Genomic DNA, 509157 nt, shown 5'->3' with positions numbered 1-509157 from the left:
CTGAAGGCAAAGAAGAGTTGCTGCAGGGATTAAGCAGGGGAGTAGCAGGACCGGATTTGCACTTTGGAAAGATAACTCTGGCTCCTGTGCAGAGAATGGAAGTGGGTGGGGAGGAGACCCAGGCTGAGGGACCCGTTGGAGTGGGAGAGTGGGCCTGTCTGGAGATACTACCAGGTGGGATCAGGATCTATGACTTGGTGATTGGCTGGATGTGATTGGGGGAGTGGGGTGAGAAGAGAAATGGGATGATGCCTATGTTCTTCTGGTTTGTGCACCTAGGTGGGTGGGAAGGGTGGTTGAGTACCTGCTCTATGCTAGAAAGTAAAGATACAGACATAAGTAAGACCTCCCGGGCCCTGCCCTCATAGAACCCATGCTCTACACAAATGAATACATCCTAGGTTTTCATGCATTCTGGGAAGCTAATAAGCAGAACACTATGATAGAGAATCACAGAGGCTACTACTAGGGAAGGTGGCCTCTCAGAGGAGGAGATACTTGAGCTGAGACGTGGAGAACGAGAAAGGTGCCAGCCAGGGGAGGTGAGTCCCAGGAGAGGTCCCAGCTAATGCAAAGGTCCTGAAGGCCAAAAGGGCCAGTGTAGCTGGAATGTATTCGTAAGCTAGGGAGGAGTGCTTCCAGAAGAGCCTGGAGACACTAACCAGGAACCTGTCCTCTCCTCCTGGGGAGGGACAATGGAGCGGATCCCATTCCTCTGTCCCAGTTTAATCCCTCCACCAGAGCCTCAGACCCCAACCTCTCCTCATTCCTTGGGGACCTTGTCTCATGATTCTTCACTCCATCTGGGATCTTCTCTCTCTTCTATTGGCTCATCTCTTTCAGCAATGAACATGTTTAGTCACCGCCATCATACAAAGCCTCCCTGGATGGATTTACAATTTGAAATCCCATCCAGCAAGCACCGCTGTCACTGCTCCCACCTCTCTGGATACTCCTCAGTCTCCTTCACTGCCCCTTCAGTGTGAGTATTCCCCAGTGTTTCAATGTCCTATCTTCTCCCCTCCACTAACTTCTTCCATCATACTTATGCTGATGACTCACAAACCTATATGGTCATTTGTTCATTCACTCAAAATTAATGGAAACTGTACTCTAAGCCAGACGTTGTACTAGGCAGTGGGGATACAATGGTGAACAAGACAGACATTATCCCTTGACTGGATGCAGTTTATACTCTAGTAAGATGGACATAGTAGAATTGACAGACAATGATATGGGCTGTGAAGGAAGTTGGCAGAGTAAAGTGGTAACGATGCACCTTAGACAAGATGGCCATGAAAGACCTTTGCTAGAAGGTGGTATTTAAGGGGGCACCCAAAGAATGCAAATGAGCCGGGCAGAGAGGAACGGGGGAACAGCCTTCCAAGCAGAGGGGAGAGCAAGTGCAGAGGCCCTGAAATGGGAAGAATTCAAAGAACAAAGACAAGGGGAGTGTGGTTGGAGCAGCAAAAACCAGGTATAAAGTGGAACAAGGTGGGAGAGAAAGGCATCAATTAGCTCGTGCAGGGCCCTGAAAGCCATAGGAAAGAGTCTGGATGTTATTTTAAGAGCAGTGAGAAACTTGAAGGGTTTTATGCAGGGGAAATGATTTTTAAAAGTCTATTCCGGCTGCTATATGAAAAGCGAGTTGGAAAGCAACAAAAGCTGAAGCAGGCAGCCAACTGAGAAGCTACTGCATTGGTCCAGGTGAGAAATATTGGCCTGCATCCTCTCTCTCTTTTTTTCTTTTGCGTGAGGAAGATTAGCCCTAAGCCAACATCCATTGCCAATTCTCCTCTTTTGCTGAGGAAGATTGGCCCTGAGCTAACATCCGTGCCCATCTTCCTCCATTTTATGTGGGACGCCGCCACAGCATGGATTGATAAGTGGTACATATGTCCGTGCCCGGAATCCAAACCTGCAAACCCCGGGCCACCGATGTGGAGCACGCACACTTAACCACTACGCCACAGGGCTGGCCGCCTGCGTCCTCTCTTTTGAGGGCTGCCTGGGCTTGTATAACCCAGCTCTTCACTGGATGTCATCCTTCCTCCCTCTTGAGTCCCCGTCTTTCACGGAGGCATCACCATCTATCCAATACCCTAAGCTAGAAACCTAGGAATATCTTTTTCTCCCTCACCCTCATTTGCATTTGTAGAGAAGAAATAGTAATTTTCTTTCTACCCTTCTGAGTTCTTGGCTGAGACTCTTGTAATAAAAACAGATTAACAAGAGAAAAACAAACAGAAGTTTATTAATATGTATACCTCATGTACACATGGGAGATACCCAGGGAAGAGTGAGTAACTCCCTGAGGTGGCTTAGAACTCAATCTTAAATACCATCTTAATAGGGAAAGGAGAGAAGGGACTTGGGCCTCTCAGGGGAGAGTACGTGATTTTCAGGGAAGATGAACAGGACCTTAGAAGAATAGATGGGAGATGGTATCATAGCTTGTGACAAAGTTTGTCTGGGTGTGGTGTTGACTTCTAGTCTCCTCTCCAGTGATAAGAGTCAATCTTCCCTGGGTGACGAAGCTTCCAGAGAGAGGATTTATGACAATTGAGTTTCTTTTGGAGATCTGTCTTCAGGTAGATAAGTGAGGTTCAGAGAAAGCCTCTCCCTGCTTTTGTTGTTTTTCAAGTGCCTTCAGCTCAAAATAACCAATATGCCAAAGTGCCATATTCTGCTACCCTTCACATTCAGTCACCAACTCCTATTGACTCTACTTCCTAAATTTCTCTGAGATGCATCCTTTTTTGTCTGTCCCTGCTGCCACTGTCCTTGGTTGGGCTCCATTAAATAGCCTCTTCATGGGTACCCTCTTCCCCATTTTTATGGGTTGAATTGTGCCCCCCCCCCAAAGCTTTGTTGACATCTTAACCCTCAGTACTTCAGAATGTGACCTTGCTTGGAAATAGGGTCATTACAGATGGAATTAGTTAAGATGAGGTCATGCTGGAGTAAGGTGGGCCCCTAATCCCTATAATTGATGTCCTTATAAGAAAAGGGAAGATGATGTGAAAACAGAAACACAGGGAGAATGCCATGTGAAGACGGAGGATTGGAATGATACATCTCCAAGACAAGGAACACCACGATTGTCAGCAAACCACCAGAAGCTGGGAAGAGGCAAAGATAGATTCCCCTACAGGTTTCAGAGGGATCATGGCTTGCTGACAGCTTGGTCTCAGACTTCTAGCCTCCAGAACTCTGAGACAATACATTTCGGGCTTTTTAAGCCATGTGGTTTGTGGTACTTTGTTATGGCAGCCCCAGGAAATCAATATGCTCACCATTTGAAACTCCATACCAGCCACCTGAGAGACTCTTCATTGGCTCTACCACCTAAGGGTTGAAGTCTAAAGTCCCTACACCTATGGCATGGAAGACACTTCAAGATCTGGCCCTCTCTGCACACATCCAGTTTTATTTCCTGCCATTCCCATCATCCTGCAAACCAACACTTTTGGTTTAAGCCACTTATAATTAAACCCAACATTAAACCACTTAAAATTCCCTTCACAGATTTCCTACTCTGGGGTCTTTGCATGGACTCTTTGCAGAGAATGTCTTTTACTAAAGGTCCCATTTGCTTGGTAAATGCCTGTTCTTTCAAAACCAAGCTCAGTCAATTCACAGATAAAGAAATGGAAATGGCCAATAAACTTATGAAAAGGCAGTTACCCTAGTAGCATATCAATGCAACAAAGAGATACCATTTTTTGCCTACCAGATTGAGGAAAATGTTTAAAACTGATAACATTTGGAGTTGGCAAAGATGGACGGAAATGGGCCTTTTTTTTTTTTTTTTGCTGAGGAAGATTAGCTCTGAGCTAACATCTGTTGCCAATCTTCCTCGTTTTTTGCTTGAGGAAGATTAGCCCTAAGCTAACAACTGTGCCAATCTTCCTCTACTTATATGTGGGTCACCACCACAGCATGGCTGATGAGTGGTGTAGGTCCACACCCGGGATCCAAACCTTCGAACCCAGTCCGCCAAAGCGGAGTGCACCAAACTTAACCACTATGCCATGGGGCTGGCCCAGAAATGGGCCTTTTCTTACATTTCTCTTTGGAGACTGAATTACAACAAACTGGAAAACACCTGGAAGTGCCTCTTAAAATTAAAATACGTACTCATCGACCTATGTAATCTGTGATCCCACATTTGAGACTCTATTCAGTCAGATTAAAAACCCTGGTAATTAAGGTCAAGATGTTTGCGGCAATATTTTGTCATGGCCCCAACCTGGAAACAATGTGAGTGTCCATGAATAGAGATTTGTTATTGCCAAGAGTATTAGCAGGAACAAGTTAGATCTACCTGGGTTGACCTGAGTGCCTGCCAGGTCACACATGACACAGTGCTAAGCAGATATACATTTGTGTGATCACAGAGAAAAGTATAGAAGGATTCCACAAAACAGTGGTTTCATGGGGGAGGGGGAAATTTGCCCTTATCTTTATTCTCTTCGTTAGAGTTTGGCTTGTTTGAACAAGCAAGGATTGCTTTTTAGTTGGAAAGGAAAAGTAAGTTATATCAGGAAAAAGAGAAGGGCCCCTTTTGGAGAGAAATTTTCTGGATTTTTCGGTTGGTTAATTACTAGCTACTTGGACTTACACTGTGTCCTCTCCAAGGCATTTATCATGCCGTGTTGGAACTTATTTGTTTGCATGCCTACCTCCCATGCTATTCGTCTCTGCTCCCTGTATCCAGTGTACAATATGTGTCAGGTAATTATTGGATGGATGGATGAATGGATGGATGGATGGATGGATGGATGGATGGATGGATGGATAGATGGAGGAATGGAGGGATAGATGGATGAATGGAGGGATGGAGGGATGGATGGATGAGTGGAGGGATAGAGGGATGGACGAATAGGCAAGTTACTTCTCTCTCTTATGATCTACCCAACATGTTATCTGTACCTCATTCAGAGGTCGTTCTTCATTCATTTTTGGATTTTTCGTTTCTTATGCCTGTGTCATTTCTTTCACTAGACTGTGAGCTATTCGAGGGCAGAGTCTGTGTCCATGGTATCTACTCTTGCAGAGCCAAAGCTTTACACACAGGGTTTTATTGAGTCTTCCCAACAATTCTTTGAGGCAGACACTCTTTTCTATATATACAACAGCTTCACTGAGATGTAATTCACAAACCATGCAATTCACTCATTTAAAGTATGTAATTCAATTCTTTTTAGTATACACAGAGTTGTGCAATCATCATCATAATTTTAGAACATTTTCATCACCCCCAAAGTGAAACTCCCTATCCATTAGCAGTCACTCCCCATTTCCTATCAGCCTCCTCTCACACCCAGCCCTAAGAACCACCAATTTACTTTCTGTCTCTATGCATTTGCCTCTGCTGGACATTTCACTTAAATGGAATCCTACAATATGCTGTCTTTTGTGACCAGCTTCTTTCATTTAGCATGATATTTTCAAGGTTCATTCGTGTTGTAGCATGTACTGGTACTTTATTTATTTTTTTATTATTGAATAGTGTTGCATTGTATGGGTATCACAATTATCTGGGCCCAGGGCAGGGCAGAGTGGGTGGTGGGCAGGGCACAATAGAATGGAGCTTATCAAACTCTATTGGTGATCTTGATAAAATGCAGATTCTAATTCAGTAGGCAAGGGGTGGGGCCTGAGATGCTGAGTTGCTGAGAAACTCCCAGATGATGTTGAGGGATGCAGAGGATTTCCACCAGAAGGGTAGGGAATTTGGGGCTCTCTCTCATGCAAGGCGTCCACGTGGCTTTAACCCTGCCAGCTGCCCAGATCACCTCCTTGTGGGTGGGTGAGTTCTTTCCAGACATCAGATTTCAAATAAGTCAGCATGGTGAGTATGAATTGAGCAAGAGTAGCTGGCTACTTTTGAGGGATGATTCGGTCCAGCTGTGAGTGGAGCCTGCCGCAGTCTCCTTTTGGGCCTATTTCTGTGTCAGAGCTAGACTATGGGTCAGGAAGCCAAGCTGCCAGCCTACAGGGCTGGGCAGGACGCACATCCCCATCCCTCCTGGGTGCCCGTCTCCCTGCTTGCGGCCACCAGACTTTCATGACAGGCTCCTGTTGCCAGGTGCTCAGACACTGCGTTGCTGAACATGCATGCTTCTCGTCAACATGAAATGAATTAGTGGGTATGAACTGCTTTGTTCACCTCAACGGCCATCCGGAAGAGGCAGGATTGTTGAGTCTCTAGTACACGGTGTGTTAGTCCTCCGAGAAGCAGACACCAAGACAAGTTTAGGCATGCAAAAGATTTTTTGGGAAAATGCCTGTGAAGGATAAAGGAGACGGGGTAGAAGTAGGCAGGGAGAGCCTTCAGACCAGGATGTAGATCTGACACCCGCTGGGAAAACGGGAAGGAAAGATTGGGTAGGAAGAGCTTCAGACTGCAGAGCAGTTTTGACACAATCGTGGCTAGGTAGACGGGGCGTCCTCAAGCTGAGGATATCCATCAGAAGAGTCCCATGCCAGGCAGGAATAGGTGGCACTTGTACCTCCACCATGCCCGTCATTGATTGTGGCCCCTGTGCGAACACGATGGTGGAGCTGAGGGAGCAACAGCTGTCAGTCAAGCACACCCCTCACAGCAGGTTCTCTTGAAGGAGTGAGGATCCGCACACTTCCGTGGCTCCCAGTTTGCTACCAACTACCAGTGCTCAGGCCATTATAAGTCACTCAGCCTCCCGAGCCTCAGTTCCCTCATGTGCAAAGTGATGACAGCACTGACTTCCATGACGGTCGCGAAGATAAAATGAAATGATGTGTGTAAGCCCCGATAAACATTAGTTATCATTATTAGTACTATTTAGACGGCATGAGATTTAGAGCAAGAAAAAACTTAAGCCTCAACCCCCTCTTGCCAGCTTTGTGATCTTGGCCAGTTACTCTACAGGGCTTAGAATAGCGCCTGGCATGTAGGCAGCACTGTGCAGTGTTAGCTGTTAATGTCACTATTTCTGAATAATAGTATTGGATCAATTACTTCTGGGAAATGTCACCCTCTAGAACGGCATTCAAGGACCTCTGCAAGATCTCAGCTCTACTTTGCAGTTTCCTTCTCTGCTATACACAGACACACACACCCTAAGTTCTAGCCTCAACGGGCCACTCACAGCAACCTTGAAAATGTCGTGTTGTAATAATACAGTATTATATTATCCACTATCTGTCAAATGCTTATTGTATGGCTGGCACTGTATAAAGGTTTACACATAGTGTCTCGTATCATTTCAAATGCTTATTGTATGCCTGGCACTGTATAAAGGTTTACACATAGTGTCTCGTATCATTTCTATTTTATAGATGAGAAAACTGAGGCCCAAGAGTGTGAACTGACTTACCCAAGCTAATAAATAGGTTGTCCATTTCTGAACTTCTGTTTATAGAGTGTTCTCCTTGTTTCCGTTCCATTTCTACCATCTAAAACACTATCTTCTTTTAAAGGTCCAGCTCCAGTGCCATCTCCTCCAGGAAGCCTTCCTTGATCCTCACCCTTGGTACAGATAATCACTCCCTTAGTGCCTGGGGCTCCTGTCTGTGGCACCTAATTCCATAGGCATTTGGTCGTAGTAATTGATCTGGATGTCAGTTGTTCCCACTAGACTGTGATCAGTTCCAGGGAAAAGATAAGGTCTTGTCCATCTTTATAGCCAGCATCCAGCCTGGGGTCCTGAACAGGAAGACAGCACTTATGACTCCCCTCATTTATACCTTTGAACTCTGCAGATGATGGTTTTTTTAGGTCAGTTCCAGCTTTTAATACCCTAGTCTTTGGTCATGCCACACACGTTTAGTCCTGGGTTGAGGTCTGAAAATGATGTCTGACACATAGTAGGTGCTCAATAAATGGTGGTTTATTCTTAGCATTTTCTGACTATCTGGAAAGGTCAGTAAGGGGTCAGGCAGATTCGCAGCTATCAATGTGGGAGGACAGGAAGGGAAATGCCTTCTCTCTAGTGGGCAGGTACTGACCCCTCTTCCTTAAAGGGCTTACTGAGCCCATCGTACAGATGTGAGAGGCTCAGAGATGTGACAACAGCCACCCAAAGTTGCACAGCCTGTCTTGGTGCCTGGACAAAACCTCTAAGATCTCAAAGACCCTGTCTGTGGACAAGGAAGGATATTCCTTCCTGAGGGGCAGAGCCATTGTTGCTTATAGGAAAGAGAGCTTTTGTGGACTGCTGCTGGGAGGATGGGGCTGGGTTTTCCCTGCTCTCACCTTCAAAAAGTCTCTAGATTCAAAGCATTTTTCACAAGTTTTACACACACACACACATTTGCTTGCTTCTTATCTCTCTCCTCAGTAAGGGCGGGTTGTTGTGTGAATGTTTAGCTCAGAGTTCTGTCCCCAGCACCCAGAGCAGAGAGAGCCTGGCTCTAAGGAATGCCACATAAAGTTTGTTGAATGATGAATGAATCCAGAAGGCAAAGCTCTTACATTTCTGCTATTAAAATCCTCAGCTGCAGAGGCCCGCACCTACATCCATGTCTTCACCAGGAAGTTTTTTTCCCTTCCTCTTCCCAACCCTGGACACTCTTTCTCTTGACACATGATATCGTGTATCAAGTACAGACCCACTGAGAATAGGTTCTGCCCCAGTGGAAAAAAAGAAAAATTTCACCCCTTCCCACCCAAGCAAAGGCAGATTTGTACTGATGTGCTCAGGCCTCCTTCCAGACCACTGGCCTGGTCATTTGTCCAGCCTCTTCCCACCCTACCAGGCCCTGATCAAGTCCCATTCGGATTTTGCAGGCCTGGACTCCAGGCGGCTCCTTCGGTGGCTTTGCACATTTCTCCCCTCTAAGACTAAGTGACAATCTTGTGTTTAGATGTGGGGAAGCTAAATTTTTTTGATTTACTAGAAACTTGGGAACCATCTTTGACTGTTACTCTCTCACCTCCCACATCCAATGAATCACAAATTAGACTGTCTAAATTTTTTTTTAATCAAGCCGCTTCCTCCATTTCCATGGCCACCACCTTAGCGGCCATCACCTCGAAGCTCTCCTTGCACCCACCCTCTAATCCTTTTCCATTCTACATCCAGAGAAGTGTTTTTTTTTTTTAAAAAAAAATGTCATTTGAACCAAGGCACTTCCCTTTTAAAATCTTTCAGCTCTACCCTTTGATCTCAGGATAAAGTCCAAAGTGTTTCAAGTCTCCAAGAGCAGGCTGTCTTTTCCACCTCCCACAGCACCATGGGCTGTCTTGCAGTCTCGGCTCCAGCCCACTCCTGCCTCAGGGCCTTTACACATGCTGTTCTCCCTATCTTCACTTACGTAACTCCCTTCTCTTCTCAGTACAAATGTAGCTTGATAATAATAACAATGATCATCTACACAAGTGATTTATGTGTAATTTATGTGTATTAGCTTATTCTCACAAAAAACCTACTGAGTAACTTTATTAATTTACTTACAGATTGGAAATCTGAGAGTCAGAGATGTGAACTAGTTTGCTCAAGGTCATACAGGTAGGAAGCTTCCCACTAGACAGTCAGCTGCATGAGGTCAGGGACTGTGTGGGCTTTGCTCATGGGTGCCTGGTATTCACTTGCTTTTTTAGCAAATATTTATTTACACATTTAGTGTGTGCCATGTTAGGCACTGTTCTGGGTTCCTGCTCCCATGAAGCTTATATACAGTGGGGAAAAGACAGACACCAAACAGGTAAACTTAGTATATATGAACAACATATACGAACAACATAATGAATAACACATATATGAACATATATGAACAACATATATATGAACAACACCATTTCAGGTGGTAATAAGAGTCAAGAAGACAGTGGTAGTGATTAACAGTGCTGGCAGACTACATTAGACCACTGGGTGCTTTGGGAAGGCTTCCCTGAGGAGAGGCTCTATCCACAGAAGGAGCACTCCATAAATGTTTCTTGATTTAATACACTAACTAGAATATAAACTCCATAACGGAGCGGACTTCCTCTGCCTTGTCCACCATGGTATCCCCCAGCACCTATATCTGGCATTGGCATAGAGGGAGCCCTGATTAACCATTTCTTTGAATGAATGAATATATAAATACATGTATTTCTTCATTCCTTTACAGAAATCAGTGGTCTTCAATGGAAGTGTCTGTATGCCCTTCGGTAATTTCTGTTTTTGGTTGTCACGATGATGGGGAGGGTAGTTCATGGCATTTATGGAGGAAGGAATGCTATACATCTTGCAACACATAGAGACAGTCACACATAACGTAGACTCATCCCATATACCACATGACTTTCAAATGACCTGCCAGATCCTCATGTAGATGAAAAAATCTTTTTATAACTCTTGGAGCCTAGACACTAACTCCCTCTTCCATAGAAACAGAAAGTATTTTTGCGCCCTTAAATGTCAACTAAATTTCCAGGAATGCCACTACCATGCAAATAGAGGGATGATTGCATTTTGTTTCATTGAAGCTTTACCAAATTTATTTATCTTTCCAGAGAATCCAATCACCCATGGATACTACTACATTTGTAGCCGTCGCGTTCTGGATGATTCTACCTCTAGGTCCCAGTAGTCTGAAAACTTCAGAATGTCTTCTCCTGTATTTGGGCCCAAACATTTCTATACTGAACCACTTATTATATAATTATAATTATTTTATGTCATCTTTATTTCACAATACATTGATTATAAACATTAGGCGTGCGGGTGGGTTAAATTATCTGCGAGTTCTTTTCCCGGAGGGGAGGGCGGTTTCCACTCTAAGAGTCTGGAAAGCGGCCCTTGGGTCCAGCGGAGGCCCCCGCGGAGCGGTCCTCCGTGCGCCAGGGGTCGCTGTGGCGCCGCGCGGCCGCGCCGGGTCGCTCTCGCGTGGCCGCCCCGCCTCGGGCCCCCGGGCCGAGTGGGCGGGCACGACTGCGCCCAGGTCGCGAGGCGCCCTTCGACCAGCAGCGCCCGGGGCGGGCGGGTATAAATGGAGCGGTGGCTCCGTCGGCCGCCTCTCTCCGCCCCGGGTTGCCGCAGCCTGCGCCGCTTTCGGGCCCAGCAGCCTGAAGAAAAAAAGAGAAAAAGATAAAAAAAACCCGAAAACGCTTTAAAATCTAAAAAAAAAAAAAAAGAAAAAGGAAAGAGAGAAAAAAAATTGAATCCTCCTCGGAGAACCCGCGGGGAAGTCACTTTCGCACGCTTCCGGCCTGCCCGCGCCCGCCGCCGCCGCACCTGGGCGCCCGTCGGTCCGGTCCGTCGGTCCGGTGGTGAGCCGCCCGCGTCCACGCGACTCCGCTCCGGCCGCCCGTCCGCGCCGCGTGGCAGCCCCGCGCCCGCCGCCCTCGCCCCCCTCGCCCCCCGCGCGCCGGCCTCCCCGCGCACCACGTGTCCGCGCTGCCCTTCGCCGGCCCGGCGTGGGAGGCGGCTGCGCGCTCGGCCCGCCCGGGGCTTGCCGAATCGGCACCGACCAATATTTGGTTTCCCTCTTCTCCTGGCCGCTGTAATCTTAAACCGCCAGCAGCCCGGGGCCTATATTTATAGAGAAACGCGTGTCCTGGAGGCCGCCGTGGGCACCATTTGGTTGCCACTTGAAGAATTTTTATAATTTGGAGGGGAGTCCCCATTTTAATTTTTTTTTTTTTTTTGGAAATTTGGAGCTTCAGACCAGGACAGCTGAAAATTACAAACTCCCAGGGAGGGCCATATTGTTTTTGCGAGCCTTTTGTCTGTGGTTTTGCAGTCTCGTGCGAGCCGTCCCTGAACAACTCTGGGCGGTCTTCTGTCTCTCTGAGCCGACTCCAGCTTCCCTGAGCTTCCCTCTGCCACCTGTGAGCCGCGGCGCGGGCCACGGCTCCGAGAAGAGCCCCTTTTGTCCTGTGGGGTCCCTCTAAGAAGTCCTCCTGGCGGGGCTCGGGGTGGTGGGGGCTGGGGAGATGAACGCTGCAGCCAGCAGCTACCCCATGGCCTCCCTGTACGTGGGTGACCTGCACTCGGACGTCACCGAGGCCATGCTGTATGAAAAGTTCAGTCCTGCGGGGCCTGTGCTGTCCATCCGGGTCTGCCGCGATATGATCACCCGCCGCTCCCTGGGTTATGCCTACGTCAACTTCCAGCAGCCGGCTGACGGTGAGTAGAAGCGATGTCCACACATTCGTGGGATCCCAGGGGACCCAAGGAGTCAGCCTCCACGCGGGTCCCCACGCCCACGGAGGGGGCCTCAGGACAACACATTGCCACAGAAGCCATAGTGGGGAACAGGATGCGGGGGTTTAGAACAAGGATCCTGGCATCAGGTGACCCGAGTTTCAGTCCTGCGTCCACCACTTGCTAACTGGGTGACCTTGGGCTAATCAGTGGTGACTGTGGGGTTGGAACCCAAGGAGACCGTAAAGTGGGATCAGAGGGAAATGGTTCTCCCATTGTGTCTGTGGTCCTGCTCCAGTGGGGCTGGGCTGTTAGAGACCCTTGCCTGGTCAGTGGGCATGGGCTTGCGCCCCTCACAGGCCTGCCAAAAAGACAGAGTGGTTGAAACACAAATCCTGCAACAATTTTAGGTGGCAAAGCTGCTGCCTCTTCCCCTACCTTTACCCTTGACTAAGAGTCTTTGATTTTGTGCTGATAAGGGGTCTTTCAGGGCAGGTGGGAAGCAGGGGAGCAATTCCGTGTGTTCAGCGTGAGCGGGCGCATGTGTTAGCACCACCAGAGCTGCAGGTGCCAGGCCAGCTCCCTGGTCTGGGCGTTTGCTTGCCAGTGGGGTGGAGGAGTTCTTTGCTCTCTGGACAAAGCCCTGGTCTGTGGAGAAGGGTATCCAAGTAGTCTGGGGAAGCGTCGCTTGGAAATCCACTGGGCTGGTGGAGACTATCGCCTCACCTGTGAACAGTGCTTTCCAGTTGTCGGAACCTTTACTTCATCCCATCTGAAGAAAATAGAACTCCTGAGAAGGAAAAGGAACTGCAAAAGGTTGGAGGCTAAGCTGGGACCGTCAGTGCAGTGCTCTGCCCGTCCAGATTGGGGCCTTAGCTCAGAGCGGTGGAGAGGTATGCTGCAGGCGTGGCAGGAGTGAGGCCAGAGGAAACCTAATCGGGGGCTGCACGTGACTCCAGATTAAAAGGGAACAACTGTAGAGACCATCACTGGGAGAAACAAGCCATTCTGTGGCAAAGGATCTCCAGGTCCCTATTTTCGTCCCCACTTTGTTCACTGTCCGTGAAGCACAGAGAATGTCACTTGCACAGGACTGGACCTGTTGAGAGACACGAGGCACTGCTACCACCGAGTTCAGTGTGCTCTGAGCTGAGTGGTGTCTGGCCACAGGGCACAAAGGAGATAGCTGGGTGTGGCCTTATTAGCTGGGAGTAGTGGGTGCATTGGCTGTTGCCTCCTTCTTGACTCTTCTGAACAAAAGTCCTGTCACTTAGAGATAGTAGCAGAAGCCATTGGTCAATGTGTCTGCCAACACATACCTCTGCAGGACCTCTCTCTGCTATAAATAAGTGCAGTCAGATTTGTCAGACTAAGCCGACTTGCCTTCTGCGGCGCCGCCTGGAAATAGACGAGAAGCTGTGTTGAAATGGGCTCCTTCGCTGCTAATTAATGAAAACAGTTTGGGGGTCCCAGGCTGTGATCACAGCTGGCCATCACAAGCGAACTCTTCTGCACCTGGACTTTTCCTGACTTGGATCTGCTCTGTCCCCCCTTTCCCTGATCTCCTCTCCTCCCATACTGAGGAGCCCACCTGAGGAAGGGAGAAACGGTGGTGAGAAATAATAACTGAAAAGGAGATGCTCCCGTGGCTGCCTGAGCAGCTGAGCTTGTGGAGGCAGTTAGGGAATTTTGTGTGCTCTAAGTGAGATGGTGCCTTGAGGTGGGAGAAACACAGCTCCGCACCACTGGATGGAGGAGAGTCTGGCTGATATCTTCGCATAAGTCAGGGCAAGTGACCACCAGCTCTGTATCTTTTTACCACCAGTGAAGAGAAGTGTTCTTGCTGGCATATGATATATTTTAGCTTCTGGTCTTTTAAATGGTCTCCATGGTGCACACATGGATTTGGTTGGGAAGCCAAGGAAGCATCCCAAGGCCCTCGATGGAGAAGTTGGTTGGGCACCAAGGCATTTGAAGTCCTGGGATTCCATGGAAGTCAGATTAAGGCTTCAGAAGACCTGGAAACCACTAGGTGCAAGGCCTGCCTGCACTGTCTGCTTAGGCAGAAAGGAGTTGCCGTTTCATCTTTCTTGTTCTCATGATACAAAGAACATTTATGTGCGTGACCATTAGTATTTATCCTTTTGGTGATTGAGGCTTTTTTGTCTGAGTCAATTTCTGTTCTCAGAAATTGAAAATCGAAGAAACTGGGCTGAATTCAGGGATCCGTTTCTCACAGATTTTGTTTTGTCGTTTGTCTCCTAGACGAATTGTAGACTGAAGGGTAGCTCGGCGATAACTTTGATGCAATACCTTACCAAAAGATAATCAGAAAATCGGGTGTTGGTTTTTTAATTGCTAGTTTCCTGAACATAAGTTTGTTCATTTTATAAAATGGATAATTTCGCCTGTACCACCTTCTTCACGGTGGGTAGAATGCTGCAAAGTCTTTTATAAATGATAAAGCTTGGTGAAATGTGAGGTGCTATCATTTGATCTTGGTGCCATAAGGCCATTTAGAGCATCTTATCCAACAAAGATGCAGACCCAGAGGGGCTGAGACTTCCGTCATGAAGTAGAGTGATGGGCTAGAACTTATTCTACCCTCAGTAGCAACGCAGGCTAGAGGAGTCTAATGCCCTTTAATTTTAATAGAGTTGCCTTTTGTCAGAGTGATTACCTTGAAAAGCCCTGGAGTCCTTGTTCCTAGGATGGTAGCAGTCACCTGTGTGAGGTGACGTTTTATATTCTTGACTAAAATGTGTTTTTCTCTTGCAGCTGAGCGGGCCTTGGATACCATGAACTTTGATGTGATTAAGGGAAAGCCAATCCGTATCATGTGGTCTCAGAGGGATCCCTCTTTGAGAAAATCTGGTGTGGGAAACGTCTTCATCAAGAACCTGGACAAATCTATAGATAACAAGGCACTTTATGATACTTTTTCTGCTTTTGGAAACATTCTGTCCTGCAAGGTAAACATTGATTAAATGATTTTAGCAGAATAATTACTGAATCCTGAAAAGAAGATAAATACTAAATGAGGAACTACCTTAGAATTGGGTGGCAGGGTATGGTCATTTTCAAAATGCTGGAAATGGCCCTGAAGCCTAAAAGTTCCCTGTAGATAATCTCGTGCCACAACCCAGCATAACCAGCAGGTGCTTTCGTGTCTTTGTTTATTCTTCCCTCTGCCTGAAATATCCTTCCTGTTTTCTAGCTTGGGAAGCATCAAAAGGTTTCTCTTTTGGGTGGGGGTGGGGAGGTGGGGGAGGAGAGGGCCAGAGCATGCCTCTGGTTTCCAGGAAGCTGTACTCCGTCATTTTAGAAGCGTAAATTCACCCTCTTCCTTCTCCACGCACCTGTTTATGTGGAGAATTTTGTACAACTTGTGTGGTGGTGGTTTACGTGTCTTACTCCACACTAGACTGAAATTCTATTGCAGGCTTGGAAAATGGTTTGTTTTTCTGCAGCACCATGGTTTTGCACCCAGATCTCTAAATGTTTTTTAATGAAATAAGAAAACATTTGGATAGACACAGCCTAATAGTGGCTACCTTTTGTAGATGGAACATGACTAGGTCCCTGGTGCTGTGCTGCATGTTAGAAAAACCTTACATGCTGTGGTCTCCTGGGTTTTGACCATGGATGGGCTAGAGGCCTCTCAGAACAGGAGGCCCTGAGTGGGAGACCACGTGGTTCTCGACTCTGGAGCTGGTCAGTGGCGCTAAAGTGGCTGCCTTGTCTTTGACAGGTGGTGTGTGACGAGAACGGCTCTAAGGGTTATGCCTTTGTCCACTTCGAGACCCAAGAGGCTGCTGACAAGGCCATCGAGAAGATGAACGGCATGCTCCTCAATGACCGCAAAGTGTGAGTGTCCCAGTCTGGAGCAACAACCATCGCATGAGCCAGCCGTGGCCCCACCTCGGTATTAACTGGCACACACAAGGCAGCTACTGGTTCTCTCGGCCCAAGTGTGGCCTGCTCCTACCTCTCCACTCCAGGGCTGGTGAGTCTCCCTGCCCGAGCCGTGGCAGCCCTTTTGACTCGCCAGGGTGGGCTTCCTGCCCAAGCCATGGCCTGCCTGCCGCCTCTCCCTTAAAAGCATCTGTCCGTGGGTTTTGTGAGCATCAGCAGCTGGGGCTGGCTGGAAGGCAGCTCTAAGCCCACTCTGAGCAGGGGTCTTTGCCAGCGGCAGAGTGGAGAGGGCCCTGAACTGACCAGGAGCTGTATACTAGCTATGTGACCTTGGCCTTCCTGTGACTCAGGTCTGTCCATGGGGTCACTCACTAGGGGTTGGTGCCAAATTGTCCCCAGATCTCCACTTGGCTGACTTATGACTCAGTGGCTTTCTAATACAAGGCTGGCTCCACAGAAATACTTAATTTGGTTACAATGAAAAAAATCTCATCCCATTGCAAAAGACACTTCATAATAGACCTTGTTGCTTTGGTGTGGTTATTGCAGAGTGGAGAGAGGGGGATCTTAGCCGAGCCACACAGGGAGAGGAGAAGGGACAGTAAGTCTCAGCTGTCACGAGCAAAACTCATTTCTGTCCTTGGTGTTGTTGAAAAGACCAGGGCATGGGTTACATATGTATGTGCCCAGTGGTCAGGTCTTCCAAAGATATCACTAGAAAGAAATCTAAAGACTTTGAACGTATGGATACATTTTTCTATTAAGTGTAAACAACTCCAAAATGAGTAAACTGAAAAAGCAAAGGCTACCTCTTCGTTCACTCCGACAATCTCACTGCCAGGATTAACCACTGTTAACAGTTTGGTTTGTATCCTTCCAGACCTTTTCTATGCATTTACATAGATGTACAGAAATGAACGTTTTAAAAACATGGTCATCAGGTTTCTTCACGAAGGCAGTGTCATGTGGTAGGAGTAGCCCTGGTCTGAGCCAGGAGCCCCTGGGGCTGGTCCTTGCAGGACGGTCCTTCCTCTTTCTCTTTCTGCTGGGGAGTTGGGGCGTCTCTGAGCTTGGTCTCCTGGTGGTTGGATGGGGACTCGTGTGTTTTAACCTCTCCTGTCAGCCTTTAACCTGCGTTCCTTTGGGCCCCTGGAAATCATGTTTTGTTCCTCTGGATGATCACTGTTTTTCATGGTTTCTTTTTAGGTTTGTGGGCAGATTCAAGTCTCGAAAAGAGCGAGAAGCCGAGCTTGGAGCCAAAGCCAAGGAATTCACCAATGTTTATATAAAAAACTTTGGGGAAGAGGTGGATGATGAGAGTCTGAAAGAGCTATTCAGCCAGTTTGGTAAGTCAGGGTCCTTTGTCCCGTGTATCCCCTTTTATAGTCCACCAAACCTAGAATTCATCTGTTTTTACTTATTTAAGAGTTGAGAGCACCCAGACCCAGAAGTAAAATACTTTGCATGACAGAGGTTACAGGGTAGATAGGAATAGGCTCCAGGTCTCAGCTCCTGGCTTCATCCTGCCTCATCCCATCTCCAAGGCCATCTCAGCAGCTTGGTCAGAATGATGCCTCTTTCTTAGAGTCCATCTGGGTTCAGCAAGAGGTGTGCTTCACGTGGGCTCCTAGAGAAGCTGTGGTAGAGATGGTGTTACTAATAGTTCTGTCCTTTGGTAATAGGTAAGACCCTAAGTGTCAAGGTGATGAGAGATCCCAGTGGGAAATCCAAAGGCTTTGGCTTTGTGAGTTACGAGAAACACGAGGATGCTAATAAGGTGAGAGTACCACAAGGGTGGGGAAAACTTTGTAGGAAGTGGCCCCAGAGTGGGCAGGGCAGGGCCTTGCTAGCACCTAGAGTGGAGCTGGAATTATCTAAGTATCTGTAGTGAGGCCATTCCTGTACTTGAGAATTGTCTTCTTGAGGGATTTCATGTGTTAATGTATCATTTAACTGTTGCTAAAGCACTCGGCACATACCTGTCACCTCAGCTGTTTACCCTGTAGGTTAAAATAGGACAGATTTTTGTTCTCATTCATGAGTGAGGGAACTAAAGGCCACAGGGCTGCTGATTTGATAATAGCACAGCAGCTACTGGTGGGTGAAGCGTTGTAGTAGGCCCTCGACGTGTATCACTTAATACCCACAAAAGAACCTGAGAAATTTAGTGGCAACTAGATAATCAAGCTAGACTCATGTCTACCATGCTTATATTTATACAGCTGTACTAGTTTTTTCTGTATTATCTAGACCAATAACCCATTTAAATATTAACCCCATTTTGCTGATAAGGAAGTTTGGGTTTGCTGAGCTGACTGCAGAGACAGAATGAAGTTAGTTTGTAAAATATTTCTTTCTCTCAATATTTGGTGGGACTTAGAGACTTCTAGAGCAAGGCCCTTGCCTCTTGATTTAAAGACATGTATTTCCTCTAGGCTGTGGAAGAGATGAATGGAAAAGAAATCAGTGGGAAAGTCATTTTTGTAGGCCGTGCACAGAAGAAAGTGGAACGACAGGCTGAGTTAAAACGGAAATTTGAACAGCTGAAACAAGAGAGAATTAGTCGATACCAGGTGAGAGGTGGTCATGGCACAGCCTACCAGTAGGGCTTTACTATGAAATATTTGCGAAGTGCCCTTATATTTAGCAGGCTTTCTGTTGTTTTTTTTTTTTCCTGAGGAAGATTAGCCCTGAGTTAACATCCATTGCCAGTCTTCCTCTTTTTTTTTTTTTTGCTTGAGGAAGATTAGCCCTGAGCTAACATCTGTTCCAGTCTTCTACATTTTTTTTTTTTGTTTATGTGGGTCACTGCCACAGTGTGGCTGACGAGTGGTGTTAGGTCCACACCCAGGATCCGAACCTGTGAACCCGGGCCACTGAAGCAGAACATGCCAAACTCAACCACTACGCCACGGGGCCGGCCCCAGCAGACTTTCTCTTTGGAGACTTGAAGTCTGCTCTTCCTCTCATTTCTCCCAAGATCGTTAAGTTTAAAAGGCTATACCTACTAGATACAGCAGCGATACTAGAACAAGGACGAAAGAGGTTAATTTATTCATTTAGGGACTCTATTCTGGAGGCCTCAGTGTGTTCTTAGTCATGTGGGTTCCTTTTACTTAAATGGTACCCCTTTGTTTGGAATGGTGGCAAGAAGAGTCCTGCTGGGGTGAGTGGTCAGCCAGAGCGGCTGTGAGGAAAGGTGTTAATGGCATGTGACTACATTGATGGTCCTATCAGAATCTTAGGGGGCCAGCCCGGTGGCATAGCGGTTAAGTGTGCGTGCTCCACTTCGGTGGCCTGGAATTCACAGGTTCGGATCCCAGGTGTGGACCGATGCACCGCTTGTCAGGCCATGCTGTGGCGGCGTCCCACATAAAGTAGAGGAAGATGGGCACAGATGTTAGCCCAGGGCCAATGTTCCTCAGGAAAAAGAGGAGGTCAAGTACCTAAAGATGCTCATGCTGCTGGTCTGGGGACCACACTTTGAGAACCTGTGTTAGGGAATATATGGGGTATACAGAAGTGTAATTATTAATGATCCTTTTGCTTCAGGGGGTAAATCTCTACATTAAGAACTTGGATGACACCATTGATGATGAGAAGTTAAGGAAAGAGTTTTCTCCTTTTGGATCAATCACCAGTGCAAAGGTATTTTACACTGAGATTTTGGGATCGAAAGCAGAAGTAGTAGTCTTTTAGAGGTTTATTGGCATTGTTTCATTGAGGGAGTAGGATCTAAATTGTGTTCATTTCTGGGAGTGACTACCACATTAACCCAGCAAATTCCTCCTGGCGTTCAATTACCCATCTGAGTATATGCTCTGGAGAAGGACATTTCATTAGGTTAATATTGCCCTGTCTCCCAAGCATTGGGGTATGGCGAGGAATCTGACCCCGTCCCGCCCTGCTGACCCTCCCAGAGCACCTGAATCTTTCCCATTCTTTGCTGCTTTGTGCTGGTGTGGGGACAGATGGTGCTACAGTATGAGCAGAGGAAATCCAGACGGGTTGTTTTCCATTTGTCTTGGGGCCTGTCTCTACAACTCTGCCACACTTTCTCCTTGAATGAAGATATTTTGTGGATTTTGGAGCTGGGGTTGGGAACTTGCATCCTGGTTTTATAAAGAAGGAGGAAAGGGGATCGAGAAGTTGGTTTTTCCACGTTTTACAATTTGCATCATTTCCTTGATTTTCTTTGATAATCACATCGGCTGAGTTAGTAGGGTGAACTGAACCACGGCTTATGAACCCCATTTTAAAGATCAGGAATTTGAGTCCTTGAGCAAGAGAATGCTGGTTACATGAGGATGGTATACTGCATGTCCCTGGCACTTGGGGAGGGAACTGATGACATCTGGAAGTTTTGGGTCACAGCATGATACTCTAGTCCTCTCAGCAGAGGTGTAGCAGATGTCACAAAGTCCTTGTAGGTGGTGAGAAAGGAGGCCAAGTGGGCTAGTAAAGACTTGGTGACCCTGCCCTGGCCCTTAGCTTAAGTTACTCACAATCTTAGAGCATTATCAGTTGTAGCAGGGAGTTGGCCAGGGGCCACCCTGTGGAGTTGCCCACTTCCTGACCCCTTCTCTCTTAGCACCCCTTTGGCTGGCCTCCATCAGTGCAAGGAATGATAGCCTCTCCTTGCTTACTAGCACAGTAGTCAAGGTGATATTTGCAAGAAGAGAGCAAAAGAATCATATCTTGAAGTTTCACAGGCACCATTGTCAAGATCACGCTGTCACTTATTTTCACACACCTTATTGGCCCACCTCATTGGTAGAGAGTTGTTGGGTTGATAGACATCTTGGCTTCCATGTCCTCCACTTTAGGAGGCTCTCTACACAGTGAGCTAAGACACAAAATGGTGCCAAGCACCCAGGGTTATATTGCTACCAACGCTTCTGAGGAGGTAGGCCAGGGAAAGCAATAAATAACTTTTTCAAGTAAGGAAGAAGCCGTTTGTGAATGACTGGCTGTATGTGGAGAAAGACTGCCTGAACCAGTAGACGTGTGGCTTTGTAGCTGTTTGCCTTAGAGTATGTCATGGACATGAGGCTCAGAGAGGGCGAACAAGTGATTTGTCAAGGTTGTCCAGCCTAGAAATGGCAGAGCTTAAACTAGAATCCAGCTGCCTGTCTCCCAACTGGTTGTTCTTCTGCTGTGTTATTCCTATTGAATTGATGGCAGTCATAGGTTTTATAACTCCTTCCTCCCATGTATTTCAGAAGCATATCCTAAGCTTGCTAAGAGAGTATCAAAGTTTTGTTCACCAAGGTCTTGGGCGGATGAGTTCTACAGATAAATTGCTTGACACTACCGTCCAGATCTCTTGTGGGTTCCCAGAGGTAGTTGTGCTTCTGGGCATTAGAAAACATCTTTGGGATCCTAGTTGAACGATTAGCCATATCATAGTATTTGGGAACTTTCAAATCACCTGGGGATCTAACAAAGGAAATGCCTTGGTCTTCCCCTTAGAGGTTGTGACTTAGTTAATCTGGGGTACATCCTGGGACAGGGCTGAGAATCACTGACCCAGATTTGGTAACTCTTGCAGCAGAACTCAGGTTTTCTGGCTCTTTATAGCTGCCCCCCTCAACACACAGACACCTTTGTCTTAAGTAGCTGGTCTGCTTTTGTAGGTAATGCTGGAGGATGGGAGAAGCAAAGGGTTTGGCTTTGTCTGCTTCTCATCTCCTGAAGAGGCAACCAAAGCAGTCACTGAGATGAATGGACGCATCGTGGGCTCCAAGCCACTGTATGTTGCCCTGGCCCAGAGGAAGGAAGAGAGAAAGGCTCACCTGACCAACCAGTATATGCAGCGGGTGGCTGGAATGAGAGCACTCCCTGCCAATGCCATTTTAAATCAATTCCAGCCTGCAGCTGGTGGCTACTTTGTGCCAGCAGTTCCACAGGTGGGTCTGCTGTTTGTTCATGGCTCTTTGGAGCCTGCCCACTGGCAGCTGCTCCTGCAGTCTGCAGTGGTCAGGGAGAGGGATTTTCAGATATTGGAGTTCTAGAATGTCAGTGTAAGGACCCTTCCAGTAAAATGAGGAAGGACTTATTTGCAGTCACACGCACACAGTGGCAGGGGTAGAGTAAAGGAATCCCCATTAACTGACCCCTTCAGCTTTTGAATAGAGAGCGCCTCTATCCCGAATAGTTAGCATAGGGCTTGGTAGTGAGATGAGAAGAGGTACTTCTCTAGTGTGGGTTCAGGTCCTTAAAATAAAAGGGCTTGGGTGCTCTTTCTTACAGGCTCAGGGAAGACCTCCATATTATACACCTAACCAGTTAGCACAGATGAGGCCTAATCCACGCTGGCAGCAAGGTGGGAGACCTCAAGGTAGGTGGTGGGGAATAGTGATGTGGTCACCCAGGATATACCTATCCTGGTCTCCCCTGCCTCTCCTCCTTGCCCCCTCTGAGGAACAGCCTAGGTTCTGGTGCACATCATTGATGAATGATGTGCAATTTCTGTCTTTTCACCAGGCTTCCAAGGAATGCCAAGTGCTATACGCCAGTCTGGGCCTCGTCCAGCTCTTCGCCATCTGGCTCCAACTGGTAATGCTCCGGCCTCTCGTGGCCTCCCTACTACCGCTCAGAGAGTCGGTGAGCAAACTGGCCTTGAGAAGCGTGGCCCGGGGAGGAGGGAGTCAGGACGACTAGGCTCTGCCCAGGGTTGGTCAGTTTGTTGAGCTCATCGTGTTTTTCGAGTCTTGGTTCTATAATCAGCTGTGTGCTTAGGTAGGTATTTAAGGAGCAGAGAAACAATATGAGTTCTAGGAACGTTGGTTACTTTTAAGCATCTTCGCTCCTCGGTGACTCGTGAAAAAGGTTAGTTGTAGAAGTTTGTTAGCTGGATGACCACAGAGGCAGCCTGTTCTTTTGGGTGGGGTTGGGAGATAGAAGGAGACTTTTTTACAGACTATGTCCTGTATTCCGAGAGGTGGAAAGAGTTGTATGTTATCTGTTGGCTGTTCCTCGAAAGTAGTGGTAGTTGCCCCATGCGTGATGTGTTGTGTGAACATGCTTTGGAATTGCTCCTTCCGTGGGACGTGGCCAGTTGGACATCTGCTGCCAACACTGATGTGCATTTGCTGGTCTGTTGTAGGGTCTGAGTGCCCGGACCGCTTGGCTATGGACTTTGGTGGGGCTGGTGCCGCCCAGCAAGGGCTGACTGACAGCTGCCAGTCTGGAGGTGGTATTGGATGCACACAGAATGGGGAAAGATGGGATTTGACGGGCCTTTGCCCAGACTGATGGGCTTTAATTTTACTTGTTCTTTTCCTAAGGTGTTCCCACAGCTGTGCAGAACTTAGCACCTCGTGCTGCTGTTGCTGCCGCTGCTCCTCGGGCTGTTGCACCTTACAAATACGCGTCCAGTGTCCGCAGCCCTCACCCTGCCATGCAGCCTCTGCAGGTGAGAGGCTATATCCCCCAAACAGAATGCTAAAAGAATTTTTCCTGTTTCCACTTGATTGAAGAGATGCCTTCAATAGGTATTACGTACCTGCTCAGTGTCAGGCAGTGTTGTGACACTGCCCTTGAGGGGGCTCTCTCTAGTGGAAGAGCAGGGCTTGAAATTGTTCCTGATAACAGTTTACTCAGAAATGCCCCAGAGGAGACAGTGCTTCTCTCCTTTTTACAATATACGTGTGCTCAGCTCTTTGAGCTTTTCACATCCACTGGCCTAGTTGATCCTTAGCTACTCTGCAAAATGATCTGTACATTAAGGCAGGAAAGAACTTCATCTTGTAGATGAGAAGTTCAGCTTCAGAGTTAAGTTGGAGTGGGGGAGTTAGACCCAGATCTCAGATTTACCAAGACGGAACTTGTTATCTCTAGAGCTGTTCTCCTCAGGCAAGCCAAGATGCAACTGGTTTATTGCAAAGCTAAGTGGTAGTTTGCTTGGAGGAGCCACACAGCCTTGCAGTCCATAAGCTGCTTTCTAAGTGGAAGATTTCCTAGAACTTGATGCTCTGAAGTATGTTTTGCCTACAGGGCCCTACTTTTAGGGCTGTGACTGGCATTGACATTGCATATGAACAGTCATCAAGCCTTTGATACAATAAAAACGTTTGGTACAATAATGGTGGTGTACGATGTAATTATAAATGTTTTGATATGTATACCTTTTGACCCAGTCTCTATTGAGAATTCACCCTAAAGGAAAATTGTAATTCTCAGGAAAGGGCTACGTGTACAAATGTTCACTACACCTTATTTATTAACAAAGCTTCAAAATCTTGGGTAACCTTGGGTGATTTATGATGTTTATAACCTTGAGTAAATTAAAATGAGTTGATAGATGATTGTTAAGCATTTTAGGTTTGTTTTCTTATTCATTTTCCTTTCCTGCAAATAGCATGCCATTGTATTGTCGTTGGTTGTGTTTTTTATGTCCACACCACTCTGTTCCTCACCTCACCCCTCAATCCCCCGAGACTGAAATTAGTTCCTTGACAGCAAGGACTCGACCTCCATCTCCTCTTTCATATAGTAGACTTTCAAATGTTGAGTGGTCAGGCTCTTGACCACCGTCAAGTGTGCTTTCCTTGGTGCTGACCCGCTGCCTCTCCTGGTTCCCAGGCACCTCAGCCTGCGGTTCATGTGCAGGGGCAGGAGCCCCTGACCGCCTCCATGCTGGCTGCAGCACCCCCACAGGAACAGAAGCAGATGCTGGGTGAGTGACCCACATGCTTGCAGAAGAGGGGGCCGGAGCCTGGGACCGACCTGGACACCATGTCCATTCTTGACTGGGATTTGACCTGGTTTTTAATGAAATATCTCTCCGCAGGAGAACGTTTGTTCCCGCTCATCCAAACCATGCATTCGAACCTGGCTGGGAAGATTACGGGAATGCTGCTGGAGATCGACAACTCCGAGCTGCTGCACATGCTGGAGTCCCCTGAGTCTCTCCGCTCCAAGGTGAGCTGCTCCTCAGACCCTGCGGCTGGGGCTCACTCAGCTCGGGAGGACGACGGGCGGCCCTGGACACCCAGGTGCGGCAGAGAGAAGGGACTGCTGCCCTTTGACCTTCTCGTGTCTTGCTTGTGGTGTGGGTATCTGGGAAAGCGGTCAGCCCCCGCAGAGCCACCACTGGGCCGGGGCACCAGAGAGGGGTGGGGGCCTCTCCTCAGATGTCACTGACCACCTGGAGATTTCTCACAGGTGGATGAAGCTGTGGCCGTTCTACAGGCTCATCATGCCAAGAAAGAAGCTGCCCAGAAGGTGGGCGCTGTTGCTGCTGCTACCTCTTAGACAAGGAAAAACCGTATGTTTGGCTATTTTTGTTTTCTGCAATGGTTTTGACTTGTGAATATCTTTCTAAAAGATTGGGGCAGTGTATAGAACCATGTTTCTGCCATTTAACCTGGTAATTTGGGCAGGCTGTCACCTGATTTTTTTCTGGTATCTGGGTGAGTTAATATGGAGAAAAGAGTACAGGTTGTAAAATATAAGGAGTAAACAACAAGAGCATCTGGTTAGATCTTTCTCAAGAATCACCTTGTTGGTCTGGAATAATGATGGATATACAAGGCGTTGTCATACTCAGATCCCACAGCCTTATTTCTAGGAGCATCTCCCTGGTTTGGCTTGAGGTTGGTGAGGTGGGCTGTGTATGCAGCCACTGCTTAGCTCTGGGAACACGGGGCCAGAGGCTTTGGTGTCAAAGTGGGAGAGGCAGTCACACCTGACTACAGTTAGAGTGTGAGTGTTCCAGTCAACTTCTGGACTTGGGGTCCAGGGCCTCTGCAGGGGTATGGGTGAGTGAAGCTTAACTGTAACCTCTGACAAGGACTGGTAGTGGGTGCTTCCAGTCAGAGAAAGGAGAGAACCAAATGAGTAGAGGCAAGGAGAAAGCATATGGTAAGGGTCAGAGCTGGTGTGTTGGTAGGGGTTGACTTGGCATAGCCATGGTCCCTTGTCAAGGGCCTGAGCCCTGTCATTTGGAGTTTAAGCAAGAGAACCACAGAAGCCTTGAATACAGGATGCCCAGGAAGGGTGGGGGGTGGGGCTTTATAGACAGCAGTTAGCCTGCAAAGTCAGTCGTTCTCAACCAGGGTGCCCCCTCAGGGGACATTTGCTCATGTCTGTAGCCATTTTGGGTTGTCAGCTGGGATTGTGTTACTGGCATCTAGTGGGTAGAGGCCAGGGATGCTGCTAAACATCCTATATTGCGCAGGACAGCCCAACAATTATCTGGACCAAAATGTCAATAAGCACTGAGGTTCAGAAACTCTATAATTCCTTCTTCCATCAGCCAGAGATTTCAGTGAATCTCTGAGGTTCTTTTGGTTATGTATTTATTTGTGTTGGTACTTTTCTTTTCAGGATTCAAAAGCCAAATAACCCCTCATGGAATTCAGCTCAAGGTTTGAAGACTTCCTAGATTGTCCTATGGACCTCAACACCAAGAACCACAAATTGCCAATTTAATAGGTCATTTTGTATCAAAAGGTCAATTATGAAGCACCTAGAATTTTTCAATTTAAAGAATATATTCTCTGGGTTCTGCTATGGCCCAGACAGTGTTAACTTTTTTTTTTTTCTATTGTGGGTTTTGATTTCCCCCCCCCCCCCCCAGAAATTGGTTTTATTTGATGTACCCAAGTCTTAAGTTTCTCAATAAAGAAAAAACCTCCATAAAACTGCCTCTGTCTTAATCTAGTTTTACTCTGACCAGTTTTATTGTATAATCCCAGTTTTTACAGGAAGTAATTTTAGGATGTAAATAGAGTCAAATGAAGTTCTGTATAGTTTATCATCCTTTCCTAATGGTTATAAGCAGATTATTTTGGGTTAGCGAGGTGTGCAGAACTGTCCCATTGCATTCTATTATGGAGGGACCTTTATATTGGGAACAGAAGTGAGGTCTGATCAGAGAAGACCTTGGGTCTGGCACAGGAAATCCGGGGTATAGGTTGGGGTTGGCATGTGTCCCAAGGATATGTGTTGAGAGATGCAGAGCCTGGCCCCTCCCTTCTTGCACTGTGTTGGTTGGGCTTTGTCAGTCCCCTCTGTCTACTATTGTCAATTTATCCTGCAAGCAGGTCAGAAGATCCAGTTGCCCAGATTCTGCAGCTGAGGTTTCCTCTGGCAGTGGGAAAAGGCTCAGGAGATAGATCTGAGTGACAATAGCAAACAAGTGCTTAAGTCCTAAGGATTTTGTGTCCCTTTAGTCCTCAAAACGACCATAATCTGGCCAAGGTCAGCCAGTCGACTTGCCCTCCCTGTCCTCCAGCTGCACTTCCTTTTTCCCTTCCTCGAAAGCTGGCAGGCTGTCCGTCCTCGGGGCCTTAGCCAGGTGGTCCCTTTCCCTGGAGTGTTGCCCGGTTCTTGCCTCTTGGCAGGCTCCCCCTTTTCCTTAAGGTCTGGTCTCACCCTAAGTAACTGATCTAAAGGCTCAGTTTAGATATAAAACTATAAGTAGATTCCCCTGTTTCCTGACGTCCGCGGTTAACGCGACCGTGTACTGTATTTGTGTTTTCTATTAACGCCTGACTGCCCCTCCAAGTCACGCTCCGCGGGACCTGGGCGGTGCGGGCTGCATCTGCGCCGGCCGGCCAGGGGGCGGGCCCGGGCGCGGCTTCCGGCGGAAGAGCCGGGGCAAGATGGCTGCCGCCAAGAGGGTGCTGTACGGGGTGAGGCTGCGCGGGGGCGACGCGGGGGTCTTCGCAAACGAGGCGTCGATTGAGGGGATTTTTGGGGCGGCGTGAAGCGGCCCGGGCCGGGTCTCGTACGGGGCTTTACCCCCTCAGCCTGTGAACAGCGCCCGCGACCTGACGGCTTTGCTGGTCCTAGCGCTGTCCACAGCCATTTCCCCTCTGACCCTGGACTCAGAGAGGTGGTGAGACGTGGTGTTGTGACCTCAGACCGCATCCCAAACTCTCATGCCCATTCATTGCATAAATTGCGCAGCCCTGGCCCCTTAGATGAAGGAATTCCCACAATAGCCGGGGCACTTTGGAAACAGCCTCACTGCGCGAGTTAGTGAGCACTGTGATGGCGGTTGTATGACGACGTTGTTGAGGAGGATTGGGCTGTGGGTTTCGGGCAATGACTACTCCATCCGGAAAGGTGAGGGCAGACTGCCCCGAGGCGCTGAGGCCAGAGCTGGGTTTGAAAAATCAGGAGTTAGGCAGGCAGCCAAGGTGGGAGCAAGCCTGCTGCCTGAATGGAGAGCTGCAAGAGCAAAAGCCCAGAGGGGTGAAGTAGTCCAGCACCTGGGGGCACGTAGTTTGCGTGGGGGAAGCAAGGAGAAAGGAGGCTAGAGAGGTGGGCGGGACTCAGGTTATGACGGTCTCATGTGCCATGCTGAGGAATTTGGACTCCATGGGCATTGGTGAGCTTTTGGAGCATATTAGCAGGGCAGTGATGTAAGCAGGTGTAGAATGATGGAATCATTCTAGTGACTGTATAGAGGAGAGAGAGAAACTGGAGGCAGTGAAGCTGTTACAGTAACCAGGGGCTAGATGTAGATCTGAAGAGGGATGGAGAGAGGAGTGTCATTTTGTGTACCCAAAAGACTGTAAGGATCCTTCCTTCCCCTCCCTGTGGCTGTCTTGCTAACAGTGTTGCAGCAGCTGTACCAAGAGTGTGGAGGACACTGGTTCAGAAGGTGCTTGTCTTCGCAGGTGGGCTGGCAGAGGAAGTGCACGAGAAGTTCTTCATGCTGCTTTTATTCCTTTTGGAGACATCACAGATATTCAGATTCTACTGGATTATGAAACAGGTGAGTCCTTTCAGTGTCTCTCATGTTCAGATTCCTAATGCCAGGAAAAGAACTTGAGAAAAAATAAGTCATGTGCATTTCGTGTGTAGTTGAAATGTAATGAAGTTCAGGAGGATGTCTCTCTAGGTAAACATGACTGTGATGTTGGTGATGGAAAAGGAATGTTCTGAGGACAAGGCCAGGATGGTGATGTGGCTATGGGCTGAAATTTACAGAGATTGCCAGTTTGTTGGATTTAAGGAGAGGCTTTCTCCACATTGGAACCATTTGGGGGCTTTGATTTCTGATCATTTAATATTTAAACCGTATAGTAAGAATCAGTAGGAAGATAGTCTTAGAAAAATCTTGAAAGGTCTGGCTGTTGTTCCATGCCACCTGCTGGGTAGCTATACCCCACCACACCTGCCAACCAGACCTACCTTCTTGGCAGCTGTGCTTTAAATAGCAGAGAGCAGCAGGGAAGTTCAGCCTTGACTGAGGAGCCTTGGCCTCTGCTCTTCTGGGTGAGTTTGCCTTCAACTGGTTTCACAGTTACAGGGCACATTTCTATTTCTACTTGGTTGTTATTTTCTAAGATAGGAGTTTTAGACCTAGCTCTGCCACTAACTTTGTGGCTTAAACTCTCTAAGCCTTCAGTTTTTCAATTATTAAATAAAACAGTAAGAATGGCTTTTTGGGGCCCTTCTACCCCTGAGTTTTTTTTTTTTCCTTAGTTCTAAATTGCACGGTTTTATTTTTTTTCTTGAGATAACATTGGTTTATAACATTATGTAAATTTCAGGTGTGCATGTTTATATTTCGATTTCTGTGTAGATGACATCATGTTCACCACCCAAAGTCTAATTGCCATCTGTCACTGTACACATGTGCCCTGTTACCCCTTTTGCCTTCCTCCTTCCCCGCTTACCGTCTGGTAACCACCAGTCTACTCTCTGTGTCTATGTGTTTGTTGTTATTTTTATCTTCCACTCATGAGTGAAATCATATGGTATTTGACTCTCTCCATCTGACTTATTTCACTTAGTGTAATACTCTCAAGGGCCCTCCATGTTGTCACAAATGGCAAGATTTCATCTGTTTTATGGCTGAGTAGTATTCTATTGTGTGTATGTGTATATATATATATACACCACATCTTCTTTATCCTTTCATCCATCGATGGGCACTCAGGTTGTTTCCAAGTCTCGGCTATTGTGAATAATGCTGCAGTGAACATAGGGGTACATATATCTTTTCAAATTAGTGTTTTCATATTCTTTGGATAAATACCCAGCAGTGGAATAGCTGGATCATATGGTAGTTCTATTCTTAAGTTTTTGAGGACTCTCCATACTGTTTTCCATAGTGGCTGCAGCAGTTTGCATTCCCACCAGTAGTGTATGAGGGTTCCCTTTTCTTTACATACTCTCCAACACTTATTTCTTGTCATGTTAATCATAGCCATTTTGACGGGTATGAGGTGATATCTCATTGTAGTTTTCCTTTTTCTTGGTGAGGAAGATTGGCCCTGAGCTAACATCCTTGCCAGTCTTCCCCTATTTTGTATATAGGACACCTCCACAGCATGCCTTGATGAGCAGTGTGTAGGTCCACGCCCAGGATCCAGACCTGTAAACCCTGGGCCACCAAAGCAGAGCACCAGAACTTAACCACTAGCCACTGGGCTGGCCCCCTATCGCATTGTAGTTTTGATTTGCAGCTCCCTGATAATTGGCGATGTTGAACATTGTTTCATGTGCCTGTTAGCTATCTGTATATCTTCTTTGGAAAAAGGTTCAGATCCTTTGCCCATTTTTTTTTTTTTTTTTAAGATTTTATTTATTTATTTTTTCCCGCCAAAGCCCCAGTGGATAGTTGTATGTCATAGCTGCACATCCTTCTAGTTGCTGTACGTGGGATGCAGCCTCAGCATGGCGGGAGAAGCAGTGTGTAGGTGCGCGCCCGGGATCCGAACCCCGGCCGCCAGCAGCGGAGCGCGCGCACTTAACTGCTAAGCCATGGAGCTGGCCCTGCCCATTTTTTTAGTTTTATTTTTTGTGAGGAAGATCAGCCCTGAGCTAACATCCATGCTAATCCTCCTCTTTTTGCTGAGGAAGACTGGCTCTGAGCTAACATCTATTGTCAGTCCTCCTCCTTTTTTTCCCCAAAGCCCCAGTAGAGAGTTGTACATCATAGTTGCACATCCTTCTAGTTACTGTATGTGGGACACGGCCTCAGCATGGCCGGAGAAGCGGTGCGTTGGTGTGCGCCCGGGATCCGAACCCGGGCCGCCAATAGCGGAGCGCGCGCACTTAACCACTAAACCATGGGGCCAGTCACCTTTGCCTATTTTTTAATTGGGTTGTTTGTTTTTTGTTGTTGAGCCTGAGTTCTTTTTTTTTTTTTTTTGTGAGGAAGCTTGGCCATGAGCTAATGTCCATTGCCAATCTTTCTCTTTTAGCTGAGGAAGATTGGTCCTGAGCTAACATCTGTGCCCATCTTCCTCTAATTTGTATATGGGATGCCTCCACAGCATGGTTTGATGAGCGGTACGTCGGTCCACCCCCAGGATCTGAACCTGAGAACCCCGGGCTGCCGAAGCAGAGCACGTGAACTTAACCACTGAGCCGCCGGGCTGACCCTGAGCCTGAGTTCTTTAAATTAGTAATACCTATTGCTCTTCACCAGCTAAAAAAATTATTTCCTGAGGACAAGTGCTGTACTCCCTTCTTTAGTGGTCACCTAACTCAGTAATGAGGTTAGTGTTCTGTATACAGTTATGCTTAATTGGAATGAACAGTTGATAGATCAATAACTTTTTCTACTTTGTATAAGTCTCGTAAGCAAAGGTTATCAAAATGCTTGGAAAGTAACTTAAGGCTTCAATTCTGTAGTGGTCGAATTGGATGCTACAAAGTTTAAAAATTTAGTTCACTTTCTAGCTATGTTTATTTAAAATAAACAAAATGACTTGAATATTTCTGGAAGCATTGTTGACTAAACCAAGAAAAGCCTAAAAATTAGATTTTCACTTTTCAAATGGCATTTATGTGGCATGTTTCCTCCTAGTGCCCACAAATTAACTACCCATTTCTGCTATTGTAGAAAAGCACCAAGGATTTGCTTTTGTTGAATTTGAGTTGACAGAGGTAAGAAATTTTCCCTGTTTAGTATTTGACTGGTGTTGCAGTTGTCATTGCTCACAAAAGGTGCTGCTCTCCGTTTTGATGGATATAGTAGTTTCCTGGGGCTGCCATAACAAGTTACCACAAACTTGGTGGCTTAAAATAATGGAAATTTATTCTCACAGCTTTGGAGGCTGGAAGTCTGAAATCAGGGTATTAACAGAGCCGTGCTCCCTCCAGAGAAGAATCCTTCCTTTCCTAGCTTCTGGTGATTCCTGGCAATCCGTGGCATTCCTTGGCTTGTAACTCTATCACTCCAGTTTCTGCCCCCGTCTTCATATGGCCTTCTTCCCTGCATGTGTCTCTCTATTTTCTCTTCCTATAAGGACACTAGTCATTGTTTTTAATGACTAATCCAATATGACATCATGTTAACTAATTACATCTGCAAAGACTCTATTTCTAAGTAGAGTCACATTCTGAGGCTTGAGTGAACATGAAATTTTGGGGGATGCTATTAACCCCCTACAGTGGTTTGGTGGTGACAGTTGCCAAGAGATAGGAAGTTCTGGTTGAAGGAAGGCCCACTAGGCCTGGTTCAAAGTTCCTCTCATTTAGTCAGAATGTGGCAGACAGATCCTGCAGAGCCCTCAGCCCTCTGGCCTGGCATTGCTAATTCCTAGTTCCTGTGTGTATTCTCTGTCTCTGTAACATGAGCACACATTTCTTATAGGACCAGCTCTAACAAGCCATTAGTACATGCTGTTTGTTAAATACACACAATCTTGGCAGATAGGGAGGGAAAATGTGTCTTTTTTCCTGTGCTTGTGGTACTGAGTTTTTATTTGAGTGCTAACTACAAGAAGAGTTGAACTGCAGACATGAACTTTTTCCTTGTATCGACAGCATGGTATGGCGGAGAATCTTTGCTTTTTTTTTTTTTTTTTTTGTGAGGAAGATCAGCCCTGAGCTAACATCTGCCAATCCTCCTCTTTTTGCTGAGGAAGACTGGCGCTGGGCTAACATCCATGCCCATCTTCCTCCACTTTATATGGGATGCCGTCACAGCATGGCTTGACAAGCGGCACGTCGGTGCGCGCCCGGGATCTGAACCCGGGCTGCCGCAGCGGAGCACGCACACTTAACTGCTTGTGCCACTGGGCTGGCCCGAAAATCTTTGCTTTTTACTAAAGCTGTTATTTGGTGCTACTTTAAAGTAAACAGGACCTTCATGCAAGTGTTGTGTTTCCAGTTTCCACAGTTTCAAAGTTACATAGGAAGCAAAAATTGTCATTCTTTGCAGGTATTCACTATGAACTGTCTACTTATAAAATTCATTCTTATTCAGAAATCTTCCCCATTTAACATTGGCGTAAATACCACCATCTTTGTTGGCCAATCTCTCCCTGACTGTTTTCTATCTACAGCATGGGTTAGCAATCTACAGTCCATAGACCAGGGGGCTGGCCTGGTGGTGTAGTGGTTAAGTGCGCGCGCTCTGCTACGGCAGCCCGGGTTCGGATCCTGGGTGCGCAGCAATGCACCACTTGTCAAGCCATGCTGTGGCGGCGTCCCATATAAAGTGGAGGAAGATGGGCAAAGATGTTAGCCCAGGGCCAGTCTTCCTCAGCAAAAAGAGGAGGATTGGCGACAGATGTTAGCGCAGGGCTGATCTTCCTCACACACACAAAAAAATACAGTCCATAGGCCAAGTCCATCCTGCAGCTTGATTTTGTATGGCTATGAGCTAAATGGTTTTTGTACTTTTAAAGGTGGTGAAAAAAAAGAAGAATATGCAGCAGAGACATATGTGGCACGCAAAGCCTAAAATATTTACTATCTAGACCTTTACAGAAAGTTTGCCAACCTCTAGTCTGGGGCAGTATACTGCAAATAGAGTGTAAGTTAATTGCAAGGTACAATTGTGAATCTCGAATAAGAGGCAGGGTTTCATGAAGTGTGTGAGAGTTTTATGGAAAACTGCCATAGTTGGCTCTAGTCAAAAAGTGAGGCTCTTTTGAGCCATTGAAAAGTGAGGCTCTCAGAAAATAAAACCAGTTAACAACTGAGGAAGGGAAAACCTACAAGGATTATGACAGGTTGGGTGCTTCGAAAGAAAATGATTTGAATTCCTGTTGCTGCTATAACAAATTACCACAAATTTGTTAAAACAACACAAATGTATTATCCTACAGTTCTGTGGTCTCAGCTAAAATTAGGGCGTTGGCAGGGCCGCATTCCTTCTGGATGCTCTTGAGGAGAGAATCTATTTTCTTTGCCTTTTCCAGCTTCTAGAGATTGACCACATTCCTTAACTCTTGACTGGCTGGGCAAGTCTGTCTCGTGCTGGATCACTCTGAAACTTACTCTTCTGCCTCTCTCATCACATTTAGCGGATCTTTGTGATTACGTTGGGCCCATCTGAGTAATCCAGGATAATATCTTTCTTTTAAGGTCAGCCGACTTGCAACCTTAATTCCTCCTTGCCGTGTAATATAGCACATTCACAGGTTCTGGAGAGTACGATGTGGACATCTTTAAGGGACCCATTATTTTGCCTACCACAAAACCCTGAAATGTTTTTGCCCTTTTTTTAATCTTTATGATCAGTCTTCATGACTAAATATGAAATAAGGATGTCATTTCATGCTGTCATTCAATTTTTTTTTAATTGTTGGAAATAAGACTAGTACCTTATTCATTTTTGTTTCTAAGAACAAGGGCGTAGCTGTAATTATAACCTAAATCTTATTAAATTAAGAAATCTTTTCTCATACATTTTTTTAGTTTTCATGAAAAGGCCCAAAACAAACCTTTTATAAAGGTCTGTCTACTTACTTTTTCCTAGTATCAGTTATTCTTGGATAATGCAATATTCCTACACTTCATTCCAGGTTCTCTGTTACTCTTTCATCAAACGTGTCCCTCAATAGCCAGCAATACCATTTTTCTCCAATTCAGTGCTGATCTTGGCTTTTCAACGTAGACTCAGGTACTTGGTAACTGCATTTACCAGTGTAATTTCAGAGTCCTGAACTCAAATCCAAAGATCATGCCAGCCCAGACCTTCCTGTTTGTTAGTGTTGAGAGAAAGGAAGTGTATGGTGGCTCAGGGGCTTTTTATGGTTAGCTTTGTGCTTAGCTTGCCTTCAGGGGCTTCAGGCCTCCCAAATTAGAATTAATCATGAGCGAGTCTTAGACTTCTTAGAAGTAAATGGAAAGCTATCAGGTGTTCTTTTAACCTAAAAAGGTTTAAGCAGCTCATTGTATTGCTATCTTTTCAGAATGAATCTGAGCTCTTTGGGTGGACAATTCTTGTCAATTTGGCCAAACCAATGAGGATTAAGGAAGGCTCTTCCAGACCAGGTGAGTGGGGGCAACCGTGGATTCCCCATCATCTCCTCGGCTCTGGCCTCTGTTACATTTTCATTCCTGTCTGTGGTAGTAGTATATACATGAGTAGAGTGGTTTATAGTGGAGAAGAGAGTGCAGCACCTTCATGGAAATGAAGAGTTCGAGATTCTTTGCAGAGTTAGAGGCATTGTCCTCATGAAAGTCTTGCTTTTGGAGGTGGACGTAGACTGTGCTTTTCCAGCCTTGACAACGGCTGGGGCTTCCCTTTTGGCTCGGCCTTGTCCCTCCTCCTTATTCTCATCTGCTTCTGCTGAGAGCTGGACTTGAAGGCCTGACATTTCCCAGTGACAACTTTCCTTGGCCTGGGAGTTCCTAAGAGGTAATCTCTGCCTGCATGAGAGCCACGTAGTGTGTCCGCTTTGCTGACCCAAGCAGTGAAGAACTGGACATAGCTAATTAGCAGTTGGCTGATAGCTTGACTTTCTTAACGTTTGTTTGATTCTTTCCCTTCAGTTGGTCAGATGATGACTTGTTGAAGAAGTTTTCTGGGAAGACTCTTGAAGAGAATAAAGAAGAAAAAGGGTCAGAGCCTCCCAAAGTGGAAAGTCAGGAGGTGAGATTGAAGGCTGTGCTTCCAGAGCAGAGGCTGGCGCTTTCCACCCAGGGCACTTCTGATGTGGGTGGTGGTGTTGGGTGAGTTGAAGGAACAAGCTTTGGGTTTCTCGTCCTTGTAGGGCTCTAGGTGAGAAGTATCTTGTGTGTGCTCGGGTATTTGTGTTGCCAGTGAATGAGTGGGATGTCTGAGATGAGAAAGGCCGGTGGGTGTCCCTCATCACTGGCATCCGCCATCCTCCTGATCTTTCCTGCTCCCTCACTGAAGACTTTGGCACCAGGCTCACTGTCTTCCTATTCCTGCCCTGACTCCAGGGAGGCCCCTTCCCCTCAGTCTGTACCAGGTATAAGGCTCTCCCTGCCTCGGCACTTTCTCCTGCTTCTCGATACACCATCCTAACATTGCTTCTGGGGATCATTCAGAGGCTCCTCCTCCTCTCTCCACGCTTTGAACAGTGGTGTTTCTCTAAGCTCCTTCCTTAGCCCTCAGCTCCTCTCTCCACACTGTCCTTGTGCAGTTTCAGCCACTTTTGTCCCCTGTCTGAAGATCATAATCACTAAATGTTCTGGTGATTTCCTGATCCCGAGTTTCACATATTTCTCTCTCCCGAGTTTTACATATTTCTGCCTGAATGTCCCACAGTCACCATAAATAAACAAAGCATATCCCAAGTGTATTTCTTCTCTCCTTTCACTCTGGTCTTCCCGTGTGCTGGATCTTAGTTAATTTTGCCGTCTTCCACATCATCACCCAAACCAGAAACCTCAGTGTCATCTTAGACTCCTCATTATAATTCATACCTAATGCATTGCCATATCCTGCTAATTTTATCTTTTAAGTCTTCCTGAATCTCTCCTCTCCGGTTTGTTCCTGCCATGTTGCCTTGGCTTAGCCTCTGTCATCTCTCTTGTGAATAATGATAGTAGCTTCCTAACTGGTCTCGCTGCCCCAGGCCTGCTCCCTTCTGTCCTGAGCCGCCAGGGGTAGCTTTCTAAAGCATAGATGTGACAATATGGCTCTCCTCAAGCATTCTAGGGACCCCCTCATCTATAGGATTGAGTCCAGGGTCCATCAAGGGAGATGGGCTCTCCATGTTCTGACCCTGCTCATCTCTCTACATTGTATCCCCATTTTATGTAGTAAGAAACAAGAGTTTGTAGTTACCTATAAATCTCCGTGTTTTTGCATAAGTGGTTCCTTTGTCTAAAATGCCCTTTCCAACTTATTTTATCTGGCTAACTCCTACTCACCTTCCATAGCTGAGCTCAGTTGCTACCTTCTACAGGAAACTTTTCTGAACCCTCCAACTGAGGGGGGTAAGTGTCCCTTCTGGGCTTCCATGACCACTGGGCTTCTGTGGTACCCTTCTATCCTAGCATTTACTGCATTGTTTTGACATTATTTATTTAACAAATGTTTGGATATTGCTTACTCTAATCTGGGCACTGTTCTAAGTGCTTTATAAATATTTAATCCTATTGATAATCCTATGAGATAGGTCCTATTATTATCCCCAATTCTAGGTGATGAAATGGGGACATAATGAGGTCAAATAACTTGTCAAACATTACGCAGCTTATAAGTGATGGAGCTGAAATTTGAACCAAGGCTGTTTAGCTCTAGGATCTGTGTACCTCTCACATTTGTGTCCATCCCTCCCCCACAGAATAGCCAATTCCTCAAGGGCAGGAGCCATATCTGTTTAACAACCCCTTACTTGGCTTGATAGCTCAATACCTATACATTGACCTACTAAGCCACACTACAAAGAGGTCAAAGACAATAGAGTTTCCTCTGTCAAACAAACAAGAGGGTCTGTATTGAATGTTTTATTTATCATCTAGTCAGCCTTGTCCAGTTGGAGCACAAAGCAAGGCCTAACCTCCTCCATTGTCTTCTGACCACTTAGGCCCAAGCCAGAGGGCTGCCTCCCTTGCTTCCAGCCAGTCTATGAATATGGAGGGTTAGGCATAGAGAGAGAAGGTTATGGGTCCATTTAACTGGAGTAAGGTGGGTGGGCTTGAACTGGGGTTTGAAGATGCTGAGAGTTGGGTATTGTGGGCCAGAAGAGTGTTCTGTGAGTCCAGGGCAGAGTGAAACAAGCTGACGTGTGTGGGCAGGTGTGATGAGATAACATGATTGCGAGGTGGGGCTCAAGTAGATAGTGCTGAGGTCTCCTGTCGCTAGATGTCCTGCTGGGTGCTGTGGCCGTGGCCCCTGCCTTCTGCAGCGCCGTAAGGGCCCAAGGCCTTCCCTGTCAGCACCTCGCTCCAGCCTGCTCCCTACAGCTGGGTTTGGGGGTGTATTCAGAGGAAGACTTGCTCTCCTACTCAGGGTGTCAGGGCGTTCTCTCTAACCTAGCGATTTCTTCTGCGCCCAGGGAGAGCCCACTGCAAAAAAGGCCCAGTCGAATCCTCAGGAGTACATGGACATCAAGATTGGGAACAAGCCAGCCGGCCACATCCCGATGCTCCTGCGTTCAGACGTCGTTCCCATGACAGCAGTTGAGCAGGGCTCCGGACAGGACAGCCAGGAAGGTGGTGGCTGGCTGTGCTGTGAGCGGTGGCTGGCTGTGCTGTGAGCCTTCCCAAGGTCCTCAGTGCCTCAGTTCTTGTGCCCTTGACACTGTTTCTGACCTGAGTTGATTTGCAGCATCTCAGATCCTGGGATCTAGTAACAGATGAGTCAGAGCAGGGATTTTTGAAGCTTTGTAAGTGCTGGTTTACTATTTTTTAATAATAGCTTTTTGTTTTTAATACAAGTAAACAAGTATTCATGGTTAAAAAAAAAAGAATACCATACACATAAATTCCAACCATATTAAAGGCAATAACTTGAAAACTTAAGTCTTTTTCCTCTCTCCATATCCAGCCTTACTCTCTAGAAGTAACTGCTATTAACTAATGGTTTCTTGAGTATTCTTTCTAGGTGGTTAAATACTGACTTCTATTTAATCTTTTTTTAATCTAAAATTTATTATATAGAAATATAATTTCAGGCCGGCCCCGTGGCTTAGCGGTTAAGTGCGCGCTCCGCTGCTGGCGGCCCGGGTTCAGATCCCGGGCACGCACCGACGCACCGCTTCTCCGGCCATGCTAGGCCGCGTCCCACATACAGCAACTAGAAGGATGTGCAACTATGACATGCAACTGTCTACTGGGGCTTTGGGGAAAAAAGAGGAGGAGGATTGGCAATGGATGTTAGCTCAGAGCAGGTCTTCCTCAGCAAAAAGAGGAGGATTGGCACGGATGTTAGCTCAGGGCTGATCTTCCTCACAAAAAAAAATATATATATATAATTTAAAAAGTCAATTTCACAAAGTTTGTTTTGAAAAACAGCAGTCCCCTGGGGCTGTCCTCCCCCCCTGCCGCACCACCAACACCATCTGCTGCTCCTCAGAGGCAGCCGATTTCAACTCTTAGCTGAGTCTCTTGGTTTGTACCTCCATGTTGGTAGGTAATAGATTTATGTTGCCACTTCCTGGGTTTTTGATTTTAGACATTATCCATTGGCTTCTCACCTCAGACGATAAGGAATTATTAGTTTTTTGAATCACTTTTCTAGACCCTTCTTCTTATATAGTTTCAATAATTTTGGTTAGGTCACAGGTTATTTTAACTATGTAAGCATCATGCTATGATAACTTCCTTTCAGAATAGTGTTTTGTTTTCTCTGGAATTCGTAATTGTCTTGTTTTCACATTTGCTTAGTCTCCTATGCATTTATTCCTGATTCTCTCCCAAATTCTCCTGCCTGTGTAAATCTCTCATCATGTCCAAACACACCAGAAATTCTGTCAATTTCACTTTCTTGTAGAAGTTCCTCCTTGGAGCCTTCTGACCTCCTCCACCCTGGACTGGTTGCATTCCCGGCCCACTGCACAGCTATTGTTCTGGGGTCTCCTATTTTCACTTCTGATGTTGGAACCTCTGTTGTCTTCCCTTTTGGTTTATTCCCTCGTTTTAGTAGAGGACATACCTCTGTAGCTTCTGGAGAAAAGAGCTTGGGAGGTAAGTATTTTGAGACTAATGTCTGAAAATATCTACCTTCCCACTTGATTGATAAAAGTTTGGGTGTAGAATTCTAGAGAAGTCTGTCATTCTGATTTTTGGTCCTTTGTACAAAACCTCTCTTTTTTCTGTCTAGAGCTAAGCTGTCCAATAGGGTAGCCACTAGCCACATGTGACTATTTAAATGTAAATTAATGTAAATTAAATAAAATTCAAATTTAGTTCCTCAGTTACACTGTCCAAGTGCTTAATAGCTGTTAGATAACCTGGTCTAGAGGCTTGGAGGGTCTCTTTGTCCTGTGTTCTGAAACAGTGTGCCTTTGGGGTAGATCTCCTTCCATCTATCGTGCTGGATAGTCGGCGGGCCCTGTTAGTTTTCTCTTGCTGCTGTAACAAATTACCACAAACTTAGCAGCGTATGAGAGCACAAATTCATTATCTTCCTGTTCTGTAGGCCAGAAGTCTGACACGGGTCTCACCAGGCTAATGAAGATGGTGGCCAGTTGCTGTGTTCCTTACTGGAAGCTCTAGGGGAGGATCTGTTTCCGGGGATAGTCCGATTGTTGGCAGAATTCAGTTTCCTGCATCTGTAGACTGAGGTACCCATTTCCTTGCTGGCTGTCAGCTGAGGGCTGTGCCCAGCCCTCGAGGCTTGTGGCCTCCTTCCTCTGTCTTCCAAGTCAGCAATGGGAGATCAGTCCCTCTCACATTTTGAATCTCTCCGCCTCCTCTTCCATCGCTTCTCTCTAGCCCTCTCTTTCTGACTTCAGCTGGGAAAGGTTCTTGGTTATGGGCTTGTGATTATCGTAGGCCCACCTGGATGATCCAGGCTGCTCTCCTCGTCTCAACGTCCATAACCTTAATCACACCTGCAAAGGAGCTTTTGCCGTGTACAGCATGACATGTTCTCAGGCCCCAGGGATTGGGGCGTGGACATCTTTGGGGAGCCGTTATTCTGCGTACCACACCCATCAATCAGGACAGTCTTATCTTTTGGTTTGAGAAAATTTCCTTGCATATTTCTTTGCTTTTGTCTCTTCTGATTTCTCTCTTCTCTCTTTCTGAACCTTTCTAGATGTTCTTTTTTATAGCTCCCTGTGCTTATTTCATGGATGTAATATCATTTGATCTGGGGGTATTACTAAAGTTTCTTTTTCCTATACAGTTTATGTTTCAAGTTGCTTTTTCCTGGGATGTTTTGGTTTCGTTTGTTTGGGTCTGTTTGTTTGTTTTGGTCTTTGCTTTTCACATCAGTTGCCTTCCTCATATTTAAGATTGGGGCCCTAAAAATTTGCTTGGAAACTCCCTGGGCATTGGTAAGGCTTGCTGACTGAGGCTTCCACTGTAGGGTGATTTTCTCTCTGTTGGATCCTGGATGTCGATATCCCTGAGTTACATTCTCTTGGACAGAGCAGAGTCCCCAGAGGAGACTCAAGTCTCCGTCTGTTTGCCATCTTGGTGTGGGGAGATGGGCAGTATATAACCTTGTACTTAGTCTCCATTTGTCATTACGGTACCTCGGCCCTCAGCTCTGTGTAGTGCGTCCCAGCCCAGAGCCCCTCTGCTTTAACCTACCAGAGAGTGGACCTCCAGCCAGGCTGGGGAAGGGAGGGGGTCTGGGGGTTAGCTCCTTTCTTAAACAGGCTTTCAGCCAGACTTAGTGTGTTTAGACCTGCTTCCACCCTTGTGCCTGAGGTTCTGATGTTTCTGCAGCAGAAGTCGAGTTGCTTCTTGCCTTTGCAGGCATTAAGATTCAGCTTTCTGAGGTCTGCTCCATCGGTTATGTTTCATCTGTTTGTTTTCTAGCTTTCAGAAATTTTTTGTTGCTGTTGTTTCTTCTCTCTCTCTCTCCTATTTTTTTTCTTTTGTCATTTTATCCATTTTTAAGCGTACAGTTCTGTGGCATTAATTGTATTCACAATATTGTACAACCATCACCACCATCTGTTTTCAAAATTTTTTCATCACCCCAAACATAAACTCTACCCATTAAACAATAACTCCCCATTCTCCTCTCCCCCCAGCCCCTGGTAACTTCTAATCTACTTTCTGTCTCCCTGGATTTGCATATTCTAGATATTTCGTATAAATGGAATCATACAATAGTTGTCCTTTTGTGTCTGGCTTATTTTACTTAGCATCACGTTTTCAAGGGTCATATATGTTGTAGCACGTGTGTATCAATGCTTCATTCATTTTTATGGCTGAATAATATTCCATTGTATGGATAGTCCATATTTTGTTAATCCACTCATTTGTTGGTAGACACTTGTGTGTTATTTCCACCTACTGGCTATTGTGAATACTGCTGCTATGAACATTCATGTACAAATATGTGTTTAAATCCCTGTTTTCAGTTCTTTTAGCTGTATACCTAAGATTAGAAATGCTGGGTCATATGGTAATTCTATGTTTAACTTTTTGAGGAACTGCCAAACTCTTTTCTACCATTTTACATTCCCACCAGCAATGTATGAGGGCTCCAGTTTCTCCATATCCTCGCCAACACTTGTTTTTTTCTGTTTATTATAGCCATGCTAGTAGATGTGAAGTGGGATCTCACTGGTTTTGATTTGCATTTTCCTACTGACTAATGATGTTGAGCATCTTTTCATGTGCTTATGGGCCATTTGTATATTTTCTTTAGAGAAATGTCTATCAAGTCTTTTGCCCATTTATTATCTGGGTTGTTTTTGTTTTTGAGTTGTAGGAGTTCATTATATATTCTAGATATTAAATCCTTATCAAATATATGATTTGTAAATATTTTCCCCCATTCTGTGGGTTGCCTTTTCACTCTGAGTGTCCTTTGATGCACAAAAGTTTTTGATTTTGATGAAATTTAATTTATCTGTTTTTTCTTTTGTTACCCATGCTTTTGGTGTCATATTTAAGAAACTATTGCTAAATTCAAAGTCACAAAGATTTGCCCCGGTGTTTTCTTCTAAGATCCTGTTTGGTTTTTCTTTTAAAAAATCGCTTTACCACCAATCTAGTGTGGAGCAGAGCTAGAATGCATGTTTTCACTGCTCCTTCTTTAACCAGAATCCTCTGTAGTCCTTCAAGATGTCAATATCAGAGGTTTAAAATGAAAATATAAACATTAGACAAATATAACATGGTTTTCAGAGTCTAGTTAGAGGGAGGTTTGTTTTGTTTTGTTTTTCGACCTAAGCACGTTTTCCTGTCTTGTCCCCAGAGAACTTCCGTTGCCTGTGCACCCACGAGAAGGGCTTTGGCCTCAAGGGGAGCAGCTTCCACCACATCATCCCCCAGTTCATGTGCCAGGGCGGCGATTTCAGAAACCACAACGGCACCGGGGGCAAGTCCATCTACGGGAAGAAGTTTGATGACAAAAACTTTATCCTCAAACACACGGGACCAGGTGGGACCAACGAGTGAGTGTGACAAGTGGGGCCAGGCTGGGGCAGGATGGCTGTGCTGGGTGGAATGAGGGGCTGTGGTTCCAGCTGAGGGCTCGGGGGTCTGGAGGAGACTTGTGAACAGAGGAGAAGCGCTCAGCCTGGCTAGAGCTTTATGCTTCTAATATTTTTCTTTGTTTTTTATTTTGGCTTATGCAAGTTCATATTTGCCTCCTTTTAAGAGGAGGAGGCATGGTAGCCTGATTCTGCTGCTACAGTTGTTATTGGTGTTCTTATAACTTGTTATTTTATGTAATTTCAAGCTTACAGAAAAGTTGCAAGAATAGAACAAGGAACTCTCATAAACCTTTATGTGCCTTTTACCCAGATTCACCAGTTGTTTACATTGGTGACCATCGTTCCCCACTATTCTAGTCATTCTGTATATATTTATAGACAATGTATATTTGAGGGAACCATTTGAGTGTAAGTTGGAGATCTCATGTACCTTAGCCACTAAATACTTCAGCGTGTCATTTCCTAAGAACAAGGGCATTTTTAATATTCCCACAATGTAATTATGAAAATCAGAAAATGAACACTGATACAATACTATAATCTAATGTATAATGCATGCTCAGATTTCATCATTGTCACAATAACGTCCTCTCTGAGGTTTTGATAGTTGGAATGCATCGTATTCTTCTCACATGGTCACCGTCCATGCATCCCGACCCCACCTCCACCCTGTTTGCCTTGCTCCCATCCCACGGCCCGTCACTGGATGCCTCCCTCCCTTTTGCCTTCCAGCCTCACTGCCTCCTCTTGCCCTCTCCTCCTCACCTAGAACAAAACTCTCTGTCTCCTGGAGAAAGGCACACGCCTGTGCTACCTGGTCGCCTTCGAGTTGAGTGGCGGAGGTCTAAAGGGCGCCTTGAGCGTAGCCCAACAGTCTTCTCAGATTGCAGTTGATTCTCATCCAGAGTCTGAGAAGAAAACACTCCTTTTCTTCACTCTTCAGACTTCTAGCCATTGCCCCCATACTTTCTCCCTCTCGGCTGATGATCGTGTTTCTTATTTCACTGAGCAATAGAAGCAGAAGAGGACTTTGTCTTCCCCCATCTGCTACCCTGTCTGCGTCGTTCTCACTGCCTCGTCTGCTTCCTTCCTGTTGCGGTGGTGCACTCGCTCTCGGCTCCCGTCTGAGGCCAGCCCCCCACTCGGACACTAGTTCCGTCGCCTCCTCTCCTGCATCCTCCATTTCCCTCTGTGCTGACCCTCGCTCCCGTCGGCGTACAAGCATGCTGCAACACTGCCAGCCTTTAAAAAAATAAAGGCTGACCCCATGTTCCCCCTCCAGCTGCCACTCCAATTCATTGGTCCCTTTTTAGCAAAACTTCTTAAGAGTTATGTAGACTCATCGCCTCTGTTTCTTCCCTCAGCCCCTCCAGTGAGACTTTCTTCCCCACCTCACCTTGCTCTTGTCAAAGATGCCAACAGCTTCCATCTCGCCAGCGGTCAAACCTCAGCCTCTTTTCCAGCTCTCAGCAGCATTTGATACTGAGTCATGCTCTTCTTGAGTCCCTGCTTCGCATGGCTGGCGGACACCTCCCTCTGCTGTTTTCGTTGTTCCTCATTGGCTCTTCCTCCTCAGTCTCCTTTCCTGTCTTCTCCTGCTGCTGCCTCTAAGTTGTTGGAGGGACCCAAGCTCAACCGTTGATTTTCTTTCCTCTCTGACCTCGCTCTTTATTTAATGGCTCTGAACCTATTAGCCCAGGGCCCACCTCTTAGAACTAATACTTTACTAAGCTGAAATGAAAGCCATAGCTAATATATCCTTCCAACACAAAATTTTAAAAACCTAGTACTATGCTATAATTATAATGGAAAGTAATGTGTAATAAAATAATATGCATTTCATTATTTAGATGCTTGGACACAACTATGTTATATGAACTATTTAAACATGTGCCCTTCTGCCTGGAGCTGTTGTTAGGGGTGTGGACTGACACAGGTGTATCGTGTTGGCAGAGTCACAGTAAGGTGATTTTCTGAAACAATGAAAATCAAGATGATTTTCTGAAACAGTGAAAATCTCTTGGTAAAATTCTGAGCAAAAAGAAATTAAATGTTTCTTCAGTTTATGTGGTAGGTCTATTTCTGGATGAACTCAATGCAAGAACATAAGTCTTTGGATTTATATGTCAAGTGGAGTTAGGGTCTAGACTCACATCATTATGAACAGATTTTTTGTCATCTGCATGAATGTTTGTCAGGGCATAGAGTCTAGGAGGATTTAGAATAATTCTGCCTTAGGGGGGACATTGCAGGACATCTAGAGTTGCTGCTCCTTCCCACTAATGACAGTAGCACCCCAGTATTACTGACAACCAACACATACCTTGACGTTTCCAAATAGCCTCGAGGGGGCAGCATTACCCTCTTTAGAATCCATCCCATCCCAGGGCTTCGCATCTCATCTCCTGAATTAACCCTGCCCACGTTGAGGTCTGCATGCCGGTCTCTCCCTGTCCTCTTCCCTGGACATCCCACGGGTGTCTCACGCTCCACATGCCTGAGCATCTCTTCCTCTTCTCCCCTGAACTCTTCCTCCCCGTCTTCCGTGTTTCAGTCATGACACCACCATCCACCTAGCAACTTGGTCAGAAACTTAGGACTCATCCTCATCTCCTCCGTCACCCATACGACAGATCATGTCTTCAAATCACCTCTTGGTGGAGCCACTCTTCACCCTTCCTCCACCACCACCAAGCTGACCCCCTTGTTTCTGCTCTTGCCTCTTCTCTCTCGTAGTCTGATCTTTGAGAGGTAGTCAGAGCCATCGTTTTAAAACATAAATCCAATCACACCATTCTCCTGCTGATAGCCCTCCCATGGCCACATGGAGTGTAGAATCTAGTCCTGCAGAGCTGACTGGCCTGGGGCCTTGCACCTCCCCAAGCTCACTGAGTGTGCTGCTCCTTGCCCCTTGCATCCTTGTGGCAGTCTTACTGTTCCTCAGACACCCAGAGCTGACTTCCCCTCAGGGCCTCAGCAGATACCACTTCCTCTCCTGGAGCATTTTTCCTCCAATATCCACAGGGATCACCCCTCACTTCCTTCAGGTGTCACGCACGTGTCACCTCATCCGAGAGGCCTACCTTTAAAATGGGCATTCCTGTCATCTCACTCTTCTTCTAGTCAGCTTTATTTTTCTTCATATACTTATTATCTGAAACTATTATAAATTTATTCTTCTACTTATTTATTTTTTGTCTCCCTTCTGAGAATGTCAGCCTCGTGAGGGCAGGACTCAGTTTTTCTTGTTCACCGGTTTTTTCTGAAACAGCATCTGGCACATAGTAAACACACAATAAATAGTTGAATATTTAAATATTTAAAACATAGTCACAGGTCATGGGGCTGGCCCGGTGGTGCACGGTTAAGTGTGCGTGCTCCACTGCGGCAGCCTGGGGTTCGCCAGTTCGGATCCCGGGCACGCACCGCCGCACTGCTTTGTCAAGCCATGCTGTGGTGGCGACCCATATAAAGTAGAGGAAGATGGGCATGGATGTTAGCCCAGGGCCAGTCTTCTTCAGCAAAAAGAGGAAGATTGGCATTAGATGTTAGCTCAGGGCTGATCTTCCTCACAAAAAAAAAAAAAAACATATTCATAGGTCAGATCTGTTATGTGTCAGACACCCTGATGGACTCTGGCATTGAGACTGGAATGGGACACAGTCCCCATCCAAAGGGAGCACATGATCTAGAGGCCCAGCCGTGAAGAGTGGGCTTTCTCATTGCCGCAGATGGGCTGCAGCTCCTCCTGCTGCACCCCCTCTGCCCTGCCAAACCTGGGCCTTTTACACTAAACTCAGACATCACTTCCTCTAGAAAGCTTTCGTGTCTCCTGTCACCAGTGTGTCTCGGGTGACTGTCTCTTGTGCTCCCATTTGTTGAGCCAATGTCTGTGCCACTAGCCTTTGTTATTTTGTAGCGTAATTATTTTTTTAACAGCTTTATTGGAATATAATTCACATACCATTCAGTTCACCTATTTATACATTTCAGTGGTTTTTAATGTATACACAGAGTTATGCAATCATCACCACAGATAATTTTCATCACCCCAAAAAGAAACCCCACTCCCTATCCCCTCATCCCCCACTAGGCAAACGCAAATTTACTTTCTGTCTCTATGAATTTGCCTATTCTGAACATTTCATATAAATAGAATCATGTAACATGTAGACTTTTGTGACTGGCTTCTTTCACTTAGCATAATGTTTCAAGAAGTTTCATCTATGATATAGCATATATCAGTACTTAATTCTTTTTTATTGCTAATTAATATTCCACTGTATGGAAATACCACAATTTGTTTATCCATTCATAAGTTGATGGACATTTGGATTGTTTCTGTTTTTGGCTGTTATGAACAATGCTGCTGTGAAGATTCATGTACAAGCTTTTGTGTGAACATATGTTTTCATTTCTCTTGGATATATACCTAAAATTGGAATTGCTTGGGCACATGATAACTCTATTTTTAATTGTTTTCTTTTTTTTTTTTTTTGTGAGGAAGATCAGCCCCAAGCTAACATCCGATGCCAATCCTCCTCTTTTTGCTGAGGAAGATTGACCCTGGGCTAACATCTGTGCCCATCTTCCTCTACTTTATATGGGATGCTGCCACAGCATGGCTTGACAAGTGGTGCATCAGTGTGCGCCCAGGATCTGAACCTCCGAACCCTGGGCACCGAAGTGGAACACGAGCCCCTAACCGCTGCGCCACCAGGCCAGCCCCTCTATTTTTAATATTTTCAGAAACTGCCAGACTGTTTTCCAAAGTGGCTGCACTGTTTTGCATTCCCATCAGCAGTCTGTGAGAGTTCCAATTTTTCTACATCTTTGTCAACTCTTGTTGTTACCTGTCCTTTTTATTATAGCCGTCCTAGTGGTGTGAAGTAATATCTCATTGTGGTTTTGATTTGCATTTCCCTGATGGCTAATGATGTTGAGCATCTTTTCATGTGCTTATTGGCCATTTGTGTATCTTCTTTGGAAAAATGTCTATTCAGATTCTTTACCCATTTTTTAATTGGGTTATTTATCTTTTTATTATTGAATTGTAAGAGTTCTTTAAATATTCTAGATATAGGTCCCTTATCAGATATTTGCTATGCAAGTATTTTCTCTCATTCTGTGGGTTGTCTTTTCACTTTCTTTATGATGTCCTTTGAAGCATAAAAGTTTTTAATTTTGATGAAGTCCAATTTCCTTTTTTCTTTTGGCACGGTACTTTTGGTGTTGTATTTAGGAAGGTTTTGCCTAACTTAAGGTCATGAAGGTTTACTCCTGTATTTTCTTCTAAGAGTTTTATAATTTTATTTATTTATTTATTTTCTTCCCCCCAAAGCCCTAGTTGTATGTCATAGCTGCACATCCTTCTAGTTGCTGTATGTGGGACACGGCCTCAGCATGGCTAGAGAAGCAGTGCGTTGGTGCGCACCCAGGATCCGAACCCGGGCCGCCAGCAGCGGAGCGCGCACACTTAACCGCTAAGCCACGGGGCCGGCCCTCTTCTAAGAGTTTTATGGCTTTAGCTTTTACATGTAGGTCTTAGGTCCATTTTGAGTTAATTTTTGTGTATAGTGTGAAAGAAGGGGTCCAACTTCATTCTTTTGCATGTGGTATCCAGTTTTCCTAGTACTGTTTGTTGAAAAGGCTATTCTTTTCCTGTTTAATTGTCTTGGCATCCTTGTTGAAAATCAATTGACCATAAATGTAAGGGTTTGTTTCTGGACTTTCTATTCTATTTCATTGAGCTATATATCTGTTCTTTGTCATTTCCACACTGTCTTATATTCTGTAGCTCCATAGTAAATTTAGAATTCAAGAAGTGCGAGTGCTCCGATTTGTTCTCCTTTTTCAAGATTGTTTTGGCTATTCTGGGTCTCTAACATTTCCATAGGAATTTTAGGATAACCTTGTCAATTTATGCAAAAAACCTGGCTGAGATTTTGATAGAGATTGCACTGAATCTGTAGATCAGTTTGGGAAGTGTTCCCATCTTAGCAATATTAAATCTTTCAATCCATGAACATAGGATGTCTTTCCATTTGTTTAGGTCTTCTTTAATTTCTTTCAGTAATGTTTTATAGTTATAAGAGTGTAAGTTTTATACTTCTTTTGAATTTATTCCTAATTATGTATCTTATTCTTTTTGATGCTATTACAAATGAAACTGTTTGCTTGATTTCATTTTCAGATTGTTCATTATTAGCGTATAGAAATACAGTTGATTTTTGTATATTGATCTTGTATCCTGCAACCTTGCTGAACTTGTTTTTTAGTTCTAATAGTTTCTAGTGTATTCCTTAGGATTTTCTATATTCAAGATCATGTCATCTGCAAATAGAGATAGCTCTACATTTTCCTTTCCAATTTGATGCCTTTCATTTCATTTTTTTGCCTAATTGCTATGGCTAGAACCTCTAGTCCAATGTCGAATAGAAGTGGTGAGGGCAGACATCTTTGTCTTATTCCTGATCTTAGAGCGAAAACACCATGTGGTTTTTGTAGATGTCTTTTATCAGTTCCCTCCTATTCTAGTTTGTTGAGTGTTATTTTTCTTTTCTTTTTTTTTTTTTTTTTGGTGAAGACTCGCCTTGAGCTAACATCTGTTGGCAATCTTCCTCTTCTTTTGCTTGAGGAAGATTAGCCCTGAGCTAACATCTGTGCCAGTGTTCCTTCACTTTGTATGTGGGATGCCTCCACAGCATGGCTGATGAGTGGAATAGGTCCATGCCCAGGATCTGAACCCAAGAACCTGGGACGCTGTGGAACTTTTTACCACTCGGCCATGGGGCTGGCCTTTGTTGAGTGTTTTTATAATGAAAAGGTGTTAGATTTTGTAAATGCCTTTTCCATATCTATTGAGATGATTATGTGGTTTTTGTCCTTTATTCTATTGATATAGTGTATTACATTGATTAGTTTTGGGATGTTAAACCAACCTTGAATTTGAGTGACTCTTTCCCACTAGACTGTGAGCTCCACCGTGGCTGGGACCAGTGTCCCCAGGGCTCAGCAGGGGCCTAGGTGCAACGTAGACAATAAGTATTTGTTGAATGAATGAATGAAAGGACAAACCAGTATGAAATGATTGAAACAACCCTGTTCACTATTTCATTGACTATCGAAGGAGTAGAAGACAAGGCATTCGCATGGTCTGTGTGTCCCAGAGTCTGAGCCTGCCTAACTGAAGGAGCCAGGGCGGAGGGAACTGACGTGTTTGTTCTCTCCCCCAGGCCTGCTCTCCATGGCTGACTCCGGCCCAAACACAAGTGGCTCCCAGTTCTTCCTGACGTGTGACAAGACGGATTGGCTGGATGGCAGGCACGTGGTGTTTGGGGAGGTCACAGAAGGCCTAGATGTCTTGTGGCAGATTGAGGTGGTGGCCACCCCGGCCCTTGGTGCACAGCCCTGCAGGAGAGCTAGCGAGGCACTCTGTGGCCTGGAGCGGGGGAGGGACCCCGGCAGCTTCTGCTCAGGCTGGGAGTGGGGGCGGGGTGGGTATCCCTGAGACACTCCTTCCCCTCCACCCTGCCTCCCCTGATTGTTCCTCCTCTTCTGTTCCTCCCACAAAGGCCCAGGGCAGCAAGGATGGGAAGCCAAAGCAGAAGGTGATCATCTCCGACTGTGGGGAGTACGTGTGACGGGCGCTTTCTCTGCGCTGCCACTGTGTATCCAGGAGCTGTCAGCCCCGGGGGACCAGCGCCTGAGGGTGTCCCGTGTGCAACAAGCAGGGTTTGTGTCATGGCCCTTCCTCGGGGTCAGCGTGGGCAGCTCCTCTGCAGGCACGGCCTGGGCTTGCTCTGGGCTCTTTCCCAAGCGTGGCCATGGGCCTGGGAGCTGGCACAGGTGCCACTCTCCCCACCCTGGACGGCTGTGTGTGGCCTTTTCCAGGCCTTTGCTGCCAGGGCCTCTCCTGGGCCCACCAGTGTGGCTCCCGGAAGCTTCTTGTAAAATAAATCCTAGTTCTTGTACTGCTACCTGCCAGCCAGGTCCCAGGTGTTTTTGGAAGTTGCAGCTCTGACTGGGCCGTCCAGCTGTGAGACACCAGAGCACCTCCCCTGCTGCTGCTTCCGTCCTCCCCAGGCTGTCCCAGAAGCATGTCCTTGTGGGACCACTGCAGGGCAGCAGAGGTCAGAGTTGGTGCACAAGTACCTTTGTCTCCTGTCTCTCCTGCTGCCAGGTAGGTGAGTTGGGTTAGCCAGGCTCCATTCCTGCCCTCACGCCTGCTTGTCTTGAGCCTAGTGGGTACCCGTAATGAGTCTTAGTGACCCATTCCCGTGTTACTCATTTGCTGAACCAGTAGTCACAATGTACTACTGCAGAGTGCCCAGGCCCTTCTTTTGCCAGGCCTATGCTTGGTGCTGGGGAGACGTAAGAAACGAGCCAGAGGTGGTTCCAACTTCCCTCCCTGCCCCAGTCTCACCTGGAAGTCGAACTCTGGCGCCACAATTTGTAGCTTGTGCTGGGCTGGTCCCTTGCCCTACGCTGGTATTTGGCTCACCAGGCCACCTCACAGCATCTCTCATGTGCTGAGGCTGAGCCCCGGCAGTCACCAGAGACCTCCTTCAGGGCTACACCTGCTCCCCTGCCGCCTGTCAGTAGCTCTGCCTCGATCAAGTCTCAACACTCAGAAACTGCTGGGCTGGGCTGGTTCTCGTTTTGGGTTGAGATCAGGTTGAGCCTGGCAGGGAGGGGAGAAACCTGCTGGCCCGTGGCCCCAGTGACCCCAGTGACCCCAGGCCAGCTGCTATGGAGGGATGGATGCTAGCCCTACCCCTGGCAGCCTGGGTCTCTGCCTTCAGGTAGGGCTTCTACCTTTTTGGTTTGCTGGGGCCCACTCCTGTGGCTGGAATCCACTGCCTGCAGTATTCCTAGCAGGGCCCCTCGCTCCTAACCTAGGTGTCCCTCTCACTGGTGGTCAGTCATAGCTGTCAGGATAGGCAGCAGTGAGGCCAGGAGTAGGCCAGCTGCCCAGGGCTGGTGTGACATCCAGGAGGGAAGAGGATGTGTGTGAAGTACTCAGCATGGCTGGCTCTGGGGATGATGTGGGGAGAGGGAGCAGGCTGGCCCAAGGCCCCAGCAGGGATGACTGGTCACATAGCCCTGTGGAACAAGGGGCGAGGTTGTGGGACCTTGACACTTGCTGTGCTTCCCTGGTTGCACTGAGAAGGTGGGACCAGTGGACTGGCCAGGAGGCCAGTGGGCGAGAACCATCAGGTGGTGATAGCACACCCTGTGCTGTGCAAGGGCCTCCCCAGAAGTTACCCCACTGGGTCCACCCATGACCCTTGTATGGGTGGTGACCTGAGCCACAGAGGTGAGGTGCCTGGTCCAGGGATTCCAGACTAATGGCCAGCCCGGTGTCTATGCAAGTGTTGTCTCTGTGACCTGAGTACCTGGCTGCCTGGCTTCCTGATGCTGGGCAGGGCTCGGGGTGGTAGGGTCATGGGGGCCCCACACCTGCCCTCTGGGGAAAGAAAGGTGAGACCTGGTTTGTAAGTGATAGTACTAAGGCAGAAGTCAAGGGATGGAATGCTACTACACATTATGTTTTCAAAGAATGTTTAATAACAGAAAATTTTGAAATATATCATAGATTGAATAAATCAGATCACCCAGCAGTACAGAGTATGATCCTAACTTTGTAAAGTATTCATATTTATATATAAAGACATATATAATGTGCCAAGGAAAACAGACGGGAAGGAATTATTGACAATGGTTATCTCTGTGTGTTGGGATTATGCATGTTTGTTTTTTATTTTCAAAAATTTCCCCGGCACACATGTAATATTTGGCCAAATGCTTGCTCAAGTCTTCCTAGTAAGAAGAGAAGCCCCAGAAAATTCCCCCACCAGCTTCCTGTGAGATTGCAGGTGGGTGCAGCACTTGCTGGCAGCACTGTGGGAGGGGCAGGGGCACAACACTGCCACGTCCTCAGCAGAGGCCCTGGCCACTGCAGGTAACTGCTGGCCAGGACTCCTTCCACAGGTGGGGGAGGATGCAAGTCCACACCTCATCCCAAGAGATTACCAAGTTTAGATTTTTTAGGAAAAGTACAGCTTTGAAGTAAATACAGCAGCACCTCCTGGACACATTCTGGGAGGAGTGAGTTTTTAATAGGCACACAGAGGAGGCCCAAATTTATAAATTCATTTAAAATAAGACCACTAATGGATGCCATTCATTCAGCACACATGTGCAGACCCGGTGCTGAATGTTCTGTGGACAGATCTGATCCCCACGATGGCCTTGCGAAGGCAGAACCAATACCCATTCTACAGAGGAAGGAGCAGGCTCAGAGGTTACACAATTGGGTCAGATTAACAAGAGGCAGAGCCAGGATTTGATGCCAGCAGGTCTGCTTGCTCCAAAACCCACCCTCTCCTGTTCACAGCCTACTTTCCTGTGAAATTGTAGGGAATTTCTGGGAGCATGTTACCCACTTCCCTACATAGAGACACAAAAGCATAGGGGTTTCTCTGCCTGATGAGCTGGCATCAGGGCCCGGACTGAACTGTGACTGAGGCACAGAGCACTTCGCCCCACCCTGAATGGCCCCAGGCTTGGCTATTCCTTTGTGTTCTCCCTTCCTGTCAGCATTTTCTTTGCTGTCAGTGGGCCTGAGTTGATGGCCCTTATTTCTGCTTCTAATGTGTAGCCTTGAATGTAACCTGGGCTGCCAGAGGCATCCAGGTAAACAAGATGGCCTTGAAAACTGAACACTGCCACCTCATTGGCTTTGTGTCCATAATTACCTCCCTTCTCCGAGGCTCTTTCTATTTGATTTCATTTGGTGACCGCCTGGCTGGCTGAAGGTGCTGGAAGTCTCTCGGGAAGGCCATGACCGCAGTACTTGCAGCTTGACCACATGAAAAGGGAGTCGTATCACGAGCCTTACATTCCTGTTCTTCGCATCCGATGGGCAAGCAGTCCACATCTTCAATACCTTCATTTCACAAACTTTCCTGGCGCCCCCAAGCCATGCCAGGTTATGTGCTAGGCATTGAAGAGACCAAACGCTGACATTTGTCAGAAGTTTCCCAGCCTCCACTGCTCTTGATGTTGGGAGAAGAAAGCTGTTCAATAGGCCCTGAAATGGTGGGTTTCGTGTCCTACGGCAGCCGGGTGCTTAGGCCATGTCCTGACTGTGCGAGAGGAACGGGTCAGGGTGGCAGGCATTCTCTGGCTGGAAGGGCCTTTGGAGATGAAGAGGTCCCATGTTTTCATGTCACAGATGGGAAACAAGCCTCAATCAGAAAAGGGACTTCTCCAGGCACCAAGTCAGTCAGTGGCTGAGCTGCAGCCAGAATACGGGTCTCCTGATATTCTGGGTCCAGGTAGAGGGGCTGCTGTCCCGCAGTGTGGCCCCAGCCTCCACCCCTGCTGCCAGCCCTGCTTTTCCAGAGCCCCTCCTCGGTGCAGAGTGAATTCCAGAGATGCGCATCCTTGGACACATGGCCTCAGCCGGGCTGTGCCTGTGGGTTAGGGCGGGCCCAAGATCTGCTTTAAATGACACAGTATTTCAGGGTTTGGGCAGCTGGACTCTGTCTGCTCCAGCAGGTAAATTACAGGCTTAACAAGTCAGAAATCAAATAAACACCAACTGCCAGCGGCTGCTCCAAGGAGAACAGTGGTTTCCGGGAACCTCCCCACCCAGCTCAGCCTAATTACTGCCTGTCGCTCCCCTGGGACAGGGGCCTTTTCTTTGGCTCCCAGGCCCCAAGAAACAGGACAGGGCTCCTGGGCACACAGGGTGACACAAACTTTGGTCACCAGCCTGTCTTTGACAACTTTGGACACAAGCAGGTGCTGACAAGCCCCTGCCCTCACCCCACACCTGGCCACAGGCTGCCCAGGGTCACAGATGCATTGCTCTGGGTGGAATGGATTGCTCCTTAGCAGGAGATGGCAGACAGTTTTCACTTCATATGCCAAATCTAGTCTGTTGGCAGTGGCTGCCTGGAGTTCTGTGCTGATCATTTTGAAATTCTGTCCAGATTGGAAGAAAAAATATCAGGGTTGATTATTGATGTCTGCCATGCAGAAGGGCAAGGGAAATTATGTCATCTGTGCTGGCCACTGTCATCTGGGGCCACCCAATGCATCCACTGTCCTTGGCTCCGCAAAAAGATAACTTTTCAACAGAGCTGAGCTCCCGACGGTTCAACATGGTGACAGGTAGACAGGTCGATGAATTCTCCGAGATCTTTTTTCTCCAAAGGCAAAATGTCCGTGCACTGCACGTCTGCCCCAGGCAGCAGAGGCAGATCAAGGCGGGACGACAGGGGAAGATAAATGCCATTGGCCTAAATCTTGTAGTTCATTCAGCTCTTTCTTGAGTTGACCCACATGCCTCCCCTGTGGTCAGCAGTTTGGTAATTCAGATCCGCAAATACAGAACATTGAGGGTAATTCCACGCTCTCCAACAGAAGTACCAAGAAATGCCCAGTTTTGCACCTGGGAAGGGCAGGCAACCAGAGGTGGCCCAGGCCCTATCTACACATCCGCAAACCCTATAATGGGTAGTGAAGGGCCTGAGGGGGCCATCTTGGGCTCCAGGTGCTCTCAGTTCATCCCACATCTGCCCACAGCCTAGGCCAGCAATGGACATGGACAGGTCCTCAGACAGGACTTTCGTGCCAACCCCAAAGAGCTAGTCAGCACGTGCCTCTGGGGGGAGGGGCTGGGGTAGAAGTCCGCTTGATGACTCGGAACACCAGGACTGGAGGCCAGAGGTCTGTCACAAGCTCAGGCAGGGGAGGGAGGCAGAGGGGCCTGGAGAGGATCCAGCCTGGCCGGAAGGAGGGAAGGGCACAGACATGTTGATGTCTGAGGGCCCCCGTGCCAACCCTGCCTCCGCTGGCTGGGTTTGCAGGGCTCCTGCCTCTGGCCAGGGGCCCGATCCCGGGGGAAGCGCTGCAGCGGTGGGGGTCCCTCAGTGGCAGCCGCAGGCCCGGACCACCATGTTTCGGTGCTTGCGCAGGATGACGTTGTTGCTGCTGTCGTAGTAGAGCACGGAGATGGCGCTCAGCTTGGTGGGCGCGCAGCACGCCTTGGGGACTGCGTCTGGCTTCATCAGGTGCACCTGGCCAGGGAGGGGGCAGCAGGCAGGGGCATGAGAACCGTGGGCTTCTCCCCAGCCCCGGCCCCCAGCCCCTGCCTGCCCAGGTTCTCTGTCCGCTCGCCCCTGCCCTGCTCCATTCTCCACCTGCAGCCGGGGCAGGTGCTAACGTGCTGATCCGCCACGCCCCTGCCCTCCTTGACCCCTTCCCTGCCCTGCTGCCCTCAGGGCACAGCCTGGGCACCTGCCCACTCCCTGCAACACCCACTTAGACGTGACGACCCTGCTGGTCCCCAGCACATGATGTGCCTGGTGCCGGGTCCCTCTACCTGGCGCCCCTGCAGCACCGCCCCTCTGAGGTCCCCTCCGCTCCTCTCTCTTCTCTGCGCTTCTGCAACATCCCTGATCGTGTCTTGTCCGTGTTAACTGTTCATGGTCTGTCGGCCCCTCCAGACTGTGAGCCAGTGAATGTTCAGGGAACAGAGGGATAGAGCCCAGAAGTCTAAGTTCACCCTTGAGGCGGTCGACACTTATTTCTCAGCGCACTCTTCAGCCCTCGCAACAACTTCTAAGGCAAGTCTTATTCCGGGCAGATGAAGACTGGGGGCACACAGGCCACGTGACGTCCCAGGACTTGGACCCAGGCCGTTCCCTGTACCTCCTCCAACTGCTTTACCACCAAAAACCAGCCCGAGGGAGGGAGCTATTTCAGCCTCCATAAAAATATTTATCCGGAGACTTGGCAGGACGGGCTGCAGTTGGTACTGGACTCCTCGTCAGGCCCCACACAGGAGGGCCCTGAAGGCAGCAGGCGGCTATCGGGTGCGGGGAGAGAAAGGAAGCCTGCTCTGTCCACGGGTGTTGTGGCCGCTGGGCCGGCCCTGGGCCTCCCAGCCCCACGGAGGCTGCTGAGCGGGACCCGGATGGAGCTGTCTGATGGGGGAACCTGTCCTGCAGCCTGGTCCCCAATCCCCAATGCCCAGCCTTGTCCCGGGAGCCCCAGCTCCGAGCCAGCCTGCTGGGAGGACCGTTAGCCGGGCACTGGGCTGGCTTGAGGCCCAGAGCCTCTCAGGCCAGCGGGGGAAGCCAAGGCCTCTGTGGAGATGTCCAGCCAGACTGGGACGTGGGGGCCACTGCTCCCCAACTTCCCACCCTCCACATGTGGTGGCTGTGCTTGGCATTCGTAGACCCATGTGAAGGAAACCAGGCAACACCGCCCACCTGTACCAGCCCTGGGGATCTGAGTGGCTGGAAACTGGGGACCTTTCCTGAGTTGAGACCCTGGAGAGAGGTTGGCACCACAGGGGTGCTGCCATTCTGCGAGCTTTATCAGATGAGTGACAGAAAGACAAACGGCCTTTTATTCCACGTGGCACCAAACAAATTGAGTTGTGGCGTCTAATGTGCATTCCATTCAATTTGTGTTTGAGCCAGGTGGGAGACCAAACCAGAGGTTCTGGTATATTTTTTCTTTTTTTTTTGTGAGGAAGATCAGCCCTGAGCTAACATTCATGCCAATCTTCCTCTTTTTGCTGAGGAGGACTGGCCCTGAGCTAACATTTGTGTTGATCTTCCTCCACTTTATGTGGGACACCACCACAGCATGGCCTGACAAGCGGTGCGTCGGTGCACGTCCGGGATCCGAACGCCGGGCCGCCAGCAGCGGAGAGCGCGCACTTAACCACTACGCCTCGGGGCTGGCCCCGAGGTTCTGGAACTTATTGGCTCCGTGGGCCTCAGGTTTCTCCTCTGCCAAATGGGCACAATGGTACTTTTCTCGTTTCCAACAGAAACGTATCTCGGACACGTGCCTTGTGCCAGCCCTGGCAGGGTGGAGCACAGAAATGTCCAGACAGGGTCCCTGCTCTCATCCTCAGTGAGGATGGAAGGGGAAACGGGGGGAACATTCCAGCAGACAACCAGGACCCATAGGCGGGGCACAACAATCAAGCAGGCCCTTAGCGCTCCGAGAGCATGAGCTGTGCCCATCCCTGGCTGGGAAGGACACAGAGGTGAGGCGGGCAGGTGGGGAGGAGGCCCTCCAGGTGGAGGGAGCAGCAACAGCAAAGGGGGGAGGTAGGAACACACGGCTGTCCTGGCACCAAGCCAGCGTGTACAGGGAGATGAGGGCCCTGGGCCATGTGCAGGGACATTGGCGAGTTCGGCAGGGCAGCTAGTGAGGGGCCCTGGGTCCCAGCCAAGGGTTCACATTCCTCCTGGGAATAATGGGACGCGACAGGAAGTTTCTCGGCCAAGAATGAGGTGGTCAGGTTTGTGCTGTAGTGAGACTCCCGGGCTGCTGCGTGGAGAGTGACCCTGAGGGTGAGCCTGGAAGGACACGCGTCCTTCTCCCAGCCCCCAGCCTCCCCCAGACCTCCCTCCCACATCAGTCCCCTGCCTCCCACAGCTCCTCTTCCTTCTCAGGCCTCTCCACGGGAGGCCAGTCCTCGCCCACCTCTCCTGCGTCTGCCGTCTCCCCAGAGAATCCCCTCTGGTCTCAGGACTCAAAGGCTGGCCCCACGCGACATCCCTCAAATTCACAGCTTCAGCTTGGCCTTCCTCTGAACCCCAGACTTTTGGATCCAGCTTCCCACCCACATTCTCCATGTGGGGTCTAACAGGGCCTCACACGTATGGGGGCGGAAGCAGAACTGCTGGTTTTCACCAATCCCTCCTCCAACCCCAACAACACCTCTGCTGCCCGCCAAGCCTCCCCGTCCCCTCCTTGTCCTCAGAAGGGCCCTCACCCGCCAGGTGGCTCAGCCCTCACCTGGAGGCCCCTGCACTCCCCCTCCCTCCTCCACCCACTCCCCAGAGCGGCCCTGCCTCCACTGTTCACGCTGCCTCGGCCCCCTTCTCACCACCTACCAAGACGCCCTGGTCTTCTTGTCAGGTGACCTCAGCAGCCTCCTCACTTGGCTCTCAGCCTCCTCCACCCTCCACCCCACGGTCCACCTTCCCCCAGCAGCCAGAGAGAAACTTCTAGAGTAAGTCAGATGATGACACCGCTTCGCTCAAACTGCAATGGCCTCTGAGTTTACTTGGGATTAAATCTACCCACCTGCCACCTTACGAGGGACCCCAAGGCACTATGTGAACAGCCTCAGCCCCACCCCAAAGTCACCTCCCTCCACTCCTTCGCTTCACGCCAGCCCCCGCCTCCCTGCTGGCCCAGAACCCACCCAGCTTGCTTCTGTTGTGGGGCCTTTGCACTTGCTCCTTCTGCCTCGAACATTCTTCCTCTTCGTGCAGAGAGGCCCAGCCTCCCTAAATGAACCGCCCAGTCTTCCTTACTCGCGGACCCATCGTCTTGGCCGCTCCGAGGCTCCTGTGTTCACTGACCCTCCTCAAGAGGGCAGCCACTGTCCTGTCTGTGCCCAGCACAACGTCAGCGCTCACTCCTGGTGACTGACAATCGGGAGACTGAGGGCCTGGGCTGGGGCAGGGGTGGGGCTAGGGCGGAGGGGGGACAAGCCCTGGGAGGTGCAGGTGCAGACACCACCCCCACGTGCCCCCTCACAGGAGTCGAGCAAAGCACATGCATAAAGGACGGGAGGCCCGGGGTCCGCACACACAGCTTATCACCCCTGAGCTTCTCCAAGGAGGCGGCTCCCAGGTGTCCAGCAAAGTCCATTTGACCATTGAGAAAGGAGGGGTTCTCGTGAGGTCAAAGCCGCTTTAGTGAATTCATTTACTCTCACTCTAAGGCAACCATCACCTTGACACAACCTCTTACTAGAGAAACATCACCTAGGAGTCTAGGTGAACGTTCTAGAGAGAAGTCAACCCCAGAATCAGCAAACACCAATAAACACTTAGCAATAAGCAGCAGGACGATGTGCCTCATAGAAACGACTCTTCAGCATTTAAAGTCACCCAGACACTGGGGCATCAGAAGCCACACAATCTGGAAAACACACAGAGCTGAGAGGGACCCGTTTACGGGACTGAAGGGTGACCCCCTGACACGCCACGAAGAGGGTGGGTGAATGCACACGCTCGTCATCACCCCATGGGCACGTGTGTCACAGGAGGGCGGACACGCCAGAGAACAGGGGTGCGGGTGTGTTCAGCGCACACAGGCCCCCGTGTGGGGTGCACGTCAGTCACGTATGTGCTGTGCGTCCGACACAAGCAGGCGTGCCTTTGTCAGTGCAGGAACCCATCACGTGTACATGACTGTCCCGCACGTGCACGTGTAGTGCACGCACATGTGTTCGCCCCAGTCAGTGTAAACAGGGTGCATGCACGTCCAGGGGCAGGGACTCTGTGCGCAGAGTGGCCACACAGGGACCAGCCTCTGCACAGGGGCGGGGTCAACCACATGTGCCGCAGGAAGACCCCACGCAGAGAAAGCTCCCTGGCACCAGCCGGGGCGCCCATTCACCTCGGGGCTGGAGGGGCCCCTCTCCTCAGCAGACCCCGCCCCAGGCGTCCGGGCGGGCGGCCGGACGTGGTACTGACCAGGGACTGCAGGATGGCGTGGTTGGTGGCGTTCATGCAGGAGTCCAGCGGGAAGGAGCACTCCCCCTCACAGTAATAGGCTGAGTAGCCTTGGGGGGCGATGACCCAGTCCTGGGGGGTGAGAATGGCAGGAGGTGAGTCCATCCATGGACCCCTCCCGAGCCCCCGTCCAGCGCCTGTCACAGGACGACTCAGGGCTGCCCCTTCCCCTTCCTCCGCCTCAGGGCCCGACAACCCACCCTCGGGCGCCTCCGAGGGCAGTCTCCCCCAGAGGCCTGACGCCCACCCGAAGACCCACAGCAGACAGGGCTGGAACCAGCTCTGCCCCCTTCCCACCACCAGCGCTCGGCATCGTCCTCCGCAGCCTCTGCCCACCGCGCGCGCCTCCTGCAGCTGCGGCCGCAGCAAAGGCACCGAGGCAGTGCCCAGCCTGGACTCAGTTTCCCTGTCGCAGCTCTGACATTAATGGCTGAGCATTCAGATAGCCTCCATTTTCATGGTTTTACAAAAAAATCACTTTTCACTATAAAAGCAACACGCTCTCCTTTGGAAAACTCGGAAGACACAGAAGAAAGTAATACTTAAGAAAACTAAAAGCCCCCATAATTCTACCTCCTCCTGGAGATACACTCACGATCTCCAGGTGGGGACTGTCATTCAAGAAAGAAGAAAGAGTCAGAAATTACCAGCCAGCCAAGGTCCTGGAAGCTGACGTAGAGCTCGTGCCGCCGGCAAACCTGCCGGCCGTCGGAGCCGTGGACGTCATCTGCAGGGGACAGAGGGTGCGAGGTCTTTTCTGGGGTTCCTGCTCTGTGCAGGTACCTCGGGGAGCTCCCAGGGCGGGGCTTGAATAAATGAATGACAGGAAACTAAACCTTCTGGTGTCATAAAGCCCATCCCTGCAGCTCTGCTGGTGCCATGACCTAGCTCTAGAACCTTCAATGGCTCCAGATGGCTCCCGCGGGCTACAGAATAACCCTACGCTCAGCCCAGCCTCCCCTGACTTGCAGCCTGTGGGCCTCCTGATGCTCCAATAAACAGCCCAGGGGACCCTCGGCCAGCTGGTGGCTCGTCCTCCCTTCCTCTGGAGACACCTCCTGACATCGCCCCACTTCTCCCGCCACGCCCATTCCACAGGGTCAAGTGGCTCACACTGAGGCCAGCCAAAGGCCGACTCCCCGTGAAGGAAAAGAGGGCGTGTGGTCGGGTCAGGCCTATCCCTGATCCCGAGGGGCTGAGCCTGGTGGGGAGACCTTCGCATAAACAACTGTGCATCCTGCAGGGTGCCCGGGGAAAGACGGAAGGCACCAGGGGCTGCGCTGCCCGGAGGAAGGGGCACCCGATTCTGACGGAGACTTCTGGGAAAGGCCTGTGAACCAGGGGAGGGCAGAGAAGGGACTTCTGCGTGGCAGGAACGGTGAGGGCAGGTGCTCAGAGGCCTGAGAGAGAGGGCAGTGGCCAGTCCCCAGGGAGCAGGGGCAAAGGAGGATAGTCAGGAAAGGTGGCTGGAGGGCGACCATCAGCTTGAACCCCACTAAGAGCCTGGAGGGTTCTGTCACCATCCCCTGATTCTCGGCCAAAAGCCTGCGGGCCTCAGACCCAGGCCCACCCCGGACCTCACCGAAGATCCCTGGGAGTTTGTTGGGGTGCGGCAGCTCGTTGGTTTTTTTCTGAGGCCTCCTCTTCAGGGGCCTCACTGCCCGAGGGGCTCGGACGGGGCTGGGGCTCGCTCTGAAGAAAGTGACCACGAACGGCTGTTTGGAGCGCGGTGCCCGTCGCCCCAGCAGACCGGCCAGGCCAGGATCCACGCTGAGCCCTGGGACAGAGAGAGGAGAGAGGCGGTCACTTGAGGGTGGTGGCCCTGCACGTGGACACAGCAGGGACCTGTCTGCCGAGGCGGGGGCAGGCCCAGGAGCACGGAGGCTGAGGACCTGAGGGGACCCACTGTGCCTCAGTTTCCTCATCTGAAGACTGGAGTCCTAAGTCCAGTGCCAGCGCCCCGGCAGGCAGGTCTGAAGGAGATGGGGGAGGAGGGCCTCGGGGACCGCAGGGTCAGCATTAGCGATAATCGTGAACACTGCCATATGCGAAGCATTTTACGAGTTTCAAAGTTATTCCGCACTGATGATCTCATTCATCTTGACAGTAATCCTGCGCCTCACACTTCACTGGGAAACTTCAGAGTCACTCTGTGGTGGCCCAGAGCCACACTGCCAGGGATGCTCAGAACCAGGGTTCCCACCTCGGTCTGAGGGCTCCGAGGCCTGAGTTCTATCTCCCACCCTGTACTTTCTGGGATGTCCATGTAGGATTTGTGACACAGCTGACTGGAGCAGCTGCCAGGACTTGCCGGGCACCTGCTCACTGAGCACTGCCCAAGAGCAGGGCATGAACTGTGCCCCGATGCCCACAAACGAGACCCCAGGCTCAGGGGGCAGAGAAGTTTGCCCAAAGTCCCAGAGCCGGGTTCACCCCATGTGGGTCTAATTCCAGAGCCCAAGTTCTTACCCATTTAAGTCCTTACCCACCGGGTTTGTGGTTAAAAAGGGAAGAAAGAGAGAAGAGGCTGCGGGAAGGCAGAGATCGGGACCTCAGCCTGGGAACAGTGAGGCCTATAAAAGTGGGATTTTACCACATAGCCACTTAAAGACTGAGGATACCAAGGAAAACACACTAATTAGCCCTGGAAATGTCAACTCCACCAATAAACTATCTTCCTGTACCTCTCCATATTTCCAAATCACCTCTTGATGTTTTAATTGTCAAGCAATAAAATAACAACTGTAAAGAAACTTGAGAAAAAATATCACTCATAAACCCCCTTCCCCACTCCAACATATCATTTTCATTTTTCTGGGATATTTTCATGTGTCAATTTAAGTTTTACACAATTGTCAGCACAGCAATGAAGTCTGTGTTTTTTCCAATATTTTTTTTCACATAAACATTTTCCTGGTTAAAATGAGTCTCAACTATAAACATTTCAAATGTATAAAATTCCTTTGAGTAGATACGCCATAATATTTAGATATTAGCTTATCTTTAGACATTTAGGTTATTTCCTGCCTTTCATTATGAAGATGAGAATGTGATAGGACCTCTTCATTTTCTTTTCCTCTGGAATTTTCCTATACTAGACCACAGGAGCATGATGACTAACTCATTTTTATGTTTCTTAAAACATAGTGCCAATTGTTCTACTTCCGTGTACATTTCGCCTCGATGTAGCAACACTGATACACACGTACAGGCGCACATATGTATGTGTACACACACACACATGCATTTCTAGAGAGATCATACATATGTACACACACATAAATATACATATTTGTTCCATTAGCAGGTCTAATATGATCCTCCCTTATACACTACAGGTCAAGGACACCGCCTGCCCCACCTAGTCCTGCTCAAAGGTCAGCCCTGAAACAGCTGTGCTTTAGCCCGGTGTCCACGGGCCATAGTTGACTGAACAACTAATCAATCCAGAGACTACCCTTTGACCTATGACATCACCTGCCACAAACAAATGCGCTGGGCCCATTAGAGGCTCCACTCAGGAATGATCCCGCTGAGACAGGAGCTGCAGGAGCTGACCTGGAAGGAGCCCAGAGAGAAGCCCCTCGGGAGAGCGTGGGTCACGGCAAGTCACAGTCATGGGGAAGCAGCAGAACCAAGAGGACACAGAGACACATGAAAGCCCTGCTGAGCAGAGGGGAACGGCCAGTGAGGCCACGACGAGGCGGCGGTGGAGCGGATGGGAGCAGGCGGCCGAGTGTCGGCACCACGGCCCTGGAGTGGAGCTCCACGGCCACACTGACACACAGCGATGGCCTCGGGCCTGAGCAGCCTTCCAGGCCTGTGTGTGCCACTGCCCTGTCAGCTTATCCAGGTCCCCATTTTACAGACACAGAAACTAAGGCCCAGAGGGCAGCAACTGTTCAAGGTCCCAGAGCAAGCTGCAGCAGAGCCAGAATTGTCCTTCCTTCCCCCAGCAAATGGTGCAGAGGCCTGGCTGGGGGGTGTGGGGGGCAAGGGACTGACTCCTGGTCTTGCAGAAGTCCTATCTGGCAGGCCTGGAAAAGGACCCCCTGGCCCTCCTTCCAGAACCCAGAGCTCCCCCTTCCCCATCAGCTCTGCTTTTTGCCCCACCCATCCTGGGCAGGGCTCCCTGCCTCAGCTGCTGCAGGGAAGGCCTGCGCTGTCTAGGTGGTGGGCTCCCAGGCTGCCCAGCTCTGGCAGGCCCCTTTCCAGACAGGCAGAGGCGGGAGCTTCAGGAGCCTCTGGGGCCCAGGGCCCCTGCCTCTAGACCTGACCTTGTGAGGCTGCTGCCGGGCATGCTGTCCCCTTTGCAGTTGATGGGGTATGTGCGGCCATGCCTCGTGATCTGGGCCACACTGGCCTCCCCCTTAGACCCCAATGGAAGAGGCTGCTCCTCGGGGCCGGGTGGACCACAGGAGACCTCCAGCCTCACCCCACTTCTCAGTTGGCCCATCAGGGCCCAGATGTCTTGGCAGCCCACCTGCCTTATCCTGACCCTTGACAGGTGGTCAAGTCCTAATTCATACCCCTTCCCCAGCTGTGCCAGGCCAAGATTGCTCCCATCTCTCCTCAAGCCTTCTTTCTGCTCTGGGCGCCACCTGGCCCTTCCCTGCAGCCCCTGCCCCACCACAGCCTGCAGTCATGGATGTGACCCTGGTGTCATGTTGAAGGACAATCAGGACACTGGTTGAAACTCTTGGAGGGAATCCCAGCTGTGGACCAGGTCAGCTTTTGTCCCTGAGGTTACTTCCTCATCACAAGGGAATGGGGAATTCAATCCTTTTCCTTCTTTGTACTGTCTTAACAGCCCTCCAACTTGTCTGCTTCTGGAAAGCTCTGCCTGTTCCATACTGCTGCTGGGAAACTTCTCCTGACACCCAGGGCAGATCAGGCCCCCTCCCCAGAAGCCCCAAAAGGTGAAGGTGCCCCACTGTCCACTTGATGACATTCCATCCCACCCCCCACCTGGTCATGGTCCCTGGCCACTTCCCCCCACACCCCAGGCTGTCCCCTCAGTGAGCACTGTCTCTCCCTCTCCATCTCCCCATTCCAGGATCTGACCCTTCCTTCGGGGTGAGGCCCCAATGAGACCTCTCTGAAAGGCCTTCCCTGACCAGCTAGAACTTTCTGTTCTTACCAACATGCTCCCACCCGTCGGTTGTGTTTACCCCTAGAGCTACACTGAGAAAGTGCATGCTCCATGTCAGGCCTGGTTTTTAACACTTCACACACACACACACACACACACACACACACAGAAACTCATTATTTCCTTTTTAGTCTTTGAGACTATGGATTCGGGATGAAATACCCCACAGTCCCTCTGGGTTATATTAACAAGAGGCCAGTCTGGGCTCCAGGACAAAGGGGAAGAGGATCTAAGTGTCTGTTCTGGACGACACAAGAACACTACGATTTCAGATGAGGAAACCCACTTAGGTCCATCGGTTAGGTTTCTAGAACTCCTCCTGTCATAAGCCTCAGCCTTTGGCAACACACAGGTGGACGTTATTCACAGAGGAAACTTCCTGCTGGAAGTCAGCACCAACAGTCTCCCCTTCAGTCGCTCCTGTTACCAGTCACTGTCCCACTGGGACCGTCTTGCTTTCCTTCTAGAGACATCTATTTAGCTACGAGGAGGAGACATGTTGGGGGAGGAGAAGGTGAGGCTACAGGGAAACAGAACTTAGCAACAAAATGAAAGGCCCCAGAAGAGAAGGCAGAGGCCAAAGGAAAAAAGCTTTCATCCAATAGCATTTCTTCCAATCACAAATTCACATTCATGCCATGTACTTTTTTTTTTTGTGAGGGAGATCAGCCCTGAGCTAACATCTGTGCTAATCCTCCTATTTTTGCTGAGGAAGACCGGCTCTGAGCTAACATCTATTGCCAATCCTCCTCTTTTTTTTCCCCCAAAGCCCCGGTAGATAGTTGTATGTCATAGTTGCACATCCTTCTAGTTGCTGTATGTGGGACGCGGCCTCAGCATGGCCGGAGAAGCGGTGCGTCGGTATGCGTCCGGGATCCGAACCCGGGCCACCAGTAGCGGAGCGCGCTCACTTAACCGCTAAGCCACCAGGCCGGCCCCATGCCATGTACTTTTCACATTACTAGGAACATGGTGCCTTAGGTATACCCCAGGTGGAGTTATCCCCTCCCTCATCATTTTTTCCCTACATTTCATGATTTATTCATGAGGGAAGCATTTCAATGAAACCCTGCCTGTGGGATCATCTCAAGCTGCAGAGAATTGAACATGCACAGACAGTGAAGGGGGCATCCAACGTCCTCAGTCACGTAGCAGAGTTTTCTCAGCACTCACAGAACACACACGATAAACTTCTATGATGTTTCCCTTTTGTTTTTAATTAAAGTCATATCCCTCTGGAGAGAACAAAGTCAGCAAGTCTGAGATGCCAGGAGAAAGCTGGTCAGACTGCCTGTGAAACGTATACATGTGGTTCTCGACTTCCTTTGGATGAAATCCCGCGAGGTTAACGTGACAGACACGCTCTGTGACAAGGTCTTCTCCCGGTTAGGCTGCCACCTGCTGCATGGGTCTGAGATTGGGAGAGACGGCAAAGGTGCTCCCCGTGCTCTTCTTGATGTCCTCCACCGTCAGGCCTTCCCAGAGCTCGGTCAGCGTCAGCCCTCTCTTCTTGTGCACGTCAAACACGGCCTTCTCCGTGATGATTCGGTCCACACACCGCTTCCCGGTCAGGGGCATCGTGCACTTCTCCACGATTTTGGGTTCGTTGGCCTTGGTGCAGTGCTCCATGGTGACCACCACTCTGGTCTTGGTACTGGACACCAAATCCATCGCACCCCCCATGCCTTTCACCCTCTTTCCGGGGATCATCCAGTTGGCCAGGTCGCCGTATTTGGAAACCTGCATGGCTCCCAGCATGGTGAGGTTGATGTGGCCTCCTCGGATCATGGCAAACGAGTCATCACTGGAGAAAAAACAGCCCCCGGGGAAAATGGTGACCGTTTGCTTCCCAGCGTTGATGAGATCTGCATCCACCTCATCTTTTAGTGGAAATGGACCCAAGCCCAGGACACCATTCTCACTGTGAAGATGAACAGTTATATCCGGGCTGATGTAGTTGCTGGCCAGAAGAGGGATTCCTATGCCCAAATTGGCATACATGCCATCCTCAAATTCAAGAGCTGCCCGTTTGATGATTCGTGTCCGTATATCATCTGCAGACTTGGCTTTTCCATCTTCCTGCTTCCGGACTGTTAAACGCTCAATTCTTTTCTCATATCTTTCCCCCTGTATGACGCGATCTACATAAATGTTAGGAACATGGATGTCTTCTGGGGCAAACGACCCCACATCCACGATTTCTTCAACTTCTACCACTGAGGTTTCCGCAGCTTTGCACATGGGCACGTTGAAATTCCGGGCGCTTCGCCTGAAGATGACGTTTCCTGCGCGGTCGGCCTTCCACCCTTTCACCAGAGCGAAGTCCGCCGTGATGGCGTGCTCCAGCAGGTAGTGGTGCCCGTGAAACTCCCTCACCTCTCTCGGCTGGCTCAGGATGGCGATGTGGCCGTCCTGGAAGTACCTGATGGGGGCGCCGCCTTCCTGCACCAGGGTCCCGTAGGCCGTGGGCGTGTAGAAGGCGGGCACTCCGGCCCCACCGGCGCGGATTCGCTCGGCCAGGGTGCCCTGGGGCGTCAGCTCCAGTTCCAGCTCGCCCGCCAGGTACTGCTGCTCGCACAGCGCGTTCTCTCCCACGTAAGAGCAGATGATGCGGGTGATCTGCTTGGTCCCCAGGAGCAGGCCCAGCCCGAAGTCGTCCACCCCCACGTTGCTGCTGACGACGGTCAAGTCTTTCACGCGGGTCTTGAGCAGCGCCCCGATCAGGTTCTCCGGAATCCCACAGAGCCCGAAGCCCCCGACCATGATCTTCGCCCCGTCGGAGATGTCTTGCACCGCCTCCAGGGGATCCGTGTAGAATTGGGCGCGGGCACGAGCGCTGGTGGCGAGGCCGCGCACTCCGCCCTGGGCCACCGCGCGCCCCGCGCGGCCGGCGGGGACGCAGCGCCCGAGCGCCGCCGGGAGGAGCCGCAGCGCCGCCATCGTCCGCTCACGGCTCCGGGGCCCGGCGGGGACAGGACGGCGACCGTGTGCGCCCTGGGCCGCCGCCGCCGTCACAGAGCAGAGAGGGCGCGCGGGCGGTGACGTGCCGGCCCGGCTGGGCCCCCCAGGTCCCCGGGGACTCCGTCTCTGCGCTCCGAGGGCACCCGAGGCGCCCGGTCTCCCGGCCGCGAAGGCGGAAGACGGCGGGACCCGGCCCCGCACTGTCCGGCCCCACGGCGAGGGTGCCGCGCCCGCGCCGCCCGCCCTGGACCAGGACCGGGCCCGGGGCGCACGGAGGCCCCGAGGCGGCGACACTCGGGACTTGGCCGCGATTTCCTTCCTTCTCCATCGCTACCCTCCTTCCCCAGCTGACCTGCTCCAGTGCCAGGGCTAAATCCACCGACGTGTCAGGGGTCCCCACCCCTGCGTCTCCAGCACTCACCTGTCCTGGAGCGACATTTCCACATGGACGTCCACCAGGGCTCTCAATGTCACCGCCAACAGACAACCTTGTTTCCTACCTCAGACCTGCCCTCTATTTCTCCCCAACTCAGGCAAAAAAAAAAAAAAATCTAATACCCCCTCCCCTCCGCGCGCCTCAGTGCCCATGTTACCACGATTCCTCTCTCCACTTTCCTCCATTTCCCTGCTGCCCACAAGCCCCGCACAGCGCTCACCTGCGCCCAGTGTGGCTCCGGGGCCTCTCTGACCACTCCTGTCCCCACAGTCTACTCCCCACTGAAGTCAGGGGGCTTTAGTTTACATATAGGACAAAGTCTTTTTGTTTTATTATTTATTTATTTATTTTTACAATAGTTGAGATTTACAGAAAAATTGCAAAGATAGTACCGAGAGTTCCCATATACACGGATCCGGTTTTTCCTGGGAAATGTTAACATTTAAATCACTCTGGCATAGTTGTCACAATTCCTGAACCAATATTGGTATCTTATTACTAACTAAACACCACGATGCATTCGAATTTCATTAGTTTTCCCCAGTGCCCTTTTTCTCTTGCAGGAACCCACATGGACTTTAGTCATTACAACTCCTTAGGCCCCTCTAGGCTGTTACAATTTCTGACTTGCCTTGTTTTTGATGACCTTGACAGTTTTGAGAAGTATCTGTCAGGTATGCTGTAGAATGTCCTTCAATTTGGGTTTGTCTGATGTTCTTCTCAGGGTTATGGGTTTTTGGGGGACAGACCACCGAGGTGAAGTGCCATTCTCATCATCTCAGGGGTACACAGGATCTACCTATTCATGTGCACCTGGATCACCTGGCTGAGGTCGTGCTGGTCAGGTGTCTCCACCGTCAAGTGACTTCCCCACCCAGGCCATACTGGACTTTTGGGAAGCAAGTCACTAAGCGTAGCCCACACGGAAGGGGTGGGAGTGATGCTACACCTCCCTGAGGGGGAGTGTCTCAGAGGTTCTTTTATAAAAACCTGAATCAGGTCCTGTCATCCTCCACTCTATTAAAGACAATAAGCTACTCCAGACACTCCAACCCCTTGCCCTGTTTACCCTAATTCAGAATGTCCCTGCTCACCTCTCTCAATCTCATCACCTCCCCATCACTCCCTGGCCTGCTCTGCTCCAGCATGGCGGCCCCTTACTGTAGCTCAAACATGCCAATCTTGTGCCCACCTTCGGTTTTTCTATGCCCATTGCCTGGGATAAAGGAGGCTTCCCCTTCAGGTACCTGTTAATGAATGAATGAATGTGTGAATCCTCATTCTACAGATGAGAAAACTGAGGCTTGGAAAGGTAAGTGACCTGCCAAGGTCACCAAGTTAGAAAGCTGCAGAGCTGGGATTCCAACCTAGGCCTCTCTGACCGGAGCCTGAGGGTGTCCCCACTCTGGCCCCGCCCAGTACGGAACTGGGGGCTGCTCCAAAGAGTGGCAAGAATCGCCATTTCTTGGGGAGGGAAAAATAGGACTCGCTCTCTTAGCAACTCAAATGCTGGTTCTGCATAAGGAGAGGAGGAAACCATGCTGGAGGGGGCGTCCTGCTGTCCGGCACTGTGGGAGCCTCACCCTCTTTAACCCGTGGAGCCCCGCAGTGGGGAGGGATTATCACCCAGCGGCCCGGCTGAGAAAGGTGCGGCCTCCAGCAGATGAGGCTCCAGCTGCATCTGCTGCCAGCAGCCTCGAAGGAGCCCCCAGGAGAAGGCCCGCTGCCCAAGCCCCGAGTCTTACCATCCTCCGTTTCCACATAGAGCCGGAGTCCCAGGTCCTTGTTACGGTTCAACAACCAGTGGTCGCTGGCTGCTGTCACGTCCAACACCAGCCAGCCCTCGTCCCCAGCTTGGAGCGTCTGAAGATCCAAAAAGAACAAGTCAGACTCCCTGTGGACATGAAAGAACAATTAACCGAGGGCCGGCACAGCTGTCTTTGTGTTTCCAGTGCCCACCTGGGGACCACTAGTGGGGCATCTACCGCCTGGCTCTGGGCTGGGCGCCTGACGCGTCTTATCTCACTGTATCTGCCATTCAAAGGTGTTACTGTGCCCGTGTACAGAGGGGAAACGGAGGCTCAGGAGCTCAGTGATCCGTCCAAGGTCCCACAGCTAGGACGGCAGGGCGGAGGCTTGAAGCCAGGACTGATGCTGGGCCTCTCTCACGGTGCCGGGGGCCTCGGGCCAAGCATCTTCCATCTGTGAGGGTGTGCTCCCCAGGAAGCTCCCCTTCTGTGCTCTGGGAAATGTCCCCCCAGGGCTGGGCCGACACACCGCCAGAGGCTTGACCGGGAGGCAGGGCGCGGGGCAGGCACCTGTTGGCCCGCTCCCTGACCACCTCGAACATGCTGACGTGGAGGGTCCTGTTGAGCGGGTGGGTGCTGGGCAGCTTGTAAATCCGGAACTCAGCAGCTGTGACCGCCTCCCCCGCCGGGATCTGGGTCAGGTCAAAGCAGAACTCCTTCCAGTGGGGCTCCTGGTGGCCCAGGGCATGGTCGAGCTCCACTGCAAGACAAAGCAGGGCTGGCAGTCACACGTGGTTCTGGGCTCAGGGTCCGGGATGGGCAGAGCCAGGTTGGAGCCAGGGGCCTGGGCGGCCTGGGTGGGGCTGGCTCCCTCCTCTGCACATGGGCTCACTCCCAGGCTTGCCTCCTGGGTGCTGAGAGGGCTCCATGAGCCTATGGTGAGGTGCCCAGCACAGAGCCTGGCACACAGTGGGTGCCAACAAGGGCAGCTTCCATTTCTGGCCCCCAAGCCCCAAACCCAGCCTGCCCCGCTCAGCCCCTGCTGGCTCTGGCATCCACACGTGAGGCAGAGGATGGGTCCCTCCTCTGGGGAGATGGACATCAGACCCAAGGCAGAAAAGGACCACGGTGGTGGGCAGGGACATAACTGAGCACACTTCAGGGGGACGGGGGTCTCCCAGACTCTGCTGATGTGCGTGGACGGGAGATGGGGGGAGAGGGAGTGCTTGCGGCTGTCACTGGAGCTGGGCCTTGAGGGGTGAGAATGAATTTGCCACGACGTCAAGGGAGAAGGACACTGCGGAGGAGGGACCAGCATGAGCAAAGGCCCAGAGCTGAAGAATGGACCACACAGCAGGGACATCAACAGCCATGAAACACAGCAAAGGGCGAAAGGAGGCAGGTACCTTTTTGGAACAAGCTGAAGGAGGAAGGAGGGCCGGAGGGAGGCATGGAAAGGAACAAGAAGAAGCAAAACAGGAGTGACAGCTCCTGGAGAGGCCCTGTCAAGTGCTGGGAAGTCAGAGGGTCCCACAGTGTGGTGGGATCTGAGCAGCTTCCTGGAGGAGGTGACATCTGAACTGGCCTTGAAGGATGGAACAGAGTCTTGGCGGGTGGAGAAGGGGGTGGGGAGGGCGTTCCAGGCAGAGGGGATCTCGTATGCACAGGTGTGGGGGTGCTGGGGCCACCCACATATCAGTGGTGTGGGGTACATGGTGTGAGTCTGGCTGTGGCCTGACTGCAGAGGGCTGGAAATCCCGCCTAGGAGTGTGGGCTGTGCCTCTGGCCTGTGGGGCCGGGGTTCCGGGCAGCAGGGAAGCGGTGCGGTTTGAGGGTGGAGTGGAAGATATGCGTGGAGGCAAGGGTGAAGCACAGGCCGGAGGGGCACCCAGGGCAGCCTAGGGGGTGCTGGCATAAGAGCCCGCGGGTAGGATTGAATCCCACATTTCCCCAGCTGCCCGGAAATGCCCAGGACAGTATATTTAGGACCATCTCTCTTGAGCCTCCTGTCACTTTCAACCGCTAAAAATCTGTGTTTCCGCAAAGCAGAGGCAGGAGCCGCCCAGCGCCTCCCCCAAAAGCCAACACTGAGATTTTAATTACATGTCTGTGAGTCTTTTTAAAAATTCTCTCTCTGGCTACCAGGCTCAGTGACCACAAGACACCAGGCTGGTGGCGGAGGCGGATGTGGGGAGCACTTCCTGTCCTTGCGGTGGGGACCTGGTGCAGTGATGGACGGGCAAACAGCTGTGCTGGGCGGGGCCAGTGGACACACATGTTTGGGCAGGAGGAGATGGGCTTTTCATCTCCAGACTGGGGAGGAGAAGAAATAGAACATCCATTGTCCGACAGGGTGCCAGAAACGCAGCAAATGCCCACCTGAGAGCCAGGTTGCTCCAGGCAGGTGACACGGGGTAGGGTCTGGGTCCTCCCACAGATCGAGAGCACGGAGGGCAGGGTTCTGGACCTCTGCCGATATTCGCCATGAATATCTACGCACGAGTCTCCTCCTCCCTACAGACACACTCACACACACACACACACAGCTTTGGTGACAAATCCTGCGGATTCAGGGACCACACAGACCACCTGTGTTGCGTGGCTGTGTAAGAACCTCTGATCTGCAGGATGAAATGGGTCCAGGCTGTTGGCTGTCACAGGGTGGGGCACAGAGAGTGAAGGAGGGTCGCTCAGTCACACCCTTTGCCTCACCCCTCTCGAAGCATCCTTAAGGGTATCTGTCCCCAAGGCACAGCAGGGGCTGACGGGTAGGACCCAGGGGCTCACTGGGAATTCTGTCTGCAGGCCTGATGCTGATTTCATGTTGGATCCGGGGACTGAGGGAACAACCCACGAACCCGCCAGCTCCACGAGGACACCAAGCTCTGTGGCCTCCCTCCCTTGCAGCCTGGGGGGCCCTTGTGCACTGGGTGAAGAGAGCCTCATTCACCTGAACTCACCCCAGATCCAAACTTCCATCCTGTGGGTTTGTGAAATTGATAAATCACCCCATAGTTCCAGCACGGAAACTGTCCACCCTGGCTGTTCCAGGCAGGCACTAGAAGGAGGGACATTTAGGCACTAGAAGGTGGGAAAATAATGCTTTTCATCAGAAACTCATACAACTTCCTGGGATGTGGCATTAAACTAGACATTACTGTAACTGGCCAAGGGGGAGTGCCTCTCTTTCTTTGCTGGAATTGTGTGGATGTACAGCTTTCAGCAGTTGCTTCTTTAGATTAGGCAAGATATTTCTCAAAAGCTGGTGTTGAGGGAAAGCATTTGTTGGGACCTGGATTTTCCCCTATGGCAGTTCCTAGGCAGGCTGCCCCTGCTTTAGCCACTAAAATAGCACTGAGAAGTGCAGATGCTCTGGCCAGTAGCTGGGGCTCCTGGTCCCAGCCCTGACCCCAACAGCAACCAGGCACTTTCCTGTGTAGCCTCAGGCTCCTCACCTGGGAGGTGGGGTACTAGGATCCTTTCCACAGAGGGCTCTGAAAGGGCTCCGTAAAGGGCAGGGATTATGAGACAGGAGCGATGGCCATTCCTCAGGAATTGGGGAGGGGCACTGATCTCTAATTTCCTAACTTAATCGATGTATCACAGTGATCACATTCTTCTAGCACACCCAGAGTTTCATGTATGAAACTCAAGAGCCATGGAGGAGAGAAAGGAGACATTCAATTTTCTTTTTGTAAATAAAAGTATGGAATGAAAGATTATATAACATAAAAATATATCAATTCAGCTGAAAGGGATTTGGACAGCTTCAAGGTGCCTCCTTTTCAGCTGCCTGATCTTTTGTCAACGAACTTGATCCTCTGGGCCTCAGTATCCACATCTGCAAAATGACCATTTGCTACAGGGTCAGACAAAACTGTAAAAAGCTGTGTTTGCTATTATAGCTAGTAGTTGGTTACGGTCCAGCAAATGCCTCTAATCTATTATTCCAAAGAGTTTCCTTTCAGTACACCTTCATGCCCAGCCTCCACCTTCCCCTATAACCAAAGGTCTTGGAATTTCCCAACGATGCCCAGGCTCGGGGAGGCAGCCCCTCAGCAATGCCACCGGGGCTGTTGCCCGAGTTCTGGCTTGGGGACAAAGCAAAAAGTAACCCTTTCTTTATGAAGGTGCTGAAGATTCCAGAACATCAGAGCTCAAAGGACAGAGATCACCACATATAGTCTCCTCCCACTTTACACACACGTGGATATGGAACCCAGGGGTACTCACTCCCATCTGGGCTCCTTCTGCTACAGTGGACCTCTACCATCTGATGCTGAAAAAAATGCCTGAAAACCAAGTTGGAATTGGCCTGTCGCTGCTTCCCACCCCACTGCTATTGTTTGATGGTCCACAGAGGGAGTTTATGGGAAAGGCCCAAGTCTGTACAACGTGATTTCTTGGGTTTTCCCAGTAAAATTTCACTGACGGTTGTGGAGTTGTGAAGTTCATTCCCAGGTCCCCTGGCAGAATCAGACAGGCTGGGGGGTGGGGGCAGGAGACACTCCCTGCCTGGCCCATGTTCTGCATCCCGGCCATCTGAGATATGTCCTGCCAGGAATCCTCGCTCCATGGTGGCCCTGGGGGGAACACTGATGTTTGGAGCAAGGTTTCTGGGTAGTAAATTATTTCCCCCGTCTGCAAAATCTGGGGCAGGGATTCCCAATCTGGCGGGGGTGGGGGGACCCATAATTTCACCTTTGGGTGTGTGGTAGAAGACTCCTGACTATGCTGCCTTCTCATGCTCTGGAGGCTTTCTAAGAACGCTCACTTTTTCCATTCATTTTTCCTTGTTACATCCAGGGATATTAATTAATTCACTTATTCAACACATATGAAAGCAGTGCTTATTGTACGCAAGTCACTATGTAGGCTCTGGGGAAGCTGCAGTCAACAAGACAGACACCCTTGCCCCATGGAGGTTACAGTGCAGTGGGGAAGTCAGGTAGCGAACAAGATCCTTGTATGCGATGAGTTCTGCAAAGGGCATCAAGAGAGGGGTGGGATCAGGGATAATGCAGGCAGGGTGGGCGGGGCTCACTTTATGTTTTTAACTTTATTTTGAAATAATTTTAGATTATTTAGATTTAGAGAAGCGTTGTTGCAAGAATAGTAGAGAGACTTCCCATATACTCTTTACCCAGCTTTCCCTAATGATAACATCTTACATAATCAAACCATAGTATAACTATCAAAACCAGAAAATTGATATTGGTACAACACTATTCACTAACTACAGACTTTTCTTGAATTTTACCAGTTTTTCCACTAATGTCCTTTTTCTGTTCCAGGATTCAATCTAGGATCCCACATCTCATTTAGTTATTAGGTCTCCTTGGTCTCCTCTGATCTGTAATAATGGATGAGTCTTTCTTTGTCTTTCATGACCTCGACACTTTTGAAGAGCACTGGTCAGCGATTTTGTAGCATGTCCCTCAGTTTGGGTTTATCTGATGTTTTCTGATGATTAGATTGAAGTTATGGCTTTTGGAGAAGAATGTTTCCTTTTCAGGGTATCAAATTAGACAACATGATGTCAACATGGGTTATTACTTGTGATGTTAACTGATTCTTTGGTTAAGGTGGTATCTTCCAGGTCTCTTTACTGTAATGTCACTATTTTTCTTTTGGAAATAATAAATGTCTTATGGGAGAATATCTTATAGGAGATACTCAGAGATTTATGCATATATCCTGCTTTTCCTCAAACTTTTGTGCACTAATTTTAGCATCCATTAGTGGATCTTGCCTGTAGCAATTACTACTGTAATATTGCAATAGTGATTTTCTATTTCCTTCTTTCCCTACATTTATTAACTGGAATTTTTTTGAAAGGAAGACTTGTCTTTTCTCCCATAATCATTCAATTTTTTATTTATATCATTATGGATTCATGGATATTTATTTTATTCTATGGGTTATAATCCAATACTATGGTTATTCATTTTGTTTCTCAAATTGTTCCAGCTTTGGCCATCGGGAGTTTTTCAGGTTGGCTCCTGTCCCTCTGACATGCCCCCCTCGCCATCCTTTTCTGAGTACTTCCTAACTGTCTGGCACCACAAGCGCTCCAGGCCCATCTTATAATTTCCCATTCCCCACCCCTGAAATCAGTCACTTCTCCAAGGACCTCTGGTTCATTTTATTTATGGGATTTAACAATCAAGATCTGGGCACAGGGTGTGCTCATAACTAATGAAGTGTCGTTGCTTTTAGGCCCTCTCAGGGGCCAGAGCTAGGAAATGTATGTGTGTATACTAACCCATGCACAAACACACACCTGCATTTATTTTGTTATCTATTTTTTCTGGATATATCTATTTTAGAAATCTGAGTTATATGGATACTTCCAATTCCATTCCAGTGTGGAGTTACTTTAGATGTGGTAGTTGGAAAAACCTCTCGAGTAAGACACTCTAAATCAGACCTGAGCACTCTCACGCACTGCTGGCAGGAATGTAAAACAGCATACTCCCTATGGAGGGGATCTGGCAATATCTAGCAAAATTATATGTGCTTTGATGCAGAAATCTCTCTTCTGAGAAATTGTCCCAAACACACACTCACAAAAATATGAAAAGCTTCATGTACAAGGTTATGTGTTATAGTACAGTTTTGTAATTTGTTACAGAAAAAGACTGGAAACGACTCAAATGCCCATCAACAGGACATGGGATAACTGAACTACGGTACATCTTCACGGTGGCGTGCTAAGTAGCTGTAAATTAGAATGAAGAAATCATCTATATTCCACAATAAAGTGATCTCCAGGAGACATTGTTATTTTTAAAAAAAGCAAGATGAACAGTACGGATAATACACTTTTCATCTAAGAAAGAGTCAAAACACAAATATTATAAAAATGCATATACATCATGTATACATATATAAGTATATATGTAATTGTATTTTTTAAACGGAGAGATAAACTACAAACTAATAAACTAATTAAAAAAATAGTTACCTTTTGGGGGAGGAAAAGAACAGAGACAGAGTGCAGGAGATGGGCATGGAAGCTAGGCTTCTCTGAATGTTCCTTGTTTTGTAAATTTTGTAAAGATTTCACATAAGTATGCAAAAAAATTAATCCAAAATACAAAAATAAAGAGCAATATCTAGGACTAAAATGCAAAATAAAGTAAATGAACGATGTATTGAGTTGGTGGCTTAACCACATAGTGAGAAATCATTTCAAGTGACTTTAAAACAGAGTAATTTGACTGTACACCTTTAGTGGGATAGTTTAAGGACAAAATAAACTAAAAATAAATCTTAATTTTTTAGTAATTGTATTATGATGATGTTATTCTATAACTATTATATATATAAGACATTATGTATAATATATATTATATATGTAACTATAGGATAAAGCAATTATTACGTTAATGCTGTTAGGAGCAAGTTATTCAGTGTAAAAGAAAATATAAAATCTAAGAATTTAAGTAAAAGTCTATAATCCTAAATTTGAATTGGAAATACTAGTTTGAACTCATGATTTTTTTTTTCTCTTAGGAAATACATATTCCCTAGCTTTGTCCACTGAAAAGGCCTAGAAACGCTGGCCAAGCACGGGGCAATGAGGAGCTCTAGTGCCCAGAGTGCAGTCTCAGAATCATCCACTACAAAGTACCAGGGCTTGTGGAGAAATGCTGATTCTAACCCGGGCAGGAAAAGCATAAGCAGAGCCTGGAACATCTTTTTGCACCAGACAGCAAGGAAGCCCTCAGAAACTCCTAGGAGAGAGTTAAAAGTACTCAGTAGCCAACTTGAAGGGGTTTCATCATGGCCAAAGAAGGCCCAATTTTAGGATCAAAGAGAATAACAATTGCAACAGATTGAAACACATCACATATGTTAATATCCATTAGTCCATCATCATCCTCATCATGAAACACTGATCACCTTTGGACAGGATTTCTCAGCCTTGGCACTACCGACATTTTGGGCCAGATAAGTCTTTGTTATGGGGGGCTGTCCTGTGTATTGTAGAACATGTAGCAGCATCCCTGGCCTCTGCCCACTAGATGCCAGTGGCACCACCTTCCCTCCCAGTTGTGACAACCAAAAATGTCTCCGGATATCGTCAAATGTCTCCTGGGAGGTTGAGAGCCACTGCCTTTGGAGAACGCTAGGATTCAATTCATTATCCTAAATCCTGGTAAATGAGGGGGGGGAAAAGTCAAGTCTGGAAGAAGAGAAGGAACCAGTCATGTGATGAGGTGGAAGAGAATCCTTTCAGTCAGAGGAAACAGCAAATGCCAAACCCTCCATGTTCCAGAAACATCCAGGAGGCCGGAGGGGCTGGAATCGAGTGGTCCAGGGGTGAGGTGTACAAGATGAGGCTGGAGGGACAGGCAAGGCCAGTTCATGTGTAAGAAATGCTGTTTCTCAGCCTTCAAGAACTCAGCACAGTGATTCAAAGAAGCTCTATGACCTAGAAAGAATTTTATAAACTTCAACTGTTGCTGATGTGGTGATAGTCCATGAATGACCCTGTGAGGTGGGCTAGAGGCTACTTGTAGTTTCCTGTAGCCAAGAGAGACTCTTGACAGCCAGCTCCATCAAGACACCCGAACTGTGGGCCCAGCATCGGGGATGGACAATGCCACCACTGGTTCCACAGGTACCTTATTTTCTACAAAGTTCCACTTGGGGAAGCAAAGAGTTCACATTCTTAACCTCCTTACTGTGGCTCCAGGAAAATAAACAATCACAGGACTCTAGGCCTTCTCCTCCAGCCCCTGATAAAACCACCTCCGGATCCCATGTTTGTGGGAAGGGCCCACTGTGGGCAGGAGGTGCCTCCCCCGCCACGGCCACCGTCCACATTCCGCCTTTCCATATTGCAGGCCCTGCACCCGCCACTCACAGGCTAGGTCTCCAGATGCCACACTCTGTGTCCACCAGACCAACACCAGCAAAGGCTTCAGCTACTTTTGTTCCCTGGACAAAATTTAGAGTCACCTGGATGACTATCTTGTTTGTGACCAAAAAGGAAGACTTCAAAAGACACCCTCTTTCTCCAGCCCAGAGCGGCTGTTAAGAGAACAGAGGCTTCTGACCTGTCCATCAGTCTTTCCTGCCCTCAACCCCTTCCCCAGCCCTGCAGGGCCCCCAGGAGGAGCCTAAGCTCAGCTCTGCGTTCCAGGCCCCCTGAGCTGGCCCACCCCACTGCTCCTGGGCCTTCTGGTCGCCAACGCCCTCCCCCTGAGTCCCTCCTCGAAGCCGCTCTCTCCTGGGTTGACCCCATCTGCCATGTCTACAGGCTACTTTCCTCCCAGTCCAGCTGTAAGAGCCCCCTCATCCTCCTCTGACCCCACACAGGTCAGCCTGTCGGTCTTGCCCTTTCCCCCGTCCCAGGGGTCCCCATCCCTAGTTCATCTGCCCCTCTGGACGGTGAGCAGTTTGAGGGCACAGACTGAACAACGTGGGGTGGAAACGAGAGGCTCTCAGCATTCTGCTTATCGAGCCACTTGTGCTCCGGGGCCCAGAGGGGATGTCCCCCTCTGTTCTTCCCAAGGGCTCCTGGTCCCCAGGACAGTAGCTCAGCATCCAGCATCCTCAGCCTCTTGGGCTGGGGCATCTTGCTGGTCTGGGAGTGACTCCCACATCACAGTGTGTCTCCATCAGAAGCCACCCATGTTTTCACTCTGCTGTGGGACTTGCCGCCTTTCACAGCCGGGCCCCTGAGATGAGGGCAGGCTTCCCAGGGCCCAAGGAGGCAGATGGGCTGGGCCTGTCTGGCTAGTCCTGCTGGTAACAAGGCCGAGAGCCCCACTTCAGACCTAAAACAAGGAGCAGGTCTCTACGGCCTCTGGAGGCCCACGGGGGAGCCGCGGAATTGATCACCTATCGAGTGTGCACTCGCAGGGGCTTTCTCCCACCCAGAAATCTCAGCGCTGCTGAGAGGAGGCCAGGCTTCAGTTCTGACGTATTTTTAGTCAGTTTTCATTAGTGACTTTTTTCGAGAGCTGTTTCCATAAACGGCTCTGTCATAATTACTGGTCCAGGCCTCAGACGGCTTTGGACCCCAAATGAAAAGGGAACACCCGCACACTCCACCACATCAAGCCTGCCGAGACCAAAATTAGATCCAAGGAGACGTGAGCAAGGAGGATGCGATTCCTCCAGTTCAAACCAGGGAAAGAACTGACTGTGGGAGTTTTCCAGAAAGATGTGGTCACGGTGACACATCCCCTCTGTCCCATGGGGAATGGGTTCCTGTGAGGAAGTGGTCTGGTTGTTCCTCCCTACCCTGTGCCTCCCTCCTGGAGGAGCCCCCATCAGCAGGCAGGGGGTGGGCACATTCTTTGGTCAGAGCTGGAAAGGCCTCCAGGGCACCCCTCACAGATGGGGAAACTGAGGCCCAGAAGGAGCAGAGACTTGCCAGGGGTCACGTGTCAGGTTAGGGCCCTTCATGTGGACTTTCGGATTTGGAGCCCATATAAAATGAGTGGCCCTGGAGTTCCTCTGGGTGGTGATATTGGGGGGCGGAGTCACCAGTCAACAAGGTTCTTCTGTCAACAGGTGCCCTGAGAATGCCTGCTGAAGGCACCTTCCTCCAGGCAGGGCCCTGTGGAGACTCAGAGTCCCAGGAGAGGGCCCAGGAAGATGCTGCACCCATTGTTGGCCTCCACAAAGATAAGGAGGGCTGGCCCCGCTTCCGCCCCACCAGACCAGGCCCAGGCTCCTTCCCCTGGCTCTCAGGGCTCCTTCCCCCGGCTCTCGGCGCTCCCTGCCTCCAGCTGCATCCCTCTTTCCTTCAACTTTGCATGTCTGCTATCCAGGGCCTGGGGTGCACGGTGGCATGGCGGTGCCATGAGAATCAGATTTGGTCCCTGTTCTCAGGTTGTTCATGGTTTCCTGGGGAGCGAGAGAAAGGAGCCAGGCATACCCCTGAATCTACAGGCAGAAAGCAACCAGAATTCTAAGAGAAATATACACGATGAAGGTGAGGACTCTAATCATGGAGGGTGCCTGTCTCTTTGGGAGGAGTGGGCGTAGGAGGAATCAGATTTATAGAAACCCCTGCCCACCCCCTTTTAGAAGCAGAAATGGAGATGAGTGTATTCTATGCAAGGCATATAACATGAGCAACGGCACAGAAGCAGGATGCAATGTATCAGCTCACATTTATTAAGTTCCTACCGTATGGCAGGCACCCAGTTGGCCTCACTGCACATCTCGCTTAGTCCTACTCATCCCCGGGAGGGAAGCTTTCTTCACTTTGTCTTAAAGGTGAGGAAATGAGGTTCAGAGACTTTAACAGTTTTTTTTTTTAATTTATTTATTTTTGTGAGGAAGATCAGCCCTGAGCTAACATCCATGCTAATCTTCCTCTTTTTGCTGAGGAAGACCGGCTCTGAGCTAACATCTATTGCCAATCCTCCTCCTTTTTTTTTTCCCCCCAAAGCCCCAGTAGATAGTTGTATGTCATAGTTGCACATCCTTCTAGTTGCTGTATGTGGGACGCGGCCTCAGCATGGCCGGAGAAGCGGTGTGTTGGTGTGCGCCCGGGGTTCCGAACCCGGGCACCAGTAGCGGAGCACGCGCACTTAACCTCTAAGCCACGGGGCCAGCCCGAGGTTCAGAGACTTTAAAAGGAAGCTGTGTGATGTCTCACAGCTCCCAAGTGGCACAGTCAGGATTAAAATCCAAGTTTACTGCATCCACAGAAGGACGTGTATAAGGATATTCAGAGCAGTTTTATTCATAGCCCCAAACTGGAAACAACTCAAATGTCCACTCATCAGAACAGATCAATGTGGTACAGTCATGCAATGCAATATAAGTCATTTATAAAAAAAGAACTACAGGTACAACAACAACATGGATGACTCTCAAAAAAATTATGTTGAGTGAAAGACTAGACACAAGAGTATGAACTGTATGACTCCACTGCCATGAAGTTCAAAGAACAGGCCAAATGCATGTACAGTGGTTGTCTGAGGGGATGGGCTGGTAGGAGTAGGATACCCAGGGCACTTAGGTTGTATGTTTCTGTGTGGTCTGAATTTTATATAATGAGCATGCATTATTTCTGCGAACGCTAAAACATTAAAGACACTTAAAAACAGGATTCTCAGTTTACAACATATATTCCATACAGTTCAATTCAGCAGCACTTACTGCATCTAATGATAGGCCCTGGGCTGGGTCAAGAGGCAGCTTCTGTGGGGGAGAAGAGCAGAGGATGTGCAGGCAGGGAGACAACCTGCTGTGTGGCCTTGGGAAAATCACCTAACTTCTCTGAGCCTCACTCTCCTCTATTTAAAACAAAGATGTAACAGTAACTGTGAGGTGCAAATGAAGGAACATATGTGGAGTTCTGGGCATGTGGTCATCAGTGGGTACCATCTCACACAACCCCTGAACAGCCCCACAGGGTGGGTGCCATGAGTATCTCCATTTTACAGAGGAGGAAATTGAGGCTCTGAGAGGTGAACTGGAAAGTCCAGATCACACTGAGAGTAGGTGGTAGAGTCAAGGTGCAAACTCTGTCTGTCTGAGTCCCAGGTCAGAACCTCCACCCCAGTCCTGCCTGCCCTCCCACCGCTCAGCGCTTCCTCATGTCCAGACAAGAGTGTCACTGTCCAGGCCACCTGACGCTCATCTTCACGGCTTATGATTTGTCAGTTATCTCTCCCACTAGAAGATCAGCTCCAAGAGGGCAGGGACTTTGTTTCGTTCACTGTCGTATCCCAGTAACTAGAACTGTGCCTGGCACAGAAGATGGTTCCATTCTGTTCGGGATAGACTTCTGCCCGCAGTGCTATCTGTGCCTCAGTTTCTCAATCTGGAACATGGGCACCTGCTGCTCTGCTGACACGAGGTGGAGAGGATTCAGGAGGAACACGCAGAGGTGGTCCTTCCTGCCCCTCTTCCTGCCTCAGGAGGGGCTGGGCTGGCCTGAGGGGCCCGAAGTGCACCAGTCACACATACACTCGGCCCGAGGGCATGGGGTGTTGTGAGAAGGTGCCTCTGACACAGAGCCACAGGGTCAGGGCTGGGAGGCCCCTTGTTTTCTGACAGCATCACTGTAGACTGGATGAGAAAGCAGAGGCCCAGAGAAGGGAAGGGACGTGACTTGGGATGCACAGGCATCAATGGCGGGCCCGGGCGGTACAAGAAGCTGGGTGTTGTCTCCCAGCTCAGGGCTCGTCTCTCCCTGAGCACAGGGGACACCACGGACAGGCCCCATCTGCTCCTCGTGGGTATCAGCCCCCATTACAGTCTCCTGGCCAAGGGGAGCCAGAGTCTACAAGGCTGAGATTGACACCAGGCCAGGCAGGCTCTGACCGCAGCCCTGACCTCCCAACACAGGCGCTGTCAATCAGGACCCGGGCTCCTAACGCATCTGCTTGGACACAGAGGTCTGACCCATGGGGGGAGGCCTGCGAGAGGCCCACGGCCTCTGGGTCCTACCAGCTGCCACTGACGGTCAGGGGCCTGGCAGGCACCAGGTCTGGCTTCCCAGGAGCCAGATGAGGCTGATAGGAAAGGTGGAGCTGGAGGCAACAGGTGTGGGAGCCTGGGCATGGCTGCTGGTACCACAGCGACTCTGCTATTAGATTCCACGGTGGTTCAGGGGCCGCAGACCCTCAGGGCCCTGGGGCCCAGGCCTCCAAACCAGGTAAGAATCCTGGTAGGTGTCTAATGCCCACATCAGCCTAGGTAATCACCAGTTAAAACTGCTCTATCTGAAAGAGTTCTACTAGTGCAGTGAGTACATCAGAATAAAGAAGGCCCTTCTGACAGCTGGCTGGGCCCGCCCACAGACTGGGCTTCCCCTGAACAAAGATCTGCTTGTTAATCTCACAGCGTCAGAGGCCTTAGATCTTAATGAAACATGCAGAGGTGGCGTGGGAAGAAGCTGGGATCTGGAATCCACAGCCTAGATGATGCCACGGATGTGCTGTGTGGCCCTGGGCTGAATATTTAACCTCTCTGAGCCCATGAAATGAGGCTGGTAAAACAGCATCACATGTTGCATGGATGAGGAATCATAAAGCTGTGGAACTTCAAATGCTAATTTTTATTTTAAAAATAGGTAGACAGACCTTTGGTTGGCTTTTAAAATCTGTTTCTGGGTTTCACATGTGTATAAGATATGTGGGGACATTCCTGTCATAGCCACACCAAGGCTGGGGAGCAGCTGGGAGGAACTGGGGTCAGCAGCGACCAGGGCCAGGTTCACCTTACAAGAGAGGGGCTGACTCTCGGCTCCTCCCCCTCCGCCAACCAAACGCACAACAACCCTGAGGATGCATCAGTCACTAGGATCCCCATTTTACAAGGAGGGAGCTGAGGCTCAGAGACAGGGAGGGACTTGCCTAAGATCACATAGCAGAGGCAGGAGAGGAACCAAGTCCACCTGAGCAAAGGGCACTGCTCAATTCACAGCAGCAGCTCCCACCAAGGCTGTGCACGCCCTGACCCAGGGGATGCTGAGGGAAGCAGGACATGGGCTGGGCGGTGACTCACTCTAACGGATGGCTCCCCTGGGGGCATTCTCGGGGTGACTGCATCCACAGCTCTTCTTGGTCCTCAGCCCGGGTCAGCTTGTCCCGAGGACAGAGCTCCAGCTTCAGGTCCACATATGGTCTTCTCTGTCCCCACCTCACCCTCTAGACAGGAAGGTGGCATCCAGAACCCACTGGCCCAAGTCCTGTGCCGGGCACTGGGCTCTCAGCAGAGGTCAACAGTGGCCTCCTGCTGCTCCCCCACCTCAGCCCACCACCAGCTCTGGGTTGGGGGGGACAGAGGCCTCCTTGGCTGTCCCCTCTTCCTGCAATATGTAGGAAGCAAAAGGCTGAGGATCCCAAAAAACCTGGTGCTGCTCTGTCCCCTGGGTTCCTCCGCCTAAACCCCTCTGAAAGCTCTCTCCACTCTGAAAGCCTGCCCTCCTGACAACAGAAACATCGCCTCCTTGAGCACTGAATGTAGGACCAAACAGTCTGGGCCTGTCCTGGCCACGTAGAGGCTGTGCTATCCTGGGCATGTCACTGTCTCTCTGAGTCTCACTGTCCTCACCTGGGAAATGGGGGTGAATATCATGGCTGTTAACAGGGTTGCTGGGAGGATTAAGAGCGATGCTGTAGGTGAAGGGAGGCTGGTGGCCTTGGCAAGGGTCCTCTCCTGCTCTCAGGCCCACAGTTCTCCCCACCTCGGGCTGAGCTGTAGTCCTTGGGTCCCCAGGTCCAGCCCTGGTTTTGCCCCAGCCCAGACCCTGCCCCTCACTGGCCACAGGCAGGAGGCAAAGCAGATAGGGGACAAATATTCACGACTGTATATTAAAGAGAGTTTGGTAATGGAAAAGGCTTCTTTGAGAACTTTAAAGGTAAATGGCTCCACGATTTGGAGTAAAATTTCTGCAGAGGAAAAGCTGGGCTTTGCCTGGGAGAACATCTTTGCCCACTGGGTCATTCCACAGTCCTGGACACTCGTGCCAAGCCAAGCCATGTCCCAGGTGTGGGCCCAGGGTGACAAGACCACAGGGCCTGCCCCACTGAGCTGAGTCTCCTTGTCCACTCACTCCCTGACAGCCACACCCACCTAAGGCTCTGGGGCCCTGGCCCAGGGAAGAGGCTGCTGTGGACTCAGGACATCTGGTCTCTCATCTCAGCTCTGGTCACTTTGATGATGTGACCAGTCTTTTCCACACTGAACTTTGTCCCTTTCTTCAGTGCTGCCCTTATCACAGGGACAGCATCACAGCCTCTGTTTACTCATCTGTCTCCCCAGGACCAGCCTGTCCTGGCACTGCCCAGGTCCACCCGACATGACATGATTCCTACTCCTGGGTGTGTTGGGGGGGCGGGTGAAGGTTCACGCCCCTGGATTCACATTCCTGCGTCTGCCCCTGCCCTTTCCGCAGCCTCCACTCCCCTTAGATCGCCCCGCCCTGACCCCGTGTGTCCGCGTCCACGACACGGTCACTCCCCGTTCAAGGCCGGGGCTCGCACTGCCCAGGTCGTCCACGGGCCCCTGCAGCCCCTGTCCCTCCCCGAGGGGCCCCCGACGGGCGCGGACACAGCCCGCCGTCCCCGCACGCGCGCTCCGCGGAGGTCGCACGGTCACCGCGGGTCCCCGCCGCCACCCCGGGGGCCGGCACTCACCCATGTTGACGAAGCTCATGACCAGGTCGGCGTGGCCCAGGCGCCGCTCGGGGGGCCCGCCGTCCTCGTCGTCGTCGCCGGCCATGGCGTGGTAGAGGTCCAGCATGAAGAGCGGCGCGGACGCGGGCGGCCGGGCGGCGGCGGGCGGCGCGCGGGGCCGGGGCCGCCCGGGCAGCCCGAGCACCGCCAGGATCTCGCGCTGCAGGTCGCGGCGCTCGCGCGGGCCCAGGCGGCGGGGCGGGCAGCCGGGCGGGGGCCGCGGGCCGGGGCCGCCGCCGCTCAGCGCGCACAGCGCCAGGCCCAGGAGCCAGAGCGGGCCGGGGCGCGCGGCCATGGCGGCCGGGCCGGCGGGCGCTCACCAGGCGCGCATCCGCCCCGCGGCCGGGCCGGGGACCCCGACGGCGAGCGCCGGGCCGACCTAGGGCGCCCCCCGCGCCGCACCTGCCGCGGCTCCGGGCCGTGAGGACGCGCCCGCCGCCTCGGGGCAGGGGCTGCTCCGGGGACTGGCACTGTCGGCCAAGCTGTCTGTCGCCGAGGCCCGCTCAGAGGAGGAGCGGCGGGAGGCTGCCGTCGGCGCTCGGCGAGGCGCGGACGCTCGAGCGCCTCCTCAGCCGGACCCGCCGTCTGTGCCGCTGCGGCCCTTCGCTCCCGCGCCCCGCCGTCGGGTCCCGCCCCCTCCAGATCGACCAATGGGGGCCCGGGGCGGGGCCAGGGCCGCGGAAGCCACGCCCCCGGGAAGCGGCTCTGAGATGTGGTTGGTGTCGCAGGTGGTGGCTACTCCGAGATGCGACCCGCTGGTGGGTGATGCGCGGGTCGGGCGAGGGGGTCCGCAGCCCAGTCCTCAGGGTCTTCAGGGTCGTCCTGGGCTCCACTCCCAGCCGCTGGCCGCGCCGTCGGGCAGGCTCCGGGCCTCGGCCTAGGGACCCCAGGGCAGCGGCGCCGTCCGGGGAAATCAGGAACCTGCGCTCCCGCGGGGCGTGTCCGAGCGCCCTCGCCCCGGCGGGGATCCTGAGTCTCGGTCCGGCCAGCGGAGTGACCCGGCAGCCCCGCCTTGGTGCGCGGAGTGTCGCCCCACAACCCGAAATGCCTCAGTCGGGTCTAGAGGTAGAGGGGCCCCGCGAATGCCGACCATGCCCGGAGAGTGGGGCGCATTCCTCTGCCAGCAGCAGCCAGGCCCGGGGTCCCCGCCACCGCAGCTCCTCGCCGGCCTCTCGACGCCTTCCCAGCTGTCCCCTTGCGCCGCTGTTGGGGGCTTCTCCTTTCCGGACGCCGCTCAGTCGCTGCTCCCGGCGCGCCCACCCACCTGGCCCCCGCGTGCTCCCGGGCAGCGCCCAGGTGGGCCGCCCCAGCTGCTCCAGCGGCTGCGCGGTCACCGCAAGCTCTCGCTGTGCGCCCCGCGGACCCGGTGCCGGTTCAGCCGTGCGCGGGAAACGCGCACCTGCCTCCAGCCAGGCCAAGGAGCTCTGGGGCCTTTCCGGAGGGTCTGGGAACCGCCTTTGCTCATCTAAATGGTCACGGCCCTCAGCGGCTTGCAAGGGAAGGCTCCTCAGGGAGACTCCTCGACCGACTAGTTCCCTTTCGCACAGCCTGCTCTTCCCTAGGCGCTCTCTCACTGCATTTATTCATTTATGCTTAAGGCGCTGCGCTGGAAGCCTAGGAAGTGACACCTAGACCGAGCTGGGAAGACTAGAAGGAATTGGCCTGGGATGACTGGAAAGGTCAGTGGGAGGACAGTGTTCCAGGCAGAGGAAATAGCTTGTGTCAAGGCCCTGAGATCTGAGGGAGTGTAACAATGGCAGGTAACAAATAGCACTTACCATGTGCCAGGCATGTTCTCTATCAGGTTTTTCAGGCACACGCGTTGTTATAGGGTAGACACCATTTAAATCCCCTGTTAACAGATGCGGAGACTGAGGCACAGAGAGGTTAAGGGACTTCCCCCATCACACACAACAGTGGAGCTGGGCTGGGGCAGGTGCTCATGTGCAGGTGAGCTGTTCAGTGTGTGTGTGTGTGGCGGGGCAAATGGTGAGGCTGAGAGTGAGGATGAAGCTGGAGGGGCTGGCAAGGGACAGACCACAAAGGGCCTTGCAGGGAGGCTAGATGGGGACTCTGGACACCAGATGGTTATGGTGTCTTGTCAGGATTAAACCTCTCAGGTCTGTCCTGGTGGTGCAAGCAGTTAAGTGCCCGTACTCCACTGCGGTGGCCTGGGGTTCGCTGTTTTGGATCCCGGGCGCGCACCGACGCACTGCTTGGCAAGCCATGCTGTGGCGGTGTCCCATATAAAGTGGAGGAAGATGGGCATGGATGTTAGCCCAGGGCCAGTCTTCCTCAGCAAAAAAAGAGGAGGATTGGGGGATGTTAGCACAGGGCTGATCTCCTCACACACACACACACAAAAAGATTAAACCTCAAAATAAATGTATGATGTCCGCTAAAGTTCACATTTTCCCATGATCATTCAAACTTTTAAAAAATATCAAAACAAATCTAAACAATCATTTGCTGCTGTCTTAAGTCTGTACCTAGTCTGCCTTGTACCCAACAGGTCAATTTCCACACTGCTTGTAAACCTGGATAAGGATGCTGCAGCCTAGCCATTGAATGTGCCCAGGGCAAGACCAGATGCAGAGGGGACTATGGATTGGAGGGAGGGGGACTGGAGTCAGGAGCCACAGTTGGAGGCATGTACAGTAATGGGAGGGGTAGCAGGGAGGATGATGACAATGATCCTCTAATGATGATGAGGTAGAGGGCAGAGGAGAAAGCTATTTAAGAGGCTGAATCCACAGGGCTTGGTGACTGCATATAGAGGCAGGGAGCAGAGTCAAGGAGGTGTCCTTGAGTATCAAGCTCGGTCGGGGTCTCTGAGTCTCCTGGCCCTTTCCCTGTCCTCTATGCCCCTGGGCATTCCTCTGCACTCCCCTTTGAGTCCACTCATCATTTGAGGCCTCAGATCTAGCCTGTAATTCTCAGAGTGTGTATTGTGCAACGCTGGGCTCCCAGCTAGACTGCAAGTAGCCCTGTGCTGAGCTGATTCTTGTAATAGCAGAAATTATTTATCTCAATTTAGGATGAGCGGAGAGAGCTGTGTTCTTTAAACAATGGGCCTCACATTCCCATAAACCTAAACATCGGGTTTTAGCCATTCCAAAGGGCATCACTGCACAATTCAATTCAGCAATAGCCCTCATGGGCTGCTCTCTGCTGTGCCAAGTCAGAGATGAAGCCAACCAGCTCCCTGCCCCCAAGTGGCCCCCACTTTAACAGGGGTGACAGTCAGGTGAACCTATAGTCATTTCCAAAGGCAGACTTTATTCTGCCTTTGGAAAAGCCTGATAAAATAAACAGGCTTTTCTTTGGCTGAGGGGCCAGCAAAGTGCCTGAAAGGGAAGAGGAAGGGAGAGGCAGGCGATGTGTGGGTAGAATCCTAGAACTCCAGAACTGGAAGGGAACTGAGGTGGGGAAGGTTTCTTGGAGAAAGTGGTGTCAAACAAGGGCTTCCCCCAGCCACCTGGCAATGCTGTGACCTTGGGCAGGTTACTTAACCTCTCTCAGGCTCAGTTTCTCATCTATAAATGGGGCTCACAATTGTAGGATTGTGATGGGGATTAAATGAGCATGTATACAGAGCACTTAGCAGGGTGACTGGCATATAGTAAGCAGTCATTAATATTAGCTATTGTCATTCAAGGCCTCAGGAACTCACATTCATCCTCTACCCAAGCAGACACCAAATTTGCATTACTTGTTTAGCACTTGTTTCACAGAACTGCAATTTTATTTTAACCCTTTTTCTGGCATCCCTGTATTTCCCACATGGTCTTGCATACAGTTGTTTGTTGAATGCAAATATACTTTCTGCAGATTCCACTACTAGCTGAGATTTGTCTTCAAGACAGAGAAAACCTGAATTACTTGGTAAGAAAAACAAGTGACCATGGTCCAGACTCTGAAAAGATGGAGGTAAAGCTGTTTTCAGCATGCTTCTGTACCCAGGAGGCTTAGAGGGGGAAGCAAATTTGGGTAACAACACTATATTACATGAAGTTCTGGCATTTTGAAGTTACTAATTCCATGGAGAATAAACACTTCCTTTGGGATCAGGCTGCAGATTCCTTTTAATCTGGATATTTGGCCTCAGCTTTGGCAAACGTGCATCCATCTTACCAACTTCCCGTATCACAAGAGGAGTATGGCCTAATGATCAAGAACACAGGCAGCTGAGTTGCAACCCTCTTACCTCTCAAGTTCTCTAGTTATTTCCTAGTCTAATTCCTGTTGTTAGAATTAGTTAATATTTGGCTGTTCTAATTACCATAAAGCCAACTACGGGCTGGGGGAAACAGAACTGCCAGATTTGAATAGGGAGTCAAGGACTAGATTTAAGGTCCACTTTTCCATTTATTCATTCTGTGATCTCAGGCAAATCACTTTCTCATCCTCTTTCTCATTCTAATTTCTCCATCTGTAAAATAAAGGAGCTAGATTTGATGACCAATTCTGCTTCCACCTCTGAAATTTTATTCTATCATTTAACCAGAAATTTCAGCGCACTTTGGGAAATTGGCCCCATTCTCTCAAACCCTAGGATCTCTGTGATTTCTAATAATCTTCTTACATATTGGTATTTGTTTAATCACATAAGTGGGGCAGATACCCTACAGACTTATGTTAACAATAGCCTGATTATTTCTTTGTTCCCTTGTTAAATAAAATTAATGAGGATAAAATAAACAAGAAAAAAATCTATTAATGAGCTCCATAATTTATCCATCAAGATATTGATTTGAATAATGCAGTAAAGTACCTAAAACACTATCATACCCCAGCATAACATGTTATATATAAGGTAATGGTTGAGAAGAAAATCAGGAAATACAAAATATTTGTTACTGCAAGCAATTTTAATACAAAAGTGTGTCTTGTTTTTAAACAGTTCATTGGTAGAGCTTTAGTTTCTGCCTCAATTAAAACCAATTGAGATAATCACACAGCAACATGGTCGGAGCTGAAGAGGAACAGCAGCTAAAAAACAGGAGCCCCAGACAGCCCCTCTTCATGGTCACTTGGTCAGTTGACTTTATTACACAGAAAAAAAGACAGAAGCAAACGGGACTTGTTAACAAGTGTGCTGGTGAACTCCTTTAAAGGACAAGCAAGTGTTTATGTCCACATTTTCAGAATAGGCTCGTGGAATTCATTCCTCAGTTTGTGGGAACTTGATCGACCATTTAAATAAATAGCAAAAAATGCAGATAAACAAATCTATAATTCACAATACCACCAAGGAGTCTCCCCTTGCCAAGGGCCTGGGTCCTGGTGAGCACAGGAGTAATTGGTGGCTGGGCTGGATAGGAAGTTATAAACCAGGACTCTTAAAACCTCCAATGTTCTGACATTTTCTGAACAGTTACATTTACCCCTGAATTCTAGCAGCTATTTGTCCCTTAAACACCCAGTACTGAAACAGTATTCAAAGATAGTATTGCAATGAACTCCTTTTGCTGTATCATGTGCAAATGTTACCTAGGAGAGCTTCCCTCCCTTCAGCTAAAATCACACAACATTAAAAAAATGGACAAAGCAATTGGAAGTGCCCTCCCCTCAGTTCTTGCTAATTGAGGTGTCTGTGATTTACAAAAAAAGAGTTCCTTAAACACTGCAGGATTCTTATTTTTTTAATATAATTTATCTTGCTGAGACAGCAAGTCAAGTTTATAAAGAAGATGCATTTAGGAATAATCCTAAAAGATAAAGCAGGTTTACAACCCTGCACGGCGCAAAAACCCTATTTAGAGGCTTTTCTTTTCTTCTTTTTTTTTTAAATACACATTCGCATCTTGACCTTTTCACTTGTTTTTCTCAAATATTTAGTTTCTGGGCCCTATCCATTACAGGGTTACCAGGAGGCAAATTTTATCTACATAAATATTCACATGAAAATAGTAACTTACAAAAAGAAAAAAAATAAGGCAGCTTCATAACACAATTATTCTTTTACACTTTTAACAATATAACTTCTCCCGTTCAGAATAAATATACACCCGATGTATGGAGCAGGATTCAAAGTGGATAGAGGCTTGGGGGTGCTTGTACAGTGTTATCGCTTGGGACCCGGAGTCCTGGGGGAGGCAGTGGTGGTCTTCTTAGACATGGTTGGGATTTTGGAGGGCTTGTTTAGCCCTCTCCTGGAGTTGCCCTGGCCCCCTGCGGCGCTGCTTTCTGAAGTGTCTGAACAAGCAGACTGCGTCTCTAAAAGGTCAAAGTCAGAGGCATCGCTTCCTCGTCGGCTGCTGGCTCGACTCCCGGCCCGACTCCCGGCCCGACTCCCAGGGCGACTGGCTGACTTTTTAGGGTCTGGAATTCAAGAATAAAGCAGCAGACTTAACAGAGTGGCATGGGGGGACGGGGAGGGAGGGAGAACAAGTGACTAGAGGCCAGGGTTCTGATCCTAATACCACCTGATATGCTGTGTGACCTTGGGCAAACCAGAGCCTTTCTAGACCCTGGTCGTCTCATCTACACAGAAGTTGCTGAAACCTCTTCTGCTTTATGATTCTACTTGAGAAGCTTGCCTGTGAGGACTAGAAACCAGCTTTTATCAGTGGCATTGTTACCTCATATGCCCCCACAGTGGAACTGAGCAAGGCTGCTCGATCGCCTCAGCACAGATGAGAGCCTGCCAGCTGGGGTAACGCGTAAGCAGACTGAGAATGGGGGCAAAGTGATGGGAAACAGAAAGCCAGGAAATGAAGCCAAATTCCTAGGTTCCCACAAGGAACATCAACAGGTGAACAGATGCCATCTTTCCCTGACTTTCTTGGCTCACCAGCAGCAATAATAAATATGGGGTGTTAGAAAAATTAATAGCAAATGGCCAGGCCCAACGCTGGACTTCTGAGGAAGGCCCTGCTTCAGGAGGCCTTTCTTCCTTTTACATTCTCTCAAATATGATCATTTTTGAGAGAGAACAGGTAGTCCAGCTTTGGCTGTGGAAGCATCTGCTCTCAGAAGGCAAGGTTAGAGCTAGTTGTAGTGACAGGAGAAAAAGTCAAGCAGGTCTGTCTTTCAGGGCACCACTCCTAAGTGCTATTCTCATTATTTGCCCCTGGGGGAGCAGTGAAGCATTGCTGAGAGGCTGCTGTTTCCAATTCCTAGCCTGGTCATTCCCCTCAGCCCCTATGCCAGTGCACAGGTACTAGGGCAGGCACTCACCTGCTCGATTGGTTTTGGCACCTGTGGAGGCTGGGGAAGAACTATTGCTAGTATCACCAGCGAGGGATGTTCGACTAGAATGAAAAGTTGGTGTTGGTCGTTTCAACTTGCTGCCTGTTGATGGAATAACCTTAAAAGAATAAAAGGTCATATTTACTTCGTGAAATCTTTGATAGAAATTCAATTTTAAAATTTGATTTTAAAATTCAATTTTAAGCCTCGTTATGTCTAATTGATTGAAAAGCAAATTAAAAGTCCAGGAAAACAAAGATTTATTTTGAAAGTGTCCTAGGTCATGTATTTTGATGATTCCCAAAATAATGTTTTCATGTTCATTTAAAATTTCAAAATGTCTTCCAATACCTTCTATTTTACCAACAAATTTCAACTAGAATGGGAAAAAAACCCCTCGAATAGTAAGATTATAATAGTTATAACAAACAGAAATATGAGGAATGAGTAAAGGAAAAAAACCCAAATAATCCCAGGTATCAAAGTTTTGGGGCTAGACATCGAAATACGAGTTCTAGCCCCAAATATTTAATATGGAAATCCAAATATTACTCCAGTCTCTATCACGGGGTAGGTGCAGTAACTTCAGTCAGGTTAAGATCATCAGTCTATTTCCTCATTGGTAAATGCAGCTACAATTACCTGACTTGTGGATCAAATAAATGATTAGAAGTACACAAGAGTGGGACTGTGGTTATTAGGCACGAGGCTCTGAGGAGCCAGGAGACCTGGGCTTGGGTCTGGGCCCTGCGATTTATCTAAATTAACACCTGTGTCTTTACTTCTCCCTCAGGAAAGCAGGGATAGATCCTGCCTCTCTGACTTCATTTCTGCCACTCTCCCTCTCCTTCAATCCATCCAGCCACATTGGCCTCCTGTTCCTCAATCAGCCCTGGGAGGCTCCCTGTTTGTTGTCTGTCTCTCCTGCATCGAAGAGTAAACTCCATAAAAGCAGGACTTTGTTTTGTTCACTGTCATACCCTCACCACCTAAAATAGTGTCTGGCACAGAAAAGGGGCTCAGTAAAAAGTTGTTGAATGAATAAGTCACATGCAGAAGCACTTCCTAGACTGGAAAAGAGCTGGGTGGATGTTATTATCAGTGCTACCGGTAGGAGCTACATTTCCTATTTGAGTGGCTTTTTGAAGACAGTGGTAGACTTAATTTGGAGAAAGAATATTTTTGGTCTGTTTTAAACATCATTCATGCCATGGTAGGCTCTTCTAATTTTTCTTTGAAATCAACTGTGTAAATTGTTTTCCAGGACCTTTAAGATGTTTATACAAATAGAAGAATAAAGCAACCCATTTCATGGTGTTTCTTGTGCTTCTTTAATTTATAAAGAAAAAGCGAAAGCGACAGACAGTGATTCACATTCAAGCACAAACCCTCCTGGCCCACACAGGAGGAAGAGCACCAGTTTCAGAAGCTATCGTGAGCACTGCTGCTGGGGAGACCGCAGCCCCGGAGACCCTGGGCTGTAGTCCACGTCAGGACACGGCCTGTAGACCACCAATAGGTAAGGAAAGATGAAACCTCAAAACAAAACAAAACAAAAGGTAAAACCCTAAGACAAAACAAACAAGCTGATGTATCAGAATCCTATGAGAATTTGTTCTTCATAATTAAAACACTTAAAATTTTAGAACTTCTGAGACTTTCATGAAACTGTAGCCCTTAAAGGAAGAGGAAAATCAAGACAAGCAGGTTGAGCCTTGGGGTTTTAGTGGCAGTAGGTCCCCAGATCATGTTCTAAACCAGATATATTTCTGAACTGGAGTTTTAGCTTGGAGTGGGATGAATCCCAAAGCAACAGTCCATTCAAAGGCATTGGCTTCTTGTACCTCCTGCTTTCTCTGGCTGAAGCTTTACATGACTGAAGGCAATGCTACCTTTTGAGGCATAAGAATCCAATGTTCCCCAGCAGGAGCTAGAATGCAAATTGTACTGCTATTGACAAGCCACTGGCCCATGTTTTGTTTCTGAAACACTGCTCTTCCAAAAGTGCTTGGGCATTTTAATGACTGCACTTGAACATGCTTAACTGCTAGCATGTGTATTCCAATCAAGGCTACAGACACCCAAGTGCCTAGGCCAAGAGATTCAGAAGCTAAAATCTGAGCCTCAGAGCAGTGTTCACTGATACTGTGCTTGGCCGGAGTAGGCAGCACCCACACGTTGGACCAGTGTGGAGATACCAACCACCCCTCAGATGTGGCTCAGGGCAGGGAGTGTCAGCCACTCTTCTGTTCTAAGCAAAGATAGAAGACTGCTGACCATGCACCATAGTTGAATTTCAAGTGTTCATAACTCGTCTGTGTATCTGACATTTGGAGACTCCAAGAAGCCTGATTATAAACAATATCAATAAAAAAATCACCAAGAATGACCATTGTTTATCACTCTGAACAAATATCAATCTAAAGACTGTTAGAAAGTTATTAAACAATCCAGTTCTAGGCATCTCTTATTTCTCTCCAATTTTGGTGAATCCGAGTTAGAAACCCCTGAAAAACACTTGACTAGATGAATTAGCTGTGAGAGCAAGCACCACAAAGATGGATAAGAGCATGGATTTGTGTCAGGAAGAATAGCTGGTCAAGTTCTTGGCATTAGCGAGGGCCTCGCCTTGACTGTGTCCTTAGCAAAGCCATACTCTACCTCGGGGCTGAGCAGCTGGAGGTCAGGATAATGGCTGTCCCTGATAGGGATGCCAGCTTTACTGTTTACCAACCAGGGTTTGTCATAACAGCGAGAGAACTGAAGTGGAGTCTGTGAAATGGAAATCCAAAGGGAAGGATGGGAACAATTGAAAATGGAACAGAAAGGGAGCAAATTTGGAACATAAAAAATAAATAGAAGTCACTGACTTTTAAAGAAACACAAAACAAAATAAAAGAAGCCACAGTCCAACAGGAGGAAAGGGACCAGGCTAAAAGGCAATAGCATTCTTCATACATCACCCATCGTAACAGCAAACTTATCTGCTAGCTCCAGCTGCAGAGGTAGTGCCCGGATTTCCAAAATCAGTAACTCTGGATGGGCTCAAACTCAAACTGGGAATATGTGGAAAGAAGCATTTTTGACTTTACGACCTGAGTTCATATTTTAATAAATGTCCTCTGTAGTCATCTTAAAGGTCCTGTATCTGTGTACCACTAGGGCCTGGTCAGCCTTGTCTAGGCAGAGCTGGGTCTGTATGTCTTTATGTTCCTCTCCTCACTGGAGTCTTTCAGAGGCTACACTGAACAATGAATATCTACAAAGATGGGACGGGTAAGAAGGCCATAATGGAGCTCAATACGTACCTTGGTACCACTGGCTGGGGTGGCTGGAGAAGATGGCATGGACGTACAGCTGTGGTTACTCTGACTAGCACTTGAGCTGGAGCGAGTAGGGGAGGCTGCCCGGGAAGATGGTTTGGACCTTCGACCTCGTGATCGGAAAGGGGTCATCCCCTGGGATGCCCCTTCAGGTAGGATGAATTTCTCTCTAAGTTCAATGTTAGTTCTACCTCGTGCTAAAAAGGGAATAACCACACATATAGATAATGTCAGTTAATCTTAAAAAAATATCATCTTTGATGGTCATACAGCTGCTTGACCCCATGATAACAGTTATATAAGTTATAGGGTTAGTACCATCTGTGGATTCTTTTAAAATAGAGATAAACTCATGATCTATCAGCCTTGTCATGATTCTTACCCACTGCAGACACATTATCTAATAAGCCCTTTGGTTTGCTAGAATATAGAAGTTTTTGTATACAAAGTACCATCCCATTCTGTTGTTATAATCTTGCCTTGCCACTGTCCCCTGGGGTAAGCACACTGTAGCTGGTCAAACAAAAGCAGATGCAGCAGTTTAGAAACCTGAGGTTAAATCAAAACCCTTCTTTTCTCTCTCATAGTACATGTGTACTGTTGCTCAACTTTTGCAGGATATGTGGTAATGAAATAGTGGAGAAAAACAGATCACTGAAATCGACTTTGTCTAGACTCTTCTATTTGAATTTAATCCATAACAATCCTAAAGAAAGGGGTCCAGGAACTCAATATAGTAAAAAGATCAGGATAGAATCACTAAGAAGTAAACATGTGGGAGGAGAGAGAGAGAAAGATCAAGACCATGCACAAAACTTGCCAGTGAGAAACTGTAAAGTCAAAAACTGAAAGCGATGAGAAGCTGAAAGGCAGACTGCAAGTGGGAGAGGAACGTCAACATGGAAAGATTCTGGAAATAGGACTGAAGGCCAATAGGTGCTGTCCTGTGGCTTTCTGGAGCTGTAAGACCAGAACTTAAAATATGGATTCACTCAGAAGATACCAAGTACAGCCAACACAAATGTTAAATGTGAAAAATACTGCTAATTTAAGAGAAATAATTCCTCTGGAATATGTTGTTAGATTCTTTCTTTTTTTTTTTAATTTAATTAATTAATTTATTTATTTTCCCCCAAAGCCCCAGTAGATAGTTGCATGTCATAGCTGCACATCCTTCTAGTTGCTGCATGTGGGACGTGGCCTCAGCATGGCCAGAGAAGCAGTGCGTCGGTGCGCGCCCGGGATCCGAACCCAGGCCTCCAGCAGCGGAGCGTGCGCACTTAACCACTAAGCCATGAGGCCGGCCCTAAGGAAAGAAACTCCTTTTTTTTCTTTTTGTGAGGAAGATCAGCCCTATGCTAACCTCTGCCAAGCCTCCTCTTTTTTTGCTGAGGAAGACTGGCCCTGGGCTAACATCCATGCCCATCTTGCTCCACTTTATATGGGACGCTGCCACAGCATGGCTTGCCAAGCAGTGTGTTGGTGCCCGCCCGGGATCCGAACCTGCGAACCCTGGGCCGCCGCAGCAGAGCATGCCCACTTAACCGCTTGCGCCACCGGGCCGGCCCCTATAAAGGCTCTTTTTTTTTTTTTTGTGAGGAAGATCAGCCCTGAGCTAACATCCATGCTAATCCTCCTCTTTTTGCTGAGGAAGACCGGCTCTGAGCTAACAGCTATTGCCAATCCTCCTCCCTTTTTTTGTTTTTACCCCCAAAGCCCCAGTAGATAGTTGTATGTCATAGTTGCACATCCTCCTAGTTGCTGTATGTGGGGCGCGGCCTCAGCATGGCCGGAGAAGCAGTGCGCCGGTGCGCGCCCGGGATCCGAACCCGGGCAGCCAGTAGCGGAGCACGCGCACTTAACCACTAAGCCACAGGGCCGGCCCTAGATTATTTCTCACTGAAAGGTGTTATCCTGCAATAACCTTCTACCTCCTCATCCATCCTAAACTGTTCACTTTTTAGAATGTACTAGGTAAATCTAAAAAAATGGCACTGCTCGCGAAGCCCAGGAGAAGTGAACCATTATAAACAAAATATTTGTTGTTCTTTTCTATTTTAGATTTTTTATTTTAACCAGAAATTACAAGTGTAGAGGATTTCAGGTAATTGTGCCCACTCTCTCTTCTGCCCAACCCAACACGTCCTCAAGAAATTTGAGGAATCTTGGTAGAATCAGATTTTAAATCAGGTTGCATGAGTGTCCAAGCAGAATGGTTCCAAATTCCTAATCAAATCCAAGTTCTTCTCAACATATTATGTTGACATAACAAAGTATCAAGTTAAAGGGCTAACTTGGATATCAAAACCTGTGAGTTACAGGGGCCGGCCAGGTGGTGCAAGCAGTTAAGTGCGCGTGATCCGCTGTGGTGGCCCAGGGTTTGCCAGTTTGGATCCTGGGCACGCACCGACGCACCACTTCTCAAGCCATGCTGTGGTGGCATCCCATATAAAGTGGAGGAAGATGGGCATGGATGTTAGTCCAGGGCCAGGCTTCCTCAGCAAAAAAAGAGGAGGATTGGCAGATGTTAGCTCAGGGCCGATATTCCTCATTAAAAAAAAAAAACATAAAAAACCCTGTGAGTTACAGTCCAGGCTCTGCCACCAACTGGGTCTTCCTGCTCTGAGTCCCAGTTTCCTCGGGCTCACTAGAGGTGACCAGACTGACTGATCTCTCAGAGTCCTTCTTGTCCAGGTGGTCTATGATTCAATGGTCCCTGGAATGCTAAACTGTTTCCTTCCTCCTCAGGCGGGCCCCAACAGAACTTGCCCCTCAAGGTCATTCCTTGGCTTCTACTTATACATTTTCTGGACTTCAGCACTTCCACTGTGTCTACACAAATGATTCTTAGAGAATTTCCTTCAGTACTAATTTGGGCGTTTCAGTAAGACTTCACATCACAAAAAAACTATGGAATCAGGACTTATACTTATTTATCTTGTGTTTGCTAAAGTGCCCAGTACAACGATGGACATGCAGTAAGCACTAAGATAACACTGATGAATGAAAATCACTACTCAGCTGAGGATTCGGACACCCTAAAAGAATTGTTTATGGCCCTAAGCCATAAAGAACTTTAGACGTGTGGTTTAAACCTAGTCAACATTTAAGAGTTCACTTCTGAGCCAGCTCTCCCACAAAAAAACAACACAGTGCTACAAAAGGAAGACTTAGAAATGGATCTCACATGAGGGCAATGACTTTTTTAGTTTTGAGGAAGATTGGCCCTGAGCTAACATCTGTTGCCAATCTTCCTCTTTTTTGTCTTTTTTCTCCCCACAGCCCCCAGTACACAGTTGTACGTCCTAGTTGTAGGTCATTCTAGTTCTTCTATGTGGGACGCCGCCTCAGCATGGCTTGATGAGTGGTGAGTAGGTCCGTGCCCAGGATCCGAACTGGTGAACGCTGGGCCAACAAAGTGGAACGTGTGAACTCAACCGCTGCGCCACTGGGCCAGCCCCCAGCAATGACATTTTAAATGTAGTAATATAATAATATCATGTTGCCCATACACTGTACCATTTACAAAGTGTGGTTACAGGCAGTACTACACTTGACCGTCATCAGTGACCAGTCAGCATCCCTATGTCACAGACAAAGGAACTGAAGCCCTCACAGAGGCTGAGGTCAATGAAAGCCGTGGCAGAGCTGGGACTACGACCAATGTCTTCCACATGAGCCATTCTCTTCCCACCCCCCAGCTCCCTGCATCATCACCTACACTAGCTGTCTCCACTTTCTCTTCATCCCACTCGCACTTCTATCCCCATCACACCACTGAAACTACTTTGGCAAAGGTCACCAATAACTTCTGCCTCAGGGGAGAATACTTTTAACTTGTAGAAAGGTTGAAATATACAGAAAAGTACAAAGAGAATAAAAATTGCTTAATCTTACAACCTAGGGGACATCACTATTAAAATGTTGGTATGTCTTTATTCCTTTGTACAACCCTATATATACATATATTTTTTAATACAAAAGTATCAGGAACATTCCTCCATGCTCTACATGTCTTGCATAATTTCAACTAATTGCAAAGTATTATTTCATCATATGGATGTCTATTTAACCAACTCTATGTTGTATTTTTAATTTGCTTACAATTTTTTAAATATTGTATACAATGCTATGTGACAGATAACTTGGAAAAAGTCTTTGTGCCCATCCATGATGACTTAGGATCAATTTCTACGAGTGGATTTGCTGGGGAGAAAGGATGCAAACGTAAAGTTTTTGATACTTGTCAACTGATCTCCAAAATTTTATACCAATGTACACTCTCTAAAATTATGTATGAGTATATCTAATGTGCTTCACTCTGGCCCATGCTCTCTATATTACTGCCAAAGGGGGGGGCGAGGAGAAGGGGGTACACATGCAGACCTGACAATCTGACACGCATAAATACCTCTCTGCCGTCGTAATTTGTCTGTGGGGGGATTACTAACTGCTCTTCTTAAAATACTCCCCCTCCCGGAGCTCCTAGGACCCTCACTCTCCTGTTTCTCCTCCTTCTTCCCTGACTCCTTCCTGCCCACTTCTTAAACACTGAGGGTCGCCTGGGTTCTGTCCACAGTCCTGTTTTCTCTATTAGACTTTCGACCTGGTGATGAGCTTGTCCACCTGAGACTTCAGTGCCACCATACAGTCGTGCCTGACTCTCAAATATATCCCCAGAGCAGACTCTCCTCCTGGATGTCAGAACCTTATATCCAATGACTGATTAGACATGACCAAAGCCAGAAACCTGGTTGGCGATGTAAGTCCCTCCCTCCCCATGGCAGTTCAGTCTATTGATTCTACCTCCTAGTACTTCTTGAGTCCCCCGAGCCTTTCCACGCCCTCCTACACTTACGTGGTTCATGCAGCATCTCCTCCACCCTGGAGAGCTGTAACAGGCTTCCAACGGGTCTCCTTGTTTCTCATCTCATTCCCATCCCCCTTCACTCCTCATTCCCCAGACTAAATTCTAAATAAAAATCTGATATCTCCAAATGGTTCAAAATCCTTTGATGGTCTTGCATTGCTTACAGCAGAATCTCCCAAACTGAGGTTTTTCAGGAGTTGCCTATAAAAAGGAGTTTAGTAAACACTACACACCCCGGCCCCCAGGAAAGCCCTAATGCGAGCAGCGTTTTGTAAGCTCTGGAAAACCCTGCAGTGAAGAAAACTGCTTAGCTTTAACTTGGTGTCCTCCAATGCATTTGACCATGATTCTTTTTGGAGTTTTCTGAAGATCGCATCTTGTGAACCAGACTCTGAAAGGCAGCCATTTTCAAGTTCAATTTTTCAACCACTAACGAGGCCATCATTTTCTAAGAGACTTATGCTGGCCACTGATGTTGGCTGGAACAGGCCTGTTAGTTAAAATTCAGTTCTAAGCTATTGTTTAATGGATGCAGAGTTTCAGTTTTACAAGACGAAAAGAGTTCTGTGGAGGGATGAGCGTGGTATAATAGTGTGAATGTACTTAATGCCACTGAATTGAACACTTAAAAATGGTTAAGATGGTAAACTTTATGTTACATATATTTTACCACAATAAAAGAAAAAAAAATCAGTTCTAAGCTAAACTGTGTCTTTTAAATCTTCATAAATGAAGTTTTCTAGATCTTCACTTATTCGGGAGAGCTAACGTGACTAATGCTGAGAAACACAGTACTCTAGGGTAAAGGTATACCTATTCTTTAGGCAGGGGCATTGTTTTTTTTTTTTTTTTTTTGTGAGGAAGATCAGCCCTGAGCTAACATCTGCCAATCCTCCTCTTTTTGCTGAGGAAGACTGGCCCTGGGCTAACATCCATGCCCATCATCCTCTAGTTTATATGGGAGGCCGCCACAGCATGGCTTGACAAGCGGTCGGTGCGCGCTCGGGATACGAACCGGTGAACCCCCGGCCGCCACATCGAAGCGCGCGCACTTAACCGCTGCGCCACCGGGCCGGCCCCCAGGGGCATTGTTTTTAATCTCCATCTAAAACATCATGATGCCATGGATGAATTCAGAAACTGAAATCTCCAATTCTGGCAGCACCAGGAACCTACCTAGTTGAATATTTTCAGCTTTTACATTCGGCTAAAGCAACACACATAAACATCTGTGTAAAAGGAGATAAATGATACTGCACATCAGTATTATAACTTTGTTACAAATTTTGTACTATTCTCAGTATAACATTCTCCATTGTCCAGAAAGCCAAGGAAATGCAACACAAATGAATACAAAATCTACCCCAAGTGTTGCTTCTAGAAGCCACATTAATCCTCACAGAACCCTAGATAGCTTCAAGGAACTTTTCTCTTTGGAAGTCACTTATTACAACCCTTAAGTGTTCCCGTTCCCTCCTAGCACAATTTTTGACTAGAAGTAGCTCGTCCTGTTCATCACTGGTAGAGCTATGACGTCTAAGATGGCTGGGGAGTTGTCGACTCTGCAGTCAATGGAACTGAGGTGATTACTGAGCTCTAGGAGGGCACTCCTGGAGAGGCATGGAGGAAAGCCTTACCTTGTTTGCTCCGAGGGATGCTACTATATTCCATAGAAAATAGCTACTAGATGGCTCTCCCAAATTTCCTTGGGGTTCCAATTTTTAGCTATTAAGATGGGACAAAGCAAGCAATGTTCTCCTTGGCCAGCAGCATAATGTTATTGGAAATAAAGCAAGTACAGCAGGCACCAACAGACAACCAAAGATTCCAAAACATTACATGCAGTATCTCTGTGTTTATTTGTTTAGTCCTATTATACATGACAGGAAAAATAAAACCCTATTAATAGATTTGGGAAGGAATAATGTTGTTTTATTGAGTTATGGTTAAAATAATATATACTGCTCCTCATTTAAAACAATGAAAGAGGACTTTCATATCAAGGAAATTGGTTTGCAATATAATTAAATTCTAAGACTGATCAAACTTTTTCAAGTTTTTATCAGAATAGGTGTCTTCAAAGTTAACTGTTTTTTAAAAAAGGAACTCCTAATGAAATTACTCTGGTCTACTGGAGTAAATGCAGAATAAGTTAAAATAAGAGGAACTATTTATGGGCATATCTGAATTCTTGTGAGAACTGTACCCTTTAGCTCTAAATTCTTCAGATTATGACTATACATCACTTCCAAAGAAGTTACATAACTGTACTGTAAACGTTTCTGTTAGGTTTATAAGTAAGCCTTAACAATTTAATTATGCAGGCTGGACCAGTAATAGACACACAAAAAGGGGTGGTGGTGGGTATGTTAGCCTTGGAGACATACAGCCCTAGAGCCAGTTGGTCTTGGATTTGACTCTTTTCTCTGCCATTTATTAGTTGTCTGTCCTCAGGGAAGTTATTTAACATTCCTATGCTTTGATTTCCTATTCTGTAAAAAGGAGATAATAATAGTATCTACACCTCACAGAGGTGTAAATGTGTTATTATTTGTAAAGTGCTTATAATAGTGTGTGGTGTAAAGCTATATAAGTATTTGTTAAATAAATAGAAACTCAGAACAAATTCCACGGGTACTGTCTCAACAGGAGTATTTTATGCTCTGTCAACTTATAAGAGTTAGAAAAGCTATGGTTTGGCTATTTCAAAGCGTTCATAAAGGCAGCAGATACCACAGAGCCAAGAGGCGCTATAGTTGAAGAAGCAAAGCCATTCTCAATGGGCTGGGGTGTGGGTAGGAGGCACAAAGCTTAAAAGCCAACCTATGGGAGACTGACTGGAAATCGAAGAGCTGGAATCAGAGCGCTTTATTTTACTCCCAGGATGGTGAACTAGAATAAAAAATATATAAACACAAAGAAACAGAGACAGAGCAGGAAACGCAAAAACTGGTCAAGAAACACAAACTGGCAGACAGTGGGGGAGCCTCCTGTATACCCACATGCAGCTCGGCTGACAGGAAAAAAGAAGGATGCAGTTGAAGAGGCGTTAGCAACTGGAATTTGATCACTTCTCCCCTTGCTGCAGCTTTCGCACACCTCTAGCTGCAGGTGCCATCACTCATATTAAATTCACTGTTTTCTTTTGCCTTTCGACTGGCATGCCAGCCTTTTCATGTTTAGCAGACAGACAACCTGCGGTCTGCTCAGGTAAACATCTGTCTTAGAAGTGTCTAGGCTCACTGCCCCATGCTCTTTCTCCCCGCCTCCTGGTCAAGGGAGCTCCCCAGTCCTTCCCTGCATGGGAGGGGCCCAATACTTTCCCCAAGGTTCAGACCCAGGAAGTACAGGCAGAGGGATCTGGAGCACTAACAGGGAACCTAAAGGGCTTCATCAGGCTCCTTTCTAGGCTAGTGTTAATACCTGAAAACAGAACACTCGATGACAATGATAAAGTCCCAATTCTCATTACTGTGTTCCTCAAAACCCGTCTCCCCTGACAGCATCAACCTCTCCTGCGTTCTCTCCCTGGTCTTCTCTGGCTCGAGTTCTAATCTGTGCTTGTGGGATGACACCTCTCAGCTTAACAACAAAATAAACAGACAGACCCCACTACCACCACTTTGCAGAAGCATTCAAGATCAGTGGCAAGAGCATACCTAACATGTAACTCATGCTCAGGTTGGTTCCTTACCTCGGCAGGGGTCATTTTTCACTAAAAATTCATCCAGGGCCATCCATCCTCCACCAACACGGACCATCACTGTGCTGCGCAGGATGCGGACCAGCCGCAGCTGCTGGGAGTCCCCGAACTGCAGGAACAACGGTAAGTGATGAGTGAGCATGCCTTGGAGCAGGGCTAGACTTTCTTTCCAAAGCAGACTGTATTCAGACAGAATGACAATTTGATAGCTTGGGGAGAATTTTAACTATTTTGCATTTTTCACAAAAGAATTTAAAATGTGGAAAAGACAAAATATCAAGCTAAAGATCAGTGTCTTAATATACTTTCTACTGGGATAAAGTTAACTTCTGATGGTCATGCCTCTACACCAAAGGGGCAGGGCGGAAGACAGATAAAATGTTAGCTCATTTTGATTCTTTTAAAGATTCTGCCCAAATTAAAACCCAATAATAAAATTCTTTGTTATGCTAGTTTATTTTCATAAAAGAAAAGGTAGCTAATAAGGTGGATGTCAGCTTCTGAATACAGTGTGCTCAAAAGTTAAATGGTGAATAGCAAATAATATTTCAAGCCTTAAAGAAACCCTTGCAAAGCATCATTATTACAAGCTTAGAATGAAATTTGATTTTCCACAAGAGGTTTTCAGAAATAAACCCTAAGAATTCTCTAACTGTGATGTCGTCAGCAGAAAAGTTTCTTCAGCTGAACAAATGATTAGATAGTGTTTATTCTAAAATTTAGTTGAAGAAACTAAAATTTTAATCTACCATGCTGATTATAAATAGTATTCAACAATCATTTTGGGATGTTAAAACAAGCATGACTTTCTGATATTTATTTTTTCCTTTTTTTCTTGCCTAACATTCCTACTTCCCAGCCCTGTCAACATTTGGAGTTTCCCATCGCATAAATTACCCTCTTCCCCAAATAAAGAGGCAACAAAAGAGAATCATGCTGAGATCCCCCGAAAAAACCAAACAGTTGGTTGGAGAAATAGAATTCCTGAAATTATTTAATTCAAGTAGAGTGTTCCCGGGAGAGGGGATGGACTGTTTACTTTGAAACAAGGCACAAAAATTGAAAATGCCAGAAAGGACGTTTGAGAAGGACACATAACCAACCTCCTTCAAAATGAATGTACTTGTGGTAATTCTCTGTATTACTTTGCACTGATCAACTGCACTGTTTATACAGGCAGGGTGACAGAAAAAATATCATCCCTCTCCCCAGCCCTTTACTTTGAAAATAAAAATAGTCCTACATCTTTCACCTCATACAGTTTTTAAGTTTTCATACAAAGTGATTACAGCAACAACATGGTGAAGTGGGGACCCACAGAAATGTGAGAATAAATGTCCTGTCCTGGGAAGGAAGCTGTCCCTTTGGCATCTGTGGGAGCCTCCCTCAGAAGCTGGCCCTGTGAGTGAAAATGGAGAGGCCCTATGGGAGGAATCGAGGATTCCACTACATCCAAGAGCAGTGACCACCGGAGTCACTATTCGCAGTCTTCTCTGGATAGGCGAGGAGAGAAAGGAAATAGGGCCTATATATCCTCCAGAGTGAAATCAGGAAGGACCTCAAGATGTGCTTTATCCTTACATTACTGGGTCCTGTAATTTACTTGTCAGCCTTTAGAATTACTCCACTTATTTCACTCTCTTTTTCCCCTTAGTTTCTTACTAAAGCTCTCTCTGAAAGATTCTAATTTGTTTTTGCTGAGCTATGGGGGAAAAAGGTTTGACCCAAGCCAGAGGCCAAAGTGGCTGGGGAAGTTGAGGCCTGAGTGACAAGTGGTGGGAAGGGTTATAACAGCTCTAAAAATGGGGACCCACACAAGCCTGGCAGAGCTGAGTTGCCAGTGAGGCAAAGACCTCAGAAGGGAGTCTTAGGGGCAATGGTAACGCCTGTTTCCTTCTCTTAAATGGAAAATCCCTTACAGTAACAAGGGTTCTTGCAGTGACTATGAAATTAACTGTGTGACTCTTGACATACGGTCCTTTATGCCTCAGGTGCCTCGTATATAGAATGAACTTCATAATTCTGTTCCAACATTGGAATTAACTCATCTGACCCTCTGCTGTCAATGGAGCAGTAGAGGAGGACGTCAGTGTACTTCGAAGGGGCCCTGGTACCTGCATGCAGTCACTAGCAAACAGGCATATCCTTTAGGTACTACTTGGCATTCTTACACAACAATTTTAAATAAATTAAAGCAAGTTACTGTTCTTGTGTTTAGTTTCTTTCTATCCTCTGTTCTTCCCACTGGTGCAGAAGGTTATTGTAGTTAGTGATTAATTGCAGTGCCTGGAACTTAACATCGATTGGGGGCCTCAAATCAACTTTTAGTATTTCTGATTTCATATCACAAGACAGATTTTACCCATGCAACTTCCTTCCATCTGAAGACACAGGACCCCAGAGCCCTCAAAAAGATCTAAAAGGTTAGAGTTACCAAGTGCAGTCAAAATTATTCAAGCTTTTTTGCAAGTCTAATTTGATCCCATTAGATTTTGCTGGCTGGCCACAATCAGCAAACTTCAGGGTACGGCCAATGATGATTTCCACAGTACACTTCTAATTATAAAATACAAGATAAGTGCAAGTAACTATAAATATTCATAAGGTATTTAAACAGACTGAGTATTTAAATACCTCAAGACTTTTTGACTTAGTGTACATTATAAAATTTGTGTTCACTGTCAAAAGACTTTGGTATAAATCAGAACTGTGCTGTCTGGTATTCTGACTTCCAACACAGAAGTACAAGACCAGGCTCTTCGTAGAAGTGGGATGGACTGATAACACAGCTTCAATTTCCCTGAACCATATTACTTCTAACTCAGTCCAGTGTAATATCATTGTCTTCAGCCAATCTAATTTTGAACGGAAGATTTCATCTCCTTTAAAAAAACATGTACTTATATCCTTTTGCTGCTAAGACAGCTCTACAATACTAGCCCTGTTAGCAGTTTCTCCACTTGGTAAGACAACCAGGTGTGACCCAGGCATGCTTCAGATTATATCCTCTTCCCACAGCAAAGAACAGGCAGCGTTAGCTACACAGACCATTCGTGGAGAAGGAGAATGTTGCAAGGCACACTGTACCTGATTGCCGAGGAAGAACTACAGACAGTAAGAGTAAAGGATGGAGGAAATGGAAGAAAAAAAAAGAGAACATTTTGTCAAATTAACACTAAGGAATGAAAATCATGTAATAACATTACCAGTCTTCAAGCATAGTGACACACGCTGACTGTGTTTGTTTTTTTTTTTTTATAATTTTATTTATTTATTTTTTTTTTCCCTCAAAGCCCCAGTAGATAGTTGTACTAGACGCACACCCTTCTAGTTGCTGTACGTGGGACGCAGCCTCAGCATGGCCGGAGAAGCGGTGTGTTGTTGCGCGCCCGGGATCCGAACCTGGGCCGCCAGCAGCGGAGCGCGCACACTTAACCACTAAACCACGGGGCCAGCCCCCGCTGACTGTGTTCTTACCAAGCTCCTGCCACAGGGACGTAGTGTGACAAATTAAGAAGACCTAACTCTCCACTCTATGTTGCTCTTGTTAACTCATTTTTCTCACAGGTGATTAAAAAAACAAGAAAACAAAACCCCACAAGCAAGCATAAGATCGCTTGGAGCTTTATTAACTAAATGCCCTGGGTGGGATCCAAGGCAGAGTCATCCAACACTCCCCAGCTACGAGCAGCACAGTGTGGTTTTGGTGTACTCTGAAGATATTTTTGATGTATTTATTTATTTTTTTTGTGAGGAAGATCAGCCCTGAGCTAACATCCATGCTAATCCTCCTCTTTTTGCTGAGGAAGACCAGCTCTGAGCTAACATCTATTGCCAATCCTCCTCCTTTTTTTTTTTCCCCCAAAGCCCCAGTAGATAGTTGTATGTCATAGTTGCACATCCTTCTAGTTGCTGTATGTGGGACGCGGCCTCAGCATGGCTGGAGAAGCGGTGCATCGGTGCACGCCCGGGATCCGAACCCGGGCCGCCAGTAGCGGAGTGTGCGCACTTAACCGCTAAGCCACAGGGCTGCCCCTATTTTTGATGTGTTAATGGAACCCAGATTCTCCCGTTCCTAACTCGGTGCATATAACTGTGCAATGTAACATGGCCATCTAAATCCTCTTTGCCAATCCTAGATTTTCCTTAGGACTTGAGAGAATCCTGAAAAGCTGCTGAATATATTTTAGGAAGCCTGTTTCAGATTCCTTCTACGCCCCGACCTTGGTCCCAAAAGAAGCTAAACCACGGCATAGCTGTCAGTTAGGTCCACACTCAGCACAGCTTTCCAGCTTTCCAGGCGAGACTACTGAGCCTGGCGTCTCCCCAGTGCACCTAGGCCTTATTTGTAGCCCAACAAACGAAGTGCCCCTTTGGGGCCTTGACACAGTTCCTCCAGCCCTCTTTGAGCCTGGGAGCCACTCAGGTTCACAATGACCAGCTCTTCAGGGTGAATGAGCAGTCATTAGATAATGACGTCTTCATTTCCCTAAAGACTTTGGTCAGCAGTAAACAGAGGGTTCTGAAATGTCTCCTATACAGACACTCAAGTATAAGCTACTGTTAGCTAGATACGGCACTATTTCTCATATGGAACCATGTAGGGCACTAAGCTTAGCCCAACAAGACACCTGACGTTTGGAATCTACAGAGATGACAGCCAGTGAGTGACCACATCTCAAGACCCACTGGCTTTGGTCCTCCAAGCATCAGTAGTGGGAAGGTGGGATCATCGAGTCCGCTGTGTGTCAGGTTGTTTTCACTTGAAAGGGCCACACAGGAGGAACAACTACCACAAAGGACTGGTTTTCTCTTCCTTACCCGGTATTTATTTTCTCCAATCTGCTCCACCTGAAACCTTTTTGCACATTTGCACTGAGCCACTTGTCTTGTGACCTATTGGTTGTGAACAACAAAAAAAGTGTGAAGGTTAAAGCAAGACTACATCTTCAGAGAAACAAGAAATTTTTTTTTTCTTGTGAGGACATCAGCCCTGTGCTAACATCCACCAATCCTCCTCTTTTTTTGCCGAGGAAGACTGGCCCTGGGCTAACATCCGTGGCCATCTTCCTCCACTTTACATGGGACGCCGCCACAGCATGGCGTGCCAAGCAGTGTGTCGGTGCGTGCCCGGGATCTGAACCAGCGAACCCCGGACCGCTGCAGCAGAGTGTGCGCACTTAACCACTTGCGCCACCGGGCTGGCCCGAGACAAGGATTTTTAAATGTAAGCAGAGAAGCTATTCATTATGAATTTTTTAGGCATTTCAGGCTTTTGACACATATATCTATCTTCTATTCCGAATTAATACAGGTTGTTTTTACTAACTGGGATACTTGAGACATTGAGAGGGAAAGACTATGAAAGAGACATTGAGAGGGAAAGACTATGAAAGAAATTCCCAAGTAACTATAAAATACATTCTTCCATCTTGCTTCCAAATTCCTTGGAGAAATTTGCTAATATGCATGCATCAAAATCAACTGACTAATTAAGCAAATTATGAACTGATTTGAATTTCAACCTAGGAGCCCAGGATTCCCCAGAAGTCAGTCCTGGGGTGTTCCAGGCCACTCTCAAGATCTGCCCCACTGCCTCTTCCTTTCCAGAATCAACAGATCCTGGGATCTCTATGTGCTACTAATTAATTTGCTATTTTCAATGTGATACAGTTCTTAACTAGGCAGAAAGCTTGGTGAGTACACACCACCTTAAATATTACTTTACACTTTACCCCTTAAACTAAACATTTAAAGACCAGTCCCCTAGGTCCTGAGGCAGGATGTTCAGGACTGAGAGACAAGTCTGTTCTAAGCAACATGGTGTCTGTGAACCAGGATGAGTATGGTAAGATTCTCCATAAACTGGAAAGCACCACACAGATGTGACTCACTTGAGTAAGAAGTCATCTAAACCGAACTAGAGCTCAATAGCCAGAGATCCTATGGGGCAATGTCATCCAAACAGGGATCCCCAAACAGAACTCCACATAATCACCTTATAACAGACAAGTCACAGGGCTGATATGGCAACTGCACCCAACCAAATTCAGGACAGTAAAAATCGATGGTCAAAAATGTATTCAAAATACAATTACATCCCATACCTCATCTTCAATTTTATCTGCATCGGTTGTTGGTCGATAAGCATCCTTGTTGGGATGAAGAGCAGCCACGAATTCATAGTAATCAATGTAGCCATCTCCGTCTCGGTCAAAAATGTCAGCGACAGCAGTCATCTCTAACTTGGTAGTAGGGAACTCTGAGAAAATCAATCACATTTTGGAACATTAACCAAGAGGGCTTATTTGGTTTTTGGAGGTTATATAAAAACTTTTTGAAAGAAAAAAAATTTGTCTTGATATTTTCTGAAAAGCCAGACATGCCCACTTAGAAAATTTAGAAGATATACAATACTACAAAGAAAATTAAAAAAAAAAAATCACCCAAAAATACAGTACCCAGAGACCACTCACTGTTAAGTTTTTGGTGTTTTTTCTTATATACTCTCTTACCCACCATGAAATTAAAAAAAAAAAAAGGATTATTTCAGATATACCAAAAGGTATAAACATGATATTATAATGACCCATAGACCTACCACTCAACAATTTATTATCCACTCCACTATTGTTAGATATTTAGATTATTTCAGAATAGTCACAATTTGGAATTAATAGGATGAAATGTTTTCTGCGGTTACATAACTGTCTTAAGTTCTTGATAAACTGCTTTCCAAACGAATTGTGAATATTTATAGTAGCCAGAGTGATTTATTAAAGCATAAATCAGATTATATTGTCTCTCAGGTGAAAACCTCAGGTGGCTGCTCACTGTCCCACTGTCTCTAGAATAAGAGATTAGATTTGATCTCTTGACCATGGTCCAAGAGGCCCCGAATTAACTGGCTGCCACCTACCCCTCCAACTTCATCTCTTACCTCTCTCTGAGGTCATGACACTCCAACTATGTTAATCTCTCTATTCCTAGAACATGGAATGAGCGTGCCAAGTTCATTCCCATCTCAGCGCTTTATTTGCTGTTTCCTCTGCCTCTATCTCTTCTCTGAAACCTTGAGGTGGGATCCTTCTCATCATCTAGGTCTCAGCTCAAATATCACCTCCACAGACAGGCCTTCCCTGTAAAGCAGCCATGTAAAGGCCACCCATGCCAAGTAGCACAGCTGTGCGATGTGCTTTGTGATCCTGGCAAGTCCCTTAACTACTTTATGCCTCAATTATTTCTTCTGCTAAAAAGAAATGAGATTATACACTTTGTAAGCTGTTACATAGATGCCAAAAACTGATATTATGAGAAACTTATTTTTTTAAACATTTTACTTAGAACCTCATCATTCACAAAATTTAGCTCCTTATCTATATACCTCAAATGTGTTTTTTGCGTGCCACAAAGTGTCAAACAAAACCTGCTTTTTTTATTCCCAGCAAAACGAGGTTCTTCTCTCCATCAAAACAACAGAACAATTTTAGTAAGCAGTTACATTATTTCTTCCTTAAGACTACAGCTTTAACTTCAGAAAGACTGTTTAGCCAGAATATTGCCTGCTTCTAAAAAATAAGTGCAAGGAATCCCAGTGTGACTCATGTTTGGAATTATGACTGGACTCACTGGATGCTAGAATGCCGTCAATGAACTCCTGACGTGTTATCTTCCCATCCTGGTCCTTGTCAATTCGCCGGAAGAAATCCATCACCCGAGACTTTTTGTGGTTCATCCAACGCATATACTTTTTCCTCCAGACATCAAAGTCAAAGTTGGCAAATTCCTTCAACTAGACAGAAATCAGAGGTGTCAACAAGACCTATTGTTTCGGCCCACAAACCTGCCCAGAGCACACCGAAACTGTCAGACATTCAGTAAAGCCATGCAGGCCTTCCGGAGGGGCACTAACAATGACATCCATGTGTTGCCTCTTCTGTGAAGGCACAATCTGGCTCCTTCACTTAAAGCCATGATTATTTACATGAGCTGTGGTATAATGGAGCAGCAAGGAAACAGTAACTGAACAACCACCATGGAAAATACGGAGCACGTAGAACAAGGATGGAGGGAGTCGGCCTTGCTTTCCCTTTGCACTTTTACAAAGGATCATCAACCTCTTAGATGTAAGGGAATGGATTCTATCCCAGAAGAGAAGTCCTTAGCACTCCTCACTTACATGATTTTGAAAGGAACTATGATCACCCAGAGGCCAACATCAGGAGGCTCATGTTTCCCACCCTTTTCTGAGAAAATTTGAGTTCTGGCTGGAAGCACTAAGAATCCAACCCTGTACCCAAGCACGTGTCTTTGGAATGGCACCAGAGGGGCCAAATTGCCCGTCTGACTTCCATGTTAAGTACTGGCCCTTGATAGACAACAATAAGCTATGTAGGGGGCAAGGTGAATGTTTAGCTACTTGGCCCATGTCAGAGATACAGACTCAGAATGACCGTGCAGCAGTGTTCCCCCTGGTCTTTCAAACTCCAAAGTTGGAAGGAATGGGGGGAAAAAAAGCCAAAAACCAAATATGCTTGAAACTCAACTGACCTACAGAAATAACAACAAAAAACACAGAACACTCACTTCTGGGCATAGCTGCTTTGATATGCACAAATAAAAAAAAATATAAAAGATATTAGAGGTTTGTTTTAGAAAGTAGGAAGTGTAGTACTATATTGTTTAGACAGGTTAATGATACTTCAATAGATTTGCTTTTCATAATCTAGTGAAGAGTAATAGAATAACAAGATTATAAATACATTACTCTTATTTCATAATTGTGTTGCTTATATCTTTACATAAAGGACTCATTAATGGCCATTTTTCTGATAAGCTCCACATCTGGAGGTAACTTGCAAAGTTATGCTCCTAATTCTCAACCACAGCTGGGTGCTGAGGAGGGTCGGGTCACAGGCCACACCCTCACGGAATGGCTGATTGCTTGCTTTCCACAACCAGGTGCTACGGCCTACTCTGTTGTGAGTGGTTTCCTCACATGTGTGTCTTTTTTTCCTAGAGGCCTGACGGACAGAGTACTGGGTCACACTGGTCATATTAGGAAGGCCTCAGAAGGACTGTCTTTTGATAAATGTCCCTTGCTCCCAGGGACCCCTGCTTGGCGGGGCCTCACCTCCTCCAGTCTATCCAAGGCATCGTTCAGCTTCCGCTGCCGCTCCAGCGCTAACAGCCACACCTGCTGCCAGCGGGCAGAGAGCTGGTTGATCCGTGGGTTTTTTGCTTCAGATTGCAAAAGGACTGGCAAGGGAGGAGGTGTGGGCTGACTCAAGGACTTCCCTAAAAGCAAAAACAACCACAAGATTAGAAAAGTTGGTGTTGTCAGTTCACAAGCAGAAATTGCCATATGTATGAACTTAGAAGATCTTTATAATAATATCCAGTCAGTAACTAAGAAAAGAAACATAGGACCTAGCAATATTTAGATATGGAAGCCTACTAATTTCAAAACTATTGATCCTCCTCCCCAGCTAACAGGTACTTGTCATATCTTCAGTCAATTCTGTCCTACCTTAGTGAGCTGAGGAAATGTCAACTCAACCGAAAAAGCAATGGTCCTACAGGAGCTGATTTATTTTATGATTAAATTAGGGCAACTAAATGTAAACAGCTAGCACTGATGACCAAAACAATGGAAAGGCCACTGCAAAAGAATCTGCTTAACCACTTCAAAACTGCACACCAATCCAAGAAAATGGAGTATAGGTTACTCTGTCAGTGTAAGAAAAGTGAGTTTCAAAAATAGATTTTAGTTTAAATCCAATATGGTTTCTGAAAACGGAAAAGAAAATTTTTGACAGACACTTGGAAAGTGTTCATCTTCAATTAGTAGGAATGAAGCATCCTAACATAGAGGGGCTGGAAACATACTGCTACCACTGCGGGATTTCTCGATGAAAGGCCCATGGGTAGGCTCTATAGTCTTCCTTTTGTATGTCTTGGTGACCCGGTCCACGTCAGGCTGTTTGCGAGTCATCTCCTCCATAAACGTCTGTTAAAAACAAACAATAGGAAAAAGAGTTGCGAGTTTTCTTGGACTAAGAAAGAATCAGGCAACTTCTTACTAACAAAGGCCAAGCCCATGACAGACGGACCAATTGACAGATGCCTTTGTAGACTGTCTCACTCCTTTCAAGAAACATGATCGATCAAGGCACTTTACCAGGTGCTGGAGACCTGAAGGAGTAAGACGTGGCACTGACTTCAAGGAGGTGACAGCTGAGTGAGGAAAACTAAGGAGTCAGAGCAATGAGTGCTACCCAGGGTGCCAAAGGAAGCGCTAGGACGGACACGGCACAATCCGAGGTGGCGAGGAAGGCTGCCTGGAGGCCGGTGCCTAGAATGAGTACTGAGGAATGAAGGATTAGCCAAAGCCTGGGGGGAGGGCAGTCCCAGCAGAGGGCACAGCGTGGGCAGAGCCACGGAAGCCTGACAGTGTAGTGAGCCACGGCCCTTCTGATTACTGGCTGAGCAGAGGATGCAATCAGAGGAGTGGCAAGAGGGAGAGCTGAAGAGGTAGGCAGGAGAAAGATCCAGAAATGCCTTGTGTCAGGCTAAAGGATTGGGAGTTTATTCTGAGAGCAATGGGGGGGGGGGCAACTAAAGGATTTGGGTCCAGAGAAGAGACATGATCAGATCTCTGTCTTAGAGCTATCATTCTGGCTTCTGTGTAGAAGGCACAGGGTTGGTAGGGGACAAGTTAGGAAACCACTGCAGTAACTGAGGCAAAACATGGTGAGGGCCTGAACCAGGGCAGGAAAGAAGGAGCCAAGAGGAATTCTGAAAGTAGGGCAGATAAGACCTGATGATTGGCTAGATGTGGGGGGTTTATGAAAAGCAGGAGTCCCAGACACGCATCACAGGCTTCTATGATGGGTGACTGGGTGGATGAGAAGAGAGGAGGCAGGTGTGGAAGGGAGGGGTGGGGTCAGGCAGGGAAGAAAGGATAAAATGGAGTTTTAGAGCTGCCTCTGGTTTACCACATGTCTGGACTTCAGAGGACGATGCTGCTGGAGATGAGGAAAGAGACTGGAAGTCCTGGGTTTACAGGCGGTGGCTGAAGCTGCTGGACTAGACAAAACCTCAGCAGTGTGAGGAGAGAGGGTCAAGAATGGAGCTTCAGGGAACAACATTAACAAGTGGATAGAGGAACAGGAACCAACTAAGAAGACTAAGAAGGAATGATCAGATGGGAAGAAAACAAGAAGACAGGAGGATACAGAAGTCAAAAAAAGAGAGTTTTGAGAAGAAAGAAAGAGGCAACTATGTCACATGTCAAATAAGACAAAGAGTGAAAAGCATCAGTTGGATTTAGCCAGGGGGATGTGCCTGGGACAGTGTCAGTGTCTGATGGGGATGGGAGACCACATGGGCCTGGGGAACAAGTGGGAAACAAGGGGAGAAGGCAGGGAACAAGAAGCTTGTCTGAAAAAGGAGGAAGGGAACAGTGGGGGTAACCGGAGGGGGACAGAGGTTGAGAGGACATGTCGAGAAGCTTTAGAGGAAAGAACAAATAGAACAGGGGAACTTGAAGACATCAGAAGAAGGGATAACAGAGGGAGAGGGATTAGCCTTGAACAGGAAGAAGACAATCTCTCATTTAGCCAGGAGAGAAGGTGTCAATGCAGGTGAACTTGATCAGAAGTCTAGGGAGTTCTCACTGGTGAAGTGAATTATTCATATACACTAAAAAGACCAATTTTCCATAGTATAACTAAGCAAGATCCATGCTTACATTCAGTGTAAATTACTGTGGTTAAAAACCGTATTTGCCTCCCAAGGACATATTATAAAGATAGCTCAACTGAGCTTTCCTTCATTCAGTTTAGTTTGATGTGCTGTCTGAGCTCATCTCCGGGTTCATGCAAGAGATCTTTCTGAACCCAGGTGTAACGGGGTTAGACCAATGGGGTCTTGGCTCAGAGGGAAGTCAATAAAAATAGGATGTGGCAGGCAGATTTCTAACATGGCCCCCAAGAGTCCCACTCCTGGTGTACAAGTCCTGTGTAATCTCCTCCTGATTGTGGTCAATACCTGTAAAAAGGATAGGATAGTCACTCCCTGGATTACCTTGTATTATATAAGATCTGTCAGAGCAGAATGGAGTTTCTCCTGCTGGCTTTGAAGACCTAAGCTGCCATGCTGTAAGACTGCCATGCAGCTAAGACCTGAAGGTGGCCTCTAGGAGCTGACAGTGACCCTTGGCTGATAGCCAGCAAGAAATGGAGACCTCAGTGCTACAACCACAATGAAATGAATTCTGCCAGTAACTTGAATGAGGCTGGATGAGAACTACAGCGCTAGTGCTGGCTGACACTTTGATTTTACCCTGTTAAGACCCTAAGAAGAAGGCCCACCTAACTCATGCCCAGACTCCCACCCCATGGAAACTGTGAGAGAAGAGGTGTGTGTTGTTTTAAGCTACTAAGTCTGTCCGAATATGTTAAGCATCAATTAAAAAACAAAAGGAAATAGGCTCCACGAGCAACGCAGGAAACACCAATGACCCACACAATGTGGTGAAGGTACCTGATGCTCAGCAATGAGGGCTTTAACTCGGTCAATATTCTGAGGGATTGGCTCCTGATCCCGTTGAATGAGGGTGGTCTCAGCCCACTGGATCCATGCCAGAAGTTCTTCCAAGAGCTCAGCATTAGCCACCAGTTCTGACAGGGCTGTTTCAAGACGCTGCTGGTGCTGCTTAGCCCATGTCAAGACCTGGGGGAGGAGAGAGAAACCATTGGCTCTTTCAGTCAAGCGCATTCCCTTATTTTCAGCATCCTTTTTTCATCTGATCCTAACAATGGCTTTCTATGGGAAAGACCACCTAAGCAGTCAAGAGGCATCACTCTTACTCCAGTGACAGAGCTGGAATAAGAAATCAGCTCTACTGAAAGCAAATTCTAGTATGTTCTATTGAACACAGAACTTCTCAGGAAGGAGGGAAGAATACACAACATGTCCATTGGAAGTCATCAATTAACACATCACTACACCAGCACTATTCTTCCAGATTTCTGCACGTTATCAAGAAAAGAGTCATTACCAAAATGCTAACACAATTCTTTTTGAGATATTCACAGTGAAAGATTCCTTATCTGGAAAAAAATAAAAAAAGAAAGAAAGTGCCATAGTATTTTATTGCTATAAACCCATTTTTTTTTTTTTAAAGAATTTTTATTTTTTGTGAGGATGGCTAGCCCTAAGCTAACATCTGTCACCAATGTCCTCCTCTTTTTTTGCTGAGGAAGACTGGCCCTGGGCTAACATCCGTGCCCATCTTCCTCCACTTTATATGGGACACCGCCACAGCATGGCTTGACAAGCGGTGCATTGGTGCGCATCTGGGATCCGAACCCCGGGCCACTGCAGTGGAGCGCACGCACTTAACTGGCTATGCCACTGGGCTGGCCCTGTAAACCCATTTTACTGGGCACATGTAGTCTTCCTTGGAAACTAGGAGCTCACCTCCTCAAAGCGAGCTCGGATGATAGTGATCCAGTGTTTGATGGTAGTGATGCAATCAGGATGGCAGACAGCCAAGATGACTTCTCCCATTGCTACTGCTGTGTTAACATCCACTCGCTTTTCTTCCACTTTCTTCATGAATTCCTAAACAAAAAAGATTTCAAACCAAAAACTTAAGAATCTACTCTAGCAGCACTGTTAGTTTACACTGAGAGGGGAAAAAATTTCAGTGCATTTTTTGACTGCATTTGTTGACACAGATGTCTAAAAGCCTGTATTCGGGCATGTCTGGCATTTTCTTTCCAGTTCTAAAAGACGTGGGAAAGTGAAAGGTTTACACAAGAATGACTTTCTCTGCTATAGATGACCAGGACTAGGGACACAGAGGTATGCCCGCTTTTTCCAGGCTGGGCACGCCCCTTTTCCTGTTCTGAATTAGTTTCTTCCTCTTTTTATAAATTCCTGTTTTTATTTATTTCCGTAAGTGTAAATGGTATTGTCTTGGACAAATATAATGGCAGCTATAAAACATAAGAATATTTAAAAAATACCTACAACAGAATGACAAAACTAAGATTAAAATCTCCCAGTGGGTAACACAAAAATTAAAAAAGGAAACATTTCCCACCTCGTTAGGACAGACACTGAGGACCCAAATACTGCATTATATTCTGCAGCTTGGTAAGTGGTTCTGGGGGAGCAGATCAGGGCCAGAAGCTGGTAAATAAGGAAAGTCAAAGAAAGGCGTGTGCAGGTGAGGAATAAAGAAGGTGGAGTCGTCCATGTTTTTTTTATATAATACTATGCTGTTTGACTTGTTTACAACCAACATGTATTACTTTTATAAAAACAAATGAATGAATGAATGATCTTTAAGTGTCACAAACCACCAGTTATTTCCCTTTCATTCCGGCTAAACCAGTAAGTTGGGCCCATTCTGGTTTAGCTCCTTTTCACATAAGGTCTGATGTTTCCAAGCAAAAGCTGCTTTCCTTTTGTGGTGGGGCAGCCCTCACCGTGGTAGGCGGCGTGGGTCACTGCACCCTGGGGCTGGATTACCTTATGGGTGTCGATGAGAGACTGCAGGGCCTCTGTGTCATCGGGTAGTGCTCCCCGAAAGCGAAGTGTTTGTTCTGCTTCAGAAAGCCACTCCAACAGCATGTGGACTGTGTCCCGAAATTCTTCTGCCTGAAATTACCAAGCACAAAAGACTGAACCTTGGCTCTCTGCAGCCAAGGTCCTGGACACTGGGGTGTGCCAGGGAAACGGTCTGGCCCGAACTCGTTAGTGCATCACAGGCAATTGATGGTCCTATCAGAGCCCCACAAAGATCATCTTTCATCTGTAGATCTTTGAAAACCAACGGAATTCATTATTTCTCTAACACAGATGAGCATTAAAATCTTGCAGAACATTTACAATATCAACTTTTGACTTGATGGTCATTTTGAGACTGGCTAGAACTGACCCTGCTAAAGCAACCAGAATGAATCTGCTCAGATCCACCCCTAGGGTTGTCCCAGCAAACGTCTCTGACCTGTTTTAAGGCCTGCTCAAGTCGGCTCTGTTTGGAGACGGAGAGTTTACACACAGTGTCCCAGCGAGTGCTCAGTTCCTGGAGCTGCCCTTTCACCCAAGTGGTGTCATCCCGACTATTCTCAATCAGCTCTCGGCCTGACCGCTTTAGGACCTGAACGGTTCCCGTTCGCTTTCCCAGTTCCTTTTGGAAAACCTAGAAAAGAAAATAGGAGAATTTGTTTGTTTTAGAAATGTTTTGACTCCAAGAGACAAAACCACACAGAAAGTAATCATTTAGTTCAATTTTCCTTAGTAGGTTCTCGTCATGTGTCTTTTACGCACAGGAGGAGGCATGACGAACTGTAAGAAAGGACAAACACAAGATGTGGCTCTAAATACGAGTGGTGTGACTTGGGATAAGTTGCTTAAATGGAGTTCCAGTTTCGTAATCTGTAAAACGAGAATAATGTTATACTAATATCTCCAGAATTGTGGGAGTTAAATAGGAACACAACTGCCATGCACATAATAAGAATTTGATGTAATTTCAAGGTAAAGTTGATGCTTTGTGCTGAAGCAGGAGGACATTATGTAGCTCAAGGTGACAGGTGTAGGTTACGCATGGTGTTCGGCTTGTTAGGTTCAGAAGTAGTTAAAAAAGCACTCATTTTCATTTTAGGAATCAGTGGAAATGAATATTTTGAGGGTCTCCTGAATTTAAATTCATTTTGTGACTCAACTGAGAGATAACAAACAGGAAGTAGGGTGGAACCTCAAAGTGAAGCTTATACACTGCCAAATCTCAATCAAACCAATTGTGGTAAATTCTTTGTGACTGATGCAGAATCCGGGGAACAGTTTGTTTTTTTTTTTATTATTTTTTTTTGTGAGGAAGATCAGCCCTGAGCTAACATCCGTGCTAATCCTCCTCTTTTTGCTGAGGAAGACCAGCTCTGAGCTAACATCTATTGCCAATCCTCCTCCTTTTTTTTTTCCCCAAAGCCCCAGTAGATAGTTGTACATCATAGTTGCACGTGCTTCTAGTTGCTGTGTGTGGGATGCGGCCTCAGCACGGCCGGAGAAGCGGTGCGTCGGTGCACGCCCGGGATCCGAACCCGGGCCACCAGTAGCGGAGCGCGCGCACTTAACCGCTAAGCCACAGGGCCGGCCCGGAACAGTTTGTTTAAACACAGAGCAAGGAGCAGCCTCTCTGACAAGCAGAGAAAAAGGCTCTTTCTTTCAGATTTCCTTCCTCCGCTAGAAGGTCAGCATGAGCAGAAGGCACACATAGGTGGAGGATCCAAGGCTTTGCCCTCCATGCAGCCCAGATCTCGCCCCTCACCTTATGGGCATCCATGAGGTTCATGACGAGGTCGAGGTCCCCGTGCACCGGCTGGTCTTCGGCCAGCTGTGGCTCCACCTTGTACAGCCAGTCGACCAAGGCCTGCAAAGCGTCCATGAACTGGCCTGAAAACAGTAGGGCCTCCTCCAACTTGTGCTGCCTGAGAAAAGCACACAAACCATTTTAGGGATTCATTTATGAATGGCCCACAATTCTGACTACTGAAAGGGACCACCATATTAGAATGGTTAAAAACACAGTAAAAAGTGATTAAGAGAGATATCTAGGCATTTTTTTTTTTTTAAAGATTTTATTTATTTATTTTTCCCCCAAAGCCCCAGTAGATAGTTGTCTGTCATAGCTGCACATCCTTCTAGTTGCTGCATGTGGGACGCGGCCTCAGCATGGCCGGAGAAGCGGTGCATCGGTGCGATCCCGGGATCCGAACCCGGGCCGCCAGGAGCGGAGGGCGCGCACTTAACCGCCAAGCCACGGGGCCGGCCCTCTAGGCATTTTTAATGAAACCACTCTTAATCCATCTATAGAATGGATTAAGCATAGTGCAACAGACAGGTACAGATGCCATTCTGGCACCTGAGAGTCCAATGGCTATGCACATAGTCACACCCTAACGACCCAAGGTCTGTGTTCGTTACTTTATACCACTCCGTAGAGGATGATGGTTGTGGTAATGGTCTGGAGTCAGGAGTTCAACTCCTAGCTCTCCACAGCTGTGTAACCCTGGGCTGTCTCTTCACCATTTTGAACCTCAGTCACCTCCTCTAAAAAAGTGGAGCATAAATAATACAGAGATAGTGTAATATTTAGCATAGCATAGTCGGTACAAGTGGATAAAAGTACAGCTCTTAGAATCGAACTGTCTAGTTTCAAAACCCAGCTATGCTGCTCAGTGACCTATGTAGCTGAGTGACCTTGGGAGAGTTAACAAACCTCTCTGTGATTATTTCCTCATCTGTAAAGGGGAATAACAGTCTCACCTTCAGTGGCTGTTATGATTAATGATTAGTAAGCACTGTTTGGCACATATGTAGCAGTAGTTGCTCAGTACAGGTCGGGTATCAAGATGGCTAAATGAGGTAATATATGTAGAGGCTTTGCACAGCCTCTGACACACAGTGAGAGCACTTGGTGAGATAGCTGCTGGTATTATACATTGGTGATTTACAAATACTTGGAGTTACTGATTTTTACTGTCAGCTTGATTTTATGGGCCTCTCTAATACAGCAAGGTTTAAGTTTAAAATGACAGAATTTTAACTCATTTTATTAAAATTACTTCCTAACTCTCATTGAACTAACTGGAGATATTGAGATGCTACAAACCTCTTTACTGATGGCTTTATTAGCTTTATTACCATTTTGTGGAATCCAGTAACAGTCTCTTAGTTACTTTTGGGACAACACACAGACCCATAAAGGGGACATTCATGCTCACCTCTCCACAGACTTTCCACAAACAGTATCCCATTTGTCTCTCACTTCTCCCAGTAAGTTGTCAAGTTTCTGAGTGTCATCAGGAAGCAAAGTCTTTTCTTTCAGTGCTCTGCCAGTTCTAATTGTGGTATCATACACAGGCTGTTTGCCACCAAGCGTTTTCTGAAACTCCTGTTTCCAAAAAAGAAAAAAACAAGCTCAAAGTCAGATGACATCTTGATTTGGAACAAAAAAATTTTTGAGTTTTCAGGTTGGTAACCAGATACAGTACGAACATCATTACTTCTTGAACTAAAATTAACAATAGCTTATCCTTAAGAAATTTATAAGTTTTTGTTTATGCCACTTACAGCAATGTTTGACAATTTCTAAAAGTCTACAGTTTTAACTGGTTACTCCCTCCACGACTTTGTTAGAACTGTTATTTAAATGAACAACTGTCATGGTTAGACACTGTCTGGATATAAAATGGAATGCTAGCTTCATCATCTTGACTTTTTAACATTAACTGATTTATTTATTTTTGACTAGTTCTGACTTATATTTTTAGCAAGCTACGATCTTCAGTGAATACCAAGCTAAGACCTAAGAACAACGAGCTGCTTTACCTTATGCTTAGAGAGCTGAAGTTTAATTTTGTCTGGGTCATTGGATATCTCCAGTTCTGAGTCCAGGTGACTCTCTGCATCTTCTAACCAGTCAACCAGTTTTTTCCAAGCTTCATGGAACTAAAAATACACGAGAAACAAGTTATAACACGAATGAGTCTGCACACTATACAACACTGTTATGTGAACCAATCCAGAGACTCAACATGTGCAGCCCAAGGTTGTTCAATGAATTAGTATCTTTCTTTTACAACTTACTTGTTTTGCCCGCTTCCTGGCATCATCCAGTGATCGCCCTCTTTCAATAGATCGCTGGACAACCTTCTCCCATCGAGACTGGACACTAACCAACAAATTCTTGATCAGAACAACATCCTGTTTTTGGCTAAGGAACTTCAGCTGATTCCCAGTTTGATCCAGCTCAATGATCTGGTCTCGATGAGCATTTACTTCATTAGCAAACACCTGAGGGAAAAATATTGCTCTTTTTAGACTGGAGATAAGATAGAGGAATATTTCTTTCAACTAGTACTTTTGAAAGGAAGGCAATATCACAATGTCATAGTTACCTTGTGTTCCTCTATCTGGGAAAGGACAGTGTTTAGAATCAGGCTAGGAGGAGACACGATGTTTAAACTCTGCTCTGCCAGAGTGAGCCAGTTGATAAATTCTTGCAGGGAATTCTGGAATTCTGTTGCAAGGTTGAGGGCCTCTTCCAGCTTTGACTGAATTTTAATTAAAACACACACACAGAAAGAAAAATGACAAATTCAGGAATTATAGCTTCAAGGACAAAGGCGTTAATTGTAAACGAAATGAAACGACTTCCAAAAAGGAAGCCTCATTTAATCAACCTCCAAACATGCCTTGTTTGCAAAGAAGGGGACATTTTAATGTTAGTGTCTGAAACTGAAACAACTGCACATGGAAAGGGAAAGAGCACAATTTACAGCTAAGTTGCCTTTTCTGCCATTCTCCACTTCCTGGGACATTAAAGAACAGGAATAAAACTATTTAGCAAATGTAACAGACCCTTTAGTGGTGACAGCTGCAGGATCTGCAACCTGCTTTGGGAAGTCTCAGTTTCCTTTAATGTACTTTTTGGGGTATAAAAACAACCACATGAAAAGCACTTTACTGTAAAGATGATGTTCACTGCAGTGTTCTCTGTTTAAATATGTTTTCAGAAAATATGGCACCTAAAAATGTCTGAACCTGAAACTTTTTTGGGGGGGGAAGATTGGCCCTGAGCCAACATCTGTGCCAATCTTCCTCTATTTTGTATGTGGGATGCCGCCACAGCATGGCTTGATGAGCAGTGTGTAGGTCTGCACTCAGGATCCAAACCCATGAACCCCAGGCCGCCAAAGCAGAGTGCACAAACTTAACCACTATGCCACCAGGCTGGCCCCTGAAACTTATTTTTATGCTATAAGCAGAAAAGGGAATAAAAGCAGCCATGATATTCTAAGCAAAAATCTGACAACACTAGATATAAATTTTTAGACACTTTGATCTAAATTAGAATGGCAAAAACAGAGGCTCATTCTGGGCATGTGCTACTCTCCAAGAGTACACTCCAATTCTACATAGTCTACGAGCTCCATCTTCAGAGACCTCTACTCCCAACACCTGGGTGATGGCCTTTGTCCCTGGCCTACCAGGCAGGCAAAGTAGAATAATGACAGGTTGTTAAAAATAAATACATCCAAAATATTCACAGAAAGAAACCCAAGATGTACTAAAAATGTTAATTATTGTTCATTGGGCTATATGATCTTTATTTTCCTCTTTGTGTTTTCAGGTTACTTTTGTAACCTAAAAAACAACAACAACAATATAATGAATGTTACTAAAATGTAAAGATTCAATCTAAACAAATCAAGTGGAAAAATGAAATCTACTTCAAATCTATCCTAGAGGGCCGGCTCTGTGGCTTGGTGGTTAAGTGCGCGCGCTGCGATGCTGGTGGCCCGGGTTCGGATCCCGGGTGCGCATCGAGGCACCACTTCTCTGTTCATCCTGAGGCCGAGTCCCACATACAGCAACTGGAAGGATGTGCAGCTACGACATACAGCTACCCACTGGGGCTTTGGGGGGAAAAAATAAAATAAATAGAATCTTTAAAAAAAAAAAAAAAAAAAATCTATCCTAGAAATGCTTAGAAATAAATACATTCCAAGTTCCTAGATGGCAGGAACTCTTTCTACATAGTTTCATTTACGTATTCTTTAATATAGCATTTAATAAATGATTTTAGTGATCCTGAAATGTAATGTTCTCACAAAATCAGAAATAACTATCTTTGATATCTGGCCTTTGCTTGACCAGTGCCACCAATGATGGGTAACTATATCTTGAGTCTTCCCACTGTTTGGAAAACTGACTAGAAACTTCTTGATTATGAGCCAGAATCAGCCCTGGTTTCTTTAATTAGTCTTAGTTCTGCATTCTGCAGGAATTACAGACGACAGCCTGTCCAAGAATTAGAACATAGCCTTACATCAGGTCCACTGGCCATTCTTCATATAACAAAATTACCAGATCCTACACTAGAAGAATTCTAGGAAATTAATGCTTCTATCAAAATGTTCATTTATATGTGTGCATATTTGTTTTATGTCATTCTGCCCATTATATTTCATGATGATAGGATCCATGCCTTTATTGCTTCCACCATATACCTAGCACAGTGCCTGGTACATACATGTTAATAACTATTTGTTGAAACGGATGTGGTCAACAGATTTGAACATTATTTTACATTTGATCTGCCCAGCACAGAAACTCTGTGCACAGTGATAATCTGAAACTTGGTATTCATAAAAAACAATGTTTTGGAGCCTTGATCCCTGATCACTTTTTTTTCTTCTTTTGAAGAGAATTTGATTTTTGAGGAAGAGAGGCAACTTACTTACATATAATTTACTTCTCTCTTTATTTTTAGTGAAATTCTTGGAACACTGCACTTAGACTAGAATCCGAATTCCTTATGGGGAATTATTAATCATACCCCCTGAATGCTCTGTCCCCACTCTCCCAATCTCAAGTCACCAACTCCAACATAACCTTTTTTAAGTAGGAACACAAATCAATGATTAATATGGGATATACAGTCCATCACTGAGCAGCAACAGGCAGTAATGTCTTAACTGGCAGATGCAGAAAAGGAATGAATAATAAAAGCAAATATTGGCAGAAACTAGTACCATCAATGCAACTTGACATGGATGGAAAATAGAAATTTAACAGCAGAAAAGATAGCTTGATTAGCATGAGGGCAATTGTGAGGATATCAGCTCTGCAACTTCAGGTACAACATACTGGTCTTCGAAAAATTTTCATAGAAACTAGATGGTAATTACATGCAGTCACCAAGCACACTACTCAAACACAGTAATAACACACTGTATTTTGTGGTGATACCTTTCTTTCCTCCATCTTACTGCTGACCACATGCCACTTCTGTTCTAAGAGTGCTACACTCTGTTCTGTCTTCGAGCCAGACCCAGAATCATCACGGCTTAGAAGCATGAGCCTGCCCTTGTCAAGCAGCTGATTATAAGTCTCTTCCTTGGCTTTGAGCTGGGAATAGAGTTCCTACAAGAAAAGGTAGGGAAGATATCACTAACACCAATTCCCCGGAAGATCCCCTCACACACAGATTTACCAGCACAGTCCAGGAAAGTGTCACACCTTGATAAAAACCCTTTCTTTTGGATTCAGTTCAACTGCTGAACTATTAGGGAATGAAACCCATCATTCTTCCTTAATATTAAAATAATTTTGCCACCAAGTAAATAGAATTTGTTTTAGTGAGGATTAGAGACCATAAAAATAGATGCTAATAATTTATTTTCCTTTTCCTGAAAGATTTGCCTAGAAATAATGTTGCCTTTTGTTCTCGGCACACTTTCCTGAAATACTGTCAGTACCTATTGGATTTCTCCAAATCTCCTCTAAGTAGTCTTTTTCTTAAATACAACCACATCTGTGTTATGTATTTGTCTTCTTGATGCTCTCACCTTCTAATCAATATTCTAGTGCCAACCAGAACTGATAAACTCAAAATTTACCAGCTCACCAATGTATTTCCAGCCAACTCTTCCCTGTCACTACTCTTGCCTACGTAAGGGATTAAAAGCCCATATATAAGCAGCAATCCCCAATGCTGTACTATATTGTCAATAAAAATTCACTACTTTGTAGACTCCAAGATACATAACTCTCTGTGAATTCAGAAAGGAGCTACTGAATATGGGGTGCTTATGCTCGACTTCAAGAAATCTCTATTACCATATGTGTATCAAGCTGTTCCCTAGCAGTTTCAGGAAGTCCTCCTGTGGGCTTAGATGCAGAAAGTTGGGTCTCCATTCTAGTCAGTTCCAAGAGGAAATCTTCAATTTCACTGTGGAAACCCTGGGCCTTTTGAGAAAAGACATATCAGCAAGGTCAGTAGTCAATTGTAGCTTCAAAAGTAAACTTTCTAAATGACCATATGAGGAATCTATCTTGAGGGAGGAATTCTGGGCTGCTCTCAGGCAGTTGTTCTGTTGCTGGATTAGCATGGGGCCAATATAGTTATTTATTTTTAAAATCTAGCAGAATCCTTCCTAGCTCACTATAACATATTATAGATGTCTGATATAACCTGATGAATTAATTGACTAAGGTACTGCTGAATATGGATATGGAGGGATTTGACTTGATGGAAGAAATGACTAAAACTGTGAACAGGTTTATTATAGCAAAGATCTACTAACTTTAACAATGAACAGAGACTGGGCTACAAACTAATCCAAAAAGAACCACCCAATCTAAAGCTGTTCTTTCCAGACAAGTTCCAGCACAGAATCGACCTTCCTCTCAAGACATAGGGGGTTTTTACCCCAAATTGCTTTCCCTTCGCTGACTTAGGCTTTCTTCCGAATGTTATGTACACAGCTCCACCTACCTAACTTGGACTATGCACGTACCTGCTGCAGTGTCGACTGAAGCTGCTGCTCCCTCTCTTCTGTTTTTTGTAGCACTGACTCCCAGCACTGGTTCATAGTTTCCAAACGGCTCCTTAAGCTGCTGGCATCATCTCCAGCACTAGATTCAAGAAGCTCATTGCCAGCTTTGTTGACTGTTTCCACTGTGGCTTGATGGGCCAAAACATCATTTTTTAGAACCTAAAAAATGTTGAACAACATAATTTATCCCTAGAGATATCATCAAGCCTGGTTCTCTAAGGTACACACAACATCAAAAGGTTTCTGGTGGCAATATATGATCTCAAACCAACAGGTTTAGAGAAGAAAAATGAAAATACTTACATGGTGCTTTGCAAGCTCAACTTCAATGACTTTTGGGTCTCCACTTACTGGTTTCTGAGCATCTAACAACTCTTCAGTGTGAGTCAGCCAACTCATTAGTTCCTCTAAGGCATGCTGGAACTGGCCAAGGGCCAAGAGAGCACCTTCCAGCTTATGCTACTCAGAAAAACATAAAGGGAATGTTTGTTAGGAAATTAGAAAACAGTAGCTAGTAGTCAATTGATGTAACCTATCACTTGCCTTACCTGTCTGTGGGCAATTTTCTCTCCCAGGTTCTCCCAGAGGTGTTTGAGTTCTGTCAGTGGTTCTCGGATAATGTCTCTGTCCGTTTCATCAGTAGCTTTCTTTAACATCAGTTCACCCTGGTGATTGAGCTTCTCCATCTCAATTTGCTGTTGGTAAACTTCCACTTTGAACTCCTACCAAAGACATACTTAATGTTAACACCAAACCAAGACTTTAAAAACTAAAAAGAAGCAACTCTTCTCCAAAAGCCATTCCCAGGTACAAACCTTCATTTCATTTAACTGATCTTTAACAGTGTTGAGGTCAGTGCCAACAGGGGGCATGGTGCAGAGTTTAATCACAGTGTTATCTAGCCAGTCAAACATAGTCTAAAATAAAAACAGAAACAAACAATCACAGTGTTATCTAGCCAGTCAAACATAGTCTAAAATAAAAACAGAAACAAACAGTCAAAAGACAAAAACATAATGAGCTGGGAGAGAATGAGCATTATTTCTGCAAATATAAGCAGAGATAAATTAAAATACCTTGTGCTATTTGTGTTTTTAGCTGGGGGAGGGGCAGAGGTAAGAGACAATGTGCTTTATTCCAATAATATGGGGATTTAAGAACGAAGTCAACATTACTGGGATAATGTCCAAAATAAACTACAAACTGGAAAAAACTAAATATGAACATAAGTTAATATTTCTCATGGCCAGCTAGCAAGCTCATGATGCCCTAAAGTTACCGCATCAAGCTGTGCTTCAAGATAACCTGGGTTTGGAATATCTAGCAAGCAATGACTTTCACAGTAAAGCCAGCTTTACCGGGTAGCCACCGTGAGGATAAATACGATCAGCATACAATGATGACAAATATGGCAGGAAGAGGAGAAATTCAGTATGTCAGTACTTTTGTCATGAGAATTGGGCAACTCTGGCCAGAAACACAGAAACAGCATTGTCTTAGGTCTGAGAATATTGCAGTCCTGTAAGGGTGATCCACTCTTAACAGTGGATTCAGAAAATGACAAAGAGAACATGGAAGCCCTATTTCTGTGGTGGTCACCTCATGGCCTCTCACCTGAAGAGTGTCTTGATACTGCACAGCAGCTTGCATGGCATCCTCAAGCTTTTCTAGCCTTTCTTTCCACGTTTTGTTTAAGTTCTCCCAGGCATTGTTCATCTAGAGGAAAAACAGTCAGTCAGATTCTTCAATTAATATCACTCCTCAGTCTGAGCCCACTAATGTTTCGTCTGAACTCCTCATCCATTTCTCCACACCTCATCAATGCTCTTCTTCACTTCGGGCTTCTCAGTTTCTCCACAGGCAAAAATCAAATCTGCTCCAAGGATTCGAATAAACTCCAATTCCTCATGCAGACCATCTGTCTCTTCCTTAATAGTCTACATGTAAATGAACAGAACATAAGCCAAAACAGAAAGCAGAACAGAACTTCCCAAACTTTACAAATGTAATTTATACCCCCATCAATAGCAGATGTTAAACAGAACTGTCAATTTCACAAAAGCCTTTCAACGTTCTTAGTATCTCACTTATCTAAATAGGGAAGCTTCAGACTTTGGTTATTTTTCATTTATGTATATATAAAACAGTCTGGGAAAGGTACAATGAGCTTCAATAATTTACCAAAAGTTCATCCTTTCCTGCCTCCAAGTAGATTATAATCTATAGCCAGAAGTTTATTACAGAGAAATATATCATCAAAGGTAAAATAATATAGTACAAGTCACAAATTTAAGAGCTGAGAGACTAGCATATTACGAATGCTAGGCTATACAATCTTGAATAAAATCAGTTCTGTGCCAGATCCTAAGAAGTGGTTCATGGACTGGCAATGACAGGGGTGGGGAGGGGGAGAATGGCTGAAATAAAATTAAGACGTAAGAGAGGTAATATCAAGATGGGCTTGGCTTGTGCTACATGGACAAAATGAGGTGAGAAATGTATTTGGTAAAAACGAGGCTCCCCAAAAGACTAGAATAAGGTATATCAAAGTTATAATTATTATCTCTGGATGATGAGTCCAGAATTTATTTTCTTTTCTGCCTTCTATGTTTCTACATTCACGAAATTTACTCGAGAAATAAAATAATGTACACTGTAGTGAGGACTAAATTCAGAAATGAAAGGAAAAACTGGATTTTCTAAGCATATTCGGCTAACTTGAATTAAGTTTAAAATTGAAGGGAGAATTACTTTTGCATGATGGAAGTGTTCTATATCACAATTGGTGGACGTTATATAAATCTGTAAGTGGTAAAACTTGAATGGAAAAAAAAAAGAAATTTACTATAACAAGAGCAGGTATTTTTTTTCAAGTGGACAAAAGTCCTATTAAATTTAAAGAAAAAAAACTTCAAGGCACTCAGCCTGTCTAAGCAGTTAACACAACATACTTAGTTGTGCAAGTGCTTTTCTAGGACAAACATGTAAAAGAAGGAGTTTTGTTGTTTTCCTACCTCGGCTGCTTCAACCTGCTGTTTGATGATGGATGGGTCAATGCCAGGACTTTCCAAGTCATGGACAATGTCCTGGGTGTCTTTGATGGTGGTCAGGAGAGCTGCCATGTCATACCAGAACTTCTCTGCTAGTTCAAGGACATCAAGGAATTTAATTTCTCGCTCTTCAGCCCGAGCTTTGATGTCCTCCCAGAAGAATACCATTTGATCCAATTTGTCCTGGATTTCTGAGGAGGTAAAGAAGAGTGAATAGGACTTCTCTAAGTACTTGAAATCAGCCTCATCAGAAATTATATCTAATTCTCACATTTTCATTGAAATTATCCTTTAAAAAAGCTCTAAAAAGATAGTTTTCTACCTCATCTTTATTATTATTATTTCCACATTTGCATTTTCTGCTTATGTTGGTCTCCCACATAAAGAGATCACAGAGGTAGTCTGGAAATGAGTTATCATCTGATATAAAGGTACCGCTAAGATACAAAACCCCTAACTTACAAAGGAGCTGAGATGAGACTCGATTTCCAGTGTTCTGTGTTGAACTTGCTATGTTTCCCATGGAAAGTGTTATAAAAGGTAGTTATGTATACCCACTATTGATACTGCAGTTTACTCATATTAGGGGTTAAAGAAGCATTTGTTTCCTGGCCTGGGAATCTAACTACCAATTGTAACTTTGTTTCAATGGGGATATGTGTTCTGAATTCTAAATGACTTCCAAACGACTTTGTGGAATACTCATTACTTGCGGACTGCCTTTACATTCAATGAAATACATCTGGTGGGATCTGGAGGGTAACCAACCTCCAGCCTAGGGTAACCACAGCCTAGAATTTATTCTATTGATTTTCTTTAAAAAATAATTAGATTCATCAAGCACCTTTTGCAGCCAGATCTTTGTCAGCTCCTTGAGATCGCCCAATGAGCTCTTCTCCACGGCGCTTCAGGGCCTCAAAGGAAGGCTGCAGTTTTTCTAGCTCCATGGTGGCACTCTTATTGTCACTGATGCACTCTCTGATCTTGTCTACTTCAGCAGGGATCAGTGGTGGCATACGCAAGCGAGAGGAAAGATTCTCCAGAGTCTCCAACATGGGCTCAATTTTATCATGGAACTAAACAAATATTGGATCATTAGCCATCACAGCAATACTTCATCACACTTCTGCGTAAATGTTTGGGAATATGGCCAAGGTATAAATCTACTACTGTTTAGGATAACTTGTGCTCAGCCCAGCCTGATGGCTATCAAGTATTGGGTTTGGCTAAGAAACTGTTTTGGGCATAGTATACCAGAGCTGACCCATCAGAAAAAGCAAGCACATGTTTATTTCAAAAATCAAAAAGATATTAAGTAATATACCGGAAATCAACTCAAATCATTAGTGCTGCCACAATACTTCCCCTATTCCAACTAACATGACGAGAGAGGGACAAGACTATGAAACCGGTGAGAGTCAGTGTATTAACACCTCAGAGGACAGCTGCATGCAACAGATTAGACCAACAAGTTAGATGCCCTCCACCAACTGTGTAAATGGATGGGGAACTCAATATGCTACATGACTTGGAGTTTAAAAGTATCATGGCATGCAATTTAAAAACCCACCATATGTAATAGTGAGAAAGGAAAATGTTGGCATGATGAAAGGTAATCAAAGAAGGCCAAATCTAACCTTATTCTAAAAGAACAATTACCTTTCCACTTTTCTGATACTTTGAATAACATGACTAAAATTGTAAAATTTTCATTTATAACTTGAAGCAGAGAGGGGAGAAAAGGGAGCAAAACAGACAAGTTTGGCCCCTAAAAAAGCTATCTAAAACCAACTCTGGATTCATTAATTAAAATAAGGCCTATCAACTGTAAGTGTCCCACAGGAAACAGCATGGTGGGATTTTCTTCCCATCACTCCCTCACTTCTAGGTTCCGCCCCAAATGAAACTGGCATAATAAACTGCACTAATGAAATTTATTCCACTAAAGTTAAGTGAAATTTCCTTATAGGTAATCCTCTCAATTCTCAGCTTCATAAGAACCCTAAGCCCAATGGGGGTGGGTACCTTACCTCTGTAATCTGTAATGGTGGGCGCGGTCAACACAACAATGAAATGTGACGATGTGGGGAAGACAGGAGCAGGCAGCAACAACACAAAGTAACACATTCCACAATGTGAGTGAGAGATGGGACGGAAGGTGGGGGGAAAAACTTGAGTAAGTACAAATATTAACCAAGAATACTGACTAAACATAGGAATAAAATACCCAGACATGACAAAAGTACCACTAATAGTAATATATTAGTTGAAAAGTATGTAGTTACATGCTTTAAACTCCACTGCTGGTGGTTTATGTTATTCTTTGGCTCTTACTTCTCCCCACTCAAGCATCTTGCTCTGAACTAGGAGCTAGCTGGTGGCCTCTTGAGGAAGAAAACTAATGTGCTGTCTTCTAAATTTCGAAAGTAACAGGCCCAATAGGGATCTGACTTTTCCTGAGGCATTTGCTGCTTCAAGATGAATTTATCCAAAATCATCCCTGCTAAAGGACCACCACAATATAAAGTGTTCCAGGAAACCATCAACAGACAATATAAACCAGCCAAGACACATTTTATCTTCCTTACAGGGTCAGTAACTATCAATGCTCCTTGGAATGAAAACGCAAATAGGCAAAGGTTCCTAGTCTATCGATAACGTATCATCAGCACACTGGTCTAGACATTCCTCAGTAGAGCATACCTAATACAGAGACCTCTTGCTTAGACTAAAGGTCTAAGCTTGAAGTTTTATGAGTTTAAGACAACACACATACCTGAGCCGACTGGGAAACAGCCTCATCCAGAGCCAGCGCCCGCTGGCGCACCTCTTCTTTTATTTGGGCATACAGGTTTTCTGCTTTCTGGTACTTTTCTTCCACCATTTCCCCCTCTTCAGGGTTTAACTCCTTTAGTTGTGGGCCTATCTTTAGCAGCTTATCAATATGAGGTTTGTGTTCAGCAATGGATTCCCTTAGTTGCTATGTAAAAAAACATGGATCACAATAAAAGGAGCTTTTTAAAATACCAGGTTATTTGCTTAAATACTGTAATCGGAGCTCATACCAACTTTGAAAGGAACAAACTGAATTGCTAAAAATTAGCAAGTCCCAGCATCTCATCATTTATGGAGGGGGGAAAAACCCCATCTAAATCTTGGGCTCTTGACACTAGCTAATTCTTTTAATTTTCAAAAGCCAGTTCAGATGTCCCATCACCCAACAAGCTTTCCCGGATACATCCTCTCTCACTCTCCCCCCATTACACCCTCTTCTGTACACATGAATACTTCCTCGTACCATATTGTAATTTACATGGTTTAATACCTGTCTCCCTCCCCAGACTGAGAGACACTAAGCAGGACAAGGTACAGATAGCAACATCTCTGGTAATCCAACCACTCTTTGACTTTACTGCTGGCTACTTCCAGTTTATATCCTTCCACTTACAGGAATAAAGAGATAGGAATAAGCGCAAGCCATAAACCACAAATAAACTAAACATTAAAAAAAGTATCTTTCATGGTAATACCTTTAATTGAAGTGTCTGCAAATTTCCCGTTCATCTTAACTATATGCAGCAAATACTTTCTGACATTCCTTCCTGGGATCCCACTCCAGCTGGGACCTAACCAAATGGAAAGAGCCACCCAACCACACCAAGTCTAACAACACTCCACTGTCCCTGGAAAGATTTTCAATTCCCTTGATGTTTACCTAGTTCTTTGTTTATTTCTGTAATACCCAGGTTTCTGACATCTCCATAATCTTATTCTTTAACTGACTTATATTAAGGACAAAGGAAATAATTCAGATATATAATTTTATGGTGCAAAGAAATTCTAACTGATGAAGAATTAACTTTATAACATAGAACTTACACCCAGTAGGCACCAATAAATATGTTGTTTTTGAATAAATCATGAAGCCCATGTTCAGTTCTGCAATTAAATAAAACTTGGCATGCTCCTTACCCTCATTTCCTCTTGCTGCTGCCTGAGTTGCTCATGATCAATAGCTGGAGGAGGTAACTGGGCTACTAGTGCTCGAGTTTCCTCAGTCCAGGGGCTGAGCTCCTCATAAGTTTCCCAAAACTGGTTCACCAAGACCTGTGCCCGTTCTAGGCGGGCATAACGCTCGGAATTGAGCAGACTAATGGCTTCATATTGCTGTGTTAGAGACTCTGTCTTTTCCTATGAACAACAATAAAAAGTCTAAGTATTATTACTATTATTAACACTTCTTTTAAGAAAAAATATAGGTAAATATACATTAAAAAGTCTAAAGGAATACATACTAAAATGTTAAAAAATGGATTAATCTAGTAAGATTACAAGTGATTTTTATTTTCTTTACATTTATCTGAATTTTCTAATCTTCCTATCATATAAATGTATTATTTCTAAGAATTTTTAAAATATGAAAGTAGTTTCAAAGATAGTAAAACAGAACAAGCACAACACAGCAAAATTAACCTTTTAGTGATGACACACAACTTTAGATACAGCATTATTACAACAGGTTAGTCTAAGACTGAACATCTCAGGGACTTTGATGGAGTCTTTGTCCATCAATTTTCACTTATCTTTTTTCCTCTGATAAAAAAAGTTTCTACAAACCTGGCATTTATTCTTCATATGTTTACGATGAGTAGTTTAGTCAATTTATGAAGATTTCTGAGGAAATAGTGGTTAACCATACTCTTTATAAAAAACAAACAAAACTGGTCTACAAACTCTCTTGGCCAATTCTTTTAGAAATGGGTCTGATCTTTTAGAAGGGTATGAAGAAGGAATTAATATCAGCATATGGTTCTGAAAAATCTATCATAGATACCTTGAAAGGTAACTCAAAGATCACTCCTTATGGACTAAAGGTAAGTAGCAATTCCTGTTATACGGCAGACAGATTTACAATATATTTCACATTATACAATATGATTGTTTAGATATTTGTGAAAATAGGGTTAGGAGTCTGAATTCCCCAGAACATCAAGTTGGACCTTAATACTACTATCAGTAATAGAGGGTAAAAAACCTTCTTAAACTATCGTTTTTAATTGTACTTCTAGTTCACCACGATCAAGACAAGAACAACATGGTGAATAAATAAATGTAATTCACCTGTAATACAGCTTTTTGCTCCTCCCCACATGTGCCAAAGATTTCACCACGATGACTGAAGAGTTCATCCATTGAATCTTTGTGTCGAATGATGTCAATGGAGAAAGCCTTTGGAAAGGAAACTATAGTTAGGAAGTAAAAGGACTCCAAGCCTGTGTTAGTTAAAAGTTAGACACAATCTATGAAAATTTCTTGCTTTAATAAAGCCACATCAAAAATTGTTCTGACAGAGCTCGACACTTTGCCTATCTACACATCTTCAATGCTTATCCTTTAGCAGCTTACGAACTATCTTCTCTCCTAAAAATCATCCAGAAAATTGCTAGCTATTCTTTCCTGGATTAATGGGCCTATTTCTCCCTTTTCACAAAGCAAAAAATCCCTTTCTTGTCGTAACCAAATATTTATAAAATTAATCTCTATCCACCAACATGACACTGAATCATTCCACTTGACGTGGGATAGTCAGAAACTCTCTCCTAGTAACTCTAAGCTGCGGATGATTATACTCGCACAGGACACAGTGGATACGTCAGTGTTACACTCACCTTCTGTACTTGCAGCTGAGCTGTGGTCTGGTCCTGTTCCAGGCGAATCGGACCCAGGGCCATCAGTTTCCGTTTTGTTTCAGCAACCCAAGCTAGTTCTGCATCAGCAGCTTGCTCATACTAATAGATATATTGAAGAAAAATAAACAAATTATATACGGCCAAGGTCCTTCTTCTTGGAATTATAAGTTATTCAACACAGAAAGACCTGGAATTTCAGTAATACAGTTTATATCTCACTAAGTAAAGCTCAAATTGGGGAGAATTTCATTAAACCACATATCAAGATGCAGACAATTTAGAATTGATTATACCTCAACAAATACGAGTTGATCCTATTTCAACTTCTTTAGAAAGAAGTTACAGAACCCAGTTAGTGGTCCTATAGCTGGAAATAACAATAGAAACTGACACTCTTAAAAAGAAGTATACTTCTAAGCAGAGTGCTTTTATGAGGCTGTGTTCTCTTCCTGCCAATCCTCTTTCCTACCCATACAGTGAACAGTAGTTTTAGTCATATGTTTAAATATAAACGTAACATGGCAGCAGACAGCTGAGTCAAGTTAACTTGGAATTACTCGCTCAGCTAAAGAAGCATACAACCCCACAAGAACACTAAACCTTTAAACGGTTAGGCAATAACAAAGAAAAACCAAGAACATGTTGTGTTGTTCATATGACTGATATTTGATGAGGGTCCCCCAATCATTTATCTCTTCCTCTTCAACTCTGCCAACCTACACTAATATTTAAAGAGAAAAGTAAGTTTCTCCTAAGCACGATAAATTTCATATTGAAATACAGGGCTATCAATATTAGGGCTATCAATAAAAACACTGGGGATGCACTTGGAGTCAGGTTAAACTTTTGTGTGGTTCACAAAGCATTTGCTTATCACTATGAACCCAAGGAGTCTTATTATATTAATTTATTTTTTGCACCATGGCACATTAATAGGTGCATATCTAGCTACAAAGAAAAACAAATAACTTTTTCCAGAAAGCAGGAAGGAAAAAAGATCGAGGGAAATATGACATCTGTGTTTACTGGGAGGGTTCTATTTTGGATGGCTCTGCTATTTTGGTTAGCATATTTGATAGTAATTATAGTTCTTGGTTCCTTCTCCTCTTCCATCTAATGCTAAAACAGTTGATTATGTCAAACTAAGATTGTGATGCATTTAGACCTTTTGGGTCTGGATATCATCTACTCTCATCACCATCTGCCTCTTAGCAGGGCATCAGCTAAGAAGAGTGCTCATACAGATTCTTCTCCAAGTTCTGTTTTTTTGTGTGTGTGAGGAAGATCAGCCCTGAGCTAACATCCATGCTAATCCTCCTCTTTTCGCTGAGGAAGACCGGCTTTGAGCTAACATCTATTGCCAATCCTCCTCCTTTTTTCCCCCCAAAGCCCCAGTAGATAGTTGTACGTCATAGTTGCACATCCTTCTAGTTGCTGTACGTGGGACGCGGTCTCAGCATGGCTGGAGAAGTGGTGCGTTGGTGCACGCCCGGGATCCGAACCTGGGCTGCCAGTAGCGGAGTGCGCGCACTTAACTGCTAAGCCACGGGGCCGGCCCTCCAAGTTCTTCTCTACTCAAAAGCATCAAGTACTTTGGGTCAAACTTAGATCCATCCTCACACACCTTCACCCAATCACTTCCCATCACTGAAATAATTTGTTTCATCAGATTTAGCTTGATCTCATTATTCTAATTTCTGAGCCTGTATTTATGTGGGTCATAGTTTTGTACCTCACACATATATCCCCACTGCCTAAAATACTAACGCAGGAGTATTATAAACATTACCTGTTGCGATCTCTGAATAGCAGCATCAATTTCATCTACCCTTTGTCCAACAGTGTCACTGACCAGTTTGTACTGCTCATTGGCATCGGACACAAGTTTATCCAGCCCTTCTCTGGCTCTCCAGGGGACCAGCTCTAAGAGAGCACGGCTCACTTCATTCACTGTGTCCAACATCAGCCTGTGCTCCATGACCTCCTTCTTTAATTCCTAAGGAGGTAAAAAAAAGTTTTCAGGCCATACCTTGCTAAATTAAGCACATTAGCAGCTGTGCTGGGTGAAAAGTGCTATCTCTACCACATATCCCAGCAGGGCTCTGACCTCCTTCCTTCACTTATTTTTTTCTTGTCTCAGATTTTTCAATCATTCCATAGCCTGACTTTAGGCTTAGCTGCTGCTTAGAACTGTCTGTAACACTTCTTGACCCAGACTGTCTCTGGGTAAAACAAACAGTGCTTCTTTCTTTTTCCTCCTTACTCCGATAGAAACGATAAACAATGCTTTAACCAGAGGTATTTAACTCAACAAGTACCTACACAGTATTTCTGTGCATCTAGAACTATACTAGATCCTACAGAGAATCAAATATAACCATGAAGCACTCTTTAGAGAATGAATCATGAAAGCAAATGCTAAAATGTTACATATGAAGCAAACTTCCTAGGGTTTTGGGATTCAATCTTTTCTCTTCTTCAGCCCGTAACAGTGGTCTTATTTAGGTCTGTCTTTATGTAAAATCTTACTGTCCATGAGTAAACAAGAAAGGAGGCAGGCAGAAATTTTTGGTTTAGATTTAAGGTAAAGATAGTTGGTGATGAAACTTAAAAATTTGAACTTAAGGATTCTAGGAGGAAAACTTTTTTTTTCCTTTTACAGTGTGAAATCACAGTTCACCTTCTGTCTTTGCTGAAACTGGGGTATGTGCTCTCCTGTTGGAGACTGTCCTCCACTGACTGCCAGCTCCTCCTCCACCTCCCTCAGCCACCCGGTCAGCTCCTCATAGGTAGACTGGAACTTGGTGGCCAGCTGCCGGGCTTGCTCTAAAGTTCTGAGGGCCTTGGAGCTAGTGACTGTGATGTCTGCATAGCGAGTCTTTATTCCATCCAGCTTCTCTTGGATAAGCAATACCTCTTCGCCTGTGGGAGACAGCACACAATTATTCATATTTAACAGGATATGAGGGAGTCCCTTTAATCCCCCTTTCTTCAAATCAGAGCTTAAATTTTATAGAGGCGCTCTCCCTATCACAGTGAGACTTCACCTAGCATCCCACACTAAGGGAGGTGGGAAATAAACGTTTCAAGTGATAAAAGAAGCCACTTCTGAGATTATTAAGATCTGAGTTGGACTGCAGGTGTTTCTAGATGTTCCCAGCACCTTTTAGTGACTGCTGGCATTTGACATATTGAAGGGCAGGGGGAGTCATCATCTATAACCAGATATGAGACAACAAAGTCTTCTAGTTTTCAAAAGATTTAGCAGGAAATAGAAACCCAGGCCGCCAGCCTCCCAGTAATAAAATCAGTGAAGAGTAAGCTTCTCCTATCTACAAAGCGAAGTGGCTAGTACAGGGTGCTTGTTTCCCTGGAAATATGATTGTCTGTTGACCATAGAGGTGCTAAGAGACGCAATTTTCAAAGTACCTGTGGTTTGTTTTAGAAGAGCCTGACCATTTTTAATGGCTTGATCTACATTCTTCTTTCTATTAACAATTTCTTCATTTAAAGCCTGCAAGGAAAGAATACCATTAATCCTAAAACTATGGCACAACAAAGGGAAAGAAACGTGAGACTTTTAAGAGGCCAAATTTAAAGTAAAGAGACGAACACTAGTTTAGTTTAAAAATCAGATATTTGATTCCTTCATTATCTCTTGGTTACCCCATTAATTACTCAAAATAATTAAATCAGATACTTAGAGGCAAGCTTTCCTTTGTACTGGATGAGAAGAGATTTAGGATTAAATCAGCTTTACCAAACTATTGGTACCAAACCTGAACCCAGAAAGGCAGAAGTAGAACTCACCAAAAAAGTCTACCATGTCCATAACAAAGAATAAGACACAGAGTTCAAGAGAAGAGAGCAAGAAAAGGCTGACTAAATCAGGCTACCAGTTAAAAACTTTCAATATCTGAAGGCAATGAAGCAGAAGAATCTTAGATTATTAAAAATAAAAACTGCTTTGTCTATTTTTACCATCCCCAAAGAAATTTCATAAAAATGAAATGAAAAGGGCAAATTTTTCTTTCTACTAAGATGACACAGAATGCTTGGAAGTTGAGCATATAAATTCTAGAGTTACAGCTATATGATCAAACCCTGGGCACTATTTAGGTAATCTGGTTTTGTTAAAGTACATTCTTTTTCATAAAATCGCTCAAATGGAAACTGATTAATACTTTACCTAATTATGTAAAACATGAGTTGGAATTGAGACGGCCCCTGACTACATTCTGGATCATCTTCTAGAATTATTGATTCAGTTTGTTAAGTACAAGTATTTCCATGGACTCATCAAAAAAGAGATTAGTCCTTAGCAACAAGTCTATAAATATGAATTTGTGTATAAAACAAAGTTGAAATGTTTGAAATTAAAAAGAAAAAGAAATGAAAAGAAACATAAATCAAAATTACAAAATAATTTAGTAACATAACCAATAAGAATGGAAAACATGAATACCAGGTGGTCAGCATGCTGTTTCTGCAGGACATCCTGTCTGTAATCCTTTACGAACACTGAACTGAGCTTGTCCTCAACCTCAGCCAGCCAGTTGAGCACCTCCACCTCATCCTCCCCGAAAAGCCTAGCGTTAGACAGTGCTTGTTCAAGCAGGGCTGCTTTCCGAAAGCACCGGTCTTGAATCTCACTGTATCGGGCCTGCAATGAGTCTAGCTTTTCTGACAGCACACCCTGTTCTGCAGAGCATGTCAGGGAGGAGAGGGACTGCCCAACTTTGACTGCCTGGTGCACATCTGCTGCATGGCTTTCTATTTCTTCCTCCAGAGCCTGGAAATCCAGATGGAAAAAGTGAATAACAGAAACAAAATAAATGAAAAGTAAACATAAAACAATGAATAACAAATGATAAAATAAATTAAATAATAATATAAAAAGTTCACCTACTGAAAGGCAAAAATAATATAAAAATTGAGAACAAAGGCTGTTTTTTTCTGATGGTAGCCTATTAGTTGATTTCTACTTTTATTTCAAGGATGTGATTATTCCAATTAACAATTTGACCATATTTTAAAGTAAACTTAAAGAAACCCACAAAACACATCTTCTAGAATGCTTCAGGCAGTTTTCTAATTTCTAGGATTTCTGATTCTAGTTCTGTGTTTTCATTTACCATAACTACTTCCTACCTTGTGCCGAATGATCTGCTGCTGTATTTTGGCAGTCTGAGTGCCAACAGGTTCTGAGTTAGCGAGCTTTTTCTCTGTGACAGATAAGAAGTCAGAAATGGGCTCAGCTGTCTCGTGAAATTGTTTGGCCAAAACCAGGATATCTTCCAGCTGTTTTTGCCTACACAAATATATAGAACAAGCTGCTCAGGCAAAAACTCACATTAAGGCTGATAACAGCACTGTATTCAGTAAAAGACCAATCTTTACCAGGTACATTTTAAATATCAATGATAAACAGAACACATTTTGCTGTTTTAAAGGCTTTCATAAGCATTACCTTATTTTGATTCTGTCATAACTTTGGTAAAGTAGGCAGAATAATGATCCCACTACTACAAAAGAGAAAATGGACACTGAAGTCTTAAAGGAAGATTTGCCCAAGTCACTCAGTGAGCAGCCATAGTACAATGAAGATCAGAATCAACCTTCTAATGCTCTTTTTCTTATGGAATGTAGCAAATGTATCATCTGAACATGTGACCAATATAAAGTTTAAAGGAGTCAAAAAATCACCAGTCTTCATTTCTCTCTCTCTGTCACTGCTACCTTCACTTGTGAGTGAAGAGCAGAGAGCATCTGAAGAGCAAAGGCAGACTATGAACTAAAACTCCCTTCCCATCTTCCTAAATCCAGTCAGGCTTCTAGTAATTTCAAGTCTAGAACATAACTTTGAATCCAGATTTAAAGCTAAAAATGACCTCAGACTATCTGAATTTGCCAAAACAAATGGCAGCCAAAAGAACTAGGGACTTTATAGCTCACTTGGAATCTTAAATCTTATTTAATATAACATCCATACTAAGCTTGGATTTCCAGTATCCTATAGATTAAAAGCAGCAAATTACAAAAGGGGGAGGAAGTCTAAATGTTGGAGGCAGCCTGATAAAAAAGAGACAGAAAAACAACCACAGAACTGTATTAGCACAACAATGAATTTCGTTATTAAAATTAATAATAAAAGGCCATAAAAATGACTTTCAGTCATTAAGAACAGACTAAATGCTATGCCATTTGAAAAGGCCTAGCGGGTACTGATGTACTTTAGTTCAGCAAACCTTTAATGAACACATACTTTGTGCCAGGTCCTATGCTAGGTACCCTGGAAAACTTACTTTAATAAGAAATGATTTAAATATAAAGATTTGCCATTTTAATTATCTGGAAATTCAATTAAGTTTGAATATAAAGAAAAACGTATTGCTAGATGCTATTTTTAAATGCCAACGTATAGAATTTCCTTTCTTAGTTTGTTTATGCCAGGCTTCAAAATACATCTTTAATTAATACAACTAAAACATATAAAGGTTATAATTAAACTAAAATTTCACTTAAAAGAATTGCCCCTAATTTCTATGTCCTTCTGTCTCATCTCTGATTTTGGAATCTGAAAGTTTGAAGAACTCAATGTAAAAGAATTTGGGATAGCAAAGAGAAGAGCTAAAATAATTTAGAGGCATCAAAAATTCAATATCAAAGAATCTAAATAAAAGTGTTTTGTATGTAACTTGGTATTTGGATGTAACTCTTGGTATTTCTCTTTAAAATACTGGCCCAGAAGCTGTGTCAGACTAGGAGGATGGAAGCAGCTGAGGTAGAAGGAAAGAGTCATAAAAAGATACACTAGAAACAAATCATGACTTTAAGGAGTTTATGAAGGTACAGATAGTTATGGCAGTTAAGAGGAAGGTGAAGTTATTCTATGCTTGGGGAATAAAGAAAAGCTTCACAGAAGAGAAGATGGACAGAACTATTTCATGGAAGATGCAACACCATCAGCAAAGACCCAGAATTAGGAAACTGACAGAAGATACTGAAGAACAGAATATGGTTTACTTTACCTATAATACAAGGAGTGAAAAGAATATCGGAAAATAAGAAAGGTAGGTTAGGGCCAGACAGTAGAGGGCTTTGAATGTTGATTTAAAGAGTTGAGATTTTATTTTATAGGCCACAGGCAGTCATCGAAGGTCTTTGAGCATGCAAAGAGGAGAAGGCTGAGGGTAAGCGGCAGTAGAGTGATGAGTGATTAGTTAGGAAGCTACCTCAGCTGGGCTACCTCCTATGAACTAGTCCAGGTGAGAGCCTGTAAGTCATGAACAGAGTAGGTGAGGGGCAGAGAAATGGATGGATAGCAAAGACACTGTAGAAGTAAAATGGACAGAATTTAGCATCCTGACAGATGTGGGTGGGACACAAAGCAGGGAGGAGGGTAAAAATGGGGCTGAGGTTTTAAGCGTAGGTAACTGGAAGGTTAATGGTACTATTGGTGGAAATGGACAGAGAGAGAGAAGAAAAAAACTGCAATTTGGAAATAAAAATAAGTTAAATTCTTTCATTTTGGGCACTAATATGGGTAAGCAATACTCTGTAACTCAGATAAGAAATAAGCAATCCATGGCCGGTGGAAGTAGAGACTGAAAAGGGAGTTATTTGAAGACTGCTATTGGCTACCTAGAAAACTGAAAGGATACAATAATAAATGATCAACTCTACTACTCGCACACTGATTTCTCATTAGCTAGCATTTATTCTTAAAACCGGGGACACTATAAGCTAAAAGTAAAGACATCCGTGTGACTTATTAAGCTCAAATGTCACTGGGGTAACTTATAGCTATGGAAAGAGAAAGCAGTTCCTTGGAGGAGGGAAGTATACTGCCTGTCTTTTGGCCATTTATTGAAGAAAGTTTATGCATCTCTTGAATGCTCATATATTGAACAGAACCACAGACTAATTCCTAAGTGCAAAAACATCTAATATTAGGATAAGCTAACAGAAAAGAAATATGATAAATTTCAAGTCCAAGTATCAAAAGCATTATTTATAAATATGAAAGGGAAAAATCTGTTTCAAAAATTCAGAAAATAACTTGGCTGGATTGTAGAAGTCTGCGTCTGTCGTTTGGAACTATGATTATACTGCAGCAGAACAACAACACAGAGCAATGAGTCTTCTAGTTCTCAGAAATTTATGGAGTAGCTGAGGCTCATTTCCTCAGAGTTATTCTGGTTATGAGGATCATCTCTAAAAATTTATCCCTCTCCAAGATAAAAGCCATTAAACACCTTCCAAAGCTTCTGTATGAATCACCCAGGAGCTTTTAGAGCATCCCAGTGATAGCAAGTCAAAAATAGGAGAAAACAAGCATTCTCTGACCCATTCCTCAAAACTCCTTTGGCCTTACCTGGCTGCTGCCTTGCTGAGCAGTCCAGTCCATCTACTTTCAAGACTCTCCAACTGTCCGGTGATTTTCTCTCTATCAGCCAGCTCAGCTGACTGGGCTATTCTACCTCCTTCTGCTTGAAGCATCTCTACTGTGGCCTTTCGATCATCTAAGAGCCGCTGGAGCAACTATTGTACACATGTTTAAAGAGAATGAAAAGCGAAAACATGGGGTCACTTCAATATCTGAAGTGAGAAAGAAAAAACAAACAAAAAAAATCCAAAAAACCCCACCCTGCCAAATCCCAAGTTTAAGCGAAGTGTTTTTTTTTTCATCCTGAGGCAAAAACATGAGATACAGCATAGTTCCTACCACCCACATAAACTTTTCTCACACTGAAGTTTTTAAATGGAGCAGTGACCGTCATTATGTGACTTAAGGGAACTTATTTTGAACCAGGAAAAAAATGCACTGAAATGGAAATTAAGCCAACAAAAAATATAGAAGGAACCTTATGCATGATATACAACATTATTTAGAATATTGCTGCCCCTGAAAACACCAAAAACCTCTTAAGGTAAAGCTGTTACTGAAACATTGAAATAGGATACATGAACAAGTAAAATTGGTCAGTCCAATATATGCCACAGTAAACCAGTAGATTAAAGTAAGATGATGAAAATCAATTTCCACCTTTCTTTTCAGGATCACACAAAGTAGGTTAGAATTCTACTGAAACTCCTGAATATGCTCCCTATACTGTAAGCACATGTGTTGTCTGCCACTCCCTATGGCTGTTACAGTTCACTGTCCCAACATTCTCACTTACCTTCTGTTCTTGGATCTGAGCTTTAACCACTTTATACTCCGCAGATGGAGGTTTCTGATTGGCTATGAGCTCCTCAGTGTCTGCCAACCAGCTGAGCAACGGCTCCAAGGCATCTTGAAACTTCCCACAATGCAACAAAGCCTCCTGCAGTTGCGCAATTCTTTGTGCAACCTGTATCACAGACATGGAGGCTCATTATGAGAAAGGAGAAAGCTTTGTAAATTTCTACTGACCCCTTTTCCTAACTACAGATTGCAACCGCTGAAGTTTTATTTGCATTCAGGTTCCAGGGAAACCTTAGATTTAGATGTCTCTTTTCTATGCCCTCTGTTCCCAGGCCATTTGTTACCCTCCTCGCCACTCACCTTTTTATTCAGTGTGTTCCATCGAGCATTGATCTCTTCCATGTCATGTTCCAAACCTTGCACATCACAGTTTTTCCCTGCACTCTGAATCAATCCCTGGCCAAGTCCATTCACCTGCTGTAATTTCATCTGAAGAGGATCCACCTGTTCTTTCTGAAACATCTAGATAATTGCAAGCCAAAGATGATTTAATCTAAAGGCAATCAGACCCTCTACACCACACAGTGACTGGTTATTCTTGGGAGATTTATGATTTAACAAAGGAGGGCCAGGGATAACAAGAGAAAACAAGCCATTTGTATAGGGAACTATCAGGGAAACATTTAGTTTCATATTTCAATACATCCCTCCTATAGACAAGTAATTACAGAGAGTTATGGCACCACTTAGGTTTTTAACCCAGTGACTCATGGTTTCTGTTTTTGCTTTTGTTTTTAATCTGCTTGCTTAATTTTTAATGCAAAAAACTATAGAGAATAGAGAAGCAGCAGCCTTAAGATATCATAAAAGTGTGAAGTATATCAATTCTAAAAGGGAAGAATGATACCAATTGACTACTATTTAAGATTAAAAATACCTTGGGGAATATCTTTAACTGACCACTGATATATGCAATGCTCTTCTCTGACTAGGACTAATATTAGCCAAAACACATTAACAGTGTGAAAAACGCCAACTTCATAACTTAATCCCCCGGTGGCCATTTAACTCCATTCTGTTCCAGGGCCACAGACCACACACAGCCAATAATCTTGAAACAGTACTCCTCTGATTACAGAAGGAAACAGGCCAACAATACTGGGAAATGTCTTTCACAACTTTAGACACATACTCTGAGTAAGATGCAGACATACGTGAAATATTTTTAAAATAATGATACTGTATATCCATGCTCACCATGAAACAATGGAATTTGAAAACAACGTGAACAAGTGTAACAAGTAATGTGCATGTTTCTTTCTACTGTAGTTAAACTCCATGATGACTTAGAAATTTCTAGAAGGAAACAAAGAGTCAAAAGAGAATGGCACTTTTGCCACTCTAATGGTATTAGGGAAAGAATGAAATAAATATTTGTCCCTAAGATCAGATTTCTCCCAAATATCAGAGGATAAAATCAGCTATACCCCACTAGTCTGGATCTATTTCTGTTCTTTTTTCTTCCACAAAAAGTTCCTTCAGTTTCAGTGAGACAGGTGAGTCAATAAAGGCCAAAGGATGACAGAAAATGGAAGAGGACAAAAATAAATGTACAAGAAAATTATAAGTTTGGATAAGACTAATTTTGACTTTTATGAGACCACAGATCACACTAGGATTAGGAAACTGATTCTAGAAAGAATGGTCTATGGCTGGATAAGTGAGTCACTAGGGAGGAAAAGCCCCAGGGAACTCTGAAAAAGGAGGGTTACAAAGGTAATTACCAGTGGTCTTCATTTTATACTATAATTTGATTACACTATATTTTGTTAGGCAACACTACAAGGCAGTTCAGCTAAAAATGACTGTTTCCCTAACAACATAGTTCCCAGCAAAAGCAAGTGCTATGATTCCATTTTGTAGTAAAGATGTTTTCACTGCAGAAAAATCAGAGCAGAGGGAAAAAAACAACTCCCATCTTTTAAGCTGCTTGGGTGCAACAAAATGATGGTGGGGTGGAGGTTGGAAGGGCAAAGAAGCAGAAAGCCAAAGGCACAGAGGGAAGATGTCAAATCTGCACTGAAGGGCCGCCTTTTACCCAATAATCAAATCCTGTCTCAAACTATGACTGACATTTAAATTCTGTGCTGTCCAATATGGTAGCCAGCAGCTACACGTGGCTATTTAACTAAAAGTTCAGTTCTTCAGCCACACTAGTCACATTTTATGTGTCAACAGCCACGTGTGGCTAGTGCCTACTGTATTGGGTAGCACAGATAGTGAATATCTCCATCTTGGCAAGAAGCTCTATTGAATAGAGATGTAAATGAAACTCTTTTTTAAAAATTTGGATTTACTTTATTTATGAACATTTCCCAAGAGCATTAGAGATTCCTTCATTTCCCACCTCCACTCTATGGATTAAATTGACAGGGAATGGGTATTTGTCTCATCTTTTTTCAGAAGTTTAAAAATGTATGAAAACACCTCTAAATAAATACTATCTAAATATTTATTTTGAAGACAAGTGAAGAGAATGTTCAAGAAAGTAAATTTGAAAACACTTGCTCCCTTCTCTCAACTCCCCAATAAAGCTGTTTTGCAAAACCAGTACTTTTAGATCCATTAAAATTCCTACTCCTTAGTATTTCAATGGGACTGTGCCATGTTATTAACTAACCAGTGCTGGCAGACATTTTCCAAAGCAGAACACTAGTAAAAATTATTGCAAGGCTGTAAGAGGCAGTAGAGACAGAAAACAGAAAATTTCCCCAAGAACTTAAAACACTTTTATCTTTGGTAATACCACATTCTTCCAGTTTTCATCCTGACTGATCCTTTTTTGATGTCCTTTGCTCTCTTCCTCTTTCTCTTCTAGACCTCCAAATGTTAGTCTCTGGGGGTGGAGATAAGGGCAGGATGTCTTCTCATTCTATACTCTCTTCTAGGCAATTCCATCCATTCCTATGGCTTTAAATATTAACCATGACAAATGTTTGACTCTAAAATTTATATATATATGTATCTCCTTTGAGTTTCAAATCTGTATATCCAACTACTTTCTTAATACTGCCATACAAATGCATCACAGGCATCTCGAACCCAACCATTCCAAAATTGCACAGTACCTCCTACTTTCCTCTCCCCCAAAATCTGTTTCTCCCTAAATCAACAATTTACTACTATCCCCCGACTCCATCCAATCAGTTGTACAAATGAACTTAGAAGCTATTCTTGATGACTTCCTCTCCCTCCCTCCCAACATAAAAGCCATTATCAGGTCTTATTGATTCTACTTCCAAAATATATCTTGAATCCATCCAATTGTCTTCAAATCCATTGACATCTCTCAAGTCCAAGCCACCTGAAACTCTGCAGTAACCCAGCAGGCCTCTCTACTCCGTCCTTGATCCCCTACAATCCATTCTATACACAGTAGCCAGCATGATTTTTTTAAAATTCGCAAACCATTCAATGTTTTCTGTATTTCAAGCCAATTATATTAATATAAACCAATAAAATGTAAGACAAAAGAAATCTGATATTTATAAACCCCCCAAAACATTGAGAATGTTTACTGTCTACATTTAAAAAATGTAAATGAAATAATTTCACTCCTGTACTTAAAATCTTTCAATAGTTTCTCATGGCTTTTAAGGTATAGATCCTTTTGAGGCCTTCTTTCTCAGTCCCCGCACTGCCTGGCCCCTTCCTACCTCTACATTTACTTCAAGGTACTCTTTCAGAACATTTGCTCGCACTTGTCCTTCTTTTAGGTCTAACACGTCAAGCTCTTCCCAGCTCTCACTTCCTTTGTCTGGAATGCTCTTCCCTCTGACTCTCTGTCTAAGTAACTTCTATTTATCTTTCAGTTTTTAGTTTTTAAAAATCCTTTCCCTTACACTACAATTGAAAGTAAATGCCCCTATTATTTATAATAGCCTTTATTTTTTATTCAAAGCATTTGCCACAATTTCTAACTATATATTTGTCATTTTTGCTTAATGTCTGCTGCCCCCACTTATACTATACTTATACGAAAGTCCCACAAGGGTAGGGACCATGCCAGTTCTATTCACTGCAGAAGCCTCAGTACCTGGCACAGAATAGGTGTGCAACAAATATCCTTCCAGTGAATGAACAAATCCTTGTATAGAAATGGTGTTAAGGAAAGCAAACAAATCCATAAAGGTTCTGCTGATCAGCTGAACACTGAGGTGAGATTGTGGGTTCCCCAATTTTTGCTTAAAAAGACTTTCTTGGCAAATTTTAATTTTATAGAACTCTTATTTTACACAAAAGGTTTTTTCTTCCATTAAACCAGTGACTGGAAATAAGGCCAAGGAAGTCTATAAATGAGAAGACGGTTTAATTAACCACAGATTGCTCTCAGTGGGCCCAGGATCCCACTATAGAAATAACAAAAAGTTCTGGCATTTTGCTGCTTCTACTAAACTCTGTTATTGCTATTAGAAAGCTTATATCTATTTTAACCATACATAGATGTGTACATTTATACATAGGTACACATACACACAGATGATCTAAGCAGTTCATTCTAAATCACATTCTGGGTATGATTACTTGTCGAGTTCTAAGTGTTTATGTATAAAAACAACAGGTTCAGACGTCTCTAGGAACTCTGTTGGAAAAAATGAAATCCATACATCTCTCATCTTGGAAAAACTGTTTCTTAATAATATTTCACCAATTTAGCCGTCTGTATATTCATATTACCTCTATAATGATATTTGTTTTGTTTCAATAAATATTTTCAAAATAGCCTTTCTACATTCTTATTGGTTAACACTCCTGGCTGAGGCTATGGCTTAGATTTGTCCTTTTGTACACAGATGTAGGCATCTGCTTACTTCCAGATATTCCATAAAGTAACCACACTTCAAAGATGATGGACAACTTTGCAGCCGGGCTACTATTTCCTTCTCCTGTCATTTATATCAGGCAATATTTCATAAAATGACTATCTCTTGTAGCTGGAAGGACCCTTAGAGACTACCTAGCCCCATCTACTCATTTTGTAGATGGGGAATCAGAGATCTCATAGACTGCTATTAAAGGTCTCTCTGAATTTTTTTCCTTTACACAGATTTGATTGACTCCTTATAAATTTAATCCCTGTATTTCATTTTTTTTTAAATTTTTATTTATTTTTCCCCCGAAAGCCCCAGTAGATTGTTGTATGTCATAGCTGCACATCCTTCCAGCTGCTGTATGTGGGACGCGGCCTCAGCATGGCCGGAGAAGCGGTGCGTCGGTGCGCGCCTGGGATCGGGATCCGAACCCGGGCCACCAGCAGCGGAGCGTGCGCACCCAACCGCTAAGCCACGGGGCCGGCCCAAATCCCTGTATTTCATTGATTATTGCTATAGGCTTTATACTAGAAACATTCTGTATAATCAAGAATGCCAGTGACTTTAAACAGGTTACTGGGCTCTGGATGTCAATCCCAAATTCAGCAAAACTCAGAAAACTGAAAAAAATCCATCAATCTGAAAAGCGATGCATTCTAATTTGATGGGATGTTACATTACAAAATAACTGGTGAAGCCCAAGGCAACACCACCACCCCTCAGCTAAGCAGGAGGATCTGTGGCAAAGTTGGCAGCTTATGGCCCATAATCAAAACGATTTTTCGTTGTTGGTAGCTGCATGTTTAACTGATGCTCTAGCTAACTACAAGTGCCCTGAAAGGCACTACAATGGGGTGGATGAGAAAACCTAACTGTCTTGTAGCATCCATGGATAGTTAGGAGATGAGATTCATCCTAACTGTCAGTCAACAGTGAATGCCTACTTTGAGGAATGTACTGTTTTGAGTTCTGGGGACGGTGTAAAATCAAAACCACCTCTGCACTCAGTAATCCCTGACTGTATTAGATTAGACTAAACTTCTAACTCCTTCACTCCTTACCACTGACCAAATGACACCAGGGCAGTGAACTGTAGAAAGCTGCCAATCTCAAATTCCTTTGACTAGGAGTGCTCAGGGATGTGAACACTGTTCCCAACAGTTTCCTAACACATTCTGTTCTCTCATATTAAGAATGTCAGAATCTGGGACCTAAGAGAGACCCAGCAGGAGATTTAGCCCAATTTCCTTATTTTTAAATTTTATTTATTTATTTTTTTTCCCCGAAAGCCCCAGTAGATAGTTGTATGTCATAGCTGCACATCCTTCTAGTTGCTGTATGTGGGACGCGGCCTCAGCATGGCCGGAGAAGTGGTGTGCTGGTGCGCGCCTGGGATCGAACCCGGGCCGCCAGCAGCGGAGCGTGAGCACTTAACCGCTAAGCCACGGGGTCGGCCCACAATTCCCTTATTTTTAAAGAAATAAGAGGTCCAGGAAAGGAAAGTGACTTGCTTCAGGACACAAAGTTTGACAAGATGACTAAAATGCCTCTATTTTTCATAAACATTATTATGCTTTATTCTGGCTTTAAGAAAAACACATTTGTATTAAAAAGCTGTTATTCACACATCTATATATTACTTTCACCCAAGCTGCTCTGGTGAATTCTTTTTTTTTTTTTTTGTGAGGAAGATCGGCCCTGAGCTAACATCAGCCAATCTTCCTCTTCTTGCTGAGGAAGACTGGCCCTGGGCTAACATCCTTGCCCATCTTCTTCTACTTTTATATGGGACACCACCACAGCACAGCTTGCCAAGTGGTGCGTCAGTGCGCGCCCGGGATCCGAACCACGCAACCCCGGGCTGCCGCAGCAGAGCACGCGCACTTAACCGCTTGAGCCACTGGGCCGGCCCCTCTGGTGAATTCTTTCAACTAGCCAACATACCTATTTGAAAGGGAAAGGAGGAGGATATTGACAGTAATTGAAATCTTACACGTTTGGTACTTTAAATGGCTTATCTCGTTTTATCCTCACAGGGTTCTGCCTTAACAAATGAGGAAATTAGAGACTCAAGACATCTAACTAAATTTTCCCAGACTGTTTAAGAAAGTATCCCAGGTCTCATTCGAAAGCCCACATTCTAGCCTCTACCTGACTTCTGACAAAACTGATCAATAAGCAGCCTCTTGATTTAGGAAAGAACATGGTCACTGTAAATTTCAAAAGCAGAATCACCCTTTCTTGCTAATAATCTTTTTCAAAATGTAAACCAACTGTTTATATCCATTTTCTTTTGTCTTGGTTTATCTCTGAATAAAAAAAAAGAGTACGAATTATAAAGTTTTTCACCACATATATTTTCCCCATTAACTCAATAGAGAGACCAGAAAATCCCACAGGTCCCAAAGAGAACCAAAGAAAGGACTATCTGTGCCCTTTCTAAGCTCAACCAAATCAGAGAATTTGCAAATCTCACTTTATTCTCCAGATCCTTCCCCAACAAAATGAGCAACAATTACCTCATTTGAATTTAATCCATCAGTTGCAGCCAGAGGCACTTTCCCATGCAGCACTGTGCCAGTCACCTCTTTTATTCCAAACGCTGGGGAATCAAGGTCCTCCTTGATCCACATTCCAGCAGAGGAAGCCTCCTCTAGAATAGGAGTTCCTTCTGAGATAGGCACAAAATTAGTGCGGGCAGTATCTCCCAGGACGGATATGCCAGCAGGGAAAACTTCCTCCATAGCAAGCACTGCAGCAGCTGGGGCGGCAGGCTCCTCTGGGGTGGGCACTCTAATAGCTGAGATGGCTAGCTCCTCTGAGGTGGGCACTGCAGCAGCTGGGGTGACAGGCTCCTCTGGGGTGGGCACTCTAATATCTGGGATGGCAGGCACCTCTGGGGTGGGCACTGCAGCAGTTAGGGTGGTGGGTTCCTCTGGGGTGGGCACTCTAATAGCTGGGGTGCTAGGCTTCTCAGGAGTGGGCACTGCAGCAGTTGGGATGGCAGGTTCCTCTCGGGTGGAGGCTGCAGGCTCCTCTAGGATGTCATCTCCTGTGGTAGGCACTGCAACAGCCAAAACAGCCCCCCCTGCGGAGGGCTCTGCAACAGCTGGTACAACCTTTGTGATGCCCACTGCAGCAGCTGGAGCAGTCCCCTCTGAGGAGGGCTCTACAACAGCTGTCACATCCTCTGTGATGGCCACTGCAGCAGCTGGAGCAGTCCCCTCTGGGGATAGCTCTGCAACAGCTGGTACAACCTCTGTGATGGCCACTGCAGCAGCTGGAGCAGTCCCCTCTGAGGAGGGCTCTACAACAGCTGGCACATTGTCTGTGATGGCCACTGCAGCAGCTGGAGCAGTCCCCTCTGGGGAGGGCTCTACAACAGCTGGCACATTGTCTGCGATGGCCACTGCAGCAGCTGGAGCAGTCCCCTCTGGGGAGGGCTCTACAACAGCTGTCACATCCTCTGTGATGGCCACTGCAGCAGCTGGAGCAGTCCCCTCTGGGGAAAGCTCTGCAACAGCTGGTACAACCTCTGTGATGGCCACTGCAGCAGCTGGAGCAGTCCCCTCTGAGGAGGGCTCTACAACAGCTGGCACATTGTCTGTGATGGCCACTGCAGCAGCTGGAGCAGTCCCCTCTGGGGAGGGCTCTACAACAGCTGGCACATTGTCTGCGATGGCCACTGCAGCAGCTGGAGCAGTCCCCTCTGGGGAGGGCTCTACAACAGCTGGCACATCCTCTGTGATGGCCACTGCAGCAGCTGGAGCAGTCCCCTCTGAGGAGGGCTCTACAACAGCTATCACATCCTCTGTGATGGCCACTGCAGTAGCTGGAGCAGTCCCCTCTGAGGAGGGCTCTACAATAGCTGGCACATCCTCTGTGATGGCCACTGCAGCAGCTGGAGCAGTCCCCTCTGAGGAGGGCTCTACAATAGCTGGCACATCCTCTGTGATGGCCACTGCAGCAGCTGGAGCAGTCCTCTCTGAGGAGTGATCTACAACAGCTGGCACATCCTCTGTGATGGCCACTGCAGCAGCTGGAGCAGTGCCCTCTGAGGAGGGCTCTACAATAGCTGTCACATCCTCTGTGATGGCCACTGCAGCAGCTGGAGCAGTCCTCTCTGAGGAGTGATCTACAACAGCTGGCACATCCTCTGTGATGGCCACTGCAGCTGGAGCAGTCCCCTCTGGGGAGGGATCTATAACAGCTGTCACATCCTCTGTGATGGCCACTGCAGTAGCTGGAGCAGTGCCCTCTGGGCAGGGCACTACAGCAACTGGAACAGTCCTCTTTGAAGCAGGCACTGCAACAGCTGGGGCAGCAGTCCCCCCTGGGGCAGACATTGCAGCAGCTGGGACATCCTCCTCCATGGTGGCCACTGAAGCAACTGGCACATCCTCCTCTGGGGAGGGCACTGTAGCAGCAGCTATAGAAATCCCCTCTGGGGGAGACACAGCAGCAGCTGGGACATCCTCCTCTGGAACAGGTATTGCAGCATCCGGGGCATCTTCTACAGTGGGCATTGCAGCAGCTGGGGATGGCTTCTGTGGGATGGTTACCCATTCCTTCAAAACTGGTTCAGTATTACTAGCCTTGGTAACTTGCTCCTCCAGAAAGATATTTAGCAACGAATCTGAATGTCTCATTTCTGTCTCCGCTCCCTTCAACGATGCCACATTCAGCTTCAGCTTTATATCATTCACAGCTTCTACTCCATCTCTGCTATGTCTCAGTCCTCCAACCAGCAGGTGCAGACTCAGAATCTCTGACTCTGGGGACTTCCTCTGGAGACCCTGGAAGATCTGATCTGGGAAGTCTCTATGAAAATGGGCTGGGGCTCTGTCCTCCAAAAGCTTGGCTTCATAACCCAGCTCTTGGGCCTCACCATTCTCATCACCAACTTTCTCCATGCACAACAATTCACAAGGGTCCACATTTCCCAAAGAAGTCAGACCGTTATTTTCTTGATTAATAGCTCCTTTCTTACTTTCCAAATGAATCTCATCTGTTAGTAAATGTGAATCATATGACAACACTTTTACTTCAGATCCTGAGGTAACATCTGTTAGTTCATAGCTAAAAGCAGAACTGAAGGGGACACTCTCAACACACTCAACATTTCCCTCAATTTGACTGCAGCCTACTTGGAACAAATTGCCATTTTCTTTGGCCAGCTCAGCTTCAACGTCTGATACATTTTCTTCATGAGAAGCCCTGCGATCCGAGTTGGACAATCCTCCTGGGTCCAGCTTTCCTGGTAACTCCAGATCAGCCGGGTGTCTGAACTTAAATTCCCCTGCAGTCTTGGGGCTAAAAGGCACTTTTTCGCACTCCTCACTAACAGTGGAAGTATCCCTCATGGTATCACAGTGGGCAATAAGTTCCACTGCGTTAGGCACCTGAGAAGAAGCCAGGGCGTTAAAATATTCACAATCCAATTCAGTATCATAGTCCTTTACCCTTACATTTAAAAGGCCTACACGTTCCTTTTCTAAGGCAACCCCTGAAAAATGACTAATTACAAGCAAATATTCTGCATCCTGGGATGGGGCCAGCCCTTCAGAAGAGGCTTGATTCTCCAGCTCCACTAGAGGAGTTACTCTTTCTTCACATAAACACTCTTTTTCAAGTTCAAGAAACATCTGTACTGAATCTGTGTCAGAGAGCTGCTCTGAATCGACAGGAACAACAGTACATTCTAAATCTGAAACAAGACCCTCTAGCCCCTGAGCCGGTCTGCTTTTCAGCTCACCTATAGCACTCTCACCTGTGAGAACACAACTGTAATCAAGAGAAGTATCTTTGACAACAGAAGCCAAATGGTCCTTAGCCGGCTGTGAGTCACCAGAGCAACAAATGTGACCACCAGCTAGGTGATCAAAAGTCCCCAGGACAGCAGCTGAGCAATCAGCTCCATCCTCCACGACTGCTACAGTGTTTGCTTGTTCTCCTTCTTCAAAAATATCTGCCAGGCTGTTCTTTTTCTCATCTGCCACTAGAAAAGTTTTTCCTCTCTCTGACAGTTTCTCTTCCTCCCACTCCTCCTCAGCCTCCATCATGATCCATCGCTCATCCTCCTCAAACTTTAGCTCAGACTCTGTTTTCTCTCTCAGGCTGGGGGTTACGAGAATACGCAATTCTGGATCCAACAGCTCTTCACTCAGGCAAGGGGAGAGAGGTGGCATTTCCACAGTGCAAGCTGTGTCCCCAAGGGGGTGCTGCTTCTCGCTGAATCCTCCCTTAGCCAAACTTTTCATGGCTCTGGGCCAGGTTGCACTTGAGAATCTGTGTTCCTGCAGTACATCTGTGTTACCACTTGCTGCTGCAGCTTCTGATTCTGGAGGCTGGAATTCACGGGGAGAGCTCTCAATGTGCTGCTGAAACCTGAAGTCTTGGCAGTTTCCACTTAAGTTTTTCACATCCTGCACTTCTGGAATACCTATGGATTTGGACACATGTTCCAGAGTTACTGACTCTGACTGAGGTTCCTTGGAGTCCAAATGACCAGAACTTTCTGTTAATGCAGAACTGGATCCCTTCTTCTCTTGCAAGGAAGGATTTGAAGCACCAGCTTCTGAAACCTCACTGAGAGAAGCCTCCATCCTTTCTGCAAATTCTGGGAAATTGTGTGGCATGAAGGACTTCCATGACCTCCTGTTAACATTGTCTTTGCGTTCCACATTTGGTCGCCTTCTGGGTGGCACAGGTGCTGACTTCTGCACATCACTGCTTAGCTTTAGTGCATCAAATATTATTCTTTCATCCAGCTTTTTGCCTTCTGGTGCTCTGGATTCAAAAACATTAGATGCTGCTCCTAATGTACCATTGCTGGATATAGTACTTCCCTCTATCTTTTCCATGGTGCTTTTTGAAGTCTGATTAAGCTTTGACCCCTGGTCAATTTGCTCGTTTATCCTCATTGTATCATATATAGACCGCTGTGGAACATAGCAATCCTCTATATAGCCATCCTCTTCCTCTCCTTTCCCCAGGCAGGTGGGGTTCTGCCTTAAACAGTCTGGCCTGCTGAGTGGCTTACCCATACTTTTTCACTCAAGATGAACCATCAACCTTTTACAAGTTTTCCCAGGTTCCCCAAAAATGTATTCTGCATAAGTTAAAAATCCTTTTACATGTTCATAATTCCAAACCACCAACTGGATGTGCCCTCCAGAAAGGCCTGGAAATCCCACTTTGAAACCATTCTGGGATAAGCTCTAACAGGAACAGCCTTTTCCTTACAGGCTAGCAGCCTCATTGTTGCAGACAGATAAACGGTATAAACTTATAATTCCTTGTATGGCTTCTGTTTGTATTTTTTTTAAAGAGCACTGCTCTAATTTAGTCAGTAAAAAAAAATCATCTGATATTGACAAGTCTTATTCAATATCTAGTTCCACTCACTTCTCACCCAAGCAGAGTTGGAAACAGCGAATTTATTCCGATTGTGTCCTTTAATAACAATGGCACAGCCTCTCTGGTCTTCAAGTATGGCCCAAGCTCCTAAGAATTCCTTTCATTTTATCCTCAGTTCCAGCCCTGGAGAGTCCAGCTGGTCTGAATTAGCCATTCGTCCTCCCTAGTTCGGGTGTTTGAATTTGAACTAGGCTGGTCGGCGGATATTTCTGCAACTTTAAACACAGGAAGTCCTTCATTCGGGGCCAGCTTGGGGCTTCCTGTCTCCAAAACATCATGGCATTGTTGTGGCTCCCAGAACAGCCCTGCGCCGTGGCCGAAAAACAAGGCGAGTGGAGCCCCGGGCCGGGCCTTTCAGAGGCAGGCAGGCTGCAGTAGCCACCGAGAGTCTGTCGGAAGGGCTCGTTCAGCGCGGCCCGCTCCCCCGCGCCATGCTGCGCGCCCCGAGGGCTAGGGTTGCCTCACCGCAGGCTGGCAGGTGGCTCCCGCACCGGCCTCGGGTCCCGCGCTCAGGAAGTTAGTTTGTCCCTCCGCCAGCTGAGTCCCGCGTGCTGTGGGCGCCGCCTCCCTCGCCGCCGCCAGTCCCCGGCCCGAAGCCGCCGCGCCGTGGGCTGCATGTCAAGCAGCCGCCTCTATTCTCCGCCGCCGCCGCCGCCGCCGCCAGCCCCGCGGCCCCGCCGTCCTCCCCGCCCGCAGCTGTCACGGTCCCGGCATGCAAACTTCTGGCTGGGAACAAAAGGCTCCGCTCGGGCCGGGCGGGGCGAGCTCTCCTCCCTCGCGCCGCGAGGCCCGCTCGCCCGCTGCTCGCTGGAAGTGCTCGGCTGGCGGGCGGCTCTCCTCCCACTTCCCCGCGCCGCCCCGCCCGGGCAGGCCCCCTGGAAGCCGGGAGCGCGACGCGGAGAGCCAAGGGGAGGACGGCGGAGGCGGAGCCGGGGCGCGGGCAGGGAACAGGAGCGACCCGAGCGGACGGGGAAGGGGCGGCGGAAAGGATTGGAGGCCGAGGCTCCGAAGGAGGGGCTTCGGCGCGGTTCCGGGCGAGGGAGCCAGAGCGCCATCCGCTGGGCTTACCAGGCCCACGCCCACCGCGCCCCGGGCCGGAGGGAAGGCCCCGCCCCCGAGAGGGCGAGAGGAGGGGGGCTGCACCGCGCGAGCCTCGGCTGCGCCGCGCAAATCCCCTGACAAAGGAAGGCCCCGCCCTCCTCCCGCTGGCCCGGCCCCCCCCCGCCCCCACCGCGTCCCAACCGGCCGGGCTCCGAGCCCAGCCCTAGGGCGAGAGAACTCAGAAGGGGCGCCCCCGCCTCCCCCAACCAGCCGGTTCTGGCAAGGGCCACTCGGGGCCCCATCTGCCGGCAGGGTCGCGCTGGCTGCGGCGGGCCGCCTGTATCGCTCTCGGCTTCCAGCTCTGCTTCCAAAGGCTGTCCCTAGTCTCTCCAATGTCACCTTTGGCGCGCCCTGCCGGGTCCAAGAACACTCCAGCCTTAAACCTGGCACCTTCCTGGTATCCGAAAAAATTCGGTCACGCTCAGAGACCAAGTTATTGAACAAACTCTGGGCACCTGCTCTCTCCCCCTTCTCACGTATATCAGGTCTTGGGCCATTCTCCCACCAGGATTTCTCTGCCCACAGACCTCAGTGGTGTCAATGACTGAGGAATAGGGATGGAGGGAGGTGGGCAGCGGTGGAGGTGCCGGCAGCAGTGTCCCACGCCCAAACACCTGGGCTCCTTTATTGCTGTGCACATCCAAGGAAACTTGAGCCTCTTTGGTGCCAGCTGAAAAGCATGGGTCTGTATTTCAAGTCTGAAGACGGAAAATACTAGGGAAAGGTGGCCCACAATCCCGTCCACAGCTTTTTGGCTTTTAGAAAAACCATCTAGTCACCTGGTAACTGTTAAACAAAGAAAGTACAAAGGGCAACACAGGAAACTGTCCATGAGAAGCAGCTGTATTTCTGAAGGCGTGTGATACTCTGCTCCCTTTGTGATGGTCATTTTCTGATTTTATGAAGGAAAAAAAAGTCTTGAAATATCTGAATCTCTGTTGGACCATGTGGTCAATATAGACGGTAAAACTTACATAAAAGTTATTTCTATCCTTTACATAAACAGTAAGTGAAGCCAATAGTTGGTGTACCAAGATCTGGCAGTGAAACCCTGAGCTGAGCCTTAGGCTTACTTAGGAAGCCAGAGAGGTCTTGGGCAAAAATGAGGTGTGGGCTGAAGCCTGTGATCAGAATTAAGCAACTAAAAGACCTTTCACTGGCAAAATGTTTTACACTTCATTTCTCACTTCAAAAGAGGCTGCTGATCAATTCTGCCAACTCAAATCCAAAAGACTCTCTCCCCATCTGTAAACTGGAAAGTGGGGGAGGGGTGCAGACTAGATTATGTTTTGACAGGCTTCCTAACTTTAATACTCTTTAGTTCTAAAACTTTTAAAGGAGCTGCCCCAGAATCCTGAGTCTCCCTGGTCCTATACTGTAAGACACTAGAAACCCTGTCCTCTGAGGAACAAACAGCAGAAAAAAACAAGAATGCTTGACCTAGAGAAGGTTCCAGGCAATACGATCAATGTGATGTATCTGAAGGGCTGGGATGTGGGAGGAAGGAAGCTTGTCCTGGATGGCTCCTTAAGATGGCACATTAAGATCCAAGGGCAGATTTTGAACCAACAAAGAGTTTTCTAACAGCTATTCAAAGAATAGGGTGTCCCCTAAAGTGATGACTTTCCTGACCCTGGAGGTGTTTGAGCAGAAATTCAAGCAATCATTTGGCAGGATTTGGGGGAAACAGATTTACAAATCCTCTATCAGTTTGTTCAGGATGAATTTTAAGGTTCCTTCTAACTCTGACACACTGTGATCAAAAGGCTTGATCAGCTTACAGATCTGATACGTAACATTTCAGGGAATCCGGGTTTTAATTTTCCTTTAATTATTCAGTACAACTGGAAAATCCCAGGGAAGGCAAGATCAATTTCACTAGCAAATCTCCCTGACCAAACATACTCACTTAAGTGTTCAGATATCATAACAGACTGTTTAGTGTGCCAGGGCCCCTCTGGTTGGAAGAATCTGAGGAATTCTGGCTCTGGACTAAGGGTGGGTGGTTATTCTATTATAAAGAATGATCTTGATGTGGAATCACAAACTTCATGGCCAGAAATTCCTTTCCTGTTTCCTCACCACGTCAGGTGCCAGTCACTTCAGTGTTTTCTTAACCCCTCCCCACACCTATATACCTTATTCTCACCACTCTCACCAATGCTCCATATTATAATTAAATAAACAAGTGGAACTTTTTAGCAACTATGAAGTTCAGATTCAAATTACTTATTAGCTTAAGTCGCACTCTCTGACTAAAGTGTTAGGATAATATTACAGAGAAAACTCCCAAAAGTTCAAACACAGCCTTATAGAAAGGATTACATAAAGTTGCCCAATCCTCCACCCACCCAAAAGCAGAAGCCCAAGAGTGCTTCGCTCCTTTTTTATCATCAGTGTGTGTTTAGAAAGAAATCCAGAGAGGAAGCACAAGGTGTTTTTCCTCCATGTCTTATTTTTTATCTATTCCTGAGTTTCTCCTTAGTTTTGGTATGTGGAACTCTGCCAATAGCCATCTCAGTGACTGAAATAAATACCTGATACAGCTTTCAGCCTCTTGTTACCCTGATAGCTCCAACAAAAAAAGCATCTGTTCATTTCACATGCTGTGTGTAAACTTTTAAAAAGAGTACAGGGAGCTCCAGAGAACCTCTTTGGATGCTTCCCCCACTCCTATAACCACAAATATATGTGCTGAAGCCAAATTTCAAATTAGTTTCCAATTAGTTGATTACAGAGTTCAAAGAATTCTCTACTCATTTCGAAATTCCTAAGAACAGAATTGGTGTCTGATTTTCCTTCAGTGAACTTAGAAGAAAGAACAATCCTGGCCCTTCCTGCTGTCTTCCTAATTAAAGACAGCCGAGTGGAGCCTCCTCACACCCTAACACAGCTCCCTTTCCAAGTTATGGACCTGGCACTTTGCCTTTGTCTGCTCCAGACTTAAACCACCAGCCCCCTAGGGCAATCTGGAGACCCCAGATCCACACTTCCTCAGATTCTATAACGCCTTTTCATCCACCTCTCTCTCTTGGAGGATTAGTTCTGACTAGAGAAGGATACAGAAGACTGGTTGGATCTTGCACATTTTAAATCTACAAAATGCCTTTCATCTTAGGCTCTCTAGGCTTTACAAGCATTTATTTAGTGGCAAGTGGAAACTCCACAGTATTAGTCTGTACCTGTTGGGCATTAGTCACTACCATTCTTCAGTGCTTTTATTATATATAGATGGCTACAGAGTGGCTCACTGAGCAATGCAGCGTGATGTGAAGTTTGTTTTAAATGGGAAACTAAGGATTTTGATGCTATTTGAGCTCTCTTGTATTCCCGAACCCATGAGAAAACTTTGCACACACTCTGCAGGAACTCTCATGACCCCTTTAAGCCCTTTCCTACTTGTAGACTTTCCAAAAGACAGTGTATTAATCCCTCTTTTAGCCACTCACCAAGACAGTGGTGATGACAAAAGCATGGGGCTTTGCAAGTTAGAAAAGACCTGACAGAAGAGCGGGGGAAAGGAAGGCAGGGGGAATCAGGGAAGGCTTTATGGAGGGAATCACATTTACTCATTAGGATTTGGATATACAGAGATGGTGAAGACAAGGATTTCTAAGTGAAAGGCTAGAGGCAGGAAACCTAAAGAGGCAGAGACCCTAATGAAGCAAATTCAAAGTCAGCAGGGCTTAAAGTACAGGGTGTATAAAAGGGAAAAATGAGAGGTCAGAATGGTAAGTAGCTCACCAAGGCCCTTGAATGCCAAGCATGAATTTTCACTTTATTCAGAAAACCATTACTATATCAAGATTTACTTATTTAAACTTACCAGGGGGTCATGAGAGTTATTGAGTGGTGTGTGGAAAGTTTCCTAAGATTTTGGAACTGGGTGCTCATTCAACTGCCATTTAATATGTATTATCTCATTTAAAAAATTCAAATCCTTAATTTATAAATGAAGCATGGGGTGGTAAACTCACTTGTCCAAAGTAACACAGCTATTAAATACCTAGGCTCTTAAGATCTGAGCTTAGGTCTACAGACTTTGCATTGGTGTCAATCTGTATAGAATATAAATTGTAGATGGGGAAGATTGAAGGTGGAACAATCAGTTAGGAGGACTATACAGTTTAGGCCAGAGGTAATAACTTGGACTCACGAAAATGAGGAAGGGACTGTTAAGTGAGGAAGGGCCTCTGAAAGAAACTGCGGAGGCAGAATGTTTGGACTTCACAACTGACCAGATAAAAGGTAGAGGTTAGGGGGAAAAATAAATTTAAAATAACGCTGTAGGGGCCAGCCTGATGACATAGCAGTTAAGTGCGCGCACTCTGCTTCGGCAGCCCAGGGTTCGCAGGTTCAGATCCTGGGCGCAGACGGAGACACTGCTTGTCAAGCCATGCTGTGGCGGCGTCCCATATAAAGTAGAGGAAGATTGGCATGGATGTTAGCCCAGGGCCAATCTTCCTCAGCAAAAGAGGAGGATTGGCACTGGATGTTAGCTCAGGGCTAATCTTCCTCACACACACAAAAAATAATGCTGTAGTATTACTCTTGGATTACTGAGGACACAGGAGTATATAAGACAGAAGCAAGGAGGAAGAAAATATGTGAAGAAGATAACATTCAATTTAGAGTGTACTGAGTGTGAAGTCCTCAAAGGCTACCTATGTGGAGGTGTCCAGAAAGACCTCACACACAAAAGACTAAAGTTTGGGGTAGAGATACAGATTTGGAGGCCTTCTTCCATAGAGCAGTGAAGGGTGGGATATCCCAGGTGTTAAGTGTGGAGAGAGAAGAGAAGAGGGCAGATGACAGAATTTCAGGAACCACATGTTTGGGAAGTAGGAAGACAAATCAAAAAAAAGAAAGCAGAAGATCAGCCAGAGAAGAGAATGGAGAGAGTACAACATCAGGAAAGTAAATGGACAGGAAGCCTTTAAGAAAGGAGATGTGATGTTAAATGCTGCATAACGAATGAGGAGGACAATGAGTTAGACAAGGCCACTAGAGCTGGCAGCTAGGAAGTCAGCAAATACTTCCAACAGAACAGTTGCAGTGCAGTATGGGAGTTGGATCAGATTGCAGGGGGTTAAGGATAAGCAGTGGTGAGAAAGTGAGTATTGGTCCTCCCTTCTTCTTGGGACTCTGTTCTTTTGGCTTCCATGACACTGTGCTATCCCTGATGCTACCTTTCTAGCCAGTCCTTCTTTGTCTCTTTGGGCTTCTCTTCCTGTCTCCTTAAGGCAAGTAATTTCACAAGGTGTATCCTTGATTCTTTTCATTCATTCAATAAATATTTATTGGGGTCTACTATGTGCCCTAAACTATGCCAGGTACTAAGGGAGAGAGTGATGAGAGAGATTCTAGTAGGAGAGATAGACATTCATTTCAATTTAATTGCAGCAGGTACTCTGACAGAAAAGCAAACAGTGCTATGAGAGCATGGGTCAAGGGGCCTGATGTGGCCTGGAGGTTCAGGGGAGGCTTTCCTGAGCAGTGACTATGTGGGCTTTCACTTGGGACTGAGAGTAGTCTTTCCAGTTCCAGGGTTGCATGACTTTACAACTTTTACAAATTAACAACTTCACAAAGTTGCTTGGGTGTTTCTATGAAACAGGTCCCTAGGTTGAATCTCCAAGGAATATTGTTGTAGGAGTCCTCTCCAATATTAGAAAAGGAGGTAGAATAAATAATACACAGGGAAGAGATTTCTGCAAACTGTCTCTTTCATTTTGTGACTAAAGCAATTCTTATCATTAATCACAAACCATCAACTTAGGTTTGAATTTAAAGATTTAGATCAAAATCAGAGCTCTTACTTTGGGAGTGAATTGAAAGATAACAGAGATATTAAATGGTTCACTTGAATGGATGCAATAAATTTAAGCTGGAGAAGACCCAAGATAAGTTCAATTTCTTTGAATTCTTATCATCTTCTTCCCTTGACTCATATATACATATAATCAAATATTAGAAACACGTATTTGCTGAAACTGTAAAGAATTAAAGCTTTTCTGTAAAACGTCTTGATCTGGTATATATGCTTGGCAGAGAGATTAATTGTATCTGTGTGTTTAAGCTGCTTTCCTCTGAAATTAAGCTGATATTTTTTTCCCTCACATCTCAATATTTTAATTAAAGATTGATTAATATCCAGAGGTGTCTCTCTCACAAAGAGGCTGACTTGGTAGTTGCCATTGTACGGCAGCAGAGGAAGATAATATGGTCTATGTTAAAAGCTAATTAGGCCAAGGACCCCGAGATCATTAAAGCTGATCTGATGGGTAACTCTGAGTAACTGGGGAAGTCACTGAGCTGGTAATGGCTTCTGGTTAATTCTGGTTAATGATAGGAAAATAACATTGATTTGTAGAGCACATAAGCCAAGGTCAAAATGGTCTCGGAAAAACTTGCTGGCTGTGGGATCTGATATAAATGAATAAACAAACAAATAAATAAGTATATGTATGTATGCGTATATACAGTATATTTAAAGCTGTATTTGGGGCCGGCCTGGTGGCGCAAGCGGTTAAGTGCGCGTGCTCCGCTGCGGCGGCCCGGGGTTCGCTGGTTCGGATCCCGGGCGCGCACCGACGCACTGCTTGGCAAGCCATGCTGTGGCGGCGTCCCATATAAAGTGGAGGAAGATGGGCACAGATGTTAGCCCAGGGCCGTCTTCCTCAGCAAAAAAAAAAAAAGAAGAGGATTGGCGGATGTTAGCACAGGGCTGATCTCCTCACAAAAAAAAAAAAAAAAAGCTGTATTAAAGAGTCATGACCTAAACCCGCCTATGTATTGCTGCTCTACAGTTAGAACCAAGCTCTACACTTGTTTCCCACAAAAACTACTCAGGGAGGCTGTTTGTCCATCCATTTGTTTCATTGCTGTCATCAAACTAATTTTACCTTATCTTCATAATTTCCATTTTTCCAAGAAGAAAAAGAGTTAATCTAATCTAGTGCTGGGCCTTAGATCAAGTCTTCTGAGAATGATCATCCCCAGGCACAAAGGGCATAACTTTTCTTATTGAAAAGATTTCATAATATTCTCATTTGTATGTCTGGATAAACTGTTTTTTATAAAAGGATATTATAATTTATTGAGCACTTAATATATGCCCAGTGCTTTCATCTACATTACTTCATTTAATTCTCATAAAAACCCTAAAGGTATGATTACCATTGTTCACATTTTATAGTTGAAGTAACTATACAGAGAGGTTAAGTGATTTCTCCCAAGGTCACTCAGCTAGTAAATGACAGAGCCAGAATTCAAAGCTGCATATTTCTGATTCAAACTCCTATTCATTTCACTACACCAAACTGAAAGAAGTATGAGGACTTTTTTTAACTGTCAACTAGTTCAGTAAATGACAGTGACTCTAAAGTGACAGGTAATTACAAGACAATATTTCAGAATCTAGCCTTCTTCAAGTGCATCTAAAGTAGCAAATTTCTTTCTTAGTTTTGCTTTGCTCAGGCTAATACTGACACGAAACTGTGTTCCCTTAACATATGCTAATTGGTAGAGAAGGAAGAGAGCCCAGAGGCAAGCTAACTACCGTGAGGGACACACAAATGGATTTACTGAGATGAGAGATGGGACAAATGCATATAATCAGAAAATGCCAAAATTAAGCAGTATATGATAAAGGCCAAATGAGTTACACATCTTAAGTGATGTAAGAAAATAGAAGTAGTGAGCTGGGGGGATCAAGAAGGCTTTGTGGAGATATGGGACTTGAGCTAAGCCTTCAGGTATGGGTAGAAATCAAATAGGTAAAATGAAAAGGAGTGTTTGGGATAAGTGGATGGTCTATATAGGAAATAAGACTGGAAAGATAGTGGGGATCAAAATGTAGTTTACAAGACTAGAGAAGGAAAAGACTGGAGGCACAGTTTTAGACTAGTTCTGAAGGATGCCACCATTTAATCCATCAGATCAGATGGCTCCTGCATTGATCTAGGGGAAGGATAAGCACTCACAGAAAGAAGTGTGAATACAGACAGAAGCTAAGGGAAAACCACCTTGGAGGCCCAAGTTTTAGAAGGCTACAGCATAATTTATGTCTGTTTTTTCCGTGGGAACCACGTGCATACACGCTGGCTGTCCAATCACACTAGCTCTCGGCATCCCTAACAGAGGATCCTTTGTTCCAAACAGCAAGGCTCCACAGAGACAGAGTCTGATAAAATCACACCAACATCAGTACTCCCAGCTGGTGCAGGGGCTGATGCCGTTCCAGAACACACCCTACAGGAAGCAGCTTGAGATACACAGCTGATTGACTTCCACAGCAGGAGCCTTGTGGCAGGGTAGGGTGGGGACTGGTCAAGCATGGAGAGAATTCTTTAGCCACTGACACAAATTAGTTCACCAAGATCCTGACTTTATCCAACAGATCTGTATAAGTCACTCTCAGAACCAACACTATTTCTTTACTAAATTTTGAAGAAAGGGAGGAAAACCATGAAGCTTCCCCAGGTGGTAGAACTATTTCATCAGTTAACTCGTCATGGAATCTGAAGACAGCAAAATATTAAACCCCCTATCTTTCTAGAAACAAGCTGAATAATTCTTTGGTGTAAGGGGCTATCCTGTGTATTACAGGATGTTTAGCAGCACCCACTAGATGCCAGTAGCAGCCTCCTCAGTGGTGACAATAAAAAATGTCTCTGGACATTGTCCCCAAAGGGCAAAACCGCCCCCCAGTTGAGAACCACTGGTCAAGCATGAGCTTTGGTGAGAAACAGACCTTTGCAATCCCAGCTCTAACATTTACTTGCTATGTGGCTTGAATAAGTTACTTTAACATCTTCAAGTCGCAGTTTTCTTATCTGTAACTGGGATTTTAAATGTCTGATTTATAGGGGGGTTTTTAGGATTAGAGATCATTTAGATTTAGGTCTCTCTTACTGCACTTTCCACTGCGTCACTACCACTGCAATTCTTTGTGTCTTTTTGCCATACTACACTGTTAACTAGAGACTATCTGAGACCCCAGCACCCACCACAAGGATTGGCACAGCAGAAGTGCTCGGTAAGGATTGAGTGAAAGGAATATGAAGCCCCTTCCCCCTAACCTCCACAGAGGGATCCATGCACCATTACCTTGTAGCCCTTATTCTGATCCCTGGGTGGCCAAAGTTCTGAAAGCTCAACATTTCAAATCACAATACTGGTGGTAGGAAAATAGTTTGTGAAGGCCTGGAGAATAAGTGTATCCCATTAATCTTCCACAGCCAGCACCAGAGACTGGTATTTGAAAAGCACTCGGTGGTGGCAGTGGCAAAGTATTAAGGAAGGTGGGGAGGGAGCACATTCTCCCCATAGCTAGGTTCTTCCAACAGGAACAGCTGAGACTCGGGAAGAATTCGTCTGGCAGGAGACAGCTCACTGGTGCAGTGATGCTTTGGTGCAGTGACCTGACACGACTCCCTGTGGGACAGATTTTGTTCCTGGTGAACCAACCAACTCTAACAATAAAGTGCCCTTCAAAGCACTTCATCACACCTCCTAGAGGCTCATTGCTTATAGCTTCTGTGCCAGCCACCTGGCTTGAAAGTGCCTGGCATTTTTCTGAAGCTCCAGGACTGGGCTAAGGCTGAGACCACTTACCATGCATTTCTAGACACAGCGAGAGAAATTCCTGTTCTGCAAGTCTGTGCTCATCTCAACCACATTCACTAATCAAATACTTAACAATAAACACAAGTTCTGCATAGGTAAATTCTAGTTTTTCTAGAAACATATTTTTCTTCCTTCTTGTACAAAATTATGTGAAGAATCTTAGTTGCAAGTGCTACGTGCTGACACTATTGAAAAATTTCAGTAAACTGAAACTGCTCAGTCCTTTCTTTTGGTTGAGGATATATCCGTTTATCGCTTTAAAATCCTCCCTTGCTATCAAAATTTCCAGACAGATTTTTGTGAAATCCATCAACGCTTTCTGAACGACCTTCTATTTGATTTTACTACCTTCACTGAGGCGTGAGGCTCTTTTAGGATGATGTAATGGCTGCAAACTTGGGATTTTGCTTGTGATGCTGATATTTAAAATACTAATGGTGATACTTTAAAATGGGGCTAGAAAAAGTTCAACATGAAGCAAACTTAAAGGCCTTCAAGGCTCCTTCACTTTCTCCCCACCCTGTCACTACAGTGGGGGTGGAGAGGATTATTACAGAGCATTGGAATTCTTTGGGGGTGGGGAGGGCAGGGTGATCACATAAGGGTTATAAATACCAGCAGCCGAACTGTGAGCTCCTGGGCTCTGGGCTGAGGAGAACAACTGACAGACTGTAGTCTCCCCTTAAAGGCACAGAACAAGGAAGCTCCCTGAGTTATTTCCACAAAGGAAGTTCCTCTTCTCTTTAGAAATACAACATCAACCAAACACCTGCATCAACAACTCTATACAAAATAAGCTGCAGATGCCAAGGAAAGTGACTAGGAGATTTTAAACCAGGCACAGATTAGCATTAGGAAAAATAAAGAATCCAGGGCCTGGCTTAAAGGAAGGCTGACTTAGAGGCAGTTGTTGCTACCACACAGTCATAATCACATGATCAGAAGGCTGCTTGCTACATAAATATTTAACTTAATCAATGAGCACCTTTTCCAACTGAATCCTAAGTTTCCCACATATAGGTGGCAATTTTCTTCTAGAGCAGTGGTTCCAGGGGACATTTGGCAATGTCTCCAAACATTTTTGGTTGCCACAGTGGAGAAGGGTTGCTACTGGCATCTAGTGGGTAGAGATCAGGGATGCTGCTAAACATCTTACAATGCACAGGACACTGCCCACAACAAAGAATTATCCAGTCCAAAATGTCAAGAGTGCCGAGGTTGAGAAACTCTGTTCTAGGGCATTCTCTTTACTTCACTGGACCCTAGCAGTTCCTATTGGAGTAGTCTTGTTTAAGGAAGAAAGAAAGAAAAAACCAAGACAGGCCAAGGGCCAGCACAAGGTGGGGGTGGAGGTGGGAGTGCCTGCTCAACTTATCTTGGCTGCTGTAAAGCTGGAGAAACCTAAACCTCCAGGTGACAGACAGGTCATACCAAGTGTGATTTCCTTTCTCTCCAAGGGCAGGTAGATAATGCTGATCTCATTTGCTTTATTCTCTAGTGAATCTAACTGGCAAAACCGTAGATGGGCTGATACTGTCTTTGTAATTATTTGAAAGGAAGGAGTAAGTATCTTTGTGCAAATTGGCAGTCTCTCAGCTTTATGTCAGACCCTGTCCTCCAAGAGTTTTCACATGTGCTCATAGGGCAGCCTAAGCTTGCTTTCCATGAGGCAAAAAATCAAAAGAAGAGGTTTACAGGGCTTTCTTGATCTGGCTTCATAGTAAGATATTGAAGTCTCTAGACAGAAGCTGCAAGTGTATGCAGCCCCTGACCCTGGGCTCTGCTCAACCTGAATGAGGACTGAGAATAGTCCTAAGGAAGCGTGCCGCCTCACCTATATCCCACCAGCCCTGCCTCAAATACAAGGAAGGAAAAGACCCACTGGCTTGGATGCTTCAAATGCACCATCAGGTGAAGTGAACCTTTGTGAGAAACCTACCTACTGTAAAAAGGTTTCCAATTTTCTCACTTGTTCTTTCTCATCACTGAGTGGTAGAGTGCCAAGTCTGAACAAACACCCAGTTGCGCAAGAGGCGCATCCAGGTTTCCTGATACTGCCCACCAGTATGATGCCAAAACCACCACGTACTTTCTGACTGAGAGCCCAGCGTGGTTCATGAGGGGGGTGCAAGGGAGGGGTTGGTTTAAGACTCAGAATGACCTCAATTCTTGACTACAAAATCTACATAGGGAATTTCAAAATGAGGAAAGCCTCTTGTTATCATGAGACTTAATAGATTTCTTTTCCAAATTTCCAGTCTTTTTCTACCCTTGCCAGGAAAGTCACCCTGCGGGAATTCTTTGGCTTAAGTTTCAGTGAAATAAAAGTCTCTCCTTTCTTGTTAGTCTCCTGTTATGTACATACAATTCCTTCTCCTCAATAATCAAAGACTCTCTTATTCAGGAAAACGGAATTTCCTGAAGAGATTAGCCAAAGTCTTTTCCTTCCAGTTTTCTGAAAACATGCTCAATATTCTCATTTGTGATTTCTGGAATGGCTTTTTCCTTTCTACTTCCAACAGAGAGCTGAACCCAGTAGAGCGCCTAACTCAGGAAGGTTTGAGGTCTTTGCCTGTTCAAGTGAGAAAGGACCCTCTACCATTCCCATCTGACAGATTCTCACTGGCTGACCAGATTCTATCAATTATTCAGAAGCAATTGAGGGAAAAGCCTCTTCTAGGAATGATGACTTTCAGTTTTTCACGTTTATTTAAGGAGGAAATAATTTTTCCCACAGGCTAACTGCCTTTCCATGCATTTAACGGCACTACTGCACAGCCCCAAGTAAGCCTGGGCTTCTCCACAGATTTGACTCATCTGTTTATTCTGACCATCCCTGGTGGAGTTTTAGCTAGGTCAAAGCACCAGCCCACATTCCTGTCTCACAGATTCATATCCTCTTCTCTTCAACAGATTCTGTGCTGAGAGTGTGATCTCATTATAAGAAAAAAAGAGCTGAACACTTAAGTTAATGCTGTTTTTTAACGTTTATTTTCATCTCTGTTTTTTCTTTATTAAAAACAATTTGAATCTGAAAGCGCACTCAAATTTTATGAATCTGGTCTTCTGCTGGTGTGAGGGAAGATTAATCTACTGCTGGACTATAGAGCACATTAACCCAGGAACTTAACACTCAAATCATGAAAATGACTCAGCCCTCAGAATGGGGTCCAAAAAGACCTTCCCTTTACTCAGCCTCTAGGGGACTGTGGAGCTGTCCACAGAGTTATTGTTATCACTTCCCATGAGCTCAGCATGAGCTAAGCTAGGAGTGTGCTCCTCCCCTCCTAACCAAAGACCTCTGCTGGGAGGAGGCAAAAACTCTTCCCAAAGCCTTTGACTTTATAAGATGGACCCACGGAAGCAGGCTTCTGATCTGCTCCTCCAACTTGAAGAGGATACACACAGGGCACACAACTTCACCACCTTCTTTCTCTCACTCTTCCAGTCATGCCTTGTCAACCCCAGTCCCCTGCAGATAAACACACTCTGCAGGTGACCAGCTGATCAGTGTCTGGTTCCAGCCTTCACATCCACAGTATTGGTGGTGGGAGGCTTATTCTTAGAAATCAGTGAAACAACTCTGCTATCACAAGCGACGAAGCAGCTACTGAACTCAGTGCTACTCTGAGTGCTTCTATTTGTATTAGGATACAAATAAAATATGGTAATGTCTAATAATTTCTTAAAATCTTCTAGCAAACTCAAAACTCAGCATATCTCTAGATACCAAAAATTAAATGAAAAGGAAATTATTACTTGTCCTTAAATCCAAACACTATACATGTCTGCCTGTGGACTCTTTTTTATATTCTGGCTCGTATGTAATACAATTTTAACAGGCCTGTTTACTTCATTTTCTGGCTCGCTGAGGATTAGAAGGAAAAGATAGACTGCTAAAGGCAGACCCAGTGACAGCAGTGAAAACTAATAGCAGTAAGAAACAGTACCTGATATCAGGGAAATGGGGAAAAAACAGAAACTACACCCCTACCCCATATATACAAACATCCAATCTAACCAGTATGACAATGTAGAGGCCCTAAACAAGAACTTCAATACAGAACTCAAATTGCACAGTAATTTAGGAACATTTAAAACAAAGCAGCCCAAAATGTCTCTAATATCCTTGAGGATATCACCATAGTAGAAAACAGTATAATCTTTTCAGCAATATTAACCTGCACTCATAAAAAAAAACTTATGCACAATATAGTGTTTAGAAAATAGGCAAATAAAATTTAAAATAATTCGCATATAAACCAGAATCTAGGGTGCTGGCCCTGTGGCTTAGCGGTTAAGTGCGCGCGCTCCGCTACCGGCAGCCTGGGTTCAGATCCCAGGCGTGCACCAAAGCACCGCTTGTCCGGCCATGCTGAGGCAGCGTCCCACATACAGCAACTAGAAGGATGTGCAACTATGACATACAACTATCTACTGGGGCTTTGAGGAGAAAAAGGGAAAAAAAGGAAGAGGATTGGCAATAGATGTTAGCTCAGGGCCGGTCTTCCTCAGCAAAAAGAGGAGGATTGGCATGGATGTTAGCTCAGGGCTGATCTTCCTCACAAAAAAATAAACCAGAATCTAGTTTGATAAAACTATTTTGGAGCCTGAAAGAATAAGCTTCAGTGTTCTAAGAAATTCATTTAGTTGGTTAGACAGTTAATTCTAAGTAACCTGGATCCAAGTAAGTCGGATAAATGAAGCATGCCTGTAGAAGAGAGGCTCTGCTTTCCAGGAGCTTACAATGGAAGAGGAAAGAAAAGCGCACACAGCGCACACGGTGAAGCAGGGAAGCCCATCTTGCTGCTGGAATAGAGGTGTGGGAGTTTCTAAGAGGAAAACACGTGGGCTCATGGGTTTGGATTTTCTACCTACCCTTTCTTTATTTGGGTGCCTCAAGAAACCCAAATAACGATGACTTGTGTTGTTCCAAACTGTACTATCTCCAAACACGGTAGAGGAACCTCCAGCCAAAGTCCCACTTTTGTGCTGAACATTCCCTAAGCTAGAGGGGCCCTTCTGAAACAGCCACCTTTCTACACCTGGATCTCGCTTACAAATTTGTGATCTTTCTCGGGACCACATGGCTCTGACGTGGTAACAACACCATCTCTCCATCCACGTTTTTAACAGAAAGAATCCTGACAGGCAGGGACTCTGAGAGGATAAATTAACTCTAACGGCAGGAGTGTTAACTATGTAAGTGGGAATAATCAATGCTAGTGATGGAAATAAAATGCTAGAAGTATCATTTCCAAATCTACTCCATGCACCAAGAAGGCCACAGCAGCAGAGAGGCCTCCACAGTGGAGTGAGGGAGTTTTAGGTATTCACAACAAAGGGAACTCTTGGGGTAAAAGGCTCATGCAGTGAGAGCCAAGACCCAACAGACAGTCCTGAGCCCCTGACCTGGCAAGGTCGCACTTTTGAGTGAACTCCTCTCATCTTCCCCTGTTGTTTTAATTTAGACTCACAAAATCTCAGGACTGGAAATTCTGACTCAGGCAAAGAATTAAAACATTTTTCAACTAAGGCAGTGCTTCTCAAACTCTCCTACAGGCAGATAACTTGTACTCTTGAGGAGTCTGGGGTGTAGTGTTAAGCACTACTTGCTATAAGTGGAAAATTTCTTTCAAGTGTCATATTTTATCTTAATTCATGAGAATTTTGCATTTTATTTCATAACACATCAATAATACATCAATAATTTTCCCTTGAAATCTGTGAAAAAAATCAAGACTTCAGGAGGATGAGCCCATGTTTATCTTTTTTGTTTGTTTGTTTTGTGAGGAAGATCAGCCCTGAGCTAACACCCAATCTAATCCTCCTCTTTTTGCTGAGGAAGACCGGCTCTGAGCTAACATCTATTGCCAATCCTCCTCCTTTTCTTCCCGCAAAGCCCCAGTAGATAGCTGTATGTCATAGTTGCACATCCTTCTAGTTGCTGTATGTGGGACGCGGCCTCAGCATGGCCGGACAAGCAGTGCGTTGGTGCGCACCCGGGATCCGAACCTGGGCCACCAATAGTGGAGCACACGCACTTAACGGCTAAGCCACGGTGCAGGCCCGGAGCCCATGTTTATCTTATGGCTTCTCATACCTCAATTTGAAAAACAGGAACCTGAAGAAACATTCACTGCTGTTACAAAACTCAGTTAATTCGAAATCTCAAGAAATCACAAGAGGAGATTCTTAGAGTAAGAGATAAGGTTTGGACATTTCTTTCTACACCCTTAATTGGTTATAAACACTGAAATAAATTACAAGAGAAAAATGTTCAAACCAGTTGCTCAGATGTCCAAGAGACTGTTTAGTCTCCAAACAGCGTGCTGTGATGGTGATGGAAGTGAGAATAATGAAACCAGGGACAGAAGTTAAGATGTATACTCAATCGCTTTCCAAGTTAGAAGAAAAGAAATACACACGTTAGGTGGAAAAAGATTAAAAAACAAAGGCAAGACTTACTTTAAAGTCTGCTAATTGTTGGTTGATGATATCCACTTCAGTCCCCACTACCCACTGGAGGGCGTCTCCCTCCTCTGCCGCTGTGGTCATGTCATTGAGTACTTTCAATTTCCTATAGAAGTCCTCCACACGGCCCAGGGTCAGCTCTAGCTGTTCCTGACGGGCTTTGCTCCTCTCTGTCAGTTTGCCACACTGTTTGTTCAGAGCTTCCAGCTCCCTCTTGAGACCTAACAAGTCCAGAGTCCCCTCTTCCTCCAGCATTTGTCGGCACTCTGCTTCAGAGGCCTCTATGTCTAACTTGAGGACTTGGATTTTGTTAAGGAACAACCGTACATCCTCAATTTGGGACTGGAGGCTATCAGTGTCTCTGCCTATAGCACCCATGCCATCTAGCTCATCATCCAGGTCTGCCAATTGAGAAAACATTTCTCGGACTCGGCAGTGAAACTGGCCAATCCCCTCCAGCTTGTTTTCCATTGTCATGCAACTGCTGTTCACTCTTTGCTTCACTTCTAGGAACTCTTGCTGGATGACCTCAGCTTGATGCAGAAGTTGGGAAGCATCAGATCCATCTGGTGCATCTTCTATCAGGCCCTGAGTGAAGTTCTTCAGGTAGTCTACCTGAGGCTCCAGGGTCTGCAGCACTTCCTGCTGAGCTCTTAGCTTCTCTAGGTTCTTGTTGCTACAGGCTTGGGAGCCTAGAGCATCAAAGATCTCAAGTTGGTGTTTGGCTCCTTCAACCTTCTTTTCAATATTCTTAAAGCTTTCCTGGAACTCCTTGAGCCTCTGAGTCATTTCTTCAAGTGACCCGGTTTTGGCCTGTAGCTCTTCTGTAATGGAATCCATGTTCTGGTTGATTCCAGCCTTCTCATCCCTGATATCATCTTCATCCGTTTCTGATGAATTGATCAGAATGTCAGCAGCACTGTTCAGTATTTCTAGAAGGGAACGGCGCTTTTCCACCTCGCTCAGCATAGCCTTTGATCTCAGGAGACTGGACTCTAGCTGCACTGGATCCAGAGTGACTCGCAAGTCAGACATCTTGGCCTTACAATCTTCTATCCAGGGCATGAGGTCTTCCACATGCCACTGATATTTCTGAGCTTTCTGCATACAGTCCTTGAGCCTGGATTGTCTGTCTGTAGTTTTTTTACTAAGCTCTTCCCAATGGCTTTTGAGCTCAACCAATTGGTTTTGTAAAGTCTTTTTCTCTTCTCCTGGAGGTACAGAAAGAAGCAGAGATTCTCCTTCAGCCACAATCACTTCATAGGAACCACTGTGTTGGTTAAGGCTTTTCTGAAACTCTTCATTCTCCTGTAGCTGAGACTGTAGCCGCTCCAATTTTGCAGAAATTGGGCAGTTTTTTGCTTGCTGGCTTTGTTTGCCATCCAACCAGGTTCTCAGCTCATCAAACATTTGCTGGAACTGCTGGGTGCTGGCAAGAGCTGCCTGGAGTCTGTTCATGCGATCAGCTGAAATGAGAAAATAAAATTTAAATCAATCAAGTCTGAACATGGCACTTAAAATGTTTGCTGACAGTGTATGCTCTAATGTTAGGAAAAGGAAACTAACATTAATTGAGGGCCTACCGTAAAAGAAGCACATAGCTAGGCTCCTTCATATGCTATATCTTATTTAATCCTCACATCAACCTTGTAAGCTGATCTGAGTAACAGAAGTAAACTCTTACCTCTAAGCTAGTAAAAAGCCATAAATGTTTCTAGAAAAAGAGGTAACAAATTAATAACAAAACTTTTCTTGCACAAGGCCATCATAAGAAGTCCAGAACATGTTCTAATTTTGTATAGATGGTATATGTGTGTGTGCATGGGCCTGGTATAAAGAAAATAAGTATCAGTGAAAGTATGTGTGTAACTCCACCTATAAGTACAACTATGAGCATGAATTTCTACCTGCTTACTGACTTTATATCAGCACTCTTATCTCCAGGATTGTGCTACGTAAAGATTCACATATTGTTACTGCCCAATCAATGTGTAAGGACCACGCCAGTTCTCACTGTAGCTGGACAAAGGGATAGGGTAACATTATGCCGAGTCCAAAAGCTACTTCAGGGTCACCCTAAATTCTTGGGACTACCACTAAGCCATTCCTTTTTTTTTTTTTTTTTGTGAGGAAGACCGGCCCTGAGCTAACATCTATTGCCAATCCTCCTCCTTTTTTTTTCCCCAAAGCCCCCGTAGATAGTTGTATGTCATAGTTGCACATCCTTCTAGTTGCTGTATGTGGGACGTGGCCTCAGCATGGCCGGAGAAGCGGTGCGTCGGTGCGCACCCGGGATCTGAACCCGGGCTGCCAGTAGCAGAGCACGCGCACTTAACTGCTAAGCCACGGGGCCGGCCCTAAGCCATTCGTTTTTTTTTTGGCTTGCCACTAATAATGGCAGCAGTGTGTTCCTCACCCTAACTCACCTGCAAGGTCTTCTAAACCTTGGAGAGGCAGAGCAACTGTCTCCAAACGCTTCTTCAGCTCATCCTTGAGGTATTGCTCACCAATGAGCACTGAGAGTTCATCGCAGAGTGTCTGCGCCTCCTTAATCTCGTGGTCTAATTGCTCCACGTCAGATCGAATCTCACTGGTCTCTTCCAGTTGTTGCTTCACAGCCTCAGGTTGGGTGCTGATGGCCGACTGGCCACTCAGTCGCTGTCCAACCGCCTTCACCTTCTCTGATAAGTCCTGGAGCAATTCCTGGTACTGAGTGCTTTTGACAATAGCTTGGTCAATTTGGCTGGAACGAGAATTGAGTTTGTCAGTCAGCTCAATCCACTTCTGACTGATGCTCTGGAGTTCCTTCTGTACTTGGCTGGTGGATGCAGAGACATCTCCAGGGCCTGTTAAGATGCCCTGAGCCGCCTCGTTCAGCTGCTCATGCTGTTGCCTGCGTGCTTCAAATTCCTTCAGCATAAACTGTAATAGAAATGACACCAAGATGTTTAAAGAGAAAAGACAGACCTAAAAACAGTGTCAAAACAAAAACTGATTTTGGATTGTGCCAAGTAGTGCCAACTCCTTTTGAAAATAAACCAGAAAACTCTTAAGGACCAGACCCCTAGGAAAATGCAGTGCCACTTATAACAATTGCTTCATAAAAACTTGTTTTGAAAGAATCATTGATTGTGTCTACTTTATTTCTTTTGCTTGTTTGTCCTACACTGTTTCAACATCAGTTACTAAGGTCAGCCTTGGTTGGGAAACCAAAGTTTATTTTCTGGATTGGCACTCATCAGCTTTGCCAGGCAAAACCCAGGCCTCTGAACTGGACATTTGGAACCCTGGGTCCCAAAGCCAGCTATATTACTGGCTGGGCTTGCCATTTCAACTCTCAATACCTCTGTTTTTCTTAGTTTTGTTCTCGGAATTCCACCAGCACATACAATCTGTACATCACAATACAGCACAATTAGATAATGAGCTTTTTTAAAGCAAGTACCATGCCTTTTTATTCTTTTCTATCCACTGCTTCACTCATCAAAAAAGATAGGATTACAGGCTTTGGAGTCAGGCTGCCTGGGTTCAAATCTGGACTCTACTACTCACTAGCTGTATAAACTTAGGCAAGTTTTTAAAAGTTCTCCAAATCAGCTTCTTCATCTGTAAAACGAGGATAGTAAAGTATTTATCTTGGCTGTTGTATAGATTAAATAGGAAAATTTATGGAAAATACTCAGCACTTACACTGTACAAAAATAAATAAGACACAACCTCAAGGAATAACCGACGTGTAAAAAATGAATTATAATAGAATGTAACAAAAGTAAAAATGATAAAACATTGATGTGAACATGGAACTGTGAAAGCAAGGAGCGAAGGTGATTAATTCTGCAGGGGATGACAACAGTAGAGGAGAGAAATCAGGAAAGTCTTCACAGAGGACACAATAAAGAAGATGTAGGAGCTCTCCAAGTGAGCAGAGAGCATGGCTGGTTCAGGGCAAGGGCCTATGATTAGCAAAGGCACAGAGCTCTACGAGTGTGGGGTGTTCAGGAAAGAACACATTATCTGGTGTAGATAGAAATCTGGGTATATGGGGGAAGAGCTGAAAATGAGGCTGGCAAGACAAACTGGGACCAGATTGTGAAAAGCCTTATGTACCACATTGAGCAGGTATTTGGACTTTGTTCAGTAGTCAGCCAAGAACAACTGAAGCACTTTAATATATTCAGCATATGATTTAAGAAGATAATGTGATAATTGTGCAGAGGACAGACTAGACAAAGAAGCCGATTAGGAGGATGTTGCAACAATGGTATAAGCCTGAGATCAAGCCTACCTAAGGCATATAGAACGGAAGAGAAGAGAAGGATTAGAAAAATGGTTCTCAAATTATGGTCCAGGGGCTCCTGGGAATCCCTGGGCCCTTTCAGGGGTCCACGAGGTCACAACTATTTTCATAATAATACTAAGATGTTATTTGCCTTTTTAAATTCTTGTTCTCTCATGAATGTTCAATGGTGTTTTCCAGAGGCTACATGACATCTGATATCGCAACAGACTGAATACAAAAGCAGCTATGAAAATCTACGAGAATATTCTATTAAACCAGACATTAGAGAGATTAGCAAAGATATAAAACAATGCCACTTGTATTAAATTTTTTGTTTTATAAAATGTCATTTTTTCATAAAAATATGTTACTTATATTGATGTTATGGTTTTATCATTATTTTAAAGATAATTAATAAACACATATTACGTATTTTTAACATTCTTCAGTGTTTTAATATAGTAAACATCAATAGATATTAATAGATAAACACAAGCTCTTTGGGGTCCTCAATAATTTTTAAGAGTGTAAAAGGGTTTTGAGACCAAAATGTTTGAAAACCACTAGATTAGAAAAATATTTGTACATAGACTAAATAGGCCTTGATAATTAATTGGATGCAGGGGCTAAAAAAAAGTTCCTTCAGAAACTCCTCTTTGGTCTTAACTTAGAAGACTTGATGGATGGTGAGAAGAAATGAAATAACTTTGGGGGAGGATGTAGAACAAGGAAAGGTTCTAGCAGGATTTCATTGGAAATGACATAATTGGACCAACCTAAATTTCTACGATGTTAGGCACGTAAATCAATTTTTTTGAGGTTCGATCATCAGAAAATCTCTTAAGTAAAGCCAGCAGATATAAGATATTGCATTAAGTAAAGTGGATCACTACCACTGGGGATTAAAAGTAAACTATGATCCTACAATTTAGTCAGAAGTTCCCATTCTCACATCTACTCGTCTTACTGCCTCTGTTAATGATATTAATAATACGTTTACTGGCTGTTTACTATTTGACAGGAACCATGATAAAGACCTTACAAATACCTCATTTAAACTGAGGAAACTGGATTCTGAGGGATTAAATGACTTGTCCAAGATCGTATGAAATCTACCTGTTGAGAGCAGCATTCAAATGCAGGCTTGTGAACATTAGGCTATACTGCTCACCTGGACCTGCTGCTTTTGTGCATTCAGCATGTTGGGGTCAATAGACAGGGGCCCCAGCACTCCCATCATCAACTCCTTCTCCATCAGCCAGGGCCGGAGCTGGGATTCTGCAGCCTGGAAGCAGGCTAGATGACTTGCGGATTCCTCTAGCTGTCTTTGCCGAGCCATTGTCACCTCGGTGGCCCTCTCCCATCGGGAATCTGTAGAGAGGAAATGAGAGAAATGTATTCCTTTACTCTCATCAGCCACTGGCCTGATCCCTAAGTTATGTTCCTAATATACTACAGGAAATAACCCCTGGAGCATTACTGAAATATTTTTTTAAGTTAAAAATAACTCTCACTTAATTTTAACTAAAGTAACACAAACAGTTTTGCATCTTGATTGTGGTGGTAGTTATATGAAACCATACATGGGATAAAATTGCACAAAACTACATACACACATACACGAGCATGTGTAAAATATCTTATACTATATATATTATTTTATAGCCTGTTTTTTAACTTACTATATTATGAACATCTTTCATGCCAATAAGTTTTTTCATACCAATAAATATTCATCTATATCATTTATAGTTCAATATAATGAATGCAGCATAAATTGAATATTTAAATTATTTCCCATTTTTCATTTTTACCATCAATGTTCTCTGTATCACAGCCGATTGTCAGTTTGACTTCCCAAGAAAGCCAAACTGCTGACACTCTGAGTGGAAACTCTAATCAGGCTCAGTCTCTATCCCTATCTGGGCCTCTTGCTTGCTTATGAAAATTAACTGAAAATAATTCCTGCTTCATAGGATGTACTGACATTCTGTATTTGAAGACAAGCAATTTAGTGAATTTACAACACCCCTGTGATAACTTACTGAGCTCCACTTGCATTTTCTTCCAGTTTTCTGCTTCCTGTGAGTTGGGATATGTTATCAGTAATCCAGCCAAGGCTTCTTTTACTTTTTGGATTTTTGGAGAATTCTGTTCCAATTCAGTGAGAAAGGCCTAGGACAAAGAACATCATGTATGTATGCCATGAGATTTCTGGACAGGAAACTAAGCTGTGAGTGTGGAGAAATGACTAGAAGACTGGGTGGCAGGTATAGGCTCTACTTCTGATTCTATCCGTGACTTGTTTTGCGATTTTAAGATACTAAACATTTATGCTTCAATTTTTACTTTAAAATGAAACTCTAGATGGCAGGATCTGAATTTCTTTTATGTACAACACATTAGTAGAATCCAATAAGAAAAAAACTATTAATCCCTGTAAACTAAAAGTGTCAATATATGATCATGACGATGATGACAATGTTTATGTAGCTGTAAGCGATGACATGCTATGCTCAATTGGAAAATTAAAAACTTTGGTGAAAAATTTTTATAGGATTTTCCATATGGTCTTAATTCTTTTTGTTCCTTTTTTTTTGGTGAGGAAGATTAGTTAGCCCTGAGCTAACATCTGTTGCCAATCCTCCTCTTTTTGCTGAGAAAGATTGGCCCTGGGCTAACATCCATGCCCAACTTCCTCTACTTTATATGTGCGACGCCTGCCACAGCATGGCTTGATAAGTGGTGTGTAGATCCGCGCCCAGGATCTGAACCTGTGAACCCCAAGCCGCCGAAGCAGAGGGTGTGAACTTAACCACTACACCACTTGCTGGCCCCCTGGTCTTATTTCTTCTGATATTTTTCCTAGTCCTACACATCAATCTTAAGAATGAACTGTAATCATCTCTCTTTAGATCCCTCCAAGAGCTGGAAAGGTGCTTGATGAAAATGGTTTGGCTTGCAGTGTCACATAGAAAATGAGATCCTAGGGCCAGCCCCGTGGCTTAGCGGTTAAGTGCACTCGCTCCACTGCTGGCGGCCCGGGTTCGGATCCCGGGCGCGCAGCGACACACCGCTTCTCCAGCCATGCTGAGGCCGCGGATGCTTCTTTTTTTTTTTTTTAATAATTTTATTTATTTATTTATTTTTCCCCCCAAAGCCCCAGTAGATAGTTGTATGTCATAGCTGCACATCCTTCTAGTTGCTGTATGTGGGACGCGGCCTCAGCATGGCCGGAGAAGCGGTGCGTCGCTGCGCGCCCGGGATCCGAACCCGGGCCGCCAGCAGCGGAGCGCGTGCACTTAACCGCTAAGCCACGGGGCCGGCCCTCAATGAGCTGATGCTTCTGACGAGGGCTATTCTCTTTGTGTAAACAGATTTGGCTATGTTTCTGAATCTGATTTATAACAATTTCTTATCTTGTAGGTAAGAAAATTCTCTAGGACAGTTTAGGCATATTAATCATTTGGAAGTCAAACATGCTGCTCATCATGGCCTGGGTGGTTTGCCACGTCTCCCTCTCAGGTTGCTGGGCTCCAGCAGGAAACACTGGCACAACAGTGCCTTCTTCTTAGTGTTTGGGATGCAGCTAATGTAAACACAGTACCTTGTTAGATTCAGCTTGGGCTCTCACTGTTTCTGTCTTGGTTGGAGATGAAGAGGAATCCATGGCTTTCAAGACTTCCTCTTTTGATTCCAGCCACTGCAGTACTGAGCTTGCCTCCTTATGAACTTCCTGCATTCTGTTGAGGACAGCCTGAAGGCTTTCATGGCGTTCCTGAAGTACTCCTCCAAGTTTCTCATATTTCAAGTTTATGTCTGACATGTCACACTGGATCTCCGTCAGATCTAGTATCATAGAAACAGAAATCAGATTGGGAATAGCTTTCCAAGAACCCCCATTGGTTCCTCACTACTAAATTACTCATCAGTATTAAGCACATCTCCTATTCCTTCTAGTGAATTAGAGATTATCTTCCCGCAAAATCACATCAAAGTTCCTGTTTACATACACAAAGCAAAAGAGCTCTCATTAATCTGCCTTCTGGGGCCGGCCCTGTGGCTTGGTGGTTAAGTGCGCGCGCTGCAATGCTGGTGGCCTGGGTTCGGATCCCGGGTGCGCATCGAGGCACCACTTCTCCGTTCATCCTGAGGCCGAGTCCCACATACAACAACTAGAAGGATGTGCAGCTATGACATACAACTATCTACTGGGGCTTTGGGGGGAAAAAATAAAATAAATAAAATCTTTAAAAAAAAAAAAAATCTGCCTTCTGATTTGGGCATTATATACTCAGATGTATAAATAAAATACTAAATAAGCATGGGAACAGCAGAAGTGAAGGGAGTGAAGGATTTGGGGCATTATTCTGCTCCCTCTTCTCTAAACTATAGAAAAGTCACCTAGCTGGGAGGTTGAGGGTTGGGCTAGTCTACCTCTAGTACAGCTTCTTTATAATTCGAAGATTCATATACATTTTCTTCAAAGTCTTTCCTCATTGGTCTTATCTAGTGGTCCAGTTTATTTCCTTGTTCCTTCCTTTATTTCACTGGCTGCCAACCTGTTTAGCCTATCAAAGAGGCATCATAGTTTCTTCTCAGATTTTTACCCTCACACCCTTCCTGGCAACAGTCCTTCCACACGTATGGAAACATACACAGATGCAAACATGAACACTGTCCTAACACACCCAACAAAGAGGCACTGTAAAAATGGCATTCTCACCTTTGCAGGTGTGGTATCCGTTTACACTGCCTATAGAGCTTCCTACAGAGGGCAGTATGGAACCTGAGCAAAGGACAGAGAGACAAACAGGGCAAGACAAACATGTTAGGAATACATATAGGCACTGGATTTGTTCTCTGGCACTTGCTTTAAGCTCAGGTATCAGGAAGTTAACACACCACAAGACAACATACTCATGGAAAGAGACAAATCATTTTAGCTGCCAGGCAACAAAGTGTCACTCAAGGTGTTTCAGTTCCTTAACAGTAATGATTTCTAAGATGCTTTCTAAGAAAATCCAAATTCCCTTCTTAAATCTCCAACCTGAATTCTCTGGACTCTGCCCCAATTTTGTGAAGTATTGGTAAAATGATTAAGTCTTTAGAACAATATTGGACACACTTTGGAATGAGGATTTATAACAAAGCCAAAAAGGTTCAACTTTAACATCAGTGTTCTTCCACATAATAAAAATGAAGAGTAAGTACAATTAAGGACATAAAAAGCAGCATTCTTTTAATAAAGACATTAAAACAAGCCCTTCTTATACTGTTTCAAAAGGAAGAGTCCTTGTCTTTTCTTTCATAACTTTCTTCCCCCTTCCTCAAACAGAAAACAAAAATTCTAAGTGCCAATAAATCTGGTTCATAAACATGCCCATAAATTCTGCTTTGAAACTTCAGTTCTGTTTCTAATTACCACGATTTCACCTATATTCTCCCCCAAGTTGATTCCTTGTATTTCAGAGGAGTGTCCCAAGTTAAGTAAAAACTAGATCATGTAATTATAAAGATTATACGGGGCTGGCCCGGTGGCGCAAGCAGTTAAGTGCGCGTGCTCCACTGCGGCGGCCCAGGGTTCGCCGGTTCGGATCCCGGGCGTGCACCGACGCACCGCTTGTCAGGCCACGCTGTGACAGGTGTCCCATATAAAGTGGAGGAAGATGGGCATAGACGTTAGCCCAGGGCCAGTCTTCCTCAGCAAAAAAAAGGAGGATTGGCAGATGTTAGCTGAGGGCCGATCTTCCTCACACACACACAAAAAATAAAACTTTTAAATGTTAGCATTATTGTATTTTCAATTAAAAAACAGATCAAACAGAAAGATCATATTCCACTGCAGTGTGCTGATGGCCAAAAAGAAACTGGACTCGCAATTAAGAGGCGGAGGTCCTAGCCAAGAAAGTCACTGTTCAGCATGTGAGCCTTAATCTATGGACAAACCTCAATATCTTCTCTAGGATACGAAGATAATACTTACTATCCTGTCAACTCTCATGGGGTTATTGGAGAAAGGCAATGAAGTAATGTATGCGAAAGCACTTTATGAAACAAAAGACCCAGACAAATGTAAGGAACTGGAATAGTCATGGTTTTTCAGAGCTGGAAGAAAACGTTTACTCTGTAAATGTTTGGTTTAATACTCAGAATATATTTCTAACTACTTAAAAATGGCTATAAAACATGTATGTTCAATTATATTGACCACCACATCTTAACCCACTAGATATTACCAATTTATGCTGCTTTTTTGGGGTAGAATACAGTAGCTCCTATACTTCTATGCATATATTTAAACTTCTTTTTGAGTGTCACTGATTCGAAAAGTTGTAGCTCTTCACTAGCACTTTATAATATTCAAACCTACACATGTCCATTCACGTACAAAGAAAAATATCTATAGCACATGTGTACTACATTAAATAAAATGACAAAAAATGTTGAGGAACATCTACTCAGAGCAGGCTCTCACCAGGGTAGAACTGTGTAATAATAGAATTCTTAACACTTCAGATCATGATGATGTCAGGTTATAGACAGTTTTTGTCCTCAACGCCAGTGTTAGGTGTTTTATATATTTAAGAAAAGAATGTGAGCCCTCCTAGAATATGCTTGGTGATTTAACTTTGAAACAAGAATTATTACACCACTTCCAAGCTTCTAATTCAGTTTAATCAAAGAGCATTCTGAGATTGAAAAGTAAGCTTTTTTTTTGGTAAGGAAGATCGGCCCTGAGCTAACATCTGTGCCCATCTTCCTCTATTTTGTATATGGGATGCCGCCACAGCATGGCTTGACGAGCAGGTGTGTAGGTCCGTGTCCGGGATCTGAACCCACGAACCCTGGGCCGCCGAAGCGGAGCCTGTGAACTTAACCACTGGGCAGGCCCCTGTAAAGTGAACTTTTAAAAACATTTGTCATCATTTGCAACTACTTATCTGTGTGAACCGTATTTTCTGGATACAGTGCAACCAAACAAAATTGAGAAATAAGTCAGATGATAAAGCTGCCATCCAAAAATCCTCTTTACAAATTTTTATATTCGCTAAGATACTCTCAATATTCTCACTGATGGATTTCATAATAGAAAAATGTTATAAAATCACTTATAAGAGAAATTTATGCCAACAAAATACCATTTTTATTTGTTTTATGTAGCAGAGTTCTATACGAGATTTATTTTAAAAAAAGATTCTAGTGCTTTAAAAAGTTTGAAAAACCACTGATCGAGTCCAAGAGTCAGAAAACTATAGTCCATTGGCCAAATCTGCCCCTCCGCCTGTTTCTGTATATAAAATTTCATTGGAACACAGCTGCACCCATTCATTTATATATTGTCTATGACTGCTTTTGTGCTACAATGGCAGAGATGTGTAGTATGACAGAGACCATATGGCCCATAAGCCTAAAATATTTACTAAATGGCCCTTTATAGAAAAAGTTTGCCAACTCCTGATGTAGTCACACACTAATAAGTCAGTGAACTTAGAGGTTTATGTGTTGGACTATAAGAATCACCAATTCCCTGAAATGTTGTCACTTTTGGGTAGTTCCAAGAGATCTTTAAACTTCAGGATACAACAAAAAAACAGCAATTCTCAGGATAAAAAAAGAAAGTAAACTTTTCCCTTACTATTTAAGTGACTACAGGAGTGTGCTAACATAGTCTGGTGGTGATAAAACCTATGAGATCCCAATGAACAACCAGCAAATGACTGTGAGCTCAGAATGGATTTTGTTTGAAAGACTTGATCTGAAGACAGAGATTATTCATATATCTGGGCACAGTCTTTTTATCCACTTCCAAGAAGTATGCCAGTCCTTGGTGTACCAATACTGACTCCTAAATAGCTAGCATCTGCCAAGACAGCACACTTATATCCTCCAGGGCTGACCTCAATTTAAAGATGATGCATAGTCATCCCATTCACATGTTTAAAAGAGAGAAATTCCTCAAGATGGAAATCCTATTTTAATCCTTCTATGTTCATTTGACAGTTCTAAGTGGGCCAATTAGTCCCTTTACTTTTTCCCATCACAGAAAGGAATTTCACAAAATGGAGCAACATTATATACCAAATGGGAAAAAAGATCAGGCTGAGGGGAAAGACCGCTTTGTGGACCCCCCTTTCTTCGCATATCCAACCTTGATTCTGACTTTTATTAAGTAAGGGGTCATCACCAAGGCCAAAGCAAAGAAGGATGTTTATTCACTATATTTTTAAGAGGCTGCACTTACCTGTCTTGGCTTGGGAATCAGGTGCTGTGATCTCCATGATGAGATTTTCTAAAGAAGTGCCTTTGCAATTCATTTCTTCCACCAAAGTTCCCTTACTTGCCCAGTCATCTAGGAGACCCTGTTCAAAAAACAAAATAGCTAAATGGAACATCTGGGGGCTTTCTCCTTGTAAGTAGGAACACCTGTTCTTCTATATATACTCCCTAAAGTTTTTTTTTTTTTTTTTGTGAGGAAGACTGGCTCTGAGCTAACATCCATTGCCAATCCTCGTCTTTTTGCTGAGGAAGAGTAGCCCTGAGCTAACGTGCGTGGCCATCTTCCTCCATTTTATACGTAGGATGCTGCCACAGCCTGGCTTGACGAGCAGTGCGTAGGTCCACACCCGGGAACTGTGGCCGAACCTGTGAACCCTGGGATGCCAAAGTGGAGCGCCCGAACTTAACCACTATGCCACTGGGCCAGGCCCCTCCTAAAGTTTTGATAAGCATTAAGTGACCGTCCTCATATATTCAGCCATTTCAAGATCTTGGTTTAGCCAGCCAAGGTATGGGAGAAGGATATCCTGGAATATTCAGGACCTTCTCATTCATTCATTCATCAAATATTTATTGAGCATTTACTATACGCCAGGCATCACGCCAAACACTAGGGATACAAAATAGGATTATGACACAGTTCTTAAAGAGCTCAGATTATCAATTGCCTTATAATGTGATAAATGCTATTACAGAAATATAGACAGTCAGCAAACTCTTGAGAGTGCAAGAGGAGACACATCTAACTCTACTCAGAGGCAAGAAAGCTTTGAGTTAAAACAAGAGTTTACCAAGCGGACAAAGGCAACAGCATGTGTGTAAAGAATAAAAAGGAAATGGTAATCGGAGAGTAAAATGAGGAGCTAAACATCGAGATGCAGAGAAATACATAGAATCATAGGCTACACTTTGCATTTTCAAGGGAACTTTATATTGAGTTTGAAGTCAGAGCTCTAACTACCATAGAAAGCCATTAGGAAACAATGTCTTCTACTCTAAGACAAAGTAGCAGGTTATGTTGTCTCTAAGATGTGGATTGCCTGCCACAGCAGCAGGATTTTACTCCTTTCCAAGCAGGGACATAAACCTAGCCTTCAATCCCTTCCTCCACAGACTCTACTTAGTCTGCCTTTGACTTTAAGCTGCAGAGCAGCAGCAGAGAAAGATACATAGCCATTAACATCTAGCAAGCTCATGCTGCCTAACTTCAAACTGAATCTTGTCAATTGACAGCTTGTCAATTTCTTTATTAATCACTTTGATTCCAAAGAGCTATAGTCTCCAAGATATGTATGCACTCACTCACAGGATATTTTAAATTTTTGAGGGAAATATAGTGACATCTGTTGGACACCATGTGAACAACTACTATTAAGTTGCGTGGACCTGACGACTTAGGAAGTAAGGTGTCTTCTGTATTTTGGTTGTTTTGGCCTTGAGGTACCATGAAAAATTTCCTAAAACACTAAGGGTGTTGGGAACCAAGAAATTGGGGAACCTCTCTCTGCCCTAGGGAATTCCCCACAGCAAACACTCCTGGTACTCTTTCTGTGAAAGCAACCAATCTCTTCTCTTTCATCTGTTCAAGATAAATCCTGCTTTATGAAGAAAATAAGGACGAATGCTAAGAGTTAGTTGAAGGCAGATTTAGATGATTTCAACAAAAAAAAGATGTGATAGAGGTGTTGACTATGAATCAAAGATGGGACAGAAGGGATTCTACAGGGGATGGGAGAAAGACTGGTCCTACTCTTGAAGGGTAACTTTCAACCCTCTGACTTAACTTTTCCTTTATTAGTTGCAGCACTAGTTCTTCTCTTCTCAATTTCCTCATCATAGATGTGTCACTTGCTTACATATACAGTCATATGTCACTTAATGACAGGGCTACCTTCTGAGAAATACGTGGTTAGGGGATTTCATCATTGTGCCAACATACAGTGTATTTACACAAAGCTAGATGGTATAGCCTACTGCACACCTAGGCTGTATGGTACTACTCTTACGGGACCACTGTCGTATATGCGATCTGTCATTGACTGAAAGGTCGTTATGAAGCGTATCTCAAACATACAATGAGGTGTAAACTTCTCAAGAACTGGACATTGACAACTGTCAGATGACCCACCATAGCATGAGGTATCCAAGAAACAGATGAAACTTTATAGATACTATAGATATTATTCCCAGATTTTTGGGGTTTTGGTTTTAAAATAAGAGATATTTTGGTGCCCAGTGCTTGGGTAAGGGTAGGTGGGAATCACATGAAGAGAATGGAGGAATTTCTTTCTGATGCAGATGGATAACTTGAATTTTTCACACCACTTCCCTACCACAGTTGGAGATCAGTCCACACAAGCTTACAAACTGCTGTCTAGCATGATTCCTGGAGATTCTTTTATTCACCTACCTTCAGGTGTTCAATCTGCTTTTCCAGCTCTTTAGTAGTATTCATGAAAGTCTCTGTAGGTGGAACACTCCCTTCAGTTTCCTTCAGCCATTTCTGGAAGGTCCTAACCAGCTTCCGGAATTCATCCAATTGCTCCTGGCAAGATGATGCATCTTCCTCTCTGCCAACAAAGATATTTTGTTACTTGCCAGACTAAGCTTTGTAAAGAAGTAAACTTGAACTAGAACTAGGTTCATTCTGGGACTCAGGCATCAGCTTCCTAACAGGGCCTTTCCTTCCCATAATCTTCTCCACAGCAGCTTTGGCTAACCAGCCACATATGATGTAGGGGAGCATCAAACTAAGGAATCTGTTGCCCTTGTTTGGACATTTCTGAGGAAAGGAGTCTTCAATCTTACTCTAGGCTAAAGTGAAAGTGAGAAAAACGAAAGGGAGCCTGCTATTTAGGTACCATGATACAATGGAAAGAATGCAGGCTTTGGATCTCAAGTCCAGCTCTGCTACCTTTTGGGTACTTGACTCTTTCAAGGTCTAATGCGAATGATAATTCCTTTAGCAAGGAAGATGCTGAAATTGAGGCTCAGAAAAGCCAGGGTAAGCACACCAATGAATAAAATAAATCAAGGAGAAAGGAGAATTCAATTTTGAAATTATGTTTTGGAAATGGCCACATCTATCCGACTTAAAGCCAGAGATACCAGTTCTTCATACAGCTAAAGGCCCTCAGCATAGGGGGAAAAAAACAAAGCCTTCTTGGCCTTTGTCTCTCTCCCCTCTACTAAACGACCTGCTGCTTACAGTGTTGATGTGAGCAACTGTTTTCCTCTAGTCACTAGGTAGTCATCTGCTATATCAAGATTATTCATTGTTAGTGCCATCAAGTTGATTCTGACTCCTAGTGACCCTGTGTACAGCAGAATGGAACCCTGTCTGGTCTTTTTGTGCCATCCTCTCATCTTTTGGTGCTATATCAGATAATACTCTGCTGCTAATCATAGGGTTTTTGTGGCCGGTTTTTTCAAAAGTGGGTCGCCAGGTCTTTTTTCCTAGTCTGTGTAGTCTAGAAGCTCCATTGAAACCTGTCCACCATGGGTCACCCTGCTGGTATTTGAAATATCAGTGGCATAGCTTTCAGCATCACAGCAACATATAGCCACCACAGTATGACAACTAACAGATGGGTAGTGTGGTTCCCTGACCAGGAAACGAACCTGCGCCGTGGTGGTGAGAGCATCGAATCTTAACCACTAGCACCAAAATCAAGATTACATTTATGGCTAAATCAAGAGAAGAAGTCTTATCAAGCTCTTGAACTCATGTGAGGCTTTCTAATGGGGGAATCACAGCTTTTCAACAGTGAACTGATAACCTAAAATCAGCTACCTTTGTCATATATTCCTATATTTGCCCCAAAAGAAGAATTCAGACACTCCTCCAAAACAGCAACTTAAATGTGGTCAAAACAAGCAAGATGAGTACCAATATAACCTTTAATTATGTCTCGGAAGTCATCTCCAATTTTTCTCTTTATTTCAAATCCTGCTACAATCCTACTTGTGGCCCCAAATTTGTTGTTTGATCCAGGTGACCTGGGCTTTTGATTGTAGAGAGAGAGAATTGAGCCCCATTACTGAGAAGGAATTCATTAGTTAATAATAGAAAAGCCACTAAGCATCAAGTATATTGAGTAGCTTTGCCTGAAAGAGGTATTTTCCAATCTCCTACGACTCAGTAGCAGACTTCTTGACGCCATCTTTTTTGGTAAAGGAGGAAGGAAGAGAAAATCATTTCACTCAGTAGCAAGAAAAAATTAGCTCCGACGCTGACCAATACATATGAAAACTGACCTTTCTTTAACTGTCTTCTGTAGCTCTGTAAAGTCCTTTTTGAGGTTCTGCACCCTGTCCTGGTGCTGGGATAGGTCCACTGCAAAGTCAGAGGAGCTCAGGTCAGTGACCAAATGCTCAAGAGTATCCAGGTTCTCCTGTTGGTCTTCCATTTCCAAATTGAGCTCCTATCAAACAAGGAAATGTATTAAATCTTCTGATCCTTATAAGTAAATATACTCTAAAAAATGAAAGATATCTAGATTAAATCTGGGGCAATTTCTCTCTAAACTGTAGAAAACGAGGGAACAAGAAAAGAGGGAGGCATGCTTGCTGGGTCAACTGTTAGATCAAAACAATAAATACGTAGGATTTCTTCAATCCACCTGAGAGTGGCTAGGAACTGCAAAAGAGTCTTGTCTCCTTTAAACAAATGTTCAAAGATTTCGGAGGCAGCATGATAGAATGAAAAGAATGCAGGTATTTGGAGTCAAAAAGACCTGAAATTCAATCATGGTTTTGCCACTTACCAGCTTGTGATCCTAAGCTATTAAACTTCTCTAAGCTTCCATAGTCTGTCTCTTCTGTAAAACGGGGCAAACACACTCTCTTCACTATTATTTAACATTGTTTTGAAGATATTAGCCAATGCAATTAGGTAAGAGAAAACAATATGTGGCATAAGAATTGGAAAAGAAGAGGTAAAACTATATTTGCAGATCACATGAAAGTATATTTGTAAAACCCAAGAGAATCTACAATACAACTAAATCAAACAAGGAAGTAATCTGATAAAGTAGCAGAATACAAAACAAACAAAAATCAAGAGTAAAAACTTCATTTACAGCAGCAACAGAAAAAATACAATTTTAGGAATCAACTAACCAGAAGCCGTGAATAAAACTTTAATACACTTCTGAAAGACACAAAAGCAGACCTGAATAAATGGAAAGACATCCACAAAGATATGTGTGTATACATTATGTATGCATGTATGTGTGTATACATGCATGTGTGAATAAGTAAATTTAATGTGACCCAAATAAAAATACCAACTTTTTTTCTCTAGGGCTAATAAAGTTGATTCTAAAGTTCACATGGACAAGTAAATGTACAATTATAGCTATGAAAAATCCTGAAAGAAAAAAAAAAAAGAATGAACAAGACTAGCCCTAGCAGATAGTAAAATATACCATAAAGCCCCTAGAATTAAAAATACTATGCTATGATTCATGAATAGACAGAGCAGCAAAATAGAATAGAAAATCCAGAAATAGACTTGAGTACATATGGACATTCTGTATACGATAAATATCATTTCTCAAATCACTACAGAAAAGATGGACTTTTCAAATAAATGATATTGGGAACAACTAGATAGACCTTCAGAAAAAGATGAACTTCGATTCATACCTCACACCATACTTCAGAATAAACTTAAATTGTTAAAAGATTCAAATGTAAAAAAACATGAAACCATACAAGTTCTAGAGGAAAGTGTGGGTGAATTCCTTCATAACCTGGGTGTGGCAAAAGGCTTTCAAGCTATGACTAAAAATATATCTTCAATAAAAGAGTGAAAAAAACCAAAAAACTTTTTTTGGTATTATGGCCAAAAATACCCTATAAGCAAAGTCAAAAGACAAAGGAAAAACTGAGAAAATATTTCCAACATATCATACATAAAGACCTAATCTCCCTAACACAGAGGAACTCATAAATTGAAAGAAAAAAAAGACCAAACTCTTGACAGAAAATGGCAAAAGATATGAACCAAGAGTTCACGAATAAATGTTCCTTAAATGTATAAAAATATACTCAAGTTCACTCAGAGAAGAAATAAAAATTAAAAACCACAACAAGATATCATCTTTTATCAATCAGATTAGCAAAAACTCAAACGCTTGACAATACATTCTGTTGGTGAGGCTGCAGGGGAAACAGGTACTCTCATACACTGCTGGTGGGAATGCAAAGTGATGAAAACCCGATGGAGGGGAATTTGGCTGTATCTAACGAAACCACACATTCATTTACCCTTGGATGCAACAATTCCACTCTAGGAACTTATTCTGAAGATATACTTCCAATAATATGGGGGAAAATACACAAAATTATTCACTGTGGTGAATTATTTGTAATAGCACAAATTTGGAAACTACCAGAAGGAGAGTCTTGTTGGATAAACTATGGTTCATCCTCACAATAAATGTATAGTAAAAAAAAAAAAAAAAAGAGGAATACCTCTATTAATTGATTTTTTTTTTTTTGTGAGGAAGATCGGACCTAAGCTAACATCTGCCAATCCTCCTCTTTTTGATGAGGAAGACTGGTCCTGGGCTAACATCTGTGCTCATCTTCCTCTACTTTATATGGGACGCCACCACAGCATGGCCTGACAAGTGGTGCACCGGTGCGCACCCGGGATCCGAACCGGCGAACCCCGGGCCGCTGCAGTGGAGTGTGCGCACTTAACCGCTTGCGCCACCAGGCCAGCCCCTCTATTAATTGATTTTAACTGATTTCTAGGACATGTTAAGTAGAAAAGAAAAGTGTAAAAGATTATATAATGTACATCCTTTTTGTGTAAGGAAGAATGGGAAATAAGAATGTGTGTTCTTATTTTGGAAAAAAGAAATAGAAATAATAAACCTGAAATCCACTGCCTGTGGGGGTGGTGAGACTGGGATAGAAGAGACAGGGAAGAGAATGAGAGCATATCCTTATTCACTTCCCTATACCCTGAGCATAACTTTTTGAATAGTTTTGACTTTTGAGCTATGTTAATGTTTTACATGTTTAAAAATAAAACTTAATCAACAAAGATAAAAAAATAAAATCCTGAAGTTGAATACAAAGAGAAACAAATGACTATATGAAATTATAGGAAAAAAATTTAATTCAGGTAACTTTGAACACAGCACACAGTAGGTTATAGTCTAAGAAAGAAATCTTGAATTTAATTTAGTAGGTTTGTTATTGGGAGAAACACTAGTGTAATTCCAAAGTGATCTTAATTTACTGCACGATAAAGCAAACAAGGAAATATATTAAGGTTGTTAGAAACGAGGGTTCTCCCTATAGGAAAAGGAAGATACAAACAGAGAATGGAGGAAGAATCCTACGGTGCTGAGTTGGAATTGGATTATCGGTATGAACACGTGATATAAAAAAATACATAGATTTCCTAGAAAGGAAATCTAGACGCAATAGATTTCTATTGAAATGGACCTAGACGCAATGACACCACAGCTCATCTAGTAGCTAGTACTAGTAGCTCATCTAGTATTTGGATTTTAGTTTCTAAATACCATTCCCCACTAAAAATGGGGCTCCTTGGAGAAATAGCTGATTTCAGGCATGGGTCAGGGTAATTACAAGACGAGGCTGAAATATCACCTTGTGCCAGAAAGCAAGAGAGTACTCACATGCTAACAGGGACATGTTAAAAAGACACCAGGAGACAGCTTAAAGGTGCTCCCACTGACCAAATTTGGGAAAACTTTTGAATATCAAAAAGAACAATGATGATAATGAATATGGGAGCCCATAATGATACTATCTCTCTTTTATAATATTTATAAAGAGAGAGAAAACAGTTAGCAATTGGTGAATCTATGCTGTGAAAAGTACGTTGGTGGTGTTGTGCCATTCCTTCTACTTTCCTGAAAGTTTGAAATTATTCAAAACAAAAAGCAAAAAGTTAGGAGAACAAACCAAATGAAACAATGAGATGCTACTTTAATATGGAAAAAGTGAGATAGATGGATAAACCCAAGGCAGTGATGTGAGGATACAGGAATGGTGAGGTAACAGTGGGAATGCGGGCAGGTGTAGCCATTGTGGAGCTTGAGTTGGCCACTACTTGGTTGAATATACCATGACCCAGCAACTCTACTCCTGGATATATATCTATATCTGTGGTAGGTAATACTCTTCACCAAATATTTCTAGCTCTGCACCTACTAGGTACATGGTAGGATTACATTTTTCCACCCCTTGAGAGTCAGGTGTGGTCATGTGAAACTTGCTTTGACTAATGAGATATAAATGGATACGGTCTGTCTCCCTGCTATTGTAGCACTAATCATGAAAGCATACGTCAGGATGAAGATTTCATTAACCTGAATCCCCGAGTGACCATGAAGCGCTAAGAACCCCTGCTGACCTGGGTTGAACATGTATATGAGTAAAAAATAAATCTAGGCTGTGGTTTTTTAAAAATGGACAAAGAGTGTCTAGTTTACAGGATGACTATGGTAATTCTTTAAGATAATGCAGGTAAAGTTTCCAGGACACTGACTGACATATTATGTGCTCAGTAAATGTTGGTCCTCTCCTTGCCCTTCTTTTCCCTTTATTCTGCCAATTTGGCAGATATATGCTCACCTGGATCTGTTGGAAGAAATGTGCAATATCTTGATCTGGCTGATTTCCAGAGGCCAGCATCCGACTTTTGTTTTCCATGAATTGCTGCAGCTTATCAGAGAGATGTTCAAATATCTCTGCCTGGGGAAGAAGCTTCTTTAGGGAGCTCTCCTTTTCTTGCTGCTGTAGACAGAGCTGTTCGAAGCGCTGGCTCGCCTCCGCCAGTTTGCCCTGCAGCACTGCAGCTGTGGTGCTGTCTGCAGTCTCCAAGAATCGGGTCACCATTTCACGGGTGGCCTCCAAGCTGCTCTTTTGCCAAGCAATGTCCTGCTTCAATTTCTGTCATCAAGAACATGTCTGTCAGCTCCTGGCTCACTTATTCCAGGATATCTGAGCCACAAACTAATAAATTTCCAATAACCACATGCTCACCTCCTCAAGGAGGGCTGGAGGATTGATTGCAACTGAGCCTTCAGAATACCACACATGTCATCCCCTAGCTCTCCACCCCATCCCACCAATGATTTTGCGATCATCACTTTTCCTCAAGCTTAACAGTGGTTTGGAACTTGGGTAGAAATATCTTTACATGGATTAGTCATCATCTCTAAGTCATCTTAGAAGACTCATGGAAATGAATTCTTCTCCTATACTCTTTCAAAATGATGTAATTATGGAACATGGCAAATACACCCTCTGTGCTAACTCTTGGGGCATAAGTCTCACCATGTTAGTGGCCAGGGCTTCTTGGATGACTCCAGATGACAGTGATGCCACCTGCTCCTCTTCCAGGTTTTTTTCAACTTCCCTGATGGACTGCAACAAGTTGTCCAGGCTTTCCTGGACACTCTGAGATTGGGCAATTGCCTTCTGCAGCAGAGCAGAGCGCTCAGCCAGGCTACTGGAGAGGCTTTGGAAATGGCTGAGTATGGAATCTGGAAAATCGAGGCCATGAGAAGACAGTGGAGACTATTTTTATGTTGTGCTTTCAAAAAGAACGCATTTAAGTAGCATATGTTAATTATAATAATAACAGATATCAAGACAAATAGAATGAATAAGCTTAAAGTACATTAGTATTCGAGCCAAATTCAATAAGCATTATTTATTTAGCACCTCTAAGTGCCAGAAATTGTGCTCAATGCTGAGGACTAAAGATAATTAGGATAAAATCCCTGTCTTCTACAAACTTAAGACCCTAATGCACATCACAACTAAGTGTAAAAATAAAATCGTAAGTGCTATATTGGTACTAGGAGTACTGTACTAGAGAAGCTCGAAGGAAGAATGATTATTTCTTATCTTTCATTTCTTTTGTGGGGTGGCGGTGGTGGTTAAGACCTTACAAAGAGGGGCCGGCCCAGTGGCGCAAGCGGTTAAGTGTGCGCGCTCTGCGTGGTGGCCCGGGGTTCGCCAGTTCGGATCCCGGACGCGCACCGACGCACTGCTTGTCAGGCCATGCTGTGGCGGCGTCCCATATAAAGTGGAGGAAGATGGGCAAGGATGTTAGCCCAGGGCCAGTCTTCCTCGGCAAAAAGAGGAGGATTGGCAGATGTTAGCTCAGGGCCGATCTTCCTCACACACACAGAAAAAAAGAGACTTTACAAAGGAAGTAACTTCTCAGCTACATCTTAAAGCATGAGCAAGATTTCATCATGTATGGTAAACACTCAACAAATGTTAGCAGCTAAGCAATAGGAAAACTTCAGGGGTAAAGCAATGAAGAAATGACTAGTTTACTTCAGAAAGGAAAGAAGTAGGGTGTGGCCAAAAGGCAGAATGCCTGGGGAAAAGAGATTGAAGCCAGATTGTGAAGGCCTTCAATGGCGCAAGAATAAAGTTCATTAGAGGGTGAGCTATTCAAGTTTACGTCCTCAGTCCCTAGCTAGCACCACAGATACTTGTACACACAATATGATGTATTACAGAAAGGAGGCACATACTAGGAATCAAGGGAGCACTCTTGGTATATTGCTGCTTCATACCTGTAGTTTCTTGAACATGCTTATGGTCTGGGGCTGGCTCCCCTTCAATTTCCATGAGGTCATGGGCTATTTTTTGGAGCTTTTCTATAGGTACTTGGTGCTCAGCTAATTCCTCCTGCAACTGCTGCTTGTCCATGAAAAAGGACAAAAGAAAAACATCTGAGTGAGTAATCAAAGCTGGTTCTAGGAATCTAGAGCTACTAAGCAGCTTTATAGAATAATTCTGTTTATCCATAGCTACAGATAATAGAATAAAGTCTTTAGGAGTCAGATCTTGTCCAAGCCACACCAACCACTGCCTTTAACCTATGCAAGTATTTGCTTTGCTTTAGGGTACTCTATGCCATGCAATACAACAGCCTGTGTCCGGGCTTACCTTTGTTGTTGCAAGCTGCCGTTGCAGGACCCCAGGGTCAGAGGCTATAGTATCTGAGAGAAGCTTCTCCACATTGGCCTCACAAGTCTGCATCCAGGCCTGCAGGCTGTCGGAGCTGCTCTGGAACTGCTGATACTGGCCTAACAACATGTTCAGGTGAGAGCCCAATCGTGTACACTATGCCAGAGAAAGAAGAAGAAAGCAGGCTTAAACAAGGTCAGGCCAAAGGCAGCAGCTTCCTAGGCACAGTCCAAAGAGAGGCCTGCCTTTGTTACAGGGAACTCACTGTAACAATTAAGGGTTGTGCCGGGGCCTCCACAGATACATGGGTAGCAGCCATCTTCTACAAGTGGAGTTCTTATTGTTTGATCCATACTATCCGCCCCAACTTTATTATATAGCTGGGAAGATTTAGTGAGTTGTATGACAAGCCACCAAAGAAATATGCATCAGATTGCAGGCAAAGGTAGGGATTGAGAGGTACAAAAAGTATTCCTTTTGGGGAGTTAAGGATGTTGGCAAAAAGCACAAGACAGGTAAGGAGAACTGACTGGATTCTACAAATTGGGAGCTAAAGGGAGCTCTCTGATAGGGAGGAAGCTAAGAATTTACCCTAGGATGCTCTGTCCAGGAATCAAGACTGGGTACTTGGTTTACGTTTCCCCTGTGCTATGGCTCTCAGGAGCCCACAGGAAGGCTAGCACCTCCACCTTCACCACAGGAGTGAGACATACTCCTGATATTGCTAAGATCAGGCATTAGCCCACAGGCCTACATATTTCGCATTTTTGAGGAGCTCAGAAAGACATTCTGCCTGTGGTCAATATACCAATCAGCTCGCTCACTGTGTCCTGAGGTTCTTATTCTAAGCCCCAGAAACCACCTACATTTGTGTGAGGGCTGCCAGGAACCTCTCCCATACCTTTGAATGGAGAGCAGTGTATCTTTCTGATGCATCCTTCAGCTTGTCCTTCACTAAGGTTCCAGTCACTGAGGGTTCTCTGCTTTCCTCAAAGCTGTTTTCTGTGTCCAAGACTTTCTGTCCTGAGATAGTCACAAATCTCAAGTCTCCTTTGTGGGAAATTACATCCTCCGAGAAGCTCCCCTGCCGCTTTAGCAGGGAAGGAAGGGCTTCAGGGCTGCTGCCTCCCTTATGCATGTTCTCCAGCTCTTTTTCAGACCGTTCCAGCCAGTTTTCAAACTCTCGATGATCCTGCAGAAACTTCTGCAGCTCATCCCGTAGTGTCTGCACCCGCTTCAGGTTTGCCTCTGACTGGGCCAGGGAAGTTCCATATTGTTCCTTTAGCTCTCCTAGCTTCTCTTGTAGCATCTGTCGTTCTTCGGGTGTGAGATTGTGGCCATGCTGGTCCAGGAAGGTCTGAGCTGACTGAGTGGCCAGGATGAAATTTTGCTGCTGAGACAGCAAGTCTTGGTGATCAGCCTGGCAAAAAATCCCCCCAAACAAAGGATAATCAGTAGGGACACCACAGTAATTTAGTTATGTCTACAGCTAGAAGTAGAGAGAGATCTCAACAGGCTACTTTTCCAGCTGCTCAGAAATCACCAATCTCTCTCACTCTCTAAGAATATGCCATATGTTAATCCCAGCTGCACTAACACACACAGAATCTTATAGTTTTCCAAGAGATTTTACATGTATTATCTCATCTGATTTGTGGTACAATCTACAATGTAGGCAGACAATACAATATCCATATTAAAGATAGGAGAAGCGAATAGAAAAAAGATGTTATATGTCTTGACTAAGGTCATGCAGATAGTTAAGGAATGAACCATGCCTAGAACCTTCACTAAACCACCCTAAATCTAAAAGAAGGTACAAATGGCCTACTAATAACTACCCACATTAATGGAAGGGGAGAATAAGCTGGCTAAGCCATACATATGACAGTATAAAAGTTGCAAATACTTAGCTGTGAAATACGTCACTCATGTTATCCATGAAGACTGTACCTACTAGGAAAGATCTTGGAAAATTAATTTGTTAAATAAACAATTTGTATATTAGTGTAAGCTATATTTCTGGATAGTATAGGTAATTTTTACTTTTTATTTGTATGTGCTATGTCTATGTGCTCACATGTGGATCTTTTTTCTATTCCAATGGACTATAAGTTCTTTTGGGACAGCTGTGGTTGTTCTATTTTGTCTTTTTTTTTTAAATAATTTTATTTATTTATTTTTTTTCCCCCAAAGCCCCAGTAGATAGTTGCATGTCATAGCTGCACATCCTTCTAGTTGCTGTATGTGGGATGTGGCCTCAGCATGGCCAGAGAAGCGGTGCGTCGGTGCGCGCCCAGGATCCAAACCCCGGCCGCCAGCAGCAGTGCGCATGCACCCAACCACTAAGCCACGGGGCCGGCCCCTGTTCTATTTTGTCTTTAAAAATGTTCTTCCTGAGTCTAAATAGAAGATAGTGAGAGTTTAGTCAGAGTTCTTGACTATCTATATTGTTTATGCAACTACCTAAAGAAGGACAATAGCCTATTTTTCTCCAGAACATTGTCCAGTTTCAACCAGTATCAAGAGCAACCTGATGGCTTCAGGTGCCAATGTCACCTCAGGAAAGCTGGGGTGACAAATATATCCTGCTCAAATAGACAGTAGAGGGCAGTATTACGGTTTGTCTGTACACCACCCAGATGTCCCCATTCTCATCCACCCATGAGTAAGGCAGTTTCCTTCCTAGAATGGGGATGTTCCTTGGTCAGCTGACAGCTACCAGCAAGAAATATCAGGAAGCTCCCTGTGACAGCAGAACAATCTGTTTTGCAGTGTTATAAGACTGCCATGGCTTTGGGGGGATATACTACAACGGCATGCAAGAGGTAGAAATCCTATTAATATAAAATAAGGCAATGGCCCACATAGCCCATTCGACAGAAGCATTCCAACTAAACCAAATTTTCTTTGCTATAAAGGTATCACTAGCAAAATATGGGACCCATGTGTTTTCTAAGTTTCCTAAATATATAATATCTTTCAATCATGCAATATAATGTGCCTGCACATGCCAGTTAATGTACTAGGAGATGGTTTATCTGGTTGGTTCACTGGTTTGTCTCTAATGCCTGTCATACAGCAGGCCCTCAATATTTGCTGAACGAATTAATAAATGAATAGAGGTAAATAGTAAGAAATGGTTTCTTGAGGGCAATAAAGAACCATTAAAAGGGTTAAGTAGGGATATAGCATTTTCGAAAAACCACTTAGCAGTGTGAAGAATGGATTGGACAGTAAAAGCCAAAGGCAAGGAGACCAGTAGAAGCTATCATAATAACACAGGTGAAAGTTGACAGTAGTCTGAACTACAATAATATCTCCATGGAGATAAAGAAGTGTGGATAACTTTTCAAGGGATATAAGAAGCATAAGATTTGATGACTGATTCTATACGGGAGAGGGAGGGAGAAAAAGGAATCTAGGATGATGTCTAGTTCAGGCAATTAAATGGGAAGATAGGAAGGAGAACATGTTTTATTGGGAGAGGGGTATTATAGGAAATAGGAGTTCCATTTTTCAGGTTGAGGTGCTTGTGGTTCCAAGTTGCAAATAGGCAGATGGATTTATATGCTGGCTTGAAGCTTAGGACAGGCATTTGGGCTGGAGACAAATATATACATGGAATTCACTAGTACAAATGATAACTGAAGTGTCATGAGGGGATAAGATTACCCAAGGAAAGCTTGTTCTGAAAGATGAGAAGAGGCCTAGGCTACAACCCGGAAGCACATCAGTATTTCAAAAGCTGGCCAGAAGAAAGGAAGCAGGATCATTGGGCAGAGCAGTGCTACAGAAATCAAGGCAGAAAGTATTGCAAGGGAAGTGGCCAACAGTGACAAAGCTGCTAAGATATCAAAGAAAATATGAACTAAGAAGTGCTCACTGCATTTAGGGGTGAGGAGGTTACGGTGACTTGCCCAGGGCAGAAGAGATTCCCCCAGCAGAGCGAGGACAAGCTAACATCCTCACCTTCATCTTCACACATTGCTTGTCCAGTTCCTCTGAGACTTGGTTCACCCCCATGTGACCATCAGTAGTATCCAAGGTTCTTTTCTCCAGGCTAGCTCCTAAGGGCTGCTCCAGCTGTCCACCAGATGATCCTACTGAAGTCACCCATTCCAAGAGAGCATCGATCTTACTCCTGTTCTCAGCCAGTTCGTTTGCTGCTTTAGTCTGAAAGCCACAGAGGGAGTCCAGTGAGAAGGCCTTAAATATTCAGCTCTACAACCACAGGTTAGGTAAAAGGGGGAGATTTTTATGCTAACAAAAAAGAGAAGCTCTAAGATTGGGTATAAACAGTCTTTGCACCCACAAAAAAGAATAAGCATTTTCTAAATCTGTTGAAAAATAATTATTTAAAACACTCGCTAGATTTTGTCTACATCTCACTGCTTTTAACAAAAAAAAGGAAGAGGGCAACTCCCAGGATTTAAAAGGGCTTTATTAAGAGATTATTTAATCCTACCACCCTAGTAAGTCTTCTCAGAATCCTTTCTAGGTATGAGAAGTGATTCATTGGCTTGGTAGGGTAAGAGAGAGCACAGCCACACCTGATTACCTGGCTGCTCTACCCTAGGGGAAACACAGACTTCTCCCATCCTTTTCTCTGCCAAACAGAGCATCGAGTTCTTAAACTTGCCTCTCAAACTCTATTTTCTGACTCTTTAAGTATTTTAATTAGTTAAACAGGTTATGTCAAGTGATACATGCATGTATTTCAGAATTCATCTTCAGGTAACTTTTTCTCTTTTCCACGTTCTCTACCTTCCCCATTGGCGTCAGAGTCCACAGCCGACAAAGAATCCTAATTCAATCTGCCAGCACTGAGTGGGGTGCAGAAGACCATTTGAGGCTTTACCTTCTCTCTGGTTTATCCCAGTGCCATTATTCCCACTGAAACTACAGTGGCAGCTTGGGGATAACTTGTGGCCCACTAAGACACCCCAGATATTTCCCCCTGGTACTCTTGGATCACCAGTCCAGATTCATGTTAGAAATATGCCATTCACTTCTTCTTTCCCAGAGTACTACCTTCTTCACTAAGTTCTTTCTAATTTTTCAATTAGTCAGAATACTGAGTACACAGATAGCAAGACTTTTCTTTTCCTGTTTTTGGTAATATGAACTTCCTACCAACTAATTCCTGACAAAGTCCTTCAGGATGTTTCTTATATAAATATTGACTCATGGACTAGCTCCTGAATTAGCCCTTTCATGATTCTATGCTCTCTGTAAGGCAGTTTCCCCTCAATACCTTTTATTTGTGTAGGTACCACAATTTTTGTTTTTGAAATATACCAACTATCAAAGCACTCTGGTTACCTTTTCAGTCTCCTGCTGTAAGGCTGAGGTCACTACTTCCTCCAGCTCCTTCTGGGCCACCCTTGTCCGTTCCTGGAGAGCCTCATATTGCTGCTTGGCCTGATGAAGCTTTTCCCGAAGAGCTGTCAACTCACGGGGGCTCAGCTTGTTCTGATTCTCTTCCAGGAACCCTTCAATGTCTTTGACAACACTGGCAAATGAGGTGGCATGATTCTGAATGTCGTCCTGTAAATCCTTAACACATGAACACAGGGATGGCAGAGCCTTCAACTTTAGAACTTCTAAGACCTCTAACAAACAGTGTGAAAATGGAATGGCTAGGATGACGTATCTGCAACAGATGTATGTCCCTGGCTGTAATTTGCTTAAGGTTTAGGCCAAAACCAATACAAATAATAAATTTTAAAATATTTTTATTTATGAAATTTTCTAACATTTAATTTTCTACGCAACTATTTAGTGACAAAAGAAGAGACTGCCCATAAACATGCTGAGTAGTAGCGATTTTTATTTTGCAATGAGTTATCCTCAAACAGATCATTTTTCTCTAAAGAAGAGTTGATAAGACTCTCGTTGAGTCGAGGCCTGCTTGGTCCTTTCTACGTTTATGATTATCACTCCTTATCTTTAATGTAGTATACATGGCCCAGCACGATATGGGTCCCGCCTACTCTCCAGCCTCATCATTCACTAGTCTTCCTTTTGTTCTTTGCAGTCCAACTGAACTAGCTTTCTCTCAGTTCTTGAACATGTTGTGTTCCATCCCGTTCCTACCTCACAACTGATGCATAGGTCACTACCTGGCATATTCTCTTCCTCCTCCTACCCCTTCATGCATTAACCCCTACCTATCCTTCATTTCTGAATTTAAATGACATTTCTTCAAGGTAATCTTTTCTAACATCCCAGACTACATTAGGTCTCTGTTATATGTTCTCATGTAAATTTTCCTTTATAGATATAACATTTAATAATTATATGTTCATTTTTTTGATTATCTGTGTAATGTCTGTCTCTCGTGAAGACTAAGCTTCATGAAAGCAGGGATGATGTCTGTTTACCATTATGTTGCTAGCACTAAGCACTGTGCCTGGCACATAGCAAGCCTTTATAAATACTTGTTGAAGGGACAAAAAAAATAGATTAACTCACACTGACCTTCAAGTCACTTTGGTTCTTCTGCAAAGCAGAGAGATCCTGCTGGATGGCTCTACCTTGGTGGCCCACCAATGCTCTTTCTGCCTGTCCTAGCCAGGTGCAAAGATCCTCTAGTTTCTGGTGACAGGTATTTTGTTGTTTCTGTAGGGTCTAATTAAAATGCAAAGGGGCCAAGAGATAATTAATAATTCTCATTTTACAAATACAAGATAACTCCCTGAAATGTAAAACAGGAAGGTTATATCTCAAGAATGGAAAAGTTGGTGGGAGACTAGAACAGGAAAAAGCACAGAAATCATATTCAGAAAGCTCCCCTCATTTGCACAGTCTGTTGATCTCGGTCTATGGTCTAAATTATAATCAGGGGTAATTTCAGGAGAGAATACTCCCAGGTTTCGGTTTGGGAGCTCCTTTGCCAGACTGCTGTTATCATCCTTGGAAACGGAGAATTGAGACCCCAGACACCTGAAATCCACAGATGATAATAAATTAGTAGTTCTGATCAACTCCTCTACCAGAACTGGGGGATATGCCACATATTAAGTCAAAATATGGAAAATTATAAAGATTGGACTAAGAGGAAAAATCAAAGAAACTGGATAATTCATAAGCTAATTGAACTTAATAATTGAGGTGACTTTATAAATCAAATGTCTCACAAATGCAGACACCCATTAAATGGAATGATTACATGCCAGGCATGAGGGCCTTGACTATTTTGAGAAGAAGGAAACTGCCTAAGAATAGCAACTGGCTCAGTCCTTCAGGTGTCTACATGGGTAGCGAAGAGAAAAACCAGGCCCATGGGGAGGGAGGGAATATGCTTCTGTGCCTGATCCTTTCTCCAGATCTCATCTCAGTGGCATGACACTGAAGCACCTGACTGAGCAATTGAGCATGATGTGTTCTCCTGACCATCCTTCTAAAACCATTTTCCACCAGTTTCTACCTTCTGATAGCATTTTAGTCACCTGCACTTACAAACAGGTGCCCAAATTGGCCCTCTCTCCCCCTCTTTAGGACAAATAGAAGGGCTCTGGAAGAGAACTCCTAAGAGCTCTTCAGCTGTAAAACGGGATCTTCATGGGTTAGGATGGGTGCAGACTGAATCTGAAAAAAGCAAAGCAAACAAGTTAACACACAGACATACACATGCATTCAGGGCAAATATAGAGAGAAGCAGAGAATTTCTGACAATAACAAGGTTAATAAACATTGTGGAATTAATTACACGTTCAGAGAGAATGTTCACATGCAGTCCTATCACCTGCAGCAGCTCAGGAGCCTACCCTGGATCTGGGCTGTGTCTTAAGATGGCTCAGATCAGTGCTATTCCATTAATTATCCACAGGCTACACCATACTATATAAATTCCAAGTGAGGACATTGCAAATTTTCAGATTTGGAAGGTCACCTAAAGTGTTTCATTAGTATTTTATTTCAATTTCAATACAGTTGAAACAACTAAGTAGTAACAGGGGACATATGGAATTGACTAATCTAATTTCCCTTAAGCCTGACTCAAAAGCTTAATTCTACTTTGCACAATATTTAATAAAGGAGACCCTGAGATAGATTTGCTAATGATAATGACAATTCTAACATCATCTTGCTGAATTCCAACTTATTATTCAAACAGCAGAAATGGCATAAGCATCATTCTTGGTATTCTAAGGTTATGATGTTACTATTAATGCAATTTTGTTGAGGTTTGCAAGAAGAGGGTTGTGATGGAAGGTGGTAGGATGGTTAGTTTTTTTTCCAAAATGTATCACTCTTGCTTCTGCACACTTTTTTCCATAATTGAATAAGCACTGGGCACTAAAGTGTGAAGAAAGGTGCTATAAAATAATAATAATTTAAAAGGTGCTAAAAAATTAATATGATTCTGATAAAAATTTCCTTGTAGAGCTGTTAGAAGGTTGTCAAGGAATCTTATTGTTAATCATTTGAAAAGCCCCAGAATAAAAACGATTTCAGAAACATTCTTTTCAAAAGCTCAGAGTACCTAAATATTCCTAATGGCCCTCAAAAGAATGCTGAGGGAGAAAGTATGAGAAAAAAGGGCTAGGGATATGATTTTCATTTCAAAGTCAGAGACAATGCGAAACACTGAGGGTAGAGTCTCACTAAAAAGAAAGTACTTGCACATGCATACACACATAAACACACATATTCTCTCTCACACACACATAAAACCAAAAACATGGCAAGAAAAACAGTTAGAACAGCTGCCTCCTGGACCAGAACCAAACTGGTCTGAATGACATGAAATTTCAAATTGGCAAATGCAGGCTCCTGAAACCATGATAGATGGAGTCTGGCCAGAAATCCTAAAGACAGAGGACATCCCAAAAGACAAACTGAGCCCAGCTGCTGGTTCAGTCTGACCTTGACCTGGGCCGCCTGTTCCACTTGTTGAAGATGGCCCTGCAAGGCATCCATCTGAGCTGCAGTCTGCTCCACAAGGTCCTGGAAGGACCTCTGCAGTTCATTCAGAAGCCTCAGCATCTGTCGGTTCTGCTGAGGGGACAAGTCCTGGGCATGCTCAGAGATAAAGAACTGAATATCAAAGGCAAGCACGTCCAGCTGAGATTTCCTTTCAGCCATGGGTTGTTTCAAATCCTAAGGTAAGTAGGGAAAGGAAAAAAAAAAAAAAAAGAAATGAAACTTCTAATTCTCTATTGAAGCAGAAGCTATTGGTTCTAGTTAAAGAATTAACATGATCAAAGAGAGGTTAATTTCCTGTCAATTTTTATAATTGACATTGATAATTTCTAGGGCCAAACTAGCACTGGAAGTCTCTCTCACTTCTGGTCTCTCCAAACTCCTCGTAAATTAGAATTAGGTTTCCTTTACTAGACCTTGATTTCCAAATGCAGCAAGCTTTCAATTATTCATGTTAGCAGAATTATACTACTGCTAATCTCAGATATTTTTAAAAAAAAATTTTTTTTAAGTTTTGGAAAGTTTAACACGAATTTCTGGTCTGATATATCTAATTGTATTTTCTTAGGTTCAAACATCTATTTATATTTGTCCAGCAGTGAGTTACTGGTAGGCCAGATGGGAGAAAATATTCAATTTATTTGTAGTTTACCACAATTTGATTTTTAGAGTAAATAATGTTGCTCATATATTTTAAAACTCTGAAGGATTGCATTCAGTCAGACTTTCCTATATAAAAGTTATATTGCTCCCTTAAAGCAGTAAAAACTGCCTAAATACTATAATTATCTGTTTTCAGACAATTAAAAGCATGCAGTTTTTCCACAAACATTTAGTGATCATCAGCCATGTTATACTGGACTCAATAAAAACAATTAAGATACACATATCTCTATCACTTTGAAATTGAGAGTAGTCAGCAGTCCTGCAAAACAGGCTGGGAGGGCTTCTTGGATATTTATCCTAAGACTCTGCTTCCTTCAACTGTGAACACATGGATATGGGCAACTATCACTAGGAAATCAAGGCTTAGACTGTGGCTCTCTTTCCATAAGAGAATGCATATAAGTTATAACTAGGGGAGGAAACCAATGCAGGAGATGCTTTGTGTTTTTCTATCTCATACTATGTCATAGGAATGTTTTTCACCCTTGCTTCTTTATAATACCCTGTCAGTGAACAGGTAAAATCTGCTATTCACTCCCCCAATGATATCTTTGGATACAAGGGTATGAAAGAAGGCACATCAACTCTTGTAAGATAAAGAGGAATGAGATTGTATACAAGGAGCCTGACCATGGATGAACCTTTATGTCTCCTTCTCTTAAGACTGAGGAAAAGGGAGAGGATGGAACAGAAGGAGGGGACATCTCTAGTTCTGCTCTGACTTTAAAAAGAATTTAAGGGCCAGCCCCGTCACCTAGTGGTTAAGTTTGGTGTGCTCCACTTCTGTGGCCCAGGTTTAGTTCCCAGGCACAGACCTACACCTCTCGTCAGTGGCCATGTGGTGTTGGCCCACATACAAACTAGATGAAGCTTGGCAAAAGATGTTAGCTCAGGGCAAATCTTCCTCAGCAAAAAAAAAAAGAATTTAAGAACAGGGGTATCTATAGCAGAGGGCAGACAAACCAGTGTGAGTAATATCCGATATTATCTTAAGTATAACAACAACAAAAAAAACAATGTTGGGGGGGGAAAAACCCTCTGGCTCATATATATCTCAGAGTCTTTACCTTTCTCTCACTGACTTATAAAAGAATCAATTAATTTGGGCTTAACAAGAAGAAAAGCATCTCTCCAGATCAGAGGTTGGCAATCTACAGCCTATGACCTGCAAGGCTGAAAGTATTTACTATGCGGCCCTTTACAGAAAAAGTTTGTCAACCTATGCTCTAGATCACTGATCAAAAATTCTCCTGAACTTGGTATGTGTACGTAGGATTATATCTTGGGCAAAACAGAAACAACGGATGGATATTAGATGCTCAGTTACAAAGAGGAGATGAAGCTGCTAATAACAGACCACTCTGTAGACTCTCTCTCAGAGAACAGCTAAAAGGAGAAATAATCATAATCACTGAAGCTCCAGGGGTATGATAACCAAAAAAAATAAACATAGCAGACTTTTTTTCTGAAATGGAAAATCAGACTTTCTAAGAAAGGTAAGTACAGATACTCGTTTGACTAGCAGGAAAATAAAATTGACACAACTCAAAGGACAAACAAAACATGTTTGAGAATGGGTTCGGAGTTCACCTCATGCTGTCGGAGACAGTGATTCAGGCTCTCAGCATCTGTTTCACTGTTATATTCCTTGCTGTTCAGAATAAGATTGGTATTGCCAACCCAGGATCTCAGATCTTGAAGTCTGCCTTCTAGCTGTTCGTGCTGAGTTAACACTTTACTCTAAGAAATAAATGGCAAATTAGATTATAAAAATCTCCAAGCCTGCCCAGACTTTATGAGCCTTTGTGACAAGAAGCTACCTTTTTTACTTCCACAGCATTCTGGAGGTGGAGTAGTCTGGAACTCCAGGTGTCACTCACAGAGCTGAGGGACTTTTGAAGATTCTTGGCATCTTTCTCTAGAGCCTTCAACAGTTGAGCAGGGACTTCTTGAGGCTGGCTGACAATAATCTGATTCACGCACTCCAATTCCTGACTCACCAAGGTGGACAGATCCTTTAGCTCCTTGTCTAAAACCTGAGAGGATAAAGTGGACTTACCTCCAAATCAAGACTAGAATCTTGCTATCTAGGAATCAGCTGTGAACACATTTTTCTCTGACCTTATGCCTATACAGGCCTCAGGGCTTATAAAATGGTTTTATACACATTCATTAGCTTATTTGGTTCTCACAAATACTAATTCTTGAGGTCAGCAGAGTAGATATTATTATTCTGGATTTACAAAAGAGATGCCTTAGCACTTAAAAATGTGAAATTTTTTTTTGTCCAAGGTCACCCAGCTCGTAAGCAATAGAGCCAGGACTTGGATTCAGGTTGACTCAGTGCCGTGCTCCTTCCACTACAACTTGCTGCCTCTCCAAGAGTGCCACTATGCCTTATATAATGTTAGGCAAAATAAGCCAATTGAAAGGATGACTCTTCCACTCCAAATTCCAAGGGGGCAGGACCAAAGAACTAAAAATAGCCCAAGCGAGCCTTCCCACTCAGCTAGTCTTCAATATTCTGATCCTCAGCAGAGAAGCCAGAAATAAGCTGTAGAAAACCTTGGTAGTTCTTCTGAGCATCATCTTCATTTCCCCTTCAGCCACCCTACCCAAGGCCATACTCTGGACATTGAGAAAACTGGTAAAGCTCTACAATCCCTGTCCTTGCTGTGACTCTAATCCTGTGACAACTCTTTTTTTTTCAGACAGCCTTCTTTCTTTTTTTTTTTTTTTAACTTATTTATTTATTTATTTATTTTTTTTCCCCAAAGCCCCAGTAGATAGTTGTATGTCATAGCTGCACATCCTTCTAGTTGCTGCATGTGGGACGCAGCCTCAGCATGGCCGGAGAAGCGGTGCATTGGTGTGCGCCTGGGATCCAAACCTGGGCCGCCAGCAGCGGAGCGCGTGCACTTAACCGCTAAGCCACGGGGCCGGCTCCCTGTGACAATTCTTAACCTCCAGTTTCAGAGGAAGAACTGCTCTTCCTCCCTCTCAAGGCTGTCTAATTCTATGTCTTTCTTTGTCCTGAGGGACCTGATTCCATCAGTCATCACTTCCTCTCTCATCTAACTTCAACTTTTCCTTTTCTATTGGTTCTTTCTCCTCAGCCCCAGAATCCACTCAAAACATTCCTCTTTCAGTTCATCTCCTTTAGCTAGTGTCCTACCTCTTTCCTTGCCTGCACTACCAAGCTTCTGGAAAGAATGATCCTGTTAATTGTCCCCACCTTCCAACCTTCTGTTTATTCTTACTGCCACCTAATTTATATCCCACCACTCCACTGCAACTGTTCTTTATCAAAGTCATCAATGACTTTCAGGCGCTAAACCCTCCTTTCAGTCCTCACTGTACTCAGTCTCTCTACTGTATTTAATATTGCTGACCACTCTTCCCTTGAGTCTCTTCTGCTTTGGTTTCTGTGAGACCAGTATTTCCTGTGTTCTTCAGACATCTCCAGTTACACCTTTTCAATCTATTTTTTGTCCTTTAAAATGGTGGTGTTTTTGAACATGTTTTTCTTCCTCAATAGTCTCTATTTCCTCCAAGCTGGTGGGCCTGGAGGAAGTCTCTGGGAACCTACCTTGGCCTGACACAGCAGATCCTGTAGCTCTGCCAAGTTTAGCTCCAGAGGTTGAATCTGTTTGGTCCTCATTTCAATGTCTCGTAATAGAGACAGATAGGATACCAGCTTCTCATCATGTTCTAGACAGAGTTGTCGGTTAAATACATTCTGTGGAGCCAAAAAGAAAACTCACTCAGATCTGACATTCTCCTTTAAGTCTGCTTTTTAAAGCAGGCTGGGTCTTACTGATAGACAAAGAGAAATTTTTACTACACATAGGACGGAATGAAATAAAACATGTTATTTTGTCTATGTTGTATCAAATCAACAGACAAAAAAGTGATTTATTTAATATGAGCAGAAGCTCATAATTATCAATCTATAAGCATCATTTCAATAAAATTTCCAAAAGCTATTCTGACTTCGGTAGCATCACCCCAGTATTTCAAATTAGCTCCAATGTTTTACTTTCTAACTTAAAACCCTTGTAAATTTCCGAAATTGCCTAATTTTCCAACAACTGTGTTACAAACAGATGATAATAAACTAAGTTACACCTTAGAGAATTATCAGTGCCCTAAAATGTATGTATGCATACAATTATACATAAATAAACTCAGTATCCAGTCAAGAGTTTTAGCATTAAACTAGTTATATCTAAAAATATATATACTTATACACCACTGGGAAACTTACTTGAGTTGCTCTGCAGGGCTCCAGGTTTACCCTTTCATTTCCCTTTCCCCTGGGTGCAGTCACAAAGGGAGTTTGTTCACTGCCAGGGCTTTCTCTGAGCTTTTCCTGTGGTGTCTTCTCATCCATCTTCACTGTAGGGTATATGAGGGGCACTGTCTTTTCTTCACTGGTCTCTGGAATGGTGGGACTAATCGTAGCATCCTGTTGCCCGATACTCTCTTTTTGAGACCCGTCTTGGAACAATTTCTCTGGAAGAAGGGACGCCAAGACTCTAGGAACTCCCTGAGTCACTATGCCTTTAAAGGACCCTGCTTCTGTACCTGTAACTATAAGGTTTGACATTTCTGGAAATTTCTCTCCAGTTATCTCCTGAGTTGTTACTATTTTAGATTCTAGAATTCCACAAAGTTCACTATCAGTTTTGCTGTCCTGATGATGAAGGTCTTTTCTATCTGAGAATTCCACAAAATGCACTTCTTTTGGGTCTACTCCAGAAACTGTGATTTCTTCCAATGTAAGGGTTCTTGTTGAATCAAAAGGTACTTCTTGATAAGATTTTTCTTTATATTCATCAGATGAGCAAGTGAGATCTTTGGTTTCCTTAGTCTTAAAGGTAACACAGGAATCCTGATGATAGTTGGTTTCCTGTCTGGTGGTTCCTTGGAAAGATTTGTCTGTTTTGGAAATTCGAGATGTGTCTGCAACTTGGGCTTTTCCAACTGATTCCTGGTAGTGCAATCCTTCAGGTCTTGGGGTCATAGAAGAGAACGGTTCACTCTGGGCCCCATCAGTAATGTCTTGAGATAAATTTTCTTCTGGTTTTAAAGTCAAGCAGAGGCTTAAATTTTCGACTTCTTCACTGACCTGATTAGAATTGAATGTTAAAGCATCTTGATTTTTTACAGAAATTCCTTTGGGTATCATTTGGGAAGAAGAGTCTTCAGCTTTACAAGTAATAGAAAATCCCAGCTCTCTAGCAGCTTCTTTACCTTTTTCACTTACGGTTACTTCCATAGGTTGACTCTTTATATTGGAATCATGGTCATCTCTACTGGCAGTCTTCCGATTCAACTTTTCTTCTGAACAAACTGCTGGTTTGCATATTTTGACACTTTCTTCTACAACCATCTCCCTCTTCTCTCTCTTACTTTTCTCCCCAGTATTCACTGGTTTCTGCATAAATTGCTCACTCAGAAATTTGCCTGAAGTTTTACCATTTGATTCTTGTACTTCTGAAATAACTTCTCCTTGGTTTTCCCTTATTTCTTTAGAATCTAGACCTGATATAGACTGTTTCACATGAGAAATAATTTCTGTTTGTGCCACTATTTCTTCCTGCTCTTCATCTGTATTTTTTTCCAATGATTTACCTTTATGATCACTAGGAATTATGATATTGACAGATTCTTTAGCATCTGGAGAAGCTCTCCTCTTATCTTGATCCTTGCACTCCAATTCCGTTAATGAAATTTCCCTGCTCTTTTTTGCCTGCTCCCCATCAGAAACTCTTATTTTAATCTTTTCTTGCACAGACTGACTTTCAATTTGAAATAATTTCTCACTTTCACTTTTACAACAACGCATTCCAGCAGTTTGATTACCAGCAATTAACATTTCCTTTCTGAGAAATTCCTTCTTTAATTCACGTGCTTCAACTACAATTTGCTTTTCAGTCTGAGCCCCACGATCACTGGACCCTAAAGTATCTATTTGGATCATAGCTGCCAGTTCAGGACTGATAAATCCTTTCTCAATAGCTTCCTTTAAAGTCACTCTCTGACCATTAAATATGTCAACAATTCCTCCATTTAACACCTGATGAGATGCAATAATTCTGACCATGTTTTCATCCACTAATTTCTGTTCCAAAGCTGATGCCAATGTCAGTCTTTTTCCCGTGGCAGGATCTATGATTCCCCCAGTATTTGCCTGAGCTTCTAGAACCTTCACTGCATAGGCAAAGTCTACTTTCCCAAGCTGAGTTGCTTGAGACAATGTAAGTACTTTATCACTTACTCCATCTTTAATGTCTGAGAAGGGAATTACTTCTAAATATCTCTGTCCAGATTCAATATCAATCTTACATTTCTTTATTAATTCTGAATAGGGAACAATTCTGGAATTCTCAGGATCTACAATCCCATGCATCATTCCTGAAGACAATATTGCTTTATTAGTTAACAATCCTTCTTTTTTAGCTTCTGCTAAGGTCAATCTCTGGCTAGAAATGAGATCCACAAAGCTTCCAGTCAAGGCCTGAATTTCTTGGATTTCTCTTTTCAAGTCTGGGGTAATAAGATCTAAATTTATGGCTTCAGGGAGGGAAATAATTTCCTTTGTTTCAGGATTAAAAAACTGATGGAGGCTTAAGTTCTCAACTTTTTTGAGTTGCTTGGCTAAATCTTCATCGATGATGCCATGTTTAAAAGCATTATCAACAGAAAGTCTCATCCCAGATATATGGTGAATGATACCTCCATCCACCACTTGCTTAGTCAACAACTGAACAGCTTCTCCTCTCTCCAAAAGCCCTCTGTCAATAGACTGCACAATTGTTAAAGGAGCTTTGCTATCAGGATCCATAACTCCAGTTGTTTCCATTTGTAAGCTAATTAATCTCTTCATAACTGTTTTTTCAGCATCTCTGCCTTTGGAAGCTTTCTCCAGATTTATAAGTTCTGTCTGGTCAGCACTGTCCACCAAGCCAAGATTTGAGGCCAAAGTTACCGAAACTTTTTTACCTCGCTTCAGGTCAACAATTCCACCAGTCACCACCTGCCCCTCTAAAATTCTGGTGGCTGTTTGCGTGTCAAGAAGTCCCACTGCAACTGCTTCCTTCACAGAGCAGAGTGTGTGGGTACGGGGGTCTAAGACCCCACTTATAGCTTTGTCTGCCATGAGGACATTATATAATAATTTCTCATCCATCAGACCTTCATCAATGACTTCTTCAGTTGTCAAAGACTCGCAGGTCTGAGAGTCAAAGAAGCCCCGAAACATGTTCAGCTTTCCCATAAGTTTCACAGCAGTGTGACTGGGCACAATCCCTTGGGCTATTGCTTCATTTAGTAAGAGCTTTTGACCTGTCTGTTCATGAAAGATACCGCCATCTAGTAATTGTGCAGATAATATATTTAAGGTAGGTTCTTCAAGCAGTTCTGAAGGATGACTGCATGACAGGGAAGTTTCACGACCATCTTCTTCCTCATCTGTGTTTTCTAACATCATCATACTACCACCCGCGATGTTCTGTCCTTCTGGACTTTGTTTATGGTCATCCCCACCCAAAGGTATTTTATGTAAGGCTTTCTTTTTGTCCAGAGAATGAGTATTCATATCATTTTCAGGCTTTAGTTCCGATTCTAAAGCTTGAGTTTTCTCTATCTGAAATTGTGACTTTTTGCTTTGGGGTTTTAGGAGAGGTCTTCCAGTTTCACCTGGAATATATTCAATTTCAAGTGTGTTTGCTTGTTCTTTCTGACACATTAAGGAAGTCTTTCTGACAGTCTGCCATTCTTCCTTTGGTGTTTCAATAGAGGAAGGATTTTTGTCCACCACCAAGGTCACATCTTCTGCTTCCTCGGGAGGTACTGTAAAGATAAAACCTCTGCTGACATTTTCTCTGGCAGACATTTCTGTTTGGTCTTCCTTTTTGGTACCTAACAATTGCCTTTTTAACTCTGATTTGACTTTATTTATGACCTTCAAAGTATCAACATTTGGATTTCCCCCTTTTTGTTCTCTTACAAAGAGGTCCTTTTCAGGGTTCTGTATCAAGGAAACTTCTGTTTCTACAAGGGTCTTTTTGCCTTTTGTTTCAGTGAAATTTGCCTGATTGGGATATTCTTTGTTCTGAGAAGAAAACTGGAACTCACGTGGCCTCACAGTCAGCCCATCACAAGAGGTTTCTGTAATTTTCACACTCACTGATTCTTGTAATTCCTCGGGAGTTTCTAGTCTCTGATGCTCAACTCCAAACACTTCTGGAAGACCTGCTCGATATTCACCTCTTGCTGTTAGTGTCTCTACGAGCTCACTGTCTAACAGGAGCAGCCTCTGTCCATTCCGCACATTAATGTAGCTGTGAGTCATCAGTTGAAACAACAGCTTCTTGCTACGGCTCACTGTGCCCTCAGCTGGGCCCTTGCTGTACACTAGACCTGTTGCTCCAGGACTAATGTTCAATTTGCTTCGTTCTGAAGAGTCTGCTAATTGTATGTGGGGCATCACATCAGGTATGCAAATTGATTTTAAGTTATTGACAAGATCTTTGTCCAACATACCATTTTCTATTGCTTTTTCCCAGGTCCAAATCTCTGTGGTTGCTGGTAGAAACAGGGCTTTAATATGCTGTCGGCCACTAAGGATTTTACGAGCTAGTTCAGTAGACACAATACCTTGTTCCAGGGCATCTGTAATTGGGAGGATCTCTCCAGATTCAGGCCACAGCAATCCCATGAATGACCAAAGGGACTCCAGAAGCACAAGGGCAATCTTAGCAGCTACTAGATCACTGCTCACTGCTTCATCTATTGTCAGTCTATGCCCAGTGACAGTGTCTATGATGCCTCCTGTCTGAAGCTGCCTTATGAGAATAGCACAGGCCATATCTTGGTCAATCAAATTATGTCTTACAGCCTCTTCCACTGTAAGTCTGTGTCCTGTTCTTGGATCTACTATGCCACCAGCAAAAAGCTGAGCTTCCAGCAACCGGACAGTGACCTGCCGATCTATCAGTCCTTCCTGAACTGCACGGAAAATGCTAACCTTCCGGCCTGATTTCAAGCTCACCATTCCCCCCGCCAATTGCTTGACAGGCAGCAATTTCAACCCTGATTCTTGGTGGACAATACATCTCTGCATCAGGTCCAGTAAACCAATTTTCTCAGCTGTGTTGGGGTCTATCAAATTCTTGGATGATCTCAGGTGAGACTCTAACACTGAGTAAAGCCATGCAGAAATGAGGCCTTGGTGAAAAGCCTCCTCTAAATTAATATAGTTCTCATTGGGGGGGAGACTGAAACCTCCAGCTGCCAGGTGAGCTTCTAAGATTTTCAGTCCAACTCTCTCACTGATGACTTTCTTTTCAATTGCTTCCACCACAGAAAGAGGGCCTTTCCTCTCAGTAAGCCTGCTTATTAAGGACAGGGTATCCTGTAACTCCTGGAGCTGCTGGTACATCTGGGGATTAATAAGGTTTCTGGCTAGGCCCTCCTCCAAAGAGAGCTTCTCACTGGTCTCAGGGGCAATGAGGCCAGACATGATAACCTGGGATTCCAGGAGTACAAGTCCTGTGTCTTGGTCAATGAGGCCCTTTTGCATGGCTCTGAAGATGGGAAATATCTCCACTGTGCCTAGGTCAATCACCCCAGCAACTGCTCTGCAACCCTAAAAGAAAAAATGAAAAAGAAAACTAAATCAGAGAAGCACAACTGTTGAAAGGAGTCATTCAGAGAACGATAGTATATCAAATGCTGACCACAAGAAAAATTCAGCCTGGGATGAGCCCCAACGCATAGGGAACATTTTGAAGCCTGCCAGTGTTAATGCTAAAGAATTTTTCTAAACTGCAGAACGTTTAACATGGCCAGAAGTTCACAGATTACTTGAGGGATGGTAGCATTAAGCATATCTGAGTGACAAGCTCTATGAAGTAGCAAGCAGTGAAAGTGAGAGACCAGCTATTTCTAAGACAAAATCACCAGAAAGTTCTTACAGACACATACCAGTTCCCCAAAATGAGAATTCAATCCCATATTACAACTTCTCAGTGTTGCAACCCATGCAGAAGACTCTTGAAGTAGCACTCCCCTGCTGAGGAGTTCAGCAGGACTGGTCCACAGGGTCAGAAGAGAGATTTAAGCAGCCCAACAGCCACACAACAGTTGTGCATCTCAGGAAATGGCCCTGCGTATATTACTCACGCAGCTGTTGGCAACTGGGGCAGTCATACTCTCAGGGGCCAATGCTAGTGTCTCCCAAGGCAATGGCTCTAAGTTAAACTAGTTCTAGGAATTGGAAGTAGCAAGTCAAGCAAGGAGCAGACTTGGGGACCCTTGCCTCTGGAGCCACTAGTAACTTTTCTTCTGGTCCAGGCTAGAATGGATAGCACAGCCACCATGATTACAGCTACCACTTGCTGGGCACTTAACAGATTTATTGAGCACTTAATATATTTATTGAGCACTGATATTTAATCCTCACAACAATCTTATGAAAGCAATTATTTTAATCTTTAGTTTGCAGATAAGAAAATGAGGCACAGAAAGGTTAGGTAACTTGTCCAAAGTCACAAAACTAGTGGAGTTCCAGAATCCAACCAAGATCTCACTCTAAATCTTGTGCTAGTATACTGCCACCCCGGTCAAATCCAGAAGATCATGAAGGATAAGTACAGTAGAGTCACATCTCAGACAGGAGTTAGGTCCTAAGGTCAGTGAATAAGGTGAACCATATACGTTGTCAAAATTACCCTTGCAAAAAAGCCTAAAAACAGCTCCTAAAGAGTTCCTATTTTGAAGCCTTTTATCACAGAATGATGGTATTCAGAAATTAAATCATTCAAGTGTTTTACCACTTACAATACTTCATCACTTTTATTACTCTCCAGCTTTCTAGCTCTTCTTGTTCATGTTCATCATCTTCACCTTCTATAGATGGTTTTATCTGCCCTCCTTTGGTCAGTATTACTTTCTGATCCTTATTTAACTCTTTAACTTAACCATGGAAGATCTCGTTGAAGCAACTGCCAATCACTTCCCTGCCTCCTAAATAATGCAGTTCATTTCTGCCTCAGGGAGAAGTAACCTCCATAAGAGCAGGTACTTTGCCCATTTGGTGTCTAGGAACAGTACCAGAAGTTAAATAAACATTTGGTGAATAAATGAATAAACTGATAAACGGTAAGGAAATCCATAAAATCATTAACCTATTCTGGCCCCAGATTTTAAAATCATGCACTGAGCATCTCAAGCTTGATTAGTTACACATTGTAAGAGATGCACAATGGATAGCAAATGAGGGAACAGATTTGGTTCACATCTCCATCTCACTGGATTTGTTCAAATAATGGAATAACCGACAGAATTCTCCACACTATTCAAAATATTATGCGTTATTCCCCATCCCCACCTTGTTTTCTGACCTAGAATGTAGAGTTTAACTCATATAAGGTAAACGTATGTCAAGCGATTCTACTAGGTATCTATTCTACACAGACTAAAGGAAAAATCACACTGGCATATGACTCTTTAAGACATATGAAAAAGTCCTTTTAAAAAATCCATGTAAAAACTATTCAGAAGCAGATAATATGACAAAGAAAAAGATTCTTTTGAGAACTTCTAATTTCTTCAGTGCGATTCATGAAGTCTCAGAAATGATGATATTGAAGAAACGCCTGGAGCCCAGCCAAAGAGAAAAGACTACACACTGTTCCTTCCAACACCCTTGTAAGTGGAGGATAGGCAGGAAGCACTGAGCTGGGAAATAATCCAGAGACATCCATTTCAGCCCCACCAAACATGGGCATTCTGACCTAAACAAGCAGAAAAAGACAGAGGGAGAGGAGGAAAGAAAACATAAAAGGCTTCTACTTACCAGAGTTGCAGGGTACGCCTTGGGCAGATAAGAGATAGAGCCTTATGGAGCAGCTCAGCCGTATCGCACATACAGTGTAAGCTTGGTGTTAGCGTCCAGCATGCGACTGTTTGTTTTTTGCAAAAAAGAACCCCAAACAGGTCGTCCTCTTTTCCCTTTGTGCATTTGTGCTTAAACTCCAAAGGGTTAGTGAAACTTGTAAGCAAGGATGTCAGTTAATCAGAACAATACTTCACATGAAACACACGAACGGTAACAGGGGACACATCATGCTCAATGTAGTGGTGCTCAGCAGCTTGTCTCTCTTTTTTTCCTCCCCTTTTTTAACGTTTCAAAATGAGAACTGGATGTTCTCAGCAAGCAATTGTTAAAACTTTTCACATATTCCCTTATATGGTGAAGCAACAAGCCATTAGAAGTGGGCTAGCTTACAAAGAGAATGCTAAACCAGCATATTCTTTTTGGAAATCTACTCTCAAATAAATCATAGCTGGTTCTGTTTTGTGGTCTTTACAACTCTAGCTCCTGCTGCGCAAATTTCATACCCAAGGACCAGAGTCAAAGCACATTTTGTCCAAATATCATTTTGAGCATCATCTAAACCAAATTTGATTGCTACATGAGCTTACATTTTGGCCTGCCCCATGTAAGTTGGCCACTGCTTCACAACATAGGAAATAAGCAGGCAAACACACATATATATCCCAGAGACACATGTATATAATATGGTAAGTTTACATATACACACAAGTATCCAGGAAGAACTTAGGAGAACCAGCAGGAACTTAACTTTCATCTGGTCCAGGAAATGAACATGAGTGGGAACTGGTCAAGATGTCACATGATGGGATGACTATGTGTAAGGGGAACCAGCGTCTCAGTCAGTGCAGCTAATCCACCAGTTTGCTTTGGAAATGAATATTTCTCATTTACTTAGTAGATATGAAGAAGAAGGATGGGGGAAGAGGTTCACGACCTTTTCTTCCCAATATTCAGAACTCTTAGCTATCTTTTTTTTTTTTTTTTTTGGTGAGGAAGATTAGCCCTGAGCTAACATCTGATGCCAATCCTCCTCTTTTTGCTGAGGAAGACTGGCCCTGGGCTAACATTCATGCCCATCTTCCTCCACTTTATGTGGGATGCCGCCACAGCATGGCTTGACAAGTGCTGCATTGGTGTGCACCCGGGGTTCAGATCCCACCGCAGTGGAGTGTGCGCATTTAACCGCTATGCCACTAGGTCGGCCCCTCAGCTATCAACTTTTGAATGACAATGCCACGGAGGACTAATCTTATTGCCCTGTGATCAGATATAATATAGAATTATGTTCTCCTTGACTGCCGTCTGCCACAAAATGGCAGACAACAAAAACAGTGAACCTGGTCTGAAGGGTTAACCTTCAGTGCCTTTTAGTGTTTTCGACTGACCAACACATCGTGGAACCCCAGTAAAGAAACACAAGACAAATGGCTGCTATGGTGAGGTTAAAAATTGAGTCACATTGGTCACAGAAAGCTAGTGATTATGACTCGCAAGCAGCAAAGCTGCCTTCATACCATTCAAAAGGTACCCTTCCCAACATTTGGAGAGAAAAACTAACAGTACCTTTTGTTCTGTCTGCTGGGCCAACTGGCTCTGAAGTTGCTGAAGCTGGTTTGCTGAACCATCACAAAGGTCATGGTAAGCCTTATTCAGGGCATTCAATTGCTCAGATATCTGTTCCTTCTCTTTTTCTGAAAGCCTGGAAGATGAAGCATTAAAGCCCTTTTAGAGAAAAATCTTTCTCCAAACTCTCCTCTATTGCTTCAAAATCATGACTTCTCTACCTTAGATAGTGTTCTTCTTTGTCACTGTTAACCACGGATCATCTTGTCAGTCTTCCATACTCACTGAACACGTGGGCATCTAACTCATAGTTTTCCTGTCTATCTCAAAATCAAGTCATGATTCTTGGTGAGGTCAATGATCATGCAACCAGTTGTCTAACACCTTATGCTTGTAGTTCTGCAACCTTCTCAATCCAAATGGCCTCCACTCCATTTTAGCCCCACCCACACATGGCAAACTTGGACCGTGCCATCATCTAAAATTATTCCACTTCTGAAATTTTACACTTCAAGAATCTACTATCTGATTATAACCCTACCTTTCCAGTTTTCTTTCTTTACCCCTATACCTCTTCTCTTTTAAAAATGAAATATTTTAAATAGGCAAAAGAGAAGAATAAAACAAATTCTCATTTACCCATTACCCAACTATCCAGCTTTACCAAATTTTAGCATTTTACCAAATTTGCTTTGTATCTTTTTCTTAGAAATAAGACATTACAGATATAATTAAAGTCCAGTGTGTATTTGTCACCAATCCCCATTCCTTTCCCTGTCTCCCTGGAGGTTATCACTATCTCGAATCTGGTGAATTTTGCAAGTTCCTTTTCTTATTTTACATTATGTTTTTTGTTTTTTTTTTGTGAGGAGATCAGCCCTGTGCTAACATCTGCCAATCCTCCTCTTTTTTTTTGCTGAGGAAGACTGGCCCTGGGCTAACATCCATGCCCATCTTCCTCCACTTTATATGGGACGCTGCCACAGCATGGCTTGCCAAGCAGTGTGTCGGTATGCGCCTGGGATCCGAACTGGCGAACCCCAGGCCACCGCAGCAGAGCGCGCACACTTAACCGCTTGCGCCACGGGCCGGCCCTACATTATGTTTTTGAGAATGAATCCTGTGATTCATATTATAACTATCCATCAACTTACTGAGATTTTCCAAACCTTCACTGACTCCTCTATTTTCTCTTAATCTATCAGTCCTCTCTATTATCTTCAGTTTCTTCTCTTTAGAGTCCAGACCCCACAGTCCATCATCTCAATCAGTTTCTTACTATTTTCCATGCACTCTCTCATTACTAATCTGATAAAACTCCAGCCCCAGATCAATCAAACCACTTCTCTGCTCCCACACGCAGGCTAACCATATCCAGTGGGGCGAGAGGGATTCCAAAACCACGTAGAAGAGATCCTACTAGTTTCCAACCTTTCCTGGACTTCAGTGCTTCCTGACAATCCTTGGGAGGCTCCCAGTCAATCCTTGTTTCTTTCCCCTAAGCACTGGTCTAACTTTCAGCAAGCAGCCTCTCTATTTCAAAGAGAAAATACAGATCACTACTGGGGACTGATTCTTCACTTTCCGGCTTCACTCCTGGCATATTTACCTCTATCCACACCTTTCCCAACTCTTTTTCCTCAGACCTCAGAGGAGAAGCTGTCCCAATTCCTATTTAAGTTTGTCCTTTCTACTCACTGATGAATTTTATCCTCTCCTACATCCTCTGGGACCCCTCTCCTATTATTTCAATCTTTCTCCCTTTTGGTCCTTGAGACTCAATTCATAAGCACAGTTAAGTCTCTCTAATCTTTTAAGGAAAAAAAAAACTCTTGATCATATATTCTACTCTAATTATTTATTGTATTATTTCTTTCCTTCCCTGTGGCCAAGCTTCTTCAAAGGGTAGTCTAATTTCACTATCACTACCTTTTACATCTCATGGGCTCCCCATCATACTAAATCTGACATCATACCCCAACTTTTCACCAGAGTCACCAAAAACTTCCAACTTGCCAAATTTAATAGACACTTCTCAGTCTTAATCTTTCTTGACTTCTGACTACTCCATTCTTTTTGGAGAACCCTTGGGTTCTGAGATATCACTCGTAATTTCCCTTTTACTTCTCTTAGGTTTCCTTCACAAGCTGAGAAACACTGAGAAGCCCTTGGATTCTTTTAAGCTAATCCATTCTTATGGTTTCTACTACGCAGACGACTCAAATCGCCACTTATTTATTCTAAATTTACATACACAGCTACCTACTGGACAACGTTAGTGGAACTACGTAAGGCATAAATTAATGTGTTAGGTACTTTCTAATACATAGTAGCTATCCACTCTGATGTCCTCTGGGTTCTTCTCATTCATAATGTCTAAAACTAAAGCCACCTTCTTCTCCCTCAATCCACACCTTCTCCTATATTCCCTGTCTTGGTTAGTGGCATCACCATACACTCAGTGGGAGTGTATGGTGCCAGAAGGCACCATACCAGAAACCTGGGAGTTATATCTGATAATTTTCACTAGTCACCAAACCCTGTATGTTCATTATCCTTAATATCTTTTGAATCTTTGTCCCCTCCCCATCCCTTGGCATTTCTTGCCTATATTATCAGAAGAGCCTCTTAACTAGTCTCTGAGGCCTCTACTCTCACCCTATGTCAATCCCTTGTCTATAAAACGGTTCTAGAAACCTTTATCAACAAAATCCAATCATGTTTAAAATCCCTCCTCATAGCTGACAAGGTAAAATGCAAATTTCTCAGCATGAACCACAAGCTCTTCATAATCTGGCTCTTGCTGCCATGAATCCTCATCATGATCCTAAATTTAAACCAGGTAGATCTGGTCCCCCAGATGTGCCATAATCTCTAACTTAATACTCACTTATGACCATGCTTGGCCAAGAAAATCTGTGAAGTTTTAACAGCCTCAGAGACTTGTTCCCTTCTGGTTGTCAGCTCCTCTGCCAGAACCTATGTAGTAGAAATAAAGAGAAAAGCTTCAGAACCCAAGAAATTGAAGAATCAAAAATTATTTGAAATAACTTTTTTTAAATCCTAGGGAAAAACCTAGCTTAAGTCAGATTATTATTACCAATGAATTACATATAGCTGATTAAAAAGGTAGAAGTACAAATCAGATGACTTCTTTAGTTTCTTTAAGTCCTGGAAGTTAACATATATTGAGATAACAACCATTCGGGTGGCCCACATGTGACTTGTACGATTCCACCTAATGCGTTATCACATGTTATTCTACTCAGGAAGAGAGAGATGGACCTTCTACTCACCTGCTGTTCTAAAATAGCTTTTTCGATGTCAGTTGATTCTTTGGTCTGGGATGAGGTAGCTTTGCTTTGTGTATTCCTTGCTAGGGCAGTCACCCAGCCCAAAAGTTCTTTAACCTTCTCCACATGTTCCTGTTTTTCCTCTTCTACCACTTTCTAGAACAGGAAATAGAAAATCAGTATCTTGGTCAATGTCTTATTAGACTGGCTTGACTTCAGATTTCCTAAAATAGAGACACAAAATTTACCTAAATTGGTAGGCAGCTAAAATGACCCCAAGTTAAATATAATTTACCCAGCCTACAGCATTGCTCACAGGTGCCTAACTGTGTGATACTAATAGCTAAATTCATTATATCTAGGTTAGCACCTTTCTAAAAAAGCACACTGTTTTATCTATGATGGGCACGCAATAATTATTTACTGATTTAAAAAAGCCCTTCACATATAGCATCTTACTTATTTTCATAATTCTTAGATTTACAGGTGAAGAGATTGAAGTCTACAGAGATTAAGTAGGTATTGACATAAAGGAAGTCTTTTGCTAATTTACATACACAAAAGTTGGTATGGGTTAATGCTTCCAACAGCATTTCTTTTATAAGAATGGTTGACTATGTGGAAACTTATTTTGCAAAGACGTGGAAGATTTTTATAATTAAAAATACTCATTACATCTAATTCAAACAATTTGAAAAGTGTAATATATGGCTCCTTAATCTCATTGTCCCAGAAATTTGGTATATAGACTTCTTGTTTGTATGCTCATATTGCGTCTTTGTGGTATGCACAGTTTTGTTTTTACTGAAACCTTAATTATACATAGTATTCTAACTTGCTTTTTTCCCCAAATGTCATATCATGGCTATCTTTCCATGTCAGGCCACTTAAATCTATTTCATTATTTTTAACAGCTTCATAGCATTCCACTGTAGGGAATTTGGATGTTTCCAGTGTTTCCCTTTAACAAATTAGGCTTTATTGAGGATCTTTGTCCACATCCCATTCTTTATACTTATAACATTTCTATAATAAACATACTTGGAAGTGGGAGTGTTGGACATAATACAATCAACCCTCATTATTCACAGATTCCATATTTGTGAATTTATCTACTCACTAAAATTTATCTATAACCCCAAAATCAATACCTGTGGCATCTTCAGTCATTCCCAGACATGCACAGAGTGGCAAAAAATTTTAGTCGCTCAATGGTCCCAGCTCAGATAGAACAAGGTGACACTCTGCCTTCATGTTCCAGCTCTTATTACTATAAACGTGTTCTTTTCATAGTCTATTTAGTGCCATGTTTTTCACATTTTTGTGTCTTTTATTGGTGATTTCACTGTTTAAAATGGACCCAAGCGTAGCACTGAAATGCTTTCTAGTGTTCCTAAGCACAAGAACGCTGTGATGTACCTCATGGAAAAAACATGTGTTAAATAAGCTTTATTCAGGCATGAGTTATAGTGCTCTTGGCTGTGAGTTCAATGTTAGTGAATCAACAAAATATATTAAAGTGTTTTTAAACAAAAACACACATAACACAAGGTAATGCATTATCCGTTGACAAAAATGTTGCAGGAACCCAACTCTGTATTTCCCCTAGGTTCAAGAGTCCAGCGTTTGCTAAGGCAGCGTACGCAGCAACTTCATAGAACACAACCACCGTGCACAATGAAAATCAGCTGTGTGAGTACTTTAAATTTTGACAGATGAGGCACAGGATTTTAAATTCTATTTTCAAGATGATTTAGGACTGACTGTCCTCACCTCCTCCTCCTCCAGCCGCCGGAGCGCATCACTGATATATTTTACATGCTGAGTTGTTAAGGTCACCAATGCCGTGTAGCGAGTCCTTAAGTCCATGAACTATGGTTCAAAAAAACAATTTAGATATATTATCTGCCAGAAAAGTAAATTTAAATAGTTGAAAATAAGAGGAAGTTTTCGTGAAGTCACATGCTCAACAGAGAGGTGAGCCCTAAATCAACCTGCAGGCCCAGACAAATGAATCTTCCCTTAAAGGAAGACAGTGGCATATGTCCTCGCCCCACCCTTTCACCTCTTGAGTGATGGCATCTGAAGAGGACAGGACGCGACGGCGCTTGCCAGGGGATTTCTGCTGTGATTCCACAAAGGCCTTGTATGTCATCAGTTGCAATTCATAGTCCTGGGGAGGAAAAAATTTGACTGCATTTACATAGGGCTTTATAGCTCACACACAGCATGTAACAGAATCAGCATTTCATTGCTGGAAGGCATTTTGGTGATCATTTAAACTAGAGGTTAGCAAACTTTTCCTGTAAAGGGCCATACTATCTCTGTCATAACTATTCAACTCTGCCACTGTAAGCGAAAGCAGTCATAGACAATAAGTAAATGAAAGAGCATGCCTGTGTTATAATAAAACTTTACTGATGGACACTGAAAGTTGAAGTTCATATAATTTTCACGTGTCATAAAGTATTATTCTTCCTTTGATTTGTTTTTAGCCATTTCTCATGGGCCATTTAAAAATAGGTGTGCAGGCTGGATTTATCCTGTGGGTCATAGTTTGCTGACCATCCTTTTCATCTCATACATGGGGAAACTAAAGCCCAGAGACAGGAAATGAGTTTCCCTAATTAACTCAGTGGGTGAGCAATAGTCAGGATTAGAATCTCAGTCTTCCAATCCCTAAACCAATGCTCTTTTCATGTCACCATGCTATTCTGTCACTTCATCTGCAATCCTGAGAGTGCTATCCTAGTCCAGGCCCTCTTCATATCTCACATGGACGGGTGCAAGAGCCTCTTATTTACTCTCCTGCTTATAGTCTCACTTCCAATTTATTTTCTTTCTATCTTGCCATCAGAATAACTTTTCTAAAACACAAAAATGACCACTTTGTACCTCTGCTTGAAAGCTTTCAATGACCTAGACAAGAGTTTCTCAAATATCAACATGCACACGAATCACATTTGAGGATCTTGTTAAAATGCAGATTCTAATTCAGTAGGTTGAAGATTCTGCATTTCTGACCAGCTCCCAGCTGATACAGATGCTCCTGGTTCAAAGACCACATTTTAAGGAGCAAGAATAGAAGATAAAGCCAAAAGAGCTGAACATGGCCTTTCATAGGTTGGTCCCAACCTCCCCTTTCATTTTCCACAGTCACTGCTTCTCATGTACCATACACCTTTTAGCTATACCAGAATATCTGCTATTTCCTCATATAATCATTGTATTTTCATTCCTCTGTGCCTTTGGTTATGCAGTTCCTTTTGCCTAGAATGTACTGCTTTCTATTACCTACTCAGAAAACACTAGGCAGGAGGAAAACATGGAATGAGTTCCTTCAGCAGCTTATAAATAGTAGTAACAATAATAAAATAGTAATAATAATAAAAGCACTTGCTACCATTTACTGAACGTATTTTAAGTTTGAGGCATTGTCCTATGTATATATTATTCCATTTAATCTTTACAATCTCTTGGTGAGGTAGTTATTGTTCCCATTTTATAGATACAGCAACAGAAACTCAGAAGGGCTAAGTGCTTGCTCAAAGTCTTAAGCCTGGAAAATGGTGAAGCTAGGATCTGAACTCAATTCTTTCTTTCTTTTTTTTTTTTTTTTTTAAGATTTTATTTATTTATTTTTTCCCCCCAAAGCCCCAGTAGATAGTTGTGTGTCATAGCTGCACATCCTTCTAGTTGCTGTATGTGGGATGCGGCCTCAGCATGGCCAGAGAAGCAGCGCGTCGGTGCGAGCCCGGGATCCGAACCCGGGTCGCCAGCAGTGGAGCACACTCACTTAACCACTAAGCCACGGGGCCGGCCCCCTAAACTCAATTCTTTCTGACACCAAGTTTTCTGTTGTTAACTAAAGAAATGCATTCATTCAAAAATTGTTTGTTGAGCATCTACATGTGCCTGTCATTTTTTTGAGTGCTACACACATAGTGGGGAACAAGTCAGGAAAAACCCTACTCCCCTGGAACTTACATTCTAGTGAGAAGACATGGAATAAAAAAATAAATATATAATAATCTCAGGTCTTTCTTTGCTGAGGAAGATTCACCCTTGGCTAACATCTGTTGCCAATCTTCCTTTTTTCATCTGAGCCGCCACCACAGCATGGCCACTGACAGACGAATGGTATAGTTCCGTGCCCGGGAACCAAACCCCGGCTGCTGAAGCAGAACGTGCCAAACTTTAACTAGGCCACCAGGGCTGGCCCTCATGTCATTTTTATTTAAAGAGGTTATCAGACAAATAGGGTGCGGGGGGCCAGATCATGCATGGCCTCATGCTACAAAGCATACAGGCTTTAGAATTTTATTATGATATGAAGCCACTGAACAGTTTTGAGCAGGACAGTGACATGATCCAATTTACTATGTTTCATCTACTGTAATGTGTACATTTCCCCCACATTTTAGTATCTCTAAAACTGGAATATAGGGGGCCGGCCCGGTGGCATAGTGGTTAAGTTCGCATGCTCCTCTTCGGTGGCCTGGGGTTTGCAGGTTCGGATCCCGGGCACAGACTGATGCACCACTCATCAAGCCACACTGTGGAGGCATCCCCCATATACAAAATAGAGGATGGGCACAGATATTAGCTCAGGGCTGATCTTCCTCAGTACAAAGAGGAAGATTGGCAATAAACGTTGGCTCATGGCCAAGCTTCCTCACCAAAAAAATTAATAAAAATTAAAAAAAAAAATTGGAATATGTTTTACAATCAATGGCATTTGCATAATTGGCAGAGTTTCCTCTTGTTTGGTAGTACAGAAAATAACGGTGTGGTTTATAATCGATGGCATCTGAGATTCAGTGAAATGCAGTATTTTCTAAAAAGATAAATCTGTATACCATGTGGGAAAACAGCCTGTGGGGCAGATGCAAAGGCAAGAGATCAGCTCAGAGGTACCTGAATAGTCTAAGGAAGATTCCTCCCTTAGATATGAACCAGGGAAACAGGGGGCAGGGGACAGTAATGAGAGGAGGTCAGACCTGGGACATATTGGAAGATGGAGGGAACTTGTTCACAGACTGAACATCAAGTTTACGGCAAAGAGAAGAATTAAAGATGACTCTTGGGTTTTTTGCCTCAGCAACTAGGAAAATGGTGACACTATTTCCTGAGATAGGCAAGACTGGTGGGAAGCATATTTGAGAGGAAAACCTAAACATTCTGTTTTGGACATGGTAAGTTTAAGAGGCCTGTAGGTCATCCATATGGAGGCTCCTTGAATCACAGCTGATGTCTGGTACCTCTCTGAGCATCCCTAAATGTGGGGCCGTGAGAAGTACTCATCCATATTAACTGTAATAACACCTCAAGGATGGGGCCAGCCTTGAGCAGAAGAGCTCTGCTTATTTGTCCAGAAACAAAACCTACAGTGACAATGCAGATCTTCCTAAGCTGGAGATCATTTACGTTCCTATTGGGATATGGCAGAGTTACCTTTACAATAGTGGAGTATTGCTGGGAAAATTTTTGACACTGGTCCAGTTTTGTCTGATTTCTCTCAATTTCTGCAAACAGATCCTGGGAACCAAAATATCACAACTTTATCATTATCATTATTATCACTGAAACAGCTGAGCATTTATTATGTTCTAAGGCCATGGTTTTCAAGCCTTAGCTGCCTAAGAAGCACCTGGAAGGCTGGATAAAACACAGATGGCTGGGCCCAATCTCCAGAGTTTCTGATTCAGGAGGTTTGGGTTCTGGTCTGAGAACCCGCATTTCTAACATGTTCCCAGGTGATGCTGATGCCGCTGGTCTGGGGTCCACACTCTGAGAACCACTGTTCTACGTATTTTACAAGTATCACTTCATTTCAACCTAACACCAATAACTTTACGAGTGAGGTAGGTTGAACAAATATGGACTATGTCCACTTTACTGATGAAGCAGTAGAATACTGAGAAGCTAAGGAATTTGCTCAAGGTCTCATAGTAAGTGAGTGCGAGCCAGGACTGGAATCCAGGCATCTAACTCTAGACTTTATACTCTTAATTGTAATGTTAAACAAATCAAACCAAAAAACCCCCAAAATACCCACAAATAAAAACCACTTATTAATTTTCTTCCATTCACAGCTTTCCCTAGGTTTTCAATCCCCCATACTCTAATCCTAGTAAAATCAAATGTAATATCAAGAAACAAAAGAAAGCAAGATAATTTTAATCTGTCCATCTATGAGTTCAATGTATAGTCACAGAAACTCAGGATTGGAAGAGACCATCATAGGTCTTTCTGGCCTAAGTATAAAACCAGTATCTTGAAACCCTCCCACTTGAACCCTTTGCAGAAGAGGAGGCTCAGAATGGCTTGCCATTTGAGGAAGCTTAATTGCCAGAACATCATCTTCTTTTATGTTGAACTAACATCCCCCCGTACCAACTTCCACGGTGCTACTGTTGCACCCACCGTCTGCTGGCTGAGCTGCTCCGACAGCACTCTGCTATCCTCTGCCTGGCCTGGCTTCATCATTTCCTGCTGGGCAGTGGTTTCCTCAATCCATTTGATGAGAGTTCGGTGGCAGGCTCGGTAATCTCCCAAAACTTCCTGGATACTTTCCAGCTCAGATTGGCTGGAGGAGCAAAGGGAAACTGCTATCAGATCTCTCGGTTTAAATACAATACAGTAAATGAGGCAACTCCCCCCTTAGCCCACCGCTGCAGTTGGGCTTGACCACAGAGGATACATCTTTATTTTGGGGCAACAGCAATGCAATGCTGAATGAAACCTATGGTTGTATTCAGTGCCCTATGGGGTGAAAAGTGAGTAGAAACCAGTTGTGCCCTGCTAGCCCTGGAAACTACCTTGTGGCCTGGCATCCCGTGATAATCCCTGTCACATTTGTAACCTAGGTTGCCAAGGATTACCAGGTTGCCAATAAGGTAGTACTTACTGTACACTTCTCTTCCCTGATGACAAAGTACCTGTCAGAGTACCACAGCTATGATTTATGAATCACTGTAATTTCTTGGGAAGTGGAATGAGTGAAAAATAGTAGTTATGTACTGTTAATTTCAGTAACAGTTTTTTATACCACTTTCATTAGTCTAATCAGCCTTGGGATAGTAATTCAATTATAGAGAATCAATCCAAACTTCAATGAGTTGCTATAACCCTTCTCCCTACCCAGCCTTGCTTCAGATAAGTTTTCTGTCTTTCCTATTCAAATTAGTCATCAGAAGCAGGACCTCACATAACAGAGATAAAAACTACTGAATCAGCAAATGAAAACGGAAGCAAGAAATTCAGCAAAGCCTCACTATAAAAAATGGCTCATACTTGGATTCAAAGCTAATAAAACAAGAACTAGAACTCAGGTTCTGTCCTTGAGAAAAGATCACCAGGTCACCTTTCCAGTCTATATTCTAAGACACCATTGTTATCACGGCTTAACTAGATGAGACCTGGGACACAGGAGAGGCTTTCCTAATAGGACCATCACTGCTGATCCAAATGCCAGCCTCAGGTCTGCTTCAGGGTTGGTCGTCCCAACTTTCTGTCACTTATCTTACCCAGAATTTATACCATCATTCAATTTCTACCCCTCTTTATCAATTCCTGCCTTTAAACAAGAACACACAGATATAACTATTTTCGTTTAAAACCTAGTCCCTGAGGCCTAATAGGAGAAAAGGGTGGGGCCACCACTCACCGGGTCTCAAGCTGGGCAATGACCCGGTGCCAACGCTCCTGCAGCTGGGAGCCCTTTTCCTGATAGCGCTCCAAATCCAGGTTTCGCTCTGGGGTCAGACGACTCAGCTGCTCTGCCACTACCTTGGCCTTGGCGATTTCCTCATCCAGGACTGAAAACACTGAATTCTTCTCCTTCACATCACTAAGCCAGTGCTATAAAAACACAAGCACAGCAACAGGTTAAACACATTCCATGCTAAAAAGAACTCAGACTAAGATAGAAACAAGGGCATTATCTACAGCTGGCTCCACATTATATCTGTGATTCAGAAGCTAGACCCTATAATGTTTGTGCCACAAATGCCTCCACAGTCCTCATGCACACTGAGAAGCCAAGGGCAGGCAGTACAGTACAGAGAGATGCACAAAGAAATTGTGTGTGAAACCTGGCTCCACCGCTTATAAGCTATGAAACCAAGACAAGTCATTTAGCCAATCTGAGTTTTGGTTTTCTCATTTGTAAATAGAGATAAAAATACCTCCCCTATCCAACCCACAGAGTTGCGTGTGAGAATCAAATGAGATAACGGCTAAGTGATTTACAGAATTACAGCGTAACCATTGATTGTATCCAATTAAGCCATGATTTTACTGGGGAGAAAAGGCAGAAAATAGAAAGGCATAGTCTTTTTCCTTTCTAGCTAGACATATTTCTCAATCCCTTCTTCTTTGAATCCATATTAAAATATATTAAATATGATATTCTGCTTAGTTCAAATGCAAACTTAAATTGGTATCATGTCATCCAAAACTACACTTCTCTGCTAACCCAAAGCAATGGATATGTTAAATCAACCTCCTAAGAAACTCAGAGCAACCAACCCGTAATGTAGACTGATGGGACTCCAGAGCTGAGAGATCTGCTGGTACCGCTTCTTCTTGACTCAGCTTGATTTCATAACCTTTGACCAAGAGTTCAGCATCCTGGATGCTACGCACTATAACATCAATTGTCTTTAGCCTGTCGGGATAAAATCACCTTCATTAACACATGCATTTTAAGAGCTGGAGGACTATAGAGAGGTTCACAAAATATAACTGCAAAATCAATTTCAACATTATTATATTATGACAAGGTCTCATAAGAACAAGAAAGTACGGTATATGAGCTGCCAATTAAAGACAGTTCAAAATAAAGTTCTAGGTGGCACTGGGACATGCACACATGGGTGGACTCATGGGAGAAAAGGTGTGAGGCCAGAAACTCACTCAACACAATGAAGAATCTAGGATCTGTTACTCCTCAAGGTCACAGGTGGGTAGAGGGAAGACCTTCAAAGACTAATATTTAGTATGGCTGAAAACTTTTCTTTTTATTCTTTAGTGTCCCTCTCTCTTTTTTTTCAGAAGTATCTAATCAAACAGAAATGAGGTACAAAAGAGTCCTAACGCTGCAAATCAACTCCCCTTCCGTATCACTGCATTTCTTTATTGCTGCCCAAATGAACCCACTCCATGTTAGCTGGAACTAAAGCCAAGACCTCTTGTCATGGGTACATGCTCTTCAAGATCTGCAATCTCTCTGGATTATTCATGAAACACTCCAGGCACTTGCCCTTCTCATCCCAATGGAAAACACTGCCCTTTTGACCTATATTCTTAGCTCACTCACTTATTTAGATAGACAGTAGAGAGACCGTATACATGCTCCATTTTTTCCACCAGTAGATTGAGTTCTGAGCGCAGAGCTGGGACACTAGAACCAGATGGGGACTGGTGGAGAAAGTTGTTGCATTTCATGGAAACAGCATCCAAATCTGACTTCAGTTGCTGCAAATCCTCCTGGGTGCGCTGTTAGGAACAAGACACATAACTAAGATGAAGACAGAATTGAACAAAGACATCAGAAAGAAGTCCTTGTTTGTAACAGCAAAATATTGGAAACAACCTAAATGCCATACATAGGAGAGTGGTTGAATAAACTATGAAATAGCACTGAAGGGGTTGATGGGGAAGAACACACACAAGTAATTTCTGAACACATTACTGGGACTATAGACATACCTTCAGGCTAAAGACAAATAGAACTACGAATAAATATTGAACTCCAGTTAGTAGGTTTATTTTTTGTAGTAGTATGAGTTAGCAATTCTGAAACTACTATCTGTACGTGCTAGAACTGAGCAATAAGCAAGTTTACTGTGGATAACGTAAAGCAAGTTTTTAAGTCTTAGGGAAGAGAGTTACAAATACGGAAAGAGGAAAGGTTATAATAAGCCCTGTGGTATTGATTGGAACTGGATGAAGATAGATACATATGAATTCATACTTGTGTGTGTGTATGTGTGTGTGTGTGTGTGACATAGATCAATAAATATATTGATCTACGTATGTGATATATGTATATATACACATATATATGTATGTATGTATGCATATAAATGTATGTGTATGTATAACATAGGGATGTGTTTGTATTTGTGCATGCACTAATGTGTTTGTAAGTATGTATTTTTCTAGCTCTATCTGCTGAGCAGGCCTAAATGCAATGACATCCCAACAACAATGAACACAGGGCACCCAGATCTTGGTTTCTAAATAACATTCTCCACCTAAAGGAAGCAGGACTCCTTGGAGAAATGGCTGATTCCAGGGTTGGGGCTGGCAAAGGCAAGATGAACCTGGAATATCTTGTTTTGTTGAGAAATAAGAAAGCACTCAAAGAACGATGAGGACATGCTAAAATGGCATAGGAGCAAACTCGAAGGGGTTCCTGATGACTAAATTTGGGAAATTTTGAACATCAAAATAAAGATAGTAGCAAATTACAAACCACTGACTAAAATAAGAATCTGGAAGCCCATATGGACATAAAAAAGGAAGAAAGGAGGGAGGTAGGGAGGGAAGCTCTTCCCTTTTGATAGAATGGAAATTTAAAAATGTAAAAGGAATGACAGAATTAGAAAGTCACCTTTTGGCAACAGTCATACTAATAGTTCAGTCAAGAATCAACAATAGATGCTAAAACTAGTTGGCGAAAGTTTGACGTAAAACAGGATATTTACATAGTTTCAAAGTATCTCCCCACAAGATTCTTAGTAATTACAAAGGGGAAAATAGCAACAAGTGATAAAGTTATCACCAGCAATGGGACAAATCAACATCACATGCCTCCTGATATGACGTACCAAGGACACAATATCACTTCTCTGGTATTCCTGCCAAAAATGTGTAGCCTATATCTAATCACGAAGAAGCCATAGATAAACACAAATAGAGGGACATTCTACAAAACAAAAGGCCTGCATTCTTCAAAAATGTTAAGGTCATGAAAGACGATGAAGGGGCGGCCCGATGTTATAGTGGTTAAGTTCGCACGCTCCCTCTTTGGCAGCCTGAGGTTCGCAGGTTCGGATCCTGGGAGCGGACCTACGCACCACTTATCAAGCCATCCTGTGGCAGGCGTCCCACATATAAAGTAGAGGAAGATGGGCACAGATGTTAGCCCAGGGCCAATTTTCTTCAGCAAAAAAAGACGAGGACTGGCAACAGATGTTAGCTCAGGACTAATCTTCCTCACCAAAAAAAAAAAAAAAAAAGAAAGATGATAAAAAATTGAGAAATTGTTTCAGATTTAAGAAATCCAGAGAGACACAGCAACCAAATACAATGTGTGATACTGGATTGAATTCTGTACCAAAAATATTTCTTTTCTTGTGGCAGGGAGGAGTAGGGGGCACTACCCAAAAAGGTACTATTAGGTCACATGATGAAATTTTTTTTTTTTGGTATTTTTTTTAGAGACTTCAGTATAAGAAGTGGCATAAGAGAGTACCTAGTGTAGTTCCAGATTTTTTTTATTCTTTTATTCTTCTTTAACTACACTATACATCAAAAGCAAGGACTTTGGCTTACTTTCTTTGCATGCCCATGAGCAATTAATTAAGCAATTAATATCTGCTGCTTTTACTTCAAGAATACTACCGTACATTTTTATAGCATTTTGCTTTCTCAGGAAGCTCATTATATGTACTATATTCACTTAATTTTCAAAACAACTTCTGTGACTCATATATTATTTTCTCCTTTTTATAAGAAAGGAAACTAAGGATGAGAGTTGACTTGCTCAAAGTCACAGAGAGAGTATGCATCAGAGCCCATAGTAGGATCTGAGTCTTTCCTTAGTATTTTTTTTTTTTATGAGGAAGATCAGCTCCAAGCCAACATCCATGCCAATCCTCCTCTTTTTGCTGAGGAAGACCAGCCCTGAGCTAACATGTATTGCCAATCCTCCTCCTTTTTTTCCCCCCTCTTTTTCTCCCCAAAGCCCCAGCAGATAGCTGTATGTCATAGTTGCACATCCCTCTAGTTGTTGCACGTGGGACGCCGCCCCAGCATGGCCGGACAAGCGGTGCGTTGCTGCATGCCCAGGATCCGAACCCAGGCCGCCAGCAGTGGAGCGAGTGCACCCAACCGCCCAAGCCACGGGGACGGCCCCTCCTTAGTACTTTTTGAGTCACATGACTGATGGTAACCATATCATAGAAAGCACACGAATGTAAGAGATAGAGCAGAGAGCAGCACCTCTACTAAGAAGTCTTAAGATACGTAGCCCAAAGGCACTGCTTAGAACAATTTACCAGCGTATTTGCCTTCCCAACTGTGTAGGAAACTAATCAACATTCAGCAATATACTGGGAGCTGAAATCATGCTTCTCCACGGGTAAAAGGCATTTACAGGCTGCAGGGGAGAATTCTGGAGTTGGATTACCATGAGTGTATTGCCTTATTTCTTAGGATCTATACTCTCTTGCCATTCAGTTCATTCTGAAAGCATTTACTCTGCAACCAGCACCCACCTTGCTCTTAGGGCTTACCTCTTGCTCTGCAATCCTTAATGCATTGTCCTGCCGGGCATCTTTGTCAGTCCTAGAGCTGGCTGGGGACTGAATTCGTTTGACTAGCCTCTGTTCACACTCCTCCAGGTGCAGCCGGATATTCTTCAGCTCTGAAATGTACATCTTGGCCACAGTTTCCTCTTTGTCCTCTGCGAATGCACAAGCACAGAAGGCATTAAGCACCACAACAGAGATCAGCAAACCTTAGAATGACAGATTCACCCTCAGACAGATGGCACCACTGGTTCCAGCAGACCTGATATTCCACAAATGAAAGCTAGGCCTTATATGGGGAACTTTCTGCCTTATCCTAAATTCCCTGCATTATATACTGATCTTTAAGGATTCAAACACGTTATTTCCACAAGAAAATGTGATAGGTTGATTAGCAATAAGGACCAAAATACAGCCTCTTCTTCCATGATCTGATTTTGAGAACTCATCTCTGTAAGTTTTTCTCTATCTCAAATTTTCAGCAACTCAAGCGCTAAAAAGGTGGTGATGGTACTTTCTAGTTTATATGAAGGGTCTAGCAGCACCCTTCGGGGCTCTCATTCCACCATTCCTCTCCCTCTTCCCAAGGCACAAACCATTCTCCATGGACTTCATCAGGTGCTGGAAGTGGGTTTTACAAGCTTCCACTTCCTCTTCCAAGCGCAAACGATCAGCCACTGAGAAGAGCACAGAGTCACGGCTGTCCTCCAGAAAGTCTTCATAGTGGCCCTGGAGGTTCTTCATAACCTGGTGGCACTCCCCTGGTGCTGAGGATCGAAGCTAGAGACAAAAACAGCCGGAAGAAATTTCAATAGAATGGGAACATAATACTTTCTCTCTCTCTTTTTTATAGACATTTAATATATATAACAAATGAGTGCACAAACCATAACTGTAAACATGCTGATTTTTCACAAATTGAACTTGTCCACATAATCAGCATTTAGATCAAGAAACAGAACATTGGGGCCGGCCCCGTGGCTTAGCGGTTAAGCGTGCACACTCCACTGCTGCCAGCTCGGGTTCGGATCCCGGGCACGCACTGCTTCTCTGGCCATGCTGAGGCCGTGTCCCACATACAGCAACTAGAAGGATGTGCAGCTATGACATACAACTATCTACTGGGGCTTTGGGGGGAAAATAAATACATAAATAAAATCTTTAAAAAAAAAAAAAAAAAAGAAATAGAACATTACTTGCAGCCAGAAGCACCCTTGGTGCCCTCTTGGACATAACCCTTAATAGTGGTTATTTCATCAGTATTCCCCTACTACATACACTCATGCCAGAGAGATGCTTGTCCTGCAGAGTGAGAAGATGTCTACAATCTTCTCTCTCTGCCAAAAAGACCAAATATCTGATTTATTTTCATCAGGAATTTCCTTAACCATTCAGACTGCTGTTTCTAGTTCCTAAGATCCTCAGACCCATAACCCTGACTCCATTTTACTCTGATTGGGTGGTAAGAGTCTCATAGTAATGAAAAAAAGTTCCGTCTGAAAAGGGCTTGTCAGTAGGATGTGAGCTTTCAAAATTACCTTTTCCAGGTTCCAGGTCTTGACAAGGTCAAGGTCCTTCCTCAGATAGTTCCAGGAGATAAGGCTTTTGGTGTTAACATGTAGCTGATGCCAAAGGGCCATCACTTTCTGATAAGACTGCTCCACCCTAGGAACAACACAGAACCTGGCTATAGCTTTTGTAAGACTTGATCTCCACATTAGATACCTTCTAAGGAAAAAATGTGATTGCCTTAGCAGAACTGAGTTTATACACCGTGCAGATAAAGGGAACAAGTCAAATAATAACAACACAAGAATCTTTAGAACTAATTGAGATCCTCGAACAATTTGGATTTGCCATTTGCCACAATATTATATATGTATGTCAGCACATATCTAGCAACCTCATAAGTGTAATATGATTGTATTATGTAATATGATTGTAAGAAGTTAGAGGAAATACCCAAGGAGAAAAATAATAGAGAAAAGTAGACATAAAATAACCCCATTTGAAACTGTTAAAAAATGACAACATCAATGCTTAAAAAGTGATTTGCTGTGTTCTATATATTTACAAACCTCCTAAAATGTTTAAAAGTTAATAGCAACTCAAGAAGTTTATCTGGCATATAAAAGGAAACTGTAGTATGAGGGCTTGAGAAGACTTTTGTTTTGTTAAGCATCCCCTAGCTAATTCAATCTCAATTTCAAGAAGACTTACAAACTCATGGACACACAGACACTCAGCACACACACCAAATTACCTTGAATTTCTTCAAGTTGAGAAATGTGAGATATAAAGAACAGGATGGAAAACTAAAAGCCAAGAAGTCAGTTAAATAAGAGACATTCAACTCAGTAGTTTATCTTCCCTGTCTCCAAAAATCCCACTAAAATTTCAGTAAAGTTAAAATAAAAGTTTAGGAAATCTCAAAGAAGAATAAAAATACAAAGAAATAAAAAATAGAAAGAAAATTAGAGAATCAGTTCAGGAGGTCCAACATCTGACAAATGGGAGTTCTTGAAAGCAAGAACAGAAAAAATGTAAGAGAATGTAATAATTAAAGAAATAATCCAAGAAAAATTTCCCCAGATCTGTAAGCTATGAGTTTCCAGTTTTTGTTTCCTCAGCACAACAAACGCAAAAAGATTCACTCAAAAACACAGCATCTCCTTCAAAGATTAAAGACAAAGAGAAGAGTGTAAAAGCTTTGGAGAGATAAAGATTTCATTCAAAAAGTTAAAGTTTCAAACTGTTCTGTACCATGACGGTACTGGAGGATACACAATTCTATGCATTTGTCAAAACCATAGTAGGAATTTTACAGTTACATAAACTTAAAAAAGAGATAAAGAATGAAAATGATACTATACTTCTCAACAACAAACCCTGGAAGCTAGAAAACAATGGAACAGTGCATTCAAGGTTCAGAGTGAAAATAATTTCCAAAAGAATTCTGTAACTGACCAATTAATTATGAAGGGAAAAGAAAAACATTTTCAAATGTAAGAGATCTTTAAAAATTTACTTCTGATGCATTCTTTTTTTCAAGCAAGCTACTGGAGAGTGTACTCTCCCAAACCAGGGAATAAACCAATAAATAAGATTTTAGGGGGTGAGAGGGTGGGAGAAATGGGTGAAGGGGGTCAAAATACATAAACTTTCAGTTATAAAACAGTAAGTGATGGGGATGTAAAGCACAGCATGGTGACTATAGATAATAATACTTATTGCATATTTGAAAGTTGCTAAGAGAGTAGATCTTAAAAGTTCTTATCACAAGGAAAAGAAATGTTTTTTGCAACTATATAAAGTGTTAACTAGACTTATTGTGGTGATCATTTCACAATGTATACAAATATCGAATTATTATATTGTACACCTGAAACTAATATAATGTTATATATGTGAATTATACCCCAATTTTAAAAATAAATAAATAAATAAAACAAAAAAACACTTGGAATCTAGGAATTAGAGGGTCCAACACAGAAGAGTTACAGTAAAGAGAATCTTCAGGGTGAAGATAATATGAAATGCCAGGGAAGCAGTACTGAAGCAGGCATACAGAGCAGGTTCCAACTGGAAAAGGAAGATAGAATGGTCCAGAAGAGATGTTTCCAAGAGAAAATAAAAATGAAAATTACCTGTGGTGTTTGGCCATATTGAGAAGCCTTTTATAACACAGTAGGAGAGTTTGGGAATAAATTCATAATATGCAAATAGACAACTAAGCAAACAAAAACAAAACACTTATCAACACAAGGAAACAAAAAGTTATACAAGAAAGTAAATGAAATAGTTCATTCATATATATGTTTTCAATCACTCACTCATTCATTCTTCCCTTCAACAACCATTTATGGAGCATCTACTATGTGCCAGGAATGGTTCCAGGTGCTGAGGATTCAGAGGTAAACAAAACAGACAAAAATCTCTATACTTTTGGAATTTCTAAGAGGAGGAGAGAGGCAACAAACAAATATATAATTTCTTAGGCAGTATTAAGTGTTCTAAAGAAAAATAAAGATGATTAAAGGAGACAGAGTGACAGGCAGTGAGTAGGGGTGGTGGTGCATGAGGCTGATAGATGAACTTAATGAAGTGAGGGAATGAATCACATAAACAACTAAAGCAAGCAGAGGAAGTGCAAAGGCCCTGAGGCAAGAATAGGCTTGCCGTGTTTGAGAAACAGGAAAAAGATCAGAGTGACTGGAGCTGAGCACAAGCAAGAAGAGTGGCAGAAGGTGAGTGCAGAGAGGTAAGGCATGATGGGGTAAGTCTCACAACAATCTCCTAAAGTACTATGCGGCTCAGCTGTAAACAATTTAATGTAATAGTAACACAAAATATATCAATTTAAACAAAAATTTGACCTAAATACATTTGGAAGATAGGGAAAGTAGAAGTACATGCAGATGTGTGTTTAGAAAGCTAAATGTTAACTTCCTAGAGTAGGAAGTCAACAGTTGAAAAAAATTTCCAAAGTTGAAAAAAATCAGGAAATAGCAGGGGGAAAACAAAATCACATTATTTAGAAATTTGGAGTTAAAAAACAGAAAACTGCTCAAAGAATTGAAAATAGCTGACCTTGGAAGTAGAACTCAGGTAGGGGAAGTAACTGCTAGTTTTAATTACAAGCTTTGTGGTACAATTTAACTTTTAAAAATATGTTCATATATTACTTTAATAAAATAGAAATTAAAGAAGAAAATTAGCTGGGGCCGGCCCTGTGGCTTAGCGGTTAAGTACGCGCGCTCCACTGCTGGCAGCCCGGGTTGGGATCCCGGGTGCGCACCGACGCACGGCTTCTCCGGCCATGCTGAGGCCGCGTCCCACATACAGCAACTAGAAGGATGTGCGACTATGACATACAACTATCTACTGGCCCTTGGGGGAAAAATAAATAAATAAATAAAATTATAAAAAAAAAAAAGAAGAAAATTAGCTGTCACTACAAAAATCAATCTTCTGAGAGCAAATTGTTTATAATCAAGAATTCTTAAAAAAGAAATATCACCGAATATATATCAATTGAACATAAGCATTTACTGAAAATCTACTATGCGGCTGGCAGTGCAAGACTTGATGTCCGAATAGGAGGTCTTTCCCAAAAGAAATTTAAAAACTTGGTCGTTCTGCTCAAGATCACTAAAGCAGATTTGTCCCTCCATCAGTTCACCAGGCCAAAGAGAGTGGCAGCTGAGCAAAGTTACCTGCTGGCCATCTCAATGGCATCCTTATTGGGTGCGGGGATGAGGAAGCAGACCGATGGCACCATAGCCTCATTCCCTGTGGGGCTGATCACTTTCCACTTGGTCCGCTGTGAATTATCTTCCAATACACACTCATCATTCTTGCAAATGGTGATCTGAAGAGACAAATTTACAAGTCATTGCTAACGGATAAACCAAAAACCCATAATTACCTGGTGCCTGATCCCAAGGTTATGAAATCCTTAAGAAAAAGTCATTCTGGAGATCTGCCATCACTTAATGAGAGTTCCTGATTTTGACAAAAAGATAACATGTACAAACACAGAATACAGGAAAAGTTGCCACATCAAATAAATCAAGGAAGCGAGTGTTTATAAATGCCTGTTACATGTCAAGTAACTCAGTATATGAAAGTTATAAGGAGACTGTAAGACCTCCAAGAGCAATCTCTCTACACCTACAACCGTTAGGGCAAAAATTAAAGGAACATGAATCCTCACAACTTTGCTTTTGTGATACCTCCTCCTCCTCCCTTCCTATTATCCCACCCCAAATTCCTGAAAATGTTTAAGCATTTTGGAATCATCAACTCTTTCTCTTGGGAGACAAGTTACCAACATTATTATCCCTATTTTATAGACAGAAATACTAAGACAAGGAAAAGTGCAAAAAAAGTTCCTTCATTTATTGAACCTGCTGTGTGCCTGGAAGTGTGCTACACCACTAGAGCTGAAAATGGTAAAATGGTAAGTCAACAAACATGGTCTATATTCCACATATTCTGGTGGGGTATACAGTTACAATACTGTGTGACAAATGCAATTTATTAAGGAATGCACTGACGGGATATGACCCAGTCTTGTCTAGAGACGTAAAGAAAGATTATTCAGGACCTTGAAGCCACATTAAAGAATTCAGACTTTCTAAATAGAAATGGGGAATTTTGGGGGCCGGCCCCATGGCTTAGCGGTTAAGTGCATGCTCCATTACTGGTGGCCCGAGTTTGGATCCCAGGCACACACTGACGCACGCTTGTCTGGCCATGCTGAGGTGGTGTCCCACATACAGCAACTAGCAGGATGTGCAACTATGACATATAACTATCTACTGGGGCTTTGGGGAGAAAAAGGGAAAAAAAAAAAGGAGGAGGATTGGCAATAGATGTTAGCTCAGGGCTGGTCTTCCTCAGCAAAAAGAGGAGGATTGGCATGGATGTTAGCTCAGGGCTGATCCCCTCACAAAAAAAAAAAAAGAGATGGGGAATTTTTGTAGGACTTAGGCAGGGGAGTGACTGTTTTCTAAAAAGATTATGCTGGTGGTAGGATAAAGAATGCATTGAACGGGAAGGCTGATGCAACGATCCAAGTGAAAGAAACTTAGGGCCTAACTTACGGTATTAGCAGCAGGGACAGAAAGAAGTATACTTAAGGGACATTTACTTACAAGTTAGTATTGACTTGGTAGTCCTACTAGCTGCGGAGGATAAGGGGAGGAGTCAAGGATATCTCCCAGGTGTTACAAAGTACCATTTCTGTCAACACTGAGGCAGCTGGGTGGATGATGATGCCAATCATTGAGGCAGGGAGCAGGTTAAGACTGCAGAGTGGAGGCTTTTTTTTAAATGACAGGAGAGATTTGAGCATGTTTAAGTTCTAATTAAAAAACCCTATCATTTGATCTTTCCTTATTATCATAACCTTAACTGAAGGCTTCCCTTCTCCCTTGCTTTCCTCTGGAGCCAGAGGTACCCCTTCCACCTCCTCACCTCGATCTGCCGATAGTCACAGATGGCCTTCACGGAAATGGTGCTCTTTAGCACATGGTCAGGACTGCGTGGCTTTAGCTGAACAATGGTTTTTGATCTCCCAACAAGACTGGCAACAGAACTCTTGGACTGTATAAGCTGCTCCTTTTCATCCTACAAAATGAGAAGAAAATCAAAAAGACATTAATGTTGCTACTCAGGATGACTAAGTCAACAAAGAAAACTGAGTGCTCCACTCCCTCAGAGAATATCATTTCTCAGTTAAGTAGGGATCCCTGGTGGAGCCATCTTAGAAACACAAGGATAAAGAAAAAAGGAGAGGATGTTTCTGTCTTCTACCAACTGCTTTTCTACTCAAATTTTGCAGCTTTGTCTCTGTGCCTCTTTCAATGAACCATAAAGCCGCATGCAAAAAAAAAACAACCAAAAACATAAAACAAAAAAGAACTTCTAGCTCCCAAATACAGCCAACCAAACAATTTTCCCAAATAAGGTTCAGAAAACATGGAAGTTAAAAACAATAATAATAACTATATTGTTGTTATTATTATTATTCAATTTCTCACTGGTGGAAGCCAGTTCTTGCCTTTCTGCTTAGGAGCTGCTAGAGTTATGCTCTTTTAAGAATTTTTAAAAATAATTAAATCTCCCAAGCTCTTTTGGATATAATTCACTTCTTAAATTCAGTCAAACTTTCTAGAGAAAGATTTTAGCTCTTCAACCAACAATCTATAAACCAATGCTGTTGGTGAAGGCATCATGACAAATGATTTAGGGTTTACCTTTTAGTGTCTTGCTGTACCATATTCATGTAAATTTGATTGGTGTGAAAGAAGTATCATGCAAAACTGAAACTCTCAAGTCTCTGCAAACCCAATTAACATAAATACTAATGAACTTCTTGTCAACAAAATTGGTAGCAATCAACTACCAATTCCATTAGAGAGTAAAAGATAACCATCATCTATTAACCAGGATATTTCAAGCCCATTTTGAGGTATAAAAAGTCCCCAGAAGAGGGCTTTCTTAGGATGGAAGTAGATGTGATGAGAGTAAAGAGTTAATAATGTTAAGAAATGCCATTAAAGAATTAAGAATATGCAAGTAAAGAAAAAGAAATGCTTAAATAAACTACCTGTGCCTGTCCCCGGGAGCATGATTGGAAGAAATACAACTTTAACTTATTAGTTAAGAAAGAGGAATGGCATATATCAGGGAGACAGCCCCATTGTTCCATACTTGAGAGCTGGTCTACCCATTTCAGTTTCCTTGCAATAAAGATGTCAATTTCTGTCTACTCCACAGCCAAACATCTCAAGCTCCAGAGACCAAATGCTCAGCGTGGTAAAAGTTCTGAAAAGAACCAGAAGCCATGACAGATGCTCCCGAACCTGACGGACAAGCTGAGGACAAGCTGAGGAGCAGACCCAGGTGACTCCATGCCCCGATGACGCCGCCAACCCGACGCCCCTGACCTGGAGAGGAGGGAACAGAGCAGCGACCCTCGAGAAGAGAAGATATGACAACAATTGCAGAGGAGTTACCCTACGACAGGAAGGTACTCTGTGGGAGGGAGGAGATAATAGCCAAGGATTATTATATTCCTCCTTCATATTTGAAGTACCTCCAAGAGAGACATTCTAGAGACAATATCTGAAAAGTCAGGTTTTTATCCTTCATCCCAAATTAATTAAATTAATAGATTATTTGCCCAGATGAAATTCTAAATGTAAACTCATTCGTAGGTTTACGAATACCTAATACCTGAAAGTGTTAAAAAAAAAAAACAATAAAAACCCAACTAATGTTCACAAATGCCCAAGACTCCCTCACAAAAAAATGACACTGTTTTGAGTTATTCTGGTTCTCTTATTTATAGTTTTCTATTGAAATGTGAGAATCCCCTGGTTTCTTATACAGGAAGGTAATTTCCCTATTACATATATATTTCTATCTTAATTTGAGATGTAGCTTGAGCTCTGTCTTGCCAACTCTGTGTAATATACATTTTTCAATAAATGTAAGAAGTCCTGCTGCTGATTTTATTACCAGCACTCCTAAAGGAATAATTCACTGGAGAAAATGAATGTAAAATTGATTTGGATTAAATACTAGATGCAAAACTATTTTTTAAAAGTTAATACTGTTACATAAATAAACTAGACAAACATGGCATTACGTCTAAATAAGATTTTAATATTGTCCTTAATTAAAATCAATTTTCTAATACCTCATCATTACCAAAAGAAAATTACCAAGGAGAAAAAATTTGGCTCAGGTCTAGTTCATTTTTGTTTTGTTTTGTTTTGTTTTAATTCTCTTTGCATGAAAAAGAATTTGATGCCAGCTAATCCCCTTCAAAGCTATTTTTCATGCTCTACACCTCATCTTTGGCCCAAACTATTGAATGAAAATAGGAACAATGCAAAGAAAGTATGATGAGCACTAAGTGGCTCAGGGGGAGATGACTAGGCCTTTACTTCAATAGCATACCCAAAGGAATCTTATTAGCAACTTTTTTAAGGAAAGAAAAGAAAAAAAGGAAAAAAGAACAAAACTGATTAAACTCTATTTGAATGTGAGACAAATTTTGTAAAAATGACCCATTGCCCTGGAGCTTTCAGGGATATAAACAGCAGCAGCTGATATGGTTTACTGTTTCTCAGAAGTAATCATCCCACTGATGCAACACCCACCATGGAGTCCTGGAGCAGGTCCTCGAGGCGGGATAAACTGGTGTTGTGGTCACAGGAATATTTGCGTTTGATGGAGTCTTGGAGGTTCCTCAAGAATGACTCTAGGTCTCGTGCATCACTGATGAACTGTGGGGACAGAAGTGAGGGGTGCCTTGCGCGCTATACATAACCACACCAAGATGTTAACTGAGAAAGAACAATCTTACTGTGCAGAGCTGAGCAAAGCTGATTATACTCCTGGATTAGTGATAGTTCGTTACAAAGGCCACAGAAGTGGCCTTTGTAAACTGGAGGGCTTAAAATGCCACGTCAGGGAAATACTAGTGATGACTACCACAAAGCCGGTTGAACCCTATGGAAAGGTTAGTCGGCTTCGCCCCCTCAGGAATCACCGCTCATTCCTCTCGACTTCTGCCTAGTGACAGCACTGGGATGTGAGGTATATTTCACGAAAAGCCTAGAAGCTGAGTGATCAAATGTTTCAATTCATTGATAAATTACAAAAATATCAGGGAGATTATTTAATTTAGAGCAAAATGAAACAGACAATAGCTTATTTCCTCCTCTCACCCTCACCTGAAAACAAGCAGTATATTCTTGATGTTGGAATAGATTGAAGGAAAAAAAAATGGTCTTGATATTTTATAGCTTCTCCTATCAAGAGGTAGAGTCTAGTTCTCCTCCCCTTGAAGCTGGGCATGGGTACGTGACTTGCTTGGGCCAACAGCACATTAATAAACGTGACAGCAGAAAAAAGTGCTTCTGCACTGGGCTGTGCTCTCTCTTGCTGCTTGTAGAACACAGCTACTTTGTGAAGAAGCTCAAGATAACGTATTGGACTCTAGAGACTTGTAATGTGGACTTGTACCCCACCACCCTAACCATCAGCCTGTGAGTGACAACATTGAGGACCAACCAGCCCCCAGCCTGCCTGCCAATTGCCTGCAGCCATGTGTAAGCCAGGCAAGATGAGAAAAACCACTCAGCTGACCCTAGACCAAATTGCCAACCCACAGAATCATGAGCTAACTAAGTGACATTGGTTTAAGCAACTAAGTTTTGGGGTGGTGGTGAATACACTAAAGGTTAACTGATCCAGATGTGTTTTTAACCTCACCTTCTCCATGTGCATACTTGCACGTGAGTGTGCACACACATACAGTGACTTCCCTGAATGAAAAACGGTATTCTCCTCATCCTCTCTGATGCACACACACTCACACATATACACACACACAGGCACAAACACAAAGCCCACATACCTGAAAATAAGCAGTATTCTCTTTCACATGCTGCTCAACACACAAGCACAGCTGCTTCATCCACTGCAACTGGGACTGGACAGCAGCATTGTAAGCCTGCAGCAACCAAGCACACAGACAGAAGGGCATGAGTTTAACAGACCCAAAATATATGTGCAATGCTCTCTTACAAGTACAACTCTGCTAATGATAGATAGGCCTACAGAAGATACATGGAGATACTAGACTGGCATCTGCCCAACGCTTCCCATGAGAAAAAGGCTTATCTTTCATCCAACATGGCTTTGTTAGAGGGGGTTAAATAGAAAAGGCCTCTTCCGCACTCAGTCGCAACTAAATGATCTGGTCAGCAAACCCCAGGCATAAATAAATCCCTTCTGGACTCCTCCACTGTCTCTGTCCTCTGAGGAAAGGCACCACACCAACAAGAGATAGGATCTGTCTGGAAAGTTATTTGAAAAAATATGATTCCAGTAACTTTCCCCATGAAGTTAGAAGTCAATATCTCATTTATTGTTTCTCATAGTATTTTCCTTAGATTATCAAAACAGTTTACAGTCTTTTGGAGGCTAGGATGAAAAGCGAGAAGACTCAAGACAAATGACCACTGATACTTCCTCCAGGTCTTTCAGAACAAAGCCTCTGATTTGAATATTTTTGTAACAACCACCTCTGAGCACTTGACCCTCACACATTCTCAAGTCACATACCTCCACAGTCTGCTTGGCTGGGTGGTTCTCAAGTGACAGCAGCTCTGCTGTATCTTGTAGAGACCGAAACACATCCTGTTTCTCCTCCAGTTCCATTGTCAACTCCTGAAAAATGATTTCAATTTTATGCAATAAGTGCTATTAAGGGAGGAGTAACATAAACAAAAAGCTGTGTTGCCTGCCCTGCTTTAAAGGAGCCTACAACACAGGGTTAGTGCCAAAATGAGAAGAATAACTAGTATATGCCAGAGGACTTAAGAGAAGAGCAAAAATGCTGGAATTACTGGAGAATGATTCACAAAGGATATAGGACCTGAGCCAGACCTGAGTGAGTGGGGGAACACAGGATAAGCACTGGAGGCAGAGAAAGGAGATAACTTGGCTTGGAGTGGCACCCACCTAACACAGTACCTGACACACCAGTAGATTCGTATCACTGACTGGCGGGCTTTGCTCAGACTGTGGTGCCCTCCTCTCGCTCTAAATTCTATTAACACTACAGGACCCAATTTAGATGCCAGTTCCTCTGGGAAGCTGGGTACTGATCCTTGCTATCAGATTTGATCCCTTCTCCTTGATGCTCTCCAAACACTTTCTTCATATCTCTATCATAGCCTAATTTCTGTTCTCACATAGACTATTTATTGTATTATCACATCTATTCTCTCTTCTTTACTTCAGAAGAATCACCTACCATTCTCTAATCAGGAGATGCTCATATTTTTTTTAAGAACTCTAATGGAATTAAAGCATCTAAAGTAACTGTTAGTAAAAAAAGCTTCCTATTTGCATAGGGTTTACAAAATCCTTAAAAATCCTCTGAGATATGGAAATACTAAAGGTAGCAAAAAAAACAACCCTACTTGTATTCACTGAAAAGAATAAAAATTATAGTATCATTGTCCAATGCTGAATTTTCCTTCTCATTTTACAAATAAAGATTCTGACCAAAAAATTATTAAATAAAGAAAATTCAGAATTTGTGAGAAGCCAAGAGTATACCTCAGTTAAATAATACTAAGCCCTACACTAAGTGCTTTGTCCATATTAGCTTATTAAACCTTACTCAATCTTTTACACAGTCCATAAAATGGTACTATTATCCATTTTACAGAGGTCCAGAGAGATTAAATGACTTGCCCAAGGTCACAGAGCTAGTAAGTGGAGGAATATGAATTTGAATTTAGCTCTATCTCACTCCAAAGCCTATAATCTTAACCACAAAACTATATTGCTTCTGAAATGACTCAACTTGCAGGCTGCTTTCTTCACCCAAGACACTGCCTTTCTAAACTCATTCTAAACAAATTCACTCTAGGGCTCGAATTCCCCTCTCTCCACATACACTTCTCACATGCACAGATACGTTAAGCAGGATGCCTACTTCTACCTAGCAGAATGCAAATCCAGAAATGCGAGCTCTCAGCAGACTAGCCCCTCTGGCTCCTTCTGCTGCTATTATAAATATGACAGGCCTGTTGTGCTAGACTCACAGAGAAGTAATTTCTCTTGGCTGAGATATTGGGATTGTTGTCACTCCAATCATATGCTAGTTCCTCCTCCTCCTTCTCATTCAACCAGATCAACTCAGCTGTAGCTCTGGACACAAATTTATGCAGGCTCTGAAGGTGCCTCATCCGGAAGCTAGAAGTTTCCTAGACAAAGCAAATATGACAAGGTTAGACTGCCAGGCTTTCATCTGTAGAAGATAGCACATTTGACATCAAAGCAAAGAATAACCCAGGAAATCAATTTAGCCTCGCTTTTTCATCTCTGGGTCCTTCTCCACAGACTCAAATTTAGTACAAGTTTGATACAGAACTCCCAGAGCCATTGTCAATCCTGCCTAGAAGTTAGAACTCAGCTGGCCTTTGTGGGTCTCCCTGGATAAAGAATGATCCTGGGCCTGTCCTACCCTGAACAATTTTGAAAGACAGGAATGAAGGACAACAGTTAGAAGAAGAGTCCCCTTCCTGCCAACCTCAAACTTTTAGTTTTGGTGTCTCAAAGCACACATAGCCATTGTTTTGGCGAAGCATGATAACTACAATAGGTTCTACTTAAAACTTTCTGGGGCAGTGGTTTCCGATCCATTAAGAAAATTGATAAAATGTTATAATACATATGAACAATCGCACAGTAAATGATATAACCTAATAAACAGAAAAACCAAAACAGGGTCAAACTATGAGTTTTCTGAATTAGGGAAGAGAATTCTTTGTAGGGAACTAGAATCTCCATGAAAAGAACATAAGAGAGTTAGCCAAAACTCACCTTCAATTTACAATACTGTGTCTCCAGCTTTCCAAGAGTTTCAACATAACTGGTATGGAAATTTTGGGACATTTTTCCCTGATAAGAAAGGAATGAAATAAAAATACATTAGAGAAAGAGTAAGTAAACTATATCTATGATGTGGTTTCAACTATGTAAATACTATGTCTGCACAGAGATAGGGATTGGCTACTCTGAGAAAACAGACAACAAATCTCTGGGTCAGATTTCATAGCTAGGAGCAGCACTAAATGAGGAACAGTTCAGCAGGGTGACTGCAACTGACAGACCTCACTGTCTTGTGCTTCCATTAATTCTGGGAGGTTTCTAAGGAAAACCTAAGCCTGATGATTCCCAAACTACTCAATTGCTTTTTTGAAGGGGAAAGTGGAAATAAAAAATGGGTAGATAGAATGAAGGAGGGAGAAGAAAGAGTGAACGAAGAGTTTCTCTATAGCAGCTCTCTATTAGAGGCAGACGGTGAATGGAAAGATAACAAACTTTTGGGGCAGAGGGCCTGAGTTTGGAAACTGAATCCACTACTTACTAATTTTCACCTTAGCTTTCAGTATCACTTTTTAGTTAAAAAAAAAAAAGGGGGGGGTGCTAAAAAAATACCTTTCTCACAAGGTTATTTCAAAGAGCAAAAGAGACACTTCATGTGAAAAGGGAATTAGTTGTAAAGGGCTGCTCATGGTTGTCATTCTTTTCCAGAGCCCCTTCCTTGTTAGAAACAGCTGTACTGTGCATGCTGCTCTGTTACCTACCCCGTCCCACCCACCCACGATGGATTCTGAATGCCACGCACCTCGTACAACCTGGCCTCTTTGACACTTGAGCCCAGTTCTTCCACACTGGTGTGAATATGCTGCTGTGTTTCCAGCTGCAACTCCACACTAGGCAGGTCATTGCCCCACTCTGCTCGCTCCAGTTTCATCTAAAAAAGAAAAAAATACATATATAATAATTTACAGCTGAGGTGGCAGAAGAAGAAAATTGTCAGAATCAATATCTGGACAAGGGGTTTGGGGTAAAAGACTGAGCAAAAGGACATCTAAACCATCTCCATCACCGCCTATTACAGGAAAACATGCGATCATCACCCCCAAGGAGCTGGAGACTAAACCCCACCAACCATAGCAGCAGAGGCAACCTTTATGCTGCGTTATGGGAATACATTCCTGAATTTACCATCCAGAAAGGTGTTTCCACAGGCTGAAGAGGCTTAACTTTATAGTTTAGGAGTCTCCCTTTATGGAGTCTCTTCATTTCACAATCAGAATAGATATAAGAAAAAAATATCACGGCATCAACTACTGGCCAATGGAAGATAATTTTAAAACAGTTAGCTTGTCTCTGGATATTTTCCTTTATTGGTACATGGGGAATCCATCATCAGGAGATGGGAAGAATTTAATACAAAACAAAAGAGTTAGAAGGATAAGAAGGACAATATGGAACTTGAAGCATCATCCTAGAATACATATAAATAGCGCCCCTAAGAATTGTGAAACACAGCATCCTTGCTTAAACTTAAGAGCTAAGACCAACAACAAAAAGTGAAAAATAAGCTCCTCTGCCAATGAGGAAATTTCAGAAAAGATAACAGATTTATAGATTCTGGAGTTTCTCCTACGAGCTCCACTTAGGGCACAGTTAGCTGAAGGGAAGAGATTCCCAAAGGGCTTCAAATCAGAAAAGCCTATGCTATTCACTGTGGAATTTTGATGCTTTGATCCCATCCACTTAAAATTTAAGGAAAAGGGGGTGTGGGTCCTAGACAGCATCAATAATTAAGGGAATCTATACAATGGGTATAGAGCAACCTGGTCCTCTTAGACAAGCTGCTGGATCCAGTAAACCTTAGTGCACTACACAAGCATTTGGAACATACACCCACCTGCATTTCTTCTACCCAAGAGAGTAGCTCATACACAAATCGGAGATTGCCTTCATCTTCAGAGGAGGAGATAGACACAAGTTCAGCCCGAGTCATCGGCTTTCGGAACCAGGAGGTAGAAGAAGAATGGGTTCCCTTGGTCAGGGGTTCTGCCTTCAGATGAGTAGTGGTTAAAGTAGAGGGTGAAACCAGTTCAAGTGAAGTGAAATGGCCCTTCCGATACAAGTTTGTGCACTCTAGACGCAAGGTGACCAGCTCATCTTGTAGACGCATGACCCTGAAATGGAAGAGAAAGAAGGAAGAGATTTAAATCTGTAACATACTTTTTAAGATAAAAACCTTCCCTACCCATTTGACAAAGATGAGGTAAAAATAAAAATGAGATCATATCAGGAAAAGTGTTTTGAGAAAGAAAAAGTGTTATATGAGCCTAAGGTGGTATTATTAACATCTTCATCGTTTAGAGTTGTCTTTGAGGCAGATGTCAAATAAGGGTGCTAATTGGAGACAAGCAAACCAACACATTTATATAACTCCTGCATGGTCTAATAGAATAAACAAGGGATTAGGGCCAAAAGATGTGGGTTCTAGTCTTGGCTCCATGCAAACCATGTGACTTAGATGATCCTCATCCCCTCTCTGGGTGTTGGTTTCCTCCTCTACAAAATGATGCATTGGATCACCAGCAGTTCTATAATTTTTTATTTATTTATTTTTCCCCCAAAGCCCCAGTAAATAGTTGTATGTCATAGCTGCACATCCTTCTAGTTGCTGTATGTGGGACGCGGCCTCAGCATGGCCGGAGAAGCGGTGCGTCGGTGCGCGCCCGGGATCTGAACCCGGGCCGCCAGTAGCGGAGCGCGTGCACTCAACCGCTAAGCCACGGGGCCGGCCCTCACCAGCAGTTCTAAACAAGACGTGGCATCACACCCCTGTAGGTCGCTCTGAAATATGTGGGGCCGTTATAAGATGCCACAATGATTAGAGAATCCTACAGGTACTTAGAGGGCAAGGGCCTGCAATAACGGGGAACCGTCTTCCACCATGAGAATTTTCCTGCCCAAAATACCTGCAGGATCCCCATTGGGACACTGACCTCTAAGATTCAAGTTACAAGATTCAGTGCCTGACTCTTGACCATGAGCCTCAGCAGTGTGCAAGCCCTCCATTTGAGTCCCGTGTTCCTCACCTAAAAGCCAGCTCTTCCAGCTGGTAATAATTCTCATCCCGTAGGATCTGGAGATCCACCTGCAGCTGCCTGATAAGACCTTCACATTCCTGAATGTACATGATGACATCTGACTCGCACTGGACTGGCTGTCCTGATTCCAGATGAGCAGCATCCTGAGAGAGAAAGGAAGAATAAGAGTGGAAAAACTCCCACCCAAGGGAGCCAAGGGAGCCAAGGGGTGCACTGCAATTCCAAGAGTAAGTAACACAGCTGGATTCCTCAACTGTTAACGTCAACCATCAGAGCACAGGGTGAGAAGTGGAAAACATGTGACTTAAGAAGTGAGACAAAACAGTCAGAGACTTACAGCCTGCAGTGTATTCTTAGCTAGTGTCAGTTTTTCTTCACAGTTCAAAGCACCATTCTGGATTTTGTTTGCAATCTGTAGCAGCAATTCCAGCCTAAAATAAGATAAAAACCATTGTCAAGTGCAGGGGTCAAAGCAGCCCAGTAAGTAATGTGAGATCACCTTCAGGCTCTGGACCTACCTCTCTACAGCTGGTCGAAGCGATTTCTCTCGCTCCAGCATCTCAATGATGAGCTTTCCCCACTCTTCTTCCACATCGTTAGGGTGATAACCTTGAGGCAGTTTAATTCGGCCAAATTCAATCCACACCTAAAAAAACCCAGAGAGACTTTTTTAGTCCAAAAACACAGCCATGCCCTCAGGCCTCCGTTTCTAGTTATTCTTTGTGCATCACTTCTTGCTTCTTTACCCAGCCATTCAGTAGTATTTCTCATTGTCTAATAAGAGTAAACAACAGAATATTTAGCAGTACCTAACCTTGAGGTAAGAGCAAAAAAAGTCACCTCTAAAATACAGGGACTACCTGCTCTAAGTCCTTCCATTCTTTCTACATTTTCCATAAATCCTCCTGTCCTCTCAATAACCCCCATTCTGGAAAGGTTAAATGCCCATTTCTACAGCTTCAAATTCCCTAGGAATCAAAATGTGAATGGAAGTCTCTTTTCTTTCCATCATAGCAAATGAATTAGCTTCCCTCTAAGAAACAGGAAAACATCCACAAAACTCAAGATTTCTGAATAACTGTATGCCATTTTTCAATAGGCCCTCTAAAAAATAGATGTTGATACTGTCCCTTTACCATAAATTTCAAGAGCAGCCTGAGGGTGATGCTAGATTTGTCACCCTGAGAATATTGCTGTTAATGCAGGTTGGGAGGACGATGCAGGGATTCTGGACTAAGCAACAACAGGGTAAAGAGCAAACTCAAGTCTCAGCGAAGGATAAGTTTCCTTACCTCTAACAATTTATATAATTCCTCAATCCTTCCTTTTTCTCGCTCCTTGGCCAGAATTTCTGTTTCTTTGAAGTGTATATATTGGTTATAAAGTGCCTAGAAAATTAATATTTGGTGAATGAATGAATGGATGCAAGCAACCTGGCCCAGTTTTTCATACCACCTCACCCAGAAGCCAGCAGCAACAAGCTCTGAGATTTACTCTCTAGAATGAATTTATAAAAAATGATTTAAATCCATGACTTTACCTTTAGTTCAACAGGATTCTGGGGAAAAGATTTATCTGACATCAGTATTATATGCTGTTTGATCCAGGGAATGAGGGAGTCCACTCGGCTTTGGTATTCTTGCCACCTGGAGTCTACTTCCTATTGCCAAAAGGTAGACATCACACACCTTCTGATTAGCAGTATGCAAAACAAGCACCGGAGAAAGTAGCTTAGGCCATTCCAAACCACACGAAATCCTTTTCCTCTAATTGCCTACACAGCTGCTCGGTTTAACGCTCAGAGTCCCCGCTTCAAAGCTCCTCAAGGGCTCTCAAGATGGGATTCAACTGCCTGACACCTAGAATAGTCTATGCAGGATGCTACAAAATTAGTGATATCTAGACTCCTTCCCAGGGACCAAGGACAATGCCCATGTATAAAGAAGATGTGGATTCAGTTTGCTCTGTATAAAAAGTGCTCTGTATAGAATGAGTGCTTAAGAAACATAGTCTAATTAATATATTCCACCCAAACAAATCAAAGTCACAAGGTATTTTAGGAAACTGTTCTTTTACCGTAGCACTGATCCCTTCTCCACCCTCAGGGACTTTAGGGAAGGCATCATAAATGGAAGACACATAAGTGATTACAGACTTCTCATCTGGAGATGGCACATCCACATCTGGGAGAGAGTGTAAGAAATTTCTTAGTCAAAACAAAAGAACCTGCCAGGAGAAGGAATAGTGAGTATATGCTAAACTTACTCAACTTCGGTGAACTCTCACCTTCTGCATCCAGTAACCGGGTGACCCCCAGTCTTTCTGCCACTTCAAAAGCCTGTTCCAGATTCTCTCGGTTACTTTGGATTTGTACCCTCTCCATATCTACCAGATCAGGTCTGTAAAAGTCCACCAAGGCACGTGAAAAAATCCACACCATCTACACATCACACATGAGTTCACACAAAGAATCCTCTTAAAAGTACTTAGAGCTAAAAAACACTGAGTGAGTTAGAGAGAAAGCAGGAGGTTTAGAGAAGTACTAATCTCATTTTTAATTACACACCAGGAGCCCAGTGCTCCCTAATTCTAAACTCACACAATAGTCGGTTTGTTGGATTTCATGGGAAAGGTACCATAAACTAGTACAGAGTGAAAACTGAGGCATGTTTATGACCACTAAGAGTGCAATAATTTTGATTTCTGTCATTCAAAATTCCTATCTTCTTCACTCATCTCACCCCAGCCACCTGCTGTTCCTCAACCACTCCAAGCAAGCCCCTACTTCAGGCTCTTTGCACTTGCTATTTCCTCCAAGCCACACACTCTGACCCTAGAGGCCTGCATGGCTCACACCCTCATGGCTCTGCTCGAACATCCTCATCAGAGAGGCCATCTCCGACCACCTTGTCCAAAGTACCATAAACCCTGTCACTCTCTATCCCTCCACTGCACTTACCACCGTATAACAGAATACATTTATCTGTTTATTGCCTATTTTCCCCGCTGGAAGGTAAGCTCCAAGAGAGCAAGAGCTTTTGCTGTTTTCTTCACTGCTCTATGTGTCCAGTGCCTTGAATAGTAGGAGTTCAATACATATTTCTTTTTTAAATGAATAAAATGAATGAGAACCTTGATTCTTGGTTGAGGGGAAGAGTGGTACTATAACTAATTACAAACAAGAGATGAGAAGAAGCCCCTCCAGGCACACTGAAATTCCACCATAGTTACCTGTATCGGTGAATAAGTGCATTGAACATCTTCCCATCACTCCAGCAGGAGGAAAAGTTGGTGCATTTGATTCCTGTGTAACCAGCTGTCACCTTCTGGGTCCACAGGAGCAGCTTCTCCTTGGCTGACATGTCCCCTGATTCTCCACTAATGTAGATGTCAGAGATCTGCCGAAAGACAGGACGTGGAGCAATTTAGTATAAATAAGACGAAGTCTTTTAACCTTCTCTTCTTCATACACTATGTCTCCTAGAAAAAGAGGAAGATGCATGGCTGGCAGCACTTCAGATGACGACCCCAACATATATTTACTCTCTTTGGTAGTCAAAGAAATGCAAATCAAAACCATGAGAGGTCATTTTTTCACCTATCAAATTAGGAAATTTTCTTTGTGTGAAGAAGATCAGCCCTGAGCTAAAAGCTAAAATCTGATGCCAATCCTCCTTTTTTTTTTTTTTTTTTTTGCTGAGGAAGATTGGCCCTGGGCTAACATCCGTGCCCATCTTCCTCCACGTTATGTGGGACGCCGCCACAGCTTGGCTTGACAAGTGGTGCATCGGTGCACACCTGGGATCCGAACCTGCGAACCCTCGGGTCGCTGAAGCAGAGCACGTGCACCTAACCTCTAGGCCACTGGGCCAGCCCCAGGATATTTTTTTTCTAATGATACTATTCAGCATTGGAGAGAATATCTAACATTGGATATTCTCACACTGCCACTGGTGAGAGTATAAATGAAATAAGTTCTCTGGATGGCAGTTTTGAAGCAAAAGTCTTAAAATATACATATACTTCACAGAAAACCAGAGACGAGCACAAAATATTTTACACAATAATGTTTAACAAAACAAAAATATTATCAAAACATGATAAACATTATAGCAAAAAGCTATAGAGCTTAAACTCTAATAAAGAATTGATTGATTACAAATTATAGCACATACACGTCAGAATTCTTTGTAGCACTTAAAAAGGTATGCTTTAGAAAATTTTAATGACATAGGAAAATGATAACCATATTTTATAGAAAGCAAAAGAATACAAACAAAATAATATATATAATCATATATACATATGCATAATGTATGTGATAGATGCATGTATGTATGTGAGTGTAAATACAGAAGAGAAATACACCAAACTAGTAATCATAGTTATTTCTAAATGATAGCATTATGTGATATTTATATTTTCCAAATCTTCTATATCTATGTGTATTTTTTAATAAGAAAAAAAGTTATTTTAAGAAATCCCCCTTGGGCCGGCCCCGTGGCTTAGCGGTTAAGCGCGCGTGCTCCGCTACTGGCGGCCTGGGTTCGGATCCCGGGTGCGCACCGACGCACTGCTTCTCAGGCCATGCTGAGGCCGTGTCCCACATATAGCAATTAGAAGGATGTGCAACTATGACATACAACTATCTACTGGGGCTTTGGGTGGGGGGGGAAGGAGGAGGATTGGCAATAGATGTTAGCTCAGAGCCGGTCTTCCTCAGCAAAAAGAGGAGGATTAGTATGGATGTTAGCTCAGGGCTGATCTTCCTCACAAAAAAAAAAAAGAAAGAAATCCCCCAAGTCTAGTATAAGACCTACTTTAGAGAGACAGCAGTGTGGGAGAGGACAAAGTGCACAGCTTTGATTCCATACAAATCTGGATTTGAATCTCAACTTTACTGACTGCAAGTTGGACCTCAGTTGTAACATCTGTAAAGTGGAAATAACACCTACTACCTTTTCAGGATTGCTGTGATAACCAATGAGACTATACAGTAAAGCATCTAGCCCAAACACAGGGCTATGCACAACAAAGAAAGGTCCCTTCGCTCTTCCTTGTTGGGATGATGGTCTTCCTTCAATTCTTTCTTGTCTGTCTCTTAAGCACTGATAGTAGGTATCATTGTTTAATTAAACGTTATCGCGCATTATTAGCTACTATTTCATATATTTGATCCTATCTCCTCAAGACTATAGGTTTCCTGAGCAGCTGGCAGCATATCTTAACAACCAAAACTATCTAAAACTGAATAGCAGCCACTATGACGGAAGTTGAGATGACGTGGAAGAAATAACCTCCATTTCTGAGAATCAGTGATCGTGGCCCACTGCACCTAGTGTTGTGCTGGTCATATGGAGAAGACAACATGTTTTAATTAATAATCCCTTGATTTATAAATAAAATAATAAAAAATAAACGTATTTTGGGGTAATGCCCACCTAGAATCCTGAGACACATTACTTTTTTGACAGCAAATTTACTTAGCAATTTCAAAGAGATGTGTATAATCAAAAAAGCTTGGGCCAAAATTAACAATGGTTGTCTCCTCTGGAGTGAGACTATGGATAATTTTATTTTCCTTTGACTTTTCTTTTTTTCAGACTTTAAATAACGAGCACACTTTACTTTTATAATGAAAGCTATAAAATACTCTTTAGCAATAAGAAAAAGCATAAGCCTTTGAGTCAGATCTGCATTTGAAAGGAGGCATTTACTAAGAGTGTGACCTCAGGCAAATTACTTAAGCCTCTTGCACCCCATCTTCCCCATACTTAAAATAGGATTATAACTTTCTCATTGGGTCATTATAAGGATTAAATAAGGTGATGTAGGCAAAGTGCCTAGGGAACATGTATTTCCTTCCCATAATAATAAAACAGCATGGGGGCCGGCCCGGTGGCGTAGTGGTTAAGTGCGTGCACTCCGCTGTGGCAGCCTGGGGTTCGGATCCCACGCGCGCACCGACACACCGCTTGTCAAGCCATGCTGTGGGAGCATCCCATATAAAGTGGAGAAAGATGGGCATGGATGTTAGCCCAGGGCCAGTCTTCCTTAGCAAAAAGAGGAGGATTGGCAGATGTTAGCTCAGGGCTAATCTTCCTCACAAAAAAATAAAAATAAAACAAAATAATAAAAGAGCATGCCCAGCACAATTTATGGATCAGGAAGGCAGGGGCATGTCAATGGAACACGTGTCTCTCTCAGTTGTCTCCATCAAGTGCAGCACTGTGAAAGTAGTAGGCTCCCTGGTGGTCAGTACAAGAGGGCCAATTAACAATAAGTCACCTTAGGGCCGGCCCCTAAGGTGGCTTAGTGGTTAAGTGCACGCGCTCTGCTGCTGGCGGCCCGGGTTCGGCTCCCGGCCGTGCACCGACGCACCGCTTCTCCGGCCATGCTGAGGCCACGTCCCACATACAGCAACTAGAAGGATGTGCAGCTATGACATACAACTATCTACTGGGGCTTTGGGGGAAAAAAACTAAATAAATAAAATTATAAAAAACAAAAACAAAAACAATAAGTCACCTCCAAGTCTCTGAAGACTAAATTTATAAACTCAACTCACAATAGATGAAATTAAATATCAGCAGAAGATACTTTAAAATCACAGAAAACAGGGCCAGGGACTTTAACCAACACTTTACTGAAGTATAAAAGAAGGCTGCAGACTAATAAATCTTACTAGAATGTCTGAAGAAAGACTATGAGAACAAAAGAGTGTGGGTAGCCTGCATGGATGGAGTCTAGAAAAGGGAAATCAGTAAGTGTTGACTCCAAGACTGAGATGGTGAAATGGTGGCCTAATCAACAGATTCCAGGATTCTCGTCCCCTTGACAGGTACATTTCTACAGCAGAAACTAGGCTATCAAACTTTGATGATGCCATCTAGTAAGACCATCCTGCAAACCTATCCTCCAGCCACTACCTCTCTGCTCCTACTCCATGTTCACCTGACAACCTTCAGATTATTATTTGTTTCCCGTATAGATATCCTAAAGCAACAAAAGGCACTGAATGGTCGATTCAAATACTCTTATCACTGGGTAGTTATAAATCACATTGTAAATTAATTAATTTACATCAATCAATGTATGTACATACAATAGCAAGTATGATCAATGTGAATCAATCCCCTAAAAGTCAATCGATTCCAGGTACACTGAAAAAAAAATGAGCTACACAGTTGCAAAGCCAAGCATCCAAAGGATCCAACAATGGGTCATGGTGTCCAGGCCATCATCCAGTGAGTTCAGTGTAAACAGCCCCTCTCGAGTACCAATTCTACTCCAGTTCTCCTTAACATATCCCATTTCTTTCATTGTATAGCTTCGCATACATATTAAGGCAAAACATTGTTGGGAACAGGAAATAGATTTGTTCAAGTGAAAAAGGATAGAATTTGAATAAGCAAAATGAAATCCGAGTATTTGGGCTCTTTACCCAAAAAAGAAATTCCAGTTAATTAATTGAAATTGTATGTCCAGTACAACCACAGTCAATCTGTCTGATAGCACCTCCTATCTGCCAATCAAAATATCTTTGTAAATTGCACTGAAAATAGTTCAATGAACAGCTTTATTTCAGATTTTCCACACAGCTGTAATGAGACAGGGAAATGTTTGGGAAAGGAAAAGGAAAATACCCTGTTTGGATGAGGGCCTTTCCTAGACTGTGAACTGGATGAGAAAGACGGGATTGTCGTCACAACCATCTCAGTAATTAAATTTGGCTTTTGTCCATCTCTCCATGTAATGCTCACATGTGATGTCCACAGTGCTGTCCTTTGGGCTATGCAGAAGCTTTTACTTTAATCTCCAAATGCAGAAACCCAGCTTCAGTGTCAGGGAGCTTTCTCCCTCCTCTGGATTTTTAAAAGAAAGCCATTTGGCGAGGGAAGACAGCCTCAATACCATCTCAGAGGCTATGCACATCTACCTGAATTCTCTTTCAACCCACATTTCCCAAGGGTTGATTAATTTCTTCTCTGAAGCATATCTAGAAACTTAATGTGTCCCTAAAAATTCACTATTTACTGAACAACATCTCACCTGTGCTTAACATTGTCAAGCACTATAGAGAAGAACAAAAAAAGTTAAACATCATTTATTCATTCTGTTATTTCTTGAGCAACCACTATGTTCTAGGAGCTGTGCTTAAGTTCCTGTTATCTCAAGATAAAAGCAGAACCTCAGGTGCCAAGCTCAAGCAGTTTAGTGGGGGAGACAACATACTATACAAAGAGATCAGCAAGTAACCCAAACTAACAATGCCAGCCAAGGGACTTTTCTGAGATGACGACATCTATGCTGAGTTTTAATACATAAATAGAAGTTAGCCAAGTGAAAAGGGGGAAACAAAAAATTAGACATGCTTTCCCTGAAAGAACTTAGCTGAGATATGCCATATCTGGCTAAAATAAGGCTACCCCATACATAAGGCAGCTCCAAATTTTCCCAAATGACAACAGACGAATGGAAGAGAAAAATGGAGGAAAGGGAAGCTTTGTGGTTCTCTTGAATATATAAATTTTTAGAAGTTTATTTACACACATATATATATTTAAAATTAAGTAGTACATCTAATGTATTTAGTATTAATGCTTTTTCTACCTTTATATTTCATAAAACTATGTTATTCAAACTCTTCACGTGCATCTTTGACATTAACATCTTTTTCATCAATAAAGCTACTTATAAAAAAAATAAAGCTATGTTTCGAGTGAATTTCCTAGGAAACTTCATCTACATTTCTTTTTAAGATTTTTGAGATATAACAGCACTTTTCTGAATCTATGCTGTCACTGGAAATTTCATCCTCAGACACAAGAATCCAGTTGCATAACATTGGGTTAGCTTTTTTTTCTTTCATTCTATTAGTATTTATTTATGATCTCCATAATGTGACCACTTGCTATGTGTGTGTTTTATAAGTGATATGAGTGATTTTTAAAAAATTTTAAATGTGATTCTTAACATTTTTAATTGAAAAAACTTTTAAATACAGTTACTTTCAACACTTCACATTAGGAGGTTTTATTCCCAAGAACAATAGCTAAAACTTTCTTAGATTTTTGGTCTCTCTCTTCTGTTTAACCAATTATGTCAGATGACCTCTACAGAATTTGATATTGACTGAAATAGCACATGGTGACACAAATTCATTCATCCTTTTTCGAACGGACTATAATTTCACCGAGAGCTCAATAATAAGAAACACTTTATAAAAAGTCAAATACAAAGAGAATCTCTCTCTTCTGAAGGCTAATTTCTGGAGGGGGAAAAAAAAATCTTACCTTTTATTTAGTCATATGTGGTAGCTCACATAAAAGAGTTCCACACAATTTAAGGCCCAAAAAGAGCAAAGGTAATATAGTAAATAGTAATATCCATAGAGGATCTCAGCAGAATGAAAAGCCAGTATGGGCTGGAGTGATAAAAAATATTTCTTCAAGAAGTATGATTTAAACTCATACTTGAAGGACGTTATAGAATAGACACAGAGAAAGAAGAATTCCAGGTAGAAAGTGCATGCAAACAAAGACTGGAAGTTGAGATAAGTTGAAACAGGAATAGTAGATGGTTAAGGGGTTGCCCTGTTAAAACAGGTAGGACTGATATAAAAGACAGTTAAGACTGATATAGGAGAGAAGATTAGGTAAGATAGATTACGGAACGGTTGGAATACCAGGCTGAGAAGTTTGGACTTTCTAAGTCTATTTAAGTCTCAGGGAATGAGACTAGATGTATCGAGCAAATAGATACTAGAGTCTCACGTCCTGAAGTTTCTAGCTGACCTCATCCCACTACAAGGGAAGGCATCAGACTTTGAAAACTTTCATTCAAGAAGCAGATGAGGGCACAATGCAGTAAGTTCATTATGAATGCCTGGCTAGAGGGATCTAAGGGCAACTGTGTTTATGACCAACATCAGCCTTAGGTAATGGTCAGGGGTGCTCCTTTCACTATTCAAATTTAGAGCCGTGGAGGTCTCTCTGCAGAATATAACTAGAATGGAAGTCCTAAGTCATAGAATATGGGCATTTTTCAATTCTCCTAAATATTGGTAAACTACTCTGCAAATAACAGTACCAGTTTACACTTCCACCCACAGGGTCTGAACAGGTTTTTCCATCACTCTATATTCTCGCCTACACTTGGTATTTTCAGACTTTTTATTTTCTGCCAATCTGATGGGTGTAAAATGGTATCTTGTCATTTCAATTTTTATATCTTTGATTACTAGGCAGAAAGACGCGTGTGTATGAGGCATTTGGGTTTCCTTCTTTGTGAACTGCTTATTCCTGGGCTTTCCCTTATTTTTCTACTAGCGTGTTTACCTTTTCCTTGTTCATTTGTAGGGATTCTTTAAATAATATTTATTGTGCTTTACTTGTGTTAACTCATATAATTCTCACAACAACACTACAAAGTACATACTATTCTTATCCTCAATTTACAAATGAGGAAATTGTGTCACAGAGAAGTTAAGTAACTTGCCCCAAAGTACACCGCCAGTAAGTAGTAGAGCTGGAATTCAAACTCAGCCAATCTGGCTCCACTCTCTTAACCACTTCACCTATACGACACTTCATATATTCTAGATATTGATCCTTTTTCAGTATATGTATTCTATAATAATTTTACCATTATTTTTCCTAACTTTCCATTTGAAATGGGAAATTTCAAATATATACAAAAAGAGACAGAACAGTATAATGAACTCCTATGTACCCATCACCCAGTTTCAACTATTATCAATTCATAGCTAATTCTTGTTTCATCTGCACTCCACCCACTTCGCTCCTCCCCTATTATTACGAAGCAAATCCCACACACATCATTTCCTCCATAAACATTTCAGTACGTATCTCTGAAAGATAAGAACTCTTTTTTAAACATAACCACACCATCATTGTTACACTTAAAAAATAATGGTGAGGGCCGGCCCCGTGGTTTAGTGGTTAAGTGCCGGCGCTCCGCTACTGGCGGCCCGGGTTTGGATCCCAGGCATGCACTGACGCACCGCTTCTCTGGCCATGCTGAGGCCGCGTCCCACAAACAGCAACTAGACCAACGTGCAACTATGACATACAACTATCTACTGGGGCTTTGGGGAAGAAAAAAAAAAAAAAAGGAGGAAGATTGGCAATAGATGTTAGCTCAGAGCCGGTCGTCCTCAGCACAAAGAGGAGGATTAGCACGGATGTTAGCTCAGGGCTGATCTTCCTCACACAGAAAAAAAATAAATAATGGTGATTTCTTAGTAACATTTTTTTTTTTTTTTTGGTGAGGGAAATCAGCCCTGATCTAACATCCGTGCTAATCCTCCTCTTTGTGCTGAGGAAGACCGGCTCTGAGCTAACATCTATTGCCAATCTTCCTCCTTTTTTTTTTTTTTCTTCCCCAAAGCCCCAGTAGATAGTTGTATGTCATAGTTGCACGTTGGTCTAGTTGCTGTTTGTGGGACGCGGCCTCAGCATGGCCAGAGAAGCGGTGCGTCAGTGCATGCCTGGGATCCAAACCCGGGCCGCCAGTAGCGGAGCGCCGGCACTTAACCACTAAACCACGGGGCCGGCCCAGTAACATTTTTTTTTTTTAATAATTTTATTTATTTATTTTTCCCCCAAAGCCCCAGTAGATAGTTGTATGTCATAGTTGCACATCCTTCTAGTTGCTTTACGTGGGACGCGGCCTCAGCATGGCGGGAGAAGCGGTGCATCGGTGCGCGCCTGGGATCCGAGCAGGGGCCGCCAGCAGCGGAGCGCGCGCACTTAACCTTAGCTAAGCCACGGGGTCGGCCCCCTAGTAACATTTTTAATTAAGATTTTTTGAAAAAGAAAAAAAATCCTCTCCTAAAAAACTGTAAAACTTTACCTGCTACATTCCTCCAACAGTATCACATGGTTAATTTTGCTTTCTTCTTGCAATATAAAGCCAATATTAGCAAAACAACTCCCTATAATTAAAGAGAAGAAAGGGGAAAGGGATACTTGTAAACTGAAAACCCTGAGCCCAGAAAAAAATATACCAACCGATCTCTTTCCCATCATTTCTACCCCCAATTGTTATCTGACTATTCCCCCAAAATTGTAGGGACTCTAAGGGCTTGTGGCAAAGACACTGGTATAGAGCCAAATTCTTCGTTCAACAGATCCACTAACAGTGTGGGCAGGAGACTGGCAGTGGGAGCCAAGACAGGGAGGAGGATGGGATTTTCAACAATTCTCCTTGTTCCAATAAGCCAGGTATTATAGATATTAATGGCAGCTGGGAGTAGGGAGTCCTTCTGAGAGAACGGGCCAGAGAAGACCTTTGTCTGACATCCAAGTACAACTGCTGTTAACCTGCTTCCATCCTGCTCTTAATGCTAGTCTACTTCTCATTCTGAAAACCGTTTTTGTCAGCTGGCCCCTGTCATCCTGCTTCTGTGTTAACTATTTCCTGACAAGGGAAGAATCAACTATACCAAGTAAATAGGGAAAGCAGGCCATTTATCTTGTATTATCTAAACCCCGCACTCAGCAAGAACCAGAATTAGTTCTCATTTCTCTCTATCTTGAAAACCCACCGTGAGGTTTATGTCCAGCCACAGCCTGGTCCCACTCCCATCAACAAGCCCTGGACTGATCAACAAGAGAGACAATGCAGCCTGAGTCATGCCAAGGAGAGAGACTACTCTGGAACTCTATGTTCTGAGGAGGATTACTACTTTAACATATTAAAAATAAAACAAAACAAGCATCAAAAAACAAACAAAAAACCCCACACTGTTGAACTGCCAGCTCTCCCCTCTTAGCAAGGAGCTGGTGTGTGACTAGCAGCAGCTGCTCTCCTGACCCTGCGTCCTCCCAGTGCTCTCACACTCAGCAGAGGGAACTCAGGCTCCAATCAGATGCTCTCACCTTCAGTCTCAATGCACATTTTACAGGCCTGCCTTATCAGAACACACTGCCTCTGTCTCTCCGGCTGCTGCGGTCCTCAGGCCTTGAGAATAGCCTGCAAGTGAGGGAGTAGCTCCCTAAAGATAGTTCCTTCAGAGACCAATGTGGGTTTCAGGCCCCTTGGCCTTGAGGACTTTCATTCTGAAGGGATTTCACACTAATCTTGAGAAGTTACTTCTTATCTGTCATATAGGGATGGTCAGTCTCTGATCCCCACATCACATGATGGACACAGAGCCTCAGACATGTGTCAGCCGTCTGAGCCAACACTCAGTCACTTCGTTTTTCAGCCTGGGCTATAAGTGAGTAGTCTGGCTGTGTCTGCTCTGAAAGGATAGAAGGGATGGGATGTAGAGCTTGGCTGCCCAGAAGACGCCACATACCCATTTGATTCACATACTGAACAGCCAAAGAATCACATCGCTGTAGATAATGTCAAACTACACATCATGGTCCAAAGGTTTCTCCTACCAATCTTTTCTTTAAGACTCCTCAGAGAGTTATTCGGAACCGCAGTGTGGAGATCTCATACTAAAAGTGCCATGGTCACCTATGATCCATTATCTAGAATTGATTTCCACTAGGAGTCTCTTAAAATTTTATACTCCAAACTTTCTGAAAATCTCACACTCAATTATGAGCATGTATCCTAAAATATTATGATGCCTCCACAACTTCACCTTTAATGCCAGTGGTAACAAAAGAGCAATCAGTTCAGCAGTTTTATCCCCAATTACTCTATGTCCATTCCATACAAAGATAAAGGCTGACTTGGACATTCTCTCTTATCTGATGAAACTCATATACTCATACATCCCACCCCAGCAGCCTCACTGCCTTCCTTCCCACCTTAACACACATACACACACATCCATTTTTATATGGAAAAGCCAAAGGAGGCCCCTTGCCCAACCATGTAATAAATATTTTTCAATGGCCACTTTTTCCTCCAACTGTTGAGTCTCCAAAGTCTATTAAAAAAAAGGGTACTGAGATAGGCCTATCCATGGGGGAAATTCATCCCCCAAGAGGACATTTTAAGCACAGATCAGCTCAAAATTTACGTCTCTCCTCAGCCTCATGCTGTTGGTGACAAGCAGGGCACCAGCAGGTAGGCCACATCCCTGCTCTGCAGACTTTAGGGCAGCTGCCCACAGCCTCAGCAAGGAAATGCCCTATTTCCTCTTCCACCTCTAACTGCTCTGGGATCCTAAAGGGTATTATTTCTTCTGCTGCAGAGGCTGACATGCGGACAAAAGTTCTTCAGTCATTGGTGAATCATAATTTCAGTCACCTACACAATCACACACATACACGCCAGACTTTGTGCCACCCAGGGTCTTGCTGAATCCTCCTCCCCCTCACTGTCCAGATCTCTTGAATTCTCACTTGCTCCTTGACCCTAAAAACATTCACAGCACCCACCACCACCACCACCACCACCTATGCCTCAGTATATACTTCATAAACAAAAACTTGTTAGAGCCATAAACAAGTCCAATCAGGAAACAAACTTTTTTTAGCCTTGAGCTTGCAAACTACCCTAACCCCCCAATCAACTATTCTCCAGATAACTCTATGCCCCTCTCTTCTAATGCTGGAATTAGGAAACAAAAGAGGATTAGCCCTCTCCACCTATAGAAATACTGAATGAGTGTTGTCATTAGCAGTGTCCCCACAGGAGTGGGATTGCATCAGCTCTAGTAAGAATATCACTCTCCGGGGGAGAAGAGCAATTACACTGAAGATAGCTGCCCCACTCCTTAACTCCTTCGACACTCCTCACCCTTTTCACATTCCTCATCCCTCCCACACTCATTTTAGAGATTCACTAGGCCTCCCCATCATCCTTTGTGCTTCACCACAACTTATTGTAGTAGGAAGCTGATAAACTGACCTGCCTGAGAGTAAGTACTACCTAGCATCGCACCTTGAGAGATGACCCCACCAGATAGCTTTAGTAATTATGCTGCATGGTTACCAGGAATCACAGATTCCCCAGAGACAATAAGACTCGGCTTCAAGCATCAAGGGGCAGACCTAAAACAGGTTCTACTTGCCAAGCCCAGCAGTCACTAACTCTCAGTACTCAATATAGGGGTAAGTTTGAGAAGAAGCACCATGATCCCTCACTACTCATCACACTCCACTCTAATAAGTGGGAAGGCCAGAAATCCAAACAGCTGTTCTATTATCCCTTGGACATGCCCACCTACCTCCTCCAGACCCCATGATGGGGTTTGGCCTGCCTCCAAAGAAAGGGTGCCATCCTCTTCTGACAAGGATGTGGAGCTCTTCTCAGGTTCTGTATCTTTAGGCTGGATCCCATGTAAGTGCAGCCCATCGCTGCCATAGCCAGAAGAGGAGGGTAAAATGCTCACGGTCATGCCACTGATGGATAAATCACTCTGAGAAGTAGGCAGTCTGGGGCCCTGGGGGGGCATTCGACCCACATGGGCAGGCTCTGTGCGCCTGTGGCCTCTCGACTGGTCCAGTAGTGATGAAGGAACAGAACGTGCTGTAATCCAGGAACCTGTCTGAGGGGCACTTAAAATACCCTTGGTTCCTCCTCCCACACTCCAGCTATCTGAAAGTAGGTCTTGATTTCCTGTGTCGGTGGGGTAGTCTGTCCTGGGGAAAGTGCTGCTCCAAAATCCAAGCTGAGTATCTCCTTTCTCCACTGCAGTCTCTCCTTGCAAAGGCAGCAGCACAGCCCTGCTACTGCAGGATGCTGTCCTCGGAAATTTCACCAGTTGGCTCACTGACTTCTCACAGTTCCTTTCCGCTGGGTTATCAAGCAGGTGAGCGATGACAGTCATCCCCTCTTCCAGGGAATCCCAGACCCCTCTGGCAACTGATGACTCATTCTCCAACAAAAGGTGGGCAGTCTGGATCTCCCCTTGGAATCTCTCCTTCACCTGCACGATCATCCCCTGATCTCCCACCCCTGAGTTGGGGGCCACCTCGCCAGGCAGTAAAATGTCTGGGGGCGGATGCTCTACCCCTCCCACTCCTTCCTCTCTTCCGAGACTCACTGTTAACTTCCCTAGGGTTTTAGTCTCTTCAATGACTCCAGTTCCTTCCAAGGGTTCTTCCTCATGAGATACCTCAGGAGTAGGGGTTTTCTTCCCCCTCCATTTCCTTTTGAACCGAACTCTTTTCTTAGGAGATATGGGAGCCTTCCCAGGAATAGCTATTGAATCTTTTGGCTCCTTAACACAGCCCAGTGAATTTCCCATCCCTTTCCTCTCCTAATCCCAGCAAAAACGCAGCTAAACCAGTCCTGGGATCCCAGAGAAACCCCAACCTTGGCTTCATCGGATTAGACGCACATTTAAAAACATGCACTATGCCGGCAATCCCTCCAATTCTTTCTCCCTCCCTCCCCTCCTCTGTCTCTTCCAGCCGCTGCCGATTCAGACAGCCATCTTACAGGCTCAGAGCTGCAACAAGACAAATTCAAAGCATCTCACTGCAGTTCAGAAATCACTTGACCTAAAAGCAGACAGAAACCGGATTGGCTGCAGCTTTCTCTCTCCAAATATGAGGTAATTGGAGCACTGCCCGCAGAAACACAAACAGAAAGCAAAAAGGAACTAGAAACCAGAGGAGGGGAGAAATTAGGGAGGGTGAGGAGGGGATGTAAGAGTAAAGGGAAAAGGGAGGGGAAAGAAGGAAGAAGAGGCCATGGGAAAAGGTAATGTGAAGGAAGGAGGAGGAGAAAGAGGGGGGGAAAGCAAACCAGCGCGCTGGTACCAACCAGGAAGGGAAGGGCCAGGAAGAACCATGGCTGGGGATGCGGCAGTTATGGCCCCCAGACTCTGAAAGGAAACAGATTTGAATTGTTGCACCAAGATGTCCAAAAGAAAATATCAAGCAAGACAGACACATTCTCACTTTTTTCAGGTCAGAAACAATAACACTATTTTAATCAAATTATAACCCGAAGAGAGACCAGAGCCTAATCCTTATAGTTAAGAAAAGAAACAGAGGCTTTAAAGATCTAGCCTATAGCACTTATTTCCCTCCTTTTCCAAGAAACAAAAAGGAAAGAGAAAGAAAGATCTGTTAATTCTGCTGGCCAATGACACACAGAAGAAAAACCCGGAAATCAGTTTTGAGTATAGTATAGGGACACTGGGTAAAAAGGATACCGCTTTGAAATACAACAGAGAAGCAGCATCTCTGCTGAACAATAGTTAACACAAATGCTCAACAGTAATTATTGCTGCTGCTGCTGATGATGAAAGCTAACATTTTTTTAAGCGTTTGTTATGTGCCAAGCCTTGTGCTAAGCTATGGATTATCTCATTTAATTCTCACAGTAACCATATGAGGTCAAAACTATTATTTTACATTTTACAAGTAAAGAAACTGAAGTTTAAGAAAGTTGATTAACTTGCTCAAAGCTATACAGCTAGTAAGTGGCAAAGCCAGAACATGAACTCCTGTTTGACAGTTAATTTCAACTCCATGTTACACTACCTTCTAACCTTCTAACCGTGGCAGGGATGGAAGTCTGTACTCAAGTAAAACAGGAAGACACCCCACTGTTCTGAACTGGCAACTAGACTCAAACAAACAGATAACACCTGCTATTTGGGAGAAATAGAGGAAGCTGATAAAGTGAGGCCCAGATGGTTTTCACTCAGATTGCAGTAGGGCAGGAAGTCTGAAGTACAGGTCTAAAAAGTTGGATTCAAAAATCACTCTGTTATGTCAATGAGATTGGCCTACCTTGATTTTTCAGTATAGTGTCTGACAGATGAGATAACACCACAACCCAAAGAGTAGAGTGGAAGGAAAGAGGTTATATGTATTTCTTCCCTACTGCAGCTGTTTATTCTATACCAAAAGCATGCAGACCACACAGCAGAAATAGCCTGCCTGGCTCTACGTCAGCCCTAAAGACTTGTATCAGCACAGCGCTACCCACCTTTCCTGAAAACCTGAAAAATGCCCCTCACAAAAGGAAAACAAGAAGTAGTCCTAAAGCAATAGCTCCTACACAACTGCTTCTGAGACCTATTGATGCACCATCTGCCTCACAAATGCAGTAGGTGTTTCTCCCCACAGCCTTTCCCTAAGGCTGACTACAAGGCTGCAGTACCATCTTATGGCCATCATAAACCAAAGCAAGAAACAAGACCAGGAGATTAGCATGGGAGAAAAATTCAATTAGACATCAAGAAACCATTTAATCAGCAAAAAATCTGACATTACAATATAATTCTCTAGGCAGGCACCATGCCTTCTCTCCTCCAATGAAGAGAATTGGAACTACAGAACTCTTCAGAAGCACACCCCAAGGCCCATGCTTGAATTTTTTTTTTTCTTTTTTTGTGAGGAAGATTGTCCCTGAGCTAACATCTGTGCCAATCTTCCTCTATTTTGTATATGGGACACCACCACAGCATGGCTTGAGGAGCGGAGTGTAGGTCCATGTCCGGAATCCGAACCCATGAACCCCGGGCCGCCAAAGCAGAGTGCACAAACTTAATCACTACACCACTGGGCTGGCCCCAGGCTTGAATTTTATTCATGAAATACAGGCAATCCAAATTTCTGAAACTGATCAACTCAGGGGCAGGAGAGACAGCTGCTTAACGAGACTGCTGCTGCTGCAGGGTTTCTCTGACAGAGAAGTCTGACAGAACCTAGCATATTTACTTCTGGGAGCCTTTTCTTTTTTAAACTTCTGCAAGTCAGACAAATCAGGCCTTCATTTCCTTCTGTTTCCAAGGAAAACTGGTCTAGGAAAAGAGCAGGTATTTCAGTTTAAGGTAGAACAGGGTTCAAATTCCCAGCTCTATTAACTTAGGAAGCAAGTAACTAACTTGCTTGGTGATTCAGTTTCCTTGCCTGTAAAATGTGGATACTACCACCTACTTAATGGGGTTCTAGAGAGGATTAAGGAGATAATGTCTATAAAGCGCTGGGCTCAGTGCTTGGTCTACAGCATATCCCTTTTCTTCCTATTTATTACTGGAGCTAAAAGGTATGAGATATTCCACCACCACCACCACCAGGGTCTTAATATACTCTTTTTCTTGACTAGGCTCTAAGTAGGTATGTTCCCAGGTCCAAAGTCTGGGTGCTTGTTTTTCTTCACAGGGCCTCTGCTTCCACTATTTTACTAAGTCAGTTAACTCTGATCACCAGGACTTTCCCTTGGACCATCTTCTCATCCAGCCTGAGCTCTAAACATGGTCTGCTACTTCTGGAAAAGCGGACTTCTAGGGCCCACCTATTCTTCACGTGTTCTCCTTCAGCTTTTTCTAGCTAACTGTTTACCGCCCATAGGTCTCCCATAGAGACAGCCAGAGTGACAGAGCTCATTCACTCATTCCACAAACATGAATGGTGCCCCATTGAAAAGCCAGGCACTAAGTGCCATAAAGTGCACAAAAACGTAAACATCAAGTCTACCCAGCTAAGACCACTCTTTACCCAAACTCTCTGATTTTTTTTTATTTCAGAGTGCTAGAAATACACTAGTATTTACTAAACATTTGAGAGTTGGAAAGCTAATTTTGTCAGATTCTGACTTTCAAGAACTTATCTTTTAGAGAAACTATAAATCCTAACATGTACCTTAAAACAGGTTTGGACAAAACTAAGGGACAAGAAATCCTATTCTTAGTATCTGGATGTATAACCCAAAAAAGTCAGTTGGTCTCTGTGTTTCAGTTTGTTCATCTGAATAACTGGCACAAGAAAACAGACATCACAGTCTATTTATCTGGTCTACCTACCCTACAGGTTCGAGAAGATCAAATTCATAAAATATCCATTCACTTAAATATTTATTGAGTGCCTGTTCTAAGCCAGGCAAAGAAGAGAACAAAAGAGACAAAATCTCTGCCATTGTTAAGCTTGCATCTTAGTGCAGGGATCCAGACAAAAATAAACAAACAAGTCAAACTGTAGTAGGTGTTATCCAACACAACACTGAAGTCATACAGTGTTTCTGGGAGCAATCTGGCAAAATAAAGGAAAGTGTACACCCCAGCAATTCCAGTCCAAGTATCTATGCAAAAACCCTCTTTCCTGGGCCGGCCCCGTGGCTTGGCGGTTGGGTGCGCGCGCTCCGCTGCTGGCGGCCCGGGTTCGGATCCCGGGCGTGCACCGACACGCCGCTTCTCCGGCCATGCTGGGGCCGCGTCCCACGTGCAGCGGCTGGAGGGATGTGCGGCTACGGCATACAGCTATCTACTGGGGCTTTGGGGAAAAATAAATAAATAAATAAAATCTTTAAAAAAAAAAAAAAAAAAACCTCTTTCCTATCTGCATAAGGACATGTGTACACAGATGGTCACTGCAGAAACGAATGCCTTTTTCATACAGTTAAATAACAGGCTGCAAATAATAGCTATGTTGCACAGCTGCAGGGGGCTCCACTCACATTATAGTCTACGTACATCAGTCAGGATGAACAAATCAGGTCCTCCTTTATCAACACAGATAAACTTCAAAAATAAAGTTTAGTAAAAAAAAAAAAAAAAAGACAGGACATATAGAAGATACTATCTGCGTCAAATATAAAAACATACACATAGGGGCCGGTCCCGTGGCTTAGCGGTTAAGTGCGCGCACTCTGCTACTGGCAGCCCAGGTTCGGATCCCGGGCGCGCACCGACCACCACTTCTCCAGCCATGCTGAGGCCCCGTCCCACATACAGCAACGAGAAGGATGTGCAACTATGACATACAACTATCTACTGGGGCTTTGGGGAAAAACAAAAAGGAGGAGGATTGGCAATAGATGTTAGCTCAGAGTTGGTCTTCCTCAGCAAAAAGAGGAGGATTAGCACGGATGTTAGCTCAGGGCTGATCTTCCTCACACACACAAAAAAATACACATAACAGCACATCTTGTTTATGAATACCTCATGTCATAAAGGTACAAAAGCATATACATACAGGAATGATACACATCAACTTCAGGACAGTATTTACCTCGGGGGCAGAGGGAGCAAGACAGTTGGCTGTATCTGAAATGTTTTATTTCTTTAAAGAGAAAGAGAAAATCTGAAGCAATATAACAAAATATTAGCATCTGTTTAGTTTTCAAGGTGACTACACAAAAAGATCTGTTATATACTTTTCTAGGCACTTGAAGTTTTCATAATTAAAAGCTAAAATTAAAATAAAAAGAACTCCTACCATTTAGCTCTCTTTTAGCACATATCTTTTTAATATATGTTAAAACACTTTGAAACCACAAACTTCTTTATTTATTTATTTATTTAAAAGATTTTATTTATTTATTTATTTCCCCCCCAAAGCCCCAGTAGATAGCTGCATGCCATAGCTGCACATCCCTCCAGTTGCTGCACGTGGGACGCAGCCCCAGCATGGCTGGAGAAGCGGTGCGTCGGTGCGCGCCCAGGATCCGAACCCGGGCCGCCAGCAGCGGAGCGCGTGCACCCAACCGCCAAGCCACCGGGCCGGCCCTAAACTTCTTTATAAAGTGATCAATACTACCAGTCTCATCAGTAGTAGCAAATTTTAATCTGGAAGCAGCCTCTCTTTCAACTGAATACTCCCTTGAGATGACAACCACCACCTATATCTATAGCTCCATCATTATTCTCCTTCATTAGCACTAATAACAGAAATTGACTATAATGACTATTTTACTGATTCCCAAACATTTGATAGTTCTACTCTACATTTCTATTTCACTTTATATAGCATGTTTTCTTGGTGAGAATAGCTAATAGACGCTCCATAATAAAAGACTAGAAAACCACAGTGATACATAACTAGCAAGAGACGTGTCACATCCTATCTGAAGCAAGACAAGGAGGATGCCAACCAAAAGCTTTGCACGCAGGGAACCTTGCCCTACACTCCCAAACACTTAGCTACTATAGGCAAACACCAAGCCTTCAAGAACAGCAAGAAAAGAATTAGTAGTTAATTGCATCTGGGAAAATACTCTGGCAGCAGAGCTTCCCTCTAAGAAAAGACAAAACAGACATTCAGCTATGCTGAAATAGCAAACAAAAAAGCAGGTAGCCAATACGCATGCAGAAGACAGACTAAGCCAAAGCAGTTTTATATTTTCCAGTAAAATTGGTAACAGGGCAGAGAATAGCGGGCTATGTCAAAAGCCCTGGAAGTTATAAGATCCATTAACAATTATAACAAGTTGCTACCAATAATTGCGGCCAATTATTGAGTACATACTGTGTTCCATCTCCGTCCCATATCTCCCTGTTTCTTTAAACCTCTATCAAGTTACTTTTTGCTATGTCTCTTCTCACTCCTCTGAATTTTACAGTCGAACTGGATTGAGTCTGTGTCTAGTTCAATTTTCTCTCTCTCAGACTACCTAAGACCTTGCTCATAGCTGGTCCTCAGTAAATGTTTGTGGAATTCAGTTAACACATTTTCTTGCAAACTAAAACAACAAGGAGATAATCATTTCAAACCCACTGTGATGGATATAATCTAAAGGACAAACAATAGCAAGTGTTGGCAAGGATGTAGAGAAATAGGAATCCTCATACGTCATACATTGCTGGTAGGAATGTAAAATGGTACAGCCACTTTGGAAGTTTCTTTAAAAGTTACACATAAACTTACTATACAACCCATTAATTCCACTCCTAGATATATATCCAAGAGAAATGGAAACATACATCCACACAAAGACTGGTACTCATATTTCATATCAACATTATTTTAAATAGCCAAAAAATGAAAACAATCCAAATGTCCATCAATTGCTGAAGAGATAAACAAAATATATGGTATATCCACACAACAGAATACTACTCAGCAATAAAAAGGAATGAAGTACTACTGATACATGCCACAACATAGATGAATATCAAAAACATTACGCTAAGTGAAAGAAGTCAGACACAAAAGACCACATATTAAATGATTCTCTTTATGTGAAATGTCCAGAATAGGCAAACCTATAGAGACAGAAAACAGATTAGTGGTTGCTTGAGGCTGAGGATGGGAATGGAGAATAACTGTAAATGGGCAAGAGGGATCTTACTGTCATGATGAAAATGTTCTAAAATTGGATTGTGGTGATGGTTGTACAACTCATAAAAATCACTGAATTCTACTTAATGAAAATGGGTCAATTTTATGGTATATAAATTATACCTCGACAAAGTTGTTCTTTAAAAAAAATGTATTTTCCCAAAATAAACAAACAATAGAATGATAACCAAAAAAGTGTTTTTAAAAAGTTGGCTAACTATAGGGAAAAAGAAGAAATGAAATAGAGGTGGCAGAGTTGGAAGCTAGATTTTTTCTGAATACACCTTGCACTCACTTTTAAAAATTTCCTTTTGGAACAATGTAAATGGTCTATATAAAGTAAAATAAAATTTTATTTTGTATCTCCCACAGACTCTACCTAGGATTTTGCTCATAGCTAAATTTTATTTCCTCTAGAAAGGGAAAATTTTATTTCCTCTAGAAAGAGCTAACAGGGAATGTAGAACAGATGGATCAGCTTGCTAATACCTGAACCCACTAATCAATCTTAATATTATGAAGAGAGAGACAGACATTATATGCCTCCTGATGTGTAGCAATAAAAGTATACAACTCAAAACCACCATCCTTGCCCCCTCCAAAAAATGAGCCCGAATGTGATTGAGCCTCGGGTCTAGATCTAAACCACCAGTTTATAGGCAATACAACAGGGGGATGGAGGACACTGTTAGAAGACATCCCAGAGATGCCATCAGCATCTTTATAAACCTTACAGGACAAAAGACTTGATTTCTTCAATAAATTTCAAGGGGGGAAAAAGAGGGAGGGGGGAATTTAATGCAACATGTGCACCTTGTTTGGAATCTGATTCAAACAAACCATTTTTTTAAAAATGAGATAACTGGAGAAATCTGAATACTGTTCAGATATTTGATGATTTTAAGAAATTATTAACTTTAACAGTGTTATAATATTGTGGTTTGCTTTAAAAAGAGTCTTTATCTTTCGGAGATACACAGTGAAATATTTATAGATGAAATTATATGAAGTCTGTGATTTCTTTCAAAATAACCTACTGAGTCTTGAGGAGTGGATCAAGATATAGACAAAATAATATTGGCCCTGAGTTAATAATTGCTGAGCTGGGTGATGGGTACATGGTAGTTCTTCGTACTATTTTCTTTACTTTTATAAATGTTTGAAATTTTTTGTAACAAATTTTTAAGGAAAGAGAAAACATTTTCCTGATGGAGCTATTCAGGAAAGGAACAGCTCCCTTACATCCATCTCCTCTGTCCCAGCAAAGTTTTAATTAACCACTTCAGTTTTCATTCCTTGGCCCTTGAGTTTCCTTTTCAAAGAGACTTAGTTGCAGGGTAAACAGAAACCCAGTGGACAGATTCCTCTCACCTCACACCTATCAGACTAACATTGGGCACTCACAGTGAGGGCAGGTTTGAGGCGAAAATACAAACAGACAAAAAAGTTTCTCTAAAAAACCTCCTCGGTTCCTAAGGGCTCCAAAGGGGTAACTCTAGTCCTCCACAAAAGCTCAACAAAGTTCTTGTTCCCACCCTGCCAAGGTATACTTGCCAAGTTCATGTTCCTGGTTATCCCTGTATCCAAAGCATGCCTGAGGACACCCTGTGGTTCCACAAAAATACACGTTACCTCCACACTTTCCTAAGCCTACCTGTGCTGCAGATTGCCAGCACTGGCTCCAAACCAGAGCCCCACGAAATAAGCCCTAAACTCTTGGAATTTTCTCAGGTTCTCAGGCATTCTGGGACACCTGCTGTTCTACCTTCAACCAGCAGGTGGTGCTAACCCCTCAACTAGGACATCACAGCAGCCTCAGGGGCTGGAGTCAGGGCTTTGAGATATGACATTAGCCCTCTTTTCCTACCTGCCCAAGTGCTCCCTCTAATCTGTCAGCCTCATGTACAGCAATTGGGTATGAGAGAGCTAAGAAATAGCTTTGTTTAGTTGGACTGAAGTGATTCAAGATAGTTTTTTAAATAAAAATAGGGCTGTACTTTTCCAATAACAATCCAGACTTGAATAGGATTTGCCTTCCTAGGAAGCAGGGAGCAACAGGAAGGCCATGTGACCATGTGAACACTACCAAGATGCCACCGCTCTTGGGTGTGATGGATGCTACAAGGTTGTGCTTACGAGCACATATACAAACCTAGTTACTAAGGTGCTTGCTATGGATTTAATGTTTGTGTACCCTCAAAATTCATCATACTAACCCCCAGTGTGATAGCATTTGGAGATGGGGCCTTTGGGAGATAATTAAGTTTAGATGATGTCATGACAGTAGAGCCTCCATAATTATAAGGGATTAATGCCCTTATAAAAAGATGAAGAGACACGAGATCTCTTTCTCTTTATGCAGGCACCAAGGAAAGGTCATGTGAGGACATACTGGGAGGAGGGCCCTCACCAAGCACCCATGCTGGCACCCTGATCTCAGACTTCCAACCTCCAGAACTGTGAGAAACAAAGGTTTGTTATTTAAGCTACCCAGTCTATGGTATTTCGTTACAGCAGCCAAAACTAAGATGGTGCTACAATTAACCTGACTTGTCTTAAGATCATTAGAGATGAGGAAAAGTTTACATCAAAGCAGGATTAGAAGCCTTCCCTCCACCCTTCTAAAGCATCAAAAACTCTCATACTCTGAGTCCTTAAAGAGCCATTTTGACTTGGCTAAGCAGGCTTCTAATAACCAAACTGCCAATGACAGGGCCAAAACGCCAACAAGTGAAAAATCCCATTTCATCACGCAAATGATTAGGAAGTTCCGGTTCAGGTTATAACAGCTTTGTCTTCAGGCCAATCCTAATCTTCCTTCCCAACATCCACTCTTACCCTTGTTCACTGCCAAATATAGAGAAGGAAGGCTCAATGTGCCCATGGAACGCCATGTCCAAACCAAGCAACAGGGACCGCAAACTTCATAGACCATACCTGGAAGTGCAAAATAATGGTCCAGATCAGGCCCAGGGTCAGCTTGGGGTTGCCATCTGTGATGTCATCATTGCGAATATTCACTAGTTTCACCTGAAAAAGAAACAAAAGCTGGTCTCAGAGCTCTGTGACTTTTTGTTTTGATTTCATTTTTATAGATTTTCATCATTTATATACAGTTAAATTGATTTTTTTGGTGTACAGTTCTGAGTTTTAACACATGTATAGATTCATGTAACTACTACAACAATCAGGATAACAGAACAGTTCCATCACCCCAAAAAGGTGACCTTATGCTGCCCTTTGTGGTCAAACCCCGCCCCTATCCCTCACTTCTGGCAACCAATGATCTATTCCCAGTTTCGCTTTTTCCAGGATGTCATATAAATGGAATCGTACAGTATGTAATCTTGCAATACTGGCTTTTTCATTCGGCATAATGCCTTAGAGATCCCCATCTAAAGTTGCTGCATGTATCAATAGTTTGCTCCTTTTTATTGCTGAGTAGTATTGAGATACTACACTGCGTTTATGCATTCATCCATTGAAGGACATTTGGGTTGTTTCCAGTTTGGGGCAATGATGAATAAAGCTCCTATAATCACGTACAGGTTTTTGTGTGAGCATATGCTTTCATTTTTCTAGGTTAAACTTCTAGGAGTAGGATTGCTGGGTCATATGGTATATATTTAGCTTTATAAGAAACCACCAAACTATTTTCCAGCATGATTGTACCATTTTGCATTCCTAGCAGCAAAGCAACCTTGCAAGCACATGGTATTGTGAGCTGCTTTTTTATTAAGTCATCACAGCCCTGACTTTTTCTTTTTTTCCCAAGATTAATTGAGAGACAGACAGACAGACAGACAGACAGATGATGCCTCTTTTCCCTCACCAGTCCTTGGCCTGCTCTCGCCTCCATTTTCCCTCCTTTGTCAGAGATATCCCCACCTGCCCATGCCTCCCATATTTACTCCTAAAATCTCATTTCAACAACACAGTGTGCACAGACACACAGGCCCCTGGTCCTCCCCCTCCCCACAAGGGTGACCAACTGTCCTCGTGTGCTGGAAATTGGGGGGTTTCCTAGGACATGGGATTTTCAGTGCTGAAACTGAGATTGTCCCAGGAAAACCCCCTATTTCCGCCTCAACTCCTGAAAGCCTTTCTATCACACCCTCACAGAGCTCCTATTCATTGTGGCAAACTGTGCTTGAGCTGCCCTCCCTTTATCTCTTCAATTAAACTGAAATCTGTGTGTCTCTAAAGAACCTTAGTGACCTCAAACAGAAGCCTCGCTTCTCCCTTACACTAAGGGTGACTGGTACTAGACTGAATGCTTGTGTCTCTCCAAAATTCATATGTTAAATCCTAACACCCAATCTGACGGTATTTGGAGGTGAGGCCTTTGGGAGGTGATTAGGTTAGAGGGTGGAGCTCTCAGGAGTAGGATTAGTGCCCTTATAAAAGAGACCCCAGAAAGCTCCCTCACCCCTTCCATCATGTGAGGACAGAGCTAAAAGAAAGCCATCTCTGAACCAGGATCTCATCAGACACCAACTCTGCCTTGATCTGGACTTTCCAGCCTCCAGAACTGTGAGAAATAAATTTCTGTTGTTTATAAGCCACCCAGTCCATGGTATTTTTGTTATTGCAGCATGAATGACTAAAACACCTGGGCAAGTTCTTTTCTTTTTCTATATCTCAGTCTCATCTTTTGTATATTGGGGGTGGGAGATGCTGCCCTTTCAGTCTAAGAATGCAGTTTTTCTAATCACTAACAACCCACAGTTGGCAGGTTGGCAGTATCAGCCAAGTCCATATTCTTCAGTCCCACCTCCGTCAGCTTTCCCCTTTTATTCCGAAGTCTACCTCCCTTGGCCAAACCACCTTCCAATCTCTGCTACCCCTTTCCTTGATGACTTCTGGCAATTTTAGCACTCATCTCAATGATCCAAGCATCAACCTATCTGCACAATTCATCTGCCTTCTCAATTCTGATGACTCATTTTTACACTACTCTGAACACCATACAACTACAACCTGGGCCTCACTATTACCATGAACTGTCCTAGAGTTCTCCCTGCCCTTCTCTGAGTCCACTGTTCTTACCTGCCCACATTGTCATTCTATCATAGTAACCACATCTACTCTTGGTCCTTATTTAGACTTCCAGCTAATCAATTCTTCTCAATTTACCTTGCTCATTAAGACCCCCTCTGGTTTCCACTAACTCAACATGCAGACATTTCAATGCTGCTTTCTCCAGTACCCTAAACACTTCTCCTACTACTTTTCATTTGTCAATTTATTTCAACAAATATTTGTTAAGTGCCAATTATGGACCATTCACTATGACAGGTGATGAAGATAAAAATGTTAAGTAAGAGCATGTTCCCTGTCCTCACAGGGTGTACAGCGCACCAGAGCAAACAGAGAAACAAAAAATAAAGTAATAAGTGTCATATTAGAAGCAAACTGCTATGGGAGCACACAGAAAGAGAATTTTCCAAGTTAATGAGAACTTCTGATAAGAGTGACAAAAATGAACTAACTCCAAAAATATGTATACCACTTAATGTCATCTTGACCCGTGCTGTTGCCTGGCAACCGTAGCTATACCAAATCTTTTCCATACAGCTCTCTCTAAGCAGATGAGCTCTCTGACCCCCTCATCCATCTTCCTTCTCCAGCACAAACCATCTCTGTATCTCTACCCCTCCTTCCTTCCTTCTCCCTGTATCTCAGAAAAGGAGGCTTTTTTCTTTTCTTTTTGAAAGAAAACCACACCAGCTGTGCTCTGGATCTCATTCCCCAATCCCTGGACTTAGTTCCATCAGTTAGGAAGCAATGGGAGGAAGGAAGGTGTGTAGAAAACAGCATGGATAGTGGAAGGAGCATTAAACTACATGTCAGGAACCTGGGTTGAAGTCCCAGCTCCACTCTAACTTGTTGTGTGATTTGGGGCAGGACATTTCACCTGTCTAGACCTCAGTGTCCTTATCTGTAAAACAAAGAAACTGGACTAGTAGATCTCCAAGGTATTTTCCAGGTCTAACAGTCTCTGACTCTGAACACTCTTCCTCACTCTCATTTTCAGTCTTCCTCTCTTCACTGGCTTCTCCTCCTATGTCTAAAACTGTGTTGCCGTCTTCCTTCCTTATCTAGGGAGGGAAAAACTTCTTTGTCCTTCCTATATCCAGGTCTACCATATTCTAAATACTTTTCTGCTCTATTAAGACTGTTCTCTTAAGTCACCAATGCTTAACAGCTAAGCCCCTTCCCTCCAACCTGATGTGGCACCACCCCCTCATCTAGTTTTCATGATGATGTAGCATTCTGGACTTCCCTTTTCCTGGGTGCTGTACCTTTTTTCTATCTCCTTTCCTGGTTTATTTTTCATCTTCCTTTTGACCTCCACCTAAGGCATGTCCACAAGGCTCACTCTTTAGCAGCTTGCTCTTCTCTATTAACACTCCCCTCTCAGGTAGGCCACAGGTCTGCGTAAGGATGACCAAACGACTTGTCCAACGATAATACAATTGCTCACCAGCAAGCAAGACTCAGAACTGGGTCAGTCAGATTTAGCAATTACTGAGGGCGCATTAGGGGTGCTGAGAACATGCCTAACTAGGGATCCAATGCCAACATTACCTGGCAGAATGGGAACACATGGGATACTCTTACCTGTCGCTGCTTTAGGAAGTCCAGGGCAATCTGCACATTCTGCAGCCTATGAAAACGCATCCTGCCCTTCTCCCGGGGCTGCAAACAAACATAAAAAAAGGGATGTTAATTTTAGCTACACCAATTTACCCACACAGATATCTTTCCTCTTTCATTTCAAGGACTAAAAGACCACAAAGAATTCCTCATGGTTGAAGCCAGGCGTAGGACGATTACATAAAGCACCCCTCAATGGCAGGACCTGTGTGTGTTTCACCATGCATTCTGAGGCCTCCAAAATGCCTCGTTCACCTCTATGCATCCTGTGAACACACAGCACATTTTGACTACAAACGCTGAATCAGTGCTGCAGCTTCTCTACAGGTTCTTCTGTAGCCACACTTGGCAGAACTTGATTTTGGATGTGAGGTTAATGGGAACAAAGACTTTGGCTCCTAAAATCACAGTGAAATGCTATTTTAAGGGAAGGGTGGAAAGTTCTAATTGTATATTGCACAGTAATGGACAGAGCCAATCTTATTGCAAATCTGGCAAAAGAAGCCAGAACTAGCTAGTTTTAAACTAGTTTTATGACGGGCCGGCCCCGTGGCTTAGCGGTTGAGTGCGTGCGCTCCGCTACTGGCGGCCCGGGGTTTGGATCCCGGGCGTGCACCGACGCACCGCTTCTCCGGCCATGCTGAGGCCGCGTCCCACACACAGCAACTAGAAGGATGTGCAGCTATGACAACAACTATCTACTGGGGCTTTGGGGAAACAAAAAAAAAAGGCGGAGGATTGGCAATAGATGTTAGCTCAGAGCCGGTCTTCTTCAGCAAAAAGAGGAGGATTAGCGTGGATGTTAGCTCAGGGCTGATCTTCCTCACAAAAAATAAAAATAAAAAATAAAAATATAAAAATAAACTAGTTTTATGAGGAGTTATACATGCTCAATAAACAAGTGAAAAAATCCAAAATGAGAGGCAAAAATCAGGAACAAACCTATTTTCCAGGAAGACAGGTCAACGTAGGAAAGCTACCCTTTTCCTCAGTATGAAATATCCAGAGCAAACAAAATCTTGATGATGTAGGGTTGTTCAACATGATACTCTAAAGAAAGGTACTTTCTGCCAGCCACTCAATCCTGGATGTCACACAAGCTACCGGAGAGAAGCCCATCTCCATCTAGTGCCTCTAATGCCCTGTCCACGGCTCAATTACTATCCATCCAAAAGTGCATGAAGTCTATTTGCCCAACAAGTACATGCAGGAATGGCTATCCACCTCTGGAACGTTTTCACCTGCTCATTTTTCAATGTTGCTTTTATTTTACTAAAATTGGGACTAAAACATCTCTGTCACTAGATTATGCCCAGTTTATTTGTAAATGCCAAATTGGTACTAATTAAAGGCTGATAAAATATAAGGTTGCTCTGTTGTGGGTGCTTGTACAGAGGAAACATTCCCCCAGGTTGAAATGGGCAAAAAGTAACCCAACATACGGAAAGATAAGGGTGGAAGCAGCTCTCTGGGTGCCCCCCCAACACTTCGAAACAACCCTCCCAAACTAGGATAATCTACAGAGATGATGAGGCCTCTCTGGGCAACAGGATAATTTCTTGAGTCAAAGGTTTAGGAAAACTCTCTTTAGCAAGAACCTCTTCTTAGTCATTTTAGCTAAACTAATTGTGAATATGGCTTAGAGGATGACAGAACCTGTGAAAATGAAGATTCTATGGCAATGGGAAGGGAGATCAATGAGGTGAAAAGATGACTTTAAGAGGACTGGGGGGCCGGCCCCAAGACCTAGTGGTTAAGTTTGGTGTGCTCAGTTTCGACGGCCTAGGTTCAGTTCCTGGGCATGGACCTATGCCACTCATTGGTGGCCATGCTGTGGCGGTGACCCACATACAAAATAGAGGAAGACTGGCACAGATGTTAGCTTAGGGCGAATCTTCCTCAGGGGGAAAAAAAAAAAAGGACACGGAATGGGGATATTGCCTATTTCTGAAGAAAAATCATAGACTGTAATTTAGAGCCTGCAAGCAGGAAATGTCCCTCTTAACTCACTCTAATCTTTACTCCTATGCACTCCCCACCAAAAATAAGTACCCTTAAGAACATGCAAGTTAAATCTCTGTCCTCTACAGCAACTAGAGATACTATTGACCAAGGTAGAGTATCTCCATGCAGTGAGTGATTTGCAAACAACAGGCTGTTTTGAAAACAAATGACATGGCATGTGGTGAGAACCTAGAGGCCAGAGAGGTGGAGAGAGAGTACCAGTTAGTCTGAAGTGTGGAGCCATAAGCAATAATCTGTCATGCTGTCAACTAAACTTTCCACAATTCTGCAATCTGGACTCAGACAACACAGCAAGGCCACCAGAAAGCTATGGGTCTCCAGGTAACAAAGGGACTTGACACCTCCAAACACTACTATTCTTTTTGTGCCAACCATTCTCAGATAAACAAAACAATTCCCACTCCAGGATCATTTACTGTGGCAAGAAGCACAGTTTTAACCACTTTCTTTGGGACCTAAATTCCCAGGTGGATAGAGAAAAAGGCAATTGGTAACTGAGCTACTTGGAGACCTAGAGAACCTCAGACTCTCTGATGGCCCTGCAGTGCCAGCTGGGATGCTAGCATCCCCAGGAGGACCTACTACATCATCATCATCTTCCTCCTCCTGCTCCTCGCTGTTTGTATGGCGCCAGGAGGGCATGCTCACCAGACGGAGGGTCTTCAGCCCTGCTGGCTCCTTTGACCACCAACCAAGGCAAAGACATGACAAAGTAACAGGAAATTCACAACACAAAAATGAAAAGGAAATGAATGCAACATTAGAAAAAAAAAGATGAAAATAAATATGAAAACACCCTTCCATCTCCAAAAAGATGCAAAATCAAATCAAAGACCAGAGCATATGGTTATATCTAGCACTTCTTATGTTGAAACACATCTTCAACTCTCCATGGCCACCCACCCTCTCTGCTTTTGTGAATCAACTAAAGGAGAAAGAGATAATGAAAATAACTGTGAAAGAGATATTTGGATGGTTTTTGGCAAAAAAATGACATCCTAAAAATATCTCCATAAATACCTGTAGGTTTTTAAAAGTTAGGAAAATAAATTAGATTAGAGTAGTTTTAACCTGTTTTGTAAGCAATATCACCAAAAAGGATCACCTTTCAGTATAAAATCACTATAAGTTCATCAAATATATCAGCCAAATTGCCCAAAATATAATTATGTGAACAGTCAACAGTAAAGTCCGGCACAGCGAAGGGGAAATTCTGATCACTTATGAGATTTATAAATGAGGGCTAGAGAAGACCCAGAATTCACCATGTGCTGGCTGTGCTAATAAAAGCATCTGTCAATTTTAGGCCATTAAAAATGATAAAATTAATTCTACTGCAAGGCAAAAAAGATGTGAAACCAAAACAAATTGAAACCCAGGGGAAGCCAAGCCCCAATCCTAGAAGAAGCTGAATACTTAAGGAGTGAAATCTAATGTGCCAAATTGTGTTCTTGAAACACAACAAACAATGACTAAGAATTCACCAGAGGTAGTGAGTGGGCTGGGCTTCCCAGACTACTCAAGCTGTGCACCTCACCTCTTCAGGTCTCTCTTTCCTTAGAGATGTTTCCAATATTCAACCCTGGACTTTTCTAAAAGAAAAGTCGTCTATGACACTAGAGACAGAACAGGAACTGCACAGGATCACCTGCTCAAATATATGAAACAATGGGCCCACAAGGGAGGTTACTTTCATCCCGCAAACAAAGCGAGTCTAAGAACCATCATCTGGAAGCCGGCCTCGCGGTATAGCGGTTAAGTGCGCGCGCGCGCTCGGCTGCTGGCGGCCCGGGCCGGGATCCTGGGCGTGCACCGATGCACCACTTGTCAGGCCATGCTGCGGTGGCGTCCCATATAAGGTGGAGGAAGATGGGCACAGATGTTAGCCCAGGGCCAGTCTTCCTCAGCAAAAAGAGAAGGATTGGCATGGATGTTAGCTCAGGGCTGATCTCCCTCACAAGAAAAAAAAAAAACTATCATCTGACAAGCCAAGAGGCTCAGGCAGGATTTGCCCTCAGATATGTGGACATTTCCCACAAGCAATGTTTAATATATTTTGGGGTAGGCATGGTTAATTATCCAAGGAGCCCAAATGTACTGCATCCGGGGCTACGCTCAGACATCAACTTCAGCACATTTGTAAACTGTGAGTCTGGGTAAGAAATAAAGTCCATCAATCATCTCTTCTACTTCTTCCTCCCATGTAACAGAACAAGCAGTTATGGCCACTGCCCTAGCACTCAACAAGATGGACCAATATGTCGCTAACAGGGCCACACCTGTGGGGTCACTCATTAGGAGACGAGAGAAGCTCACCAGTTTGATGCCCGAGAGGACCTCCAGCAGAGAGATCAGGTTATGGCCATCCCGCAGATCTTCATAAAGATCACTGATGTGCTTGCGGACCTATGCATGAGAGTGAAACAGACTGCTTTATATTTTATCTTGAATTATTTTATTACCTATTCAAGAATCTCTGGTTCTAAGTAAACATGAATTAAAGAATTTGAAACTGGAAACAACAATAAAAATCAGGAATTTTCAGGTTGGAATACAATGCATGAAATGGAAACACCAGGAAGTGTGTGTATTTTTTAAATTGAAGCCAGATCCATTACATACTCTAGCCAACCCTGAACAATATTCTAGAAAGTTTTGACAAGGAGATGGAGAATCTTAATCATCCTGAAACATCTCAGGAATTATTACGGACCAAAATGTGATACAATTGCCAATGATGAACAGATGAGTCCAGCCAGAATCAGAAAAGCCTTCCGGAGCACTACAAAGAAAACTAAAATGCTAGGTACCCAGTATTTCATAGGGTGTACCTCTAATCTAACCTCTCTCTTACCAAATATTTCCAAAGCAGATTTGAGGATTATTTTCCTTTTGGAAAAAAGAATTCCAATTTTATAACTGAAACTGTGGAAAAACAAATTTCACTTTGGAAAAATGCGTGGTTCAAGTCAAACACTGTGCAAAACGCTTTACATGTTATCTCATCCATCCCTCACATCTATAAGGCAGGTATTATTACAATTCCTATTTTACACATGAGGAAACAAGGCACAAAGAAGTTAAGTAACTTGCCCAAGGTCACAAGTGAAAAAACTGGTCTCGGTTTGGTCTTTCTGTTTAGTCTTTGCCATTAACTGCTATGCTTTATAATCAGCCATAATCTCATTTTTGTTTATTTAATCCAAACAACTGCCCTGTGAAGTTTATTTATTATCCCTATTCCATAGGAGAAACCAAGGAAGCTGACGTTCCGAGAAGTTAAGTTCACATAGCTTTAGTAAGTGACAGTAGGTCTTCTGATTCATTCCAGGTCTAGTGATAACTTCATTGAGTGACATTCACAACACAGAATTACAAGACTTGCGGAAATTATAAGGAAAAAGATTCATTTTCAACATAAATAATTTTATAGACAATAATAAAAATAGCTACTTTCAGAAGCAGTGGATTTCTAATGACTCGAATTTTTCAAGCAGAGACTAAGATATTGGGATTTCTATATTTAAGTGGAAAACCAAACTACAGTCCTTTCCAATTGTAATATTCAAGCATTCAAACTAGAATGGGAATCAGAAAAGATAAAGGCTAGAAATATCTGGGAAGACTTCCTAGAAGAGAAAGGACTTGAAGGATTAGAGAATGTTTTTATAGAAAGAAGATGAGAAAACCTCATAAGACAAGGTATAGAGGTAGAAATATGCAAGGTATGTTTGTATGTGCATGTGTTAAGGAGTAAGAAGGTGATGGGTAGATTACCCACTTGGAGAAACTGGTTCATGATGAAGTGGATAATAGCTTTCAAATACTGAAAGAATATTTCTTCAATTTTTTGTGCTATTCACAATGTACTGGCTATAGACATGACACACTTTTTAGTTTAATCTGCAATATTTACATTTTATCCATCACTTCACGTCTAGACAATGAACAAAACAATACATCTAGCTCAGATTTGTAGCATTTGTTGATTTCCATGGTGTAAATACTCCCACCATGACCAATTTCAAGCTACAATATAATATTACTAAATGCGATGTTGGGAAGAAGTGTACAGTAGCACAGCATTATATAGTATTTCCATCATAGAGATACAAAAGACATAATTAACCTCAAGAGCATAGACAATAATAACATGTAGTAAAATAATTATGAAGTGATGAGTTTTGAGTATTTATTACCTTTATTTTAAATATAATTTATTTAATTGTAAGTTTATATAGTTTAATTTTTAATCACGGCTGTGCTTAGCAACCAGCTCACAAAATTCCCAAAACTTTAATATTTGGCTCTCGTGAGCCCATGCAAACTGGTCCAGCAAACCAGTGGCTCCCAGATTTCAAGACCTCTCCCTCAAATGAGTTCAAGGCTTTAAGCTTGGGGCCTGAAACGACCACAGTGCACCATTAACAGAAATAAGCAGGTCATAAGGGTTGTAAAGGGAGTGGATTTGATAAGTTCAATTTTAAATATGTTGAATTTAAAATGGCAGCAAAGGAGCTACAAATGGAAATGTTCTTGAAGCAGCTGGAAACCCCAGCATTCAATTTGGGTCAGCCGAGAACTTAAGTTTAGAAGTCATATGCATAGAGGTGCTAGCTAGAGACGTGGGAAATGTTGGGCTTTCTGGGTTAGGGGCAGGCAAGAAGAGCAGAGTGCTAAGGACTGAGCCTGAGGGAATAGCCAAAATTAGAAGGCAGGAGATGGAAAAGCAATCAACAAAAGACAGGGGAGGGAAAAAGCAGTGAGAGAGGTAGGCAGAAAACCAAGAAACTGTAATCAAGGAGGGGATGGTCCCAGTATCTAATGCTACAGGACAAGGAGGATGAGGACTAACAAAGGGTTTTTTAATTATCCTACAAATACGAGCATGTTTTTTGTGAGAATAATTTCCCAGAGAGTGGTGGAATGAAAATCAGATTATAAATGAATGGTAGGTTAAAAAAAAAGGTCAGAAAATATTAAATACTTGATATTAAGGGTTAATAAGAGAAGAGACAACAATAAGGGATTTATTTTTGATAACTAACACTTGAACATAGGGTATAAAAATTGGGAGGGGCATCAAATAATTATTTAAATAAATTATAGTAGGGTTGAAGACCAAGTAAGATCATGTTATCAATAGCATGCTAAACACCACAGAATACTGAAAAGAAAAAGGAGACACTTTGAAATGTAAAGTTAATTTCACATCAAGGCCCCTATATCTCTTTCTGAAAATTCCAGTTATGTTTTATACCAGTGAATAGCAAAATTCAACCATTTTACAAGAAACTTAGATGAGAACTAGCTTATTATGTCTCTCAGTCTTTGTCTGATTATAACAAAATAACTACAAAAACCAGTAGAGAAATACAGACAGAGGTAATAGGGGAGGGGACTGTACTGAGGTTTTTTGCTGGAGTATTTTCAACAACAGAGAACAGCCGTCTGCTTCTGAAGCATACTGGACACAGCTCTGCCTAGAGAAGCACAAAGAACTAGCTAACATTTACTAGTGCTGCTATGTCAGAAATTTTCAGATGCAGACATGGGACTTGGAAGGCTCAATTAACATCCCAAGATCACACAGCTAATAAACGGCCAGGCTGATCAAACCTAGGTCTGCCCCATTCTAAAGTCTTCACCTCTTCTGCACATACCAGGTCACCTCTCTAAAGTTTTCCATAGAGGCCGGCCCGGTGGTGCAAGCGGTTAACTGTGCGTGCTCCACTGCGGTGGCCCGGGGTTCGCTGGTTCGGATCCCGGGCGCGCACCGACGCACCACTTGGCAAGCCATGCTGTGGTGGCGTCCCATATAAAGTAGAGGAAGATGGCATGGATGTTAGCCCAGGGCCAGTCTTACTCAGCAAAAAGAGGAGGATTGGCAGATGTTAGCTCAGGGCCGATCTTCCTCACACACACAAAAAAAAGTTTTCCATAAATCTCTTAAGAAAAAGTCCAGTGGACTAAGCACCAGAAGTTTTAGAGGCAGCCAAGTGAAGCCAAGAGTGCTCAGGAATCATCAATACATATGTTTCTTTCCAACAAATAATTGTGCTATTCTGTCAACAAATAAGATGAATGAAAAACTTCAACTATCCAGGTCCTTCCCTGTCTGCACTCCTTGTGAAAATCACTGTCAAAATTAGTGAATGTCTCCAAAGAATATATACAAATAGCTAACAAACTCACGAAAAGATGCTCAATATCATTCGCCATAAGGAAAATGTAAATCAAAAAAACAGTGAGATACCACTTCACACCCACTAGGATGGCTGCAATCAAAAAGACAGGTAATAAGTGTTGGTGGAGATGTAGAGAAATTGGAACCCTCATATACTGCTCATGCAGCTGCTTTGGAAAATGGTCTGACAGTTCCTCAAAAGGCTAAGCACAAGTTACCATATGATCCAATAATTCTGCTCCCAGGTATATACCCAAGAGAATTGAAAACATGTCCAGAAAAAAACTTGTACATATTTTTGAATGAATGAATGTTCACAGCAGCACTCATTGTTCATAATAGCCAAACAGTAAAAATAACCCAAATGTCTATCAATCAACAAATGGGTAAACAAAATGTGGTATATGAGGATTTATATAAAGATTTATAAGGATTTATAACATGCTATAACATTGATGAGCCTTGAAAACATTATGCTAAGTGAAAGAAGCCAGTTACAAAGGAAAAGACCACATATTGTACAATTCCATTTATATGAGATATTTACAATAGGCAAATCTAGACAGACAGAAAGTAGACTGGTGGGGCCGGCCCCGTGGCTTAGCGGTTAAGTGCGTGTGCTCCGCTGCTGGCGGCCCGGGTTCGGATCCCGGGCGCGCACTGACACACTGCTTCTCCGGCCATGCTGAGGCCGTGTCCCACATACAGCAACTAGATGGATGTGCAGCTATGACATACAACTATCTACTGGGGCTTTGGGGGGAAAATAAATAAATAAATAAAATCTTAAAAATTAAAAAAAAAAAAGAAAGTAGACTGGTGGTTGCCTAGTGCTGGAGGAGGGTATGAGGGGGTCATGAGTGATGACTAAAGGGTACAGGGTTTCTTTCTGGGGTGACGAAAATGTTCTAAAATTAATTGTGGTGATGGTTGCACAACTCTGTGCATATACTAAAAGCTACTGAAGACTTTAAATGGGTGAATTGTATGATATTGTATTGAATTGTATGAATTATATAACAAAAAAGCTATTTTTAAAAATTAATGAATGACTAAATTTTGAGAGACCAAGTCCACCCTAACCCAAGCCAACACTCCCCAAACCTCATGCATTAATAAGCCAAGGAAAAGTCTGCTCTCCCAAGTTTTTAAAGATTGGCTTGAAGTTATAAAAAAATAAACAGCTTTCCCCAATTCCTGAGTGGCTTTAGCAAAGGGAATAAATTGCACATAAGTGCTTAGATTCAGACTCTGAGCCCAAAGGGACTTTAACGATTATTTAACAATAACACTCTCAGTTTACAGACGAGAAAAGCATTGCCCAGAGAAGTTAAATAACTTGTGTTAGATCATTTAGCTATGAAGTGTCAGATCACTGTCTTCTGACTCCAAATTCAGTGCTCTTTTCCTTCACAAGGCTTCCACGATGCTTGAAGGGTAGAAATGACATATTATCAACATTATTAAATTATAAGAGGAACCCCTCCCCCCCAAAAAGAACTAAGGATTATCATGTAGCATTCTTTGATACCTGTAGAAAATCTGATCTAGCAAAGCTTTCCTCTGAGACTGTTAAAAGAAAAAATAAGCTCCTCAATTTCCTTAATCCAAGTTATGTTGAACAGCAAAAAATAGGTCAGGGGAGAAAGTTTTAAAGAGAAGAGTTTGTTAGTTACTCTCATCTACACTTCAGGGCAAGTGAAAGTCAGCCTGGTAACTTTGAATGGATTTGTGAATTTACAGATTGCTAAACTATAAGAAGGGAATTCCACATTGATTCAATGGCCAAATTTAACCTTGAGGAAAAGTTATAGATTATAGTTGTCCTAGACTTTTCACTCGGGAAAGAATTGCTTAAATGCAGGGAATGAGAGTGGAGGCTGGGAAGCCCTGCTGGATGGAGTAAGTAGAGTGAGAGACGGGAGCAAAGCATGAGGCTCTTTGCAGATAAGAATCCTATCGTCTCTCTGATTTGAGAATTCCTTATGTTTTGAAGAATCTAACAGTGGTACCAGCCAAACTTGATTAACAAAGATTCCCTGAGGATGACTCTAAAACCCACAAAGGGTAGCTTTACTTAATAAGCAGGCACTCAGGCACGCATAGCGAGTAGAGAATGCAAGTCCAAGTGTAGGCTCAAAACTTTGTGAGGATTGAGATGTGTTCAGAGTGAAATCAAGCCCTGAAAACTCAGGTCCAGGCAGAGATAGCCATGAACTATCACCATAGGGTCACACTTGGACAACAAAGGCAATGCTCCTCTCCTCTGTGGCTAACCAGCACTACTTTGTCAACCTTTAATAAAACTCCACTGCCAGTCTCCTTCTGACCTTTCCCACAGACATGAATAAGAAAAGAGGTATGCAAGTCCACACAGTGTTTAGGGAGTCACAGTGTCTTATGTGGCTACAGCAGAGACGGTACAGGGGAGAGTGCATGGAAGCATTAGAGCTATCTACTACCCCATGTTCAACTAGAGAGCCTCAAACAGACAGAAAAGTTAAGAACATTAGCAAAAATTTGGAGTTTGAAAATTTTTTCTGGTTTATCTGGAATTCTTAACTAAAATTCCAGGGATGCCAGTGGCTTCTAGATTACATACACGAACAAAAATGGGAAGAACGATTCCATATGCTGGACTAAATATTGGCCTTTCCTTTCTACCTATTAACCTCTTAAGTCAATAGGAACTGACCAGAAAAAGCATTTCTCCTCCTTCTCAGGGGCTCATGCTCTCAGTTCTCTCTCATCCTCTCATCCTTTCTTGAAGTTCTCTTTGGGGGGATATACTTTATCAGTTACCAGGACCTAGAGATATGGCAAGGATAATTTATTTATTTATTATTATTATTTTTTAATATTATTTTTTATTCTTTTTTTTAATAATTTTTTTTATTATTATTTATTTTTTCCCCTAAAGCCCCAGTAGATAGTTGCATGTCATAGCTGCACATCCTTCTAGTTGCTGTATGTGGGACGCGGCCTCAGCATGGCCGGACAAGCGGTGCGTCAGTGCGCGCCCGGGATCCGAACCCGGGCCGCCAGCAGCGGAGCGTGCGCACTTAACCGCTAAGCCACGGGGCCGGCCCTGGCAAGGATAATTTAAATAAAACCTCATTTAAAACTCTAGATTTTTCTTTTTGATGGTTCTGGCATATAAACAGAACTCTTGTGTTTATAGGCTTGCATTCTAAATTAAGTTATTTATATACTTCAGATGCTTACATTCTTACCAAGTCTCTTTTTAAGACTGGACCAACTGGGCCGGCCTCGTGGCTTTAGCGGTTAAGTGGGCACACTCCGCTACTAGCGGCCTGGGTTCAGATCCTGGGCACGCACCAACTCACTGCTTATCTAGCCACGTTGAGGCGGCGTCCCACATACAGCAACTAGAAGGGTGTGCAACTATGACATACAACTATCTACTGGGGCTTTGCGGAGAAAAAGGAGGAGGATTGGCAATAGATGTTAGCTCAGGGCCAGTCTTCCTCAGCAAAAAGAGGAGGATTGGCATGGATGTTAGCTCAAGGCTGATCTTCCTCACCAAAAAAAAAAAAAAAAAAAAGACTGGACCAACAGTGTTGTCAAAGAATAAAACGATATTAATTTTCTTTTTTTTGTGCGTGTGTGGGAGATCAGCCCTGAGCTAACATCCATGCCAATCCTCCTCTTTTTTTTCTTTTTTTTTTTGCTGAGGAAGACTGGCTCTGAGCTAACATCTGTGCCCATCTTCCTCCACTTTATGTGGGACGTGACCGCAGCATGGCCTAACAAGCAGTGCGTCGGTGCGTGCCCGGGATCCGAACCCGGGCCGCCGGCAGCGGAGCACACGCACTTAACCGCTATGCCATGGGGCTGGCCAAGAAATTAATTTTCTTATTCCAGAATAAATTGTTTCCCAAAGAGATATTTGGGAATCCAAGAGATCCTAGGTCAACTAAATCTAGAACTTGAGAGGCTTGGTTGTTTTGATCTTACATCAGTCTACTTGCCAATGGCAAAATTAATCTGGCAAAACAAAGGATGCTTGTGTTATAAAAAACAAATCTCGATCCCTAATTCTCAGCCTAAAGTTCAAAGAATTCCAGCATGGAGCAATGATCCTGATTAGCAGTGAATCTCTCTCTGAAATATCCCAAGATGAGAAAATGGTGCTGGAATTGTAAGGCTAGGGGCCTGAGAAGAGATGAAAAATAGCCAGGGATTTAAGTAAAGCTCTGGCTGGCCTCCAATTTCTAACAATGCTATGATGTGTTCATCTAGTTTCTCCCTCCCTGGGCCTCCTGTCATCACACAGCACTGAAGCAGAGCAACATCAGCTACAAATGAACAGCAGGGAGCCAGAGCATTTGTATTCAACTACAAAGTTTAGGGGGACAAGCTTGAGGCAGAATAAAGTTGGTTCTTCCATTGTCAGAGACGAGGTATGAAAGCAGAAGAAGTTGGGGACATATTTAGTAGAAAGAACAAGTAATTTTGGTCAGAAGACTCATGACTGATCCTTAGCTCCATCCTTCACTAGCTGTATGATCCTGGGAAAGTCACTTCATCCTTCTAATTCTCACTTTCCTTATCTGTGAAAATTGAGAGGATAAAATACCTTTACCTCCTTCAGGGTTATTATAAGGATCTAGTCAGATAAGAATGTGCTTTGTAAGCTATAAAGCACTATTGAAATATTCTTTACTCAAAGCAACAAACACATCGTGGATACCTCTCATGTCCCTGGTGTAGGACTCGGTAGGACAGTAGCACAATACAGTCCTAGGCCTCAATGAGCAGGAGACTGACGCGTGAACACACAAGGCATCTCTTCAAAGTGGTACGGAATAGAGGTGGAGCTGTAATTTATTTAGTCTGAGGAATGGAGGTCAGGATGTCAGGAAGGTGAAATTGGACCTTGGCCTCGAAGGGTTAAGTGGGTGATGGCCAGGCAGAGGAGGTCAGGATGTGCATTCTAGGGAGACAGAAATTAATAAGCAAAGAAGTGTGAAAGTATACAGTGTTTAGGGAACAGTGAGTTGTTTCATGTGGCTACAGCACAGGCTGCACAGGGGAGAACGCCTGGAAATGAAGCTGGACAGGTTAGAACCAGGTTGTGAAGGTCTCCGCATCATGACAGAGTCACGTGTCATCAAACTAGAGGCAACTGGCATACACTGAAGGAATTAGAGGGGAATGGCAGTTTTTTTCTCCCTGTCTCTATCTCTTCCTTCTTTGTCCTGATACTAAAAAAATAAGACACGATACCTGCCTTCAAGTTACAATCTAGTGAAAGATAAATGCTATAGGTGCTATAACAGAAGGACATAAGGAGTACAGTAAGGGCACAAAGAAAAGGGCAGTCAATTCCATATGGGAGTCAGGAAAATATTTATTGAGGAGGTGTTAAGTCGGTGTTACCCAGGCAGAACAGAATTGGGGAAGGTATTCCAAGCAGAGGGAGCAGCATGAGCCAAGATACAGAGTCATAAAATAGCATGGCAGGGGCCGGCCCGGTGGCGCAAGCGGTTAGGTGCACGCGCTCCACTGCGGTGGCCTGGGGTTTGCCGGTTCAGATCTCGGACACGCACCGACGCACTGCTTGTCAGGCCATGCTGTGGTGGCGCCCCATATAAAGTGGAGGAAGATGGGCACGGATGTTAGCTCAGGGCCAGTCTTCCTCAGCAAAAAAAGAGGAGGATTGGCAGATGTTAGCACAGGGCTGATCTCCTCACAAAAAAAAAAAAAAAAATTACGGGCCCGCCCCGTGGCTTAGCAGTTGAGGGCGCACGCTCCGCTGCTGGCAGCCAGGGTTCAGATCCCCGGCATGCACCGACGCACCGCTTCTCCGGCCGTGCTGGGGCCGTGTCCCACACACAGCAGCTAGAAGGATGTGCAGCTATGACATACAACTATCTACTGGGGCTTTGGGGGGATAAATAAATAAATAAGATTAATTCAGTGGATCTGCCTATAAAAAAAAAGAATTTCTGATTTATAGTAAGTACTCAATAAACGATTATTACTATTGTCATTATCATTGTTAATATAGAAAACTTTACAGGAATCTATTATAGTGGTCAAGGCAAGAGATGAAAAGACTCTGCACTAGAGCAGAGCTAACAGAGACGGAGAAGAGAAGTTAGATGCAAGCATCTTTCTGAATTGGAAGTGACTGATTGGAGTTGGTGACCAGGGAGAGAAGGTGGGCAGGACTGGATATAGTATGATTCTAGATTCCTAATTTGGACAGCTAGGTACATGAGTGAAAATATTTAGCAATTTGGGATGTGTTGAATATAGGATATGTCTGGGTAACATCCAGATGAACATGTCAAGTACACTGTGAGATATACAGGTCTTTGGCTTAGGAATGTCTCTATTATTACCTCCCTATTCATATCTTGTAGTTTGAAAATTGCCCTCACCTGCAGTCCCATTAAACAAGTGGTCCTAAGGAGCCACGTCTGATTTATGTAACCATCTCCCTGGCCATAGTTTACTGAACTACAGATGGACACCTGACCCACGGAGAAAAAGAAAACTCCAGCCAATCAGATTTATTGTGTTTGTATCTTCAGAATCATGTCGCCGCAGGGGTTTACATCACCATTTGAGGCACAGCCACCATGGCTGAATGGGAGAAATGCAGAGAAATGAATGTAGGAAACATACAGAAAAAAATTAAAATGAAGGACTACAAGGCCTCATAAAAAGGGAAAGAGAGAGGCGCTGCCTGGTAACGTTTAGTTTTCATAAAGCACAGCTGCATCCAGACAGCAGATTCTGTGAGATCGCCCTGTATCCTTTTCTTTTTTTTTTTTAAAGTTACATACTTTTTTTTTTTTTGAGGAAGATTGGCCCTGAGCTAACATCTGCTGCGAATCTTCCTCTTTTTTTTCTTTTTTCTCCCCAAAGCCCCAGTACATAATTGTATATCCTGGTTGTAGGTCCTTCTAGTTCTTCTATGTGGGACACCACCTCAGCATGGCTTAATGAGCGGTGAGTAGGTCTACTACGCCCAGGATCCGAACCAGCGAACCCCAGGCTGCTGAAGCGGAATGTGAAAACTTAACCACTACACCACGGGGCCGGCCCCGCCCTATATCCTTTTCTACTGGTGCTTCCCTGCATTCCATGCAACCAGATGATCCCTGTGACTAACACAGATGAGACCGCCCAAGTAGAATACGGAGAACAAAACCAGAAAACGGCCAAGGTTAGGATCCTGGGGAACATCAACATGGAGGAGTCAGGGGAGGAAAAGCCAGTAAAACAGGCAGGGAAAAAGACATTCATAGAGGGAAGAAGTAATTCAGGAAAAGCAGCATCCTAGGAGCCAATGTAAGAGAGGGTTTCAAGAAGTCAGTCAGTCAACAGAATCAAATGCAGGGGCTGGCCCTGTGGTCTAGTGGTTAAGTTAGATGCACTCTGCTTCGGTGGCCCAGGTTGGGTTCCTGGGCAGGGATCTACACCACTCATAGGCGGCCACACTGTGGCAGTGACCCACTTACAAAATAGAGGAAGACTGGCACAGATTTTAGCTCAGGGCAAATCTTCCTCAAGCAAAAATAGGAAGATTGGCAACAGATGTTAGCTCAGGGTGACTCTTCCTCAGCAAAAACAAATAAAAAACAGTATCAAATGCTACACAGAAATCAAATAAGAGGAAAATAAAACTAGGCTACTGGATATGGCAATTAAGAGGTCACTGGGGACCTTTCCCAGAGCACTAATCGTTATAACTCAAAGTTATTTGAATTATCTGAGTAATTATTACACAACTTTCAAAAACTTTGTTTTTGAATCATCACTGCTACGTTAGTCACACTGTTTATCCTTAGGTGGGTCTTGAACATGCCTCTGCCTTGGTTTCTCCTGTATTTAAAAATAATAATAAATTCTCCCCCCCACCCTAGCCATTCTGGAAGTCTTCTGTATCTTAAACTGCATGGTGGTTATACATGTATATACACATGTAAAAATCCATTAAACTGAAAATTTAAGTTTTGTGCACTTTAAGAGATAGAAAGAGAACAAAATCCCCTCTGCTCCATCCTTACATACTAATCAGATTAAAAAATAAAGAAAAGAGCTTATAAAATATTGTAAAGCTAGAAGCAAAGTGTTCTTTGAATCTCAGAAATCACCCCATGGTATCCTCAACCTCAGCATGTATTACTGTCCTCACCAAAAAACTGATCAGTAAAAGTTTCCACACTGTTATGACTATATTTGTTTAAATAAAAAAAAAAAAAAGGCACGTGTATCTCCATTGACCCAGGCATATGGCAAGCAATCTGAACTATCTGAGAGAAGGGACTGACAGATCCAGACTAAGACAGCCAGAGGTGCCAGGGCAGCCTCTCTGAAGGAGTCCTACCTTCATCAGGTGCTTGTTGACCCACTTGGTGAACGTCTTCTTCTGAACACGGTCCCGTTCATCTGTAAAGCAAACACACAAAAGGCACTGGCTTAGCACTACCTGGGCAACAAGTTCCCATACCGCTGCCTTGCCCACACTCCAGTTTCTCCAGGATGGTGGAGGCAGTTTCCACAGAACTCCGAGACAGTGTCTTGTTGTTGGGAAGTTTTGGCCTATCTGAACTTCCTCTTCTGTCCTGACCATGTTGTCACTTTACAGATTAGACAGAATCATATGTCTCAAAAACCATGTCACGGCAAGGTCTCCTTAGCATCATAATTCTCTGGGGAGCAGAGTGATATCCTGCTTCCCCCACAGCAAGCTCCAAAAACTCAAAGCTGTAAATACCACCAACAGAAGGGGTGGAGTGGCCTTGGCATTTGGGACACTCATATTGCAAAGGTTAAATCTCACTCTTCATATACTGATCTGCCTGATCAGTGCTCTGCTCCCTCCCTCTCCTACCCCAGTACTTCCCTCATTCCAATTTCCTCACCAGCCATTACCAACCAGCCAAACTCTCAAAGCTGCCCAGTTTACCCTCACTGCACATCTCCTCCCTCCCTCCCTTCTCCTAAGTCTCACTGAGCCCCCATTTCTTTGTAGGCAAACTCTCCTTCATTCTCAATTTTGTTCACCTCTTTAACAGAAACATGACTGACAATACTTGACAATAACGGGGCTCCACAGAGGCCCGTCCTGCAGAAGACTCACTTTTTCCCACAACTGCCAATCCCCCAGAGTCACTTCCATACCACTGATCCATCAGCCCCTCTCCTTTGCTATTTGAAGCCCATGCCATCCCCTATACCATCTTCTTCAAATCATCCTCACCATCATTGACCATTCCCTACCGCCCACCACCTCCACATGGCAGAACTACCTTAACATTCCTGACAACTTGGTCTTATATCCATGGACCCAAGGGTCCGCAGATGGGTTTGGAATTGAACCACCTAATTGCATGCAAAATTTTTGGTGTTATGTACATAGTGGGAAGAAAAACCACCCATAGCTTTTCACAAAAAAGTTAAGAAGAGTCGGTCTCTACATTCTCCCAGAATGATTTAATCTACTCCCATGGTTTCAACTGTAACCTATACACTGATAATTTCTAAATCCATATCTTCAGCTCAAGCCTGTATTCTAAATATCACTCTCATATGTCCAATTGCCTCCTAAAAATTTCATGCTCATCTCAAACTCAACTAGTGTAAAAAACTGAACTCTTATTTTTTTCCCTGCTTCTAATAGGTTTCCCTGCTATAATCCATTATGGACTGAATGTTTGTGTCCCCTCAGTATTCATATGTTGAAATCCTAACTCCCAACATGATAGTAACAGGAGGTAAGGCCTTTGGGAGATGATTAGGTCATGATGGTGGAGCCCTGATGAATGAGATTAGCGTCCTTATAAAAGGGACCCCAGAGAGCTCTCTCACTCTCTTTCTGCCATGAGAGGGTACAGTGAGAAAACAGATGTCTATGAACCAGCAAGAAGGCTCTCACTAGACACTAAATCTGCAGTTGCCTTGATCTTAGAATTCCAGCTTCCAGAACTGTGAGAAATAAATGTTTGCTGTTTAAGCCACCCAGTCCAAAGTTTTATTATAGCAGCCGCAACTAACTAAGACATCATTCTTCTCCACGCTGCCAGCAATCCTTCTGACAAGACTGATCTTGTTATTGTCCACCTTAAAATCCTTCAGTGACTCCTTATCCTCCTAATAATATTAATAGTTAACATTTATTGAGCACCTACTTATGTGCTAAGCACCTTACATATATTATTTCTAATGTTCAACAACCCTGAAAGATAGAAATTATTTTACTGCAAAGATAAAGCCCAGAGAGGTTAAGTAACTTGCCTGAGATCACAAGGTAGGTAATGAAGTCAAATTTGAACTCATCTCCACTGGATTCCAAAGGCTGATGCCTCCATTCAGGATAATATTCAAACTCTTTTTAGCTTGGGATCTAAGACCCATTATGATGTGATGCCTGCCTGCCACTCATCCCTCTCTACTCTTTCATAAAAATTCCAGCCTTCTGAACATTCTTGCCAAAACGCAATCTTGCCTTTGTATTTACTGTTCCCTTTGCGTGGAATATAGCTCCCCACTTCTCTGACTACTCTTTCTTCAGCATTCAACTCAACTATCACCTCCTCCAGCAGCTTTTCCTACCCCTTACATACTTAGGTGATCTGCCTCTTGTGCTTACTGCGAGGTATCATAGTTTGTCTATCTGTCCTACTCTACAGGAGCAATCTGAGAACAGGCCGAGGGTAGGAATGAAAGCCCGCATTTGAGGCACGAAGTTCTGTGTTCTGATTCAACATAGCCTACAAATAGTCCCAGTGCATTGGGGCCGGCCCGGTGGCGTAGCAGTTAAGTGAGCACGCTCCGCTTTGGTGGCCCAGGGTTCACCGGTTTGGATCCCGGGCGCACACTGACACACCGCTTGTCAAGCCATGCTGTGGCAGCGTCCCCATATAAAGTAGAGGAAGATGGGCACAGCATGTTAGCCCAGGGCCAACCTTCCTCAGCAAAAAGAGGAGGATTGGCATTGGATGTTAGCTCAGGGCTAGTCTTCCTCACAAAAAAAAGCAAATGAGAGAAGAGCCTCTGCCTGTTTCCCTGAGAGCCACAGAAAAATCACAAGTGGTTCAAGAAGCCCAAGAAGCACCAACCACCTGGAAATCTAAAAATGAGATACCTGAGCTAACACAGAAGGGAAATAGAGGGTCGGAATAGGCTTGTTCCTTGACCTCGTGAAGTTTACAATCTAGCGGCAGAGATCAACATGTAAATAATTAACAATAACACCAAGCAAATAACACACCAGACACACGCTGTGCAAAATCATGCCGACAAACACAGAGTTGATTAATTCTGACAGAGGGGTAGGAGAAGAGTTCATGGAAGGCATGGTGTTTGAGTTAAACCTTGAATGACAAGCAGGATTTTGGCAGCCCAAAAACAGGTTAAGGAATTCTAAACTGAAGAAAAAATATGAGCAATGATTTGGAGACTTATAAATACACAGGATGTGTTTTAGGGAATGGTATGGCTACGCGCACTGCATACAGTTAGCAATGTAATGAGAAAGGAAGCAAGGTCACCTGAGGCCAAATCACTCCAGAAAGCTGGAGTGAGAACTATGTCCTTAATTCAGATAAAAGAATACCATTGAAATTTTCTGAACCAGAAGCTGTTTTGGAAAGATTAATCCGGCATTGGACTTTAGGCCAGATTGCAGCAGAGACACTAAGAGGTAGAAGAACAAGTTAGAGGCCTAGTGACAGACAAAAAAAGAAATCTAAGAGCATGAACTAGGACAGAGGCAGCAGGAATGTAAAGAGGGCAGGCCGATCCCCAAGACACTATAGAAGCAGAAACAATAGGCCTTAACTATTGACTAGATGTGTTAAGGAAAGGGAAAGTTCCAGATAATTCTAATGTTTCTAGTCAGAGCAACTGGGAGGAGTGGTACCTTGAGATAAGGAAAATAGAAGGAGGCACAGATTGGGTGAGAGTAGGTTGGGTGAAGCAAAAGAAAAAGAATGAGGTGTTGGCAGGACCTTAGGTCTAGAATTCAGAAGAGCAGTCAGAATTGAGGATACAGATTTGAAGCTAACAGTTGACAGCTGAGGCTATGACAAGTAGAGCAGATAGCCTATTTCAACAAATCTTCCTAAAGCACCACTTTGCTCATATCATCCCTCTATTCAAAATCCTTTTTTTTTTTAATAATTTTATTTATTTATTTACTTTTCCCCCAAAGCCCCACTAGATAGTTGTATGTCACAGTTGCACATCTTTCTAGTTGCTGTATGTGGGACGCGGCCTCAGCATGGCCGGAGAAGCGGTGCGTAGCTGCGCACCCGGGATCCGAAACCGGGCCGCCCAGCGGCAGAGTGCGCGCACTTAACCACTAAGCCACAGGGCCGGCCCTCAAAATCCTTTCATAGCTCCCAGAAAACCAGAGGATCAAGTCTAAGTCCTTCGTTTCCATAGTCCACTACAACTATTTGAAATTCGATTCCAGTTTTTATTCACTGTGTTAGGTGGCTGGAGGAGATAAAGATAAAACATGGCCTCTGACCTGAAGGAATTTACAATCAATCTACTCTTCCAACTTTATCTTTAGACTCTCCCCTCCATGACTCAACTACAAACATTGAGATCTCATTGTGTTCACCCTCTTCCCCCTATTGGAATTTCTACCTCCTTTTCTTGGTTTATCTAATTTAGAGCCTCCTTACAAGGTCAAGCTGAAGTCCCACTTCTCCCTTTACATCTTTCTGGCTATGCCAGCTACCTCTGGATGCCTGTAGATGCCTGTGTTTACTCAATTTACTTGGCACCAAGCATACAAAACCCATTGTTAGATATCTCTATATGTAAATCCTATTTCTCTGATTGTTAGATATCTCTATACGTAAATCCTATTTCTCTATCTGAACTTGAGCTCTTTGGAGTCAAGAACTACATTTTAAATTTCCTTAAATATCCAACATTTAGGATAATAGTAGGCACTCAAGAATACTCATTCATTTAACAAATATATACTGAGAGCCCACTATGTGCCAAGGACACTTCTACAAGGACACTTTAAGATGGTATTTTCAAAGCCAGACTAAGAAGTATTCTCAAATAATAATTAAAAGACTGCTTTTCAGCAGGGAGCAGGCATTTCCATTTGGATGTCCCTTCTACAGTTACAGCTTTCCTAAATTCTTCTTGCCACATCCGGACCCAGGAGACTTTGCACCACTTAATGTAAACTCAAAGAAAATGGGCTGGAGGCCGGCTCGGGGTTTCCGGGTTTGGATCCTGGGCACGGACCTCCGCACCGCTCATCAAGCCACTCTGCGGTGGCATCCCATATATAAAGTGGAGGAAGATGGGCACAGATGTTAGCTCAGCGACAATCTTCCTCAAGCAGAAAGAGGATTGGCAACAGATGTTAGCTCAGGGCCAATCTTCCTCACAAAAAAAAAAAGGAAGAAAGAAAATGATTAAGCAATTAAAATGTTCTTACCAATAATGTATAATGGCACCAGCATTAAAAGTGATACCTATCCTCAGAAGTATATAAGTCAACTTTGAGAGATAAGTCTGACTTAGATATTTATTGTGTTTACTCTGTGTCAGGCACTGTGTGAAGCCTGTCTCATTTAGTATTTGACTTAATCCTCACAACTCTAGCAAGTATGCATGATTTATCCTCATTTTATAGTTCAAATTGATGCTCAGAAACACTTATTAGTAATTTGCTAGGGGCCGGCCCCGTGGCTTAGTGGTTAAGTGCGCACGCTCCGCTGCTGGTGGCCCTGGTTCGGATCCCGGGCGCGCACCGACGCACTGCTTCTCCGGCCATGCTGAGGCCGCGTCCCACATATAGCAACTAGAAGGATGTGCAGCTATGACATACAACTATCTACTGGGGCTTTGGGGGAAAAATAAATAAATAAAATTATTAAAAAATAATAATAATTTGCCAGAAGTCACATAATTAGTACATAGCAGAATCGAGATTCAAATCCAAGTCTGTCATTAACTTTCAACCATGGACTTTTAACCACCACATTCTACTCTGCCATGAAATTATTAGAAGGCAACATAATATAGTCCTAGATAACTAAGGGAAGAGGAGAGGTACAAACTATAAACAGGGACTCATGCAAGGCATCTATCACCAAGGGTTGGTGCAGACTTAGAATGTCTCAATGAGGATTGAGACTTGGGAACTTAGGGGAGTGATAACCCTAGAAACCTCAATGCAAAATTAAAATATTGTGTTATTTCTTAAGAAAACCTGAACTTTATTAATGATAATTCTTTGCACTATTGGGAATCAGAGAATACAGGGCAGAAATTAGATAAAGAAATAAGCCATGAGTAAGCATGGTGGCAAAAGAAAAGAGCCACAGAGATGGAGGGAGAGGCATACGAGGAGAAGGGAAGAGGGAGAGAAGCTCAGTAGTTTCTGGAGTATTAATTGGAGTAACATATTCAGAAAAATTAAATACTTCATAGATACAATGAGATACAGAGGCTTAAGAATCCTCAAAAAATCTTCTCAAAGATAAAGAAATCAAAGCCCAGAGAGATTTAAGAACTTAGATAAAGTCACATAGGGGCAGAATCGGGTCTATAACTTCAATTTGCTGGCCTCTAGTCTATGGTTCTTACCTTACAGGACACTCATCTCCCCTATTTGAGCCTGAGTTTGATCTATAAAGTGAGAGTTTGGACTAGGTCCATGGTGTCCAAATACCGCTCTGTGAATTAGCCATACAGAAATCACCTGGGGAGCTTGTGCTGGGCTAAGTGCTCCAAGATCATCTACTCCTCATGACTGAGTTAGGGTCTCTGTTAATCCCCTTTTAACAAATGCAGAAACCAACGCATAGAAAAGTTAAACACTTTTCCCAGTTCAAATAGCTGTTAAGTGGTAGAGCAGGAGCCCCATGCAGACAGTTTAGGAGCCCCATGCAGACAGTTTACGTCAAAATCCCTTCTCTTAATTATTAGGCTACACTGCCTCCAGGGGATTAAGTGAGGTAGGGTGAGCTGGGAGAATAATGTTTTTGCCCTGAAACTTTCCATAAAGATTCTAGACTTCCTTATATTTCTCTGCTGATTATAGAAAAAGGGCCCTTTTTATCTCTAAGCACTTTCAGATGCGGAAGATTCTTTCCTCTAGATCTCAGGAAGGAAATCTTAATGATACCGGAAAGATAAAAAGCTGGACTACATGGCAATAACTGACTAAAACTGACCCTCTTTGTGCCCCAAACATTATTATAGTACCAGCTTTGTTTCTCAAAAAGTGCTTAAATATTTGGCAGTACTGGCCTAGCAGTCAGGAGACGAGATCAGAACCCTAGCTCTGCTACCCTCTTCTGAGGTTTCTTTCGAGGTCCTCTCTCGAGCAAACAAACAGCGATTTCAATTTTAGTGAAAATCTGCCTATTTGGGTCACAATCTTGTTCTGTTTTAGAGGCATAGAGTATAAAATCAAAAGATATTAGTAGACTATTAATCCATTAGTTCCCAAACTTAGATTTCACAAATGTTCCAAAATAAATTACAAAACCTAAGTTGTCAACTTTTTATTTTGCTGAGTAAGACTATCCAAAAACTATCTACCATCTAATAACAACTCTTTTGTAAAATAAAGGACAGACATTTTAACATAAAAAAAGTAGGAAGGGCAATTTCAGAATAAAGGAAAGTTCTTTAAGTAAGTTTAGCTTTATGAAAGGCACACTAACATTTTCCTTATCTTTTTCATTTTACAGGGAATTGAGGAGTTGATGTCTCATTCCAGCACCAGTCTGTACACCCTACAGTTTGGAAGCCAAGGAAACCTAGGGCCAAAAAGCCTAGGCCACTTGCTCAAGGTCACAGAACATTATTTAAATTAATTCTTCTCCTTTATCAAGAGAGCTCTAAGTCACAGCCAACATGACTCTTCTCCTAGCCTCCCATTCTTCTTTAGGTCCTTTCCCCAGACCACCTTCAAGCCTTTTTCCTTCCTCACAGCTGGCAGAAGAGACTAAGTGTAAAGGGAATTAGCAGTCAGCCCCAAAGAGGAAACCTAGGCCATGACTCCTCCCTCCACCCCCACCCCGATCATCCAGTCTGCTCAGAGGTGGACTCCGTAACCAACCAACTTCTGCTAAAAATACACCCTGGACTTTCAGAACTGTGCAACATAATTTAAAAGTGGTTTCCTGATACAGGCAGAAGCATGAGCATGAATTCAATCTCTATAAAAAAGTCCCACACCCACAGCTTAGGCTCTTAACTGCCAGTCACTACAAGCTTATGAAGTTCCCCAGGAAGTAGGGCACCCAGTCTATTCCATTGCACATTTTAACAAGCCCAAAGGTTGAAATGCCTGCAAGGCTTCAAAGCCCATGCATTCCTATGAGTCAATGAGAGCAAGGGCTATTTGGGATCCTCAGGCCCAGACAAGGAAAAAAACTTCACATACTAACCCATACAGCACATGCGGCACACCAGGTGGGCGTTGAACTCCTGCTCATCTTGGTAACCAGGCCACATGGCGCCCCTATGTCTGCTGACACCGCCTAAAAGGAGGGTGTCCCAAAGACCCTCCAGCTTGTGGCCTGTGCACCCTCTGCAGCTCCTCAAAAATGGCTTTGAGGGAAACAGAGACAGATAGCCAAAGTGCTGTGCGATGAACAAGAGAGAGACAGCAGAAGTACAGAGAAGTGGCTCCACCCACCACTTCCTACTGACCTCCTCCTCCCCTTGAGGTCAGAGAGGAAGCTCCTCCCTGGGTCCAGGTCTTCAGGCAAATAGCATCCTATTCAAAAGCGGCACCAGCTCAGTGTTTTCAGACCAACAGCAGTACGAAGAGGTAAGAGCTTCATATGCAAAAGTCCAGCCGAGTTATTAAGTGAGTGAGCCTGAGCAGGTAGAAGCTGGTCTTTGTGTTACCCTCCATTTGCAGAGCAGTGACCTGGTGAATCTCAGACAGTTGCAGGAGAGCTGGTGAGGTAAAACGGCTTACTGCCAAGTCAGGAACAGTGCATCCATTGCCCAATAACCTGCTCCTCGGGCTTGCCTCTTCTCAGGCAGAAGTACATATAAAGTGTTAACCAATTCAGAAAGTCCCACAATGAGAGACTACAAAGGAACAAGCCCATACACTGTCCGCTGCCAACAGATTCCTAGATTCCAAATGGAGCTTCATTTCCCCACATTTATAGCTGCCCAAAGGGAAGAGTCACAGTCTCTCCCCAATGATTCCACTTCCTTTACAGAGCACCCAGACCCAGCCAGCCTCTCAGGTAGATTAGCATGGCAGATTTCATCAACTTCAAAAATACCACTTGCTTGTTGCTCCATTCTTTCCCCTCATCCAGCCAGGAATGTCATCCCCAAGTCCCCTTCCCCTCCCGAGACCCTCCCACTTTGTCTTTGCAGTCAGCGCACTTAACTCAGCTGTGCCAGAAATCCCTTTATCCATCAGTGGAAGGCTGCCTGCTTGTTTGTCCAACTTGTTTTCTGAGTCTTGGCTAATTGTACCAGACACTGGAATGTTGAAGAAACACAATGAAGGGCTTTTTCATTCAGATGGCCCAGCCCATCTATTGCTTCTTCACAATTCTGACTCAACCAGGGGATAGAAAATCGGAGCCTCTGTCAATGTCAGGACAACACTCTGATCCTGGCCCCAAACCACTCACAAAGGCCCCACTGCAGATAAGGGCCTAATCACTGGCCCTCTGCTCTAGCTCCCTAAATAGAACAACTTCTTCAGGCTAATGCTACTTCCAATCCTGTTCCTGAAGGCAAGGAGGGAGGGGCAGCACCCAGGAAAGCAAGTTTCCAGAGATTAACCCAGAAGACTGCAAGTGAGAAAAGGTAAACACGAGCCTGCTTGCAGGCTACTGAGTTTAGTTGAGAAGAGCCCTGTCCCTCAAAGCTTCCTTCTCTCAGAGGAAGGAAGTCCCTTAGAGCTTCCTCAGTCCCTCAGAGCTTTCTTCAGCCCCTACTGGGCATCCCTCCCACCTACAAACTGGTAGTAATCCTGTTACTACTTACTAATAACAGGACTCACAACTGACTTTATCCCTCCTTGACTATGCTCCCAGTCACCCCGATAACCTATGACAACTCTACTACGTTTGTTCCTCTTATTAGGAAGAGTCCTCCTAGAATGTACCTTATCCTAGGAAAAGAAATGCATGAGAAATAGGGAAGAGAGAAGAAAAGGGAATAAACATTCCCTGATTCATATTTAGTAACCTTTTCCTTTATTAGATTTAAATTCCTTGAGTGCTGGGACTATCTTCGGTCTTCATATCCCAGGCTCTAACAGATTTAGAAGGCAGACAATAACCTAAGCTAAAATTAATTAAGCACCTACTGTAACTGTTAGTTCACAGGTAATGTGCTGAGAACTTTAAATATCATTTCATTTAGTCCCAACAGCAATTCTCTAGGAAAGGTGTTATCATTTCCATTTTGGAGAAGAAAATACTTTAAAAAGGTTAAATAACTTGACCAGATTATATATCCATCTGTCCAGCTCCAAAGCTATGCCTCCTGTTAGACCCTGCTGTCTCTGAGAGAGACCTAAACCAGAACAACTAAACTAGGTGGGGGAGCTGTATATGTAAGGAGGCGGAGTATTCCTGGGAAGGTTAAGAAATAAAAACACATGACTATGGCCAACTGGAGATTTACGGCATATCCCAAATGAATATGTGGGGCAACTTTTAGAAATAATAAATAATTTTGCAGTCTCCAAAAATCAAAATAATCAATTCTGGGTAAGGTGTGAGGAAGGTGAACCAAAGCCTGCCTTTTCCTCACTCCCCTGGCATCCACAGAACCCATTTTCCCTGCAGGCACTGCAGACTGAGGCAAGTAGGCGAGTTTTGGGGACAAGGTCAGTCTAGCTGGCAGGAGACAGGCCTTGCCTTTAGGATCCTAGGAGGTCTTGAGCCTCAAAAGGGAAGCTGCTGCTGACAGTAGGAAGGAGACTTTGATTAAGACAGTCAGTTCCTGATTAGCCAGAGGAAACCAGCCTCTATAGTGATTATCCAGGCGATTCCCCTTCTTTTTTGCCCAACTTTTAGTCATTTCATAGTTTACGAGATGTCCAGAGATGTCAGAGCCAGGAAAAGGTAAATCTGGCTGCTATATGCAGATCTTTAAAACGTTGAGTGGAGGGAAGCGCTTCAAGCCAGTATTTCCACATATGTCTAGAAGTTATCCAAGAATTTACAGCTACTGGCTTTCTTATAATAGCATGGAAAATTGAAGCTATACATTTAATTTATTTCCTAAAACACTCAAATCACCCAATATTAAGGATATTCAAGAAGACACAGAAGTCTTTCCTTCTCATAATATATCGCTAACTTTTTATATACTCCCATATTGGCTTCTATCACATTTCTCAATTCCCAGCTGTAAAGACAAGCATTTATATTTTGTTTCAGCAGTCCACAGGAAAGTACTATATCTTCAATGATATCTTTTGTGAAAAAAAGTATAATAATGATAGCAAACAATTATATAGTCCTTACCATGTGCAGAATATATTCTAAGAATGAACTCAAAACAACCACGCAGTATTTTTAACCCCATTTTATAGATGAGGAAACAGAGGCCCAGACAGATTAACGTCACTCCGCCAGTAGGGGCAGAGGCAGGATGAAAATATAGGCAGTCTGACCGCGGACTCTCAACCACAATTCCATACTACTTCCAAGTACAGGCCAGATGATTGCATTGCCAGAATCACAGAAAATTAGAGACCTCAGTCTTTTTCTTCTCATATAGATCAGACATTTGAAGTCCAGAGGAATTAAGCAACCTGTCTAACATCACATAGTAGTACACAGAAGAACCAGGGCTTAGAACCCAGATCTTCTGACTCCAAGTTGGGTGGTCTTTCTGCCACATTGCACAAATCTAGACAAAAATAGCTAAGGAAAGAGAAAGACAAAGACTCCACCTTGATTAAAACACCTAATGCTTTAGTTATTTGAGCAAAGACATATTAGATATATGACTTTAAATATTTATTATTTTCCTATTATATGCTCAACAAATTTTTAGATAATACAAATGGAGGATGCCCAGCTAATGTCATAAATGGAGGAATCAAAGTTCAAAGCAATCTCAAAAAATACACCAAATTTCATAAAACAAAATTTAACTAGGATACCTTTAAGTCTTGTGCTAAAGCTCAAGAAAACCAAAGGCATAGCAGTCTCTAGAGGGGAGACAACAACAGTTCACTTACAGGGTTTGGCCATTTTGCAACTTAAATTTAAAATGACTCAATAGTGTGATGGAGCTGCTTATAAAAAACAAAGTGAGACAATCTAGTTTGTACTCCATAGGTCCAGATCCAGGGATTACAACTGGTAACGGTTGGGTGTTGGAAATGGAAAAAAACCTTAAGAGATTGGATTGTCCAACCCCTTCATTTTAAAGATAGAGGAAACAAGACCTTAGGGAAAAATCTGTCCTTTCTCAAACACACAAAAAATTCAAATCTTCTTCTCAAGTAGCCATAAAGCCCTTTTCCTGTTTATACTATCACAACATGGATATTAATAAACTAAAACAAAGGGCAACTCTATATCATTCAATTAAGCTATACAGAGCACCCCTCAGGCCACATATCAAGCTAAGTCAAGCCCAGTAAATACACAAATGAACATGGTCCCTGCTACAGCTTATATCTAACGCTATCTTAATTCCTTCATTTATTTGTTCAAGAAACATTTACTGACACCTATTTTGTCTCAGACACTTGAGAAACTGAGATGAATAAGAGTCCCGGCTCTTATACATCTTATAGTGTAACAGAACCTAATTAGAGAGAGAGACAAGCTAAGCAAGATGATGACAATACAAGTTTGAATAAGAAGTATTAACAGAGTGCTACTGGAGCACAGAAGAGGAACTCGTATTTCAGTCAACAAAGGCTTTCCAGAAGCGGTAACTACTTACCTTGAAGAGTAAGCATCAAGTAGTCCAGTTGAAAAGAGGGTACAGGCATTTCAGGTAGAGATCTACAAGGTTTTAAATGATGCTGGAGTACTGGGTGCTTGTAAGGCCAAGACAGGAAATGAAACTAGTGAAACAGGCAGGGGCAGATCAGGAAACACTTTTATGTCATGCTGAAGAATTTGAACATTCTTCTAAAAGCAGAGGGGGAGCTTTGATGGATTTTAAGCAGGAGTGACAGAGACAGCTCTGTATTTTAGAAAGATCACTCTGGCTACAGTCAGCAGACAGACTTGGGGGAGGGGGAGAGAATGGGGGAAATAGATTATTTCAACAGTCCTGGAGAGAAAAAAATGAAGACGAGATTATTTCAACAGTCCTGGAGAGAAAAAAATGAAGATGAAAACTAAAACAGTAGGAAGTTTTGGGAACAATGAGATAACATATGTGAATGCAAGTGTGGACAGGGTGTAATGAAAACTATTTAAAATTCCAAGCACTAATTGAGTGCTAAATTGTTTCTTATAGGTATTATATGGCTTCAGTACAAACTGTGTCTTCCTGTATCTTGTTTACATCTGTTGAGAGAGAGTGGCTTGGGAACGTGGTTGTAAAAGCCATGCACTTATATCACATAACCAGATCTCACCAATGGACCCACAACACCTAGAAAAAACAGCCAAGGAATAGTAATCAGTGATTCCTTCCCCACGTTTCTGCTGCACTCCCTTCACCTCTCTCTGCACGCACGCACGCACGCGCGCGCGCACACACACACACACACAGCCACATTTTCAAAGCAAAAACAATCTGTCCAAAGGGAATACTAGAATGATAAGGAGTTAGGAAATCATATGCAGTAATGGAAAGGGAAGTGTCTAGGTCGGCGAAGATAGCCTTCCAATATAAGCAAGCCTGACACCCAGAAGAGGGAGCAGACTTGATCAGGCAGAATTTGGACTAATGGGCGTAAATTATAAAGAGGCAACTTTCAGCTTAAAAAGGAACTCCCCAGTTACCAACACAATGAACAGTCCATAGGTTGTATGTTCTACAATCAGAGACCTTCAAGCAAAGGAAGAATGACTTCCGACAAGGGTAGGATAAAGTAAGGGGTTGGATTGGTTAAGATGTAAGGTCCTTTCCAACTCTTAGGGCAAAATAGAATATGTTATCAACTTTAAGAGTAGAAGAAGTCAGAAATCGATACACAGTAGGGATTTACTAGAACACGGTATCTTAGAACTGCAGCACTGAAAGGAACCGCAGAAACTATTGAGTGGTTTTCAACTCTTACAGAACACTTTTTCCAAACATATCTTATATGGAACTCAACATATAGAACATATAAAAGCAGTATTTAATAGCATAAATCAATTTTATAGGTTCAAATTTATGTTACTTCTTTTTTTTTTTAATAATTTATTTATTTTTTTTCCCCCAAAGCTCCAGTAGATAGTTGTATGTCATAGCTGCACATCCTTCTAGTTGCTGTACGTGGGACGTGGCCTCAGCATGGCCGGAGAAGCGGTGCGTCGGTGCGCGCCTGGGATGGAACCCGGGCCGCCAGCAGCGGAACACGCGCACTTAACCGCCAAGCCACGGAGCCGACCCTCCTTTTTTTCTTTTTGCTGAGAAAGACTTGCCCTGAGCTAACATCTGTTGCCAATCGTCTTCTCTTTTTTCCCTTTCCCTTTCCCCAAAGCCCCAGTACATAGTTGTATATTCTAGTTGTAAGTCCTTCTACGTGAGCTGCTGCCACAGCATGGCTACTGATAGACAAGTGGTGTGGTTCTGTACCCAGGAACTGAACCCCGGGCACCGAAACGGAGTGTGCCAAACTTTAACCACTAGGCCATCAGGGCTGGCTCTATGTTACTTATTTTAAAAGCAAATGACATAGCCAATCAGGTAATTTTGATTGAAATTAGAGTTTAATTAATTACAGTTATATCAGCCTCAGCATCTGGTTTATTTCTATATTGTGTTTTACTACAGAGAACCACTTTGGTTTTTTTTGTTTTTTTTTTTTTTTTTTTTTTGCTGAGGAAGATTCACCCTGAGCTAACATCTGTGCCAGTCTTCCTCTATTTTGTATGTGGGTTGCCACCACAGCATGGCCACTGACAAGCAGTGTAGGTCTGCGCCCAGGAACCAAAACCGGGCCATTGAAGCAGGCCATAGGGTCAGCCCCCAGAGAAGCATTTTCTAAAAACTGGTTTACACAAACAAACAAACAGTAACAGTTTGCCTGGTAATCTCAGGACACTTTTCAAATAAATTGATACAGGAGCCTACAAGAATAGCAGAAATATTTGATTCAAAGTTAAATAACTTCAATACCTAAAAACTATGTACATTCTTTATAATACATACATATGACTAGAAAAGTAGGACAAGAATCACAGAAACTTTTAATACAGACTAAGCCAATATTACTATGTTATCACTTAGTGATGTGTTACCCACTCACTATTATGGACTGAGCACCTGAGCCCACACAACTGAGCCTTGCCTAGAATTTTTTCTGCCCAAGGCCTATGTTCTACAATAATGTACACACTTCCAATTAGGGAAAAAAAAAAAAAGATCAGGTCAGAAAGGACAATCTTCACCTTCTTCTTCTTTTTTTTTTTTTTTTTTGTGAGGAAGATTAACCCTGAGCTAACATTTGTCACCAATCCTCCTCTTTTTTTGCTGAGGAAGACTGGCCCTGGGCTAACATCCGCGCCCATCTTCCTCCACTTTATGTGGGATGTTGCCACAGCACGGCTTGACAAGCGGTGCGTCGGTGAGTGCCCAGGATTGAACCCCGGGCTGTCGCAGCGGGAGTGCACACACTTAACCACTACGCCACCAGGCTGGCCCCTTCACCTTTTTAATCAAGTGTACATTTATAAGCAGTATAAATATATACACAGAGATGGTGGAGAAACTTTATTCTGGTGAGGTCCAAATGGCAGGTAGTACATTAGGAGTGTACACATTATTTTTAAATACACTTTAAAATAGATAAACTACATCTTTAAAATTGAAATTAAAATAAGTGCAGAATTTCTTAAGTACTTCCATGGAAGCTTTGGTATCCATAGTCTCCAATTTAAAAACCACTGCTCTAATTTTACAGATAAACTGAACATAGCACATTCCCAATATAACTATTAGGTACTAGAATCAAAGTTGTTTCATAGAAATAAAAAGCTTTTATAATGTACTTTTCTTTTTATTTCAATGTATTTTATGGCTGTTTATGAAACTAGTATTTCTAAAACATAAAAAGAAAGCACTTAAAAGATAGGGCTATCACTCCTAAGTTCCACAGAAAATCCTATACTGAAGATAAACTTTTAAAATATTAATCCATTAGTGGTTTAGAAATGTCATTACCATGATCCAGAGAAAGGAAAACAGCAGCCTCCACCTAAATGATATTTCTTTCTCACTACATATGAAATGGTACAGAGGGCCAAGTAACTCACGCCTGCCTCCTCCTTTCTTTCTAAACTCAAATAGAAGTTTACATTTCAGGAAAGTCACTTTGGGCTACCTTTTTAAACACACCACCACACAAGCGAACGTATTTCTAAATGTCTGTCTGTTTTTGCTGATAGAGACACACGCTGGGATCTGAATATTTAGTCAAAAGCTTTTCTGGGACTTACTGGAAAAGACACTGGGGAATGATTGAATCTAATTCTAATTCTATCAAGCATTCATGAACTTTTATTAGAAAGCTAAGTAATAAGTCATCACATCTCCATCTTAACTTGTAAGATACAAAGTAACAAGTGTCTCAATAGTTGGCTCGAACGTAGTAAGTGATCACAGTGATAGTACCAAGGCAATGAAGGCACTGAGATCCAAGGGTGTGCTCCAGGAAAAGTTAGACTTTATTAATCCTTAACTGTGAGGATTTATTTATTTAATTTTTTTTTTTTTGAGGAAGATCAGCCCTGAGCCAACATCCATGCCAATCCTCCTCTTTTTTTTTTTTTTTTTTTTGCTGAGGAAGACTGGCCCTGAGCTAACATCTGTGCTGATCTTCCTCCACTTTATGTGGGATGCCGCCACAGCATGGCCTGACAAGTGGTGCATCGGTGCACCCCCGGGAGCCAAACCCGGGCCGCCTGCAGCAGAGCGCAGGCACTTAACCGCTACGCCACGGAGCCGGCCCCTCAACTGTGAAGATTTAGAATCAGCTGAACATGGGGCCGATCTCTGCACTGGGTGTTTAAAAGCCAAGGGAATATAATGTAAATAATGGCAATATGGGAAGAAAGAAGGGTCTGCTACCATTTAACATCAGGGGCTGAATCCCTGGGGAAAGAAACAGTTAACTTCCTTGCATTGAACAGCATGGCTTGGACACACACAGAGTACACTGTGCAGCTGCCTGAGGGGAAAGGAACAGTTTCAATTATTTCAAAGAGAACAGAGGCACCCCAGTGTTCCAAGACGCACCTTGGCAAGGACACCACTCGACCCTGTCCTATCACTGACGTTTCCTCCTCTGCCTTTTCTCACCCGAATATACACCAAATCCTGAAACTTCTCTAATCCCACGTGTTTTCCCACATCTACACCTGGAGGAGGCTGACAGAGTGACTGTATGTTTTTGGTTAAAAAAAAGATCCAAAAACCACTTTCAGATTGAAAAAGTCAGGAAAGGAAGGGCTTGATTCTCTGAGGCAGGACACAAGTCAGCATAGTTGCCACTTCCCTCAGCTTCAAGCCCAGACATCACCTCATCAAACCAGCACCCTCCAGCCAGACGGCCTCATAGAACAAGAAAGTCTGGGTCCCAAAGGGGCCCCAGGGCAGCCCAGTTTCCTCAGTAGATCCACACACACACTCCGGACTGACGGCACCCCGGCTGAGAGGCTGTACTGGCCCTTTAAGGAAAGCAACTGGGAAGCCCTCCGTCACTTGCCCCACCCTCAAAACCCCCACAGTAGATCGGAAGAATAACTGGGCACCAATTACCTGCTTTGCCTCTGGCACATCTCTTCCAGTATAGAACACCGGCAATTCCAAGAATGTGAGTCAAAATAAAGATGGTTGGTGGCAAATAAGATGAATCTAAAAGAGGCATTTCCAGGCCTGCCCTTTCTCCTCCCCTGAGTTAGCCACAGCCTACAGCTCAGCGCAGGCCTCTGAATGCCTTTCTCCTGAGGTTACTGCTGTCCTGTGCTATCAGCACAGAGGCAGAGGCCGGCAGCTCAGTGGTGTCAGAAACTTCCTGGCGGCTTCTACTCCATCTCGCCTCTGCCTGTTTTTCAGCAGGCAGTAGTAGACGGGGACTAAAACTGTACAGAGTATCTCAGACAAAGCCCAGGAAACAACTGGCTAGAGGGGGTGGGGAAAGGGAAGGAGGAACCAGGAGAATGAAAAGGAGCCCCTAAGCTAGTGCTGAGCTGACTCAAACTCTATCTTTGGCATCCTCTGTTCAGCTTAAACAAACAAACCTCAGACCCTTCTGCGAGAAGGGAGGGTGTCTATCAGAGGACGTCACACTCTTAACTTTCCATTCTCAGCCTGGTTGGAACGCCAGACTTCAGGATGAAACCAAAAGAAAAAAGTCACAGAAGCGTTAGGGAACCACTTTCAGGGAGGAGGCAAAGTACATAAGGACGTATAAGCGTCCATAAATATCCTGGTACAATAGGAGGGCAACCCTTCCACACCCGCAGCCCGAGAGGCGGCAGCAAGGGACCTGAACATCACTACATAGAGAATCACACACAGAAAAAGCTCCATGAAACAGACTTGACATCAAGGCGCAATGAAGATGAGCAGGGAGAACAAAACTGTTTCACAAGTGTGTTTTAAGAGTTGAAAAGTCCACCTATTTCTACTAGCTGCCCAAGGGGGCACCAGGACATGCAATGACAGCAGAAAACAATGCTTTCCACAAAACTAAGGCCTGCTTACAAATGAAAACTTGATATGGACGTTATAGCAGCAACTGAAAACACTTGACCACCACACACCTACAAGAATGACTAAAATTAAAAAGACTGATAACATCAAGTGTGGGCAAGGATATGAAGCAACCAGAATTCTCATATACTGCTGGTGGGGATGTAAATTGGCACAATCACTCTAGTTTGGCAGTTTCTTATGAAGTTAAGCATACACATACCAGATAACCAAGCACTATCACTCAAGATTTTACCCAAGAAAAATGAAGACATGTGTCCACACAAAGACTTGTAAGTGAAGGTTTATAGCAGCTTTATTCAAAATAACTAAAAACTGGAAACAACCCAAAGTCCATCAACTGGTAAACTAATGAACAAATCATGATGTATCCATACAACAGACTACAACACAGCAATAAAAAAAGAACAAACTACTGATACATACAACAGCATGGATGAATCTCAAAAGCATATGCTACATGAAAGAAGCCAAACACAAAAGGCTACATACTGTATGATTCCATTTATATGACATTTTAGAAAAGAATACTATAGGGACAGAAATCAGAAAAGTGGTTGCCAGGGGCTGGGGGTAAGGGAAGAGAATTTACTATAAAGGAAGTTTAAGGGGTGATGGAAATGTTCTATATGCTAATTGTGGTGACGGTTCCACGACCACACACATTTGTCAAAACTCACTGAATTGTAGACCCAAAAGGGTGAGTTTTACTATATATAAATTATACTTTAATGAACCTAGCAAACACATTTAAAGGCTGGAAAGAAGTTTGCACAACCCAAGTTGAATACGCAAAGGTCTCACAGTACCACTGGCCCTCTCCTCCTCTGCTTTTCTCTGAAAAGATCTTTTACAAAATGAAGTGTGGACACACAACATAACATGGAAGACCCAATAGCAAAGAGCACATCTAACAACCTCTGTGATGCCCAGCATCCTTCACTCAGGGAAGGGTTATAGCCTCATCTCTCTACCAAACTAGCTCTTTATTTCTATGGTGCCTTTTATACCATGGTATATAAATATACTATATTCTTACAAATAAGCTTTTAAAAATGCAAATTGTTTTAGTATCTGTAAAGTTAGCTTTCGTTTTTTTTAAATAAAAGAAAAGTGTTTTAGATTTGACCAATCTACTAATCAGAAAGATAATAAAGGGCCCTTGATGGGGGAACTAATACAATATGAACGTTTTAATCTAGTGTCTAGATTATCTACAATTTTGTGCTGACCTACATTTCATGCATCCAATATTTACTGTGTACTATGTGCCAGGCCCTGTTCTAGGTACTGGGGACACAGTAGTGAAAACAAAGACCTTGCTCTCATGGGACTTATAAGTAGGGGAAGACCGAATATAAACACAAACAGGTAAATATATATAGTTTGTCACATAAATGCTATGGAGAACCCTAAAGGAGATGAAGAGGAGAAGGGAGTGCCAGTGGGGGAAAGTTTACATGCCAGTTTTTTATGTATAGGATGCTCAGGGAAGGCTTCTCTAACAAGGTGACATTTAAGCAGAGACCTAAAGCATATGAACAAACAAGCCACATGGCTATCTAGAGAAAGGACAAGCCAAACAAAGAAAACAGCAAGTGCAAAGTCCCTGAGGCAGAAGTAGGTTTGGTGTGTTTAGGTAACATGGAAGAAACTAGAATCACTAGAGCTGAAAGAGAGAAGGGGAGTGTCAGGAGATGAGACCAGAGAGGGAGCCAGACCACCTATGGCTATATAGGCCATTTGTAAGGACTCTGGCTTTTATTCCAAGTGAGATGGGAAACCTTTGGAGGGTTTTGTGTAAGAGAGTGACACGATTTAACTTAGGTTTTAGAAGGATCGCTCTTGCTGCTATATTGAGAACAGACTATTGAGAGGCAAGAGCAGGAAAACTATAATGCCATTACAATAATCCAAGTGGAAACTGGTAGCTGAGAAATGACGATAGCTGTGACCAGGGTGCGGTGCTAAGGATGGTGAGATGTGGTCGTATTCTGAATAAATTATAAAGAGTCATCAGGATCTGTTGTTAGACTGGATGTGGAGGGAGGTGGGAAAGAATAGGGTCAAGAATGGCTCCAAGGTTTTTGACCAGAGAAATTGAAAGAACAGAGCAGCTATTTCCTGAGATGAGGAAGACTGCCAGAGAAGCAGAGAGTTTGGGGTTTGTTGGTGGTGGTTGTTGTTTGGTTTTTTTTTGGGAGTTGGGTAGGAATTCCCTTTTGGATATATTAGGTTTGAAATGCCTAGTAGACATTCTAGCAGAACTTTGAATATGCAGTTGAATATATGAATCTAGAATTCAGGGAGAGACCCAGGCTGGAGTTTTAAAGCCAGGAAATTGGATGAGATCACTTAGGGGTTAAACAGAGAGAGAGAAGAGATCAAGTTCAAGGATAAGCCCTGGAAACCCTCTAACATTAGATAGGGAAGAAGAACAACCACCAAAAGAGACTAAAAAAAGAGAAGCCAGTGGATTAGGAAGAGAACCAAAAGAGTATGCTGCCCCAGAAGGCAGGTGAAGGAAGTGTTTTAAGAAGTAGTAATTGGGGCTGGCCCGGTGGCGTAGCCGTTAAGTGCGTGCACTCTGCTTAGGCGGCCTGAGGTTCGCAAGTTGGGATCCCGAGTGTGCACTGATGCACCGCTTGTCAAGCCATGCTGTGGTGGCGTCCCATATACAGTAGAGGAAGATGGGCACGGATGTTAGCCCAGGGCCAATCTTCCTCAGCAAAAAGATAAGGACTAGCAGCAGATGTAGCTTGGGGCTAATCTTCCTCACCAAAAAAAGAAAAGAAGTAGTAATTAACCATGTCAAAGCTGTTATGTGTCATGATGAGGATTGAGAACTGACCATTGAATTTAGCAATGTGGAGGTCGCTGCTGACTTTAACAAGGGCAGTTTTGATGGCATGGCGGAGAAGAGGCCTGACCGGAATGATTCAAGAGAGAATGGGAAGAGAGGAATCAGTGACAAGTAAAAACAACTCCTTCAAGGAATTTTGCTGTAAAAGGGAGCAGAGAGCAGGGATGTAGGGTCAAAACAGAGTTTTTCTTGACATATAAAATGTAATCATGTTTGCTGAAGGGAATAAGCACTAGAGAGGGAAAACTGATGGTGCGATCCAACGGAGGCTAAGCCAGAGCTCCCTCTGGAGCAGGGCTCTCTCGTGAAACAGAGCGCTTCATTCATTCATTCAATTAAAATATATGGAGCATTATGTCAGACACGCTGGACACAAAGATGATGATGACACAGCTCTTACTGTGGAGAAGCTCCTGAGCTGTGATGGTTAAAAAAGACAGACTTGCTTGGAAGGGAAACTAATATTTATTGAGCAGCCACTAGAAAGTATCTTCATATCTGTTACTTCAATTTAATCTCTATAAAATCCCCTAAAATATCCCCATTTTATAAATCAAGAACATGAGGCTCAGAAAATTTAAATTATTTTGCCCAAAGTGCAGAAAGTAAGAGAATAAACTGACATCTGAACTTCTATCAGTCTGATTTCAAATCAATATATTTTATCATACTGCTTCCCTTTGCTAAAAAGTTCTGGCAAAATAAGTATACTAACTTGAAGCTAAACAGTTTTAGATATTTATGTTCGGAATACTTCCTCTTTGCAAGACTTAGTCTGTAAATAGCTCTACCCATTTCTAAGGAAAGAATTTCAACTTCCACACTAAATGTTACAGTGCTAGTGCTATGTATATCACCATTGTACAATCCTCTTTTTGCAATCTTATAAACATCGTCACCATATTTTCATTTCCCAAAGTGAAAGCCATTTCTCCACGTTATTCTGCTACCAGAAGCCATCACAAAACTGTCTTAATTAGAAAATTATATGTCATGTTTGCGCCATTCAAAAATACCTAAGAAATTTGAAGGAAAAAAATCCAAAGCGCTCAAATATCAAGATACATTCTGACACTCTGAAGCTATTAGAGAAGACAATAAAAGGTATCCAAAGTAATTTACTCTTCATAAGATCGTTATAAGATGACATGCTATACTTGGATACACCATTTTTCTACATTTGATACACCATTTTTCTACATTTGACAGGCAGAAGTCTGTTTCCAGTCTTTGTGTACGTGTATGTATGTACGTATGTATGTTTGAGGGAAGAAAGAAGAGAAGGCTAACTGCCTTTGTGAAAATAAAATTAATTTTTCACTCAGCAAAACTAAGATGGATCTGTGTGCTGTCACTTACAGGAAGTGGTTAGAGGCTGGCAGCAGGGACTGCCTAGTTTTCTTTTTAGAGATCATTTATTATACAAAGAATGAGCCATTTAAAGTCATATTTAGCACCCCCTAGGATGTCCCTTGCTAACAGCCAATGGGCAGGGCCCCAAACCATCAAAAAAGCCTGTAGAAGCAAGATTCTGAACTTCACTAAGATTTCAGACCTGCTTCTCTTTAAGATTATTTCACTCACAAGAATTTAGGATGGTCACCCACAACTGTTACCCATACGAAATCTCAAAAGGAGGCAACACTCCAGAATCACTTTAATGTCTTCGACTGAGATGAAAGCAAGCTTGTGAGAAGGGAGGCCGTATGTTTTACTCAAACTGCCATGGAGTTATTCTTGGTCTCAAAATAACTGTCATCCACCAGCATCATTACTTCAGTAGATACAGACTAAAAACTTAATTAAGACCCATCATGATTAAAAGACTGAAATCTAGAAAAATAACGCTTACAAAAAGATAGGACTTCTTTTTAAACAACAAATATACCTGAGATTAAAAGTTTGTTAGAGAGACTTGCATAGGACTGCTAGGACTGGAAACCTTGGGCTCCCAGGAATCGCAGGATGCAGGCCTCAAAGCCTGGCCCTGAGCTCTTGTCATCTGTCTCCACCCATGAGTCCAGAAGGCATCTAACTACTGATAGGCAGAATATGTGCGCTTCACAGAAGCTAATTAGCAGACATCCATGACTCACTGTCTCGAAGGTTCAGCAATATGGTATTAAAACAACAATAAACATGCAAAGGCTCAGAATGCCTACAAAGAATTTTCTACATACCCAAGTGTCACAGAGTATAACAAAGTTAGGAAAATCTCCAAATTTCTCGCTCAATAACCTAGATGCCATGAGCATTTTAGTAGCATGGTAATTACAAGCCCAGTCTGAAGCCAGACTGTCTAGGTTCAAATCCAAACTCTACTATACATGTCACATTAGCACCTTTGCGCAAGTTACTTACTTAACTTCGTGGAATCTCAATTTCCTCAACTACAAAATGATGACGATATTAGTACCTGTCTCATAGAGTTCTAGTGAGGAGTAAATGAATTAATGCATTTAAGGTGTTTAGATAGTACCTGGCACACAATATGTGTTCAATCAATGTTGGCTATTATTATCATTATTTGGACGAGCAGCAAACAAACTACATCTGACAACAAAGACTTCTGAATACTGCTCAGACTATACAAAACTAGTAAACTGATAATTTACCTATCAGCTAAATTACCTAATCTAATTTACCTAATCCCAATCTCCAACCTGCCAATCATGTCCTCATTCATTGTGAGATTAATCTCCCTGAAGCAAGCATAATGACTGGTACATCTTAAATGCTCAATAAATGTTCATATGTAATTTCACTCTAAAACTTTCAATTCTTGGGGCCAGCCCCATGGCGTAGCGGTTAAGTGCGCGCGCTCCGCTGCTGGTGGCCCAGATTCGGATCCTGGGCACGCACCGACGCACTGCTTGTCAGGCCATGCTGTGGCAGCATCCCACAAAGTGGAGGAAGATGGGCACAGATGTTAGCTCAGGGCCAGTCTTCCTCAGCAAAAAGAGGAGGATTGGCATGGATGTTAGCTCAGGGCTGATCTTCCTCACAAAAAAACCCACAAAACTTTCAATTCTCCATGGTCAGCAAATTAAGTCCAAAACTCTATGGTTTTACAATATTTCCCTCGTTTACCCTGGAATGTACTTCTTTCCCATCTCCACACGTCAAAATCCCACTCCTATGGACCCTTTAAAGCCAATACTTCCACACAATTTTCCCTGGTGACTCCCTCCATCCCAGTAAGAAGCAAACTTCTCCCTCCCTTGAGCTTACATTATACTTGATCTGTTTCTCTCTCCCGACATTTAGCACTTTCTACTTCATAATATAGTTGTGTGCATACTTTCACTCCTTCACTAAAGTTTATGAAGATAGATGAATGTCTGCTCTCCTGTATAAAATCTTGTCACTAAATATTTGTGGAATGAGTGAATCAATCAATCAATTAATGAACAACAGGGTCTGAAGAGCACTGTGAGAGCCGGGAGTGTAAGGGAGGAACATAGTAGAAAGAGCAAAACTGGGTCCAATAAACCTGAAGATTCCCCAAATATAAGCATTTCCTGGGAATGCATCTATTTTGACCACAAAAATATGCACCAGAGAGCAAGTGCCTGGAAAACTATTCATCTTATGGCAGGAATAACTCCTCTAGATAGGCCCAGCCAAACCACTTTTAACAGTGAATTTCGAAATCCACCTGGAAGTTTAAGGAAAAAAGTGACTCCAAGAACACAAATATAAGTTTTGCTTTTTCTTGGAGCTGGGAAGAAGTCAATTTATTGATTCAGAAATTCCACTTCTAGAAATCTCTCCAGATATGGATTCTGCCCCAAATCCAAACTCAGGACGGCCTTCTTGTCCGGGTCAGCAATTGAGGCTCTTATCCTTGAGAAAGAAAATGAAAAGTAAAAGAGTAAAGGCAGAAAGTAAAGTGGGAGATACTGATTGAATGGGAGATCTCATTCATTCATTCTCTCTCTCTCTGCCCAGAACTCTTAAACATAATCTGTTAGCCAAACATGGATTCAAATTCTGATTTCATCGTTTCTAGCTGTGTGTCTTTGAACCAATTACTTAATCTCTTTAATCCTCAGTTTCCTCATCTGTAAAATGGGAATAATAAAATTACCTCTTCACAATGTTACAGTGAGAAAACGCATGGACTATTTGGCACACAGTAAGCATTCACTATTGACTATTAAAAAAAATTAAACATTAATTCATTAATGTTAACTATTGTTATTGTTGTTACTACACTAGAGCATGTATGCCCGAGTAGAGCATCAAGTCATCTTCAGTGGCCAACGCACAGAGGTAAATCAAGGTAAAGTCTGTGGTATTTAAGAGCTCTAAGCCAGCAACTCAATGAATAAATCAAATTAGGCTTTAATGGCATTGCTTCAAAAAGGCAAAAGACTGGGCCGGCCCCACTTAACTTAACTTAGCAGTTAAGTGCATGCACTCCGCTACTGGCGGCCCGGGTTCAGATCCCGGGTATGCACCGACGCACCGCTTCTCTGGCCATGCTGAGGCCGCGTCCCACATACAGCAACTAGAAGGATGTGCAACTATGACATACAACTATCTACTGGGGCTTTGGGAAAAAAAAAAAAAGGAGGAAAATTGGCAATAGATGTTAGCTCAGAGCCGGTCTTCCTCAGCAAAAAAAGAGTAGGATTAGCACGGACGTTAGCTCAGGGCTGATCTTCCTCACAAAAAAAAAAAAAGAAAAAAAAAGGCAAAAGACAAAAATATTTAGTCAACTTTAATATCCATATCACCATTTTAAATAATCTCTCTCTTTGGGGTTCTGACCATTTCTCCTAACAAAATAATAAGATCTAGCTGTTAAACTTTTTCCACGATACTCTGGTAGTCAGTATCTTAAATAAATGGAGAAAACAAGATATAAGGAAAAGAAGCCTTGTCTATGAGGATTGCTTCTGAATTTTGCCAAGGTTGTTATTTTTGTCCAGAAATATCTCTCATCCCAAGTGAATGCACAGTGAAGGAGAGTTAGCATCTTACTCATATCCAGCCTAAATGCATTTTTTAAATGCTTTTCCAAATAAAAACAAAAAATGGTCTCAATGGGAAACGTCTTTTAAGTGTGGTCTGGCTAAGAAACACGTGAGCAACTTCAGTTTTCCTGAGACACACTGAATACAGAGGGCAGAATGGCACGCAGCTGACAAAGGGGTCAGGAGCTCAACAATGAGGTAACCTGGCAGGCTGGAGAATACCAATAGGTAGCTACATTCAAGGCTCAGAAGAAGAGTCCAGGCCAAGATAAGAGGTAGGCAAGAGAGCCCAACTTAAACTATTTATCCATGGAAACCAAGCTTTGCACACAAACAAACAGCTATTTTTAGATCTCTTTGAGATAGTTCTGATCCTGGCAGTAGCCCTAAATGAAAAAGAGGAAGAACTTGCCACCTGAAGACAATGACAGACTTGTCAGCTTCTTCCCACTTGTGGACCTACTCTGAGCCCTAATACACAACACAAGAATCGTTTTAGTCTTTCTCAGGAGAGTCTGCCACCAGGGTCTGCTTACCTTCTAATAAAACCTTCTGCTCTCATGACCCCTTACCAGGGTCCAAGGACCAAATTCACATGAAACATGCCTAACAGGATCTCCCCTGGTAGTATCACTTCATAATTACATGACCCTAGGGAAGCTACTTAAAATTTCTGAACTTCGGGTTCCTAATATGTACAATGTGTATAAAAATACCTGTTTCTCAGGGTCCTTGTCAAGATTAAATAAGGAATATATGTAAAGGACATAGGTGCACATCAGATGCTTAAAAAACAGTTTTCTTCCCGTCTCCTTTTTTTTTTTTTTTTTAACCTTTTTTAAAAATTTTATTTATTTATTTATTTTCCCCCCCAAATCCCCAGTAGATTGTTGTATGTCATAGTTGCACATTCCTCTAGCTGCTGCATGTGGGACGCGGCCTCAGCATGGCCGGAGAAGCGGTGCGTCGGTGTGCGCCCAGGATCCGAACCCGGGCCTCCAGCAGCGGAGCGCGCGCACCCAACCGCTAAGCCATGGGGCGGCCCCCAACCCTGTCTCCTTTCTTTTTGCTTTTCTTAATTGCTCTTCAAGTCTTACTCATAAAACTAATTCCATCTCAGCCTTGGTTTCTTGCTTCACCTAGCATTTGGAATATGTTCTTCAAATATTCAATAGATCCACAAAGTTCTTAATACAAGTTCACATCTTTTGTTTCTGCTCCAACATAAAAAAATAGATAGTACTCAATGCACAAAGATGCCACAATAAAGACAAGGAATCTGATTGGTCTATCATAGGATTAGTGTCAGTTTCTTTCATTAGAGTTTAATCCCCCAGTGACCCCTACTGGACAAAGACAGATACAGAAGACTGCGTTTTATAATCCAGACAAAGAGATTCTGTGATTGCTTTTATTCTAGTAAAATTCTCACACATAGAACTTCATTATACAAGCTCAAGCTTGCCTCAAAACTCATATACACCCATAACATAGAAGACAACAATGCTAAGTCCAGTCAGCTCATTCCTTTAACAGGAAATATCATCACCACAAAGTTGGTTGGTTTACTGGCTGCCCCAACCGGATCCCCAGTCTTCACAGCTTTGTGATGAGTTCTTATAGAGAAAAGAGCAGGTAGAGAAGGAGCAGTTAGTGGCACACAACCCCTACCCCCCACCACCCTGCAATCTTTCCATTCCCCCAGCTGACTCACTCTCAGCTCAGCCCAGACTCCCCGCCAGCAGTCAGGGCCACTACGTGTGCCTGGTGAGTAATGCATCCTCTGCCTCTGACTTAATGAGTCATAAAAGGAAATCTGGGTAACACTTTTCCCCATCCTGGAAACAGGGACAGCTCATCTCAGCACCCTGCAAGGACTTAGAGCTACAGTGAATTCCCTCTAATGGCAGCCAGGTGGCAATGCAGAAACAGGCAGAGGCAGAAACACCAATGAGTACAATAAATTCTTACTCTCTAAACTGGGGACCACAGCTTCTATTTTGGATAAAACCAAAAGTGACAGGCATGAGGCAGAGCCCAACCCAGACTAAAAGTCAGTTATGGTTCACTCAAAGAGCTCTAGCAACAGCTCTGCCCAATGGAGACTGCAAGCCAGCCCCAGTATCAGACCACCTGCTATCATGCAGCCTCACATTGTGAGGCAAAGTCCTGATGAAAACTAAATCTCAGAGGAAGGGGACAGCCTCTTATGTACCCGCCCATCCACCCTCAAGTGCCCAAAGTAGGGGGTGAGGAAAAGAATGGCATCTGGCTTTTTTGATTAGTGATTGGCATACTTGATATTGAACAAATCCTAAACAGACAATAGTTATAGTTTAACTTTCTCCCAATAGATATCCTTGGAGCTTCTAACCCCTCAGACAAGAATCTATGGAGCTGGGCCGGCCCGTGGCTTAGCGGTTAAGTGCACGCGCTCCACTGCTGGCGGCCCAGGGTTCGGATCCCGGGCGCGCACGAGGCACTGCTTCTCCGGCCATGCGGAGGCCGCGTCCCACATACAGCAACTAGAAGGATGTGCAGCTATGACATACAACTATCTACTGGGGCTTTGGGGGGAAAATAAATAAATAAATAAAATCTTTAAAAATAATAATAATAATCTATGGAGCTATCTCAAACATTCTAGAAATGACTGCCAAGAGCTAGATAGCCCAGGGCAGTGAAGGAGGATCTTTGACATAGATAATTTAAAGATACTCTGAACAATAATACTTGATGAATTATCAAATAGCAAAACTTTAACCAGGACTCAACTAAATTAGGTCTGCACTCTACTACTGAGAAAGAATCGCCCCAAATACACAATATCACTGATTTTTTAAAAATTTTCTTAAAATCAGGACACTTTCAGTACAGTTGCCCATATTTTTCTTACCTATAATCCATGGGTCCCAGATACCTCAGAAGAAAACTATTATCTAGCTCAGTTTTTGACCAAACCCAGAATATTCAAGATCCTGACTTATCAAAAAGAAAGAAAAAAAAAAAAAAGAAATCACTTATGACAAAATTACCTAAGACCAAAAAGATATGCACAAAAATTTTCAACAAGAACGGAACACAAAAAGTGTCCTCTGGTTAACCTTGGATTAACCAGATTATTTAATTAAGCATGTATCAGATTTTATCACTACATTTAGCAGTTTGAGAACTAGACAATGAAGTTATAGTTCCAGTTCTGTCCCTAGATTACGACTCTAGGATCATTTAATCACACTGAATCTGTTTATTCATTCATAAAATGAGTTGATATTCTAGATCTCTAAATTCTTTTCTGGTTGTAAAATTCTGTGGTCCTGTGAAATATTTAGTTGCCTAGGTTCTATATTAATTGCTATCAATAACAAAAAATTTACAAAGCCAGTCTTACATTATCCTTTAAGAGCTTACAATCTGGGCCAGCCCCGTGGCTTGGTGGTTAAGTGCATGCGCTCCGCTGCTGGCGGCCCGGGCTCGGATCCCGGGCGCGCACCGATGCACCGCTTCTCCGGCCTCAGGCCGCGTCCCACATACAGCAACTAGCAGGATGTGCAACTATGACATACAACTATCTACTGGGGCTTTGGGGAAAAAAGGGGAGGAGAATTGGCAACAGATGTTAGCTCAGAGCAGGTCTTCCTCAGCAAAAAGAGCAGGATTAGCATGGATGTTAGCTCAGGGCTGATCTTCCTCACACAAAAAATAAAAAGGTAAGAGCTTACAATCTAACTAGGGAAGCGCTATGTGTATAAATAATTATAGCATAAGGCAGTATATGCTGTGTCACGAGGGTAGCAAGACCACAAGAAGTCAGTGAATGGAACTTTGGGAACTCAGTCAATGGAATGGTCATTTCCAGCTGATTTTTTTTTTAAAAAAGGCTTCCATGGATGAGGCACATAAACTGGGCCTGGAAGAATGTATAGGATTTCAACAGCCTGAAAGGAGAAGAGTAGACATTCCAGAAGAGATGGCATGAACAAGAAAATGGAAAAAAGAAAGTACAAGTGAAGCTAGAACACAGGGTTTGTGTACTTGAGAGAGAGAAGTTGGAAAGATTCACTTCTGCCAACTTTAGGTTACAGGTGGCAGACTTAACATGCACATTTATCTCCATTCCTTTCTGAAACCTCAGAATAACGACAGTCAAGGAATAAGATGGCACAAACCCACAGAAAACAAAAAAAAAAAATCAACAGAAGTTTGATAAACTGGAGGGTGGACAGATAAATGGTCACTAATTTAAATTTCAGCTTTCTCTTTCTGCTAAGTGCCTGGGGGGAATGGGGAACAATAAAAAACAAGGTAAACTGTGCTGCAGGACTCCAGAAAGGCTCAGGAACTGGAAGTACCCCTGAAAGCTGGGGGAAGGGACGGAGAGCTGCAGGGTGAGGCTGAAAACAAGACTGGTTGAAAGTCTTCAGGCCCACATGAGGTCAGAAATGAGGTGCCTCACTGAAAACAGGGGTATTAAGTGAAATTTAACATAATGAACAAGTCTCTCCCCCCTAACCCACTGCCCTGCTTGGCTACCCCAGAGCTCTGGCTTTGAGGCTTAACACGCCCCAGACGGGACTGACAATTCCTCTCTGCGGCAACAGACCTCCCCTACCTGGTCATTCATTAAGAACACATCAGTCAACAAGTCCCACCAATCGTCTTTTTAGGCTTCCAATCAGCTTTTTTAGGGGCTAACTCTTAAATATGAAGATCACCAAGAAACATCAGACGTTTTAAGAGAGTCTCTAACACGAAAGACAGAAACCAAAATGAACAGAAGGAGCTTGAAACAGAGACAATATTGGAAGCAGAGGAAAACATTGGAGCAGGGGGGAACAGACTATAATTACTATCCTCAGAAAGCCCTAAAAGGTAATATTGCCATAAAACAAGAACAAGTAGTATAAAAAAGGAACATTCAGAGAATAAGAAACAAAAATGCTTAGAAATAAATAATATGATAGTAAAAATAAATAATTCTAAATTATTTGAGTTAGAAGATGGAGCTGAGGATCTTTATCATAAATTAGAACAAAAAGAGATAGAGAAAATATAAAGGGGGGGGACAGAGGATCAATCAAAAAAGTCCAATATCCAACTAACAGAAGTACCAAAAATAAAAAAATAGAAGAGAGGCAATTATCAAAGAACTAATAAATGAAAGACATGCTTACAAATAAAAAAGACCCACAGAGAACTAAGCTCAGGAAACTAAAAAAGATCCTCACCAATGCACATCATCATAGTATTTTAGAACACCGAGGATAAAAATAAAATCCCAAAAGCACTCAAAAAGAAAATAAGTCATAAACAAAAGTCAGGAACCAGAATGGCATTGGACTTCTCAACAGCAACACTGGAAGCCAAAAAGAGGAAAGCCTTCAAAATTCTGATGGAAAGTCATCTGCAACCCAAACTCTTAATCAAATGAAAAGTAGAATAAAGACATTTTCAGATAAGCAAAGTCTCAAAAATCTTTACCTCTCAGGAGGTAAAATATTTCCTTTCTCAAAAATATTTCCTTTCTCAGGAAGCTACTCTAAGATATATTCCAACTAAGAGAGGGAGTAAATCAAGAAAAATGACAGCATGAGATCCAGGAAACATGGGATCCAACACAGAAGAGAGATGAAGGAACTTCCCAGTATGATGGGAAGGGAAGTCCCAGGATGACAGCTTTACCAAAGGCTTGAGTTGGAGAACAGAAAGCATGGGGGTGTCTCCAAAGAAAATACTGAACCAAAAGATTATTTGATATGTTCCAACATACTGAGAGTTGCCTTCGAGTCCCCTGGGAGAGCGTGGAGATAGGTACATAGAACAGTAAACAGATGATAAAATAGGGCAATTATTAATTCCAAAAAAATTAAAAATTGCTCAAGAAAGGAAATGTAATTATAGAATACTAGGTGGCTCAGCTTTAAGCAATATTTATATAATCATAATAACCTAAACACTGAATACCATGCAAGAGTAATACTGTGTGACAATAGGAAGAAGGAAGGGGATGTGTGTGTGTTAAGCGGGCAGGGATGAAAGAACTAAACCTTAATTTTCTATAGTAAAACATCAACAGAGATAAGGTCTAAAAGTGAAAAATCAAGAATCACTAGTACAAGGGTATATTTAAGAAATGTAGTGGAAAATACTGAAAGAAACAGCTAACTGATTTGGAAGCAGTTCTCAGAGGTGGGGAGGGATAGGACAGGAGATTACTTTTGTTATAAGCTTCATAGCAATATGTGACCTTTTACAATAAGAATAAATATAATTTTGATAAAAATAATTTTAAAGAAAATTGGACCAGACTATGGAAGGTCTTAAATAACAAGATGAGCTTAGATTTTATCCTATAGGTGAAAATGAGCTCCTAGGGGCCGGCCCTGTGACGTAGCAGTTAAGTGCGCGAGCTCTGCTGCTGGCGGCCTGGGTTCGGATCCTGGGCATGCACTGACGCACGGCTTGTCAGGCCATGCTGTGGCGCCATCCCATATAAAGTGGAGGAAGATGGGCACAGATGTTAGCCCAGGGCCAGTCTTCCTCAGCAAAAAGAGGAGGATTGGCATGGATGTGAGCTCACGGCCGATCTTCCTCACACAAAAAAAAAAGAAGAAAGAAAAGAAAAAAAAAAAATGAGTTCCTAAAAGAGTTCTTTTCTCCTCCACCAAAAAAAAAATCACAGAGATGTTTGGAATCCCAGCCCCCATGTGGATTTCCTTAACATTCTGGTTAATTGGAATGTTGGAATACTTCTCCCTTACCATTGCTTGACCTCATGACTAAAGGCCTTTAGCTCATAATCAAAGGGAGAGAGGACCTGTATATATTATGAGGCAGGTACAAAGAACATGTTCAGGTCAAGATTGCTGCTTCTGCTCAGACTCATCCGACTTACTGAGTCAGGTGGTGACTTCTGAAACAGTGTCATCACAGATTACCTTCAGGGGGCTCTCAAAGCAAACCCACCCTAGGGAACATTTTTCCCTGGGTCCTTCGGCACTTCAGGTTAAAAGTCTTTTCTAATGATTTCTTATTTCATGGAGAGACACAGGGAGAAGCATAACTAGCAAGGAGGAGGAGTATTGCTAACTAGGGCCCAGGGAAGTCCAGCAATCTCTCTAAGAAACAAGTTATCTGGCTCTGTCCCTCTTGATTCATGTCCTTCTTACCTTACTCCAAAGATCAGTTTTAGTCCCACAGTGTACCTGGTAATATTGTCCAAAAACAGAATTCATGATCAGCCAAAGGATGCAACAATTGAAGACAGCGCCAAGTAATAAGTAAAGCTTTCCTCCCTTCCTTTCCAATTTCAGGTTTTGGTTTTGGTTTTTGTTTTACTTTTCTTCTTGCTTATGATATACCCTAAAGAGAGGCAGTATCTTCTGCTTCTTGGGGGTGTCTCATGCCACCTAAAAGTCCCTAACTCCATGCCACTTTCAAATGAACGATTCATAAAGCACAAAAGTAGCAATTGATACTGCTAAGCCATCTCTCCCCAGATATTCCTTGAGAGACCTGAACCCTGAGGCAGAATATTAGCAGTAAAAACCCTCTCTTTTAGTTTTTTGTAAACTGCTGATTTAGTCTCCAATCTCACAGTCACACAGACTCTGGTGGGTGCTACAGCACAGTGGTGACCAGGTGCACTCTCTTACAATCTTAATATAAATGGGAGCCTGAATACCTAACCAACTTTAGTGCTTTGCAATATGAAAAGATATCAAAACTTATCTATCCTTCCTCCTGCCTGTAAGTTTCCCACTTATCAGCTTCATCCATTCACACCATGGAGGGCCCTCAACTCAAAGAAGAAAAAAAAAACTTAACTGAGGTTAGAGCAAAGAACTAGCTCTTGCCAAAACACTGGAGGAAACCAGAGTACTTTTGGCAATAAGTTAAGTCCCTGAGATTTGGCCTTCTGATATCAAGGCAAGTTCCTGTGTCTAAAATATCAGGGGTAACGCCACACTTCGAGCCACAATGAGCACATGAGGTTGAATTTCAAAACATAGGTCCTGCTAGCCATGGAGCTGATGCACAGAGTGCAGGAACCCATACACACCACACTGCGTGTGAAAGAGGTCCATGACTGGCACAGGACATCAGGAGATGTCTCACCCAGAAACAAACACAGTACACCCAAGACAGGCACAGACTTGACCACATGCTCTGAAGGCACATGAACAGCACTGCCCACACCCACACCAGGGCTCATGAGAAACGAACTGAAAAACAGGTGATGTTTCTTGTGATCTATGCCAGTCAATCATTCTGACTGCCCAGTCAACCACACTGTTCAACACCTCCCACCAGTGCCTCAATCAAGGTTCCTGTCTCCACCTGCTCCTCTGACATCACCCTGTCATTATATTTTCTTTGAAATTCCTTTGATGAAAAATGAGTCATCTCTTCCTGCCAACACAGGCCTAAGCCTCTTCCAGGCAAGTCACTCTCTTTTGTCAATCTTCTGGGGGCAGGGTGCCACCCAGCGGTTCCTCTAGCTACTATCTCCATACCTCCCAGGAAAGAATGCCTCAGCGAGATCAACAGCCTGGAGAAAAAATGTAAGAAATGAAAGAAGTGAGGTTCTTGGTGGAGCTGGGAATGGGGCCCGGAAGCCAAAACATACACTATCTATTCTGTGGGATACACAGTTGAGAGGATAAATAAGAAGTAGGGTAGGACACGGAGAGTCACTTAAAACTTGGAAAGGCTTCAACCTCAGAGCTTTCACCGTAAAAGGTTTGGTTCCTAATACAAAGTGCCATCAACTACTCTCCTGCAAGAAGTGGCTGCAAACCTACATTTCTTACCTTGAGGCTTTGGGGTAACAGTAACCTGCCCAGTGCTCAAGATAATGATGTTCTAACTTCAAGATTCATGGTGGCGGGCTGGCCCCGTGGCTTAGGGGTTAAGTGCGTGCGCTCTGCTGCTGGTGGCCCGGGTTCGGATCCCGGGCACGCACCGACACACGGCTTCTCTGGCCATGCTGAGGCCGCGTCCCACATACAGCAACTAGAAGGATGTGTAGCTATGACATACAACTATCTACTGGGGCTTTGAGGGAAAAAATAAATAAATAAAATTATTAAAAAAAAAAAAGATTCATGGTGGCAGGGCTAAGGGGCCAAGTACAAACTGACAAAATGCTATTCATACATACAAATTACCCTAATTTTTTTGATAACAGCTTTATTGAATTTATTCACATACCATACAACTCACCCTTTTAAAGTGTACAATTCAATGGATCTTAGTATATTCACAGAATTGTACAACCATCACTACCATGTAATTTTAGAACATTTCATAACCCCCAAAAGAAACCCTATATCCATTAGCAATCATTTCCCATTCTACCCTTCTCCAGCCCCTGGCAACCACCAATCTACTTATTGCCTCTATAGATTTGCCTATTCTATATAATGGAATCATACAATATGTGGTCTTTTGGGTCTGGCTTCTTTCACTTAGCATCATGTTTTTAAGTTGGCTTCTTTCACTTAGCATAATATTTCCAAGTTTGATCCATGTTAGCATCAATTAGTACTTCATTCCTTTTTATTGATGAATAATATTCCATTGTATTGATATGCCAAATTTTGTTTATCCATTCATCAGTTGATGGATATCTGAGCTGTTTCCACTTTTGAGCTATTATGAATAATGCTGTTATGAGCATTTGTGTACAAGTTCTGTGTCGATATATGTTTTCATTTCTCTTGGACATATACTTAGTAGAATTGCTAGGTCATGTGGCAACTCTATCTTTAACTTTTTGAGGAACCACCAAATTGTTTTCCAAAGCAGCTGCACCGTTTCACATTCCCACCAGCAGTGTATGAGGGTTCCAATTTCTCCACATCCTTGCTGTTTCTTTTTGAGTATAGTAGCCATTCTAGTGGATATGAAGTGGTATCTCTTTGTGGTTTTGAATTGCACATCCCTAATGACTAACGATGAGCATCTTTTCATGTGCTTACTGACCATTTGTATATCTTCTCTGGAGAAATGTCTATTCAAATCTTTTGCCCATTTTTTGATTGCATTGTTTTTTTACTGTTAAGTTCTAAGAGTTCTTTTAGTCATATCTAAAAAAAGGGAATTATATGTCCCTTATTAGATATATGATTTGCAATATTTTTTCCCATTCTGTGGGGTGTTTCTTCACTTTCTTAATAGTGTCCTTTGAAGCACAAAAGTTTTTAATTTTGATCAAGTCCAATTTATCTATTTTTTTTTCTTTTGTCACTTGTGCTTTTGGTGTCATATTCAAAAAAAACACTGCTTAATCCAAGGTCACAAAGATTTATTCCTAAGTTTTCTTCTAATAGTTTCATAGTTTTAACGCTTACACACAGGTCTATGAGCCATTTTGAGTTAACTTTCATATATGGTGTGAGATAAGGAAGGGTTCAACTTCATTCTTTTGCATACGGATATCCAGTTGTCGCAGTATAATCTATCACAAAGACAATTTTTTCCTCATTGAATTGTCTTGGCACCTATGGTCAATTTGACCATAAATAGAAAGGGTTATTTTTGGACTCTCAATTCTGTTCCATTGGTCTATCTGTCTATCCTTATGCCATTACCACACTGTCTTGATTACTGTGGCTTTGTAGTAAGTTTTCAAATTGGGAAATGTGAGTCCTCCAATTTTGTTCTTCTTTTTCAAGATTATTTTGGCTATTATGGGTCCCTTGTATTTCCATATGAATTTTAGAATCAGCTTGTCAATTTCTGCAAAAAAATCCAGCAGGGACTGTGGTTAATGGTTGCACTGAATCTGTAGATCACTTTAGGGAGTATTGCCATCTTAACAATATTAAGTCTTCCAATTCATGAACATACAAAATAAAAAGCAATCTGAGCCACTGTTTTCTGATACTTTGATACAAAGATATTTAAATTTCCTTATGCTCTATCAAATACTTAGCACACTGGAGACACTTGATTTTGAGGATCCCTCCCAAAAAGAAGTAATACGCTAAAATATACTGATTATAAAGCCACAAAGTGTCTTACATATTACAAAGCAACACCGTTATGATTTTAACAACAAGTTTCCAAAACAGCTGAGCACTCTAAGACCTAAGATCAGAGACTTAGCCAAGCATGACTAAGACTGAGAGGAACAGCAAAGGCCCTGTGGTCTGCCAGGCCTCACTGGCCTTGGCTCATTCCACTTTAGTAAAAGAAGAGGATGAAATAACATGATCTATTTCTCTATCACAAATGCCTCAAATATGACAAAATAAAAAGTGTTCAGAAAGGGCCGGCCTGGTGGTGTAGTGGTTAAGTTCGCACACTCCGCTTCAGCAGCCCAGAGTTCACAGGTTCGGATCCCGGGCGTGGACCTATGTACCACTCAACAAGGCATGCTGTGGCAGGCGTCCCACATATACAGTGGAGGAGTATGGGCACAGATGTTAGCCCAGGGCCAATCTTCCTCAGCAAAAAGAGGAGGATTGGCAACAGATGTTAGCTCAGGGCTAATCTTCCTCACCAAAAAAAAAAAAAGTGTTCAGAAATTATCTTACATCTTCTTTTACACAAACTGGCCACAAATCATTCCTGAGAGGAATAAATATTTGCATCAGTACCAGACTAGGGAACCAGAAATTTTATATAAAATGGACTTGAATGTAGCAATCTGGTTGGAAGAGAAGCAATCATAGTAAGTCTCAATGCTGCATTTATATAACAAACATTTTTTACTAAAATTTGTTTATTCAGAGTGACTGTGAGGGATGACTGAGACTATGGAGGGGCTAAAGGTCCTCCTAGCTCTCCTTTGGGGTGCTATTACACTTACTAAACTGGAATAATGGCAAAAAACAGCGTAACTTTATACATAAACTATACAATGAAAATTACGTAGTTACGTATGTAAAAGGCTAACCAAATGCAGTCTAAACCCTATCATCAATTCTGACCTCTTCAACCACATAGCAAAACTCCCACTTTCACACATAATTAAATGCCTACTGTGTGTGCCAGGCAATGATCTTTACATACATAACTCTAATCCTCTCTAATTCCTCTCTTTCAGGTAGGAATTATCCCCCCCATTTTACAGAAAAGGAAACTGAGACTTAACAAAGATTAAGTAACTTGTCCAAGATCACACAGCTAATAAGTAGCAGAGCTGGGATTCAAAACCAGGCATCTTCAATTCATTATCCGGTGCTTTTTCCACTAGTCCAATAGCTTTCCAAATATCCCAAATCTCCTATCTATGCTTCATCCCAAGGCCTTCAAGGAACAGAAGACACAGAAGGGCAGCCGAGTCCCATCCCAACTCTGTTCTGTATGGAACTGGTTTTCCCAGCCCAATTAAAGCAATACGGGGAAGGGAGGGAAAAGGCAGAGGTGGAGGTGGGGAGAGAGGGAGAGGGAGAGAAACATGACCAAAGACAAAGATGGACATCAGTAAAGAAGTTGGGGACGGGGCCGTGCAGCAGAGTTCACCTTGCAGCTAAAAATGAAACTGAATAAGGGCAGACAGCCCTGGTCAACAAAGATAAGATAACTTCAGTCAAAACCACAAACAAACTTTTTTTTCGTGATGATTTCCATTTCTCCCCTGTAAACAGAAGTTAAAATATTAATCACTGTTTAATCATTCTCCACAAGTTCACTGCGGTTTAACTCCTTATATTCTGACAGCCTCCAGCATGGTCCTAGAAAACCCTGGAAGGGAACTAAAGAGACCATCAAAAGATGGCTAAAGCTGACCAGAAAGCAGAAGGAAACTTTCCATAAGCATAAGGTTCCAAAACTACCTTACCAAGCCGGAAGTTTTATATTAAGCTCACAGGCCACCTGTTTCGTTATCTTTCCAATTGGACACCTAATTCATGCCATGGCCATGGCTCATGAAGGGATTCCATGAGTGAGATGCCAGACCAGAATTTCACTCCTGAGGGCCAGGACTTTAAGACTGCTGGAATGTGCCTAGTAAAGATGTGAGGGTGTCTGGGCAGCTGAAAGCCTCCACAAGGGAATTCAATAAGGACAACTGCTTTCCCTCAACCCAAGGCTACGAATTTAAAAATAAATCTCAGTGACCCTCAGGCCTAAGAATCATTTGGGAAAGAATGCTGTTGAATCCAGCAACTATTTGCCCCATTGGGGTAAACCAGAGAGAGGGGGAAAAAGAAAAATGCTCTTACAACCCCTCTCAAGTAGTCTGATAGGACAAAAAGGTGGGGGAAATCCCAAGTCAGCTTCCCCAAGAGCAAAGGCTTATAAACCACTGTGTGTTTTTATATTTCTTATATTTCAGATTTCAGGAAGGATGTTAATACATGTGCAGCATCTGTGAGGTACTAAGATTAGGTTTAGTATGTAAAAGTATTTTTAAAAGGAAAATCTACAGTGTAACTGTAAAGCACTAAGCTGGAGGCCTCTGTGGACTCCCTGTCTTACAGAGGACAGGATGCAACCTTGAGGCCTCATGCTCCTCTCCTGGAATTTGTAAACAGAAGGCAGAGGGGAATAACTGTTTCCCTGACAGCCTAGATACTGCGGAAATCCCCTTCTCAGTGATCCCATTTCTCAACTTGATTAAAATAACTACCACACAGATTCTTGGAAATTGCCATTTTCCTTATTCAATTGGGAGCTTTATCACCATGGCAGTGCAGCTTTTCTTTTGAGCCAAATAGCTACAGGATTTCAGCATTATTCTCACCCAAATGATTCTTAAGACTTCAGGGTCACAGGGAACAGCCTAAAGGCACTTCAGAAGGCAGTGGCTCTCCCATTCACTACAGCTGCTGGAAGAGACAGCAGAGTAAACAGTGTATAGAGCAGAACTGAGATGTTTCCACAAAGTCACCTCATGGAGCTGACTCTCTGAAAGAGGTTATATTACCAACGTCAATTAGAAACTGGGCATAGACTTGCAGTCCTACCTTCCTCTATGCACACAAACACTCCTACCACCACCAACACCACCTTCTCGGTTAGCAATAAAAATATTATGAATGACACGTGGAGTGGCTCCTGGACCCCTCTCTGATATTCCCTTCTTGCACAGCAAAATAATGACAGCCAGAGCCTGACATAGTTATTTGTACATTAACCATCAATCTGGAAAAGTCCTGTATAAGAAACCCTCTTAGCTGGTGCAATACCTGAAGCTCCAAAACTCAGTCATAGTTATTGAAGTTTTTGTTTTATTGGAGGGTTTTAGTGGTTCTTTTTGTTATGGTTTTTCTGGGGCAAAGAAGAAACATATGTGGCTGAAAACAATCCATTTTCCTTCCTTAGGAATGAGAAAGCAAGGACTACAGCTTTGACCTTTGTTACATTGTGATGTTTTAAACCAACAAAAGCTGAAGGTGCTGGTCAACACTGTAAGGGACAGGCTGGGGCAGGGTTGCAAAGATCAACACAACTGTATGTCCCTCCCAGTCAGAAACTTCTCCTGCCTCAATGTCTGAAAACACTTGCTGCATAAACTTACCCCAGGCCTGATGAACTGTTAGATTAACAGGCAACAAGGGCTATCTTTTGCAAATCATTTTTCTTATTAGTTTTTTTCTGATAGCCCCCATTGCTCAAAAGAAATAGTGGGAAAAAAAAAAAGGAGAGAGAGAGAGAAATTACCTAGCTTAATTGGGAGAAGAAGAATATTGGGAAAAAAGGGGAGGAAAGAGTATAAGAACTCCATTTTTTCCCCAGCTGCCCTTTTCACTGAGTAAATACAACTGGCCATTGAGACCCTGGGAAAACCCCACCTTGCCCTATTTGAGGACCAAATTAGCACTCAGTGCGTTTTATTTTGGGATTTTTCCAACATCCCAAAGAACAGCAAGTCCATCTCCTCCAGGTCTGTGACCAAGGACAAGAGACATTACAGGTGCGCTAAGGTATCTTTTCAAATACACACACACTTTCTTTTCTCAAGTTGAACCAGGGGGACTGTAAGCCCCTTGGAAGCAGGGACTATGTTTGTGGCCCAACACCTAGTCCTATGCCTTGCAGAGTGGAATTCAACAAATGTTTGTTGACCTTCACTACCCTCCTGTGTCCCAGACGATTCCCTACACAAATCCTTGTCCTCCTGGAACTATGGCTGCCAATCTCCCTCGTCTCAAACCTCTAGGCCAGTGACAGTAATTTGCAGTCCTGCCAGTCGTAACACAGCTCTAAGTTTCTCGACTATCTCAAGAGATGCCACATAATTCTCAAATACATCTTTGAAACAGAACTAATTTTAACTCTCTTGAAGTTCATATTGTCTAGCATTTTTGTTAAGGAAAGGAACTGAAATAAAATTAAACTAAAGAAAAGAAGTCACAATTCCCCAAAGGCTAGGGGAAAAAAACAGTTCAAGGGTCTTACAAAGGACTGCTTCTATTCAAGCCTTCAAGGGCAAGCAATGTGATTCGGAGGAAAGGCACTCAACCACAAGCCAGGAACCTGGGTCATGGTTTCAGCCTGTCAATAACCAGCTGTGTGATTCGGCGAAAGTGTCCTTTGACCTCCCTGGGTGGGATCTGTTCCTCATGTATCTCTTCATGATACTATGAATTTGCGTTTGATCCAAGAACCAACTAAACACCTAGAGCTAAACCAGTGATGCTTGGTAGGTGTAATGAGAATTCATTTCTAACTGGCCTACCACAAGTGGAAATTTTCTACAGAAAAATGACCTAAAAGAGGAAGAAAATGAAGGAAAGAAAGGACCTTATACACAAAGGATAAGAATCATAAGTTAGTAGAGGACTTGAGAGGAGGAAAGTGGAAGCTATGACTACAGAATTTAAATGAAGAAGCCTATTAAATGTCTTCCCCTCCCACTTGATCTCCCTCCCAACCCCCCTTTAAAGAATCCTGAGCACCGAAAATAATTAAGAAATGCAACAAGCAAACACGCAAATAAGCATTCTGGACAAGACAAGAATTGCTGAGAGCTATAAAATGGGCTTAGAAGAAGAAAATAAGGATTTAAAAAACCGGAAGAAGAAATTAGAAAAATAGAAAGCAAAAGAAAAGGATACAGGAGAATTACAACGCATTTGCATTTAACTATAGTAACTTGACCAGAGAGAGAGAAATAATTTACACACATGCAGAGGTTTACTCATGACTCCACTCAAGGAGGTTTTATACCACAGTGAGGTTATGTACCAGGGTGAACATAGGATGAGAGGACTTGAATCTGAGCTGTCAGCAAGTCTTGGTTCCCACGTGCCTCTCACATTGTGGGCACCTTGAATCCAGAATCTGATTCTGGTGTTTGAAAATACTTATTTTTTCAAATAAAATGCCCCTGAATTACAGGCCAGCTACTTCATATGGTGTACCAATTCTGTCCTGGCATATATACAAAACCATGTTTATATACTTTGATTTATGGGTCATTTAAGATATTTTTCAAGGGTAATTTTGATTATTGGGGATTTTCACTTTATGTGCTGACTTTAGAAATTTACCTCCTGCAAGAGTTAAGACAAGACTTCACCTTCGGGCAGGCCCCGTGGCTTAGCGGTTAAGTGCTCGTGCTCCGCTGCTGGCGGCCCGGGTTCGGATCCCGGGCACGCACCGACGCACGGCTTCTCCGGCCATGCTGAGGCCGCGTCCCACATACAGCAACTAGAAGGCTATGCAACTATGACATACAACTATCTACTGGGGCTTTGGGGGAAAAAAGTAAAATAAATAAAAATTTAAAAAAAAGACTTCACCTTCCAGGAGACAGTGGGTCATGGGGGGAGAGAAGGCAGACATGGAAATCCCTCTTGAAAGCTAAAGGCAATACAGAAAAGGCAAGAAAGAGACAACAAACTTAAATTTCTGTGTCACTTCCTGAGCCACCCCCAACAACTTAGGAAAGGAGGTGGCAGCTTATAAAACAGCCCAGAGGCTTGGGGCAGGTCATTTAGCAAGTCTCTTACTTATGGCCAGAGAAGTGCAGTGGCCAGACACTTGCTCAGAACCTCCACTGATGACACTCCCCAGACTTGGTACTAGCCTCACTGGGACCAGACCAGCCCTGAGGATGCCCTCTTTCCCTACTGGGATGCCTCCTGCTTCTCTCACTATGTATATTTGGAGGACCAGGGGCCCCTCTTCTATAGCTTGGTTCAGGCTCTCCTGGGGCACAAGAAACCTCACTATGCTCAAACAAAGACGGAGAAAATAGATGACCTCCCATAGTCACAATCTACTCCCACTCCACAAATAGGAAGGGCTTTTGACAAAGAGTAACCAGCTCCTCCTAACGAAATGGATTCCCTTGCTGACATTCAACTAAGGAGACACTGACCTTGAAGATGTGCCCATATAGAGAGAATAAATCTTTCCCTTTGCCTCTGACTGATAAAAAGATCACGCCTGATAGGAAGTTGCCTCCTTTTCATTCTAAAAAGACAAAGGCCTGAGTCAGATAGCCCTAGAAAGCCACATTGGAATCAGGAAAATAAAGCTCCACTCAGCATTTGCACAGATAGAAGTACTAATATTTACTGGAATAGTCGTCGATATTTACTGAGGGCTTACTATGTGCCAGGCACTGTTCTAAGTACTTTCTACATATTAACTCATTCAATTCTCATTACAACTCTATGAAAACGGCACTTTATAATCCTCATTAAAATTACAGCTGAGAAATTCTGGCCTAAAGAGGACGGTTAAGTAACTTGCTCGAAGTCACGCTAAGTAACAGAGTGGGATTCAAGGTCATTGGTACCGAAGGTCCTTGGGGAACTACTATTTGGGATGGATTTCATAAAAGATGGGAAGATAGACAGGCTAGTAAAAGCAATCACCTAACATTGGAGAGAGTTTGTTCCTTTTTTTTTCATCTCTGCACAAATGGGTGGCAAAGCATGATTAAGTCTCTCCTACTTCTATTAAGCTATCTTTCCTTCCCACAAACTCCTCAAACACAGCACCTTCAGAGGCTCTGAAGTCTTCTCACAGCAGCTTAAGGAAAAGGAAAAAAAAAATTAGAAGAAGGCCTTAATCAAAGGCCTTTTCTTCTGGCAAACAAAAGGCCTTGGTATTTCCACAGACAGACTGGTTATTCTTAACTCTAACCAAAGATTCTTTGGCAGAGAAAGAAATATGAAAATGTTAGGCTTGTGGGAATGGCTTGTGCTTTGGGCTTTGTGTCCCCCTCAGGAAAGCCAGCCCACTGAAACACAAACACAGCAGCCCCTCAGTAACTCTAGGCCAATTCAGTTAACTCCAGGGTCTAGGAGAGACAGAGCAGAGACCCTATTTCTGATGGTCTTATCCCTTTCTCCCCTACTCCCTCCCTGAGTGCTCAACAGTTTTCAAAAGACACTAGGAAAAATACATCTGAAGATACAGACATGTAACAGATCAAATTCTGATAGTGAAAGAAGAGCAACAGGTGGTAGGTGGAAGAGGGCAGAGATCAGGCCTAACTCCTCGTGTTCTCACTAGCCTCTGTGCTTCTCAACCCAAATCAACAATTCAGAGTTTTAGCAGCACTTTCCTAAGTAAACTGTTAAGATCTGGTGATTGCCTCAAGTGCTTGCTCCACTCAACACGGGGTTTTAGAAGCACAGTGTGGCCCTAAATGGCCTCAAGTGGTTGACGTTTTCCCAGCAGGGTAGAGAGAAATTAAGACTATTTGATAAAATAGGTCAGTAAGGAAAAAAGGAGGAGGGATAGTCTGCTAGAAGACATGAAGGGCCCAGCAGCACTAATCCCACATCTATCTGGGCTAACCCAGAATGTGTGACACTCCAACTCCCATCCTTTGCATGAACACGGTAACCTACTATAATAAAGTGCCTGAAGCCTTTACACCCTGTCAATAGCACCTCCCCTTGATGCCTTGCCCAGGATATTGTGAGCAAAACCACTCTGAGGCCACAGGCCCCATGGCACATCTCCTAGCAGCCAGGTTTCTGTCAAAGTGGGGAACAAGAGTAGCCATGTACCAGGAGTCTCAGCCTGACTGTGAAATCCCTGGGAGTGAGCAGCCCGAATTAATGTGATTACTATCTATAATGGTACCAAACCTTGAGGTGTTAAACCATGAGGTAAGAAGGCCCCATGTGGCTCAGGACTCTGAATCCTCTTGATCACCCTGGAAGCAGGTCCTAGTCTTGCTCCCAGGCAGTATCAAAAGCCCGGGGAGTAAAAGGCACTGCTCAGCCAGGCTCAACCCGCTGGCAAGTTTCAAATGTCTGGCATATAGTAGGCTCTCAAATATTTGTTGAATGAATAAATGAAGAAAACATTGCGTCTCCAACCGCTATAACCAGTTCCTTCCTACAGCCAAGGAGGTGGAGGGAGTGTCAGAGAAGAAGTCTAGACAGTAGGAAAAAAAAAAAACCATTCTTTCCCCTGCCATTCCCTGGCGATCAAGCTCTTCTGTTGTAAAGTATAATGCTTCCTTCTACATAAAATTCATTACTCAACTGTTCTCTCACAGAGTTGGGTAACAGGCCGCACTATCCTATAATCAAGGACAATGGTTCTTCTGCAGCTGGTGTGCAACATAGAGAGTCCTCTGAAAGATGGCAGAGAACAGGGAGATGTCCAATGCAGCAATTTATATAACAGCAACAACTTGGAAACAACCCAAATATTCAACAATAAGAGAATGCCTAAGTGAAGCCATTATCAACACTGTAACTTAAAATTATAATGACTATAAGGAAACACTAAAAAAAATCCTTATAATGTTACATGAAAAAGGCATGCAAATGTGTATATGCTAAGTGAAAGAAGCCAGATACAAAAGGCCACACTTTATATGATTCCACTTATACGAAATATCCAGAATAGGCAAGTCAGCAAGCAGATTAGTGGTTGCTAAGGGCTGGGGGAGCAGAGCGGACGGGACTGAATGCTTAATGGGTATGGATTTCCATTTGGGGTCATGAAAAAGTTGTGGAACTAGATAGTCTTGATGGTTGCACAACCTTGTAAATGTACTTAATGTCAATGAATTGTACCCTTTAAAATGGTTCCAATGGCAAATTTTATGTGTATTTTACCACCATAAAAAAAACAAAAAATGGGGGGCTGGCCCAGCAGCACAAGTGGTTAAGTGAGCATGCTCTGCTGCGGCAGCCTGGGAATCACTGGTTGGGATCCCAGGCCCGCACCGACACACTGCTTGTCGAGCCATGCGGTGGCGGAGTCCCATATAAAGGAGAGGAAGATGCACACGGATGTTAGCTCAGGGCCAATCTTCTTCAGCAAAAAAAGAGGAGGACTGGCATCAGATGTTAGCTCAGGGCTGGTCTTCCTCACCAAAAAAAAAAAAAAAAAAAAGGTTCAGAATAAAACGAGAGACCAGGATTGCAATTATGTACAAGTAAACACGGACCAGAAAAGAAGATAGACAAGTCCCAACCTCTGTTAAATTAAAATGAGACTTCATTGATGTTAGACATAAATAAAAATCAGGAAAGGAAAATAAAAATGCCAGAAGCATACAGCCAGTCCTAAAGCCACAATCATGGGCCTGCAAATAAGTGCCTACTAAGTGGAGGACAAGCTCCATGGCTCACTAGGCTCCAGAACAGCAGGTGTGTGTGCTATGGGGTGAGGGAGAGGGGTCTCAGGCCCTCCTCAGCCCAGTCCGCTAATCCTCCTTAAAAACACTCCCTTGGGCAGAGAAACCTGTTTCAACAAAGCCCAGAGCCCTACATGCATATTAACTCCTTCACTGCTGACCTCCTACGGATGGGCTTCACCCAATATTAAGTGCTTTTCATTTTAAAAATGCCTCTAAATGCTAGAATATAAGTTCTACAAAGGAAGAGACTTGGCCTTGTTCTCTGGTATATCTTTAATACCTGGAATAAACATATCAGTGGATACTCAATAAATTATTTGCTGAATGAATCCATTAGATGTCTTTCTCCTACAATAATTGTTGCATTTATGCCTTCAAGTCTCCCTCTGCTTGTTATCTGTCCTCACTTAGAGTCCGACCTGGTTTCTTAAAATTCCGTCGACCAACCAATATCTCTGTGCTTATGTACAGCATAACTAGTCTCCTCGCTGTGTGGTTATGGCTGGGTCCCAGTGCCTAGCACAGCACTCATGGCAGGTGCTCATACATATTTGTCAAATGAAAGAATGACTCACTTTGGTCACCACACCTTATAAGGGCTCAGTAATGAGTGCTTACACTTGGCTAGGTAGGAGCTAGGTACCATGAGAGTTATAGAAATATAACGTCTATAAAACAGTCCCCTTAAAAAGCTTACAGTTTCAATAGGGAGACAAAATAAGAGTGTGGGAAAGTGATACATCAACGTGGACAATGATAATCTGAGCAGCCTAATTGGAGAAGACCTGAAGTGAGGCTTGAAAGAATGGATAGATTTCAGTTAAATATAAAGAACAAGGGTATTCCAGGTAAAGAGAACTAACTACACAAGAAAAGGCAAGAGGGGAGAAGGAACAAAGCCCCTTAAGGCACAATGAGGAGATGGATCTGTCAGAGGCTGAAGGTGTGTTCTAGGAAATTACTAGAGATAAGTCTGGATAAGCAGGAGGGGGTCAGAGCATAACAGATCTTTCTTATTTTGGAAATAGAAAATACTAGAAAGTAGCCGGTAGTGTTAACTCGAAGGCAGAGACAGGACGCGGGAAACAAAATATGAGGCAGTTGCAGTAATTCAGGCGTGAGGTGACGAGTGACTGGACTAGAGTCATGGCAAAGGGAATGGGGAGGAAAGGGCAAATTTGGGGGAAATTCTGAAGAAACAAAAGAACTTGATGACAGACTGAAAATGGGGGTTGATGAAGAGAGAAGAGTCAAGGATGTCTCCAAGGCTTCTGATCTCGGAAACTGGAAGAATGTGAGCCCAAGTGTCAAAAACGGGGAATGAGGGAGGGAAGCCAAGTCTAAGCTTGGTTTTGAAATACTGAGTTCGAGGTGATATCCAAGTGTAGATGTCTTGTAGGCGGTTGGAAAAAAAAGATTAAAAAATTGAGAGATTTTTATACATAAAAGGAATATCACTCAGCCTTAAAAAGAAGGAAATCCTGTCGCATGATACAACGTGGATGAACCTTGAGGACCTTATGCTAAGTGAAATAAGCCAGTCACAGAAGGACAAATATTGCATAATTCCACTTATATAAGGTATTTAAAGCAGACAAACTCACAGAAGCAGAGAGTAGAATGGTGCTTGCCGGGGGCTGGGGAGGAGAGGGAAAGAGAGAGTCGCTGTTCAACTGGTACAGTTTCAGTCATGCAAGATGAAAAAGTTCTAGAGATCTGCTGTACAACAATGTACATATAGATAATACTGTACTAGACACGTAAAAATTTGTTGAGGGTAGATTTCATGTTATACGTTTTTTACCACAACTAAAAAAAAAATAACACGCCCCAAAATTGAGAGATTTTAAGTAGTAGAAGACAGATGTGGAAGTTTGCAATTTAAAAGAAAAGTGGAAGCCAGAAGAACCGGCTAGAGAAAGAAAAGAAGGTCAGGAGCAGCATAACAATAACACCAGCTAGTCTGTATCGTGTGATGATGTGCCAGCGCTGTGCTGGCAGCTTTCCTCTGCCATTCCATTTAATCTTCATAATTTTATGTGGGAGATACTATTATCCCCATTTTACAGATGAGAAAATTGAAGCTTAGAGAAAGCAAGTAACTTGCCCCAAGTCACTCAGTCGGTAAATGTAGAAACTTGGATTTTAACCCAACCCAGCCTGGACCCAAAGCTCATGCTCTTCTGACTCCACCACATTGCCTCATTCCTTAGGAAACCGCCCGAGTTAGAGTCAGAAGAAGGAAAAGGCCCAGCAAAGGCAGACAAACAGCAATCAGAAAGGTAAAGGAAAACCAAGAAATGCCCTCATTGAAGCTAAGGGCAGAGAATATTTTAAACAAGCAGGGATGTAATCAACAGTGTCAAATGCCAACACTCCAACACACAACGAAGTCAACACTCCGAATCTATTTGTAAAGAGTCACGTAAAGATGGGAACCCTGGGCCAGGTACTGCAGCCCAGAAAATTTTAAAGAAACAGAAGCCCTACCCAGAGCCATTAAATGGGCTGCTTCTCTCTCTCTTATCACTGACAAGACACCTGGGGCTGCTGGTCTCCAGCTATGTTGCAGGCCTCACGCTGAAGTGCATCATCTGACCGGTCCCGGGAAATACCAACCCAAACACAGAGCATTACACAATACAGGGTCGGGTTCACCTTGAGCTGTAGGGGTAAGTGGATCTCCACTCCAGCTATAGTTCATCATAAAATCTGTTTGTTTCTAAAACCAAACTCTCTTTTAGAAGGATTTCATATGCCTGCTCTCTTTACTTCTTCTCTTATCCTAGACAAACTAAAATCAGGTACATACAGCCTCCCTTTAGCTGCAGCCCTACCTCCCTATAAATGACCTTTCATACTGCTGCCAGAGTCATATTTCTCCCCCACCAGAAAAACCCCTGATTGTTTATATCATTCCTCTGCCTTAAAAATATCTAGTCCCCTCTACTGCCTACATTATTCCTTAGTCCTTTATAACACAGACTCAACCTGCCATTCTAGCCTCTTCTCTCACCCTAAATAACTACCCATTCTCCCCAGCTTCCCACCTCATAACACTTCTCATTCTTCCCCAAGGGAAGACTTTCATGAGTCTATTCCCTTGCACACCCTGTTGTCTTCCCAGAATACCTCTTCTCCCTTTTCTTTTTTTTTTATAATTTTATTTATTTACTTTTCCCCAAAGCCCCAGTAGATAGTTGTATGTCATAGCTGCACCTCCTTCTAGTTGCTGTATATGGGACGCGGCCTCAGCATGGCCGGAGAAGCGGTGCGTCTGTGCGTGCCCAGGGTTCCGAACCCGGGCCGCCAGCAGCAGAGCGTGCGCACTTAACTGCTAAGCCACGGGGCCGGCCCTCTTCTCCCTTCTTAACTGGCAAACTTCTACCCAACTTCAAGATTAGGCTCAAATACCAATTCCACTGTCAAGTCTTCCCAATCACCCACCATGTTGCCCCTAGTAATCACTCCAACTCTGTTCTCACAGCACTTTGTTCATATTTCTATAATAGCACCTGCTACATATATAGAGAGAGAGCTGAATCTCCATTAGACTGTATATAGGACTAACAATCCCTCAAGCACAGGGACTGTCATTAATCTTTGTATTCTCAATGCCCTTTACAGGGTCTGGCATACAGAAGGTTCTCAATGAAAGGAAGGAAGGAGAAGGATATGGGGACTTCCAGTGAAACAGACAGGAAGCATGGAACATTATCAGGGAGTGAAGTAGTTAGTTGATAATGAATTATAAAAAGTGATCTTCCAAATCAAAGGATTTCAAGATACATCAAACCAGGGAGTCTAAAAGGTTCCTGCCACTCCACAATGAACCAAAGAGGCTGTTTAGCAACTGGTATTCATTCAGAGGGACCATCCCCACAGTTGTTGTAATGAGAAACATATACAATTAGGACTATTAGCCTGGGGTTTCTCCAGGAAAGCAGCCAAAAGAAACTGTGGCAGAATAGTGCAGACAAGAGCCTTAACCTTTCAATACTAATGCCTCCTTCAAAAAACCACAAGGCCAAGGATGGGGGAAAAAAATGATAATTTATACTTTGTTAGCATATAGGCTCACTCTTTGAGAAAGAGGAATAGTGTAACACTCATCTCCGGTTGTAACAAAAAACACAGAACTACCCCACACATTTAAGAGCCCAGAGGGCTAACCATTACACCATGGAACCCCATATTCCCCCACATTTCAAATCAGCAGCAACAGAAGCCAACCCCAATGTGAACTTGTGCTGATGCCCCTCTCCAGCCCAGTGACATGCGGTAACCCTAAAAAATATACATTTAAGGCGGGGATAAACTTTAACAGTACAAAACCATCAAGCATCCCAAAAGTACAGGATTTACTGAGGGTCTAGTAGGTGCCTAGTGCTGTAAAAGGTGTTGACAGGCCTCACCTCAGAAGCATGCAGACTCTCAGATCCCTTGCAGAATCAGGAGAGAAACACCCCGTTGTGATAGGTTTGCTTAAGGGCTCTGGGAATGGGAGGGGTAGACAGTTCTCACTGTGAAAGATGCAATCCTGTCCGGTGACTCAAGCGATTTTCCACTATCCTGGCTGCTGTAGAGATGTTCTTATTGACCCCCTGCACACAAAGTCCCACATATGTCCATTATTCCTTCTCTCAGACCTCAAGCTAATCTCCAAACACCCCCAGTCTATCATCAGCTAGAAATCCCCACATTGTCTGCTCCAGGATGTCAGCTCCAAGTCAGAAACAACACTGTACTCTCATCAAGTCTATAATTCGACCCTAAGGCTGTCAATCCCAAGTAACAGAAGCCAATTTGCACCTGACTGCAATATGTTGATTTAAAACACAGCACCAGCTCCATTTCTTCCAGAGGCAGATGCCTACCATAAGCAAGGGTGATGACACAGTAGTTTGTCAACCTATTATATCAGGTTAAGCTGGCCTGATTTACTAGCTAGGCGCTAGCTCAGTAACAGCAGGAAAAGAAAAAGAGAATCTCAACCCAAACCAACCTGAAGTTCCCATGAGATATTTCTATACAGCATTGATCAGGTCATTCTTGGTACTGCAGTTTCTTGATCAACATTGATGGATCTCTCCCAGTACAAGAGGAAACAGGTACTAGGGTTGGGAGGATCAGTGAAGCCATTGCCTGGAGCTGCTGGGAGAAAAGCTTCAGAGTAAAACTGTGCAGTGATGTCATGATGACATGTGGGAGCTGCTAAGTGAGACACTTGGCATCTGTCCCATGATGAAATTAACTTGATAATAAAACATCTGAACCAGCTGGCCACACAGCCTGAAGACAGGGCTATCCCTAGAGCGCAAGGGGCCAGAGCTATCAGGGGAGTATTCAAAGTCCTACAGGTGCCCTGAGTAGCTTTTATAAGTGAACTAAAGTTAAAAACCAACATCCAGAGCTTTGAATATATGTATTAAGACCAGTAATTCCACTTCTAGAAATCTATCCTAAAAAGATAAACAGAGATGAACAGAAAAATTTATTTACAAGGATGTGTATTATCACATTATAGCAGTGAAAATTAGAAAAGTACATGCCCCACAATTGGGGAACGTTAAATAAATGATCCTTCCATTTGAGGAAATTCCATACAGCTGTTAAGAAATGATGTAGACAAACAGTTAAAGGTATAAAAAAATGCTCACAAAACAATAAAGAGCAAGACAGAGAAGTACATTACAATAATAACAAATATACAAAAACATGATATTTTATATCTATGGACAGAAAAAGACTAGAAGGAAATGTAACAAAATAAGAACACAGTAATCTGTGGGTTGCAGGATTTTGGTTTTTGTTTTTCTATGCTTTCTATAAGGATGAAATAGTACCTCTATTTAACAGCAGGAAAAAAACAGAAGTTGTTTTCACTAGGGGATTTTATTAGCAACACCGAAGAGAGGGAAAAAAGCACCCCCAAAAAAGGGCACTCTCTGAGGGATACATGTTGGGGTGTGAGGGCTTGTCTGCCTGCCCAGACGCGACTTCGGTAGGTGGCCAACTAAGTGGATGTCCAAAGTGAAGCTATAAGATAATGAGAAAGGTGACTTGACAAACATATCAGAACTAAAAGAACCAAAACTGAACAGGGCGCCTTCTCAGTAGTCACCCTGTTCACTTATTCAACAATGTTGCCACTGCCCAAGATATGCTTGGAAGCCATCACCTGGAACTGTCTACAGACTAGTAGTATCATCTGTCCTTGTTTTCAAGAGCAGTACATTTTCATTCTTTGAGATTGGATTTAATGTTACAAAACAGCCAAAGTCTTGGATAATACCATTTTCTGACCAAAAATTAAACATGACTATAAAATGACTGTGGAGTTTCTTATAGGAGTCATAATCTGGCACTGAAGAGAAAAACCACAAAAAGGGTTTTATAAATGTATACAGCACAGGCACTAATGTCAAGAGTATTCTTTTTAACCTCCTATGGTGACTACTGAAGGACATTTGTATACATGAGTTTAGTTAATTCAATTCTTCGAATGTTTCTTTTATGCTTAATATGTGCCAAGCACAATGCTAGGTGAGGAAGATACAAGAAGAAATGAGCCAGTTCCCACCTTTAGCAACAGTGTAGCGAACATCTCCTGGGCTCTTACTCTGTGCCAGATGTTACATTTATTATCTCATTTAATCCTTACAACATCTTGTGACGTAAATTCTACTACCATCCCCATTTTATAAATGAGAAAACTGAGGCTTATAGAAGTTATAGGAAACTCATCCAAGAAGTAAAGAACTAGCAGGAAAATCAAATGTTTAATAAAATATAACATAAGGAGATATGCTCTAAAATATGTTTAAAGTACTATGGCAACACAGATGAGGAAAATAATTCTACCTGAGATTGCAGCAAAAAAAAAAAAAAAGAAGAAGAATGAGGGGCCGGCCCAGTGGTGTAGCGGTTAAGTGCGCACGCTCCGCTGCTGGCAGCCCAGGTTCGGATCCCTGGCTCGCACCGAGGCACCGCTTGTCAAATCATGCTGTGGCGGCGTCCCATATAAAGTGGAGGAAGATGGGCACAGATATTAGCCCAGAGCCAGTCTTCCTCAGCAAAAAGAAGAGGATTAGCATGGATGTTAGCTCAGGGCTGATCTTCCTCACAAAAAAAAAAAAAAGAATGAAAGAAAAGAAGAAGAAAGAAACTATCAGGGAAAGTAAGATTGAGCTAGGCAGTGAAGGATGAATAGAAGCACTACAAGGAGAAAAGGATAATGGTATTCTAGGCAGAGGGAACAGGAAGGATACGCAAAGGAAGAGAAGGGTGAAAGCACATGAGTATGTTGGGGTATACTGCTGCTCTCCCTCAGAGAAGGTGCCCAAGTATGTTTTACACATACACTTGGGCAGACGTGGGTATTCTCTCCTACTGCACATCGTCCCCAGCATCAGGCAGCAGCACAATATAGCCATCTTGGCTGCTATACTCCCAGGCACTGTTATCTCCTTAACAGGACAGATGAACCCAGTTCTCGGGCTAGGCAAGCCTTGGGAATAACACTGTAAACTATCTCTGTTACGGGAGTATCATAAAAGCTACATGGATTAATTAGGTAAAGTGCTTACGAAAGTGCCTAGTCCATAACTAAAGTTTGCTGAGTGCTTACTATTATTACTATTATCACTATTGCTATTGTCTTCCGGTCTCAACCATCATAACTGGCCTACAGTGAGATCAAGAAAGACCTAGAGCCAAACATGTGCATGTGTGACTAGGGCTACAACTCCCCAACCAGAATGGGACCTGATCTAGCTCATCCTGCACCAAAGCAGGCACAAGAACTCACTAGGATTCAAAGAAGTCTCTGGGAGGGACAGGAGAAAGAAGAGGTAGAACTAACATGTGGTGAATTCTGACCACATACCAGACACTAAACTAAGTGTATATCTCCTCTTGTTTAATGCCCATAAATGTTTAATGTTAAAAAATGCTTAATGTTTCTGAGTTTCTCTTAGAGGTGTAGAACCAAAATAACCCCAGTATCTGGGGTGGGAAGAGTGGAGTGGGAGCTGCCGCTGTTGTGGGCTTTTCTCTGATTTCAGCCCCATACGAGACACTCCCCATGATAGGTACCTCTAGTCTGTTACTCACTCATTCCCAGCAATATTACTTATGCATTCCTAGTAAAGACAGGACAAAGGAAGGAGTGAAAAAACAACTTTATAGGTGGGCTGAGAAAACAAATGATTGCCAAGCTGGTTTCAATACCACCTCTTCCAAAAGCAGAAATAACCCTTCCTAGGGTGCAATTTCAAACCTCTTCACCCCTGAGAAGATCAAATCAAGAGCCTGTTCATTAGCCTCACTGAGAAAGTCAAGCGAGTTAGAGAAAATTGGGGAGCAAAACAATTTTTATTTAGGGAGTAAAAAAGGACTCCTTCCTTCATGCATGTTTTATGGGAGGAAAACAAGAAGAGCCCCCACCACCTGTTATACCTGCACTTTGCTCCTGAAGCACATACAGCAGAGGAGGACAGAGTTAGGAATGGTGTGGTCTCCTGAGAACCTCAGGAATCTACTTGGGTCACTGTCAAACCTGATTCACAGAGGTGGTGGCCATCCTAGCATGGTTAACTGCTCATCTAAACCCTTGACACAAAGGGAAACCAAAAGGAAAAGTTATATTCTCCAATTCTACGGATAAGTAAATCTCCTATAGTTTCCATCTACCACCTACGCATCTTCAGAAAGCTCTGGCAGCTTTTATCAGAAGAATGATGTTAAGGATAATAGGGAGTAAAACTACACTAAGGAGCTCAGTGTCCAAGGAGAGACCTGGGGTTCCTACTCTGAGCCTTTTCTTCTACTAAAGGAATATGTAGATTAATTAAGTTTGATAATCCTTCTATGAGTTTTGTAAACAAAGGAGGGAAAAGGGTCCTGCTGTTGAATGGGCATCATGCCCAGGAAAATAGAAGCATCCCTTTAAGATAGGAAATAGGGCAAGAAAAGGGGGCTCTTGTATGGAACAAGGGTACATCTTGCACCTCCCTTCACCCAGTCCCCAAAAAGGCCCAAGAACTAGAAGGAAGAGTCACTGAAAAGCACCACTGGTTTCTGTCCCTCATCTCCCATCTCTTCCCCATGAGCCTGGATGAAGAAGCCCAGACTCATTCTGCCCTCCCAAAACTTCCTTTGACAGGGAAGACAGAGCAGCAGTTAATGGAGCTCATTCTTGCTAAGACCTGTCTGATGCATGATGAGCTCGCAGAGCCCTGAACCTAAAAGGGATTGGCTCCAGCTGTCAGAAATTCTGAAAAAAGTGTTTGTATGGCATGGGGGAGAGAAAAGGGAAGAGTAGATAGAGATCAATAGAACAGTACTTTATAGTTGTATATCCCTTTACAGCATACAAAGCTCTTCATATACATATCCTCTTAGAAACAGTTCTTCAACAGATAATGAAAGAAAGTAAAATATCTATAGACCCTGGCAGGATGGGAGTCCACATCTCCTGCCACTCCCCCATCCTTGAAGAAACCCATACTTCACCCTTTTCTGCCCTCTACCTCCTCCTCCCCTCTCCACACTCCATGGTTGCTCTAGGCCCAGAATCCTGACTGCTAAGAGAAGGGATGGTTTGAGCACCTTCCTAAGCAGGTGGAAATTAAACCACCTATTAAATAGAGAAGAGGAAGTAAAAAGATTTCATTTATCTTCCTCAATAGCCAAAAAGAGTCCTGCATCATCACATCTGAGAGCATTTTTCTCATCTACGGTAGATGAAGAGTTTGCCAACCATGCAAAGCAAACACTATTCCCTTTAAATATTATTTTAATAAAAAGTTACCTCCTTTAAAATCACGAAGTTACCCTTTTCGTTGCATCTCTGGCCTATCAACCTGCATTCTTCCTCCTCCCACAACCACTCCTGACTCTCTGTTCTCTCCAGGTGGGACTCTGACTCACTGTAGACACAGGCAACTGGAAAACCTGGCCCCAGAAACCTAGCTACACCTAGGTGAGGCTGCAGGGCCCAATGGCGAGAGCCCTCCACCCACACTGCCCCTGCCTGGGGAGTGCCCTGAGCTCTTCTGAGAGCAGGGGACATTTCATCTTTGCCCGTTCGAGCAAGAGAACAGGCTGCTGCTGAAGCGGCTGAGAGGACTCCCTCCTACTCACCTATAATCACATTTACAAACTCTATCCCTTCTATGCAATTGCCTAAACACACAAAAAATATGGCCAGCTCAGAGTAAGAGGGCTTTCTAAGCCCCTAAAGGACTGATAGAAAGTAAAGACCCCACATAACACACACCACAATAAGTGTTCACACAATCAGCAAGGATAAAAGGCAGGGAGCTGGAAGCCTTGTAATACCTCTAAGGTTGTTGAGTCCCTCCAGGAACTTCTGGTACTTGTAAGCGTTCATGCCCCGGCCCAGCTGTGTTGGTTCAGTGGCTGGAAATAGGCACCATGGCACAGTGACAGCTGAAAAGTGAGAGCGTGCAAACCAACTGATCTCTACTACTGCGTCTCCTAGCCCCCGAGAACTGGACTTTGACCACATTTACAAGTGACGTCACTAGAGAAGCCTCATTACATTACAGCCCTTTGTGCGCCCTCATTTGTTGCAGTGAGCGGAAATACCTCCCCAGGAGAGGCCAGCCCCTCCTTTGTGCAAATGAGGCAGGAGACCACAACAGCCCCTGCCAATCATCTGCCACCTTTCTTTAGACCCCAGCTCAGGCTCCACTGGAATTACTGCTCCTCTGGTTTAAACTCCAGGGAGAGAGACTTAAATGTGTTTCAGGACACCAGTTAGGGGGTCATCTAACATTTGAGAAACCTTTAAAGGGCCATACTCACCATAAGAATGTCACCAGAACAGGAGCTCTTGGGTAAATATTACATGGCAATGGGGCAGGTTTTACAAAATAAACAACCAACTCTGCACTCTCCTTACAACAGTCATGTTTACATCCTGGAATACAGCCACTTTCAGAGGAGACATTGCATATTAACACAGTCCAGGGCGGGAGAGGAAAGAAGCACAAACTGTTAAGCCCACTCCCTAAGTGCTAAAAGCAAAATTCAGGGAGGCAGGACCTTCATAGATAACTATGCAGCTCAGACACCACCCGCATGCTCCCTGTTCCAGGGCACTATTTCACTCAGCTGATTCGGTTTTGGTTTGCTTCTATGATGTCAATAGCTACTGCAAACTGCCTTCTACTCTATTAGCCTAAAAAAGATGAGCACCGCCCCCATAGGCATAGGTTCTTAGAATAAGCTACACAGATTATAATTAGGGGAAAAAGACGCTGAAATTTCCGTAGCATCTTTGTTGTAAGGAATTCAAAGTGGTTCATCTGCATTATAATACTCATCTTTGAAAATGTTTTTAAGAAAATAACTGTAAATTTTCATTTACAGATGAGAAAACAGACAGAGGTTAAGCAATCTGTCCAAAAGTCACACATCAGGCCAATGAGATAGCATGGAAAGAACATGCTTCCCAAACCTGAGCATGGTACTCTGGCTCACCTTACCATGAAAGCCTTAGCATCCTGGAAACCCATGAGCAACCAACCGAGACAGACTCCACTGAACAACCCCTCATAAGAGAGACACCCCTCTCCCAGGCCTGAAGTTTTTCTGAGCAACCTGCCACGCAGGCTGCCGTTCAGTGACTTGGAGTAGAACTCACAGTGTGCCAAATATAATGTTCCACAAAACTCCTAATTATGCGGATTGGATGCAGGGGGAGAAACTATATAAACAGCATTGTGAAAACAAAGAGAAAAGGGAGTATGCCCACTTGAAAAGATCAGGCTAAATAATATTAACAGCTGCTAAGATAACAGAAAGGGAAAAATTAAGAAATAATAAAAATAACCAATCCAAGCTTCTGTGCCTTCCGATGCTACTAGTCAGTCAACAGTACCAACAAGGTAGCCACTGCAGTGACTCCTAATAAGGAGTCACAGGGGACACTGCATGGTTCCTTTTCTCAAAGAATTTTTCTTTTTTTTGTGAGGAAGATCAGCTCTGAGCTAACATCCGTGCCAATCCTCCTCTTTTTGCTGAGGAAGACTGGCCCTGAGCTAACATCCATGCCGATCTTCCTCCACTTTACATGGGACGCTGCCACAGCATGGCCTGACAAATGGTGCCTCGGTGCGCGCCCGGGATCCCAATCCGGGCCGCCAGCAGTGGAGCACGCGCACTTAACTGCTACGCCACAGGGCCGGCCCCTCAAAGAACAATTTAATGGGCAAGATTAAAAGGTTAAAAGGGAGTTTAATGCTTACAGAGCAGAAGTTAGACAGTGGGATACTGTATGTATAGAGATTCTACAATGTACGACTGTGAGAATCACAGAATCTTTGAGGTCACCTAGTCCAAGGCCCAGGTGCCTTGGATTCCTTGTCTGTGAAATCAGGATTTGGACTGAGAAAGCCAAACATTAAATGACAGTTCAGATCATGTGTGTCTGTTTCCTGGCATGATCCCACTTATTTCTCCAGGAAGAGTATGGATAATAGAGTATAGTGGAAAGAACTTTGGTTGTAGAGTCAAGAAACCTGGATTCTAGAGTCCATCTCAAGATCCAACTTTGCCACTAACTAGCTTTGTGAGCAGGAGCCCCAAATTTCTATAAAATGCTAGTTCTTAACTTTTTTTTAGGTCACAAACTCCAGTGAGAATCTGCTGAAAATTAAAGATATTCTCCTCAGAGAAAGGCACATATTCACCTACATACGAACTGTTGTTTACAAGTGGAGAGGGGTCAATGAACCACAGGTAAAGAACCTCTGAATTGATCTCTAAGACCTCTTCTGTGTCATGACCTGAAAGCAATTAACATAGTGCAATCTGAATATAAGAACAAGCTGTAAAGGAATAATCAATCAGCCAGACGAGAGCTAGGTCCTCTTGCTTTATCACCACTGTAAAATCCTGTTTCCCACCTAAAGGAGGAAAGCAGCCCAGACAACAGGAATCTAACAGCTGGAATAACTGACTTTTAAAATAGCCACTTGAACTAAGTGCATTTAAAAGACAACACATGCTAGTTTGTCATTTCCTCTGTGTGTTTCACCACTGAAATTGTTTAAGAACATTTAATCAGATAAAAATTAAACAAAAACAAGGATGTTTGGAATTATGGAGTGATGGTTCCAACTTGAGGCTCCTGGGAAAGGGCGAGGGGACGCAGTGGCCTGGCCTCCAGTTGTATTCTTGCAGACCAGGGACCTTTCCCTGGAATGAGAGCGTTCCAAAGCACCACAGCCCAATACCTCTATATGCTCTTCATGGCTGTTCATCTTTTATCCTCATAGGCTCAAATAGTGAGATGTAACCTTGGGTAGCAAGAGAGATTCTGCCCTAAGTTCCAGACAGAGACAGACAAACGTGAAAGGCTTAGGATCTGGCAGTCCAATGGGCACTCTCTAGCCAGCTGCTGACAAAGGGAGAAAAAAAGTCCTGCTGTCTCCAACAGCCCTTACAAAGGCACAGACACCTAAGAGCTGAGTGGAACTTGACTGAATGCAGGCAGATCAGAAGTCCAGACTGCAGTGCATGAGGTGTGGTCCTTAGGGCTTCTGACTCTATAGTGACAGGATGACAGTTAAAAAGGAATACCTGCCCTGCCCTCGAGTGGGCTCACGGATGCCAGAGCCCAGGTGAAGTGAAAGCCTGAGTCAGGTTCAGGATATTACTCCTGTAACAGGAGAGCAAGTACTCAACCAGAGAGTTACAACTGAGGAGAAGCTTCTAGGCCAATGAGGAGAGAACAAGTACTATCTTAGAGTTCCCACAGTTCCCCAAAACCCCTCTAGAAATCAATACCTGCCATTGGCCGACCCCGTGGCTTAGTGGTTAAGTGCCCGCACTCCGCTACTGGTGGCCCAGGTTTGGATCCCGGGCGCACACTGACGCACCGCTTCTCCGGCCATGCTGAGGCCGCGTCCCACATACAGCAACTAAAAGGATGTGCAACTACGACATACAACTATCTACTGGGGCTTTGGGGAAAAAAAGGAGGAGGACTGGCAATAGATGTTAGCTCAGAGCCGGTCTTCCTCAGCAAAAAGAGGAGGATTAGCATGGATGTTAGCTCAGGGCTGATCTTCCTCACAAAAAAAAAAAAGAAAGAAAGAAATCAATACCTTCCATAATTCCTTGAAGCAATATTTCTCCTAAAAGCAAAGGTCCTCCTCCCACAAGAAACTCATACCAGGGTGAGTGAAACTAAACCTGGACAGCCAGCCAGTTTAAGGAATTCACCCATTCATTCCACATACATTTGCTGCATGCTTACTATGCACCAGGCACTTACCCAGGTGCTGGGAACACAGAACTTGGGGTCTAATGAGAGAAAGTCAGAGGAAAAAGCAGGGAATCTGTCTCCTCAGATTCAGAGAAGATGAGGGTCATGGGTGGTCAAACTGAGGGCACAGCTGACTTCCAACTGCTCATTCTCTAGACCAGCCCTGAAGAAAAGAGGTTTAGAGACATGAAAGGTAACTCTCCTCATATAAATATAACCATTTCTTTCCTGAGAGCCAGTTGCCACTGTTACCCCAAAGCAGCTGCTGACCCAGGAAGACAGCAAAAATGTATCCAGTGACTTAAGAGGCCAGTAACAAAAGCAGGTGCCAGGTTTATAGTCCTATTCAGGGAGCAACAAGGATCACTTTCTTCATTGTCTCCCCCGGCACCAGTGTCTGATGGAGAGAGGGGTTGAATTACACCTTGTCCCTCTGGTCTGCTAGAGAGAAAATGAGTTTGCTATCTGAAGAAAGGGCTGTCCCCAGGGCCAAAGCTGCCTCTGCAGGGCTGAGGAACAGAAGACAAAAGAAGTCAGACCTCATGCTTAGAAGGAAAGGAGTGAAATGACAAGACCAAGGGAGGCTTTAATGGGAACTAGTGTGGGTTTGGCCGCAAGCGTCCAAGGAGTTCTGCCCACTCTGTGCTCACCCCAGGCCTGGGGAGGTACTTTGTGTGGATCAGACCTATACTACAGGGCTTGACCAAGAGCTTAAAAAGGGTTCGTGCTTTAGGCCACAGACCCTCAAATCAGCTCTCTCTCCTTGATCCTTTTCTTTTTGGCTGTGTGGTCCATGGAAAAATGGGTGAATCTTATGAATCCCTACAGTGGTTATGTAATACTATAAGACCAAACAAGGTAAAAAAGACTGAGCAATTGGGAGTGAAGGCAAAAATACCTGCTCTTAGGGTGAATCTGCACCTGCATGACCTCAGATTCTAGTCCTACCTAAAACTAAGGTTCCCCTCTAAGTTTATAAAATCATAAAATAACATAAAAGCCCCACTGCTGGGTATTCTGAGGACCTAAGAAAAAGATCAGAGGCAAGAGTCACCTACCACTGAAATAAGGTTATAGACCTCCAGCAGAGAGATGGGAGGGAAGGAAATTTATTCCAACAAAAGCATACTGAAACAGCTACAGGTATCCAGGTGTAATAGAGATCAACAGCTTCCCCCCTCCTCCAAGAACAATGTCTCTCATCAACTCCATCAGGACCCAGACAGAGGAAAAAGCTGCACCTCCAAGGCAGTAAAAGGTAGGCACCTGCTAAGGAGAACCACATTTATTCCAACAACCTGGGGGTAAGAAGTGCTTGCTAGTTCACTTCACCTGGGCTCCTCCACCAGCAAATGAAACAAGTCTCCAAAAAGACAGGCCACCAACTTCCGGTAGCATTCCTTTGTTGCTTTTGACAGAGGAAGGAGTCAAAATAAACATTTTTAAGAAGTCAGATTCCAGACACTAAAAATAGCATAATGGAATTTTCCTCTGAAGCTGTCTTTTGCTAACAATGAGGTTATATTTAAAAAAAAAAGTCCAAGATAGACGGTATAGTGGTGACTGCAGGATGGCAGCGTATCCTCAACTTATTACTACTGTCGAGTCTAAGATAACATTCTGTGGGAGGACATCACAATGTTAAGGAGGTGCTAAAAGTACCTAATAGGCAGAACCTCAATGAGAGTGTCAATATCTGCTTAATGAGTAGTGGGTACATATGTATCCACTATAGTATTAACTATACTTGTCTATATGCTTGAAATATTCATTAAAAATTAAAGCAATAGATGAAACTATCCATCAAATTTACAAACATGCATACCCTTTGACCCAGCAATTCCACACCTAAGAATTTTTCCTAAAGACATACATATGCAAAATGACAAGTATACAACTAAGTTTTTCATTATAGCATTTTGTAATAACAAAAGATTGGCAATACCCTAACTGTGCATCAACAAGGAACTGGCTAAATAAATGAGAGTACATCCATATAATGGAATAATAAGCATGGAGGAAAAAAAAGAAGGCCTTTACAAGCTGATATGGATTAATTTTCAAGATATAATAAGTAAAACAAAGGTCAGAACAGAGTGTACGTTACCTCTCATTTATGTTTTAAAAAGAAGAGAAAGGAAGAATGTATAGAATTTAGGTCCCATACAGGCAGGGATTTTTATCTGTTTTGTTCACTGTTTATCCCCAGAGCCTAGCATAGTACCTGGCACATACTAGGTGCTCAATACATATTTGCTGGATTAATTTCTTAATTCACAAGATATGTAAATAAATAAATGCACATATCATCTCCGGAAGGAAGCACAAGAAACTTGAAGGCAAATATTGATTGTCTTCAGGGAGGGGAAAAGGATGGCTGGGGTGAAAAAAAGATTTTCCACTGGATATTTTTTTGTAACCTTTTGCATATTCAATTATTGAACATGTTACCTAGTCAAAAAATAAATGAAAGTTTAAAAGCCAAGAATTTGAGGTTCTGAATCCTGATCCCAGCACTGCCACTGACTACATATTTACAATGAGTGAGAATATCCTTCTCACTCAATCATTCATACATTCAGCAAGCCTACACTGTGTGCCTGCCCTGTGCCAAATTTGTCGAGCACTGAGGATGGAGACGAAAAGCTCATGGGCCGGCCCCGTGGCTTAGCGGTTAAGTGCGCGCGCCCCGCTGCTGGCGGCCCGGGGTTCGGATCCGGGCGTGCACCGACGCGCCGCTTCTCCGGCCATGCTGGGGCCGCGTCCCACATACAGCAACTGGAATGGATGTGCAACTACGACATACAACTATCTACCGGGGCTTTGGGGGAAAAATAAATAAATAAAATCTTTAAAATCTCAAAAAAAAAAAAAGAAAAGCTCAGAGTCTCTTCCCTCAAGCAGCTTACAATCTAACGAGGGAGACAAGCAAGTGAACACAATATAGTGCAGCTAATGCTGATAAAGGTGCACAGAAGCAAAGAGAAGAAGCATGGAAGCCTAGGGAAGGGTTCCCGAAGGAGATAGCGCTGGAACTGGTACTTGAGGGCCAGAGAGAATTAGATTGATGGGGGCAGGAGTGTTGTAGACAGAGGAAACAAAGTAGAAACATGAGAGAACACGATGCATTTAAGGAACTTAAAATAGTTTGCTATGGATAGAGTGTAGGGTACTCTCTACCCTGGAAGAATGATGGTAGGACATGAAAGCTTTGCATGCCATGCTAAAGAAACCATATTTCACCCTAAACACAATGGGAAGCCATCGAAAGCGTTTAAGCTTGGGAACGGCTATTTTTTTATGGTCAGATTTTAATTTTAGAGCATTCTAGCAATAGTGGAAAGGAGGGGAGCAAGACAGAAGGGAGGAGGATCAGTTAGGACACTATTATGATTGGTTATACACTGAGAAATAGTAGAATCTGAACTAAGAAAGAGTAGTATTGAGGACAAGAAGGAAGGAAGGCATGTGAGATTTAAAGTAGAATTACATAGCATTTGATCACTGTTTTTATTTGAGTTAGGGTGGGGTGGGGTGGATGGACCAAGAGAGGGAAGATTCTCAAGTCACCTGTGTTACTGGGTAGAAGATAGTGCCTTAAATAAAGTAAGGAATAGGCGAGAAAAAAGCAGGTTTGCTAGGATGAAGATGAAGGGTTCAGTTTGGAAAATGTTGAGTAAAAGATACCTACATGATCTGCAAAACAAGTCCTCCAGTACTCAGAGATAAGGGTCTGGAGCTCAGGGGAGAGATCTAGCCTGGCAGTTGAAGCCATGAGCAAGAATAAGTTATTCAAGAAACTATGTAGAGGACCAAAGACAAAATTCTAGAAAGCATCTTTATTTAAAGGAAGATAAACCTGTAAATGAAGAAAATCAGGGAAAGATGAGGTCACAAAAGGTCACGGAAGGAGAAATTTTTCAGGAGGACGGAGCGTTTCATAGTGTCAAGTACCACAGAAAGGTCAGGTAAGATCTGGGCTGAAAAATTACCATGGGATTTGGAAATTAGGAGGGGATTGGTGACCTTGACAACAGCAATTTCAGGAAAGCAGAGGGGGTTGGAAGCTAAGGGCAGGCATATACCACTCTTAAGAATCTTGGGGGAAACAAAAAACATGGCTGTGAAAGGGGATTCTCACTTAATATCTCTCATTTCCCACTTCCCCTCCCATAATATATCTGAGTATTATTTTAAGAAAAATAAGTAGGAAAATGCACATAAAATAGTGTTAGCCTTTATTAGGTGTTAGGTGTAGAATGATGATAATCCAATGTATTACTACTACTACATACATTAAAGCTGGTTCATTTACTCCATAAATCACCAAATATTTTTGGACACTTATGTGCAAAATACAGAGCTGGCAATGTGGGAGATAAAATGGAGTGTATGATACAGTCTTCAACCTCTAGAGCCTCCAATCTTGTAGAAGAAAATAACGCATATGTACAAACAGGATATTAAAGTACAATATAAATGATACAGAAAAAAAAAATGACTATTAGCATTTAGGAAATTAGAACTAACTTCCAGTGAGGTGATCAGAAAAGGTTTCTTAGAGGGCTTTGAGGTGGTTGTAAACAATGGGTATGATTTTATATGGCAGATATGGTGAGTGAAGGCACTCCAGGAAGACAGTCTTGTCTGGCTTAGATATGAGGAGGTAGTTGGAGAGGATGCTGGAAAGGTTATTATGAAGGGCTTTAAATATAAGGCTGAGAAGATTAAACTCTGTCTCTCTTCTGACTGCTGCTCTGCAGTGCCAAGTGCCTGTAGGGCATTTCATTTCCACCTGAGCACACCGCAGCAACTTGAACTCAAGTTATTAAAAGTGAATCCACATCTTTTCTCCCCAAATCAATGCCTCCTTTTAATTTCCCACTTTGAGTAATGGCACCATCCTTCACCCAACTCATTATCAAGTCCTATCAGTTCTTCCAAATGCCTCCCATAGTCATCTCCTTTATTCAACAGTCAACCTCATGAGTCTAATCCTCATTACCTCTCACCTGGATTGCTAAAATAGCCTCAAAAAAATGGATTTCCCTCCTTCTCATCCAATCCATGTTGCATGTGCTGCCAGATCAATCTTCCTAAAACATAGGTTTAATTAAATCATTCCAATACATAAAAGCTCCAACAATAGCATAAAACCTACCACAGGAAAAAAAAAAAAAAAAACCTCAATGAAGCATAAAAACTCAAATACATGGTACAACTTCTGTGGAGAGTAGTTTAGCAAAACATATCTAAAGCTTTTGTAAGTGTCCAATGACTTTTTTTCTTTTTTTCCCCCTCCTCAAAGCCCCAGTACATGGTTGTATATCCCAACTGTAAGTCTTTCTAGATCTTCTTTGTGAGCCACTGCCACAGCACGGCAACTGACAGACAGGTGGTGTGGTTCTGCGACAGGGAAGCAAACCCGGGCCACTGAAGTGGTGAGAGTGCCCAACTTTAACCACTAGGCCATCAGGGTTGGCTCATCCAATGACTTTTGATGCAGCAATTTCACTTTTAGGAATTTATATAAAAGAAATGTTATTAAATGTGCAACATTTGTGTGTGTGTGTGTGTATATATATATATACACACACACACACACAACCCACACAATTATATTTATGTCATTGTTTACAACATCAAACAATGCAAAATTACCTAAAAGTCCAACAATAGGGGCCTGTCTCAAGTGCAGTGCACCCATACATGGGAATATTGACAGCAATATAAATTATGATATGGATACATATTTTTTGACACTGAAAGATTTTCACCATACAGTAAGTGAAGAAAACAGGTTACAAATAGTATATATTTGCAAAATATGTATGTACATGTATATATTTGCAGAAGAAAATGTATGAAAGAAAATACAGCAAAACATTTACAGTAGTCATCCAAAAATGGTGGGATTTTAGGTGACTTTAATTTTATAGTTTTATTATTTTATAATTTTCATACAATAAACATTGATATTTTGTGAAATAAAAAGAGAAGGGGAGATTCTACCACAACTAATACCCAACAGTAGCACAGGTCTTTTAGGCTTTCCAAACATACTTTATCTGGAGATACCAGGAACTTTATATACAACCTAACAATTCAACCCATTGTTACAGCACCAAAGAAACAAGGATGAAGAAGGTACAGTCTGCCTTCACTGAACTCATGGTCTAGAGGAGCAATTAAGCAAATAACTGTAAAATAAGATGATAAGTACAATTACAAAGGGATGTGCAAAGTACCATGAGAGCTCAGAGGAGGAGGTAAGTTAAATTCTTTCTGTTGGGGTAGGAGGAAAGCAGCTGGAACACCATAAAAAGCTAGCTAGTTTTGAGCTGGCATGAAAGATTACTTTATAGTATGAACAGGAGTTTGTGAAGCCAATAAAGCAGAAAGATCATCCAAGGCATAGGAAACAGCAAAACAAGGGATGAAACTGAGAATCATCCCCAAGCTAAGAAGTCTGACCTTATCTTGTGAAGAAACAGAAGGCAGTCAGCATTGGAGTTTTTTTTTTTTTTTTTTAAAGATTTTATTTATTCATTTTCTCCCCCCAAAGCCCCAGTAGATAGTTGTGTGTCATAGCTGCATATCCTTCTAGTTGCTGTATGTGGGACGTGGCCTCAGCATGGCCAGAGAAGCAGCGCGTCGGTGCGAGCCCGGGATCCGAACCCAGGTCGCCAGCAGTGGAGCGCGCTCACTTAACCACTAAGCCACGGGGCCGGCCCAGCATTGGAGTTTTTAAGAAGAGAAATGGCATTATCGCTGGCAGTAAGCCAAAAATGATGAGGATCTAAAATGGGCAGTGGGTCTAGCCAGGATGGATGGATGAGAAAGGATGGATGTTGAGATGTTTCTGAGCTAAAACAAACAGAACTTAGTGTCCAGTCAGATGTGGAGAATGAAGGAGACAAAAAGCAAACTTGAATTTCCTAGCTTGGGCAAACAGGCAGAGAGTAATATTGGTATCTGAGACGGTGTGCAGGAAGAGATGCAAGTTTGGGCAGGGGAAAGAAGGGGATGATGATACGCTCGGTTTTGGATATGTCACATTAGAATTTCTATAGACTGTGAAATGGAAAAGGACAGCAGTCATTTGGAAATACAAGTTCGGGCCTTGGGGGAAAGTTCATATTTAGAGATGTTGATTTCAGAGTGATCCCTGTACACACACAGTTGATAAATGAAATCACCAGAATAGGTAAACTCACCCAGGGAGAGCACACAGAGTGAGGGGAAAAAAGAGGTCCAAATAGTGTCAAATGCTATGACAAGGTCAAACAGTATGAGAACTGAAAACAGACTACTGAATTCTGCAAATAGGTCATTACAGGTGAGAGCGACTTCAGTTGGGATGGCGGGCATGAAAGTCAGGCTACACTGGGTTAAGATGACTAAAGGAATATAAGAGAGGCTAGTAAAGAGGTTTAGTGGTAAAAACAAAACAAAAAACAGAGAGTTAGTCTGAAGAAGAGACGGGCTTAAAAGAATTTTTTTCTTAGGATGGAGAAAACCTAAACATATTTATAAAGAGTCACTAGGTGGGGACAGACTAAGAATACAAACTATGTACATGCCCAGAGGTCTGCCTCTGAAATAGGAGGGAATGAGGTGAGGACTGGAGATTACAGATAAACTGAGAGGGAAAGCTGAGAAAGTAAAAGGCTAACTGATTTGCTGGGAGTTTACAGGTGGGGTGGGGTAGCAAGTTTGAGGAGAGTCATGAAAGTTTGGAATTGCTGCTGTAGGGAAAAGGAATGAGAGTCAACCAGAAGAGAACAGAAAGATTTCAGGGCAGGGTTGAGAGTCAAGGTGTGGCTGGAGCTCATAAATCTGTAAAGGAGTCAGTCAGCACAATGTTATGCAGCAGAACTCAGTAGCTCGGTGTGGAAAATGAACATGGATCTAGCTTTGGAAAAGGGAAAGGAAGGATCAGTAGGAAGAAAGAGACTTGAGAATGCCAGTACAAGTGTTGTCATATAGGATAGGTAGGGAAGGCAATGACACCATAAGGGTCTGATAGACTGGGAAATGAGCCGAGACCAGGTTTCCTGGGCATAAAAGAATACGAGAGGCAGAAAAAAGAAGGCTGTGACCAGACTCTGGGATTTCTAGGATGGGGGGAGCAATTTCAGGTCACTTCAAATACTCTTCCCCAAGAAACTTAGCCATCTACAAGACCAAAATTGATGCTATACTGACTTCTAAACTGTGCTGATATGTAAACTAATTCTTCAAACGGGGCTGACACCTCAAAGGTTGTCAGAAGGTATTCCAATGTGAGAATAGCAGGACTGAGTTCTCTCCTCCTAAGCTTCTTCCTTCCTGAACTTTAGGATTTGATCTGGATCTCTGGGTGCAATATCAGTAACTTTTCTTTTTATTTCCTAGGAGATTGTGGAAGCTGTCATGTGTGTGGAGTTGCTGAAAACAAAAGTTTAAGAAACTGCCTAATTGCTAGTTTAGCAATTCCCTCAGGGTCCAGCCGCTGTAGGACAAAAGTTACTGTCCTTCTCAGAGCTTTGGATCCTTCCCACAGGGCTAAAGGACAACAGAAAGGACAACAACTAGAGCACAATAATCATATTAACCAGCGAAGAAGAAGCTGGGGTCTGCTAATAAGGTAAGTGACGTCTAGGATAGAAGTGAGAAAGTGAGTTCAGTCCCTTTTACTGCAAAAACTGAGTCTAACCCTTGTCTCACAAGCTACTCACTCATTCCCTAAAGATCTGGGCTCCCATCCAGCTTATTATGCCAACCTGTACAAAAAGAAAAAGAGATTCGAATCCTCTCAGAGGGGCTACAAAGCAACCAGAACATTGCCTCCAAAAGGGACTGCTGGCTTATAGTGCTGATTCACTCTAAGAGCCCAACTTCCTTTCAAACCTCTCCTATCACCAAAAGACAAAGGGTACAATGACTATAAAAGGTAATTTTTTATATTAAAGTACATTGATGGACGGAATGAGAATTCAAGAGTTGGTTGGCTGTTTGGATAAGTATGTATCCAGAATTTGGCTACCATATCAGCCTGGTCAGTCATTCCATTTGGACTGAGATGGGCCCTGCTGTGTGAGACAAAAAAGTAACTCCAAATGTTTGTTTAATGCAGCTTTGGTTCACCTTCGCTCGGGTCACCGCCTTCTTTTGCTCACAAACACTTAATTGTCTCTGAAAAGTAGGTCAACGCCTTTTGGAACAAGCTGGAGGGAGAGCTAAGACCCAGCCTATCACTCCAATAGGCCTGGAGAGGCCCAAGCCGTGTCTAGGAGACCAACACCAGTCAACAGCGCATCATGCCAAGAATGCTCCAGGTGCTCCAGGCAGCAACCTGGCTACTGTCATTCCTAGGTGGTGATTCAGAAGGCTGGGAGAGCAGAAGACGCCCAGCATGCGGAGCTGAGGCTCATGTGAATCCAAGAAATACTTGTCCCATTCTGACAGCTAATGAGGTGTCCCTAATCATCCCTGAATGGAGAGAGCAAGAGGTGAACAATTAGAATGCAAAACTCTTCCCCCTCTGTCCATATGGTCCCTTCTGTAGAATACCAAGCATTGCTCAACCATAAATGGAGCTGCCTGAACTTCTCCCCACTCCTTCTCCCAAATATTTTCTTCAGGACACCCAAAAATAAACACTGCTCCTTACCCATGAGCTAGAGGTACATTCTTAGCACGGTAAGCTGTCATTTGAGCATGCCCAGTGAAGAGGGGGTTATAGTTTTTGAACAGGATACATTTTGTTCCTGGCCCCTCATACTCCATCCATCCAGAAGTTTAAGGTGGGAGAGACTCCTCCCTCAAACCTCCTCCAACCTCTAACTGGTTAGTTTACTATATATAGGATATTGCTTCAAAGTCAAAAAGAAGGGGCCCAGGGAGATGAGGCGACAGAGGGCTGACAGTTTGGGAAATAGCTACCAGAGGGTCAGCTGTCCAGCTCGCTCTGGAATCTGAAAACTTCCAAACCTAACAACTGCCTTTCTCAGCAAGAATCAAAAGTATGTGCATCAGCTGTGGAGGATAAAGGCTGCAGAGCTCAGCTTCAGAAGCCAGTAGCAAACCACTTCCTTGGCCATTGTTCCCCACAAAGAGCAAACTGCCAGGAACTTCACCTTCAGACCAGCTACCAACTCTAAGAAAGAGGAATGCGAAAAGGAACTAGTTATCTCTTTGGCAAACAGAGTGCAGGCATCTCTCTCTCAATATCTCTCCCTTTCTCCCTCTTATTGCTTCCTCCCTCTTTCTCTCTCTCCTTCCCTCCAATTCTCTGGTTGTAAAACCAAAACCACTAATAACCCCAACCTTTCTAAATTCTGACTATATAACTTTCCATTATCTTCTAGTTCCATGTACTTCTCCTCCTCTTGATCCCCCACTGCTTCTCCTGCCCCACAACTTACACACACTTCACCTCTAAGGTACTTTAGAGTCAGAACCACATGAACTAACACCTAATTTCACACTATTTTTTACTATTTATTAGATTTAAGTCTGATCTTTGTAACTAGACTGTAAAATCTACAAAGGAAGGAACCACATCTTATCACCATTATTGTAGCTAACACTGCATGTTACTATGAGCCGAGCACCATTCTAATGTATTGTAATGTAATGTCTAACCATTACATGTATTATTTCACTTAATCTCCCCAAGAATCCTATGGTGTAGGTGCTACCAGTCCAGCCACTTTACAGATAAAGACTGAGGCACAGAAAGGTTTAAGAACTTGCCCAAGTTCATGGTAAATGGCAGAGCTGAGATTCAAACCCCGGTAGCCAGGGCCGGCCCCGTGGCTTAGCGGTTAAGTGTGCGCGCTCCGCTGCTGGCGGCCTGGGTTCGGATCCCGGGCGCATACCGACGCACCGTTTCTCCGGCCATGCTGAGGTCGCGTTCCACATACAGCAACTAGAGGGATGTGCAACTATGATGTACAACTATCTACTGGGGCTTTGGGGGAAATAAATAAATAAATAAAATTAAAAACAAAAAAAAAACAAACCCTGGTAGCTTAACTCCACAGTCCATGCTCTTAACCCCTATACTCTACACAAGTGGTCCCAGGCCAGCAGCAGCATCTCCTGGGAACTTGTCAGAAATACAAAATCTCAGGCCCCACCCTAGACCTACTGAATTAGAAACTGAAGGTGGGGCCCAGTGCTCTGTGTTTTAACAAGCCCTCTAGGTGATTCTAATACAGCTCAAGTTTGAGAACCACTGCCCTACAGTACATTCACAAGCTATGCTGCTTCTGCTTTTCTTCATTTGAACCACACCCAAGACAGAAAGGAGTCCAGGAGGAACTTAATAGTGTAAAAATACCCTGAACAACTGATTATGGCTTAATGGTTAAGAGCACTTGCAGATTCTAGGCCCAACTGCCTGTCAGTGAGAAACCCAGCTCTGCTGCTTACCACCTGTGAGGCCTTGGGCAAATCACTTAGCCTTTCTGTTCCTCAGTTTTATCAAGTGTAAAAGGAGATAAAAATAGTACCTACCTCATTTAGTTGTTGTGAGGACTAAATGAGCTAATATCATCCCAAAGCATTTATAAAAGTACCTGGCACTTAGTAAGTGCCATAAGAGCTCTTATTAACTATGGTCTTTGATCCATTCTACAATTAAATTCAACAAATATTTATTAGGCATCTATGTGCCAGGCACTGTGCTAGGTACACGCATTCATCAACATCTCCCAGACTCATCATCAGCTTTTCAAACGTTTTTTGATGCCTTATATGTAATCCTCTGTGCTATGGGATATGAGGGTCACAAAGAATATGGCATTAATCCTTTCTTTGAAGACAGCACACAGTAGTGCACCAGATGGGACCTTTACCCAAGTAACTGTAACACATAGTAGCAAGTGATAAGAATCATAAGATAGCATTGTTTGGTGGAAACAACATGGGGTTTGAGGGCATAGGATTTAGATTCAGTTCCAGCTGCATGTTACCTCAGGCAAGTCACTTATCCTCCGGGAGCCTCAGTTTCCTCAGCTTTTTAAACAGGAGTGATAAACTATCTGTGAGGCTCAAAAGAGCTAATAAAAGTGAAAGTATTTTTTTTTAATAATTTTATTTATTTATTTATTTTTCCCCCAAAGCCCCAGTAGATAGTCGTATGTCATAGCTGCACATCCTTCTAGTTGCTGGGACGCAGCCCCACGGCCAGAGAAGCGGTGCGTCGGTGCGCGCCCAGGATCCGAACACGGGCCGCCAGCAGTGGAGCGCACGCACCCAACTGCTAAGCCACGGGGCGGCCCAAAAGTGAAAGTATTTTGCAAAAGGCTGTGTGAACGTTAGTTGTCAGTGTTATTACTTTTAAGTGAATTTCTTTCAATAATATTACGTAAGTTCAGAAAGATGATATGACATACCTGAAAGGATCAAGAAAGGCTCCACACACACACACACACACACACACACACACACACACACACAACACAAAAGTGACATTTGAGATGGATGTGAAAGGACAAATAAGATGTAGAAATGAAAGAAAAATCCAGGTAAAGGAAATAGCGTAAGCAAAGGCATGGAAAACATAGGGCATGTATGGGAAGGGCACTAGTTCATTTTAGCTGGAATGTAAAGAATGATGGGAGATAACATTAAAAAGGTAGGTAAAGGGCAAACAAGGGGGGAAAAATCTGTTCATTTTTCCCCCATAAGCATCTCTGGTAATTCAAGTAGGAGTATGACGAAACAGTTGGTTAAAATTAATTTTAGGATTTATCTGTGAGTCTGAAGGATTCAGCATGCCCTTTGCTCCATTTTCACGGGTTGATTAAGAGCCAGCTCTACCGAACTTATGGAACATGGAATACCTATAATTATATAGTTTGTGCAGGAGCCAATTTGAAAATGATACTGTTATTCCTCATCAAAGCTTCTCACTGGGAATTCAGCAGACAGACAGCTCATAAAGATTGTTTTGGCCTTTAGGACCTTTCAACATCATTATTCAAATAGGAGAAAGCTGTGTTGATCTAACACCAGCTACAAAATGAAGTGAAAGGGTTCAACCCAGCCATTTTTAAAGTGTTTGTTGGCACCTCTATTAAAATGCAATATGAAGTACATTCGTTTTGTTTTGGTTTTTGTTTTGTTTTCACTCATTATTTTTGTACAAGAAAGTATTTCAACAAGATCCTTCAGGGACAGGTAGCACATAGAGTAGTACGAATTTGTTGATACAGAAACCGAGGCTTCCAACAGATTGTTTCAGACAAAATTTAAAGCTTTATATGTTGATTGATATGGTTGAATGAAATAATGTACTTCTTTTGTGTGTGTGTGAGGAAGATCAGCCCTGAGCTAACATCTGCCAATCCTCCTCTTTTTTTGCTGAGGAAGACTGGCCCTGGGCTAACACCCGTGCCCATCTTTGTGCACTTTATATGGGACGCCACCACAGCATGGCCTGACAAGTGGTGCATTGGTGTGCGCCCGGGATCCAAACCTGTGAACCATGGGCCGCCGCAGCAGAGCGTGCACACTTAACCGCTGCGCCACTGGGCCGGCCCGAAATGACGTACTTTTAATGTAGTAATTCTTGCTTGCCAAAAAGTATCTGAAAGTAAGAAAATAAATCTAACAAACTTTGAAGAAAGTCCATTTTTAGTCAACAGAGTAAATATAACTTGTTGATGGTGTCAAATATTTTTATATTTAAAATCCAACTGTCAGTTTTGCTAAAGAAAAATGCCTAAGGAAAAAATATTAACTTTCCAAGGAACAAGTTAAAGTTCGAAAATCAGTGAACACTCCGGCCCTTGTCTTTACTCCACTGTTGTACAAGTGCCCCCTACTGTCGTTCACATTTAATCTATGTTTCTCTAAAAGAGTATTTTTTTTAGATTCATTTTCAGATCCTCTCCTGTAGTGGCCTTCACAAAGCACAAACATAATTCTTTAGTCATATGTACCTATGCAAACATGACTGAATAATACGAAGTGTGATTAATTTTTATTAATTTAATGTACAATTAATTCACTTATGTTGACAACAAAAAATCATCCTGAATAGCTTTTGACAGATAACTGGTATCTAGGCATTGGAGATATGAAGCAGGAAATACAAAGGTGGGCCAATTTGGGTGGGGGAGTGACCGAGGGGATGTGTCCCTGTATCCATGACACAATGGGACAAAAAACCTCAATGACACTGCAGTCCCCTTAAGTACCGAGAGGGGACTGGGGACAAATCAGTATAAACCACCCTTTACCCCCTATAAACAAGCAGGAGAGTCCACATATAGGGATCCAGGAGTTTGAAGGGGCTGCCTCTCCTTCTCAACCTCTATGCCCTACGCCCAGCATAAGCACAGAATGCAGAAACCTGAACGCTTGGATTTTTCCACGTCTAACTCAGGCCTGATGATGGGCAGAGAAACCAGAGCTGAAGAGTATTCTCTCTTCAGAATTTTGGTAGAAACTGCAAGAGCTTGTCTAAGCCGTCAAGACCCTCCTGCTAAGGTTCTTTATGCTTCAATCCCCTGGGAGGCCTCTCTCACCATCCTGGGACCCCTTGTTGCCAATGTATACATTCTGGTGGTGGGCTGAGTTGAGGGACAGCCAGAGGAGAACAAGTAGCTTCTATACTGTGTCGACTGTCAATGATACTATATGTGCGTCCATCTACATGTGCATATATACGTGTGTACACATTCACACACACACATATATACGTGTGTATATATATACACATACACAATTCCCCCTCAGCCCCTGACCTGTGTAAAACAAACTAAGAGTCTAGATATGTCGTGATAGCAAGAGTCCCATTCACAGTAAGAGCAGAGGAGACAAGGAGGGAGGCAAGGCTGGTAAGCTACAGGCACTGCAAAGCAGTCTATCTTTGGGAAAAATTAGGCTAGGAAGCAATATTTTTTCCCCTGGAGTTCTGCCAGGCCTGGACCCTCTGTATGGGCTCTAGTGGGTCCATCATATGTCAGGCTCCTATCAAAATGGGCTCCATCATTCATCAGACTCCTATCAAAATAGGTCCCACAACCAAAACCCAGAGAGATGAAGTCAACACACAAACAATGGTATCTTCAGTCACGTCATCCTCTTCCTCCAAGCTTTGGGAGCTCTAACCATAGACAATCAATCTAACAATATTACTATTAAAAATAATCATACTGTTAGCAACCCAAGTGTCCATCAATGGATGAATGAATAAACAAAATGTGGTATACACATACAAAAGAACATTATTCAGCCTTAAAAAGGAATAAAATTCTGGTACATACTATGATATGGATGAAACTTAAAGACATAATGCTAAGTGATATAAGCCGGTCACAAAAGGATAAATATTGTATGATTCCACTTACATGAAGTATCTAGAGCAGTCAAATTCATAGAGACAGAAAGTAAAACTATGGTTGCTGGGGGGGAAGGGGGACGGAGACGGACAGGGAGTTATTGTTTAATAGGTATGGAATTTAAGTTTGGGAAGATAAAGTTCTGGAGATGGACAGTGATAATGGTTGCATAACAATGTGAATGTACTTAATGCCACTGAACTGTATACTTAAAAATGGTTAAAGTGGTAAATTTTATGTTATATATATTTTACTATAATAAAAAAATCATATTATGACTCTTACCAATAAAAAGAAGCTACAATTACATAACAAGCAATGTGTTTTACATATATTAATTCATTTAACCTTTACAAAAATCCTGCAAGATAGTTATTATCACCAATTTGCAAATGAAGAATTAAAAAAATACACACAGCTCAGAGAGGTTAAATGACTGTCCACAGTCACAGAGGTAGTTAAGTACCAGAACCAGGATTCCAATGCCTACACCCTTTCCACTGTAAGATGCTGCTTTCCACCCTAGAGGGGAAATTTACCTCATGCTATAAAATAGCCACAAACCAGAAAACCCCTGGAGCAAGGAAAAAGGGCACATGGTCAGCAACAGAGGTAAAAGAAAGAATTTACTGTTAAAAGTTAGGCGCATGCTCACTAATTCCACTAAGGACTTGAAACACACCAATTACCTAAACATGTAAAACCCTGGTAAACTAAGAAAAGCTGTTTGTGTTACCTACAAAACCCAAAAATGACATTTCTCATAACTTACCAAGCAATGTCCTATTTTCTAAGAATTTTTAAGGACTTCTCCAAGGTCAAAAAAAAAAATCTAAGAGTTAGTGTGTTGTAAAATTAAACCTCAGTCCCCAAACACTAAGCAGAACTCCGCTAGAAGCAAAGGGGATCACAATGACTTCATCCCCACTCCTCTCTTTTCTAGTCCTCTGCTCTCTACTCCACATGAATCAGAAACAGTCCAGACTGAATGGGCAGGCAGCTCTTGGTTAGGAAAACAGAAGCTCCTGTGTGGGTCCACAGGTGGCGCTGCCTGTTAACCACCAGCAATCACCACCCCCCAGAGAGGAAGCTGCAGGGTCTGCTCATAAGAACAGAGGACAGGAAATCTGGACAGCCAGATTCCAGTTCCAGCCTGTGTCACTCAGTCAGGGCTCAGGGGGGTATCCTGTCAAGTTCCCTTCCAAGGGTGGCGTCACTTCCACCATGGACTAACAGTTGCGCCCCAGTAGATTTAGGCACCAAAAGGGCTGACCAGTGGATGTGGCAAGAATGGAATCCACAGCGCAGGGGTCCCCATGAGGGACCAAGCTTTTCTGACCTAAGTGGAAGAAGGAGCTCTACCACCACAGGTCAAGTATGTACAGCCCAGGAAAGGGATTCAATATAATCCCTTTGGGTCCTGTCTCTCTCCCAGGGGGACAAGAAGCATGTGTTCATGTATATGCTTTGAATTCCTCAAATGAAAGCCATTCTGCTGAAAACAAAAGCAGCCTCCTTCCCACCCCCACAACCCAACTGATTTATAGTCAGTAAGCATCTCCTGGTACTCAGAAAATATGCTATCAAACAGGAAATGAAAAAATATCCATTTCTTCCAGAAGGAAGGGGGAGGAATCACATCCCGATAGAGACAGGAACTCAGCTGATCAGGATCCAAGCCATGCTCAGGGAAATGACTGTTCCCTTCTCAATGCAGGGGGTTGTGCAAAGCCTAGTTCCTCTCAGGCGTCAGTCACTCCCGAGGTAAGAACTTCCAAGCCTGGGCCATCTTCTTATAGATGTTTACCAGTTTAGATATTTACTAAATAAAGGGGGGAAATAAAGGCACCTCATGCCCTAATGCCAACCAAAAGCACATCTTCACAAACTTCCTACTTTTTGTTGATGGACAGAAGGAAAAGAGCCAAAAAGTCATATCTGCACGATACTCAGAGAAACCACAAGGGATAATTGCCAACAGCTACAGGTAAAGTCTACATCCTCCCAATCTGACGTTGTGGCTGGGTGTGGGATACATACCAGAGGAAAGGCTGAGACTGTCTAGTTTGCCAACAGCAATCATCATAATAACAGCTTTATATTTCTACAGTGTCTGGCTAGCAGGGGCTCAAAGCTTTCTTTCCCCACCCCCAACCTAATCCTGAGCCCCTCCCTTTGCTGAATCCCTCCATTTGAGGGATAGGCAGTTATCTTTAGTCCTTGCTATGGGAGAGGGTCACAATGACTAGAACCCTTGTCCAAGGTTATTAGCTAGTCAGATAGAACTCACACTCACAACCACTAAATGCTTTCCCACGTAAAGGAAGATTGCAAAACAACTGTTTGTTAAGAAATTCTTAGGCAACAAAAAATTCTCTACGTCCTATCTACAAAAATTCCTTTCTTTATCCATCTCTCCTATCCATCTCCACTTTCTACTAACGTCCCCCAACTCAATATGCTAGGCATGCATCAGTCTGCAGTCAATGCATTTAAAGCTCCCTCCACCATTCAACTCAACATACATTTATAAACACTTAACTTCCAGTTGGGCACTGTGTTCAACATCCAGGACACAAAGATGAATGTGATGCTACCCAAGCTTTCAAGACGCTCAGTCTCATGGAGGACAGAAAGACAAACAACTTATTCAGAGGGATCAGTGACATCAAAAAGAAAGAGTATATGCTTAGAATTCTTGAGTCTCAAACCATAGCATCTAGGGAGATTTGGTTTGCCCAGTGAAAGGAACTTTTCTCTTAAGGAACTTCTGAAAATGTTTTACTTCCCTCATTCCCAACTTAACACCTCCAAATGATGGTGCCCAAAATGCCAAGGTTGTAAATTGGTTATGACATGTAATAACATGAACACCACCACAATGGAAAAGAACTCTTGAGTCAGCTCTTAGAGGAAGCACTGCAGAACCACACCCAGGAAATGACCTGAACAATGAGATGAGTGTACTAACTTTTCCCCACTGTCCATCCCTCCCAGATCCAGAGAATGGGACATGTAGGAGGATTTATCTGAAGGGAGAGAAAGAAGTAGACACCAAAACCCACATTATTCCCATGGACCAAAACTCTCCCCACCAGAACAGTCTCAGTAACATCACAATGTTTAATGATCTACAAAAAGTCATTTAGTATTCTTATTCCCTCCAGATTTAGTCTGCAGTTAAATCATCCTACAAAAAAGTAGGGAGGCCTCTAGCCTAAAACAATGTACTTTTTTTTTTTTCCCCCAAAGCCCCAGTAGATAGTTGTACGTCATAGCTGCACATCTTTCTAGTTGCTGTATGTGGGACGTGGCCTCAGCATGGCCGGAGAAGCGGTGTGTCGGTGCGCGCCCGGGATCCGAACCCAGGTGGCCAGCAGCGGAGCGCGAGCACCTAACCGCTAAGCCACGGGGCCGGCCCTAAAACAATGTACTTTAAAAAGAGTGTTTTTAAAACCGAAAGCCTAATCACTGCAAATGTATTAGGGTCTTGACTATATTTATGCTCTGTTCAAAGTAACATTAATTCTCATCTTCTGATAATGAGATATCCACTAATGGAAAAAAATCAAATCCAAGAGCGATCTTTTCCCCTTCAGGGGCAAATACCAAACCCCCAACCCAAGACTGTCTCTCTGTCCACATTACTCAGAGCAAAAGAATAAAGAACGGAGTGAGGCCTTTCTGTCAACAAAAGAATAGATCCTCATATTAGGAGATCCCAAGACCTCTAAATCAAGCTATCAAAACATTCTGCCCTCTAAGCCACAGACGACTTAAAACTATCACACTTCATTTCCTTTTCTCCACCTTCCTGTCATTTGGGGATGGCAAAAGAGCGGAGAATAGAAAGACTAAGATTACATTCAAGGTCCCAGCAGCTAACAGCAGGGTGATCCACTGCACACCGGGGCCTCAGAGATGGGAAGGATGGCCAATCTAGTGTGTGTGGTAGGAGGGCCTCAGTGAAGGAAGAAAGCAAGATGGGGCAATAGGAAGTAGAAGAGGTAGAAATAAGAGGTTTTATACCTCTCTAGTAGCAACCCCTACTAGCAAATGCAAGGAGATCCTGGCAACCCCTAAGGTCTAAGACTGGTAAGACAAATTTGACTATCCTGCATCTCTCTTAGATTTCCTAATTCTAAACTAAGCCCTTTCTTGAGACTCACCCTAATGAGAAAGCAAGCAGCTGGGTGGTACAGTTTTACTGCAAAGAAAATAAATGGTAATTAATAACCAGTTTGCACCAGAGAAGCTGGTTTGTCTAATCAGTCTGCTGGTTCCAAGAAGTTTCTCTCTGCATCACACCATCCTTTTATTTATGTTTTTAATGAAGCCATATCCCCATGTCTAACAATGTAGCACCCTCCTTCCATCCCCTTGCCCTCCTCCTACACTTACTATCTCTTTTCCCCAATGTGGAGTCTGAATCCCATTCATTAGAGAAGGAAATATAACCTGTTGCACAAGTATTTCATCTGCCGACACTCCTCTCAGTGGCACACACCCCACAGTGACAGGGAGCCAAGATGATGTCATCAGTTAAGTGTTCCCTCAGGCTTCTGGCTCTGAACACCTGATCTACAAGGTGTGAAGTACTAAGAAAATCTAATCACATCAACATTTGGTTAATACCTGATAAATGTAGGGCACTGTGCTAAGCAAAATGAGGAATAGAAAGAAGACTAAATCAAAATCTGTGAGCTCCAGGAGCATAATCTAATTGGGCAAATATATGAGAAGTTAAATAACAAATAATAAAATACAATGTGATGATATACAGCATTACATGATCAACTGGCCAATGAAAGGTAGAAGTTAATGCAATAAATTCAGAAGCAGAATGAGTTATCACAGGTTAGTGTGGTTAGAAAGACTGAATGGGCTGGGCCGGCCCCGTGGCTTAGCGGTTAAGTGTGCACGCTCCGCTATTGGTGGGCCCAAGTGCGCACGCTCCGCTACTGGCGGGCCTGGGTTCAGATCCGAGGCGCACACCGACACACCACTTCTCTGGTCATGCTGAGGCCGCGTCCCACATACAGCAACTAGAAGGATGTGCATCTATGACATACAACTATCTACTGGGGCTTTGCGGAAAAAAAAACGAGGAGGATTGGCAATAGATGTTAGCTCAGAGCCGGTCTTCCTCAGCAAAAAGAGGAGGATTAGCATGGATGTTAGCTCAGGGCTGATCTTCCTCACGAAAAAAAAAAAAAAAAGACAATGGGAAAGAGAGGACTTGAGCTGAGCTCCCAAGATAAGTAGGATTTCACTAGCAGAGGTAGGGAAAGACCTTACAGGAAAGGGGATGGCTCTGGCAAAAGCATAAATCTTAAGTACCAAATGAAGGCCCAAAAGTAAGCCAGATGTCTGGCAACAAAATAAATAGACAAACATAAACTAAGAGAATTTATCACCAGTAGGCCATACTACAGAATATTAGTAAAGGAAGTTTTTCAGGCAGAAGGAAAATGATCCCAAATGGAAGACTAGATATGCTAGGAGAAAGAAAAAGCAACTTTAAAAAAACATAAATATTTGGTAAATCTAAATGAATATTGTCTGCATAAGACAATAATCATAATGGGTTTTTTGATTTACTTAATAAACATAAAAATATACTAAAACATTTGATTAAAAATACATGATTCAAAAATAAATTGATTTAATAATAAAAGTAAATAATATACACATAGAATAATAAAGCAGAGAGAAGAGAGTGGCTAACTCACTCATTTAAAAAGCTCAAAAAGTCATCATTAAAACATAACATTTGGACTGAGTCTAGAAGGATTAATTTTTCAATAGAGTAGATTTAGGAGGACTTTTCAGACAGAGGCAGTAATGTGAGCAAGGCACATGGACAAGAAACAATCTGGCATGTGAGTAAACCACGTGCAGAGGGGCATGGTACAGCAAAGGATTATAGGGATATATATATTGGTCTCTGCCCCCAGTTCCTGGCAGAGAGCTCCTGAAACCCTTGTAATTTCCTGGGTGATAGAAGTGTCTTCTGCTCTAATGAGGTGACTCTAAGTGGGCTCCTGGATGGCTGCTGGATGAGGGCTGGTCACAGGAAAGCCCAAACCATGATTAGAAGCATGGAATTTCCAGACCCACCCCCCCATTCTCGTGACAAGGGCTGAAAATGGAGCTAATGATCGACCATGTCTACGTGGGGAAGTCTTCATAAAATTCCAAAAGTACATGGTTCGGAGAGCTTCCAGGTAGGCGAACATATCCACACCAAGAGGGTGATGCACCCCAACTCCAGAAGGACAGAACCCCTGCGCTCAGGACCCTCTCAGACCTCGCCCTATGTATTTCTTCATCTGGATATTCATCTGTAGCCTTCATCATATCTTTTGTAAATGTAAGTAAGTGTTCCCCTGATTTCTGTGAGCCACTCTAGCAAATTAATGGAACTTGAGGAGGAGGTGGTGGGAATCTCCAATCTACAGCCAGTTGATCAGAAGCACAGGTGATAACCCGAGCTTGAGACTGCCATCTGAGGCAGGGGGCAGTCTTGTGGGTCTGGGCCCTTAACCTGTGAGACCTGACGCTATCACCGGGTATTCAGTGTTAGAAACTCCAGTTAAATTGTAGGATACCCAGCTGGTATCACCGAGAATTGTTTGGTGTGGGGAAAAACCTCCACATATTTGGTGACCAGAAGTGAAGTGTTCTCCGTGAAGGTAAAGGAGACATATAGGGAAGAAACATACAGTAGGCAAGAACTGAGTTTTTCCCTACCTAGGAAGGGAAAAACTGAGTTTTTTCATTTATAGGGTATAAGGCAAGAAATGTAGTGAGCAGCCAGGGTGTGGAGGGCCATGTCTCCTATTAAGAAATTTTGACCTTATGATATACTGGCACATAATCTACAGCTTATCTCTCCTATATAGCCCTTCACAATAAAAAACTGCTTTTCAGAGGACATAAAGGTGAATGCCACCTTTAGAAAAATAAATAAATAATAAGAGGTCAGGCTTATGAGACAAGAGGAGACATGACCAACATGGAGGAGTAAAGGAGGGAGAAGAGCAGTTCCAGAGTAAGCCTGGTAAGGAAAAAGCTGGAAGAACAGACACTAAACCTTGAACACTAGTTACCCTGACCAGTGGGACTAGGTAGAGAAAGCTGAGAAAAGAGAACTTTTACTTTTTTCTTTGTACTGCTTAAATTTATTACAATTAGCACGTGTAATTGTAGTAATAATAACAGAGAGAGATAAACATAGGAGGCCTGTGTTTTCTCCTCTTCAGTTCTAGGACAGTGTTTTTTGTTTTAAAGTAACTCACAATGTTGCACACCTGACTGGGGCCCCTTGGCAGGACTTACACGACTAGGTAAAAAGTGCCAACTGAAGTCACACTCCCTTCCCCACTCACAAACAATAAGAGCTCACAAGAATGCAAGTAAAGGTCACTTCCCTGACGCCTTCGGTCAGCATGATTCCAGAACCAGGAGTTTTTAGAGAAAAGAAGGAGACTCAGGCCAGACAGTTCTATTCAAGGAAGTGAAGGGAAAGTATACTTTCGTGGCTAAGAGGCGGAGCTCTGGTCCTACAGAGCTGATCTGAATGCCTGCTGGCCCTGTGCTAGGTGTGACCTTGGGCAAGTTATTTTGCTGAGCCTCACTTTTCTCCTCTGTAAAAAAATGACAATAATAATATCTACTTCTGGGCCAGCTCCATGGCTTGGCGGTTAAGTGCGCCTGCTCCGCTCCTGGTGGCCCGGGTTCGGATCCCGGGCGCGCACTGACGCACCGCTTCTCCGACCATGCTGGGGCCACGTCCCACATACAGCAACTAGAAGGATGTGCATCTATGATATACAACTATCTGCTGGGGCTTTGGGGAAAAAACATAAATAAATAAAATTAAAAATAATAATAATAATATCTACTTCATGAGATTTTTATGAGAATTAAATGGGCTAATGTACATAAAATGCTTAACATAGTCCCTGGCACACAGTAAAAACTCAACCAATGGAAGCTATTATTATTACTACTATTATTATTATTAATCCATTCAGTTCATAAAAGGGAGACTTCTCTCACCAAAGCTACAAAGCAGATCCATCTTCATTCTCGTCCCTAAATGCTGCCAAACCAAAGTGCAGAATTAGCAGGACAAGGGGTAAATCTGGGTTCTTCCTGTGTCTCTACCAAGACGATCTTTGTACTAAGTCTTAAGAGACCAGCAAAATTTCATATATGCTCCTCTCTCCAGGTTAGAAAGTAGCTAAACCATCTCTTATAGGTTGAACAGTGCCTCCAAAAAGATGCTGAAGTCCTCACTCACAGCACCTGTGAATGTGACTTTATTTGGAAATAGGGTCTTTACAAATGATCAAGTTAAGATGAGGTCGGCGCCAGCCCGGTGGCGTAGTTGGTTAAGCGTGTGTGCTCCGCTTTGGTGGCCCAGAATTCGCAGGTTCAGATCCCAAGCACGCATCGATGCACTGCTTGTCAAGTCACGCTGTGGCGGCGTCCCATATAAAGTAGAGGAAGATGGGCACGGGTGTTAGCCCAGGGCCAATCTTCCTCACACACACACACACACAAAAAGATGAGGTCATTAGGGTGGACCCTAATGCAATATAAGATTGGTGTTCTTATAAAGAAGGGAAATTTGGACAGAGAGACAGACACATGCAAATGAAGTATAGGCACCCAGAGAAAACAGCATCTACAAGCCAAGGAACGCCTGAGGCTACCAGACGCCAGAGCTAGGAAAAGAGGCCTGGAACAGATTCTCCCTCACGGCCCTCAGGAAGAATCAACCCTGCTGACACACTGATTTCTGACTTCTAGCCTCTGGAACCATTAAGACAGTAAATTTCTGTTGTTTAAGCCACCCAGTTTGTGGTACTTTGTTGTGGCAGCCCCAGGAAAATAATACACCAAGTTTTGTTAAAAATGGGCATTTATCTTATTATAAACTATGTATTTTTTTTAAAACTATGTATTTTTAGAAGGCATTTTAATTTAAAATCAAAAAGTGGGGGCTGGCCCTGTGGCTTAGTGGTTACGTGCACGCGCTACGCTGCTAGAGGCCTGGGTTCAGATCGCTTCTCCGGCCATGCTGAGGCCACGTCCCACATACAGCAACTAGAAGGATGTGCAGCTATGACATACAACTATCTACTGGGGCTTTGGGGGGAAAATAAATAAATAAATAAATAAAATTATAAAAAAATCAAAAAGTGGGTTATTTTTAAATGACAGGACCAGGCTATATGTAAACTTCTTTCTCTACTAATTCTCATCTCTCAACAATGAGAATATCATTATGGGATAAAAAATTAGGACCAAGATAGATTCTTTTTTTTTTTTTAAACAATTGTTCTTTTTTTTTTTTAAAGATTTTTATTTATTTATTTTTTCCCCCCAAAGCCCCAGTAGATAGTTGTATGTCATAGCTGCACATCCTTCTAGTTGCTGTATGTGGGACGCGGCCGAGGCCGGAGAAGCGGTGCGTCTGTGCGCGCCCGGGATCCGAACCCGGGCCGCCAGCAGCGGAGTGCGTGCACTTAACCGCTAAGCCACGGCCGGCCCCCAAGATAGATTCTTACTCCTTTTGAATCTGGTATATCTGCTTCCGTAACCATCCCTGGATGAACAAAAAGAAGAAAAGAGAACTTACGTATATTGAGTATCCACTGTGTGCCTCACATATACTAGGTGCTAATACACATTATCTTATTCAAACTTCACAACATCTCTGCAAGGTATGAACTATTCTCCTAATAATGAGGAAATCAAATGTTTAGAAAAGTTAACTAAGTTCCCCAACATCAAGCAGCCAGGAAGTGGCTGAGCCAAGATTCAAATCCCTTGTTCTTAACTACACCAACCTGCTTGAACAAGTACTTTTGAACCAATTCCCTAGATACGATTTTCTACCAAACTTTTGATTTCAATCACTATGTGTTAAATGAATCAATGAAGAGAACTTATAAATCCCATCTAAACCGCCCCCATTTTTATAGTAAGGAAATTGGCCCGAACAAGTAAAGTGACTTGACCGAGTTCACAAATAAGTTAGTGGCAGAATCAGGTACCCAAATCAAGTTTCCTGATTTCCATCACACCACATAAGTTTAAGGACAACAGCAATACAGGAAAATAGAGAGCACGGATGCTAGAATCAGACTGTCTCAGTTTAAATCTTGGCTCTGCAATTTACTGGCTGCATGATCTTGGGCAAGTCACTTAACTTCTCTGTTCTTTTTCCTCATTTAAAACATGGAGATAGGGCCGGCGCCATGGCTTAGAGGTTAAGTGCGCGCGCTCCTCTGCTGGCGGCCCGGGTTCGGATCCCGGGCGCGCACCGACGCACCGCTTCTCCGGCCATGCTGAGGCTGTGTCCCACATACAGCAACTAGAAGGATGTGCAGCTATGACGTACAACTATCTACTGGGGCTTTGGGGGAAAAAATAAATAAATAAATAAAATTTAAAAAAATAAAATAAAACATGGAGATAATAATACCTATCTCAGAGGTTGCTCCAATGACTGAATGAATTAATATATACACAAAGTACTTAAAACAGTGCCTAGCACATTAATAAATGCTATATTTGTTAACTACTGCTACTGCAACTATAATTATTAAATAATGCTAAGCAAAACACCAAAGAATATGCACACGCTGACTACAGTTTTATAAAATTGCAGACAAATATACTCATTGAGAGACAGAGAGAAAAACAGAGACAGGATTTTTAGTCCTATAAATTGGCCTAATTTAATTATTAGTAATAACATTTATTGAGCATTAGCTCTGTACCAGACTCAGTAGTTGGTATGTTACAGACATTACTAAATTTCATTAAATCTAAGACACCATCAGTTGGTTTTTTTTTTAATTTTATTTTATTTATTTTTTTCCCCCAAAGCCCCAGTAGATAGCTGTATGTCATAGATGCACATCCTTCTAGTTGCTGTATGTGGGACTCGACCTCAGCATGGCCGGAGAAGCGGTGTGTCGGTGCGCGCCCGGGATCCGAACCCGGGCCGCCAGCAGCAGAGCGCGCACACTTAACCGCTAAGCCACGGGGCCCGCCCGACACCATCAATTTGTAAATGCACCAATATTTCACTTACTCTTCCCAACAGCCCTATGAGTTAGAGAGTTCCCCTATTCCGCATATGAGAAACTGAGGCACAGACAGGTTAAACGATTTATCCAAGGTCATACAGCTAGTAAATGGCCAAATCAGGTTTCAATCCCAGAAAGCCCCTTGCACTTAGTCACCTACTCAGTGCTTCTCAAATTTTAATGTGCACAGAATTACCTGGGAATCTTGCTAAAATGAAAACAATTCAGCAAGTCTAGGGTGGAGCCTAACATTCTGCAGTTCTAACAAGCTCCCTGGTGTTGCAGCCGATACTGGTCCTTGGACCACAGCAGAGTGGCAAACTATTCTGCTTCCCATTACAACTCCTCCTCCTGAGTCTCCACCCCTATCTCAGCAATCCGCTAATGAAAAGGACCTTAACTCCCAAAAGACAGAAGAACCTCCTAACTAAGCCTTTGTTTCTCTGCCACTTTCACTATTCCTTCCCTTTCCCTCCTGGACCCCCTCAGCTCAGGCCCCACTCTCCATTCTAAGGTAGGCAACACAAAGGTACCTGAGAAGAAGCTAACGGGGAGTTCAAAATGAATGGCTGTGGTATTGAAGGGGATCTCTCTAATAAAAACAATGTTAACCTTAAGCTTGGATGATTTGGGGTAACAAGGTGCCAATTCAAAGTCCACATCACCACGGTGACTCTGAACGGTGAGCGAATGCTTCTGGAGTAAACTGGAAACTAAGGGTTATTTACTCCCATCATTTCTCCAAAGATAATGGGTGTGACCTCTCTCCACCCCCACTGTCAGCTCAGGTCTCTGAGCAACATAGGTAATTACGGTCTGCCTACTTACTATGGAAACAGCTAGTATCAATTGGGTTCAGCCCTCTCCTGCTCTACCTGTCCTATGTTTTAGGCATCGTCTTTGTTTGTGCTCCTGGTGCTTAAGAGCACTACCAAACACACTCAGAAGTGGTTGCACTGCACAAGAGTGTGACATAATCACCTTTCTACAGTTGTCCTGGATGCCTAGGTTAAAAAGGAACTCTGAAATAGAATTATACGTGACATAACTGAGTAGGGGTATATGGTACTACCCATAGCATAGGATTATTTTTTTGACTCAGGAGCCCTACAGACTCCTCTCTATTACCACAACCCCACTGCTCCACAGACCTGCTGGTAAACAATTTCTGCAACTCTACCTGAGTGGTTCAAATCAGACCATTTTCAAGAGCAGTCTGACTTGAAAATCTTAAAGCAACTCAGGGGGCCGCCCCGTGGCGTAGCGGTTAAATGCGCACGCTCCGCTGCTGGCAGCCCAGGTTCAGGTCCTGGGCGCACACCGGTGCACCGCTTGTCTGGCCATGCTGTGGCTGCGTCCCATATAAAGCAGAGGAAGACAGGCACAGATGTCAGCCCAGGGCCAGTCTTCCTCAGCAAAAAGAGGAGGATTGGCATGGATGTTACCTCAGGGCTGATCTTCCTCACAAAAAAAAAAAAAAAAAGGCAACTCAGACCACAAACTCAAAAATTATACTACGGGCTGGCCCCATGGCACAGTGGTTAAGTTTGGTGTGCTCCACTTCAGCGGCCCGGGTTCACGGGTTCAGATCCCAGGCATGGACCTACTCACTGCTCATCAAGTCATGCTGAGGTGATGTCCCACAGAGAAGAGCCAGAAGAACCTACAACTAGGATATACAACTATGTACTGGGGCTTTGGGGAGAAAAAAGAAAAAGAGGAAGATTGGCAACAGATGTTAGGCCAATGATTGGCTCAGGGCCAATCTTCCTCAAAAAAAAAAAATTAGGCCTGGGTTCAAAACCCATTTCAGTCACTTACTAGCTGTGTGACCCTCAGGGAAGTTATTTAGGTTCCTTAAGTCTTAGTTTCCTCATCTGTAAAATCTACCAATGTCATTGGACTGTCATAGGATGTCATTTGTGGTAATTAAATGAGATAAAGTACCTGGCATTTAGTAAGGGCTCAATACATATTAGTTTCCTCCCCATATCCTGCACATAGGGATATACAGTTAAGTCCATAATGCATCAGTATCAATTCACATAAAGGAACTGTGATTAAGTGTGGTTTCATTAACAAAACACCACTTGCCGGTGAGGAGATCTGGCTTTAGCACTAACTAGTTATATGACCTTGAGCAAGTTATTGGACCTTTCCATGACTCATTTCTTTCTGAGGAACGAGAGAGAGCTGAACTGATCTTTCTAGCTCATTCATTCGACAAATATTTATTGAACATCTACTATATACCAGACATTCTTCTGGGTGCTAGGGATACAAGAGTTAATAAATAAAAATTTCTACTCTCACGGAGTTTGCATTCTAGGAGCTAGGAAGAATCAGACAATAAACAAAGCAAGTAAAATATGTTAGATGATAACAGGGAGTTCCAGGACTAAAGTGAAGTAGAGTTATAACACTCCAAAAGGGAAAGAGAGTTTGAGAAATAGAGGTTAGGGGCTTATATACTTCTAAAATGCCATGAGATGAGAATTAGAAGATCATATGAGGTGACTTTATCATATTCTGCACATTACAATTCCTCACCTGATTGTAACACTTTGGCCTTCAGCTCTTGAAAGGATAGATTATATATTTAGTACACAAAACTCTTAGCATAGAAGCATTTCATACTGAATCTTAGCCACATATTCAAATTAGAGCATTACAGATCTAAAAGGATCCTCAGAAGAACATCTGATTCAGTTTCCCGTCTTTAGCAAATGAAGAATTAAACTATCCATTGAAAGTGCTCTATTTTCCTCTTGAAACTCTTCAAGAGCAAAAATGACATTCCATCCTAACAATCTAATGTTATTACCTTAGGTTCACTGGAATTTCTCCTACTGTTATCTAATGCTGTATCTTCTTACTTATTATTCAGAATGACTTCATGCAGTGAACAACACTTACAGCAATCTGTGTGCACAGCCTTCATTCATTAAACATTTCTCCAGCACCTATACATGTGTGCTAGGCACTGTGCTAAGGCTTGGGAACAAAGAATTCCAAGTGTGGAGAGGAGATAACCATATAAACAACCAAGTGACAATTCTCTGTGATGTGCCTATCAGAAGAATACACAATCTACAAAGGTAGCAGGGAGGAAAGATTAACCTTATGGGAAGAGAGGGTAAGGAAAGGCTTCCCAACAGTAACAATGTCTGAACTGTGTTTAAGGGTAAAGTGAAATTTGCTGGCAGGTGAGGTTAACAGGAGAAAGAGGAATTCCAGGCAGAGGGAACAACATGGGCACAGAGACTTTCTCCAGCTTGGCATGCGAAGGAACCTGAAAGTAGCTTCGTCCTGACAAATAAAAAATGAAAGGAAAATGAAGTTACAGAATTGGGCAGGGATTAGATCATCACAGACTTTGTTCCATGCTTGGTCTTTATTGTATAGGCAACGGGAAACCACTGAGGGGTTTCAAGCAGCACACATCTTCACAAGTCAGAAAATGAGATGTAACCAAGAAAAGAAGGAGGAGGAAGAGAAAAAGAATGTAGGAGTTTCAACTCTGCTCTTAGACAATATATGTAGGCAAGCGGAAGCAGCTAACGATAGCAACAAATATTATTTTCTGCCATTATTAGCCCCCTTAAAACTGTCTTCTCTTACTAACATACCACCAGACATGATTAGTTTTGCACTTTTGGAAGGTTTTTTCCTGGTTGGAATTTGAAAGAAACACTGATGGAGAAGAAAGAGTGAAGTCACAGCAGTCCAAGTAAGAGCTTATTAGGCCCTCAACTCGTGTATTAGCAACGGGGCTGGAGGACATGACAGATGGAGAGAGATGTAGGAGATGGAATCAGCAGGACTTGCTGAAAGACTGGCTGCCTGGGCAGGACGAGGGAGATGGAGGAGACACGCATGAAGCCCAGGTTTCTGGCTTGGTCAACTGGATAGACAAGGAAGGCATTCACTGAGATGGGGGACACAGGAAGAGCAGCAGGTCTGGGAGCAGGAGGGGGGACCATGAAGCCCATTTTGGACACATCAAGTTTGAGATGTCTGTGGGACAATCACATGGAAAAACCCATTGTGAAGCGTGCTGGAAGCTGCCGGAAATAGAAAGAAATATAACCACCACCACCATTTGCAAAGTGGTTCAATTCATGAAGTACATCACATGCATCTCATTTGACACAATCTACACTCTCAGTAAGATCACAATTAGGTTGGGAAATGCAGACAATTATACACAAAAGTAACAAAATACATAACAAGAAATGCTACAAGGCAGTTTTGGTTTATGATGAATTGCAAGAAAAACACATGTTAAACTTAAAGACCATAATCAAATCACCACTTAGCTTTCCAGTCTCAGGAACTTTTATTTATTTAACTTTCCATATCATCACAAGCCTATTTGCTGAAAGTATTATACATCTTTACAAATCAGAAAATGAGATGTAATCAAGAGAAGGAGGAGGGGGAGCAGAAAGAATGCAGGGGTTTTGGCTCTGCTCTTAGACAACATAAGTAGGCAAAGAAAAGCAGCTGACAGCAACAAATATTATTTTCTGCCTTCATTAGCCCCCTTAATACTGCCCCACATCTATCTTCTCTTATTAACATACCACCTGTGCTACAGCTATGTCAGATATTGCCTCTTACCCCTTCTCAAGGACATATTCATACCAGGGCCTCCACTGCCGCACTCTTCCCAGGAGCTGCCCACAGGATGATCAGAGTGAGGAGGCCTGAGAGATGGGAATCTAATGCTCCCTCTATCTCTCTCTCCCACAGAGAGGGTGGAGGGAAATTCCAGCCCCTGACAGTTCCCCATTCTTCCTAATAAAGGCAGTATTACATGAATATTGTTATTATACTTATTAACAACAACAACAATAAAAATAATGAACCAGTCCTCTGAGAGATCTAAGGATCTCAAAGCACACCAACTAAACTAGTCTGGTCCCTGTTTTCCATTTGGGAAACTAACCAAGAGAGGCTGGAACGGGTCCTACATTCTTGACCCCTAGACGTACCCCAGACAAGGCCAGATCAACTTCTTTCCAATCCAACACTGACCCCATGGCTCATAGCTCATTTGTGGTGTTTGTGAGCACACGAGTGTTTGCAGTAGGTCTGGGATGAATTTCCTCATGTTACAAAGACAATTGTACCAGAGGACTCAAGTCTTCCAGATGCTCTCCCTGCCTACCACTTGAGCTGCAGGTCACTGGAGAGTGAGGGCACCGTTAGGATCCTGTCCCGGCTGTATGGAAAGAGAACATGGCAATGAGGTCCTGCATGTCTAGAAAGCACGTTAGAGAGAAACTGCCTGGCACCAAAGGGCCATGAATGGCAGCTCCCCTGCCATCCTAGTTGGAACAGAAGATGATCTTGTCTCTATCAGTCCCCTTTCCCTCTGGACTAGGTCTCTTTTTAGGATATCTTCTACTATGAAAATGATAGCTAAATGAGGAGTAACCATCTATCATTTGTTCAACTGCTTACACACTCTTTATTGTCTTCTATCATTGGTAATGTCTATTATATACTGTAAACTCCTAGAGGGAAGATAGAGGATTTATGACCTCTATTCATTCAGTGTTAGATACTACACTACATTCAAAGAGGCTCTTAATAGAGACATTTTTGCTGATGGTGATGACAAAGATAGTAGAGGGAGCCCATATATGCAAAGTGGCATCCCCTGGAATAGACCATCCACTGCAATATATGAAACCAGAGACAACGGACACATCTCTCACAGGACATAGAGGGAAACTGTACCAATTAAGCCAAACCAGGGACTGAACCAAAATCAAAGATTCTCCAAATTAGTGGAGACACACCTTCCACTCCCTGGAGTGACTCATGTCAAGTTTATTGAACACAGAGTCCAAATTTACAAAACGAGGAGCAGAAAACAATCCACACTGTGGGGAACATGCCAGCTAACAACCAAAGAATGCAGAGTATGCCAAAAAGGGTAACACCTAAGTCAATTCTGAACTGGACCTAATACATTAGGAAATATCCTCTGCACTAGACTACAGGTGAAAAAACCCAGCAAGTAGAGAACAAAGGAAAGGGTAGCTAACACTCTTTTTAGATATAAAGGTCAGATAAATTTTGAAGGACAATATCACGATCTGAAAGGTAGCGATTATATTGAACCTGTTAAGGTAAGGCAGGCAGGGTTCTGAGTCATGAGAACAAAACCAGCACGTTCGCTGCCCGCCTGCCAAAACAAACAAGGAGGAGGCTGCATCTTCCACAATAGCCACTCTGTCTACTGTTGCCAAGAACCCGAGTCTTCACAAGCCTGGTCCAAATAGAATAGGGAATACTAACCTTGCAGTCTTCATGGAAAGCACAAACGGGGAGAGTAAGTGAAGCTAGCCTGTGAGATTTATGCTGAAGGTAAACCTAGAGTTAACTCTCAAACCAATGACTTCTGCGCTCTCCGTATAAGATAGTGCGATGAGGATTTAAGACCACAGGGAGAAAAGCCTCTTTCTATGTCAAAAGTCAAGATGCCCCTGACCACAAAAGTCAGATTAAGTCAACAAATATATAAGAATCAATTTCTAGGGCCAGCCCCGTGGCTTAGCGGTTAAGTGCGCGGGCTCCGCTAGTGGTGGCCCGGGTTCGGATCCTGGGCGCGCACTAACGCACCGCTTCTCCGGCCATGCTGGGGCTGCGACCCGCATATGGGAACTAGAAAGATGTGCAACTGTGACATACAACTATCTACCAGGGCTTTGGGGGACAAAAGGAGGAGGACTGGCAATAGATGTTAGCTCAGAGCCGGTCTTCCTCAACAAAAAGAGAGGAGGATTAGCACAGATGTTAGCTCAGGGCTGATCTTCCTCCAAAAAAAAAAAAAAAAAGAATCAATTTCCTTTTTTTTAAATTTTTATTTATTTATTTTTTTCCCCCAAAGCCCCAATAGATAGTTGTATGTCACAGTCACAGAAGCACAGCCTTCTAGTTGCTGCATGTGGGACGCAGCCTCAGCATGGCCCGAGAAGCGGTGCGTCAGTGCGCACCCGGGATCCGAACCCGGGCCGCCAGCAGCCGAGCGCGCGCGCTTAACCGCTAAACCACGGGGCCGGCCCAAAAGAATCAATTTCTGCCCTGCACTTTACTAAATGATATAAAGGAATGCAAAAGTTACATATATGGTTCCTGCCCTGAATGAGCTTCCAATTTTGCTGGGGAGACAAAATACGAGACAGCCAGAGAGCAATGCAATCGATAATCAAGCAGATGTTACATTTTTTAGAAGGATCCCATCTTCTACAAGGACCCCTTATTATTCCATCAAACCTATGCTAGAAAACTCTGATCCTGGATGAATCCACCTGTCTGCTTTCTCAGTATCTACACCCAGGTTGTTGAGTGCTTGTGGGGCTAGAGGAAAAGAACCCATGTGCACGCACACACAAACACACACACACACTCTCTCTCTCACACACAAAGCCCTCTCAGCATATAACTTCACCCCCTACTTCATAGAATAAGAGCCATCAGGGGAAATTCCCTCAAGTTCCTACATCTCTAATCAACCAACTTAACTACCTGCATTCTTGCCTTCCTCCCTCTTATCTTTCTCACCAGACGTATTCCTTTTTTGACTCTGGATCCCACGCTCCCATCAATTATTCTCTCCCTTCTTTGAACTTCTTTACATCTCTCCTTCTCTACTGACTCTTTCCAAACAGCATTTAAACATGCTTAAGTCTCTCCTATGTTACAACAAACAAACAAACTCCCTGCTCCCTACATCCCCCTCTATCTAATGCCTTCCTCCTCTCTGTTCCTTCTAAGTCCAGGCTTCAAAACTCGCTGAGTCCACTTCTGTACTTCTCATTCACTTCCCAACCCACTGCTTTCTGGATTGCACTTCCCACAACTCCCCTGAATGCTCCAGTAAAGGTGACCTTTATATTGGAGCCTAAAATCCTTATCTTGCTTCACCTCTGCATAATCCGACATTGCGTGGCACATCTTCCTTCTTGAACTTACTTCTCTCCTGTTCCTTCTACACCCCTGGCTACTCACTTTCAGTGGACAGTTTCCTTCAGGGATCCTCTTCCTCTGCTCCCCAAACCCGCCTCCCTTGGAGTTCCCCAGAGTTTTTGTTTCAAACCTCTTCTCACTGTACACACACTCTAAGCAATCTCCTCGTCCCCTCCTGTAGCTTTGATTCCATGAGCTGATGACTGCTTCATCTATAACTCTCCTGAGCTCCACATTCGGTACAACCACCTACCTGCTGGACACCTTTGCCCAGCATCCCATAGAAACCTCAACCGCATGCAACCAAAACTGAACTTAGTATCCTCCCCTGCACCTGCACTGCCACCACATCACCACAAATAACTTTCCTCCTCTTATACTCCCTATATTAGTTAACGACACCACCCATCCACACAGAAACCCAAGACAGAAACCTGCAAGTCATCCTAGGTTCTTCCCTCTTCCCTCATACACCACATTCAAGTAGTCATCAAAACACCTGGATTTTACCCCTTAATATTTCTTGATTTGCCCACTTTGATACATTACTACTTCCACACCCTTAGTTTAAACTCGAATCACTCCCTGCCTAAAGTACTATAACATCCTCCTAACTGGTCTGTCACTAATCTTGCCCCTCGCCAATCCTCCTTCACACTGCTGCCAGAGGGGAAATAGCTCTAAAATGTAAATCTAATCATAGTCTTCTCTGCCTAAATCCTTCAACGGCTCCCAAAAGCCTCTAGGATAAAGTTCAAACACCATACAGTATGACACACAAAGCCATTTTAGACCTGTCCACTTTTCCTACTTCATTTCTCCTTCTCTCACATCCTACTCTTCAACCTTACTAATATCTCGTATTCTCTCTCCTCAGGCTCTCTCATCCCCTTACTTCTGTTCATGCTGCCCAGAATGCCCTTGACCTGAACTTTTTGCCGGAATCCCTTAGGTGACAGCTCAGTCATTTCCTCTTGGATGCCTTCCCCGACCCTTTCCCACCCTGGCTGTAGTGGATACTCACTCCTCTTCACCACCACAGCACCAGCATTTATCTAAATGATAGCATTCCCTACAAAGGATGGTAACTGTCAGTTTACCAATGTTGCCCCCATTAAAATGTAAGCTCACAGAGATGCAAGGACAACATCTTTGTTTCCTCAGCCCTTCGCCTACTGCCTGGTGCAGAGTAGATATTTAATAAATGTTTATTAATTAAATGGATGAATGGATCCTCCAAACAAGCCCCCTGACACCCTGGAAGATTAGCAGTTCAAGACATGTATAACTGAAGATTTTAGAGTGGATTCAAGAAGATTTCTTATGCAATTCTTGGCAGGTGTTCCTGGAAGCATACAATGAAGGCTGTCCAGAGAATGGGTAGAATAGGTGTTCTCGGACACTCAGCATTACTAATTTAAATGAGAAGTAAAGACCCAGAAATACAACCTTAAGTCATAGGTTCAAATGCACAACCCTATCTAACAAGTTCAGAATGGAGTAAAATCTTTAAAAGAAGGTTTTAATACAAGAAGAAAGAGGACTTTGTTTTGGAAAAGCCATGAGTGGTAGTTAATTTTCTTTTTCAAGGCAAAGTCTTCTAGAAAAGAGTTAGCAATGTTAGTATGTAAACTTAAGTCCCCATACCCAAAATGTCTCTCAAATATACCCCTCTCCTCTTGAACAGGCATCCCTTAATCTAACCTCATGACTCAATTACAACAGTGGCCTGCTAGAGAGTAAATCTCCACTCTTATCCATCATTTACATAGCCACTGCATTAATCCTGCCCATCGTATAAAACTCAGGTTCCTCATACTGACAATTCAGGACCTTCTCTCCCTCTACCCCTATTCTTAATATAATTCTTTCAATGCTTCTAAGTGGCCCACTCATCTCCCCACTACCACTTTCCCCAATACAGTATCTGCAGTATATAAAGTGAGCTTCTTCACTGTTGTTGACTGACTAAAAAGCACAGCCCCCCAAAAAAAAAAATTCCTTCCTATATTTCAATCCAACATGCTCTTGCGGGTTGAAAACCATCTCAATTCCAAAAGATACTTCAAGCAAGCTCCTTCTTTTCATTAACACAAAGGAATTGTGTTTACCTTTCTGAACAAAAATCACCATAGAAGTTTGCTATGGTAAGAGGGAATCCAGCAGTACAGCTGGAAAAGCCCTTGCCCAAAAGAAAGACGCTGACTGACCAATTAATTAACTTGTCCTAGGCAATGACCCAAATCATCCCTGAAAACTGCCACATCCCTGATGACTGACACACGGTCATGCAGAAGAAAGCAATTTTGAACAGATAAAGAAAATTGCTTGTGCCCACTGAGAGCAGACTTAGACTGTAACACAAATTTATGGAGCCACAGCAAGCCGAGGGTATCGGATCCCTGGCTAGCCAAAAAGAGCCTATCCTTGAGAAGTGCATTCTCTCCAGGCGAGCACATCTATCCGTTGGTTGGCCTGCCTCTCCACTCTCCCCCTACACACACACACACACACACACACACCACTAAGGCTGGTATATTATCTAAAGCTCTGTCTACTTTCCAGTATTTTTTACAATTTTCTATATTAAATACATATTACTTTTATAATTGAAAAGAAAATTATTTTAAAATATGACTTTAGGGCCGGCCCCGTGGGTTAGCGGTTAAGTGCACGCGCTCTGCTGCTGGCGGCCCGGGGTTCGGATCCCGGGCGCGCACCGACGCACCGCTTCTCCGGCCATGCTGAGGCCGTGTCCCACATACAGCAACTAGAAGGATGTGCAGCTATGACATACAACTATCTACTGGGGCTTTGGGGGGAAAATAAATAAATAAAACCTTTAAAAAAAAATAAAATATGACTTGAAAGTGCTGATATGATTGCCCCTTCTCGAGAGGAATTCCCTGCCAATCAACCACATATAAAAGAAGTATAAAAAGTCCCGACACTACAAGAGCATAAAACCTCATTAGGGAAACAATTCTAACAGACATGAGGCAATGCAAGAATAATAAAAATATATATATAGTTAAGAGACTAATTGTGAAGTAGACATTATAAGAGATCAGAGAAGGGAGAGATCAATGTCAGAGTAACAGGAGAAAGCTGCAAGGAGGACACAGGTCTGATGCTTAGCTTTAATAAAAAAAAAAGAGATACGATTTGAATAATCAAAGAGAAAATGAGAGGGCATTCCAGGAAGAGAGAACATAAAGGCAGAGAGGAGGTATGAGGACCTAGGGAGGAGGATTACGGAGACCTGCCCAAATGGAGCAGAGAGCTGCACTGGACAATAACAGTGGCTATAGTTACGTATGCAGAGCAAGTCAAATTATGGAAGGCCCTGAAAGCCAGAGACAAAGAATCAGAGATTCATTGTAATTTATTCTAGGAACTGAGAAGTTCTGAAAGGAAAAATAATATTTTATTAGAAGTAACAAAAGTTGGAATAAATATTCTTCGATACTGCAGGCCAAGCCAACAAGATGCTCCAGGCCAGGAAATTAGTAAATGCCCCTGGTAGAAGCAAGACAACAGAGGCTTAAACTTTAATCAAAACCATGAAGAGCAAAAGCAGGAGCTTTAGCATACCATACAACCTAGTCACAACACGGCTCAACAAATAATTACCAGAAGCTGAAAGGGCCAACTTTATTTAGTAAAAGGAGGGCCTGAGTGTTTTCAAGACTATTGAGAAAACACAACAAACTCATTTCACAATCCATAATTGTTTACTTGTGACTTGTGATGTTTCTGTTCCCAGATGTGCACTCGGAAGTATGCTTTCTACCATGATCTCTAAAACCTGAAACTGGCACTGAAAAGTACCAGGACAATAAGGCCTCAGCTGATGCATTTCCCTGGCGTGTATTATGTCATTTGCCAAGCAAGCCCAAGACGAAAGCAGTAGCTCCCACAAGCATTGTTAGCACATGCACACATTTTATGATTTCAACAGCATGAACATGGCCAAAGCTTGTGATTTCCCAGCAGACGGACTTGACTCACTTTCTGAATTAATAGTGTCCATGTCCAGAAGTAGCAATTATTCTATTGTTCTGTCTAGAAGCTACCCATTCCAATTCAAGGGCTGTGTTCTAAAAAGGAACTTAAAAACTGAGTCTACATTTAACCAAGAGGTTGCTTCAAAGTGTCACTTAGGTAAACAATACCAAATCCTCAGCCTATATTTTCCAACCAGTGTGTTAACAAAACTTTATCACCTCACACTACATTGCTTTTGTATAAAAATCTCAAAGTGATTTATATACCATGAAACCTCTCCCATAATAAGAGGAAAAGAAGTTCTCCACAGTTCAGAGACCTGGAAATGTAGGCCACATAAGGTGTGTGATTGTAGTTCAGAGGCTAGAAACTAATAATAATAATGATACTAACAAACAATGATATGAACAATTAAAGCATTTTCACAATCATCGAACTTAACCCAAGTCACTGCTCTGATTTTAAAATTTCCTTCTATGATACAATGTGAAACCTTCATCTAGAAGTCTGGATCCTGGGGCCGGCCCCGTGGCTTAGCGGTTCAGTGCCCGCGCTCCGCTACTGGCGACCCGGGTTTGGATCCCAGGTACGCACCGACACACTGCTTGTCCGGCCATGCTGAGGCGGCATCACACATGCAGCAACTGGAAGGATGTGCAACTATGACAGACAACTATCTACTGGGGCTTTGGGGAGAAAAAGGGAAAAAAAGGAGGAGGATTGGCAATAGATGTTGGCTCAGGGCCGGTCTTCCTCAGCAAAAAGAGGAGGATTAGCATGGATGTTAGCTCAGGGCTGATCTTCCTCACCAAAAAAAAAAAAAAAAGAAAAAAAAGAAGTCTGGATCCTGGCTCTGGGACAATAATTTAAGTTTCTATGCCTAAATTTACCCATGCATATAATACCTTCCTTACAGGATATTATAAAGATGAAATAAGATAATGAATATAAAACTGCTTTGTAAAATACAAAGTACTATATACATGAAGGTTTTTCTAAACATTAATGGCCTAATACACGCCAATAGCTCACTTATACTCTCATGAATCCCAAGGAGTTAGGATTATCATCCCCATTTTTAACAGATGAGAAACCCAAAGATTAGAGGTTAAGCAGTTTTTCCAAGGACACACAGCAGAAGTTAAGCAGCAGAACTGGGACTGGAGCACAAGACTGAAGAAATTCAAAGCCTACTCTCTTTCTACTATATCGTGCTGCCTTGCTAGTTTTGTATGTTAAGTAACATGCAGACCCTTCACTCCTAACTCTCTGTGCAGTGAGTTCTGTAAGTTCTCTTCTATGATATAATAAACAAAAATCAGTCCTAACTAGCTTCATATAACCCATGGCACCTAGTGAGAACTCTAAAGTTTTTAAGTAGCATATAGTCCATGTTACCAATGTTGAAATGTGAATGTTCTCTTTTATTCCTGGTCTAGCCTAGTATGTAAAGACTCTTTAGTCTTCAGGGCTTCGCGAGAACAGAAAGTATAACTCCGCTTGAACCAACTTATGTATCACCCTTTCTGCTTAACCAACCACCAGGAACCCAGATTGTGTTTGTTTTTAAACTTCCTCTCTAAAACCTAAAGCTATGCCCCTGTGTGGCAGGCTTCTTCAGTAGAGTTTGTCTCTTTCCTAGAAAAATTAGATCCCGGTTGTCCTACTTCTCTGACTGGTCTTGCTTAGTTTTCTTTGGTGTTCATAAGGACCTCAATCTACAGAGAGGAAAACTTTGTGACTGGCCCATATCATCATCTGGATGAAGTGTTCCTCAAAACAATGCAACTCTCTTTTCTCTCTCCATATTTACCAAGCAAGCATCTGATTACTAGCTTCATAAGCACTCTGGTACAAGGAAAAGGGTGCCCGAGACAGCAATGTAAGCATTCCAAACACTGGACAGGTATTTCCTCTATTATGAATTAATAAAATTGGCATACTAATTGTTGCTTTTTAAAAATTTTCAATGACTGACTCCCCCATTGCCCATGGAATACAGCCATAAAAGAATCTTTACAAGCTGGACTCTGGGTCCATCTGCTCCCACAAAACTCTAGCCCTTTTGTCACACTCAGCTATTCCAGTGCCTCAAATCTCTCCATTCACTTTCATACCTTCACAGGTGCTATTTATTCCCTCTGCCTTCTCCCCTCCCCACCCTCCTCCATCTAACTAAATCCCATTCATCCCTAAAGGCCCACTCCAGTGTCACCTCCTTTGTCAAATCTCCCAATAAACCACAAGTGGAAATACTCATCCCTCCTCTTGCTTCCACAGTACTTTATACATACCTCTGTTCTAGCACTTATTACAGTATCATAATTAATTGTTTGCATATATCTTTCCCTTGCTAGATGTGACTAACCAAGGGCAGGAACCAGATCTCATTCATAGTTCTGGCATCTCCAGTGCCTAACATTGTGTTACCTCTAACAGATAGTTAATAATTATTTGTTGAAGGACTGGAAAAATGAAGAACATACGCTGGCTCTGTTGGTTGCTGCCCATTCTGAAATGTTAGGATCCAGAGTTATTATCTAATACCTCCTGTTTGCTGGCCAGTCAGGCTCTTAAAAAGCCTTTGGGATATTTAGGAAATGAGAGAGAGTGTTTATGTCCATGCTGAATCATCTAATCCTGCCAAAACCATGCTCACTTACCAACACAGGGAAATGGTTGCCAGGCACAATTCTGGAAAATCTATGCCTGACAACCATTCCTAATACAGCTGCAATACACACTGCTCTACTCCCTTCACACTGCAAATGCATCACTCCCCTTCTCACCTTTGCCCCGTCCGGGGGCAATGTATGCAGCTGAAAACTTGAGCTCTCCTGAATACAAAAATCATGTTTCATTTGTAGAATGAGGTGCCTACAAATTAGCAGCAAAGAGAGAGATCCAAGTAATTTGGTGGCGAATCACTGAGAGTCTAGAAGCCCATCATCATCAATTTCTACTTCCCCAAGTCTCTCCAAAACTAACGCACACAAACTACCTCCCCCCATCACTCTATTGATTCCAGCTTAGGGAAACAGTTCTCCTATTAAGGCAGTAAGGAGATTTCTAAGTCTGGAAAATGCAGGAATTCCATACAGCAAAGTAACAAAGGCCCAGATGCTAATCCACCCAGACTTCCCAGTGAGAACAGTGCAGTGGGGGGAAGAGAAATTCTTCTGCACCTATCATAAAGCAGACTGCACAACAACCTCATCCAGCTCAAGTTAATTTACTTTGGCCAACTATTTTTGATTCATTCCTCTCCTCAAGAAAGGGATCTGTGTCTGGGAAGGATCAAATTCCTATATACCTAATCAAAACCCTTCAGAGGAAAGCCAAACTGAGTGAGACAGCTAAAAGGATTGAACAGAAGAGGCCTCTCCTGGAACAAGCCCTACTTCTCCCTGCTTTCCCAGTTTCATTTGCTAGGAATCCAACTTCCTTTCAGCTGGAGGCCACCAGCAATATGATCCAGTGAGGTACTGAGATTTCTTCACCTATTTTTCTTTTAATTCTGCTGGTTTTTAAAGCTGTCACAGCCTGAGACAGGCCCAGAGTATCCTCCCTCTGAAGAGTGCAGTGTTGCTCAAAAGCCTGCAAAGAAAACTTAATGGAACCATTCACTTAGGGTTTTTTCAATGAAGTTCAGCAGCACAACCTAATTTCTTTGTGCTCTGAAATGAACCACATTTCTTAAGAGAAAGACCACAGGGGGTTGACAGAAAACTTGCTGCAGGCAGGAAAACCTGGACAGCTTACAGGAGCTGATGCAGAAGGGAACAAGTAGAACTCCTAAGCAGGTCCATTTTAGCATTTCACTTCTCTCTCTCTTTTCTGCTGCATTCCCAAGCAGAGCTCTAACGCCACAAGAAAAAAAAAGGAGCGTTTTACTGCTTCTTCATTAGTTTCCCTTCACTGGGTAGGTGTTGTAAACAAGTATGCTGGACTTAGTCATAAGGGCTGAAGTTTCCTCTCCTCCAGATGAAAAGAAACTAAAGGCCCAGTCACAAGGGCCCCAGCTGAATAAAATAGGAGAAAGTGCTGCCTATGTAGTTTCTGGGAAAATCTCCATGTCTGTGGAAAGCACAACTGCCACACAAAGCAAAATCCCAGAACTGGATGTTAAAGATCAAAGCAGGGGCCTCCCAAGGCTACGCATCCCTGGCTTCCACTTAAGGGGCACCTCCAGCAGTTAGGGAAACGCAGCTCACAGATCCTCCAGCCTGTCAAAACTTTCTCTGTATATACCGAAGGTTTGGATGAGGCATTAACTTGCAGAACTGCTTAACAAGAGAGCCTCCGGGGGCTGAAATCAGAGCTCTAAGACAAATCTTGATTTTTGAGGGAAAAAAAGCAATAGACCCCTGCCTCAGTCAGGCTCAAAGCCCTAAGGGGGGTGAGGGTGGGAGGAGACCTCTCCCCCAAAACTGCACACTCACCGATCCCGGCAGATGCCTCCCCCACTGCTCCCCGACCCCAAAGAGACCAAGGTGGTTCACACCCTGGGCTGCCACGCGACTGATCGGAGACTGAGAGAGACAAAAGGGGGCGAGGGACCCTGGGCGGGCACGCAGACGTCCGAGCCTCTCCCAGGGAAGGTCCGTACAGGGAGCAGAATAGGTGGCTTCTCTGTCGCCCAACTCCTCCTCCTCCCCAGCAACTCCCCACAGGCTTAGGTCTCCGAAGGCAGCTCCTTGTCTCGCGTCCTTCCAGCTGGGGCCCGATAATAATATGTAACTAGTGATATGAAAAGCGCCGTCTACCGTAGGAGAGGGTTCCAGAGGCTTATCTCAACTCTCTAAATAAACTGGTCCCCAGTAACAGCAGCTAGGAGGGGAGCCCCCACGCCGGGGTGGGCGCGACCCCGCCCGGCCGCCCCACCTGCAGCGGGCCGGGAGGGCGGACTCGAGGCCACGCCGCGCCGGCCCCCAGGCTCGGGCTCCCGCGAGTCCCCTCCCCGGCCCGGACCGGCCCGGGCCGGCCACGGCTCGCGGCCCCCGGCCCCCGGCCCCGGCCGCACCTTTGTAGCGCTCCAGCACATCCTCGTACGCCTGCACGAACTCCTTCTCCTGGCTGCGGTTGGCCGGCTGCTGACCCGGCACGTAGCCGGCCATGGCCGCCCGCGCCGCGCTCTCGCCCGGCCCTGGCAGACGCCGGTTCCAGGCCCGCGCGCTGAGGCGGCGGCGGCGGCGGCCCCAGCCTCGGCCCTTTGTGCGGCTCGGGAGCGGCGGCGGCGGCGCCCTCGCTCTCCGCTCTTCGCTCTCCGCTCGCCTCGCCCGGCCTCGCAGTCGCGCTCCGCTCCTCAGCCCGCTCGCGCTCCGCCGGTCCCGGCTCGCGTTTCCGCCTCCCCACCCCTCGGCTCCGCTCCTCCCTCAGCCCGCCCCGGCGCGGCGGCGGCGGCGGCGGCTCCGGCTCCTCCTGTCAGGCCCGTTCCCCGCCCCTCTCCCCGCCGCCTCCGCCGCCCGGCGAGTCCTCGGCCCCCGGGCTGGCCCGCTGGGCCCGAGCTGCCCACACGCGTCCCCCGGGGGTTGCGGCCCACCGCGGGGCCGGCACTGGGGGGCCCGAGCCCAGGGGGGCGGGAGGCCGGCCCGCGCGGCGGGTGTTACGCCGAGTCGGGCTCGGTGGGAGGCCCCCGCGCGTCAGGAGGAACGGCCGGGCCGGCCGCACCGGCGCGGAGACCCCGGGGCCGGCTCCACAGGGTGAGCGGGCAGCCCCTTCAGCGCTGCCCGACACCGGAGCTGGGACAAAGGAGGGAGCCTCCTGGCTGGAGGGAAACCGAGCTGGGCCTGTGCGGCCGCTGAAGGACCTAGAGAATCTGAAGGGAAGGGAGAGAGCAAAACACCTAGACAGATCCCAGGGCTAGGCACCGTCAGAATGAGGACGGGGCAAGATCCAGACAGGGCTGCGGTGTGAGGCCGAGGGGAGCACTGAGACCACAAAGAATCCCAGGAACAAAGGGTTTTCCAGAAACGGAAAAAACTGAACTCGAAATGAGAGGGCAGACCAAACACCATGAAGTAAACCAGGCCAAGGATGAAGAGCCAAAGCCTGAGAAATAACAACTGAGGGAGGAATGGAAACAGGATTCTGACTGCACCAGCGGGTGAATAAGAGCAGAGAGAGGAGGACATAAATCTATAGGGGAAAGGCCCAACAGGATTATTACACTGTGACAGCAATACGAACAGAGACTTAGATCAAAAGGGAGAAACGTGGGGACCTGAGACTAACCAGGACTGTTATGGAACAAAGAAAAGGATTCTGGAGCCTAAATGGTCAGGGAAGACACAGGGAAGCCAATTATTCTCTGTCATCAGGGGAAAGCAAAGTGAAGAAAGGAAACTGGTAAATGTGGGGAGGGATTTATTTGGGACCATTCTGAGGAGGAAGTTCCCAACATCATCTGATCCTCCATTCAGTTGTGTATCCTTCAATCCCAATATTCATGGTGTGCGCTGGGGCCGAGAGCAGGGAAGGAGGAACTCGGGGAGATGCAGGTGATCTTTTTGCCCAACATCTACCCCCATCCAGCCATTATCCTCCCCAGCCTCATCAAGTCTGTTATCTTGATTTTTTCAGGGGGGTGGAGCAGTTATGGGTAAAAAGTTAGGCTGGCTGATCTGACAATAATGGCACATTAGCAAGTAAAAGAAGAATTCATGCGAGGGTGAGCAGCCAGAATTGGGACTTGGGCTTCCATTTCAGTTCCCATTCTCAAGATTTTTAAAGAGGAGCTTCTTACCCCGGGGGCATGGGGGCAAGGCCTGCATCTTTGTACGCTATGAGTAATGCCAAGTATTTGGTCAATGCTCAGCACGTTAATAACAGGAATAAGAAATGACGCTTTTCACTAATAGGTGCACACTGGTTGTTTCCACATCACAACATGGTCAGAAATTGGGTGAGCAAGTCATTAATCATGTCCTTTTCCATCAAGTTTTGCTGACCTGCCCAAGTTCTAGGCATAGAAATTATACAGGGAAGGGCCTAAAAGAGGACAGACAGGGAGGATCCTTGAACGAATCCTCATTTACTTCCAGTTTAATCCTTGGAGCTTAAAAAAAGCTAGTTCTCAGGGGCCGGCCCAGTGGCGCAAGCGGTTAAGTGCGCGCGCTCCGCTGCGGCGGCCCGGGGTTCGCTGGTTCGGATCCCGGGCGCGCACCGAAGTACTGCTTGGTAAGCCATGCTGTGGCGGCGTCCCATATAAAGTGGAGGAAGATGGGCACCGATGTTAGCCCAGGGCCGTCTTCCTCAGCAAAAAAAGAGGAGGATTGGCGGATGTTAGCTCAGGGCTGATCTCCTCACAAAAAAAAAAAAAAAAAAAAAAAAAAAAAAGCTAGTTCACAGTTTGGTGTCAGCTGCTAATGAGCTCTGTTTAAGAAAAGGAGGAGAATAAGCTTGAGGTTTATTCTTTTTAAAATAAATAAAAGGCTTTTAGTAGAAAATGAAGGATGAAGGAATCCATGATTGATGGCATAAGTACATTTTTCGTAAACAGCGGAGAATCTAGAAATGCTAACTCGGGATCTTGACTGTATCAGTGCTGAGTCATCTGCATTTCCTATATTATTTTATACCAGTAGGGCTAAGAAGGCCCAGACACAAATACACATACACACACTTCCACCCTCACCCCCAAACAGACATCATTACATTTTCATTATAGTAAATAGAAAAGTCCATCCATCCCCTCCTGGGGTTACTACATGTGCCATTTTGTGAGTAGCTTCCTCAAGAATTGTGACTGAGGCTTGCCAAAGGTGAGAAAAGACAGGGGCAAGAAGGGAAAGAAAGTCTGTTCTGGGAATCAGGCTTTGTTGAAGGCCTGGGGGATTCAGGGGGAGAGGGCAAGGGGTTGAGATTCCTATTAAGAAACATGGTAATCTAGGAAGAAAATTCTGGTTTGGGTTATGGCTAGAGGGCTTCTCAGACTCCAGTAGCTTTCTTGACAAGATTTGCATTTAAATGCTCCCAAGAGATTTTGAAGTAATGCTTTCTTCTAATGAATGGAAAGGGGGAAGTCCACATGTTTGGCTGATGTTCCTGTTTTATACAGAGCAAATTTTACAAGGATAGAGGAACAAAGCGGCTACGGGGGGATGGGAAGAAGGAAGCCTATGAAGGCGAGGTTTTTGGTTTTTTCCAAGCAACAGTCTAAATTTATGGCCAGACCACACAACCAGAACAGCTCTGCTTTCTCATTTTGGTCTATGATTTTCCTTGGCTCCTGATGGTGAGAGTGCTGTTGCATTTCTAAGGAGATGCAATGGGGGAAGCAGAAGGCAGGATGTACTCAGATGGGCATCTAGTGGGAGGAAAGGGTAATACAAGTAAATAAAGCCCTATTTTTTTCTCAGTGTCCTCCCCCACATAAGCCTCATCAAGTGCCCCTCTCCCTAAGGCCCAGCCACTCTCAACTTCTTTCAACTCCTCAAACCTGCTCTCTCGCCTCAGGGCCTTCCCACCTGCTTTTCTCTCAGGCTGTAATCCTCTATGGCTCTTCTCTTTTGGTCTGGCTCACTCCTACTCACTTCTCTGCTGAAACTCCCACAGGGAAGCCAGCCTTGATCCCCCGGATTAGTAGGTCCTCCTGCACCCTCTACTGTACTTTGGTAATATCCATCACACTTGAAGTTATCAGTTCAGTGTCTTTCATCCTTACTAAATCATTAGCTCCCTGAGGGCTGGGGCTGTTGTCTGTCTTGTTCATCACAGGATCCTCAGCATCTAGCAAATGACCTGGCACATACAGGGCACTCATTAAATATTTGTTTAAAAATTTGATTAAATGCATGAGTGAGTGAACCAAATGATCCTAAAATATTCAGCTGCCTGTAGTTTCTGACTAGCTAGAGGCTAGGGTATTTAAGAAGAGAGTATGCTCTCACAGCATCCCTTATCTATGCCAAAGTATGGAGGAATTCAAAGTCCTCCATACTTTGATGTCCGCCTTCCTTTACAAGATGATCTCCCATGATATCCTCATGTGCAGCATCTTCCCCTATAATCAAGCTCTGAGCCTTTGCCTGGAATGTCCTCTACCCCCCAACTCCACCTAATGAAATCCTATCCATCTTGAAAGCTCACCCAAAACGACTTGAAGTTACTTTTAATCAACCCAGGTAAAAAAGGCTCTTAAAATCCCAACAGCGTTTTCTTTCCCCTATTCCTAGGGCAACCACACATATTGTGGGTATCTGCATCACCGCCTCCTTAACCTCCTGGTTCATAAGTTCTTTGAGGCAGAGATATCTATTTCATCTTTCCTCATCATAGGGCCTAACACGATGCTTTGCATCTAGTAGATGTTCAATAAATATTTGCTGAAGCCGCGGACGCCTCACTGAAGAAGGGTAGGGGTGGGAGATGTGGGCTGGATCTGTGATTCAAGACAATTGAGAATCCAATTCAGTGTCTACTCAGTGGCGAAAGGCTGAGGGCATTTCATGTGCAGAGAGGAAAGAGGGAAGTGCAAAATTATTTCTCCCTCTGCTAGTGCTCCTCCTCCAACCTCTGGGTTTACTCCCAGCACTTCTTCAGCCAGGCTCATGCTGCATTATTTTATATGTGTTAATTGATGCTTTATAAATAAATTCATTGCTAGTAGGGGTTGTGTGTGTGCGTGCGTGTGTGTGTGTGTGTGTTTTCTCTGTTCCTCCTTGCAAGGCTAGGCTGTCTCCTGTGCCTTTTACATTTCCCAATAGTAGCCAGAGCCAGACACTGAAGGAGCTGTCCCAAGCCCTATCCTTTGGCCAGCTCTTGGAAGAAAATTGACTGGTTCTAGTCTCAGGAGACCTGTCTCCAGGCCCAGCCCAACCACACTGTCAGACCCAATCCTAGCCAAAGTTCCCTTTCTGCCCAGCCCCTGGAAACACTGAGCTTTGCCTCAAGTTCCCAAATCTGCTCTGGGGTGGGAAGCTCTTGCCCACTATCATGCTGCCCTCTTCAGTTCAGAAAGTGCAGCACTTGGGCCGACCCCGTGGCTTAGTGGTTAAGTGCTTGTGCTCCGCTGCTGGCGTGTGGGGTTCGGATCCCGGGCGTGCACCGACGCACCGCTTCTCCGGCCATGCTGAGGCCGCGTCCCACATACAGCAACTAGAAGGATGTGCAGCTATGACATACAACTATCTACTGGGGCTTTGGGGGAAAAAAAATAAATAAATAAAAATTTTTAAAAAAGTGCAACACCGCTAACTTAAGAGGCCTGGATAGTGCCAGCCACCCAGGAAGACAAGATCCCTGCCACCCATTAGCCCAGTACCCTGTCACCATAGCAACTCTCAAAATGGTTACTCAGCCATCTGGGTTACCATAGCAACTGGAGAAGTCTCTCCACCTCAGCCTCTCCCTAGCCTTCTCCCCTGGCTTGTCAGAGCCAATGCCAAAGAGTCTCCAATCCTTACTGGGGGAAAATGAGCAGAGGCTGGACCCCTGATCGGCAGCTGTCCCAAGGGGGTGTAGAATACCTCACCCGCCCAGGCTTCCTGAGGCACAGTGGAGATAATGGGTGTTAAGGCACACCGTGAACCTTGAAGTGCTGTGCAGATGTTAGCTATTATTAAACCACTGTTCCTTGTAATGGGGAAGGCAGTGGGTTGCCCTAGGCAGAGCTAGTACCATTCCCAGCTTGGCCTCTTACTGGCTAGGAGACCTTGAGCAAGTTACCGAACTCTCTGGGATTCTGTTTCCTCTACTGTAGCACATCTGCCTCCTAAAGTTGTTGAGAGGATTAGGTCAAATAAAGCATGTAAGATGCTAAGCACAAAGCCTGGCATTCAGAACACATGGATAGTAGCTAGAAAAGGTATTGGCCGCTCTGCTATCTCCCAGCCTCTCGGTGAATATAACCGTTTTATTTTCTCTCTTTAAAGAATCAGGCTAATGTGAGCCTCGCTCAGCCATGCCCAATCTCCCTTTCCTGCTCTGGGGTAGGAGAGGGTCTCATCCTGTGTGGGGTCCCTGAGGTTCCTACCAAACAGGGCTGCAGGCAGTCTGCACTCTTCGGGGAATTGGGAGGTTCCCCAAATTAGGAGGTATGGCTCATTACCTATGAGGCTCCCCTCTACTTGAAACAACATCTCCCCATCAAATACTACCTCAGGATAGAACCCTCTAAAAGGGAGCCTGGAAACTTGGCACAAATCCCAGATAGGCCCTAGAGAGTAGTGGCTGGTGCTCTTAGTTGAGATCAGAGTCACATGGAACAGTTCGCCAGCATAAGGGCAGGCCTGGGGCACAGATCCCTCTCACAAGGAGAGGGAACATTCCCTCCCTCTCTGATTTTAAAGACTTCAATCCTATCGCATCTCAACTTCAGTCTCTCAAGACTGAATCCTCAAAATCCATTTTTGGGGTACTTTCCTCAATTACACTGCCAGGGTCCCAATTCAAACCCAGGGTCCAGGTGTTTGAAGTGTTTGAGGCAAAACAGACACCATCCTCAGAAATCAAATTTCCAGATGCAGAACCAGGTATGCTTTAGCCTAGCTCTGCGTGTTCTGAGAGTAGGGCATGACCCTCAAGCCAGAAGGACCAGAGGATCAGATAAACAACACTGGAAGGGACATACTATCCCCAGGGCCCTGGCATTGGAAATCAGGATCCCTCATGATGCTGCTGGGAAATGGGTCAAATGGAACTGGCTCCAGTCTTCAGATATGACTACTGAGCAGATAAACCCATACATGGGTATTTACTACTTGGGGAAAGGTGGTATAATATAATAGTTAAAAAGTGTAGGCCGTAAAAGTACGTGATTACTGGAACTTCTGTCCATGTAACTGGGGGGGCAGAAATGGGGTGTGTGAATAAAATAAGATTGGCCATGAATTGATAATTCTTGAATCTTGGTGATGGGGGTTCATTATACTATTCTCACTGCTTTAGTATATGTTTAGAATGTTCTGAGAATGCAAGGGCTTTGGAGTTAGGCTGACCTGAATCACAGCAATGAACTCCATAGGGCATATTGCCCATGTCGTGTTCCAGGGTGTGCCATGCACATTCAGCAATGCTGAATCCAAGCTCCTCTATCTGTGTACTCCATGACCTCACACAAGTTCCTTCACTTTTCCCTTCTGTAAAACAGGGAGAATAGCAACTACTTCCCAGGGTTTGTGAGGATTAAATGATATATGTAAAATGCCTGGCACACATCTAGGACTCAAGACAGTAGTTTTTCCAGCTGTTATTTACTAGGGGATCCCAACTGGCATCAGCTCTCAGGAGCTCCTGGACTGAGTCCAGAGTTCAACTCTCCAAACCACCCTCCGGATTCTTGAATTCCTAACTCCCACCAGCTGTTTCCCCTTCATTTCCCTTCCTTCCTTTCTACTGAGGCCAAAGAAAGAAGAGCAAGAATAGAAATCTACCAACAGAGACATGCTCTCTCTCTTCAGGTTACCCTGGCAAATTCCTATTTCTTTTCCAAGTCCCAATCAAGTGCCATCATTGCTCTAAGCTGGGAGTGGAGGCAGGAGTAGGAGGAAGCCCTTCCCTCTCAGAACTTCCTCATAACCCTCTTTGGGCTTGCAGTGTATGCAGCTCATGCTACATTATAGCTGCCTTCACGGGCGGGAGCTTGGTTCTGAAGCCCAGTCTGAGCCTAGCACAAAACAGTCCTAGGAATATTTGTTAACTGAGCAAGTGCATGATCAACAAATGAGCAAAGGGATGAATCAATGCATTCATGAATTAGTGAACAAGTGTATGAGTGAATGAATGATATTAATGAGAACAGCTAATATGTACAAGGGTTGACTACATAGCAGGCACTGGCCCTAGCACCTCACTCCCACAATCCCATTTAATCCACCCTGCCAGACTGCAGTGGCACTGCTGCTCACCCATTTTAACCATGAGAGAGTGAGGCTCAGTGAGGTTAGCAACCTCCCAGGGTCACCAACTGGCAAGTGATGGAACTGGGACTCCAAAGGACTCCCAAAGCCATTCCCTTGAGTGAATGAATGGAAGAGTGAGCAAATGAGGAAACGAGTAAAGGAGGGGATGAGGAGGGAAGGGCATACCCAGAGACATGCCCACTGAGGCTGCAGGCAGAATCCTCCCCTTGACCACAAGGCAAAAGCCTGGTACCTTCTGGGGTAGGAGTGGGGCACAGCTGAGGACAGGAACATTGGCCCATAATCTTCAAGTTACAAGGGCTCCTAGACCTTTTCTGCAGCAGCATCCTAAGTCCAGGCGGAGATTCCAGCCAGAAGCACCAGTTCTATTTCTGCAGGAGAGCCAAGGCAGAGCCAGGAAGCTGGCCAGCTTCTACCTGATAGGTGGCAACAGGCAGACCCAGGGCCAAATCACGGCGGGTCCTAACCACAGCAACTGGCCAGGCTCAGGAGAGCACTTTGGTGAGGATGGGTAATTAATACACCCAGGTATGTTCACAGACTTTTCCCCAGGGGCAGGAATGCTAAAATAAAAAACAAGTGCAGCCCTAGATCCTGCTTCACTATCAGCTCCTCTGGTGGCATCTAATCTCTAATGCCATGGGACTGAGAAATGACAGCCTTCTGCAGCCCTCCAATTAACTAGTCCTTCCTCTGCATTCCTAACCTCAGTCCTTGGCTGCTCCAGAACAGAAAGGCATGAGTCAGACTGCCACTCCAAACCTGTGTCCGTGTTACCTGGGAAGTCACTAGAAAAGCATGATGAGAGACCAGTGGCATAAAGACGGCACCTTGCAATGCAGCAACCACCTTCCCTCACCAGCTGGGGTCCCACAGGGACCCTGAGCCTCAGAGAAAGGACAGCTTGTCTGTCTTTTCTGCTGCCTGCACAGAATTCTGCCCACGTGGTCATTTTCCATCCCTGCAGCTAATGTGACCCAGATTTACGTACAAAGAGCCAGGCTGAGCCGGTGGTGTGCAGCTACAATTCATTCTGCCCCACTTTCAGGGGACTCTCTCCTGCTACTGAAACCAAGCTCCAGAACAGGGCCAGGGATTCTGAGGATACTGCCGGGAAGCTGGGAAGGAGGAGGAGCCTCCCGGGGTACAAAGCTCGAAGAGCCTCAGGGCAAGGAAAGCGGCTGGCGCAGGAGTAAGGGTTCCCAATGGAATTGTGTTCAGGGCCCCATTCCCTTCTTCCCACCCCTGGCTTGGCCAGAAAAAAACACTTCCATCTGCTCTCTCACAAAGCCCTAGAGTGAACAAAAGAAAGGGACAGAACTGAGAGGCCTGGGGCCCCTTCCCTGCTCACCTGAGAAACTACTCCCTTCCTGTAGTCTCCACTGTCTCTTCCAGTTGCCCAAGGAAGTTATAAGGAATGACAGGCTAAGGGCAGTATCAAGCCTGTTAACCTGTGTCTGTCTAGCACCTTCTGATTCTCATTCAATGATCATTCAAAGCAGATGTCATCATCTCCCTTTTACAGATACGGAAACTGAGGCTCTAGGAAGTGAAGTCATTTGCCCAAGTTCTCTGACTCCAGATCCAGTTGCCTATACAGTGCCTGGCACATAGTTGGGGCTAAATTCATTGTGTGTGTGTGTGTGTGTGTGTGTGTGTGTGTGTGTGTGAGAAAGATTAGCCCTGAGCTAACATCCGATGCCAATGCTCCTCTTTTTTACTGAGGAAGATTGGCTAACATCCGTGCCCATCTTCCTCTACTTTATATGGGACGCCGCCAAAGCATGGCTTGAGAAGCAGTGTGTCGGTCCGCACCCGGGATCTGAACCTGCGAACCCCAGGCTGCTGAAGCGGAGCACTGGAACTTAACCACTATGCCACTGGGCCAGCCCCTAAATCCATTTTTTAACTGAATGAATGAACAAGCAGACAGGCGCCCTCTCAGAGCTTCCATCCTGGAGACGAGGCACATGGGCACAGAGGACCAGGCTCCTTCCTCTGACCAGACACGTGCTCAGGGCTCTCTCCCCAGGGGTGAGCCCCTGAGTGACTCCAGCAGCCGAGCTTAGGCTCTGAAAGCAGGAACAAACAGCAGCACCCTAGCGAGATCTCACAGTGAGATCCTGGGGCAACACCAGGAAGGGGAAGTTGGGACTCCTGACTACAGCGAGCTCCAGCTCTGGTGGGAACAATGAACTTTAATATAAGGCCAACTGAAACAAGGGCAGGGTAGAGATACAACTACTGTCTGATTGGAGAGATCAGAGAAGGCTTCCTGGGGGAGGCCACATTGGGGCACATGCTGGGGATGATGATTTCACCAGCACCTGCTGAGGGACTCCCAAGAAAGAATCCTATAGATGCTTCCTACTTGTTAACTAGGAAGCCAGTCCACAGCCCTGAGTCACTGTGCTCCCCTCTTTCACAAAACATACAGGAATGTAATTATTTTTTCTCTTCTGTTCTCCATGAAGAAGAGACCACATCCTCAGCCATCTTTGAATATCAATGCCAAGAACAGGGTGAGTTCTGAATATGTGATGTTAGATGGATGAATACCTGATTGGTAGTTGCATGGTGAATCTCTTCTGCACCCAGCCCAGCCCCTAGCCCAAACATGATCCTTTCTTCTAGACACTTTACTGCCATCTGCAGGAAACTTGTCATAATAACTATGCAAATCTACAAGGACAAGGTAGAAATGGCGCCCCCTAGAGTCGTGCAGTGTATGATGACCATGTGACACTGTCGTGCACCCCATTTTTTCCCTACACCCCACAAGCCCAAAAGATATGGCGTTCTTTCCTCTCCCCTTTTTTACTCTGTGGTGGATGCTCCTTGAGTACACTCCCCACCTCCCCGCTTCCTTGTGGCCCCCTACCAATGAGCTGTTCACTAATAACAGAGAGCCAGAGCGGAAGAGGCAGTTCCCTACATCTTTGTCTCTGCCTTTTTCTTTTGTTAAATTTCTTCTTCTTCTTTTTTTTTTTTTGGTGGGGAAGATTGGCCCTGAGCTAACATTTGTTGCCAATCTTCCTCTTTTTGCTTGAGGAAGACTGTCCCTGAGCTAACATCTGTGCCAATCTTCCTCTATTTTGTATGTGGGATGTTGCCACAGCATGGCTTGATAAGTGGAGTGTAGGTCTGCACCCAGGATCCTAACCCATGAACCCCAGGCTGCCGAAGAGGAGTGTGCAAACTTAACTACTATGCCATCGGGCAGGCCCCTGTCTTTGCCTTTTTCTATAGGCCAGGATCTTGAGGCCTCTCCTAGAAGTGACCAGAAGGTCTCTCAAGTGAGTCTGGAGACCAAGTCAGCTATTTAGATGGTCACCTGCAGAAGATTCAGGCTGGCCTGGTTACCAGGTATTGCCTAAGGAAATGGAAATAGCAATGCACCTGGAGTTAGAAAATCTGGGTCTACCAGTCCTGTGTGACTCTAGGCAAGTCCCTTAAACCCTCTGGGCCTCAGATCCTAACACGTGTCCTACCTAACACAGTTATTATGAACTCTCTAGGTAAACCATAACACTGATCTACAGAAACAAGGCATTCTCGTTAATGCCTCTTGTTTCGTTTCAGTGTGACTGGGTTTAAGGAGTTGAGAACAGTGCTGACAAAGAAGAGAGAGAGAAAGTGGAGAGAAAGAATGAGGGTGGGAAGCAGCAGGTTACAGCATGCGTGGAGTCCCTAGAAGCTGTTTTGACTTTGTAGGCTGAGATCGGCAGGTTTCTCGGCCCTGACAGGCCTTTCCACTCTGACATGTGTGATCAGCAGGGGTCCTCCACCAGGCCTCTCCAGCACAGGCAAGGCCCTGAGACCAGCGCAGGACACCGAATGGGGCCAGGGCAGGGGGAGGTCCCTGTATCTGGTGAGACTGATTAAGACACCCCTACCTCCCAGCCACTTGGCTTCATAACCCAAGCCCACAGGGAGGAGAAAACTGCACAGGCCACAGCTGGCTTCCAGTATAAGACTGACTTCATTTCCTCCCAGAATGAAAGTTCTAACTTCAGAGAGCTTCCGAGCAGCCAGGGGCTCCCAGACATGCCCCTCCTGTACCTCACAGGAAAGAATCTCTGCAGAAGTCAGGCTGCCTTTTTCATTACTCTGGTAGAGCCCCCACAATGTTCTAAAATCACGGGAAGATTTCAGCCAGGCCCTGAAGTAGCAGTCCCGCCTCTCCTCCGCTGCCTCTCTTCTCTCCTGCTAACGAAACGCCCAACTGCAGCATGCAAGTTATTTTTAACCATGGCAGTCTCCCCATTTTCAGCCTCACTGGCCCAGCCTCCTCCTCAAGACAGTCATTTGGCAACGTCAGGATATAAAGACATAAAGCGTCGATGCCGAAAACAGCACAGCACCCACCATTCCTCTGCTTGGTTGACCCGGCAGCGTCCTTAGGGGCTTTGCCTGGGGATTAAGCCCCCTCAAGTCCACTCCACTTCCGTTCTAGACTCAGAATGTTAAACAGTAGGCAAATCATCCCGTGGGGCTCCTTGGAGAAGACTGGAAGGGGAAATCACCACAAAGGAATCTCTAAGCATGCCTGTGTGATGGAGGATGGCGCTAGAGGGTATAAGGAAGGGGAAGGAGGCCTCCACTCTGCTGCCTTCAGGAGAATGAGGGGTTTGTGAGTCCAGAGGCCCCTTGGTCATGGCCCCTCAAGGCTGGGGACAAGTAAAGCCCTTCCTGCATCCTATGGACAGCTCTGAAAACTCTATTAACTGGCTGATGCCAAAGGCCCAAAGGTCTTGAGAAGGACTGAAGAATGTTTCTCCTAGGGCTCCCTATGGCCCACCAGAAGGCATGCAAACTCTCCAGCCTGTCTTCCAGGCCTCCTCCCTTGCAGCGCACGCTCTCTAAAATCCTTTCCTGACTACTGGAGCCCACATAACCCTCTCCCTGTCTAGCTTTCCATTACAGCCCACTGCCTGTTCCTGGATCCCAATCTGTCACATAGTCTCCTCTAAACACTCCTTGCATTCATTCAGTCATTCAATCCTGGTTGATCTCCAACATGCACAAGGCCCCGTCCATTAGCTGGGGGTAAAAACATAAACAAGACATGGTCCAAATTGCTCATAGTCCTGAGGGAGTGATGGGCACCCTGTGGGATAACTGCTACAATGTACGAGGGAACACAGAGGAGAGAAAAGCATGAATACGAGAGCGGAGGAGGGAGCTTTTGATACCAACCAGGGGCATCAGGGACAGAGGAGGCGGCACTTAAAAGAGGAGGAGGGGTTTCCAGCACCTTGAAGAGAAGGAAATTAAAGCACAGAGGTCTGATCCTGCAAGGCGCAGCCTCTGGGGGTCAAGGCACAGTTTAATGTGGCAGGGTGCTGTGGGGTTGAGGAGGCAGACAGCAAAGCTGAAGAGGTAAGTTGGGGCCTGATTTTGATGCGTCTTTGTGCCGTAGCCTTTATTCCACAGGCAACGAAGAGCCAAAGGAGGTTTATAAGCAGCTGAGTAATAGGATCAGGTTTGCATTTTAGAACAAAATATTGTGTTAGTCATGGCGAGAAAGGAGGGCAAGCCTGGAAGGAGGAGAACTATTAGATGGTGGTTGGACGGTCCAGGTGAGAGATGATAAAGTGGAGGGTGGCAGGGTACATTATTTGAGAGACACAAAAGAGGTAGCAAGAAGGCCTTGGAGATGGATTGAAAGGTGATGTCACTGAATTAGCTGCAGGCACTGCTCTGTCTATCTTTCTGTCTGCACTCTGGCTCCAACGCCTGCTGAGATGCTGAGCGCAACCCACGGAGGCAGCTCTGGATGCCTTTGGTGGAAGCAGCAGACAGAGCACGTCCCAAAGCTCCCTTTTCCTGAGCCAAAAACTATGCCAAGAGCTTAACATATATTATCTCATCTAAGCCTCAAGGCAGCCCTCACAGGAAGCATTCTTAAGATGAGGAAAGTGAGGCTCAGACAGGATAAGAGACTTGCCCAGAGTCACACAGCTGGTCAGTGGCAGGGCCTCACCTCTCTGACTCCAAAACCTGCGCTCGTAACCACTCCACTGCACTGCTCTGCTGCTTGGCAAAAGAGAAGAGGGCACCCTCCACCACAGGAGGAGGCAGCCCCCAGCCCTCGCACTGCAGAAAGGGTCAATGTGTGCCACACTTTTAGAAGGCCATGTGAGAGAACTCGCCCTCTCCAAAGACTTTATTCCAAGGAAATAACTCAACAGAAGTCAAGTGTTATTATTCATAAAGATGTTCACTTTACGATAAAGCATTATCTATTATGGCAAAAAAAAAAGAAAAATGAGTAGATTTAAAAAATCAGGAAATATTGCACAGCCTTTAAAAATGGTAACTATAAAACCTAAGATGTAACATGGAAAATCTTTTTGACATAAAAGTAAGTGAAAAAAGTCTGATCCAGAATGATACATAAGCCATGAAGGCAACCGCATGGAAAATATAACCACATGGGAACAAAGGCAAAGCAGAGGAAGCAAAAACGAAAACAAGTCTCTTCGGCATCTCATTGGGGTGGCAGATTTTCCTCTTTCAAATTTTTCTTTAGTATTATTTCATCATCTTTCCAATAGTAATCATAACAAAGTTGACTCCAGCTGGCTTGTGAGAGAGCCCTGAGGAGGACCCCTCCGCTCCCCACCAGCCAGTGCACACTGGCCCATTCTTCCCTCGCGCCCACGGCACCCCATTGTCCTTGGGCCTCTCTTACCAGCCACTCTGACCACAGCACGCTCCGCAGGGTCCAGCACCGAATCCTGGCTCTTCCGCTTTTTCTGCTCATGCAGTGGCAGGTTCCAGGGTAAGGTGTCCCCTGGGGGACAGGGAGACAGGCTCCCGGACCGCTCACTCCTGTAAGACCGCTCGCTCCGACATGACCGCTCACTCCGGCATGACCGCTCACTGAGCGTTTCTTCATCTGAGGAAGACATCTCCAGGCGGGTGCTGCAGCCGGGGGCCCAGGGAGAAGTGATCTGGAGGAGAGAGGAGGGCATGTGAACAGACCGAAGGGTCGCATAAAGAACACTGGGACTTGGGAGGCAGAGGCTCTAGTCTTGGTTCTGCCACTGACTTGATCTCTTTACCTTTCTGAACCTCAGTTTCTTCATCTGGAAAATGGGATGATGATAATACACTAAGTCACAGAGTTTTGGGGAAAACACATGAGGTAATATATATGAAGAGGTGTATAAATCCTAAAACACTGTGTAAAAGTTAGCTACTATTACTAGTAACCACTATCATTGTTACTTGATACATTTGGAGGATTAAGCTTACAGGTCCCACAGATAGAAAGACAAAGATTCAAATTCTACCCTACCACTTACTAGCTGTGTGACCCTGGAGAAGCCATTTAACCTCTCTGAGCTTCAGCATCCTCATCTGTACAATGGGGTTGATGAGAACAGCTAACTTCCCAGGGCTGTTCACGAGGAATAAATGAGATCCTGCAGGTAAAGCACTTAACAGTGCCCAGTATCCAACAGGCACTCAACAAACAGCATCTATTATTACAGTCCTGTTCTACTTACCTCCCAGGAATGCTATAAGGATAAAATGGGGCAACAGATGGAAAGTATTTTCAAAAAGCTAAGGCACAATTTCCATGGCAGGCATGAATTAAAGCATGAGCTAGAAGAGGCAGAAATTCTTGACTTCTCCCATTCTGACTCTGGCAGATAAATCAGAAAAAGTACTGAACTTGAAGTAAGACAGACCTGGGTATAAATTCTGGTTTGGCCACTTACAATTGGTGTGATCTGAAGCAAGTCACTTGACCTCTCTGAGACTCAGTTTCCTCATCTGCAAAATGGGGGTAATATTTCACCTTAGAAGATGTCTTAAGAACATAGTGAAATGCAAATGTAAAACTGGCTAGTGCCATGCATGGCACACAACAGGCATTAGATAAAATGTTCATTTGCTTATTCCAAAGACTGTTGTGGGACTAAGTGGCACAGCATGAGAGGTGGGGGAGTTGGTACAGAAAGTCAGTTTTTCTGGTCCGTTTAGCCAGTGGAGAGATCTGAGTGGAAACACAGTCACCCTAGGGCCAGCTGGGCTCCACCAGCCAGACTGGGCAGCCTTCCCTCAGCCAGGCCAAGCTTACTTTCCAGAGCCATCTGCCACACATGGCCCACCACCCCCAATGGCCCCAACAGAGCCCGGATGGTGCATGCCTTCAGGCTACCAGCCTCCCTGCAGGCCCCATATCTAGCCCAAGTAACCAGCTCTCACTTTAGCTCTAGGCTCCAGAGAGGCAGGAGACTGTCGACTTTCCCTTATGGGGAATACCTGCACACAGAGCTGTGTGGAAACAGCGAGGTGGCCTAAATGGCTAGACACCGTAGGTCTCTGGGCACAGCTCCTCCTGGATTCTGGGAATCTCAGCCTGGAGGCAGCAAGAGGCAGAGATAGCCTCTTGGGTCATTGGCAGATTCCCACCATAGGCACAGAATGGGAAGAGATAACAAAAGAAACATCAAACGGTGCAGGAAGCCTCCAGGCAGCCTCGGGCAGACAGAACAGCCCTGCCAGGGCAGCTCCTGTGCCAGCAGCATTTGGGCCCTCTTCCTACGGAACATCAAGAAGGAATCCAACCACAGAAGGCAAAAAGGAAAGGAGCCAGGTTCTGGCACAGCGTGGCCCTTTATCCTAGCATTTACCTCCTCCCCCCAGTTACCTTCTGGTGCCCACCTCCCCACCTCTCATAGCCAGGCGAGGTGCTGAAGTGACTGCCCCACCCCCCGGGAAATTCAGGCCGTGCTTCCATCCCTATCCTCAGCCCTGGGCAGGAAACGCCCCTCCTCTCAGACCACCTGCTTCTTGCCAGAACCGCCCATGCCTCCCCAAGACGCCCATTTTACTACAAAGGCCCGCTAATACAAGGCCTCCTCCCGGAGAAACCGTCCCTCCTTGGCTCTACCCGGGTCAGTCGCCCGACCCCCACAAACTCCTGTTTAACCTCAGAGCTCTTGCCCCACCCTTCGGTCACCTGAGTCACTCCATCCATCTCGGATTCACAGGAGCGTGCGCCCACGCCCCCAACCCACTCGGAAGGCCGTAGGCCAGGTCCGCAACGGGCACCTCACCTGGCGCTCTCCGGCTGCGGCCCTCCGCCCACCTCGCCCCCAGCCCCTTCCCCACGGTGGGGGAAGGGGCGCGCCGTGAGCCAGGGGCGACGCGGGTGGGTCCGCGTGCCCGCCGCGCGCGGCTGACAAAAGAGCGGGGCCGCGCCATGCGGATGCGCGACCGGGGACCGAGCGGCCGCCGGGGCCAGCGGCCGAGACCCGGGGCCGGGAAGCGACCTTCCCTGCCCCGCCCCGCCCTCTCCCGCAAGTCTCTCGCCCGGCCCAGGAGGGCTCGGTGTCCCATCTGCCCGGAGAACACGCCTCCCTTTGGCCAGGGCAGCGCCCGCCGATGGGAAACCCCAGCTCCGCGCTGCCGGCGCTGGCTGCTGGGGCTGCAGGTGCGAGACCCAGACCGCCGCGATGCCCGCGCCTGTCAACCCGCCTTCCCGCTGCCGCCCGCTACCCCGGCCCGGGCGCGGCCGCCCCGCGCGATCCAGCACCGCGCCCCAGCCGCCGCCGCGCACCCCGTGAGTCAGGCAGGGAGCCTGCATCCGGCCCCGCGCCCCGCGCCCCGCGCCTTACCCTGGGAACCGGAGGAGGAGAAGACCGGCCGGCGGCAGCAGCAAAGGCGGTGGCGGCGGGGCGCGCCCCGAGCTGGAGCGCAATGGAGGGGAGCGCAGCGGAGCCGAGGGGAACGGCTCCCACAATGGCCGAGCTCACGGCGCCGAGCCCCCCGCCCCCCGCGCCCTAGCGGCAGCGGCTGAAGCCGAGCCGGCGCAGCCGCCCAACCCGCTCCTCCACCCCCAGCGCCGACACCGCCCCCCGCCCCGCGATGCGCGCTGCCCCCCGCCCGGCACCCCACCCGCGGCCGATTCCGCGCTCCCAGCGCGCCCCTGCCCCGCGGCCGCCCGGCGACCCCTCTGTACCGACTCCGCGTCCTCTTGCTGCCCCCGGGCGCTCTCTCTCGGGCCCTCCCCCCGCAACTCCTCCCCTGCAGACGCCAGTGTCACCCGGGCAAATTCACACCCCCACATTCCCCGCCCTCTGCTCCGGCGCCCTCTCCGTCCCGGCCCGGCGGCCGCTCGCTGACCCTGGCCTGGCTCACCGGGCCGGCCCCCGTGAAGCTCCTCACCGCTAGTCCCCGAGCCGCTCTCCCAGGCTTCCAGGCTGTGTCTCAGTTCGGGACCCGGTTCTCTAACAGCCCCTTCCGCTGCCTGCCCCCCAGTTGACCGCTTCCCTTAAACCCACATTCCATCCCCTCTCCTGGCGCTCTTGCTCTCACTCCCGGAGAACGCCCTGTCGGTCCACTTACCCGCCAGGCTTCGGGAACTGATGTAGGAGGGACCAGAAGGAGGCCCCATCTTCCTCGCGGGATAAAGGGCAGAGGGGAACCAAGCCCCAGGAAGGAACTCAGATTCTTGTTTAGACAGCACCAGCCCCATTCAGAGCCTTGAAAGAGACTTCATCCACTGAGAAAACATTTATTGACCTCCTTATGCATGCTCCTCCTAGCTACATAGAAAATAAGAGCCAGGAGTGCCTTCTTAGTACAGAAAAGTGAATATGTCCAGTGAAGAGAGGGTATTTGCCTAAAGTCACTCCACTAGTAGCCTGCATAGCAACAGCTACCATTTGGGCATGCCTCCTGGGGACCATGCAAGGTGCCTTACCTGGGTTATGCCACATCTAATCCTCACAACACCTCACAACACAACACAACCGTTCATTCATTCATTCATTTCAACAAAAACACACTGAACATCTACCACCCGCCACGCCCTGTGCTCAGTGCTAAGGATACAATGATGAGCCAGAGGCATCTGGTCCTGCCCATTGACACTATTGGGCTTAGGAGTAAAGTCAGACAGATATAAATCATAATGCATTCCATGATTGAATTCCATGATCCAGTATTATGATCTTCCATTTCTGGATGTAGAAATCGAGATTAGATGATTTACTCAGTCATGTCAAAAGAAAATAGCCAATCCAGGACTGGAATCCATGTCTTCAGACTCCACATCCTGTGTTCTTTTTCACTGTCGCTGTTGGGAAAATGTGGGTTGGACCAATTTGCAGAGGCCCTTGAACTTCAAGCTAAGAAATTTGGTCTAAATTTTACAGTTATGAGCAGCCAAGGAAGATGGAAAGTGGAAGAGTGAAAGTAACCCAAGGACAGGTACAAGATGGATGTGTATGGTTATGCTGGGAGACTACTGCAAGAGTCCCAGCAAAAGGTAATGAAGCTCTGATCCCAAGCAGGGACAGTAGGGATAGGAAGGGATGATTTCTACCCACTGAAACCTTCCGTGTTTGCATGCATTCTCCCACATTAAATAAAGGAAAGGAATCACCATTTACTAAACTCCTACTAAGTGCTAGGCAATGCCCTGGGCATTTTGTGTATATTATCTTGTTAAATCCTCCCCATAACCCTGTGCAGTAGGTGCCTTCATTATCCTTATTGGACAAATAAGGAAACAGAGACTTTGAGAGGTTAAATGACTTGCTGAAGCCCACAAAGCAAACTAGTGTTGGGGCTTGGGTTAGAACCCAGGCCTGGCTCTAATCTCATGCTATAACCGTTGCTCTCCACTGTCTGAAGCGAAGGCAAAGAACTCAAGTCCTTTGAGTCAGCCAAGCGTTCTTTTCCTTGGACCACAGTTACCTCTTAGACTTCCAGACAAACGTCAGGGGTCCACAGTTGTAACCTAAACTGTACCTGGGCCAGTAGAGCAGGTCCCTGTGTGGGACATCTCTCCACAGAAGCCTGCAGAGGCCTCAGCCCAGGAGAATTCTGCAGCCTGATTCTAAAGTTCCTGTGGGGGTGGCCTGAGAGACCCTGAGGCTCAAGGCTGAAGAGGCAATAAAGAAATCATTCTCAGCTTAGAAATGAGGGCAAAAGTTCTTCCCTGGTGAGAGGAAACATGGGTGCCAAGGGGGAGGACAAGCTGAAAGCATAGCGAGAGTGTGGGGAGACTGGGTATGAAACCGAGTCTCCACAGGGGCGGGAATCTGTGGGCAGAGCCCTGGTAGACAGGGCCGGCTGGGGAGAGCTCATGGGGAGAGCTGTCAGATCGCCTAAGAAGCCTGCGTTCCCAGCCTTTCTGACTCGAGAGCATCTAAAGGTGTTCCTTTTCTCCAACCTCAATGTCCTTCCCAAATCTGACCACCAGTCCTGTCCTGAATTATTCTTGCTGTGGGCTGTGTGAAGGTGGGGCTTGCAGAAGCTTCCGGACTTGGGACATTCAGCCATGTCTCCCCAGGGCTCCAGCTCCAGCGGTGCTACCCTGGAATGAGCTGCTGGTGAGATGTGCCGAGCTATTTGCAGCTGGCAGCCAGCCAGTAACCTTGGGCTACTGGGCTTCGATTCAGTTCAGCAGACTTTTATTGAGGAATACTATGTGCTGGGGACAGTTCTGGGTTCTGTCGGGAACACAGAAGTGAATCTGATCAGGTCTTTGTCCTTGAGGATTAGCAGGATAGTAGAGGGGCCAGGCACTTAAAAATTAATCCTTTCTACAATGTCCTCTGGGTCTGATGAGTGTTCCCTCTACTGTCCCCCATTTCCCCAGCTGAAGACCTCTGTGAATTCCCTCTAGAAGTTAGCAGCCTTGGAACTAGGGAACCTCACACCCCAAACACCTGAGCAGGGTTCTCTCCTTGGAGGGGCATCAAAACAGCTTCCTATCTGTGTGACTATTTGGAGTCCTGAACTAGGCCTCCAGACTGCTGCTTGGGCCCACAGCTTTCCAGCCACATCAGGAGAATGACACTCACTCTGTCACTCATCCATTCAGCAGACACTAATTAAGCACTCAGCAGTCAGTGTCAAGCATTGAGCTTTGTGCTGCTGGCTTGAAAACGAATCAAATAGACATGGTCCCTGTCCTCGTGCTGCTCATAGTCTAGGCAGGGAGATAGACAAGCAAAGGGGCAATTACACTTCAGCCGATTGGTGCTGAGACGGGAAGTACAGGGTACACTGGGAGGCAGCACAGAAAAGGGACACTTCCTAGATGCTGGAGCCAGGTGATTTCACCAGGCCTTTCATCCTTGTCTTTCTAGCTCCTTGCTTAAACGGAAACTCTTTCAGTCATCTGTCTTCAGGGAAAAGCTTTACTCTTCCATCCTGGCTTTTCCTCCCATTATTGTCCTCTATCCCAACCTCCCTATTCTGGACCCTCTGGAATCAGACAGGTGCCCAATTGAAGGTGAAGGCAAAACATGAGCAAGAGTAGAGGCTGGAGCCCTGTGAAGGGAAAGCTATCCAAACAGAGGAAATAGTGCAGAATCCCCAAACTGGGAGGGACATTGAAGATTTCTAAGCTCTGCCTAGAATATTTTTCCTCTTACCTTTCTCTGACTGATTCCACCCATCCATACCCTCATGACATCCAGATTTGTATCCTATCTGTATCGCCAGCTCTCCTATGTCTCCTCCCAGCTGCAGACTCATGTCCAACTGCCTCCTTGACATCCCCACCCCCGCCTATATGTCTAAAGGCATCTCAAATTCAAAATGTCCCACAAAGAACTCTTGATATCTGCCCCCTATCAGCCATAAAGTTGTTCCTCTCCCATTCTTTGCCATCTCAGAAAATGGCTCCACTATCTACGCGCTTACTCAAGTCAAAGACCTAGTAGTTACTCTTGGTTTTTTCCCCTCTCATTCTGCTCATCCCCATCAGCAAGGTCTAACAAACTACTTCCATAATGTATCCTGAACTCATCCACTTTTTCCATCTTTCTGTTACCACCTTAATCCATCCCTCACCTGCACAGCTGCTCTAGCCTTCTGAATGATCTCCCTGTTTCCAGTCTTGGTTCCACCCATTTCAATCCATACAGCAGCCAAGAGTGAATCTCTTAAAACATAAATCATGTCATGTCACCTCACAGACAGTTCCAATTTGTACTTATGATAAAATACAAATTCCTTATAATGGTCCATGATGCTCCACATGATCTGGCCCTTGCTCAGACCTAATCTCAAGACCCCTTGCTTACTGGCTTCCAATAAATCGGAGCTTCTTTCTGTTCCTCTAATAAGCTAATCTTGTTCCCATCTTAGGGCTTTGTAAAGCCGTTCTGGCTGCCTAAAATCTTTGTATAACTGGTGCCTTTTTCATCATCCAGGATTCAGCTTAGACGTCACCTTCTCAGAGAGGCCTTTTTTGAACACTAAAGTAGCCACTTCCTTTAAACCTTTTTTAAATTTTCTTCATAACATCACTTCATCATCATTTTGCTTATTTGTTTACTTATTTATTTTCTGTCTCCCCCACCAGGATGCTCCATTAGAGTAAGGACCCTATCTGTGCTGTTCATTGCTGTGTCCATACAGTGCCCGGCACATGGCAGGTTTTCAAGAGATACTTGTTGAGTGAATGAAAGCTTGAAGGACTCAATCAATGAAGTGAGGGCAGCAGAGGAAGAGACTTACCAGCAGAGAGGTCAGTATGTACAAAGACCTGAAGTTGAGAGTATAGGATGCTTGAGAAATGAAAAAAGTTCAGAATAATTGGCGTGAAGAGTGCTAGGGGGTAAGTTGTCCAAAATGAGGCTGGAGAAGTAGTCAGAAGAGATTATGGAGAATGTTGGATTTTAGACTCTCTCCCAAGTTCCGTGTGAAGCCATTGGAGTGTTGGTTTTATTTTTTTTCTCCAGCTTTGTTGAGGTATAATTGACAAATAAAATTGTAAGACATTTAAAGTGTACGTCATTTGATTTGATATACCTATACATTGTGAAAGGATTCCCCCATCTAGTTAATTAACACATCTGTCACCTCACGTATTTATCTTTTTTTTTCTTTTTTTTTGGTGAGAACATTTAAGTTCTACTCTCTTAGCAAATTTCAATTATACAATACAGCGTTATCAACTATAGTCACCATGTTTTACACTAGATCGTCAGAGCTTATTCTTTTGTAGCTGAAAGTTTGTACCCTTTTTCCATCCTCTTCCTATTTCCTCCACCCCCAGCCCCTGGAAACCGCTTTTCTACTCTCTGTTTCTGTGAGTTTGACTCTTTTTTTTAGATTCCACATATAAGTGATACCATGCAGTATTTGTTTTTTTCTGTCTAGCTTATTTCACTTAGCATAATGCTCTCAAGTTCCATCCATGTTGTCACAAATAGCAGGATTTCTTTCTTTCTCATGGCTGAATAATATTCCATCACACACACACATATATACCACGTCTTCTTCTTTATCCGTTCTTCCATTGATGAACACTTGGGTTGTTTCCATATCTTGGCTATTGTGAAAATGCTCCAATGAGGATGGCAGTGAAGATATCTCCTCAATATCCTGTTTTCATTTCCTTTGGATTTTTACCCAGAAGTGGGATTGCTGGATCAAATGGTAGTTCTATTTTTAATTTTTCAAGGACTCTCCATACTGTTTTCCATAGTGGCTGCACCAATTTACATTCCCACCAACAGTACACGGGGTTCCCTTTTCTCACATTCTCACCAACACTTGATATCTCTTGTCTTTTTGATAATAGCCATTCTAATGTTTTAAACAGGGAAGGGACTTAATCTAATATGCATTCTAGAAAAAAATCACTCCAGGTGCTGTGAGGAGAAGAGACTACAAGGAGGCTAAACTGAGTTAGAGAAAGCCACTGATGGGTGCCAGTTAGAAGACATTTAAACGTGTCCTGGCAAGATTGGACAAGATCTTTGACAAGAGTGATAGCAGCAAAGATGGGGAGAAGCACATAGATCAAGGGTGTTTAGAAGGTAGCATCAACGGGACTTAAGGATGAACTAGATGTGGAGGGCGAGGGAGAAGAGGTGCCAAGAATGACTTCCAGATTTCTGTCTCAGGCAGATTAATTTGTCATTCTCTAAGATTATATAGAAGGAGAAGCAGGTTTGGAGAGAAAGATGCTGTGTTCATTTTTAGACACACTTCCTTTGAAGTGCCCTTGGACTACCCTGTGGAGATATTCAGGACTGGAGGTCAGGAGAAAGGTCAGGGCTGGAAATAGGTTTGGGAGTTGTCTGCAAAAGGATAGAAAGTGAATCCCTGTTGAGCCCACCCAGGGCAAGTGCAAAGAGTGAGGCGAGAAGAAGATTGAGGACAGAGCCTTGAGCCGTATCAACAGTTAAGGGGTAGGTGGAAAAGAAGAACCCAGAGAGGCAGGAGGAAAACTAGGAGAGTGTCATGGAACAACAGAGAGGAGACTTTCAATAAGAAGGGAGTAGTTGAAAAGTTGGGCATGAAAAGGAATGAGAATGACATTGCCTAAGCCAGTCAGTGATGGACTTTTCCTCTGGCCACAGGGACCGGTTTCGGCATGGACATGGGACCACTTCAGACCAGAGAGACACAGAAAAGATTGGTAAAAAAGACTCCTTACTCTCAAGAGAGTTACCAGGAGATACTTTTGCCGATGCTTTCTTGTTGCTGTTGTCATCGTCATCATTGTTGTCATTTCAGTTACTTGGTTCAAGAGATCTTTGGATTTAGTGACGTTGAAATCTATTAATTAACTACTTTTTTTTTGTTTTTGTGCGGAAGATCAGCCCTGAGCTAACATCCATGCCAGTCCTCCTCTTTTTTTGCTGAGGAAGACTGGCCCTGGGCTAACATCCGTGCCCACCTTCCTCCACTTTATATGGGATGCCGCCACAGCATGGCCTGACAAGCGGTGCATCGGTGCGTGCCTGGGATCTGAACCCAGGCCACCAGCAGCAGAGCGCGTGCATTTAACCGCTATGCCCCGGGGCCGGCCGCTTATTAATTAATTAAACAAGTACTTATTGGGAGCCTACTATGTGCCAGGTACTGTTAGAGTAGCTGGGGATATAGTGATAAACAAGACAGAAGAAGTATCTGCCCTCATAAAACTTAAATTCTAACAGGGGAGACAGATATTAAACATATAACTAAATTTGCAGTGAAATGAAGTTATTAATAAGTTCTAGCAAGGAGAATAAGGTAGAAAGGAAAACATGAGAGTGGGAGCTGCTATTTTAAATAGGGTAGAGAGATCAGGGAGAGCCTCACTGTGGAGGGGATATTTGAGCAGAGACCTGAACAGAAGAAGAGAGGCAGCCCTTGATCATCTAGAGCAGTGCTGTCCAATAGAAAGATGATGTGAGCCACATGTATCATTTTAAATTTTCTAATAGTCACGTTAAAAAAAGGAAAAAAGCAAAGATCAGTGGTTCCCAGGGGTTATGGGAGAGGGAGGGATAAATAGACAGAGGACAGAGGATTTTTAGGGCAGTGAAACTATTCTGTATGGTAGATACACATCATACATTCATCAAAACTCATAGAACATACAACACTAAAAGTGAACTTTAATGTAAACTATGAACTTTGGGTGATAATGATGTGTTAACATAAGTTCGTTGATGATAACAATTGTACCACCATGGTGTGGGATGTTGATGGTGGGGAGATTGTGTGTTTATGGGGGCAGGAGGTATATGGAAACTCTCTGCACTTTTCATTCAATTTTGCTGTGAATCTAAAACTGTTCTAAAAAATAAAATCTATTAAAACAAAAAGTAAAAAGCAACAGGTGAAATATATTTCAATAGTATATTTCAAATATCAGCATATTCAGTCCTCACAACAATCCTACATATCTAACATATCCAAAATATTATCATTTCAAAATGTATTCAGTATAAAGAAAACCATTAATTAGATATTTTAAATTCTTTTTTGTGCATGTGGACTAAGTCCTTAAAATCCTGTGTGCATTTTACTCTTATGGCACGTCTCAACTTGGAGTAGAAACATTTCAGGTACTCAGCAGCCACATGTGGCTAGTAGCTTCTGAATTGGACAGTGTAGAGGAATAACGTTTCAGGCAAAGGAAACAGTAAGTTCAGACGTACTGAGGCAGGAATGGTAAGCATAAGTTTTGTGTTTTGAGGAGAGCCAGCGGGGATGGAAAGGAGTGAGGGGTAAGTGGATGGTGTGGTAGAAGATGAGGCTGGTTGGAGAGAAGGGCAAGAGTTAGACCCTAGGAGGCCTTATACAAAGCAGTTTGGGAATTATTCTGAGTGTGACTGGGAAACCAGTAAAGAATTCTGAGCAAGGAACATGTTAAGTCCCTTTGTGACATGAAATGTGGTACAGATATTCCTTATCATTATCCTGTTTCTAATTACAGGAAAGGCAGTGTGGGACCCTATAGCCCTCTTCTTCTGCACAGGAAAACCAGCTCTCTTTCTCCAATTTCACACGTGTGGACTCAAGGCCCAGAGACAATGAGGGCCCACACCAAGATGCACAGCAAGTCTTTTATTATTATTGGTGATTGGGCAAGAGCAGGCTCAGTGGACTTTTGGGGGTAGAAGCCCAGCTGGAATGAGTTGAGGAGTGAGGAGATGAAGAAGTTTGACAGTGAAGAGAAGGAGAAGTGATAGGGATGTGGAATTGGGAGTTTGTTTTTAAGCAGAGAAAGTTTTGGGCATGTTTGAATACTGAGCTGAAAGAAGCAGTAGAGAGGGAGAGGTTGGAGAGAATGGATTAGGATGGTGTGAGGTTCCTGAAGAGGCGGCAGGGACTGGCTGTAGGTGGAAGACGGCTAAGCAGTGATGTAGGAGAGTCTGGGGACTTGGTGGCGGCAGGCTCAGTTGCCTCTGTTTCAGCCTTCCATAGCTCCTGTCCCTTGGCCATCGGGATTCCTGGGACCTGCAGGCTGCCTCAGCCCTGCTGCCCACGCTTCTCTTTGCTAGTCACTCTCAGGCCCCCCCAGACCAGAGATGGTCCTGGCAGGGGCCGTTGCCCACCATCTGCCACTTCTCCACCCATCTGAGCTCCTGTGCTCTGGCTAGGGACTGCTGCTTAGAGCTGCTTCTCCTTTACACTTTTCTATTTTCTTGTCCCAATTCCTGGATGCTGAGTCACTCTCCCTTCCAAGCCCTCTGCATGAGCCTCCTGGTTCTGACATACAAAACTCAAACATCTGCCATGTGTTGAACCCTCACTGTTTGGGCACAGGGTGACATGCTTTGCAAACATCAATATATTCAGTCCTTACAACCCTGCAAGGTATGTGTTGTCATCATCCCATTTTTACAGATGAGGCAGTTAGGGCTCAGAAAGGACAAGTGGCTTGTACAAGGTCTCATAGTTAGTAAGTGCCACAGGGAAGATCTGCCCCAATCTGTAAGCTCCAAAAACTGCCCTCGTTCTGTGATGCCACACTGTCTTTTAGGTGTCAGGAATACAGGTAGAGGCTTTGCAGATCTTTTGTCATTTGGGCAATGGGCTGTGGGTGTAAGCAGCCAAAAATGGGGCTCAGCCAAGGGTCTTGGTTCCAAGGAAGAATCATAGAACGTAAGCTCTATAAAGGCAAGGATTTGTGCCTGTTTGGTCATTGCTATATCCCCCAGTCCCCAGATTAGTATCTGGCACACAGTAGTGCACAATAAATATTTGTTGAATGAATGAATGAATAAACTCTAGCTGCTGAGAGGGCTGGTCAAAGCCCAGCAAGGGCTGGCCCTGTGGCTTAGTGGTTAAGTGCGTGCGCTCCGCTACTGGCGGCCCGGTTTTGGATCCCAGGCGCACACCGAGGCACCGCTTGTCCGGCCATGCTGGGGCGGCGTCCCACATACAGCAACTAGAAGGATGTGCAACTATGACATACAACTATCTACTGGGGCTTTGGGGAGAAAAAAGGAGGAGGATTGGCAATAGATGTTAGCTTAGAGCCGGTCTTCCTCAGCAAAAAAAGAGGAGGATTAGCATGGATGTTAGCTCAGGGCAGATCTTCCTCACACACACACACAAAACAAAACAAAGCCCAGCAAGAGGTAGGGCACTGAGATGAAATCAGGCAAGGGCGCAAAGCAGGGACCAAGGGCCCGGAACTGGCCCAATGTAAGGCTTGGTTATGGGAAAAAGGCATAGGTCCAGGATTCAAGCTCAGGGCTTCTTCCCCAACCCAGGAGGAGGGATCTTGTAAACTAATCCTAAGCCAATGAAGACATCGCATTTCTTGACCGCAATAATCAATTCAGAGAAAAACACATAAACTGCTGCTTTATTCTCTATAAACAACTGCATATTATTCCATCATATGGATGTGTCATAATTAATTTCTCCAGGGCCCTATTGATGGACTTTTAGGTGGTTTCAAATATTTTGCTATTACAAACAATGCAGCCATGAATAACCTTCATAAATGTCAATGTTCACAGATATGTAACTGAAATATAAATTTCCAGAAGTGAAATTCCTGTGTCAAAAGGTGTGTGCATTTATAATTTTCATAGATATTGCCAAATTGCTCACCACTGAGGTTGTACCAATTTATAATCCCTCCTGAAGTGTGTGAGAAGATCTGCTTACCATATTCCGGCCAAAAAAATATTACCCAAAATTTTCATCCTTGATGATCTGATAAGTGAAAAATGAAACGCCAGTCCAGTTGTAGTTTGCATTGCTCTTATTGTGAGTGAGAGTGATCATCTTTTCATGGGTCTAAGAGTTTTTTTTTTTATCCTACTACTTAAAAAAATTCTCTAAAGCAAGAAGTAAAAATTTGTCTCTCTAATCCTAGATCTCAAAAGCAATACTGTCAAAGTGTTATTTTGTATCTTCTAGACTTTTTCGTAAGTTCATATAAGTATATTTATATAGATAATTTCATTTTTATATAAAATATATGCATGTGTGTCTGTATATATATAACCCTGCAAGGTATGTGCAAGGTACCCTGCAAGGTATATATATGTATATATATATGTATGTAATATACCTGAACTATGAAACTTGAATTTTCTTTCTTTCTTTTTTTTTTTTTGTTGTGAGGAAGATCAGCCCTGAGCTAACATCTGTGCTAATCCTCCTCTTTTTGCTAAGGAAGACCGGCTCTGAGCTAACGTCTATTGCCAATCCTCCTCCTTTTTTTTTCCCCCAAAGCCCCAGTAGATAGTTGTTTGTCATAGTTGCACATCCTTCTAGTTGCTGTATGTAGGACGCGGCCTCAGCATGGCCGGAGAAGCGGTGTGTCGGTGCACGCCTGGGATCCGAACCCAGGCCGCCAGTAGCAGAGTGCGCACACTTAACCACTAAGCCACGGGGCCAACCCTGCATTTTCTTTCTTTTTAAAAATCTTTTACCAATCATGTTTTTGTTTGTTATTTTAGATGCCCTGTGTAGTCTTTTAATGTAGAAATTTTTCAAGGTCTCATTTTTTATGGCAACTTAGTATGACATTTAGGGTATGCCATAATCTGTTCAGCTATTTCCTTTCTGACATCTTGATTATTTTCAATTTGCTAAATCCAAACAATGCTACAACAAATACTCTTCTACATGCATTTTTATGTACATGTGCTATTATTTCTTTAGGCTCTATTCCTAGAAGCAGTCTTTGGCTGCTTTAAATGATAAATTGTCCTGAAGCTAAATAGGTTGGTCTGGGATGGGAAAGGCTTCCATTGAGGTCTTGTAGCTACTGTCTTCAGCACATAAAACAGGTCCACTTACCAATTTGTTCTTAAATACGAATTTCTGCTTCATATCATAAATAGCTCTGTATTCCCCTAAACAAATGGTATTACAATTCATCAGTGGCAAAGGATTCTTGAGTGGCTGCTGGGTTCAGTGTAAGGACTGAGACAGTTTGAACAACACAGTCAAGTTCCTTGTCCTTCAGCTCACAGTCTAATAGGGAAACAGGATATATTTATTTATTTATTTTTATTTTTTTATTTTTTTCCCCCCAAAGCCCCAGTAGATAGTTGTATGTCATAGCTACACATCCTTCTAGTTGCTGTATGTGGGACGTGGCCTCAGCATGGCTGGAGAAGCGGTGCGTTGGTGCGCACCTGGGATCCAAACCTGGGCTGCCAGCAGCGGAGCACACGCACTTAACCTCTAAGCCATGGGGCCGGCTCCGGAAACAGGATATAGAAAGAGAAATAATCCAAATGATACAGAGTAATTGACCATGGTTCAGAGTTTCTTCTCTGATGTCCTGGAGCATTTACTCTCTAGGATAGAGAGAATGTAACCTAAGGTTGACTGGTTTATGCACTTATTCCTTGGACCACAAGGAGAGGGAATGGTTCCAGATACGTTAGCAAGAGATAATCTCAATTATACCATTGGGCTGGTGTCCAGAGACTCTCTCTCCTCTCCAACAGTCCTCTACACACCTTCATTTGGTAAACATTGACCTATTTCTATTTCCTATCAGATGTTGACGAGGCAAGGGAACCTTTGCATTGAAGTGCTCAGTAATATATGTTGATTTAGAAGGTACTGGATGGCAAAAGGTAGAATATTCCACTGTTTGGCTTAGAAAAATTCAGGCTGAAAACTGATATATTTTGTTTGCTCCACATACTTTTGATGTTGTTTTAACTTTAAAAACCCCAACTTTATTGAGACATAGAGTTTATGTGCAATAACATGTACCCATTTTAAGGGTCTTGTTAGATGAGTTTTGAGAGCTGCATTCACCCATATCGATCAAAACATAGGGGTCCATCACCCCAAAAAGCTCCCTCATACTAATAAACTTTTAAAAAACTTGTTATTTTGGGGGCTGGCCCGGTGGCATAGCGGTTAAGTGTGCGCGCTCCGCCTCTGGTGGCCCGGGTTCGGATCCCGGGTGCGCACCGATGCACCACTTGTCAGGCCATGCTGTGGCGGTGTCCCATATCAAGTGGAGGAAGATGGGCACAGATGTTAGCCCAGGGCCAGTCTTCCTCAGCAAAAAGAGGAGGATTGGCGTGGATGTTAGCTCAGCGCTGATCTTCCTCACACAAACAAAAAAATAAATAAAATAAAAACTTGTGGGCCGGCCGTGGCTTAGCGGTTGAGTGCGCGTGCTCCGCTGCTGGCGACCCGGGTTCGGATCCCGGGCACGCACCGATGCACCGCTTCTCCGGCCTCGGCCGCGTCCCACATACAGCAACTGGAGGGACGTGCAGCTGTGACATATGGCTATCTACTGGGGCTTTGGGGGGAAAAATAAATAAATAAAAATCTTTAAAAAAAAAAAACTTGTTATTTTGAAATAATTATAGATTCACAGGAAGTTGCAAAGACAATACAGAACGGTCCCATCTACTCTTCACCCAGTTACCCTCAATTAGTTACATCTTACATATTTATAGTACAAAATAGCGGGAAATTTAGACTTGCACAACATGAATAAATAGTTCTGTGTTGTTTTATCACGTTTAGAGTCGTGTAACCACCACTGCAATCAAGATACAGAACCGTTCCAACACCACAAAGATCTCCCTCGTGCTGCCCCTTTATAGTCACACTCCCCGCTACCCCACCATCCCTAACCCCTGGCAACCACTAATCTCTTTTCCATGCCTACAATTTTGTCTCTCAGAGAATATTATGTAAATAGAATTATGCAGTATGTGACCTTTTGAGATGGCTTTTTTCACTCAGCCTTTGAGATTTGTCTAAGTTGTTGCCATATCAAGTTTGGTCCTTGCTATTGCTACATGGTATTCCATGGTGTACTTGTTTCCTAGAGCTGCCATAACAAATTAGCACAAACTTGGTGGCTTAAAATAACAAAAATTTATTCTCTCATAGTTCTGGAGCCAGAAGTCCTAAATCAAGGTGTCGGCAGAGCTGTGCTCCCTCCAATGGCTCTGAAGAAGAATCCTTCCTTGCGTCTTCCAGCTTCTGTTGGCTCCAGCCATTCCTAGGCTTGTGGCTGCATATCTCCAGTCTCTGCCTCCATCTTAAAAGGGTCTTCACTACATCTGTGTTTTCTCTTCTGTCTCTTATAAGGACATTTGTTGTTGGATTTAGGGCCCACTCAGATAATCTAGGATGATCTCATCTCAAGATCCTTAACTTAATCACATCTGCAAAGACCCCTTTTCCAAATAAGGTCACATTCACAGGTCTGGGAGTTAGAATATGAACATATTTTTTTTGAGGGGGGCCCATTTAACACACTACACAGGATATGGCTGTACCACACTTTGTTTAACCATTCACCTCTTTGAGGGACATTGTGGTTGTTTCCAGGTTTTGGCTACTACAAATAAAACTACTGTGAACAACTGCATACAGGTTTTCTTGTGGACATAAGCCTTCATTTATCTGGGACAAATGCCCAGAAGTGCAATTCATGCATCTGGGATAAATGCTCAGAAGTGCAATTTCTGGGTTGTCTAGTAAGCACATGTTTATTTTTTAAAGAAAACAAACTATTTTATGGATATAGTCTAGATTAGAGTCATTGGTCAGATATATGGTTTACAAATATTTTCTCCCACTCTGTAGCTTATGTTTTCATCCTCTTAACAGGATCTTTCACAGAGCAAAAGTTTTTAATTTTGATAAAGTCCAATTTATCTATTTGTTTTCTTTTATGCAATGTGCTTTTGGTGTTATGTCTTAGAACTCTTCACTGAGCCCTATGTCCTCAAGATTTTCTTCTATGTTATCTTCTAAAAGTTTTTATAATTTTTAATTTAAACCTGTGATCATTTTGAATTAATTTTTGTATAAAGTGTGAGTTTTGGTTGGTAGAGTTGTTGTTGTTTTTTTTTTTCCTATCCTTCTTCCATTGAATTGCATGGGGCTATTTCTGGATTCTCTATTCTGTTCCATTGATCTATATATCTCTCCATTTGCCAGAACTGTGTAGCTTGATTACTGTAGCTATACGATAATTCTTTAGATTGGGTACAGTGATTCCTCCCACTTTATTCTTCTTTTCCAAAATTGTTTTAGCTATTCTAGTTACTTTGCCTTTCCATATACATTTTATTTTATTTTTTCCAGGTATTTCTTAATTATTTATTTATCAAGAGAAACTATTCCTTAGCCCAAGTATTTATGTTTCATAGTTCAGGAACACAAGTCAATGAGTGACAAACTTCCATGGAACTCAACTCAAACAAATTCTTTACATTCCAAAATCACTTTGCACTCTGAAAGATACCAGTCTTCCTCATCTCCTCAAAATCTTTCATGGAATCATAATTTCTGTAGAAATATGCATATGCCTTCTTTCCTGATTCAGCCACAGCGAACTTATAGAAAGCTGCAACCCCCAGGATACAATGAATGCTCCAACAATATGAAATCACCGATGCTTGGCCAGAAGGCCACGTGTCTAGGCTTTTTTCAAAGCACTGGAAGCCATGGTAGTTATTCTCCTCAACACTAGCGTCCTTCTTGACTGATGGAGAAATGGACAATGCTCTCCCTATACATTTTAGAATAATCTCGTCTATACCTACAAAAAATATTGATGGGATATTGATAGGAATTTCATTAAACTTGTATATTGATTTGGGGAAAATGGACATCTTTACTATGATCAGTAGTCCAATCCATAAATATGGTATTTCTCTCCATTAATTTAGGTATTGTTTGATTTCTTTCAAAAGTATTTTGTGGTTTTCACCATATAAGTCTCATACACGTTTGATTTGATGTACATCTAAGCATTTTCTTTTTAGCGATTGTAAATGGTATTATATTTTTAATTTAATTTTGGTATCCATGTGTTCATTGCTAATATATAGAAATATGATTGATTTTTTAATGATGATCTTGCATTCTGGGACCTTGCCAAACTCACTTATTAGTTCTAGGAGTTTTTATTTTTCCTTTTTTTTGATTCCTTGGGAATTTCTACATAGACCGTCATGTCACCTACAATTAAGGATAGTCTTATTTCTTCCTTTCCAATATGTATGCCTTTGATTTCCTTTCCTATTCTTATTGCACTGGCTAGAACTTCCAGCACTATGTTGAATAAGATTGGTGAGAGTGGACATCCTTGCCTTCTTCCCAATCCCAGGGGGAAAGCATTCAGTCTTTCACCATAAGAATGATTTTAGCTGTAGGTTTTTGTAGATATTCTTCATCAAGTTGAGGAAGTTCCCCTCTATTCCTAGGTTTCTGAAAGTTTTTCTCATGAACGGATATTGAATTTTGTCTGGTGCTTTCTCGGTAACAATTGAATTTTCTTTAGTCTGCTAATTTGTTGGATTATATTCATTGATTTTTGAATATTGAATCAGCCTTGCATCCCTGGAATAAACTCCACTTGGTCATGGTGTGTGATCTTCTTATATATTGCTGAATTCTATTTGCTAATACTTTGTTAAGGATTTTTGTTTCTATATTAATATTGAAGGATATTGGTCTGTAGTTATCTTTTTTTTTGGTATTGTTATTTTCTAGTTTTGGTATCAGGTAATACTGAGCTCATAAAATGGATTAGGAAATGTTTCCTCTCTTCTATTTTCTGGAAGAAATTGTATAGACTTGGTGTTAATTCTTCTTTAAATTTTTGGCAGAATTCTGCATTGAAACCATCTGGGCATGGAGATTTCTTTTTTGGGAGTTTTAAAATTATAAATTAAATTTCCTTAATAGTTATAATGCTATTCAAATTATTTACTTCATATTGGGTAAGTTGTAGTAGTTTGTGCTTTTTAAGTAATTGGTGCATTTCATCTAAGTTGTCAAATTTATGTGTGTAACATTGTTCACAGTATTTCCTTATTAGTCTTGATATCTTCAGGATCTGCAGTGATATCCTGATTTATTGCTGATATTAAGAATTCCTGTCTTCTCTCTTTTTTCTTTGTCAGTCTTGCTATAGGTTTGTCAGTTTTATCGATCTTTTCAAAGAACCAGGTTTTTGTTTCATTCATATTCACTACTGTTTTTCTTTTTCAAATTCTATGGATTTCTGCTCTTTATTATTTCCTTCTGCTTGTTTTTTTTTGTGAGGAAGATCAGCCCTAAGCTAACATCCATGCTAATCCTCCTCTTTTTGCTGAGGAAGACTGGCTCTTAGCTAACATCTATTGCCAATCCTCCTCCTTTTTTTTCCCCCAAAGCCCCAGTAGATAGTTGTATGTCATAGTTGCACATCTTTCTAGTTGCTGTATGTGGGATGCGGCCTCACCATGGCCAGAGAAGTGGTGCATCAGTGCGCACCCGGGATCCAAACCCAGGCCACCAGTAGCGGAGCATGTGCACTTAACCGCCAAGCCAAGGGGGTGTCCCTCTCTTATCTTAATGTAGCATTTAGTGCTATAAATTTCCCTCTCAGGGCTGCCTTAGCTGTGTTTCAATAATTTTGATATGTTGTATTTCAGTTTCATTCAGTTCAACATATTTTTTATTTCCCTTAAGACTTCCTCTTTGCGGGGGCCGGCCGGTGGCGCAAGCAGTTAAGTGCGTGCTCCACTGCAGTGGCCCGGGGTTCGCCAGTTCCTGGGCACGCACCGATGCACCGCTTGTTAAAGCCATGCTGTGGCGGCGTCTCATATAAAGTAGAGGAAGATGGGCACGGATGTTAGCCCAGGGCCAGTCTTCCTCAGCAAAAAAAGAGGAGGATTGGCATTGGATGTTAGCTCAGGGCTGGTCCTCCTCACACACACACAAAAAAATGGGCCGGCCCCATGGCTTAGCGGTTAAGTGCGCGCGCTCCGCTGCTGGCGGCCTGGGTTCGGATCCTGGGCACGCACCAACACACCGCTTCTCCGGCCATGCTGAGGCCGCATCCCACATACAGCAACTAGAAGGATATGCAACTATGACATACAACAATCTACTGAGGCTTTGGGGGAAAAAAATAAATCAATAAAATCTTTAAAAAAAAGAAAAAAAAGACTTCCTCTTTGGGGCTGGCTGATGGCATAGTGTTTAAGTTCACATGCTCTGCTTCTGGAGGCCTGGGGTTCACAGGTTCAGATCCCGGGTGCAGACCTAGGCACCACTCATCAAGCCACGCTGTGGCAGGCATCTCACATAAAGTAGAGGAAGATGGGCATAGATGTTAGCCCAGGGCAGATCTTCCTCAGCAAAAAAAAAAAAAACAAAAACAAAAACGAGGAGAATTGGCAACAGATGTTAGCTCAGGGCTAATCTTCCTCACAGACAAAAAAAAGACTTCCTCTTTCACCCATGTATTGTTCAGAAATGTGTTATTTAGTATCCAAGTGTTTGGAGATTCTTCTGAAGATTATCTTTTTATTATTTTTTACTTTATTTTTTTTGTGAGGAAGATCAGCCCTGAGCTAACATCCATGCTAATCCTCCTCTTTTTGCTGAGGAAGATCGGCTCTGAGCTAACATCTATTGCTAATCCTCCTCCTTTTTTTTCCCCCAAAGCCCCAGGAGATAGTTGTATATCATAGTTGCACATCCTTCTAGTTGCTGTACGTGGGACATGGCCTCAGCATGGCCGGAGAAGCAGTGTGTCAGTGCACGCCTGGGATCCGAACCTGGGCCGCCAGTAGTGGAGCGCGCACACTTAACCGCTAAGCCACGGGGCTGGCCCTATCTTTCTATTATTGATTTCTAGTTTAATTCCATTGTGGTCATATACTCTGTATAATTTCAATTCTTTTAAATTTGTTGAGATTTGTTTCATAAGCCAGGGTATGCATAAGCCAGGGTATGCTTTATCTTGGTATATGTTCCATGGGTGCTTGAAAACAAAGTGTATTCTGGGCTGGCCCTGTGGCTTAGCGGTTAAGTGTGCGCGCTCCGCTGCTGGCGGCCCGGGTTTGGATCCCGGGCGCGCACCACTTCTCCAGCCATGCTGAGGCCGCGTCCCACATACCGCAACTAGAAAGATGTGCAGCTATCACATACAACTATCTACTGGGGCTTTGGGGGGAAAAATAAATAAATAAAATCTTTAAAAAAAAAAAGAAAACAAAGTGTATTCTGCTATTGTTGGGTAGAGTGTTCTATAAATATTGATTACATCCTATTGGTTAATGGTGGTGTTGAGTTCTATATACTTGTTGATTTTCTGTCTAATAGTTTCAACAGTTGCTGAGAGAGGAGTGTTGAAGTCTCCAACTATAATTGTAGATTTGTCTGTTTCTTTTTTCAGTTCTATCCATTTTTGGTTCACATATTTTTCAGCTCCATTGTTTGGTGCATACACATTTAGGTTTGCTATGTGTTCTTGATGAATTGACCTTTCTGTCATAATTATGTAACATTCCTCTCTTGCCCCTAGTAAGTCTCTTTTCTCTGAAGTCTACTTTAGCTCATCTTATTATAAACACTACTGCTTCTTGTGATTAATGTTTGCGTGCTATACCTTTTTCCCTCCTTATACTTTTGACCTACATTATATCATTGTATTTGAAGTGAGTTTACTTTAGACAACATATCATTGAATCACGGTTTTTTAATCCACTCTGCCAATCTCTGTCTTTTAAAAAAATTATTTTATTGAGGTCATATTTGTTTATAACAGTATATAAATTTCAGGTGTGCATTATTATATTTCAGCTTCAGTATAGACTGCATCATGTTCACCACCAAAAGTCTAGTTTCCATCCATCACCATCATATGTGCTCCTTTACCCCTTTCACCTTCCCCCAATCTCTGTCTTTTAGTTGGTGTATTTAGACAATTTACATTTAGCACAATTATTTTTCTTTTTTAAAGATTTTATTTATTTATTTTTTCCCCACAAAGCCCCAGTAGATAGTTGTATGTTATAGCTGCACATCCTTCTAGTTGCTGTATGTGGGACGCGGCCTCAGCATGGCAGGAGAAGTGGTGCGTCGGTGCACACCCGGGATCCGAACCCGGGCCGCCAGCAGCGGAGCGTGCACCGCTAAGCCACGGGGCCGGCCCATAGCACAATTATTGATATGTTAAGGCTTATGTCTGTCATTTTATTTTTTGTTTTCTGTTTGTTCTGTCTGTTTTTCATTTCTCTATCTTCTTTCTCCTGAGTTCTGTGGGTTATATGAACTTTTTTTTTTAGAATTACATCTTGATTTATCTACAGTGTTTTTTTTTTTTTTTTGAGGAAGATCAGCCCTGAGCTAACATCCATGCTAATCTTCCTCTTTTTGCTGAGGAAGACTGGCTCTGAGCTAACATCTATTGCCAACCCTCCTCCTTTTTTTCCCCAAAGCCCCAGTAGATAGTTGTATGTCATAGTTGCACATCCTTCTAGTTGCTGTATGTGGGACGCGGCCTCAGCATGGCTGGAGAAGCGGTGCGTCGGTGCACGCCCGGGATCTGAACCCGGGCCGCCAGTAGCAGAGCACGCGCACTTAACCGCTAACCGACGGAGCCGGCCCTCTACAGTTTTTGAATGTATCTTCTTGTATAGCTTTTTCAGTGGTTGATCTAGGTGTTAATAATATATACATAACTTATCACAGTCTACTGGTGTTAACATTTTACCAGTTCAAGTGAAATGTAGAAATCTTACCTCTCATTATGTCCCTTTACATCTCCCCATTTATAATGTAATTGTCTTAAATATTTCCTCCACATACATTGAGAACCACATTAGACAGTGTTATAATTTTTTGCTTCTACTCTCAAGCATAATTTAGAACACACAAGAAGAGAAGGGGGGTCTATTATTTTTATCCATATATTTGCTCTTTTTCTTGTTCTTTTTCCTACCTGATATTCCAAGATTCCTTCTGTTATCATTTCCTTTCTGTTTAGAGAACTTCCTTTAGCAATCCCTATAGGGTAAGTCTGCAGGCAATTACTTCTCTTAGTTTTCCTTTATCTAAGAATGTCTTGATTTCTCATCATTTCTGAAGGATGGTTTCACCAGGTATAAGATTCTAGATTGACAGTTTTTCTTTCAGCATTTGAAAACTGTTGTGCCACTTCCTCTGGCCTCTATGGTTTCTGATAAGAAATCTGCTATCCTTTGAATTGTTTTCTCTCTATAGGTAACGTGCCATTTCTCTCTAGCTGCTTGCTTGCTTGCTTGCTTGCTTGCTTGCTTTCTTCTTTCTTTCTTTCTTTCTTTATTTATTTCCCCCAAAGCCCCAGTAGATAGTTGTATGTCATAGTCGCACATCCTTCTTGTTGCTGTACATGGGACGCGGCCTCAGCACGGCCGGAGAAGTGGTGCGTTGGTGCGTGCCCGGGATCTGAACCCTGGCCGCCAGCATCGGAGTGTGCGCACTTAACCGCTAAGCCATGGGGCCGGCCCTCTCTAGCTGCTTTCAAGATTATTTTCTTTGTCTTTAGTTTTCAGAAGTTTGACTATGAGGTGTCATGGCATGGGTTTATCCCGACTGAGGCTTGCTCAACTTTGTGAATCTATAGGTTTATGTCTTTCACCAAATTTGGGAAAATTTCAGTATTGCTTCTTTGAATACTCTTTCTTCTCTTCTTCTGTGACTCCAATGACATGAATGTTAGATCTTATGTTATAGTCCCTCATGTCCCTAAGGCAATAATGTTCATTTTTTTTGGTCTATTTTCTTTCTCTTGTTCAGATTGGGTAATTACCAGTTTTCTGTCTTCAAGTTCATTGATTCTTTCCTCTGTTTTCTCCATTCTATTGTTGAGCCCACTCATTAAATTTTTAATTCAATTATTGCATTTTTTAGTTCTAAAATTTCCACTTGGTTCTTTTTTTTTTTTTTTTTTAAAGATTTTATTTATTTATTTATTCCCCCCAAAGCCCCGGTAGATAGTTGTATGTCATAGCTGCACATCCTTCTAGTTGCTGTATGTGGGACTCGGCCTCAGGATGGACGGAGAAGTGGTGCCTCGGTGCGCGCCCGGGATCCGAACCCGGGCCACCAGCATCAGAGCGCGCACACTTAACCACCAAGCCACAGGGCGGGCCCTCCACTTGGTTCTTATTTTTATATTGCTTTGCTGAGACTTTATATTTCTTTGCTGAGAATTTTTATTTTTTCATTTGCTTCAAGTTTGTTTGTCATGGAATACACTGAACACAGTGAAGTGTGTTTATGATGGTGGCTTCAAAATCCTTTTCAGATAATTCTATCTGTGTTATTTTGGTGTTAGGGTCTATAGATTGTCTTTTCTAATTCAAGTTCAGGTTTTTCTGGTCTTGGTGTGACAAATGACTTTTGATTAAGACCTGGACATTTTGGATATTATAAGACTGAAATCTTATTTATATCTTATGTTTTAGCAGGCCTCCTCTAACATTGCTTCTGTGGGGAAATGGGGGATGCTGTCTCATTACTGTCAGATATGTGTGGAAGTTTAGGTTCTCCACTTGGCCTCCACTGACACCTTGTGCTGGAGGAGATCCTTCTTACTGCTGGGCAGGGGTGGGAGTTCAGGTTCCCTATTATGCCTTCACTGACACCACACTGGCTGGGAGAGGGAGAGGTACTTCCTTACTTCTCCCCATGTAGCCTCCATGGCATTGTGAGGAAAGACAGCCTTGTTATTGCTGATCAGTGGTGAAAGTCCTGAGTGGATAACAAGGCCTCTTCTGACACCACAGTGGGTGCGGGGGGAGTGGTGCTTCGTTACAAGTGTGGCTATCTAGGCTTTCCACTTGGCCTTTGCTGATGGGGGTAGAGGTGGGGCTGGGTATTGTTTAAAGGTTGTCTGTCTTTCTAGGCTGCTCCTTTCTTGGTCCTTTGAGAAGGCAGGCTTTTCTTGGGACTCTTGTCTGCACCCCTTTGCATTTTTGGGTTGCTGGCTTCTCCAGTACCCAATCTGACATATATGAGGCGAAAAGAAAACTCAGGCAGCTCACTGCTGAGTCACTCCTTGGGTCTTGAGGTCTCTAGCCAGTCTGCCTTCTTCTCTTTCAAAAACTGCTTATGGGGGCCGGCCCGGTGGCGCAAGCGGTTAAGTGCGCGCGCTCCGCTGCGGCGGCCCGGGGTTCGCTGGTTCGGATCCCGGGCGCGCACCGACGCACTGCTTGGTAGGCCATGCTGTGGCGGCGTCCCATATAAAGTGGAGGAAGATGGGCACGGATGTTAGCCCAGGGCCATCTTCCTCAGCAAAAAAAGAGGAGGATTGGTGGATGTTAGCTCAGGGCTGATCTCCTCACAAAAAAAAAAAAAAAAAAAAAAAAAAAAAACTGCTTATGTTTGTTTTATATATAATGTCCAGGGTTTTTAGCTGTACTTAGCAGGAGGAATAGGGAAAAGTATGTTTATTCCATCTTTCCAGAAGTGGAAGTTGCACCACATCCTTTAAAAAATTAAAGCCAACATTTAAAAATCACATATTTCTCATAAAAATACAGACTTCTCGTTTCTCATGACACATTGGAAGATAAGTCATCCTGGCCTGCACTTCTCTTTGGTAGCAATTGGCTGGAGCTGGACATCCATTGCCTCTGTGATGGGCTTATGTAACCATACTATAATGAGCTTACCATAGTTCCTGCCCCTCTCACAATAAATATATTTATACTTACAAAAAGCTTGTATCACTAGTTCTTACATTACTGTAGGAGTCTGAACTTGCTATCTCTGTATCAGAACTTGTGTTTGATTTCCAGGAAGTGTTGGCCACAACAAAGATTGGATGTGACACCAGAAAAGGAGCCATTGGCAGGATCCTTAAAGGATTCTGCTACATCATTGCAGAAATGTTCTCTCTCTCCCAGCATAAAACTCTGCTTTAGCACACACTGTTCTGAGCAGTTACAGTAAAAAAAATATATATATTCCCTTCTCTCATCTCAGGAAATAGCTAACTCATTCCTCCTCTTGAGAAACCCCTAATTATGACGTGACCCAGGGTTCAGCTCCCAGCCCTTGTAGTGACAGAGTGAGCCAATTGGCTCATAGAAACATATATGTCAGCAGAAGCCTTGGATTCCCAGTGGCTGCACAGTTGGAGCCCGGAGGGAGGCAGCTTTGTGTTCTAAAACAGCAAAGAATACTGTGTTGGTAGCTCCAGCCAGAATGGTGATCCCAGTAATGTGGAAGTTTCAATAGGCCCAAGGAGGGGCCTAAAAATGGTCCATTTCTTATCATGGATTCAAACAAGGAGTTCTGTTAGCCTGGTCAGCTCTGCCATTTCAGTGCCCAAACCTGTCAGCACCAGTGGGGTGGCAGAATCACTCTCAAGGCAGATGTTGTCAAATTTTTGAGTTCACTGACTCCTTTTGGGGACATCTGGCCTCATGAGCCCCCTAGCCTCTTTGTTCCAGTGCACTCTGGCTTCCTCCTTAGAGGGAAATATCAAGGGGAAGCCACTGATCTTCTGTTGCCTCAATCCTCACCCCTCTCTGACCCCAGCTCATCACCTCTAGCCTTGTGTGTGGCCACCGTTGCTTCCGACCAGAGCTGAAAAATGATGAGCAACCTCTCTGCTCTGTTTGGATAAAGCAAAGCCCTACAATGAACAGCAGCCATGAGCCTCCTGCAGGAACCTTGGCTTCCCTTAGGTGCTCAGTCGCCGGGAGATGAAACACAAAACAATTTGGTCTGTCAACAAGGGTCCCAGCTCAATACATCTTGTGGGTGTGTTTGGCCTGGGACATCACTCTTCTCCTTGGCCACAGTGCCATGTACCTGGTCCTCCACACCAGGAAACAAGAGCACATAAGGAAACAAGAACACTGGCATCAGACTAGGAGGAAACTCAACTCAAAGAGGCCCTTCAAGAGGTGTGGCCATATGTAATATAATAGTAATTATAATAATAATAATGAGGAGGAGGAGAAGGAGAAAAAGAAAAAGAAAAAAGCAGCAGTAGCAGCAGCTGTCATTTCATTTATCTAGTACCCATAGTGTGCAAAGTAGTTCTGGGTTAAATCGTGTGTGTGTGTGTGTGTGTGTGTGTGTGTGTGGGTGTGTGTGTATTCACTCAATTGTCAGGAAAATTCTGTGAAATAAATAGAATGATCTCTACTATGCAAAAGAAGAAACTGCAGCTCAGAGAGGGTATTGACTTGCTGAAGGTCACACAGCTATAACGTGACAGCAGGGTTTTGGATACAGATCTCTCTGCCTCTGTGCAGGATATGTTCCACCGGCCCCTCCAGTTCTGCTCTTCACCATTCTTCACCCTGCTCTGTGCCCCAGGACTGACAGGACAACATCAATGGGCTCCTGTGTCCTTTGGCTTCTGTTTGGGTTTGGCCAGTGAGGAGCTCGAAAGTGTGGGAGATCAGGGGGAGAGAGAAGCGTGGAGCCAGGGTATTTATTCCCCCAGCTCCCTCCCTGCAGGGTTGCTGCAGGCTGGCTGCTTCCCTCAGGTCCTCTCTGCCCAGCTCCATGTGCCTCTGGCTTCCAGGGGCTCTCCCTTCTCCTTGCCTCTTCAGGTCCCAAGGTCCTGCAGTCTCCTTTGTGGTTTCCCCACATTCTAGCCACACCTGTGTAAATAGTTAATTCATTAAACTCTCTTCAAATCATCCTAAATTGATTATGCCATCTGTTTCCCGTTGGCACCCTTCAAGGTCAGTTCATAATGCCATGCTCTAGATTACATTTTCAGGCTCAGTCTCATCATTCATTCAGAACCCTGACTAGGACTTGGTCTGAAAAGCGCTGGGCAACATAATGGTTGGTATGCTTGTCACTGACCACTTCATCCTGGCAGGAGCAGGGGAACGGGGCTCAGTGCTCTGGAGCTGCTCCTCCTGCAGCTGTTGTCGCCAGATTCTCTCTACTGTCTGGGCTAACAGGACACTTCTTCAGGTGCTGCTTTCGGAGCTGATCCTGGGCTAGGTACAGGATCCTGGTAGCACCCATGTTCCACAAACCCCACTCCGGGCATAACTGACCCAGACTGGGTTTTAGGATGCTTGATGTTATGATGCAAGTGACATGTCTACTGAACTTGTAGCTCCAGGGGGGATGTTGTAACTTTGAGTTCTCCCTATCTCTTCCATGGCTGCAGGAGGTGCCTAGGCAGTGGGAGCCACAGCAGTCCAGAGTTGCTCTGGTCTTCAGCCAGGGCTGGCAGATAAGTGCCTCCAAATGATATGCAGATTAAAGATAAGTAACCCTGGCTTGGTGGTTCCTGCTCAAAACTCTGTTGTCTGCAAGTGACAGGTGCCAATTCCAGGAACTTGAGTGGTCACTGGAATTGAGTGAGTCTTCCAGGTGTCTAGGCCGGGTAGAGGGGCAAGGAAGAGAACACCATTTTGACTGACTCCAGGTGAGGGCCCCAGGGCTGCGCTCCTTTAGGAGTGCAGGGATTTTACCTCCAAAGGTGCCTCTCTTCCATCCTCTCCTCTGTATTTTTACTATCACTATCCTAGGCCAAGTCTTTGCCCTTGCCCTGGTCTCCACTGCTCTCCCTGCTTCCTCCAAGCCAGAGATTGTGGGGCCAACAGGTGCTTCCTAAAAAACACAGATCCAGCCTTTCTTGTTCTTTCCACCCATCCCTCTCAGAGGCTACCTGATCAATTTTCCAAAGCTCTGATCATGTCATCCCATTGCTCTTAAATCTACAAGGGCTCCCCAGCACCATCAGTAAACTCTTGCACTTATATTCATGGCTCATCTCATCTACTCAGTCATGTCTCTCTCTTTGCTCCCCCTTGGCTATTCCACATTTGGGCCTCATGGTTCTTGAACTTTTTTTTTGGCTGCACCAGAATGCTGACACATAAACCATTTCACGATGGAGGAGCTCTCACTGAAGAGGAAGTAAGGGACCTGCTAATAATCCCTTCCCCTCTTCTGTTTGAAAACCACTGCTTGAACCAAATGATTCTGATCACAAATACCTCTATGCTTTCGCTCATGCAGTATCCTCTGCCTGCAATGACTGGCATCCCTCCATGTCCAAATCTCATCTGTCCTTTAGGGCTCAACATGAGTGCCACAAAGCCTCCAGCCCATCCCTGATCCCCTACCCCCAACATCTACTCTCATACCCAACAAGGCTTTCTCCCTTCTCTGGGATCACACAGGACTTGTCTTTCTCTCATGGAATTGAGTGAGTACTTTTTACCATGAACTAATTATTTGTGGCCATATTTCATCTCTCATTCTATTGTGAGCTCCAGGAGGGGAGGGACCATGCTCTATCTATCATCTTTAACCCTTCCACAAAGCCCAACAGAGTATTTTGTACAGGCATATCTCATTTGATTGCACTACGCTTTATTGTGCTTCACAGATAGTGCATTTTTAACAAATCGAAGGTTTGTGGCAACCCTGCATCAAGCAAGTCTATTGGTGCCATTTTTCCAACAGCTCACTTCACGTCTCTATGTCACATTTTGGTAATTCTCACAATATTTCAAACTTTTTAATTATTATTATACTTCGTTATGGTGATCTGTGATCAGTGATCTTTGATGTTACTATTTTACTTGTTTTGGGGTGCCACGAACTGGGGAACTTAATTGATAAACGTTGTGTGTGTTCTGACTGCTCCACCGACCCGCTGTTCCCGCATCTCTCTCCGTCCTCAGGCCTCCCTATTCCCTGAGACACAACGATATTGAAACTAGGCCAATTAATAACTCTACAATGGCCTCTAAGTGTTCAAGTGAACGGAAGGGTTGCACATCTCTCTCTTTAAATCAAAAGTTAGAAATGATTAAGCTTAGTGAGGAAGGCATGTCAAAAGCTGAGATAGGCTGAAAGCTAGGCTAGTGCAATAGTTAGCCAAGTTGTGAATGCAAAGGAAAAAAGTCCTTTTTTTTTTTAATTGATGTTTTAATGGTTTTTAACATTGTGAAATTTTGGGCTGTGCATTTTTGTTTGTCCATCACCATATATATGTCTCCCTTCACCCCTTGTGCCCACCCCCCACCCCCACTGCCCCTGGTAACCACAGTACAGTTTTCTCTGTCCATGTGTTGGTTTATATTCCACATATGAGTGAGATAATACAGTGTTTGTCTTTCTCTTTATGGCTTATTTAACTTAACATAATACCCTCCAGGCCCATCCATGTTGTTGCAAATGGGACGATTTTGTCTTTTTTATGGCTGAGTGGTATTCCATTGTATATATATACCACATTTTCTTAATCCAATCGTCAGTCGAGGGACACTTAGGTTGCTTCCACTTCTTGGCTATGGTGAATAATGCTGCAATGAACATAGGGGTGCATAAGCCTCTTTGGATTGTTGATTTCAGGTTCGTTGGATAGATTCCCAGTAATGGGATGGCTGGGTCATAGGGCAGTTCTATTTTTAAATCTTTGAGGAATCTCCATATCGTTTTCCATAGAGGCTGTACCAGTTTGCATTCCCACCAGCTGTGTATGAGGGTTCCTGTTTCTCCACATCCTCTCCAACACTTGTTGTTTTTTGTCTTGGTGATTATAGCCATTCTAACGGGCGTGAGGTGGTATCTTAGTGTTGTTTTGATTTGCATTTCCCTGATGATTAGTGATGTTGAACATCTTTTCATGTGCCTATTGGCCATCTGTATATCTTCTTTGGAGAAGTGTCTGTTCATTTCCTCTGCCCATTTTTTGATTGGGTTGTTTGTTTTTTTGTTGTTCAGTTGTGTGAGTTCTTTATATATTATGGAGATCAACCCCTTGTCAGATGTATGTTTTGCAAATATTCTCTCCTAGCTGGTGCGTTGTCTGTTCATCTTGATTCTGGTTTCGTTTGTCTTATCTTTTTTTTGTTTTTTGAGGAAGACTGGCCCTGAGCTAACATCTGTTGCCAATCTTCCTCTTTTATTTTTCTCCCCAATGCCCCAGTATGTAGTTGTATATCCTGGTTATAGGTGCTTTTAGTTCTTCTACGTGGGACACTGCCTCAGCATGGCTTGATAAACGGTGAGTAGGTCCATGCCCAGGATCCCAACCAGCGAACCCCGGGCTGCCAAAGCAGAAGGCACGGACTCAACCGCTATGCCACCAGGCCGGCCCAGAAAAGTTCTTGAAGATAATTAAAAGTGCTATTCCAGTGAACACACAAATAGTAAGAAAGTGAAACAGGCTTATTGCTGATATGGAGAAATTTTAGCGGTCTGGATAGAAGATCAAACCAGCCACAACATTCCCTTAAGCCAAAGCCTAATGCAGAGCAAGGCCCTAACTCTCTTCAATTCTATGAAGGCTGAGAGAGGTGAGGAAGCTGCAGAAGAAAAGTTTGAAGCTACAAGTTGGTTCCTGAGGTTTAAGGAAAGAAGCCATCTCCATAACATCAAAGTGCAAGGTAGAGCAGCAGGTGCTCATGGAGAAGCTGTGGCAAGTTATCCAGAAGGTCTAGCTAAGATCATTAATGAAGGTGGCTACACTAAACAGCAGATTTCAATGTAGACAAACAGCCTTCTGTTGGAAGAAGATGCCATCTAGGACTTGCATAGCTAGAGAGGAGAAGTCAATGCCTGGCTTCAAAGCTTCAAAGGACAGGCTGACTCTCTTCTTAAAGGGCTAATGCAGCTGGTGACTTTAAGTTGAAGCCAATGCTCATTTACCATTCTGAAAATCCTAGGGCCCTTAATAATTATGCTAAATCTACTCTGCCTGTGCTCTAGAAATGGAGCAACAAAGCCTGGATGACAGCACATCTATTTACAACATGGTTTACTGAATATTTTAAGCCCACTGTTGAGACCTCCTGCTCAGAAAAAAAGATTCCTTTCAAAATATTACTGCTCATTAACAATGCACCTGGTCACCCGAGAGCTCTGATGGAGATGTATGAGATTAATGTTGTTTTCATGTCTGCTAACAAAACACCCATTCTGCAGCCCACGGAACAAGGAGTAATTTTGACTTTCAAGTCTTGTTATTTAAGAAATATATTTTGCAAGGCTATAGCTGTCATAGATGGTGATTTCTCTGATGGATCTGGGCAAAGTAAACTGAAAACCTTCTGGAAAGGATTCACCATTCTAGATGCCATTAAGAATATTTGTGAGGGGCTGGCCCAGTGGCATAGCGGTTAAGTGCGCACACTCCATTTGACGGCCCGGGGTTTGCAGGTTCAGATCCCCGGCGTGCACCGATGCACCGCTTGTCAAGCCATGCTGTGGCAGCATCCTATATAAAGTAGAAGAGGATGGGCACAGATGTTAGCCCGGGGCCAATCTTCCTCAGCAAAAAAGAGGAGGATTGGCATCGGCTTCCTCACAAAAACAACAACAACAACATTTGTGATTCACGGGAAGAGGTCAAAATATCAACATCCACATGAGTTTGGGAGAAGTTGATTCCAACCCTCATGGACGACTTTGAGGGGTTCAAGATTTCCGTGGAGGAAGTAACTGCAGATGTGGTGGAAATAGCAAGAGAACTAGAAATAGGAGTGGAGCCTGAAGATGTGACTGAATTGCTTCAATCTCATGATCAAACATTAACGGATGAGGAGTTGCTTCCTATGGATGAGCAGAGAAAGTGCTTGAGATGGTTTTTGAGATGAAATTTACTTCTGGTGAAGAAGCTGTGAAGACTGCTGAAATGACAACAAAGGATTTAGAATATTACCTAAACTTAGTTGGTAAAGCAGTGGCAGGGTTTGAGAGGATTGGCTCCAATTTTGAAAGAAGTTCTACTATGGGTAAAATGCTATCTGACAGCATCGCATGCTACAGAGAAATCGTTTGTGAAAGGAAGAGTCAATTGGTAAAGCAAACTTCATTGTTGTCTTCTTTTAAGAAATTGCCAGCCACCCCAACCTTCAGCAACCACCACGCTGATCAGGCAGCAGCCATCAACATCGAGGCAAGACCCTCCACCAGCAAAAAGATTATGACTCTCTCAAGGCTCAGATGACAGTTAGCATTTTTTAGCAATAAAGTATTTTTTATGTACATTTTTTTTAGACATAATGCTTTGCACACTTAATAGATTACAGTATAGTGTAAACATAACTATTATATTCACTGGGAAACCAAAAAATCTTGTGACTTGCTTTATTGAGATATTTGCTTACTGTGGTGGTCTGGAACTGAACCTGCAATATCTTTGAGGTATGCCTGTACCTGATTTCATGCCTAATGCCATGCCTTGAATAAAAGTAATGTTGGGTAAATGAAAGTAGGTTGGTCAATCTCTTCTTCATCCTTGTGGATAAGAAATTTCTATTCCTTCATTTTCCAAACTGTGTACTGTGGAACACCAGGCCCGTGAGAGGCTTCATCAAAAATGGGTTCTATATCATTGGGCTATATTCTATCCTTTCCTTAGAGATTAACAAAACACATTAGCATAGGAAAGGCTCTAAGAAGTACTACAGTTAAAAAAATAATAACTTGGGGGCTGGCCCGGTGGCATAGCGGTTGAGTTTGCGTGTTCCACTTTGGCGTCCTGGGGTTCACTGGTTCGGATCCTGGGCATGGACCTACTCCCCGCTCATCAAGCCATGTTAAGGCGGCATCCCACATAGAACTAGCAGGACCTACAACTAGGATATAGACCAATGTACTGGGGCTTTGGGGAGAAAACAGAAAAAGAAGAAGCTTGGCAACAGATGTTAGCTCAGGGCCAATCTTCCTCAAAATAATAATAATAATAATAATAATAATAATAACCACCACAACAATAATAATAACTTGGCTTACTCAGCATGACTGAACTGTATTGGACCTTTTCTAACTCCTCCAAAGAATACCTATTGACATCTCATGGAAGTACTGCTTTACGACACACACTTAGGAAATGCTGTTCTTTTTTTTTATAATTTTATTTATTTATTTTTTCCCTCAAAGCCCCAGTAGATAGTTGTATGTCATAGGGGCACATCCTTCTAGTTGCTGTATGTGGGACGCGGCCTCAGCATGGCTGGAGAAGCGGAGCGTTGGTGCGCGCCTGGGATCCGAACCCCGGGCCGTCAGCAGCGGAGCGCACACACTTAACCGCTAAGCCATAAGCCATGGGGCCGGCCCAGGAAATGCTGTTCTAAATTCCTTTTGAAAGCTTAATCCTCATGCTCTCTCTCACGTGACTAAGGATAACATTTAGGAAGACCTGCTTTAGGTCCAATAGAGCACTGATGTCAAGTAAGACTGCAACATCTTTCAGGTCTGGGGCCTTTTTTCTGCAGGTAGGAACCAACAAAAGGGACATGCTCATAAGGGGGGATGAAATTTATTACCTGTTGGCCTTCCTTCTGCTGCCTCCTTTCCCAGATATTTCTGGAACCCTGTACTGTTGAGTAAGATTCCTCAGCCTGGCAGTCATGGCCCCAGTTTGGTCCCAGCCACCTTTTTAGGTTTGCTCCCCACACACATCTGACCTTCACTCTGAAGATGAGGCTCTTTCCAACAACCACAGCTTTGCCCATGCGACCCTCTGCCTGAACTGCCATGCTCACCAGTTTACCAGTGGAAATCCTCCCCACCTTTCAAGGCCTCAATACAACCTGCATTAGATTAGCTGAAAGTTCATAGATCGATGACCTTTAGCGCTAGGAGAAAAGTTAGAAATTATCTAGTCCAACTCTTCATTTTAGGAAATGGTGACTCAGATGGGTTTAAGTGACTTATTCAAGTGATAAAGCTCAGTAGAGGGTAATTCAGCAAAGAGCTCCTCTTCAGTCTTAAAATTTCTCTCCAGTTGAATTTATCCTGTGGCGCTTTGAATTACAGTTCAGCTGTAAGTTCCGCAAAAGACAGAATTTATTTATTTCCATCGATAAATCATAATGCTCTGACCACAGAATCCAGAGAGATAGATGTGGATTCAGTATCTTTCAAAAGTGTGAGCACTGGAGTCAAATAAACCAGGGTTTTTTTACACTGAGGTAAAATTTACAAATAAATTGCACACATTTTAAAGTATGTAGTTTTCTGAGTTTTGACAAATGTAAACACTTATGGTAACCACCACCACAATCAAAATATAGATCATTTCCATTACTCCAAAATGTTCTCTTGTGCGGGTTCCCGCTCAGTCCCTTTCCCACCACCCTCCCACAACCACGGATCTGGCTTCTCCTTTATTGGAGTTTGTATAAATGGAATCATACAATATGTACTCTGTGTGTCTGGCTTCTTTCACTCAGCATAAAGTTTCAAAGATTCATCCATGTTTTTGCATGTTTCTATAGTTTGTTTATTTTTATTGCTAGGTAGTATTTCATAATATGGATATACCACAGTTTGTTTATTGTATTGATGATCATTTGGGTTTTTCACTATTAAGAATAAAGCTACTATAAACATTCATGTACAACTTTGTTTAAACATACATTTTTATTTATCTTGAGAAAATATCTAGGGGTGAAATTTCTTGGTCATGTGGTAAATATATGTTTAATTCTGTAAGAAACTGGAAAACAGTTTTCCAAAGTGGCAATATCATTTTATACTCCCACCAGCAATGTGGGAGAGTTCCAGATGCTCCACATCCTCACCAATATTTAGTGGTCTTAGTTTTTTAAAAACTCTGGCCATTACAGTGGGTGTGAAGTGGTATCTCATTATGATTTTAATTTGCATTTTCCTGATTACTAATGATATTGAGCACCTTTTTATGTGCTCATTGACCATTTGTATATCTTCTTTTTTGGAAATATTTTGAATAATATTTGAATAATAATTCAAAATAATAAAATGTTTTGAATAAAGACTTGAATAGTCTCCCCCCCCCTTATTTTTTTTTGTGAGGAAGATCAGCCCGGAGCTAACATCCATGCTAATCCTCCTCTTTTTGCTGAGGAAGACCGGCCCTGAGCTAACATCTATTGCCAATCCTCCTCCTTTTTTTTCCCTTTTTCTCCCCAAAGCCCCAAAGATAGTTGTATGTCATAGTTGCACATCCTTCTAGTTGCTGTACGTGGGACATGGCCTCAGCATGGCCGGACAAGCAGTGTGTCGGTGTGCGGTGAACCCGGGCTGCCAGTAGCAGAGTGCGCACACTTAACCGCTAAGCCACGGGGCCGGCCCCTTTTCCCATTTTTTTAAACAAAAAACTGGGTTGTTAGACTTTTTATTATAGATTTGCAGAACTATAAGGAATATATACATGTGTGTGTAGACATACACACACACATACATACCCTGGATATGACTTTTGTCAGATATATGTATTTTGAAGATTTCTCCCAATCTTGGTTTGCCTAGTCATTTTTTAAACAGTGTCTTGATGAGCAGAAGTTTTAATTGATGAAATCCAAGTTATTGATTGTTATTAATGGTTAGCGATTTCTGTGTTCTTTGTAAGATATCTTTGCCAACCCTAGATCACAAATATATTCTCTTCCATTTTCTTCCAGAGCTGCACTATTGGTCTATCTTCAAGTTCACTGATTTTTTCTTCTGTCATTTTCATTCAGCTACTGAGCCCATCCAGTGAGTTTTTTATTTTGGTTACTCTATTTTTTGGTTCAATAATTTCAGATGGATTCTTTTATATTTTTTATACCTGCTGAGATTTTTATTTTTTTTCAAGAGAGTTTGTAATTGCTCATTGAAGCATTTTTATGATGACTGCTTTAAAATCTTTGTCAGATAACTCCAATATCTAAGTTATCTTTGTGTCGGTATCTGTTGATTATATTTTCTCATTTGAGTTCCTAGTTCTTGGCATGATGAGTGATTTTCTATTGAAACCTGGACCCTTTGAGTAGTATGTTATGAGACTCTGGACCCTATTTAAATCTTCTATTTTAGCTGGCAGTCACCCTATTTAGTTCAGTGCACAGGTCCTGGCTTAATTTTGTGGGCTGTCTTCCCAAAGACAATTTAGTTTTCAGAGCACTTGCAGTGCTGTTCTGGTCTGCTTTGTCTGTGTGCTACTAGAGACCAATCTGAAAACCTGCATGGTATTCCACACTGTAATTCAGTTCTCAAATATCTGCCATACTAATTCTATTCTGCTTGACATGTGGGTCATCCAGGGGTCTGCCTAGGACTACATACACAGATTTAAGGAACTCCTTTCATCAGTTTCCTCTCTTCCAAAATCCTCTTCTGGATGGATGAGGGTTACTTTGTTACTGCTGGGTGGTGGTAGTGTGGTGGTAGGTGTCAAAGTCAAGGCAGCTTGCTTCTTCAGAGTGAGCAAGTAAGAAGAGAGTGAGAGAGGGACAGAGAGAACCAGTGAGATGGAAGTAATAGCTTTTTGTTAATGTAATCTCAGAAGTGACATCCCATTACTTTTGCCACATTCGATTTGTTAGAAGCAAGTCACGACGTCAGGCCTACATACAATAAAAAGAGATTACACAGGGCGTGAATATCAGGCAACAGGGATCACTGAACTGGGAGTCATTTTAGAAGCAGCCAACACAGTTTTCTTTAACTTCTCTCATCATTGTTTTGTAGTTTTCAGAGACAATAAGAGAAGAAAAAAAGCTACCTTTTACATTTATTCATATATTTACCATTTAATTATTAATATGATTGGGTTTTTAAGTATATCACTTTGCTATTTGTTTCCTATTTATCTCATTTGGGTTTTTTTCCTGTTCCTTTTTTCCTGCCTTCTTTTAGGTTAACCCAGTACATACAGTGAAATACACAGCTTTTAAGTGTACAACTTCATGAGTTTGGATTATTGTGTACATTCATGTAATTACCACTACGATCAAGATATAGAACATTTCCACCACCCTAGGAAGTTCTTACGTCCTCTCCCATCCAACCCCCATCCCCTCTTAGGTAATTATTGTTTTGTTTCCTATTACCAGAGATTAGTTTGCCTGTTCTTGAAATTCCCATGAATGGAATCATGTAGTATATACACTCTCTTCTGTCTGACTTCTTTCATGGGACCTGATTTTGAGATTCCCTCTATTGGCTTTTTTTGCTATCCTTTCTCTTGCCATCTCCAATTTGTTTTTAAGCCAAGCTAGTGAATTTTTAATTTTAGATATTGTAATTTTCAGTTCTAAAATTTCATTTGGTCCTTGTTCCATGTTTTAATTTCTAAGAGTCCCCATCTGCTCATGCATTATGATCATCTTTTCCTTTAAGTCCTTGAACATATTTTTAATAGATGCTTTGAAGTTCTTGTCTGCTAATCAACTTCTGAGTCATCTTAGGGTCTGTTTCTGTTGACTGCTCTTTTCCTTTACTATGGGTCACATTTCTGTTTACAGTATACACATCTACTGTATATTGAACATTGTGAGTGATAAAAGTTGTAGAGATTCTGGCTTCTGTTGTTTTCTGAACAGGTTGATTTTTGTTCTGTCAGCCAGTTATATTAACCGGCTGATCTCCTTGAACTTGTGTAAACTTGATTTTATCCAGTGTTAGGATGGGTCTGTGAAAAGACTCACCCTCTAATTTGTACATGATGTAAATAGGGGGTCCAACTTCATTCTTTTACATGTGGATATCCAGTTGTCCCAGCACCATTTGTTAAAAAGACTATTCTTTCCCCACTGAATGGTCTTGGCAGTCTTGTCAAAAATCAATTGACCATAGATACATGGGTTTATTTCTGGACTCAATTGTATTCCATTGACCTATATGTTTATCCTCATGCCAGTACCACACTGTCTGGATTATTATTCTTTTGCAGTAAATTTTAAAATTGGGAAGTGAGAGTCCTCCAACTTTATTCTTAATTTTCAAGATTGTTTTCACTATTCTGGGTCTGTTATAATTCCATATGAATTTTAGGATCAGCTTATCAATTTCCACAAAAAAGCTAGCTGGGATTCTGATAGGGACCGTATCTGTAGATCAATTTGGAAAGTACTGTCATCCTAACAATATTGTCTTCTGATCCATGAACAAAGATATCTTTCCATTTTTTAGATTTTTTTCTTTCACCAATGTTTTGTAGTCTTAAGAGTATAAGTTTTACACTTCTTTTGTTAAATTTATTCCTAGGTGTCTTATTCTTTTTGATGCTATTGTAGATGGAGTTTTCTTCATTGTATTTTCAGATTGTTTTCAAATATGTCATATGCTGTACTCTCTCCTTTCCTTTTGCGACTCCAATTATATGTAGACTGCTTTATATTATTCCATGGGTAACTGATACTCTGTTCTTTTTCTTTCCTCTGATCTTTTTCTCTCTCTGCTTTAGTTTTAATTGTTTTTATTGATCTGTCTTCACATCCATTGATCCTTTCTATTACCACATCCACAGTACTGTTAAGCCCATTCAGTGAATTTATTTCAGACATTGTATTTTTCAGTTCTAGAATTTTCATGTTTATAATAAATTTATTTATAGTTACAATAGTTCTCTTGACTTTTTGTCCTTGATTATGGATCACATTTTCTTGCTTCTTTGCATGTCTCATAATTTGATATTGTATTGTACATACTGTGTATAAAAGAATAGAAGCAAATAAAGTATAATATTTGTTTTGTTTACTTCGCCAAAAGTGGAAACTCTTTCCTCTAAACAGTAGAGGGACTTATCATTCAGATTTGAATTAGAGTAGGGTTGGGGGTGAGTTGCAACTTTAAGTAGACTGATTTCACCTGTGATTAACCCAATTCCCAGCCTTCCTAGATGCTGTCTTTTTGATCTTGTCAGAATTTGAGCTGGGAAGCGGTTGGTTGCACTTCTAGATATTTTTGGTCCACCTTTGGAGTCAACTCTGACAGGGTCCCAAAATGTAATTACCCCCAAGAATGTGCACAACTACATTATTTATGCTTATCAGCCCCTCCTCCACTGCTATCTTCTCAACAAAATTTGCGGGGAGGCAGCAGGGGTGAGGGCAGAATTGTTGAGCCTGGTGATTTGTTTTTGTGTTTGAGGTTATTTCAGATTCCAAGCTGTCCTCCCATTCTATACTGTCATCTTAGACTCAGCTGACTTCCCCTTAGCCCTGCAATGTCTCTCCATCTATGGCTTACCCATACCCACACTAGGAGCCCAACCCCCAGATTGGAAGCTGACCAGTTCTGTTACCTATAAATTCTTCTTGGTGTTCAGTTCAAGGCTTCCCTGCATATACCACTTTTTGTTAGCCCCATGGAGAATTATTGTTTTGTCTAGGTTTTTCTTGGTATCACGGTAGCAAAGGTCTCTCAAGGCCTTCTATATAATCAGAAGTAGAAGTCCAGACCTAGATTCAAATCCTGCTTCTAGTACTTACAGATGTTTGATACCAGGTAAGTTACTTCATCCTTCTAAGCCTCAGTTTCCTAAAGTGTAAAATGAGGCAACTCTGATGTATTTGCTATTCAGTTGGACCTCTTTTCATTGCAAGTGATGAAAGTCCAACCCACACTGGCTTAGGCAAAAAGGGAAATTTACTGGCTCATACAACTTGAACATCCAGGGATATGGCTAGTCTTAGGAAGGATTTAATACAGAAGCTCACATTACCAGAAAGCAGTTTTTCTCTCTCTCAACTTGGCTGCTCCTCTTCATCTGGTATGCCTCTCTATTTCTCTTCTCATAATAAAGTGGGTGCTTAATAAATATTTGTTGCTTGAATGAATAAAAAATGTCTAAAGCATCTATACAACTTAAACTTCCTCTGCATTAACTCCAGAAAAAACATCCTTCCTCTCTTCCAGGATTCCAAGCAAGAGTCATTCATTGGCTCCAGTTGGGTCATGTGCCTGACTTGGAACATTCCTGAAAATACGGTAAGGGAAGAAAGACAACTGCAGGAACTATGTGAATAATTTGCTACCATTTATTTAAAAAACGGCAAAGAAAACATGCGTGTGTGTGTGTGTACAGGCAAAGAATATCTGCAGGATACTCAAAACACTGGTTGCCTCCAGAGAGGGGAACTGGGTGACTGGGGATTTTTCATTATATATCCTTTGTCACTTAAATTTTGAACCACATGAATTACCTAGTCAAAAAAATTAAATGAAAAATTTAAATGTAGTTGCCAGAGTACTCAGTGGTTTCCCTCCTGTACTGAGTTGCAGTATCAGGGTTAAAAAGCATAAGCCAGTGGCCGGCCCAGTGGTACAGTGGTTAAGTTCACACGTTCCGCTTTGGCAGCCCGGGGTTCGCTGGTTCGGATTCTGGGCGCAGACCGACGCATTGCTTATCAGGCCATGCTGAGGCGGTGTCCCATATAGAAGAGCTACAACTCTACAACTATGATACACAACTATGCACTGGGGCTTTAGGGAGAAAAAAGTAAAAAAAACAAAAGAGGAAGATTGGCAACAGATGTTAGCACAGGGAAAATCTTCCTCAAAAAAAAAAAAAATTTGGAAAAAAAAAAAGCATACGCCAAAGCGGTTAGGAGTCTTATTTATCAGAGTGCAGGGAAGGAAGGGGCAAGGGCAACAGGTGATGCTGTTTTGAGGAAGCAAGTAATTTGCTCTTTCAGTTTTAGATCATTAATTGCAAATAACCTCATAGCTTTCTGTCCCTCCTGACCCCCAACTTCAGTTCTACTGTGCACCAACCTTGTTGGTCAAAAAGATACAGTCCTAACTCTGCTTGTTTTTATTCAAACTACTTAAAGAACAGCAGTCTTGGAGCCAGCTCTTTGCTTTCACCAGCTCCTAACACTGTTGTCCCACTTTCTCAAAAAACCAATTAAGGCACAAAGTTGGCCAAACATACAAAGACAAGAGGCAGGGCTGCTTGTCCCAGAGCTGTTTATGGGTATCTGATGTAAACGAAGGCTTTTGATATCCTGTAAAGACATCAAGGAAATGTTTCCCAACAAACACAATTAAGTGTTCTCTTCTACTCATTTTTTACCTTCAGGTAAATACAATCTAATGGGATTTGGTTTTCTTTCATTCTACAACCCAGAGCTCAGGAATAAAAGATAGCTTTGAATGAAAGGGCATGTACCTACTTTAAGCCTTGATAATATTCTGCTTTCCACTCTGGCACTTCCAATTAGCCTCTTATTTTCCAACAATATGTATGCACTGAATGCCATTTTGGACCTGAAAAGCTGAGAAAAGCTTGTGTGTACAGAGCACAATGAAACAACCTAACACATGGCCAGCGCACAAGATCTTGCTGGAAAGACTCCAGCTTATTTCTCCATTATGATTGATTAGTGATTAAGAAAATGCTGCTTGGCTAAAGATTTGCCCTATAGCACAAGACATAAGCAGGACTCTGCTCAAATGCTAAATTTCATATTTCCAATTTTGAGACTAGGACATAACATACCTTCCCTTTTCAGGAGAATCTTATAGTCAAGCCATGCAGCCAACATTTATGACTCAAAATGCTGAAAGACTAACAATGAACAATCTGAAAAGGAAATTACAAAAACAATTTCATCTAAAACAGCATAAAAAAAAATTCTTAGGAATTAACCAAGGTGAAAAACTTGTACAATGAAAACCATGAAACACTGCTGAAAGAAATTAAAGTCATAAGTAAATGAAAAGATATCCCATGCTCATGGATTGGATGACTTATTGTTAAGATGTCAATACTACCCAAAGTGATCTACAGATTTAATACAGTCCCTATCAAAATCCCAATGTTTTTTGTAGAAATAGAAAAACCCATCCTAAAATTCATACAGAATCTCAAGGGACTTTTTTTTTTTTAAAGATTTTATTTATTTATTTTTTTCCCCCAAGCCCCAGTAGATAGTTGTATGTCATAGCTGCACATCCTTCTAGTTGCTGTATGTGGGACGCGGCCTCAGCATGGCCAGAGAAGCGGTGCGTCGGTGCGCGCCCGGGATCCAAACCCGGGCTGCCAGTAGCAGAGCGCGCGCACTTAACCGCTAAGCCACGGGGCCGGCCCTCAAGGGACCTTGAATAGCCAAAGCAATCCTGAAAAAGAACAAAGCTGGAGGACTCACACTTCCTGATTTTAAAACTTATTACTTCTTGGGGCCAGCCCGGTAGTGCAAGCGGTTAAGTGCACGCGCTCAGTTGCAGCGGCCTGGGGTTCGCCGGTTTGGATCCTGGGCGCACACCGATGCACTGCTTGGCAAGCCATGCTGTGGCGGCGTCCCATATAAAGCAGAGGAAGGTGGGCACAGATGTTAGCCCAGGGCCAGTCTTCCTCAGCAAAAAGAGGAGGATTGGCAGATGTTAGCACAGGGTTGATCTCCTCACATAAAAAAAACTTACTACTTCTTATCAAAAGTGTGGTACTGGCATACGGACAGACATATGGACCAAAAGAATAGAATAGAGTCCAGAATCTTTGCACACATCAGCAAATGACTTTTGACAATGGTGCCACAACCATTCCATGAGCAAAAGACAGTCTTTTCAACAAATGGTGTTGGAAAATTTGGATATTCACACACAAAAGAATGAAGCTGGACCCTTATCTAACAATATATAAAAAAGCAACTCAAAATGGATCCATGACCTAAATGTGAGACCTAAAACTATAAAACTCAGAAGAAAATGCAGGACAAAGCTTCATAACACTGAATTTGGCAATTATTTCATGGATATGACATCAAAGGTGACAAAAGAAAAAACAAACTGGACTTCATGAAGCTTTAAAAATTTTGTGCATCAAGAGACACTATCAGCAGAGTAAAAAGGCAACTCACAGAATGGGAGAAAATATTTGCAAATCATATATCTGATAAGGAAACAATATCCCAAATATACAGAGAACTCCTAAAAGTCAATAACAAAAAAAGCAAAACTGAATTCAAAAATAGGCAAAGTTCTTGCATAGACATTTATCCAAAGATGGTATACAAATGGCCTTATAGGCCAAAGAATTGAAAGCAGGGTCTCACAGAGCTATCTGTATACCCTCGTTCATAAGAGCATTATTCACAATAGCTACAACCTGGAAGCAACCCAAGCATCTGTCAACGGATGCATGGATAAGCAAAATGTGGTGAACACTTAGAATGGAATATTATTCAGCTTTAAAAAGGAAGAAATTTCTTTGTGTGTGTGTGTGTGTGTGTGTGTGTGTGTGTGAGGAAGGTTAGCCCTGAGCTAACATCCGTTGCCAATCCTCCTCTTTTTGCTGAGGAAGATTGGCCCTGGGCTAACATCCGTGCCCATCTACTTTATATGGGACGCCACCACAGCACGGTTTAACAAGCGGTGCATTGGTCCACGCCCGGGATCTGAACCCGCGAACCCCAGGCGGCCAAAGCGGAGCAGGCAAACCCAACCACTACGATACCGGGCTGGCCCCCAGGAATTTCTAATACATCCTAAAACATGGATGAACCTTGAAGACACTATGCTAAGTGAAATAAGCCAGTCATGAAAGACAAATACTGCAGGATTCCACTTATATGAGGTACTTAGAGTAGTCAAAATCATAGAGATAGAAAGTAGAATAGTGGTTGCCAGAGGCTGGCGGGGAGAGGGAAATGGGGAGTTATTGTTTAATTGGTTCAGAGTTTCAGCTTTGCAAGATGAAACGAGTTCTGGAGATGGATGGTAGTGATAGCTGCACAACAACGTGAATGTCCTTAATACCACTGAACTGTTCACCTAAAAATGGTTAAGGTGGTAAATTTTACGTTATATATTTACCACAAAAAAAAAGTTGGAAAAAAAAATGCTGCAAGATTTCTGAGGTTTCAATTATATTCTCAACACTCATATTAATTTTCTAAGGTTCATACCTTCCCATCTACATCTGGATTTTTCCTTTAAAAACACATTTCTAAACACATCAATTAGAAGTATTAATATACCACTGATATGATAGCAAATTGAAACAATGGCTTGCTTCTTCAAATGAAGTTATCTGAACTTGGCATTTTCTTAGCCTTAAAGTTAGACTTCATAGACATTATAGTAAACACACAACTACTCTCTCTACTGCCTCCTCCTCCCAGCTCAAGTCTGTGCTCTATGGAAAATAAACCAGAATGAAAGCACTAAAGAACACTGCAACTTCTTAAATGAGTTAACATATTTAAAGTACCTCATACATAGAAAGCGTTCAATGCTGTTCATTATTCCCTAGATGCTAATTTTTAAGGCAGAGGCAGAGGCATTTTTCCAAACTTAAAAAATAAGTTGCAATCTCATTACAGGAATATACGACCCAAGAGAAAATAGAACAAATAAGATGGCACAATCCTTTATTTTCAGACACTTTCACAAAGAGGTTTTCAGTACAGAAACTTTCCAGTGGAGAAGAGAGAACACAAAAATCAGCCTCTAGCCATCAGTAGCTGCTCCGCTCACGGCCTAGGATCCTCTTTGCCCAAGTGGTGAGGTGGAGGCGTGTACTTCCCTTCCTTTATTAGCTTATCCCGCTGCCTCTTGATGGCACTCAGACGTTTCATCTGTCAAAGGAGAAAAGGACTTAAACTAGGGGAAGATATGCACCAGAAAGTGAGGGTTGGATTCACTGTTTCATTGACTGATTTCATTTTTAAACTATAGAAGCTTTTCATCCTAGAAGGCCTCTGAGATGAAACCTATCTTTAAAGAACTAACTTGAAATCACTGCTCAAGCTTTTTTTTAATAATTTTATTTATTTATTTATTTTTTCCCCCAAAGTAGATAGTTGTATGTCATAGCTGCACATCCTTCTAGTTGCTGTATGTGGGACGCGGCGTCAGCATGGCCGGAGAAGCGGTGCATCGGCGTGCGCCTGGGATCCGAACCCCGGCCGCCAGCAGCGGAGCGCGCGCACTTAACTGCTAAGCCACGGGGCCGGCCCACTTCTCAAGCTTTTAACAAATAAATTTCTTATACAATAATATAGCCTTGAAAACTAACAACTAAAATGTTCCTATTAAATATAGGAATACAGGTATTTACAAAAACAATAAAAACACATAGATCAAAACCCTTCGAGAGGCATACTTGTACATATTAAAATCATTTAAAACATTAAAAGCTGACATCACCTCACAGCTTACATATTCCTGACCTCTCTAGGTGAAGGTGGCATTGCTGCTGGTGAGTGTTCGCTAGGTATGAATGAAGCAGAAATAGCCAACATGGGGTCTCTTTTTACCACACTGAAAGGATGACCTGCTCAGCTACTAGTCACTGTGGAGCCCTCAGTGTGGCCTCTTCTCCTCAGATAGGACATTCCCAACAAATGAAAGCCATGCTATACAAGACTGTGTGAGGACCATAATTCACATGGATCCTATGGCAGAGGAAATAAACTTACTAATCCTGATTGCATGATTCCTCTGCTCAAAACCCAGTGGCTTCCTATCTTACTGAGACAGAAGGTGGAATCCTTCCTTATAATGACTTACGAGGCCTACTTCTCTGACTTGATGTCTTAACACCCTTCCCCTAGCTCTCTCTGCTCCAGCTCAGGGACTTGTGCACTTGCTGCTTCCTCTGTCAGGAACATCTTCCCTCATATCCACAAGGCTCACTTTCTTTAAGTCTCTGCTCATACGTCTTCTATCGCTGAGCTCTCCTCTGACCACCCTATTTAAAAGAGCACCCACTGGGCCGGCCTGTGGCTTAGCGGTTAAGTGCGCGCGCTCCGCTACTGGCGGCCCGGGTTTGGATCCCGGGTGCGCGCCGATGCACCGCTTCTCCAGCCATGCTGAGGCCGCATCCCACATACAGCAACTAGAAGGATGTGCAACTATGACATACAACTACCTACTGGAGCTTTGGGGAGAAAAAAAAAAAAAAGGAGGAGGATTGGCAATAGATGTTAGCTCAGAGCCGGTCTTCCTCAGCAGAAAGAGGAGGATTAGCATGCATGTTAGCTCAGAGCTGATCTTCCTCACAAAAAAAAAAAAAGAGCACCCACTTAGCTCCCACACCCAGTGTTTTCTATCCTTCTCTTTATTTTCCCCATTACACTTTATCAACACCTGACACACTATTTTTTAACTTGTTTGTTAATTTTCTGCCCACCCCCCATCCTCCATGTAAGCTCCATCAGGGCAGGGACTTTTCACTGTTTTGCTTACTACTATATCCCTAGTGCCTAGACTAGTTCCTGACATAATAGGTGCTCCAACAAATATTTTTTGAGTAAATAACTAAGTTTTCATATAGTATATTCAGTTAAACATCCCATTAACCTTAAAGAATTAGTCAGAAGATAACTTAAGTAGAAAAAACTCGAGGTATATCCTAAATACTGATATAAACATTCACCATTTTTAAAAGACTGAATTCTTAACGTTTCTCTATTAAAGATTCTCCCAACAGAGGACTAGCCATGGTTGATCTATCACAACACTGTATGTGAGGTCTTTCCCTGAGCTGGAACCCATCACCACTCAGCACTGTGGAGACAAGCACAGGCTCTGGAGCCAGCACTGCCAGACTCAAATCCCAGTTCCACCACTTACTGGCTGCATGATCTTAGGCAATGGCCTTAATTTTTCTTTGCCTCAAATTTTTAATTATATAGTGAGGAAAATAATAGTAAAGCATTTCACAGGATTGTTGTGAGAAATAAATCCATTATTACATGCTAAGAACTGAGAACAGTGCTCGATTCTAATTCCCTGATGCACTAGCTTCTTGGCCTAGGGAGAAGTATCTGGTTGTTCAGGGTGACCTCTAAAAGGGTAACATATTTACTCACAAATTCACAGGGTGAGGAAGTAACCCTTAGAGCAACTCTTTAATATCTGCAGACAAGGAAACCAAGACCAAGAAGGGAGGTGACTTGCCTGAAGTCACAAAATAGTGGTGGCAGAACCAGCATCAAAACCCAGCTCTCCTAACTCCCAATCCAATGTTCTTTCCACCTCACCACGCTGCCTCCTCTTGGTGTAAATTACCCATGATGAGCTGTCTTAACCTGAGCAAGGAATAACGGGGGCCCACAAGAAGAAAAGTTAAGACATGCTGTGAACTAAATAGCTGGTAGGTGGCCAACCATGACCTACTCGTTGTCCCTCAGTAATACTATATTATTACTCACTTAATATCAATATTCCTGCAGAGAGCAATACAAAACTATTACCTCACACCCTCTCATTCCTTCCAAGTTTGGCTTCATTTTATGCAAATGCCAATGGCAGATGTTAAAAGATAAGAAATTTTGGGGCCGGCCTGGTGGTGCAAGCAATTAAGTGCGTGCGCTCCGCTGCGGCGGCCCGGCGTTCGCCGGTTCGGATCCCAGGCATGCACTGATGCACTGCTTGTCAAGCCATGCCATGGCGGCATCCCATATAAAGTGGAGGAAGATGGGCATGGATGTTAGCCCAGGGCCAATCTTCCTCAGCGGAAAAAAAAAAAAAAGAGGAGGATTGGCAGATGTTAGCTCAGGGACGATCTTCCTCACACACACACACAAAAAGATAAGAAATTTTAAGTTTTTGATACAGGTAACTTTGTGATAAATTTAACTGAAAATCTAAATTGCCTCCCTGAACTCCAACAAGTTGGCTGTAATAAAAACATTTCCATTTGTTTTATCTGGAGCACAGAAATAGGCAAAATGACAGCCCACAAACGACGGTTCCTTCTTGAAGGGAGAAAAGGGCCGTATATGTTATGCAACTCAATCAACTCTTGAGGAGGTAGACACCATGCTGTTAACATCCTTTTTTTCCTCTGCATCTTTGTTTAGGCACACTTAAAGCAATCTCATTAACACCTCCATCTTCTCCAGAGTAGAAATGAATCCAGAGATTGTTATATCAGGTTCAATGTAATAGATCTGCAGGGTTTTAACCTCTTCCTCAGTGAGGGTTCAATGAATCTGGACGGTTTTCACCCAAAGACTTTCAACGACAAACATCCATGGCTGGCTGATATTATTTGCTTTATAGCCTAATGGAAATACACACACATATGCAATCTAACCTGTTGGTTATAGAAGGGTACAATGCTAAGGAATATATGTGAGAAAATGAGGAAGAACACTGAGGACCAATAGGCTCTCCTCAGATATGGAGGCATTTAACTTCCTGGACATGGTACCTAAGAAGAGAAGGTGTTTCACCAGGAAAGTTTTGCCATTTCACATTAAGCAAGCCACTGCCCAATGACCAACTAAAAACACTGAAAAGTAGCCTCAAAGAAACAAAGAAGTAATTCAGCTCCCATCTCCATCACTTCCTCACCGTTTTCTGCCGAAGCAGACACTCTACGAAATCATCGAATTCTATCTTGCACTCTTTCTCTGCACGGATACCACCGATTCCATGTGCACATTCTATCCATTCTTTCTCAAAAGCGTGGCATCGACCCGGAATCTTGTGAGGCTGCTCAGCACTTTGTATTGTCATCCACTGATCTAAGTTAAGGCCCAGCCTTTTCTGCACATCAAAAAAAGGCATGGCTGAAATGCTGAAATGGAAGATAAAAAAAGAAATAATGCCATAAAAGTGCAATCAAATGAGAAATTGCTAAGAAAAATGAGATAATTATGATAAACAGCCCTCTAGAAAGATATTTTATAGTACTCTCCCAATTTCTTCTCACCAAACTTTTTCATTAGACAGGTTCTTCCAGTTGACAGCAGACGAGCAATTTCTGTGCTTTCACAAAACCCAAGGAAAAGAGAACTAGAACTAAAAAATAAAAAATCCTCTCTATATCGATAAGGTCATTTTTATCAAAAGTCAAAAAGAGTGTTTATATTTTGACTCAATAATCCCAATTCTTTGAGACAGATGTGAAGAAATAACTGAAAAGAACAAAAAAGCACAAGCACAAAAACCTTTCTTTACATTTTCTTATCCATATCGATTCAGATGACACTTCTGAGAAGCCATCCTGAAACTGGTGTCCCTCCTCTGGGTTAGCAGAGCGTCCTCACCTTCCCACAGGAGTACCCTGCACACCACTGTAATTGACTATTTACTTGAATGTCTCCTCTATTGAACAATGAGTGCCATGAGGCAGGGGCTCAGTAATTGTTTATTGGAAAAAAAATTCCAACAAATGTGCAACAATAGAGAAATGGATAATTAAATCTGGTACCCACTTAGTAGAATACAATAGATATGGGGAAAAAAGGATAATGTACGTGGAACATTTTAATGTTAAATGAAAAAAAGGGACTAAAATAAGGCCAAAGAAAAACTGTCTGCAAAAGAAGACTGGAAGGAAGCACAAGAAAATGTCAATATAGTTATGTAGGAACGGTAGATTTACAGGTGAATTTAATTTTTAAATGTCCTACTCATTCTTTCAGTCATTTACTGAGAAATAACGTTCCAGGCACTGGGATGGGGGAAAAGCAGCAACTGCAACGTAGCACTAGAATGGAGACACACAGGGAACTGGGAACCCAATGGAAGGAACACAAGAGGGTAACAAGCTGGAAGAAGGAAGCACCGACTCTGCTCAGGAGATTGGAAAATGCCTTTTGGCACGGGCTGAGTTTGCCAAGTGAAGATCAGTGGGCAGAGTACTCCAGTGGGGCACAGCACGAGTTACAGCCGGAGATGCTGGGTATGTCTGGGGGACAGTGAGCACCCAGACGTGGCTGGAGCGCCGAGTGCATGCCGGGAGGAAGGACGAAATGAGCTGAAGAGGTTGGCGAGGCGAGATCACCAAGGGATAAAGAGCGTGGACTTCAGACTAAGAAACAGAAGGCCAAAGCCTTAGCGCAGCAAAAAGCTAAGTTAACCTGTAAGCGAGTAAAAGACGGGCGGTCTACAGCCTTCGGTGACACAGGCTGTGTGGGCGAAAGAGCCTGGGAAAGCTGAAACATGCCCACAGTTCTGGCCAGGGAGAACGAACACCCAGCAAGCCAAGAGGAAATGTGTTAAAAAAAAATCTCGGAAGGAAGCTCCTTCAGCTAAATTGCCCCCGCGAAAACACACAAGCCATACCGTTCCACCGCGGTGCCCTTGCCTCCTCGGTACTGGACGATCTGCGGGCGACGCGGAGGCCGGCCGCAAAGGACGCCCGTAGCGCGACGCTTGCAGCGCGACGCCGGGAGTCGACCTTCCCTCAGCCGTCTCGCCCCGGAAACCATAGAAACCAAGCCCATCATCTGCGCCTGCGCGGCCGTCTGCGTTGGCCTCTGGAGACTGAGGATAAGCTGGGTTTTCCCTAGACGACCGCGTTGCAGAATGCGTAGCAGTTAGTAAGTTTCTCCTGCGTCCTCGCACTGTGCCTGGAACTCTCGCGACAGCGCTGATTGGTGAGGGACTTGACCAAGGAGACAGGACAGAGGAAATGCCCCCACCCCCCCACCCCGTAGTTGTTAAGGTCATGAACTGTGGGCCCATGCCAGGTGGGTTCAAATTCTGGCTCTGCCTCTTCTGTGTGACCCTGGGAAAGTTTCTTAACCTCACTATGCTTCAGTTTCCTTAAAACTATTATCTTAAAAGATAGTAATCCTACGTGCAGCGTAGAGTTGCTTTGGGGATTAAATGTGGGAAGCACTGAGGCACGTGGAAAGCACTCGCTGTTCTTTGATGTCTTTGCGTCTGAAGTTTGCGAAGTCCGGAAAGTCGACAGACCGTGCCCCGCCTGTGTTTCAGAACCTCCATACAGCAGGGCCTCCGAAGTGGTGTGTGTGTGATGTGACACATTGGGGGTGTGGGAAGAAAATACTAGAATATTCCTATTTTTTATCTAATCTTTTAAAATTTCTATTTGTGTAAATGTTAATAAACTGCATAACATTACTGCAGTTGTACTTATAAATAACTTGCAAATAAATGAATATTTGTTTGGGATTTGGGCTGAAAATGTCTTTTCCTTTTAAGTGTGCTCTCAGAAACGTTTAGAGAAGTCCAGCCTTCCAACTTTCCCAGCCTCGTTGTCCAAAATTCCCTGCCTAATGCCCCAACCAAGAGTTTGCTTTTCCAGTGTATTCCAGGAAAAGTCCTGCCATCCAGTCTCTTTGATTTTTTATTCCTTTCCCTGGGAATGACACCGTTTCCACCGCATCTCTGTTTTTGCTTGCCAAATTCCTACTCTGCTTCAGGACTTTTGCATAAATTTTTCCCCAGAAGGGGATATGTGCCCCCAAGCCCCAGGATGACCCACTCTGGAGAGAATTTCTAAGGTCTCACAACTCACTGGTTTAGTTGAAGTGTTCCAATTCTCCCCCCCCCCACGCCCCCATCAGATATATACCCCACCTGAGATCAGAGTTCAAGTAGAATTTCTTGAGCACCTAATGCATGTCCAGCAAAATACTGGAGAATTATGGACTTGGTAACTCATGGCCCTTGCCCACAAAATATTAGAGGTAGCAAGGCATTGATCACCACCACCCTGTCCACTTCTCCCACCTTCTTGTTTATGTTGGTGATATCATCTTCCCAGCCATTCAGGCAGGAAACTGAATTGTATTTTGCCTTTTCCTCATCTTTCATCCACTAATTACTGGCCAAGTTCTCTCAAATATTTCTTCAATAAGTTTCCAACTTATTTCTTGCTTTCTGCCTCCCCGCCCTTCACTTCAATCTATTTTGCACTGACAAATCTTCCTAAAATACTAATTTCATCCTATCACTCCTCAGATACCAGGCAGAATAGATTAGTACAAAGGTGAGTGACTCAGATGCCTCCAAGGCCAAACAGAGCCCACTATAAGGAAGTGAAAACAAAAGCACCATGATAAATGGCGACTGGTATTTGGCCTCAGTTCAAGGGATGGAAGGAGTAGTGGGGACTGTGACAAACTGGAGAGCATATGTCCTGTCTGAAGGCGGCAGCAGCTACTCAGCTCCGTCTTAGTCAGCTACTGAGAGAGTCAGGGCCCCAAACTGTCAACTCTTCAGATTTTTCAAGAGAAGCCAAAAATCTTTTATTGCTGTTTAAATGTGAAACCTCCCACTTTTAAAATTCAGGGCAACTAATTTTTTAAAAAGGGCTGGCCAAACAAAACCCACATTGGAAATGGTCTTTGAGCTGCCAGATTTCAACCCTTGGATAGGATGGAGGGAAAATTGGAGGCAGGGAAAGCTATTTTGAACTCTGATGGCTTTTTGCATCTAGCCTTGCTCCCTTCTTGCTCACTTTTCTTATTGCTGTCGGTTGCTTTTCTTTTCTTTTTTATTGAGGTAGTATTGGTTTATAACATTACAAAAATTTCAGGTGTACATCATTATATTTTGATTTCTGTGTAGGCAGTTGCTTTTTTAAAACTCAAATCTGATCATTCAAAAAACACTTCCATGGCCCTTCTTGGGACGTCCCTTTTGGGACAAAGACACAGAATGCTGTGACAAGTGATAAAATAGAAAAATGAGGGGCCTGCCCAGTGGCGCAGTGGTTAAGTTCATGTGCTTCGCTTTGGTGGCCCAGGGCTTGCAGCATCGGATCCCGGGTGAGGAACTACGCACAGCTCATCAAGCCACGCTGTGGCGGTGTCCTACATACAAAATAGAGGAAGATGGGCACAGATGTTAGCTCAGAACTAATCTTCCTCAGCAAAAAGAGGAAGATTGGCAAGGGATGTTAGCTTAGGGCCAACCTTCCTCACCAAAAAACCCCCCAAAAAACAAACAAACAAAAAAAAAACGAGGGAGAACACAAAGGAGGGGGGTCATTCATACTGCTTGGGCTGTGTGAGCTGTCTGTGTATTCAAGAAAAGGTCCAAATTCTTGGTTTGGCATTCAAGACGCTTCATGATTTGATTTCTTCCCATTTCTAAATCCTCAGATTCCCATTGCTGACCAACCCCTACTCAACCCCGTCGTGTTCTCCGCCATCCAGAATTGCTCTCATGCTTCCAGACTTTGTAGAAGCAGTTTCTTCTGCCTGGAATGATCCCACCCGCTCGCTGCCACCTTCCCACTGTCTCCCACGCAAATGCCTTCTCTGGCCAGACCGTTTATTGCCCCGTATTCTGATGAAAGCTTCTCGAATTCGTCAGGCATTTACTAGGACTTTCTTGAGGTCTCACCAGCCTTGTAAGCTTCTATTATAGATATTGTTAACTGTGGATACGCCGACCCCTCCACTGGACCATGTTTACAGCCTAGTGTCGGCACCAGATCAAGGATGTCGGTGACAGGTGCTCCTCAACAGTAAATATTGGAAAACTACAATTCCCAGAACCCCAGGCCAGAACTGAGCCTGCGCCGTTGCTATGGCGACCGCGGGCGCCCGCTTGGAGTCTTGCGCTTTACGTCACAAGTGGCGTAACTTAGCATTAGGGGTGCATTGTCGCTCCTTTCTCCTCCCACCCCTCTCCTTTGCGTTTTCTTTGCCCTGGTCTGTGGAACCTTTGCTTCGTGGAAGTGTGATTTTACAACGAAGTCAAAGGCCTTTATGCGCAGAGAGCAGGCCTGAGCTGTCTCCTTCCATTTTGTATTCGGGAAACCGAGGCTCGGAGACCGGGTGGAACGCAACTAAGCGTTCGCTGCTGGCGTCGCGGCGATCTGCTCTTCCCAAACAACCCTGCTCTCATCTTCAAAGCATAAAAGAGGATGGCTCGATGACCTAATCGAAGGTCATCCCCACCTCTCCGAAATCTATCCTCAGACGCTGCATGAATGCGGACGGTGGACGGTCACAGGCCGTCCAGAGTCCCCCTAGGTCTCCATTCACGGGACTTCTGTCCTTTACCTGTAGGATTTCCTGATGTTGACATACCTCTTAGTCAGAACCCGAGAAAAGCTTTACCACCACCCTTCTGCGGATAGGCTGTCCATAACTGAGCACGTGGGGAACTTTGGGCCTGTATCTGTTACCACTACCACACAGATTTGAACAAACAACTGGCTAGCCTACGGATACTAGCACATTTGGGGAAGACGATGAGTTGAGAAACTTCTCCCCACCCTCACGCCGCAAGCCCCGAGCTGTAGGAGAGACACAACATAGCCAATAAGCAAAGTAATCTGAAAGGGAAAGTAATGGGTCCCAAGGCCTGGAATATAATGGAAACCAGAGTGACCCTTTAAACTAAAAAGAATGTGCCATTTGGAGGCAGAGAAAATATCAAGTTGAAGATGCAACAGAACCAGGAACCACTGAAGTGGGGAGGAAGGCTGTGGCGGGCTCACGTGGTAGGGGTAACGATGTTGGTAAACATTCCATCCTTAGAATTAACTCCCCTCATTCTGATATGTAGAGCTGCTTCTTGACTTCAATGAGGCTTCCCAAGTGGGATGATTACATGAAGAAAACACACTGTTAAGGCCAATAGGACAGTCTACTGCACCTGACATATTTCTCATCATAAATTAACACACTGGTGTCTGGTTTTATAGACCAATACAGCTTTATTATGAGTCAGCCTTCTTGGGTACAGATCAGGGTAATTAAACTACCTGGAGGGAACCTGCCAGGGCAGCCCAGTAGCCTTCTCCAGGAAACACCCTGCTCTCTCTCTGTCCAGAGAGACAGAACACTTATCAGAGCAAGTTTTATCACATTTCTGCCTATAGGCTGTGACCTTCTCTAGGGTAAGAACTGCATCTCTCTTTCCCCTGCTGTAGAGAGACAACTTGCAGAAGGCTTAAAATTATTTGATCTGAGAGTTAAGGGACAGGGTTTCAGTGCACTGACAACTAGAAAAGGGGAGGAGTAGCCACATAATTCATTTAGTCACGCATCATTTAAGAGCTAAGATTAGAGAGATAATAGCTCAAGGTGCTACTAAGAGCTCAGTATGGTAGAAGAGTCATGAAGACACATAAATGCATCATACAATCTTATAAAGGCATAAAATGAAGCGCTAAAATGAAGTACTGTGTAAGTAGTACACCTCCTCAGAAAGGTGTTCCTTACAATCCAATTTAGGCATCTAGTTACTCTCTATCATTACCATTTTATTTTCTTCAAGCACTTTTAAATCTTGGATTAACTTGTTTACTAGTTTGCCTCTCTTGCCTCCTAAGAATGTAAGCACCACAAGAGCAGGGACTGCGTCTGTGCAGCTCAGTGATATATTCCTAGGGCCCAGAACAGTACTTGGCAAATGTAGGTGCTCAATAAACATTTATCAAATGAGTAACTTTGCCCTGAAGGGAGAAGACAATTGCCACTTGAGTAAGCATTTGTCAAGCGAGAAGGGATTTAATTCCAGGCAGAGGAACAATAGGAGCACCATGAAAAATTATGGGCTGAGTCAGTGCTAAGGACAGTTTGAGAGGAAAATTTTTAAATAATCCATCAAAGAGCTAATCAGTGCCTTTAAGAATAGGTGGATTTAAGAGAATCTGTGCAAAAAACCCCAAAAAACCAAACCCCAAAACCCACAGCTGCTGCTGCTATGGAACTGGATTAGTTAAGTGAGGGGCAAAGATAAGCCAAACCAAAAGAAAAAGAATCTTTGAAACTATGCCTATGGGAAGAGAGAAGAGACCAGAAAGATTTAAGGGCCATCCTCTTCTTAGCCCCCAGGCAAAGCCAGAGCCGTGTTTAATCAACCTTCCCAATCAATGTACAGGCCTTCGTTATCTCTGACTGGACCAAAAAAAGAGGCTCTTAACTGGTCAACCTGTCTCCGGTGTGGTATTTGCTCTTCTGTCCTGTACTTACCCCTGAATTAGTTTTCCCAAAACTCTTCAGATTCCCACAGAAAAAGGGCCAAACTCATAGTAGTCAAAGCACTTCATTATCTAGCCCCTACAATCTAGCTTCCAGCTCTCTTCCCAGGACCTACATGAGTTTTCTACTTTGGCTAAACAAGAATGTTGTCCCTGCACACCACGATTTCCCACCACCCAGCCTGTGCTCATTTCAAGTCCCAATTCTTACATTTGCCTGAGCCCAATTCATCCTTTGAAACCTCACTCCAACTCTACCTCCCTGAATAAAGCCTTTCCTGATCACTATTGCTACTTAGAACCATCTCTTCTTTCCCTTGGTCTACTACCTGTACCATTCACTTAACACAAAGCAACTTTTACCTTCCTTGCTTATATTCCTTGCTAGACCGAGCCCCTTCTCAGGGGTCAAGATCCAACTGACCAAGTACTGATTTATGTTAATTCCAAGTCAGGTACTGGGGGCAGACAGACTAGGGCTACTTAGAGAACCTGTCAGGCTTTTAAAACTCAAATATCTGTCCTCCACAAATAAAGAACTCAGAAGACACCAGTAATGCTTTCTGAATGATTGAAAAATACTCAAAGTCAATATAAACATGTCTTTCCCTACTTATCTCCCATTAACACGAAGGCATACTGGGTACCAAGCCAGGTTAATAGCTTCACCAGACAAAGCTCCGATGAGACAAAAAGCACATAGGAACTTTTACTTCTAGAAATTGAGCATCAGGAAATTTGGATCAACCTACTGCTAAGGCCAACTAAAAAGCAGCTGAAATATAAAAATCATTTTCTTAAAAGCATAAAAAGGCTAACTAGGTAGTGAGGAGTTACTGAGCCAAAATCTAGATGAGAACCCAGAGAGCCTAGAACTCAAAGCTGCTCTCTCCCTTAAGGCATTTGCAATCTGGAAGAAGCCCCTGAATGGCTGAGCTGCACTTTTAGAAGCCTCATGGTCTAAGGGGACAAAAATCAAAACCTAAGGCCAGCTAAAGGTGGGAACCCCCACCACAGACACCATAAGCTGGGATTCCAAAGTGTTACACACTTTCAAGTTGAGTTAGACAAAAGTAAACCAGTCCTCACATGAACTTGACACCTGGTTGTGTGCCATCTGGATGATCCAGGGAACCTCCAGTCTTCAATCTGATTTAAGGTTTGGTAATATTCCCAGGTACAGGCAACTGGAAATCCTTCCTGGAAGCAGATGCCTCATCCTTCTCCTGTTTATTCCTACAAATAATTTTTCAGATATACTGTCCAGCTCATAGATAACCCAGCACACAGACAGCTCACTATAAAGAACAATCAGTAGAGAGACCCATGAAGACTTCAGATTTTGAAATTTTAGACAAAGTATCATACCCTCCCTACAATGAAGTGCTAATTATTTATTTGAAAGTATGGTTTGGGGTGGGTAGCTAGAGATTTTTCCCTAGGTAAACTCACTCCTTTCTTCCTGAAAGTGTCAACCTTACACAAGGTCCAGTTTATTATTTTTTTTTTTGAGGAAGACTGGCTCTAAGCTAACATCTTTGCCAGTCTTCCTTTTTCTTTTTTCTCCCCAAAGCCCCAGCACATAGTTGTATATCCTAGTTGTAGGTCCTTCTAGTTCTGTGTGGGTCAGCGCCTCAGCATGGCTTGATGAGCAGTAAGTCCGCACCCAGGATCCGAACCGGTGAACCCCGGGCCGCCGAAGTGGAACTCATGAACTTAACCACTACGCCACCGGGCTGGCCCCTGGTTTATTATTTTTTAAGGGATTTTTAAAAATTAAAGTATAGTTGACATACAATATTGTATTAGTTTCAGGTGTACAACAGTGATCTGACATTTATATACATTACAAAATGATCACTCTGATAAGAGCAGTAACCATCTGTCACCATACGAAGTTATTACAATATTGTTGACTATATTCCCTATGCCGTACATTACATCCCTGTGACTTATTTATTTTATAACTGTAAGTTTGTTCCTCTTAATCCCCTTCACCTATTTCGCCCTTCCCCCTACCCCGCTATCCAAGGTCCAATTTAACTGTAGCTATAGAAGACTATAGCACTCTCTGAAGCTGTTTTCAAGGAAAGAATCACCAGGGCAGCAGAAAAGTCACTGTTCCTTAAGAACAGTATTTAACAAACTATCTTTAAACCCATGCTCTTTTCTAATAAATGTAAAATCCTCACATCCACTTGTGTATCTAAAATTTCAAAACTGAATATGCCAAAGATAAAATAGTCATTCTAAACCTTTTATCCCTCTAATAGTATGCTCCCTGTCCTCATCCTTGAGAATCAATGCTCTAAAAAGTTCATTAGCTTTTTCTGTAAGATACTCACTTTGGCAAAATCAGTCAGTTTTCATTTTAAGCAGAGGATTTTTCATCATACCTCAACCTAGGTGTAACTCCTGTAGGAATGACAAATTAAGGCACGTGTCCACCAACCCACGATGCACCAAGTTTGCCTTGTTTGTGAGCTTTTTCAAATGTATATCAATACTACAGTGCAGGGGCCCACAAACTTTTATGTAAAGGGCCAGAGAGTAAGTATTTTCAACTCTGTGGCCCATACTGTGTCTCTGCAGTTGTAGTGTGAAAGCAGCCACAGATGCAAATAGGCGTGGCAGTGTTCCAATAAAACTTTATTTACAGAAGCAGGCCATAGGTTGCTAACCCCTGCTATAGTGAATAACAAAATACAGATTCACTGAGAGGCATTACTGAATTCATTTGTCATTCAACTTTTATTGTCTTCTTAGTCCAACACTTAAAAGTACAAATTCTAATAAAAGAATGTGAGATTTGGATGTTAACAAGGGGCTATTCAGACTGGAAAGTTGAGAATCACTGCTGCAGAAAGGTTTTGGTCTTCAGATCTGATAAAAACCACTATAAACAAATCTGCTGTAACATTTTCAAGTGCATATTCTATGTCCCAAGCTGTGCTAAACACTTTCTTTACATGGACTATTTAATTTAATCTCCCATTTGAAAACAAAACCCAATGATGCACATACAATTAATCCTCATTTTACAGATAAGGAAACTATGGCCCCAAAAGTTCAGTAGCTTGGCAAAGCTCACATAGCAAGTTAGTGGCAGAGCAGACTAAACTCTAGGGCTACAAACATTTAAAGGCCATTCCTTTAACTACTACACTAGCCAACCAATCCTTCCTGGTGGGCAGAGAAGATTCACCACGTGTGGAAGGCTGGCCCAAATTCTCGTATCCCCCGATCTTTTTCTTCTCCTTGGGGAGCTCTTAACAATTATCACTGACTCAGGAACTCTGATCTCCCCTGTACCCTTCTGACCCAGGCATGGACATTTACTCCTTTCATTCCTCTTAAGCTTAAGACTTAACTGTAAAGAGGATAACAAATGGGATTAAAACAGAGAAAATAATGTTAACTAGCTCACTAGATATGGCTGTTCAGACCATAGGTCCTGGCCTATCCTTATAGGTCTCTATAAGTTGCCTTCTTCCTTGGGCCTTGACCTACCTCCGTGGGATAAAGACACTTCCATAGGGGCCAGCCCGGTGGCGCAAGCGGTTAAGTGTGTGTGCTCCCTTGCGGCGGCCTGGGGTTCACCGGTTCTGATCCCGGGCTCGCACCGACGCACCGCTTGTTAAGCCATGCTGTCGCGGCGTCCCATATAAAGTAGAGGAGGATGGGCATGGATGTTAGCCCAGGGCCAGTCTTCCTCCGCAAAAAAAAAAAAGAGGAGGATTGGCATCAGATGTTAGTTCAGGGCTGGTCTTCCTCACAAAAAAAAAAAAAAAAAAGACACTTTCCTACCTGGGAATGCCCCTAAGTTCAAGCCCTAGAAATCAAGGTCAAGGGAAAAACTCCTTTCACTAGTCTAAGGCCTACCTTACAGATCCCCATTTTTTGTCCTAGGAACCATCTTTTCTCTGGATAAAACACTAAACCAAGATGTCTACTCCATTTCGAGGAGATTCCAAAACCCAGCCATGGTGGTGTGGTCTTACCCTGTGGCCCCAAAGGGCAACCATATCGTAATACAATAGCCGAACAACACTGGGTGCAGTGAGAAGGTGTCTGTCATTTTCCTTATAGAAACCTACTCTACTTCCCAGCCAGAAGCCATTTAGTAGGAATGGGGCTAACACCTGCAATAGTGAGTGAGCACATCACACTGATTCTGTAACAAGAAGACTTCAGTGAGGCAGCATTCCCCATTCCTGGTCCATCCTTCAGGACTTTTGATGGCCCCCACAGCTGCCCTTCCCTTGTTTTGGTGTGACTATCCCACTGTAAGTCCACTCCCATTACAGCCACTGCTATGCTCCTCTTCCAGGAACAAGTGACTACCCTAGAAAAAGAAGAGATGAAACAAATTGCCCTTCAAATATGAAGTAAAATAATTCTTTAATTATTAAAAGATTACTCTTGGGCTTTAAAAAAAAGTCTATATATCTTAAATGTCATGTTGAACTGGGGAAATGGTTATAGCAGCCTCACATAAATTATTTGAATTAATAAACATTATCACAGTATTAAGAAGGCAAGGTAAACAAATAGCTTAAGTATTTTATTCGTTTGCAACTAAGCTTGTTAACACTATATAATGAAAATGTACAAAGAATAATGTTGCAGTTTTTGGTTAGATTTAAGTCAAAGACATTCATTAATAAGGAATCTTCGAATGTGAATATTCCAGAAATTTCTCTAAGCCATCTGATCCGAACAACTGTCTCTGAATATTACCTTACTTTGGAAGGTATTGGCATACATTTGAATTAAACTCAGAATTTTTCAAAATAAGCCCTAATTAAAAAAACTATGCTATATTCAAACTAAAACAATTTTAATAGAACTTTCCTTTCCAGAAACAATAATAAAGGAAACAAGGCATTTTGTAAAATGTGGTCCTGAACAAGTCACAGTAAAAAATAAATGTATACTTAACTTCCACCTCCTCAAAACAGAGGCTACTTTCTGTTTCTCAGCCTTGGAAACAAGGTGAAGAACAGTCTGTAAGCAACTTCGGGCAGGGGGCTGCCAAAACAAAGCTCAAGCAGTTGAACATGGACACCTCTTAGAAGAATTTGGGGGAAGCTGACCAAAGGATCCAAATTCTATTTTTAGTAACTGACACGAAGGTAAAGTGGCTCCTCCCAAACAGCAGTGCCGCTGGGGCCTGGCCGGGCCCCGTGCTCACCCATGTCATGCTCCCAAGCAAACCCTGATACTCCTGCTCCAGGGGAGACTTTTTCTTTTTAGAGGTTCAGTATCCAGGGAGCTCTTTGTGTGAGTGAGGTGAGCAGAGACTCCACGTGGGTATTTTAAGGCTTGGAGTCAAAGTATTTTTCTAACACGGCTAGGCAGAGTCCATGTGTCAAATGGCCTGTCTCCGGTTTGTTCTAATTCCTCATCACGCATTTGTAGACCTAGGACCACAGACCTTTGCTATGTCATCATAATCACATCTAATGTCCATCCTAACTTATGATTCATATTCTGTGCCTGGAAACAGTCCCTGTATTTAACAATAATACCTACACATGAAACAATCCACTGTTACAACTTATATGGTCACAAAACATTAACGATCTTCTGTAGACCAAGCAAATGTTTTTAACCATAATTGTCGTGCATCAAATTCACAGCCAGAATCCCCAAGATCAAAAAAATTTGCACAATACAAATAATAACTTAAAAGACACATACACACATATACACACACTCTCACACACACTTCTTACAGAACTGTGCTTGGGGAAACTCCATTTGTTGAGTGCCACTGAGGGCATATTTTGCTAAACTGCTGCTCCAGGTATTTTTGTTTGGAAAATCTATCACAGTAGGGCACAGCTGTTTATTGGATGAGCAGAAAAGAAAGATATGCTTGTGGCAACGAGAAAGTTTTAAGGTCTTTCAAGTTGTATAAAATGGACCTGCAGAAACGTTTAAGTGTTCTCAGGATGCAAAGTTGGAGCTGAAATGTGATATCAAACCAGTTGCAAAAGTGTACAGCAGCCATCTCTTGAGGTCAAACCTGGTACCCAGATACGCAAGAAAGCTTCAGGACACGTCTATAAATTAGGAATAAAAACAAAAGAGTGTAAGAATAATAAAAAATATAGTGTTGTGCTTTTTTTTTATATATTAACTAATGATAATGTGATAAACAGCATAGAGGATATGAATCACCACTGAAAAGGTCCTAAATTTTTAACAATTTAAGAAACCTGACTCAGGTTCAGTTTACATATATAGCTATTTATAATTTATGTTTTGAGTAATTGGTAGTTGCAAGATGTTTAGAATTAAGAAATTCTGACCACACACTTGATAAGTTAACTTAAGGAATCAACTTTCATAAATTAACAATTGAAATTATCTTTCTGGGGAAAAGCCAGGTAATAAACAAACTGGCACTGGAGTCCGACTGCCAGTTTCAATCCTGGCTGAATCACTAGCTATATGAGCTTGGACAAATTAGTTAACTTCTTTAAGTACTATCCTTACCTATAAAATAGGGCTAATAATACTTCTTCTCTCATAAGGTTACTGTGGGTTAAATAAACTTCCTGAGGATTTAAAGGGCTTAGTGTAGTGCTGGGCATGTAAGTATTCTCTACATGTTAGCTATTATTTTACTTCACAGGGTTTTTCTGCTCTCAGGAGACAGGTATTCAGCGTCAAAATCTTACTCTTGGAAGTTGGAAAATTCAAACAAAAATTTGGCAATACTTACAGCTTGTTGGCCTTGTCCCATATCGTCGCATAATCTGATCATGTGTGAATTTCACAAAAGATTCATACTGTTCTGTGAGGGGAAAGACAGTATATACTATCCCCAGAAACTCTCCCTCAGTTTTTTGAGAATCTAGTGTCAGGATCACATCTGGCTTCCCAGTTTAAATTATCCACTCTTGGGCCCTCCTTATAATGGTCACTGTGAGATCTGTTACTTCCTCTTAGATCCCAGAGCCAAATCCCCAGCTCCTAGATTTGGTCACTGATCATCTACGATATAACATTTTTCTAATAATCTCACCCTTGCCGTAACTCCATCCCCTACTAATGGTTTCCCAAGACAGATATGCTCACTACTAAAAGCCAGCAAATTTTAGGATCTCTCCTATGGGACATCAAGTTTGAAGCTCTTTTCTGCACTCTATCCTTGCTATAAATTTTAACATACACATTAAGTGAAAGACGTGGGAGGCTAGAAAGCTAAGAAAAAATTCCATACTACCTAATTGTAGAGAGTTCCACAGAAGTACCTTCTAAAGGGAAACTCAGTAGAAAGATATAAGGTAGTCTGATATCCATGAACACAGAAGTGACTTAGAGCCAGCTGGTCTGAACAATTTTGGGGTGGGAGTAGGAGGGGAATGATATACTAGAGCTTCTTATAATACACATTATTAATATATTAAAGGATCAAAGCAGTTCTACTATAAAGAAACCCATTTAACTTTGTTGTTAAACCAACAGTTCTCAATTTAAAATAGACCTATTAACATTCTGAGGAACCATGTGGTGTGGGTCACCAGATTAGGAAACAATACTGTCACAGGAAGAAGTTGTTGCCTAAAATCTCTCTGATCACAACATGGTCCTCTTTTACTAAACAGGTACTGCTTTCCATTCCTGATTCAGAGCCCTTCCTTTCCCAAAAGGCTCTACTTGTTGTCATCCCTTTGTTCTAGCCTGAGCTGTGCTTTCCAAACGCTAATGTATTCTCTCATGTACCTCCAAATCACAGGATGCCTGACTTCCCACAACCACAAAGTGACTCCCACCAGGAAGTCTGAATATGTTGACTGTATTCCACTCCTCCCAACCACCTGTTGGGAGGTTAGCACTTTCCCAACCACCTGTTTACCCGCCAGCTAGCCCAAATAACCTACTCAATGCCTTTATTCATATGGAAAATTCTTGAAAGAAAAGCTTGGTTTATTGTTTCAGAAATGTACATGAAAAGTCCTTCCATATAATGTAAAAATGAAATGTTTAGAATCAGAGAGTAATTTAATACAACTCATTAAATCTTCTTGCATTAAGTCCTACTCATTTTCTAAATTACCATTTACTTAACTAGGATTAATCCTTACTGAACCCTATTAACAATGGCATAGCCACTGCCTCAGCCTACCTGCTAGTTTGGTATTGAGGATTTGCTCATACTCCTCCCGAATTTTATCTTCATAGTCTTTTAAGAGACGCTCACATATTATTCCAACTTGTCGGAGGGTAAAGGTGGGCTGGTCCTTCTTCATCCAGGAGGAACCTGGCCAAAAGACAAATCTAGTTTGCATAATACATTCTAGTTCTAAGATTCAGAATTAAAAACTTTACATAAACAGTCTAGGATATAAAAATTGTTTAGAAAAATGATAGTTTTCACTACTTTATAAGCAATATTTTCACATAATTCTCTTGAGTTTCTGACATCTGTTTTACAAAGAAAGGCCAAAGGTAAATTGAGTAGGAGGAACAACATGTATTCAGGTGTGCTGGTTGATCTGCATACAGAAAAATAGTTCTGATGCCATAACAGTCTGAGCCCATAGTCAATGTTCATTTGGTAGAAGACAAGAACAAAGAGTTTAAAGCTGATATAAAGCCTCCAGTCTGGGTTAGAGAAAGTAGATTCACAGTATGAACGCTACCCAGATCCTTGCAGATCACCTAGATCTATGTTTAACCAAGGTGGTGCATCATAATTATCTGTAGAATTAACCAAAAAGAGATACATATTCTGATTTAATTCTGGGGTAGGGCTTGGGTAGCTTTTTAAGTTCCACAGGTGATTCTGGTAAGAAATGGTTAGGAGTTTGACACTTAGGAGACCAAGTGACTTGCCCAATATAAAAACTGTTAGCAAAGTCATTGAAGTATGAATGAAGGAGACGATTAGGCACTAAACATCTCATCCTTGATCTCTTTTGAACCTAGGTCAAAAAGAGTGAAATGTTCATAAGATAGTAGTTAGAAACCCAAATATCCACTGCAATGCCAGAAAACATGGAAATTGGCTTCTTGATCATGATAAAGCTGCAGTTCCACTGGTAGCCCAGTTCTGAGTCGTTCCTCAAAGCTCAATCTGAAATCGGTTTCTTTGGCCCTCTTAGTCTATAAACCATTTTTTTTTTTTTTTGTGAGGAAGATCAGCCCTGAGCTAACATCCATGCTAATCCTCCTCTCTTTGCTGAGGAAGACAGGCTCTGAGCTAACATCTATTGCCAACCCTCCTCTTTTCCCCCAAAGCCCCAGTAGATAGTTGTATGTCATAGTTGCACATCCTTCTAGTTGCTATATGTGGGACGCGGCCTCAGCATGGCCGGAGAAGCGGTGCGTGGGTGAGCGCCCGGGATCCGAACACCGTCCGCCAGTAGCGGAGCGCGCGCACTTAACCGCTAAGCCACGGGGCCGGCCCTATAAACCATTTAACACCCTAAAACAAATCATTTTTTGCTTACACCAAAATTTTTTCTCTACAGCTGAAATCTGACCAAAACATATAGCCAGTCATTATTTGTAATTATTTTTCTACCCATAATAGATTCTATTACTTCAAGATTACATTATTAAAATCTCAAGAGAAAATTAAGGAGAGACTTGCTAGCTATAACCAGTGAAAGGTCTGTTACTCATGTACGTGCAAGAGCAATTAGAAAGGGTGTTGTTCCAAAGCCAAGACCTTTGGGTTATAAGACAATTCTTCAAAAAATTACTTGAGGTGAAATTCACATAAAATGAACCATGCTAAAGCGAACAATTTGGTGCCATTTAGCACAGTGACAATGTTGCACAAGCACTACCTCTATCTAGTTTCAAAAACACTTCTACCACTTCAAAGTAACACCCCTTACCATTAAGCAGTTTCTCCCCATTCCCCCCTTCCCCCAGCTCCTGGCCAACACCAATTTGTGTTCTGTAAGGAGACAATTTTTAACCAAGGTAATTTTTACCTCTTGGAACTGTTACAAAGTAGAACACTTTATGAGGAAATAAACTCCTCTACTGTTAAAGGAGACAGAGTTCACCACCCAACGGAGATGTTCGAGCACTGGCCTGTTGACTATTTGCAGGAGCATGGCAGGCAAGACTGGTGGCTGAACTATGTGACCATGAATATTCCCTCCAACCCTGAAGATTCTATTTTTGAGCACATCCTCTCTGACCACCTGTCAATGTTATAGAGCAGTGCTGTCATACAACTTTCTGCAATGAGGGAAATCTCCTATAGTTGTGCTGTCTAATTCAACAGCTACATGAGGCCAATAAGCACTTGAAATGTGGCTACTGCATCTGAGAAACTAAACATTAAAATATTATTAAATTTTAATTAATTTAAAATTAAACAGCCACATGTGACTAGTAGCTATGATATTAGATGTTGCAGTTATACAGGGTACGCTTGCATTGGGTGGAGGAAAACCCAACAAATCAATCTAAGGTATTTTCCAATTTCATGACTCTATGGCTTTAAAAGTATTTATAAGTAGTAATATAATGCATACACTTTATTACTTTAGACAAAATCAATTTTGGATTAGGAAACTATCATTTTAAGTACCATTTACGAACTCTTAAATGGACTGTGCTCACGAAAGCATGCTTACCTGGAGAACTAGGTGCTGTGAGTGCTGAGGAGTGAGGCTGACTTTCCGAAGTACAAGCTTCACTCTGATTAAGAACAACTTCTAAATGTCTCCACCTCTGATAACGACTATATTCTTGTTTTATGTTCTGAAAAATTTGCTCTAATAAAAAAGAAACACACTTGAGCATTCACTTTATTGTCTCATTTATTCAAACTTCTTTAACGACAAAAAGGTTTATACTGAAGAAAGCACTCCTCCTATAACTCCCTAAGTGTGCCCTCTTATTGCTATTTCAACAACACACAGAATAGCTATTTTGGCATAAGCCACCCAGATAGTCCCCTTCACTTGTTTTTCCTGTGATAATGAAGACAGATCTGCTGTTTGCTGTAGGATTAAATAGTAAAACTAGTACAACTTATAGCAGCAAACAAAAAAATCCCATCCACCTAATAGGGAGCTATTTTTGATCTCCTTTAAGTTGCATAATTTCACAAACTAGGGTATTAGGGGTGAGTGTCTTACCACCTAAGACCTTCTAACAACGAAGCTCTGGTCCTGTTTGGGACTCAAGATCTTTGAGGAAGAGGACAGCAGAAACCATTATGTTCACAGCGTGGACATTGACCAGGGGAAGACCTGAGATTTACTGCTTGGAATTGATGATAAGGGCTCAGAAAAGAATTTTCTGATCTTATAAGAGGCAATATTTCGTAGGATCCAGATTACTATTCTGAGTCTAGGTAATCATAAACCAAATCTGCTAACACTATTAAAAGGTCCATGACACACAAATCACTAACCACCTTGAAGTCCACTCCTAGAGACAACAAAGAATCTGGAAGGATATGACTTTCAAGTTTTTTGTTTTTCTGGTAGAATAATGTATTCACTCTCCAGATAATAAAGCTTCCTTATCAAAAACAAAAACCAGAAAACAGTATCACCACCCACCACTCAGATTATTCTAATGTATACCTTGCTATAACCTTATTTTTTTAATGGGGGAAAGCCTTACTAAGGCCGTTTTGCTTCTTCCTAGCTGTGTGACTATGACCTTGGAAAGTCATTCAGGATCTTTAGCCTAGTTCTTCAATATAAATGTTAAATGCCTACCTGACAAAGTTGTGAGAATCAAAATCAAAGATAATAATGCCATAACAAATGACAGTACAGCCCAGGAACTGATATGAACTCAAAGTTGCTCCACACATAGCTAAACCCCATAACACTCAGCTTAAACACTGGAACAGTGTAGGATTAGCAAAGCTTTCCTTTAAGAATGCTATGAAGTTCATATTTTAGATCCCTGAATTGATGAAGTTTTCACTTCATCTTTAAAACGTATTATCCTCCAAGCACATACTTGCCAGATTCGATACAAGGATGTAAGGAACTGCAAAGACTTGAAACAAGAAAGGACAAGTATGAGGACAATGCTCATGAGAACAGAAGGTCTTTGATAAACCTCAAACTGCCTCTTGTATGGTAAAGTGAACAAATGGAAAGATACAACTTTGAGGCTGGAAGAAGGACTAGCAAGTTCAAGATTCTAAAGATGGTATGCAGGGGACAAAAATAAGGAAGTAGATGTGATTTCCTTCCCAAAGCCACTTAGAACAGGAAAAGGCATTTTTTAAAAAAAGAAAAATGCACATTTCTTTTTAACAGTAGATAATAATTTTAATCCTTGCCTCCCATTATTATTTGAGGTTGTGCTTCCAGGTTATATCAGACTAAGCCCATCCTCAAAATTCTACACATAGCAAAATTCAAACTCAAACATGGCATTCCATGCCTTCCAAGCCTTGGCGCCAAATTATTTTCCCTATTCCATCTCCCACTACAACCCAGTTGCATTCAAAACTATTCTTCCCTTAACTTGTGGGTTTTCTGGCCTTTGCTCAAGCAGTTTTCCTTTGTTTGAAATGGGCTGCCTCTCTCCCCTCAATATTATTCAAGACCCAGCTAAAATGCTACCTCAATTGGGAAGTTATTCCCCAACCTTCAAGACATGATCAATTAACTGCTTTGCATCTAGACTCACTCCATGTTAAAAACATCTCCCTGAGGTCAGCAAACCCCTTCCATGCCTGGTAGCCACCTAGCTCATTAAGCAATACAAGGCTTAATTTTACAGGCCCTTTCCACAAAAAGTGCTATGACACATCTGGTTTTTTTCAAGTGAAGTAAAATCCATTTCTGAGAACTTTACAACCCTTGAGACAACAACTAGGATGTTATAAAATGAAATCACTTATCTTTAAATTCACTTTCCTATCAGTTGGCTTTATTCTTTCTATTTGTATAGCAACTAATAATTCCTTCCCCATTCTTCCTTTTTAATCCAGAAGGCATCTTTCACTTAAGGCAAAGCACCAAATAATGAATCATTCATACTTTGTTTCTTTCATGACAGAACCATATTCCAATAAGCATTAAGAAACATAACTGGGCAATCTTTAAAAATGAGTATTTTAAATATTTTATCATAAATGACCAAAAAGTTGGTTTGCATGAGCTATACAAAAATTTAATTTTAAGATTAAAAAATAGTGACCCATTATAGCACTCTGCCATATTGAGGCTTCCAAATACATTCAAAAATCATTTATTAAGCATTTGCTATAATGTGAACTACAAGAGAATTAGTCTAGAGGGTAGTTTTGGAAGAAATAAAACATTTACATTAAATGTTTTATGTATAATGGGTTTTTACATCCATCAAGATAGATAGGGCAAGTATTAATTCTATTTTGCAGAAGAAGAGAGATGCAGAAAGATTACGTGGCTATCCTTGGGTATGTGTAGGAGCAGTGGAAGAAAAAACATCACTTCAAGTGGACATCTATGCCCCCTGCTTTTGAAGGGCTCTTTAAAAAGAACTTTGCAAACATTATCTCATTCAGTACATAAGGCTTTGCAACATTAAGTGGTCAGGGAATTTAGAGTAGAATAGAGTTCATTATGGGACAGGGTTAGTCAGGCAATGGATGGGAGACTTGAAGAAATGACTGTATTTGGATTAGCAAATAGAAGGAGAAACATCATGATGGAAGGCAAGGATACAGGCACAGCCAGGTGGGTCTGGGGCAAAAGAGTAAAGGCATAGTTTGGGAAAAAATGTATGAAAGATTGACTAGGTAGGGCATGGTTATAGCTGGTAAATCCTTTGAATGCCAAAATAAAAAAGAAGTGAACATGGGTAAGGATATAGTGTCTGGGAAAGCCTGGCCGGCAACTGCAAGAATCTTGGTGTGAGAGGATGAGGGCCTGAAATCTGAAATGTGGATATGCAGAGGAAGGAGGAAATAAAGCCTAAAGACACTGATAACTGAAAAGGGGTGAGGAAAGAATGATTTTAAGGCAATCTCAAGGTTCTGCTTATGCTTAAGAAATAAAAAAACACACACAAAGAAAGGACTTGTCCAAGTCCAATTTTGAGACCTCCCCCTCCCATTTCCGGTAGCCCTTTAAAACTGCTAAATATTAATTCTGATGCACTTTCCCCTCTACTCCTGCACAATGGTTGGGTTTTTTACTTTGTCACAACAGCTCTCCCCTTTTCTTGGCCAAGGTGGAATCCCTTATTGAAGGAGCCTCTCTGTTACGGATAGTTGAATTCCTGCTTCCGGAATCTCTGTATGTTTAAGGATTCTCAAATTCTAGCTAACGACCTACCGATTCCAAGCCATATATGGTACAAGACAATAGCCATACAATAAAAGAACATGGCCAGTCCTTATAAATAGTCAGGTTGAAATCGGATTCCATGACTTCTGCGGCGACCTCCGGTCCCTAAAGACTTCTGGAAATCAGGTCTCCCTACAAGCACAAGTACAGTGCTGAACAGCACGCACTCAGGCCCCTTCTCAGTAACCCGCCCCAACACCCACCCTCACGGCCGGGTTCGTGAGTAGAATCCAATTTTCCATGGCCCACTGGATCTGCAGGGCGGCTCGGTGCAGGCCCGGGCAGCAGAGGCAGGAGGGGCTTCGGGGACAGGGGGGCCCCGAGCGGCTAGGGATCTTCCTGCTGCCCACCCCTCTAACGTCTCCTGCTCCAAGAAAACCGAAAACTGACACTGTGGCCCCACTACCCCTCCCGGATGTCTCCGATCCCCGGAAGCGACCAGGCCCAGCGGCACCCCAGTTCCCTTTTCTCAGGGCAAAGAAGGGGTCTGTGGGGGAATTAGCCTAGCGTCCACAACCCCCTCCCCCCCAAATATGCCTGGGCCTGGCTTCCTGCCAAACCCGCAGCGTAGGTTACCCGGAGTTGGAAGGCGCCGCTCGCTGCCGGGCGGGGCGGGCTGCTGCAGAGTCGGCGGTGGGGTCTGCGTCTGGAGGAGAGGCAGCGGCGGCGGCGGCTCGGCGTCCGGGGGCCTGAGGCCCGGAGTGGGGCCGGGCAAAGGGGCGCAGCGCCGCCGCTTCGGGGAACCGGGGCTCAGCAGCGCCGCCTCGAACTCCATGGGCCGCTTCAACGTCGCCCCGCACGCCATGCCGCCGAGGGGCCAGGGACCAGGAGCGGACGCGGCTGTAACTGCGGCCGGAGGGCTCCTCAACGGAGCTTCCAAGCCAAGCCGGCTCCAATGGCGCCTCCAGCACCCGGCAGCGGCGCTAGCCCCGCCTCCTGTGACGTCACGGGACCCGGCCACCGCGCGGCGGAGGGGGGGAAGCCGGAAGAGGGCCGCTCTGGCAGGTCCGTCAGCCTCGTCCCGGCCCACGGCGCCCCCTGCTGAGGAAATGGAACGGTCTGGGCGGAGAGCTTGGTCACCAAGCAACCTCGGGAAGGCCCCCACCCCCGCCTCCGCCGCTCCCAGGGTCCAATCCTTTCCACCTTTTCCGAGCCGTCGCGGCGGGGTGGCCCCTTAGGTTTTCGCACCTGCTCGACACGGGCGTTGGGGAAGGGAGAGCTCGGAGGGGGCCTGTCGAGAGGCCGGGGTGGGGGTGGGGGGTTCTGTGTCTCCAGGTCCGGTCACCTCCTTTATCTAGGCCGCTCTAGTCTCGGTGATAAAAGAGAGGGTGATTCTAAAATGTCTTCAAGGGCATTCCCGAGTCCAGGGAAGTCTTCCCTTAAACGTAACCCGAGATCTGAGGACGGACTTTAGGAAGTCCACCAAGCCCATGAAATTGTGTGTGTGTGGATGTATTTTGGGATAGATGACCCATATCTTCATCAGCTCATCAAAAGGGTCTGTTACTCAAAGTAGCTAAACAAACAAAACAACCCACTGGCTTAAATCATCCAAGAATGGTGTCAGAGTGTTAAGAACGTCAACTGATAGCTGATTTGCCAGTCTCCCCATCTAACCTGGCAGCTCAGGTGCTTCCTCAGGTCTATTCGAATTTTTTTACGGCAGTGCCAGCTGTAAAGTGCTTTTGATATTCTGGAAAGATAAATAGATAACAGGAGGGTTCTGCTTTCAGAAACTGTATGTGATTGTATATTACAGTGCTTGAAAACAGGTCCAATGCTTTCAACAGAATGTCAAAGGGATCTCTGATCCAAAAAAAGGTTAAAACCTTTCTATAGCTATTCATATACATTAAATAATGGTCATACCTCCTGCGATCTGTCCCCTTCAACCTATCTCTGGAATTTTCCAAATTTCAGATACTCTCTTCTAATAGGCCATATGCTAGATCAATGTGCCCCAATATTTGAGTTGGAGAATATGGACATACTACCTTAGTCCCATTCTTTGTCCCTTTTCTGTTGCTTTTCTCTGGGTCCTCTCTACCCAGTTTCTCCAAATGTTATGAAGATCCAAACATAAGTCAGGTTTTTTTTTCATTTATATTGACAAATAGCAGAAATAATTCTAAAATGACTGAGCATACCAAATGTTAAATTTATTTTATCCCATCTCTTTTCCATAAGTACATAAAGATTTACAGTAGGCGGGCCGGCCCTGTGGCTTAGCGGTTAAGTGCGCGCGCTCCGCTACTGGCGGCCCGGGGTTCGGATCCTGGGTGCGCCCCAACACACTGCTTCTCCGGCCATGCTGAGGCCGTGTCCCACATACAGCAACTAGAAGGATGTGCAGCTATGACATACAACTATCTACTGGGGCTTTGGGGGAAAAATACATAAATAAAAAATATTAAAATAAAAAAAGATTTACAGTAGGCTAGAAAACTAGAAATAGAACATTATGGCCAAAAAAAAAAAAAAAAAGAGATCACAATTATCCTGTGGGGATAAACATGACTGTGACTGAATTTGAGATTTAGTTCTGAGCTTCCTGGCTGCCAGGGCAAAAATGAAAACACAGTCCGTGTGGGATAGATCTTGTCATCTGAAAGGAATCGGTTTATCAGAGAAGATAGACCACAGATTCTTTTCCATAGCACTAAATTCTAAAGGTAGTTTCTCATGTGATTTTATTAGGAACCAGTGAGTGATGTAATAAAGCAATCAAGAAGATTTGAACAACAATTGCAAAAGCAAAATTTGTATGGCTATTTCTTGTTATGTCCAATAAGAGCAACCTAGTGATGGTTATTTTTTAAGGAGTTTGTCTAATGTGGTCCAAGCAGATTGCTTTCTTGTGGTTTGAAAAGTGTGTCCCTTGGGTCATCATCCTCAATAGCACTTCTTTTAGCTAGGGTGTTGCTAAGTGCTTTGATAGTCATTCTCTTCTCTGTGATACTTTAAAACTTTGAGCGTGCCTTGTAATATTAGTGTTTTAAAACAGGAAGTTATAACTTGTTTACATATCTGACTACACTTCAAAACTATAAATTCTTTGAGAATAATAACCAGACCTCATTCATCCGTGTTTCCCCACCCCCAGCACAGTGTTTGAATATAGTAGGGGTAGGCACAGAATAAATCTTGTCTAATGAATAAATGGTAATTATTTCGAGGTTGTTTTCTCTGTCCCTGAAAGCTGATAGACCACATTGCTGAATGAGGGTGGATTTAGATGATTCAGAAACCAAACAAGTAGGTGGTATATCCTGTTATAAGTTGCAAGTGACAGTGGCCTAACCAGAGAGATGTCCTTGAGGGAAGCAGATGGGCTGCTCTGAAGGCCACTCAGTGTGGTATCTCCTTATGAGGTCATCACAATCCAGGTCAGCATTGCTTTGCATATCCAGACACTTGACCAGTCATACACACACATATACACACATTACTAATGACCTTCCATATGCCAGGCATTATGCTCTTGTGGTTGAGGATACCATGGTATGAAAACAGATATGGTGCCCACACTTCTATGGCTTCGTCTGTTCGAGATGGCAGACATGAATCAAATCATCACAACAACAAATATATAATCACAAACTGTGACAAGTACTGTGAAGGAAAAGGACAAGATATTATGAAAGAGTACAATGGAGGTCTTAACCTGTTTTGGAGAGTAATGAAGACTTCCCTGGAGAAGTGACATTTGAGCTAGGATTTAACTAAGCAAAGAGAGGGTGGGAACATGCCAAGCTGAAGGGACAGCATTTCCAAAGTCTTGTGATAGAAGAGACCGTAATGTGTTTGAAGACTCAAAAGAAGTTTCAAGTAGCTATGGTTCAGAGCATGAATATACAGAGTCAGGGGAGAAAAAACTGATGAGGAAGGCAGGAGCCTGATCATTTTATGCCCTGTTGGCTGCCATGAGATGTTTTACCTTTATCTCAACAGCAGTGGGAAGCTACTTCAGGGGTTAAGATGGGAACAAAAGAGTTTAAATATGATCAGATATACATTTGAAAAGATTCCTGGCTGCTCTATAGAGATTGGAGGAGAGCAGGGGTGAGTGGAGGAGATCAGTAAAGAGGTTATTGTGTCTGTCCAGATGCGTGCTTTGTAGGATTAGTCTTATAATATTACCAGGAACCTCCCACTTCCTGGCACACACAAATTCTTTCCTAGTCCCACCTGGGGATGTTTCTGTGACAGTTCACCCTGTGAGAGCTCAGCAAAAGGTTGAGGCTCTGTCTGTTTACTGGGGCCAGCAGTTGTCTGACCCAGGGGCATGGCTGGGCTAAAGTTAGGACTGTGAATGAAAGGAAAGAAGGATATTATCTTCAGAATCTTCCAGGATTCTTTGCCCAAAGTTTCCAAAGGAGTTGTTTGTATTTGCTGTCTCCTTTTACATACCTCCCACCCGCCACCCATTAACCCATACCAATCTGATTTCTGCCCCTCCCATTCCACTAAAATAAGTAAGGTCACCAGTGAATTGCAAGCTATGGAGGGAAGTAGACTGATATGAGCAAAATTTAGAAGATGAAATGAACAGATCTTGATGAGGGTTAAGTATGGAGGTGAGAGTGATGAAGGACTCAAGTATGACTCCTAGGCTTCTGGCTTTCTCAGCACCCATTTTCTGAGAAAGTTTTCATCAAATGAGGATCAGACTGGGGAGGAAGACATGAGCATGGTTTTGGACATGTTGAGTTAGAAGTTCCTTTAAATCCTCACTTGGGATTCTCAAGCATGGGGTATGTGTATGTAAATCTGTGGCTCTGGAATTCAGGAGAAGTCTGGATTGGAGAAAAAAATTAGGAGAGACATTGGTTGTAGAAATGGTAACTGAAGTTGTAGGGGCAGTTGGGATTTTCTAAGGTAGGAATTCTTAGCCTTTCTTTTCTGTGTGCTATAAACCGCTTTGCTGATTGTTGTAAAATGTATAAAATAAAATAACATGATTACAAAGGAAATCAGTTATATTGATATAGATGCTCACATGCTGAAAAGGCTTTAATAAAATTCAATAGCCATTCTTTTATTTTTTTTAATATTTAATTTTATTTATTTATTTGTTTTCCCCCCAAAGCCCCAGTAGATAGTTGTATGTCATAGTTGCACATCCTTCCAGTTGCTGTATGTGGGACGCGGCCCCAGCATGGCGAGAGAAGCGGTACGTCGGTGCGTGCCCGGGATCTGAACCCCGGGCCGCCAGCAGCAGAGCGCGTGCACTTAACCGCTAAGCCATGGGGCCGGCCCTCAGTAGCCATTCTTAATAAGAATATGCTCTAATCACATGCCAACACACACATATATATGTGTTTATATATTCATTTCCAAATAGTCTATCAATATCCATTGGATATCCATTGGCTACTGATCGACTACCTAGAAATATGTAGTATATATCCACTGGATATTAATAAACTATCTGAAACTGAATAATATAAAGGCTAAAAAAGTTATTATAGAGATGGTAGAAAGACACTGCAAAGGAACTTTCAATAATAGCCTGAAACAAAGAGTAGCAAATTATCTGAGCAAAACCTAGGAATTGGGGTGGGAGTGAGGAGAGGCATGGTAAAACCCATCCAAAGGTTTAATGTGAGTGGAGAATGGGGAAATAAAAGTATTCTAAAAGATCTTAGCTTGTTGGGGGGAGGGAAGGGCGAAGTAGGAGAAGAAAGCATCTCTATAGGCAAATAGTTGGTATTTTTTTTATATGACAGTAGAAAAATACATATGCAATAATAAACATAAGGAAAGGAAAAGAAATTATAAATAAAATGGAAATGTACGGTAGAACTCTAAATAACAAGAAAAAGGAGGAACAAATGGTAATTTGATAAAACCAGAAGAAATCAGCAAAGTAAAATAAATGATAAACATAGTATCAGTTGGCAGTTGGCACTAAATGAGTGTTAACAATTGCCATTAAATGTAAATAAACTGAATTATACCATTGAAAGTCAGAGACTGTCAGATTGAGTTAAAAACAAACCCAACTGTGTACTGCATATAAGAAATATTTAAAACATAGTGATAAAGAAAAGTTGAAAATAAGAGAGTGGGCAAGGCATACCCACCAATGCTAAGTAAAGGGAAAGTAGAAGAGGCAGTGTTAACATCAGGAGGAATCTAAAGAGAAAGCACTAAAGGGCTGGCCTGGTGGCGTAGTGGTTAAGTTCACACACTGTGCTTCGGTGGCCCGGGGTTTGCTGGTTCGGATCCTGGGCTTGAACCTACACACCGGTCATCAAGCCATACTGAGGCGGCATCCCACATAGAGCAACTAGAAGGATATACAACTATGACATACAACTACCTACTGGGGCTTTGGGGAGAAAAACGGAAAAAAAAAGGAGGAAGATTGGCAACAGATGTTTGCTCAGGGCCAATCTTCCTCAAAAAAAAAAAAGAAAGAAAGAAAGGAAAAGCACTAAATGGGGTAATATGATGTAATAATAAAAAGCATGATTTAAGATGAAGTTTTAATAATCATAAACTAAACAACATGACAGCTATATATGTAAAGAAAAACTATTAGAAAGGCAAAGAGAACTTGATTGAAATACACATCTAAACAGATTTAGTACTGAATAATAGACAAGAACATAAAAGAACTGAATAATTGAATAAATGAATTTGATTTAGTAGTCATTTATGGAACCTAACATTTATTGAATAGATGCTATCCTTTTTTTCATATGTGCATGAATCATTTACAAAATTAGACCATATACTTGAGTCACAAAGAAAACATTAACATACTTTTTAAAAAGCAAGTTTATAGGCACACTCTAATCATAATTCAACAAAACCAGAAATACATAATAAAAAGGTGGTAAGAAAACCTTTGAACGCCTGGAAGTTAATAAGCATACTTCTAGCTAACATTGAAATCAAAGAGAAGATAAAAACTGAAATTATAAACTATCTAGAAAGCAATGAGAAAGCGATGACTTCAGATTAAAGCCTGTAGAACACAGCAAACACTTCCATATGTAGTCAGAGGAAATTTTATAGCCTAAGTGCCTTTATTATTGAAAATGAAATGCTAAAAAAAACATGAACTTACCACTCATCTTAAGAAATTAGAGGGGCCGGCCCCGTGGCTTAGCGGTTGGGTGCGCGCGATCCGATGCTGGCGGCCTGGGTTCGGATCCCGGGCGTGCACCAACGCACCGCTTCTCTGGCCATGCTGAGGCCGCGTCCCACATACAGCAACTAGAAGGACGTGCAGCTATGACATACAACTATCTACTGGGGCTTTGGGGGAAAAATAAATAAATAAATAAAATTATAAAAAAAAGAAATTAGAAAAAGAACTAATAAACTAAGAAAGTAGAGATTATTAATAAAGATAAAGCTGAAATTATAAAAGTAGAACATAAAAAATAGTAAAAAGGATGAATAAATCTAAAAACTTTTCTTTAAGGATAATAAAATAGGTAGCTCCTTAAAAGTCCCACTAAGGAAAAGAGAGACAAAATATTTAAGATTAGGAATGAGAAAGGAGACAATCATACATACGGAAGAGATAAAAAGAATTGTAAAAGAATACTTCTTGCAACCTGGATGGCAACACATTTGAAAAAGTGGAAATGAGTAATTTACCATTGGATTATAAACTATACAAACTAAAAAAGAAAAGGGAAACTATAATATAGCAATTATCATGAAAGAAATTTAAAGGTGATTAGAGATCTACCATTTAATAAAAGGATCAGAACCTGATGGTTTTCCAACTGAGTTCCACCTAACCTTTAAAGAACACACAATTCCACTATTATTTGATCTAGTAGTCCAACCAAAATTTGGAAGCTCCCCAATGAATTTTATAATACATAATTTAAAAATCAAACTCTGTTAACTATAGTTCCAAAAAAGGACTATAGCTCACCTTTACTAACGAAGAGAGGCAAAAATTCCAAATAAAATATTAGCAACTGAAATTCAGCACATAAAAGTAACACACTGTGGGGGCCGGCCCGGTGGCGCAAGCGGTTAAGTGCGCGCGCTCCGCTGCGGCGGCCCGGGGTTCGCTGGTTCGGATCCCGGGCGCGCACCGAAGTACTGCTTGGTAAGCCATGCTGTGGCGGCGTCCCATATAAAGTGGAGGAAGATAGGCACCGATGTTAGCCCAGGGCCGTCTTCCTCAGCAAAAAAAGAGGAGGATTGGCGGATGTTAGCTCAGGGCTGATCTCCTCACAAAAAAAAAAAAAAAAAAAAAAAAAGTAACACACCGTGAACAAATTGGGTTATTTCAAACATATGAAGGTGGTTAGAATATCAGGAAATGTATCAATATAACACATAAACTCCATGAATCAAAGAAGAAAAGCCTAAAGATCATATCAGCAGATGCTGAAAAGGCTTTAATAAAATTCAATAGCCATTCTTTTTTTTGTGAGGAAGATCAGCCCTGAGCTAACATCCATGCCAATCTTCCTCTACTTTTTTTTGCTGAGGAAGACTGGCCCTGAGCTAACATCTATTGCCAATCCTCCTCCTTTTTTATTTTTTTTGCCCTTTTTCTCCCCAAAGCCCCAGCAGATAGTTGTATGTCATAGCTGCACATCCTTCTAGTTGCTGTATGTGGGACGCGGCCTCAGCATGACCAGACAAGCAGTGCGTCAGTGCGTGCCTGGGATCCGAACCAGGGCCGCCAGTATTGGAGCGCCCGCACTTAACCACTAAGCCACGGGGCGGCCCTCAATAGCCATTCTTAATAAGAATGTGCAGTTCGCTTTAATCACATGCCAAAAGCAAGTTACCCTATCATTTAAGGGTGCAGGCAAATTCAAGTCCTCTAATATACATGAGGACCACATTCATGAAAATAAATAATAAAAGGAGAAAAATTTAGCATTAAGAAACAAAGAGAAATTACTTAAACATGAAAAAGACTGTTCATCTCTGATCAACAGAAAGTAGCATTCCAAATGGCAAAACCCTTAAACTACTTCAATTAAAACCAGACGGGGGGTGGTTTCCAAGTCAAGATGGTGGCGTAGGCGGACTCTGAACTCACCTCCTCCCCCCAGACACAGCCAATTTACAACTACTCGTGGAAAAATTACCCCTGAGACAGAACTGAAAACTGGATAAGAGGAACTCCTGCAACAAAGGACAATCCTAATCGAGGTGGAAGAGGCAGAAACTCCCTTCTGGAGAGAAAAAAATGCCGCCTTCACAAGCCGCCAGCTTTACAGCCGCCCAGGAGCAGCCCACAGCATTATTCAGAATAGCCAAGATGTGGAAGCAACTCAAATGCCCATCAACAGATGAATGGATAAAGAAGATGTGGTATGTTTATGCAATGGAATACTACTGAGCCATAAAAAGGACAAAATCATGCCACTGTGACGACCTGGACGGACCTTGAGGATATAATGCTAAGTGAAATAAACCAGACAGAGAAAGATAAACACCGGTATGATTTCAATCATATGTAGAAGATAAACGAACACATGGATAAAGAGAACAGATTAGTGTTTGCCAGAGGGGAAGAGGGTTGAGGGAGAGCAAAAGGGGCACATATGTAAGGGATGGATAAAAGCTACACAATTGGTGGTGAACAAGATGCATCCTATACAGAAAATTATATACAATAATGTACACCTGAAATGTACACAATCTTATAAGCCAATGTAACCCAACAAAATCATTTAAAAGAAAGAAAAACAATAAAATAAAAGCTCATTTTAAAAGCTAAAAAAACAAAACAAAACAAAACCAGACGGGGGGCTGACCAGGTGGCGCAAGCGGTTAAGTGTGCGCACTCTGCTGCGGCGGCCCAGGGTTCGCCAGTTCAGATTCCAGGCACGCACCGACGCACCGCTTGGCAAGCCATGCTGTGGTGGCATCCCATATAAAGTGGAAGAAGATGGGTACGGATGCTAGCCCAGGGCCAGTCTTCCTCAGCAAAAAGAGGAGGATTGGCAGATGTTAGCCCAGGTCTGATCTTCCTCACACACAAAAAAAAAAGAAAGAAAAAAAAAAGAAAACCAGACAGGGATGACGGTAATCACCATTATTACTAAATATTGCCTTGGGGTTACTACCATATGGATTAAAACAAAGTAAGACTTGAGATAAACATTGGAAAAGAAAAGATACTAATTTTGCTGATATCAGCAATGACACAAAAGCTACTAGAATTAATAAGAGAATTTGGTAAGGCAGGTGGATACAAAGTAAACATTTTTTAAAAAATCAATAGCTTTTTTCCTACATTTCCAGTAAACACCTAAAATGAAAATGAAAAAAATTTTATTCTCAGTAACATTATAAAATACTTAGGAACAGACCAGTATCCCTTATGAGCATTGATTTAAAAATTCTCAACAACATACTAGCAAACAGAATTCAGCAGCATATTAAAAGAACCCATGACCAACTGAGATTTATTCCTGGAATGCAAGAATGGCTCAACACATGGAAATCAATCAATGTAATATGCCACATCAACAAAATGAAGGAAAAAATCCACATGATCATCTTAACTGATGCAGAAAAAGCATTTGACAAAATTCAACACCCATTCATAATAAAACACTCAACAAAAAAGGAATAGAAGGAAATTACCTCAATATAAAAAAAGCTATATATGAAAAATGCATAGCAAACATTATACTCAATGGTGAAAGACTAAAAGCTTTTCCTCTAAGATCAGGAACAGGCAAGAAAGCCTGTTTTCACCACTTCTATTCAACATAGTACTGGAAGTTCTAGCCAAAGCAATTAGGCAAGAAAAAGAAATAAAAGGCATCCAAATTGGAAAGGAAGAAGTAAAATTATTTCTGTTTGCCAATGATATGATCCTATACGTTGAACACCCTAAAGACTCCACAAAAAAGCTCTTATAACTAATAAATGAATCTAGCAAAGTAGCAGGATACAAAGTCAATACATAAAAATCATTTTCTATACATAGACTGTGAATAAGCTGAAAAGGAAATTACAAACACAATTCCAGTTACAATAGCATCAAAAAAATAAAATACTTAGGAATTAAATTAACCAAGGAGGTGAAAGACTTGTACAATGAAAACTACAAACATTGCTGAAACAAATTAAAGAAGACATCGATAAATGATAACGTCACATGTTCTTGGATTGGAAGGCTTAATATTGTTAAAATGTCAATACTACCCAAAGTGATCTACAGATTCAATGCATTCCCTATCAAAATCCTTACAACATTTTTTGCTAAAATAGAAAAACCCATCCTAAAATTCATATGGATTCTCAAGGGACCTGGAATAGACAAAACAATCTTGAAAAAGAAAAACAAAACTGGAGGATTCACGCTTCTTGATTTTGAAACTTACTACAAAGCTACTGTAATTAGAACAGTGTGTTATTGGCATAAAGACAGACATACAAATCAATGGGATAGAATAGACATCCCAGAAATAAACCCTTACATATGTGGTCAAATGATTTTTGACAAAGGTGCCAACACCATTCAATGGACAGCTTTTTCAACAAATGATGATGGGAAAACTGGATATTCACATGCAAAAGAATGAAGTTGGACCCTTACCTAACATCATATACAAAAATTAACCCAAATGGATCATGGACCTAAATATAAGACTTAAAACAGTAAAACTCTTAAAAGCAAACATAGGACAAAAGCTTCATGACCCTGGATTTGGCAATGATTTCTTGGATATGACACCAAAGGCACTGGTAACAAAAGAAAAAAATAGACAAATTGGACTTCATGAAAATTAAAAGATTTTGTGCATCAAAAGACACTATTCACAGAGTAAAAAGGCAACCCACAAAATGGGAGAAAATATTTGCAAATCATATATCTGATAAGGAATCAATATCCAGAATACATAGAGAACTTCTGAAACTCAACATCAAAAATAAAAACCTCAATTTAAAAATGAGCAAAGGGCTTAAATAGACATTTCTCCCAAGAAGATATACGAATGGCCAATAAGCACTTGAAAATATGCTCAACATCGCTAATCACCAGGGAAATGCAAGTCAAAACTACAATAAGATATCGCCTCACACCCATTAGGATGGCTACTATCAAAAAAATAGAAAATAACAAATATTGGCCAGGATCTAGAGAAATTGGAACCCTTGTGCTCTGTTGGAAGGAATGTAAAATGGTATAGCCACTGAGGAAAATAGGATGGTGGTTGCTCAAAAAGTTAAAAATAGAATTACCACATGATCCAGCAATTCCACTTCTGGGCGTATACTAAAAAAATTGAAAGCAGGGTCTCAAAGAGGTATTTATACATCCATGTTTATAGCAGCATTATTCACAATTGCTAAAACATGGAAGCAACCCCAGTGTCCATTGACCGGTAAATGGATAAGCAAAATGTGGTATATAAAAACAATGGAATATTTTCCAGCTTTAAAAAGAAAGGAAATTCTGCAATATGCTACAATGTGGATGAACCTTAAGGATATTAAGGGAAGTGAAATATATCAGTCGCAAAAAGACAAATATTGTGTGATTCCACTTATATGAGGTACTTAGAGTAGTCAAAATCATAAAGTTAGGAAGTGTAATGGTGGCTGCCAGGGGTGAAGTGGAGGGGAGAATGGGAAGTTATTGTTTAGTAGGTTTCAGTTTTACAAGATGAAAATAGTTATGGGGATGGATGGTGGTGATGGTTGCACAACAATGTGAATGTACTTAACACCACTAAACTGTACACTTAAAAACGGTTAAGATGAAAAATTTTATGTTATGTGTATTTTGCCACAATAAAAAAAAGAAACAAATGAAAAACACAAACCTAGGGGGGCCAGCCCCATGGCATAGTGGTTGAGTTCAGCGCCGTCCACTTTGGCGGCCCAGGTCCATGGGTTCGGATCCCAGGCACAGACATATACCACTGGTCAGCCATGCTGTGGTGGTATCCCACATAAAAAATAGAGGAAGATGAGCACAGATTTTAGCTCGGGACTAATCATCCTCAAGCAAAGAAAGAGGAAGATTGGCAACAGATGTTATCTCAGGGTGAATCTTCCTCAGCAAAAACAAAAAACACAAAACAACCCTAGGAATAAGCTGAACCAAGTCACAGGCTATATATGAAGAATATGATAAAATCTTATTGAATAACATAAAATTAGAGCAAGATAAATAGAAAGTTATTTGTTCTTGGATAAGAAAATAGTGTTATAAAGACAAAAAATATTTTTAAAATATTTATATTTAACTGAATTCCAGTTAGAATTCTGTCAGGTGTTTTTTTGGAAATTTATTGAATTGAATTGTTAAAATGATCTTAAATTCATATGGAAGACATGTCCCCTAGAATAACCAAGGAAAGTATGAAAATGAAGTACAGTGAAGGGGGAGTATGTACTTAACCAGATATCAGAACATTCATAAAACTGCTGTAATCAAATTAATGTAATGTTGGCATAGGAATAGATCAGCAGAAAATAATAGATAATCTAGAAATAGATCTTAGTGTAGAAGTGTAGAAGAGAGTTCAGCATATGACAACAGTGTCATTTGTTATAGTCAGAGGGAAAAACATGGTTCCTTTAGTAAATGATGCTGTTAAACTGGTTCTGTATATGGAGGAAAATAATTTGACCTCTATATCATACAATTTCAAAAAATGGTTTAAATATTTACATTTAAATGTAAACATAAAGTAAACTAATGAAAATCTTAGAAGAAAATGTAGAAGGGGATCTAATATACAACATGGTGATTATAGTTAATAATACTGTATTGTATGGGCTGGCCTGGTGGCGTAGTGGTTAAGTTCTCGTGCTCCGCTTTGGTGGCCCGAGGTTCACAGGTTCGGATCCCAGGTGTGGACCTACACACCACTCACTAAGGCATGCTGTGGCAGCATCCCATATACAAAATAGAGGAAGATTGGCACAGATGTTAGCTCAGGGACCATCTTCCTCAAGCAAAAATAAAAAAAGAGGAAGATTGGCAACAGATGTTAACTCAGGGACCATCTTCCTCACCAAAATGATGATGATGATAATGATAATAATAACAATAATAATAATAATACTGTATTGTATACTTGAAATTTGCTAAGAGAGTAGATTTTAAGTGTTCTCACCACACACACAAAAATGGTAACTACAGGGGCCGGCCTCGTGGCTTAGCGGTTAAGTGCGTGCGCTCCGCTACTGGCGGCCCTGGTTTGGACCCCTGGCACACACCGACGCACTGCTTGTCAGGCCATGCTGAGGCGGCGTCCCACATACAGCAACTAGAAGGATGTGCAACTATGACATACAACTATCTACTGGGGCTTTGGGGAGAAAAAGGGAAAAAAAAAGGAGGAGGATTGGCAATAGATGTTAGCTCAGGGCTGATCTTCCTCAAAAAAAAAAAAAACAACAAAACGGTAACTATGTGAAGTGATGGATGTGTTAATTAACTTAATTGTAAGAATCATTTCACAGCGCATACATATATTAATTCATCATATTGTACCCCTTTAAAAAAATCATGCTGTACAACCTATATATATACGATTTTTATTTGTCAATCATACCTCAATAAATCTGAGAAAAAAAAAAGACACCTTCCCTGGTGAAGTACCTGTGTAAACTGCAGGTGCTCAAAACATTTCAGTAAAATTTGAGCATGTTTACATAATTTAAAGAGGAAAACATTTAAAAATAAAAGCATCTATTTTTATTTTGTTTATTTAAAAAAAGAAAGAAAATGTAGGAGACCATATGTACAACCTAGGTATGAGGTAGACCAAGGCAGCAAACTGAGATGTTAGAAAAGAAAACAAAGAACTTCTTGACTAAATGAAACCTTTTTAAATGGATTTATAATACAGGCAACAAATCTGGTGAAAAAATGCAATAGAGAGAACAGAGCTAATATTTTTAACATTAGAGGAATTCCTACAAATGGACAAGAAAGACTGACAACCCTATGGAAAAATGGACAAAGGACATGAAGAAGTAATTCACAGAACAAATACTATGGACAAGAAGCATATGAGAATTGCTAAGTCCCACTAATAAGGCAGGGAAATGCTAAGTAAAGTAACAATGAGATATCACTTTATCCTTATCAGACCGTGAAAGTGTAAATATTCAGATAATATTTATTGCTGGTGGGACTTCTGAAAAAGAGACATTATTATATATTGCTGTAAATTGGTACAGCCTTTTCAGAAAGCATTCTAGCAACATCTATTAACAGTAAAAACATACCCTTTCATCTACAAATCCTACTTCTGGGTAGACATCCTATAGAAGAAAAGCACTGGACTATATCTACAAGGCTGTTTATTGCAGCATTGTTCACAGTGACCAAATTGAGATTAAAGAGAATGTTCATCATTCAAGCAGACTGAGTGAAGTATGGTACATTTGATACAGCTATTAAAAAGAATGGATCAGAAGTATGCAAATTTACATGGTAGGATTTTTAAAAGGAAACTAAGATATGGAGAATTTATGTAATTCATCCAAGATCATGCATCTAGTAAGGATAGGGCCAGGATTCAAAAAGTCTGGGTCCAGAGTCCATGAACTTAGCCACTACACTGTTACTTCTGAGGGAAAGTGAAGAGAAAGTCACTAAAGAGTGACAAACAGAAGGGAGAAAGATGTAGCTAAATACCAT

The 509157-nt window shown here is 43.5% G+C and overlaps 8 protein-coding genes and 1 non-coding gene across 24 annotated transcripts; 3 read left to right on the top strand and 6 right to left on the bottom strand.

Annotated features, from left to right (window-relative positions):
• The first annotated feature begins 10993 nt into the window (after positions 1-10993).
• PABPC4 (poly(A) binding protein cytoplasmic 4) lies at positions 10994-26683 on the top strand. 4 transcript variants are annotated; one of them, XM_058553767.1, is made up of 16 exons: positions 10994-12101; positions 14898-15091; positions 15871-15986; positions 17241-17380; positions 17717-17811; positions 18470-18607; positions 19587-19682; positions 21671-21943; positions 22287-22374; positions 22521-22592; positions 23143-23229; positions 23324-23451; positions 24621-24714; positions 24829-24959; positions 25203-25305; positions 26367-26683. In XM_058553767.1, exons 1-15 carry the CDS (start codon positions 11909-11911, stop codon positions 25290-25292), a joined length of 1935 nt encoding a protein of 644 aa, XP_058409750.1. In that variant the 5' UTR covers positions 10994-11908; the 3' UTR covers positions 25293-25305; positions 26367-26683. The 4 variants fall into 4 exon arrangements, with proteins under 4 accessions (XP_058409750.1, XP_058409749.1, XP_058409752.1 ...); XM_058553766.1 differs by having other exon boundaries at positions 22521-22640; XM_058553769.1 differs by lacking the exon at positions 23143-23229.
• On the top strand, positions 19956-20090 carry LOC131413281 (small nucleolar RNA SNORA55). Its single transcript, XR_009221943.1, has one exon. It is a non-coding gene; the product is annotated as a small nucleolar RNA SNORA55 (small nucleolar RNA).
• A 15699-nt stretch (positions 26684-42382) lies between the features above and the next one.
• Positions 42383-52911, top strand: LOC131412362 (peptidyl-prolyl cis-trans isomerase E-like). The gene is made up of 4 exons (XM_058551946.1): positions 42383-42413; positions 43024-43233; positions 50524-50611; positions 50863-52911. Exons 1-4 carry the CDS (start codon positions 42383-42385, stop codon positions 50900-50902), a joined length of 369 nt encoding a protein of 122 aa, XP_058407929.1. The 3' UTR covers positions 50903-52911.
• A 3083-nt stretch (positions 52912-55994) lies between these two features.
• Positions 55995-87613, bottom strand: LOC131413182 (bone morphogenetic protein 8B-like). Its single transcript, XM_058553771.1, has 7 exons — positions 87280-87613; positions 71726-71915; positions 71153-71301; positions 62441-62635; positions 61506-61585; positions 60820-60930; positions 55995-56379 (listed from the first exon to the last, which is right to left on the bottom strand). The coding sequence occupies exons 1-7, from the start codon at positions 87611-87613 to the stop codon at positions 56230-56232; spliced, it is 1209 nt and encodes a 402-aa protein (XP_058409754.1). The 3' UTR covers positions 55995-56229.
• LOC131413181 (succinyl-CoA:3-ketoacid coenzyme A transferase 2, mitochondrial-like) lies at positions 67223-68950 on the bottom strand. Its single transcript, XM_058553770.1, has one exon. The coding sequence runs from the start codon at positions 68948-68950 to the stop codon at positions 67397-67399; it is 1554 nt and encodes a 517-aa protein (XP_058409753.1). The 3' UTR covers positions 67223-67396.
• Positions 87614-92170: 4557 nt separating the features above from the next.
• On the bottom strand, positions 92171-422326 carry MACF1 (microtubule actin crosslinking factor 1). 13 transcript variants are annotated; one of them, XM_058553754.1, is made up of 94 exons: positions 422092-422326; positions 302918-302979; positions 290682-290771; positions 286305-286382; positions 282618-282710; positions 259960-260126; positions 259015-259127; positions 258805-258911; positions 258269-258388; positions 258021-258116; positions 257247-257374; positions 257066-257159; positions 256717-256871; positions 255528-255804; positions 254436-254564; positions 253628-253705; positions 252847-253008; positions 251354-251458; positions 250644-250739; positions 249382-249507; positions 246686-246838; positions 244921-245075; positions 241243-241369; positions 240301-240484; positions 239690-239859; positions 236485-236663; positions 235695-235833; positions 234832-235025; positions 233589-233751; positions 232617-232700; positions 229228-229335; positions 228936-229034; positions 227166-227318; positions 226760-226848; positions 223870-224005; positions 207285-207434; positions 206127-206360; positions 204774-204977; positions 201703-202221; positions 200781-200957; positions 200405-200528; positions 199146-199354; positions 198441-198758; positions 194073-194239; positions 192226-192385; positions 189781-189898; positions 186262-186324; positions 185143-185384; positions 183581-183710; positions 182707-182906; positions 179683-180178; positions 177251-178722; positions 148122-148283; positions 147757-147927; positions 146949-147115; positions 143723-143882; positions 143037-143363; positions 142001-142085; positions 141252-141493; positions 140361-140567; positions 138551-138670; positions 138003-138110; positions 136854-137072; positions 135658-135861; positions 133726-133957; positions 132846-133072; positions 131646-131768; positions 131446-131547; positions 130647-130748; positions 130380-130553; positions 130135-130290; positions 129793-129990; positions 129113-129241; positions 128243-128416; positions 125386-125541; positions 125075-125281; positions 124817-124936; positions 124210-124379; positions 122754-122913; positions 121431-121625; positions 120953-121081; positions 119894-120037; positions 118955-119143; positions 116297-116417; positions 115542-115705; positions 114038-114200; positions 112516-112670; positions 111230-111304; positions 109496-109513; positions 106400-106517; positions 97821-98032; positions 97174-97284; positions 94501-94630; positions 92171-93642 (listed from the first exon to the last, which is right to left on the bottom strand). In XM_058553754.1, exons 1-94 carry the CDS (start codon positions 422309-422311, stop codon positions 93386-93388), a joined length of 16395 nt encoding a protein of 5464 aa, XP_058409737.1. In that variant the 5' UTR covers positions 422312-422326; the 3' UTR covers positions 92171-93385. The 13 variants fall into 13 exon arrangements, with proteins under 13 accessions (XP_058409737.1, XP_058409741.1, XP_058409738.1 ...); XM_058553758.1 differs by lacking the exon at positions 422092-422326 and adding an exon at positions 407555-407853; XM_058553755.1 differs by lacking the exon at positions 422092-422326 and adding an exon at positions 360131-360264.
• On the bottom strand, positions 271466-272998 carry LOC131413183 (uncharacterized). Its single transcript, XM_058553772.1, has one exon. The coding sequence runs from the start codon at positions 272909-272911 to the stop codon at positions 271805-271807; it is 1107 nt and encodes a 368-aa protein (XP_058409755.1). The 5' UTR covers positions 272912-272998; the 3' UTR covers positions 271466-271804.
• Positions 422327-467951: 45625 nt separating the features above from the next.
• On the bottom strand, positions 467952-473714 carry NDUFS5 (NADH:ubiquinone oxidoreductase subunit S5). The gene is made up of 3 exons (XM_058553751.1): positions 473622-473714; positions 471903-472120; positions 467952-468175 (listed from the first exon to the last, which is right to left on the bottom strand). Exons 2-3 carry the CDS (start codon positions 472116-472118, stop codon positions 468071-468073), a joined length of 321 nt encoding a protein of 106 aa, XP_058409734.1. The 5' UTR covers positions 472119-472120; positions 473622-473714; the 3' UTR covers positions 467952-468070.
• A 10085-nt stretch (positions 473715-483799) lies between these two features.
• On the bottom strand, positions 483800-494444 carry AKIRIN1 (akirin 1). The gene is made up of 5 exons (XM_058553750.1): positions 494115-494444; positions 489864-490004; positions 487391-487525; positions 485984-486055; positions 483800-485318 (listed from the first exon to the last, which is right to left on the bottom strand). The coding sequence occupies exons 1-5, from the start codon at positions 494341-494343 to the stop codon at positions 485308-485310; spliced, it is 588 nt and encodes a 195-aa protein (XP_058409733.1). The 5' UTR covers positions 494344-494444; the 3' UTR covers positions 483800-485307.
• Positions 494445-509157: the final 14713 nt, after the last annotated feature.

The sequence above is a fragment of the Diceros bicornis genome, chromosome 13 (genome assembly GCF_020826845.1).
Source record: "Diceros bicornis minor isolate mBicDic1 chromosome 13, mDicBic1.mat.cur, whole genome shotgun sequence".
NCBI lineage: Eukaryota > Metazoa > Chordata > Mammalia > Perissodactyla > Rhinocerotidae > Diceros > Diceros bicornis.
This window is presented reverse-complemented; position numbering and strand designations above follow the sequence as displayed.

Coding starts and splice junctions, on each gene's coding strand:
- PABPC4 (XM_058553766.1), top strand. CDS start 11,909: ATGAACGCTGCAGCCAGCAGCTACCCCATGGCCTCCCTGTACGTGGGT. Junction 15,092..15,870: donor GAAACATTCTGTCCTGCAAG/GTAAACATTGAT, acceptor TGTCTTTGACAG/GTGGTGTGTGACGAGAACGG. Junction 21,944..22,286: donor TTGTGCCAGCAGTTCCACAG/GTGGGTCTGCTG, acceptor TCTTTCTTACAG/GCTCAGGGAAGACCTCCATA.
- LOC131412362 (XM_058551946.1), top strand. CDS start 42,383: ATGCTAGTAGATGTGAAGTGGGATCTCACTG. Junction 43,234..50,523: donor CCTCAAACACACGGGACCAG/GTGGGACCAACG, acceptor TCTCTCCCCCAG/GCCTGCTCTCCATGGCTGAC. Junction 50,612..50,862: donor ACGGATTGGCTGGATGGCAG/GCACGTGGTGTT, acceptor CCTCCCACAAAG/GCCCAGGGCAGCAAGGATGG.
- LOC131413181 (XM_058553770.1), bottom strand. CDS start 68,950: ATGGCGGCGCTGCGGCTCCTCCCGGCGGCGCTCGGGCGCTGCGTCCCC.
- LOC131413182 (XM_058553771.1), bottom strand. CDS start 87,613: ATGGCCGCGCGCCCCGGCCCGCTCTGGCTCCTGGGCCTGGCGCTGTGC. Junction 71,302..71,725: donor GTCAGGGAGCGGGCCAACAG/GTGCCTGCCCCG, acceptor TCATGTCCACAG/GGAGTCTGACTTGTTCTTTT. Junction 56,380..60,819: donor ACGCCATCCTGCAGTCCCTG/GTCAGTACCACG, acceptor CTCCCTGGCCAG/GTGCACCTGATGAAGCCAGA.
- MACF1 (XM_058553752.1), bottom strand. CDS start 219,987: ATGCAAAAGGGCCTCATTGACCAAGACACAGGACTTGTACTCCTGGAA. Junction 200,958..201,702: donor ACACTGCTCTCCATTCAAAG/GTATGGGAGAGG, acceptor TCTCTGGCATAG/TGTACACGATTGGGCTCTCA. Junction 138,671..140,360: donor CTATTCAGAGATCGCAACAG/GTAATGTTTATA, acceptor TATATCTATTAG/TATGAGCAAGCTGCTGATGC.
- LOC131413183 (XM_058553772.1), bottom strand. CDS start 272,911: ATGGGAAATTCACTGGGCTGTGTTAAGGAGCCAAAAGATTCAATAGCT.
- NDUFS5 (XM_058553751.1), bottom strand. CDS start 472,118: ATGCCTTTTTTTGATGTGCAGAAAAGGCTGGGCCTTAACTTAGATCAG. Junction 468,176..471,902: donor GTCTGCTTCGGCAGAAAACG/GTGAGGAAGTGA, acceptor CTCCTTTGACAG/ATGAAACGTCTGAGTGCCAT.
- AKIRIN1 (XM_058553750.1), bottom strand. CDS start 494,343: ATGGCGTGCGGGGCGACGTTGAAGCGGCCCATGGAGTTCGAGGCGGCG. Junction 490,005..494,114: donor GCGGCGCCTTCCAACTCCGG/GTAACCTACGCT, acceptor CTTTTTTATTAG/AGCAAATTTTTCAGAACATA. Junction 487,526..489,863: donor CACAGCACCTAGTTCTCCAG/GTAAGCATGCTT, acceptor TCTTTTGGCCAG/GTTCCTCCTGGATGAAGAAG.